Source organism: Macaca nemestrina, chromosome 13 (assembly GCF_043159975.1).
Source record: "Macaca nemestrina isolate mMacNem1 chromosome 13, mMacNem.hap1, whole genome shotgun sequence".
Lineage (NCBI taxonomy): Eukaryota > Metazoa > Chordata > Mammalia > Primates > Cercopithecidae > Macaca > Macaca nemestrina.
Genome location: NC_092137.1, coordinates 40,163,219 through 40,739,934, shown reverse-complemented (window position 1 = coordinate 40,739,934; position 576,716 = coordinate 40,163,219). Strand labels below are relative to the sequence as shown.

General features: G+C 36.9%; 1 protein-coding gene and 3 long non-coding RNA genes across 41 annotated transcripts; 2 read left to right on the top strand and 2 right to left on the bottom strand.

Moving 5' to 3' along the window:
- Positions 1–92,834: 92,834 nt before the first annotated feature.
- LOC105464896 (uncharacterized) lies at positions 92,835–157,424 on the bottom strand. 15 transcript variants are annotated; one of them, XR_011611642.1, is made up of 11 exons: positions 156,680–157,424; positions 154,974–155,034; positions 138,237–138,376; positions 133,087–133,156; positions 129,478–131,444; positions 125,776–128,695; positions 113,966–114,039; positions 109,239–109,303; positions 107,769–107,881; positions 100,843–101,568; positions 92,835–93,929 (listed from the first exon to the last, which is right to left on the bottom strand). It is a non-coding gene; the product is annotated as an uncharacterized lncRNA (long non-coding RNA). The 15 variants fall into 15 exon arrangements; XR_011611647.1 differs by lacking the exon at positions 113,966–114,039 and having other exon boundaries at positions 92,836–93,929; positions 109,239–109,337; positions 125,776–125,882; positions 128,635–128,695; XR_011611643.1 differs by lacking the exon at positions 113,966–114,039 and having other exon boundaries at positions 92,836–93,929; positions 109,239–109,337; positions 129,478–129,587; positions 131,262–131,444.
- Positions 156,275–548,014, top strand: LOC105464900 (solute carrier family 8 member A1). Of its 24 annotated transcripts, none has more exons than XM_071076612.1 (12): positions 156,286–156,410; positions 183,385–183,503; positions 242,187–244,015; positions 482,217–482,323; positions 485,470–485,490; positions 485,915–485,932; positions 486,037–486,051; positions 490,301–490,369; positions 495,986–496,116; positions 500,120–500,219; positions 520,919–521,194; positions 544,612–548,014. In XM_071076612.1, the coding sequence occupies exons 3-12, from the start codon at positions 242,217–242,219 to the stop codon at positions 544,986–544,988; spliced, it is 2,913 nt and encodes a 970-aa protein (XP_070932713.1). In that variant the 5' UTR covers positions 156,286–156,410; positions 183,385–183,503; positions 242,187–242,216; the 3' UTR covers positions 544,989–548,014. The 24 variants fall into 24 exon arrangements, with proteins under 24 accessions (XP_011711326.1, XP_024643492.1, XP_070932713.1 ...); XM_071076613.1 differs by having other exon boundaries at positions 242,184–244,015; XM_071076611.1 differs by lacking the exons at positions 156,286–156,410; positions 183,385–183,503 and adding exons at positions 208,718–208,765; positions 541,548–541,639 and having other exon boundaries at positions 544,612–544,819.
- On the top strand, positions 279,856–388,050 carry LOC139357819 (uncharacterized). Its single transcript, XR_011611649.1, has 2 exons — positions 279,856–314,443; positions 314,757–388,050. It is a non-coding gene; the product is annotated as an uncharacterized lncRNA (long non-coding RNA).
- Positions 414,529–419,641, bottom strand: LOC105464898 (uncharacterized). Its single transcript, XR_977130.2, has 3 exons — positions 419,552–419,641; positions 416,863–416,953; positions 414,529–414,655 (listed from the first exon to the last, which is right to left on the bottom strand). It is a non-coding gene; the product is annotated as an uncharacterized lncRNA (long non-coding RNA).
- Positions 548,015–576,716: the final 28,702 nt, after the last annotated feature.

Here is a 576,716-nt window from a genome sequence, read left to right as displayed (position 1 = left end):
TTGAGCTGGCAATAGTCTGACACTTATAATTGGCCACATTTGGGAAGTCATTATGATTAGACTGGGATCTTCAAAAATCACTTCTCAGGGATTTCTTAACACCTCAAATAAATGAGGCTGCATGCATTTTCTGTGGACATTTTCTTTGTCTGTTACCCTTCTTTGGGAACTAGGTCAGTCCTGAATGTCTTGAAGCTTACCATGTGCTATAAGGCTGATGGTATCTCTTTTCAGCTGTATTTTAGATATGGCAGGAAGAGTTATTTCCACTCTCTTTATGTCCCCAGTTCTGCTTTGTGTTGAGGTAAAAACATTAACTTTTGTCTAATTTCTCCTTATTTTTCCTCTTCTCCTCTTCTCTTCATAAAACACGTGCAAATAAGCACTGAGGTTCCTTTTATTTCTCCAGTTTTTGCCCATGCAGTCACTCTCTGTGTGTGTCCTCTCTCTCTCTCATTCTCTCTCTTTCTCTCTCTCTTTCTCTCTCTCTCTCTCTCTGACACACACACACACACACACACACACACACACATACTCACACACTATCTGGAAACCAGTAAGTCTTGTATACACTCCTACTTTGACTTGCTTGCCTGCAGACCTCATAAGGCATCCCCAGGCTGGAGATTCACCCTCAATAAACATAGAGTTGTCTATTTCACAGTTATCTTTTGGCCATAAAATAAAACCTTTTAGAAGAAAATACTTTAAATTGGCACAGTAGAATTTTAGTTTTCTCCTATTTACCTTTCAAGAGACAATATAATGAAGAGTTTTTATTTAACAAACAAAGCCTGCTCTTTCAAATAAAGGCTTCTAGATTATTCTAGATAAAACTAGTTATCTATGGAGAATCATCTCCAACTCTCACTACATTATCTGGTAACTAAGTGTTCTCTCATGCTCATATCTGATATATATCAAATTTCAACCTTATTTTACTAAATTGTTGAGGTGACCTCCCTTAGAACTTCAGCATGTGTGTTGTGTAACACATTTCACAATTACTGCTGTCTCTGGGGAAGGAAGGGGCTCATAATTTATCTCTCAGATTCTGGGAGGGTCCTGCTGGCAACATAATTGTGAAAGTTGCTAAGACAACACTAGCCTTTCCTGAGAGCAGAAGGCCACATAGATAAAACACTCAAATGTTGCCTTTCAGCCTTGGCGGGTCAACAGAAAACTTCAGTTACAGATGTGGTCCAGGTGATGGGGATTCTCACCACAGCAGCATTTAATTTTCTTTTGAATGAATTATTCCCATGTCATCCTGAGATTCTTGTTTTTACTTTCTTTGTTGTTTACCTATTTTTCTACCTTTACCTAGACCTTTTTACTGCCTAGCTTACTCTTCTAGACCCTTTAAAAGAATATTTGAATTGTTCATAGAGATCAAAAGAAAAACAGAAAACCACACACTCTCATTCTTATATCAAGACATATCTTAAAATTGATCTTAAAATGGACAAGCCACCATAAGTTAAAAATTCACTTTATTAACAATAAAACATTTAAATATAAAGTTTACAGTGAAGAAGTAAAGGCCTCAATCCACCCAATAAATGTGATAGAAATTCAAGTTAAATAAAAAACAAAGTTCACTTTCTGATTCTATTAATGAGTACTAACAAAAGTTCTCACTAAAAATAAAGTCCCGTTAAAAAATTACAACATCTCTCTAGTTCTCTGTATGATTATTATGGAACAATAATACTCTGCAGCATCGACATTACGCTGAATGAAAGATTTTATGTAGATTTTTTATGAGGAAAATTTACAAATTTTTGTTTCATAATGTTTTTCTAAGCAACAAAGAATTAAGATCTTTAATGAAATTTGCTTACTTCATAGTGACCCATTTATGAAACATAAAAGAATTAATACTTAATAGCAATTTTGTTCTTTCAACTTCTTTTTATAATTCTCTATACAGTCAAGAAACATAAATGTGGCATAAGCTGTGCTTACTAGATTTTAAATGTTCTCATAAAACTCCAATAACTGAATTTCTTCACCAATAGGCTTCCTCTAAATTAAAAGTAGTAGATCAGAGTGACTTTTATTCTGACCATAATTATGTATTTTCCACACTAACCTACTTAGGTGTGCTATGTTTCTCTTACTTCAATATCTTCTGAATTTAAAGAAATAGAGGAGGGAATTACTTAAGAGACCATAAACGTTTTCCCTACAGAGAAGACTGTACGCACTTAATATAAGATAGCGTTAAACACATGACGTAATGGTCAGTGTAAGCATATAGTAGTCATAAAACCAAAGTCTTGTCAAAACTGTCATACCTCAATCTGTTTAATAGTCATCCATTAAGTAAAAAATAATCACATTTTATTTAAGTAAATTTTTTCCAGAATAATTTCACTTTATAGCTCTGTAATTGTAACATTTAAGATAATATGTCATTATTTGATAAAGCCCAAATTGACATCTTTTATTTTTCTTTTAAATGTGACACAATTTAATTTCAAATGCATTTTAAATTAATCATTTTAATGAATATCTTATTTTTTGATGATCTTACTTTTATAAATAGTATTTATTTGAAAGAAATGTGTTATCTGATGACAATTTTAAAAAATACTCTCTATCTTTAACACAGTGGTATGAATTATTTAGAAAAAAAACATGATTTATGAGTCAGGCACCTGTAGAAAAGATAAACTATTTTACTGTACTATTTTTAAGAAGCAATTTTACAGATTCACAAACACATTTTCTTAATAAATTTCAGTTTTCTTATTTTTGGATATTATTTGTTAAGCAGATTTCTAAAGTAAAAATGATAAACTCTTTGTGAGCTTGAATCTAATTTCAAAGAATCAATCATTTTTACAAGGCCAGTAATTCACGAGATGAAGTGAGGCTTGCACCAATGCGCTTTTCCTTTCTTGGTAATATGTTACTGTAGAAACATTCAAGAAATTCCTGGCCTTAAACAACATACCGAATGAGACAGAAATAAGTGTTCTCCCTGGCACTCCTCAACTTTTAAAATAGATTAATGATCATCTAAATGTGCTCACTTTATTGCCACATAAAACATCAAGCAGATTGCATCAGCACAAGCTTAATGGGAAGAAATAGCGAGGCTGAGGTTTTGAAGATGTAAGAAAACAAATTAGAATTGTAAGTTCATCGTGGGAACAGCCTAGGGGAAAGTGTATCCTCATGGTTGCAAGGCAGGGCTCACACCATGTTTCAGGAAGGACAACTAGGACACTGCTGCAGAAAGCCCTGTTTTCTCTTTAAAGGCAAGTTCTTGGAGTGATTACCAACGATGGGACTTTGGAGGTAACAGAAAGAGGCCTCTATTCTCCAAATTATCTCTATCTAAGCTCATATTTTACAGCTGGAGTATATTTTAAATCTCATCTCATGTTTTATTATCTTTAAAAATACTAAAAAAAAATACAACTGTTTAAATTTTGCAAAAAGAGCAAAATATCCATTATCCCTCATTATTTTTATTTTTCACATTGTTTTACTGGTTATACATATTTACACCTAATGTGTATTTAAGTACGTTTGTTCATTCCACAACTGTGTGTCTTGTGCCTACATGTCCCATTTAGGGAAGTAAATTTGTCAGTCAAACAGACACAAACCCTTCCTCCAAAGGGGTCATGATTTAGGACAAATACAGACATTAAGGAAGTGACTGAATATTTTATTAGTTGTATTGTCAGTTAAGGTATCATGATCAATTTTCCACATTCCTGTCCAATCTTTTAAAATAATCATATTTTCTGTCTAGCTATTTTTCCATTAAGTTAATGAAACATAGTATAATCATACCTCCAACCCACACCTTCTACTATGGACTCATTTTTTTTTCCAATAATGAGAAAACTGAGGCATTGGGAATAACAGGTGTCAGTTGAAGATGGACTTGCATGATATCTTCCTCCCTATTCAAACATCAACATGCCGGACTGTGGTGACATCACTGTCAATAGTTCAATCCACCTGGATAGAGTAGGGATGGAGAAGAGGGATCCCAGTGTGTGCCTGAGAAGGAGGAAGAGGTTGAATTCCTGTGAGGGCAAGGAATTGTGAAATGCAGAGGGAAACTGAGACAAATTTTACCCACTTCACAACATTTTGGAGGTACAACTCTGTACCTTGGAAAGACTCATTCAACTTCTGTAAGGCTACCTAGTAAGATGCATTATCTTAGAGGGAATTGTAAACAGTGTTACTATTACGTCTAGATCTGTTACCGGAGAGCACGAGAAGTTGTGTGTAGGAATCTAATTTGTAAGTGATGAGCATCTATTACGGTCTCCCACTTTCTCTCATGTTTTCTCATTTAATATCCACTAATAGATGTTTGGGTTGAGTATACCTATCCTCAGTTTTTGAAAGCCTAAAATTAGGCTGAGACATCAGGAAAATTGTCCAAGATAATACAAAGTAACAATGTAAACCCTTGTTTATCTTATTCTACTGCACATAAGATAAAGAACAAAAAGTATCAATAAGTACTTAAAACTTATCTGTAGAACAGTTGGCAATCTGTTTATTTTTCTTTCCATAATAAGGCTGAACTTGTTTGAATTTCTAATCAGCAGATTCTAGACCTGTGTTGAATGCTGTGCCATTAAAGTACTCATCAAATTATTAAAAATCTATTTGCAATAACCTAATCCCCAGTTTTTGTTGTAGCTGTTTCTAAATCTAGGTTTATATGAAATGAAAGAGAAGCTACATCAAAATTTGCAATGTGGAAGTCATCACTGAAAAATAATAGATTTTCATTATGCTGATTATGGGACATAATTCAATAAGTCACAAGTAATAATAGTATTTGTGCTTTAACCTAAGTTAGTGTATTTTAAAACTACTTGTAAATATACCTGGAGAGTATTTTAATATAAATCAACACAAAGAACCTCATGTTTTTCTGCCAACTTTGGCTTAGCAAAAAATGAGTATACAACCAAGAAAACAAGCTAATATTTAAAAATAAGAGCCATTAAGAATCTCTATACTCTTTGTCTTAAGAGTTCAGTAGGTATCATTTCAAGATCTTCAAAGTTATATATTATGGTACAGATGTAATATATAACAGGTAGAGCAGCAGGACAGAATACAAAGTCCCCAATGATTGCAATAATACATATAGATTTAGAATTAAATCAACTTATTTAATATAAAAATAAAAAGGATCAATTTTCAATACATTATAACAATTGCCTAATCATTTAAAAAAGGGTTAGATTCTTATACAGTAAAATGCATTCAGAGATTTTTTTTTAAAGGGCAAAAATAAAGCTATGAAAGTACCAAAGCATAACATGAATGATTATTTATATAATCTTCAGTTATATATTTTGTAAATATTTTATTAAAAGCTGGATATCAGAAAGGATGATCTAGAACAGATCTGGGCTGGTTTGGATTCAGCTCGAGGTAAGCATGCATGGATGCAGCCCTGCGTGATCTCCCTTGTTTCCCGATGGTTTTAAACCTGCAGTTCATGAGCAATGATGCTGGCCCCAACTGTTAAAGGTCCCAGCTAAGAAGTGCAGAATCTTGCCTCATGAACTTCAATGGGAGCAGCATTGCAAGAACACAAGGAAACTCAGGGTTCCATCCTATTACCTGTTGCCCTGCTGAAACATAGATCTACACACCCACATTTATTACTGTGTCATGGCCTTCTGCAAAGGTAATATATATTGAAATAAATAGAAATTTTAAAATTACATATACCAAAAAACTTAAAAGGATAATATTTGGGGTTATTTTTAAAATCTCTATTCATATCACATTTCAAGAATAGAATCAGCCCCTCAATAATCAAGAAAACTTTAAGTCATGCAATCTAGAAGTTCAAAATCCAAGAGATTTTTTTCCTCCTTCAAACAAGCATCATTACATTTTCAAAGATCTTCAATATGACACTTCCCTGTTTTTCTTTATAAATGCTGTCTTTCCCTTGTTTTCAAACATACTTCACCCTCTTTCAAAGACATCTCAACACCCTTTTAAAATACTTCTTTTAAAAATACTAATTTGTAATGTCCACCTTTTCCTTCTATGCTGAGTATCAGGATAGCTCATTGTCCCTACATATTCTTTTAAGACTTATCTTCCCTTGCTGAGCAAATCAGTTATAAGAGGAAGGTGGTAACATTGATGTGTTAAGAACTCGGGTGCAATGGCTTCCAGCCACTGATTAGTACACCTTGCCCTCTGACTTCTTACAGGACTGTTCTTGTAAATGACAGAGTCTGATTTTAAATTGAGTTGCTTTTTATTTTTTTTATATATAACGATAGCTCTCTTTGACTTTCTGTAAGTTTTAAATTATAATACCATTCACTGATGCCTCACGTTCCCCAAATTGGAGCCATTCTCAATCCTTCCAACCACATGTAGTTTTTCAGCAGATCCTATCAGCTCTGCTTTTAAAGAATATCTAAAATAGAACCACTTTTTACCACCTCCACCACTTCCCCACCTAGAATAAGGCATCATCTTCTCTTGCCTGGACTAAAATAACTTCCCAGCTGATTTTTCTGTTTCTTGTACTGCTTCATTGCTGACTATTCTGCACATAAAAGTCAGAGTAATGTTTTTAACATGTCGTTTCTCATTCCAAAAACCTCAAGTTTTCCCCAAAAAAGCTAAAGCTCACTAGTGTTTACATATCCCTGAATGAACCAGCTTATCACCAATATAGAGTTATTCTCATTTCTTTACTATTTCTCAGAAACATCAAACCTTCTCCTCGCACATGATTATCTGGTCATTCTCCCTGAGCAGGCCGTTCGTAGGTCAGTATCTTTCAAGGCATGGACGCTGAGCAAGCAGCATGAGCACCACCTGGGAACTCGTTAGAAAAGCAAATTCTCAGGCTCCACTGCTGCAGAGCTACTGCATAAGAAACTCAGAAATCTGTGATTTATAAAGCCTTCCAGTTGATTCTGAGGTAAACTCAAGTTTCAGAGTCTCTGCTCAAAATATCCCTAACCCTACTGCCACAATTCATTCTGGTTCTTATTCAACCAGTCATAGAAATCTTCACCACCACCAACCTCAAGTAGCATCCCTCTTCCTCTCCACAAGTTATCTAGATTTACTTTTCTCCATAGCTCTTATCGCTACTTGACATTATGTTAAATATTTATTTTTAATCTGTTTTTGTCTTCCCCAGTATTGCAGCAGGAGGACATTGTTTTTTCACTGCTTTATTCGTTGCATCTAGAATACTGCATCCACAAATAGGTGATTCATATATATATATATAAAATATATGTATATATGTGTGTGTATATATATGTATACATATACAGATACATATACATATGCACACATATGTTTCACGTATATTAAAAGATATATATGAAGTACCTATTTATTTCTTGAATAAATGAAGAATTGATAGATACATTCTGTTACGTTGGGCCAACATAATAAAATCACATATGTCAAACTGAGAAATTTCTTCGGAGAGCTGATCCTAAAGGAATAACAAGGAATAACACATCTGATCTTCTAAAGCAAGTTCTAAGACAAATATAAATTGTTAGAATTACTAAGAGAGAGCTCAAGTTTTAGAGTCCAAGAATTCTTAGTTTGAATCTCTAATGTTACTGTCTTAGACAATTTCATTGAGGTCTTTGAGCCACAGTTCTCTTACCTATAAAATAAGGAAAATAAAAGTGCTTAATTAATTAACAGTGAGAATTCAGATTAAAAGTTATAAACATGCTTAGTACAATGAGATACTAGCATTAGTACAATAATAATCTTTGTGCCCTATTTTTAAAATCATATTTTTTGGGAAAAATGCATGTAAGTCTCTCTCTAGAAAGAAAATATAGCATCAGAATTATTAATGTTGCCTTTAAGAATGGAAGTCACCTGTTTTTCCTTTGTTCTTACTGTTCTTACACTCTGGAAAACCAAAGAATAAGATATAATTCTTCTAGTGGTAATAAACTTGATGATTTATTTTCTTTATATGCATTAATACCTTTCATATGATACGTTTGCTTCAAACATTCACAAAACAATGACCTAAATCAGAAAACATAATAATAGCTAAGATAAATGCTTCATACTATACTTTTCTTAAAGACACATTGTTTAAAAAATTATTGTAATATTAAATTTGATTATAAGATTAAGAAAGCATTTTTCTCATCCTTCTGCAAAAATGTACACACAGAGATAGAAATTTTAAAAAGTGACTTTTGACAATTTTTTCTGCAATCTAACCACACCCAATGCTATTATTTAGTGTGTCTGTATTTCCACAGCTGAAAACATGTATGTGGCATTATCTTCACTTTGATACTTAATGGGCATTTCACCTGTATTATGTACAAAAGAAAGTTTTATTTCTCCCAAAAATCTATTTCTTCCCTTGTCCTTCCTATTTTGGAGAATGACACCATCATTCACACAGTTCCTGCAGCCAAAAATATAGTATCCAACCTTTATCTCCCTTTTCTTCTCTTAACCCCTATCTAATTTCTAAGCAAGTTTTGTGGACTGTAACTCAAAATACATTTTAATTCATTTCAATGTTTCTCTCTTCACTATGCTTCCAAGCTACTATCATCTGGTATTGAGCTACTACAGCAGTTTGTTTTTTTTTGTTAACTGGTCTGTTTATGTCAAACTTTCCCATATAATTCATGCTCTACACAGCAGTCAGAAGTATGTATTAAAATTTAGATTATATTTTATAGTAAATATAGTAAACATTAGAAATAATGTTGCAGTTCTTTTCCTCTTTTTTTGTTTTGTTTTGTTTTATTTTTTGTTTTTGAGACAGAGTCTCGCTGTGTCACCAGGCTGGAGTGCAGTGGCTCGATCTCGGCTCACTGCAACCTCCGTCTCCTGGGCTCAAGCAATTCTGCCACCTCAACCTCCCAAGTAGCTGGGATTATAGGCATGTGCCACCACACCTGGCTAATGCTTGTGTTTTTAGTAGAGACAAGGTTTAACTATGTTGACCAGGCTGGTCTCAAACTCCTGACCTCAGGCAATCCACTCCAAAGTGCTGGGATTACAGTCATGAGCCACCACGCCCGGCCATTTATTTTACTTTTTTTACTTACTCCTCAAAACAACACTATAAAACAGTCTAATTCTATTTGCATCAAGTCTGCACCACAAAGAGGTCAAGTAGTTGTCCAAATTAAACAGTCAGTATTTCAAACCCAGGCAATGTAACTCTGGGTCTTGTATCATTAAGCAATATACCAACAACCTCTTATCATATTATTTCTTTTTTAAAATTCTCCAATGGGTTTCATCTCACTTTTAAAAAAAGTTCAATTCTCACAGGATATAATAAAGTGGGCATGTCGTGCACAGTGTCAGGTACACAATAAGTGTTTAATAAATATGATTGTCACCCCCTTCTGAAAGATCATTTTGTTTTTCCAAAGATTATTAGAGCAGATCCTCACTAAATATTCTGTGAGTTGAAAGTCAGCGCAAGCAATTTATTGAGCACTCAGGAAAAAAGATCACGTGTAATAAAGACTGACATCCACATCCTTTAAGTTCCTTATGTTTTCTGGCATGATGTATATCTCTGTAATGGAAAGAGAGAAGTAAGAGTTATTTATGGTACAAGTGGAGATGATATATTTTTAAAAGGTCATGCAAAGCTTTTTCTAATACAAATTATCTGCTTTTGGAAGAGTGAAGAGAAGGCATAGCTACATATAAGGCAGGGGTGGAGGGTCAAGGATCTGGCACACATACAAATGTTTCATAATACATTTTTTCCAAAAATAAAAAGCAATTTAAATCAAATCACCTTTTTAAGTTAAAAAAGGGACATACTAAAAATTTCTAGTAAATAAGGAGTAAAATATATTTTATACTACTCATCTTTTTCTGTTTTATTTTAGATTTAGGGGTTACATTTGCAGATTTGTTACCTGGGTATGTTGAGTGATACTGAGGTTTGGGGTACAAATGATTCTTTCACCCAAGTACTGAGCATAATATCTGGTAGTTAGTTTTTCAACCCTTTTGCCTCTCCCTCTCTCCCGCCTCTAGTAGTCACAGTTTCTGCTGTTGCCAGCATTATGTCCCTGAGTACCCAATGTTTAGCTCCTACTTCTAAGTGAGAAATTGCGGTATTTGAGTTTCTGTTGCTATATTAATTTGCTTAGGATAATGGCCTTCAGCCGCATCCATATTGCTGCAAAATACGTTTTAATTCTTTTTTATGGATGTGATACTACTCAGTTTTTGTCTTTACATGTGTGAGTTGCTGTTTAGTGTATGTGCTTTTTTATTGCTCTATTTAAGTAAACCCCTCCCCCCTCCAAAAAAAAAACCACACACACACACACACACACACACACACACACACACACACACACACACACACACACAGAGTCTTCAGGTTTAAATAGTTTTACTTGTGTCCTGATTGATTGCCTTCAGCTCTTTAACAGATTTTACACATAAATTCTTCAAACACAGATGGCCTCTGGAGCACCCCCTGAAGTTTAAGAGTCCGGGGTTTCTTATCTTTTTCAAAAGTACCAGTAACTTTGTTGTTTAGCTGGAATGCCTTTAAGCCTGTAGAGTCTAACTCCAGAAGGGTGAAGCCAACCCAACTGCTTGCAGCCTGGAGCAAATGTACTGCAAACCACAGAGCTCTCCATGGTCCTGCTGGAGAGGCATTGCTCATGCATTCACTCATCTCAGACAATGAAAATTGACATTCTCCTGGCCCCTTGAAGGTAGTTTGAATCCTACTGCCTTGATGAACAGTTACAACTACTTCACCCAGTTACCTTGAATTCCAATTTCATTTATCTGGTTAATAAGGTGTCTTCAAGTACCTCATTAGTCTACTCTCTTGTGTAATTTGTCAAATACATAATTTGTGAAGAATACTGTGCTAAAAGTATTGAGAGCATCCCTATAAATAACACTAGACATTTACTCTGAATAAATATATACTGTAGTATATATAATAACACATCCACACAGATTACTGTATTTTAAGTGAGGATGGCACCAAGTTTTTAAAAAAAGAATGGAGCAATATGCAAACTTTGCTATGTGGAGTCATGTATTAGGTGATTCTTATGTTGCTATAAAGAAATATGTAAGACTAGGTAATTTATAAAAAAGAAGTTTAATTGGATCATGGTTCTGTAGGCTGTACAGGAAGCATAGTGCTGGCATCTGCTTCTCCAGAAGCCTCAGGAAGTTTTAATAATGGTGGAATACAAAGCAAGAGAAGGCAGTTTACTTGAGGAAAACAGGAACAATGCAGGGAGAGGGTAGGAAGGTGTCACACACTTTTAAATCCCCAGATGTTCAGATTTCATGAGAAATCACCCACTATGGTGAGTATAGCACCTAGCCACGAAGTATCTACCACCATGACACAAATACATCCCACCACCCCCCACCTCCAGCACTGAAGATGACATCTCAACATGAGATTTGGAGGGGACATCCATACTACTTCGGGGTATCTAAACGCATACATTTCTGGGAGAACAACAAATACCATAAGAAGGTGAAAGCAGTTGAAAAATTTACACACAAAGGTACAGAGAATTACTATTCAAAATTGACATTCCCGTATATTTTTATTTTTAACATCTTTAACCATTTGTGACAAAGCCATAAATCCTTAAAAGTACCAAAAATATATCATGTGAAATCTACATTAGACCCAATATGGAGAAAAGCTAAGAGAATTTTTACAACACACTGAGTACTTTTTCCTTGTGATTAGATCAGTGTTCTTAATTTATATTCCAAAGGCCTGAATTCTAGATCTTGTTCTGTCACTCATTGCCTGCATGCCTCTTTGATCTCAGCTTTCTTCTTTAAATTGAAAATTTCAGACTTGAAAATCTATTAGTTCTATTTTTGTTTAGATGAGACACAGTGCTATGATTTAAAATGTGTCCTATAAATACATCTGCTAATAATATTTGCCAATTATATACTGTGATATCTGGCAGATCATCAGATACATGAAGTTCTTAAAGTTCTAATATATTTTAAACCTGTATTTCTAAAGACACACCCAAATAATGGAATAAAATGTTTACATGGTTACAATTTTAAAATTTTGCAAAATATTTTTCTATGCATTTCAAACATCTTAGAAAATAGTAATATAATTAGTGATGTAGTGATAAGCAAACTTGGATTAAAATTGTAACTTTCTAACTCTATTCAATTTAATATATTTATCATACATCTGCCGTTTCTAAAAGTACTAGAATATGTGATGCAAGTTATGGCAATTGAATATCTTCTTCCATGATTTTTAAAAACTGAAATTAAGTGGTTATAGCAATAAACATTGTCCCCATAGAAGTTTCTTCCAATCATTCCACCCAGAAGTTGTCAGTGTTATTGAAGTTCACTGGTATATTGGCTTGCTGGGACTGCCATACCAAAATATCACAAACAAGATGGCTTAAAGAGCAGAAATGTGTTTTCACAGATCTGGAAGCTAGAAGTCCAAGATCAATGTGTAGCAGATTTGGGTTTTCTGAGGCTGCATTCCTTGACTTGCATATAGTCACCTTCTTTTTGTATTCTCACCTTGTCTTTCTGCTGTGCACACACATCCCTGGTGTCTCTGTGTGTGTCCCAATATCCCCTTCTCACAAGGACTCAGGTTGGGATGAATTAGGGCCCACACTTATGACTTCATTTTTAACTTAGTCACCTCACTGAAGGCCTTTCAAATACAATCACATTCTGAGGTACTGAAGTTTAGGGCTTCAATATATTAATTTTGGGGGAAAACAAGTCAGCTTTAACAGCTGGGGAAGGGATAAGAAGGGCCTCTGTATTCAGGGTGTAGATGTTCAGTTGCTTTCCCAATGTTCAGCGTGTGTCTCTACCTTCGCTGTTTGTTGATCCCAGGAATAGTTCTCTTCACATTCTCCAGAAGCTAAACTTTGGGTTTCTGGTGCTGTGACTTTCACTACCAAGTGTCAAAAATCATCTGGGGATTTCTTCTTAGCTTCATTTTAATCTTTTCTTCAACAATCGCTTGATCAGTTCTCCCTTTTTCAGTACCAGTTGTGTTGTCATTTCCAAAGTGACAAGTGCTATCAACTTTTGTGTGTGTCATATAATGGTATGTAACGGATTGCATCTTAGCTTTCTCCTCTGCTGCATTAGAGATTTTCTTTCTTAAGCATGTTGAGTCAAGAACATTTTGGCCACCTACTTTTTTTCTTTTCTTTTTTTGAGTGGATGTTTACCTCTGTCACCTAGGCTGGAGTGCAGTGGCACAATCATAGCTCACTGCAGCCTTGAACTGCTGGGCTCTGAAATTTTGTGGCTCTTATTTCCTCGCACATTCTCTTTATCTTTGATTATTTATTCATTTTGCAACATTTCTTACCCTTTCTGACTTTTGAGAAGGGCTTCTTGAGGGAAAAAATAATTTTTTCCATCTTTAATCAGGGATTAGAAAAATTTTAAGTGAGAATATTCTACTCAAAGTGGATATTATTCATAAAATTCAGATTTATTATAAAATATATATTTGAAATATTATAACTGAATTTGTTATTCAATGTACATTGTACAGTTTAATTCACAATTTAATCAGCTTAGCGCTTCCATTCTTTTCTATAATTATTTTTGCTCAACTTCTACAGTTGTTAAAATTCAGTCCTAAGTGGGGAACTTGGAAAGAGGGCATAAATTTAATTGTCAATGAACTGGTTGCCATCTAGTGCAACTTTATACCTTCTCCTTTTTATATTATTGCTAAAGTTACTAAGGGAGAATTTTTTTAAACCGAGATTAAATTGAAACTTTTTCATCTTAATATAGTATTCAATAAATGTTTATTGAGAGTATTAATGAGAGAGATAAACATGTTTATATTTCTTAGTATTTATCTGTGCCAGCAAATTTACTTTCACAGTTGGGAAAGTCAAAGTTCAAAAAATGTAGTAATCAGCTGAAGGAACAGTCACTCTATGTTATCCACAGTCATATTATATAATATAATGATCACATGCATGGATGATTTGGTGATCTCCTTCTAGTGTTTGCTTGGATTTCTCCTAAAGTATTCCCTAGGATTATTTTCAGAAATAAATATTTGAGGGTGATTTCCATCCAGGAATAAAACACAGCATAGTAAAACATATTTAATCAACGAACTGCATAGATTATGCCACTGAGTTTTAGAACACAGTTTAGTCTTAGTTGAAAGCTGCCTTCTCTATAAGATACATCATTCAACTTTCAAATTTTACATGCGTAGCCAGAAAACCAACAATTATGAAACCACGAGAATTATGTGTGTCAATAGAATCAGTCAAACTCTTCTAAAACTGCCATGGCAACTTAATTCTAAGAAGATTATTCATTTTCTGTAATAAAAATACTTGTAATATATGTAAGATATAGAATAATTAAAACAATTATAAATATACATGCATATAATACCTACATTATACATGCATACACACACACATATATCCAGAGAAAACAAGAGACTGACAAAGATGTAGAGAAAAAATTATTAATGAAAATTATATCTTTCTTTGTGTCAGAAATCCAAGAAAATAGAAAAAAAGACAAATAAGAAAAAAAGTGGTAATATAGTTACTCTCTTAAGCCCTGCTGCAAATCACCCTATTATTATTGACACAGTGGTATTAACGTGATGAAAGCTAAGAAATTATTGCATTCTTGTTTGGAAAATCACATTGAATGTTCCATATTATTTTCAAGAGAAAAATACGATCACTTATTTCTGAACTCTGAAAATGTATTTTTCTAATCTCAATTAAAGAATCATGATTTCAATCTTCAGTTTAAAAAATAAGTTACTTACATTTTCTAATGTAATAACCAAGATGAAAAAATTATGATACATCTGCTCCTTCTTTATTTTCCGCTAAAAATATGGCTACAGGGTTTTTAAATAAGAATTTCCACATGAAGTTGAGAGTGTTTATAACATATTGGAACAATTTTGTTCACTTTTCTTTTCCATCCAGATTGATTCAAGGGAATGGGTATTAGAATTTTAAAAATCAGGCACACATTTAGATGACTTTTTATTGAACATGGGTCAAAGTCTGTCTAAGGAGAAAGACAACTTTGGCTCTAGCAATGAGTTCTGTAAAGCATCCAGGAAAATGTTCAGAAACAAATAAAGGGTGTGTTATAAAATGCCTCCGGATGGCACAGTTCATCACACATTATATAACTATATATTTTCACACCAACATTCCTGTGGTTGCATGAACGACAGAATGTTGACCGAGTAGAGAAGCTTGACATGTGGTAAAGCTGAAATTTCTATCACAAGAGTAATTTTCTGTGCAACACATTAAAATTTCCGTAAAATTAGGTCATTTGATGAGCTCTTCAAAACCTTTTCAAGATCCAAAATGATGTTTCCTTTATTTAGAGATAATATTTGCATTTTTATATCAACTTAAATCATATTTATAGATAGTAATAGTATATATAATTTGAAAATAGCTGAGTAACAGGCATGAGCTATTTATGAGCAGGCAGATTTTTAAATCTTGTTTAGTATATGTGTTCTTCAAAATTTCATCTCCTTGTGAGGAAATGAAAGATCATAACAAATAAAACTGTTAGGAAGGATTCCACACTTGTTATGGTTTCTTTTCCAAACCACCCATTGATAGAACCTCCTGCATTAAAATGTATACACATGATAAATATTTTTTAAAAGTTAATCATCTTGTACGCATCATCTATTAGTCAACATTCTTCACTGAATGTATTCACGCCTTGCTGCATCTTTGGAAAATTTGGAAAATGAGTCACTGAACTGATTTCCTATCTTGGGTACTTTTGAATTCCACACTGCCAAGGTGGGCAGAGAAGAGAGGAAAGGAACACTTCAGTAGGTGAAAACAAACAGATTTATGCTGAATTTCAAAGAAATATCACAGCATGTTAGTGAGTATTAGAGGAGGGATATAAAAAATTATATATGATGATTTTTTAAGTTTGTGTGCATATTGAAAAAGAACTCAGAGGTCATGTTTATACCTGTATTATTGGTACTGCTTATAATTAAGAAATTTTTAAAGATCGATTTCTTTTCTTTGATTCTATCAGTCCCTCATCCTTGAAAACTAGTGGATATGATAGAGTATATATGAGAATCCTGAGATTTAAGAACTGAAATTAAAAATCTGAGTGATTTTTTAAAATACAGAGCCTATAAAGCACAGCTGTGATCTAAGGTCATTTAAAATGCAGCAGGAAAAGAAGTTACATGGCAAAGGAGAAAAAGGCTGAGAAACTACTAAAACTTACTTTCAAAGTTGCAAAATTTAGTTCAAAATTTGAGAAAAGGTTTGTGGAGTTTTTAGTTTATTTTCGCACATGAAGGGAAGAAAAATGGCAAACTATAAGGAAGTAAGTTCATCATGAGCTTTTAAAGCTCTGTGTGTTTTCTGCTTCTCTGTTCTCTGCACTCTACAGTAATAAATAAACAATGGTCCTCAAAGCTGAAACTCACTAATTTATGCTTTCTGCCTAACTGGGGTAGTGTAGCTGAGCCTACCCAGGCACAATAAGATTGTGAGTGGGAAATGCTTTAAGTTATTTACAGAGAAATGTTTTATAAATACTACTATTATTAAAGCTATTATTAAAGCTGCACCCTGGATTTAGCTGATGCGTTTCTGGAGGCAGTGGGTGGCAACAACCTGCTTCACTGCTCTACCAGAAGCATGAGCATCCTCTTACTTTCTCCATGCACTGAATCTAGTTCTGTTGTTTTCTGTTTCTTCACTTTCTCAAGGAACTCATCCTCCCTGCTTCTCACAGAAGGTCAGTCCCCAGAGAGGGAGAAAATCATGCAGTAAATCTCAGAAGAACGAGTCAAAGTAACAATTATAGTAAAAATAGCTGGATTTAGCCCATAACAGAATGGCTTTTTACAGAGTTGGCCTTGCACACACATTCATTACTGTACATGTCTCCCACATACTGTATTTGTCCAACGGTGTCAGCTGACAAGGAGCTTAAATCTTCCTTAGAGACCCTTACAATTCCTCCAGCTGCCTCTTAAGATGATCACTTATCAACTGTGTCCTGTCTTAATTTATTAATATACATATATTTGGTACATGTGTGACTTCTACATACCCAAGGCAGCCCATCTTACAGAAACTTTTATATTCTTTTCTTTCTTCGCTTAAGAGAAGCATTTGAAATTACATTTATGGTGTCCAAAATTTTATGTCCTCCCACACTTATTTAAATTGTAGCTTGCGCCGTAAAAGGTTCAGAATAATAACAGAAGCATATATCGACATAGGAAAAATATGCCAATAAGAGTTGGTTCTCACAATGAACTATGAAATGAGAAATTCCCTACAAAAGACATAAGACTGATATTGAGCTCTGCCATATTTCCTTATAACACTGCAGCTTGTGGAAACAGTTATTTTCTAAATTTCAGAGACTTTGAGATGATTATTTCGAACAACATCCAGAAATAATGTAGTTAGTCTCCTATTCATGGGAGTTAAACAGCATGGTTCAATAATTCTAATATCAGCTTTTATATCATGAACTCTTATGTCCATGAGAACAGGATTATTAGGTTATCTGCCACCTCCCTTTCAGTTTTGAGATGAAGAAACTAATAACCAGAAGATGAAGCCCCTTCTAAATGTTACTCCATTTGTGGGAAAGTAAGTACCCAAATAAGGTTTCTCTGATTTAGTGGATTTTCAGTTCAGTATTCCTTCAATTACCATATTCTGTTAATTACACTGGTTTTGTGAAGGAGTAGGACAATTCATGAATGAAAATGCAAAATTTAATATTAAACCAAAACAATGATTTTTTTTTTTTTTTGAGACAGGGTCTCACTCTGTTGCCCAGGATAGAGTGCAGTGGCATGGTCACAGATCACTGCAGCTTCAACCTCCCAGGCTCAAGCAATCTTTCCACACCAGCCTCCTGAGTAGCTGGAAATACAGGCATGCACAATTATGCCTGGCTATTTTTTATATTATTTTTTTTGTAGAGACAGAGTCTTGCTGTGCTGCCCAGGCTGTTCTCAGTCTCCAATTCTTGAGCTCAAGTGACCCTTCAGCCTCTGCCCCTCGAAGTGATGGAATTACAGGTGCGAGCCACTGTGCTCTACCTAAAACAACTATGTTTAATATTTGTTTTTAAAATTTGCAAACTCTGGGGTTCTTTTGTTTTAGATTTATATATATTCTTTTTCAACTTGTATTTTAGGTTTGGGGGTGTATGTGCAATTTTTTTAGGGTAAGTTGTGTGGTGCTGGGATTTGGTGTACAAATGATTTCGATACTCAGAGAGCATAGTACTAGATAGGTAGTTTTCAACCCTCACCCTCATCCCAACCTCCACCCTAAAGTAGGTCCTGGTATCTATTGTTCCTCTCTTTGTATCCATGTGTACTCGATCTTTAGCTCCCACTTAGAAGTGATAACATACAGTATTTGGTTTGCTGTTCTGGTGTTAATTTGCTTAGGATAATGACCTCCAGCTCTATCCATGTTTCTGCAAAAGAAATGATCTCATTCTTTCTTATGGCTGCATAGCATTAAATGGTGTATTTGTACCATAGTTTCTTTATCCAGTCCACTGTTGATAGGCATCTTGTTTGATTTCATGCCTTCACTATTGTGAATGGTGTTGTGATAAACATACACATGCATGTGTCTTTTTAGTAGAACAATTTGTATTCTTTTGGGTATATACCCACTGATGGGATTGCTGGGTTAAATGGTGGTCTGTTTTAAGTGCTTTGAGAAACCTCCAAACCATTTTCCACAGTGGCTAAACTAACATACATTCCCACCAACCTTGTCTAAGCATTCCATTTTCTCCATAATCTCCCCAACATCTATTATTTTCTGCCTTTTATATAATGGCCATTCTGATGTTATCTCATGGTAGTTTTGATTTGCATTTCTCTAATCATTAGTGATATAGAGCATTTTTTCATATGCTTGTTGGCCATGTGTATGTCATCATTTGAGAAGTGTCTGTTCATGTTCTTTGTCCATTTCAATAGGTTTGTTTGTTATTTAAGTCCTTATAGATTCTAGATATTCGACCTTTGTCAGATGCATAGTTTGCAAATAATTTCTTTCATTCTGTAGATTGTCTTTTTATTCTGTTGATAGTTTCCTTTGCTATGCAGAAGTTCGTTAGTTTAATCAGGCCCCACTTGCCTACTCTTGATTTTGTTACAATTGCTTGTGGAAGTTTATATTTTTATGTGAAAATACCAAAAAAAAAAATAAGTAAAGTAAAAATCACCTCTCAGAGAGAACCTATCTTATTTTGATATAGTTCTTTCCAATTTTCTCTCTCACTCTTCTATCATAATCATGTGTGAATATATTTACATAGATATTTATGTGTAAACATGTAAATAATACTAAAGTGATATGGAAAAATAATTTTATACATTTATTGTTTCCTTTAGTTTTGGTTATGAGCATTTTCCCATAGATTTATACATTTTAGATACATTTTTGTTAAATAATACATTATGTCCTATTGGCCCTAAATTTTAAACCATTTCCCACTCAGGCTATATTTTATTTTATATTTACTTTTTTTCTGTTTCCAGAAGAGAGATAACACTTGCTATAAAATAATATGCCATGGAACTTTAAAATAAGTTAATTTGTATTTACGAAAAATCGAAAACTTCCAAACTTATACTGTATTTTGATTGTTGTGATCATTTCTATGTAAAAAGCCTTTAAATTAGGATTGAACTCAAGACAAAGAAATTTTTCTTCTCTTAGGAAGTGATATAAATGGCTGTAGTAGGACTCCTTTGTCCAATAGTAGAATAGAATGAACATCTTATAAAATAAATTACAAAGAATTGGCCGTGAAATCTGGAGAGATAACTAAATCAGTGTATTTATACACCAGGAACAAAAGAAATTTTAAGAAGTTTTTAAACAGATTTAGGTTCTGATTATGCAAATGAAGAAAATTATATTTACCAAGTTAACAAAAATGCCATTGCATGTGCAGTGTGATAAGCATCATGTAAGATGGTAGGAACAAAAAGATATATGAAACATGACTCCAGCGCTCAAATAATTCACATCCTAATAGGACACACACACACGCACGTGCACACACACACACATGCACGCCCACACACACACACACACATACATACATACACAGTAGTGACTAGTATAAAGTTTTCCAATCTAATAATTATAATGTGGATGTTGCAGAATGCCAGAGGAATGATCAATTCATTTTGACATATGTTTGCAGAAGAATGTAGAAGACTTCTCAGAAGGAAACAGTTGAAAATTACTATCCCAGGGGTAAGAGATAGAATACTTCGCCATTAAATCATTATAAATGAATAATAGGTTGTGTGCTGGAGGAATAACAGAAGATTAATTCTATCATTTATTCAACAAAAATTTATGGAATGCATACCATGTATCAGGCACCATTTCAGACATTGAGAACAGAGCTCTGAAGCAGACTGCCTGAGCCCCTGGACCTTCTGAAGAAGTGAAAATATTGAGTAGAAAAGAGGAGGTATTGAATCTGGATCCCAGATTTAATTTGGGGCCTAGGGATATAACTTGGAGTCATCAGCATATAGATTTTTATTTAAAACCACAGTGCGAGGTAAAATCATCTAGCAAGTGAGGGAAAGCAGACAGGGGAAGAAGGAGAAAATTTGAGTCTAGGAGCTCCACAATACGTAAAAGTTAGAAAGAAATGGAGAGGTGCTAAAAGAGATGAGATCAAATAGCAAGTTAGTCCAGTAGATGATTAGGAAAACCATGACAGTGAGGTCTTGCCGAAGATAGATGGAAACCATTTCCAGAAGGAGAGGGTAATCAACTGAGTCGGATTATCAAGTGTAAGTATATTACATAAGACAAGGACTAAGAATTTACCATTGGATTTAGCAATGATGAGGTAATTGGTAACCCAAAGATTTATTCTGGTGGACTATATATATATTATTTTAACTAAAATCATCTGCCAAATAAACCTTAATTTCTTAAAAAGGCAGAGATTGTATACCATCAAATGATTGCTGCAATTTTGCGTAAAATAAGAATTGGGTATTTAATATCAGATTTGATAAGATATCTGTCACTGAAGATATTGGCAAGAGGGTTTTCACTAGAGTGTTGAGGAATAAAGCTTGATTAATTTAAGAGAAAATGGCAGATGAGACATGCAAAACAATAAAGAGTATGAAAAATGAATTCTTGAAATGTTTCTATAAAGGGAAATAGAGTATAAAAGGGTTAAAAGAGAAATGATAGAGACTTCCCAATTTCTCTTGCTGTAACCCTTGCCCTCATGTTTTGTTTTGTTTGTTTTCCCTTCCCACCTTTATTGGTTAACTCTCCCTTGGACCTTGTCTAATCAACAAACCATGGACTTATCAAAAGAGCTTTTGATAAAAACTGTTCTGACAGTCATCTGGATGTCAATATGCCAACAGTCCCAAGTAGGCGGAATGGAAAACTAAAAAATGTCAACCATTCCAGTAGCAAGTTTTACAGCAGTTTGAGATGAGAAGTGCTATGATAGTCCAACCACATGTCTCCCTCTCTTATCCATTCTCTATAAAACCCTGCATTGACTCAGGGAGTTACCTGATCTTCAGATGCTCCCCAATGTGCATTAGGTGAGCAGAACTTTAATCTCTACTTGAGTTACATAAACTATTTTTTCCCTTGACAAGAGAAATGGGATAATAACTAGAGAGAGATTTGCCCTGCAAGGAGGCATATAATGATAAAAAAAAAACCATTATGTTTGTTTCTAATAAAAATAAGGGAAAAATTATGATATGTACGTAAAAGGAATAGATAATTGCAGGAAAAAATGTTTGTGTATCCAAAAACTGGTGGCATTCAGTAAAAAACGTGATTAGTAGAAAGGAGGAAGGAGAGCTATGTCCATTATTAGAGGAGGAAAATAGAGGATATTAATGCAGACCATTTGGTAGTGGGAAGAATGGGAAATTCTCTTCTCATGGCTCCTATCTGCTGAATGAAATGAATTATCACATAAGAATGAAGCAATAGGAGGTAAGTGTTAGCATTTTGAGGAGAGATGGGAAGGGAATATATAATATCTTCTCTACTTATTGGATTATAATCCTGGAGTTTGGGCTTGTGATTTGCCTGGGAAATGTGATAGGATTGAAAGGCAGCTCTGGGAAACCATTTGAGACGATATACTGGGGAATCACAATTTAAGTATAGATAGCAAGTGGTATAAAAATGTATTTGAATGTTATTTTCCAACCAAAAATGATATTTTTTAAACAAATGCAGATAAGATTGGTTCTGCTATATACATTTGTTTTATGGTTATTCTGTGACAATCATTTTCTCTTGAAACACATTTATTCAAATTTTTCTAGAAAATATTAGATTATCACTGCACAGGTAAAAAAAAGTCATTCGTGTAAATCTGTACCTAATGATTACTTTATTGAAGTTGGCTCCATAAAAATTTATAAGCAAACTGAACTGCTTTTGATTTATTAATTGCATGTTATTTTCTCATATATTTCCTTCAATACCATTTGAAAATATAAAGATTTGGAAACCAAGTTCTATCTTTCTCAAAAAATGTGTTTCAAAACACCATACCTTTCTGATAACAAAAATGGTACATGATAATTTTTTTTAAATTTGGGAAATATGAACATTTTCAACAAAGAAAATAAAATATCTATAATCTTAAGACAGAGGTAATCATATTAATAATTATGGTATATCTTATATAAATATGTTATCATGTATTTAATTGGCTATATAGGTTATTTAGAGACACAAATTTTATTTGTAAAGGAAAGTGCTACTGATAATTGGAGAAGTTGGAAGGGAATGAATAACTTCAACCCAATAGCAGGTACTTTTGAAAACTGTAGCAAATTAGATAAGTAAAAAGATATAAAATTATGCCACCAGAATTTAAAGGTTTAAAAGATTTTATTATGGTCTCCCAGTGCGTGGCTCATCCTCCTACCTTCCTCTACTTTATCTTCTGCATCATGACCCGAACCGAAATCAGGAATAAGCTTTAATTGTCTCTGAATCATGACCAAACATGTATTCTATTACCTTAGGAAACCTCAGATCAAAAAAACCAGGTCAGCTTAACCATATGGCAGTGTTTTTAAAACTTGCTGTAAGTGCTTTTATCAATGCAGCTTATTATTGTTGCAGGGCAGATTTTCCGAGTCAGAAAATATGCATGAACTGGGCCAAAATTTTGATATTTTGAAGAATTTTTCAAATTAAAGTATTATATATAAAATGTAAGGAGCAAAAGTCGTTTCAAAAAATAACATCTGAAACTACCTTCTTTCTTCAAAAAGTAATTACTGAATTCAAAGGATTTTTTTTAAAAAATAGATGTAGGGGAAAACAGATTCCCGTCAAAATCACTTATCCTCAAGGTAATATATCCATGTTTAAAATCTTAAGACAATTAAAAAAATAAGTTTTTCTGTATTTTTTGCCTCGTAATGAAATCTGATATTATAATAAGAAAATCTATTTTGCTTGTGGGTTTTGTTCCCCTTCATTTGTCAAAATCACAGACCCATAGCATACGGAGATAGTAAGATCAACATCTGCCTGGAAAAAAAAATAAGTTCAGAGAGATTTGTTTGAGAGTAAGATAAAAATTTCCAGTTAATTTCATCTTGCTTAAATACCACAGTAAACTGAGGAGATTGATAGCTAAGAATGAAAAATAAATAAGCACCTACAAAAGAGTACAGTTGAGAAGAAATATAATTTTCTTCCAGAAAGTATCCTCCTGGTATAGATGCTGGCCACATACTCAGGCCTTATTGCAGGTTTGGCCCAATCAGAATGAAGTAGATCTACCTAAGAGAAACCCGTGATTGGTCAACCACAGAAAGATATAGTGATTTGTCAAAAGATGTGGGAATGTGCAAAAATCAAGAAATAGGGAGAGTTTGGATTATAGTAGACTCTAAGAGAATGCTGGACTTTTGAACTAAATCTTAGCAGGAAAAAAGCAGAGTGATTTTCAGGAGCACAGAATAAGGAACAAGGCAGGATTTTATTGCTTAAACAAATCAAAGACACAAGCTCAGTCTACAGGTTTTTTTTCCTCCGAGATGGAGTCTCACTCTGTCGCCCAGGCTGCAGAGGACTGGCTCAATCTCGGCTCACTGCAACCTGCAACCTCCGCCTCCTGGGTTCAAACAATTCACCTGCCTCAGACTCCTGAGTAGTTGGGATTACAGGCACCTGCCACCATGCCCGAGTAATTTTTGTATTTTTAGTAGAGACGGGTTTTCACCATGTTGGCCAGGCTGGTCTCGAACTCCTGACCTCCTGATCCGCCAGCCTCGGCCTCCCAAAGTGCTGGGATTACAAGTGTGAGTCACCATGCCTGACTCAGTCTATGGTTCTGATGATAATGTCTATGGTAATCATTTGATGCAATCAAGATAGATACTCAGAGAAATGAAAGTTTTAGATGGAGATTAAACCTTGATGCAAATGTAAAAATTAGAGATTTTGCAAAATGTATTATCTTCTCATAATTCAATAAATTCAAAATTAAAAATTAAAAACATTTTAAAGGCTTAACTATTTGGAAATCAAGAAATATTTTGATAACTATTGAATTAAAAAGGAAATCAAATGTGAAATTTTAAAATATTTATAAAGAAATTTAAAAGAATAAATAATGATTAATACTTCCTGTTAAAATCTATGGAGTAAACAGTGATTACCTTTTATTATTAAAAAATAGAAAAATAATATTAAAAAGCCAAAATATATTACAAAGAGTGAATTGATAGATAAGAACTGAAATAAAAAGCAAAAAGCAAGTGAGTTAAAAACTGCTTCTTTGAATATTTAAATTAAATGTATAAGATATACGAACCTCTTAAACATCTGATCAAGGAAAATAACAAAATAGGCAAACATGTACAAACTTTCTGAAAGCATAACATGGATACTGGAAAAAATAGGACTAGAGCAGAACATGAAAATCTAAAAGAAATAGTTGGTTTTCTAGCAACAAATTATCAAAATTAACCCAAGAAGTGAAAAAACTTGAATATGACAATTTCCTTAAAAAAATTTGGAAAGGTGATCAAGTTCTAAACATAGGAAAAGAGATGAGAATCAGGTATGTTCACAACTGAACTTTATTAAAAACTTTTAAATAACAGGTCATCCCAAGGTTATTAAAGCTCTTCCAGTCAAAAGCAAATAAAAGCTCCCCGATTTATTTTATAAAGTCAACACATATTCAGAACCAAAACGTTTTGGAAGTGTTTAAGCAAATGCAGATAAGATTGCAGCTATACACTTATCTCTCTTATGAATATAAAAGCAGAATTGTTTTAATGTAAATAAAATTCTGCAAAGTGTCCATAGATCACTACAATATAGTCAGGGAGAGTTAATTCCAAGAAGGTGAGTGACTAAACCAATACATTGATTTGGTGGGTATGGTGGTTCATGCCCAGCACTTTGGGAAACCAAGGTAGGAGGATGGCTTAAGCCCAGGAGTTTGAGACCAGTCTGGGTAACATAGTGAGACCCCATCTCCACAGAAAAATGTTTTAAAAATTAGTTGGGTGAGGCAGTGTACACCTGTGGTCCCAGCTACTTGGAAGGCTGAGATGGGAGGATCACTTAAGCCCCGGGGTTCAAGGCTGCAGTGAGCTGTGATTATGTCCCTGCCCCTCCAGCATGGGTAACAGAGCAAGACCTTATCTCCAAAAAAAAAAAAAAAAAAAAATTAATACAATTTATTAAATACATCATTCAAAATAAGAGGAAAAATATGATTATCCAAATAGATGCTAAAAATAATTTGCCTAAATCTAGCAGTAATGCTTAATAAATTAAGAAAGCTATATAAATATGACAAGACTACTTATTAAAATATAGTAAGTACTACACTTAAATGATAAACACTACAATACTTTCATTTAAAATTCAGAATTAAACAGGAATAATTTCTGCTTATACCCATTATTATTTAACATTGGTTTAGATATTCTAGCAACAGTAAATGAATCAAGGGAAATAAAATAATTGTAATAACCCATAGAAAAGAAAAAAAAGCATAATTGTTTTTCTTAAAACACATACTGTAGACACACACACAGTTTTAAACTGAAAACCTATAGCTCACTAGTATGAATACAAACCAATGTACAAAATTAATAAAAATTAATAAAAGAATATTTGACATTATTGGGATAAATGAGACTCTTTTAACTCCTTTCCCATATCTGGTTCATTTAGAAGTTCAGCATTTAAAGATGCCAGATATACAATGTTAGTTCTCAATTTAAATTATCCATTAAATTAAATTACAGGCATAAACTCATCAAATGCTGGAGTTGAAAGTTTTTTGGAAGATTTTATATTCCAATCCTTAGCACACTACAGAAATATCTTTATAAGCCGTGGAGATGGCCACCAAGCCCATGCTTAAAGCATGCCCAGCTAGGGCAAGTTCTTGATTTCACAAAAAGTATGTTCTACACTGAGCTGAAATATGCCTTCTCACAATTTCCTTCTATGAGCTCCAGCTCTCTTAAAACGCTCACGACATAGGCTTAAAACAGCTATCCTTTTTCCATCTTCCATTGACATTAATAATCAGACTATCTCTTATTTTCAGCAACTATCATAGTGTAAAACTAAAGAGTGCTATTGCTGTATTGTCGATTGTTTATAACATTTGTGAAAAAAACAGACATTGGTACAGAGCTCTGTATTTGTGGACCAACTATATAATACGTGACAAATGAAGTTATTGTCCATAGAGTCTTCCACACTGCTTCTTGAGTTTACATTATCTCCTAGTGGTTTATAAGCATGACTGATTGAGGCAAATTTGAAAATGTTAGTCTATCTGATTCACTAAGACTTCACCGTGAAGCTCAACATTAGGCACTCAACCTTTCTGTTCTTTCTGCTTTGGCCAATTTGATATGGCACTGGGGAATCAAGTGTTTCAAATAATATTCAAGAAAAATAGAATTCCAATTTAAGAAATACCCCAGTTAGTGATGATGATGATGAGGAGGAGGATACATACTCTTCTCTTACAATAGCATCATTTTAAAAAGTGAGAAACTTTGTAGCTCAAAGGAAAAAGTTAACACAGTTTATGTAGATATATTAGCCTAGTAGTTTTAGAAAGTAAGTTTCCATTTATTTTACTGAGCTGCGCTAGGTCAGTCTGCCAAATCAGGTTATGTGAGAAGAGTAGAATGGTAACTCTGGACTCAATTACAATTGAATTAGCAAATAAGAAATGCAAAGGACATAAAAGAGACAAAAAAAAAAAAAAAAAAGCAATCAAGCCAGTGTAGTGCTCTGTTGCTTCCTAGGTCTTCATGGAAATGCACACACAATTATGATTCTCAGCGCTGCTGCTCCTTTGGTGTAAAGAACAGTCTCCCAGATCAGAGGACCCCAGAACTGTGGGCTTCTTGTCCTCTCATTATTTTATACCATTAGGTTAGAAGACGAGTTACGTCAGCACTCATTACCATTTAGGGAGATGGATTTTGGTGTCCTGAGGGATATTTGCAGTTTATTTGTTCCTACTTCAAAGAAAATACTTCTGTATTTCATTTAGCAGAAATAAAATGTTACATCCAGAGTCTTGTACAGAAGGTTTGGCCATGACCTATCATATGCCAGTTCTGGACAATCATCTCTATACTTTCATTTGAGTCCTTTTGAAACATTTGAAATGCAGATATTGAGAACTGAAATGTGTCATCCTAAAGAGGATGACTATGAAGGTAAAAACTGTTGTATAATAATAAATGTTTAAGGAAGTGGGTTGTTTACCCTGGGGAAAAGTGAACTGGGTATGTGATAAATCCAATATGCTTAACAACTATTTTGTAAGTGAGAGAAGTTGGTTTCAAATACTTTTTTTTTTTTTTTTTTTTTTGAGACGGAGTCTCACGCTGTTGCCCAGGCTGGAGTGCAGTGGCGCGATCTCGGCTCACTGCAAGCTCCGCCTCCCGGGTTCCCGCCATTCTCCTGCCTCAGCCTCCTGAGTAGCTGGGACTACAGGCGCCCGCCACCGCGCCCGGCTAATTTTTTGTATTTTTAGTAGAGACGGGGTTTCACTGTGGTCTCGATCTCCTGACCTTGTGATCCGCCCGCCTCGGCCTCCCAAAGTGCTGGGATTACAGGCTTGAGCCACCGCGCCCGGCCTCAAATACTTTATTTAAGAGTGTTTGACTGTTCCATTTCATTGAAAAGAAATGGTAGTAGAAAACAGATTTTAATTTAAATTAAGAAAAGAGCACTTTCAGTGTTAGAGAGGTTCGACAATAAAATTCGCTGTCTTGTAATCAGCTTATAATCCCACAGATCAGATCAGCCTGTTAAAATGTTAAAAAGAGGTTAGATTATTTCTGCCAAGCCAAAACAAAAAAAGAAATCAAGAAAAAACAAGTGGTCACCTGCGTCAAATATTGCAAATAGGTTAAGTTAGACAATGACAGGAAATGCTCTATTGTATTTAGCAAACTAGAGGTCATTGTACACTTTTTAAAGAGCCATTTCAGTGAGAGGTGATGTAATTTTAATGAAAGTACTTAAACTAGACATCAGTGAGCCCAAATACTAATTAACGTATACATCTTCACTTCAAATAAACTTGTATAAAAGTTTGATCTGTAGCATAAGCAATGTGCTGGTGAAGGATATTAAGTGATGCAGTTTACTAGGTAAGAAGCACTGCTAACATACCAATAGTCTACAGTTCACACGACATTTATGCCATCAGTCAGGAGTTTGACTATAAGCAACTAAAAATTATTGAAATGCTACCTTTCAATGTAGATAGCACAATATGCCATTTTAGAGACACAAAAATTATGTAACTCACTAAAGATCAAGTAATAGCCTACTAATATTAACAAATGTATGTAGCATTTTTACTCTATGCTAGACATCATTCTAAGTAGTTTACATGTGTCCATTTATTTAATCCTCATAAAAACTCTGATGGTATGAACTCTTATTATACCATTTTACTGATGGAGCAAATGATGCGTATGAAAATGTGTGCCCAAGGTCATTTAACTGGTGAGATTGCAGAACCAAAATTAAAACCCAGTGAGATTGTATTCAAAATCTAGATGCTTAAGCAGTCATTCTGCTGCCTCTCACAGTGATAGTAACTGAGTTGAGATTTAAATCCACATTTTGTACCCCCAGTAAAATTTTATTTCTACTACTTCTCAGGTGCTAGAAACCTTCCAGATTTGTAGTGGAGAAAGACAAAAGAGCTTAATTTATAATTATGTTAAAGAGGGGGAAAGTGCTTATAATTTATAAAGGAGCCAGGGTAGGCAGAGTTTTGCCCAGAATTAGAGAACTTGTCTTAGAGAAGGAGAAAGAGAGAAAAGCATTTGATTTATTTCCTTGATATCAGCCTCATCAGCAATAGGTTGCTTGAAACTTCACCAAGAATCCTGGTTAAATATTAATGTAATATGACAGATCAAAGTAACATGACAAAACATTTATGACTAATATAAATTATCTCTGTGGTTTTATACGAGCTTTGCTCTGCTATACTCTTTTGATTTAATCTTTTAATTTGAAAAATGCTTCCACATTCAGAATAACCAGTGATATGTTAGGAGTTTACCATTACATGTCATTGCCTTCCTAAGAAATACAATATTTTGCGGCCGGGCACGGTGGCTCAAGCCTGTAATCCCAGCACTTTGGGAGGCCGAGACGGGTGGATCACGAGGTCAGGAGATCGAGACCATCCTGGCTAACACGGTGAAACCCCGTCTCTACTAAAAAAAAATACAAAAAACTAGCCGGGCTAGGTGGCGGGCGCCTGTAGTCCCAGCTACTCAGGAGGCTGAGGCAGGAGAATGGCGTAAACCCGGGAGGCAGAGCTTGCAGTGAGCTGAGATCCGGCTACTGCACTCCAGCCTGGGCGATAGAGCGAGACTCCGTCTCAACAAAAAAAAAAAAAAAAAAAAAAAAAAAAAAAGAAATACAATATTTTGCTAAATAAATTGTGAAGCACATTAAAAATGGATACAAAGTCTAAAAGGGGTAAATATGTTTCTTCCTAACTTATCAAGGAAAGGTTCCTAGATGAAAGAATATATTAATATATATATGAATAAATAAATTTAAAATCAGTGGAATAATGTATAGCCATGTAGAAAATGAGCTCCTTTACCCAAAACACATGTGACTCAAATTTTAGCCCCACTGTGCTAAGATTAAAGGCCACCATGGTAAATGTTCATTTTGGCTTAATATTACACTAAATTGTTTATCTTCTCTACTGGACTGTGGGCTTCTCAAGGACAGCAACCATATCCTATTTACTTTTATGCACTTCTTATTAAAGGAGAAATAATTTAGGCCTGAATTGAGGAAACTATTCCTATGTCTATAGCCATCAGATGTGGCTAAAGAAGAGACACAAGTAGATGTTAGAAACGTTGCTACACATTTATTTAGGAAGGGTGAAAATCTCCAGTAATTTTAATTAGACAGACTGTCTATGTAAAAGCTTGACTGTTACCCAAAGGCAAAGAATGGCAACCTTTCACTTACTGAGTTTTTTTTTTCTACCTCTAAAACTGTAACAACAAAAACTATAAGGAAAACAATGACCATCACATTTCTTACAATGCTCTTATATCATAATAATGTAACCAGTTCCCTTGAGATTTCAGCACTCCAGCATTTTTAGTGGCTGAAATAATGAAAATTCTAATTAGACTTTGCTTGCTTGCTGCATAAAAACATCCCTTGTTTCCACGATATAAACTGCTGATGTACTGTTCCTTTGCCAAGCAGGAGGAGGTGACTTCAGGGTCAGGGAAAAGATTTGCAGACGGAATGGACATGGCGACCAGCCGCTGACACTCAAGAGTCTGGTTGCTCAAGATGTTATCTGAGACTGAAGACACACAGATTTTCTCCTCAGTTCACTGAAACTCCCCCTCCCTTAACTCTCTAGCCACATAAAAATTCCCCGCTGCTTCTTTTTGTTTAGCAGGGTTTGAGAGACCTTGCCTTCTCACGTTGGCCAAATTGCAGAAAACTTTTTCTCAAAGCAGTTGTTTGTCAGTGTTTGGTGTTAACTGCACATCAGATACATAAGTCTAAATTTGGGGTTCTATAAAAATGACACTATATTAAAGAATTACAGAAATGTGTTTTCTGCCCTTTACAGGTTTACAATTTATGGTGAATAACTTACAAGCAAATAATTAAAGATCTACAAAAGTGAGTAAATACACACTCACACTCTTGCATGTGCACACACACACACACACACATTCATCAAACACCCCTTTAGCTTTATGTCCAAACAAACCTGAATCAACTGACTTTTGTTCTCATGAGTTTTTAATCTAAGGGGAAAATAAAACATACACATTTAACTTATACTAAATTTTTAAATTCACCATGACACAACTACCCATATAATCTCCTGGGTGCCTGATGGTGTGCCAGATAAATAGGGTTAATATATACATTATTTTATTTTATATAGATGCTAAGTGTCTTCCGCAGTTGCAGGCACACAAGTTCTCTCTAGTGTTCCCTGGCTTAGGAGAGTTTGCTTATGACTTTGAAAAGACCTTTAAGGAATGCTAGAAAGCAATTTTGTGATGTGTGAAATGATACATTACTTTGGGTTTGAAGAATTTATCTTGTGGGAGGTCTGCTGAATGTAATTTAGATTGCCTTCTATAGAGGAAATGATACCTTAATGATTTTTAAGGTTTCCAATTTTAATAATCAATAGTTCTAAGATAGAACATTTTCCAGTAAGTTTGTCAGTTTGTCTCATTTTTGATATCAACTAAAATTATTTTGCAAAATGTCTTTGTTCCAAACAAATTGTGCTTCATATGTCTAAATTTCCTTCCCAAGTATCATTTGAGCAATGCAATCTATCTCTGTGAATTTTTATTGCAGACTGGTATTGGGCTAATACAAGACATATTGAGTAGAAATCAGAACATTAGTATGCATTCCTATAAAATATTTCCATTAGTGCCTCATTTATAATATTCTGGGACTCCAACAGTATTACAATCATGGAAAACAGAGAATAAATTAATATTATTTTTGTAACATATACTTATGCTACTTTAAATGATCCCTATTTCCATTCTTATCTGTGAATAAGATATAATTCCATTCTTACATGTGAATAAGATATAATTAATTTTAAAGACTCAAAGATACATCAAATAACACTTATTTATGTAAACATTGAGAAAATGAGTTTGCTGTCAAAAACCTCACTTTTTCCATACATCTGTTTATTTATTAAACTTTTATGTATCTTAAGAATTAATCCTGAGACTTGGTAAAACAATTTTTTAGTAGTAACTAAAACTATTTTCTCCTGCAAACTTGTTTTTCCCTTTCCCATACATCTGGTTGTGATCTGTACTCCGTCTTTAAACAATGATGTGAATTTTATTGGCGGAAGGGGAAAGAAAGGGGTCAGGGATGCAGTAATTTACTGTTTCCATTGTTTTATTTTAATTATAATTTATTTCCCACTTAAGAATATTTTTGTAGAATATGATGATTGCGTCATTTGTTTGTTTGTTTTTTAAAAAAGCTATGGAACTAAATAACACAGACATAGGAAATCATGATATATGTTTCATGGAGCATTCTCAATACCAATTTGGATAATTTGAAGAATTTAAATATTTTCTCATTGAATAAAATTGACTATGTGTTTATGGCTAGAGACATTTTATTTTAAACTGTAAGTTCTGCCTTGTTTATAGAAGTAATACGTGCTGGACTTCATTTCAGTTTTCTTTAAATATCTATGGATATTTTGTATCTATTGTAGGAGACTATTTCTAAGATAAATGAAACTTATGGAAATATAACAGGATAAACTTAGGAGTTCTCTTTATTCATCAGAGCCATGGTAAAGGGAAAAAAATATCCAGAGAGAATGATGGGTAGGGCCAGAAAAGGAAGGAGAAAGAATGTGGACCAGTTCCTAGTGAGCTACCAATGCAATCAGAGGGTTAATGGAAATTGAGGTTGATGGATTATGGCAGAAAATAGTTGGAGCCAGGTGGGGGAGAGTTTTTCACAGAATCAGTAAAGGGTTCAATCAGTAGACATAAATGGGGTCACCATGGAAAAGGGAGCTGGTTTCTAAATCTGGTACATAGCTAACATCTTTCTAGCATGAAAATAGTTCTATAGGGGTAAATGTGTGCCTTCCAGGTTTCCCAGAAGACTGTCTTGAATGTACCCTGTATTCACCTTTCATTTTTACATAACAAATTACCACAAATTAAGCAGCTTAAGATGAAGCCCACTTATTAGTTCACAATTCTGCAGATCAGAATTCAGGGTGAGCTCAACTGGATTCCTTGCTTAGGGTTTTACAAGGACAAAATCAAAACTGTAGCCAGACTGGGCTCTTATCCGGAGGCTTGTTTCTAAGCTTATTCATTTCTAAGCAAATTCATTTCTAAGCTCATTCAGAGTGTTGGGAGAATCCACTTTCTGATGACTGTCGGTCTTATGTCCCTTTATCTTTGCTGGCTGTCAGCTAGGAGTCATTCTTCATTCCTTGATGCCATCTGCATTCCTTCTCATGTGGCCCCTCCATCTTACAACCCTTTATTAATGGCCCATCAAGTCTTTTTCATGACTTGAATCTCTCTGACTTTCTCTTCTGCCGTTAGTCACAGAAAACTTCCTGCTTTTAAAGTGTTCACCTAGTTAGGCCTGGATCTGATAACCTACATATTTTACAAAAACTGGGTCAACTGATTAGTAACCATAATACCACCTGCAAACTCCCTTGTGCCATGCTCTGTAACTGTGAAAAAGATGTCCCCTCAGATTACAGAGAATTCAACAAGGTCAAGAGTTATTGAAAACTAAAAAAAAAGGTCAAAGTTTTCTACTTATTGTTGATAGTGGGTTATATATGAGTTATGTATAGCATTGGCAAAGTACAGAGAGCCAACGTAGACAAATAAAATAAATTTCATATTATAAAAAATCATAAGGTACAGAAATGCATCATAGCTCTCTAGTGATGAATTCCAGTCCTGGGCTTGACTGTATAGAAAAAGCTTAAGTTATCTCTGTGACTTCCTACCCATCAAAAAATTAACAGGAAAAAATTAAAATAGCCAGCTTGAATAAATGAATTCAAGATAGAAATACACTAATTTGTCATGAAAGTGCTGATGACAGATGATTTATTCATTTTACTACCAGTTCATCTGTCATAATTGGCCTTGTTAATAAAAATAAAATATACAACTGCACTCCAGCCTGGGTGACAGAGTGAGACCTTGTCTCAAAAAAAGAATCAAATAAAATAGAATTTAAAAAAATACAAAAACTTCAAACTGTATACACTGAAGGACAATGCTATTTTTCCCTATATGAGTATACAATGGAAACCATTACCAAAGGGTAGTTCACATAAGACATTGATAGGTTTCCTGAGACATATAGGAAGAAATGGTGGATGTAATATGCCAACAATAAGAAGTTGGCATCATTTTTATGTTTGCACAAATCTGGAATATTCTGATGACTTTGCAATTTTTGTTTGCAAAAGAATTTGTCAAGAATGTTACTAAAGGAGAATTACCATTTTAGCATTATCACAACTTTTCAAATTACTTTGAACTCTGATTATTCTGATTTTTCTAGCTTCCAGGTTATTGGAAATCTTTTTAAGAAAATTCAACAACTCACATTTATATTTTTCTATTTTGAAAAACCAAGGGGATTCTTTGGCAGGCTAGATAATCTTCAAGCAAAAACCAGTATTTTTAAATGTGTTCTCAGGAAACCTAAAAGCTTTATTTTTGGCAAAACGAGTCAAGATGCTGTCAGTTACCTCCTCCAAGATGCAATTACAGTCAGCACTAAATAATTTTGAGCTTCCGGCAAGATGTCATATTCAAAAAGGTTCTCACAGACCTATAAGCAAATTCATATCTTCTAAAAGAACTAGCAAAGCAAAACCTCACTTAAGCTATTTTCTGGTAGTTAGATCATGGTGGAAAAGTTTGGTTAATGCCTGGTTTTTATTATTGACTATTACCTTCATGAAGAAAAACATTAAGATTACTTTTCCCTTTATCAATTGCCAAGAAATTCTTTGTACCAGTTTTAAATCTTCTGAGAAGTGAGAGCAAGTTTAAAAGCCCCTGAAGTTTGTTGTAGCTTTTACCAGGATTATCTGTCTTATTATTAGTATATGAATTTGAATTCCACACCATCTACCTAGCTCCCAGATACTTAAAGAATATTAATGCCGATTACCTGGGTGACAAAATTATCTGTACCCTAAACCCCCATGCAATTTACCCATGTAACAAACCTGCACGTGTACCTCCTGAACCTAAAATAAAAGTTGGAAAAACTAAAGAATATTAACATGTGTATTATCCAAACATCTCAAAAAGTTATGAAATTACTAATATTATTTGCATAGTACATTTATGGATACTGAAATAAGAACATAAAAATAGATTCATCAAATATCTTAAAGTATTCCAGTGGTATAAAGTGATAATTCAAATGATGTTTTCTGCTAAATCTCCAAATGCAATTGTCATTGTCAAACTAGAAATAAAATGTACTGGGAGAAATTGTTTCAATAAATGTAAAATAAAATAATTTATGACTACAATTTCTATGCTAAGCCATATCAATGGGATTTCTTTTCTGGGTTATGGTCACACCAAATGATGCAGAAACAACTTTATTCCATCAAATGATTGACTATAGGTAATATACTGCTAACATATGAGAATTTTAAAGATGAGCTTTAATATATCCAAATACTGCTTTGCATTGATTCATGCTACACAGAAGAAAAATTGAGGATATGTGAATTGGCTGCCCTGTGGATATGAATCTTGATGTGATGTGCTCACATTATTCTTTCAATATAATAATTTGACTGTCCAAGTAAGTAAAAGTGTCTTTTCCCATTACTTGCTTAGTCATTCTAAGCCCATCACATTAAGTCACTGCTCAGGGAAGTACCTTAAAAATACTGGAAAATAGAAAGTGCTATTTAAAGTCAAGTTCTTTTCTACTTCCAACTTAGGAAATATTCTACAATGCACATGATGGGGAGCCAGAGAAAAAGCTGTGTGTTTTATTCACTGTGAAATAATCTATCCATATTTTTGAGCAAGGATATTTCATCAGGGTACCACATACTATGTAATATTAGCTCTTTCCTCTAAACACAGTGTTTACACAACTTGAAAAATACTGTCCTATGGATGGATATTATGTATGAATGTTTAACTTTAATTTCATTTATGTTTATGCTTTTACAGCTCTTCGTGCTTTACATTAACAGAATGAACTGATTTATTTAAAAATATTTATACTGAGCTACTACTATATGTCAACCCCTGTGGGAATTCAGAGTTGATTAAGGTATGAGCAATTCAAGAAGGTTTTCTGCAAATAATGAACTTACTATAACCTAGTCATACCTCAACACTGTAATTTGAAGCTTAGATGTTCTGCTTAAAATTATAAACATGTAAAGCTAAAAGTCCTTCAGTAAAAAAAAAAAAAAAAACAACATATTCAAATTTTGCATATTTTTGCAAAATTTGTAAAATTTTGTTTGCTTTGTAATTTAGAAATTTGGGGTGGTATACCATTAAATTAGAACATATCATATAATCTAGAAAAACAGAGATTACTGAATATAAACGTTATCCTGATTTCATATACAGAATATTTCACAGAAGACTCTTTCAGGGGCAATGCAAAATGAAAAGTAAAACAGTTATGCCTTATTGGTAATCTGAGAAATGCAAATTTCAACCATAAGAAAATTTCATTTTATCCCATCATTTGGAAAAAAGAAAGGAAAGTCTGATAATACCACATGTGAGCTAGAATATGGACCCACTAGGACTCTCATATGGCTGACAAGAGAATAAATTAATACAATATTCTGAAAAAGAACTTAGCATTATCTTGTGAAGTTACCAATGTGTAAATACAAGACTCAGAATATATTTATAGGTAAATAACTTACAGAACTCTTGAGCATGTGTGCCTGGAGACCTGTATAAAATGTTTATGGAATTACTGGGCCCCAAATTACAAAAATGTAAAACGATTATAAGCATAGGAATAGAGTGCTACAAAAAGAGTATGGCGATTCCTCAAGGATCTAGAACTAGATGTACCATATGACCCAGCCATCCCATTACTGGGTATATACCCAAAAGATTATAAATCATGCTGCTATAAAGACACATGCACACGTATGTTTATTGCGGCACTATTCACAATAGCAAAGTCTTGGAATCAACCCAAATGTCCATCAGTGACAGACTGGATTAAGAAAATGTGGCACATATACACCATGGAATACTATGCAGCCATAAAAAAGGATGAGTTTGTGTCCTTTGTAGGGACATGGATGCAGCTGGAAACCATCATTCTTAGCAAACTATCACAAGAACAGAAAACCAAACACCACATGTTCTCACTCATAGGTGGGAACTGAACAATGAGATCACTTGGACTCGGGAAGGGGGACATCACACACCGGGGCCTATCATGGGGAGGGGGGAGCGGGGAGGGATTGCATTGGGAGTTATACCTGATGTAAATGACGAGTTGATGGGTGCTGACGAGTTGATGCGTGCAGTACAGCAACATGGCACAAGTATACATATGTAACAAACCTGCACGTTATGCACATGTACCCTAGAACTTAAAGTATAATAATAATAAAAAATAAATAAAGAAATAAAGAAATATAAATAAATTAATAAAGAATACCAATAAACAAAAAAAGACAGAATTGCTTAGCGCATTTTTCTATTTATACAACTTTCAAAAATACACAAACTAAACAATAAGGATATATAATATGTAGCAAAACTAAAATGAAAATTAAGAAAAAAACAGAATTTGAGTTATAATTGAGTTGGAGAGAGACAATGTTAATCTATGGAATGCTGAAATTAATAATACTCTATGTTTCAGCTTGTTGTTGAAAACCAGTTTATTCTATTATTCTTTTTACCTTCATGTATATGTTCTTTGTACTAACTGCATATATATATATATATATATAATGTATAAAATCATCACAACAGCCCTATACAGCTCTTACAATACAGCTCTTATTTTACTTATGAGTAACTGAGGCACAAAGAGGTGAAGCAACTTTATCAAAGTCACACTATTTATAAGATACAGAGCTGGGATTTGAACAGAGAGTTCAGAAACTGAAGGTGGCCTTATAACCATTAAACTCTAGTAAGTATCTGCATTTAAACAATGTAAACTATAAAAGAAAGATAAATAATCAAATTACACTCTTATGATCCTTCAAATAATAATGTAAGAAAAATGGTTAATGAAATAGAAACAATAATGCTTGAATAGTCTTGAAATAATATATTAAAGTGGAATGTTGAAAAAATCTAAACTGTTAAATGCAAAATTGGTTTTGACTCTATGTGCCTGGCTTATTTCACTTAACATGTCTTCCAAGGTTACCCATGTTGTCTCAGGATTTTATTCTTTTTAGTGGCTGAATAGTATACCATTTGTGTATATACCACATTGTTTTCATCTAGTAATCTGTTGAGAGACTTAGGTTGATTCTATATCTTGACTGTGAATAGTGTTACTATGAATATATGCACACATGTGCTTTTTTGAGTATCTGTTTTCAGATCTTTTGGGTGTATGCCCAGGAATGGAATTGCAGGGTCATATGGTAATTTTATCTAACTTTGGAGGTATCACCAAACTGTTTTCCAAAACAGCTGGACAATTTTACATTCCATCAGAAGTATATGAGGGCTTCAATTTCTCCACATCCTAACACTTGTTATTTTAAAAAAATTATTAGTATTGTATTCTCTGAGATTTCATGCTCTTTAAAATATAGTCATTGAAGTCCTAAATGATTCTATGGATAAAAAATAATAATAATAAAAATAAACTACCGGAAAACAAATCAAAATAAAAGAAAAACCAAAACCATATTTCCTGCACATTAAGAGAAATCTTTCAAAATCTGCTTCTATGACAGGATTTCAAAATTCTCATTTTTATGATAGGTAGACATACGTAAACCCATACAGTATTAGAATACTTCTTTTTCTCTTTTAATGTAATAAGTGGAGTATTATACATAATATAAGAAGGAATGTGAAGTCTTCAAAATTATATTTATGCACCCTGGTGAGATATCTCTATGACAAAGATCAAGGAGGTTTAATTAGCAACTTCTTGACTAAATAAAGTTAAAGGCACTCTCTCAGTTAAAACGTGGATGTGGCATTTAATGAGTCAGAGATTACGCTTACAGAACCTAAATTGCACACATGGTGATGAGTAACTTTCCCTTCATAGTAAACTCACTCAACGGGCTGTGTCTGTTCAAAATAGAAAGCTAGAGAAAATAGATAAAAAGGAGATAATTACCCAAAGTTGCCAATCTAATAGAAAAACCTGCCTTAATTCTTTCTCTAAGAGTTCTATATAAGTGTCAGTGAACACAATGTTCCCTCATTTCAAAGACTTAAAGCAAGTAAATAAACACACACATCAAATTGTGAAAAATTCTCTGAATAAACTCAAATACAGCAAATTATAATTAAACCCTCCACTTTTGGTGGCCCTCAAATACTAATAAAGAGTTTCATTACTTGTGCTTATTAGCTAAATGTCCACAGTATCGTGTTAATTACACAGGTGTTCCATCTTTATTAAAGCACCCAAAAAGATCTTAGAGGATCTTCTAGTAGACTAAAAACTGCCTGAAAGAGCAGGAAGAAAATATACATCAACATACTAGATAAAACATAGTGTATTCATATTCTGTGCTGATCACTATTTGAGGCATGTATATCCTCATACTTACCCTGTGACATAGATGGTATCATTATTCCAATTTTACAGTTGGAGGAAACAAACCTCAGTAGTTAAATAACTTGTACAGGATCACATATCTTGTAAGACATACATCAGATTTCAAATCCAGCCCATCTGACTCCAGCAACTTCATCAATATCATCTGAGCAATTAAAAAATATTATACCCCCACTATTAGGACCATACGTAAATGAAAGCTCTTCCCTGGCCCCTGGAGACCCAGTATTTAATATGAGTACAAAAATACATTAAAGCAATGCTTGTAGTAATATTAGTTGCAATAGCCTCAACCTGGAAACAACTCATATGTCCATCTAAGGCAGAACTGATATATATAGTGGTATATGCATACACGAATATTTCATGGCAATAAAATGATGCACTACAACTACGTATTTTATTTTTAAAACAAAGGAAATCATATTGTTTTTCCTGGTTATAAAGCAATATTTTATCAGTATAAAAGAAATAATATATAAAGAAAAAGGGAATAATAACCCATAATGCCATCACACAAAGATAACATTTTAGTATATAGTCTTACATTATTTTTTTCTGAAGATAAACACACATAAATATAGATATAAAGAGAAATGAGGAGGAAGGAGAGAGAAAGAGGTATCCTGTCACATATTAAGACCTGATATTACTAGCTTGTTTTTATTATAATCATTATTATGGCTATATGTAGTTGTAGTGCATCATTTTTATTGCCATGAAATATTCCAATGTGTGCATATACTACAGTTTATTTATCAGTTCTTCCTCAGATGGACATATGAGTTGTTTCCAGGTTGAGGCTATTGCAAATAATATTACTATAAGATTCACTTTAAGGTATTTTGGCACACATATTAAATACTGGTTCTCCAGGTGCTGGGGAAGAGCCTTCATTTATAGTATTCTACAAAATTCTAAGGTAAATACTATCACTGTGACCAGTTTCAAGCTACCACTAGTTCAAGAGTAGGATCAAAAACTTTCTGAAAATTTAACATCTGGCACTCAGAAGGCAGTACTAGCCGATTTGGGCACACCACAACTTGAGCATATATATTTTGAAATGGAATTGCTAAATTATAGAGTATGTACCTAATCAACTCAACTCCAGTGGATAATGTAAAATACTTTTCCAAAGTAATGGTACCAATGTGCAGCCCTCCCCAGCAGTATATGAGAGTTCCCATTGCGTGTCAGACTGTTAAATTTCAGTCATTCTAGAAGGTATGTGGTAGTATCCCATTGTGGTTTTATGTTCCTGATTACTGGTGAGTTTGAGCAACTTTTCATTATCCTTTTGATGAACTTTTGAGTCTTTTGATGAACAGTCTTATTATAGTCGAATTCACTCATCTGAACTTATTAGTGTTTTTGTTTTGTTTGAGAAATATTTTACCTATTTAGGTCATAAACATATTCTCCTGTATTGTCCTCCAGATATTTTATTGTTTTGTTGTTTATATTTTGATTTATTATCTACATAAAAGATTTTTTGAATGACATGAGGCAGAAGCCAAATTTTATTTTTACTTTTATGGATATAAAATGTCCCAGCATGATTTATTGAAGCATACTTCCCTTACCCAGCTTTGGAGTAGCACTCTTTTTATAAATAAACATGCCACATATGCTCAGGTCTTTTTCTGGGCTCTCTATTTTATTCCACTGCTCTATTTGTCTGTCTTTACAGGAATATCACACTGTCTTATTTAGAGTAACATTATAAAAAGTCTGGATGGAACAGCCCACTCTATTCTTTTCTAAGCATAATATGGCTTCTTAAAAAAAAAAGATATATTGAGGTATAATGCAATTACAACACACTGCTTATATTTAAAGTGTCGAGTTCATAAGATTGACATATGTAAATACCTATAAAAACATAACAACAAATCAAGATAATAAATATGTCCATCACACAAGATAGATCCTTTGTGCCCATTTGTATTCCCTCTATCCCTTCCCTCCATGTACTCTCCATTCCCAGGCAATAAGTAATCTATGTTCAATCAGTTTAAATTAATTTGCATTTGCTTGAATTTTATACAAATAAAATAATATACTATGTATTATCTTTTGCCTGGCTTTGTTTAGTCAGTATAATTATTCCAAGATTCATCTATGTATATATGTTGTACATATAAATGGTCATTTTCTTTTATTGCTGAATATTGTATTAACTTACAAACATTTTACAATTTGCTATTCATTCAGTTGTTGATGAACATTTTTGTGGTTTTGAATATTTGCCTGTCACAATTAAAGTTGCTATAAACATTCAAGTTTTAAGTTTTGCACGGACATGTACTTCAATTCCTCTTGAGTAAATACCAAGTAATAAAATGAGGATATGTTTAACTATGTAAAAACTCTGTCAGATTTGTACCAAAATGGTTGTACTATTTTATGTTCCCTTAAGAAGTGAAAGAGTTCCATTTATTCCACATCATTAGGACAATTTGCTATGGTCGATCTTTTTAAGACATTTAAATTAATATGTAGTGGTAACGTGTGGTTTTGGTTTGCATTTTTCAACTGAATAATGATGTTACACATCTTTTCATTGGCTTTAAAATTACTTTCATGAAGTATCCATTCAAGTCTTTCACATATTTCTTAAATTGCTTCTTTTCTTGAGATTTGAGATTTAAAAAAATATATATATTATTCATACAAATTCTCTATTAGATATATAATTTGTAATTGTATTATTCTGGCCTGTGACTTGTCTTTTTATTTTCTGAAGAACAGAAATTCTTAATTTTGATGAACTCTAATGTATCACTTTTTTCTTTAATGGATCATGCTTTTGGTGTCTTAAGAAATCTTTGCTTAACCCAAGGACACAAATTTTTTTCCTATGTATTATTCAATATGTTTTATAATTTTAGATTTTACATGTAGATCTGTTATTTATTTTACTTACTTTTTATGTATACTACAAAATATGTGTAAGTGTTCACTTTTTTCCAGTCAGATTGTACTTTCTTCACCAATTGACTTTGCAATTTTATAAAAATCAATTAATGTTTTATGATTCTGGATTCTCTCTTCACCTCCATTGCTCTATTTGTCTATCTTGATTATAATAAGGATTTAAATCCACAGGATAAATCTTTCAAACTTTATCTAATTGTTTTATTTATTCTACATCTTTTGTATTTCCATATCAATTTTAGAATCAGTATATTGACTCATATTAAAATTGATTTGATTTGTTTAGGATTGCACTGAATCTATAAGTCATTTGGGGAGACTTTGCAGCTTAAAATATTAAATTTTCTGATCCATGAACATGCTATCTCTCTCCATTTATTTAGGTCTTTCTTTGAATATATGTCAAATCTGTAATTATGTTACTTCTCTCATTTTTAATGTTAATAACTTGTGTTTCTCTCTAGTCTTCCTCCTGATTAGTCTGGTTAGAGGCTTATCAAGTTTACTGATCTTCTGAAAAAAACCATCTGGCTTCATAGATATTCCTGTTTTTTGGATTTATAGGTCATTACTTTGCATTTTTATCTTTATTATATTATATTCTTTTTCTTTTATTTCATATTTCATTTGGCTTCTTTAGTTTCTTTAGGTGGATGATCAGGTAATTGACTAGAAATTTTTCTTGGTTATTGACAGAGGCTTTACATACTGTAAATTTCCTTTTAGCTACTGCTTTACCCGTATGCTAGAAATTTTGAATGTTAAGTTTTTATATCCAGTCCCAAATACTTTCTAATTTTACTTTTTATTTTCAATTTAGTCTGTTGATTATTTATAAATATATTCTTTGTTTCTAATATTTATAAATGTTTAGATGTGTTTCTAATATGCATTCCTAATATTATTCTATTATTTAACAATTATTGTATATTTTTACTGCTTAAATCATTTGGAAATGTACTTTAATTTACTCTATAGCTCAAAATATGGTCTATCATCATAAAAATCCTGTTAAAAATATACATAGTCTATATTATGCTCTTGTTCTATCGAGTGTACTCTCAATGATTATTCCTATTCTTTTCACCCAAGGCAACAGCTTTCAACATTCCATAATTAATTTATCATCTATTCTTTTCTTCTGTACATTTGTCTCAATTTAACAATAAAAGCATTTTCCAAGATAAGTACATATAGATTTTTATATAATTTCAACATACACATTATTTCTTATATATATGAGCTATGTTTAATTTATTCATTTGCATTGAATGATTGAATTAGAATCATTCTAAATATTATATGGCAATAAATATTAAAAAATAAATATAACATCTGATTTTCATTTTATAGATTACATTCAAATATTTGCAATGTAAAGTTATTATGGTTATCTTTGTGCAAAAACCTTTGACATAATTCCTGATTATTTCCTTAGTATATGGATAAATATAAATGAATTTTCTGGATAAAAGGAAGTATAGTGTTTTAGATTTTCATAGGTTATCAAATTGATTTCCAGAAAGTATGTACCAATTTGCATTCCTACAGAGGTTTTATAAATACCTCTGTGTCACTATCCCTCATTAACAGTAAATATTGTTTTTGTCAATTCTATAAATAGGAAACATATGATTGTTACAGACATTTCTCCTATTATTCGTGATCGTGATAAATTTTGTTATATGTTTTTGGGGTCTTCCGCAAAAAGTTTTCTAACCTTTTCTCTTTTATTTCTATTAAGGTAAATTCATTGATGGATTGAATTGGGTTGTCCACAAAAAAAGGAAAATCAAAGGTAACACTCTGAGAAAATATTAGTACTTACAAATCTATAAGACAAATATTAATGAAACTTCATGGTCCAAGATTGTTTGTACTTCTATTTGCCTGAAAGAGCACAGTGGAAAATGTTTAATGTTCTTATTTTCTAAAGTTTTGTATTTCTACAACAGAGAGCCAGTTTTTGAGAGGAGAAAGGCTGAAGAATGGCAGTCATGCAACAGGAAAATTCTGTTACTGTGATGCCCGTCCCCACTTAGATAGCTTTTTCTTCTTTTGATGTAAAAATCTTTCCCCTCTTTATTTTGATACTTGTATTTTTGTCTCAAATAATCATATTGCCTTGCTTTTATTATTCTATTTCTTAGAATTTAAGGGTGTTTTCCTGACTTTCTTGATGACCTTACTAAAAATTCCAGGTACTGCTAAAGGTTCTTATACAGTTCATAATACAGTAATATCATCTGCAAATAGTGTCTTTTTGGAAAAACATTACTTAACATTTGTCTAATCAGTGGAGACCCACTACACTTCCACCTGGAATGTACTACATTAAGAGTTGCTCCTTTAAGAAGCAATTTTCAAAAACAGAGCATCTGACTGTAAGACTTTCAGTTGTGGCTCTTATTTAAAATCAATGACAATCTTTTCAGTACACAGTCTTAATGATATTGCATATCCTTTATGCAACACGTATTTATGTACCATTATAAACCAGGCAATTTTATAGGCATTGTTGGAGGACAGTGAAAAAAGAGACAAAAAACCCTTACCTTTAGGAGTTTAGATTCCAATGTATACATCTCTGGATAGCGGGCATCCGGCCAGACCTCACTTTCAACTATTCCAAAAGTAGGTGTCACATAACTAAGGTATCTGGAGGACACCCACAGCTGACCTTTGTATAGTCCATGTAACCTGTGTTTTTTTTTCAAACAAGCCTACATAGCCCCTTCTCATGGAATAACACATCAACAGGTCAAAATTTAATTTACATCTTTGGATGAAAGAAGGCTAAGGAATAGATCATTTTGGTGCTTCACAATTATTTATGCACATAGTTTTATTACATAGCCATGATGAAGTTACATATGTGAGGGAAAATGACATGAAATTTAACTGCTATTATATGAAATCAACAAATATTTATTGAGCACTTACCATGTATGCAGCATTTTTGTAACCCATTTGAAGAAAGCAAAACACAGATGTTTAAGTAACTTACCCAAGAAAACGGATAAATCTATGGACTAGAGGTGAGGAGGAACTAACATCAGGGCCTACATTTTAATCATGATGCTATGAAGATTTTAGCTAATGGATTAAGAGTGTTCTAGGGTATGTTTTCAGATCAGTTTAAATTAAGACAAAAATCACAAACCATTCATATCTAGTCTAATGTTAAAATAATTGCTCAATGGAGTTCCAGGGCTATCAAGAAGAGATGACGCTATATGAAAAATAAGAAAATAATGTGTGTGTTTGTGTAGTTCACCAAAAAATTGTTTGTTTTGATATTCTATATATTGACATTTTAAAAATATTTCTGTAAATATCCTGACAAGGGAAGTGTTTTACAAATGTCTTTAACTTAGACACCATATTCTTCATTGGAATGACACTTGCCAGCAAGGCTACATGACAGTACATTTTTAGAGCCACCTATAACTACCTGGGGCATTGGAAGTAAAAGCAGAAATGGGATATATGACCTTTAGTACTGGAGAATTGACTGCAAATATCACTTGTTCCATCCAGGCGAAGCTGGTATCCAGAGAGGGTTCTGTGTGAAGAGAGATTCCACGAGACAAATAGAAGAACAAGGAGAGGCCAAAGGGATATTAGAGGTCTTTCAGAAGCAGGTCAGCAAACATTGATGCAGCATTTTCTTTGAGCATGTTGAAGGTAATAGGTTCTTGGTCCTCTAATACACTGCAAATTCACATGACTGCTACAATTTTATTCTGCTACAATTCATTGTCTGTAATTTGATCCTTTTTCCTTTTCTTTGGGTCTTTCTACAAATTAAAGTTTTGTTTGTTTGTTTTTAGTAACAATGAGTCTCAGAACTTCTAATAAGCAGCATAATTGCCATGTGGAGAAGGCTACATTATACAACACCAATTTCTCTCTGAAGATCCACCATCTCTGGATGAATGTTACTGATTCCTACTGTTTATTTCATAGATCTTCAACTCTTGTTCTTTTGTTTAAAGATATGAGTCTAAGCTTAGACATGTATGATGCTTTAAATTCAAAAATGTTGTTGAGGAAAGGCACTCATTTAAAGAATTCTCGGAAAGCTAAAGGATAACCAAAGTAAAAGACACACAGGGTAACATAAGTCTAGAATATGTGTTTTGCAGTATGTATTTTTCTCATTTCCAGTCTATTGTTAAATACACGGCTTCCTCCTACCACACCCTTACTTCCAATGGCAGAGCATCCATTTATTCTCTACCATGCACAAGTCTTTGGCTTCAAAGTCATAGGTTTCCATGCTTACAGTTCATCATTGGTGTTCTTATTTTCCTCACGTAACTGATACTAAACAGGACTTCGCTCTCTTGCTCAAACCTCTGAGGTCCTCATAGGCTAGATTATCATCAATGTAATATGACAGCCTTAAGATTCATATTTAACACAAATACTCTGTAATTGGAAGGGAGAAAGTGAGAGGGAAGAGTCTTGGAAGAGAATATTGTTTCATTACCTTTCCTATCAATTTTTGGGTAGCTTTTATGGTCATAAAGTAGCCTTTGGGAAAAACAGTTGTGGTTTTAAGGCTTTATCAATGTCTGGTAATGTGATGTGGAGATGATAGAGCTTAAATATCATGTAGTAAGCCACTGTATCAGCACATTTAAGCCATGACTGAAAACAGAATTATGAATATACCCGTAAAAAAAGGATAGAAGAGAAATAAAGACGTGTTGAAGCGTTCAGATGACTAATGAAGGAAATCTCTTAGTCTAAGTTAGTCTGATAGTCTTAAAATGTGGAATAGAATGTGGAGAAGAGTCCATAACTATTGAGCCATTAGAATGTAATACATACTAGAAGGGTATTTGGGGGCTCAGGAGGAGGTGGGGATGATTAGCAGGTACAAAATAAAATAGAGTGAATGAATAAGACCTACTATTTGATAGCACCATAGGGTGACTATAGTCAACAATAACTTAATTGTACAATAACTTTCACGATTTTAAAATAACTTAAAGAATGTAATTGGATTGTTTGGAATTTGAAGGACAAATGCTTGAGGGGATGAATAATCCATTCTCCTTAATGTGCTTATTTCACGTTGCAAGCCTGTGTCAAAACATCTCATGTACTCTATAAATATATAAACCTACTATGTACCCATAAAATTTTAAAAAATGATAACTCATTCTGCAATTAATGACAACCATATATGTAAACTAAAGAGAAATGAAGCAGCATAGCAAGGACTCCTGGAAATTCTTGAAAGCAAAATGCAAAATTTTTAACAAAATTGAAAAAACATCTCAAAGACAGTTACTGAAACTATAACAGAGTTTATACAAATTTTAATTGGTGTTCAGATAGAATTATGAACATTGTAATTGGTGAGAAAACCAAGATTGAAATTTTCATAAGCATTTGAGTAACTTACATCTCAGACAATGACAGAAAATTGACTTCAGGGATATGATAAGAAACAGCTGGAGCTGAAGCAGCAGGGCTGAGGAGCTCCAAACAAAGAAAAAGGATAAAATGGAATTACTCTCAGAGCCCTTAGGGCAAGATCAAAGCCCCACTTTAGTTCATTCTGTCTAATAATCTTACAATATAACAACATGAAAATGTGAATTGTGACTAGAAAACTGAGAACTGTAAACGATGTTAATAAAAATACAAGCTGATCTGTTTGGGGAGAAAAGAGGGGCTTGTAGATTTTATTTTTTGGATATGAAAATACAAATAGAGTTTACATGTAATTTTTCCTTCTTCAAACAATACTGAAGAGTGAAAGAAGAGGTAGTCTTGTAAACTAGTGATTAAAAACCATAGCTATTCTATCCTACGTCTTCACTATCATTTTAAGTGGATTGTATGAGAAATGAGGGAGAAAAAATCCTATTTTCCAGTTACGGCTCTCATTTGTGTTGTCACTCCCAAAGCCCTGGTCCTATTTCCAAGTGGCCAATGACTTTTGAATCTTTCACCTTCACAGTTCAGTTTGATTTTTCCTTTATTCATCAAAACCACCTCACCTCAAATATGACCGCCCTTGTTTAAATCCCTCATTGAGGGTATGACATAGCATCCCTATATCTAATTTTCTTGTAATTCTTAGAGAAAACTACACCTTCACAGGCCTTTTTCCCTAATTCTTACCCAACTCTCAATACCTTAGGTCTAGAACTTAGAATATACTCTTGTACCTTTGCCAGATGATATAGATGTCCTTCTTCTCATTAGTTTTTCAAAAACAATGGTGAAAATCTCAAAAAATATGCCCCTTCAATGAGAAGTAATTATTTACTTTGAAGTAAATAGACATTCATGATATATTTCTAAATTACCTTCAGAACGTATTTCTCAGAACTAGTGTTATATGTAGATGTGTAGGCCAGGCACAGTAGCTCACACCTGTAATCATTTGGGAGTCTGAGGCAGGCGAATCTCCTGAGATCATAAGTTAGAGACCAGCCTGGGTGACATGGCGAAACCCTGTCACTACTAAAACTACAAAAATTAGCCACATGTAGTAGCTTCCCAAGTAGCCTGCTCCTGTAGTCTCAGCTACTTGGGAGGCTGAGGTAGTAAGATTGCTTGAGCCTGGGTGGCTGAGGTTGCACCACTGCACTCCAGCCTCGGTGACAAAGTGAGACCTTGTCTCATTAAAAAAAAAAATTCTGTATATAGCTATTTAATCAGCACCAAATTGTAGAGTTGCCCTTCAAATTCCAATTTTCTGTGTTGTTGTGTGGACATTTATAAAATTTGCTACTGTGACTAAAAAACACATAAGGGATTTGCAAAAATGGGATGTCTTTTATTGCACACAATTCATTGCTACAATGATCTTTATTTATTTGAGAACATGGTAACAATAATAATATATTTCAGCCAAATGGTGGAGTGAAACAGGAAGTCTGTTTCATTTTCTGGTAGAATGAGACCACCTCATTCTCATCACACAGTCCAGGATCTCCTAATGAACATTTTCTAGACAGCTGTACTAGGCAACATTCTGGTCCAAACATGAAGTACATGAACCTGCCTTGGGAATAGTGGCTATCCAGCCCCCCAGACATTATTACACCATGTGATTTTGTGTCACCGCTGCCTTCAATGATTATAAGCCAGAGGATTTATATGGTCTTGTACTCTGACTTAAGCAGCATGTATTTATAAGATTTTGGAAGTAACTTTGGTAGCATATTTAAAAATTGATTTTGGTCCCATGTTCCTGTGTTCCTAAATAACTTTGTTGATGAGTAATATATTTTTGAAATGTTCAAATTTTTATAAATACAGTATATGTTAAAATTTAAGTACATGCAGTGTATGTATCAATTGAGTTCTTATCTGTTCAGACCTGCACTGACCAAATTGACATATATTATTTCATTTTATTTTCATAAAAATACTATGAGAAAAGGAGTTATTGAAGCACAGATAGATTAAACAACTTGCCCAAAGTTACAGAATTAGTTCAGAAGTCATGATGTTGTATTAAATGTATTGATAAAGATAGGTGCTTGCTAGTGGGTGTGGCAGCACGATTTCATCACCAAGCCTTATAACACTCAAATTGGCATTTGATATGGTTTGGATATTTAGCCCACCTCAATCTCATGCTACAATGTAATCCCCAGTGTTGGAGGTGGGGCCTGGTGGGAGATGTTTGGGTCTTGAGGGTGGATCCCTCACACCTGAGAGCTGTTCTCGAGACAGTGAGTGAGTTCTCAGGAGATCTAGTTGTTTAAAAGTGTGTAGCATCTTCCCCTTCTCTCTTGCCTCCCTTCTGCCATATAAAGTGCCTGCTCCCACTTCACCTTCTACTGTGATTAAAAGCTCCCTGAGGCCTCACCAGAAGCAGAGCAGATGCTGGCACAGTGCTTCCTGCACAGCCTGCAGAACCATGACAATTAAACCTCTTTTCTTTATAAATTACCCAGTTTCTCTTTGTAGCAATGTAAGAACCGCCTAACACAGCATTCAACAAAATGTTGTTGCTATCTAAGTGTTATGTTCTAAATGTTTGTGTCACCACAAAATTCGTATGCTGAAATCCTAACCTACAATGTGATGGTATTAGGAGGTAGTATCTTTGGGAGGTGATTAGTTCATGAAGGTGGAGCTTTCATGAATGAGGTTAATGCCCTTATAAGAAGTATGTGATAGATGATATCCACTCTTTCCCATGTGAGACTACAGCTAGAAGGCCATCTGCAAACCAGTAAGGGAGCTTTCACCAGACACCATCTGCCAGCACCTATAACTTGGACTTCCTAACCTCTGGAACTATGAGAAATCAATGTTGAAGTCATCCAGTCCATGGTATTTGTTACACCAACCCAAACTGATTAGGACATTCAGCATCTACCCAGAAAGCATCCAGTAAATGGAAGTCAGAGGTTCATGTCCTGGTGGAAGGTGGTATATTTAACTATACTCCCCAGCTTTAAACAGAAGAGAGTCCTATCCCCACAACCAGCCACATCACTCAGCAAGAATACAGTGGTCTAATTGGCAGTTACAAATAATTTTGACATTTCAGTGGATATATATTTCCCAGTGTCATTTGTGTGCATTCGTGTGAAATAAATATGTTAAACTGACTAAACAATGTTATCCTAACCAGTGTAATGCCAGAGTTAATTAGTTATAGTTCACATTTATGTGCTGTGCTTTGTCCTGAAAATGAGAGGAAATCTTTAAAAGTAGGATATAATAAAATATCTCAAAGATTTGAAATTTAATAAAAAGGAGATAAAGACTAGCAAAGAAGAGATACTTAAAGTCTCAGAGGAGATTTACAAAATAAGGACCATTTTCTAAGTACCCAGTTAACAGATGTATAAACTGAGGCCAGGTATTTTGGAAAATCTCCCCAAGGCTACAGAGGTAAATTTTGACATCCATCATCTCTGTTAAAAGCACTCTTTGCTGTGAATAAAGGAGTAGCAATCCTTAGAAGATAGTCTATTATTAAGTGCTGTCTTGTCATTCAAACTGAAGATGTTAAAATAATTCAAAGTAGAGAAATATTAGTATAAAATTAGTGGAACTTGGGCAAGCTCCTGGAGATAGAAATAATTTTAATGGAGAGTGAAAAGGACATCCCAGGCATGCAAAGTCAACTGATCCAAGGTAAGTTGGAAGAACATTGATTTACTTTATTAGAGAGATAATTTGTGCTGGAAAAATAAGACTGAAGAGTTATATGCAATGTGCTTCCCAGTACGACTGAGGATTTTGAAAGCCTAGTAATTGATCTCAGAAAATTATAAGAGAAAATAAATTGTTTATTTTTCTTTTTTTTTTAATTTATTTATTATTATTATACTTTAAGTTGTAGGGTACATGTGCATAACGTGCAGGTTTGTTACATATGTATACTTGTGCCTTGTTGGTGTGCTGCACCCATCAACTCGTCATTTACATCAGGTATAACTCCCAATGCAATCCCTCCCCCCTCCCCATGATAGACCCCGGTGTGTGATGTTCCCCTTCCTGAGTCCAAGTGATCTCATTGTTCAGTTCCCACCTATGAGTGAGAACATGCGGTGTTTGGTTTTCTGTTCTTGGGATAGTTTGCTAAGAATGATGGTTTCCAGCTGCATCCATGTCCCTACAAAGGACACAAACTCATCCTTTTTGATGGCTGCATAGTATTCCATGGTGTATATGTGCCACATTTTCTTAATCCAATCTGTCACTGATGGACATTTGGGTTGATTCCAAGTCTTTGCTATTGTGAATAGTGCCGCAATAAACATATGTGTGCATGTGTCTTTATAGCAGCATAATTTATAATCCTTTGGGTATATACCCAGTAATGGGATGGCTGGGTCATATGGTACATCTAGTTCTAGATCCTTGAGGAATCGCCATACTGTTTTCCATAATGGTTGAACTAGTTTACAATCCCACCAACAGTGTAAAAGTGTTCCTATTTCTCCACATCCTCTCCAGCACCTGTTGTTTCCTGACTTTTTAATGATCGCCATTCTAACTGGTGTGAGATGGTATCTCATTGTGGTTTTGATTTGCATTTCTCTGATGGCCAGTGATGATGAGCATTTTTTCATGTGTCTGTTGGCTGTATGAATGTCTTCTTTTGAGAAATGTCTGTTCATATCCTTTGCCCACTTTTTGATGGGGTTGTTTGTTTTTTTCTTGTAAATTTGTTTGAGTTCTTTGTAGGTTCTGGATATTAGCCCTTTGTCAGATGAGTAGATATGATTGTATATTTAGAAAACCCCATTGTCTCAGCCCAAAATCTCCTTAAGCTGATAAGCAACTTCAGCAAAGTCTCAGGATACAAAATTAATGTGCAAAAATCACAAGCATTCTTATACACCAGTAACAGACAAACAGAGAGCCAAATCAGGAATGAACTTCCATTCACAATTGCTTCAAAGAGAATCAAATACCTAGGAATCCAACTTACAAGGGATGTAAAGGACCTCTTCAAGGACAACTACAAACCACTGCTCAGTGAAATCAAAGAGGACACAAACAAATGGAAGAACATACCATGCTCATGGATAGGAAGAATCAATATCATGAAAATGGCCATACTGCCCAAGGTAATTTATAGATTCAATGCCATCCCCATCAAGCTACCAACGAGTTTCTTCACAGAATTGTAAAAAACTGCTTTAAAGTTCATATGGAACCAAAAAAGAGCCCGCATCTCCAAGACAATCCTAAGTCAAAAGAACAAAGCTGGAGGCATCACGCTACCTGACTTCAAACTATACTACAAGGCTACAGTAATCAAAACAGCATGGTACTGGTACCAAAACAGAGATATAGACCAATGGAACAGAACAGAGTCCTCAGAAATAATACCACACATCTACAGCCACCTGATCTTTGACAAACCTGAGAGAAACAAGAAATGGGGAAAGGATTCCCTATTTAATAAATGGTGCTGGGAAAATTGGCTAGCCATAAGTAGAAAGCTGAAACTGGATCCTTTCCTTACTCCTTATATGAAAATTAATTCAAGATGGATTAGAGACTTAAATGTTAGACCTAATACCATAAAAAATCCTAGAGGAAAACCTAGGTAGTACCATTCAGGACATAGGCATGGGCAAAGACTTCATGTCTAAAACACCAAAAGCAACATCAGCAAAAGCCAAAATTGACAAATGGGATCTCATTAAACTAAAGAGCTTCTGCACAGCAAAAGAAACTACCATCAGAGTGAACAGGCAACCTACAGAATGGGAGAAAATTTTTGCAATAAATTGTTTATTTTTCTAGCAGATATAAATGGCAGTCAAATTTGCTGTCTAGTTTCACAGGTTTGTGATAAACAACTATTGTAGTCTTTTTTCTTCTGAATTGTCTAGCTTTGAAGCATCCCTTCTTTACCTCTTTACCTTACTAATCCTTTCTGGTTGTATTCCTCTCCTTTATGAAGAGTTTTTTAGTTTTGAGCATATATTTATTTATTAAGTACATGTAATTTTCATTTTTTAGAAAAAACAATCTAACTATCTTTAAGATGAAAAATTCTAAAACCTACTTAAATGTTTATTTAGAAGAAGTTTCAGTACTAGTACCTTTTTGTTTTGCCCTAGGTTTAGTAATGCCTGTCATCTAGGCTTGTTTTTTTTTTTTTTTTTAATGTATCAACTTATGCACTTAAACTTTCAATCATATCGTTGACCAAGGGGAATATGCTTAGGACTAATTCTCAAAACATGCTGAATCTTATCCATTTGAAATCAATAGAAGAGAAAACAATTCTGTTTTGTTGAAAGAATGGAACAACAAACCTTGAAAGACAAATGACAGGTTAGAGCTATGCTGAAAACATTTAATAATTAATAAGCGGCAGATAAATTCATCAAATTCCTGATTGCTAGCAATGCCTACTTTGGATATTAAACTTTATTAAATATGCATGTAAAATTTCTAGCCTAAACAATGAAAAAATAAAGTGTTACATTTTCAAAGTAGTAGAGGGGATTATTTGAGTTAAATGGAAAAAATACAGTCAATCAAAAGAAGACAGGTAAAGACAGAGAAAGAAGTCAAATAGTAGGAAAAATAAAGGAGAAAAATAAGATGATGGAAAAAAGCTAGTATCATTAATCTAACAAATTATTGTAGCATACTCTTCAATAAAAAGATTAAATTGTTAAACTGGATTTTCCCTAAAATATATGTGTTTTATAAAATATCATTAAGTTGAGGCAAAAGTAATTGTTTTGTCATTACTTTTAATTGCAAAAATCGCAATTACTTTTGCACTAACCTAATAATTTGAAAATACTAATTAATAAAACATTAAATTGCAATAGAAAATTTGAAACGTGACAGTATGACTGGAGATTGTATTGCTTTTCTTTGTTTATAATAGACAAGACAAATGGAAAAACAGAAAGAATATAAAATATTTAAACTATATAGTTAACAAATATAATCTAGTAGATATATATAAAACCTTATACCAAATGGTTCAAAAATATATATTTTTTCACACATACAAGTAAATGAACAAGCATTGGTTACATTCTGGATTATACCACAAGAAACACTAGTATCACATAAACATGTTCTCATGTTTCCTTGTCTCATCTGTACCATGTTCTTTACAGAGAAGTTAGCCTAAATATCAATAGGGAAAATGTAAAAAAGAAAACTATACATTTGAAAATTCACAAAAGCATTTCAAATAACTGAGTGACCAAAGAAGAACTCATAATAAAGATTTAAAATAACTTAAAACTAAATAATAAAATCTATCTCAAAACTTATGATATACATCTAAAGCTGTACAGAGAAGAAAATTTAGAGACATTACAGTACAGATTATATTAGAAAGCTAAAAGGCTGAAGATTAATGAGCTAAGAATTTTAGGTATCTAACATTACCACAAAAGTAACCACAAAAGTAACAGAGATTAAACATAAAAATGGAAGTTTATGAGTAGGCCAGGAACCATGACTCACATCTGTAATCCCAGCACTTTGAGAGGCTAAGGCAGGAGGATTGCTTAAGCCCACGAGTCTTCTCACTTACTCTAAATTCCGTTACTGGCCAGATAACAGAAGAAATGTTAATTATTTCCCCTATTAATACATAAGGTTGATATGGTTTGGATGTTTGTTCACTGTAAATCTTACGTTGAAATGTAATCCCCAGGGTTGGAGGAGGGACCTGGTGGGAGAGTTTGGGTCATGGGGGAAGATCCCTCCTGAATAGTTTAGTGCTACACCCTTGGTAATAAGTGAGTTCTCACCCTGTTATTTCACGAGAGAGCTGATTGTTTAAAAGAGCCTGGCACCTCCTCTTCTTTCTCTTGGTTGCTCTCACCATGTGATACACCAGCTCTCCCTTTGCCTTCTGCTGTGACTGTAAGTTTCCGGAGGGCTCTCCAGAAGCGGATTCTAGCACCATGCTGCTTGTACAGCCTTCAAAACTGTGAGTCAAATACATCTCTTTTTATTTATGAATTACTCAGTCTCAGATACTTTTACAGCAGTGCAAATGGACGAACACAGAAAATTCGTATCAAGGAGTGGTGTGTCACTATAAAGGTACCTGAAAATGAAAAAGCAGCTTTGGAACTGGGTAACAAGCAGAATTTGGAAGAATTTGGCGGGCTCAGAAGAAGACAGGAAGATGAGGGAATGTTTGAAACTTCTTGGAGACTTGTTAAATAGTTGTGACCAAAATTCTTAGAGAAATATAGACAGTGAAGGCCAGGCTGATGAGTTCTCAGAAGGAAATGAGGAATTTATTGGGAACTGGAGCAAAGGTCACCCATGTTATGTCCTGGGAAAGAACTTTGTTGTATTGTGTCCATGCCATAGGGATCTGTGGAAGTTAGAACCTAGGAGTGAGGATTTAGAATATCTGGTGCAAGGAATTTCTATGCAGAAAAGCATTCAAGATGTGACATGCCTGCTTCTAACAGCCTATGTCAGATATGGGAGCAAACAAATGACTTAAAGTTGGAACTTATAATCAAAAGGGAAGCAAAGTGAAAAGTTTGGAAAATGTGCGGCCTAGTTATATGGTAGAAAAAGAAAAAGTGTTTTCGGGAGAGGAATTCAAGCAGCCTGTGGAGTAATCACTTGCTAGAGAGATTCGCATGATTAAAAGGGAACCAAGTGCAAATAGTCAAGACAATGGTAAAAGGCCTTGAAGCCATTTCAGAGATCTTCCAAGCAGTCCCTCCCATCACAGTCCCAGAGACCTAGGAGTAAAGAATGATTTTGGTGGCCATACCTAGGGTGTATTGCCCTGCACCACTTCAGGAGGCTGCTCCCCACATCCCAGACACTCCAACTTCAACCTGGCTCAAAGCACACCAGGCACTGCTCAGACCTCTGCTGCTTCAGAAGGGCAGAAGCTGTTAGCCTTGATGGCTTCCACCAGGTGTTAAGCCTGCAGGTGCACAGAATTCAAGACTGAAGGAGGTTTGGCAGCTTCCACCTAGATTTCAGTCTCAGGTATCTTTTTGTTTTTTGTTTTTTGAGACGGAGTGTTGTTCTTGTTGCCCAGGCTGGAGTGCAATGGCAGGATCTCAGCTCACCGCAACCTATGCCTCCTGGGTTCAAGTGATTCTCCTGCCTCAGCCTCGTGAGTAGCTGGGATTACAGGCATGTGCCACCACACCCGGCTAATTTTGTATTTTTAGTAGAGATGGGGTTTCTCCATTTTCATCAGGCTGGTCTTGAACTCCCAATCTCAGGTGATCTGCCCACCTCGGCCTCCCAAAGTACTGGGATTACAGGCATGAGCCACTGCACCCGGCCAGGTATCTTTATAGCAATGCAAGTTGACTAACACAAAGGTACTCAGAGAAAGTTCTGGGCATCCAGGATGGCTGAGAGAGTATGTAGGTCTGTTAGAAGGAAACACTGGGACAGAAGTGCCCCAAATGCATTAGCAGAGGCCAGTGTAGCTGAGCATATCAGTCGTGCATCAGGCTTGAGATGAGATATGGGCATAAGCAAGAGAGGGTCTAGTAGCAAATGTCCTGGGACCTAGAGATGGAGGATGCCAGCAAGAGATGTATTCATGATATTAGGGGATGTTTAATATGAGTCATTGAGCTATTGAAATGCACTTTTGCTTAATGAGGAACGTTTTCAGTGTGCTAATTTTCTTTGCATTTAATGCAACTTTCTTCTGCTATACTGTGGATCAGGGGCTTGCAAGTAGAGAATTGGTATGAGCTGCCTGGATAATCCAGTGGAAGTGGTTCCTCCACTGTCCATGAGGGATTTGTGTTAAGAGAACTGGGATGCCTGCAAACTGAATGTCGCTTTGTGCCCAGTGCATGTCTGATCTCAGTTACATATAAAGGCAAAACAAAACAAAATGCAGAATTCTTTGCTAGTTGAGAAATTATTGATTTCCATCATATCTGGGTTATGAATATGACATAGCTTTCACTTAAATATTAAATTAAATATTGAAATGTCCTTTATTGCCCAGGTTTTCTTTCAAGCCCATATGTATTAACACTTCTTTTCTTTTCTCCTTTACTGAGCTCGTAACAAATTCTTCAAGCAGTGAAATAGCTTTCCTTGATAAGGGCTCCTTGATTTGCCCTTTGAAAAGCTTCAAGCAATTTTATTTTTTCTAGAAAAAATATTTCTAATGCTACCTTTTTATCTTCTTTTAGAAATCTCTTATTGGGCAATTCAGTTGAATTGTTGGCAAAGTTAGTGTGTGGGTGTGTGTGAGTGTGTAAAATGTGTTAGTATTTGAATGTATATCTATGAAGGTCTCTTTACCATTGCACTTTTATCAAGGGTTTTAGAATCTTTTTGCACATTGCATAGTGTTTGAGACACATCTCATGCAGTAAAATGTTTCTTATATGATGTTCCCCAGCCTTTTAGGATTCTCTTCTGTGTTATTTCATGACTGTAAAGTCTCAAGTATTTTGTCAGCTTATTGGGTGTTAGAAATTAAAAAGAAACACCTACTGGTTTGGGTGGCAAAAGATGCAATGTAAGTATATAGAAAAGAAATAGAAACTAGTTGAAACTCTATTTTATGCATATGTACTTTCTCTCCCTTTATACAATTTAATTCTCACATCCATCTTATGATATTTTTCTTAAATTTTCTCTTTACAAAGATAATTTACAATGAGCTCAGAGAAATAAAGTATCTTTTCTTAGTCAAATAACAAATAAATGCCAAATGTGGAATTCAACCCCACATGCATCTAATATCAAAATCCTTATTATGACCAGTACATTCCACTGACTTTCAAAGTTCAGGCATGCTCCCTAGCCTCAGGAAACAATTTGGTGATTTTGGATTGTGTTGTATAGATATAAGAAAGTAAACCAAAGGTTTTTAAATATCAAGAAAATTTTAAATTTCCCCTCTTGGGGAACTGGGTAGGTGGCTACACTGTTAGTACAATTAAAGGGTGTTAATTGATATCCTGAGTCAATTATCTGATAACTTTTGCTTGGTCAGTGATGTTTGGCATGATGTTAACAAAAGAAAAATGAGCATTTACTAAACACCTACTATAATTTCATGCAACACACAACTAAGCACTTTTACAACTTTGTTATTAAGTTCTCAAATCATTCTCCATGAAAGCAAACAAGCATTTAAATATAGTATCTATGAGAGTCCAAATTCTTAGTGTACCCTGTTGTATAAATGGCTTCCAATGTTTGGTCTGTATAATACTCAATTGTATAATAAAATATCAGTTAAATCTAATAATTTGATTCATATGATTAAATGGTGCATAGTATTTAGAGTCAAATCTGGGCTCAATTTACTGGACTCCACCAGTAACTGTCTGTATAACTTCAGAATACTTAATTTATTTCAGCCTCAATTTTGTTATTTATACAATAGTAATAATAATCCCTACTCCACAGAGGTAATGATTCAATGAAGTGATGTATGCAAAATGTTAGCACAGATTCTGTAGAAGAAGCGGCAGGTGGGGATACTTGTATAAGTAGGAGGTCAGGAAATTGAAATCAGCTTCTTCTGCTTGGTAGGAAATGAGCTCATTTTCTGAGAAAGAATATCTGAATTACTGAAGAATTGTAGATTACTGAAAACGAACAAAAGTCTGAAGAGAACAGCAGTTTTTGCTCTGTTGGTTTCATGAAAATAACCAAAATTATCATAATAAACAGAAATAATTTATAAATCCCTTTAATGAACAAAATTGGAAAAAGCTAAAAGCCTATATTATGTCTCCAGATCTCAAACAAGGTGCTTATTTCTCTGAAAGCATTGGTAGCCTCCCGAGGAACCACCCAGTGATTCATTTCTTGGAATGGTGAAGGCTGGGGATGTGGGCTGGCCAGAATAAGAGTGACTTGGAAATTTGGTTTTACGGTTTTACACCACAGTGCTTCAGAGGAGTAGGGGAGAAAAGAGTGATGTCAAACATGTCTCATTTTGGAAATTTGGTTTTACGGTTTTACACCACAGTGCTTCAGAGGAGTAGGGGAGAAAAGAGTGATGTCAAACATGTCTCATTTATGTCCCCAACCATGATTCGTTTATGCCCCCAACCATGATTTCTACCATGATAAATAATTTGTAAATGAGATAAAATGGAAAGAAAAAGCAGAAATTACCTTGCATTAGCTAGCTAAATTCAACTGAACAGACATAAATACCAAGTCACCCTGAGAAATCCAGATAAGACATGCACAACACATGTTTACCATATACGTGTCTTATTGAAGAATATATTTTAAAATAAATGTGTCAAAACTCAACTTTCCAACAATACAGCAAATAGGAGAAATGAAGAGCATATGCTTCCTCTGGAGGAGACTGAGAGGGGTGCGCCTTCAGGGCAGGGAACCCAGTCTACCCATTTGGAAAATGTTCTGAGAAAACAATCCCTATTAGAAGCTATTGCGTGTCTCTATCCATTACATGTACAAAGAGCAGACCAGAATAGGATGGCTTCCATTCACAAATGAAAAATGCACATGAAAAATGCTCATATCAAAATGGATGTGTACAGAGTTGATGTAAAGCAAACAAGAGGAAAAGAACATAGCAAGCAAAAGCCAACTGAAGGGATAGGGATCAGAAAAACATTGAAGGTAACAATAAAATCATTACAGAAATGAACCAAAACACATTACACATAGCAAGAGAGAGAAAAGGAGAAAGAAAATTGTAGTAATAATGGTCAGTACTTCCAAAGAGTATGGTATAAAATTGAACCAAAAGATGGGGTTGTATGTAGCTAGAGGTAAAGAAAAAATAAAGAAGCAAAAAACCCGATAATGTAGAAATAGGGGAGAATAACAAAAGGACATGAATAACCCAAATGTCCTTCAATAGACTAGATAAATAAATTATGGCACACCACAAAATCCACCTTATGCAGAAAACTTTTGAATCTATTCAGTGAAATAATTAATAAATATTTCAGACACTTCTACACATGCAGTTTTCTATATGTAAAAACTAGAAACCGAATTGTTTTTCCTGAGAGGAAGTGTGTGATTAAGGACAGAGTAAGGAGAAGGGCTTACTTTTCACTCTGTGCACCTTTTTACTTACATAAAAACATTTGTTTTACCATATATGTGTCTCATTTAAGAATACATTTTAAAATAAATGTGTCAAAACTCAACTTTCCAACAATACAGCAAATAGGAGAAGTGAAGAGGAAAAAAAATAAGAACCACAGAGCAAGATGGAAGACAAAATACGCATTAACATTAAAATATATCCTATGACTCTTTGGTTACTTCCTTGGCAAAGTTATGCCTCTAACCTTACTCACTGAATAGCCCTCAACTCCAGTTTTTTATTTTTATAACCAACTATCAACTAAACATGTGTGCTTCTGTTACTGAGAGACAGTTTGAATTTAACATGCCAAAATGTGCCCCTCTCCCAATCTTTGTCACCCCCCTCAAATGCAAAGTTTGCCCAAGCCAAGCATTGACTTATTTGCCCAAGTCAAAATTTTCTAGGATTTATCCTTAAAACATTCTACTCCTTCTCTCACCACACCACACCCCAGTGCTCTTTCCCTAAACCTGCTAAATTCTATCTTGACAACTGCCATTCTACTCCAGACACCCATAATCTCCTTCTAACTTATCTCCTTACTTCCACTCTCACTCCTCCATCATTCATAGGGTTGGCATAACCTCCTAATTGATTTCTGCTTTTATCTATAATCTAAAATCACATTGTGACCTGAGCGATATTTTTTAAATGAAGATAAGATCATGTAATTTTTCTCCTTAAAACTCTCCAATGACTTCACATCACACTTAAAAATAAAATCCAATCTCCCCCATCCTCACCTAGAAGGCCCTAGAGATACTGACACCTTCTCTCAGTTCATTTGCATTAGCTACTCCGGTGTCCCCAAATACTCTGTCTCTTGTTTTGCCGGGCCTTCCCGGTAAGCATCTGAAATGTTATCTCTCAAAGAGAACTTCCTTGACTGCCTATCTAATAAAATACCATAACTTTCTTCACTGCCACATTTTCTTGTTTCATTTTTCCTATTGCCAGTATGTTACTGTCTGATATTTTCTTCTTCTGCTTCATTGCCTACTGATTTCCAAGTATAGAAACCACTTCTACCTAGAAAGAGTAGACTGTTAGTATTTGTTGAGTAAATTAACAAAATTCATTTGTATTTTTTTTGAGTCAATGTATCCAAATATGGCTCTTGAATAAACCCAAAATTGACTTAAGAGATAAAGAAAAAAGATTGGTGATTTGTGCTGGGAAATTGTCCTGGCTAGAAAGCAAACTTGCACTTTTAAGGCATGTGTTTTGGAACTATCTTAAAATTCGCAGTAAAAATTGCATTATTTTTTCTTATTTAGCAAAAAAAAATATATATATATATATATATATATATATATATATATATATATATAGCTTTAGAAGTACAGTCCAGTTCTAAGAAAAAAAAAATATATAGAAATTGATTTAGAAATAGAAGAACAGAGTTGGGTTGGTTAAAGATAGATGGGCAGAGAGCGATAAAATATTTGTTAATGACCATACCTTTTAATTATTCTGGCTCCATCTCTCTTCCATTTATGCTTTAAGTTTTAGATAAAATTCAATTATTCTGCCACACATTCACCATCTATTTAGAATCAGACATATACAAAGATTGCATTTTAATAGTTAATCATTTACTCAAAAATTTGATTGAACTGAATTATACCAAATGTTGCTGATATATACACATTCGATAAGAATTTTTTTTCAATTTATTTTAATTTTTTATTTATTATTATTATTATACTTTAAGTTCTAGGGTACATGTGCATAACATGCAGGTTTGTTACATATGTATACTTGTGCCATGTTGGTGTGCTGCACCCATCAACTCGTCAGCACCCATCAACTCGTCATTTACATCAGGTATAACTCCCAATGCAATCCCTCCCCCCTCCCCGCTCCCCCCAGTAGGCCCCAGGGTGTGATGTTCCCCTTCCCGAGACCAAGTGATCTCGTTGTTCAGTTCCCACCTATGAGTGAGAACATGTGGTGTTTGGTTTTCTGTTCTTGTGATAGTTTGCTAAGAATGATGGTTTCCAGCTGCATCCATGTCCCTACAAAGGACACAAACTCATCCTTTTTGATGGCTGCATAGTATTCCATGGTGTATATGTGCCACATTTTCTTAATCCAGTCTGTCACTGATGGACATTTGGGTTGATTCCAAGTCTTTGCTATTGTGAATAGTGCCGCAATAAACATATGTGTGCATGTGTCTTTATAGCAGCATAATTTATAATCCTTTGGGTATATACCCAGTAATGGGATGGCTGGGTCATATGGTACATCTAGTTCTAGATCCTTGAGGAATCGCCATACTGTTTTCCATAATGGTTGAACTAGTTTACAATCCCACCAATAGTGTAAAAGTGTTCCTATTTCTCCACATCCTCTCCAGCACCTGTTGTTTCCTGACTTTTTAATGATCGCCATTCTAACTGGTGTGAGATGGTATCTCATTGTGGTTTTCATTTGCATTTCTCTGATGGCCAGTGATGATGAGCATTTTTTCATGTGTCTGTTGGCTGTATGAATGTCTTCTTTTGAGAAATGTCTGTTCATATCCTTTGCCCACTTTTTGATGGGGTTGCTTGTTTTTTTCTTGTAAATTTGTTTGAGTTCTTTGTAGGTTCTGGATATTAGCCCTTTGTCAGATGAGTAGATTGCAAAAATTTTCTCCCATTCTGTAGGTTGCCTGTTCACTCTGATGGTAGTTTAGAAGGTGAAATTTTGGATTTTTCAACAGACAATGGAGGTTCATATGGAATTGTAGGGAATAACATGGAGTGTTATAAGAAGTGCCTTTTTGTATCAACTGAACAATACCTGAAATTGTATAAGAAACTGTTACATTTTAATGTGGTTTATTGTTAATTGCTTCTTCAAAATATCATGGCATGTTACAATGCCAATGCAGTTCCACACTAAAAAAAGATGGAGAAAAAAAATTGAATGTTGTATAAGTAGTTAAATGCTTTTAACAATTGTTACATTTATTTATTTTTTAATTGGTTTATCATTATTATTTTTTTGAGACATATCTCACTCTCTCACCCAGGCTGGAGTGCAATGGCACAATCTCAGCTCACTGCAACCTCCACCTCCCAGGTTCAAGTGATCCTCCTGCCTCGGCCTCCCGAGTAGCTGGGAATATAGGCATGGGCCATCATGCCTAGCTAATTGTTGTATTTTTAGTAGAGACAAGGTTTCACGATGTTGGCCAGGCTGGTTTCAAATTCCTGACCTCAGGTGATCTGCTCGCCTCAGCCTCCCAAAGTGCTGGGTTTACAGGCGTGAGCCACCGCACCCAGCCTACATTTAATTTTATATTGAACAATGTGGGTTACATGATTCAGAGATAGAAAGTGTGATTTTCTTTCAAAGAGAGAATCTGCAGGCTCTGGGAACCATCTTAGTCAGAATAAAATATCTGAAAAATAATCATAGGGAGGAGAAATGGGCTTTTATCTGGATGACAACAAATAATAAAACTGCACTACTGTTAGATCAAGTCATACTTGTACAAAAAATTGAAAAAGCTATTTATTTATTTCTTAATTTATTTTACTTTTATTGGCCAAAAGAATTGTCACAATAAACATACACATCTATGATGTTTACAGTCAGAACCATGGCCCATGACTCTGTACCCTTCTATACTGTGCAACCTGTACATACAGTTCTAGTGTTTTAAGTTAGGTCCATTTAGCAGAAGCTAATAAGAGGCATTCAGCTCCAAATTAGGAAAGAATTATTAACATAGTTTTGAATGGTCACAATAAATTATTTCCAGTAGGTTCTAAGTTCTCCATCACTGGAGTTATTAAAACCTTGGTTTATATTATGTGGTAATTATGGCTAAGATTTTAAGTGCTGGGTGATAGATTAGATAATCTTTAAGCTTTTTTCCAATTCTATAATTTAATATTTTATTTCAAAATGATTTAGTGAAACTTTAACATGATACATAAAATATATCTGCTCTTATATATCCAGGATGTATCCATCATAGCTTTAAGAGAGAAAATAAATCTAGTTCAATTTATGTCTTTAATTGAGCAAAGATTCCTTAATGTCTTATATTTCTAGATTACTGTCTTGGTCTATTTGGGCTTCGATAAGAAAATGCTATAAACTAGGTGGCTTCTGAAAAAAACAGAAATTTATTTCCCACATTTCTCCAGGCTGAGAAGTTCAAAGTCATGGCACTGGCAGGTTAAAGTCTGGTAAGGCCCTGCTTTCTGATTCATAGACCATGCCTTCTTGCTGTGTCCTCACATGGTGAAAGGGGAAAGGGTTCTCTGAGGTCTCGGAAAGGGCGCTAAGCACATTCATGAGGACTCCACTTCAAGATATAATCACCTCTGAGGAACCTCACCTCAAAATACCCTCACACTGGGAATTAGGTTTGGGGGTACACAAACATTCAGATCATAGTAATTACATATGTCAACCTTCATATACTTGATCTTATTTGTTTCTGAAAACAATAAAATAGAAAGGGCAGGTGTTATTTAATTTCATATTGAGATGAGAAACCAGAGGTTGAACACAGAGATCTCACAGGTAAAACTGAAGCTGTGAAAGTTAAAACTCAGATCTTTTGATATCCAACCCTTTCTGTTTTTATGTCATTCTTCCTGTTGAAGGCTTTTAATTAATATAATTATGATATTACATAATGTTGAATCATATAAAATTTAAATATAAATGTGAAATAAAATCATATAAAATTTAAATATAAATGTGAAATAAAATTACACATAAAATAAATAACATAATAAACCATGTAATTCTCACTACCTGATAAAAGGGAAGTTTGATAGAACATATCAAGTGAGAGAAATATTTTTACTGCTGTTATTTATTTGTTCACTAGCTTGTTGACTCTCTTTCCCACTGGATTGTAAGATTGATTAGAGGAAGGATTCTGCCTCTTTTGTTTCCTAGTTACCCACTGTCTAAGGAACACATACCACCTGGACTTTCAAATATGTGTTGCTTAAATGGATAATAAAGGAATAAGTGGTTTTAAATATTAATCAAATAGTTTTTTATATAATAAACCTTAGACAATACACAAGACAAGGATTCAATAACAGTTTTGTACATAAACCCACATTAAATATATAATCAGAAAACGTGGATTTATAAAATGTCACAAATAGCACAGTCTAAATATCAAGATTGAATTTGTGTAGACCAGGAAATGATGGTTATCTGCATAATCCCCTTTTAATAGGCTGTGTGGACAGTGTGCGAACTTGGATTTTTGCATAAGCAAAATTGAATGTTAGCTCCAGATTTTCCGTTTATTATTATCTCCAATAGGAGCCATGTATATTTTTTGTCACCTCATTTACATTTTCTGTTATTTCGACTAACAGAAGAAAAGGGCTGTTAATACTGATTGGCTTCAAAAAAAAAGAAACAAAGAAAAGGATTCTGATTATTTGGAAGTGTTAAATACTGCATATGTGGGAAGGAAATTATGTGAAAATAGATCTAGGGTATGAATGGTGAACTTATTGATTGTCAGGTAATAGGACACGCCAGGCAAAATGGGGAATCAAGAATCTGCCCCTACACAATATGTTGTAAATGGATCCTAGCATTAATGCCATGGTAAAGATGGACCTAGTGCTTTGGGAAATTCTTTTTCACATTCAAGCCCTCTTTCATTGGATACTTTGAAGATAATTTGTTCATTGTATTTGTTTCATAAATATCTGGAAGTTTTTCTGTCTTATAATTATGGTGACTTTAAAAATACAGGTGCTGAAATAAAAGTAATACATTTAGTATGGTCTTGATTCTTGATGAAGAAATCACTTGTTCTTTTATGGAAGTGTAGGGAGCTTTTAGTTCAGTTGCAGTCACTCCTTTAAATTTATATGTTCACTCCTTTCACTCTGTATCTGTCTCTGTGATACATATGTGTTACTTACATTTCTTTTTCCTAATTGATGCCATTAAGCAAAGAGGATGTTCTTTTGAGAAGACAAATGACATTTAAAATGATAAAAATAAAATTAACATAAATTTTAGCAGTCATATGGGAGGGGGAAGGCATGGCAAAAGAAGGTAAAATATCACAGTAAGATGTTAATTTTTTAAAGAAAAAAAAAGAAAGAAACTAGGCAAACATTATTTGGAAATAAATGTGTGTTATCCAGAAACAGTTATCCTGTGTTTGGGACACACAATTGTGGATATTCTGACCGAACTTTAACACAAATAATGTGTTATTTGATATACCAACAACTAAAGAAAAAGAAGTCAATAGGTACTATAGATAGTAAGATAAGATTATCGAAAGGGGTGGTATTGGGGGGAGTCTGTACATGAGAGTAAAGAAGACAAAAACACAGGGGATGAAGAGGAGAATCCAAAGAAACTCTGCAACCTCTGAAAGAGGAAATTGGTTTGGCTGCAACAACTGTCACTGTCTTGGCATTGTTGACGTGGTTAATTTTGCTGATGTGAAGGAAAGGGTCCTTTCTCTGTCTCTGAGACCCCTTGATGTCTCCACCTTAGAAGAGGGTATCCCTTCTTTCAGCACAGACACATTTTCTTTCTTTCCCTGTCAAGCCATTTTCTCCTCTCTTTGCTGTTGTTATCTTTAATCTTCTATACTGAAGAATATAAGAGGATTTCTACTTGAAACTTTTTGGCATAAATAAACAGGGGATGTTAAAAACAAGAGACTGTTGATCTCTGGAACTAGCCCTAACAGACAACTGGTTAATTTTCACTATATATGATATTGTGACACTTAAAATATGTTGCTACAAGGCAACCAATGTTATAGAAAGAAATATGGGAAAATTAATGGAAAAATTGTTTATGGAGCTTCCAAAGCTTTAGGAGAATCTTATCCTTAATAATAGTTGTATGAAACACTTGTACAACATTTACAATGAGCCACATATTGTTTCAAATGCCTTATACATATCAACTCACTCATGGTAGATACAATTATTTTCCCATTTTATAGATGAGGATAGTCTAACTATTGTCTTATCCTAGAGACCATTGGACACAGGGGGTAGAAGGGGTCTTGCTTTTAAGAAGGAAACAAACAGAAGTGTTTGCAATGGTAGCCCTAGACCTCAAGGAAGAGTTTTGTTGAAAAGGAAATAAAACTTTCAATAGCAGAAAGGAACATTTGAAAGTTAAAATAGGTACATTTTATTTCTTATATGCAAGTTGCCTAATCCTATTTAGAAAAGTATATTAGCATATTTTTTATCTCATTTCAACATTTAACCTTTCCATATCTTACACATCTTATAACCACCCCCCAAAACTTTTCTCCCTATTCCCTAGCATTTTTGTACTGTAATTAGATTGTGTTTAATAGAAGTCTAAATGATAACTTTTGCTGTCACCCTTGGGAGTCCAGCAACTTTAACATGTTTTGAATCATGGATTTGAAACATTTCTGCTTTCCTATTGTACATGTTCCTATTAAAGGCAAACATTTTTAGGAAATACTTCCTTAAGTGCTTTGAAAGTTGGGTTTGATGGTGATATAATTAAAAGATAACATCAGTAGAATAGAACATTGTACCACAGTAATGTTCAGCTCTCCTGCCAGAACATAAAGGAAGGGGCAAAGCGGAAGCACTGATTTTCCAAGCAGGAGACATTTATTCAGTGACAATGTCTTATTACAATTAATTTACTTTTGGTATATAAATGGTGAATACAAGAGTAATTGCAGCCCCTGTGGATTAAGAAACATTGTTCTCCTGGTTCTTTTCTTCGAGACCAGCACAAATCACAGTTGGCAGCTGCTTGTTGCAGAGCTTAATATTTCCTTCTGTCGAAAGTTTATGTCTCTCATTCTTTTTCTCATTTTGAGTTTTTGCAGTATTTTTTCCTTTTCTATTTGCACCCTCTCTTCTCGGTTCCTCCATTCCTTTCCATCTTGCTATTCTTCTACCAATTTTTAATTTACTTATCTAAGAGATAAAGAAATGATTTTGAAACCTGAGTTTATATGAGAATCAGTGTAATATGTTATTAAAAATAACTACCTCTGAGCCCCACCCCAGGAGACTCTGATTCAGGGAGCCTTCACTAGGCCATAAAAATCAGCCTTTTTCAAATATGTATTTATGAAAAGTTTACCAGATGATAATTGAAGTCAAATTTAAAGACCCTTCATTTATATTATCTGAATTACCTTAGCTAGCTTTCAATTAGTTATTCCAAAGTAAGAACCCCTAAAATGAAAAATTAGTGCGTCAACTACCTCAGAATAAATGTTCCCATATAGAGTCCAGAAATCTACCTGTTCTCTGAACCCCCAAACAGCATGTGGGCTCAGCACAGATTCCATGTTGCATGTTTTTCTGGTTTCTTACTGTTTTGATGAATGCAAGATGAATCGCCATTGGGTCTCCTGCCCAGAGATGCAGTTTTGAAAAAAGTGGACTATGATTGCAGAGCCTCTACTTCAAGCCCAGTCATCTGAAAAAAAGTCCTTTCTAGATAAAGGTGCAGCCAGCCACTTTCTCTGAGATTCATCCCTCTTCAGCCTTAGCCTTCACACAGTTAAGAAGCTACCATTCCTCATAACACCCCCCCACCTGCATTTTCCAGAGTTTGTGGCAACTTTCGAATGAGCACAGGAAGACTGTTTTCTTTTAGTAGGTTGGTTTCTTCAGTGAGTACACGTGGAGCTCAAATATAGAAAGGCAACACAGGGGCTACCGACACTGTGTGCAGGACTTGTAATTGTGAATTATCTCATGACTGAGTGCACTGGAACCATGACACCAACCCTTTACAGTGCCACCAGAGAACTTTATTATCATGATTCCTTGTGAAAATTTATTATTTTTTGGAAAATATATAGATGATTTGGAACCTTAACTATTCCATTTTCAATACGGTAAAAATCAAAATTTTATATTGTTTTTCTAGACAAAAGAAAATACATGTACGCATTCATACTACTCAAATGATACCCATTTGTTTAAATTTTATGACTACAAGCTGTCATGAAATTTAGCTATCATAAAAATTGCTAGCACACCCTTAAAATCCGTGCACCATGTTAACATCATTACTTCTATGTGTTGATAGTTGGGAATGTAAATTATCTTGTATTCACTAGTTAGGTATGATAATAATAACAAAAATATACATTGAGAAGTCTGGTGTCTTGCCAGGTATTGGTTATATATATATAACCAATATATATGTGTGTGTGTCTCTGTGTGTGTGTGTGTGTGTGTGTATATATATATAGTTTCTAAATAGAAATACCTCAAAGTTTCTTTTGATTATAAAAATAATAGGCAGTCGTGCTCATTGTTTTTAAAAACAGGCAATATAAAACAATGAAGAAGAAATATAAAACAAATGAAGAAGAAAACTAACTCATCAAAATTTTATGACCCAGAGAAACTCACATCTTCTGCAGTCACATTTCATAAAATACACTGCCAATTTCTTGTGTTTTAATTTATTTCTGAATAGTTTGTTGCCGAGTTGTTCTGCTGCCTTAAATAAATTATGAAATTTTAAAAAATGAAAAATGATATAAAACTGACAAATCATTAGATTTTAATTTCTGTATATATCCTCCAGATAGTTTTCTGTGTACATGCATATACATACACACCCACCCACTCATACACAGAAGAGATTGAACTATTTCATAAACTTTTTTTCATTTAACAACAACATGGGGAGCGACATGGAAATTTTGTCAGTAAATATGAATGTGTACAGTTATTAATACAGAGCCTTTCATTATGTTGACATACAATTTGTTTAACATATCTTCTATTGAGCATTTAAGATATTAATAGTTCTCATTTGTTGCTGTAATAAACAATGCATCAGTAACTTCATTATGCATATATCTCTGCCTACCTAAGTGCTTATTTCCTTGAAACAAATTTCTAAAAAGAAAACTGGCCAAAATTTTAATTTCAGAAATATACTTGCCCTACAGGCAGACATCATGTCTAACCTGAAATGCACAATTTATCCCCATGTAACACATGAAAACGGAGAAGAATTAGCCTGCTCATGGCTATTAAAAGGATGGAAGTTGGGATTCAAACAAGGATTAGTCAAGGTGGTTACTAATGTCATTGAACAGGTACATAAAATTTTTATTAAACACAAATTGACTTGTTAATATCAGCTTTGTGGAGGCACAATTGATATACAAAGGACGCGCATACTTAATTTCAAATGTAATGAGTTTGGATATATGATTGTAGTGATGACATTTTGTGTGTTTGCTTGGATAGATATATCCAACACTTCCTAAAGTTTCCTTGTGCTCTTTTGTTTTTGTTTTTGTTTTGGAGGTGTATGTATGTGTGTATGTATGTGCAGGTACAAGAACACTTGAAGTGAGATCTACCCTCCTAACAAATTTTGAAGTGCACACATCCCATGATTTTTGACACAATCAAGAGGTGAAGTCCAATTCCTCCAGCCCCTTGAGATAATTATTTCCAAATAATAAATCCTGAGACCCCATGCCACATTTAGTGTAACGCCGAGAACCCTAACAAGATTCCTGAGGCATATCAAGCACACTGCATTCTTCTGATTAGCTCTTGTTCCTAATAGCCAAGCTCTGCAGATTTTTGTTTCATTTTTGGCTATTGCTACTCTTTTGGGCACCTCTTCTCACCAGGACTGGACCCTCATTCCCATTCCCCCAAATTCCATCAGTCTAGGATGGGTACGTGTGATACAGTTCACCAAAGTAAGGCCATTAGCACAGAGGAAGGATGAAATAACTAGAACAGAAATAATTCAAGTTTAAATATTATCAAGCTCCTATTTCCACTCTTGACATTATCTTACTATACACTATCCATCTTCCCCATAAAACCTATCCTGGGACAGACATGGACACCTTCTCTCTAGTGATTCTCTCCTGGGTGAGAATTGGAGTCACTGGAAATGCTTTATAAAAATGTTGTTATGCAAGATCACTCATATTAAATGAATGAAAATCTTTGGGAAGTGGAACCAAGAGGTTTTTTTTTAAATTATTATTATTATACTTTAAGTTCTAGGGTACATGTCAATAACATGCAGGTTTGTTACATATATATACTTGTGCCATGTTGGTGTGCTACACCCATCAACTCGTCAGCACCCATCAACTCGTCATTTACATGAGGTATAACTCCCAATGCCATCCCTTCCCCCTCCCCCCTCCCCATGATAGGCCCCAGTGTGTGATGAAGTTCCTCTTGTTAATTTCAATATGCAGCCAGGTTGAAAATTACCATTGTAGATCTTTCACCAAATCTTCCTCATTCTAGTTCCTCAATCCTCCAGTCCTTTGGCCTGCCAGCCAAAACTTGCATGCAATTTCTTCCTTTTGCTGAATGAAGTCTTTGTTTCTTTAATTATTCTTTTTCTTGTTTTTTTTTCTCTGCACAATGGTCTAAGGCACAGCTTTTTCATACTTGAAAAGGTGTTTTTCTAAATAAAACTGAAGTGCTCTCCTAAGGGAAGGTCTTCCATTCTTCGAAGGCAACTGGGTCAAACTCCAGCCACTCTCAAACGATGAAGGTTTTTCCTTTTCCCACTCCTCTTTATACTAGTTTTTTGGCAGATTTAGTAATGAATAGACATTTCTACCCTTGAGCAGATCTCATAATTTCTATGGCAAAATAGGGAGAAAAAACTATTAAAGTTGAAAAAATTCAAATAATGTCAGAGAAAATCTCTATCAAGGGTCATCAGAATGTGTTTCCTAACTTAATCACAGGATTAGAGGAAAATTGATCAGAACAAGGATGTGGTCATTAAATCAATGCATGCTATTTATCATAGCTTACATTACGCCAGCCATCTAAATTTTGAACGTGAATCCCTCTACATCTATCTCTGGTAAGTGCCCACTGCAGACTCCCCTGAGTTGTGACACATCTCTCAACATCATTTATTTACCTCCAAATTTATTAGTCTTTGAGGAACAAGGTACAAATATCAAGTTATACCACTTCCAAATAAATTAAAGTTCATAGTTAACATGTTTCTTATTACAAACCGTATCTGCATAGAAGTCAAAGCAATGTCTCTGAGTCATTCTAAACTAAATTTATAATACTATTCTACAATGCAAGGACACTACCCTTGGAAATGAATTCAGTCAGACACTTTATAAAATAATGGGCCTTTCATTGTGAAGCCATGCCCTAGACCTTAGACATGAGTAGCCATCCCTGAAAGATAGGTCCAGTGGATTTTTTCATTATTTTCATGGTAACATCTGTCCATCTTGCCTGAGAGACAGCAAAGCCCAGTGGAGAAATAAAGGTGACATTCAACACTGGTTCTTTTTCATTCACATACACACACACACACACACACACACACACACACACACACACCCCTAATTGACTGCTCAAGGGCCTCAACCATGCAGAATTTACAACATCATAAGAAATCCACATGTTTAAAAATTGCTCTAATTTAGAATGGGCTCTACATAAATTTTAGTAGAAATGCACACTGCACAGCAGCTGTTCTTCTCTCTGACTTTTTTTTTCACCTTTTACCTGCTGCCCCCACATCATAGAGGTACCTTCGTGAGAGTTTCTGGACTTTTCCACCAGAAAGTAACAGGATCTAGAGACTTCAACAAGTATGCTAGGCATGTAGTTGTCATGGCTGTCAATAAAAGCAAAGTCCCTCTGTGCTACCCATAGAGAGTAAACAATTCCTTTTGTATAAGATTTTCAAGGCTGTCTGCTTTTTCACATACTGTCTTCTGTTTATTTTGCAGTTCATTTCATTTTCTACAATTATATTTCAAAAATACATTACAGCGTCTTTATATTATATTTGTGAATGGTTCTGTTACAGGGTTGTTGTTTTGCTGCCATAAACAACCTATTACATTTCTAAATAAGTAAACAATAGAAAACTAACAAATGATTAATTGAAAACTTGGATAATAGAATAATAGAAGGACAAATTCATATCTAAAATATCTAAGCAATGTCCTTCCTAATAAATCATTGATTGGTTATTTGAGTTTATTAGATGCTTCTATTTTATATATTCATACACAAATGAAGTTTTGTCATGCCATTGAACAATTTGGGGAAAAAAGTGAAAATGTACTTGTTTATATGATGTGTTCAATCCAGGAGAAAATGGTTTTTTAATTGCTTATCTTCTTTACAAAGGTTTATTTTATAATATGCTGAAAGATATTTGTTCAGGAAAGAACAGATTTTTTGAACAAGTTTCTCTCATTTATACTTCCAAAATCTAGTGTTCATTTCAGAAAATAAGATTTTGTTATGTTTCAGAAATAACAAAAATAGGAGAGGATGTACAAATAGGTTATTTGCAACTGAAGTCATTTTAATCATTCAGCTAACCTTTTCCAGAGATTATTCTCATTATCCCTTTTTCCTTCTTAGGTTTCCATCATAAAAGTGGTGAGGATGGCCTTTTCAGATAGAGAAAGACCACTCTTCTATTAAAAGTATATATGAAGCCTATTTTTTAGAAGATGTTTCTCTTTATTAGGTCCCAAATTAACTAGAGAGGTTTTTTCCCTTAGATAATGAAGGTGAAATTATCAGAACTCTAAAAGGTAGAGTGACTCAAATGTTTTTTTCAGTAAAATTTATTTATTTCTACTCAATATAAAATCAAGAAATAAATTACTTGCTTATGTTTCTTAGTGGTCTGTTAATGAGCTCATTCTCTTCCTTTATATCTCTCTCTTTTTAACTCTTTCAATTGTATGACCAACACTGGAGATGCCTCCTGTTTTTAGGAGGCACAAATAGAATAGTGTCTATAATTAAGGTCTATGAGCAGAGCTGTTCACAGTTCCTCTGCTTCAATTTGTCTTCCTTTTTTCAATATAAAACAGCAGACTGGAATGTCATAAAATTATACCCATTTTATTCTCATTTGAGCTGTAACAGACATCTAGTAGATATTATAATGGAGAAATAATCTAAAGATTCTTATGTATTTTATTGCCTCATGATAAATCACATGTTTTCTTACTGAATTGCAATGCCCTATACCTCTACCCCACTCTCTTAGCTACAGTCTTATCAAGCCTCTTCTAGGCCAATGAGGCATCATCCTGGGACAGATGGACTGGTGCATCCCAGAGCTGCAGCTGCAGGATTGTCCAAGTATCTCCTCACCTTGGATGTGTCCCTGCTACAACTCTAGTCAGTTTCTAAAAGCAGTGGGAAGTGGAAAAAAAAAAAAATGAACACCCTGTGTGGGCAATGAAGGAGATAAAAGAGTAAGCAGATGATGCTTAGGCAGGATTTCTTTAAAAGCATAATTTTATTTCTGTTGAAGTAAAACACACAGAGGATAAGCAGGATCTGTAGACTCAATTGGAAAATTAGGTTATTTAAATATTACTTTTGTGTATCTTTTAAAAATATATTTTAAATAATTGTTGGTATTCATAAATTGTTTAAAATTCCTTCCAGGAACGTTCAGATTAACTAAAACCAATAAAACATTTTGGTTTTGTTTCATTTTTAATACATTGTTTTCCTGAAAACTAATTTCAACAAAATCATTTTGAGAATATTTTAGACACAGATTTTCTTCCTCCACCACCTCTCCCTGTTTTTCTTCTCTTTATCTTTCCTTTCCACCACTCCTATGCGCGCTTTCCTGACAAACACATGCTTCTAAGCTCCTTGCAGAGAACTTAGCAAGCATACAAAAGGGAATGGTAGGTATTGCCATAGCAACTTAGAGAAGGTCCATGCAGATAGGACAAGTTCACAGCTCTGACTAGAGACAAAAATCAAAATCAAGAAGTTATTCTCAATGTTCTCTTCCTGACATAACTGAAGAGTTACAGGTAAAACTCTTTTTTATGAAAATGGGAAATACACTGTATCAGTTGTTGGAAATGTTGTTTTTGTTATTTTGGTAGTAGTATTAATTTGCTCTTACCTAAAAAATTTGCTGAGGTTTCTAGGTGTAAAATCAAGTTTGAGTGATTTCCAAATGCGTTTTCAAGGATTCATTTTCCCAAACTGCAGCTTCTTGATGCTACAATGAGCAGAAATATAAATAGCCAACAGATAAAATGTGGCTGATAAAAAGAGAGTCCATGGAAAGTTCCTCTCATGCTTTTACTTCTCATCCTTTAAAGGACTTGCTTTCTGTATTTAGATTAGGGAAATATGCCAAAACATTAGGGTGATTACTCAGTTTGCTTTTATCAGTTCTTTTGATGTTGCCCCCTATTTCCCAGCTCCAAAAATATTATTGCACCTCAAAGAAGCAATATATTTACTATTAATACTATAACAGCAGCATGAAAAGAAAACCAACAAACAATTAGAGAAATGATAGATAGGTAGAGATAAAAATATAGAGATATAAATATATCATACATGTGGAGAAAGACAGGCAGCTTCATATTCTAGGACACATTTTTCTTAGGGCCCCTGAATCTGATGTATTTTTATAGAGTCTATGTAAATGTTACTAGTGGTGGATAGCAAGTACCAAGAATTTAAAACATAACAAACTTTACACAAGTCCATGCCTAATACTTTTAAGCTCTTTGCCCCTTCCTCACTTGGAGACCCTGAGAAGGACTTGGGAAGTTGTTCAGGTAATTTTCTCCCATTTCTACCAGCTTCAACCATCACATTTCTTAATTTTAGGCCATACCCTTTACCTTATTCCTACCTCAAATTATCTAGTTTATCTTTGTCTCTCCCCAGAAGGGGAGAATACTCTTCATCATTTGTCGTCAGTGTAGAATTCTTAATTAAGGTTGAAAAGAAGGGACAGATTTAAAATGTTATTCTGAGTTAAAACACTAACCATACTCGACCCTGCAACTGTGGGAGGTAACAGAGAAGGAAACCAACAGTGAATCAAACATTTTGATGTGAATATCTAAGTGGTCTTATGGAATTTTATAATATATGCATTTTGCTTTTTTAAAAATATTGCTTCAGTCATTATTGGTGGATTGCAAAATTCCCTTAATGGTTAATAACTTAATTGTATATTTTTAAGTAACTTAGAGAATGTTATTGGATTATTTGTAACTCAAAGGGTAAATGCTTGAGGAGATTGATGCCCCATTCTCCACAATATGCTTATTTCACATTTCATGCCTGTATACAAATATCTCATGTACCATATATATGTATATATATAATGTACCCACAAAATTTTTAAAAAATAATTTTAAAATTTTTAAAATAATAATACATTTGATCTAGTCTAAAGAAACTGTTATTAGATATTAAATAGCATATGTAAAATTAAAGAAAGGTTGAGTAATGATTCAGATATCCAATTTGTTTTTATCTTACCTACCTGCTTACCTATATTTTAGCCTTCATGTATTCAGATATGAGTAAGAGACTTGTATGAGTTTTTTCTCATGCTGCCAATAAAGCAATACCTGGGACTGGGTTATTTATAAAGGAAAGAGATTTAATTGGCTTACAGTTCCACATGGCTGGGGAATTCCACAGCTGGTGGAACTCACAGTTCCAAATGGCATGTACCACAATCTCTTATTATTTTCTCACGTTGCCATTTAATATATTACAAAGCATTTTAATACATGTAAACTCACGTAAATTGCAAAATACCACCTTGAATTGGATGTTTGCTGAAGTAAAGGGGCGGAGGAGCCCTGACATAAAACCTGGACTTGTTTTTGTTTCACATAATGCCATTTGTTATTATAGTGGCCAAAGTCATTTCAGTAATTAGAGGTCAACCTCAATAAGGATCTGGGCAGCAGAGATTTCTATTCAATGGTCTTTCTACTTACATTGTTATGCTTCTTATGAGATTATACATAATGCAACTGAATTCTTGCTTTGAAAATGGATTCCACTATGTGACTTCAGTTGAGTTAATTCACTTTAATTTTTCCATTTGCAAAATGAGCATAATAATATCATTTACCTAATAGAGATTTTATAGGAACTATGTAAGTTGATTTAACTCACTGACTGGCATATCCTAAGCTTTCAGTAAAAGTCACCATCACTATCATTACCATTATTCTCTTGATTGATGATCACAGAGATAATTCTTAGTTCTCTAATTAGACTATTGTCTTATGATCTCATCATTATAAGTATGTCTAAAGATAGAATAATGTATATTGCCCTGTCTTTACTGTCATCTGATATGCTGCCTATTATTTTCTTGTATAGGGCAAGCTTAAATCAATATAACTACCTCCCAATTATATTTAATGTTTCTGCTTTGAAAGCATATTCAGAGCAAAGACGTATGTACCAGGATAGTGATCACAGTTTGTTTATAATAAAGAAAAAGCTGCAATTTGCAAATGATCTCAATGATCATCAATAGAAAATTAAGGAAACTGGTTCATTCACACAATAGAACACAATATAATTTTTAAGGAAGATGAGAATGTTCTATATACTTTGACATAAAAAATAAAATGTTAATAAAAACATTTTAGAGAAAAACATGTATGTTATAATACTATTGATATTTTAAGTTAAATATAATGAAAAGCTTCATATATAGTATGAACATATATATATAATATAGTGTGAATATATATATATATATATATATGCGCCTGTATTATATAAGGTTGCCATATCATGTAAAAATTATTTCTAGGTTGTGATACTGTAGAGTACTTTATCAATATTTTATGCCCTATTGTATTATTTGTACTTGTATAATAAACCTTCATTCATTATTTTAAATCAACAAAATAAATAAGAAGATTATATATAAAGAGAAAAAGGGAAAGAGATAATGTTTTATTTATCAAAAGAGCATATTATTTTAAATTTTTCTTATTTTTAATTTTGTGGGTACATAATAGGTAACTCATAAGTATACCCATGTCATAGGTAATTTCATGTAACCAAGATACATGAGACATTTTCTTTTCTTTCTTTTTTTTTTTTTTTTTTTGAGACAGAGTCTCACTCTGTCGCCCAACCTGGAGTGCAGTGGTGCAATCTACATGAGATATTTTCATACTGACATGCAATGGGTAATAATCCCATCAGGGTAAATGGAGTGTCCATCATCTCAAGCATTTATCCTTTGTGTTTCAAATAATCCAATTGTACTCTTTTAGTTATTTTTTAAATGAACAATTAAATTAGTTTTTACTGTAATCACTCTGTTGTGCCAGCAAATACTGTGTCTTATTTATTCTTTCTAACTATTTTTTTATACCCGTTAATCAGTCCCCCCTACCACACCACCCTGCAACTACCTTTGCTAGACTCCAGTAATCATCCTTCTACTCTCTATCTCCGTAAGTTCAATTGTCTCAAATTTTAGTTCCCACAGATGAGCAAGAACATGTGATGTTTGTCTTTCTATGTCTGGCTTATTTCACTTAACATAATGTCCTCCAGTTCCACCCATGTTGTTGCAAATGACAGGATCTCATTCTTTTTTATGTCTAAGTAGTACTCCATTGTGTATATGGGCCAAATTTTCTTTATTCATTCATCTGTTGATGGACACTTAGGTTGCCTCCGAATCTTGGCAGTTGTGAACAATGCTGCAGTAAACACGGGAGTGCAGATACCTCTTTGATACACTGATTTTCTTGCTTTTGGGTATATACTTAAGAATGGGATTGCTGGGTCATATGGTAGCTATAGTTTTATTTTCCGAGGAGTTTCCAAATTTTTCTCCATATGTTTGTACTAATTCACATTCCCACCGACAGTGGGACGAGGTTCCAAAAGAGTATGTTCTTTTAAAAATGTATTTTAGGTAGTGGTCAGTGCTTTAGGAGTTGTAGCATTTAAGAATCCTCATTCTTAACTCCACATGTGTTAGGAAAAATAATGCTTCTGAATGTAAATCACCCTTTTTTTTGGTCTTAAGATGATTCTGTTTATATTTAATTTCTTTTCTCCAAGTGACTGACTAATCAAGTCCTCAAGGAAATAACAAATTTAATAGAAAAAAAGCTATAAACAAAATTTTACAAGGGCAAATAAAAACTGATAATTATGACTAGAAAGATCCCTGAGCTGTGCAGATTTTTAAAAATTCCACATAGAAGAATAAAGCAAATCAATCTATACCGCATGCCTCATGACCATATGGACAACTACTAAGCAAGCATCAAATATATACTTAGAATGTTTGGTGTCCTCTTGTTGATTTTTAAATTTTCATCCCTCTATATATCATTCCACTTTCTTATTTTAAATGAAACTCAACTCTGCTAAAGGGCTTCATGGATTAACTAAGTCTAACCAATCACATATATAGTCATTCTGAAAACTGTACATTTACTATTATTTGTACATTAATTTTTTAAATAAATGCATTTTTATTGCTATATGGCAGTTCATAACTTTTGAAATTGTGGTTAAAAGTGTAAAAATTTCGAGAAAAGTATCTATTATTCCACCAATCAAATATAGCCATTATAAATATTTTTCCTTACTTCTGTCTAATATTTCTATATTTCATAGATTTGGAATTTTTATCAGTTTTACATTGTTGTCGTCACAGTGAATACATATCTTTCTTTTATTACTATGGTTTATGTGTCCTGCATATTAAAACGTATTCTAACATAGCTTAACAACTCCATTATATTCTATCATGTTTTTATAGCATGCTTATTTTATAATTTTACTAGCTGAACAGTTTAGCTTTTTCATTTCATGATTATAAATAAGTATACTATAATTTTTTTTAATCTATAAGAATGAGTTTTCCTCTGTCTGTATGCTGACTTTTAAGGGTCTCAGAAACTTTTAAAATCTCTCTCAGAACAAAATACCTGGTTGGGCTTGTGGTTTACTCCTGTAGTTCCAGCTACTAGGGAAGCTGAGGCAGGAGGATAACTTGAGCCCAGGAGTTCCAGGCTGACATGAGCTATGATTGCACCACTGCACTCCAGCCTGGGGGACAGAGTGAGGTCTTTTCTCAGAAAAAGTAAAGAAAAGAAAAGAAATGTAACTATTTAAGGTAAGTGTTGTGACTTTCCTGAATATTTGTATGTGTTGCTTTACACACAATGGTATTTTATTACTATTACAAATCATGACATGCAAATATCACATATACACACACACATACACACACACACATATATATATTCCTAAGAAATCCACAAAAGGAATATTAGAGCTAATAAGGATTTTAGCTAATTTGCAATATATAAATTCCATATGCAAAAATCAAGTATATCAAATAATAAATGTTTGAGGTGATAGTTATGCTTGTTACCCTGATTTCATCATTACACATTGTATATATGTATCAAAATATCACACTGTACCCTATAAAGATGAACAATTAACATATATCAATTATAAATAATAAGAGCAAAAAAGTGCATTTCTATTCACTTGTAATGAATGATCCTAATAAGAAATTAAGAAAACAATTTTATTAACAATAGCATCAAAAATAATAAAATTATTAGAAAAAATCCAAAAAAGTATCATACTTATACATTGAGAACCATAAAACATTATTGAAATGAATGAATAAAGCCCTAAATAAATGGAAAGGCATTCTGTATTGATACATTCAAACACTTTGTATTGTTATTATGTACTCCTTAAACTGATCTATAGATTCTATGCAATCTGTATACAAATCGCAACTGGTTTTTGCAGAAATTGATGAATCCTAAAAGTCATATGAAAACTCAAAGGACCCACAAAACTCAAAACAGTCTTGTCAAAGAACAAAGTTGGAAGCTCACACTTCTTGATACTAAAACTTACTACAAAGCTGCAGTAATCAGGACTCCACGGTACTGGCATAAGAACAGACATATAAAACAACTGAATAGAATTGTAAGTCCAGAAGTAAACCTATAAATATATGTCCAATTCAAGACTCCATAGTACTAGCATAAGGATAGACATATAAATCAACTGAATAGAATAGGAAGTCCACAAGTAAACCTATGCATATATGGCCAATTAAGTTTTGACAAGGGTGCCAAGACCATTCAGTGTGCAGGGAATAGTCTTTTCATCACGTGTAGCTAGGACAAATGGCTACACAAATGCAAAGTAATGAAGTTCATATCATTTACAAAAATTAATTCAAAAAATGAAAGACATAAATGTTAAGAGCTAAAACTATAAAATCATTAGAAGAAAACAGATATAAATATTTGTGACCTTGAATAAGGTGATGGATTTTTAGACACTTCATTAAAATCACAAATAACCAAAGAAAAATAGATTAATTGGAACTTTTCCAAATTAAAAAATACAGTCCTTAAAAGGATGTTATTAATAAAGTGAAAAGACAACCCACAGAATGGGATAAACTATTTACAAATATATCTGATAAGAGTCTAGTACTCAATATATTTTTTAAAAAACACAACTTGATAAAAAGAGAAAAACTTAAAAATGGGCAAGAGATGGGAATAGACATTTCTCTGAAGAATATATGAAACTGTCAATAGGCACAAGATTCTTGACATCATTAATCATTAGGGAAATGCAAGTTAAAATGGTTAGCTACCACTTCATATCCACTAGCATGGCTAAAATGAAAAAGGTCAGTAATAACAAGTATCAGTTATACAAGGAAATTAGAATCTTCACACATTGCTGATTGGAATGTACAGTGATGTGTTTGGAAAACTGTTTGGAAGTTCTACAAAAAGTAAACGTGGTTCTGTAAAAAGTAAACATAGTTTTGCTATATGACCCAACAATTCCACATCTATGTAGATATATAACATATATTGAAAACATATGTTCACATAAAATCTTGTACCAAATGCTCATAGTAGCACTATCAAAATTGCTAAAGGGGTGCAAATAACCCACACTCATACCAACCAATGAAAGATAAACAAAATATTATACATATATATATACACACACACACATATACTATAATGTCATAAAGCCATAAAATTAGAATTAAATATTAATTGATGCTCCAACATGGATGAATTTGAAAACATTATGCTAAGTGAAGGAAGCCAGACACAAAGGGCCACATATTGTATGACTCCATTTATGTGAAATTAAAATAGGTAAATACATAGAAACATAAAGAAAATTAATGTTCACCAGGGATCGAGGGAGGGGTATGAAGGGTGACTAGTGATGGCTATAGGATTTTTAAGGGGGTGATAAAAATGTTCTGGAATTAGTAGTGATGGTCACCTAACTTTGTGAATGTACCAAAATCCCCTAATTGTACACTTTACAAGAGTAAATGTTATGGTATGTGAATGATATTTTCTTGCTTATATATATGCATACAATTTATTTATTTTATTTTCATTTATTACTCTTTCTTTTCTAACAGTTAGTAAAAAATAATATACTACAGGAAAAGGGAATTACAAAAGTAGGAAGAAGAAAGAGTAGAATGTTCCCTATGGTGTTGGATTGGGATTTGTATGAACCCATACTAATGAGTCAGTATGAACATATAGTTATTACTTGATAAAGAAATATATAGGTATATGTAAGTATATCTATATATGTATAGACATGAGTGTGTGAGAGAGCATGCACACATGCATATATTTTCTAGCTCTGTCTGCTGAGTGGGACTAGAGGAAATGACACATCAGTGACAATGAGTATACTTAGCCCTTAGACTTTGATTTTTAAATACCATGCTGCCCTAAAAGGAACCAAGACTCACTAAAGTAAAGACTAATATAAAGTTTAAGGTAGAGAAGATTCAACACTGGCCTGGAACATTTTTGTAACATAAATTACAGAAATGCCCAATAAATCATGGGAATGAGTCAAAAAGATTGAAAAGGTTCCCACTGGCTAAATCTGGAGCATCTTGAGCATCAAAAGTATAGGAATATTGATAATAATGAATTATGACTCGTTGAATAAAATAGAAATCTGTGATATTGTATGAATATACATGAATAAATTGATCAATGTATAAACTGGGAAGACAAGCTCTATCAATAGATTATTATATTAATAGAAGAAATGATATGGTTAAAATCATTAATGTTTGCTAAAATTAATGAATGAAGGTTTTCTGAGGAATTTATATTATCTAAAAAGCATCTACCTACAAATTATGGATGAATTATAAATGGAGAAATAATCTGCAGTGAAGAATCTTTTCAGATATCACCTGACCAGGTGACCAAAGCTCATGTTATTGAAATGGGAACAAACTGACATGATGTACCTTTTGGAATGAGAAATGAGAAGGGCATGGCATAATTGCATAAACTGAACCAAGTTCTGAGGGAACACCAGACAAACTCAGATTGAGAGAGGGACAATCTGCAAAATAATAGACCTGTTCTGTTAAGAGGTGTCAAGGTTGAGAAAGACAAAGGAAAGGTGGGGAACTTTATCAGATTGCTGGATAATAACTAGACAAGTAATCGCAATGTGTGATCTTGATTAGATACTGTACTGAGAAAAGAGTAACTATAAAATGCATTACAGGGACAATTGACAAAATTTAAATATGAACTGTGGGTTAGATAATATGTTGTAATGATGTTAAAGTATTTGATTTTTATAAATATTTGGGAGTAAAGACATGATGCATTTAATTGGCTCTCCAGTGGTTCAGAAAAAAATAACATGTTGTCATACACATGTGATAACAAATAGTTATATATAGCTAGATTAGATGTGTGTGAGTATGTGTACATGCGTGCTTATGAAGAGAAAAAGAGTGACAGTAACATGGTGAATGGGGCAATATTTAACAGTTGATAAATTTGGACTCTAGTATCAGGGTATTTACAGATGCTTTTTGCAAATATTCTATAAATTTGAAATAATACCAAAACAAAATTTATAAACAAAAATAATAATTTTCAGAGAAAGGAAGAAGTAAATACAAGAAAATATTAATGCTACTTTGTTCTTGTATTTGGAGTTTATTTTTTACTTGCTTCCTTTTCTCTGATTTTACTTACATTCTGTGTTAAAAGTCGATTGTCAATAACCAACTGAAAAAGTAGTGCACAGAGGAACACATATCTTCTTTCTAAGTTTCTAAGGTATCATCATCCCTTCAACTTGACTCTGGCAGTAAAATATGGCATTGCCAGTTTTATATGAATTTTCCTCCTTTGTTCTTTGATTTACATCTTTTGACTGAAACATTTCCGAAAATCAACCTGTGGCAGAAACTTCTTTGCTAATTTACGAGGAGCATGGATTATAGCTTTCTTTTCTTGAGGGAACAAAATCCTTAATTTATTTCAGAGATTGTTAGCAAAGGACAGAACATCATGTAGCAACAATGATTTCAGAGGCAAACAGTATCTGAACTAAGGCTCTCTGTTTCTCTATGTCAGTTCACCCCTGGCTACACACTTTTTCCCCACTAAAATTAAATAAGCCTGTTCCTTGTACTGTCACATGTGCAAGGTAAATAAATACACAACACTCCTTGGCCCCATCTAGAAAGTTCAAAGCCTATGTGCCCAATTCCAAGTCTCAGTGTTAAACAGATACTTACACTTTATGCTTATCTGTTTTGATCGTCCCAAGAAAAGGTAGTATATAAATGTGTCATTTCATCATTAAATACCAACTTTATCTTCCTGTGGTTTGATCACTGACATGTAAATGGCCTTAACTAGGATTTGCTTAAAATACCTCTGGCTACATTTCTACCAGAATATATTATGAAATGGGCAAATACTGACAAAACTTTTAGAAATCTTTTGAAAATGTCCACAAAATGGAAAAAACATCCTCTGTAGCCATTTTTGACAATACAATTACTTTACTGATAATTTGGTGGCATTAGACTGAAAGTCCCAGCTCAAACTGGGCCAGAATTGCCAGAAAAAATCAAGAATCACTTACCATTCAAAAAGTCTGTATTTTAATTTTTTTGGTCAAAGAAACAAGAACTGATACAGTATGGCCAATCCTAATTTCAGAATTAATTCCCTTGGGAAAAGCTACAGGAGAGAAAAGCTAATCATAAAGTAGAAATTGGCATTTCCAATGTCATTAATAAAGTGATTTGCTTTGGTCCCCGTCTGCACTATCTAGATGGCATTTTATTTTCCTGTGGCACATGCGAATTTATTAGCAGAAAACTATTCACTGTGGTGGTAGTGGCAATGAATGCTATTTTTAAGACAATTAACATTTACTAGATTAATTCTACTTGATCTTCTTTAATTCCAGAAGTTGTCAATGAGTGAAATTTCTGCCATTGCTCCTATTTTGAAGAAAGTATTAATGTTTGCACCTGGTTGTGTGTGCAGCAGAGAAGCAAGACAGAAACTAGAATGATTTCATACTTCATAACAGAGAACTTTGCAACTATGAAAGTGATGTCTCTGCTCCCTAAAATCTACTGCCTACTATCCCCATTTCAAGAGAAAACCATAGGTACACATCAAGTCTTAGAGATACAGAAATTGCAGATATTGATGTGAATTAATAAAAGAAAAAAATGTGATTTATCACAGAGAACAGAGCCAACAATCTACTTCTTAAAATAGTGGCAATAGCAATAATATTTTCCTTTATATCTGTTTGGTGTTTCTTCAGTTTTAAGTACAAATTGTGATGATCGCAAAAATTAAATATATCCAAATGACACTGAGATATCTTGACTGCCCATCCAGAGGAAAGGTGAAACAATTGTGGCTGGTAATGAGTATATTTTAACAGCTTCATACCAAGAAATTCATCTGGCACATAGAAGCCTACCTGGCTGAACTAATATCCTAAGAGAGAAATTATTTTGGAGGGATAATATTAATATTTATATATTTAGTTTATGTAAAGCTTCTCAGATTTGGTTATCCATCTCTTTGGCGTTTCTAAAGCATAATCCTTTGTCATTTTATCATGTAGTACCTATTTTAAATAGTAAAAGTACTATTATGTATCCAGAATTAACTGGGTGCCAGACCTGTATTTGTCATGAGATATACATAATCTCATTGTGATAGGCAAAATAATGGCCCTGCAAAAATGTTCACAACCCAATCCCCAGACCCTGTGTATATGTTACCTTACATAGTGATATGGTTTGGCTATGTCCTCACCCATATCTCATCTTGGATTGTAACTCCCACAATTCTCATGTGTCATGGGAGGTGATTGAATTATGGGGACAGGTCTTTCCTGCACTGCTCTCATGATAGTGAATGAGTCTCGTGAGATCTGATGATTTTAAAAAATGGGAGTTTCCCTGCATAAGCTCTTTTTTTTTGCCTGCTGCCATCTATGTAAGATGTGACTTGCTCCTCCTTGCCTTCTGCTGTGATTGTGAGGCCTGCCCAGCCATGTGGAACTGTGAATCCAATTAAACTTCTTGCTTTTATAAATTACCCAATTTCGGGTATGTTTTTATCAGCAGTGTGAAAACAGACTAATATATATGGCAAAGGGGACTTTGCAGATGTGATTAAGATTAAGGACCTTGAGATGGAATGATTATCCTATATTATCTGGGTGGGATCACTCTAACCACAAATTCTTTCAAGTAGAGAATCTTTTCTGGCGTTGTAAGAAATTCAGAGGAAGGAAAGTGTAAAGAGGCCTCTATCTACCCTTGCTGGCTTTGAAAATTAAGGATGGGCGGGCAGTGATAATGAGCCAAGTAATGTGAGAAGTCTTGAAAAACAGAAAAGGGCAAGAAATCATATTTTGCCCATAACCTGTACAAAAGAATGCACTATGCCCACATCTTGATTTTAACTTGGTAAGAGTCTTGTCAGAATAGTCACGTATAATACTATAAAATAATAATACATTTGTATTGTTTAAGCCACCAAGTTTGTGGTAACTTATTATAGAATCAATGGAAGATTAACATACTCATGAAATTCATACAATTTCATGGCAAGTGTTTAGCATTTTCTTAGTTTTATAGATATCAAAAATGAGGCAAATAACAATTTATATAATTTGTCAAAGATGACATAAGTAGCCAATTGCAAATCCAGACTTAATATCTAGGGCATTGGTATCTGATGATCCTTTCAGAATGATATGTTTTTATGTGTGATAAAAAATTAAGTCATATACTATCCGTAAGTCAGAATAATGGCTAAACTAGCCAAATAAATAATTCAAACATAAATATAATAAAGTTATATCATTTTTTGCTGTTCAAACTAATAAAAATAGTTGAGAGAAAAGCTTTAATCACAAAGAGTTACCTAGAATAGTCAATACTTGTTATAAAAAAGGATATTCTAATGGGTTAATTGGAATTTTAAATTTAAGAATGAAGAATACATAGATACAATAAAAAGACATTATAGCTAGTATTGGCAAGGAATGGAGAAGTTGGAATCCTTATACTTTGCTGATGGGAATACAAAATATGCAGCGTTTTAGAAAACTCTGGGAGTTCCACAGAAGTTATTATAAATATACAATTATCCTATGACCCAGCAATTCCACCTTAGACATATGTCCAAGAGAATTGAAAGCATCCCATCTACACAAATGTTCACTGTTGCATTATTCATAACAGCCAAAAAGTGGAAACAACCCAAATGTTCAACTGACAAGTGCATAAACAAAATGCGATATATCCATAAAATGGAATATCACTCAACCATGAAAATAAATGGTGCAACATGGATGAAACTTGACAAAATCATGCTAACTAAAAAAGTCAGACACAAAAGGCTACCTAATATGTGATCCCATGTATATAAAATGTCCAAAGTAAGCAAATACATAGAATATCAATCAGCATTAAACAGTTGCTGGGGGTTGGGGCCGAGAATAGTGTGGAGTGACTGCTCAAGGGTATGGAATTTCTTTTGGGGATGATGACAATATTCTGGAATTAGTGATGATGGTTGCACAATATTATGAACATACTAAAAATCACTAAAAAGAGGAGTGTTGTGATATGTACATTGTATCTCAATTAAGAGTAAAAGAACTGAAGGGATATCTTTGGAAATCCAAACAAAAATATAGATATAGGGAGTTCAAAATTTGGTAATCAGGGGTTTATCACTGATACTTGCTACTGTAGTCTGAATAAATTGTAGTCATCATGTTCATATGCAATATCACGTCGCTGAGGTTATAATAAAGGCCAGACAAGCTGAATTCAATTTAGATCATTACAATGTCAATAGAAGAGTTTTAATATATATTTATGATTTCTAAATATCAGGATATAATTACAAGGAAATTAGGCACAGTTGATTTAAGCTAAATTTATAAATGCAAATGCATTCATATTTAAGGTTAGTACTTTGTTCTTGTCTGAAACTGTCCTGTTTGACTTGAATATTCTATTGATTTGCTGTCTCAGGGTTTGCTAGCCTGCTATATTAAGGCTTTAGTTTCTGAAACATCGCTGTTTATCCTAGAAAATCTGCATGCACTATATCACATGAAAATTTAATTGAGACATATGTTGTATAATAAACGATGTATCCTGGCATTATACCTAGCAAAATTTATTCTATTTGCTTACATAACAATATCTCTATTGACTACACTCATTCATTGTTAATGAGCTTCTTGCTAAATGATACTGGCGTAGTTTCCATAATATTCTTAGCAAATAAAATAATGGAATATAAAGAAACTTAGGAGACTGAATTGTCTATCATGTTCCCAGAACTATTACTTCACTATTTACCTATAAAGTCACTCTATTTTTGGATGCTGGATCCTCCCCTTAAAACCAGAGGAATCATGCCAACATGCCCACTGGAAGACTATCAGCAGAGGGGAGACCCACAAGAAATAACAGGGCAGTCCAGGCCAAGAGCTGTGCAAACACTCAAACTTTCTAGAGACCAGGTTTGAGGGATTGTCTTTTTTCTACAGACTGTTAAAATATCGTATCAGAAACATTGGAGGAGTTTAAGTGTAATCTATAGCAATCTCCCTCTCCTCCTTAATAACTGCAAAGTTACCTTCAAATTTAGGGCTTTCACTGCCTATAAAGGTTGCTTATTTTAGTTTTGAGGACACTGACAATATTCCACAAGTTTATCTTATTTCGTAGCCCCCAAAGTATAAATTCCAGGGTTTTTGCTTGGTACTTGCTTGTCTTTCAGGAGCTGTAATAAAAACCTTTCATTCTAGGTGTGAAGCAATTAGAAAAATATACCAAGAACTGGAACTCTTTTATTTGACTTCTGGCCCCGACATCAAATTTAAAGGGACACTGATTTCAGTTTTGAAAGATGAGTAGTCAGATATAGGGGTAGATCTGTGAAGACCGTTCCTGGATGAGAAGAAGTACAACAGAAAGGTTGAAATCATTTGGATATATGGTGGTTTGAGAGATCATTTCCCTTGTGCTACTCCATATCTCTACACTTTCTTTATCCTCTCTGCTCTGTGGCCCAGAGCTAACTTTGGACTACCTCAGGGATTGTCTCAACCAGTCTCCTTGCCTTCTAGTTTCCAACTGGACTCCGCCAAAGAGAAATATGATGGCGATTGAAAGAACAGAGGACAATTGGGTCAGGCTACTTAATCTCTACTTCCCAGCTCCCTCCCTGCTGAAACATAGTTTATAGCTGTGAACTTCTACTGAAAATCTCCAGTTGGCTACCCTCTTCTTCATTGTGAGCTCCAACTATAACCTCTCTTGACAGACTGTGGAGAGAAAAGATGAAGAGTTGATAAGGACCAGATCACAAAGGGGCATAAATGTCATGCTAAGAAGTTGTCATATAACTTCATCCATGAATGAAATATCCTGTACTTCCTTCTTTCCCATTAATTAATTTGTCTCAGCACCAAACCCATACTGTTTTAATTCCTGCAGCATTACTTCATGCTTTGACATTTATTAATCATCATATGGGTTTTCAAATTTTCTGGGTTATTTTTATCAAAATTCTTTCAGAATCAACTTTAGAATTTGTTTATAAGATTCTATTTAAAAAGAAAAAAAAAGTCAATTGGGAATTTGAGCCTTCTTTTATATCTTTTAGTAAGTTAAAAGAGTTTTCTTCTTATGAGATTATCCAATTTAGGCAGGACTATAATCAACTGTAATGATTACGGTCAGGGATCTGTCTTTCCATCTCTGGTGTCTAGTTTCTTCTCACTGGGCTCCTTCCTCCTTCTCAGTCAGCATCTTCCTACACAGGGTCAAGATGGCTATAAGCAGTTGGAAGATTCTGGTACAAACATGCAACTGTTCTGAAATGGGCATATGCATTTGTTCCAGCAGTTTCCAAAGTTGCCCCTCAGGGTCTCCTTTGCCCCCACATGAGTAACATACCCAACCCTGAGCTAATCTGAGTCACCAGTGAGATAGAATGTCTTGACTGGTCAAGTCCAAACCTGAGCCCACACAGCGGGTTGAGTTATCTCTACCTAAATCATGGAAAATAGAGTCGTTCTCAAGATGAAATCCAGATGCTGTTATCAAAATCAGAATAAATTGATTTAGGTAGTCAAAAACAGAAAATGTCCACTACATATACCACAATTATTTTTCCTTAATTATTTTATTTATCTCCTTTCCTGTCTTAGACTAAACTTTGTGACATATATATGTATATGTTTCCCTTTAGCAGTTTGACATTATACATCATATTTTCATCATTCCAGTGGATAGCCCTTCAAAATGGTCATTTACTAACATTATTTGACTGACAGAATCTGAACCCCCATCAAAGGGATTCTCACACTCTGTGAGTCTTCATGGAATCAAAAAAGCTAAATGTTTGTTCTCTCTATTCCCTGGCACCTAGAGGCAGGCAAGTATCAGGTTCAGCTGATGATACGCTTTTGCCTGGGACATTGAATACGAGACAAGGAACAGTGATGTTAAGAATAGATTATATTTCATTCTTTCAGTTGATGGTGGAATATGGCATCCAATGGCATCAGGAGCAAGAATGGCCTCCTATGTCTATTTATAGCATCAGCACCAGCCTGCTAAATAGATAAATTCTGTGGTACAACAGTGACTGTTTCTGGATAAACACCTTCTCTTAATTCCTGGCTATTTCCTGAGCCCTAGTATTCAGCCTTCTCCTGGAGATACATAATATCCTTCAAATAAATCAATTTTTCTGCCGAATGTAGCAATCATCAATTTATGAGGCTTCAACCTGGGACCCTAACTAATAAAACGTTAAAACTTTGTACATATTTTAAATATATTTTTAATTGCATAGAATCACTGGATATAAATATGCACATGAATATATGATTCGTTTTAGTAGAGATCCAAGGGATGCTATAAGAAGAAATAGGAATCTCTAGGTATTATGTTAACTTATATCTATAAAGAAAAATTATAGAACCAATTTACTAACTTTTTTAAATTTAGAAAATCTATCCACACAAAAAAGAATATATACTATACAGTGAAATAATTTTTAAAACTCAAAATATTCCAAAGAATATCAGTGAAATCAGCATAATATATAAAATGCACATATAAAAAGAAGACAGTATTTATTTTAATACATGAGTATAGCTATTATATCAGAAGTTAATATAACAATCTAATAAAATGAAAAACCTTGGAGAGGTTTAATTAGAAAAAAATAAATATAAATAATAAATATCAGAAATATTGATCCTAAATCCACTAAAATATAAGAATATGTTATGAACAACTTTATGCCCACACATTAGGGAAGTTAGGTAAAATTCATAAAGTATACAAGAAACATAACAACAAAATGACACAAGAAGAAACTGAAAAATTGAATAAACTCATAACTAATAATGAAATATCATTACTGATTAAAGCTTTCTTCAATGAAAATTCAATGCCAATATAGCTTTACCAGTAAATTATCTTAAATATTTAAGGAAAAATACCAATCTTATATGAATTCTTCCAGAAGAAAGAAAAAATATTACCCAATTTATTTCATGTGGTCAAAATAATTTTGATGCCAAAAATTGAAAAAAAAATTGTAGACAAATATCTAATGAAAATAAATGTAAAAACCATTAAAAATTTAAAAATTAAAAACTAACAAACTGTTATTAGAATATATTAAAAATAACAATACGTCATGCTCAAGGTGGGTTTTATACTTGGAATGCAAGGCTAGTTTAACAACCAAATCAATCAGTATAATTTAACCATTAAAAAAAATAAGAGAAAAATTATGTTAACATTTTAATATAGGTAGAAAAATAATTGACACAACTCAACTTTAACGCATGAAAGCTAGGATAAAGAAGAATATACAGATATAAAAGAAATTAGAAAAAAATACTTGTAGCATATCAGCTTGAGCTGCTATAACAAAATACCATACTGGGTGGTTTAAGCCATAGACATTTATTTCTCACAGTTCTGGAGTTTGCAAAGTCCAAGAACATGATGACAGCAGATTCAGTTCCTGGTGAGGGTCCTCTTCCAGAATTGAAGATGGCCTCCTTCTCACTGTATCTTCACATGGTAGAGAAAGAGAGAGCTCTGGTCTCTCTTCCTCTAGTAAGAACACTCGTGTCATCTTGAGAATTCCACCTTCATGGTCTCATCTGAGCTAAATTACTTCCCCAAAACTCCATCTGCAAATACCATCACATTGCACATTAGGGCTTCTACCTATGAATTTGAGGGGTACCCATACATTCAATTAGTAACAGCACATCATGATTAATGGTACAAGATGGAATGTTGTTTGCCTGAAATTGGGAATGAAATATAAATGCCATTATTCCCACAGCAAATCAACAATATCCTGATGGTTCTAGTCAGTAGAGTAAGACAAGAAAAAAATTTAAAATGGCATAAGGACTGGAAAGAAAGAGATGAAAGTTCAATTATGCACAGCCGATGTGCATATGAATAATGATAAACATTAAACATTTAGATAGCTAAGACATCTCAACTTAAAAGACAACATATTGTGAGAATGCTTTCAGGAGCTTTGACAGAAATGCTACATCCTTAAAATACAAAGAGTGCTAAAAATTGAGATGAAAGTCACCAAGAATTTTATATAAAATTTGGCAAAGGATGCAAGTAGACAACTTATACGGACAAATAGATGTGTAGTAGGTTTATTACAGCAAGTAATTAAAAATTAAACAATGTAACTTCTCTTTTCTTCCTTTTCAAATTAATAAATATGTCTAGGTTGTTGAGAGTGAGGTAAAAATGTAATCTCACATATTAAATACAGGATTTTAAATCAGCTTAAGCTTTCTGGAAAAACACTTGATAATTTTGTCAAGAGTCTTCTAAATATTCATATATTTTGGCTAAGCTCTTTTTCTTGTAGGAATTTATCCTAAAGAAATCCTCAATCAGATATACTGATGTGTATTTATGTATGGAGATTTTTCATTGAAGTTTTTTATAATGTCTCAATATTAGAAATAATCAAATTCAACAATAATAAGAACAGCATTAAGTAAACATGAAGATGTATGCACAGGTATAGCTCAGAAATACTGAATGTTCAATTCCAGGCCACCACAATAAAACAGTTTTGCAAAAAAGTGAGTCACACAAATTTTCTGGTTTTCCAGTGCATATAAAAGTTATGTTTACACTATGGTATAGTCTATTAAATGTGCAAAAGCATTATATCTAAAAATATATATGTACCTTAATTTAAAAAAAATACTTTATAGCTAAAAATGCTAATAATCATTTGAACCTTCAGTGAATCATAATCTTTTTGCTGGTGGAGGTTCTTGCCTTCGCATTGATTGCCACTGACTGATCAGGGTGGTGGTTGCTGAAGGTCAGCATAGCTGTGGAGGTTTCTCAAAATAAGATGATAAAATTCTCTGCATTGATTAGCTCTTTTCTTCGTGAAAAATTTGTCAGTAACATGGGATGTTGTCTGATATTATTTTACCCATAGAATTTCTTTCAAAATTGGAGTCAATCCTCTCAAACCCACCATTGCTTTTTCTAAGTTGATGTAATATTCTAAATCATTTGTTGTCATTTCAACAATGCTTATAGTCTCTTCACCAAGAGTAGATTCTACCTCAAAAAAAAAGTACTTTCTTTGCTCATTCATAAGAACCAAATCTTCCTCTGTTCGAGTTTTATGATATTGCAGCAATTCAGTCACGTCTTCAGGCTCCACTTCTAATCTAGTCATCTTGCTATTTCTACATCTTCAGCTACTTCTTCGACTGAAGTCTTGAACCTCTCAGTCATCCATGAAAGTTGCAATCAACTTTTTCCAAACTCCTGTTAATGTGGATGTTTTGACCACCTCCCATGAGTTATGACTGATCTTAATGGCATCTGGGATGATAAATCCTTACCAGAAGGTTCTCAATTTACTTTGACCATATCCTTCAGAGGAATCACTGTATTTCTGAAATAATAAGACTTGAAAGTCAAAGTTACTTCTTGATCCATGGGCTGAAGAACAGATGTTGTGTTAGCAGACCTAAAAACGACATTAATCTCATTGTACATCTCCATCAGCTCTTGAGTGACCAGGTCCATTGTCAATGAGTAGTAATAATTTAAAAGGAATCTTTTTTTTTTTTTCCTCTGAGCTTTAGGTCTCATCAGTGGGCTTAAAATATTCAGTAAACCATGTTGTGAACAGATATACTGTTGTCAGGCTTTTTTTTCCCCATTTATAGAGCACTATAGAGTAGAATTAGCATAATCTTTAGGGATCTAGAATTTCTGGAATGGTAAATGAGCATTGGCCTCAGATTAGTTACATTAGCCAATAACAAAAGAGTCAGCCGGTCATTTGAGGTTTGGAAGCCAGGAATTGACTTCTCTCTAACTATAAAAAATCCCAGATGGCTCCAATATAGGACCATTTTATCTACATTGCAAATCTGTTGTTTAGGGTGGCCACCTTCATCAATTATCTCAGCTAAATCTTCTGGATAACTTGCTGCAGCTTCTACATCAGCGCTTGCTGCTTTACCTTGCCTTCATGTTATAGAGATGTCTTCTCTTCTTGAACCTCATGAACCAAACTCTGCTGTTGTCAGACTGTTCTCTGCAGCTTCCTCACCTCTCTCAGCCTTCATGGAATTGAAGAGAGTTAAAGTCTGACTCTGGATTAGGTTTTACTTTAAGAGAATGTTGTGGCTGGTTGGATCTTCTATCCAGCCACTAAAACTTTCTTCCTATCAGCAATAAGTTTGTTTCCCTTTCTTATTATTTGTGTGTTCACTGGAATAGTAAGTTCAATTTTTATCAAGAACTTTTCTTTTGAATTAACAACATGACTGTTTGATCCAAGATGACTACCTTTCAGACTACTTCAACTTTTGACATTGCTTCCTCACTAACCTTAATCATTTCTAGCTTCGTATTTAAGTGAATGACATGCAGCTCTTCCTTTCACTTGAATACTTAGAAGCCATTTTAGGGTTATTAATTGACCCAATTTTAATATTGTTGCTCTCGGGGAATGGGGAGTCCCAAAGAGAGGAAGAGAGACGAGACAGGAATGGTCAATTGGTAGAGCAGTCAGAATATACAAAACATTCATCAATTAAGTTCAGCCATCTTAGACAGGTGTTGTTTGTGGAGCCTCAAAACAATTACAGTAGTGACATTAAAGATCACTAATCACCAATCACCATAACAGATATAATAAGGAAAAATTTGAAATATTGTAAGACTAACCAAAATGTGACACAGAGACATGAAGTGAGCGAATGCTGTTGGAAAAAAATGGCATCAATAGACTTGTTCAATGCAGAACTGCTGCAATCTTTTAACTTGTAAAAAGTGTACCTGCCAAACGAAATAAAGTGAAGCACAGTAAAACCAGGTATGCCTCTGTAACATTTGAAGCAACTGAAACAGTGCTTCCAAGAATATATAATAACATATGAAAAAGCTCATATTTCATTAGCAGTGAAAATATCGACCTAATGTAACTGGGATAACATTCCAAAATATAGAAATCAGATTTGCACAGCTTGATGGATTTTCTTAAATTGAACATACCCATAGACTCGGCACTGAGATTTAAAAAAAGTTGTGAATAACTATCCTTATTTCTGATACCACAGCTTTATTTCCTTTGATTTGAATTTAATATAAATTGACTTTCACAGTATATATTGTTTTTTGGCTACTTTTATTTGATATGCTATTTGTTAGATTTAGCTCTTGCTTGTTCAGTTGTCCCATTGGTATCAACAAGGGATACATTCCAGGACCCCAGTGGATATCAAAATCCAGGGATGCTCAAGTCTCTAAATATTAGGACTTCAATACATCTGAATATTAGAACTTCAATACATCTGAAAGTTATGTTACTATGCATAGCGAAGGAAAAATAGTTAAAGATTTTTTTCCGAAATAGCCAATTAATTAAATACCAGTTTCTAAGTAATCTTTTTTCACTGTTTTTATGATGCAATGTTAACAATAATCCATTCTTTACTAATAATAATTTGTATAATTCCCCTTATGACACAGCTTTTTGTCAATTACCTAAGTAAAACAATATTGTTTTTATTCATTAAATCTTCATTTTATCTTATTTTAACATAAAATAAGATCAGTTTTACCCCATTACATATTTTTTCCTAAGAGTATTTGATGGCTTTACTCATTAGATGAATTGTAGAATATTCTATGAAGTACAACCAAACATGCAAACAATCATCCAGATACCTACAGAATCTTAAGCTATAAAAACTTATAACTTATTGTAATAATCTATAATAACTTACTGACATCTCAGATATCCAGTTATTTTGTTTTGTAATAAGGTGTGTTTATTATTATTTTCTTCTTTTGTAATCCTAAAAATGTTTCAGCAGTTTTTACTATATACAACAATACTTTTTTTTTTTTTTTTTTTTTGAGTGTCACTCTGTCGCCCAGGCTGGAGCGCAGTGGCCGGATCTCAGCTCACTGCAAGCTCCGCCTCGCGGGTTCACGCCATTCTCCTGCCTCAGCCTCCCGAGTAGCTGGGACTACAGGCGCCCGCCACCTCGCCCGGCTAGTTTTTTGTATTTTTTAGTAGAGACGGGGTTTCACTGTGTTAGCAAGGATGGTCTCGATCTCCTGACCTCGTGATCCCCCGTCTCAGCCTCCCAAAGTGCTGGGATTACAAACTTGAGCCACCGCGCCCGGCCCAAATACATATCTTTTTAAGGCCCCTCTAATTCAAATAATATTGATTTTTATTGTTACTAGAAATGTAGTATGTTTTAAAATACTTTTATTTTTCTGAAATTATATTACTGATAAATAGAAAATTATGATACCTATATCAAAGATACCAAAATAAAACATTTAGTGTTAGTGTTTTTTTGTTTTGTTTTGTTTTGATTCGGTTTTGTTTTTGTTTTTGTTTTTTGAGACAGAGTCTTGCTCTGTCACCAGGCTGGAGTACAGTGGCGCCATCTGGATTCACTGCAACCTCTGACTCCCTGGTTCAGGTGATTCTCCTGCCTCAGCCTCTGGAGTAGCTGGGATTACAGGCATGCGCCACCACTCCCAGCTAATTTTTTTGTTATTTTTAGTAGAGACAGGGTTTCACTCTGTTGGCCAGGATGGTCTTGATCTCCTGACCTTGTGATCCACCCACCTCGGCCTCCCAAAGTGCTCGGATTACAGGCGTCAGTCACCACGTCTGGCCAGTCTTAGTTTTTAAACTTTGTTTAAAATAAACTCTTTTAGGTAGGTAATCATATAAATTATAGAAGATTTTTTAAAAATTCATACCTTTGGAAATAAATTTTTGTGCTATATTCAGAGGCTCTTTTGTGCTTATAAATATTTTGTGCTTATCAAATATATCGTGTTGGTGAAATTTGTGAATCTTGAATTAACCTTTGTTTGAAAAGAACACTCTACCAGATGTTGATTTGAAAACCAGTTTAATTTGTTTTATAGATGACTTAATATATTTTAGTTAGCAATTAGATGTTCTATGCAAATACCATTCTATTTAGTAATGGAGAAAGAGAAACCAAGACTCTAAGCAAAAAAATAAATTTGGCACATGCTCTTCATTGAATCCTTTGCTTATATATCATCAATTGATTTCAAAACAAATTCAGCCACAGTTTAGAAGTTTTGTTTTCAAAAATTAACAATTTTATCTAAAATAATTGTCAAACATTTCATCTTTTACTAAATTAACTTCCAAAGCATTACTATGATTTTATAAATTGGATTGAAAATTAAATTATTATTGGAATTAATTAATTTTCTATTTGGAATCAGATGACACTGATAAAATACTGACATCATTTAACTCTGCCAAGTTCTGCTAATGGAGTCAACATTCTAACACTTTTCATACATGCATAAGAAAATTTGAAATCAAAAATCAATGAAATTTATAAAGAACAATGTTTTTATATAAATAAAAAGTTATATGCAATGGTGTGACAATGCACTTTCTGCAGCCCCATGTGTTAAATTATTATTATTTTCTACAGTGTTCTGAAAATGATTATTAGCTTTTGAAATGGATGCAAATGCTTCTTAAGCAGCTTTTTGTCTTGTATTTCATGTTTACAATGACATTACCACAACCCCCATGAAAAATGATAAAAGTTGACAAAGAGTTTATTCAATTTACAATCATTATCAATTTTCTTGAGAAATTGAAATGTAGTATTTATATTTTATTGTACATGCACTTTCCTTTTTGAACTCATTGCTGCTTAAAGGATATCTTTCAAAAAGACAACTAAATATTGTAGATTTATAGCACAAAACTATCATAATAAGAGATTTCAGACTTTTCTCTATAAACCGTGTGGCAGAACTACCTAACCTCTGTTTCCTATACGTATTTCAGATATAAGTAATCTAGAATCTCCCACATTTTCCAATGACTTACTAACTGGCGGTCCGGAGGCTTCATGCTTTTGAAACTAGCAACGTAGGCCATGGCACAACTGGCTCTAGCACTAAGTGCCTGGCAGAAGCAGCAGAATTGCCCACTTTTTCTAACAAACTAAAACCAGAAAGATATAGTACTCCCTAGCTTTCCCTGTCAATACACACTGTTTCATCAACAAGTACCTGCTGGCTAATACCTAAAAAAGAGATGTGTGTTCAATTCTGGAAAGGGTTAGGATAGGAAAGTTGGGTTTATCATTCATTTTCTTTAAGTCTTAATGAGTTATATTCTATAGAGTCCTATAGAGTAAGAACTCTATTCATGGTATATGCACCTCAAACATGCTAATAGATAAGACTATGACAGAAGCTAGAAGTACAAAATGCAAGAATAAATCCATTCTGATGTATTTTAATGTAACCAGTACTAACAATGTAGTTTTAGCTTTTTAAAATGTGATAAATGCAGAATTAAACAGGATGCTGGGGGTAGGGAGGGCATGAACTAGAACTATCACATGCAAAACAGAATTTGTACAATTTGTAAAAATTTACATAATTTGTAAAGCAAAGTTTTTAAAAAAATGCTTCTGTCATCCATGGAAACCAATAAATGCTCTCCAATTCTTTGAAAATTTAGAGAAACATCTGGAAACTTACATTGTCCTCTAGGTTGAAGTTTAAACATCTTTTATGTGGGTCTCATTACTTCTTCCCAAGGGTCATTCCATCTATGTGAGAGAAGGCAGTGTTCTGATTTTACAAGAGTTGTTGGTCATTATGCTTGTACTTGAAGTCACTGTTCCAGGTGCCAAGCTAACAAATATAAGGTGTAGTTCTTTAAAACAGTAGGAACAAAGAGTTGAGTGTCCTGAGTCATATGGGTTAAGTGGTAAGATACTGGAGGGTCTCTGGTATCTTTTTCACTTAAGATATTAGTATTTTTTATTTAAGAAGTTTTCTACCAAAAGCCTAGGAACTTAACAATAAAATTGCTCACTCCCCCTCCCCAATACCAACCCTCTTAGACATCAATCTTTCCTTCAGTTTCTCTTGTTACTTTATGCTCCCATCCCTCTTCTCATTGTAGAGTAATGGGCTCCAAGTTTGAGCTTTGGAAGGAAATCTAAACTGGTCCTTGAGGCTGCTTTGCTTCTAGACCATTCAGAATGATTTGGCTTTGGTAATGGCATTCTTCATGGGGTCCAATGTAGCTCCTTGGAATGCTCCAGGGGAATTGGGTGAAAATTCCATCTAGTCATTAAGGATGACTTTGTCTTCCTTTCCTTCCTTAAAGACCTCCTGAGGAGAGGTGATTGTTCAACAGCAGAATATTCCTATGTCTCTTGGTTAAATATTTTTGCTACCCATGAACATCCTCAATGCCTTAGAGAGAAAATATAATGCTGACATTCATCAGATGAATACACTTCACATATTATCAAAACTTGATAGGATAGAGTCTAAATTCCTTAATAGAATGTTCAAGCTCTTCATGGTCTGAATCTGCTCTGTACTGTCCAACAAAGTGACTACTAACCTTATGTAGCTACTGAGCACTTAAAATTGAGATGTGCTGTAAACGTGGCATACATACTGAATTTTTGAGACTTAATATGAAAAAAGAAGATACAAATTCTCATGAATATTATTTATATGAATTACATGTTGAAATGGTAATATTTTAGATACATTGCATTAAATAAAATATAAAAATTAATCCAATTATTTTTGCTTTTTTAAAAACATAACTACTAGGAAATTTAAAGTTTCATATGTGGCTAGCATTTTATTTCTATGGGACAGCACTGGTGTATATCTTGCTCCTCAACTTGAAGTCATATTCTGCTTATTGCCTTGGCAATGGATTTATGCTTCAGTACTTTGCAAATAGTGTCCTGATTCACGTTTTACAATTGTCCTTCCTCTTTGACTTTCACCCCATTATACCCTATTGCACAAATATAATTCTGACATGCAATAGATGAATAGCTAAAAAGCATAGTTCATATGTCGCTTTCTTTGCAAAGTCATCTCCATTCCCTAAGACAGTTAGTTGTGCTAATCCCAGCCTTATGTCTACACTTACTGTGAACTTGTGCACTATACTGTAATTATTATTTACATGTGTGTCTGTTTACTTACCTACAAGCCCCTTGAAGTCAGGGACCATGACATATATACTTAACATAGTACATAGTTTTCAATGAATGCTTCCTAAACGGAATCAAATAGTATTCCTCTATATCCTGTGGTTAATCTGCATGAATATCAGTACATAGTCTATGAACATTACATCAACATAAAGTGGTATTGAGAAGTTATGATACTGCAGAAACTAAAATATCTACTTAAAAATAATTTATAAACCCAAACTGAATATGGTCATCAATAATTATATAATCATCATGAACTGTAGCTGCATTTATATACAAAGCAAAATAACTACATAGAAGTAAACAAAAATAAATTTCTGAAAGTTAGTAATTCCTGAAACTTATTGAGTACTCAATATGTGCATGTCACCATGTGAAGAATATGCTATCTTATACAATGTTCATAATGTATCTTTATCATTCCAGTGTTAGAATAAAATAGGGTAAATCTGCCATTGAACACAGGTAGTCTGACTTTAGAACTCTTGAACTTCCAATCTTTTGGAAATAAATTATAATATGGGTTTCCCAATAGGTTCAAAGACCACTAAAAATGGAATGCTTTTTCACATTCAGATAGACAGGTCTATTTTTCATTATCTGAGTCAGATTCTTTGTCCTCAGTTTGGCTAAGAGTTTTATGAGCATCACAAACATCACTGGGACAGTGCTTTGTAATAAGGATGAAAGGCAGAGAGAAAAATCCCAATATACATTCTCTATCAGACTATCAGGTCAGAATATAAACAGGAAACTGGTAGGAAGAAAAGAAGGATGCTACCTTTAAAAACAGCTGACAAAGCTCATAAGGTAGCTATTTGTTTTATCTTGAACTGAAAATTCAAAATCACAGTTTAGAATTGTTATCTTTTCTACTTTGCTATGCTATTTTTGGTTTGTATCTATTATGCTTGGATTATTGAATCCTTTCCTCACTGAGTTTTTCTTCCCTTTCCAAAGCAATCTGAAAAATATTGCCAGATTAGTATTTCTGAAAACTGCTTCACATAAACTAATTTTAGGCACAGGGCAGCAAGTCCTATGTTGTGTCTAAAATGGTCAGGCAAGCAGTGGACTGGAATTGCTTCTGTAAAGCCCTTAGAGGCCCAGCACTATCTATAGAATAAAGTTCAATGCCCACCTTCCACAGTCGGACACTGCCTCTTTCCAGTGTTCCAATACCCTGCTCTCTTCCCCTGCATTCATGTACTTGAATCCTCTGCTCCAAAGTTACTAACCAAAACAGTCTTCCAAACCTGTCATCCACATTCTTATTACCCTGTCCTTATTCATAGTATTCTTTCAGCCTAAAATGTTATTCAGGACAGCTATACAAAACTTATCTTTTCTTACTGATACAGCTCAAGTCTACTTCTTGCCTGACCATTTCAGACACAACATAGAACTTTCCCATCCTGTACCTAAAAACTGGGCTGCCTTATTATTATTGTTGACAGTACTTTGTGTTACATTCCATACAAATGGATTTTCTTTTCTCAAATGAACAACTGCTTTAGGCAAAGACCATTGGCTGTTCCCTTAATACGTTTTATGACACCAAATTCAGGTCTGTTAATATAGGCAGAACTTAGTACACCTTTATCCTGTTAATAAAACTCATGATCTAAAATCAGTCCAGAATACTGTATTAGTCATCTTTTTCTATCCTGAGTACATAGTAGGAAGGCACGCCATCAACTTCTCTCCAGAAAATGAAGAATTTGTTTTGGCATTTGGTCTCCCTTGGTCTATAATGTTAAAAGGTTAAATTGGTTATACTAAGGTAATATGGTTTAGATTGCTTTCAGTAGAGCTGTGATTTTCCGAACCAAAATGAAAGCTTTATAACTTCATCATTTAAAAGAAGGCAATGAAAGCAGTGTTATATAATGAAGGAAATAAAACTTCTTAAAAACAAAGAAAGAAAAATGTTTAAATGAGCAAATTAAAATATTTTTATATTAGAAAAATCCAAATAATGATTTATTACAGTTTCATGTTCATTCGAATCTGTGTTTCAGGAAATGAGGGGAATTTTTTTTAATATGGAAAGGAGATAAAATAGCAAAATTGCTTTAAAATTGTACTGAATATACATAGAAGCAAATACACAAATACTGACACAATTGGAAGAAAAAACAGAAGTGGTTAAAGATATGGCACTGCAATTTAAAATATGTGGATCCAATTTCAATTTTCCCTTTCTAGACACTCTCCTTTTATCCACCTCCACCCACTCTCCCATGCAAAACCAAACATACATTATAAAAACTGTAGGTATCTAATTCAAACCTCTCCATTTTATGAGTCTTCAAACAATTTCTATAACATAATAAAAATCATTTTATTTCCTTTTGTATTTTTTGGACCCTAAATATTATTAATATATTTCTGAATGAAAGAATGTCTACACATAGAAGCCATTCAGTTTTTCTCTTCATGTTTTCCTCTTAACAATTAAGTCCTCCCTCTTCAAAACCCTAGTGGGGCAAGAGGAAAGAGGAACCATGACAATTCCGTGGGCGCCCACTTTGCTTTTCAGGGATGCATTTCTATGTAACCATTGAGCTCCTATTTGCAAAAAGGCAGAGCTATGTCTAAGAGTCACAATCCCTATTTTCCTTTATTTCAAATTCTAACTTCCTGATATAAACATATTTTCATGAAAAATGTTTTCAGAGGGAAGATGGGAAGTGGGAGTGAAAAATGTAATTTAGTTTATTTTATTTTGACTTTCATCCACAGTTATATCCTAGCTAACCAAGTTCTCTACCACCTTTACCTCAATGATTTACTCCCTGTGTTCAAGGCCTTACTGTGACCTCTTAGACATCCAGAGCAGAAAACTCTGGGTAATACGGTGTGTTCAGCATCTTCCAAAAGCTCTTATTTCCTATCTTAATCTATGGCTTCTACCTCCAATGTCAAAATTATCATGATCTGTTATAGCTTTCTCAGTTTTTCGTCTGTGATTTGTGATAATGGATTTCAGACCAACTACCATGTTAACCATTCCTAGAATATACATTATCTTACTTCTGTCACAAAGGTATGTTTTTGTTTGTTTGTTTTCAGAAATTAACCCAAGGAGCCACTAGTGAGGCAAACAGGCCTTTTGATACATTGAAAGACCCTTCAGAAAGATATCTCTTCTTACTTCACTCAGAAGTAGCAAATGTATTATTTTTCTTCTATCACATCAGTCAGTTGTGAAACATACAGTTGAATTTTTACAATTACAGGTTTTCATTTGACTAGCATAAGAAAAAACTGACTTTATTGGTAGTCCCTATGTCTGAAGAAGATTTAAGAAAAGAGTACATATTAACTTAAATTTACATCATAAATACATACTTTAAGGATGTCAGTTCACAGTAAATAGTCTATATCCAGGGGTATACAGATTGCACAAAACATAATGGTTCTGCACTTATTTATAACATAAAATATATGCTAATATATATAATGTTAAAGGTTTTTTTAATTAAAAAATTAAGACATACACAAAAGTAGAGAGAAGAATATAGAAACACCATGGATTCATCACCTAGATATAATAATAATTATTTAGGTTTGCTACTCTTGCCCAATCTTTCTTTTTTTCAAATTTTGTTCTTTCTTCTTTGGACTGAAATATTTAAAAATATGAGACATCATGTCATTTCACTCCGGTGTATTTCAGTATGTTTCTCTAAAATAGAGGAGTATTTTCTTATATAACTACAGTGCCATTATCACAATCAACAAAAATTAGCAGTAATTCCTTGACATTGTTTCATTTCTAATCCATATTCAAATTTCCCTGTTTTCTTTGAAAAATATCTTTTTGAAGCTGATTTCTTCAATGAGGATCGAAATAAATTCTATGTGTTATGTCTTTTGAATATCCTTTAATTGAGAATAGGGCCCCTCCACCTTTTTTTCCCACTTTTAAAAATTTGTTGTAAACAACTGACTTAGTTGTCTTTTAAAGGGACTCACATTAAAAGTTTTCTTTTTTCCTTATGGGATCTGATCATGTGTTTCCCTATCTTCTGTATTTTTAATAAACTCAAATTTAAGTACTTTCGTGTAGAACAATTTATTATATGGCACTATAGCTTATTTGCATGGTCATTCTATGTAGCTGTGGATATTTAAACAGGTGTTTTTGTCCTCTGCAATTGAGAGCCACACGTTTGTAAAATGCACCTCAAATTTTCTAGCAGTTAGGAGTTTCCCAGGATCTCCCTTTTATCATTGTCTCCTTGAAGCTGTTTATTCTCAAATTACACCCTCAAGAAATGATGTCTCTATTCTCCTGGGTGTCCTTGTTTCCTCTCTTTCTGCAAATTCTTGTGCTTTCTTTATAACGTTTTATTTCTATTGCCTTACATTGAACAGGAAGTATAATTTCTTCCCATATTCCTTGTCCATTCATGCAAAATCCTTATTATCAAAGGCAAGACACTACAATTCATTTTGACTCAGTTCCAAATAAACATTTAACAAACATTTTTAGGTGACTATTATGTGCCAGACTCTTTGCTAGCTTTGAGAAAATAGAGATGAATAAGTAAAAGACCATTCACTCTGGTGGCCTACTGAGGAAGATAGGCAGCCAAACACACCACACAATATGACCTCAGTGCTCCAATGCCAATGCCAATTGAGTGCTGTGGAAACAAATGCTTCTAGCCTCTGTAAGGCCCATGAGTCAGTTTATGGCTCTTTATAACACAAAGTTACAGACAGCACCTGCCAATCATTTGATACAGATTTGCTAGAAAAAAGAGCCAGCACCACATTTTCTGCTCCGTTCCATCCTATGACCTTTTTTATTTGTGTCTACCTTTGACCACACCCCTTTCTTTCTCCTTGTCACCACACCCTGAGTTAGATCTCACATCATATTGCCACACTTCATATTCACACAACTGTTTTTGCTTCTCTCTCTCTCTCTTTCCCACTACTCCAAGAGTAGCAGGCACATGTTAAGAGATGAAGCTAGTTTCGTTTCTTTTTATTTCAATGCAAGAAGAAATAGGAAAAAGTGGAGATAGAAAATGGAATGTTTGTGTTTTATAAATGAATAATTAATATTTATAATTTGTTAGAAATTAATTAAAGAAACTTTATTTTGGACTTAGATTTCCTAGCTATGTGCCCATCTACATGTGCTCAAGGTCACTTGCAGCCATTACCGAGGAAGAAAAAGGGAATCTTCATTAGCAGTTTTTCCTCTCCCCTGTCTATTGTTAGTTTGACAACTATATGGATACTGAGGAAAAGTATTTTACTGGATATCCATATTAGATCATTGGACCCTCATTTACAATGCTGCAAAAACCTCAAAGTTGTCCTGCATAGTCAAGGTCAATCTTCTATTGTAGAGACTCCTGCATTCTATCAAGAGCCTTTCTATTCAGTAAAGATTTCCCAAATGCTCACCTGAAAGTTTATTTTAAATAGACGCAGTTGGTTCCCTGGAGAGGAGTCCAGTGTCACTAGCTCTAGATAACAGTTTTAGCTTCTAGTTTCATTTAGCTTCACAGGCCTTTTATCTGGAAAAAGAAATAAGAGCTAGAATGATACATAAGGAGGTGAGTGCAAAACTGCTTTTCCCTGGGAAGATTTAGAAAACTGACAGGCATGATGTTAAATCTGCCATATGGACGATAACATCAATGGGAGGAAATATTGCAGATGTTGTTAATATCTGAAAAAAATAAGAAAGAGGAAAAAACCTTTTGTCAGAGAATATCTGTCCTACTAAAAATAGAATTCAAAGCTAGGACAGGATTTTCTACACAGGTCCTTGTAAAGGTCATATGACCCTCCACCTTGCATTCTCTTTATAGAAGAATTTTATTTCTACTGTGATATGTGCAATGACTACTATTATCCTGTATGAGAACACATTTAAATGCCATGCCAGCTCAAATTAAAATAGTTGGACTCTTTCCTACCACTGCTGTTAGAATAAATGACTAGTATGCTATAAAAATTGCTGTTTGGCCCCGAATTTTGCATAAGGTATATAATGAGCTAAGTTGAAAAGAAATCTATCATATAGTAGAGCTTGAAGATGACAAACAGCTTTTAAATCTTGGTTATGTTAAAATAAGAGCATATACATGTATTTGTGTGTGTGTGTGTGTGTGTGTATTTGTGTGTGTAGGAGTGAGTACCAATGGGCACACAAAAAGAATTTTATAGCACTTCTTTTCTACAGTTCATTCAGGTATGTGGCAAATCAGGTGACCTCCAGTGAACTCATTTATAATGGGTTGAAAATATCCAAAGATGGGAAGACTGCTGGGAAGATAGCAGGAGATGCTGAAAGTGCAGCAGTACTTCCTGCCTCATTGTTCTTTGACCTTTTCTTCATTTAAAGTAGTGTTGGTACCTGGAGCAAGGCTGCTAGATGAGCAACATAAGAACTATTCTCTTTTAATTCAGTGGAAATATGCCCAGGAAAGTAATGTTAATTTACTATTTGTACTACTACTATCAGAGAAAACTAGGGGACATAATAATGTGGCATAGAACTTACCTAGGAGTGTTCACCCTAAGATTCCAGTCACAGCTGACTTGTTTATTTGCTCTATTTTGTATTTAATGATGTTTGGCAAACCTTTAAGAGAAGGAAATTGAAATCTGCTACTCTGCCTTCAATACTTGCTCGTTGCTGTCAGGGTACAGGATTAAAGGTGCTCACAGCAGGGGAAACACAAACTTCAGCATTTCTCTGGACCCAAGGGTAGTTGTAATAGTCCTGGTATTATTTTGTTTAATCTGTCAATAAACCAATGATAGCTGGTTGCTTACCAATGGGGCGAAGCTGGGAAAAGACTCGCTGCTATCCTCAGTATCAAAACAAAAAACAAAAAACAAAAAACAAAAAAAACAAAACCTCACCATCATCCGAATGAGTGATCCTAGTGTGAAGCCACGCACTTAATGACAACGAGGCACTCCTTAGTCTGCAGACACAGTCAGGAACAGTCAGAGTTAGCTCTAGTTTAGAAACAGAATCTCCATTTAGAATTCCATTCATGTGAACAGTCTCCCTGAAGAGCTGACAAAAAGTATTCCCTAATAGAAAGAGAAAAGGGCACCCAAGAAGAAAATACAAGCATAACAGTTATGGCTCTTATACTTAGGATCAAGGCAGATCTTACTAACTCTCTCAGCAGACACTGGCTCATGGGAGTTTGTGGATAAATCCAGAGCAAAGCCAATGACGCATTATTCTCTAGACTCTGCCGGTGCTTGAGGGCCACCATCTGCTTGCTAATACTATAAAGGACAAAGGACAACATCATCAACCATGAGCAAAGACAGAGCATGCAGGGCTGCGGCCCCATGGCATTCACCATAGCGGGTCACTCTCCCCTTTCTCCCGGTTCATTTGGCCATTCTGTCTAGAGAGCATCACAGACGCTGTGCACAACAGAGGCTTAAAGTAGCTACTTCACCATATCCAGAGGTTGAGAGGATTGAGTAAGAATCTAACTCTAATATGCTGTTAATACAGCTAATTACAAGGACATGTGTTGTTAGGGCCTCAGTTTTTTGGTATATGGGATGTCTTTTTTGATATATACTTATCCAGGGCTTATCTTTCATTTCCTGCTGTTCCCACCTACTTAAGGTCAGATTTATCTGAAAGGGATTTTGGCATATGCATCTATAATTATGCCTATTAATTTTTTTTCTGTAAATACAGAAACAACACATTAGCCTTATCAGTGAAACCTTGGACCTCGTTACTGTCGGATTTTCAGCTTCCATTAGGATCATAGTAAAGCTAAGATAAAGGAAGAAAAAAAACTCTCATTCTAAAGGTCAGCCTTGTTAATTAAATGAAAACTCAGGCAGCAGCATTAGAAAATGAAGTGACTGTAGCCTGTGCTCTTTGTGAGGGGACCCTACAGAGTATCCAGCCCATGCTGCCAAAAGCATGGCAAGCTGAATTTTCCCTGGATGGATAAGAGGCTGCTGCGTTACAGCGGTGGTTTTTCCTTTGCAAGCAAGTGGAATTGATTGTGTGTGTCTGTTCTTGAAACTGTTCCATCTCTAGCCCACCTCATTTTCACCTTCTCTTTGATTTACCACCACCACCTCGCCATTCCCTGGAGTTTCCTGCTTTCCCACCACTATGTTTCAGCTGAAGCCAATGTGAAGAAAAAAATCAGTAACAAGGTTCTGGGTTGGGTACTTTCACATTTATAAGTTCATTACCACCTCTTTTTATAGAAAAGCAAACTGACCTTCAGAGTTGTTAATGATTTGACCTGAGATCACACAGCTAGTGAAGTATGAGAGTAGACTAATTTATCTCCAATGCTCATTCTCTTTCCATAAGAACAAGTGTTTGTATTGTTCTCCTTCCATTCCCACTGCCTTCATTCATAAAAGTTTCCTCCTGCTACCCAGGATCACACTGCACCGTCCCAGCGCCATAACAGAGCTGATTCTATCTAGACCTTCAGCCTAGTACTGTCCTGCCTCTTCCTTGATTTTGTTATTTTTGGATAGGTTCTTCATCCCTTCTACTTGGTCAGGAGCTCTGTGAAGTCCTCAAACAAGTAAATAAAGCCATGAGAAAACTGCACGTTTTGAGATCGGCAGTTCATTCTAGTCCCCCTCATTTCACAGTTGTATCATTTCTATCGTTCTCCAACAAAATAGCCACAAATAGTCACATCATGACATTGCCCTCCATTTCAAAAATTAAAATATTCTCAATCTATGATTATTTTATTGGTTATACCTAAATTCAATCAAATAAATATATTGATTATATCTTTTCTTGATAAATATAAAAACAATATGATTAAAACTATCACATAATCCTAATGAGTTAGAAAATTTTTCCAGACTCTCTTTTTTTTGCTATAAAGAAAGGCTTTAAATTAATTATACTTATTAAAACTCTTGGATTTGAGGGTTTTCCAGAGGATGAATTTGTGTTAGGCACAGCTGCCACACTGTGCAGCTCCATAGTGCACTATCTGCATTGAGCTCCAGGGGGAGCAATTGAGATTGTGATTGTGATGGTATCTTCCAAAGCAGAAGGTAGTGAAATGATAAGGTTTAAAACAGTGGTTTGCATATCTGGCTGTAATTAGAACTATCAGTGGACCGTTTAGGACTGAGTTTCACTCAAGGCAATTAAGCCAAAATCTCGAGGTGGATCAAGGCATCAGTAACATTTCAAAACCGCTCCTGTAGAGCATGGGATCTTGGAGACATGAAACCCAAAGTTGAATCCTAGTTATGGAACTCTCCAAATTTCATTTTCTTCATCTGTAATAAAATAAGGCTAGGAATTGTTCTTACTTTATAGAATTGTAAATATAACCCTTAGCATTGTACTTCTAGTTAACGTTTCAAAGTAATTAGTAATCACTACTGTTATTATTATGAAGAAACATATCACTACTGTTCTAATACCTAAACGTCTTTAAAAATAAAAAAGGATAATAAACTACCAATTAAGCCAATTCTTTTCTCAGAGATTCAAAGGGCATGTAAAATATAATTTATATTGGTGAGTCATAAGATAGTTCACATTCAGCTGAATGTGTAGAAATCCTACTAAACTTGGAAAGTGGAGAATTCTACTAAAGATAGCACCTTCTACAATCTGACAATGAAAACCCTGCCGTTGGAGTTTTGCCTTTGGTGAATTTATCTTTTCATTCTAACCACTCTGCACTTTGTTTAGTATATCAATGTTACTTCTACTCTCTCTCAAATGCCAAGCATGAATTTATAGTGATTTGTTAGTTACCCCTAGTGATTTCAGGTACTTCAAAGTTAACCTCCTAAGCAAACCCCTTCACAATTTAAGCCCAACCAATAGCAAGTCCTGCCAATTACATTTCATGAACATCTGGTAAGCATTAATCCTCTTCTCCATCTTCTCTCCAAGGCTAGGGATATCTCTCTTTTTTGTACTGCTTTACCTGCTACTGATTCCTAATTAATCCTCTTATGCTAGAAATAACTTCATAAAAAACAAATATTCACAAATCACTTCTGCTTTAAATTTCCGTTTACTTCCTTGTTACTGACAGAATCAAGTCCAAAGTCCTCAGAGAATAAAAATTTTCAAGATCAGATTTTCATTAAATTTTTCAGAATCCTCCCTCCACCCACCACTTCTCGATAAATGTCCTGATCTAATCACTCTGAATTCCACATGATCTCTGAATATGCCAATGTGTCTTTGCATACAGTCACCGTTTTCTTTTCCTAGCTAACTGCTAATTATCTTTCAAAGCTGAGATCATGTGTAATTTGGGGGGTGTTCTTTCATTCTTCCTCTAAGCAGCATGTGTCTTTCCCTTTTCTGTGTTATTAGGCACTTACTGTGCTTCAGTGAAATTGATCATTTATATCCTTCTCACTCAATGGTCTGAAGGCTCCTTGAGAAGAGTCTAGGACTAACTTAGTGTTCTTAACTTTCACCTGACAGACAGTGAAATGAGGATTTAGTTAAAGGTTATTTCATTAGAAATGAGACTTGCTGAACTGTGCTGAGGAACTAAAAATTCTAGTTGTAACAATAACTCAGAATAAAGATTAATGAACTATGAGACACATGGATATTTCATTCAGTGTGGATTGGGAAAAATTTCTGTTGAAGCAGAAACATTCTACCCTCCCCACCTATAGCTCAACATGAGCTAGAAAAGCTGAGAAGCATCCAGAAATGATCTTGAGTTTACTGTGGAACTAAAGAAAAATGAAATTGTATACCACTCAGTCACTGGTATTGACACAAATACATACATTAAAGAAAGCAAGATCACACATTATTCTCTAGGCTCTTTATTTTTAATCATCTGTAGTGCATAATGTTTGTGCATGAGTTTTAAATTAATACATGTTAGATCATAAGGAAAACATGTAAACATTTACTGTACAATTTGTTCTCCAATATAGCTTTGGTTTTGGACAATGGAGACGGAAGAAAGGCTTTTGAAATGATCAGACATCTCTAACTTTTTCTTCCCTGGAATTCCAGATCAATCATGTTTTTAGAAAGCTAAATTAATTAATAGGATATGGTCTTCACTGAGAATATGGTAGATTAACTATCCATAACAAAAAATGATAATGAATTAATAGTTATTGAAAACCAGTAAATTTAACCAATTAATACTTTGCAAGTATCCCTCATGTTTGACATTTAAAGCAAAAGCTAAGTTGTGATGTGATCATCTAGAACAGCTGGGAATCATACAAATATCTAAGCCATTTGAAAAATGACTATTGAACCAAAAATTAAAGTGAACATGGTAGAATCAGCAGGTATTACAATGGATGCCCGTTAGCATTGGTTTTAGACTCCCTTCCTTATCCTCAAGCAAGTATATTTTCTCCAAAAAAGAAAGTGGAAACACACACACACACACACACACACACACACACACACACACACACACACAAAACTGAGAAACCCAAAGAAATAAATAAGATGGGAAATGAGAAAAAGGATAAAGAAAATGATGGAACAAGACAAGGAAAAAGCAAGAAACAGTCATAGTAACTTCTCATCAAGCAATAAGAAGCCTGTACAGGACTTGGACCCTGAATCAGCTCTCACGTTACTCTTCTTACATTTCACTTACCATTGCAAGGCACACTGCAGGCTGGTGTGTCTACCTTAGATCCCCTTCAGAAAACTGAGGGATTATGAATAGAGCTACCGTGAAAAAGAAGAAAGGGCGCATTATCACTGACCCTGAAGTAGATGCACATAAAAACTTCATGACCAAAAGAAGCTTTCTTGGTAGGTTCCCCAAGACCATTGATGTTACAAACCAGTTTCTCAACTGTGCCACGGGCTCAAATCACCTAGGGAGCTTTAAAAAATATATATCCAGGCGCCTCCCTCAGAGAGGGGTTTAATTGGTCTGAAATAGGATTTGCTGTTTTATTTCACTTTTTTAAATTTCTAAATGATTATAATGTGATGTGGGGCTTAGAACCATCTCTACAAAAGAAAAAAATTCAAAAAATATGCTGCTGGCTTATTTATTGCTAAAACAACTAATCTGAACTATTATGAACTATAAACAATACTTATGAAATATTGATTTTCTTGAAATCCAGGGGCATTTTCTGAATGCTTTGATCTCATTCACCTGACAACATAAAAACAGTTTATTTAACTGTTCTGAGCACAGGTTCAAGGCATTGTACTACCCTGCTCCCTACCACTGGTAGATACTATGCTGTTTGTATCAAATGAAATAAGCCAATATTGATCTCATAGCAATCTCATCCTTTTCTCCTGAATTCACAGAAGAAAATTTGCCTATTCTGGCAGAAACATAACTACCTACTCCTACTATTCTTCTCATGTCTGCTATGGGGGAAGCTTCTGACAGTGTTAATCACTCTGCTTTTGAGAAGATACAGTGAGGGGATACGTATCTTCGCTAAAGCTTTACATCTTATTTTAATATATTAGCTGTTAACATTCTTAGTTGTCATCATAGTAAAGTTTTAAGATTTCTCCTTTTTTCATAATCAAAGTACTTCATGAAACCCTTGCATGAATGACGGGAATTCCCAAAGACAAGTTCAGGCACTACCGATAATAGTCCCAGAATAGAGATGTTGGAATGAACTAATGGAAAGAATCCTGGAGCTCATTTGGAAGATATAGGCTTTAACTGGATTGGAATGTTTCCAAATTGCATGACCTTGAGCAAGTTATTTAACCCTTATAAGTCCCAATGTCTTTACCAAGGAGATGGTAAGTCCTGTCCTAGCCAGTCCACAAACGAATATAGTGAGTATATATAAGAGGCTATCTTTAAAAGGACATTTTGTACTTTTGCAAAGCACAGTGAAAATTGAATTTTTTTTCTCTTCTCTCTGTCCCTTTTCTCCACTCCTTTCCATGAGGTACCTGGACTTCTCAAGCACAAACACCACAGGCAGCTCTGTGGGAGCAGAAGACCCCAAGTAGACAAGCAAGGCACCCAGCACAAACAGGCTGGGACTAGAAGTAAACTGGGATAAAGGGACCAGAGAAGATCATGGTATAGGGGGGTAAAACAATCAGAGGAAGTTAATGCATACTCCCACTATGCTTTCTAGAATTTCTTTTGCAAAATATTAAAATTTATTTCTCATAAGGATACATACTTGATGATACTGAATTTTTCTTTATGGAATAATCAGTGGATTCTAGGGAAAATCAGGGACAAGGCTATTTAAAAGGCTACAATGAAAAAGCTAATTTTAAAATACTAAATTATATTGGGAGAAAAAAAATCAACACTTGAACCTCAAATTCTGTAAATATCTGGCCAATTCTGACCAGCAATACAGGATCAGGAAGACAGCAGTAAGAAGCCCAATGTGCTTATTGACATTTGTCTGACTAAAGGAAAGAGCCTGAGACAACATAAAATAAGTGTATGTTCCTAACATACAGTCATAAAACAGCATGAGCCCAGGGAATCTTCTTCTTTGTAGCTTTATTCTGCATATTAAATTAATCATTAAATAGTGGTTATTGTCCACTAACCGATAACTATGGGGCAAGAGCTGTTCTGCTGTTATCTCAAATAATCCACTATATCTCTCAAGGTGATCACTACCCTGCCCTTTCCCCACCAGCATCTACGTATTGGGAAACTTAGACTCAGAAAGACAAAGCACTGAAGTGTGCTGAGTCTAATGAATTACGTGTTTATTATCCATTCTTCCTTTTGAAGTCAAAGATTTGCCTTTGCTTAATAATTAACCATAGAGGGATACACTTTTGCTTTTAAAAATCTATATTCTTCACAAATAGTAAAATCATAGGTTGCAAAAATTCTATATAATATGATATATAGAATTCTATATCATATATGGAAATATGTATATATTTCTTCACAGGTTTACTATAAACCAAGGAGATGTATACGTATCTCCATTCTAGTAAATTAAAATTGGGGAAACTTTATTATTTTTATAGCCCAAACTCTTTTATTGTAGGTAAGAAATTATAAAAATAAAATGTTTAATCCAACAAAGCAAATTTTAGATAAATGATGGAAGTAGTTACTGTTATTAGTAAGGAAATATTTATTAGGGGAAATGAAAGAGCAGCATATTTAATCAATTAATATGTTAATATATATGTTACAGAATTATTTTTGAATCCACATTTATTTTGAGAAAGTCTAATGCCTTTAACAAGAACACTTGTATTTTGCAATAATAAAAATAAAAATGCAAAAAGGATGCTTATGTAATTTCTAATGCTAAAATAGCACTGAACTATATCATTGGTGGTATATAAAACCTTAAGAAATCATTTAATGATAATATTAACAAATATGGCATATCTTTCAGTCAGCTTGACACTACTCTAGTCACAAGCATAATTTATGTTCCTTTGGTAAAATGCAGGGTAGAGTCTCTGATGTCTATAGTAAAATTAAGGTCAAGGACTTGGCAGAATATGTTACAGATTATAACAGATGTTCTCAAATTAAATCATATTTTTATTAACATCTATTGCGATGTTCAGTCCGTAGAACCTGGAATCACAGAATGATAGAACAAGTGGTAATATTTAGAGGCTAGTCATCCCATCATTTTAAAGGTGAAAAAACTGACAGTCAAATAAGGTTAAGTACTTAGCCCAAGGTCCCAGAGTTGGTTAGCAGCATTTGAATCAGAACTGAAGTCATATCTGCTATCACAGGTTATCTCTCATTTGCAACAAATGAAGAAATATTTTCTTTACATTTCAAAAATTTAGAATATATTATATTCTGTGGCAGTATTAAACTAAGGAATAGTAACACAATGAGCCACTGCATTATTTGGATCTTTTCTGATTCCTGCTCCTGAAAATTGCCCAATGTTATATTTTCTATGAAAGTCCAAATGGCAAAGAATGTTACCATTCACCAGACATCAAACAGATGTCAAACTAATATTAAATCTGCAATGCACATTAACAAAATTTCAGTAGTACCAAAGATCAGCAAATATTAGCACCATGCTAGCATGTGTGTGGTACCTTTTAAAATTCAGTTAATAAGTAAACACTTTCACAGTTGAGACGTTCACAAGATTTAACATTATCCAGAGTTTGGATGCAATGCTAAACTTCCATGAATCACAATACATTTGGCAAGAAATAGGCAAATATTACCCTAGCAAACTCAAAAACACCACAGTGAATTTCACATGTGTTCTTTTACGGATACATCAAGTTGACAATGCAGCAATAATGCATGTAGAAATATATATATGTGTATATATGTGTATATATATACACACACATATATACACACATACAACACATATAAATATATACACATAGATATTTATGCTAAATATATACACATAGATATTCTAAATATTTTAGAATATATATAATATTCTAAATATATATATATATATTCTAAAATGTCATAAATTTTTCACTTGTGATTTTTAAGACCTTATCATAGACAGACTGGGAATTAGAATATCCAAGTTCTTTTATAATCCTTTATAATCTGTTACATATCATGTCAGGAGGAATTCTGGCTTTAGCTTTTTTTTTTTTTTTTTTTTTTGAGACGGAGTCTCTCTCTGTCGCCCAGGCTGGAGTGCAGTGGCGCTATCTCCGCTCACTGCAAGCTCTGCCTCCCAGGTTCACACCGTCCTCCTGACTCAGCCTCCCGAGTAACTGGGACTACAGGCGCCCGCCACCATGCCCGGCTAATTTTTTGTATTTTTAGTAGAGACGGAGTTTCACCCTGTTGGCCAGGATGGCCTCAATCTCCTGACTTTATAATCCGCCCGCCTCGGCCTCCCAAAGTGCTGGGATTACAGGCGTGAGCCACCGCGCCCGGCCTGACTTTAACTTTCAGTGGCAAACTGAGATAGATTTTGCAGAGTCCAGACACAGAATCTGGGGAGAATACAAGTGAGTTTCATGCCAGTCATAAAGCTGTAGGGCTAGTTATACCTCTCCACATTAGCTAATAACCTAATAGTTAAAATATACGCCTCTGTTGTGCTCTTCTACTTTTTATCATTGAGCCAGATCAAGAGTATATCTCACTGTCTTAACTTTACTTCAGAGGTCCTCAAACTTGTATGGGTTTCAGAATTTCTTGAGGAACTTGATAAAAGTAAAAAACCTCAGGCTCTATCCTACTTTGAGAAGGCTGGGCCTCTGTGGGCTTTGTGACCTCAACCAGTGATTAAGATAGGCACCAAATTTGAGAAGCACTACTTTAGTGCATGCTCTTAATGTTGACTTCCAGATCATTTCATTTTATTTTAATTGCTCTTCTGATTACAGTTTCTTTCTGCATCAACTCATTCTTCATCCAGTCAATAAATCTTAATAAGTTTGTTAAAAGTAATAATAATGATCATGATAATGACTGTTTATCACAACAGAGAAAAGTCCAAATTTCCTATGGTGCATTTAAGGCCGTTTCAAGACTTGCCCTTTACAGTCTTCTCCCGCCACAGTTTCATCGCTCAGAATGACTTGCACTTTCCCCTAATGCAAAATGATTTCTCAGAGTCTGAGTTTTCTTATATTCGCACATTCTTTCAAAAATTATTTACTGAGCTCTTACCACCTATACAGCACTGGATCTAACATTGAGGCTAAAGTAGTGAAGAGATGGAAATCATGCCAGTTCTCAAGAAGTGAAAAACGTAAGAACAACAAACACATTTAACTTCACTAGAATTGAGATAAATACTGTAAAGAGTAACTATAGGGTGTCATGAGAGCATATAACAGGGAACTCATTTGGTCTAGGAATTTACATGGGAAGCTTTCTCAAGGAAGTCATTTTTGAGCTAATGCTTAAAGTATGGGTATAAATCACCAACATAAATGACAGGTGGTTCAGAGGAACGTTAAAGACAGAGAATAGAATGTGCAAAGGTCTTGGAGTCAAAGAAGAATAACTTTTCAGTGAAGTAAAAGTAGATTATATAAGTTAACATAAAAAAAGAGAAAGTCAGTAGCTAGAGATAAAGTTCACGAAGTGGGCAGTCTATGTAAGAACTTGTTAGCCATTTTTTTCTTTATCCTAGGGAAAATTGGGAGTGAAAAAATAGTTCTAAGCAGAGAATTGTCTCAGATTTGCATTTTAAAAGATCATTCTGACCCCAGTGTAGAGAATGGATTAGATGATGAAAAGCACAGATTATATACTACTTTACAGGAGACTATTGCAAGCAGCCTGGAAGAAAACAGCTGGTGATTGGGTTAGACTTTACACATTAGAGTGGAAGTAAGAAAAATGTTGAGGGAGGACAGATTGAACATATGCTTTTCATTCTACTCAGATAATCATGTTTTTCCCCATCTCTCTCATGGTTTCATCCACAATGCCTAGGTTAAATTCAGGGTTCCCTTAGCATTGAGTATTTACTATTGCTACATTTTAAATATTGGTTATACACCTTTCTCCTATACTACAATATAATTTTCTTTCTTTCTTTCTTTCTTTCTTTTCTTTCTTCTTTTTTTTTTTTTTTTTTTTTTGAGATGGGGTTTCGGTCTTGTTGCCCAGGCTGAGTGCAATGGTGCGATTTCGGCTCACCGCAACCTCTGCCTCCTGGGTTCAAGTGATTCTCCTGCCTCAGCCTCCTGAGTAGCTGGGATTACAGGTATGTGCTACCACGCCCAGCTAATTTTGTGTTTTTAGTAGAGACAGGGTTTCTCCATGTGGGTTAGGCTGGTCTTGAACTCCCAGCCTCAGGCGATCCACCCGCCTCGATCTCCCAAAGTGCTGGGATTACAGGTGTGAGCCACCGCACCTGGCCTAGAATATAAATTATTAAGGGCACATGAGTGTTTTATGTGTCTCTTATCTCCACTGCCTGACTGATTCTATGTTTTAATAAATATTTTAATGAATTGACCATGAGTTGACCAACCATGTGATCTTAGGCAAGTTAACCTCTGTAGATCTCCATTTTATCACTTAATAAGTAATCTCATCCCCTCACCCACTGTGAGCCCTTTCAGCCAAATCCTGGCAGGAAAATATCATTTTCTTGGCACGAAAGGTATACTAAAGTCGAATTGGACAGGTCCCAGCAGGAAAGATTCAACTGAAAAGTATTTAATCAAGGAACTTTTTATTGATGTTGGGGCAAGGTTCAGGAACCAACAAAGTTCAGGGACTAACAATATATGAGGCACTCAGGAACTCTGATGTCAGGAAACCTTTATCACCCGTACACAGAAAGAGATAAGGGCAGAGAACAGTGTTCATGAAGCCTAGTTGAGGGATGGAGCTGTGGATACGGGCCTGTCCAAGAGTAATTGTGGCCATAATAAGAACAGTCACTACTAGGACCATGGCAGGTAATGAGATGTGAGTGGGAGGTACACCAATCTTCCTCTTGTACACCAATCTTCCTCTTGTACACCGATCTTCCTCTTTTCCCAGCTGTCAATTTCTTTCCAGCCTCTCATTGGCTGAGCACATTTGAAAGCCAACTGGCAAGGAAATCCAGGTGATTTTGCTTTTGAGGTCAGTCTTCCAGGCGACTGAGCAAAGTATAGGAAAAGGAAGGATGGATCTAGGGAGGCATATGGGGAATAATGAGAAAGAAAGAAAAGATTTATACAACTAACTCTTCAAGAAAACCATGAGATATTGAATTTAGTGGACAAAGAAGTGAGTCTAATGAATAATAATGTGGGCCAGATATGAACAAAAATAAGAACATGGAGTGCTGAGACAGGGGATTACAGAACCATGGAAATAATGGCAAGAAAGGATGAAGGAACTGAGCAAAGGGAAAGACAATCTTGCCAGAGGCTCAGGCCGGAATTTTTTGTCATCTTTCACATTTATGTCCACATCTGTATTTGAAGAGCAATAAGAACCTTTCCAGTCAAAAACTTAAGTGACCTCAATATTAACATAAGTTTATGTAATGCTATTTTAACTGTAATAAGATACCTTTCTACCACTACAACTCAGAGACTCACGTCTCATATACTCTATTGAAAATGAAACCACCTTTGCAAAATTATAACTGAGGAAATTAAGACAGAAAGAAATCAGACCTAACTGACTCTATCTTGCTTCTAACCTTTAAGCTGTCCTTGCTCATTCCTGGGCATAGGCCGAACTAACTTTGGGAAGGAATTCAGTTCATGGTTTGACTCTGAAACAAAATTGATAACAGCCGTTTCCCAAAAAGTCCCCCTTCTTATCTGAGGTGAAGTCTGCCTTTGCAGGACTAACAAATTAGCTACAAGATTAAAAATTACAATTTAGGGGTCATGCAGCCTCTGGTTCCAAGAGTCTGAACCTCCTTAAATTGCTCCTGGAGATAACACCACTATTGTAAAACCTAAGATGAATGCTTGAGATATTTTGCAGACCCTGCACTCCATGGATCAGCTCACACCACCCAGACCAGTAATCTGACCCAAAACAGAAGACATTAAGAAAACCTAACTTCAATCCTCTATGATTCCATCTCCAACCTGACCAATCAGCACTCCCCACTTCCCAAGCCCCTACCTGCCAAATTATCTTTAAAAATTCTGATCCCCAAATGCTCAGGGAGACTGATTTGAGTAATAATAAAACTCTGGTGTCCCACACAGTTGGCTCTGCATGAATTACTCTTTCTCCATTGCAATTCCCCTGTCTTGGATAAATCAGTTCTGTCTAGGCAGCAGGCAAGGTAAACCCTTCAGGCAGTTACAAAAACTCTATGATCTAGGAGTATGAAACCAAATGAAATTTGGTATATCCAATATCAATTGAAAGATTATTCATATTAATACACATAATTACTATTGATCTACTATCTACAGATAAGTTACTCTTTGTTGGGAGAGATTAGAAACTTTATAGATCTCCCTCTCTCGTACTATAAAAACAACACATAGATGATATTGTAATGCACAACTGTCTGGAAGAGCACCTGTGGCTTAAAGAGAAACATAACACAAGTAACACACCCTACATGGCACAGATAGAAAGTGGAAAAACCAGGGTTTACACTCAAGTCTCTGATTCTGCTGCTCTTAGTCTTTCCTCTGTATATCTAGTCTAATGAAGCAATGGAGCTGCCTATAGATTAAAGAAGCAATATTGATAAGTTCTATGTTTAGCTATAAGAACACTAATGGAATTTTCTAATTACTTGGGAAAAACATCAGAAGAAATTGAAATGTTGAGCTAATTGGTTTGTGGAAATGAGATAGCTTGGTTAGGCAATACTACATTATATCCAATGGGTGTTTATTATGGAGGGAGATAAGCCTCACCTAGAGTACTTGGGAGAGCAGGCTGGACCTGAAAAGTGTGGTTTCCACAGAATGGAAAGATTGGTGGTGAGATTGTAAAAGGAGCTATTTAGCCATGAGCAACTGTTCTTAAGAAGGTGTGCTTTGTAAGTCTCCCTTCCCAGAAACCTCAGATATTTATTTGCATTATTTACCTACTTGTTTTATTGACTCATACAATTCCTTATTTAATTTAAATTTTCTACATCCCATGCCCACTTGTAGGTTCTGGAAGATATACAGTCAAAATAACACAGTCCTTCACCTCACAGAGTTTTTATCTGGTGAGAGACACAGAGTCATGCCCCAGCAAATGTAATCCTGTATGACAGGTGCTAGGATATTTGCTGAGGATGCTTTGGATGTACTGATAAAAAAAAAAAAAATCTTTATCATTAAAAGTTTGGGAACATTCCTTTTAAAGACCTTGAAGGATGAAAATTAACTGGGTGGAGAAAAAAAATATGATTTTAAGTAGAAAAAATGACACCTATGGAGGTGTTGAGGACAGAAGCAAACTTTTTTTTTTTTGTAATCACTTTGATTTACTGCAGAAACCTCAAAGGCTTTTACTGAATAGCTAACAGGGGCTATGGTATGTATACAAAAGAGTCCTCTTTTCAAAGAATAGCAATCAGTTTCTATTTTCTGTTCATTCCAATAAAAGCTGATGTTCCTGATGGTTTTGAAAGAACATGAATACTTTTCTGTGTGAGCCACTTTATGTGAATGAATGTATTTAAAAAGTTTAGGCTGGGTACGGTGGCTCATGCCTGCAATCCCAACACTCTGGGAGTCCGAGGCAGGTGGGTCACTTGAGCTCAGGAACTCAAGACCAGCTTGGGCAACATGGTGAAACCCTGTGTCCACCAAAAATACAAAAATATCAGCCAGATATCGTGGCAAGCACTTGTAGTACTAGCCACTCGGAAGGCTGAGGTGGGAGGATTGCCCGAGACCAGGAGGTGGAGGTTGCAGTGAGCCGAGGTCACACCACTGTACTCCAGCCTGGGCAACAGAGTGAGACCTCATCTCAAATAATAAAATAAATTAAAATTTAAATTTAAAAAAAGTTTAAATGACAAGACAAAACAGATAGCTGTCTTGTATACGATAGATCTTACAGTGTGAGATGGGGCATTCTTTTTTTTTTTTTTTTTTTTTTTTTTTTTAAGACAGAGTCTCACACTGTCACCCAGGTTGTAGTGCAGCAGCACGATCTCCGCTGACTGCAACCTCTGCCTCTCTGATTCAAGCAATGCTCCTGCTTCAGTCTCCAGAGTAGCTGGGATTACAGGTACCCACCACCATGCATGGCTAGTTTTTTGTATTTTTAGTAGTGACGGGGTTTCACTATGTTGACCAGGCTGGTTTTAAACTTCTAGCCTCGTGATCCACTGGCCTCAGCCTCCCAAAGTGTTGGAATTACAGGCATGAGCCACCGCGCCCAGCCTGGGGTATTCTTTTTTTTTTTTTTTTTTTTTTGAGTCAGTTTCTCTCTCTGTCTCCCATGCTGAAATGCAATGTCATGATCACAGCTCACTGGAGCCTCAACCTCCTGGCTCAAGCGATCCTCCCACCTCAGCCTTCCGATCCTCCCACCTCAGTCTTCTGAGCAGCGGGGGCTACAGGTGCACACCACCATGCCCCACTAATTTAAAAAATATATATCTAGGTGGGATCTTGCTATGTTGCCTAGGCTGCTTTTGAACTCCTGGTCTCAAGCCATACTCCCACCTCAGCCTCCCAAAGTGCTCAAATTACAAGCATCAGCCACCATGCCTAGCCAACAAGATTTTCTTTATGTTATGTGAACTCTAGTTTTGCAAGATTTTAATAAGTATTCCATGAAGAAAAAGAAATGTAGTCAAAAAAATTTGGGAAATACTGGGTTAAACACCTGAGGTCAAGAGTTCCCTGGCCAACATGTTGAAACACTGTTTCTACTAAAAATGCAAAAATTAGCCAGGCGTAGTGGTGGGCCTCTGTAATCCCAGCTACGCAGGAGGCTGAGGTAGGAGAATTGCTTGAACCCAGGAGGCAGAGGCTGCAGTGGGCCAAGATTGTACCATGGCACTCCAACCTGGGTGAGAGAGTAAGATCCCATCTCAAAAAATAAATTAAAATAAATAAAATAAATAATGAAAGATGCTTAATGGCATGATATACATTACAATATATACCATAATATGTTAAGTGCCATTTACCTAAGTGTGTTTCTCATACAACATCTACTGTAAAATGTTCCAAAGTTAAATATATTTAAGGAATGTTGCACCCTTTCTTCTTTCAGAATGCTTCTTTCAGAAATGTATGATAGTATTAGAACATTAAAGACTCCAACAAGTTCTGGAAGAGGCAAACATTTTGATATGAGTGGAGAGGAAGGTGCTTATGGCACAGGGATGGAAGATAAACCCCGAGAAGCAGGCAATGCCAGATCTTGAAGGGGTTTGCATACTTTGCTCAGGAATCTGACCATAACCATGAATCTGTGGGAAGCGGCTGAATGATTTAAACCAGAGGAAAGATAAAATCAGATGCAAGCTTAGTAAAGACCACATTGGATGCAATGTGAAAGGGAGCAAGGAAGACCTCCAGGCAGAAGGCCCAGAGACCAGTTGAATAGGTTGGTTCCAAACCTGAGTGATTGTGTAAGTGGTTACAATAATTACTGATAAGGGAACAGAGGAATAGGAGCAGGCTGAATTAGATAAAATAAGGACATTTCAACTTAATTATTTTCCCATAAGTTCTCATCCTCTTTCCTTTAACATGTTAAGAAATAAAAAAGGATATATATATACACACACACATATATATAAATAAAATTAATAAAGAGTATATATAGTTGTGGTATGTTAATTTTTTGGCCCTGAACCTAACATAGGCTCCCAGGGAACTGCGTTTATTTACATGCACAGAAGAGGCAGAGATGAACCAATCTAGCCCTTAGCGACAAGAGTGGTGATAGTCACCCATTCTCACCTCTTGCTCACTAATCCCACCTCCCATGATGTCCAAAAATAAGAAGGCACCTCTTCACACTCACTTAGTGACAACAGTTGCAGGAAAAGAGACCTAAGTCTTTATTAGGAATGAATGAACTCACCAAGAGTATGGTTTTTACTTTGGTACACTTACCTTTTGTCAAGTAGTGTCTGTTATGCCAAGATCCACACTAGCAGGCAGCATGCAGGAGGAAAAAGCAGCTTCTCTGCCACTTCGGAATGGATTTCTTTCCTACCTCACTGAAGATAAGGGACATTATTGATTTTATTAGGGTAGTTCAATTAGCAGAGCAAACAGATTTCTAGACTGGAGAAAAGGCTAAATGACTTTTGTCTTTGATCTAGAGAAATTACCTAGGCAACCAGCACTTCACTTTCTGTCATAAATAAGCTTGGCGGTGAGTGATGTGTTATTTAAATGAGTGAGTCCCAAACCTAGGTGAGTCTGATGTGGTTTGCGAACCACTGGTACAAATATAGATCATAGGAAGCTTTTTAAATGCATGTAATTCATTTGGCCAGAAAAAGGGGGGATAAACACAACCCAGGAAAAATATGTGGAATCAAGCAAAATGTATATCTCAGTAAACAATGTGCGGCAATTTGAAGAAAATATAATAATGTTGTAATAAACAATGCTTGATGACAAAAATGTTAAAAATGTTTGGTTATTTTAAGGCATGAGTCAAATGAGTTAACAGTACCAACCAATTATAACACTTATTTATTTATTTATTTATTTATTTATTTATTTATTATTCTTCTGTAGCAAGCAGTGTTCTTTGGCTGCAGCATGAGAAGCAGACTCTAAGCAGAAAATAAAAATTGTGGAAAGTCATAGGGTGGTTTATAGGAATAAAGGGTAAGAAAATAAAGAAGCTGAGTAGAGACACGGAACGTTTAACTCTAGAGATGTGAATAGTGGTACCAGACAGAAGTTTCTCACAGGAGGACAGTGAGAAAAACGAGCTTCTTTTTAAGTCAAGTGACAGCTTTTATCAATGATATTAAAAGAGGAAAGACCCTGCATGATGAAGTATGGTATTTAAGAAAGGGAAAACATGTGCTTTAGAACTCCTGAAGCAGAGTTGATCAACATGCTTGTATTTAGAACTGATTCCTTAATAAATTATACTTATATAAAATTGGAAACAGTCCAATGAGTATTCTATACAGAGAGTATACCAGCCAGTCATGGTGACTCACTCTTGTAATCCCAACACTTTGGGAAGCCAAGAGAGGGGATCACTTTTAAGCCAGGACTTTGAAACAAGCCTGGACAACATAGTGAGACCCCATCTCTACAAAAAAATTAAAAATTAGCTGGGCATGGTGGCACATGCCTGTGGTCCTAGTTACTCAAGAGGCTGAGGTGGGAGAATCGTTTGGGCCCAGGATTTCTTTTTTTTTTTTTTTTTTTTGAGACGGAGTCTCGCTCTGTCGCCCAGGCTGGAGTGCAGTGGCCGGGTCTCAGCTCACTGCAAGCTCCGCCTCCCGGGTTCACGCCATTCTCCTGCCTCAGCCTCCGGAGTAGCTGGGACTACAGGCGCCCGCCACGTCGCCCGGCTAGTTTTTTGTATTTTTAGTAGAGACGGGGTTTCACCATGTTAGCCAGGATGGTCTCGATCTCCTGACCTTGTGATCCGCCCGTCTCGGCCTCCCAAAGTGCTGGGATTACAGGCTTGAGCCACCGCGCCCGGCCTTGGGCCCAGGATTTCAAGGCTGCAGTGCGCTATGATCACATCACCGCACTCCAGCCTAGGCAAGAGGACAACACCATATCTCTGATTTATTTTTTATATATATATATACACACACACACACACACACACACACACGTACGTACTATATATATACACACACTATACACACACACACACACTCCTTAAAAGAAGGCAGCATGAGGAGTAATAATAATACTTGAAAAAAACCTGGATATGCTACCTTTACATTCATCAAAGTAATGCAAAAAGGCAGGTAGAGTGCAATGATAAACTTACTAAGGCTGGCAAGCTACAAGAGGTGATTGGAGGAAAAATAGAAGCAGCAAACTTAGCTTTTAAGTGGAAAAATAAAACTTGCTTTGGCCAGAATTTAAAATGAACTCAAAATTAATTCTTTTTGATGTGTATGAAATCTTATTAAAATGAATACCATTTACTGGATTATGACGATAATCAACCCTAGTCAATGGATTATTTTACTTAACTGCTATTTAGTTCAACAGAAATTTCAGACAGTAATTTTGATGATGCTTTGGTATCGTCATAGAATTAAATCCAAAAGCCTTTATGATACAATGATAGAGTTTATAAGAGTAATTGCATGAGTAGTATGCCATTTTCCTAATACCATAGTAGAGAGAGTATTTTCATTGTGGGGCCTAGTACTCAATTATATACTTATTATCTATTTGGCTTTAAGCAGGCATTTTAGCCTTTTTGATCCTTAATCTCCTCATACACATGGAGACTAGTAAATAATTACTAGACCTGCCTATTTCACAGGTTTGTGAAGTAAGTCAGGCAAAATTATTGGTGGTAAAATCACTTTGGAAACTATACAGCATCCTACAAATGTAAGGGCCAATTATATTTATGTTGACGTATTATTTAATAATGAGCACTAGGAGAAATGTAATGCTTTGAATTTCCTTACTAGAGATGATAAAAGCAGTATTCATAGAATTCAAGTTCATAACCATCACTTGGAGTAATGCTTCGCAAACCAAAACAACTTTTTTAAAGTTACCTTCAATGTATTAAGTATATATTGTATGTTGTTAAAAAGTAATTTGAGTCTGTCATGCATGAATCTTCACAAGCAATTTCTTTCTTAAGACCATGTGAAAAAAACACAATTTTTTTAAAAAGCTGCAAGCCTGGGCAACCTAGTGAGATGCTGTCTTTACATTTTTTTTTTTTTAATTAACCAGGCATGGTGGCATGTGTCTGTAGCCCCAGCTACTGGGAGATTGAGGTGAGAGAATCACTTGCAGGTTGAGGCTGCTGTGATCTTGCCACTGCACTCCATCCTGGGCAACAGAGAAAACCCTGTCTCAAAAGAAAAAAAAAAATAACTGCAGTTGCAACACCACCATTGACATGACAGAGCATGAGCATAATTAATACTGCATACAAATATAATCTCAGAATATTAGAAGCGGGCTCACTGCTCAATTGTTCAGAAAATGATAGGGTATGTTCCTTTTGGGTCAAATGACTGAGAATTTTTTTAAAATGCCCTTAAATAGAAACTGCACTGTATTTTTATCTAAAGAAAACAGTCTGTGGGAACCACCTTCTCCCACCCATGTCTTAGCAGTGGGAACTAGTGTCACAGACCAGGACTATTTACTGATCCCTGTGGCAACAATGTGCTTTATCTTGCATAAAGCCTAATATCATAAGAACTCCATTGTACTTTAGTACATTATCTCATCCCTAAAACAAAAACCTTAATGTGAAATATAAATGCTTCAATAGAATATTATTAAATAAAATATTAATATAATGCCAGAGAGTCTTACGCAGTCTCTTCACCAGATGTCATTTTGGAACAAACCCTCTGCCATTTCTGAGTAAAAGTCACTGGACCCTTCAATGAAGTGATTCAATTAAAGTCATCCCTTTTAATTTGTTACAGAGAGCATTCAATGGAGTATAGGAATGTCAGAGCTGGGGATTTTAATGGTGTCCTAGACACATGTAGCAACACTTCATGGAGACACTGCCCAGGTGCCTCATTTCCCTAGGTTTGGGGACCATTCCCCTGTTATTTTTCAGGCTCACAATAAGAAACTGAAGTTAGTCAAATTGCTAAAAACTTCACCTACGGTGAGACCTGGTCACTTTCCAGATTTCTTGACTTGTTAAAGCACACTGACTAAGATGCCAAATATCTACACATGAAGACTGAGTTAGATCCATAAATTGCTTCCGGGTTCTGAAAAGAAAAATGCTGTATGAATACTAAGCAGTGATATTATCAGTTTATCTTATGGCAATATCTGCACTTTTCAAGCCTACAGGATTATACACATTTTAATAAAAGTAGTGTTCTACAGAACTTACTTTCATACAACTACATTATATTTTTATGTTTGAGAGAATGTAGGTGGTAGTACAGATATTCTATTTTCTTTTGACGTCTTCCCTCCAATGTTTCAAATGCATTAATACTCAGCGGGTGAAACTGAAATACATTTTATTCTTCAGAATCATTCCCTTGTAAGATCTCAAATGATTGTTAAATCAGGGTTGAGTGAGCTGCAACTGGATATGTCATTCATTGATTTTTTTTTTTTTTAAGTAGAGATTTGACATTTCTATGCATGTTAACACCCTCTTTTGGTAATAAAACACTCGAGGCCAACTCTTTCTCTGTTCTATCTTGAAGACCTGCTGTTCTTTCTAATTTTTTAAGTGCTTCATGAACAAATAAAGTAACTTGACATTGTTGTTAAGAGGAGTGTTTCAATACCCTGGACCCGCTGATTATGCTCTGAATAATTGGCCTCGCTTTTTGTATTATAAAAGCAACTACATGAAAAAGAGCCTTACATCTAAGCATAGAAGAGTTTCAACAAGTGTAAAGGCTTCCCAGTCTCCAGCTTGCCTCCCAAGGTTCTAAAATAAGTGCTTAAAAATGGCATTCTCTAATGAGACTGCTAGTTGGGGAGGATTGGGTGAAGAAAATAAGTGGATTTTAATCTCCCAGAAGCCAAGAACTTCATCTTATTTACAGTTGTACTCCATGTTGTGATGGGCCTCATCAGTGTCTTACTTAGTTACAGGAACCAAAACAGAAAAAGAAAAACAAACTATTTCTGAATCATCAGATTGTCTTTTTTGTAATATAAAGAGGAGGGAAGGTTTTCCAAATGAAAATTATACTGGTAAGAAATCCTAAATGAAGCACAAAATATGAGTTTAGGGAATACTGCTTATGTAGTTATGTGTCTGTCTATCTTTCTATGTCTATGATATTTGTGTGTGACATATGAGGTATGACTATAAAATAGGGAGGCTTAAAATGCATACATTTTGGACAGTTCATTTGTGTGGCAGTGTGGTTTAACTAAATAAAGTATGCTAAAGTGCTTTGCAAACTGTAAAGTATTATCCAAATATGACACATTGCAATTATAGTTTGTCCTGCAACACATATTTATTGAGTAGTTCCTAATGTCTATATCAATAAAATAACTACATTGGTAGAAACCAGGAAGAATACGACGACTTAACCCATAACCATAAAACTACGGAAAAGAGAAAACAACTAATATAAACATTGATGACTGACCATAGAGGAAACATGTAATAAAGAATACTTAACCAGGAGGCATGCTTACCTGTCCAACATACAAGCTGGCTTTGTAATATATTAAATATTTTATTCTCAATTGTAATATATTGAATCTTTTATTCTCAAAGAGCCACTTTATCATTGTAATTTCAAAGCATAACAACGCAGAAGTTTTCATTAAGAACAAGAATAAATGGAAGGACCTTTTCTGTCCCTCATAAACAATATCACAATCTGTGGATGCAGTGTAAACATGGCCGCAAAAAGAGAAGAGAGATGAAACTTTCAAGACGGCTGTCAGTAACTGCCTACCTAGAGTGACTATTGATTATGTTCCCATTTATTCTCAGCTTAAATCACTCAGTCTCGCAGTTGGACAACACCTCTCATTCCAAATAAACCTTCAGTTCTTGACTGTTCCATATCAGGTAGCTGCCTTTTCCAGTCATTTCTTGATCAGAACACACATTGCTTTGAGTTTTTCCTCTTTACATCCTTGAAACAAATGCATATGCACAGGGATGACACATTTTGGAACACTATGAAACACCTTCCAGAACTTACCAGTGTTATTTCACTCTGTAACAAGTTAAAAACAAATCACAATGACTAATGCTGTCACTGATGAGCTATAGTTGCCATTTACCTCTATCTGTGGATAAGAAAATTGTCGAGTATTTTGGCCCAGAGATTCACTTCCTCTGTCAAATGTGGTTAAAATTTTACATGCGGGATGAAAAAAACAAAGAAAAACAGAGTGATTTACTGAGCTTGTTTTCCCTCAGAAAGCAGCCTCATTAAAGTAGTTTGTTGACAGTTCTAAACTATCTCAAGATAAGCACTGGTTTTGAAAAATATATGTCTCCATGTAATGTCTGTGCATTTTTTAAAGAAACCATTTGTACTTTTTCCTGTGTTGATAAATAGCATAGATGTCATGTTTAATACTTTATGGGCTCAGGTGGCTGTGATGAGTCTCCAGACCTGCTTAGCTCCTAAAACATGTTTAATAACATGGCATTTTTGCAGCCTTTGATTTTCCTTTGGTACCAATGGCTGAGTGAGTACTGAGAGCTACCCTGCCTTATCGAGCTCACCATCACTACCCAACTATCCCAAATTAGTACCAAACTAACCTCTCTTATTCAGTCTAACTTTAACTAACTTAACAGGATGTCTCCTTATTTATCAGTGTCTTTAAATCACCCTCAGAACAAAATGTTCCCTGGAATTCAACTAGGCCACTGAGAGAGAATGCTCAGGTGTTCCAACATTTTCTCTCCACTCACTTGCCCAACAGTTCCAATCAAAATATCTTTAAATTGCCTACCTTTTTTTAGCTCATCTCTTCAAGCTCTTTCCATTACAACTCAATGAAACAAAATGCAAAACAAAGAACTAACATGCAAAAAAATTACTTTTCTTCATTGTATTTTATTTAGCATGAATGTCTCTGCCTGTTCTATAGAGATAGGCCCATGGACACAATCAGACCTAACTAGGCTGTCTGCATAGGAAGCTAGAATAAACATTAAATGATACATTAGTATAAATAATTAGTAAAGGCTTTCAGCACTGATTTTTATAGTCAATATCCAATGACAAATAATCTCATTAACTGCACAATATGAATGAATTAAGGGAAATATCATTTCACAAATATTTAGGAACTTATTTAAGAATAAGAATACTATGTTGGGTACTATAAACAGATTATAAATTTCACAATAGCTGCAGTTCCTGAGCTCAGGAATATGGTAATTCAGTTAAAAGGGAGGATCTCCAGTTCCAATAGAGAGCAGAAATAATTGAACGCTGGGGTTTTTCTGTTTTGTTTGCTTTGTTTTGATTTTTTTAAATGAGTTATAGACTTAAATTCTTTTTGTCTTCTCCTAGAGGGAGGTCCCTTTGTACCACACAAAGGCAAAAGAGTCTCAGTAGGGCTGTCTATTCTATTGTTCAGGGGCTCATAAATAGAAGCTTGAGCAATATCCTTGCAAATAAAGAGAAAATATTTCTTGCAGATCATGGGACATGAGTTTGGAACAAAGTGGAGGCAAGAGAGCCTCTCATTTACCATGACACAAAAGGGCAAAATTAAACTCTGTGAGGAAATTTAAAACTCAGGTGAGTTTACCAAGATCATCTCCATGGTTTCTGCCAGGTCACTTAGATCTAAATCCACAATAATGACTTGATCATTTAATCTGAAATACAAAAATACATAATGCATATTATCAAATGTTTTAACAATACCAACAATACATGAATTAAATGTTCCTGTTATTTAAGGCTATTAGAATTATTTAAGAGACTCCTGGATGCTATCTCTTATGGTAACTACAATGATTCCAGTTTCCAATGCTTTGGGCAGAATTTAAAATGCAAGTGATCGTATAAGCATGACTATCTGAAACCTGAGCACTTCATTCTGACCAGCGATTACACACCACTATATCTCTCTTTCTCTTCCTTCTTGTCTAGTATGTTTCATATTAGATTGAGTAGCTAACTTGGAAAGTAAGATGTCCCTTTAGGAAAAACAAAACTGTTAGGTATTTTCTTCCAGAGAGTGCCAAGTGAGAACTCAACAGACTACTTGTCTCTGCTAACATGTGACTTTATGATTACTCCAGTATTCTATCATCATCAGATCTCATCAACCAGGAAAATTAAATCTTATAGAAAACAGCAATCTTGATAATGTCACAACCCCTTCATTTAACACACCGAAAGTCAAAGTGCTGAGCTTGCTACCTGGGCACTTTGGTTTTATACCACTCCCTTCCATTACCCCAGGCTTCAGCCAAAGTAAACTCTTCACAATTGCCAAACAGATTCTGTACCATGTTGCTTCGTGGCTATTACTCAAACTCTTCTGTCCACATGGAATTTCTGTATTCCCCCTTTTTTTTTTAGTTGACATGTCTTTTATTATTATTATAATACTTTATGTTCTAGAGTACATGTGCACAATGTGCAGGTTTGTTACATATGTATACATGTGCCATGTTGGTGTGCTGTACCCATTAACTCATTGTTTACATTAGGTATATCTCCTAATGCTAAATCTCCCCCTTCTCCCCACCCCACAACAGGCCCCAGTGTGTGATGTTCCCCTTCCTGTGTCTGAGTGTTCTCATTGTTCAATTCCCACCTATGAGTGAGAACATGTGGTATTTGGTTTTCTGTTCTTGTGATAGTTTGCTGAGAATGATGGTTTCCAGCTGCATCCATGTCCCTACAAAGGACATGAACTCAGCCCTTTTTATGGCTGCATGGTATTCCATGGTGTATATGTGCCACATTTTCTTAATCCAGTCTGTCACTGATGGACATTTGGGTTGGTTCCAAGTCTTTGCTATTGTGAATAGTGCCGCAATAAACATACATGTGCATGTGTCTTTATAGCAGCATGATTTACAATCCTTTGGGTATATACCTAGTAATGAGATCGCTCGGTCAAATGGTATTTCTAGTTCTAGATCCTCGAGGAATCTCCGTACTGTCTTCCACAATGGTTGAACTAGTTTACAGTCCCACCAACAGTGTAAAAATGTTTCTGTTTCTCCACATCCTCTCCAGCACCTGTTGTTTCCTGACTTTTTAATGATCGCCATTCTAACTGGTGTGAGATGGTATCTCATTGTGGTTTTGATTTGCATTTATCTGATGGTCAGTGATGATGAGCATTTTTTCATGTGTCTGTTGGCTGCATAAATGTCTTCTTTTGAGAAGTGTCTGTTCATATCCTTTGCCCACCTTTTGAGGTGTTGTTTGTTTTTTCTTATAAACTTGTTTGAGTTCTTTGTAGGTTCTGGATATTAACCTTGTCAGATGAGTAGATTGCAAAAATTTTATCCCATTCTGTAGGTTGCCTGTTCACTCTGATGGTAGTTTCTTTTGCTGTGCAGAAGCCCTTTAGTTTAATTAGATCTCATTTGTCAATTTTGACTTTTGTTGCCATTGTTTTTGGTGTTTTAGACATCAAGTCTAAATGCCCATGCCTATGTCCTGAATGGTATTGCCTAGGTTTTCTTCTAGGGTTTTTATGGTTTTAGGTCTAACATTTAAGTCTCAAATCCATCTTGAATTAATTTTTGTATAAGGTGTAAGGAAGGGATCCAGTTTCAGCTTTCTACCTCTGGCTAGCCAGTTTTCCCAGCACCGTTTATTAAACAGGGAATCCTTTCCCCATTTCTTGTTTTTGTCAGGTTTGTCAACTATCAGATGATTGTAGATGTGTGGTATTATTTCTGAGGGCTCTGTTCTGTTCCATTGGTCTATATCTCTGTTTTGGTACCAGTACCATGCTGTTTTGGTTACTGTAGCCTTGTAGTATAGCTTGAAGTCAGGTAGCATGATGCCTCCAGCTTTGTTCTTTAGACTTTGGATTGTGTTGGCAGTGTGGGCTCCTTTTTTGGTTCCATATGAACTTTAAAGTAGTTTCTCCAATTCTGTGAAGAAAGTCATTGGTAGCTTAATGGGGATGACATTGAATCTATAAATTAGCTTGAGCAGTATGGCCATTTTCACAATATTGATTCTTCCTATCCATGAGCATGGTATGTTCTTCCATTTGTTTGTGTCCTCTTTTATTTCATTGAGCAGTGGTTTGTAGTTCTCCTTGAAGAGATCCTTTACATCCCTTGTGAGTTGGATTCCTAAGTATTTTATTCTCTTTGAAGCAATTATGAATGGGAGTTCATTCCTGATTTGGCTCTCTGTTTGTCTGTTATTAGTGTATAAGAATGCTTGGGATTTTTGCACATTGATTTTGTATCCTGAGACTTTGCTGAAGTTCCTTATCAGCTTAAGGAAATTTTAGGCTAAGACGGAGTCTCGCTCTGTCACCCAGGCTCGAGCGCAGTGGCGTGATCTCAGCTTACTGCGAGCTCCACCTCCTAGGTTCACACCATTCTCCTGCCTCGCCTCCCAAAGAGCTGGGACTACAGGCTCCCGCCACCATGCCTGGCTAATATTTTGTATTTTCAGTAGAGACGGGGTTTCACCATGTTAACTAGGATAATCTCAATCTGACCTTGTGATCCGCCCACCTCGGCCTCACAGTGCTGGGATTACAGGAGTGAGCCACTGCGCCCGGCCCCTCTGCATTCCCTTTTACCATTCATTCACTCAAGAATTCAGGGCATTTGTATTTGTTACTGGATCCATACCTGTCTAAATCCTACCCCTGCTTCAAGACCTAGAAATCTTATTCAAAACAATGAAATTACCCCATGAAATCTTCATTTATTCTTCTCATCAGAAATGGTTTATTCATCCATCTATTCACTCACTTATTCAAATAAATATTATATTAAAAACCTACTGTTGACTGGGCTCAGTGATTTATGCCTATAATCCCAGCACTTTGGGAGGCCAAGGTGGGTGGATCACAAAGTCAGGAGTTCAAGACCAGCCTCTCCAACATGGTGAAACCCCATCTCTACTAAAAATACAAAAAAAAAATTAGCTGGGCATGGTGGCACATGCCCTGTAATCCCAGCTCCTCTGGAGGCTGAGCCAGGAGAATTGCTTGAACCCAGGAGGCAGAGGTTGCAGTGAGCCAAGATCCTATTGTGTACTCAGTCCTAGTCATACATGTGATTGTATTGTATTATCTATCCAAATACTTACTGAAACTAGAAATCTATGGGGTAAGCATATAACCACCCTCTCTCAATCTCTTACATTTAATTCATCAACTCTCAAATTTCTTCATTAAATATATCTAGGATCTAAGGACTTCTTTTTACCTCTGCTGCCATGATCTTAAGCCATAATCAACCAAGATATCTTCAGAATTGTTCAATAGAATGCTAACTTTTCTCCTATATCTATCATTAAGACAACAGCATGAATGATCCTCTAAAAATGTAAATCTCATATTGTGCCTTTGCTTAAAATGCTTCATTGACACAATCCTAAATAATCTAAAAAGGTTCTTCTGAGAACTTTACATCTAAAATGAGACCCACAAGATTTACAGATGCTATTCAAAGCACTAGGGAAAAAATCAGTGACATCATCAATAGAGTGAAAAAGCAAGCCACAGAGTTGGAGAATATATTTATACCACTGGGCTTATTACAGAATTAAAATAATAATAAGAGGCATAATTGTCTGCTCCTCCACAACAGAGAGTTGAAGAATAACAAGTAACAGGGAACATAGCAAGATCCCAGTTTAAAGGATGCCCAATCTAAATAGGATAGGATGCAGAAAAAAACATAATGCCCAGTGTTAGGATATAGGACTGGATCTCACCAAGGACTGGTGATCCAAGTAGCACCAGTCAGTGGACTGAGAAGCTTAGTGTTTTAAATGTGTAAAGCTTCCATCTAAGAATACCAGCAAAGTTGAAGGGTTCCACTTCCTTCCAGACACCTCAGTGCTTAATCATAGAGTAGAAGAAAATGACTTCAGAGTTTCACCAGCTAGTATGCCACTGGGATAAAATAAAACTTGTTTTCCTAAAAATGAATGCAGGTATTGGAGGATGATACATGTTGTTAGAATCATGGCACGCAGTCATGGAAGACGAGATCACAATCTCACATACACAAAGAAGCTACATTTTAGACCCACTCATGTTAATATATAAACGAAATGATGCTTCATTTGCCATTTTGTGCCTTGTCCCTAGCTCCATGCCTGGAATCTTTCTTGACTATTTTCAGGTACCCTTGCTTTGGGGTTGTCTATAAGAGCAGTATACAGATGAGGGTGTTTGTGTAGCCCTGCAAAATTAGGGCTATGGTTATGTAGCCATCAATCTGTGGAGACCTCACAGAAAAGAGGAAGATGTGATTAAATGTCATTCAGTCAATCTGAAGGAGAAAGGTCAGATAGAAAAGCACATAGGTTGACATGAGGGAAAATTGAAAGTCAGAAGAAGAATCAAAGAAAATTTTGGAAGTTTATCTCCATAAATATTCACTGTAGACACCAGAGGCAGGAGAAGCCTACTCTCTACAGCATGCTTAGATTTTTAAGAGAATGAGCCAAGTCAGGAAAGTACCAGCCTTAGAACTAGATTAAATTAATACAGCTTTGTCAATAGAGCTGTCTTTCCCATGAAAGATAATGAAAGAAAAAAAATGGTATATTATCTACAGTCTCTGGCTGAGGAAATTTAGGAGTAAAACATGCACTGAAAGTTGCATTTTAAAAAGGTTAATTGAGTTTTGATGTTAAGGTTTAGAGGTAAAATTAATCTAATTAAAAGGTACCAAAAAGGCAATGGCTCTCAACCCTGGTGGCACATAGAAAAATTGTGAATACCTTGACCATTTCTCTGAAATTCTGATTTAAATGCTCTAGGGAGGGCATCTGAACACAGTCCCAGTCCTCCTTCCTTCATTTTTACTTCCTTTCCTCTTCTCTCTCTTTCTGCAGCTATTTGGATGTAAGGTGATAAGGGCCTGAAATAGAATAGTAACAATCAAAATGGAGAATAAATTAACATAAAGAGACATTGTTAAGGGAAAATATGACAGCTATCTTGACTATTAAAACCTAGCTGGATTTAGGAAAAGAAATCTTTCAATACATCAATGAAAACTACAGTCTTACAAGGCTAGTGGTTTATTTTTCCATTAGAGAAAAGAGAGACAATGATGGTTAACAGTAAAGTAACCAAAATATTGACTAAATCACAAATTAGTATCAATAACAACAGCAAGCCCCCTCCTACCTCAAATTTCTCACTTACTGGTTTGAAAAAACTTTCTGGCTCCCCATTGGCTCTGGTAAATTCTAATCCCCTTAAGCTGTCATATAGAGCCTTTCTTTTATTTTTTTTTATTATACTTTAAGTTCTGGGATACATATGCAGAACGTGCAGGTTTGTTACATATGTATACACATGCCATGGTGATTTGCTGCACCTATCAACCCATCATCTACATTAGGTATTTCTCCTAATGCTATCCCTCCTCTTACCCCCCACTCCCAACAGGTCCCGGTGTGTGATGTTTCCCTCCCTGTATCCATGTGTTCTCATTGTTCAACTCGACTTATGAGTGAAAACATGTGGTGTTTGGTTTTCTGTTTCTGTGTTAGTTTGCTGAGAATGATGGTTTCCAGCTTCATCCATTTCCCTGCAAAGAGCATGAACTAATCCTTTTTTGTGGCTGCATAGTTTTCTGTAGTATATATATGCCACATTTTCTTTATCCAGTCTATCATTGTTGGGCATTTAGGTTGGTTCCAAATCTTTGCTATCATCAAAGTGAACAGGCAACCTACAGAATGGGAGAAAATGTTTGCAATCTATCCATCTGACAAAGGAGTAATATCCAGAATCTACAAGTAATTTAAACAAATTCATAAGAAACAAAAACAAAAACAAAAACAAAAAGTGGGCAGAGAATATGAACAGTCAATTCTCAAAAGAAGACATTTTTGTGGCCAACAACCATATGAAAAAAAAGCTCATCATCACTGGTCATTAAAGAAATACAAATCAAAACCATGATAAGATAGCATCTCATACCAGTTAGAATGGCAATCATTAAAAAGTCAGGAAACAACAGATACTGGAGAGGATGTGGAGAAATAGGAATGCTTTTATACTGTTGGTGGGAGTGTAAATTAGTTCAGTCATTGTGGAAGCTAGTGTGGTTCCTCAAGGTTCTAGAATCAGAAATACCATTTGACTCAGTAATCCAATTACTGGGTATATACCCAAAGGATTATACATCATTCTACTATAAAGAAACGTAACTGGATGGTACATCAATGCAGAGGAAATTTAACATTGATCGAAATGTTTTTAGGAGAACAATAAATGTGGAGATTTACTATTGTTGATGATGATGTCATTATGAATTCATACATTAGAAATGTAACTCAAGTGGAAAATGAACTTATATAGGATTCATTTGGAATGAATAGGAAAATATATGGAGATGAATGGGAAAAAAAGCCTATATGGGATTCATTTGGGATATATTGGAAAAATCAGAGCAGAAGCTCTTTCCAAGAAAGAGACAATGGACATCATGGGAACAGTGTTGGAAAAAAAAATTCTACTGGATTCAAGAGATATTTGTAATGAGCTTAAGGAATTTGTGGTGACTTAAATGTTTAGTGGGTAGAGAATGAACGAATGTCACTGAAGTTTCCAGTTTGAGAGACTGAAAAGAGTGGTACCACCATTTGTAATGAATGAATCAATAATACAATGATAAATGGTTTGATTGGGAGAGAGCTAAGAAGTTTAGATTAGGATTTGTTTTACTTGAGACCACTGCAGTAGTTCCTGGAGAAAAGGTCAAATACACTCAGAACTGTAGAGTACACAAGGAAGAGTGTAGTAAAGAGAAACAGAGATTTAAAACTTCAAAGCTTATTCATTGTAGTTGTGATCATGAAAATTAATGAAATAAGAAGGGCAGAGAAAAAAATAGAAAAGAAGCTAGAATAGATGTTGAGTTTTGTACCTGACACCTAGTTGATCTTCAAGTCAGATATTAAAATTGAAAGTACAGGCCTATATTTTTTAGAAGAAAGCCATAAGAAAGTGTGGACCTGTAATTTGTAGATTAACTATTTTTAAATAATGACATAGATTTGGCCACATTTAACAAAAAATGTTATCTAAGGAGATAATTGAAGTAAACTGACAATTCTTAACTTTCTGTGGAATTCGACCTTGAATGTTAGCATACAAAAATGTGAGCATTAAAATATTTTATTGAAACTTTAATTAGTTCAAGGTAATTAATAAAATGTTAAGGTAATTAATAAAAATAATAAATAATAATATTTAATAATAAATTTAAGGTAATTAATAAAATCATTCCAGTGGAAATGATTACCAAATCCCAAGGTCTATTAAATTATAAGTATTATAGGGTTGGTTATAATATTGATGCTTCCACAATCTTTCTGACTTGACACAAAATCTACAGCTATGTCCAGGAATTCTCATATTTTTAATTTTTATTTATTTATTTATTTTTTTTGAGACAAGGTCTCACTATATTGCCAAGGCTGTTCTCCAATACCTAGGTTCAAGTGATCCTCCTACCTCAGCCTCTTAAGTAACTGGGACTACAGGTGCATGCCACAGTGCCAGGATTCTCAATATTTTCTTAACTCCTGGATTGAAAACCAAAACATAGCACAACATGATTTTAAAAAGCCAAAAAGCTTGTAAATAATTTTTAACTTAAATTTCTAAATAGCACCTATTATGCTCAAATTTATATATCATCCTTTAAAGTTGCAATCTATTTTGATTGTTTGTTTTGTTTCTATTTTTTCATTTGTCTTCTTCCTGGAAGTATTTGTCAAACCTAATGCTAACTAAACAGATGAGGCGTTTGATTCCCCCAGCCATAGGGCAAACACCACTTGTTTTACAGTGTACTTTTTGGTAGAAAAATGAGTAAATACTTATGAAGACATAGGTGGTTGAAACTTCTCCTTCCAAAAAGATGGAATAGACATACTTTTCCCTATTTCTCACACTAAGTACAACTAAAAACCCAAGACACTACACAAAAATGAACATAAAACTCTGAGAAATAGAGAGAAGAAAGCGGGCTAGTAAGGGGGTCTTAAAACCCATAAATGACGTGATAATGAGTTCCCTTCTGTTCTCTTCACATCATATATCCCAAACTTAAAGCCAGAGATAAGAAGAAAAAAAGAGAAAAAGCCCTAACACAAGTCTGCTCACTTTGGTCAAAGGACAAATAAAGGAGTTGAGTGGAAAGATAGAAAAATTTAACACAATAACTTCTTACTTCAGCTAACTAGCACCTCAACAAATGCCAACAAAGGCCAAGTAGAACACTTAGACTTTCATTGTCCCCAGTCTGTCATGACAGGTCCCATAACATCTACCAAGGTGCTGCCAGAGAAGACTGAGTAGGGAGTTGGGACCTTCACAGTCACCAGCTGTAACCATCTCATGTCCCAGTGAGGGTCAATGGAGACAGACCACTTGGAGAGCATGAACTTACATACCCGTCAAGTAGTATGAGGCATCCCTACTTCTCCTCACTAGGGTAATTGTGGAGCCATAGAGAGAGGCAGAACTTTCACCATTACCCAATGGTAATGGTGTTACTTCTCCCTCATGGTGTCATGGACACCATAGGAGAAACATTTAGTACAATGAGTCACTATAACTTCTCCCGGTAGGGAGTATCAGTAGAGGCCTATTGAGAGCCAACTCTCTTACCTACAAGCAGCGGTAATGAAGACCCATTCCTCTGGTGTCAATGGAAGTCTAGTAGGGAACCTTGTCATTTACTCCCACTTGGTAATCATTAGTCAGCAATTCCCCATCCCCACCAGCATCGTGTCAGAGGAATCAAGTTAAAAGAGAGATTTATGTGAGATTCAGTGTTATAATATAAAGCTCAAACTGTCCATATTTCTGTCAAAAATCACTTGTCATATCAAGAACTAGGAAGATCTCTGAGTAAAGAAAAGACAATCCAAGATGCAAGCAATGAGAAGACAAATATATTAGGATAATCGACAAAAAATCTAATGCCACCATTATGAAAACATTTCAATGAAAAATTACAAACACGCTTGAAACCAATTAAACCATGCAAAGTCTCAGCAAAAATATAAAAGATATAAAGAAGACAAATGAAAAGTTTAGAGTTGAAAAATATTGTAATATAAGAAGCTCAATGGATGAGCTCAACAGCAGAATGGAGGAGGCAGAGGAAAAATTAGTAAATTAGAAAGTAATCAGAAGAAAAATATAAAAATTACCAAATTTACACAACAAAGAGAAAATAGACTGGAAAACAGTATACCCTCATGGACATGTGGAACTATAATCTGACTTTGGGTCACTGACGACTCAGAAGGAGAGGAGAAAAAGGATGATGCTGAGAAATTAGAAATAGAAGAAATAATGGCCAAAAACTGCCCAACTTTGACAAAAGATGTAAATCTACAATTCAAGAAGCTGAATGAATCCCAAACAGGATAGTCTCTCACACACAATAAAAAGCTACATAGTAAAACTTCTGAAAACTAAAGGAAAAGAAAAAAATCTCAACAGTTGTGAGAAAGAAATAGCACTTTTATTTCCAAGGAAAAAAACTTGAATGACAGTGGATTTCTCACTAGAAATTATGGAAGATAGAAAGAAATGGCAGATAATTTTTAAAGTGATACAGGAAATAATTTCACTAGTGATACCTAGTGAAAATATCTTTCAGAAATGAACAGGAAATCAATACATTAGTAGACTAAAACAAACAAACAAACAGAGGCAATGCTTGCTGGTAGACGTCTCCTAAAAGACCAGCTAAATGACGTTCTTTAAACAGAAAGGAAATAGTTTTTTTTTTCTTAAAGGAATGTTCAAATATCAGGAAAGAGGGAAGAACATGGTAAATAAAACTACAAGTAAATTCAATACAATTTTATTCTCCTCTTCTGTTTTATAATTATGTTTGATAGTTGAAATAAAAATTATAAAACTGGTATTATTTTAAATCTATGTAGAAAAAAATACTTAAGATATTTGTAATATAAATGTGGGAGTGTAAAAAGATATAAAGAAAGGTAGAGCTTCCAAATTTCACTCAAACAAATAAAACGATGACACTAGTAAACTGTTATAAGTTATCTATATATAATATATAATAACATCTAAAATAAATACATTCAAAACATTAAAGATAAATAAAAATGTAATTTTTAGAAAGTTTCATAAATGTAAAGGAAAGCAGAAAAAAACAGTAAATGAAAAAGAAAACAAAGAGAAAACAACAAAAAAAGAGAAACTCAACTCTAGCATATTAATACCTGCTTTAATGGGGTAAATGTCCTAAATACATCAATCAAAATCCAGAGATAGGCAGAGGTGATTAAAAGACATGTTCCTTCTACAAGAAACTCACTTCAAATGCAACAATATAGGAAAGTTAAAAGAAATGAGGGAAAAATACACATCATGCAAGCATTAGTAAAAAAAAAAAAGCAAGTGTGTCTATAATTATTTCAGATGCAGTAGACTTCAAAGCAAAGCAAAGCAGCAGAGACAGAGAATGGCAAGGGTCAATCAACCAAGAAAATATTGCAATTCTAAATGTGTATACGTCTAACAATAGAACACCAAAGTACAAAAAGCCAAGACTCACTCTTAGAACTGAAAGAAGAAACAGACAAATCAACAATTACAGTTGGAGACTTCAACACCCCTCTCAAAAACTGATAGAATAACTAGATATAACATCAGCAAAGAGATAGGACTTAAAAATACCACCGACAAAGAGAATCAATTCCTTGAAAAACACAAATTACCACAACTCAACTGACACAAAACAGATTACTTGAATAACTCTATAACTACTAATAAAGTTGAATATATAGTTTTAAAATTCCTCCCCCAAACCATCTCCAAGCACAGATGGTTTCACTGGAAAATTCAACAAAACGCTTAAAGAAAAATTCACACCGATTCTACAAAATCTCTGTCATAAAACAGAAGAAGATGTAACACCTCCAATTAATATTTTGAAGCTAATTCACCCTAAGTCTCACAACTTCTGCAAAAAAATAACTCAAAATAGACCATAAACTTAAATGTAAAATATAACAATATAAAAATTTTAGAAAAAAATAAGAACAATCTTCAGGGTTTAGAGCTAGGCAAAAGTTTTTCTTAACTAAACACCAAAAATAATCCATAAATGATAAAAATTGATGAATTTTTATCAAAATTTAAAACGGATCCTCTGTGAAAGACTTTTTTTGAGACGGAGTCTCATTCTGTCGCCCAGGCTGGAGTGCAGTGGCACCATCTCAGCTAACTGTAAGCTCTGCCTCCCGGGTTCACACCATTCTCCTGCCTCAGCCTCCTGAGGAGCTGGGACTACAGGTGCCTGTCACCACGCCCGGCTAATTTTTTTTTTTTTTGTATTTTATCTAGAGATGGGGTTTCACCGTGTTAGCCAGGATGGTCTCGATCTCCTGACCTCGTGATCCGCCCGCCTCAGCCTCCCAAAGTGCTGGGATTACAGGTGTGAGCCACCATGCCCAGCCAAAAGACTCTTTAATAAATAAAAAGGTAATCTATAGACAGGAGAAAATATTTGCAAGTAATATACCTTTCAAAGGACTGATATCTAAAAACTCAAAATCAACAGTTTAAAAAATCTAATTAAAATACAGGTGAAAAACATTGACATTTGATCAAAGAGCATATGGCAAATAAGCACATAAAAAATTGATCATTATTAGCCACTGGAAGAATGCAAATTAAAACCACAATGAGATATACACTAACCAGAATAGCTTGTAACCAAATGATTACAAGGTTATAGAAAAACTGAATCAATCATATGTTCTGGTTGGAATGTAAAATTATATAGGCACTCTAGAAGACAGGAAGTTTCTTAAAGTATTAAACATACTGCCGCCATATGACCCAGCAACCATAATGCTGGACATTTGTCCTAGAGAAATGAAAAGTTTATGTTCACATAAAAACCTTACACAAATGTCCACAGTACTTTTATTTGTGATAGCTAGACACTGAAAACAACTCAGATGTTCTTCTGTAGGTGAATGGTTAAACAGACTATGGTATATCCCGTATAATGGAATACTACCAACAACGATGTGGAAATTTCCAAAAGTAAGAATTACAGCAAAAATTGAGAAGATGATATAACCCTATAGTCTGGATAGCTGAAGGTGCTTGATAAAAGCATGTCTTTGGAGGCTTAAACTGGCAAAGATGTGTACTTTATCCTGGAAATAGGATAATTCTTAAAAATTAGTTGTCCATTGTAAGTATGAAGGCTGGTATGATAATTGCTGCATTATTTCCCCAGGTGATCCCAAGAACAACTCTGGGGTCTGACCATGCATGCCTTTTTAGTTCAGTTTTATTTTTTGTTTGTTTGCTTCCTTCTTCCTTTTTTTTTTTATTATTTGTACAAATTTAAGGAATACATGTGTAGTTTTCTTACATGAATAAATCACATAGTAGTGAAGCCTGGGCTTTTAGTGCATCAATCACCTGAATAATTACATTGTAACCATCAAGTAATTTCTCATCTCCCACCCCTTCCAACCCTCCCACCCTTCCAAATCTCCAGTGTCTATCATTCCACATTCTATGTTCATGCATACACATTTTTCAGCTCTCACTTACAAGTGATAATACGCAGCATTTGACTTCTTGTTTCTGCATTGATTGTTTTGCTGAAAATAGTGGCCTCCAGTTTGATTCGTCATTTCACTTCACTTGTAAGGTAGACAAATAGTCAGTTTTGGCCAAAATAAATCCTTAGTTAGATTGGCTTTGTCAACTAATACTTTCATCATTTTCCCTGTATTGAGAGGGATTCCTGGTTGCAACTCCCTTTAGTTATATTCTCCAAGCTTTTTTGGAACAATATAGACAAGTAAAATTTGTAGAAATATGTTAGCGGACAGAGAAAATATATGCTTAGCTTAGCAAACTCTTTAATGAAAAGCTTCTTGCTTCCAGTTTTAGGGATGTACAGCTTTTACCTATGCACCAGATGTGTTGAGAGCCATAGAAAACATCCCTTATAATTTTTGGACTGGGAAGATCAAATTTCAGGCCTTGATACTTACAGCAAGTACTAATATTTCTGCTGTTTATGAAACAGATTTCTCTAACTCATGACTTATCTTTAAGATAAATGGGGAAAAAGGAAAAGTTAACAGCTATGGGAAAAAATGAGTATGCTGTCTTTTGAAAAATTCGCTGACTTACCATGCATTCATAGGTAAATCATTTTACATCTCTGACTCTGTATTCTAATTTGTAAATGAAAATAAGATTTGGTGACAAAATTAAACAGCAAAAATGCAACCACTCTGAAGACTTCAAAATGTAAAAATAAGGACGTGATTATGCTTTATTTAAATGTAACTCAACAAAATTTAATTGATTATCTAATGCATACCAAGGACTACCCTAGGCATTAAGATCTAATACATTTTTTATGCCTTGAGGAGATCACACCGTATATAAAACCTGCTATGGGTTATAAAAGAAGTTTAGGCTAAAGACCAACTTCTGGCATGACAGTATTTGGAGCTCCACTGACTCCAATGAAACTGATAAAAATTATGTTTTTAAAGGCCCCTTGAAAATTGTGCTAAAGGCAGACAGCAAATGAAGAAACATCAATTCAAAGAAATTTCTAAACATTCAGTAAGAAAGGCAAGTCCGTGGTACTTGAACAAAGCAAGTCCCATCTCTCTCCCTACCCAGCTCAGCAGGGTAGAGCCTCCATTCCAGACTTCTGGAGCCAAGAATACAGGGATTCTACCATTCCCACTCTCCATCTAGAGGAATTTCTTCTCAGGAGGAGCAGTACTTCAGTGTTTCTCATCCTACCTCCAAGTGCCTATTGCTGAGGCTAAGACCTGGGTAAACACAGACAAGAATAGCAGTTCCCTTTCTCTGCTCAATCCCCACTCATGGAATATACAGTCTGCCTGTTGGGAATACTGAGATCCTTATAGCCCTTGCCCCAGACTTGAAGTGATAATTGTTCTACAACTGGACAGCTAAAGTGACCTCAGGCTGCGCAGCTCTCCCTCCCTGCATCAAGTTCTCAGTTGCTGAAACAAGAAAGTCACTCAAAGAGAATCTTGTCAGTGTCCCAATTCTCAGTTCTAGGGCCTTAACCCAGAGATTTTGCCTAGTAGGAGAAATAGGCCACAAAGTAACTCTAAATTCTTCCCAAAATGGCTGACTTTATTTTCAACAAAACGTGAAGAAGTTGAAGCCAAAGGATAATCTCAAGAACAGAGAAGGTTGCAGTGAAAAAATATTGGGAAGAGTTTTATGATCTGATAAAGATACAGCCTAGTTTGTAGGCCAACTAGTTTGCAGGAGAAAACCAGGCAATCTGACAACTTGAAGGAATGCTCCTGAGGTCAAAACAAATATCAAACAAATCATTAAAATGAGCCAAATGAAAATTCTGGAGCAGAAAACTATAATAACTGAAATAAAACATTTATTAGAAGTAATATTAGATTTGAACTGGAAAAAGAATTAGTGAACTTAAAAATAGATTGATAGAAGTTAGGCAAGCTGAAGAACAGACAGAAAAAAGAATGAGGAAAAATGAATAGATGCTCAGAGAAATACGGAATACCATTAAGTGTACCAATATACATATAATGGGATGATCAGAATAAAAGAGAGAAAGGAGAAAAACATATTTAAAGATACAGTGACTGAAACTTCTTACATTTATTGACAATAATTACAACAAACTTCAAGTAGGGTAAACACAAAGAGACTCACAGACATATCACGTAAAAATGCTAAAAGTGAAAGATAATGATAAATCTTCAAAGCAATAAGAGAAAAACAGTGTGCTGCTTTTAAAAAATAAGGCAAAATAAAGACTTTATCAGATAAACAGAATGTGTTTCTAGCAAATTCACCTGGTAAGTATTACTAAAAGAAATTCTTCAGGCTAAAAGCAATTGACACCAGATTGCAATGTGGAGTCACACAAACAAAGAGTACCAGTAAAAGTAATTATGCAAGTATAAAAGACACTATAAATGCATATTTTCCTTTCTTCTCCTGATGGATTTAAGAGAAATTGTAAAAACTTTTTTTTATATATGTAACATCCTTTTTGTAATATATGCATAATATATTTGCTGATAATAGTACCAAGGAGGTAGGGAGAGTAAAGCTGCAGTGGGCTAAGAAAATGACTACATATGGTAGAATAATAATGATAGAAATGTATTTTGAGGTTTGTAATATTAATAGATGTAATACATAGAACACCACCACAAAAAAGAGGAAAATGAAATAAAGCTATATATCACTGGAATTAGGTTAGTTTAAGGCTAATTTTGATCAGTTAAGATGTATATAGTATATTCTAGAGTAACCACTACAAATTAAGTCAAAAATATAGTGAAAAAATTATTAAAGAAATTAATATGCAACATTAGAAAATGCTCACTTAAAGCAAAAGAAAACCATAGAGAGGAATTGAGAATCAAAAAAGACAACAGACATATAGAAAACAAAAGTAAAATGTAAGATGTGAATTCAAATACATGAATAAAAACATTAAATGTCTGTGAATTAATTCAACCAGAAAGCAGAGTGTCAGGCTGGATTTTTTTAATAAAGAAAACACTATCCATGTGTATGTTTAGAAAAGAAGATATACTTAGGTTCAAAGACACAAATAGGCTACAAGTAAAATGATGGAAATGACATATCTTGCAAACAGCAACTGTAGGAAAGCCGAAGTGGTTTTAAAAACTTAGACCAAATAGACTAAACCAGAAAATGTTACTAGAGATAAAGAAAGGCATTTTATAATTATAGTGGAGGAGATATCATGACTATAAGCATACATTGATAAATGCTTAGCTAGATTGAGTAAGACAAAAAGAGAGGACTCAAATTGCAAGATTGAGAAATGAAAGATGGGACATTATTACAGACTTTACAGAAATAAAAAGTATTAAAACAAATACTGTAAACAATTATATGCAAACAAGTTAGATAATTTATATGAAGTGGACAGATTCCTAGAAAGATACAAAGTACCTAAACTGAATCAAGAAGAAATAAACAATGTGAATAAACCTACAACAAATTAAAATATTAATTCAGTATTCAAAACCTACCCATTAAGAAAAAGCCAAAGTCCATATTGCTTCATGGATGAATTCTAGCAAGCATTTAAAAAAGAATCAATAGAAATTATTTACAAACTCTTACAATTAATATGCTGAGAGAGAAGACTTCCCAACGTATTTCATGAAGCCTGTTTTACCTTGATACAAAAACAGACAACAAAATCACAAGAAAACTACAGACCAACATATTTATGAATATGGACACAAAAATCATCATTAACACATTGGCAAACTGAACCCAGCAATATATAAAGATAATTATGCACCCTGACCAAGTTGAATATATCCCAGAAATGCAAGTTTGGTTTAACATCTAAAAATCAATTAATATATTCTACCATATCAAAAAAAAAAAAAATGTCCACCCCAATGGATGCTAAAACAGCATTTGACAAAATTCAACACATTTTTATGATTTAAAAAAAAAGAAGACAAAAAATAAATCTCAACAAACTAGGAATAAAAGGAAATATCCTCAAAGTAATAATGACAGATAAGAAAACCTCACAGCTAATATTAAATTTACTGGTGAAAAACTGGATGCTTTCTCCCTAAGTTCGGGAACAAAATAAGGATGTCTGTTTTACCACTTGTATTCAGCATTGCACTGGAGGTTCTACATAGGCCAATTAGCACAAAAAAAAAAAAAAAAGAAATAAAAGACATCAAGATTGGATAGGAAGAAGTAACATTAGGACTATTTGAAGATGACATGATTTTATGTATAGAAAATCCTAAGAAATCCACCTAAAACTATTAGTACTAGTAAATGAATTTATTAAAGTTGCAGAATACAAGATCAATACACAAAAATCAGTTTTTACTTCTTTACACTTGCAGCAAACGATCTAAATTATGAAATTAAGAAAATTCCATTCATAACGACATCAAAAAGAATAAAATACCAGGGAATAAATTTAATAAAAGAAGTGCAAAACCTATATTCTGAAAAATACAATGTATTAAGAAATTAAAGAAGATCTAAATAATGGGAAAAGACCTCATATTCATAGATCAAAAGAGTTAACATTGTTAAGATTATTCCCTAAAATCATCTACAGATTCAACATAGATACTATTTAGAAGTTGACAACCTGGTTCTAAAACTCATATTAAATTTCAAATAACCCCAATAGCCAACAAATATTGAAACCGAACCAAGTTGAAGGACTCATAGTTCCTGGTTTCAAAATTTACTACAAAGCCACGGTAATCAAAACAATATGCTACTGGCATAAGGGTAGACCCGCAGATCAAAGGAATAGACGTCCATTCAGAATTCCATTCCAGAAATAAACATCCAGAAATAAATTCAGCATCAAGAAATAAACCCCTGCATCTGTGTTCTATTGATTTTCAACAAGGGTAGCAAGTTTATTAAATGGAGACATGAATAGTCTTCAACTAATGGCATTGGGACAACTAGTTATTCATGTGCAGAATGAAGTTGGATTCCTATCTCATATCATACACAAAAACTAACCCCAAATGGATTAGAGACCTAAATATAAGTGCTAAAATCATAAAACTCTTAGAAGAAAACATAGGAGTAAATATTCATGACCTTCCTTAGCTTTGGCAACAGATTTTTGGATATGATACCAAAAGCATGAGCAAAAGAAATAATAGATTAAACTGAACTTCACCAAAATTGCAATGGCTACAAGAAAAAATAAAAATAAAAATAAAAACTTTTGTTCTGCAAAGGCCAGCATGAAGAAAGTGAAAAACTAATCCACAGAGTGGAAAAAAGTATTTGTAAATCACATATCTGATAAGGGTGTTCTATCAAGACTATACAAAAAACACTTAGGACTCAATCATAAAAAGACAAATAACCTGATTAAAAATCGGCTAAGGATCTTAATAGACATTTCACTAAGAAAAACGTACACATGACTAATGAGCCATTAAAAAAAGTACTCAACATTATTAGTCACAAAAGAAATGCAAATCAAAAGCACAATCAGATGCCACTTCAAAGGCACTAGGATAGCAAGTATCAAAAAGTCAGATAACAAAAGTGTTGGTGAGTATGTGGAGAAATTGAACCTCCTACACTGCTAATGTGAGTATAAAATGGTGCAGCTCCTTTGGAAAATAATCTGACAGTTTCTCAAATGATTTAAACACAGAGATTCCATATAACCCAACATTTCCACTCCTAGGTATATACCCAAAGAAATAAAAATATATGTCCACACAAAAACTTGTACATGGATGTTTTTAGCAGCACTATTCATAGCAGTTAACAGGCAGAAGCTACTCAGATATTCATGAACAGATGAATGGACAAATAATACAAGGTACATCTATACAATGAGATTGTATTCAGCCACAAAGAGGAATGAAGTACTGATGCATGATACAAATGAATGAACTTTGAAAACACTATGCTAAGTGAAAGAATCCAGAGATTAAGTAGAAGCCTTGTTTAATTTCATTTTTTTTCATTTCTAGTCTTTATATGTTCTCTTTCTGCCCTGAAAGAGAGCCCTGATGATAGGTTACCTTTATCCTGGATATCCTCTAAGTCATAATATTAGTAGAAATTAAATTCAAAAAGAAAAATATGCATGGGAATTTTTTAGCTGAATTTTTTTCCTTGTTGGTTAAATATAATTGCTTTTAATCTTAAAAGAGGGAATAAATATTTCTTTATTTATTCACCTTCAAATTCTTTCAAAACTTGCTGTATGTTTTAACAAGTCTTTCATCAAAGAGTCCCCCATATTCTTAGACAAAGGAATAAAAACATTGTATTACCAAGGATTGAATATTTGTAATCTTTTAAAAGATTACAATCCTTGCCCTTCTCTTTCATACTAAAAATCTGAGTCAGATATCCACTCTAAATGATCTGTCCTAATATAATGGTCTTCTACCTTGGATAACTGGAAACCTTAGATAATCTGCTCAGTTAAATTAGAATGATACAAATATTTTATCACACTCTGTTTTCTGTCTCCTTTTAGTTGACAGTCTTTACCCACAGGGAAGTGGGGTGCTTGAGATTCTTGAGCCTTATACAACAGGAAAAACTGCCAGGCTAATGGTCACTAGTTGAGAGATACAACCATTTACCCATTTTTCTTTTTTTTTTTTTTTTTTTTTTGAGACGGAGTCTCGCTGTGTCTCCCAGGCTGGAGTGCAGTGGCGTGATCTCGGCTCACTGCAAGCTCCACCTCCCGGGTTCACGCCATTCTCCCGCCTCAGCCTCCCAAGTAGCTGAGACTACAGGCGCCCGCCACCACGCCTGGCTAGTTTTTTGTATTTTTAGTAGAGACGGGGTTTCACCATGTTAGCCAGGATAGTCTCGATCTCCTGACCTCGTGATCCACCCGCCTCAGCCTCCCAAAGTGCTGGGATTACAGGCTTGAGCCACCGCGCCCGGCCCCATTTACCCATTTTTCAATCCCATTTTTCGTTCACTTAGCAATGAATTTAGTTATTCAACAATCTTAAGGTTTGTTTTCTATAGGACAGATACTATAATGGATACCGATGATACAAAAGCAAATAATACAGAGCCCCTGTCCTTTGGTGCTCACTGTCTAATGCCCAAATGCAAAGAGGAGACAGGGGCGAATGTACAACAATATGCTATATATACTTCAGAATACATAATGGTGAAGTCAGTAAAGATTTCAGAAAGGAAGAGACACTTAGCTGAATCTTAAAAAACTGAGGATATGTTCTTCCAGCAGACAAAGGTGGGGTACATGTACAGTGGCATACATACTTTTAGGAGGAGGTGGAGACTATTTCATTGAAAGAATCATCCTGTAACCCACAGCAAAATAGCATGCCCAGATGACTATATCCTTCCCCACAGAGTTAAGCAAATCAATGTGAATACATTAAATCCTGACTTCCACATTTACCAAGCTCACAAATCATTTAACCTCTTTCTTTGGAGATATGATAGGTCTTTAACCTCTTTATCAGGAGATCTTTTCCCGCACATGAACCCCACAGCATCCTCCAGATTTGGGAATGAATCTCCTGAGCCTTCTTGGTGGTGATGGTGGTATAGTGGTGAGCATGGCTGCTTTCCTGAGCCTCTCATTTTTCTAGGAAAAAGGAAAGCCTAGCCTAGGCGAAGCAGGAAACTGGCCCCCTTCCACTGTATACCTCACCAAGAACATGCCAACTCAATCTGGCCAACCCAACATGGGCAAATACATTTTGGAATACACAAACACAAACGTCCCCTATCTTGGAAGTTCCTAACTTCAGAACAGAATTACCAAGAAGTTTGAAATTAAGCCAGTCAAAGAAAGTGTCTGCAAATTCTTCTTTGAACAGAAAGCAGACTCCTGAGCACTGCTATATTTAACTGTGGAGTCACTGTGTGTCCTATGTGTCAATCACCTGGCATATTAAATAAGCAACATCTTCCATTGATCTACCCTCTTACCACGTATGAAGATATATTACATGCATTATTTCATAGGATAACTCTTGGCTAAAGAAGTCAACTGTTCTCTTGAGTAACAAGGAGGGAATAGAACTCTATGTCATGATCAATGTCACTCAGGTAGTAAGTAACAGAGTCAGATCCAGAGCAGAGCTTTTTGGTTCCTGAGTTCATAATGTAGAATCTACTTTTTGTATTAATTATCGTTTTATTTTTCTCACATGACAAAAAGTTTAGAGGGGCAATTTAGTGTCGCTGTAGTGACTCAATAATACTGGCAAGAACTGCAGTTCTTTCCATCTGCTCCATTTACCTTACTTTGTAGGCCTTTGTCCTTGTGTTTGCCCACTCCTGGTCACCAAATGAGCAAATGAGTGCTGCAATTTCAGGCTTCAAGTTTACTCTCTGGGAAAGAAAGAGGTGGAAGGGGTGCAGGAACAGGAGGGGCAAAAGCTGAGCCTGTCTTTTTTATTTTTTTTTTTTAAACAAATATGAGCTTTCCTGAAGTCCCTCTCAGGGAACTCCTGTTGATATCTGTTTGGACAATATTCTGCTACCTGGTCATCTCTAGGTGCGAGGGACAATAGGAAAAGGGGTTTTGCTTTTGAACTTCTAAAGTAGAAAAAGTAAGGGAAGAGAGGGTATTGAATGACTCCTGGGTAAGAACCCATCTACCATGTCTAGAACTGAGTTGTATTAGGTTGGCTTTTTAAATATCATATCTTAATTTTCACTAGATAGAAATTATTATTACATAGAATAATCGAAGGTAGCAAGGAGGAGGTTGGAATGTCAGAATATTTTGAATTAAAAAAACACAATCTCATCCCTTCTTGTTCTGACCCAAATGCTTTGGCAGGGAAATTACTCAAATCTAGGAATCCTCACATTTGCCATTAATACATCCGTTTTGTACTTTGTGTCTTTTTTTCACATACCTGTTTGTTGTTCTCTTTTCTCTCTTTTCCTTCAATTTTTAATATAAATTTAAGCATATACCTATAAATAGAGAGGATAATATAATGAACCCCTATGTACCTATCAACCACCTGCAACAATGATCATTTTGCCAGCCTGACTTTGACTATTCCCTCCTTTTATCCCCCCTGAATATTTTAAGAAAACTCATTTCATTTCTGCCACACCAAAATGAGTTATGTCTGTATGTATGCCTCTGATTTATTTTTGCTTCTTCAAACAGAAGAACTTACAAGGGTTTTAACATGGTTTCGGAAAAAAAAAATCAATGGAAAATTATTATTTTGAAATTCTCTCTCTTCTCTTTCTCTCTATATTTTGACCTCTTGTTCCACAAGATTAACAAGTTGGAAAAAATTAGAGAAATAAATGTTAAAAATGAGAAGCTAAATTTCTAAAGAACTGGGGTGTTAAGCAGAGCTTCAGCAACCCCCTAAGGGAGTACCTCTCCACTATGCAGAGCAGTATTTATCCTCCACCTAACATTTAAGTCACAGATATCTGTCATTTAAACTATCCTTGACAATTAACAAATGTAACAATTAGAATTCTATTCATATTTACATTCTTTAACTTTTAAAAAATATTATAAATCTTAAACCATGTTCTAGAAAGTAGCTTAATGGGAACTGCCACAATACCCTACATGAGAAGCTGTTTAAAATAACGGCTTCTTCTCTCTTAGAGATATTGATAACTTTTACCCTCTGCTATCTTTTCCTTGAAGACAAATAATCCAAAATGTTAATCACTATTCCCAGTTAAATAAATATGTAAAGTATGTATTTATTCATTCACATACAGTGCTATTCATCTGTTCAGTCATTCGTTTATAAATTCATTCATTAAACATTTCACAGGTCCCATATGCATGCTATCACTAGAATCTTTAAGGATGAAGACTCTAGTAAGGAACCATAATTGTCTCTCAGTTTTCATAAAGCTAGGTGAACCCATACCCTAAAAGCTTTATGTGAGAATCAGGTAAAAATTGGTTATGATCTAAATATTTGGAGAGTAGAAATGCCAATCTCAAAAGTGTTTTGGGAAAAAAAAAAAAAAAAAGCATAGTGGCAGGATCATGGGGTGGGAAATGGGCCTAGCTGGAAGAATCGCTATATGTGTATTTTTATCATCCATGTGTTGGATGAAGCGGAGAGCTGCCAGATAGCTTCTTTTCGACAGCTTGGAGTTACTGTTGGGAACAGATCCATGTATGGAAGCGAAAGCCGAAAGGCACAGATAAGCTGAGATCCAGCTATGCAAACCATGTTTAGAGACACTTAAAGGACAAGCATCCCAGGTCCTTTCTTTCTGGTAAATTTAGAGAAGCCATCATACCGGGATCTTTTTTCACATCCAGCCCGTGCGGACTGAGCAGCCAAGGCTTGACAGAGGTAGGTGCCGGGCTTTTGTGATGGAACTTATATAAAGGATCATTTGAAAATATTTCCTCCAGAGCCCTTGATGTCCTTTAAGGGAAGGTGCCAGATAATATTTTGAAAAGAAAAACAAACAAACAACAACAACAAAAAAAAGGTTGGGGCTAGTGACTAAGAGATATTTAACAGCTCTGCCTCCACAAGACAAGGAAGCTTTGCTACGGAAGGAAAGTGACAGCACAGATTTGCTGCCAAATAAAATCCCTCTGCCCTGGGTCACTTACCATTTGGAATTTTGTGGATACAAGTCTTCCTCGATATTGCCAGCACCTTTAGAAATGAGCCACAGCTTCCGCGGGGTTCTGAGACTCACTGTGTATTTTAGGCTAGGGTAGGTGGGATTTGTCTTTTTCCTTGCTTGTTCTCCTCAAGCCAGCAAAAACTCGCATGTGTGACTAGTTCTTCCTTAGACATAGGAAGAGCTGCTTGTAAACCACATTATTATTTTTGGCAGCTGAAGTCATTTTTGCAGTTATTTCTCAGCAGATCGGAGGTTGATTACATCCTGTTCAAAGATTCTTGGGTTGTTTTCACAAACATGGGGTCTTACGCAAGTCGAAGTTGCTGAAACCAGCTGTGAGCCCTGGGTTTTTCTCAGCACCTTTAAAATTTCGTCTTCTTTCTTTTTTTTCTACTGACTGAAAACTTTGGAACTCGAGAGGAAATGTTTCCAAAGATTATTATCGTTTCATCATCAGTGATGTTTTGGGAATAGATTGTGGCAGTATATCAAAAATTCTGTGTCTCAGGAATGCAAGGTAAAAGTGTGAATATGAACAGAGTAACAACACCAGTATCTATATGACTGTCCCATATTTTCTAGAATACAGATTAATCCAGCCAAATCATATCAATGGCACTTTGAAATGCAACTCCAGCTAATTACCAAATTGTAGTTATTAAATTAAAGCATATCTGTTAAAATTGTTAGCAAAGTCTGTGAACTCCTGGCAAACACAAAAGTCAAGAGAAAACATTATAGGTCTTATCTATAAAATATGCATGTTTTGCCAAGATTAAATTAAAGAAAATTTACACAGGATAATGGAATTTAAACTCAAGATTTATTTTGATGAGAATAATGTGTCCATAATTCAAATAAGATTTGAACCAATTCTTTTTGCTTAACTAAGTTTTCAATGCAGAGTATGAGTAGGAAAAAAGAAAAGAGACAAATGGAGAAATATTGAATGTGACTTTCCTTCTCTGATGACAGATGTGACATGGAAAATTATTAATAAGCAAGTGAAAGAAAATAAAAATAATTTGTAATACTGATCAAAGAGATGTTCTCTGGATAACTTAGATGTCTGGGAATGCAATTCATTTAACAGATACAGATGAAATGACTAGTTATGTGGTGGTTTCTTTCAAGCTGTGAATGTCCCATTACACCAAAAAGTGGCAGAGGAAGAGGAAATGTGTTTTTTATTTCAATAATGCACTATAATTATTAAAATAATTACAATACTAAAAGATTATTTTCATCAAATTATTCTTTTATATATCTATTGACATTGAGAGCACATTAAAATAACACATTTCTATATTTCTAAAATAGACTATTTTACTTTACTTAAAAATACTAATAGTCTATTTGTGAGAGAGTTAGAAAGAGAGAGAGAATAAACGATGCCTTCTTTTTTTAAACTAACAGAGACAAGCTGTCATAACTTTTGCTAAAGTGGAACAGGCCTACGAAAAGATGGCTTTAAAATACTTAATTAAACACCACATACCAGCCGGCTTCTCAAAAGAAACAGCACAGCAGGAGTCTTTGCAATTTTCAAAATGTAAAAGGTTCACATAAATGATGCCGCTAGTATTTATGAACAGATGCAATGCGTATATATCAGCTACTATGTTCTCGTTTGCCTACTGCCAAGTACATTTCAAGTGTGCACTCCTCATGAGAAATGTCTGCTCCTGTTTTTTCTTTTGAAAACTAATTCAAGAAGCATAATATAAGTAATAGAGAATGACTTACTGCTAATTTTGTATATACTATGTCAACATTTATGGAAGAAAATTCATGACAGTCAAGTTGCTTGCCCTTTTAACTCATGACTTCTTAAGCATTTAGTGATGACTATACATGTAGAAAATCTTAAAGAAATAATATTTTGAGAGGAAAATTGAAGGTGTTGGTAGTCTTATGTAAAAAAAATAAATAAATATAAAAAAAGATGGCTGGGCATGGTGGCTCACGCTTGTAATCCCAGCACTTTGGGAGGCTGAGGAGGGAAGATCATGAGGTCAAGAGATTGAGACCATCCTGGCCAACATAGTGAAACCCCATTTCTACTAAAAATACAAAAGTTAGCCAGGTGTGGTGGTGCATGCCTGTAATCCCAGCCACTCAGGAAGCTGAGACAGGAGAATTGCTTGAACCTGGGAGGTGGAGGTTGCAGTGAGCCGAGATCATGCCACTGCACTCCAGCCTGGGCGACAGAGCGAGACTCTGCCAAAAAAAAAAAAAAGGCTGTTAATGATCTGTGTTATAGTTAGCTGAGGTATGAAGCAAATTCATGGTGGCTAAGTATGATGAAAAAATTTGAAATAATTCAGAATAGTATAGAGCACAGATTGGAGGCTTCTGTCTACATGATGAGACCTGTCTGGATACCTGTGGGCCTGGTCTATGGTGCAACAATGACAGGAGGAGCAACCACTTTTTAGAGGATTTGACGCGGAAGAGTATGTCTGAATGTTGGGAGAGAGTTTGTATGAAAGTAAGAGTAGAAATGTACTCCTCCAGAAGCCTGGAAAATTTTGGACCACAGAAAAGGTCATTATGTTTCAAGGGAAAAGATATTATTGGCAATTCTGAAAAAAAAAAAAATTCCAAATCCCCTTGATCAGGTGATTAAAAACTGTGATACACTGAGTGGTCCCTGAGAGAATAGTAACGATTTTAAGAACGTTAAAAATGACACAAAAGGCCAGAGGCTAGCCAAAGGTGCTGGTAAGGAATCTGAAGGCCAGAGAGGCTATAGGATTTCTCCAAGTTCAATCATTGGAAGGTGAAGGTTTCCTGGGATCCAGTTCACTTGGTATTCTAATCAGACGTGATCTGCCCATGAAGATCCTTTTTCAATTTTTTATCTTAAAGTTATGTGACATTTTCAAGTCTCATGGCAAGGTATTGGAAGAAAATTGTATGCCACAGAATTTTTGATAGTGGTTTTAAGGTTTGTGAAGTAATACAAGGGAAACAAATTCAAGAGGCACTTGGTACTGTTGAGGAGAAAACGGCCTCTCTTATCCCATTGATTTCTTTCCCTGATATGAGCCATGGTTATCAACTCTGACTGCACATGAAAATCACTTAGGGTAGGTGATGCCCATATTGCACCCCTGAGGAATTAAATATGTTAGTGGGGTCCAGACAAGGGTAATTTAAGTCCATTCCATGAAATTCTAATGTGCAACTAAGATTAAAAATCATTCCCTTTGTGCAATTAAAGAAAAGTTGTTGCCAGTCTAATTTATTTGAAAAGAGGAGTTAACAAAACCACAGCTGAAGATTAGGAAAAAAATGTACTTTCTCCCAGAAGGATAATTTCCTTGGATGTTTTATTGATATAATCTTTGCTAATAGAGAATCCTTATTTTAAAAGTTTCAGCATGTTTAAAAGGAAGTGTCCTCTACAATAAAGGATTGATATATATCTATTTGACATCTATCATACTCCTTAGCCTGAATCCTATGTGAATGCTACCCACGATTATTGAAAGCTACAAAATATATATATGTGACATTATGGTTCTTAACAACAGATACTAAATGAAATTTTCTATTGTTTTAGAAAATCATCAAACAGGCCGGGCGCGGTGGCTCAAGCCTGTAATCCCAGCACTTTGGGAGGCCGAGACGGGTGGATCATGAGGTCAGGAGATCAAGACCATCCTGGCTAACACGGTGAAACCCCGTCTCTACTAAAAAATACAAAAAACTAGCCGGGCGTGGTGGCAGGCGCCTGTAGTCCCAGCTACTCGGGAGACTGAGGCAAGAGAATGGTACGAACCTGGGAGGCGGAGCTTGCAGTGAGCTGAGATCCGGCCACTGCACTCCAGCCTGGGTGACAGAACGAGACTCCGTCTCAAAAAAACAAAACAAAACAAAACAACAACAACAACAACAAATCATCAAACAGACATCTTGAAAGGGAGTGTTAATTTTGGATAGCAACAATTTTCTAAAAAAAAATTGGCACATTCATTCTAAAAAAGGAAAATCATGCTTTTTTTGACTTTTACCTTTCTAGGAAGTGCCACGAACTTCCTAAATTTTAAAAATGAAATCATACCTTAACAGAAGTGATGAGGACCAGGAAATGTCTTGAATCATTTTCTGAACCAGGTGTGTTTTAGGTAAGTGAGAAAGAAGACTCCAGTGAATATTTATTCTGAGCAATGTGTTAGATTCCGATTAATAATAATATACAATAATCATTATAACTCTAGTTCCTTAATCTGCCCAGCAGCTTGCCTTCTGAGAGACAAAGTGCAGTTATATATGAAATTATTCTAAGAACCATTACCAATTGCAAGCTATTGTTGAATTTAATGCAAAGAAACACAAGCTATTGTTGAATTTAATGCAAAGAAACACAAAAATAGCAAACTATTTTTAAATCTTTACTACTTTTATTGCTTCACTTATATAGATAAAATACATTCTATGAAATAAAAAGTCTTTTTGTTGTTGCAGTTAAAATCCTAAGTTCTAGATTCAGACAAATCTATGTTCAAATCCCAACTTTCTGCCATGCTGGGCATGTCACCTAAAAACTATCTTGGTATGTATGGAGCTTTTACTATTTTCCAAGCACACTTCTAAGCAAGTTACAGGCATTAATTTATTAATTCTGACAATTAACCCTATGAGATAGTCACCCATTTTACAGATGGAAACACTGACACACGGAAAAGTTAAATAATATGCCCAAGATCACACAACTAGTAAAAAGAGGAAGTAGGATTTGAAGCTTGCGTTTAACCTCTGTGCTACACTGCTCCACAGTCATTTCCTTGCCTTTTAAAAATGAAAAACAAATAATAAAATTAATTTGTGAAAGATATTCAGTAGTGTTATGGCAAGGTGTAAGAGCAAAATAATATTATTATTATTCTCAGATTACTGTCCACTTAGTTTAATAAATAATCATTTGAAAAAGTTTTTGTGAATACCAACTCTGTAAAAATTAACATTAAACACTCTTTATAAACTAACATTTCCAAAGTGTTAAGTAGACATTTTTTGAAAATCAAAGTTAAATTATTATTTTGTGGCCATATTTCATCCTTGTAGTCTCCCTGCCCATCATATTAATCATGTTTCAATCAATGTATGTTGAAATGTTTAACACCCTTCCCTTCGCTCTTCAACATTCTGTAAGCAAAGATGATTGGAAAATGAGATAAGAATCATTTAAATGAAAGTTAGTATTATATTGAGGGACCTATCACCCATACATGATAAATTTCATTTAATTTTCAGGTCATTAATCTAAAATAAACAATAGGAAATCCACTCGACAATTCACTTACAGTTGCTTATAAGCATACGACTTTTGGAAATTCAACATACAATTTTTACCAATTTTTTGAGTTGTGCATTTAGTTTTGTAAGAGTTATGAAGAAATAATTTTACATATAAGGTGTAGGGAAATTGGTCAGTTGTTGTACTTTTGTAAAAGGGAATGAAATGAAAGCTTACCTCTTCTTTCCTCACTTTCTATCAGACATGTGTGGAGGAATAGAGGTCACATCCACCTTCTAACACTATTTCACTCTACCACACACTTAAGAACAGTTACTATATCATTTTCCCAGAGATGATTTTGCTATCATTAATATTTAAATATTTTTTTGCTTAAAAAGACAAATATCTACTATGCTACTACAGGCAGGGGAAAGGAAAAACAACTAATGAGATTAGAGATTTAAACACAAAATTGAATTCCTTCAGGTCCCATAAATCATAAACCCTGATATATTACATTTTTTAAAATTATCACAGCCAGGCGCGGTGGCTCAAGCCTGTAATCCCAGCACTTTGGGAGGCCGAGGTGGGCGGATCACAAGGTCAGGAGATCGAGACCACAGTGAAACCCCGTCTCTACTAAAAATACAAAAAAAAAAAATTAGCCGGGCGCGGTGGCGGGCGCCTGTAGTCCCAGCTACTCAGGAGGCTGAGGCAGGAGAATGGCGGGAACCCAGGAGGCGGAGCTTGCAGTGAGCCGAGATCGCGCCACTGCACTCCAGCCTGGGCAACAGCGTGAGACTCCGTCTCAAAAAAATAAATAAATAAATAAATAAATAAAAATAAAATAAAATAAAATAAAATTATCAACAACCATGTCAACAATAAACTATGGTAATTTATAAAGTTATACCTTCTTGAGGAATGTGAAGAATTAGAAGACAAAATAAGAACACAATATGCTAAAAACCAAATCCCAGAGTTTTGTTATAAAGAAACTAAATTTACATAACATTTATGAATTTAGGTTACGTTCAATACATGTGTCCCTGAGCCAAGGTAAAGGCCCATGCTCTTTTGGGGAACACAGACTAAATACATAACCATTATAAAGAGTATATGTCCCCAAAACTTGTTTTTTTCTTCTCAATAATCCATTTGGGTTACCATGTCCAAGTTATTGGATAATTGTATTTACTTTTCGAGGAAAGACACAGTAAATATTCATTAAATAGGTTGAGAAACAGACCTCCAAAAAGTTCACCAAGATGTAACCTTCCAAATCACAGTTTTCAAAATTTGGTTGAAAAAGAACTGTCTTTTCGCATGTTTGGTGAAGTAAAGCTTCCATGGTAGGGAAAAAAAAAAAAAAATGGATCTATGAAATATTGCATAAAATTTATCCCCATCTCAGGTGTCAGAGGGCACACTAACACATGACTAGCTCTGAGAAATTCTACAGAAGGTAATCTGAGCACAAGCTTGTTATGTTCAATGATGGTTTAGAATCCAGACGAAGAGTAGCTGATTTGGTGTGCTCCTTAACCTCTCAGTACTGAAATTAGGCTAACTCAAGATTAGTCATTCCTCTAAAGGAATTAATTTGACATGGACCTATGGTTTTAACATCTGGGAAATGATTTAATGGGTCTACATGTGAAAAGAGTGTGATGCCTAACTTACAGAATGCCTATTTAAGCTCCATTGACATCTTCAACACCAGCACTCCAAACATGTACGTATAGTGATTCTAAAAGTACAGAAAAGTCTTTTGAATATTGTTATTGTTGTTGTTGTTGGGGAGTGACAATTGCACAACTGCTCTCCTTTGACTGAGATTCAGCCTACTATAGAAGACGTTTGAGTATTTGTAGGTGTGTATGCATGCACACATTTATTGTGTTTCCAGAGCACCTAGAATTGAGCTCTATGAGCATTTTACACAAATGTGATTTTTTTTTTTACTTTTTTCTATTTTCGTAATTTTTAAAAATGTTTTGTGGGTACATAGTATATATATATATATTTATGGGGTACATGAGATGTTTTGATACAGGCATGCAATGTGAAATAAGCACATCAGGGGGAATGGGATATCCATCCCCTCAAGCATTTACCCTTTGAGTTATAAACAGTCACATTAGACTCTTTACATTACTTTAAAATGTACAATTAAGTTGTTATTGACAACAGTCACCCTGTTGTGATAGCAAATAGTAATATCTTATACCCATCAAATATTTTTGTACCCATTAGCCTCCCCCTTTTCCCCCAACTACTCTTCCCAGCCTCTGGTAACCATCCTTCTATTCTCTATGTCCATGAGTTCAATTATTTTGATGTTTAGAAACATCAAAACTGAATAGTACACCATTGTGTGTATGTACCACATTTTCTTTATCCATTCATCTGTTGATGGACTCTTAGGGTGCTTCCAAATCTTAGATATTATAAGCAGTGCTGCCACAAACATAGGAGTACAGATATCACTTCCATATATTGATTTCCTTTTTTGCAGGGTATATACCTAGCAGTGGAATTGCTGGATCATATGTAGCTCAATTCTTAGTTTTTTGGGGAGCCTCCAAACTGTTCTCCATAGTGGTTGTACTAATTTACATTCCCATCAAGAGTGTACAAAGGGTTCCTTTTCACCACATCCTCACCAGCATTTGTTATTGCCTGTCTGTTGTGTATAAACCATTTTACCTGGGGTGAGATATCTCATTGTAGTTTTGATTTGCATTTCTCTGATGATCAGTGGTGTTGAGCACCTTTTCATATGCCTGTTTACCATTTGTATGTCTTCTTTTGAGAAATGTCTATTCAAATCTGCTGCCATTTTAAAAAATCTGATTATTAGAATTTATCTCGTAGAGTTGTTTGAGCTCCTTATATATTCTGGTTATTAATCCTTTGTCAGATGAGTAATTTGCAAATATTTTTCTCCCATTCTGTGGGTTGCCTTTTCACTTTGTTGATTGTATTATTTGCTGTACAGAAGCTTTTTAAATTGATGTGATCCCATTTATCCATTTTTGCTTTGGTTGCCTGTGCTTGTGGGGTATTGCTCAAGAAATCTTTGCCCAAACCAATGTACTGGAGATTTTCTTCAAGGTTTTCTTGTAGTAATTTCATGGTTTGAAGTATTAGATTTAAGTCTCTAATCAATTTTTATTTGGTTTTTGTATTCAGCGAGAGACAGTGGTCCAGTTTCATTCTTCTGCCTATGGATATTCAGTTTTCCTAGGGCTATTTACTGAAGAGACTTTTTCCCAGTGTATGTTCTTGGCAACTTTGTGAAAAATGAGTTCACTATAGGTGTGTGGATTTGTTTCTGGGTTCTTTATTCTGTTCCATTGGTCTATGTGTCTGTTTTTATGCCAGTAACCTGCTGTTTTATTTACTCTAGCTCTGCAGTATAATTTCAAGTCAGGTAATGTGATTCCTCCAGTTTTGTTCTTTTGCTTAGGATAGCTTCAGCTATTCTGAGTCTTGTGTAGTCTCACATAAATTTTAGGACTTTTTTTTCTATTTCTGTGAAGAATGTCATCGGTATTTTGATAGGCATTGCATGGATTCTATAGATTGCTTTGGGTAATACAGATATTTTAACAATATTGGTTCTTCTAATCCATGATTATGGACTATTTTTCCATTTTTTGTTGTCCTCTTCAATTTCTTTCACCATATTTTATCGTTTTCATTATAGTAATCTTTCACTTCTTTGGTTAAGTTAATTCCTAGGTATTTAATTTTATGTGTGGCTAATGTAAATGGGATTACTTTTTATTTCTTTTTTATATTGTTCACTGTTGGCATATGGAAATACTGCTGAATTTTGTGTGTTGATTTTGTATCTTGCAACTTTACTGAATTTGTTTATCAGTTTAATAGCTTTCATGTGGAGTCTTTTGGTTTTTCCAAATATCAGATTGTATCATCTGCGAACAAGGACAGTTTGACTTCTTCCTGTCAGATATGGATGCCCTTTGTATCTTTCTCTTGTCTGATTGCTCTAGATAGGACTTCTAGCACTATGTTGAATAAAAAGTACACTAGTGTAATCATGTGGCTATCTCACTATACCAAGTTCATTTAGTAGCTGGAGATATGGTTCTGAAGAACTTAGAGTACACAAAAATGGACCATTGCAAAGCAGTTTGGTGAGAACTATGAGATAGAGTTAATGGCACAGACCAGTAGAGATGTGGGTTGAGGGAGCAGCATATGCAAAGTCTACAGAAAAGGGAAATTAAGACAAATTATGGATGGGAAACCAGAAATAGTTCATTATTACAAAAGGCACTTTGTTGTTTTCTTTTGTTTACTCTTTATTGAGGTATATTACACCTACAGAAACATGTGATTATGCAGCTCAAGGAATTTTTATAAATGGAATTGACCCATATACCCATCAAATAGATCAAGAAACAGAGTTATCCTCAGCACTTCAGAGGGCCCCCTTATGCCACCTTCCAGACCATTTTCCTCTCAAGAATAACCACTAGCCTAATCTTTATTAGGGTTTTGCTATTGCTTGAGCTTTTAGGTATGAGATAGTCAGGAATAAGATTGAAGAGGCGATGATGAGAATCCCGTATATTGCTAATAAGTTAGAACTTTGTTCTGAAATCAGTGGCTTGAGAGTAGGAGGTAAAGGGTCTAACCAGGAATGTGATCAGATCTGTGACATCTTTCTTATACTGCATATGGACTGCTATTTCCTGACCCAAAGTAGATAATTATTGTTTGATGAATAATCAAGTGAATAAATGAGTATTCTTTACTTAATCTAAGTAATGTGTTTATTATTCAAAATCACATGAAAGTATTTGAATGCTCTAATAAATCTTCACAACTGTGCTAAAGGAATAAAGATATTTTTAAAATGCAATTATATTCTTATTGTAAGAACCAATGAGATAAAGTATATGTTTAGTTTTTGTCACCTAGTAATTACCCAATAAATATTAGTTATTGTTAGTCACTCAACAAGCATTTATTGCACATCTGCTATCTTTCAAACCCTATATTTTGGTGTATAAAATGATGACTAAGACACAAATAATTTGTTAATGAAATTTGAGAATCTAAAGAAAAGAAAATTGCAGAGGTTGAAAACTAGACAATAGTTCATAAACCTGGGAACGAAGATGGAAGTCTGGCTAAATGGTTGTGCCTTCTTCAGTGGGTTAGATGAATGACATGATGAAAGGAAAGCTTAATTGAGAAAATAAACCATGTAGCAATGAGTAGAAATTTTTCTAAAGAATGTTTTGTAATGACTATAAGTTCAATATTATTAGATCCATTTCTAGGATTATATTCACTTTGTTTACTTTTCTGTCTATATTCATTGGCCTAGAAAGGACTAAATGGAACATATCAGAATCCTATTGGAGGATTGCTATGGATGCTGGGCAAGGGGAGATTTAAATTCTTCTGAGAATGATATTAAGATATCTAGAGATGATGACAACAGTCTTTGATGCTTCATGATAAGATCTTGATTGAGGGTGAAGAGTACAGCAGAGTGGAAAGAAAGAAGGAAAAGTTCCTTTGATACTTTGATTCCCTGGTTATAAGATAATCTGAGACCTGGGACACCCTTTGCATCCACAGGGGAATGATATATTCTTGTTGTAAAACTTTTATCAGGTCCCACATGAGTGGTAAATGAGATGAAGCCTTGGATTGAGATACCTACTACGTGGGCAAGGGGCAATTCCCAAAAGGACATGATGAAGCACAAACCAAAATAGATGTCCATCCACACATTGAAGTACATGAAAGAAACATTTATCTTCCTTAGTATATTTCCCCTATCTGACCAGGAGGATGTACTGGGTGATTTCTAGAAAGCTGTCTTCCTCTAAGTTACTGATTTAGTTACAGATACATTTCCCAAAGTGAAGGTAGATTGCATCCATATTCATCAAAAGAAGCATACAAGTCAAAAGAGAGTGCTTGTGAATCAAAATATCTAGAAATAAGGGAGATAAATGAAACTTGACAACATTATTTAAATGTCAGTCTTCTAAAATGAGCAAATATATCCAATTATTTCCTAACTATTGCTAATTTACTTGAAGAATTGAAAATACAAAGAGTACACAAATACATCTTAATGAAGGTTCCAGAGTGTTAATGTCACTGGGGTGTTAGATATATAACTCAAACAATACAGAAAACAAATACAAAGTAAAGAAGCATAAGGAGATAGAGAAGGGTAGAGTAGATAGAGAAGATAGAGAAGGATAGAGAGATAGAGAAAGTATGTTTAGATAAGGTGATCACAGGAAATAAAATTTGAGCAGAAAACTCAATGAAGTAAGGAAACAAGTCATGTGAATAACTGGGGAGATTTCCAGACAGAGAAAATGCAGCGAAGGAAAGGCCTTGAAGTAGAAACAATTTGATGTGTTCTAGGGACAGTAAGCAGCCCCAAGAGAACAGGTAGGAGAGTTTCTCAAACATTACATCAGAGATACAGCCAGCAGCTAAATCATTAGGTCTTTGAGAGCTATAGATTTGGCTGAGGGTCCTAGAAGTCACTGCAGGATTATGAGCTGAGAAATAAATGATCTAGTTTACCTTCGTAAAAGTTCTTCCTGGCTGCAGTAGGCAGGAAAGACACTAGAGAGGCAAAAGCAAAAAAGCAAAACAAAAGTCAGATGATAATACCTTACCTTATAGGTTCAGTGTCTACGTAATGGATTATCAGAACAATTATATTTTTAAGAGTGAAAGAGGGAGCTATTAATAATGACACTGGATCAACATCAGTGAACTGGGAATGTCCCAAGAAAATGGAGACATATGTTTTCCCTAATTAAAAGGCTCTTTTCAAGAATAAATGAATACTTAGTTCAAATAAAGGCTGCTAAAATTAATAGTTCAATTTTTTTCACCAAATATTAGATTTATAAGATACTGATGGACCACAGGCTAAAAATAACTTTATAAATGAATAAACTAGCAACTACTGGGTTAAATTCAGATAAATTTATCCTGGAGGACTGTCTTGGGAATATTGAAGCCACTGGTTATAGTAATGCAGTGTTTCTCAAGGTCATTTGTTCATGGATTTCATTGTTTTAAGAAACAATGAAACTCAATATGAGTGGAACTCAATATGATAGATGTATGGTCCATAGACAGAGTGGAAGGGATGAGGAACATGATTCAAAGATCTGACCTAGAAATTGTAATTAGATTGCTGGGAAGAAACTCAGAAGTATGAGGTACTCCAAATCTCGGTTTTTTGTTTTGTTTTATTTTTTGTTTGTTTGTTTTTTAAAAAGCTGACCAATAAAGATGGTATATATTTAATGTGTGCAACATGATTTGTTACATGTGTACACAAACCACCATCTAGAAATAACAACACACTAATGTAGCTGCTAGAAAATCCCAAGGTTGTTCTAATCATGAGATAGAAAGAAGCCTTTTTCCACTTTTTATAAAACATCAAATATTTGCTTTGTGCTTGTGGCTCCATGGACTTCAGTTTATGTCTGGGAATATTTTAAATAAAGGCTTCTTGTTGCACTGCCCTTATCCTCCAGCAAGGACTTGGGATCAGAGTCAAAGACTGTGGTCCAGAAAAACAGATTCTGACTCGGCTATTGACACAGAAGCCAGAAACATGTATGGAAAATAAAAGTATGAAGACTGGAAGATGAGTTTGGCAATGACAGGAGTGCCTGAGCTGGTCCGATAACCAACCAGAAGATTGTCCTAGGTCCTGGGATGAACGCTGTTGCCTGCACCTGGCTCCCCCATAAACTCTGATGGGGAAGAGTGTGTGGGCAGACAGCCTCTAGGACATTTGGGAACTGTCACCAACTCACAGACCCTGGCTTACAAATGAACAATACATTTTTAAAAGCTGCTTGAAGAATATCTCTCTAATTCTCTTGTTCTACCTAGTATTTCCTTGGGGAACAACTCACCTTTTGCTCCTGGTAACAATGGGAGCTAGCACAAAAGCAATTCCTAGGTACCAGACACTTTTCTCAGTGCTTGTACATATATTAACTCACTAAATCCTAACAATAACCTTACGAGCTGGATCCTATTATCATCCCCATTTTTAGACGAGGAAAATGAGACAGAAAAACGCTAAAGAAATCTGTCCAAGGTTACACAGCTAATTACAGTAGAGCTGGAAAAGTCTGACTCCAAAGTCAGTGTTATCCTCCACTCCACTGTAAGCAAATGCAGGGCAGAGATGAACTGAGAAAGGTATCCTCCTTTTGTCCAATACCACTAGTTCCAGTCCTTACGATTATATATAACATGATTCTTCTTCCACGTGACACTCTCTGACGTCTCTGTAGATCAACAATTATTTATGTTTCTCTCAAATTTTCTCTGTGGCTCCAGTTTCTTTAGTCTATCCTCTTATCATGTAAGTGGATTCTGGCTTATATTAGTGCCTGAAGATTTTTCTTTGAATGTGTTCTTATTTCTATTTTATTATTAATTTAATTTGTATGTTGAGCGAGCTGACAGCCACAACTCAGCCAAGAAATACTTTTTCGGTAATTTTGAGAGCTCAGGTGCAGGATCTTCAGATCTACCCCTATTAAATTTCTTCTATTAATATTTTTATGGATTCCAAATGTCATCCAGCCTGCTTTCAATCTTCAACTTTGATATCCATTGCAAACATAGTAAAAATGGCTTTTTTTGGCCGGGCGCGGTGGCTCACGCCTGTAATCCCTGCACTTTGGGAGGCCGAGGCGGGCGGATCACGAGGTCAGGAGATCGAGACCATCCTGGCTAACACGGTGAAACCCAGTCTCTACTAAAATACAAAAAATTAGCCGGGCACGGTGGCGGGCGCCTGTAGTCCCAGCTACTCGGGAGGCTGAGGCAGGAGAATGGCGCGAACCCGGGAGGCGGAGCTTGCAGTGAGCCAAGATGGTGCCACTGCACTCCAGCCTGGGCGACAGAGTGAAGACTCCGCCTCAAAAAAAAAAAAAAAAAAAAAAAAAAAAAAAAAAAATGGCTTTTTTATCTTCATCCAATAGTTTGACAAAGTATTTGGAGAAAACCAAGGACAGAGTCTTGCAGTATATCACCCACTCACTACTATTCAGCTAGAGTCAGCAGTCTTTGAGCACAGTTGTTAGTGAGGATTACACTAAATTGTATTGTTCAGTCCACATTTCTCCATTTGACCTTAAGTAATTTTATGTAGTTATGTTAAAAATCCCAGTGAAGGTCAGAAACCAACAGTATTTATCTGTCTGACAGGTTTTAGATCCCTAAAGCTCATGAAGTTAGAATGACTTTAATTTGAACATTGAAATTATACTTGCAATCTTGTGGCTCCTATTCCAACCTCTAGAGTCCCTTAAAGACTACTGTTTGGTTCAACGTTCTCTTGTAAAAAGGTTTCATACATTGGCATGTAATTTACTTTTGCAAAATGTCTGAATAAATTTAGAGCAGCCAGGTACTGTTTTACCATCATTTTTATCTTTGACTTTAGTTTCACTTTATTAATGTTTATTGTTCACCCTCCAACCAATATATGCAACTGTCTATTCAGCCCATTTCCACAGAGCCTAGATTCAAATTTAACATGTTGTGATTTAAACTGATCATCTTTACTATACATCTGACTGATCTTTCTGATTTATCTCTTTGGTTAACTGTAAACTAAAAATCAGCTTAGATCCCCTTTTTTACTTAAGTGTCCACAGCACATCAAATCAGTCCCAAAATCTGATAATTCATACCTCCTGAATGTCTCCCATATCCATTACCATCTGCCTCTTATATTACATAAGTTATTGCAATAGCATAGTAAGAAATGTTCTGCCTCCACCCTGGCTGCTCCCTACTATTCTCCACATTGTTGCCAAAGTGATTTGCTAAAACACAATGTTTATCAAGTACATCCACATGTAAAAATCTTTCAATAAATCCCTATAACTCTCAGGATACAATTCAAATTCGTTAACTTAATACCAAAGACCCTTGAAATTGTAGTTCTGCCAGTTATTATCAATTGCTAGTAACCCTAAGTTTGTCTCTCACTGTCTCCCCATAAGCACCCTTTGTCCCAATTATACCAAACTACTTATGATTCACTGAACTAGTCAGAGTGGCTCAGATCTCCATTTCCTGACATGTTTAATACCTTCTTTCTTGAGTGCTTCTTCCCCTCCTTTTTCTCTTGATGAACTCTCAATAGAGTTTTAAAGAACCATTCTTTCTGTGAGGCTCCACTTCCCATTACCCAATACTGATTTATATTCTCCCTTTCTGCTCCCTCTGCCCCCTGTGGATATCTCTGTAATGGTACTTAATATTGTCAACATGCATTTTTCTATCTCTTCATTAGACTCTAAGTGCCTTGAGGGTGTTTATCAGTCTTACTCATCTTGATACACTCAGGACTTGACATACAGTGGGTATGCTTGACAAATCTTTATTGAACAACATAGCTAATAAGTCAAAGTAATTCTCATTGGATGAGAAACTACAAGAAAATGGATGCTTAGAAGTTAATTTTTTTTCTTTTGTATTTCACATGCCCCAAGCAGGAGGTCTTTCCCTTCTTTATTTAACTCCATACTGTTGAACTAATTTTAATAATCCCATTTTTTTCTTTACATTCTAAAATCCACCTGACTAAATTCTAAACAGATTTTTTAACATTACTCATGCACATTTTGAAGGATATGTAGGCTGTGGCTGACTAACTGCAAAATATGCATTCTATTTATTGTAAGACTATCTGAACTCATCAATCTCAAAAACTGTCAATTTTGCCAGTGAGGGGGCATTTCAAAGTGAGGGGGCATTCACAGAAGATAAAGTAATTGGAATCTTTCTCTTTTAATCGAATACCCTACTTGTAATGATTTCATCTTCTAATATGCACAAATATCCCTAGAATAACTTTTTAAAAGTCAAGCTCTCATTTATCTGGTTATCAAGGGCAAAATCCACACATGGTGCCACCGAGAAGCTTCCATTAGCATTTTTAGCAATATTATTCAGATCTTGATCCAACTGTTTGAAATACTTGCCATACAGCAGTGTTGTCTTTTCAGGTAGTTCTGAAATCTTTTTGAATAATACTTTTCCAAATGAATTTTAATCAGATAACATCAGGCACTGCTTGATTCCTCCACCCATTTGGATCTGGAAACTTGTCCCATTTTTCCAGTTCACACGAGCAGACATGCCAAGTAAATCTAACCAAGTAATCTGTTTATTTAGAGCCAGAGTCATATGCTCAGATGGCATCTAAAGTTTGATTTGGGCTTTGTATTCTTGCATTTATTAGAGTCAAAGTGTTTCCTGACAGTGAGCAGGCAATGATAATGAGTGGGCACCTCATAACTGCTGAAAGAGTTTTGCTAAGAACACTTCCAATGGAGCCCCTGGGTCTGTTTTATTTATCTAAATAGATTAGACAGATAGATAGATGATAGATAGATAGATAGATAACTTTTTGTCACCTGAGAATCACTTAATTTCTGGATCTACCAACTGAATAATTGGCAGTTCTTTATGACAAAGTCTAATCTTACCAATAAAGAAGGTAATTCTTTAAATGGGGATCAATTTCGTTGCCTGGAGACTATAAGGGGAACTACCATACTCAAAATCCTGAGTCCTGGCTACAAGTTCCAATCCTGTCACAAGACATGTAAATTCAGTCATTGATCTCCTCCATACCTCTGTTTTTCCTGTGGAATGAGGAGATTGGGCTTTATAACCACTGGAATGACTTCTTATTGTAAAGTTCACTATCAACGGTTGTGCAAGATAAAAGATTTGTAGATTTTGTAACGAAGTTCTCATTTTTCATGTTGATTTTTAACTCACCAACAGATACATCTGTGACTTGCTCCTACACACATTTTTCCCTGATATTTCTTATCAATTTTACTTAAATTGTCCTAGTCATTCTCATCTGATGAAAACATAAGGAGGCATAGTTGGAGAAGAAGAAAAAATCTCTCAAAAAGTTTGTCCTGAATTTAGATACTTTGCTTCCCTCCTACATTTTTAATATGGGATACACTTTCCTCATAAAGCACTTTTGCTTTCAGGCATAGAGAAATTAATAATAACAATAATTAGTATGACTCCATTTGTTGACCTACTACATTGTAAGCAAAATAGCCAGAATTTAAATGTATCCCCCGACACTAAAATCTACACTCATTCCATGATGTCTTGTGACTCAGATAATCATCGTTCATAATGATTTTTGTTATTATGAACACAAGAAATCATGCATCAACTGAGACATCCTTTCTATTTTATTTTCCGGTAGGGCTTATGTTAAAAGTATACAGACTATGAAGTTGACAAACCTAGTCCTAAACCTCATCTCCCAGCAGTATGATTTTTTGGGGTAGCAAAACTTTCCTCCAGAAGCATGATTTTTTTTATTTCAATTTTAGCTTCAGTTTCTTCATTTGTAAATTTAATACAATAATAAAAATATCACTAGATTTAGAGTTATAGGGGCAAACAAGAGAGTAAATGAGAAAGCATATAAACATGGTACATGATAAAGTGTTATCCCTCAGTTCCTAGAAATATAACTAAGATCATCCAACAGGTAGAAGCACTTGCTTCAAATGCCAGCTCTACCAATAGCTGACACAAACTACATCCATTAATGAATGATATAAATATTTTTGAACGTCAGCAAAAGAAAAAATGGAACAAAATGATATCTAGATTCCATTTGGTTTTAAATGTTTATCATTTATTTAATCTCAAAAGCAATCTCTCATGTTTGTATTTCCTCTTTGGAAGCCAGAGTTTATTTTTAATGATTGCACTAAATAGGGTTTTCTTAAAAGCTATTGGAGAGAGGACAAAAAAATGTCCAGGTAGCTAAAAGCAATTGCAAGTGTGATAGGGGAGTCACCACATGGAAGTGGGAAAACCAGACCTGTCAGGGTTTATTATTATTATTATTACTACTACTAAAAAATGGAGGTCAAATGACTCAAATATTTTACTGTAGTGATTGCAGAGACCTGTAAAGGGGAGAAAGCACACACTTTCAGGTAGATCAGGGAAAAAAAAAGTTTATCCAAGTTGCATTAAATTTGAAGAAGGAAATGATGTCAAGAGAAGAAGAATGAAAAAAAAAAGAGAAGAAGAATGAAAGAAGAAAAGATAAAAAAGGAAGGAAGGAAAGGAAAAGAGAGGAGAGGAGAGGAGAGGAATGTTGGGGAAAGAAAAGGAAAGAGGAAAGATGAAAACCCGTTACAAAGATGGAACATAGCTACTGACTGGTTGTCAATACACATAGATGGTAGCACATGCCTGTAATCCCAGCTACTCAGGAGGCTGAGGCAGGAGAATTGCTTGAATCTGGGAGGTGGAGGTTGCAGTGAGTTGAGATCTCACCACTGCACTCCAGCCTGGGAAACAGATAAAGTCTCTGTCTTGGGGAAAAAAAAAAAAAAAAAAAAAAAAACTTAGGAAAGATTTCCGGATTGTAATAGAGCGAGGACTGTGGTCTAGGCTTGGTTTCCCAACTCTCAAGTTTTGTGATCTTTGTAAATTTATTTACATCTGAACCTAAGCTTCTTTGACTATAAAATAAGATCTTGAATTAGATGACTTCCTAAAGCTTTCACAACTGTTAAATTGTAGATGTAGGAAACAAGTAATGTTTTGAAATATTGGCCTTTTTATATAGAGAGAGCCACTTTCATATTGGTTTTAATGGTCTTATGTTAAAGGAATATAAATTCCATAGAAGATACAGTGAATGGTAGGGTTTTTAAGGTGAGATTTCAGAAAATATTGCTTGTCAGTTCCTCATTATTCCTGATTTGCAGATATTTTTACTCTGTATCTAAGTACAATGCATACATTTCTCTATAATATAATCACCATCTTTTCCCATATATTCCAACTGGATTTCAGTCATTATAAAACTTTACTGCACTTTATAATTTTTGCTTCTTTTCACTAGCATTATTAATACCTTGTATTCAATATATTTGCAAGTTGACATTAGAAGTCTTTCATATTGAGTTTTATTCTTGGACACCCCTGGTTATCCGAATAGATATTTGTGAATCCACTCCTCCTACCCATCCCCACAAATCATCTAAAACCATTATTATGTTATATTCAACTTTGTGTCTTCAGCATATATGTAAAATTTTAAATGTATGTAAGATTCATTTAATACCTAAAGGACACTCACTTTTGTGTCCTCGAAACTTATTGAAATACTGGGTTCTAACCAGTCTTGATTAAGTTAATATATTTATACTTATACAAAGAAACATAGTTTATGCATTCCACATATTAGTGGAAAATTTGGAAAAATAATTAGAGCATATGAAATGAGGACTAAGTGATCTGAAAGCTATACAACACAATTATTCTTTGCTTATTTCATTTTGAAATACTATAATGTCTGTTTAAAATCCACATCGAAAATCAAAAGTTAAAACAATAACAAGAAACTTACCTTGCCATGTTTTTTAATAAACCACATGCTTCAAAATCAAGTACATTGTGTCTGCCGTTATAAATACATGATTGCATATTCCAAGTGATTGGTGTTTAGATTATGCACAGCTTCCTTAAAAATAAGTAAGATATTCACACAATTTCACTAGTTTCATGGTAGAAGAAAATCTTACACATGCTTAATATCATGGAAATTGTCAGGAGTGTTTCTTGATAGGAGAGGGAAACGATAGTTTTGGTGTTTGCTTAACAAAGACTTAGTGACACAACGTGAAAATGTTAGCAGTGTATCATCAAGTGAAGGCAAGGGGGCTCCCTCTCTTCATATCAGGCGGTAACATCTGACTAATGGCTTTTTAATAAGGTGACATTGTTTTGGCTTGGGGGGATTTAGAAAAGTGTTTTGTTGGCTAAAGTTTGGGGATTGTTCCTATGGAAGAATTGTGGCAGCAAATCTTCTGATCCTTTCCCATGCTCAGACACTAACCCCAGGGAAGGTGGTCAAGAAGCCACTTAATGGTTCTTGATGGAGCTGAAGCCTCAAGGTTAAGTATCAAATCTATATCAAGGGAGAGAACTGAGTGGGCCTGCTCTTTTGTCTTCAACCTTTCTGTTTTCTTCTCTCCTTCTCCAACTAAAGTGTTCTAATCCCAAAGTGAAAGTGAAACTCTACTCCCCGTCTAGTGGTATGTCACAGTCCCATTACACCAGCAGGGAAGAGCTGTGCTGGTATCTCTAGTGAGTAACACTGAATGTCAGAAAAGTAAGAACAGACTTTTCGGTGGGTGAAAAGTCACAGACCGTGACCATGGGAAGAAAAGTTCCTTTCTCTTTCTTCTGCCTTGCACCCCGCTTTGTGTGGAGTCCATTTTTGATATTGCACCTCGTCTATATGGCATGTTCACCTTAATCCATACATTTGCACGTATGCTTTTTGGTTTATGGGGCTCATGGAATCCCATTTAAGCCTGGCAAAATTTGAGGTAGATTATACCTTTGTTTTATAGATTGTGAAATGAAGCACAGAGACTTGATTATTAATTATGTTTCTGTTATAAATTGCTAGCAACGTGTCACCTTAGGCAGGTTTCTTTTGTTCTGTAAGCTTCAATGTGCTATCTGTAAAACAGAAACTCGGGCAGCCTCCTTGGGTTGATGCAACAGTTACACGAGAGGATGTTGGTAAAGTAGTTAATGCTGCTCCTGACACAGAATAAGCACTCAATCAATGACAGTTCTTATCGTTAGAGTATGGTTGTTACTATAGTTAGGATTATCTTGTGGGACTCTGACACAGATCTGCTACTTCCAAATCCAACATAATTTCCTCTGTCCCAGGGATGTAGTTTCATGTAGCAGTGTAAGTCTCTCTCTCTGAAGATGGAAGTCAGTCACAGAGCATTTCATATGCTCTCTTCACTCCCATTGAACTATTTCAATGAAGATATTAAGAATTATAAGACATAAACACAGTCCTGAAAAATCTCAGACAAGCAAAGAAGTCAAATGGTGTATAATACTAAAATGGCACAAAGAAAGAACTCACGTGAATTTAAATAACCTTTAAAAGCTAAGACAATTTTGGGTGGTAAGAATTAGGAGATTAGTGGCTTAGTACAAAAATGTCTGTTTTTATTTTTCTTCCCCCAACTCTGGTCACTTTACTAAAACACACACAGAGTTGGTTTTGTTCAAAAGCACACTGTCATATGAGACTTCCCTTTTTACGGTTAAAAGGGAACATGGTCATTTTCTCCACGTGCTGAAGGGGCTTAAAATACACACACACACACACACACACACACACACACACACACACAAATTAGAAAGTGCCTAGCTTGGGAATCATGTTTCAAGAGAGTCGGCCTGCACATCTATGAAATAAGATGGCAAAAATCAATCCTGAGAGAATACAAATGGGCCTGAATCTCCCAAATTCTATGGCATGGTAATTCCCGGGCATTTATTGTCTTTCACCAGCTTCCTCGGTGAGCTAGCAGGAGGGGAGATGAGGATTATGCATTAAATTCCTTTACTTCTTTTTTCAGTCTTTTTTTTTTTTTTCTGTCTACAGAAGGTGTCCCCCTTGTGGTTACAGAAAAAGCTGAACTGGCAGTTCATCTCATCTTGTGAAATTTCATGCATGGACAAAGACCTTTAGTATTCTATCTACCTTTTAGCTCTTGCTTCTAAAAGGGTAAACTTTTACTCAGATACTCATTTCTATCTGAAAGTTAATGCTAAACTCAAAGCCAGATATTCGGTCAGCTGGCTTTAAACTTTTTAACCCCACTTATGATTATTTTTAAAATTCTCTTTCCCTGTGGCTAGTAGTATCGTTTTTCCATGAACTGGTATCAGAGATTAAGATGGTGTTATCTGTCCATTAACAGTTTACCTACTGGAGCATGAAAAAGTGATTAAGCATGTGTCTGTTTCAATGCCATGACTGACCATTAAGTTCTCTCAAGTATGCAACCCAGCTTGGCCTTTTCAGCAGCAGTGAGAAAACCAGTCTGAGTCAGCAGGTTCCGCAATGGGCTTCTTTCACTCCTGTTCCTCTCTCTTGGAGTCAGAGTAAACACTAAAGTAGTGGGAGTAGACAGTTTTGGTTATTCTTAAGGAAGTATCTTGGTAGAGCTGCTGTTTCTCTGTTGAGTAGGAATTAACTATTTTTCCCCTGACTACTGTGTTAATATATCCAAATATTTTTTCCAAAACTATAGGATTAGTAAAGGTTTTATATGCCACTTTGATAAAATTGCTTTCACAAAAGCAGTTTTTAAGAAGGTAATTAAGAGCTCTGAGACATTGGTTTCATAAAGGAAATCCAATTAGACTCTGTCTCAATTGCAGAATTTTTTAAAAAGAAAGCAAGAAATGTGAAATATTCCTCTCAATCATCTGTCTTCTGTAACATACAATTCTAGAATTCTTAGGAAAAATGCACATTAGATATCGAAACTGTCAACATTTCAAATATTAAGGAGAAAAATCTAATAGTAAATCAGTAAAGTATGGATTTCTACATCTTACCTATTTTACTTCACATGCTACCTCCTCAGGAAGGCCTAACAGTATGATTTTCACCACAGCTGACTTGGTAATCAGGCATATTTCCTATACATACATATTATAGACTGAATAATTGAAAAATGAAGTGGACATTTAAACAATACTTGGTTTATTTATACCAACTTCTGCTCAAAAGGAATTTGATGCAACTTCATTGAGGGCAGTATTACATAAAAACATATTGAGATACGACTAACAGGAAACCTCATTAACATGGTGGTGTTAGACGTATTTTCCCATTTTCTACCTATTCTTTCTACTTTTACTCATTGATATATTATCTGTGTGTTTTAAAAAGTGTAACAATTTTAAACATCAGAGTGTAACGTTTATAAGACACACTATGGAGTATGAAAGTTATTTGTTAGAAAGAGGAATATATCTTATTGCCTAATGGCAGAATTGTGTTTCAGGGTACACGATCTGATTAAGCAATCAGATCCAAGGACATGCCGAAATAAGTTCTACTGTGTTTGATATTCATACCAAAGCAGAGGATATCAGTACTCTCTTTCACAGCATACTATTTCTCTTGTATCGTAAGTGTACTTTTTCAGAAGACATTAATCATGTATTAGTCTGTTCTCATGCTGCTAATAAAGACATACCAGAGACTAGGTAATTTATAAAGGGAAGAGGTACTTCTTCCTTTATTTAATTTATAAAGGGAAGAGGTACTTCCCCATGGCTGGGGAGTCTCAGAAAACTTACAATCATGGCAAAGGCAAAAGGGAAGCAAGGCACCTTTTTCACAAGGCGGCAGGAAGGAGAACTGCTGAGCAAAGAGGGAAAAGTGCCTTATAAAACCATCAGTTCTCATGAGAACTCACTTGCTATCACCAGAACAGCATGAAGGTAACTGCTCCTATGTTTAAATTAACTCCCACTGTGTCCTTCCCACAACATGTGGGGATTATGAGAACTACAATTCAAGATGATATGTGAGTGGGGACACTCACATCATTTTAATAAGTTTGTATAGGGGCAATTTATTTATCAATTTATTCTTTAAACAAATATTGAGTGTCCAATGTGACCAAATCATATATGAAATTTTCTACATAGTATTTTTTGAGCACTGCCAGAAAGATGCTACATATAAAATGCCCTCTCTCTTTCGCTAGAAATTCCATGATTGGTGAAGTTTCTTGTTATTAAAGTTGTCTTCTTGAGGAATTATTTGAAGTGGTAATTATTCTAGAAGGCAAGAGTTTCATCAATGAATAAAGTACTTAAGAGTAGGAAATTTTTAGTGTATGTTTTCATCTGATGGGAAAAATAAGAGCAAAATGACCACAATGATTATTGAGATAAAGATGAATTACAGGAAAGGGGGAAATATCCAGGGTGAGGAAGAAGGTATCATTTGGTGCATTGTTTGCTTAACATCCCCAGGCATTTAAAAGTAACTGGCACTTGAGCAAGCAAGAGACATAGGGAAGAGTCATAAAAGAATAGTGGGAGGAAAAAGCATGTTGCTTTTATGATTATTTCCTATGAGTCCTGCTTGTTCAAATCAGTTATTTTTAAATGTCTACTATTCTTTTACCTAGATATAAACCTGGCCGATCAGTAGTAAAATGTTATTGTTAGGAGAAGTTCTACAATCACCTAAGACATTGACGTAGTTCCAATTCAGAAAGCAGAATGTCCAGTTCCATATAATAATCACATTAATTTGAAATATAGTTAAACCCTTTTCCCTTGGCCCTTTTGAGGTTGTCTGCAGCGTGAAGGTGGGCGGGGGATGGTTGTTCTCTCCTTGCCTGCCTGCTTCTACTCCTCCTCCTCTATTTTTGCTAATCCAAGCAGATTGAATGTGGCTGGGGAAGGGAAAGAGGGAATAGAAATAAGAAAAGGCCAGCAAGCTCTTATTCTTGAGTATGATGACTTCTTGGAATTTAGCAGATGCCAAACTCTTTCTTTTGTAAAAATTTTCTTGAATTCTTCAGAGACTTCATCAGGGAACATTAAATTAAAAGTATAGGATGCAAGCAGTACACTTCTCTCTGGCTTGCCCTCCCACCTCCAGTATCCTTCTGCTGAGATTTCATTACACATCAAGTGACCCTCATGTATAGAACTTAACATGATCCTCCACCAGCTCCCCTATGTTAGTGGTCCACATCTAGTCCATAAGAAGCACTTATCACATCCTTTGAATGCACATACAGTTCCTTACTTTAGTCCTAAATGCTGGCCTCAGCCCTCCTTTCCTTATTCCTTGCTAACTCAGCTGATAGTATCAACCCTCACGTTTAACGTTTTTGAAGGTATGTCAAACACTGTTCTCCATATTCCAGAAGACACATTTCAACCCCTCAAATTTCAAAGCCCCTCACATTAGATTTGGGTGATAGCAACAGGGAGTGCTAGGGGGTGCTATTTATGTGGAATCATCAGGGAAGGCCTCCCTGAAAAGGATACATAAACATAATCTACTGTAAAGATACAAGAAAGCTCACAGCATCCCTGAGAAGAGTGGAGCAGCAGGCTTGGAGCATGGGTAGAAACAAGGACAGGCAATCAGATCACATCCATCACAGATCCCTGAGTGCTAAAGCTTGCACCACAGTTCCTCTGGCATTGGATAATGCTAGTCCTTCCAAATGGCACTATCATCACTGCTGTTAGCTGGCAATTGGATGTTGCTGCTGCTCCCACTATCACTGTCAACATAGTCCCAAAGGAAAAGCTGTAATACTCATCTGACTAATGATAGTGTGATTGGAATAATATTTTCTCCCAAAGGGACAACCTGTGAGGGATAATTTCATTTGATGCATTTTAACACATTTGTTTTAAAATACATACTCATGTTATATAAGTCACAGTTATACCCTCTGTATGCAATGGACCCTTTTTAACAGAATGATGGTCGAGGTCAGCATTCTCAATAAAGATTTGTATCCATTAGGACTAAGTTCAGCTGCAAATGACAGAAACTTACAATAAATGCTTTCTAAACTAGATAGTGGTCTGTGTCTCTCTGATGATCACAATCTGGAGATAAGCAATTCAGGGCTGATACAGTGACTTATAATCACCAGGATTTCTTTTATCTTGATATTTTGTCATTCTTAGTGTACTGTCTTGTGAACCATGATGGCTGCTCAAGTTCCAGCCATCAGCCTGCATTCGATCCAGCAGAAAAGACAAAGAGGGAAGAGAAATAAAGAAAGTATGTCAGTCATCTTTTAAGAAGGTTTTCTGAAAATTGCCACATGACACTTCTGTTTACTTATCAGGTAGAACCTAGTCATGTGGCCTCACTTTACCGTAATATAGTCCTTATTCTGAGTAGATAAAATTGAGGGATCTGTTACCAACAAAATATTGGACTAGACAATTAGCAGTCTCTGTTAGTTTTTTCTTCTGTTTTGGCTTTGTTGACTGTAGCTATTCTCTTGTGGAGGTTAGGATTGTGCTTTCTCTCCTCTCCAAGTGCTAAAGCTTTCAAATACTTCCTCATGCTGTTTGTAAGTTTATACCCATCTCACCACCCTCTCCCTCTAACTCGCACCCTTGGTGTATTAGATTATAAGCTTCGGGGGGCCAGATGTGTATCTTCTTTATCTTTTAATCACCTAGAGACTTTATCAATTCCTTATCTCATATATATATTTTTATATATATATATATATTTCTCAACATATATATTTTCAGTGATTGTAAATTTTAAATTTACATTTTAAAATATAAAAAATACATAAATACATAGGGTAATTCAATAACATTAATAATGCAAAAATATTCAGTTAATCATTGTATATTTGTATTTGTTGTCTTTAGCACTTTAGTTCATTCATCAAGAGTGCTAACTGTGGCTTCTGTAATAGAAATAAGGAAACACATTGTCTTTCTATGGGTTTCAGAAAACAGGAAGTGTCTACAAGTGGCATTACATTGTCATGGCAAAAAGAACAAAGGCTCTGGAGACAGGCTGTCTGGATTCAAATCCCCACTCTGCCCTTTACCAGCTGTGTGACCACAGGCAAGTTGCTTAAAGTCTCCGTTCCTTCATTTCTTCATCCCATAAAATAGAAATAATAACAGGGGTGAATTGTCATAAGTGGTACTCAGAAGTGTGTGTAATAGGAAGCTTATGCTTCAGGGATCATAAAGACATGAGTTCCTTCTCAGGCCCTCGGAGAAGCCCTAGCAATATGTTCACATGGCCCTATGCTTGGCAAAATTTACAAATGCAAGATTTTTAAAATTTGTTTTCTTAAAGTAGGCCCCATATTGTATAAGATTCGGCCCTTACAAAACCGAAAGCCTCCCCTGGCAGTTCTGCACCGAGTCAGAAGCTATAAATGACCCCGCAATGTGTGAAAAGTTGATTAGAAAGACTTTAAGGCAGTAGTGCTCCCTCTGGAGAGTGGCATAACTAAACCAGAGACACTTGGGACATTTGTTTTAAAAATGTAGCAACTTGGTGAAGCTATACTCAACAATATTTTATTGCACGCTTAAAAATTTGTTAAGAGGATCAATTTCATGTTAAGCATTCTTACCACAATAAAATACATATTTTTTAAAAATGCAGGAGCTTGAGACGTTTACCTCCAGAAACAGAATCTTTTGGGACAGGTTCTACAAATCCCTGTTTTTATCAAGTTTCTCAGGTGATTCTAATGTGCCTTAAAACTTGAACTATTCTATAATATCTCTTCCATCTCTGAAATTCAAATTTTGATCTATATAATCCTGATTCAAAAATTACCAACTAAAAGGGTATGGAAGAATTGGAAACCTAACCTCATTTTGCAGAATTTGTCCAGGGAAAGGAATGCTCTGAATTGTTAAAGACACAGAAAGAATGGAGACATGAAGAACTGGGATCTCACTTTTCAGCATGTAAAAACAGCTTGTCTGAAAGAGTTAAGACTTATAAATCATTAGTTTTCCATTGGCGTATTTTCAGGAATAAAAAATTATGATTCCATTTTCTCCCCCTACTCACAAGCCTAGTGGTAGAGGTTATGATAACTCTATTCAGTATGAGATTGTATTAGCCCGATCAAACTATGGTTCTTACAGAGAAAGAAGAATGATCTAATAGTTATCAGACATCCTACTAGAAGCTAACAAATTGGTTGCATTCTTACAACAGTTCTGTAAGAAAAGTGACACTCTTATTTTTACAAATAAGAAAACTAAAGATCAAGCAGACTAAACAATTTTGCATAAAATCACACAGCTAACATGTGACATGAATTTAAAGCCGGGTATGGCTGAATTCAATGTCTCTTTTGTCTTCTTTAACGCTGTGCTGCTTTCAAATAAATATGGCATTAATTTGTGTGTGAGGTGATATACAAAGCGTGAACCTTAGAAAGCTAAAGTAAGGGGGGGGCGGAGCAAGATGGCCTAATAGGAACAGCTCCAGTCTCCAACTCCCAGCGCGAGCGACACAGAAGACCGGTGATTTCTGCATTTTCAACTGAGGTACTGGGTTCATCTCACTGGGGAGTGCCGGACGATCGGTGCTGGTCAGCTGCTGCAGCCCGACCAGCGAGAGCTGAAGCAGGGTGAGGCATCGCCTCACCTGGGAAGCGCAAGGGGGAAGGGAATCCCTTTTCCTAGCCAGGGGAACTGAGACACACAACACCTGGAAAAACAGGTAACTCCCACCCCAATACTGCGCTTTAAGCAAACAGGCACACCAGGAGATCATATCCCACACCTGACCGGGAGGGTCCCACACCCACGGAGCCTCCCTCATTGCTAGCACAGCAGTCTGTGATCTACCGGCAAGGCAGCAGCGAGGCTGGGGGAGGGGCGCCCGCCATTGCTGAGGCTTAAGTAGGTAAACAAAGCTGCTGGGAAGCTCGAACTGGGTGGAGCTCACAGCAGCTCAAGGAAACCTGCCTGTCTCTGTAGACTCCACCTCTGGGGACAGGGCACAGTAAACAATAACAAACACAGCAGAAGACTCTGCAGACGCAAACGACTCTGTCTGACAGCTTTGAAGAGAGCAGTGGATCTCCCAACACGGAGGTTGAGATCTGAGAAGGGACAGACTCCCTGCTCAAGTGGGTCCCTGACCCCTGAGTAGCCTAACTGGGAGACATCCCCCACTAGGGGCAGTCTGACACCCCACACCTCACAGGGAGGAGTACACCCCTGAGAGGAAGCTTCCAAAGCAAGAATCAGACAGGTACACTCGCTGTTCAGAAATATTCTATCTTCTGCAGCCTCTGCTGCTGATACCCAGGCAAACAGGGTCTGGAGTGGACCTCAAGCAATCTCCAACAGACCTACAGCTGAGGGTCCTGACTGTTAGAAGGAAAACTATCAAACAGGAAGGACACCTACACCAAAACCCCATCAGTACATCACCATCATCAAAGACCAGAGGCAGATAAAACCACAAAGATGGGGAAAAGGCAGGGCAGAAAAGCTGGAAATTCAAAAAATAAGAGCGCATCTCCCCCGGCAAAGGAGCGCAGCTCATCGCCAGCAACGGATCAAAGCTGGACGGAGAATGACTTTGATGAGATGAGAGAAGAAGGCTTCAGTCCATCAAATTTCTCAGAGCTAAAGGAGGAATTACGTACCCAGCGTAAAGAAACTAAAAATCTTGAAAAAAAAGTGGAAGAATTGATGGCTAGAGTAATTAATGCAGAGAAGGTCATAAACGAAATGAAAGAGATGAAAACCATGACACGAGAAATACATGACAAATGCACAAGTTTCAGTAACCGACTCGATCAACTGGAAGAAAGAGTATCAGCGATTGAGGATCAAATGAATGAAATGAAGCAAGAAGAGAAACCAAAAGAAAAAAGAAGAAAAAGAAATGAACAAAGCCTGCAAGAAGTATGGGATTATGTAAAAAGACCAAATCTACGTCTGATTGGGGTGCCTGAAAGTGAGGGGGAAAATGGAACCAAGTTGGAAAACACTCTTCAGGATATCATCCAGGAGAACTTCCCCAACCTAGTAGGGCAGGCCAACATTCAAATCCAGGAAATACAGAGAACGCCACAAAGATACTCCTCGAGAAGAGCAACTCCAAGACACATAATTGCCAGATTCACCAAAGTTGAAATGAAGGAAAAAATCTTAAGGGCAGCCGGAGAGAAAGGTCGGGTTACCCACAAAGGGAAGCCCATCAGACTAACAGCAGATCTCTCGGCAGAATCTCTCCAAGCCAGAAGAGAGTGGGGGCCAATATTCAACGTTCTTAAAGAAAAGAATTTTAAACCCAGAATTTCATATCCAGCCAAACTAAGTTTCATAAGTGAAGGAGAAATAAAATCCTTTACAGATAAGCAAATGCTTAGAGATTTTGTCACCACTAGGCCTGCCTTACAAGAGACCCTGAAGGAAGCACTAAACATGGAAAGGAACAACCGGTACCAGCCATTGCAAAAACATGCCAAAATGTAAAGACCATCGAGGCTAGGAAGAAACTGCATCAACTAACGAGCAAAATAACCAGTTAATATCATAATGGCAGGACAAGTTCACACATAACAATATTAACCTTAAATGTAAATGGACTAAATGCTCCAATTAAAAGACACAGACTGGCAAACTGGATAAAGAGTCAAGACCCATCAGTCTGCTGTATTCAGGAGACCCATCTCACACGCAGAGACATACATAGGCTCAAAATAAAGGGATGGAGGAAGATTTATCAAGCAAATGGAGAACAAAAAAAAGCGGGGGTTGCAATACTAGATTCTGATAAAACAGACTTTAAACCATCAAAGATCAAAAGAGACAAAGAAGGCCATTACATAATGGTAAAGGGATCAATTCAACAGGAAGAGCTAACTATCCTAAATATATATGCACCCAATACAGGAGCACCCAGATTCATAAAGCAAGTCCTTAGAGACTTACAAAGAGACTTAGACTCCCATACAATAATAATGGGAGACTTCAACACTCCACTGTCAACATTAGGCAGATCAACGAGACAGAAAGTTAACAAGGATATCCAGGAATTGAACTCATCTCTGCAGCAAGCAGACCTAATAGACATCTATAGAACTCTCCACTCCAAATCAACAGAATATACATTCTTCTCAGCACCACATCGTACTTACTCCAAAATTGACCACGTAATTGGAAGTAAAGCACTCCTCAGCAAATGTACAAGAACAGAAATTATAACAAACTGTCTCTCAGACCACAGGGCAATCAAACTGGAACTCAGGACTAAGAAACTCAATCAAAACCACTCAACTACATGGAAACTGAACAACCTGCTCCTGAATGACTACTGGGTACATAACGAAATGAAGGCAGAAATAAAGATGTTCTTTGAAACCAATGAGAACAAAGATACAACATACCAGAATCTCTGGGACACATTTAAAGCAGTGTGTAGAGGGAAATTTATAGCACTAAATGCCCACAAGAGAAAGCAGGAAAGATCTAAAATTGACACTCTAACATCGCAATTAAAAGAACTAGAGAAGCAAGAGCAAACACATTCGAAAGCTAGCAGAAGGCAAGAAATAACTAAGATCAGAGCAGAACTGAAGGAGATAGAGACACAAAAAACCCTCCAAAAAATCAATGAATCCAGGAGTTGGTTTTTTGAAAAGATCAACAAAATTGACAGACCACTAGCAAGACTAATAAAGAAGAAAAGAGAGAGGAATCAAATCGACGCAATTAAAAATGATAAAGGGGATATCACCACCGACCCCACAGAAATACAAACTACCATCAGAGAATACTATAAACACCTCTACGCAAATAAACTGGAAAATCTAGAAGAAATGGATAATTTCCTGGACACTTACACTCTTCCAAGACTAAACCAGGAAGAAGTTGAATCCCTGAATAGACCAATAGCAGGCTCTGAAATTGAGGCAATAATTAATAGCCTACCAACCAAAAAAAGTCCAGGACCAGATGGATTCACAGCTGAATTCTACCAGAGGTACAAGGAGGAGTTGGTACCATTCCTTCTGAAACTATTCCAATCAATAGAAAAAGAGGGAATCCTCCCTAACTCATTTTATGAGGCCAACATCATCCTGATACCAAAGCCTGGCAGAGACACAACTAAAAAAGAGAATTTTAGACCAATATCCCTGATGAACATCGATGCAAAAATCCTCAATAAAATACTGGCAAACCGGATTCAGCAACACATCAAAAAGCTTATCCACCATGATCAAGTGGGCTTCATCCCTGGGATGCAAGGCTGGTTCAACATTCGCAAATCAATAAACATAATCCAGCATATAAACAGAACCAAAGACAAGAACCACATGATTATCTCAATAGATGCAGAAAAGGCTTTTGACAAAATTCAACAGCCCTTCATGCTAAAAACGCTCAATAAATTCGGTATTGATGGAACGTACCTCAAAATAATACGAGCTATTTATGACAAACCCACAGCCAATATCATACTGAATGGGCAAAAACTGGAAAAATTCCCTTTGAAAACTGGCACAAGACAGGGATGCCCTCTCTCACCACTCCTATTCAACATAGTGTTGGAAGTTCTGGCTAGGGCAATCAGGCAAGAGAAAGAAATCAAGGGTATTCAGTTAGGAAAAGAAGAAGTCAAATTGTCCCTGTTTGCAGATGACATGATTGTATATTTAGAAAACCCCATTGTCTCAGCCCAAAATCTCCTTAAGCTGATAAGCAACTTCAGCAAAGTCTCAGGATACAAAATTAATGTGCAAAAATCACAAGCATTCTTATACACCAGTAACAGACAAACAGAGAGCCAAATCAGGAATGAACTTCCATTCACAATTGCTTCAAAGAGAATCAAATACCTAGGAATCCAACTTACAAGGGATGTAAAGGACCTCTTCAAGGACAACTACAAACCACTGCTCAGTGAAATCAAAGAGGACACAAACAAATGGAAGAACATACCATGCTCATGGATAGGAAGAATCAATATCGTGAAAATGGCCATACTGCCCAAGGTAATTTATAGATTCAATGCCATCCCCATCAAGCTACCAATGAGTTTCTTCACAGAATTGGAAAAAACTGCTTTAAAGTTCATATGGAACCAAAAAAGAGCCCGCATCTCCAAGACAATCCTAAGCCAAAAGAACAAAGCTGGAGGCATCATGCTACCTGACTTCAAACTATACTACAAGGCTACAGTAACCAAAACAGCATGGTACTGGTACCAAAACAGAGATATAGACCAATGGAACAGAACAGAGTCCTCAGAAATAATACCACACATCTACAGCCATCTGATCTTTGACAAACCTGAGAGAAACAAGAAATGGGGAAAGGATTCCCTATTTAATAAATGGTGCTGGGAAAATTGGCTAGCCATAAGTAGAAAGCTGAAACTGGATCCTTTCCTTACTCCTTATACGAAAATTAATTCAAGATGGATTAGAGACTTAAATGTTAGACCTAATACCATAAAAATCCTAGAGGAAAACCTAGGTAGTACCATTCAGGACATAGGCATGGGCAAAGACTTCATGTCTAAAACACCAAAAGCAACAGCAGCAAAAGCCAAAATTGACAAATGGGATCTAATTAAACTAAAGAGCTTCTGCACAGCAAAAGAAACTACCATCAGAGTGAACAGGCAACCTACAGAATGGGAGAAAATTTTTGCAATCTACTCATCTGACAAAGGGCTAATATCCAGAACCTACAAAGAACTCAAACAAATTTACAAGAAAAAAACAAACCACCCCATCAAAAAGTGGGCAAAGGATATGAACAGACATTTCTCAAAAGAAGACATTCATACAGCCAACAGACACATGAAAAAATGCTCATCATCACTGGCCATCAGAGAAATGCAAATCAAAACCACAATGAGATACCATCTCACACCAGTTAGAATGGTGATCATTCAAAAGTCAGGAAACAACAGGTGCTGGAGAGGATGCGGAGAAATAGGAACACTTTTACACTGTTGGTGGGATTGTAAACTAGTTCAACCATTATGGAAAACAGTATGGCAATTCCTCAAGGATCTAGAACTAGATGTACCATATGACCCAGCCATCCCATTACTGGGTATATACCCAAAGGATTATAAATTATGCTGCTATAAAGACACATGCACACATATGTTTATTGCAGCACTATTCACAATAGCAAAGACTTGGAATCAACCCAAATGTCCATCAGTGACAGATTGGATTAAGAAAATGTGGCACATATACACCATGGAATACTATGCAGTCATAAAAAAGGATGAGTTTGTGTCCTTTGTAGGGACATGGATGCAGCTGGAAACCATCATTCTTAGCAAACTATCACAAGAACAGAAAACCAAACACCGCATGTTCTCACTCATAGGTGGGAACTGAACAATGAGATCACTTGGACTCAGGAAGGGGAACATCACACACCGGGGCCTATCATGTTGAGGGGGGAGGGGGGAGGGATTGCATTGGGAGTTATACCTGATGTAAATGACGAGTTGATGGGTGCAGCACACCAACATGGCACAAGTATACATATGTAACAAACCTGCACGTTATGCACATGTACCCTACAACTTAAAGTATAATAATAATAAATAAATTTTAAAAAAAAATCCTGGGGATCTACGGCTAGACAAAATGTTCATGGAGTTGACACCAAAAGTGTGATCCTTAAAAGAAAATCTTGATAAATTGGACTTCATCATAATTAAAAATTTTTGCTCTGTGAAAGACTCTGTGAAGAGGATGAAAAAACAAGGTATAGACTGAGAGAAAAGATTTTCAAATCACATATTTGACAAAGAACTAGCATCTAGAATATAAAGAACTCTCAAAACTCAACCTTTAAAAAAACCAAACTGGTCAGGCATGGGGGCTCACGCCTGTAATCCCAACACTTTGGGAGACCGAGGCAGGTGGATCACCTGAGGTCAGGAGTTTGAGACCAGCCGGGCCAACGTGGTGAAAACCCATCTCTACTAAAAATGCAAAAAATTAGCCAGGCATGGTGGCATGTGCCTGTAATCCCAACCACTCAGGAGGCTAAGGCAGGAGAATCGCTTGAACCCTGAAGGTGAAGATTCCAGTGAGCCAAGATCGTGCCACTGCACTCCAGCCTGGGTGACAGAGTAAGACTCCATCTCGGAAAAAAAAAAAAAAAAATCAATATGCATTTATCATAAAATCCAGCAAATGCTCTTCTGGGCAAATGCTCACCTCAGAGAAATAAAATAAAAACTTACGTTTTCAAAAATACCTGTGTATCAATGTCCATCTTGCAATTGCCCAAACTGGAAACAGCCCAGATATGCTTTAACAGGTGGATGGTTAAACAAACTGTAGTACGCCATACGCTGGAATACTATTCAGCAATAAAAATTAAAAAGCTATTGATACATGCAACAACTTTCAGAAGATTATGCTTCTAATAAAAAAAACAGGCCAATCCCCCCCCAAAAAAAAAAAAAAAAAAAGAAAGCTAAAGTAAGATATGCCACAGAACTAATTAATCACCATTTTTGTATCCATTCTTCCCTATGGTAACCTCTAGGGTGTATGAGCAAGTGTGCACATGTGTGCACAAACATACACACACACTTAAACACACACTCACACACACTCACATACACACACACAAGAAAATATGCTTCCTTTTGTAAGATGACTTTGTGAATGATGCCGTTTTTCTATACAGCTACATCTAGGGTCAAATAATATACTCCTCTCTTCCTGTCCCACATTAAAAGATGTGATTACAATTGAAAGGTTGTGGTTGTGATCTTTTATGTTCTTAAGCATTTGTGTTTAAACAGCAATGCAATTTTTGGCTACTACAAATCTCTTCAAAAAGTAAGTTGGATTGTGTTTGTAAGTCAATGGCTTCTGGTCTCAGATGATGCAGTGACTCAGAATTAGTCTGTACAACGTCATGGTCTTCATCTTGTAGCAGATTAGTGAGCTCACTCATTCCTGACAACATGTGGGCTTGGAGGAGATGTATTTTCTAGAGCACCTGACACACCCAGCACAACTTGTTAAATTATGTCCTTGAGTCCCCTCTACTCCAACAAGAATTTTTCATCAGGATTCAACTGATACACTCAACTTCCTTAATCTAAGCAAAGTTAGGACAGTGTCCTAGTCCATTTAAGATGTCATAACAAAAAAAAAATCCCATAAACTGGCTGCCTTATCAACAATCAAAATTTATTTATCACTGTTCTAAAGGCTGGAAATCCAATATCAAAATGTCAGCAAACTCCATATCTGATGAGAACCTGCTTTCTGGTTTGTAAAGGGTGCATTCTCTTTGTGTCCGCACATGATGTAAGGGATGAGAGCTTCTCTGGGGCCTTTTTTATGAGGACACTAATCCCTTTAATGAAGACAGAGCCCTCATGACCTCCCAAAGTCCCACCTCCTCATACATCACCATGGGGGTTAAGATTTCAACATATGAATTTTAGAGGGAACAGATATTCAGACCATAGCAGACAGCTTAATCTTTGATGCAATAAGTAGTTCATATTTGGGGAAGAGAGCAACGTTTGCCTTCCTCTTTCAATGTTTCATGAGGTTTTTGGGTTTAGTTCTAAAGATTAAATGCTTCTGGCCTCTCTACTGGCACCAGAGAAAACAGAATCTAAGTTTTAAAAATAATAATAAACAGTCACTGTTTTTAACTTTCCAGTTTTTTTCTTGTCCTGTGTTGGTCCCATCCTGCAGTAAAATCAAGTCACCGTGGAAACCTTATCACAGGTCCTCAGTTAGTTTTCATAGCTATATCAACAGATTGTGGCGTCAGGAAGAAATTACTCTGGTACATTAATTACTGGCCCATGGAATGGGAGCTGAGGGTAGGCAACTGCACAGCTAGTAAGTGGATCACTATGAAGGGACAAACAATGCAAGGGATCCTAACTGGGCTTATATTTTTCTCCCAATATTAATGGTTTTTTTAATGTTTTTCACAAATCCAGGAATGTTAAGATGCCAAAATACCTTGTTGCCAAAGCTGAGATGGAAACACTCATTGTCAATACTTTGATACTAACCTTCCCCAATTAGAGATAAAACCAGTATTTTAAGAGATAGGAGCATGAAAAGCTCAGTTACCACCCCTGAAATATTTTCTCTTTCTAATCAAGATAAGAAACTTTTGTGTTTCCTCATCTATAGAATATATAAATACCTACTACTATTATGTCCAAATGAGAATATCTTGAGAAAGTAATATCCAACCAGATGACCAAGACATAAATTGTTATGAGCTTAAAAATGTTTATTTTTTTACCTAAACTTGAGAAAATGCATGATCAGACGATAAATTGCAAATCAAGAATTTGGGTTCACGTTCTAGTAGAACAATTAATTAACTGTGACTATGCTAAAATATAAACATAATTAGACAAAGACAGTAATTTTAAATTTAGAAGTTGAAGTTACATACAAAAGATATAAATTTTGACAGCTCTTAAATATTTATTTGAAAAAGATACTAATTTAAAATTGAATTTCCACCAAAAAGGAGCCCCAGCATTCACTCAAAAATATGTTAACTGTTTATTCGACAACAGTTACATGTCAAAATCTTTGTACATTCTGAATTAATGGTGTGAATTGGTGAAATTTGTATATTTTCCTGAAGTTTAAAATTAGGCGATTGAAAACGAAATGTAACATCCAGGGAAATTGATATAAATTTCCTTCAGAAAGTCTATCAAAGTATAAAAGTAGAATTAAAAACTTATGTTTATGAACGATTTGGGAACTCATCAGATATTGATTTTTCAGAAGAGAGAGAGAAATACACTCTGTATTTACAGGAGAATATTTTAATGAAAAAAATTCAGTGAAAAAAACTACCTGAGCTTTTTACCAAAGAAAATCATAGGCTTTTAAATGGATAGCACATTTGACTAGCTAAGTAACATTGCTTTAAATAGCTATTTTTTAAATATTTGGGTTTATAGATACAAAAATGATTGCATATTGCAATGTGTTAGGACCTTTAGATCTATAAAGGTCATACTGAGTTTAACCTGCAAACAGGACACAAAAGACACATGGTTCAGCCCAATATTCTGCTAACTAAGGCTCAAATAAGAGTTGTCTCACCATGACAGGTAGAACTTCCTTAAACAGGTAACTCGTTTTGTTTTTCAGAAAAACGGTAATGGATTCCGTCTGATTGTGTGTAGGGGTGGGTGGGTGTATCAGCTTATGTGGAGATATTGATTAGGACAACTGGGTGAAAAAGGGTTTTATAATCACCAGTCAAGGCATAGCTGAATATTTTTAGAAAACAGAATAGAGATATTAGAGAACAGGAAGAAAAAGAAAAAAAAGAAAGTAAAACAGCTCGCCAGAAACTGTATTACTGACTTTCACAGTTTGATGTCAAAACCTATAGCTAAAGGAGGCAGACTAGAATAATAAAAGTGCCATTTATTTATACAGTACCTTTTTCTGACAAGCTCTTGATACATTATGGTCATCTGGTTATCCCCTGAGCTTCAGTCCAAACAGCTCCTAAAAAGTACTGAGTCACAACTATTCTGGAAAGTAAGCCACATCAAGCTATGCTAATTCAGGGGTGGCTGGAAACTTGATTAATCAATGTCTTTGCATTCATTCCCCATGTTGGTCAAATCTCCCCCTACAGACACGGGGACGCACACATACACATACACACTACACACAGGCACACATACTCATATAACTCACACAAACACACACTCTCTTTATTGAAATTCAGTAGTTCAACTTAAAGGAAAATTACTCATGTGGCTTATGTGTACAAAGTGGAGAAAAATGCTGTGAAGTTCATCTTCAGCTAGAGGAAGGAAAACTTTCTATGCCAAACCTCCGCTTTTCTTCCTTCCGCAAAACATCAAGAATCTTTGGCATCTGGGTGGTGCTTGAAGAGTTGAGGGTTCCTATCTTAAGACATTGTTTAAATGACAATAAATTATCTTCTTTTCAACCATGTAGGACAAAGAAATAGGGAGGGAGCTGGGAGAAGGAGCAGGTGGATCATTTTACAGACAAATAACCAGAAGCACATAGGATTGAACTGTTTTACTCACATGTGTTCAGAAGGCTCTAGAAACAGGGAACTGCAACACTTCAGCTCTCAATCCAGGACTACAACACAAGACTTTCTCTCTTTTAAGAGAAACAACATTTTCTTCAGATACCATGGTAGTTCAGAATGCTAAAAATAAACTGAAAAAGATCATGTTGTCCAGGAAATTTATTATTTAATGGACTTTCTGTTTCTGTTTTCAGAAAATAGTATTAAATGTTTTTAAACATTAAACTTGACAAATAATGCATCACATTGTCATGGACAATATTATGTTTGCTATGGGAAAAATGCACCCACAGAACAATCATTCCTGTATTTTCCAGAACACTCTCCCCCCAAAAATTACAGACAATAATCCAACAACTCTTATTCATTGATTTACTGATTCACTCACTGCTTCAAAAATATGCAGTAGGCATTAAATTTGATGCCATAAATAAAGGAGTCAACCAGACTCACTATTGAAAGGTGATTATATCAGAAAAATCTAAAAGGATGATCACTCCTCCCAGATACTCTGCCAATGGCTTTTTGCACTCTCATAAAATTGGAATGACTTCCTATGGTCTTCAAGGCCCTATATGATCTATCCCTGAGCTATGCCACCCTCCTTCGCTTCTGAATCTCTACCATTTATTTGGCACCAACCACATTTGCTCCCACTATTTCCTCTAAAGCAAATAGGTCAAGTTTCTTCTGACCTCAGGAAATTACTATTTTCCATGACCTCTGCCCAGACTAATCTTGCCCCATAATGGACTCTCCCTTACTTTATTCAGGTCTCTGGTGATCCGCTCAATGAGGCCTTCACTGAGAACCTTACCTAAACTTCCTCTCAATCATTCTATTTCCCCAAAGCTTGCTTTTCTTTTTCGTATGCTTTATTAGTATCTAACATTAGAATTGTATCTTTGTTTATTTTCAGTCTTTCCCAGCTGAAGGCTAAGACTTTATCTCTCTCTCTCTCTAAACGAATGAATTAACTCCAGCAGGTATCAAGAATGCCTGGTATCCAGCAGGTATGAAGAAGGGATAAAGGTCCGAGGCATCCCTGGGAAACTGAAACAGCACTGCTTTAGGCCTTGGGTCCAGAGTTTCCATAGGCTCCCCTTTGAGAAAGACAAGTGAAAATTGGTTGTTGCAAATTAGATAATGTGAGGAATATATGAATAGGAAGGAGTCATAGTTCTCTAAAAGACTTTTACACTCGCATAGAAAAATCAAGATTTCCCACAACTAACCTCAAAATGCTTTAATTGACTTAAAAATAATGCTTTCTATTTGTCATTATTTATTTATTTTCAGGCTTTGTGCCAAAACCATCCCTCTCAAAGAAAAAACAACAGTTTGGGAATATGTTGAGGTTATTGTCTTTTGAACAGAAAACTACTTAGAGCAGACAAATTCTCCCAAAATTCTTTTCTATGATGTGACGCATCATAGAAAGTTATGTTTTTTGAGGGAAAATAGTACTGAAAAATAGGAGAATCTAGGGCTTAGGTAAATGAGCTAAGAGAATTCCCTAGAGTTTATTTTATTTTATTTTCTAGTCAGTCATTCTAAGATGAAAGTTCTCAGAAGTGTGATTTTGAGACTCTTCAGCAACTAAATAGCTTTATTTTGGCAAATGTAGTTATTTTTGTAAAAAATATGTATTTATGTATTTACATAAACATATACATGGATGTACATGTACGTGTACATGTATGTATATGTACATGTACATATGTCATGTGCATATGTATTTATGTTAATGCATAATGGGTATATTATTATTTAAAAATGAATTAAAAACTAAATAGTTAATAAAGTCTCAGTTTTAACTTCAAATACAATAAATACCTACATATATTACCTATATAAGCAAAAGTTTTTTGGGTCCTCAATAATTTTTATACCAGAAAGAAGTTCACAAGTTTTGAGAACTGCTGCTCCAAGACATTAAGATTCCAACAAATCAATTCCTAAATAATTTTTTTATAAGTTACATTTAAAACAATGAAAACATATTAGTAACCTCGATCGCTTTAGTTATATATCTTTATCAGGACTCCAAACAAATAATGATTTATTTTGCATTTGTTATGTCTTTATTGTTTCAGCAAAGGTTTTTAATGTAGACTCAGATGATTGCTCCAAACTATTTGCATATACAGTTAAATAAAGCCTTACAAACGTGAATTTATGAAAACCAATGAAAAGTTTCATAATCTAACATTGTAGCCATGAGCACAGGCTCCCAAACCAAACTGTCTGGATTTACTCAATACTTCTGTGCTTCAGATTCTTTAAGTATAGAGTATGACTAATATTAGAATATAAATCAAAGGACTGGCAAGATTAAGTAACTTCATACTTAAGAAATATTCAGAACAGTACTAAGCACATTAATATTTGTTAGTGACTGTCATAGCTAATTTAGTAATATTAGCTACTATTACCACCATTACTGAGAATAGTACCAAGATACTAGCAGGAACTCTGGAAGAAAAAGGGGAAGCTGGCATTAAAACCTTAGGAAGTAGTGAGGTGTCAAAAAAATTAGAAATTGAATGGTAAAGTTAATCTTGCCATTGAGGCAGTTTCCTTTTCTGAGAAACCATTTATGTTTTTGTCTAAGAGTAAACTTCCCTTTCTGGTACTTTAACCAGTAATCACGTGATAAGGCTACATTACGCAGATTAAATACGTGTCCCAAAGAAGAAAACAAAGACTGAACTTATGAAAATTAGTATTCACAGGAAAGACAATCTGTGAATTCCTAAGTATATCATGCCCTGATGTTTCCCAAGCCAGGATGCCATATATTTAAAATCATATTCCTAGACAACAATTGTTCTGACACAGTATCATGAGAGTCAATGAAAGCCAGTCTTGTAAAGAGATAGTCTATTGAGAGAGGCAGTTCTCAACATTTGCACTACAGAAAGGACAGCAGAGAGAATAATCTTAGATGGAATGTTCTAGATCACTTATTTTTCTATTTGCACTATGACTATGATTTGTGGAAGTTACATTTTGGCAAGTTTTTGATACTAAATGAGTTTATGTCTATATTTATATTGAATATCAAATAATATTAAAATTAGGATCACGAAATCTATTTTTCAAAGTGGAAGAATTTGGTTCAATGTAACAATAAACTTCAAAATAGAGTTGTGTACCCAAGTTGCTTGAGGAAATGAATTCCCCACCACTGGGTGTGTAAAAGGAAAAGTCTATATATTTCTATCAGAAAAAAAATTGTAAGTTCATTTAATTCTATTTCTTACCCATCTCATTAATACTGTAATAAACAAGCCCACTATCCTTTGTCTTTGACAGACAAGCCTCTATGTGGCAACCAATTTCATATTCTGAACAACTTTCACTCATTTGTTCAACAAATATTTATGGGCCAGACACTCTTCTAGGAAGTTGAAATATAGCAATCAACAAAACATGTAAAATATTTGTCTTTAGAAGACATATTATTTGGGGAAAAAGCAGATTAACAATAAATAAGTTAACATTATGTATGTCAGAAACTGTTATGTGCTATGGAGAAAAATCAAGTAGGGTAGAGGGAAAAGGAATGTTGAGATGGAGATGAGGAGATGCTAGCTGGTTAAATAGTGAGGGATGGATATTCCCAGAAGCAATAGAAGAGACAGAAGTGGGGATTTGGGGAGCATTTTACTTGGCCATAGATTGAAATTTGCTTTTTGGAATCATACCAAATAAGTTTAATTTATTTATAATTAGGTATTTTTCTATGTCTTTCATTTTCCAGGCTGAATATCTTCAGTTCTTTCTTCGTTTTCCATGTGCTATGATTCTTAGGTCCTCTGTATCTCAGGCCTTTTTCCCTTGGACATACCCAGCCAGGAACACTATACTCTGGAAACAGAGTAGAATGTGAAAATTGTGACCCTCCCGCCCCCTACCGCCATTCTGACTTCTAACCTGAGCAGCACTGCCCTCAGGTTGCCCTCAGGTTCCCCTCCTGACTTCCAAATCTGAGTTATCTGCCTCCTCTATGTATTATCTGTGCTGTATTATGCTATATTGTAACTCACCTTAAACTTGACAATCTCCAGGGAGCATTCTAAGCCATGAGCTCCACAATAACAGATAGTATATTCTATTTCATCATTGTTCTTGACACAGAGTAGGTGCTTCTAGTAGACTTAGTTGCATGAATTATCTCTCACAAATCTGGTAACCCATAAGTTTAGATTCCACTGATTGGTTATGTTAACTCCATGAGGACAGAAAGTTTTATTATGTTTATTAATATGTTGGCAGCACCTAGAATGGGTATGGGCCATGGTAGGTAATTGAAAACACATCTGGGCTGGGCATGGTAGTTCCCAACAATAATCCCAATACTTTGGGAAGCCAAGGCAAAAGGACTGCTTGAAGCAAGGAGTGAGTTCGCCCATAGTAAGCCCTTGTCTCTAAAAAAAATATTTTTTAACCAAAAAACCTACATTGGTTGAAGGACTGTACATCTATGAAACAGCCAGATGAGTGTTCAGTTGCAACAGACAGGGTTGTGATAATTGGCAAACAATTCTAAAAATTGAGAACATTAACATAGTGCTTTTATATTTGATTAAGTGTCATGTGTGTTCTCATGTCATCTCCAACTCCCTGGAGTAGGGAAGATGGAATGTTTCATTTCCATCTTACAAAAGGGGCAATTTTACGAAACTCACAGAGATTAAAGGAATAATTTGAGACATAGAAGTTGTTAGGCTTAATTCCACATCTTCCAATTCAAGTTGTTTTTTCTTTACTCCACAATATGCGTGTGTAAGTTTACTGCAAGGTTGTCATATAAAGTGGACATTTTCTTATATGAAAGTCAGAAGGTCACCTTTGGCAGCATTTGGCCTTCCATACCACTTTGATTCCTCCACTTCCATGTCCCATGTTTACAATTGCCCTCGTTCAGTCATAGGTCAAGTTTGTTCATAGTCAACCACAGTCTCCACCTTTCCCAAACTGGGAGAGTTATCTATCCTAATATGATTGATGCCCTGCCTTTTACATCTATTAGATGATGCATTGTAGCTGGATGAACATATTTTAAATTTCTTACTATTTTAAGATTTGCCAGCACGATACAGAAATATATGTTTTGAGGTTTTGATTAAAAAATGAACCTTGTCCTATCTTGCCGAAGGTAGCCGACATTTTTACTATTTGTAATTAAAAAAAAATTATTTCCATTTATTGCAATTGCGTTAATCATTTCAGATTTCCTGTCAACTTTACTTCCTTGAGTTATATGAATAGGGTATTTCCAGACAGATGCCTGAGGTCAGTAACTTCTTATTCTAATGAAGGGTGTGCTTCCTTTATATGACTGATGGAGAAACATTATTTTTAGGCAGCAAAAGCAAGTCAGTGTACTTAGCTTATGGTTTATTACTGTCTCAGTCCATAGGATGGAGGTGTGGGGAAGGTAGTACACCCCTATTTCACAGGGACTGAAACTGTGCTAATGCCATGAGAGTTTAGACAATGATGGATGAGGTATCTATTCCAATCTCATATGGTGACAGAGAATTAAGTAAGATGTTGTCTGTGTGATTGTCACACAGGCTTGTCAGGTAGGACTTTCAAGGTAGAAAAGACGGAAATGCAGCTGAGGTGGAAAAGCAGTGGTCAAGCAGGTAAAGAACAGACATTGAAGTAAAAAATCATGGGTCCAAGACCCTGCTTAGGAGTTGAGTGAAAAATAAAGTTATCAATACTTATGTCAGAGGGTGGTTCTAAAGATTAAATTGCATAATATGTAGTCTCCATTAGCAGTGGCAGAGGTTTGCTGTTTCAGAAACTAAGCCTTCAGTGAAAAACTTCCAACAGCCACTTCAGTGTAAAATCAGTAATTTCATAGAATGCTAAAAAGCAGCAAGTCTTCCTATTTTAAAAGTTGGGTTGTAGAGCTCATAGTAATAGCAAAACCACATATGTATTTGTTTTTTTGTGTTTTTGGGATTTTTTGTTTGTTTGTTTGTTTGTTTGTTTGGAGACAGAATCTTGCTCTGTGGCCCAGGCTGGAGTGCAGTGGCCAGATCTCAGCTCACTGCAAGCTCCGTCTCCCGGGTTCACGCCATTCTCCTGCCTCAGCCTCCCAAGTAGCTGGGACTACAGGCACCCGCCACCTCGCCCGGCTAGTTTTTTGTATTTTTTAGTAGAAACGGGGTTTCACCGTGTTAGCCAGTATGGTCTTGATCTCCTGACCTCGTGATCCACCCGTTTCGGCCTCCCAAAGTGCTAGGATTACAGGCTTGAGCCACTGCGCCCGGCCCCCTGACATATGTATTTGTAATCTGTACCATGAGATTTAAGGGGAGAAGATACAGTGGTATGTGTTACATTTAAGTGACAAGGACCTTTTTTATTTCCACATTGAAAATTGATTTTACCGTTTATTTGGCAATTAAACAATTGTTGATTGAAAACACTTCCCTAATTATAAAATATAAAGTTTTAATTTTATTTTTATTGTTAATTGTGAAAAATTAATTATTAATGAAAGTAAATAAAGTAGAAAAAAGATTATTCAAAAGCCACCGTCCAGAAGTTGACAAACATAGGTAACAGTTGAGGAATAGTCTTTCATTTTTTCCATGCATAAAACTATAGCTATACATATAAAATTATTCTTTTTACAAATATAGGATCATATTATATGTAATGTTGTATAACTTTCTCTTAACACAATATGTGTTTACGTCAATATAGAACTATATTAATCAATACATCATTCTGTTAATGTCAATATAGATTTACAATCCCATTTTTAATGGGTTTCCATGGTTATCACAATGTCTTAGCCTACTTTTAGACATTTATATTGTTTTCAGTAATTTTTGCTATAATAAATAATGCCATTTTGAACTTCTTTGCCTTTATATTTGTGCATACTTATCAATTTTTTCTTAAGATAATTTATTTCTAGTAGAATTATTCTAAGGCTATGCTTATTAAAAATTTTATAAAGTTTTCTAGATTGCCCTTCTGAGAAACTATTTTGATTTAAACACAACAGGACATTTTTAAGTTTTCCTAAAGTGTAGAGCTTTAATTGAAAGACACTGAGTTTTAATGCTGTTATCCAAAGGGAAAAAGATACATTAAAATGTGGATTAGTTCCAAACAGAGAAAATAAGAGTGTGCAGAAAAATAGGGAAAGAGTGTGCATAAGTAGAATTCAGTGAAAGTATTAAAACAATGTTCAAACTGAACTTTAGGGTAACCAAATAGTCGATGAGAGAAAGTTATTTTAAAAATCTTAGTTAATAAATGATAAAGTAATTATAGTTTTAGAATATTAACATTTTGAAATCGCCAAGAAAATAAAGGATTAGGCAATAATTAGCAATGGTTGCTGAAAACATTCGATAGGAAGGTTTATAATAAATGAATCAAGTTGAAAATACCTGAACACATTGACAATTTTAGCAACACAGAGTGTAAGCAGACATTATTTTCTTCTTGATATGACAAAATAAAAGATACATACACAACAAAATACATGATACATTCATGGCTTATAAACACCTACAGGAAAGACAGGGGACAGAGAAATCCATGAAAAGAAAACACAGAAATGCAACTGGCAAATTCTAGAATGTGTGAAACTTGATGGAACAAAAACTTGATTTCTTCAAACATTAAATTGCAAAAAATAAAAAAATAAAAATAAAAAGGACGAGGGAGTAGAATTTACAAACATTGTTTTATGTGTTATTCTGTTTTCACATTGCTATTAGGAACTGCTTAAAACTGAGTAATTTATGAAGAAAATAGGTTTAATTGACTCACAGTTCTTCAGACTTAACAGAAAGCATGACTGGGAGGCCTCAGGAAACATACAGTCATGATGGAAGGCAAAGCAAGGGCCTTCTTCACATGGTGTCGTGGGAGAGAAAGTGAGGAGGGAAGTGCCACATACTTTTAAACCATCAGAACTCACTCACTATCATGAGAGCAGTATGGGGAAATTCACCCCATAATCCAATCACCTCCCACCAGGCCTCTCCTCCAACATGTAGGTATTAAAATTCCATATGAAATTTGGCTGGGGGCACAGAATCAAACCATATCATTATGTATGTTTAAAAAGCATTGCAAACATATTTAATGATTTAATGCTACTTGAATCATTATTCTTTCAAACCAACTGCACACATATTGTTAATGAGACCATCAGGGATCTTTGATGAGATTATGGAATTATTACTAACTTTTTAAGTGTGGTAATATTTTTGTACTTATGAAATGCAGTCTTCTTTTAGAAGTATACATTGAAATATTTACTGATGAAATAATATTATATCCAGGATTGGCTTTACTTTCATTTTTGATTTTCTTTCTTTATTTTAAATACAGAAATGGGGTCTTGCTATATTGCCCAGGCTGGTATAAAACTCCTGTGATTAAACAACCCTCCCACTTTGGGCTCCCCAACAGTTGGGATTATAGTCGTGAGCCAGCACACCCAGCCTAGGATAGGCTTTAAAGTCCTCGAAGGTGAGGGTGAAGAAGAAACCTAGATGCAGCAAAATTGAGTACCAGTTGACAACTGGTGAAGCTAAAGACAGGTATATGGGGTTTGTTCCACTATTCCTTCTACTGTGTGTATGTTTGAAATTTACTATGATAAAAAAGGGAAAAAGTATTTAAACATAGATTACTATATAATTAATATTTATGCACACTGGGAATACACAAAATACAGAAAAGAAAAGCGACGTTTAATTAAGCAGAAATTAAAAATAGAAAATTGTAATAATTGAAAAATTATTCATGTTTCAGAAAGAGCTTATTTCAACTTAATGAGCAGTGCTAAGAATTATGCAGAAAGACATAAAAAGTCTTCATAATTAAAATAAACTGAGTAATTGTCAGTTAGAAGAAACTTTAAATGGACGGAAAAGAGTGTATTTCTATCGAGGCCAATAATAGTAATACGTAGAATATACATAAACACCACTAAACGCCACTTATTTTTAAATAAGTAAATGCTTTCTAAAGTTAGTAATATCTCAAAATTATTTTTCCAGAGAAAAATAAATGACTATACTTTGTACATGATAAAATAATTGTCAGTAGTGGGGGGAAATAATAATTCTGTATCACCTTGTGTGTAAGGTATAATGTAGATCAAATGGTATATTATGTATAGTAAACATTGAAACCAAAAGATTAAAGACAGACTTTATATCATAATATCTCAATGTTTAAATGGATAAAAGAGATTGAAATCAGTTCAACATTCTCATTTTATAGACAACCAAACTGAGATCTAGGAAGCTGAAGTGATTTGCTTAAAGTTATACCCATAGTTAATCGTGAATACATTTGGCTTATTTATATGCAGTCTTATGATCATGTATGATACAATTCTTTACTCCAACTTTGTTATCAAAAATCACTTTGTGAAGATTGCAAAGGTGGTAACCATAAAATTTAATATCATTAATGTAATAGATAAAGATGGTGAACATAATAGTGAATGCAAAAGTGTTAGAGAAAACCACCATTGTTTTCTTTGGGAAAAGAGGAAATTAATTGGGATTTAATTAAAGTGGACAGCACTCTGATGGGAATAACAAGACAAACACTATGCAGTTATTTATGTGAATGTCAAATAGAAAGACATATTATATGACCTTTAATTAAGAAAGAAATTGTCTCTAAAAGGAACAAAAAGGCAGCAAATAATTATTCTGTAGAAGGAACATAAAAGGAGACAACAATAGCAGCTGCCAATGTTTTTAATTGAGAGGAAGATAATTTAGAGAAGTGAATAAAATGGTTTTGACTTTTGTCCTCTCTCCATCTGTACTGATACAGTTAATAACACCTTCATCTCCCCACCCCCATCAGAAGCAGCTCTATAGGGTAGTGCTTTATAGGGCAAATCGTTTCACTATGAGTTGTTCCTTTAGTAAAGAAATGGAGTTCACACAAATCAATGCCCCAACACGCTCTCAGCTCTATGCAAAAGGACAGCATTTTCAGATAGGCAGCTTGCGGTTAATAGTGGAGTCTTTGGACAGGTAAAAATTGAAGCTGAGAAACCTTTCTGGGAGTCAGATCCATATACTAAGAGGCATCGTCAGCACTGTGCTCTAACCAGCTTAGCCTCCAGCCAGCCTTGGAGATCCTCTCCAGTCCTTTCTACAGAGGCTTTAATTAACTGTCCCCCTGGTGTGCACCAGGTGGGATTTCACTCTCAAATTAATCCATCTTTTAAAGATCTTGTGTAACTTCTCTTCCATTCTCTGCACATTTTCTTTAGATAACTCATTCCTGTAAGGTATATAATTTACTAATCTCAATATCTAGGCACTTTTATATTTAATGCTCTCTTGGCTATTTCTAATGAGTTGACATTAAGTAATCATACATAGTTTTTCAGGTGCATGGACATGTGAATGAAAATATTAAGCAACATCTATTGGAAATATAGAGTCCAAGTCACAATTTTCAGCATCTATGCTCCTTAGGGAGAAAAAAGAGGACACATTCAACTAACCAACATGAATTATTAGGTATTATAATATGCACAGCATGGGCCTGGGTACTGTGTAATGCAAGAGGGTAAATTATCATATTTCCTGTCATTACAGAGCACTTTATACTTATTGCAGTACAAGATCCTCATAATATAGAAAGAAGCAGATTAGCACCCTCAATTTGCAAGGGAAGCAAGTCTCAGAGCAATTGTGGATTTACCAGCACCTAATTAGTAGCAGAACTGAAACTATACATTTTCTTTTCATTCACCTCAGACTTATGGCAGGCAGCTGATCATCTTATTGGATGTGCAAGCTGTAGAGGATCTTTAAGACATGTTTTAATAATCTCCTTGAGTGTAGCCCCTGTGAAGCTTCTTTGCTGCCCCAGTTTCCTGATAGGTATATCGTTCCAGAAAATTTTCAATCACTTTTGATTGAAAGAGCCCCATTTTTGAAATCGACTCAGTCCTATTTATTGTTAAATGTCAATGTCATAATCAGTTCAAGTTTCTTTCCCAACCCCTGCCCTTGCCACAGTGGACTATATTTTTTAACTCTAGAGAGTTATAAATGTGAGGGTATCAATTCCTTCGGACTCAATTTCCCCCTTGTTTTAGTCCATTTTGTGCTATTATGAAAAAATACCTAAGACTGGGTAATTTATAAAAAACAGACATTTATTTTCTGATAGTTATGGAGGCTGGAAAGTCCACAATCAAAGTGCTGGCATCTTGTCAGGGCCTTCTTGCTGTGTCCTCACATAGCAGAAGCCAGAAGGGCAAGAGAAGACGAATACTGTGTCCTCACATGGCAGAAGGGCAGAAGAGAAAATCCACCCCCAAAAAGACCATTCTATATTGGTGTTAATCCATTCATGAGGGCAGGGTTCTCATGACCTAAACACTTCCGATGCAGTCCCACCTCCCAGTGCTGCTGCATTGAAGATAAGTTTTCCAACACATTTTATTTTAAAAATAAATTTTAGGGGGCACATTCAGACCATAGTACTCCTTTTATAAAAAACACGCTATCACACCTATTCTGAAATAAAATTAAGAATATAACATATTCCATGTATATATAGTTAAAATTCTTTATAATGACCTAACTATAATATACAAGGGAAATAAATGGTAAGATTTTATAATAAATTAATACATTACTTAATGTATAAACACTCAGATAGGACATTAAAAGAGATGATGCAGTAATCAGATGCATTGTGCCATTATGTAGAACTACCCCAAATGCAACAGCTATAAATACTTGCTAATGGGCAATATTGCCATCAGTGAAGTGATTTTTATCAAAATGGTGAACAACTCTTTTTAAATTTCAAGTAAAACGAAGTACAATTTTTCTTCAATATACATAGTAGTTATATTCCAGGAAAAATCAGTAAATGTAAGCTTACCAAAAATACTACACACACACACACACACATATATATATATATAGTGTGTGTGTGTGTGTATATATAGTGTGTGTGTATATATAGTATATATATGTGTATGTATATATGTGTGTATATATACATATATATGTGTATATATGTGTGTGTGTATATATATATAAAAATAGGTTTTTCACCTACATGAATGCCCTGTAAAACACTTGAAAGCTATATGGCATGAAGGACAATTGTCTATGGTAGGAGACTGTCCCATACATTGCAAGATGTGTTGTATCCTTGACTGTAGCCAAATAAATATCCATAACAACTTTCATATTATTATGACAACCACAAAATACCCCATGAATTTTCAAATTGTCCTCTAGGGAGTGGTACAACCCTAGTTGAGGACTTCTTCTCTAGAGACTTGGAAAGAAGAGAGATATTATCTACCCTCTCACCCACCCTTTTTCCTCTGTGCTTCTATAGTGTTCTCTCACAGCTGGGTGTGGGAGAGGAGTAAGGAGAGAACATCTCTCGTGGCAAGATTGCAGCTCCTTCATATTGGCACCTGCTTCTGATCAATCTCACTTATTATCTAATCAGTGTGGTTAGATCAAATACTCAACTGTTCCCACTGAGATGGACTCTTTACTCAGCATCTCCTCCAGGCACTGGGGGAACTTACATGTGACCGGATTATTCTTATAGGTTGACCCCCACCAACTGGTGGCCCCCACCACCTGTGTCCTATAATAGAGTCCTTGGCAGGTCTGCACCTCCAATGTCATGCCCCACCACAGCCCCACTTCTCAGACTGTTTTAAATACCTCTCCAGTGACAAACCCCAAACCACTCCATTCCTCCTCTGTAGTCTTACACCAACTCCAGGGGTATATGATACAGAAGAAAGCTGGAAGCTGAGATTGGGAATCAGATGCCAGTCTCTCCTTCTTACAATCTTTCAAGCAATTCTTTTGGAACCTCTTCCCTTTACCTCAAAGAGGAGAAACCAGTGGGTCCTCTCCTTCACAACTCCCAACAGAGTGCACAGTAGACTGGGTCTAACTGATGTTTTGTTTATATGCCACAGTGGAGAAACCTTAACTGTAAACAAAAGAGGTAGAAATGAAGGAATCTTTTAAAGTTATGAAATGCGTTCTCTCTATGCTAGAATTGAGCCAGTGCTATTTTTTATTTACATGGGCTACCAATATTTCCTCTTCAGGGAATCTCTCTGAACCTATCTGGTTCAGGGAACTACCTGAAATATATATGCATATATCCTCTTTTGGCCAGGTGCGGAGGCTTATGCCTGTAATCCCAGCACTTTGGGAGGCCAAGGTGAGTGGATCAACTGAAGTCAGGAGTTCAAGACCAGCCTAGCCAATTTGGTGAAACTCTGTCTCTACTAAAAATATGATAAATAGCTGGGCGTGGTGGCATGGGCCTGTAGTCCCAGCTACTCAGGACGCTGAGACAGAAGAATTGCTTGAACCTGGGAGGTGGAGGTTGCAGTGAGCCAAGATCACATCACTGCATTCTAGCCTGGGAAACAGAGCGAGACACCATCTCTCTCTCTCTCTCTCTCTCTCTCTCTCTCTCTATATATATATATATATATATATATATATATATATATATATATACACACACACACACACACATATGTGTGTGTGTGTGTGTATCCTCTTTAATCATCCTCCCTTGTCTGTAAGTCTGAGAGTAATTTAGAATAGCATATCAAGAAGCGATATGGGCAAAAAAAGAACAAGATTCCACCAAGCAATCTGAAAAGCAATCTGGTGGATAATTCTGGTCATTGTGGCAATTACTGATAATCACATAGGAGACCCCAGACAAGGCATAGCGATGAAAGTAAAACATGCCTAGAAAATATGATTTAATTTGTTTTTAATTTTCCAGTTGTCAATTCTCCCCTTAATAATTAAGTTAGAAGGAATTCCACTAAATTTTGTGTGAGAGAGAGAAGTGAAAAAGGGCAGAAAATTTAGTTACTGTAAGGCTAATTGTTCTATAGTGGAACTAAGGTGATCCTTTAGAATGAAGCAGGTGAGTCACCTTGATCTTAGGAAAAACAAAAGCAAAAAATTAAGTCCTACAAGATCAACATGGACTCTGCTTACTTTGCAGCCCCTGCTGACATCCCTCTCTCTCTCACTGGCTACGTGCATTAGAACCTCTGACCTTTCAGTTCCTCAACTGCATCTCATCTCGGGGCCTTTGTATCCAAAGCTGCTTCTGTCCAGGGCTGTACTGAACTCACTTCGCTCCTTCCTTTCCTAGCCAGTGCTTAGTTATCTTTTGGACCATTACAGAGTCTACTAAAAAAGGTTAGCTCTCTCTCAGAAAATGTCTAAGCCCACTCTCTGTGTCTTCTTGCTGCCACATACCACAATGTTAATTAAAAAATGAATTGTGTAATTTGGTTAGTTTTCTTCCCCACGATGAAAGTCCCATTTTTTTCCCACTGATGATTCCGTTATGTCTAACACCCGACCTTGCTTAGTGGTCACTCAAAAACTACTCAATAAACAAATGAGTGAACGAATAAATAATTTTTATCTATGATAATACAGCTAGCAGGCAACTACCAAAATTCAAGTTTATTCCCACAAAACTCAAACTCATTCCTGCTGTTTTATTTTATTTTATTTTATTTTATTTGAGACTGAGTCTCACTCTATCACCCAGGCTAAGTGCTGTGGCATAATCTGGGCTCACTGAAGCGTCAAACTCCTGAATTAAAGTGATCCTCCCACCTCAGCCTCTCAAGTAGCTGGGAATACAGGCATGAACCACCACACCTGACTAATTTTTGACTTTTTTATTAAGATGAGGTCTCACAATGTTGCTCAGGCTTGTCTCAAACTCCTGGGCTAAGTGATCCTCCCACCCAGGCTTCCCAAGGTCCTGAGATTATAGACATGAACCACCATGCCCAGCCTGCTCTGATCTTCTCTCATATGAGACACTGCCTCTCACAGAAAAAAAAAAAAAAAAAAAAAAAAAAAAAAAAAAAAAAAAAAAAAAAATTCCCAACTTGTCAGGAAATTCATTACATAGTTTTCTAACACTAGGATTCATATATAAATAGAATGTTATTTATTTAAACAAGTATACTTAAATTTATTTAGTTATAATTGATTAAGAATTAAAAAGTATTAGATTTATTTAATTAAAAATAGGACTTTTTGACTGGGCATGATGACTCATGCCTATAATCCCAGCATTTTGGGAGGCTGAGGTGGGTGAATCACCTGAGGTTAGCAGTTTGAGACCAGCCAGTCCAACATGGTGAAACCCCATCTCTACTAAAAATACAAAAATTAGCCAAGGTGGCAGGCACCTGTAATCCCAGCTACTCAGGAGGCTCAGGCAGGAGAATTGCTTGAACCTGGGAGGCGGAGGTTGCAGTGAGCCAAGATCATGCCACTGCACTCCAGCCTGGGTGACAGAGTGAGACTCTGCCTCAAAAAAAAAAAAAAAAAAAAAGGAGCATTTTACTTTAAAATCAGAGGATAAACATCTAAAAAATCTAGTATATTCTTTTCATTTTATATCTTATAATGTCAAGTACTGTTAAATTAACACTAGATTTTTTATAATGATGAATGTATAGTGTTTTAGTTTGTGTCAGATTAAGAGTGTCAGAAAGATGTCAAAAATACACATGAAAAATCAAAACAATTTATTTTATCTTTGGACTTGTTATCTAACAAATAAGACTGCTTTTAACAAAACAATGTTCTTCTGAATATATATGATCAAAAGACAAAGATTTGATTAAATGTTACAAGTATATTAGATTTTCTTCACTAGTCTTGTATATTTCTGAAATAATAGTAAAATCAGTGGTAGTTAAGGGAACTAAGAGGCTCTTTACAAAATCCATACTTTGTCAGATTTGGCTTTCACTCACAGTCAATTTAAATGTCTGGTGGCTGTGCAGGGGCATGGAGTGGGGAAGGATTTTTTCACCTGCTCCTTACCTGCAAGTCAGTTATATGTCATAGAAAGAAGACCGGATATTCTCAGATTACTATAATCTGTTTTAGAAACACTGGCATGCCAAGAGGTACAGGCAGTGGGAGCAGTAAATCCATGTTGCAAAGGATCAGGGGGTGCATTGTCTGTAGAGAAATTAGACACAATAATAAAACCAACGAAGGGTCTGTCTGCTTTTTATTGCCACCATTCATCATCTCAGTGGTAAAATATCCTCTCTGCCTGGTAGAGCAGACTAGCACCCTCCATCCCCACCTTGATATGCCAGTCTTAAAAAGGATTTTTTTTCCTATAATAGTAACGACTTTATAGAAATTATATGTGTTCCACTTGAAACCATCCAGAATGATTCCTCTCAAAATGAAAACTCAGTATTTTTTTTAAAAAGATTGAGTGGAGAGGTAGTAGGATTCTGCTAAGAATTGGGCCAAAGAGAAAAATGGCTATATTCTTCCTTTTCGTCCTCAGTAGTTGTTTAGAGTCCTTTTATGTGAGTCTTCTTTGAGATGATTTTAATCATCTCCTCTCTGGTCTCTTTATCCTTGGTCATGCCCACTTTAGCACATTTCAGACACACTGTCAAGATTGATCTTCATAAAGTACATATCTGGCCATAGCGCTCACTTCTTCAAAAATCCTTAGAGTTGGCCAGGCATGGTGGCTCATGCCTGTAATCCCAGCACTTTGGGAGGCTGAGGTGGGCAGATCACCTGAGGTCAGGAGTTCGAGACCAGTCTGGCCAATATGGTGAAACCCTATCTCTACAAATGATATAAAAAATTAGCTGGGCATGGTGGTGCCTACCTGTAATCCCAGCTACTCGGGAGGCTGGGGCAGGAGAATCACTTGAACCCAAGAGGTAGATTTGCAGATCATGCCACTGCATTCCAGCCTGGGCGACAGGGCAAGACTCTGTCTCAGAAAAAAAAAAAAAAAAATCCTTAGAGTCTGATTTTACCTATAAGACTATATTCCTAGAGGCCATGGATGGTGTCTAATACATTTTTTAAAAATCACCACAGAACTTAGTTCATGCCTCTGAATGGAGTAGTCACTCCCTATTTGCAGCCAGAATGCCTTAAAAATTTAACCAGTGATCTGCTACAAAATATAAATGATTACCCTATAAAGTAGCATGTTCTGTTAAATTGTGTCATTTATTCAACATATATTTATTGATCATCTGTTACAAGTGAAGTATGCACTTTGCTGTGTTGAATAATTTTCTATCCAAGTTCTGCTTTTCCTTAAGCAACATTCAGATATTTTTATTTTTTTTACAAAAGAAACAATAAGAGAAAAATTAAAAACCTCTCTTAAGATCCATGAGATACATAATTCACACATAATTTAGACTTCAAATCTGTATCATTTATTTCAGAAAAGCACAGTATATGAGTTGTAATCTGCTTTAGGCCCTGAGTCTCTAAGTAGACTGGAAACTGAATATACAAAACTCTGCAAATAAAAAACCATTGAGGTTAAATAAAATTTACAAAAACAAGAGGTCAGCTATGATTTCCATGGGTATTTGCAAATTTGCAATTGATGATTTTTCAATAATTAAATATTTGGACATATTTACAAGACAAGTATGTGAATGAGTATGTGAGTTTGTATAAGGGTATGTGTATGTTGTGTATAGTATAATTTCAGGTAAGAATTCAGGAAAAAGGAAAAGGAGGTATGATGGACCCATAGAAACCAGCACTGGGACCATCATTAAGTTACACATACACGATTCTCATGGCCTCTCCCAACACCACCCACCAGTGCTGTTGACTTTGTGACAAGAGGTTCACCCACTAGAGCTTACTTATAAAGTTGGTCATCCAGGTGCATTAATAAGATGCTATAATTTAAACCAAAGAAGCATTCAGAATTCTTGTGACAACTCTGCCTTAGAAGGAAGTTATTTTTATGTGCAACCCCTGGTGGCAGTCTGTCTTTTTGAAACAACTCTTGGATTTATTTAATATGAATATGCTCCAAAACACAGTGGTACAAGTCATATGGCCATGCCTCTGCTGCTAAACCTGATTAAGTCCGATGGCTTTGAGGCAGGAATTCCTTAAAACAAAACAAAACTCAATACAGGGCAGAAACAAATTTTCAAAACAAACAAACAAAAAAATATTGTCCTATATCATTTCATCTGCTTGGGACTCTCAGAAAAGGGATGGTGGTATCAACAGGAAATCTTAACTTCACTCAAGTCTCCGCAGAACTGACCATCTAAACTAGTACTTTCCCTAAACTTTTCTATTCCATTTTTTCCTGCTTTATGGGTTTTATAGGAGTATCTCCATATGACACCCTACAATGTGTTAATTTGTTTATTTTGCTTGTTGCCTGTCATTTTTTCACTAGAATGTGAGTCCCAGGAGAGTAGAAACTTCTACTGATGTTTTCACTGATGTCTCTCCAGTGTCTGAGACGGTGCCTGACCCAGAGTCCATCCTTACAAATATTTGTTGAAAAAATACATGAAGAAATGAATGAACAAATGAATTCATGGCACTCTCAGCTGTGTTTTATTTTTCTCTGTTCTACCCAGCTTTTTTTCCTTTAATCAGAGTTACCTGATGACCGACGTTGGAAAAAACTTACATGTTCCTTGAATCTTGAAAAATAATAAATAAGAATACAAGAATAATGCTTATAAACCCCATGCCTAGTTAACCCTTCTTAATAGAGGAAATAAGAGATTCTCTGACGTATTCACAAATTGGGCCAAATAAGAGCTTATAAGTAATTCCTGAGGTAACTGACAAAGGGTTAGTTTACAAACTGAAGCCTGAGGCTGGGTCAGATTGCTGTCTCCGTGTGGTTCCTCTTTCTGCAATGTCACAGACAATCTGTCTGTCATTGCAGAGCAGGTGGCCAGGCAGAATAACGGTGTAGATATGGTGACTGTGTCAGCTAACCAGAGCCTGCACTGCAGCTACAAGGAGATGATTGCTATTAAGTTGCAATTTGCACTGGAGAGAGGCCAAAGAGTTTACCCTATCACCAGAATCCTTCTTTCCATCTACACCAGTCCCCTTACAGGGGACAATACGTGTTCTACTAATTCATGTCCCAAGCACCAAAAACTGCTCTAGATGCTGAGGAATACATGTTCAACTAGAAGGGGGCCCCACGGTAATGGACTGGACTTTCTAGATCATATCCTCCAATCTGCCTATGTCAGGTGAATTATATTACCCACTTCTGCCCCTTAGGGACTCAAAAAGGCCCTTAAACATTTGTAAGTCCTCTTAAATTTCCAAGAAAAGTCCTCATTTTTATATTCTATTAAATAGTGAAATTCGATAGAGCAGCAGAAAAGAAACTGAGTTGTGCCAGATGTAAAAGAGCTTTATCACTTGTCTTTGCTACAAATTAGCTATTTGACCTTAGGCCCGTGGTTTTCAGTCCTGGCTGAATGGTAGAACCATCCCCAAAAACTTGAAAACAAAACAAAACAGTGCCCAGACTTGACTTCTGACCAGTAGAGACAGAATGTCTAAGGGTAGGACCCAGCTTTCAGTATTTTTTAAAATAACCCAGCTGATACATGCATACAGTCAGGATTTGGCAAATCCCTTTGTGCTTTCTTTCTCAGTCTGTAAAATGAGAGTAATCACAGCTGCCCCCACTAGTTCATAAGGATTTCTTACATAAAAATTAAATTCGAGGTGGCAAAAAATGTTAATGTCTACACAAACAATTTATCCTTTGGTTTAATAAAGACATTCTTAGGACTGCTGAAATAAACCCAAAGGTGACTTTTGTGTAACTGGATAATACTTTTAAAAGGGGAAATAGAATGCAGTTTCTGAATATTACTTGTTTGTGATTACTAAGGATTCTGCAGGTCACACTGTATGAGTCTAAATTTTTAAAGAGACGAGAGCATACAGTTTCATTATTTCCAGACACTTCCAGTAGTAGCAGAATCAGCATCATTAAAATCATGGAAAACAACACCTGTAAGTTTAGTCTATTTTCCCCTTAGGTTTCATCTTCAAGGGCTCCTGTCTGAGCATTGTGGTAACCACTAAAACATTGGCAGCTCTCAGAAGAGTCTAATCAGTGAACAGCAATTGAAGATACAGCAAGGGAGTTGTATATCATAAATGGTGGCTTGGAAAAGAGATTTATGAAAAAGGCTGAAGTGTAATCTCGCAGGGACATTGCTTCAGAACTGGATTGTAGGGAACAACTGTCTGGTACAAGGCACCCCAGGGAGCTTATCTTGAGTCCCTATTTGATGAAGAATCCTGGAATCAATGTTGAGGAAAGTATGTTGTATAAACTTAGTTAAGAAGTTTATGCCCTAAAGAAAACGTTCCCAGTTAATAAAATTAATGTAATGTGACAATCAAAATTTTAGTTGTAGCAGGATTTGTCTAAAAATGGTTGTCTTTCAAATTCTACCCTCAGTTTATAATACAGATAAGATTAAATTGATACCCAGACATAAGGGAAAAGAATTATTGTGAAGGAGAGAAGAATTCATTGCCCTTTTTAATCAATCACTAACCACACTCTGTACTTACAAAATCAGAAAATGCACAAGCAGCTCTTTTTCATTACAGAGAGGAAAGGTACTGTTTTGATATAGAAATGTTTATTTTTCTGGATTATTCATTGCATAGAACTCTGTATAACAAAAACAATAGCATAATCAATATCAATAATGGGATGACCTGATTATGTAAAATCTAATTATATATAAATTTTAAAATTTACATTGATAACATGTTCATGAAACTTTACCAATAATATTTACCAATAATAATAACAGCAATATCATTTGCTCAGCAATTACTATGATCAGGAACTATGCCAAGCTTCCTATATACATTTTATCCTTCCCATAGCACCTTGAAGGAGAGTTTATGATCCATGTTTTCCAAACAAAGATATTGAGATTTCAGAGGTTAAGAAGCTTCCCCAAGGTTACATAGCTGGATCTGAGAATCTAACACAGATATTCTGACTCTAAAGCCTTGACTTTTAACCAATCTGCTACTGTTTTCTGACCCACTAATTAATAGCTCTAGATAATGATTCTGCCATTAAGTTACCATTGATAAAGTTGTGGGATAGAGACTAGATATTTCCTTAATTTAATAAGGGGCAGAAATGGAAAACAGAAGTGTCAGGATTTTGTACAAACCCAATTCTTTAATATCAGTTGCTCAAATGTAGAATTGCAGGCCTCTGATGTCCAAAGACTATGACAAATTCATGGCGACTCAGAGGAAGTGGCTGACCCCACGGTAATGCAGAGAGGAGGAAGGTTGTGACTGTGAGTCTGCCAGGAAGGCTGCCCCAGTCTGTGGACTGTTATGCAGAAGCAGGGCTTACAACTGGGTGAGGTACAAGAGTGGTGTTCAACTGGTCAAAACAAAACAGAGAAGTAAAAGTTTAACTGCAGGAACAAGTTTCCAGGGAGGAGGAAGAATAGCACTTAGAAGTCAACAAAGAATTCTCAAAGTCGTCCCCAAAGCAAAGAACCTTGGATCTACTCATCAGCAAAGAAAACCTAAAGAGCAAAACTGGGAACCCAGTGGTTCACCTGAGATTCTTAGGTATGGAAAAATGACTACTTCTAAGCTCCACTCACTGGCCAGGCTAGGGGTGCTATTATATAATAACATTTTCTTATGTAGAAATCAGTATGAAACTGAGCCTATGAATGAACAGATAGATGATTAGTGGAGACCGGCAGAGTAAGAAATGAGGTGAGGGATGACTAAAACTATATTAACATACTTCAGAAGCTCCGAGCAATGGAAGAGACAATAGAGGTACCTCTGATTTATGTAATTCAAAGTGAAATGAAAAGAATTTCAACAGAGGATTGTGCTTATTTTCCCTATGATGAAAAAATATTGAGTGCTTTAGTAAACTATTAAATATTTTTTTTAAATCTTGGTAACCTGATCACATGTCTAAATTTTCTATAGACTAGATTAAAAGTAGAGCCTAATTCACAATATTTACACTTGGTCTGAAAATGAGTTTGCTAACAGATCCCCTGAAGGTTTCCTAGGAAATAGTTTATGAACATCAGAACCGTCTTTCAAATATATCAAATCTTAGTGATATCCCTGTGGAGTCCCCTGAATGATTGTGTCATACTGCTTTGGTTAGATAACAGTGGAGACCGTTGACTCTTAATTCCAAGTCCAGAGGAAAGAATGGCAATCAATGTGGAAGACTGCGATTAAGAAACATTACTGCTATTAGAATGTAAATTACCACCTTCCTCCATTGAATGTTTCTTCTTTCCAAAGCCACAGACTGCAGCAGCCTCACTTTTTCCTTTCTTAGAACCATAGTCTTCCTCAGCCTTGTGTCTGTGATGTAGCCTTTGATAATTCTCTCTCGCAATAAAAACCCACTCATGTATGACATTTAGGAGGGAGCAAAAGGTTTGATTTGCCTTGGGGCCCTGGAACCATTATAAAAATGCCTTTAATGAGAAATGAAAGGCAAAGAAAATTAGGAGCTCAGAAACTGACTGAACCAAAAAGGATGCCATATCGCTAGGCACTAGGCTGCCTCTCAATAGTTCTAGATAAACAGAAGACCATTTTTTTCCCCCAAGAATCCAAATCAGTCTAAAAGCAGTTTTGATTGGAAAAGAGGAAGAACCAAGTGGCCAAGATGTAGCCTTTCAGTTTCAATGGTCAAAGCCAAAAAAAAAAAAAAAAAAAAAAAAGTCATAAGACAGACTTTGGGCATCACTGGAATATAGACATTTAAAGAACAGGGTTCTTGTCACAAACATGCCTACAATTTCAAGAAAATCTCAGCTTTCACTAAGTGGCCCATGATAGCAATAAGAGGCTACACTCTTTCCACGAAATCTATTCCAATGAGATGTGGCCCACTCACATTTTCGTTTAGCTTTCGCTTTGTTCCTTCATTCAGCTGTGTCCTATTTCTTATGAGTGGAGTCTTTAGTTACATGCTTTCCTTAGTGTCATTTAGAAGGCAGCCACTTTTCTCTCCAAGCCCCTTTCATTGAGTGTGATCCAAATATCTGCTACTGACACTCCCTTAAATTCAGGGACTGTAAGTAATTTTTTGGTAGAGGACATATTCTAAAAGAGACAGTGAACTTCTGTCTCTTCCCACAGGTCACTCTGTTTATATCCACTAGTAAGTGCAGTCTAACCAAGTTTGTGTGGAAAGTAGCTTCCAAGAAAATTTAACTTATAGCAAAGAAAGAAAAATATTCTTAGGGAAGAACGATTCCTGCAAATTTATAAGACACGAAGCAGTTTAGAGTGTCCTCTACAAAGCCAGTATCCATGACTGCTGGCAACAGACCCGACTAATTAATGTGAGGTCCTCATTCAGACAGCATCAGCATCACTTGAACACATGCCTACCCCAGGACTACTCCAAGTCTATTAAAAAAGAAACTGCAATCCCCATGTGATTCATACTCACATTCATGTTTGAGGAGTATTGACCTAGAGCAGTGATTCTCAACCTTCATTGCACATAGGAATCAACCAGGCATCTTAAAAACAAATTAAGCCTGTCTGGGGCCCACCTGAAGAGAGTCAAAGTTAATCAATTTGGGGGTGTGGCCTAAGCACTGGGATTTATAAGGCGGTCCAGGCGATTCTGAGGTGCAGGGAGGATTGAGAGTCACTGGCGCAGAGGCAGAAGAGGGTATTTCTTCCATTCCGTCCCTCTGTTGCAGAAGCAAACTGAGGTTCCTGGAGTCAGAATCATTTGTGGTGACTGCCCCGGTTGCACCGTAAGTACAGGGGGAACGTTTCCACGAAAAAAAACTTTCTGCCTGGTGCTCTGCAGGTCCCTCCTTCTCCCACCTTCCCCAAGTAGCTGCTCCTAATCCCCCCACACCTTGGCAAACGACATCAGTGGCTAGTAGCAACTGGTGTTTTAAAAATACAAATTTGGAGCCCCATTTGAGACCTACAACAGGAGAGTCTGCATCAGATTCGGCCTCAGAGTCTACAGCATCTGACTACATTCCCAGGTGTGTCTGATGCGCAGCCAGGTTTGGGAGCTAGTGAACTCCACAGCAGGTCTAGCCTTTCACCACGTGAAGTCATTAAGGGTTTGTAAGAATGAATGAGCTGTCAAGAGAGGAAAGGCCTGGTGCAGTGCTCCTTTATTAATTATGGGGAAAGTGATTTATTGGCAATGATAATGCTTCTCTTGGAAAGGGCAAAGAACGGTTCGTCGATTGCTGCATTAGGTCTTTCCCAACTCAACCTTAATGCTAGGCTTTTACTCCTCACTGTAGTTTAAAACCAGCACGGCTTTCACATGAAACAGTCTCAGGGTCTTTATTCCCAGGTGAGCCGCATCTTTGAGGGAAATACCAACACAGAGACTCTTTTCTAGTTCTTGGCCGGAGGACACCCTCCCCCCAATATACTTGTTTGCTTGTGTCAGCATCTAGTAGCCAACGTATAGTTGTGCATATCTGATATGTAGAAAAACACAGGGTGAAGAATTTAAAAAAATCGCTGATATATGCTCAGACCCTTTTGCTAAAAGAAAGCTTCCTTTAACAGAAGGGCAGGAAGTGGGGGAAGAAAGATAGTTGGATTAACAAACTCAGAGGTGAGAAACGGGTAGGCGAATTGGGGGTCAGGGTTCTGTCTGCGGAAGAGGGTTTAAAAGAAAAGTTGCAGCGCCTGTGTGCCCGTGTCATCGATGGGCTGGGTGCGGGAGACAGCGCTAGCGCGCCGCCACAACGCACTGCGGGGCCGAGAGCCGGCAGGAAATCGGAAAAGCTGCTCGCCGGCAGAGGCTGGGAGGCTGGAAGGGCTCCCCACCCTCTCCGTGCTCCAGAAACGCGCCGGCTCTGCCCAGACGCGATCGCCCGGTGAGCCCCAGGGGCGCGCAGGGGGCCCCAGGGTGCCCGGCGGCCGCGGGGCCGAGCGCGCGTGTGAGCCAGTGCGAGGCTGCGGGCGGCGGGCGGGCGAGTGTGCGCGGGAGGGAGGGGGAGCGCGCGCGCCGCCCGGGCCCCGGCCCTCCCAGCCTCCCGGCCTCCGCGCCTGCCTCCCGCCCGCGCGCACCGCTGCCCGCCGCCGCCGCTCCCGCTCGCGCCGGCGCTGCACGGGAGTCAGCCTACCGCCGCCGCCTGCTTTGTGCTTCCCACAGAAGATGGGAGCGACCTCTTCCTGATCGGGAGCTGTTTAAAACGAGGGAGTGCGCCGTATTTCCTACTAGCGTGGAGGAACGGAGGAAGAATCCATTCACACTCCCCAAACCAGGTAGGATCTTATGATGGGCAGGCAGAAGGCATTTGGTCAGAGACCGAGAACTATTTTCCATTTGCTGCTCATAAGGCTACACTTCGCTCTGCTTTGGCAAACGAGCGGCTTCTAAATTTGTGTGTGTGTGTGTGTGATGTGCTGGTGCGCGCCTGCACATTTTCTGGGTGTCCGCGCTTCCCAGAGTGAAATTGCTCGGGCTGGTGCGTCTGGGCGTGAGGGTGCCTGCCTGCCAGTGCAGGCTGCCGGAGGAAGAAAGGGCTGCTAAGGAGAGATGCTGCACCCTGCACCGCGCTGGGCTCTGAGGATTCAGGGCGCGAAGAGCTAAGTCCACCCCGAAAGCAGAACTGCTGGGGATCCAGGCGTCCCCACCCACTGGACTCTTCTTCGCGGTCATCCCTTCTCCCGGTAATCCCTGGGGTCTTTCACCAAGGCCACACTTCCGAGCCCTCTTTTCCAGCGGGCGCTGGGTGCTCATTCACGGACTGCGGAGAGGAGGGAGGTGTGGCGGGGCAGAGACAGACGAGGAAGAAATGTAGGGGGTAGCAGGGAGTGGGCTGCAAGGTCCCGGTCTCTGGGCGCTGTGCCGTGATGTGCTTTGGGGATTCTGCACACAGAGGCATCTTTCCCTAAGAGATTGGAAGGGAACTTTGCAGCTGCATTCTCTGCCTCTGGAGCTTTGCTGGCTCTTGGGGGAAGTGGTCTGTGTTCTCAGATGTGAAGATATCCTTTTTGGCTCCTCCTTAATGAAGAAGAGGGCGGTCTTATAGCTGGACAGCCGGCCAAAGAAACCAAATCCGCCCAGGCGATGCTCTTGAAAATACAGTATGTGTGCATCCTTGATTCTTTAAATCCACCCCCTGCATCACCCCCGCCCCCCCACCCCCCTCCCCACCCCGTGGATGCTGTTGCTGTTTGATGAATGGCTTGGGCTGGCAATTCGTATTTCCCTCTCCAAAGTGGTAGTGGTTGAGTTGAGAGCAGGGGTGATGAAATTTAACAAAGCATTTTTAGAAGAGAGCAATGTGCATGTTGTATGCAGTCATTGGAAAGTCATGCTTTGCACTAGGTATCCTTTTAAAGCCCCCAATCCTGCCTCCCCTGAAGCCGCTCTCTATCTCTCCTGCTAGTCAGCTACTAGTGGTTGTGAATATAACAATACAAACTTTGTCCTGCTGGAGGTGTAAAGACTAAAGAGAGAAAAAAGGATATCAGTGGGAGGTGTAGTGGAAGAAGCTTTTTTAAAAATGACAGATGTGGTGAAGACAGTACAAGCGTCCTGATCATGGAGGAGCCTCTAGCTGAGTAGGTGGAGATTTCTGATCAGATCTGGTTAAAGGCATTGCTGGAGTATCTCCAGATATGAGCAGTTGAACATGCACAATCTGAGACTTGTGCGAAGATTTCCCAAGAGAAAGAGGGAGCCACCAGGAGAGAATTCTGAAAGTATATCTCTGTTTCCCATGCCCCCACCAGCGTGCGCGCGCGCACACACACACACACTCACACTCACATGCTTTCTCTTTCTCTCTTGAAGCTACTCCAGCAGCGAGTCAGGAAAAGAAAAAAGGAGGAAAATGAATCTAGATGTTTCATTCATTTCAAGTAAGAAGACAAAGCCGGAAGAGGGATGATTGGTTTTAGGTTCCTCTTTCAAATCCTGTGTTACTTGGATTGAGCTCTCTGGGTTTGCTAAAGTTGCTTAAATGGGAGGTTAGGCGGGTGTGAAAGCAGGAGGAAGGAAGGGAAAACTAGCTCCATCTTTGGGGCCTTCTGAGTGAGAAGGTGGGGGAGGACCCACTTATTACATCAAGAAGCAAGATGTGTGCTCTTTAATGGTTTTCATTTTACAAATTCTGCCTGCTTGAAGAATTCCATTGGGATCTCACAGCTCTTTAGCTAAGATTTCTCACACCTACTATAAAAGAAGCCCTGATTTTGTCCCCTTAAAATGGTTGTCTTTTTTTTTAAAAAAATGGAGTGATTAATTCCTAGAAAAACAACAGCAACAAAAAGGACTGAACAGCAGAGATAAACCATTATTTATTGTTAAGCTGTATAGGGCTACAAAGGATGTAAGAGTGTCATGACAATCAGACTTAATTTACTCTGTCTTGAAAGCTTAACAGGGCTGAAAGAGGAGAGTAATGAACTAAAATAATATGACAGCTGTATTTTTTTTGTATCTATCTACCTATCTACTTTATTATTATTATTATATAATGGTTTCTACTGTAACGTTTCAGATTAAGAATTAGCCCTTTTGTTGGCCAGGGGAAGAAAAGAGCTTCGGAGTAACAGTGCTTTGACTCCCAGTAAAATTACAAAAGGAAGGTGCGATATAGTCAGTAACACCTATAGGACTATTTGCAGGAATTATGTTAATTGCTCCATTAAGCTTTCTATGTTTTGAAAAAATAAAATATATTCCAAGAGAACTTCGGCATTTGTTAAAAAGCTATGTTTAACATGCTTTTGCCAGGCAAAAATAGACTTTTATTTACTTGCAAAATAAACACATGATTCCTTTCCTCTTAGTATTCAATCTATTTCTTTGACAAAATAAATGATGAGAAAAGCTCTGCAAATCCAAGGAAGTTGCAATTCCCCTTTAAAAAGCAAGCCATAGATGTGGTTGCCTCAAAGTAAGTGCATTTTGGGACATTAATGTCTGTTTTTTTAATGTTGCAATTCAGTGAGACAAGTTCTTTCTTTGTGATGCCTTTAGGTACAGGGAGGATAGTATATAGGTAAGAAGGAGACTGCCCTAAAAACATGGAAATAAACAAAATTCAAACTGAAATATAAATTAAATCTGGAAAAGAAATGCAGCCTCTAAAAGAGGCTATTAAACCACACATGTTGCATGTTTTATATTTTTGTACTATGTGTGTATGTTGCTTTCAAGTAAACATTAAATTGTCACTTTATATTTGCTTAGAATTTAGGAATCAGTGTGCTATTATCTCTACTCTTTCTGGTCCCTTTCTTTGTTTTTGCCCCCAAGGATAAACGTGTTTTGCTAAAATATTATCCAAATATCACTCATACTTGTAGTTAAATCCTTCATCATAACCTCCCATACCTCATAGACCCCTCATCATAACCCCTACCAAATGGCCTCCCATCTGACCAAATTCTACTACTCCCTCTTGTGGCAAACATTCTCCCTGACTTTCTCAGGGTTCCTGAATCCTATCTGACATCACTTATGGCTCCTTTAGCTGTCTATCACTTTGACTCTAATTCTCGGTAGTAACGGTGGCTAACAAAACCAGTCGATTTCTGTACTAGCTGTTACCACTTTTCTTTTTAAATGATGGTATTTCTGTTCCTTAGAGAGATAGCTGAGATTTAGTGGAAATAAATATCAGGTGTTTTCTGACCCATTGGGATGGACTAGATTCTGAGAATGTGAGCTTTCAACGTCTGCCTTTGAGATTTGGATTTGGATTCAGGACTAGTACAGTGGGGCCTAATTAAGTACGGTGGGATTACTTTCAGTTTTCTTTCTTCATCTTCCAAAACCTCTTTTTCTTTCTCTGTCTCTCTCTCACCGGCCTCCCCACTCTGTCACCCTCCATCCCCAGCCCTCCATGCACACATATACATTACAAAATACATTTTACATAATATATATTTTGAAGACCTAATCAATGATTAGGTTCTCAGTAGTACGTATTAATCAAACAGTCCATTTTCTGATGTATTTTTCCAGTGTATTGACTTAACTTATAAGACAGTTGCTCATAGTCCTTGCTGCCTCAAGTGATTTTTGTAGGTTCTCTTTGCAGAGACTATATTGAATAGTAGGTGTTTAAATTTACATTTGAGATTGTCCTTTGATCTGCCCAGCCAAGAGTGTAGACAGTAACAAGACAAAAGTTTAAATGAATCACATTTCCCCCTTATCTGAAACTTTCTAGTGAATTTCAGTAGAAGGAGGGGAACATGTGGAAGAGGAAAAGCTCTGGCAGCTGAAGCAAGAAAATGCTTTTGTGATCAAGGGCAAGTGCATTGCAGGCAGCAGTCTATACAGTGATTTGAGGGTGGGCAAAACATTCCCAGGTTCAAAGCATTTATTTCTTGGGCAAAATAGGATCTGAAACTTTCACAATTAGAACCATTCATTTGAATAAAGGAATTCTATCTAGTAGACCCTAATAAAATGAAATACCATCTGAGAAGGAGCTACCATTAATTCTCACAAATCATTAGCATATGTTCATTTTTTTTTTTTAACTTGGATTGGTTTATCAGGTCAGCTGGCAGACAAAGTCCTGAGGGCCTGGAACACAGGAAAATACAGAGAATGTGAAAGAGGTTTAAAACTAGGTTGCTGCCCAGTTAGTGCACTCAGGGCCGTTTTGGTAGGGAAGTTTGGGGGATGTGAGTGTCCAGAAATGGGGATGTTGATGGAGGGATAGAGAGTAGCCAGACAAAGGCAAAGATAAACTCTCCAAATTTAGCTTCTAGAGTAACAAGGGTAATAACAATTTGATGCTTTCTTGAAGATTTAGCCATTTAAGTCCTCTGGGGAATGGGCAAAATATTTTCCCTAGAGTGAAATTACATCCTTAAAATCTTGAATAGATTCGACTGTATCATTTTGCAGTATGGATTAATGCCTGTAACCTAGAAAATGCTAATGTGATACCAATCCAAATAAATGGTTTCTTGCACATGTAACAGATCTGGGAAACTAGATGTGAATATTAAAGATCATCTTAATTTTTTAAAAAAGACAAAGAATAATTACTTTGATGTCATTGCATGGGAAGTGAGAATAATAATTTCCTAGTTGGATCCAATGTGAGAGGAAGTCAAACAAGGTAGTGATCCAGCAATTTTCTTCAACCAAACCATGATGTTTATGGAGCACTCAGTGTATACAAGGCCCTGTGCTTGGCTTTTCAAAGAATGCAGATGATGAAGAAAAGTTAGTGACATTTGTTGAGTGCTTCTTATGTGCCAGGGACTAGTATGAATGCTTTATACACGTTTTCTCACTGGATGCTTATGAGTATCCTGCAGGGTAAGGAAGCATCGTTATTCTGACTTAAGGATGAAGACTGTGGTTCAGTGAAATAACTTTGGCCAAGGCCTAACAAGCAATGGTTAATAAAGAAAGCTCTCCAAAAGCCATGCTATACACTGTTCTCTGTTCCCAGGAATGTCATGGTCTAGAACACGTATACTGAAGTACAAGGCTGAGTGAGAAAGATCACTCCACTGCAACTGAGCAAAGTGCTGAAGGAGTTGAAAGGAAGAAGAGAACATTGGACATGGCTTCACGGAGGAGGAGGCATTTTAATGTATTCAGAAAGAGTGAAAAGGATTTTGAAAACAAATAAGGCCTAGCCACTTTTGAAACATGTCAAAGAGCCCCAGCTTATTTATGACAAGGCAGCCATAGAGAAATGTTAGGGCAGTTTCTAGACTCTTTCATTCTGTTCTGTGTCCCAGTCAGGACCATGCCACAGAAACAGGATCTGAAACAAATAATAACATAAACTATTGCACAAATGCATTTTACGCTTGAAACCAAAATGTAGGATGAACTTCCAGCATGGCCTTGGAGAAGAGACGCTGTACCAGTCAGAGGTGAGGCAAGGGATAGACCACTTGCTCACTGGTTCCTTTATTAAAGGTGATGATTCTGTTTCCTCTACTAGGGTAGGTGGTTTTAATTTATCTGTTTAGCACCGAATGGTTATGCTGGTGCTTTTACACTTGAGCTTCTGGAACTTGTCTAGCTTCCAATTTTTTCAGATTTCCCTTAAAGCTCAGGACCCAGGGCCACCCTTTGGTTCTCTGCTGTGCTCGATGAATAGCATCCCATCCTGGCAGCAGGTTGAGAGAATCAGACAACTTACTCTACACCCAAGCTTTAACTTCCTCTGTGGGCTGTGTTAGAGCCCCAACTGTGGGTGGCATCAGACAGTTTGGAGAGGTGCCCATCAAATGTCTCTCAGAAGTTTCAAGTCACTCATCCAAAATGCTCTTTCAAATGTTGGGGGATGTGGGCCCTCCAAAGCTGAAATTTGTGAGTCGGTGTTGGGCACAGTCAATGCTTCTTTCCCCCTGACTCCTCCCTGTCTGCCTTTCTTCCCCTGGACATGCAGCTAGCTGTCAGAAGTTTTTTTTTAAGAGCTCTTTATCGGTCCTTCTGTTGCTTCATACCATGGCTAGCACTGGAAGAGACATCTGACATCACCTAGTTTTGCTTTGTGTTAATTTTTATATTTTACAAGTAAGCAAATGGAGGCCATATAAAATTAAATGATTTGATAAGACTGAAATAGGAGCTAGTAGAATCCAGTTCTGTGACTCTGAAATCATTTCAGCCAAGTCACCTCTTTTTTCTTTCCCTGTGTAGAAAGCCTCCAGAAATTTGCCTATGTTTTCTGGGCCTCAGGAATTCCTAGATGTCTAACAAGGATTCTTCAGGGTGGAAAGGAAACTATGACTTTTCATCTAGTTTGAGAATACTGACTAACAAAATAAACCACCCTAAGGTCCTCAGACTAAAGGTCTCTGAGGTCAGCAGACATATTCATGATAGTTATAGCATTTGCTTGAATTCAAAAGGTGGTATATTTGACATTGTGCTAGTTATTTAGACTTCTCTGTGTTGACTTTCTTCATCTATTATACTTCATCTATTAAATGGGAATAAAAATATTAAAAAGGCTTGTGATTTGTGTGAGGAGTAATAAAGTAATATTAGTAAAATATTTGGAACAGTTTCTGATACCTGAGTGCTCAGTAACTGTTAGCTCATTACTGAAGATATAAATGGTGAGAGAGGGCCTTGTTCCTGCCTGTGTGCACCCATGTGAATACATTGATTGGTGTGGTGAAGGGGTTGCCACAGGAAGGTAAAGGAAGATTAGTACACACATAATGACATATGCCAAAGATCAGAGAGCTGATTTTTAAAATGGCCAGATAGTCAATATTTCTGGCTTTGTGAACTATAGGATCTGTCATAATTTATCAACTCTGCTGTTGCAGCAAGAAAGCAATCAAAATATATAAATGAATGGGCACGACTGTGTTCCATAAAATGTTAATTATGAGCACAAATTTGAATGTCACATAATTTTCACATGAAATATTCTTTTTTTTATTTTCCAGTAATTTTAAATGGTAAAACATTTTAATTTTGTGGGCCCTTCGAGAACAGGTAGCAGGTTAAATTTGTCCCATTAACCATAGTTTGCCAACTCTTGACACACACAGTATAGATTATGAGAGACACAAATGCAACATTCATAGGCTTGGGGAATCCTAGCAATTGGTGTTGGTGTAGTGTGAAGAGAAATGGCCTAGAAATTCACAGAATTTGTTCTGGAGCCTAGCTCCATCACTTCTGAGATGTGTAGCTTTGAAATGTCTCTTTCAGTTATCAGTGTTTTGTAGAGATGGGGGTCTTGCTCTGTTGCCCAGGCTGGTCTTGAACTCATGGGCTCAAGCAATCCTGCTTCAGCCTCCCAAAGTGCTAGGATTATAGTCATGAGCTACTGTACCTGGCCTAGATGACGTTTAAGGACCTTCCTGGCAATCAAAGTAGTTTTATAAGGGAAATTTGACATTCGAGATGGGTCATGGAGGACAACCATAAAAACATTAGAAAGGATGATGTGGTACATATTTGGGTAATTTTCATTTAGTAGCTCAGCTGACTACTAGCTGATACATTGACTAACAGTAGACCTGCACAGATGGACAGGTGTTATATTATAGATGACCTTGAATGCCACAGTGTAGGATTTGAATATCATAGCTGCAGATTGTTAGCAGAATTTCCCAGTTTTACAGATGATACTGAGAGAGGGAAAATGACTTCTCTAAGGACATATGACTGGTCAGTAGAGCTGAGACCAGCACTCATTTCTTTTAGTCCCTAGACCAGTGAACCTTCCATCTACCACACTGACCCTATAAGTGTAGTAGAATGCAATTAAATGCAGTTGCATGACTCTGACCTCATAGAGAAAAAGTCTTGGATAAATTATAGAAGCTACTTTTTGTCTCTTCCAAACGTGATCTCATACCCCAGCATATCTAAGAAGGTAGGTCTGTGAATAATCCTGTTACAGAGAAGGGTAATTACAAAAGTGTCCACCTAAGACCTTACAATTCAACAACCTTTTGGCTGGTTTCCTGCAGAGTGTCTTTTAAATCTCAGCTTGGATGTTATTTTTCAGCTGAACCTTCTCTAATACTCTGACAGGTAAAATCCTCTGTTACTTAGTTTTACAGAGTCACGTTTTTACTTCCATAGCATTTATTTGAGTTAATAATTATGGATTTCTTTTTTTAAGTTCTGGGATACATGTGGAATGTGTGGGTTTGTTACATAGGTATAGATGTGCCATGGTGGTATGCTGCACCTATCAACCTGTCATCTAGGTTTTAAGCTCTGCATGCATTAGGTATTTGTCCTAATGTTCTCCCTCCTCTTCACCCCCCAACCCTCAAAAGGCCCCAGTGTGTGTTGTTCCCCTTCGTGTGTTCATGTGTTCTCATTGTTCAACTACTTATGAGTGAGAACGTGTGGTATTTGCTTTTCTGTTCCTGTGTTAGTTTGCTGAGGATAATGGCTTCCAGCTTCATTCATATCCCTGTCAAGGACATGATCTCACTCTTCTTTATGGCTGCATAGTATTCTATGGTATATATATATACCACATTTTCTTTATCCAGTTTATCATTGATGGGCATTTAGGTTGGTTCCAAGTCTTTGCTATTGTAAACATTGCTGCAGTACACATATGCATATAAGTGTCTTTATAGTAGAATGATTTCTGTTCCTTTGGGTGTATACCCAGTAATGGGGTTGCTGGGTCAAATGGTACTTCTGGTTCTAGATCCTTGATGAATCGCCACACTGTCTTCCACAATGGTTGAACTAATTTATAATCCGATCAATAGTATAAAAACGTTCCTGTTTCTCCACAGCCTCACCAGCATCTATTGTTTCCTGACTTTTTAATAATTGCCATTCTTACTGGTGTGAGATGGTATCTCATTGTGGTTTCAATTTGCATTTCTCTAACGATCAGTGATGATGAGCTTTTTTTCATGTTTGTTGGCTGCATAAATGACTTCTTTTGAGAAGTGTGTGTTCATATCCTTTGTCCACTTTTTGATGGCTTTTTTTTTTTTTTGGTAAATTTAAGTTCCTTATAGATTCCAGATATTAGACCTTTGTCAGAGTGTGTAGATTGCAAAACGTTTCTCCCATTCTGTAGGTTGCCTGTTCACTCTGACGCTAGTTTCTTTTGCTATGCAGAAGCTCTTTGGTTTAATTACATCCCATTTGTCAATTTTGGCTTTTGTTGCAATTGCTTTTGGTGATGTAGTCATGAAGTCTTTGCCCATACCCATGTCCTGAATGGTATTGCCTAGATTTTCTTCTAGGGTTTTTATGGTTTTTAGTTTTACATTTAAGTCTTTAGTCCATCTTGAGTTAATTTTTATATAAGGTGTAGGGAAGGGGTCCAGTTTCAGTTTTCTGCATATGGCTAGCCAGTTTTCCCAGCACCATTTATTAAGTAGGGAATCCTTTCCCCGTTGCTGGTTTTTGTCAGGTTTGTAGAAGATCAGATGGTTGTAGATGTGTAGTGTTATTTATGAGGTCTCTGTTCTGTCTTATTGGTCTATATGTCTGGTTGGGTACCAGTATCGTACTGTTTTGGTTACTGTGGTCTTGTAGTAGTATAGTTTGAAGTCAGGTAGCGTGATGCCCCCAGCTTTGTTCTTTTTGCTTAGGATTGTTTTGGCTATACAGGCTCTTTTTTTGTTCTATATGAAACTTAAAGTAGTTGTTTTCCCTAATTATGTGAAGAAAGTCCATGGTAGTTTGATGGGAATAGCATTGGATCTATAAATTGCTTTCACAATATTGATTCTTCCTATCCATGGACATGGACATGGAATGTTTTTCCATTTGTTTCCTCCCTTATTTCCTTGAGCAGTGGTTTGTAATTCTCCTTGAAGAGGTCCCTCACATCCCTTGTAAGCTATATTCCCAGGTATTTTATTCTTTTTGTAGCAATTGTGGATGGAAGATCATTCATGATTTGGCTTTCTTCTTTTCTATTGTTGGTGCATAGGAATGCTTAGGATATTTGCATATTGATTTTGTTTCCTGAGACTTTGCTGAAGTTCCTTATCAGCTTAAGGAGTTTTTGGACTGAGACACTGGGGTTTTCTAAATATAGAATTATGTCATCTGAAAACAGAGACAATCTGACTTCCTCTTTTCCTATTTGAATACCCTTTGTTTTTTTTCTCTTGCCTGATTGCCCTGGCCATAACTTCCAATACAATGTTGAACAGCAGTGGTGAGAGAGGGCATCCTTGTCTTGTGCCAGTTTTCAAAGGGAATGCTTCCAGCTTTTGCCCATTCAGTATGATATTGGCCATTGGTTTGCCATAAATAGCTCTTATTATTTTGAGATATGTCCCATCAATACCTAGTTTATTGAGAGTTTTTAACGTGAAGGGATGTTGAATTTTATCAAATGCCTTTTCTGAGTCTATTGAGATAATGTGGTTTTTGTCATTCGTTCTGTTTATGTGATGGATATAATAATGGATTTTGGGTAGTAATTTAAATGAACAGCTATCTTCTCAGCTAGATAATAAGTTCCAATAGGAGAGAGATTATGTGTCTATCTCATGATTCTAGCCCCAATGCCTCGCACTTTGCTAGATACATGAAAGACATTTGATATTTTTTAATGAATGAATGTTCTCTCATTAATCATTGATATTGATGAAAATAATTGTTACATTAGCAAAGGCTTCATAGATAGAAGTTATCTTCACTTGCTAATTAAATTATTAAATAGCATTTCTTCCTCCAGTGGCTTTTTTCTCTACCTTTTATAATGACTCCTTTCATGACCACCTTCGTGATAGATAAATTCACATCTATTATAATCCTCATCTATCACCAAAAGACAATAATTTAGCAGTGTCAGTATAGTTACTAACATTAAAACCATACCACTTAAGCCAATTTTAATAATTCTTCAAACACAGGTATATAAAATTGGTTTAAAGAACATATTCACTAGATGCCCTATCTAGTAGAGAAAAACTGTCTATTTCTCTACCAGATTTCCATAAGAATGTTGTGTTTTCCCATGTCACCAACACTCCCTTTAGTCCTCTAAATAATAAGATTTGACTAGTTTCTTTCTAAGATGACTTTCATTTTTTTTTAAAATTTATTTATTATTATTATACTTTAAGTTGTAGGGTACATGTGCATAACGTGCAGGTTTGTTACATATGTATACTTGTGCCATGTTGGTGTGCTGCACCCGTCAACTCGTCATTTACATCAGGTATAACTCCCAATGCAATCCCTCCCCCCTCCCCCCTCAACATGATAGGCCCCGGTGTGTGATGTTCCCCTTCCTGAGTCCAAGTGATCTCATTGTTCAGTTCCCACCTATGAGTGAGAACATGCGGTGTTTGGTTTTCTGTTCTTGTGATAGTTTGCTAAGAATGATGGTTTCCAGCTGCATCCATGTCCCTACAAAGGACACAAACTCATCCTTTTTGATGGCTGCATAGTATTCCATGGTGTATATGTGCCACATTTTCTTAATCCGATCTGTCACTGATGGACATTTGGGTTGATTCCAAGTCTTTGCTATTGTGAATAGTGCTGCAATAAACAGACTTTCATTTTTAAAGTGTATTGTAATATGTAATATACAATATACAATATTGTAATACATAAATACACACTTGGTGTTAGAACTTTGTCACTGATATTGTCAGGAACTTTAGAAAATTGTAGCATACAATACTGATGGAGAGTCACCCTTATGTGAGCACCCATCAACTTGACTTTTTAAAATATGTTTCTTTTTACTTCCTACTTCCACTCTTTTCAAGAATAGCTTATTCTTTCAAGGACTGTAATTTGAAACTATGCAGGAAAATGTAAGACTTACAAGCCTCAAGTTGATAGGATTTTCTCTTCTGAAATGCTATCTACTTGAAGATGAATCCTAATGACTCAGGTAAAAAGCTGATGAAATTCACCAGCCTCTGCTCACACAACCAGCATTTACCTTGTTTAAAAAAAAAAACAAAACAAGATTAAAAAAGAAAAAAGTCTTGCTGGACTGACTGTCATTCAACTTGAAATTGGATTCTATATTAAACATCCCCAGTTCCAAGAGGCAGACTAGAAAGAAGAAAGAGTGACCACAGAGATTCATTCTTGAGATGAAATGAAGATAGAGAGTAGGGGCTGCCCTCTAAAGAACCTATAATTTAAAGAGCACAGCTTTCCTTACCACCAGTACTTCATTTTGGGGTTCACGTTTCTGCATGTTTTCTACATCTACTTAGGGCTTGGGTATAGAAACTGAATAGGTCTCTGAAGATAGATGTCCGTTTATCCTGAGTCTTTGTCACCTGCTGATGTAGTAGCCTAGCAATCCTTGCTTGTTTCTTAGAGAAGGCAAAACACCTGCAGCAACATCATCATGAAGTAGGAACTTCATATTTTCATATTACCTCCAGTGCTTTAATCTCCTCTCTTGGGACCCCTCTTATCTCCTGTTAAGATCCATCCTCCTCTGCCCTCTAGTCCCCCACCTCCTGGAAACATATTCACTAAGGAGCTTCATATTTTTATCCTGCCTGGATATCCAGTCTGCGAAAAGGAAAGCACAGCTGACATATTACTTAACATCAACATCTTACTGATATTAGAACAAACACTATTTTCTGATTTTCAGGCTTGCACTTCCAGTCTGTTTGTTAAACAAGCCCCATGCCCTGTGTGCCGTTTCTATGCTTCTACTCAGTTCTGCTCTTTCTGCCTTATACTTCTCAAAGGGTGATCCAGGACCACCTACATCACAATCACCTGGGATTGTTGTTAAACTTCAAATTTGGAGGTTCTTCAACTGTATCTGATAATAGGGCCCAGTTAACTGCATTTTAATTAGTTTCCCAGGTGATACTTAGGTGAACTGAAGTTGGAGAATCATTGCTCTATGCCTTTGTCCATATCATTTCTTCCTTTGAGAATGTCCTCTCACATTCTCTAGACATTGTCATCCTTCCCATCCCTTCCTTTTATGGAATTTTGCCCATTCTTCCTAGTATTAATGGTCACTGGAGTAACTGTCACTTGGAGACTATAAATTTAGTTAAGTACAGGGACCATTTGTCAATCATATTTGCAGTCCCTGTAGTGTCTGTTATGGTGCTTTGCACATAGAAGCTACTCTGTAGAGGCTTGATGAATAAATGAAGGGTTCACTCCCTCCAGAAGTAGAAACATAGGAAGGGCTCACTATATATATGGATTTTTAAGATTAAATGTCAACAGGCTATTGGGGAAATATTTTTAGGTAGAAAATATTTTTTGGTGACCTAGATGTAAAAGCATGTATATGACCTCATTCTGTTTCAGTGTGTAAGGTCAAACATCAAAGAAAGGCTGCTCTTTCTCTTCAGCGTTAGTGGTGAACAACTATTATGTAAAAGAATTACCATTGTCTATCAGGAGGCTTCTGAAAGATTTACAGAGTACAAAGGAGATGCTCCAAGGCCCTGCCTCTGGGACCTCATTATAATTGAAATCTCTAGGTTGTAGGACCATAGTCTGAGCAGTCTGAGGTTTCTAGAATGCTGGGCTTATTAACTCAAGACCCAAGGTACATTAAACTGGGGACTACGTAGTCCACTTGAGTGATCAGTGTCACTGTTCAAATGCCAGGAAGATCTCTTCTCTTCAGTGAATCTCTAGTAATGGAAGGGTCCTGTTTTCCACAGAAGGGACTCACTCCTTGACTCTGGCAATGCCCCACTAGAATACAAGCTCCTTTGCAGATATGTTTTATTTATTTTTGAAACACAGTGTCTGGCACATGTGAGTGGCTAAGAAAAACTTGGCAGATAAAACCATAAACGAATGTGTTGTTTTTGCATTTCTTTGGATTACTTATCGGCTTAAATTTAAGATGTTAAAAAAAATTGACCCCCAAATTTTTGAGCTGCAATGAAATTCTTTGTTTAAAAAAAAAATACTGAATTATTGTTATCAGAGCAAAGTGTTAACCTACTTGTTATAGCAAAATTCTGTATCTTTCTCCCTGGCTCCCATTCATTATCCATTCCCCTCTTTTATTTTAGTTTTGCTTGCTTACTGTTAGGGATTCTTTCTCCATTTGCTTTTCTCCTGACCAAATGGAAAAACCCTGAGTTTACTACATGAGTTTGGAGTGATTTCAGACCTCTGTCTTCAGCCGATGATCCTCCACATGGATCATCTTTCCCTTGCTATGTGATGAATAGAAGTGCTTACAAAACTTACTTGGGGGGTGGGGAGGCATCAGACAGGAGTGGAAAACATGTAAGGCTCCTTGATGAGATAATGCAACCTACACACATTTATTCAGGTGGGAAGAAGGGGCAGCATGGAGGTTAAGTACCTAAATCTTGAGCTCTTTGTCCCCAGAAAACATTGTTACCTTATTGTCATGAAAACAGAAAGTTTCTGCCATTTTGGAAATCGCTATTCTTTAATGCAAAATGCCTGAATTAAAATTCTACTTCTGTCACTTAAGTCTAGATGACTCTAGCCAGATTACTTTCATGAACCATTTATTTTTCTCGTTTGTAAAATGGGAATGATAATATCTCCTTGTAGTATCGTCAGAAAAGTTAGGGACAGTGAATACAAATTAATTAGCACAGTACCTAGGACAAGTAGATGCTCAGTCCATGATTTCAGTCATTATTGCCATCAGTGCCCTGAGTAGGGCCGTTAAACCCTGTTCTGTGGCTCTGGCGTAATGAATTGGAGGACAAACCTTGCTAACTTCACATGGAGCCCAAGATTATCAGAGCATCTTCCTTCTGAATTCTCTTTCATTTATTTTCTATCCAAAGACTCTTCTCCAGCTTTCTTCTTTCCACCCATATTTCCATGTTAGCATGCAGATTAATATTTAATAAATGCTTGGTGTTCTTTCCGTTCTGTAGGGCCTCTACAATGAAGGTGATTTTTGTTGTGCTTCAATACGTGTCTTTTAATTGTATTGGAAGGATGAGATTTACTTCCTTGAGTATGTCCAAAGTGTTAGGGCCCTCTTAACAGAGCAAATAAAATAAGCAAACCAGGGCTGATGTTGGAAGACACACACCCAGGTTGTGGGGAAAATGTCAGGGCCTCTCTTTATGCTGGAGATCAGTCTTTCCAGCCCAAGAGTCTTTGTTCATGAGTCTGAATTATGTGTTTCTTCTCTTTCTAACACTGACATTGATTTACAATCTGATTTTGAACTCTGCTTATGTTAGGGTGCAACCATTTCACATAGACATTTTTAACTGCAAATGCTTAGGCCCATTTCCCAGATTCTGATTTACCACCGGAGATTTGGTGAATCAACACATGACCTTATGAGCAGTACTTTACTCATTTAATAAGCAGATGTTGTGCATCTTCTGTGTGCCAGGCTGTGCTCTAGGAACTGGGAATACATCAATGAAAAAAAGAAACGAAAATCCCTGCCCTTAGAGAGTTGCATCTTTTGAAGAGAGAAAGACAATAAATAGAACCATTGAATAAACTATAAAACATGTAAAAAGTAATAAGAGCTGTCCAGGCACAGTGGTTCACGCCTGTAATCCCAGCACTTAAGGAGGCTGAGGCGGGCAGATTCCCTAAGGTCAAGAGTTCAAGACCAGCCTGGCCAACATGGTGAAACCCTGTCTCTACTAAAAATACAAAAAAAAAAAAAAAATAGCCAAGTGTGGTTGGCAGGCACCTGTAATCCCAGCTACTTGGGAAGCTGAGGCAGAAGAATTTCTTGAATCTGGAAGGCAGAGGTTGCAGTGAGCCGAGTTCACACCACTGCATTCTAGCCTGGGTGACAAGAGCAAGACTCTGTCTCAAAAACAAACCAAAAAGAGTCATAAGTGATATCTAGAAAAATACAGTAGAGGAAAGGGCCAACGGTGCATCTCATGAGTTTTCAACAACTTCATTATTTTGTATCCTAAGCCTGTCTTTCCTTTTGTGACCACGTTGCCTACCCTCGCCCTAGTTTCTTCCTTTCCTGAACAATTTCAGCAGGTATTTTCAGACATAAGGCAGGGACCTGACTTCTGTTTTGTGAGTTTAAGAAAAAGGCTGGAGCCTATGATGTGACCACTCATAGCCCATCCCCTTTAGGACCTGTCCCAATGTATTAAACAGCAGACAGGAAAGTCTCTCTTTGGAGGGGAAAAATAGGTATTAGCAGAGAGTCTCTGTGTAAATGAGGTTTTTTTTTTTTTTTTTTTTTTTTTCCTGAAGTCTGGCCACGGTCTGATAGCCTGAGGCTGGAGCCAGGGCAGTAATTTTCACTTTAGATGGGATGGTCAGATGAGAAAAGCCTTCATCCTCTGGCATCATCTCTTTGTCTAGAAGCATTTGGAAGTGCTTGCCTTGGTAGTGGATAAGGATTTATGGTTGCTTTAATGTTGCCTTAGAAACAGATTAATTGCTTACCTTTGAGGCTTTAAGTCAGCAAGAATTACATAGAAGGGAATTCCAAGTTCTGATGAAGGCCATCAAGGAGTTCCTTGGAATAACCCCAGCTGCCAATCAAGAGCATGCCATTACGCTGACTGTCCAATATATTGGACTGGTAGGAATGCCAGCATATGCCTTTGCTCTGAGTCAAGTCTTCCTTGGTAGCCAAAACTGGCTATAGCTTCCAGCAGGGAGTGGTCACTGCTGCCAACCACTCTTCAGGCCTCTTTGCTCCAAAAGCTCTCCCTCATCCTTTACAAAAGCAGTTTGATAATGATCTATCTCTTGCAGATGTGGGTTTCTATTCCTTGTAGCTGTGACCTCTTCCTCCAACACAACTGGCTGGACTACTCACAGCTGGATATCTTTTTACCATCCTTTGTCAGTGCCATTTGGGTCTGTAATCTGTAGGTGATGGGTTGTGTTTTGTTTTAAAATAAACAGTGATCAGTAGATAAATTGGGTATTCCTGATACTATGCTGAAGTATCATTTGGAAGATGTAATGGATATTCCTAAGTTAGTACTGCTCGTAGTTGTACGAGTTGATCTGAATCCACCATAAAAATCAGCCTATACTTTGTATTGGTAAATTAAGGCAGAATATAAGAAAGCCAGGCAACAAATCAACATATCCACAGGCTCTATTCTTATCTTTCTGCTTAATTTATATGGAAATGTATATTTGAGGGAAAATGGGAGAATTAAGTAGAACTACTTTGAATCTGATGATAGAGGAAAGACCCTGAAAGAAAGGAGACAAAAGGACGAAGAAGGAACTTGCATTTAGGTAACACCTATTCCACATCTTCACGGGCATTTGGATTTGGTATTTATTTAACACAAAAAGAAATTCAACTCCAGAGAGTTCTTTCCAGATGCTTCATTGCCAATAAGCTACATCAGTGTGTTGTATCCACTGTTCACAAATTATAATGCTCCCCTCTTTTGAATATAATTGTAATGTTTTTAGTTAACACCAGAAGCCCCCTTTCTTTTTCTCTGATAATGATGATGGATTTTTACTGATCTGTCTACCTTTAGACATCTGGTGACCTTTTGGCTAAGAACATATTGTGGGATGTGGACTAGGGAAGGGATAAAGGGCAGGGCTTTTTCTTGGCTGGCCTAGGAGATTGCCCTGACAGTGCATGCAGGAAGAGGTTGCCAGGCAATTGCTAAAAGACCAGATTGAAGGGCAGCTGTCTCTAGGAGCGTGCTAGCCCTCATGTTACATCACCGTTATTGATGCTTGTCTGTTTGAGTCTAATCCATAAGATAAAAGCCAGGCTATTGGAAACCTTCCACAAGTCTTTTGCTAACTAGGCCCTCCTGATTCTACATGGAAGCCAAGAGGCTTTCCAATGGGCTAGTCCAAGCCAACCCCAATAGTTCTCAAGGATTACTTCACACACTATCAGGGATGATGTAATGGAGCAGTTAATTATATCAGTCTTGGAAAAAGACCAGGGGTTGAGTCTTAGTTGAGGGTTTTACTGTCCGTATGACATTCAGCAAGTACTTAACCTATCTAAGCCTCAGTTATCCAACCTCCAAATGGGCTAATAATACCCTCTATTTAGGATTATTGTTAGGGTACTGTGCATTGCACAACTCCAGGGGTGCTGTTCTCATGGACTGTAATGGAAATAGCAACACTAGGAATTTTGTAACATGGCAGTGCTGGCTAATGTAAATATTAAATATAATTGATATGTATAGAGAGAATTTAGCATGGTGTCCATGACTGTTTAAGAATGGAATCTAGTATTCTCTCAGGAAATTGGTTATAATTTGGTGTTCAGCTCTTTTGAAACTTGCTTCTAAGAAGGAAAAAGCAAAATAGTTTTGGATACAGAATAATCTGCGAAGACTTGGATATAAGAAATTGTTACATTGTTCAGGGAATGGGAATAATTTCCATATTCTGGAGCTCAGATGCCAGATTATAAAAGGTCTTAGCCTGTTAAGGGTTTTGAGCTTTGTCCTCAGGGAAGCAGGAAACCAATGAAGAGTTTTAAGGGAAGTGAAGAGTGTCAGATCTGCACTTTAGGAATTTCATTTTGGCTGAAATGTGAAGAATGGAATGATGCGATTTGGCAGTCATTTGAAGGGAGTGGTTAATTATATCAGTCTTGGAGACAGACACAAGTTTGAATCTCTCTTCAGTGTTTATGTTCAGTACTACTATTTATTACAAATATTTCACCTTTCTGATTCTTTCAGGTCCCCAAGACATTTTAAATTGCATATCTTCCAAAAGGATCACTACAGAGGTTTCTTTCACCATTTTAAATGTTAGATATCTTCTATATCATTCTGTATACCTGCCAAGTATTGGGATCACTTATAAATTAGATTTTATAGAGTAGGCCAAAGCTGGTCTCCTTGTGTCCACCCTTGTCCCTTTAGTCTATTCTGCACTGAACCAGCAGAGAGATCCTTCTAAAAGAAAAATCAGATCATATCACCCTCTGATTAGAAACTCTCAGTGATTCTCATCTTCTACCTCATCAAAGCTCATGCCTTATGGCAACTCAGTGTTCCATGATCCATTCCCACTCCTGAGCCCTGCCCCCTTGGTGCATTGCCCTCTTGCTACATTGGTTTTCTGTGTTTCGAGACTGTGCCAAGCATGGTTCCCATTAGGACATTTGCACTTGCTAGGAATTCTTTTCCTACAGATATCCACAAGACTTGATCTTTCGTGTCCTTTAGGACTTTGCTCAAGTGTTACCTTATCAGAGAGGCCTTCCTTAACCATCTAGTATGAAATCATGCATGCCATGTGTATACACACACACACTCTCTCTCTCTCTCTCACACACACACACACACACTCACTCCTTGTCCTCTTTATATTGCTCTGCACATACATGTACCATAGGACTTTTTAACCTTCTGATACTTATATTTGTTTGTTTCCTCCACCATTAGATTATAAGCTCTGTGAGAACACAGACTTTGTTTTATCACTGGTGAATTCTCAGGATCTAGAAGAGAGCCTAGCAAGTCTTTCTAGAATACATATTAAGCATGCATAAATATTTGTGGATGAAATGGATACACAAGGGAGTTGGAACTAGATTTTCCACCATTCTTGCAGGATGGTTGAATTTCACCTTGTTTCAAGCAGAAATCCTAAAACCTTTCAAAGACTGAACGAGCAGACATACTGACCATGAACTTTTGCATATTTCGAGAATGTGCTGCCTCTATTTTTCAGCCTTTTACTTAGTTTCAAATTCTGCTATAACCCTCCTCTGGTTGTCTTTAGTATGGGAAAAATGTCAAAGAAACTTATCTCTCTGTAGTGATGAGCTATAAAGGGCTTTAGGCTATGGGGGGATCTCTGAGGGTCTGCCAGAATGTCCTAGGCAGGGGTGTTCTCCTGGGCCCTGGTGCAGTTTGCAGAATAAGCCATCAGGAGCAAACATGAGCCAGAGAGTGTAGGCGAACGTAGGGTGGCTCTCAGCCAGCCTGAAGCTATGAAAGCCTCTAATCCAGCTCCTCTTTTAACTTTTTCCAGGACATTAAGGGTATGTTCTGACTCAGGGCTTCTTCCTATTGCTGCTTTATCTGATGTCATAACTGGTCCCTCCTGCAAGGCCTGGGAGACAGTTACCCTGACTTGGAGCAGACCTTCCTCTACTTCAGTTTCCGCTCACCTCCCTTCCAGGTTCTGGAAGCAGAGGGGACGTAAGGTCTGAGTAGAGTTTTGCTTGAGCTGGTAGGTGAACTTAAGGCCATGGTGGCTGAGTCCACCACTATGCCTACCAAGCTTTGTGTGCCGCTCACTGACTCTGTTACCATGGCCCTCCTTGCCTACAGCCCTTCATCATGTGTATATTTTGTGGTCACTGTTGTCATGCCACATGAACTAATTTAAGTGGAATTATTGGTCCTGCATTTTTTGGTCACTTTGAACCCTCGACAGAACTAATATGTATTTTAGAATGACCATGGAAAATATGACCGACACCGAGAAGGAACATTTTAAGGTTGGTGACGCTGATTCCATAGCCTGCCAGGCTCTTACCCACAAGTAGGCCTTGGCCTGGTTATCTCCCTTTCCAGCCTGCAGAAAAACAGGCTCTGTACACAGATGTGAAGAGCTGTGCTTGAAGAACCAGATGCCCAGCTACTAATGTATCAGCAGACCTGGGCTGGCTGAAAATTAGGAAGAAATGTGCTCTCATCAAAACATGCTTTTAAAAACTGTACTTAATGTGTGGAAATACTGCGTTACAGCAGAATTTTTTTCTCCTCAAGAAGAAATGCCATTGAGCTTTGATTTCAGGCAAGCTTGAAGTTTTCTGTTTCCAAGTAAGTGTGGAGCAATAGGACATGATTTCATGAAATACAGTGTAAGATGCTCTCTGGTGTTTAAGATAATCACCAGGCCTTGTATTGGTGGGATTTTTTCAGGGTCTGAGTTTTCAAAGCATCAATTATAATAAGGTGCTTTTGGCATTGAAACCGTTTTTGAAAGAAGATGTACTAACACAAATTTAGAAGAAAATCTGCTTTAGTAAAAAGGAGGAAATTATTTGATGCTTCAAAAGTCCTGTGTTTTTTGGCTATTAGCATGCATAAACGTGTGTTTAATAAGGCAAGGCTATATAAATTGAACTTTTCCTTTCCAATGAGTCAATTGTATATCTTACTCAGTGAATGGGTACTCCATGTAGTAAATTCACAGAAAGATTGAATTGTAAACTTTACAAAGGATTGCTTAGTCACTGATGGAGTCTTAGAACGCAATCATTCACCATAGATTTTGTGATGGTCAAATATAAACAAATTTTGGTAAGAGTAATAAAAATAATTAGTAATGCTTTGGATGCAGCTCTAATGACATGACTTTTTTTCCGCCCTCTCCCCCATCTTGTTTTTACCAGTAGGTTCTGACAGTTGGAAGTGTCGTGTACAACATGCGGCGATTAAGTCTTTCACCCACCTTTTCAATGGGATTTCATCTGTTAGTTATTGTGGCTCTCTTATTTTCCCATGTGGACTACGTAATTGCTGAGACAGAAATGGAAGGAGAAGGAAATGAAACTGGTGAATGTACTGGCTCATATTACTGTAAGAAAGGGGTGATTTTGCCCATTTGGGAACCCCAAGACCCTTCTTTTGGGGACAAAATTGCTAGAGCTACTGTGTATTTTGTGGCCATGGTCTACATGTTTCTTGGAGTCTCTATCATAGCTGATCGGTTCATGTCCTCTATAGAAGTCATCACATCTCAAGAAAAAGAAATAACCATAAAGAAACCCAATGGAGAGACCACCAAGACAACTGTGAGGATCTGGAATGAGACAGTTTCTAACCTGACCTTGATGGCCCTGGGATCTTCTGCTCCTGAGATTCTCCTTTCAGTAATTGAAGTGTGTGGCCATAACTTCACTGCAGGAGACCTCGGTCCTAGCACCATCGTGGGAAGTGCTGCATTCAACATGTTCATCATTATTGCACTCTGTGTTTACGTGGTCCCTGATGGAGAGACAAGGAAGATTAAGCATTTGCGTGTGTTCTTTGTGACGGCAGCCTGGAGCATCTTTGCCTACACCTGGCTTTACATTATTTTGTCTGTCATCTCTCCTGGCGTTGTGGAGGTCTGGGAAGGTTTGCTTACTTTCTTCTTCTTTCCCATCTGTGTTGTGTTCGCTTGGGTAGCGGATAGGAGACTTCTGTTTTACAAGTATGTCTACAAGAGGTATCGAGCTGGCAAGCAGAGGGGGATGATTATTGAACATGAAGGAGACAGGCCATCTTCCAAGACTGAAATTGAAATGGATGGGAAAGTGGTCAATTCTCATGTTGAAAATTTCTTAGATGGTGCTCTGGTTCTGGAGGTGGATGAGAGGGACCAAGATGATGATGAAGCTAGGCGAGAAATGGCTAGGATTCTGAAGGAACTTAAGCAGAAACATCCAGAGAAAGAAATAGAGCAATTAATAGAATTAGCTAACTACCAAGTCCTAAGTCAGCAGCAAAAAAGTAGAGCATTTTATCGCATTCAAGCTACTCGCCTGATGACTGGAGCTGGCAACATTTTAAAGAGGCATGCAGCTGACCAAGCAAGGAAGGCTGTCAGCATGCACGAGGTCAACACTGAAGTGACTGAAAATGACCCCGTTAGTAAGATCTTCTTTGAACAAGGGACATATCAGTGTCTGGAGAACTGTGGTACTGTGGCCCTTACCATTATCCGCAGAGGTGGTGATTTGACCAACACTGTGTTTGTTGACTTCAGAACAGAGGACGGCACAGCAAATGCTGGGTCTGATTATGAATTTACTGAAGGAACTGTGGTGTTTAAGCCTGGTGAGACCCAGAAGGAAATCAGAGTGGGTATCATAGATGATGATATATTTGAGGAGGATGAAAATTTCCTTGTGCATCTCAGCAATGTCAAAGTATCTTCTGAAGCTTCAGAAGATGGCATACTGGAAGCCAATCATGTTTCTACACTTGCTTGCCTCGGATCTCCCTCCACTGCCACTGTAACTATTTTTGATGATGACCACGCAGGCATTTTTACTTTTGAGGAACCTGTGACTCATGTGAGTGAGAGCATTGGCATCATGGAGGTGAAAGTATTGAGAACATCTGGAGCTCGAGGAAATGTTATCGTTCCATATAAAACCATCGAAGGGACTGCCAGAGGTGGAGGGGAGGATTTTGAGGACACTTGTGGAGAGCTCGAATTCCAGAATGATGAAATTGTGTAAGTTCTATATTATATGTGTGTGTGTGTGTTTCAGTGTGTTTATGAATGTGAGTCTGTGCATCATTTTTTAAATAGCATACAAGGAATGGAATAGCTTTTATACAAGATCTCTTTCAAAATATCAGTCTTTGCTTGGGTGCCAATTGTCAATATGCTCTACACATAGAGATCTTAAATTTATTTACATCAGAATTTTATTTTTACTTTTATACTTTTACACATTTTAAGTACATTGTGACTATGATAAAATGAGTAATGGGACACGATTTATCAGATAACCTAGGCTGAAAAATTTGTCTTCTATTTTGAATTACATGGTATATGCTCAGAAAAGGAATATTTAAAACATCACAATAGGTCTCTAACTTCATTTCTGAGTACAGATTGAGAAAACCCAAAAAGGAAACACCTCTGAAAAGAATTTCCTGGCTACCAGGGCTGACTGAGAATATTTTTATGGCTTTTATGTGACATTGTGCTTTGTGACAATATAAGTTAACGTTTCTGCTTAAATGCCAATGCTAAATTATGACTTCATAACCAATCCTGCTTCTTCAGTGTTATGCCAATATGGGAAAGTCCATCCAGCCCTTTTGTAGTTCCAGTCTGGTTTTATTTTACATCCTTATTAAACAAACCCTTTACCCTGCTGATACAGTGATAGAGAAATAAGGTTCTGTCCATGTGTCTAGTTGTCAGGGAGCAGGTCAGAGAAAAGAAGGAACAATTTATTCTTCCTCTTGGTACTTTACGGTGGCACTGTGCTCATGTAGTAATATGAAGTACCCAGTTGTTAAGTGATTCTTCCACTGAGAGTTGATATTTAGAGGGCTGTTCCCCCTTTGCCTAGGAAAGTGTGTTGCACTCAACTCACCAAAAGCAAACCAGAAAATTTGACTCTATGAACAATTTCTGGGAGGGAGGGAGAGAGGGAGACTGGCAGGGAGGCTGCCTATAATATCTGCAGTACAACAGAAGACATTGAAATGAATGATTATGTTGGTTGAAGCACTGGACATTTAGAAATTTCAGGGAAGAAAAATAAATATATAAATATACTTCTAAAATAGTTAACTCTTATGATAATGGCATATGATATGCCAAATGGTGAATGCATGCTCTTTAAATATGAAATTTCTCCTACTGAAAGTGAGAGAAAACAAACCAAAAAGGGAGGGGATGGGCAGAGAGAACAGATTCTCCTGAAAGAGCCTTTCAGTGTCCTTACATCTCTTTGTTGTTACACTATAGTGATAAGTAATGTCGAGTACCGTATCACAATGAAATCAAGCAAAACAGGGATTCTAATATCCATCTTCTGATGTGTGTAGGGAGCATAGTGTTTTTGTTTTGATTAATATCTATTTTGTGTTAATTATAATGTTGTTAGTGTTCCACTTATTGAGATGTGTTTTGTTGGGATACTTATTTTACTGAAAGATAGTGATCTAGTAGCAAATTAATATCCTTCATATGCAAGAAAGAATTTTTTCAATGGTCTTGCATTGGAAAGTTCACGTATGCTCAGGTTAACACAAATGAACTTTATTCCTTTGCTAGGAATTCGTTCCCTATTGATTTTATTTTCCCTAACAATTATGTTTTCTCATCATTTCAATTATTGAACCCTTCTGTAGTATATAGTACTTGTAATCCATGTAAAAGTGTATTGCATATTGTTAAAGGTATATTTCATGTTGTTAAATGAACTCATAAGGGTAACCCTTAAAACACCTTAAATCTGTGTTTTGTTTTGTTTGTTTGACTAAGCATATTTTCTTTTGAAAATTTAATCTTACCTTTTCTTAAGAATAAGGACTCTATGCTGGTTTATTTGAAAAGCAGCTTTTCCCTATTTATTCTGCTGTTCAGGACTTTTACCAAACCATAAATAACCTTCTTTTGGGTGGTACAATGCAGAAGAAAAAGGAAAAGGATTTTTAAAGAGGATTGACATTGATTTGATAGAATAACTTATTCTGCCAAGCTCCATTTAAAAAACATTCATCTTATGCAATTAAATTGATTTTATTCTTGCTAAGGAAGGAATATTGCCAAATTCCATTTTTAGAAATTTAGATTTCTTGTGAAAATTGGTAAACATTGGTGGAGTTGGTGAAAATTGGCTAATAATTCATGCCATCTCTGTATATTTGTTCTTAGGAGTATTCAAGATCAATCGCAAGTTTCTTGCTCTATAAAATTGTTACTATACTTCATTTGCTCAACTGAAATGTGAAATTTTAGAAATGGCAAAGCATTTAATTTATAAGTGGAATGAAATTACAGACCTACTTTTTTATATATTTTTAATTTTGAAGAGATTTCATCTTGACTTCATATTACTGATAAGCTTTGTAGATGCTAAATAGGCCTATTGATTGTACAAATTTGTTTGGCTGGGACTTAACCTTAAATTAAGCACCAGGATTCAAACACAAGCTTTCTAGAAAAACGTATTATCAAAGATATTTTGATTCCATGTCTTTGCTATTGGGAATAGTGCTGCAATAAACATACAAGTGCATGTGTCTTTATAATAAGAATGATTTATATTTATATTCCTTTGGGTATATACCCAGTAATGTGATTGCTGGGTCAACTGGAGTTGTGGTGCCCTGTTAGCAGCTTAGAAAACATTATTTTTTAATGGATCATTTTTCCTTTGGCAGTCGTCTTACTTCCATGCAGTCAGATCCAAGTGAAAGAGTTTGTCATCGTGCAATGGAGCCAGGCTATGGAGACTAAACCCAACTTATCTTGAAGAATGAATTTACATCTCATCAAATTACATAGTTAATCTTGAAAGATGTCCTCCTTCAAAACCTACAGTACTTAAACAAGGCTGATGGCACCACGAAGCTTTATTAAGTACTTTGAAAAAAAATTTTGTTGGTTTAAAGTTGTGCACAAAGCCAGACTTTATGATTCTTTCCAGAGCACCATAAAGAGATTCCTGGAAAAGCCTAAATTTAAAGGCTAATTTTAAGAAACCCCTAACCAAGGTAGAAATAAGTTCCAAATTGATCAAGGATGGAAAATAAGAGGCAGTATAGCGTTACTGATTGTTCGATTCCAAAAACAAGATAGATTCCTAATCTTTGATCTTGTTTTTAGTGTAGAAGTCATCACTTAAATTTATAATATAAAAATGTCTATACATATTTATTCATATTTTCACATAAATGAGTTGAATTATTTCAGCTTGATAAGTGATAAGTGATGCTTATAATTTCTAATAAAATATATTCTCAGCAAAACATTTTAAAATTACAAAGCAAAATCCCATTAAATAGATATAATTAACAGCTAGCACATGCTTTTTTATAAACTCAGTCAATGACACATACTAAACCAATGCCAACCAATTTTGACTTACAACAGGGAATTCTGTCTAATGTTAACAGCTAATAAAAAATAAATGAAGAATATGCTAATTTGATTTGTGGTTTGGTAGGTAATATCCACAAATTTGAAGTGCTGTTAATGATTGTTCTTTAATGGTTCTAGTTTAATGGTAATAAGTATTACAAAATATTGTTTGGTATTTCAAGTCTAACATTAGCTTAACTGTTTTGGAAAAATGTTAAGGCTAATTAACTAATGTAGATACAAATCAAATTTAATTACTTAGTTATAATCCAGTGATAATATTATTTTTGGAAGACGATTCAAAAGATTTTGAGCATTTAGTATTATATATTTAAAATACAGAGTTGAAAAATCAGAGTATGTAAATTAGAATATTTACCTAATATACTCCTTAGAATATCAGTTTAGCAGAGGTTCCTAGTCATAGTATAATATATTAAACAACAGGCCTACCCAAACTTAATTTTGTTTTAACAACTATTATATTTTTAAGTGTAGTTTTAACTTCATAGTATGTATAAGACATCTCAACAAATATAGCTGTCTGATGCTCAATATTTATATCACATTTTACTCTTTTTGAAAAAAAAGACTAGAAAGGAAATAAAATTTCAGTATCATATGGGTTCTACAGAATTATTATCATATTCCAGGGAAAATAAATATTTTATTTTTGCTATTTATGGGACCTGTGTTATTTTCTTGTTCTATAGAATTCTTGTTCTAGAGAATTCTATGGAATTCTCTCTAGACTTAGCTTTATGAGATGGCAATTCAATTCTGAGAGTAAAACGAAATACATTAAGACAGCCAGATGTAAACAAGATGAAATGAAGATATTAAAAAAACTTGAAGTGATCAGAACAGAAGAATAATTGTGTGGAGAAATCAGAAATGATGAAAAATATTAGAAAAAATATCACAAGACAAGAAAGGCTGTTAGGACATACTAATTTAAGTCCAACATATTCAGGCTTTACTTTATAGCAGTAGAATTTTATCTGCTACCTTTAGAGCATACTTTCATATTGACATAGAATTTTCCTAGGTAATGTGCTAATGTAAGAAATTTGTATGGAATAACTTTAGCATTTGAATGGATTTCTTCTTTAGTGGATTATCTTTTCAGACCAGAATATTTATCTCTTTTTAGAGCCAAATCACATATAGTATCATCTGCAAACCTAAATTATAGCTACAAGTTTTTATAAATGCATGTTTTCTGAATGCATAGCTATTATAAAAATAAGATAAGAGCCAAAAACATTTATGAGTCTGAATTTAGTACTGCAGGAGCCTAAATTGATTATGTGCAGAAAGGTTGTTTACCGAGGCAACCAGATAGCCACATTTGCTATTATAATCTTATTTTTCCAGCACTAATTAAAGCTTGGGGTTATAGTATCATTATGTAAATGAATTTTGTCTTAGCAATTGAGATTTCATAGTTCAGCCATATTGAAGTGTTTAAATTACGGGCTCTTTTCTTAGTCATCATTCAAGGCCATTACATAGAAGGCTGATTGCTTTACTGGATTAGGGGCAGAGGAGAATTTATATATCAGTTAATCTGCACATATTTAATAAGCTACGGATTTGTGGCCAGTAGTGGGCTAAGAATTATAAAGGAAATAGAAAAAATATGCTCCTTATACTCTAAAATGGGAGATTATGAGATGGTGCATATTCTGATAAGGAGAAATATCATTTCAAAGATGTTTTGTAAACTATAGGAAGCCTTGATTTTAGACAATATTTTCATTTGCCTTTGGAGGACAAAAGCATAATTTAAAAGAAAAACGGGATGTGCATTGTAAGATGGAATCAAACCTTGGTAAATCTAAGAGTATGGGCAGTTTCAATAGACAGGACCATTATCAAAATTAATGAAAGGCTAAGTGAAAGTACATTTTGTATAACGGGATTTTAAATCATTATGAGGGTATTTAAACCAATCTGAGTACATCCTTTAAAGGATTATTGTTTGTAGAACCCTTTTTGTTTGTGGAATGTGTAGAAACAAAATTTAGAAGACTATGGGAGTTATACCTGATGTAAATGACGAGTTGATGGGTGCAGCACACCAACATGGCACAAGTATACATATGTAACAAACCTGCACGTTATGCACATGTACCCTACAACTTAAAGTATAATAATAATAAATTAAAAAAAAACAAAATTTAGAAGACTAATGGTATTACTGTACTATTTTCCAAGCACTTTCTCAAATGTTTTTTATACATGTGATATTATAATGACCTAATGAAGTAAGTGACCTTGCAGAGGAAAAATTGAAACTTAGATTAAGTAATTTCTTCAAAGTGCCAATAAATTATGGATCTAGGATTTGAACCCTTTTCTATTTGAAATAAAAGCTTATGTGCTTGTTTTTCCATACTACTTTGCTTCTTGAAGGTCCTAAAGAGAATTTAATAGATTTGTAGTAAAATATTGTTAGTACTTTATTTTTCTCTGTGTTAACTAGTCCTTGGGTTTCTAGGAATGGTTCTGTTTTACTTTAATCCTATGACCATTGAGCAGATTTTGAGGAGTCCTTAGCCATTGACAATTATCTACTGTCACGCCATTTTCTCAGAGTTATTACTCTGCCATCATCTTGTAAAATCTGAGTGGATTTTACACTAAGTTGTGAAATGGGAAGAGGTTTTCTTTGCTTTACTTAGGATACCATTAACCAAGGGAAGGAGATTTAAGCATACTTAATACTTTTGATCAGAGCAACCTTGAGGGTCTAAGACATACAAGAGGTTATTTGTTGTTATTTTGCTTCTCTGTCAGCTAACAAAGCAGAGATGTGGAAAATTGCCTATAGGCAACATCGTAATATCATGGTAACTAACTGAGGTTTTCATATAAAATATCTTCATCATATTCCCTTCATGGCTGAAATCTGGCCATTGGAGATTTATTGTTTGGGGCAGAACATCGATTAGTCCCTTATTACAATATAAATGCCATGAAACTCAAAAGGTTAGCCTTGCAACAGTAGAGTTAAATGGCTCTGGGCCAGTGGCAGGAAAGGGTGAGAAGATAGCTGAATGTACTGTGGGCAAGTGGCATTTGAGATAATCTTCATAACTGCCTTGGGTGAGCCCGCTGAGGGTCCCAATGGAAGGTGCTGAGTGGGCAGGCAGGACTCAAGCTGCTGTCTTCCCACAGTGCCTTGCAGTTCCTGCCCTGAATTTCTAGTGGGAAGTCCAGAAGGCCCTGGGAGGGAAAGCAGCAATTAACAATATGGAAAGAATTATAGGAAATCTCTTCCATTGCTTCCTCTCCTGGCTCGACACACTGCCTATATAATACCCATCTATTTGCCAAAGGTTGAGCCAAGCCAGGGCCCTTTCTTTTCACAGACTTATACAGCTGTTTCACTATAGAGCCAGGCTAAATAAACAATTCTTTTTCATTTCCTGCCTTTCTCCTGAGGACTTGGTGCTGTAGATGACCATTTATTTCTTTCCTACAGTGTCTCCACAGGGCTAAATATGGGAATAGGCATTGTGTTCTTTGGTGACAGTTGAAGATATGAAGGTAAGAACGAAAAGCAGAACGTGAGTCCCTCACCTTTCAGGCTGGTGCTCATGACAACAGAGCAACTGGGTGTTGCAGTATACTTAGCAATTCACATATTAATAAAATACCCTAAGATATTTCCCAGATACAGTTTATTTTATTTTATTTTTGCTTTTCTATGCTTACATATGAGATATCTGGGATCCTACGTATTCTGAAGCCTTGTGGTGAACCTTGAAACCAAGGCCACACCATTTTTCCATGACAGATTTCCTGAGATAAAGATGGGCTTAGGGGGATCGCTCAACTTGGAAATTTGAGCTCTGTCTCTGTCCCCTACTAGCATTGTGCCTTTCAGCCAGTTACTTAGGTTCTGAGTCAACTTTCTCACCTGTAAAATGAGGAAGATGGTCATGGTGTTGTTGGTGATGGTGATTTTGGATAAGGTGGTAATGGTGGTGGTGATGGTTGTGGTTGGAATGGTGGTGGTTCTGGGTATGTTGGAGGTGGTAGTGATGGTGATGCTGATGGTGGTGGTGGTGGTGGTAGTGGTAGTGGTAGTGGTAGTGGTGATGATGGTGATGACACTAAGATTTATTAAACAAGTTTCCTGCTATTCTTAAAGTATCCATATGACTTAATCTTTACAACAATATCAAATAGCTACTCTTGTTATACCCATTTTACAGATGAAGAAATTGAAGCTTAGAGATTTAACTTTCTCTGGGTCACACAGCTAATAAAGGGTGGATCTAGAATTGAGCAGGACTGCTTGACTGTAATGCCTGTAGAGTTTTACTCAGGGCTGTTTCTTCCTTTGAATGACTTCCATACACAGGGAGGAGTATGTTTCAGGCTGTAGTGCAATGACATTAACCTCAACACAGGCTCATGCTGCTCAGAAGATGAGAAACTAGAGCAGTCATTTATCTTTTCTGGGATTCTAGAACGTGTATTCACCACGTTGCACCCCGTGCCCCACTCTCCATTAACCTAGAAGACCATGAATAGCTGAGTTTGAGAGGCAAGGGAATGCTAAATGTTGTAGTCCCTCCGTGTAGCTGACCTACCTAGTTATTGTTGCGTTTGGTTTGTTTTCTGTCACACAATATTTATTTCCCTTTGTTCCTAGTTTTTAAAAAGAAACTTCTTTATTCCTAGTTTTCTATCATTGCCTGCTTTGGTGCTGTAGCATTTAACTTCCTTATATGGCTGAATAATGAATGCAGCTTTTCTTCAGAATTGAAATATGAGTTTCTTGGTCTTTTTTTTTTAATGTGTTACCAGACAATCTAAATTAATGACAACAAAGAATTAGTATCAGTGGATGCCGTTACCTTGTGTCAGCACTAATAAGAGGTTAAACATTATATTCCGTGACCCTAGAGGTGGTTAACAGTAAGAATTATTTATTAGGAGACTTTCCTAGAATAAGTGACCTGCATGGCAGTTCATCTCATAAAAACTTAGAATTCCAACCTCCGCAGCACATAGAATTTTTAGATATATTTTTTAAATGCCCAATTCCAAGTTATTCTTATTTCTGAATTAAATTCTCTCTGGAGGACAAGAACAAACAAAAAATTCTACCTAAAATGACATGAATATCCAGTTATATCTTGCATAAACTTTATACAAAACCAATGTTCAGGTGTTTCTATAACAAATTTGTTTTTGAACAAAGTGGTTTTATTTTAATTTTTTACCTTTTGCAGGCAAATTATTTGTCTATTTGGAGTAAGCCTGATAGCAATATGTTTTTAAATATAATTATAACCTTTAAAAGAAGGCTGCAACTGTTAGCTTTCAACAAAGAACATTTGTCTTACACACACACACACACAGTTATTAAGGAAAAAGTGGGAATGCAAAATTAAGTCCTATTTGCATAGATTTTAATTCTTAGGGCACAATTAAAGAAAAAGAAAAATCCTAACGTTACAAGGATAAGTTTCCTTCTTGCACACTAACCATTACAATCTTAACTTGACACAGTTTTTAAAAATGTGCTATTCAGTTCCATGTGTATATCTGTGTTCCTGGGATTTGTATATCACCTGAGAGAGAGAGAGAAAGAGAGAGAGAGGCAAAGATGGAGGGAGGCAGAGAAGGAGGTGGAGGCAGGGTGAGTAAGAAGGAGGGGGGAAGAAAGGAGGCAGACGGAGGGACAGAGACAGAATATACAGCCCTGATTAGATTTCAGCTATGCCTAAAATGAACTGAAGCCTGGAATTAGTCCATACTCTTGCTCACGCAAACAGAAGACAGTATGAGAGTAAGGAAATAGAAATGGGATTCACTCAAGCTGCTTCTTTATTAAAAATAGACAGCAACTTTGTCCTTGAAATCAAGTGTATGTGCCTGAGTGTGTTTGAGGAGCCAGAAGTAGCCTGTGGAATCCAGAAGGGCTGGGCCCTATTCGTTGATTCCTGCTTCCAGCAAATATTCTATGAGCATCAGTCCCATGCCAAGCCCCTTGCAAGATGCTGGGACAACAGTGGTACCTAAGACATAGCCTCTGCCATAGAAAACCTCAAGCTTTACTAGAGGAAATGGACATACAAGTGTTCAGTCATACAACAGTGTGTATGTTTAGTCACCCCTAAAGCTTCTCTGTGCCTGCCTTGGCCTCCTCCTGTCAATGCCACCTGATGGGGCTCTTACCACTGGTGTTTAGGCTGAGAATAAATGATGAGCTGTCAGTGTTGTTGCTGTCCGCTCCAGGAGCAACCCACCCCCGTGCCTGCTTTTCCCCAGAAGAAAACTACAGGGCTCTCTCTCGTCTCCTGTCCCCATCCCAGATGGCTCCTATCACAGTTTGGCTGCCTTCTCTGATGGAGACCAGAAGAGCAGAGATTAGGAACAACTCAAATCTGATTCATTTTTCATAGCAGTAATGAACTCAGAAAAATGTGAAGTAGGGAGAGAGTTTTGTCTTCTACTTTGCTTCTTAATCCTGTGCACTACTAGGGGAAGCATATGTTACTCACATCTGAGTCCTTTCTCTAAATGGTATGAGTTTATTAAGCATAAACAAATGAGGCTGCTACACACATTGAAACTACTTAGCCAGGAATCTGATTTACTGGGCTCAGTGTTTTTGGGGTCTTAGGCTCAGGTGGCCTGGTAGCTCAGAATATCCTGACATGGTGTTGAAGGAGGCCAGAGAGATTACCGAGAAAAGACAAAAGATTAGATGTGCGAGTCTTTCTGAGCTGTTGTTATTATGCAAAAAAGAACCCTATGTGGGTGGTTTCTGGGATGTTATAAGCTGATATGTTCTAGCAAGTAATTTATCTGACCTACACATGGTCTAGTAAAATGGAATAATATTAATATAATGTAATAATATAAACAATATGAATATGTAAATGTAGAAGTAAACATAAAACAAATTAATGTAAAGAATATTAAGTCCAAATATTCATCTGACAATATCTAGAGCTAAACTATCCTGCGGTTGTTATTTGTTTGGATAATTTAAGTGTCCTTGATAAGTTCGAATTATTTTAGGGAAGGAGCATCTTTCCCAATATCTCATGACTTCTGTAGCTATTGTAAACTATATTCTCTTAGATAGATCTGTTTTTGATTATTTGGTTATTAATTCTATGGTCAATTCTTGCATATGAAGCACTTGAGACATTTTGAAGTAGATCTGGGTCTTTGGCCCTGAAGTTTTCCAGCTTACTGTTTTATGACTCTGTGCATTTACCTTTTGTGTGTATGTGTATATATATTTATATTTATATATATATTTATTTTATATATATAAAAATATATATATATCCATCCAAGCTATCATGTGCTTGACTCCAGCTATCTTCATTTTAAACATGTTGCTTCCTAAACATGAACATGGAATAAAAGTGAATGATAGATGTTCATTGTGGACACATTGCCATCCAAAGGCTATTTTTGCTGGTAACATAATGGCTAAAGGCACATGCTTTAGGGCCATACTAGCCTAGGTTTAAATCCTCATTCTATCTCTGCGACTCATGCCTGTGGTCCAGCTACTAAGGAGGCTGAGGTGGGAAGATCACTTGAGCCGGGGAGGTTGAGGTTGCAGTGAGCTGTGATCACACCACTGCACTCCAGCCTGGCTGACAGAGTGAGACCTTGTCTCAGAAAAACAAAAACAAAACAAAAGAAACAAACAAAAACTTCAAATTCTTCAGCAAAACTAATCCTAACACTTGCTTTGAGAGCCAATAAAATAAAGTGTTAAGTTGAATATTAAGAAACATGTCTTGATTATGTTTTTCTTACATTAGTTTACAATTCCCAGTGATGTCTCATGGGCCAGCCTTCCCAAAGTTCTTGTTCTTCTTTGATATTAGGGAGAGGATCAGAAAAAATTACCTATTTGGTACTATGCCTATTACCTGGGTGATAAAATAATCTGTACACCAAACTCCCATGACATGCAGTTTACCTGTATAACAAACCTGCATATGTACCCCAAACCTAAAATAAAAAATAAATAAAAATAACAATTGGTCATACTGAAGACAATCACAAGACAGAGATGGGAGAACTCTGCATAATCTTCAAAAAGCAATCAAATATCAGTAGCCTAAGACATTTAAAAATGCTCATTTGCAGAGACCTCTGTACTTTGCCTCCTGAGAGAAAGGTTGGTAAATTATCATTTTTATTTTTGGCGCTTTGCTTTTTTATCTACCCTTTTCCAGTGGGAAAACGTGATGCTTAGGGCAAAGCTAGGTTTTGATGAAGTTCTTCCTGATAGGAGGCTTCTATTAGGTTGGTGCAAAAGTAGTTGCTGGTTTTGTCATTACTTTTGAATTAAAACTAGCAATTACTTTTGCACCAACCTAATAAAATAGAGAATATAATCCAGGAGACAGAATGGAATGCAGAAGAAAACAAGTATTTAGGAATCAGGAGATCCAGAACCAACTTGTCTCATTAGGCTACTGGTCTGGTTAATTGGTCGCTACCTAGACCAGCAGCCTTGGGTGAGTCATTTCATTTCTCTGAACTCTTCAGTGTTCTTGATAGTAAAATTAAGGCATTGAAGTAAACGATCTATGGGTTTTCTTCCATCTCAAAAATGTTTGCTGTCCTGAGAGAAAGCAAAAATTTTTTAAAAAATGATACAACACTGAATAAGATTTAGAGTAAAGTATAAGGAAATTATATATTTTTTTGTTTTCTAAATTAGTCTATGCCTTACTTTTTAAAATATAGTTATTTGCCAAAAAGAAACATTTTGAAAGACAACAAATATATAAAAATAGCTTAAATCCTTGTTTCTTAGAGAGTGTTGGTAGGTTATAAACTTGTAGAATTATATATGTTAAGTAGATGATCTACTAAAGTGAATTTTGTCAAATTTTTTTTAGTGTCTTATATAAGTTGGCATTCCTGTCACAATGTATTTAGGATAACAATATAACTTATTGTCCAAATCAGAGCACTTTTCTGAGTAAAAGAGGGCACTATTAATAATTATACAGATACATAATTAAGAAGTATGGCACAGTCAACCTAATTTGAACATCTCTGTGCTTGCTGTCTCAGAAAAGTGGAGAGGTTGCTTTTTTTTTTTTTTTTTTTTTTTTTTTTTTAAATAAGACAGAGTCTTGCTTGCTCTGTCACCCAGACTTGAGTGCAGTGGTGCAATCTCAGCTCACTGCAACCTCCACCTCCTGAGTTCAAGCAAGTCTCCTGCCTCAGTTTCCCAAGTAGCTGGGATTACAGGCACCTGTCACCACACCCAGCTAAATTTTTTTTTTGTTTTTTGTGCTTTTAGTAGAGATGGGGTTTCGCCACGTTGGCTGCCCTGGTCTTGGACTCCTGACCTCAGGTGTGATGCATCCTTTGTCTTGAACTCTGACCTCAGGTGACGCACCCATCTCGGCCTCCCAAAGTGCTGAGATTACAGGCCGCGACCGGTTGAGATTGCTTTTCTTTGGAGATACGTGGAATATGAGAGCAATAGTCCTCTGAAATGAAAGACTTTGCATTTGATGTTTCTGTTTGTTTGCTTTGCCTACCCACATCCTATCCTTTTTGTAATACAGCTTGGCTAGTAAACATGCCTGCTGGAATGGAGACGGGAAAGTAATTAGATAAGTGGCAGTGGAAGAGGTAATCCATCATGCTTAAGCCATAACTCCATTGGTTTGCTAGTCACACCACATTGGCAGTTTTTTTTTTTTTCCCCATATGGATTAGAACAATTGATTTTTATTCTATGTCTTCAGGAAAATTGTAGTTACAGGTGAAGTAGATATGTAGGACTGTGAGTAAAGTGTTAACTCTGCAGCAGTCAAAACCATTACCAATTATGTCTAATTTTTCTTTTTCAATGAGAGACTCTCTGAAGTCCCCTCCAGCTTTAAAAAGCAATTATTCAGCAACATCACCACCTCTCCAGCCCTGAGACTTCCTGACCTTGTCTTACCTTATCTGACTCTTAGACTTGGTTGTTCAAGCCTGGAGAAATAGTTGGTGCACTTCTGAGTTACTGTGCCTTATAGGCTATCCTCATCAGCCTTCTTCATGCATTCCATGAATAGTCCTGAGTCTTGTCCTTAAATACGCTTTCGTTCCTTTTTACAATTAATTTCTGAGCCATATATTTCATGCTCTTTGGTAGCCAGATGACATAAATCTGTCTGTGTCCTTGTTTCCCAATATTGCCAACTGCAAAGAGTTTTCTCCAGTTGATACCTGTTGTCTTATAAATATGCACCATTGTCTTCTTTATTTAACCAGTAGTATTTTTTCAAGGTGATTTTGCAGGAACAGAACAATATTGATCTTTATGCTAAGCCAGTTTAATTCAAATCAAGTTAGCTATATGTTTCCATAATAAATATATTGACCTATCATAAATATATGGCAAATTAATCATATTTGCTGATTTGAAACAGGAGAATAGTTATTGAGAAAGTACCTGAGCAATGAATAAACCTCCAGGAGACTAAAACACATCCTCATTTAAACATCACTTAGAGAATTTAATATTTTAATAAAGTGATAGACACTGAAAGATCAATCGAGGCAAGAACAACGAAGAATTTAGCACAAGGAAAAATCAGTCATGCAAGTACAGAATCAGAATTAAGCTTCAAAATATTCTTAAGTGAAGTAATTACTGAGAGCTTTAGTTATCCACACATTCAGTGTTACTCAGCAGATGTACAAATAACACTGTGTACTGGTCCCAATGTGCTAGGGACACAGCAGACACGCTGTCACATTAAAACACACCTTGTCGCTAAGTCTCATGAGGGACCTCATATGTGGCTGCAGATGTAAACAGATGTTTGCTTCCCCCATGGTCTAGTTGTCTTGGTGGTCAGAATCTCAACAGTTCCCAGAGTTTTGGTCTTAACATAAGATACTGTTTTCTAACAAAATCAACACTGAAAATAAGAGACAGCAAATAATACAATTTCACTCACTAGTTGTTCTGTAACGACTTTGATTCATGTTTCATTTTATAAAATGCTTGAATCGCATGAGACATATGTTTATATTAGAGAAACCAAGGTATTGATTTTCTGTTTCTAAATTTTCATGCTATTATGGTGCGATTAAATGTTAGGTTAATTCTATAACCTAATATCTAGATTATTTCTATAACCTGATAGTTCATGCTATTATGGTGCCATTAAATGTTAGGTTATTTCTCTTACATAATTCTTACAAATTTTCTTTTTTCATTAATATAAAATCTGATGCTCAACAAATTAATTTTCTTAACTGTTGGTTGGCAAATCCATCTGTTTTACTACATGCACACCTAGTGAGACACATCATTGTGTGCTTGTAACAGGTCAACCCATAGTTTAAGAGAATATAATGTTGCTTTTTCTATGTATTTCTGTTATACTTGTATTTATCCACGGATTAGTAAATATAAAAATTTGCCTTATGAACAAAGGAAATTTAAATGAAACTTCTTGGCATGTATTATACCTTTGTATGCCTTTGAGCTCCCTCTTAAAGGACATTAATTTGTATCATGCTGTGCAGTGATATTATATGTAGTAAGGTCTCAAACTACAGGACATGAATGTTTTCACTTGCATTTGAAATAAGACTTTCGTATAATTTGGAGGGAAAACAAGTATAGCATGTAAAGCAGACCAATGTTATTAACTTCTGAATTCCTCCTTTATCTTTATTAAGAGAAAAGGGCTCTGCTTATAAAGATTCTTAAATAGATCATTTGAAAAGTCAGCAATGATAACCAGAAAAAATACCTAAATTACACTCCAACATTTCAGAGGACATTTAGATGGTCAATAATACCAAAAATATCCATCAATAGTTTTCATCTATAGTAAAATTAGGTTGGTGTCTTCCTAGTTGAGCTTATCATGATAATACTCTAAATTATTATCATGACTGACTCACGCCTTTGCAATTTTAGCAGCTGTGGTTTTGTGGACATAATATTACCCAGTGAGTTTAGCAGGAATTTCTGAAGTCAATAACATTACCTGTACTGTCTTTGATCTAAACAGTCAGTAGTGCCTATGAAGCATATTCTAGCAAGGAAACAATCTGAATCTCTTTGCTCTTAAGGTAGTGCCTCCATTCCCATAGTGAAGAATCTGTTTCAATTAAAACCGCATACCTCCTCCAAGGTAGTGTTAAATTTATGGCAGTGAATGCTATAACTTGCTAGTTATTTCCAGCTTTTAATCCAGTGCCTAATATACCATAAATGGTTGTAAACATATGATTACAAAATAGATGTAATATCCCTCTATGTAAAAGAGCTTTTCTATTCTCGGGAAGGAGAAGTAACACATTTATGAAAACTAGTTATATGTGAGGTAAGTACACTTAATACACCATCAGGCCATCTCACCAGAAAGGTTATAACATTTTATAGATATGGTCACAATTGCGTGAAATCACTTTCTCCATGACATTAATATATTCTGACATATCGCTAAGCAGCCTGTCTAATATGAAGAGTATAGCAATGCCATGAAGAACATGAGTTCTGGAATCAGACCATTTGGCTCAAGACCCAGCTCAAATATTTATTTGGAAGGTAATATCGGGCTAGTTATTTAATATCCCTCTGCCTGTTTCCACATATAAAAACAAGATAAAGTGTTCTATATCAATGGTATTTATGAAAAGTAAATTACATAGTATATACAAAAAGGTTAGAATTATGCCTGACACATGGTAAAAATTCAATTTTGGCTGTTGAGTTGTTGATGATAAAATAACTTAGATGTCTGTATAAGAATAGGATACCCAGTATAAGACAGTTTTAAAAGACGAGGAGAAAATTGTAATTTCAAAAACCAGAGATGGCTACTTTTTACATTTTAGTATGTACAGGTATAATCTTTGCTTTACTCTTGCTTTTTTGTGAAGGTTTGCATTAGAAGTATTCATTATATGAATAAAATTCTTTAAAGTCTTAATATCTAAATATTATTTCATTAAGTGAAAACAATTTCTGTAATGAAGCCCCTATTGTTGGTTTTTGTTTTGAAATTGTTCTTGGTTTTTTTCAGGTTTTTTTAAAAAGACAAATGTTTATACATAAATAATATCATAGTAAACATTTTCGAGAAAGCAAAAAATCTTGGCTCACATTTTAGATTAGTTCTTTAGGCTAAATTCTCAAGTTGGAATAAATAGACCAAAATGTATAGACATGGCAAGGCTTATAATAACTTTCACAAACTATTTAAAGAGAATCTGCCTGAATTTACATTCCTAATATGCATGTGTAATTTTCTGATGAGACTGGTTGTTAGAAATCCTTACCAGTGCTTATATATAGAAGTACTTTAAAGTTTTTTGCTAATATTTACTGAGTGTATTCTGTGCGCAAAGTGTTATGCTAGCTATTAACTTTAAATCAGTTACCTTTGAAATGTGCCTGCATTTGAATACTAACTATTATTGTTCAAAACTCTTCTTAAAATGCTCTTTGAAATTATCTTCAGAGCCATAAATAATACCTATTTTTGAAAGTTCCTAATGGTATTGTCTTACCTAATCATTTATTTCATATGACAGTGTTAGTGCCAAACAACTCTAGGCTGGCCCCAAAATCAAATCCAATCTAAAAAAATTAATTATTGTTCAAAATCATTTATCAAGCCTGCAGCTGTAGTGCAGTATTATAGAAAGGGCACATTCTTAGGGTCAAAACATCCCATTTTGAATCCTATTTGATGTTGTTATGTGCATGACTAATTTAGTTATATGTTCTTGAGCTTAGTTTACTGAGAAACGGTGAAAATGAAATTCTCAAAGTGCTATGTTGAGTATCACAAGATATAAGGTATGTGAAAATGCTTTTTAAATAAGAAAATGACATGCAATGTACTCTTATCAAATTTTGAAGAGAACTTATAGGTGAGCTCACAGAGTGGGAAGATAGGTTTAAATAGCATGCCACCACAAAAAATAACTGTGAGGTAAGACATATGTTAATTAGCTGGATTTAACTATAGTGTATATATATTTCAAAATATCATGTTATACATGTAAAATATTTTTTCTAATTTAAAAAAATAAATGAATACATTTTAAGAATAATTATAATTACTATATTTTCATCATAGGAAAATCTTACAATTTTGTTTTTCCCCTGAAATATTTGCAAATAGATTATCTCTAAAGTTTTCTTCTTTCCTGTAATACTCATATACATTATTAAACTATAGATAGAATATATGGACTTCTTTTACTGGTCATCATCTAGAAAGCTTTGAATGAAAATCAAATGAAATTATTTTCAATGTGATCCCTAGCTCTAGTAGATGTTATTTTCCTCCTAGTTTGGCCAGTAGCAGGTCATACTGAAAGATTTTGCCAGTATTTCTGGTAAGTCAGGATAATTTAGTGTTCTGATGGCCTGATTTTTTTCATTACATCCTTTCATTGCCCTCAGAGGGGTACTATAATAATCGAACAACCCATTTCCAAGATTTATCGTCTAAAACTTCAAAGAGTCATGTGTTCTATCCCTTGCCCCATGATTTATTAAAAAGTTAAAACATAAATTTTTATTTCATAGATTTTCTTTAGTATTTGCTTTCAGAAGTTGCCCCCTTTTTCACTGTATTTCTTCTCCTCCCCCACCCCCTTTTTTCTCTTCTCACTCTTAATCCATGGTTGCTCCTATTCACTAGCTTATTTTAAAATAGCTCACAGAACTCCAATTTTGATAGGGTGGGGGTGGCAGATATGCAATAGCACCACTAACAAGTTTTCAGATTAGTTGGTTGGTTGACAGATAGTAGTGAATTTGAAGGCAAAGCAGGATCAAGGGGACCACACATAAATGACTACATTCTCACTGCCATTTCTGTGTTTTAGATGGAAAATGGTGGATGATGTGGCACTGGAATGCATAAGTCCCACTATATTTTGAGCAAGATGATTTCTACTGTAATTATTTCCAAAACCTTGAGCTTGCTATTGCTCTTATCCCTTTCCACTCTCCAGCCTCATTATATGCCACCACCTCCAACACTTTTCCTATTCAGCAAGCTATGCGGGTTGGACTGTAGATGCAGGTTGGGCTGTAAGAATTACAGTATTCTCAAGGAATGACTGCATACCTGCTCTTGATAAATGGAAGCTCAGATGTGGTGTTATGTGTGAATGTTTCTGATATGTGACTTTAAGAATCTTTGGGGGTTCAAATTTATTTCCGTCCAGAAGCTTGCTCTGGACAATTCTAAAGTAGGAAGTTCTTGACAAAGAGCCTAAGAATCCATTATCTTTTGGCTATAATGCAAGACAGATTCCTGATTTTTCTCTTGACTCCAACTATATTCCTGAAGCCTGAATGTACAGATCTGTTTTCTCCAATAGGAAAAAAATTAGAATATACCCTAGTAATAAAATATGATTGGGAACTTACAGAGGTATTTTAGTCAACTAATAGGTTCTTTCACATGAATATCAGAAGCTGTACTGATGTGACTATTTCATGGAAATTTGTTCTGAGAAAAGGACCTTGTATTCTTTGCTCTGTGTCTCAAAATACAAATGACTATAGAAAAAGCAGCATTTTACAGGTCTGTCTTGAATTGGTATATTTGTAATAATGTCAAAAGCAATATTTAAATATAATCATTGACTGACTTAAAACATGTTATATAAATACAAATTTTTCCATTCCTATGTAGTTACAGTTATCAAAAAAATTTTGTTTTTGTTATCTTTCTTTTCCATTTTTCTATGATTCTTATGGCTATAATTTTTTTTTCTATTTCAATATCTTTGAATTCAATACTTAAAATGTGCTCAAACGCTCTATCTTTCAGCATAGCAGAATTAGTCAAGTGCAAGGGATAATAAATTTGTATGACTAAATCTTGACTATACTCATGAGTTTTAAATATCTAACTGGGGCCCCTTCAAAATATAGGTCTTTCGTGCTGTTTTACCTTCACTGTTGCATATGTGAAGGCATGCTTCCCTGTGTAGAAACTTGTTCATTAGAAGCTATGTCATTGTAGTTTCAGTTCCCCCAATTGGGCCACTTACTTGTTAATCTTATTTTTCCAAAGCCATCCTAATTGCTGTCTCCCTTCACCCAGATTCAAGCAGTTGAATTATGTTTTACTGTGTCCCTTGTGTAAAGGGAATGTCCAAAGTGCCAAAATTTCCTGTGGTTTTTGGAGGAGAATGGAGAAAATAAAACAGGAGAGAATCTCTTCACTTAGTGCTTCCAAATTGGCCTTTGTTTGTGTGAATCTGCAGAGGTGTGCTGCAGTGAGGATATCCACAGTCTATGCTAATTTATCAAACTGTTGATAAGGCTGGGAGGATTATTTGAGTACCTGCATACAGAGAACACCTTAAAGACTTTTGAAGGTGTAAGTTTAGATCGGGTGTATCTGGTTCAATTCCAAAGAAACTTTTGGCAAAAAATGTATTGAACTATATTTGATGCCTCAAACTATGTTAGGAGTTGGGTGATAGGGAAGAAAGGGTAGAAAAGAAACTAGAGGTTGTAGAAGAATATATAGGGCTGTTTTTGTGGCTAAACTCACATTCTGGCATGCTGGAAGATTATTAACTTGTTATGGGGGTAACATATTTGTGACTTTATCACTTATGGGATATACTCTGTGATGCCTAACATGGTTATATGTGAGTCCCTGCATTTGTGAGTGAGTAAATGCAAACTGGTTAGTAGATACAGTCACCAATGAAGATCCACAGGACAGAAAAGTCACCTGAGAAGAGATTGAACAGGAGGCTGACTCCTTGTAAAGAGACTTGGCCAGAAAAGCAAAGTGTAACTCCTCTTAACCATCTCCTTTACCCGAAGGATCCTTCCAAGAAAAGGTTTAGGAAGGTCACGTATTAAGAATATATTCACTGAATATTCACAAAGTGCCAGGATATAAGGGTAAACAAGATAGAGGAGGTCTTTTTTGAAAGAAATTGACAGTTTATGCAGCCCAGCGATCAAAATGCAGTGCACCAAGAGCTGTGGGAGCTCCAATTACAGAGCTGTGATATTCTTTCAGGACAGAGGACCTGTCGGTGTGGAAGGAAAGGCTTCACCGAGGTGGAGGATTAAAAATTCATAAAATGAAAATAGAAAAATGGACACAGGAAAAAGGCAGAGAGACAGAAAACTACCAATAAAAAAGAAACCACTGATGTTTGAAGAAGTGAAGGAAGTATAGATAGCATCTACTAAATAATCTCATTTTTACAGATAAGGAACCAGTCCATGAGAAATCTGGTGGGTTAGGTGTGGTAGCTCACGCCTGTAGTCCCAGCACTTTGGGAGGCCGAGGCTGGCAGATCACTGGAGGTCAGGAGTTCAAGACCAGCCTGGCCAACATGGTGAAACTCTGTGTCTACTAAAAATACAGAAATTAGCCATGCCTGGTGGCGGGCGTCTGTAATCCCAGATACTCAGGAGGCTGAGCAGGAGAATCTCTTGAACCTAGGAAGCAGAGGTTGCAGTGAGCTGGGATCACACCACCGTACTCCAGCCTGGGTGACAGAGTGAGACGCCCTCTCAAGGAAAAAAAAAAAAAATCTGGTGAGTGACATACTAAGATCACATAGTTAGAAAGGGGCAGAACTAGACCTGGTAAGCCTAGTCCTCAGTCCACTCTCTGCATTGTCATCGTGAAGTAAAAAAAAAAAAATTGTGGAGAAGGAATTGAGGGAACAAAACATAGAGGATTGCCTTGTTACTGTGCTACGTGTATGCATGTGACGTAGATAGGGGAAATGCATATCATATACGGTTTCAATCCAAACTGGCAAGTTTGAGAAGTTAGGTTCCTCTGCAGATGTCTCTGAGCATTGCTTTTATGTGAAACGGGATGAGCTGACAATGGTTAGATTGTAGGCTTGGTTGGAAAGGCAGGACCACGCTGCTGTCTTCGTGGCTGACCTCTTAGCACTGCACACACAGCCTTGAGTAACAGAGGGCCTTGGGTTCCCACAACTCTGCCACACTGATCTTATCAGTCCACCTGGGAAGGTACTCCCCTCTTGTAGCTTGCTAGTATACCATCTGCCCTTAGCGCTCACCCTAGGCTGTGTGTTGGCACATTTTCCTACCCTCACCTGTCTGATAGTGAAAAGCTGTAGACTTTGATAGTTCAACAACCCATTTAGAAGTTATAAAATTTTCTGGCATTTATTATACATCCATTATACAATAAGTAATCGTATTTATTATATATTTAACAATAGAACTATTAAAAATGCCTGGGGAATCTCCTAGCATCTTGGAAAAATAACTATGCATTCATGAAGAATTACAAAGTCCAGGAATCCACAAAGTTCCAAGAACAGTGATATATTCTATTATTTTTACATTGCCGAACAAAAAGAAAATGCTTTATAGGGCGATCATATTTTGCATAATCTTTGGCTTATATGTTTAAATTTTTGAGAAAATGCAGAATTTAAAACCCAGAGCCTGTGTCCATGTGCATTTGTATATGTGTATATTTTGTAAAGGTGACTGACAACAGAAGAATCCAATATTAACTGCATTTTTCCAAGAGTGGAAATAATTTGGGAGTTCAGTGCTATAGAAAGAGGATGTTGTATGTATAGCATACAGTGATGGAAAACATATTACATAAAATGATTTTGTGAAGATTATAGTAGTCTTTGAAGACTCAGCTAACAGATTTTTCAAAGTCATGCTAATCATTTTCAAAACAAGCAAATTTATGGAAATGTAAGTTAGATTTCAGTTAGATACTAACCTGATTTCAGGTCAAAGCTTATTCATACCATCAGAATAATTTACAGCTGGAGTGTTGCATGGATTGCCCAGAATAGGAGGAAAAGGGAAGAAAGAAAGAATAGCCAAGGAAAAAAAATAAGGCACCTGTTAGCTCAAGCATAAACACTGGAGCTCATTAAAATCATTAAAGATTGAGTCAGTTGAAGAATTACCTCATTTTTCCCATTCTAACATTTCTAAAAAAGAAACACATGCAAACCAACCATAAACCACCATGCAAGTAAGTGCTGGAATGCAAAAGTAAAAATGTGAAGTGCATTCTCTTTGTTAGAAATTGGAAGTTGAATTGTGGCATGGGATCTCCCAAGAATTCTAGTTAGTAGGATGTGCTGGAAAAGGGGACAACTGTTAGATCATGATACATCCATTGTATTTTAAAGGCAAGCTCTTTTAAAATACCATTTTTGAGGTATGGAAACATTCATGCACTTTTCTTAAGCACTATATATTTAAGACCTTACGTGGATTTGATCCATAATGTTTCCCATATTTATTTAAATTTTTCTTGCAGAAATTGCTTTAGCAAGTGTAGGTATATGTCTCCTTCTAATTCTAAGCCACTAGTCATGCCCTAGCATCTTCTCCACTCGGTAATAAGAATGGGATTCATTTATGCTCTGAAATTTGGCACTCTGTCCAATAATTGGGGTATGTCTTATGGGAATTAAGTATGTTCCCCTGACACTTTTCCCCTTCTGCCTTATGAAGACTGCTTCATTGACATCATTGCCTCCAATCCTCTGTTGAAATGAATTACATCCTGTGGGGCTGGGGAGGGGGAGTAGCATGGACTTGCTCAGTGGTTCAGTAAATTACAGAATTTTCATGGAATTATAAATCCACTTCTGGATACAAGTATTTGACAAACAGAAATAATTGCTGTTACCCATAAGCTTTCATGGGCTTTGAAAAGAAAGGAAAATTAGTCTTTGTCAATTGCTTGGATGTAGCTTGTCTATAAAACAAAAAAATCACTGTGGTACCCTACTTTTCAGCATTAATTTGAAGAGCAATGGGGGTCTTTTTGGACAGCCTGTTTAACTGCTCAACAACTAGCTTTCCAGTTAATTATGCATTTCAAGCTAGGAAGCAATGCACTCATGCCAACTTGAAACTGCTGAAATGCTCTAGTTCTACTTTCGAATCATGAAAATGCAAGAAATGGCACCCTAAGTCAGACCAATGGTCTTTAGAGTTCGTATTCTCTCTCTTAATAAATATAGTACATGGAACACCAGTGAGAGAATGATGATTCATTAGTTTAATTAAATATTTCTTGGATTTCTTTCCTCAACATGCACAAACTCTTGGGATATTGAATTTTACATATTTGATAGCTGTTGCATAAAACCATGTATTTAAATGTGTTCTTTTCAAATCACCATATCTATTACAAAAAAAGCTATTGTCATAATTACTAAAGGCATCAGGAAAATTGATGCATTACAGAGGAAATGTAGAATGGTTCTTAGTGTTTGCAAGTGAGAATAAAAATGTTAATAGTCCAAAGTTTGACCATCATAGGCATACATAACTAAAGAAAAAAAGAGATGTTGTCAGATGTGTGTACAAAGAAGCCTTTCTTCCATTAAAGATGGACAAGTGTAAAAGCTATAGAGAATTATGCTAGGCTAGGTGCAATGGCTGAAGCCTATAATCCTAATACTTTGGAGGCTGAGGTGGGAGGATCGCTTGAGTCCAGAAACTCAAAACCAACTTAGTCAACATAGTGAGACCACACATCTTAAAGAGAAATATGCTGAAATTCATGGATTTGCTTTATCTTGATAGTCTAAGGTTAATATTCTGTTAGATACCAGTGTATCTGCAAATCCATGATAAACCTAAGTTAATGAAAAGTCACTTTATGAAATAATCAAATGAAATAGTGACAACTAATATTCAGAAAAAATAAAAAAGCTTTTTGCTTATTTCCTTTAGGGTACCTATGGCATTGTCAGGAGTTTATTTTTACTTCATAGCTGTGTTTTTGTGCTCTTGCCTTCAGAGACAATGCTATTATTATTCATTATTAGTTACACATATGTTTTGGATGCCAGAATGCTTTCTATGAATAGGTTCTGTACCTTATGAATCTTGTACAATAAATGTTCTTCAGCTAGTCTGAAGCTCATGTTGAAATTTAAGTTAGCTGAGTATTAATAGACGAATGACAGAGGGAAGAAATTATAACTGCAAGGTCTTCCAGACTACTGACAACGCTGCCTGGAATATTTAATGAGTCAGATGGTCCATGACTTGACTGTTTCAGAATTATAGGGTTCTACTGAATTTACTCCTGCAAGGCAAGTGTGGGCAAAGACCTAAGCTCTCCTATTGTGGTCAATAGTGTCTTTTTTGGTATGGATAAAGACATCAGCTCCTGTTGTGTAGAAAGGGGTTGGGGGATGGGGGATGGGGAATGGGGAATAGAGACTGGGACTCTCGAAACAGCCATTGAGAATCCCTGAACTGTTTACATTGATAACCTGCTAATCATGAAGCAAGAGCATTTCCTGCTTAAGTAATTAAGAGTTCATTTCTTAATGCCTGGGTTTAATGGGAGAATTTTTACTTTGCAAAAGGTTTGCTTTTGAATAAAGTGAATTGATGTGCTGTACTGAATAATGCCAAATTGCTTGGTATTTTTAAGCTTGCCTTTTTAATGTTTCATATTCAATGAGGATTAACTTTAAATACCAATTTAATCTAAATTTAAACTCCAAAATGGTTTCATGTGGTGCTCTTGAAGTATATTGTGCATATAGCCTACATTGTATACGTTTGACTGTCATTTGTATGGAATTGTCATTATGGAAGGCACAAATGTCTAATTAGGGGAAAAATTCGTGACTTTAATTTTTGTTAACTGTGGATCAGCTCTGGAACAATAAGTCACAAATAAAAAATCAAATGGCACAATTGTGTCAGTAGCTAATAGCAATGGCTTTCATCTGAGAGAGACAGTTTACTGAGCACAAAGTTAAAGGAGTAAGTGGTGATGGTCTAGTCAAGTTGAGTAGTTGAATGATGACTACAAGACACTTGCAAGCTTTTTTTTTTTTTTTTTCCTTTCCTGTGATGGAAAAAAAAGATTGGGTGGAAACTTTGCAGAAAGACGTGGTGAAGATTTTTTCTTTTGCACTGGAAAAGATGATGGCCATATTTAGGGAAAACGTGGAGATTAATCCAGGCCATGACAAAAAAATCAAAGGAAATTTGAAGTTCTGTTTATCACCTGTGTTTCAATCAATAAAAGCCTACAGTTGTGTTACTGGAAAGGGCTCCCAATCCAGACCCCAAGAGAGGGTTCTTGGACTTCACACAAGAAATAATTTGGGGCAAGTACATAAAGTGAAAGCAAGTTTGTTAAGAAAGTAAGGGAATAAAAGAATGGCTACTCTATACTCAGAGCAGCAGCATGGGCTGCTCAACTGATTATACTTATAGTTACTTCTTAATCAAATGCCAAGGGGTGAATTATTCCTGAGATTTTTGGCAAAGGGGCGGGCAATTCTTGGAACTGAGGGTTCTCCCTGTTTAGAACATACAGGTTAACTTCCTGATGTTGCCATGGCATTTGTAAACTGTCATGGCGCTGGTGGAAGTGTCTTTTAGCATGCTAATACATTATAATTAGCATATGATGAGCAGTGAAGAAGGCCAGAAGTCACTTTTGCCACCATCTTGGTTTTGGTGGGTTTTGGCCAGCTTCCTTACCACATCCTTTCATCAGTAAGGCCCTTGACCTGTACCTTGTGCCAACCTCCTGTCGCATCCTGTGACTAAGAATGCCTCACCTCTTGAGAATGCAGCTCTGTAGGTCTCAGCCTTATTTTACTCAGCCCCTATTCATGATGGAGTTGCTCTGCTTCAAATGCCTCTGACAATTGTACACTTAAAGTTAGAAAATTAGATATGGGACAATCTGTAAATGTATTTTTTAGAAACCAATTACAGTTTTTTATGAGTACTAACTTCTGTACTTAGACACATGACCCATAAACTCAAGAAAGAGAGAATCATTAAGAGCCTTTACTCATTTTAATGAATTAAACAACCTCATAACCACACACACAAAATGTAAGATCAATATATAAAAATAAGTATAAGTAGTTCTCCATAAACTTGGGATATAGTGTTCAGTCAGCAAAATCTTACACTAAATGTAAATAGAATCTGCTTTGGTTTCATGACTTTGGGGAACTTTTTTTTTTTTTCACTTAATGTGACAAAAAAAACACATTAAGAATTCACAAAAGTTTTTTCTTTTCTTTTTTGACTGATCTATTTATTCAAAACTAATTTCCTTACTATGCAAGGAGCTTTACTAGGCAGTAAAATGAATACAAAGTTAAATTTAGTATGGGAGAAGAAATGTTTGTAAATATCTGTAATACAAAGAATCATGTTTAAAAAAATAGCATAGAAGACAAACAGGTAACATGGAGATTTAGACTTTGAAAGGTGTGGGCAACATTCTAACAGTCCAAGTTGGGTAAAGAAGTTTAAGTGGCAGAAACAGTATGAACAAATAAATAGAGGCAGGAAAACTTGTAGCCGATTTGAAGAATGGTACAAGTACAGTTTCTCTGAAGTGTAGGGTTCTGAAAGTAGACAGTGTTTGGAAGTTAACACTGCAAAGTGCAGGCATGCCACAGAGAAATGTCTCAGATGTAGTAGAAGGAACATTAGGCCCATATAAGAAGACTTGCAATCAGGTTTTTCCCTTATTTCTGGGTGATAATTTCTGCAACTGGAAAATAGTGATAACTGTGCCCACCTCGCAGTGACCTGTGATGGTGTCTGTTTTCTAAACTGTGAAACACCATGCAAATACAAGATATAGATGTCCTTCTCCTCATGGCACCAGAATTCTGTGCGGCTTCCTTTTTCTCCTTCTCTCTCCCACGTTTTTCAAATGTGGCTTTTCCCACTGAGTTTACTGCTCCCTGCCCATTTCCTGCCTTTCCTTATTACAAGGAGAATTGGCTCTCTGGGCAGTGCTCCCTATGCCAGTTGGCAAACAAAGTCCTTAAAAGGCAGATGCTCCAATTCTGACATCACCACCAAAATCTTTTCTAGTTTTCGGAGAAGAACCCTCCCTTACCCCCATCTTGAAAGGGAACTGGCACCTTTCTTTCTCATGGCTCTCTGTCCCTCCCACCTCATTTTCCCTCTGAAGGAGGTAGTTCATTCCCCACTGAGTTTGCCGCAGGAACACCCTCTCATTTCCTCCCTGTCTGCCTGCCTCTCCTCCTCCCCTTTCCTCCTCATCTGATCCATGAAAGTTTTACAAAGGACTTTGACTCAGGCCAAGAGAAAACAAAAGAGTAGAAAAGAAGAGTCTAGTGAATGCATGGTTTGATTTGAAATAAATTTGCCGTGTTGCCAGGAACATTTTGACTACACAGCTTCGAGTTTCCTTTGTGAATTTTCAGATAGCCCAGTCTGACTCCTTTTCTTTTTCTTTCCTGGGTGAGTCTTCCCTTCAATTATGTACCCTCATCTTTTGGTTCTAGGATCGGCCTTCAGCCTCGACACCATTCTCCTAAACTTAAAGTATCCATTTGTTTAATGGAAACAAATGTAGTGATGAATGCTACAAGTTGTTAATTGGCTAAGGAATTTAGAAAGATGGTGGTTTTTATTATGTCAGTTTTAGCAACTTAAGATGGTTTCAGTTATTATGTCAGTTTCAGTTATTAAGATGGTTTCATCAGTGACTTTTCCCCCCCAAATGTCCTTGGTAAAAATGACAGGGGCTATTTACTTAATATTAGTATTTCCCACAGCATAGCATTTTTGGTAACATAACAATTTTACGCCCCCAGGGAGTATTTAGATGATTTTTCATTCTGGTGAGAGTCAGATTAAAAATTGCAGTCTTTTTATTTTTTGGATCTAGACCTCTAGAGACGAGACCATTCCAGACCTGTATAAAATTCCTTCAGCTAACTTCTCCTTCAAGGGTTTTGAGGTCATTCTAAGAGCCTAGCCTAACCTGCAGCCAGGGTTACAGTGGTCAAAACCTACCTGGCATGTTGTTTCTGTGGATTTTTCCCCAGACCCCTCTGATCCTAGTGTGGGGTATGTGAAAAAGGGGAGACGAGGGGTAGAGGAGGCCCTCACAAAATAGTGTCAGTGAATCTCGTATTTGGTTTCCCGAAGGCATCTTGTTAACTGCAGATTGCCGTCTAGATTTCTTGCTGGGAAGCTAAATCTAATAGAAAATCTTTCAACATTTCTCAAGTTCTGTTCTAAATCAATGGGAATCAGATGATACTTTGGCTGTTTTACCTGTTGTTTCCTGTTACATGACCATGAAAATGTTAAAATAATAGGTAATCCTGACTGATGAATCTCTGACAGATGCCTTCTCACTTGGGACCCTGGGCTGTTTGTGCCTTCACGTTCCTTTTTTCATTTTTAAAAGCCATTTTTCAAAATGTTTTATCAAATATATAGATGATAGATAGATAGATAGATAGATAGATAGATAGATAGATAGATAGATAGTCTGTTTCTTGATAAACAACATTGACAGATCTTGCAAATATCAGAATCTGTTGCTTCTTCCTGGGCCAAGGGAAGTGTGTCATTTATCAGTCAAACTGGGTAGCAGCATTTGAAGAAGAGCTGTAACTATCATCATAGCATAGTTTATTACAACAGAATATTCAAAACAAGCTAAATATTTGTTATGAAAATCACAAGGAAATACTATAGAGCCATTTTAAAAGAATGTTTCAAATGAATAATTATTTACAAAAAGATGCTCCCATATTTTATTTCATAAAAGGGACTTTTTTATCATATTGAGTATTCTGTGATTGCATTTTTATAAAAATAAAAAGAATATGTACATAGGAAATGTATTTGAAAATTGTGTTAGTTGGTAACCTTAATGGTATGATAGTGGTATTATTTTCTTCTTTCTTTTTATCTGTATGTTCTGGTTTATATAATGAAATTGTATTGCTATTATAATTGTTTAAGTTATTTAAAATTTAACGACATACAGTAGAAAAAAGAATATAACACCAATAACCAGGAACAAGACAGTAACATGACATATGGTGGGGAGTGGATCTAGATGTGATACACGTGTTATTAACATAGGTCAAAAGACTCCTGTGCTGATAGTGCTGAGAGACTCCTCTAAAAATCCAGCCAAATTGGAGGTCAGATCAGCAAGAGGGATTGAAGAAGCTGATCAAGACTAGGGAGAAGGGACCAAGGCACGTTGTACTTCTTTTGAGCCTGAAATCGGGTTTGCATTGAAAATAAGCTGGAAAAGAAAAAGTGTCTCCATATTTTAAGAGCTAAAAGACTGTGGGTGCTTCTGGATTACTTTCTTTCAATAACTGCAGAATAGTGCTGTTTTTCCAAGCTGGCACTGGTGTCAAATGAACAGAGGGTCTCCCCATTCTGTTATTTTCCTGGCAGTTGAAGCATCCGTTGGCTCAGCTGTTTAATGTGTAAGTTCAGTGTCCCACAGGCCATTCTCCATAAGGCAGCAGCTACCCAACCATAATAAATTTAGTGTCAGGTCTGCATTCAGAGCACACTGTGTCCCACTTTAAGAAATTGCTCTGGGTCATGTAGCTAGTTGTAGAAATCCGTGCAAATGCTGGTGATTCCCAGGGAAGAAAGATAATATTTTTCTTTGACCTGGATCTGTTTCTATTGATTCACAGAGTGGTTCTCCTGGTGAGAATCCTTTCCACTTCTGAATGTTTTGTGCCACTTGTCTCAGGGTAGGGCCTGCAGATTGTCATATTTATGAAACTATACATACGTGGTTCTGATATATGGCTAGTGTTCAGAAGACTGATTTGGAATGGTCAGGCTCAGCAAATGTATCTGGATAAATAGTAATGATAAGACGAAAACTTTGAAGTGCATAGATGGTACTCATGCCCACAATCAGTTGACAATGCTTGTTGTGTTGATCACCCACCTGTGAAAATGGATTTGCAGTGAATCCTCTTCCCTAGTCCTCACTGTGAGCAATGGAAAAAGTTGAAATGAGCTTTGACTATGGAATGAGACAAGCCAATTATTCCATATTGGAACTGACCCTGAATTTTATTATCCATAATACTTGTTTTTATCAACTTAGAAAACTGACTGAAAGTCATAAGCTAAACCATCAATGGGCACATTAGCTCATGACATGTATACACTAGCACCTAACAGTGGAATACAATTCAGAAAGAGAGGAAAGGAAGGGGTGGAGTCAGACACCTTCTTGGATATCTACTATGTGCCAGGAATTACTTTAAACATGGCGTATCTGTTCTTATTCAGTCCCTACAACAATACTTCCCCTGTTTCTGTTCGATAAAATTTACTGATCCACTGACCCACTCTTTACACAGAGCACTGAAATATTCTCATCAACAACTTTCAGGTAAGCAATATTTAGGCATTACTTTTCCAGGGCCATGGAAATTGCAGATTCAAACCCTAAAACCTGTCAAACCTTGTACAGACTGACAAACCCCACCTCCCCTAACACCGTCCTGAACAGTGGACTAGCAGCTAGAAGACCAACCCAGAAAGTCAGGTCATTGTCATTGGAATCATTGTCATTGATATAACAACCTACAGTTTCTCTTGCTGGTGTGCTTCTGTAACTTGTCTTCTTGTTTTATTTAGTTATTAGAGATGATGGGGATTAAAAGGATGCTGCTTAACAAAAATAAAAGCTCACTTAGGCTAGTAAATTTTTGTAAAGAAACATAAGGTTACAGAAAAATTTAATGAATTAATAAGATATTCCTCAACACTTTTTTTTTCATTGCCACCTAGTTTTTTCAGGTTATTTACATAATTGAAAAAGTGTTGTGTCACTTGTTATGCTTTGATGCAGTCTTGTTTTGTAATCCATTGCTTTCAAATTTCTATCATCTTCTAACGATACTAAATTTGCACTGTGCTACTAGAATAGAATGATGGTATTATTACTATTATTATTGGCAGCAGAATTGAAATCTGGAGTATAAGTGGTTTGCAGACCATTCATAGATTCATGTAACCATAGAGATTCATGGTTGAGTAGTTGAGCACCTGACTTCCATGGGAAAAGAGGTGCTCTTCAAGTTGCTGCCTAATTAACACACTCCATGGATTGAGGATTTAAAGGGGAAGAGTGGTCATACTTAGTGCAATTGAATGCATATTTGCTACTAATTACATATACCTAACATTTTCTCTTAGAGACCAACTGGATTTTTAATTTTATTTATTTATTTATTTATTTGTCTGTCTATCTATCTATTTATTTATTTATTTTTGAGATGGAGTCTTGCTCTGTCACCCAGGCTGGAGTGCGGTGGTGCGATCTCAGTTCACTGCAAGTTCCGCCTCCCAGGTTCACGCCATTCTCCTGCCTCAGCCTCCTGAGTAGCTGCGACTACAGGCGCCCGCCACCTCGCCCGGCTAGTTTTTTTGTATTTTTAGTAGAGACAGGGTTTCACCGTGTTAGCCAGGATGGTCTCAGTCTCCTGACCTCGTGATCCGCCCGCCTCGGCCTCCCAAAGTGTTGGAATTACAGGCGTCAGCCCCTGTGCCTGGCCGACCAACTGCTTTAAAAATATTTTATGAAGTGTTTTTGTTATCCTAACAGAGATGCATTCCTTTAAGGGTGTTTTCAGCAAAACATTCCAGGTTTCAGGAAGTATTATCTTTCTTTCCTTTTACCCTTTACCCATTTCCATGAAGTTAAAAGGAGATGCATAGCCAAGTGTTTGTTCCCAGAAGAAAATAATAAGAAATATGCTTTTAGAGAACAATATGAATAGTTATAAGGGTCTATGTAAAAGGCAGCATGTGTTAATTCTCCATGTGCATACTAGTAGTAAAAATGAATGGACTTTCTCCTCATCTGTCTTTATTTAGAGCAGGACTTTCTTGCATTGAAGTTTCTATGCAAGCTGTGTTCTAATTCTGTAAAGCCTTTGGTTAAGGAACAGCTTTGACTCTATATCCCTATCTTTTCCTTTCCGATGTCTTAATTTTGAGTTCTTATCACTCTGGTAATAAGCAGACATTTCTGAAAATCAAAAATCCTGCAGTTCTACTTTAGTTTTTCTTTCTCTTCCACTGCCTTTCTTCTCTTAGAGCAGTAAATATGTCAGATGGGAACATAAAGGCAACCTCTGTGCTGTCTTCCTCTGACTTAAATGCTCTCATCCAAGTAGGTGGTGGCATTTCCCATGAGGAGCCAGACCAATTTATGGAACACCACAAGCAGAGCAGCCTTTGGATTTGATTTGAGAAACTAGGAACAATCTGGTGGTCCTGGCTAAGAGTGCCAGTGATAAAAATCCAGGTGAGCACAGACCATTATCATAAGACAGGCCTGCACTCAGTTCTGCATATGTATGTTTACAGGAAATTTGTGGTCTGAATAGCATGGCTAGATCAGATATGAGATCTGATTTACCTAATACTAGAAAGAATGCAGTCAGTCAGGAGACTCACGCAGGACTTTTTATTTGATAAAGAAATGAAACTGTTGCTTTTGGTTTCTTCAACAGAATTTCTCTACTTCTTCTTTTAGACTTCTCAAAAGGTTTTTGTTGTTGTTGTAGTTTCTTTGGTGGTGGTGGTTGTTTTTCCCCTACCCTCAGAAGTAAGTAGATTAAGGTAAACTTTTGCCTTAAGGAGCACTGTTTAGTTAGTCCCTCCTTTCTGGACATCAGTGGTCTGTTAAATCTATAATCAGTAGGTGAATTTGTTTAGACAGACATGAGCATTTGTTCACATCTCCTGTGGAACTTCGTGGAAGAGAGACCTTACCTCCTTAGCTCCAGAATCTTTTACCTCAGTGTCTCATTTCCTCTCTGGGATTGGGGTAGAGTTCTTGGCACAGAAGATGCTAACAACTGACTTTTTGGGAGTCTTTGCACAAATGACAACTTCTGTGGCCTTCAACTTCCCCAAGCTAGCATGATGGGTAGATTAATGCGTTCCTTTTTGGCAGGAATGGGAACTAATTTTTTTTTTTTTTAAGAAGGAGGAAAAAAACATGTTGTACTAAATCAGTGATTACTATGGCAACAGGCACTCTATACATCTTAGAAAAAAAACAAAATGCAATCACAGTTCTCTAAAGGGGAAGATAGCAGAAATAGGTTCACAAACATTTTTTTTTCAAAAATCAATAAATATGTAGTAGGCATCCACTATATGCTTTGTATAATCTTATCAAAATGTCTAACAGAAACTTGATGATAAAACTAAATCTGCCATTTGCTGTGGTTCTGTTTCAGAAATTCACTCACACCACACATACTCACAGAAAAACCACAAAGAAAGAGTATATACCATATTTTAAATAAAATAATTAAATTTCACTGCCCTGATGAATCTATGTTAGAAAAAGCAAATATCTTACTAGCTTATTGGGCAGAAATACCCAAGTTAGAACAAATTACTCTCCCTAGAATGGCTGTATTCACCCCCCACCCCACAAAATACAGGTATTTGCATAACATGTTGCAACCGTGTTGGACACATAGTTCTTAATGTTAGTGCAGGGTTTCTCAACTTAAGCTCACTTAGACTAGTAACTTTTTTTAAGCTCCATTGACATTTTAGCCCAGGTCATTCTTCTTTGTGGGGGCTGTCCTGTGCACTACTGTAGGATGTTTAGCAGCATTCCTGAGCCCTACACAAGATGTCAGTAGCATCCCCCAAACCGTCACAAGCAAAACTGCCTTCAGACATTGACAGACGTCACCTAGGGGGCAAGTCACAGCTGGTTTAGAACTACTGGTTTCAAGTAACCCAGCTGTGTTATCAGGGCTTGTGGTGGGATATTTGAAATAATCCATTGCCATGACAAGAGTAATATAGGCATAAAAATAAAAGCTGACGTTTATAATATTTTAGTTGATTGGGTGATTTAGGTTATGACTATTAGTGATTTTGCCAGTTTGGCTCTTTTGTGACAGATCCTATTATATAAATCACTAATTTTGACAGAAAACACGAGGATAATATTCCAAATCTTTATTTCTTTACATTACACAGTTATCCCCCTAATTAGTTTCTCTGGGAGCACCCTCATATGGGTTTATATGGAATTGTAAATGATTTTGGTAAGTTAGAGAGTACATTCAAAATTATGACTACACAGTGGAAATAAGAATGTAATAATCTTTTACAGCAAATGACTGTACAGATTGTTTTAAAGGATTAAACAGTGAGCTAAAAGATGACAGAAAATTATTTAGAACATAGCAATTCCTCCGTTGAACCTGTAAATATCATAATATAAATTTTATATGTGAGTTTTTCATTGTATTGTACTACCAGATAAAATAACCACAAACCTAGATTGCTAGGTTTCTTAATGCACATATTTACATATTTTGAGAAATGACCTCAAAGCACAACCGGGTAACTGTTGGGATTTTTTTCCTGAGTAATACAGAGCTGTGAGGTTTGAAGTGTGTTCTAATCATTGCACCTTCGGAATTTTCAGAAAAAAATAGAGGTAATGCTAACTTGCGTGTTGTGGATTTTGTAACTTTGTTCTTGACATGTTATAAATCTGTAAAAAAAAAAAAGCTATAAAATAGGAGATTAGAGAGTTTACCTATTTTTAAAAGTCTGAATGAGTTCATGTAGTTCAGCTCAAGATGAAAGACTGATAAAATTCAGTAAGTATCACCATTGATTTGACAACATATTTCTCTTGCTCCTGTTGACTGACTCGTGACAGCAAAATAAAGCAGATTTACTAGTACACTATAATCTTTAGATTTCTCATAAGGCACAAACAGTAAGTATTTAACTCTATGCAGGGTAAGAATAAGTGAAGTGGGTAAAAAGTAGTGTAACCTGTCCCACTTTAATGTAAACATGAATGTAAATATTAATGCTGAAAGCCCTCCTTTGCTCCACAAATCATAACCATGATTTTTTTGTTGTCCTTTTCTTCATTGTCTTTTTTCCAATACTGTGATCACTGGCATTTCATTACTAACAAATAAGAGGGAATGTGAAGAAGGCAACTTAAAGGTTATATCAGGGAATACAAAATCTTGGAAGGCTGTGGAACTTTCAAAGATATTTTTAGTAAAAGCACACAGCAAATTTGGTACATCTTCAGCAATTAGCACTTACCTACAACAATTGATGCCAGCCTGTTATGTCAAGCTACTTGTGATGCCACAGAGTGTTACTAAGATGCGTAAGATGATTTCATTTTGCCCACTTTCATCAATAAATGAGCCTAAACATTTATGTGTCCTAAACTTCCTGAGATATTTCTCTTCCTTTCTTTAAAATCTTTAGGAATAGAGGAAGTTCCTAGCTATTGGTTCTCTGTTGAGTAATGCCTAGTGGGAAGGGGTAGATAAGATGGCTTCTTGAGATTTACTCTAGAATGTGATGATAAAAGATCTTTAGCTTTTTTCTTTTCTTTTTTTTTTCTTTCTCTTTTCTTTCTCTTTCTTCTCTTTCTTTACTTTTTTTCTTTCTTTGCTTTTCTTTCTTTCTTCCTTTCTTTTCTTTTTCATTCTTATGTTTGTTCATTTGTTCACTCTTTGTTCATTCTTGCTTTTTTTATTTCTTTCTTGCTTTTCTTTTTCCTTCCTTCCTTCCTTCCTTCCTTCCTTCCTTCCTTCCTTCCTTCCTTCCTTCCTTCCTTCCTTCCTTCTTTCCTTCCTTCCTTTTCCTTCCTCGATTCTTGTTTTGTTTGTTTGTTTGTTTGTTTTATAAGAGAAGGCAACCAGCATTTTGCTGTTTCCACTTAAGGACGGAATGAGAAGAAGTAAAGTCGATCATCGATATTTTAGTTCTGCAGAAACACATTCTAGTGACAAAAGACATTTAGTCACTAGGGTGATAGTGGTAGAAATGAAGCCTAGTGACATGAGGCTGAGGGCTCTGCCTGAAAATGTCTCTGGGTTTGATCTCTGCATGATGTGAGTAAGACTTTTTATCTACCTGATTTATTTTGTCATCTGACAAATGAAGATACTTGGTTTCAGTGCGCCCTAAATTTTCCCCCAGGTTCTATAATTTGAGAGTCTGGGACTAAGAGTTCCGTGGTGTGGATATGGAAGCAGAATGATTGCTCCAGGGGCTCTTCTAATTTCAGAAGACTTTGAAGTAAAGACTCTAGGAAAGAAAGAGCATGATAGTCATAATGCTCTTATAAATTTTTAGGGATGTACAGGAGAAGTATTTATGGTTCGTGTCAAATTCCTTATGACTCTATGACTACCTCACATTGAATGGAGGGAGAAGAATTCAGCTGTAAGCTCCTAGTTTGCCATTAGCCAGAACAATTGGATTTTCTTCAAATAGGAGATTAGAGCTTCCAGAAAGTATTTCTAGTTTGACACTTATTCCTATTTATTCCAATCCCTTTATGTCCCATGAGCATCACCTTCCCTTTCTGAGTAACAAATAAACTGCTTTTCTTCAAAGCCTTTATCCCAGAATGGAGTTATGTAAGTATTTGTGAATGTGCATATGTGTATATGTACACACACACATACACAGACATATGTGTATATACATAAATATATGCACATATCTACATATACATATATATATATTTTTTTAAGGAGACAGAATGCTCAGCAGGAACGATTAGTAGAGAAGGATACTTTAAGAGCAATATTTTTCAAGTTAGAAAAAATCCAAAAGTAATAAAAGCAACGTTCATAAAATGGTCTATCTTGTAGTAATCTGTCTAGAAACAGCTCCACAGCTTAAACTGTCTCCAAATAAATCCACAAAGAGTCATGCGGTAGCTTCCATATTTATTGTTTGCCCTTTCAGGCAATTTGCTACCTGAGAATAGAAATGCCAAAGTAAGGTAAAATGTCTCTCAAACTGGGTACACAGATCTTTTAGAAAATTTACTCTACATTTTCTTAAGAAGCTTACTTGGAGTGATAGGACAAAAGTGTTCAGATTGAAATGGATGCAGACCACTGATGTTAAAATGTTGCTGGGACAAATGTTACATATCAGGTTGTTAAAAAAAAAAGTGGCGGAAGCCTCCGTGGACTATGTGTATGTAAAAATGGCGCACTTCAACAGCGTGGTCTGTCTACAGGACAAGATGGTGGTTCTTCAAGTTGATGGGGCATCCGAATAACCTGGATGTTTGTTAAAATACAGATTGCTGAACCTCATCCTCAGGGTTTATGACTTAGTAGACCTATACATTATGCAAGAATTGACATTCTAGTAAATTCTCAGGTGTTTCTGAAATTGGTGGTCCAGGGGCCCTACTTGGAGAATCACTTGAATCATAATTATATTTCTATAACTATTTAGAATAATTAGCAGGAAGCATGTGAGAAATTGCCACAGACTTTGGAGCTGAGTTGAATCAGCCTCATTTAATAAACATTTTGTCCACAATTGAAAAGTTAAAAAAAAAAGTGAATAATTATATGATTCCAAGCCAAGTGACAATTGCAAGCTGAACAGAAGCTGCCCCTTAAGGAATGTTGGTGAAGAGGACAGGAAAAGATAGCTCACTGTCACTTCTAAAAGCTTCTAAAACAATTACACTTTCTACTAATGCTCTTACTTTACTACAGTGACTAGGCTGTGTAATCCAGATTTTCTAGTAAAATGTTTCTTCCATTACAATTGCCTAACAATACATTATAGTGTTTCTATATTATGGAGTATTATACAGCCATTAGCAATAGGATGATTGAGGAACTTTCGATGAGGAGGGGAAAATGTTTATAACATGTTAATTGGTAGAATACCAAGTTGACTCTGTGTGTGTGTGTGTGTGTGTGTGTGTGTGTGTGTGTCTATAAATTGGAAGAAAGTATCTTGTTAGCTTTGGTGATTTTGGGAGACTGGCTGATTATAACATTGATTAGCTTTAGTATATATATTTCCCCAAATTTTTAAGTGTCCATAATAAAAAATGTATGTGAAAACAATTTCTCATAATTTAAACTCCCTTTTGCTTGTCCACACCTAGGGAGGAGGCCCACAACTGACGTGGGAGTGGGAAAGGGAGTAACACAGGAGTGGGGGTAATTTTTGTGGCTCATTCAGTTGGATGGTTGGGGGTCATAGTTTTTATTGGTGGGACATAAAAGGCTAAGTGGTAGATTTGGGATTTTTGGTAACTGACACATTGATTTTTGTAACCACATTTTGTCTCAGTGTAGCAATTTTATTTGCTTAAACTTACAATTAATGATACACATTTTAAAATGTCTGTTTTATCTTTCAGAGTGAGGAAAATCCTGGAAGCTTAGATTAGATTGTAAACATGAAATATTGCAAACTGATGGCTTAAGGCTGACACTAAAGGGTTTAAGAATGGAGTGTTCACATCACCCTCTACTTAGTATGTAGGACACTTACCATGAGATGGGGGATCAGGGATTCACAACCCTTGGACAGCTATAATATAAAGGGTAAAAAAAATCCTTTCTATACAGCCAACAATTGATCTCTACAAGTTGTCCATGTAGCCTCTCTGTTAAATAAGCCTATAAATAGGATCAAATTTGAAATAGAAATATTTTAGGTTAAGCTTTAGGCCATCCCTGTGAACTTTATTTACACATACACACTCAAATGTATGTATAAAAACCTGCAAAAATATATATCCACATTCGTGTAAATATAAATATATATACACACATATATACATGTGTATTTATATACACATTTCTAAGACAGTGTGATTGGTGAACACTTATGTTTCTTAAACTTTAGCTTTATTATGTTATTCCCTAGATTCACTATTTAATAGTAAACTCAAAGTCTTAAACAAATTTCTTATCTGATTTTATTCCTGTTTAGTGGTTTTATCAAATACACCCATTATTTGGATATTTGGATTCTATATGCTTCTCAATTTATTTACTTTTCTTTCTAAGTAATGTTGGTTATTAAAATTAACAAAATGTGTTAGGGTTCTCTTTGTTTTGCGCCTCACCAAAAGAGCATTGTTCACTTTGGATTATTTGATTTGGTCCAAGCTGCTGAATAAAAGAGGAAAAGTAGAAACAGAAAATTCTCAACAAAATTGTTAGAAACCAGTGTGTTTAACAAGAACATTTGCCCAAAGGACATAAATTAGTGATGACACTACATTCTGTTGCTTAGATGCATAGAGTGATTTTCTTTGGTCCACTCTCATCAGTAAATGAGCCTAACGTTTTCAATGGGTCCGTCTCGTGGTTTACAAGCTTGAAGTTAGTATCAAAGGGGATGCTCTTCAGTATTTTCTCTATCATTAGTCACTGTCTGCAATGCTGTGCAATGAAAAGTAAGATATTGCTTAGGTGAACATCATCTTCTAGGAAGCGTGCTGTCAGAACTCATGCAACAACAAATATATATCTTATGTTTACTGGGGACACACACATTAATGTGACCCATGAAACATTTTTAAATGGCTTCTATATTTTGTAGCAATTCAAGTTTAAGCACTTTTATGCATTTAATTATACTCTTAAATGTTCTGCTCGAATCCCTAAAGCAGGTTTTGATTATTTCTAAGGGGCGCTACTCGTTAGTGGCATAAACATTTATTTATTTGGCTTAAGAGGGAACATTTTTCACCATGACTTTCTTTGAAAAGGGATTATATACTTTTCAGTCACAATTTAGAGATGCCAATCTGAGATACAAAGTGGCTAAAATGATTAGGTTTTTTTTTTTTTTTTTTTTTTTTTTTTTTTTTGAGTCAGTCTCTTACTCTGTAGCCCAGGCTGGAGTGCAGTGGTGTGATTTTGGCTCACTGCAAACTCCACCTCCCAGGTTCAAGCAATTCTAGTGTCTCAGGCTCCAAAGTAGCTGGGATTACAGGCACAAACCACCACCCCAGCTAATTTTTGTATTTTTAGTAGAGACATGGTTTCACCATGTTGGACAGGCTGGTCTCAAACTTCTGAACTCAAGTGATCCACCCCCCAGACTTCTCAATGTTTTGGGATTACAGGCATGAGCCACCACACCCACTCTTGTCTCAACTAATTCTTAATTACCCCAAGTTAATAGCCTGCTGGTAAGTCTAGTTCAACATAATTAGCATAGATAGTTTATTATGAAAATATAGCTATAAGGTATAGGATGCCCCTTTCTTCAGATAAATAACAGTGAGAACAATGCAGAAGGAATAATCAAGGTACTCTTAGGTAGTTTGACTGTAAAGTTTTGTATCTGGTTTCAATTAGCTTTGCAAAAAATATGGAAAAAAACATTTGAATTTTGGAAACTTTAGTCAGTTCATTAAAAGTTTGTATCTTCCCAGCCTACCCCTGTGTGAATAGAATATATCAATTTCTTTCCAATCTCCTTTGCTTCTCTTCTACCTGCTGCAGTAATGGGAAGCTAAAATAAGGTGGTGATCCGTACTTGCAGCATTTTTCTAGAGAGAAGGCACACAAAGAGGAACAAAACATCGAAGGAAAGATGTAGACCCTGGAAATATAATTACTACAGAATAAGACTAAATAAAATACAAGGAAAGAAAGACTGAGATGGAGGTTGAATTCTGAGGTCCAGTGCTCTGTGAGGTCAGCCTTTGGAACATAGTTGTTTCCAATGAATCATTCATTCTTTGGATCTTCATAAAGATTGTTATACTTATGTACAATTTGATCCCTGTGAATTTTAGGATCCAAGTTACTTAAGATACTCTAGTCTCTCTTTATTCCAGTGTACACCATAGGAAAGTTTAAAGATAATATTTGGGTTGAAGTGACCTGCTGTAGTAGAACCACCACATATTGAAGATAGACAAGGTAGAAAAAAATGGTGGTTTGTTGTCACTCATGTATTTTAGAGATACATTATTTGTGTCAAGGGGCAAAACTCACAGAGCCACAAAAGAAGGAAATTGGCCTGCTTGCTTATTAAACCTCCAGCAATGAGGAGTAACAAATGCTCATCAATCATGGGTCCTGTTTCCGTACATGAATATATGGATTTACTGACTTTTCCTACAATTAGTTATTAACAATATAGTTAGAAACTTAACTGCATTGTTTTCCCTTTATTTTTTTTCTTTTGATTTTTAAATTTCATGAAGTAATTAGACTCAACATCTTGCTTTGTATATCATAAAAGAGTAGTCACATTATTCATTATTATCTCTTCTGTCATTTAAATAAAAATTCTGATCTAAAATACCTTATAGGATTTATGTTTCATGCATTCATTCTTTGGTGAGATTAAATAATGTAAAAGCCTTATGTTATTTCTCAGACATTTGTCCCAAGGTCTGAGAAGAAGCCTCAGGTTTGGGCCAAGGAAAGGAATTCCACTACATTGACCTTTATTGCTTTGTTATATACACACACACATATTTACCATTTAAAAGTAAAACAGACTCATTATAAAATTCTGGAAAATATCTAAACTAAAATAAAGTAATACAAATTATCTCCAGCTCTATTAATAACAGGTAGTCATTTAAGATTTCCATGTATTTCCTAACAGTCCTTTTTGTTTTTGTCCATGGGTATATGTAAACTTATATTTCAAAATTAAAATCATACTTTATATCTTGATTATATTGTAAGCACACTCTATGCTATAGGATATTCTTTTAAAACTTATGGTAACATTTATTTGGAGCTCAAAAGCAATACCAGTTCAATAAAGAAAACTTGGAGAATTTAAAAATTTATAAATATAAAAATGAAAATCACCTATTATAATTCAGGTTTACATTTTTGTGAATATTCTTTCTACCTCTCAAATCTTTGCAGTGGTGGAATAATATTCTATCATAAAGTGGATTATCATTTTGTGTCCAATTTTTTTTTATTTGGACATTTTATTATTTCCAGGACAATTTTAATTTTAAAACCATTGTCATTACATATTTTACACTCATATTTGCCAAGCCTCCGTTTTAAAATAGATTCCTATAAGGGGATTTGCTGAATCAAAAAGCATAAAATTTAAAACTTTTTAGTACACTTTAGCAAACCACTCTCCAGAAAGACATCTGAAAAGTGGTACATTAAGTCGTAAGACATTTTCTTGACTTCAGCCTACCAAAATTTAAACTTTCTATTTTATGTTGTTCCTCATAGTACATTTTTTTCCTTGTTGATATAACTTTTACATTATATTGATGTTATTATTATCCCACATTTATCTCTATTATAACTCTTCTCACCTATATTTATACTTCTATCTTTTCTTAGTAATTGATACAGAGTTTCCAAAGAGACAGATACTTTGAAAACTGGTGATTTCAGAGAGATTAAAAGAGAAAAGTAGGAAAAACTAAATGAATGTTTTAAATTCAGTATTCAAGACAACTTTCTTTAAGGGTGCCTGATCACTGAAGGAGAAGGAGAAAAGCCCAGAGTTACAGTGGTGTGTCTCAAAAACTGTTACTCATAAAACTTGATTAGAAAAAAGGAGTTTCTTCCTTGAAACTAGGACTATTCCTGTTGCATCTTCTGTTTGCAGAAATAGTTAAGAACATACTCGCCCTTAAGAAGGTGATAGTAATTAATGACCATACTATTTGCAATTAACTTTTCATCACTACAGGATCAAAAGTACCATAGGAGTTGAATTTTTGAGTACTGTAGGATTTGAATAGTGGCATGTCATTTATGATTATATCAGAAATATATTTTGCTGGAAAGAACTATATCACTTAGATTTAGAAAAACTCAAAAAAATAAAAAAATAAAATAAAAATAAAAATAAATAAATAGCCGGACGAGGTGGCGGACGCCTGTAGTCCCAGCTACTCGGGAGGCTGAGGCAGGAGAATGGCGTGAACCCGGGAGGCGGAGCTTGCAGTGAGCTGAGATCCGGCCACTGCACTCCAGCCTGGGCGACAGAGCGAGACTCCGTCTCAAAAAAAAAAAAATAAATAAATAAAAAAAAAATGAAAAGATTTAGAAAAACTCTCTCTATGTAAGGAGAAGTGGTGGCAGGCATTAGGAAAGAGATTTGACCTTGATTACACAACGCTTGTGAAATTACAAGTGTTATTATAAGTAACAGTTGTTAATCTACACAAGTAAAGCCTTGACTAATCTGACCACAGAAAAGGCAATAATTGCAATAGAAGATAAAATGCTGGGGAAAAAAATGTAAAAGCTAATACATTTTTAAATGCCCAAATGTGAAAATAATAAGAAATTAGGTTTTTAAATATTTTTTGGTGTCAAAAGGCTTCTATCCAGTCCTTGACATTTTTTAACAAAACCTCTCTGCTGTATAATTAAAAAATATAAAATATTCCCCCAAAGATCATGACAAAATACAGCCATAGTATCATGAAGAAATGAGCATAGTAGAAACCAATAGGTGGTGAAATGATGGCCACGTGAGTCCATTTTTTATTTATAGAAGAATTTAGTTCTGTCTTCTATATTGTTTTTGAATGATGATGATGTTGATGTATAGTGTACCTTCTTTCAAAAAATAGAGACTGTTGCCTTCTATACTCGATTCATGATTCAAGGTTCTGTTCTGCTTGAGACTGTCTTATTGTATTTTCATCAAATTTCAGCAATCTACAGAAGACTGTGCTCAGTAACATACAGAGTGAATCAAGAAGGTTTCTAGTTAATACAATAAATAAACAGTTGAATAATGTTTAACATTTTAAAAAATGGTATTTATTGATTGATTTTAGAGACTGGGTCTTGCCCTGTCTCCCAGACTAAAGTGCAGTGGCACATTCTGAGCTCACTGTGGTCTCCAACTCCTGGGACTCACATAATCATCATGCATCAGCCTCCTGAGTAGCTGAGACTACAGGCCCACCATGTCTAGCTATTGAAAAAAAAAAAATGTAGAGATGGGCTCTAGCTGTGTTGTCTTGGCTGGTCTAAAGCTCCTGGCCTCAAGCAGTCTTCCCATTTCAACCTCCCAAAATGTTGGGATTACAGGTGTGAGTCACTGCAACTGGCCAGCACTTACCATTTGTTACTTTGTAGTGACTTTTAAAGTTCGCAGTTGCCCTGTTACCAGATCTGTGAATGAAGGAAGGTTGACTCTTGGATGTAGGACTACGTTGTATCTCTGAAAGTTCTGTTAAGGATAATGTTTACAGATGCTATTAATTATGACAATTTCCCTACTGTTCCTATTCATCTAATATACCACAGTCTGTGACTTCTGTGGATCTGTACCTTTGTTAAATAGTGTCTTGCCACATAAATTGACAAAATCCGTCAAATGGATTTATTAAGGGACAATTAATATTTAATACTTGTTTATGTATTAAGTATGAATACTTAGTTGGTATGACCTTGAGCAAATTGTTTTATCTAAGGTTTAATTTTTTTCTCTGTCAGTACCTATTTATCTGGTGAGTACTATCATAGTTGTAAATCTAGAAAGACATAATTTATGTAAGTATTTAACACAGGCCTGTCACGTGGCAAATATGGTCATTGTTATTATTTTCATTACTAAACTTGAGTGATGCTCTCTACCAAAATATGAAGCAGAATGACAGTCACCACATGTCTTCAGGATGGTTCCTGTGTCAAATGTTTCTTATAAACATGGTGAAGGATAAGAGCAATTCTAAAATACAATGTTTGTTATTTTGTTGTTCAACTAAGGACAAAAAACATAAATTTGTTCAGGTATATAAAAATTATTAAGTGAGAAGTGAGATATACAAACAATACCCTCTCCAAAGTTCAAAAAAAAAGTGAAAATTGTATAAATCTTTGTTCCATGATTTATATTTATTGTCTACAACATGTCTGTCATCTTTAATTTGCCATTTTTTGAATACAAGGATGTGTCAAAAGATAACACATTATTAAAAAACAAAATCAAAGTAGGGATAATAGGTCCAGATTCATTTATTGTTTAATCATTGGGTACCTAATTTGCCAAGCACTATGTGCCACATTTATATGTCAACAATAAATGCCATAAGATAGATCGTGTATTAAATAATATAAAAGCAAATAAAGTATGGTATTCACCAAGTGTTTATTCAGATGAAGTAATGAATGAATCAACCAAGAAAGACATAAAATAATTATAATAGAATCCGTCCTATCATATTCCTGGTATTTAATCAAAATGTCAATTAAAGTAGGAATTTTAAATAATTTTAAAATAGACATTCTGTTTTAACTAAAACGTATAAATGTACATTTATTCACTTCTATTTTAGTAGAATAGTTAAAGCTTTTCTTTAAGCAAAGATCCACCAGTTGTAAATTTGTGTTTTCTGATTTGCTTAAACCATACCTATAGTGTACAATTTTCAATTTTAGTTTAAGATGGTTGCAAGGCAATCTAATTGCAGCGTTCCTTCGTATTTTTTCCCAGTCTTGTATAATTGTCTTCCTTACATCAAATCAGACAGTGAAAGGAAAATAATACTAGTCTTTACTGAATGTTTATTAGTATTTACAAGGCATTCTGCTTGTTTCTTATATGAATCACTGTTTTAAAATATTCATATTTTATCGATTCATATATTTAATCAAATTATGGGAATTACAGTAATAAAAGTGGTGTAAACAGGTTATGGAATAAAAATACCCTTGGCAACTGTGCAATTCTACCCTCTAGATGTACCTGAGGACAATCTAATAGGTGTATGTACTCACTGTGCTATGGAGAATGTTCAGTTCACCAGTTAGTCATCATTAAGTAGAGATTGGTTAGGAGAACTTCTACTGTCATGCCTTTCTGAGCTATAATATGGCTAGACTCTGTGGCAGGTCATTAAGCTTGGACTCTTTGGATGAATTCACAGTCTAGTGAAGAAGATAGATATGTAAAGTAATAATTAAACTAATTACAACGTTAGTGCTACAATAGAGAAATGTGTGTTACTGAAATGCCAGGGGTTCTGGTTAGATCCTGCTGTTTACTGCACAGAAAATCAATCACTGAGACAATGATTATTGCCAGGAAAGAAAGCTTTATTGGGTGCTGCAGCTGAGGAGATAAGAGATCAGTCTCAAATCCATCCTCCTGACTGACTAAAATCAGGGGTTTATATATCAGGGAAGAAATGTAACTACATGAGGAGAACAGGAATTAGGGAGGGTTAAGGAAGAGGAGTTGGTCAACAGGAAGCAGGTGGTCAATTAGGCAGTCATGATAGGTGAGGGGTGTGGCTTCTCTTTGTCCAGATGGTGATCTGGTAAGTTTCAGTTCCTTAATACTATCTAGGAGGCCCAATGGTTGCCTTCCTGCAAAAGGAACTCAGATAAGACAAATGTAACTTTCTCCAATTGTAAGACTACTAGAGTCAACTTCTATGTTTATTTAAGAGAAACCATAAACATCTGTTCTATAGGACAGCTGGGTCCATTTCATAGTCCTCAGAGATCATGAAGGAAGGTTTGACTAACTTTATGGAGATGGGAAGAATGGGGCCGGGTAAAGAACATTTGACCTGAATTCTGTGAGATGAATAGAATTTTGATGAAGCGAAGAGAAAGAAATCTGTTCTAGAGATATGAGTTGAAAGTTCGTAAATTCATGGAAAGATGTAAGAAGAGAAAGGAGTTGTGAAGTTTGTCCCATGGGAATCTCTAAGATACTAGGAATCCTGTAATAATTACTTTAAGAGAAGTAGACAAGGAGTGTTGTGGAAGGACAGGGAAATGGAAAAGTTAATTTCAGCCAAGCATGTGGGTGAGTGGGTGGGTGGAGCATGTGGTGGATTGGGAAAGGCTTCCTGGAAGAGGTGACATTTCAGCATTCATCATGCAGTAAACCATTTCAAGCAGGGCCGGTGGTATTGCAGAGTGCAGCCAACCCCCGATTCTGATGTCTGGAGCAACCAGCTGAGGTTGTTGATGTGGATATCCAATCTAGAACATTTGGCTTGCCTGGTTGGTGGAAATTTTTCTTTAATCACATTCTGCTATAGGAAATGAAGAGGTCTGGGGAATTGACCAATCCTAAGTTTCTTCAGTCTAAGAAAAACTTCAAACTCAGACACTGAAAGGTGTGGAAAATCAGTGAGTCAGAGAGAGGAGAGGAATCTGGCATGTCACAGAAAGCGAGACATTTTTACTGCCCTACTTTGGATTCCATACGCAGGGTGATTTGTTGAAAAGTAGCACATTCCCTGAAGAAGTAGGACACCTGGTAACCCTCATTTTAGTAGGGAGGCCAGATCTAGCTGTAGCCAGGTTAGTAAGTAATTTCTCCTTTTCCTTTGTGAAAAGTCCCCTCAGATCCAGTGTGGACCCTCATTGCTCAGGAAATTCTATTAAGTTTAATCTTTGAAATCCCAGTAAGTGTAGCAATAACATAATTAAGGCACTCATCACTTGCCTTAAGCTACTTTATTTTGCTTTAGGATGATGAAGTGTTCTTCAAGTGCAGCTGGCAGAACCCACTTGTGCCGAATAATTAGTAATGATTTCAGTCAATCCTCAACCAACGAATCAAAAATTGTTTTGCATCTATCTCATAGTCCGTGGTGTTAAAAAAAATGAAATGAAACAGATCTAAGTTTTTCTTTTTTTCTAGTGAAAGTTCCTTGTGAAGACTATAGAGATTCATGAAGAAATTGAATAGGCTGTACATCCATTGCACATTAATGCCTATGCTAAAGGCATGTCATAGAAATTCTCAGGATTGATTTATTATCCTTCCAGGTTGTTTTGTAAATAGACTGTGAAGGCAAGGGCCTTGCATCCTTGGCATATATTTGAGTGTGACTCTTGCTGTCTATCAGTATGGCCTGGGGGCAAGCCCTTGACCTCTTCGAGCCTCAGCTTTTTTATATGGAAAATGAGTACAGGGATACTCGTTCGGTTTACCTCTTGGCATTGCTATTGAGATAGAACAACAAAGAGTGCTTTGTAAACTGGAAAGCGGTGATAAAGCTAAATGTAGTAAGTCAAAATTTTGCATGATTTTCATTGTAGACATTATGATATAATTATGTCAAAAAACATGCTGATGTGGTATCAAGTGACCTAAATAAGACTTGAAGCATTTTATTAATTTTCACATCTCTAACAGTGTGAGACTACTAGAACTCTTTCCCAGTGGCTGCAGATTGGCAAAATATGTGAGTGAGCCATTAACTTTTTACTGTGAGTATATGTTTTACATTAAGTTTAGCCTGAGAACTTTAATAGATTTTTTAAAAGACTTCAGGAGACTTCAATGGCAAGTTTTGAAGATGCTGCCCCAAGAAAAATGTGGCTCTGGGAAATTGGGGAAAGAAGAGAAGCCTCTTAGAGCACCAGTGCTGACACAAAGGCACAGGGTCCCAAAGGTGATGGTGATGCAGTAAACAGTAAATAGACACATTCTCTGCAGGAAAAAAAAAAAAAAGGCAAAATCATGAAGGCTGTGGAAACACTAATTTGGAATGAGATTCAATGAAATGGCTGCACAACGTAGTCAAACTAAGGCCAGGCAAGGGGGCGACTTGGGTTAGGTGACCAGATGGTTCATGGGGCACCCTTTCGAGAAGCACCATTTGCCATGCTTGTAAGTGGGATGGATAAGGCTGTATTTATAGACCTCCTGGTTAAGACAAAATTTAAGTATCATCTTATGGTTGAAGGAAGAAGACAAAAATCATACGAAAGATTGAAGATAAAAGAATTCAAGTCATCTGCATTAGCTAAAACTTCTTAATTGTAACAGAAACTAGTGAGGTATAGAACAGTAGTTATCAAAGTGTACTCCATGGTTCAGTAGCAAGGACATGACCTGGAAACTTAGAGATTCAAATGATTAAGCATCACCTCAAAACTGAGTCAGAAATTCTCAAGAGAGGGTCCAGTAATTCATGTTTTATAACAAGCTTTCCAAGTGGAGTAAATAACAATGAGGATTTTAGGTATTTACATTTATTCACTAAAAAATTATTAAAATGACATCTATTATGAGCCAGATGCTATTCTGGAAACTGACAGAAAAACAGTGACAAAGATGGACAAGAGCTTGCCCTCATAGAGTGAACATTCCAGTCTGGGAACAAAACAGTAAACAAATTAGTGTGATGTAAAGTGGTGATAAATGCCTAGCATGAATACAAGTTAGGCAGGATAAGGAGATAGAGTGTTTGATACTGCTACTTGAGAAAACGGTCAGAGAAGTCCTCTCTAGGAGGTGGCATTGAGCTCAGCCTCAGCAAAATGAGGGGCAGGGCCATTTTAAAGAGAGAAATGAGTTTGCTGGGCCAAAATAGGAATTTAACAGGAAGAGGAGCATGTGTGTGACATGTGACTGAATTCTTTCCGGCTTCTGACCTCTACTTCTCTCCATGTGTCTGACTCATTCCTCTTTCTCTGCAGATGACTGGCAGCTTTCTCTTCCACAGGAAGGGTACAAACTACTATGAGCTATATGAACACTCTGACTTGGTTCCAGTTTAAAACTCCCAAGAAATAATGCTGATTTTCCCAGACACTCCTCTGCTCAAAATTCTCCACTAGCTTTGCACTTCACTGAGAGTAAAAACTCCACAAAGCCTAGCCTCCTGTTACCTCTCAGACCCATTCTCCCCATCACTTACTCTACTTCAGCCATCTGGGCTTCCTTCAATTTTTCTAGATCTTGTACTCCAAGGTTTCTACTCACACATAACCTTTGCATTTCTTCATCCTTCTGCCTGGAACAATTTTCTTCCAAATATCGACTTAACTCACTCCCATTGTGTCTTCAGGCTATTACTCGGATGGCACTTTTCTACAAGAGATCTTCCTGAAATCGTAGAAAATTGCAGCGCCCATGTCCTTCCATGTACTGCTTTTCCCCTGAGCACTTATCAATATCAAATATACTAGGCATTTCAATGATTTTGCTTATTGCTTATTTCCCTTTCACCAGAATTTAAGCTCTATGAAGACATGGATTTTTATCTGTTCTGTTCACTGATTTATGACCAGCTCCTAGAACAATGCATTGCACACAGCAGGTGATTAATAAATATTTGATGAATGAATGAATGAATGGATGACAAAGAGTACAGGATAATTTTCTTTAAAACCTGTGAAATGAAGTTAGAGTTTATGGTAGAAATTATAAGACAATAAGAAGAGTTAGTTACAACAGGGTGAAATAAAAACATTTTGAGTTGATGATCATAGGACACAAGATTTCAGTCTTACTCTGCAACTGAATGGTCTTGAGGAAGCCACAGAAACTTTGTAGGACTCTACTTTGTCATCTATAATAGGGAGAAGGTAGTAAAAGTAGACCTGATTCGAGAGGCAGGAGAAGACTAAACAGTATCTGCAGTGCTTCCAGCTCCCACTCATACTCTGTGATATCATATCTAGAGACTTAAGACCAGGTGTGTGGACCAGAGTTTATTATCTATGGTGGAAATCTATTTTAAAATACTTGAGAAAAAAACAGGTGGTGCGTATGTGTGTAGATTCACTTTGAACTCTGCTCTAGGGCTGTGAGTTAGCATCCAAAGTACACAGTTCAGAAGTCAGACTTCAAGCACTTCAAATATTTTTTATTATAATCCATATGTATTAACTTTTTATTGGTGCATGGCAAGTTACCAGAAACATAGTGGCTTAAAACAACATACATTTGTTATCTCAGTTTCCATGGATTAGAAGACCATGCAGTGTTTAACTGGGCTCCCTGCTCAGGGTCTCACAAGCCTGCAGTGAAGGTATTGGCCAAGGCTGGGGTCTTATCTGATACATGGGGTCTTCTTCAAAACTCATGTGGTTTTTGGCAGAATTCACTTTCTCAAATTCATAGACTCCATGATGGCTTGCTTATTCAAAGCCAACTGGAGAATCTCTTTGAGTTTCTTCTTTCAGTGAAGCCCGGGACCCTCTTTTTAATGGGTTACCTGATTAGGCCAGGCTCACTCGGGATAAACTGTTTATTGATTAACTTAAAGTCGAATGATTAAGGACCTTAATTGCATCTGCACACTTTCTTCACTTTTGCCATACAAAATAGCCCAGTCTTAGGAGTGATATCCCCTTGCCTTTGCCATATTCTATTGATAAGAAGCAGGTTGTATGTATTGTTCCCACTGAAGAGAAGGGAATTATATATATGGTGATGGCTCATGGGGGTCATCTTAGAATTCTACCTATTACATAATAGAGGGCATAGTAGTTATAATAGACATATGGAATAAGTTTCCATTTGGAAAATTACAAATTACAAAATTCAGATTATTTAGTTGACAGGCAAGATTTTATAAGCCCCACTGCTCCTGCATTAAGGACATATGGAATCTGCTAGCCCAGCTGCTCAATACCTTTGAGGCAGTTAGTACACAGAGTCAAAGTATCATCGGTCCTTATTTCCCATTTCACTGGGGCCACCACTGGCTAAGTGACTGTATGGTTGCCTGGTCCTCTTGTCAGTTGGTTGCATCTGCCACAGCATGAGCTTTCCTTTCCTTCTCCTTTTCCCTTTCCCTATTCCTTTCTTTCTTTTCTTTTCACCATTTTGAACTTGACTGAAATGCATGAACATTTATTATGAGGCAAATGTCAGAGTGACTGACAACAGGGAGTGAGACCTCAAATTTACAATGTCTATTTTGTGCCTGTTTGTAAACAAATGTAGAAGGTTCAGCAGAATTTAGTCTGAGGCTTGCTTTCATAGAACAGAACATTTCATAGTGAAATTGTAGGCGAATAGACCATAGCTACTGTCTATCTCTAATCCCAGGTGACCAGGATTATTTACCAAAATATTGACAAGCAAAATTGGCTTAGGTTAGCTTATCTGAGACAGAAACCACAGTTTAATCACAAACTGTGTTGCAATCAGTGAAACTTAAAAGAGAAATAACAAAGATGTTGGAAAAAAATATTCTAGAAGAAAATTTTAGGTTTGAGAGTCTACCTCTTTGTTCAGCATTCTAAATACACTGTTGAAAAAGTCAGCCTACAAATTACGACTTTTTTTTTTCTTTTTTTGAGACAGGGTCTTGCTCTGCCACCCAAGCTGGAGTGCAGTGGTGCTATCTCAGCTCACTGTAGCCTCTGCCTCCTGAGCTCAAGTGATTCTCCCTTGTGAGCCTCTGAGTAGCTGAGACTATAGGAGTGCACCACCACACCCAGCTAATTTCTGTATTTTTATAGAGGCAGGGTTTCCCCGTGTTGCCTGGGCTGGTCTTGAACTTTCAAGCTCAAGCAATCTGCCTGCCTTGACCTTCCAAAGTGCTTGGATTACAGGCGTGAGCCACTGCCCCCAGCCTAAGCATATAACTTGATATAATTGTCGAGTGATTAACTTGCTTCAGTTTCTTTGGAAGTGTGTCTTAACTCATCTGAAATCCATAATACCTTTTAAGAGAATAATTGACTAGACCACTCTTAGCTAGTTTTACTTAATTCTATCTGTGGTAATGATCCTGGAGTCATATACACGAAAATTTAATGAGGACTTCATAGTATTTGATACCATGTTGAAAATAAAACATAAAATTCTTCTAATAAAACTATCCAATTAAGATGTTTATTTTTAAAATGAGCTGCACTTTGCTAATTGGATATATTGTAGGTAAGTTTGTTAGGAAAATTCACCCAGCTCCAGAATCCACTGGCTTAAAATTCCCTAGTTGGATTGGAAAATAAACCAAACAAACCAACAGGAAGAGAAGTATTACCAATATTTGGAGTCAGTTCTGTCTTGAATTCATCAAAGCCAAAGGTACTAATATCTGTGTTTATGCTGTTCTTAGGGTTTCTGTTGTTTGTTTGTTGTGTTTTGTGGTTAATTAACTGATTGAGCATTCCTTCCATCTCTAAATTTCTTTAAAACATCAAGTGTGTCGTGTGACCACCATCAGCTGCAAACACAGCATCAATTAACTTACCAAAACAGAGTCTTTGGTGATTAATCCATAATGACAGGGCTGGTCTCCCTACTGATTAAATTCATTATCAAGCAGCCAGAGGTAGAGAGCTCTCCATGGAAGATTTATTACTCTGGAATTACCTTTCTAGTTTATACTGATTAAGCTAGCTTTGATGAATAAGGAAGATGAAAATATAAGGGGCTCCTTTTTAGTGGATAATGATGAGTACTTTTAAAAACGGCTAGTCTGTATTTTCAGTGTCTCTTTAAAAAAGTTCTTAAACAGATGTCATCTTTGGTCATTCACAAAGCCGTTGAAATGGTTTATTATTACCATATGGGATCAGTCTCTAGAAGAATCTTGTGTGTATCAGGCCAGGCTGGGAAAGTTACTGTTCTTGTTCTGTCTGCCACCATCACCTTGGTTCACTTTATCACCTGCAAAGCTGGATTTGAGTAATAACTTACTAAATGGTTTCTTTACCTAGTTCTTTCCTTTACAAGCCTATTCAGGGGCAGGTTAATTTCCCTTGCTGTAATCAAGTCACCCCTCTGCAAAATGTACAGTACATAATTCCAAATACATACACACACACACCCCCCGAATAGCCTTAAGTCCTTTCCATATATAAATTATTTTCATTCATTCCATCTTTTCTTTTTTAAAAATTTTGCTTCTGTTTTTAATATAAATATAGAGACAAGGTCTCCCCACATTGCCCGGGCTTGTCTGGAACTCCTGGGCTCAAGGAACCCACCTGCCGTGGCCTTCCAAAGTGCTGTGATTACAGAGATAAGCCACTGTGCCTGGCCTCATTCCATCTTTTCTTTAAACTTTTCCTGTTCACCTGAGCACAAAGTGACTTCCCTCTTCTCATGAGCTGTATGACTTTTGGCTTTAAAGAGCTCTTTCTGTAACTTAACATTTTTTCCTGGATGTGTGGTTTTAATCCTCAATGGATTTGTGGGTGCTCTGAGGGTGGAAAAGTCCAAACTTTGCTTCATTGCATCCTGTGTTTCACACTGGGTCAGGCAAGGAGTGTATCTGATAACTCTTCTCAGATTTCTTGAGAAGAGCACATGAATTTATTTGCTCTATCGGGTTGCCTTCCAGCCCATTTTATGCACACTCATTTGGAAGATATCTGAAAGAGAATACCTAAGCCTATTGTTTTAGGTGCACTGTCAGGGAATATGGAGCACAAATGGCAAAAGATAGGGGAATGGAGGGTGCAGATACATACAGTGAAATTCAACACTCTCATGCCACCTGCCATTAAGCCTTACATGAATATTTTGTTTACTGTTTGTAGGAAGGAAAAAGTAAGAATTCCGAGCCTCAGATCGGACTCTGCTATTTGGTTAAGTTACTCAAGTTCTCTCAGCCTTCATTTCCTTATCTGTAAATTAGATAAATTAGTACTATTCCATTGGATAATTCAGCAGGCTAAATAGGGTTATGTAAGTAAAAAAAAACTTGAAAAATGCCTAGCTTAAAATAGACACTCAAGAGATCTTAGTCCCCACCTCCCACAACTGTAAATTAGTCTTGGGGTCATTTTAGGAGGAAGGGGAAAGAGGGCGACTATAACTTTTTATTTAAGACATTATTCATATCGGCACTGAATTATAGGCTGTAAATTTTGAACATGGGAGATTTAATCATAACTGTGATGATCTATTTTTGAAGAGTCATGCTTCTGCTGAGAATGACCCTGACAGAGGACCTGTGGGTGGAAAGTAGGTGTAAATCATTCAAGACCACTTTGCCTATTAGTAAAGAGATAGAATCACATATCCAGAGATAAATTTAATTTTGTAATTGACATTCACCCTTTTACAAGCCACTTTTAATATTACAACAGAAAACCTAGTAAGAACAGCCTTTTAAAGAGACATCCTTCAAGGCAAAAAATAATAATTTTGATGATTATAAACATTTTAACACTTCTGGACTTCTTTCCTCAATTTATGGCTAGGGACATAATTTTAATTTTTTTTCCCCCTTTGGTTGGTTGCGTACATTTTGATGGGGATTGCAAGGCTGCTGTTAGTATTTTGTAAGAATTTATTTTTTTCCTTTGTATTCCCAAAACACCTCTCTTGATAAACCATCAGGGATTTCCCTTCCATTCATTCACTAGTGGAGTGAGGCAATTTGCTGTCCCTTCCTATGTTAAGATCAAAGCCAGGATAATGACTTTCCACTGTTACACTGGAGACATGAGTCAAACAACAAAATATCATGGTATAAACAATGGCTTATTAACTACAGGGGAGGAAGTATCTTCTGCAAGATTCCCTAGAACCCAAACTTAATCTGGAAGTGTCTTCAACATAGAAAGAATGCAGGAAAATGTTGCAATTTCCAAGAATAGTTGAACACTTTGAAGAAACAGTCTTTCTAGCCTAAAGGCCAAAAGAGGAAGAGAAAGGAGAATAAAAAGAAAGAAGCCAACCACAAGAAAAGTTAGTATCTCTTGCCTTCATGGGGTGGTGAAGCCCACAGAATATGGAATCCAGTTGTTTTTGATGTTTGCCATGGTAGTAGTATCTGTGAAGAAAAATCCTCAGCATGACAAACTGAGATTTTTCAAAGGGAGAGGAGTTTGTGGCTTCTACTTAAACAGGAAAGTGTCACATATACTTGTGTAAAGTTGATTAATGCTTCTTACTTGTAAATTTTTCCAAGGTTAACAGATCTCTGTGGTCGAACAGACACAAATTTAAGAGACACAGCAACTGGGTGTTTTTGTTTTTGTTTTTTTTCCTCCCCCTCTTCTTTTCTTTTTCTTCCCCTTAGGATTTCTGTGACCATATATAGCCATGACATCAGTTTGCGTTCTGGAGGATTAAAGTTTTATGTTTAGATTCATAGAGGAAAGTCTAGGTTTGAATGTGATTATTATAAATATTTCTTGATTTCTGGTAGCAAGCTAGCTAATCTTTCCTGCATTAAGAGGGGCTTATCATAATTTTCTTCTTTTCAAATTACTTGGCCTTTGCAGCTGTGCCTTGGAAAAGCATTTCATTTGCTCCAAAGAGAATAAACAATGCTTATAAATTAAGACATGGGTAGGATGTTACATCCCAATTCCATGTACGAATATAGTCCTGGTTTTTGGTCTCAGTGCCTGGCCCAGGATACCAACCGGGGACCTGGTTCTGTTGTAAAACCGTGTTGTCTGGCTGCAGGGCTGCTGCCACAGCAACAAGTATCAGTGATGTCACAGGCTCAGCATCTGCCTGCCAGAGAACGGGTTTCCAGAGGATATGATCAACTCTGTCTTCTGGGAGACAATTTTGCACATCCCATCTCAAAGACAGTTTAAACCTTTGTTCTCTCTTGTTTCCTCTTTAAACATAAACTGATTTTGGTTCTATCTCCAAAATCAGATAAAATCTCATAATAATAGCAAGAGCTAGGATTTATTGAGCATTCACTATGTGCAGGTTGACTATGTATTGTGCTTTATACCTTCATTACCCTATTCAGTCCTCACAAAAACCCTAAGAGGGAGAAGATACTAACATCTGTGTTTTAAGAATGAGTACCCTGAGGCTTGGTAACATTGTAGTCAAGCTTTGCTAGACATCAAAGCCTATGTTCACAACGAGAAACAACTGATTTTCCCTGTCAGATCCGTGAGAGTCAACAGGACTGCCCCTGGCCTCTGCCTAACAGCCTTTTCTCCCCCTTACTTTTTCTTACCTAAAGTCCACCCTATTTCTGAAAGCTGTAATGTACATTTGGAAGGCAACAATGAAAGAATTTAACTTGAGCAATTTTCTTCTACTTTATCAAAATCTCAACCCCTACACTGAAAGGAAAATGTGAGCCTGTACTAAATCTAGACATTCTTGTGAAGACCTGAAATGAATCCATGTGGTGATCATTTCAGGGGCTGGGCCAGGGACGACCAGTATCATATTGAGAAATCCTTGAACCTTAGGTGTAATTTTGTTAGAAAAGATCCCTTCTAGTTTTTGTCCCCATGTAGCAAACCTTTCTGAAAGTAAGAGAGACAACCTCTTAGGTACCCCAAGTCAGGAAATGAAATGTAGGTGGTTTTTATAGCAATGAATATCTAGGGGTGCCTTCAAATAGTAACTAGTGTACTAAGTATGCTAAAGGAAATGCATTGACCTTGGCATCATGAGCTTTGGGGTTTACTTTCTCAGTGTCTGCAGTTACTTCAATAAACCTTCAATTTTCTTATTTGTAAAACAGAAATGATAATAGTAATACAGTATTAGTAATGCTGATATCGTAAGTAAGAATACAGGTATGAAAGTACTTTGTAAATTGTAAAATACTGGAATTGGTATTAGTTTCATGAGATACTGACTCAAGAATACAGTAGAAGCTTTCTTTGCTTTTTTTGTAATATATTTATTGAATTAGTGTCATTTGTCAGTTTAACATGCTTTATAATTCATTATTCAAGTTAAACCTAGTTTTGGCAGAAAGCTCAAGTCATTCTGATAAGGATAAGGTATCTAAGAAATACAGTTTTTTCCAGGATGTTGTGTTAGATGCAAGGATAGGTTAGCCTATCAATTACATGAGAAAAAGCAAAGTTACTTAAAACAACACTAGGAAAGTGAGGCCAACATACAAGTTTGAGGCAAGATGAAGGGGAAAAGAGAAAAGAGGCACCAGAGAGCCTTCGCTATAAAAGAAGTTGGGGAGAAGGTGGTGTGGGTGTGGGAAGAAAAGTTGGGAATGTAAGTTGGTTCCCTAGGGATCTGGTGTCCTGTCCCCTGTTTAGTTTCTAGAAAAATGTCTGAGCCCTCAGAACTCACCAACTGAGGTTATGGTTCCACAAGAAATTCTGTAAGGGTGATCACTCCTGCCCACGCAATGCATGACTCACCAACAAGCATACAGAAATGAGACCTTTTTCCTTAATTTTAACTGGTATTCGGTGTTGAATCTGTTGCCTAGATTATCTAGAATTTACATATGTGAAGCTATTAAAATGCCATGTCCCTCTGTATTGTGTTTGCTCAGATTAACAGCAACACATAGGTTTTATAGTTATCTCAACTTCTCTCCATCTTCTGTGTCTTTATTTTATAGATCTTTATCTTTACAGAAGTATTACAAAGATATCAAAAACAAAGCAAAAATTTTGAGTTATGTCTTCAGTGTATTTAAGTGTTTTTTTTTTTTTTTTTTTTTTTGGTCTTTTTTCTTTTCTACACCAGCAGTGATCATAGGAAATTCTTTTTCATGATATTCAGTTCTCAAAATTGGCTGTCAGGCCCAACCACAGATGATTCCTCAATTGGCTCTGGCCAATGGCTCAACAATTTAACTGGAAAGACATTTACAAGATCTGCTAAAGAAAAGCCAATTTACTTGCCAGAACGTTGCTTCCTGCATACTCCATGGTATTGGTGCTAACAAGTATTAAAATGGCTGATAGACATGGACAGGACATTAGAGCTGGCTAATCCACAACCCAATAAGCATTACTTAAACAACTAAGATTTGACTGGAGTACAGTGAAACATCCACACATAACTGGTGGATGAAAAACAGAACTCTTAACATTAGCAATGCTAAATCTATTCATTGTCTCTTAGAGTGGAATCCCCTTTTTTTTTTTTTTTTTTTTTTAAACTGAGTCTTGCTGTGTCACCCAGGCTGGAATGCAGTGGCGTTATCTCAGCTCACTGCAAGCTCCGCCTCCCGGGTTCACACCATTCTCCCATTCTCCTGCCTCAGCCTCCGGAGTAGCTGGGACAATAGGCACCTGCCACCACGCCCGACTAATTTTTTGTATTTTTTTAGTAGAGATGGAGTTTCACCGTGTTCGCCAGCATGGTCTCGATCTCCTGAGCTTGTGATCTGCCTGCCTCAGCCTCCCATAGTGCTGGGAAGAGTGGAATTCTTGAAGCTCATGCATGTTAACAATTAACAGATTCTGTGCTGATACTTGTTTCCAACTTAATGCTTTATGTATTCTGCTAATGGTTTTCCTATCCCTTAACACTGAGGTTGCAGACACATGAGAAACAACCAGCTCAAATGATGGCGAGGTGAAAGTGGTAAGAAATGCAATAATAGTTTGCAAAAATGTTCTCCTATTCTGTAGGTTGTCTCTTTACTCTGTTGATAGTTTGTTTTGCTGTGCAGAAGCTCTTTAGTTTAATTAGATCCCATTTGTCAATTTTTGCTTTTGTTGCAATTGCTTTTGGCATCTTTGTCATTATATCTTTGCCCCAGCCTGTGTCCTTAATGTTACTGCCTAGGTTGTCTCCTAAAGTTTTTATAGTTTGGGGTTTTACATTTGAGTCTTTAATCCATCTTGAGTTAATTTTTATGTATGGTGAGAGAAAGAGGTCCAGTTTCAATCTCCTGCATATGGCTAGCCAGTTATCCCAGCACAATTGATTGAATAGGGAATCATTTTCTCACTGCTTTTTTTGTCAGGTTTGTCAAAGATCAGATGGTTGTAGATCTTATTTCTGGGTTCTCTATTCTGTTTTATTGGTCTTTGTGTCTATTTTTGTACCAGTACCATGCTGTTTTGGTTACTGTCGCCATGTAGTATAATGTCAGGCACATAGAGGGGAACAGCACATACTGGGTGGGAGGAAAGAGAGGATCAGAAAAAAATAACTAATGGGTACTAGGCTTAACCTGGGTTTTAAAATAATCTGTGCAACAGACTCCCATGACACAAGTTTACCTGTGTAACAAACCTACACTTGTACCACTGAACTAAAATAAAAGTTTAAAAAAAAACACACAGTAATTGAAAATATTTATTGGTTTTAATAAGGGGAAGATAATTCTGTTTTTTTTTTTCAATAAAACTAGTGAATCCCAATTATTGTAAATAAAGAGTGGTAAATCCCAGTTCTTCCCAATAAAATTTACATACAAAACATTAAACAGATAACTGAAAGACTTAGGGGTTCAGAAGAAACTAATATAGGTTTTATTAAAACTCCATGTTAAAATGAATTTATTTTTATTTTTGGTAGGGTTACTAAAGAAATAACTTTGTTTAAAAATTTAATTTTTGCAAAAGTGTTGAGAAAATCTCTTATGATATTATTGCGAATAAAAAGGGAGCCTGTGGCCTAGATGTTGATATGAATTTTCTGTAGTTAGACATCCATGAGAAGTTTTGATAACTGGTTCACCATCAAACCATGAGTGGTTCTTAGAAAAAGTGTTAGGGATTTATCCTTAGTATATTCAACATTTTTATCAATGATTAAAAGAAACAACAAGATAACTGCTTAATCAGAGCTACAGATCACAAAAAGTTGGGAGGAATATGTAAACGTGCATGATAGATTAAAAATTCAACATGTTCTTAATAGGCTGAAACACTTGACCTAAACCAAAGGTTTAAGATTCAATGCAGAGAAATATAAAGGCCTGAATTTAAGTTTTTGAAAAATACCAAGTGTCCTGTAAAAATATGGAAGACCTGGCATGTTACCAGTTTTTGTGAACAAGATGTGGGGGGTTTTGTTGTCTTCAGGTTTCATGTGCGTCAGTGGTGTTACGTGGCTGTGAAAAAAGCTAGTGTAATCCTAGACTACATTTTAACCAAACGGGAGTATTCAGATCCTGAGATGTTATTGTCTCACTAAACGTTGTACTGGGTAGGCCACAGCTTGAGTATTAGATTCCATTTTGGACCTGCATGTTCGAATGTCATTGACAGTCTAGAGGTATCTAGATGAGATGGCAAACAATTATGGCAGAGCAGCACACACTGATGACACATGTACATTTGTCTCACTTGAGCGTGGGTTGTCGGTTTTCAACAGGGCAAGGAAAAGACTTACTGTATAGTTTGGTACATTGTGTTTCTATTAGAAGAAACAGTTTACCAATACTTACTATAAAGGAGCAGAGAAGGGACAAATATAGGTAACTCAGGGAAAAACAGGACGTGTGGGTACCATGGATGCAGAGGGTGCAGCAAAGGTCAGTGAAGTGTTAGAATATTATCGCAGAGTGGATGAAAAAGTGTCACTCAGAAAGTGTCAGGGAATTCCAGGTTGACTAGGGAACATAGGCAGAAGCAGATTCTGAACGACAGACTCAGTATTTGATGTCTAGGAGAAAAATGGAAGCAGAGACTAGGAGGCAGAACAAGGATGCCATCTGCCTGATTAAGCAAGAGTTAGTATGAATCCTTTGCAAAATGAAAGTTTGTCTTTGGGGATCAGCACAGTGGCAGGTTGGGGGCTGGGCTCTCTAAGAAGGTCTTATGACTCTTTGGTTTTTAAGAAAAATCCCTATGTAATCACCTAGAACCTCAGTAATTCATTTTTTCTTTTTTTACAACCACGCCCTCAAAACTTTAAAAATCAGATGCTGAAGGTTAATCTCAGGTGGAATTTTAAGATGCTTGCTTTTAATATACCGAACCTGAAACTGAAAGATGAAATCCTGTTCAGAGGATGTTGGATTGATTCAACTTGTTAGTTGCTGCCATGGGATTGCTGCCACCTTCTCTTTTTTTAATTTCTTGGCGATGCAAAATATCCATAAAATGTAAAGTATATTTTCATCAACGTTTTCAAATGGCATTTGTGGAAAAAAAAGCATAAGGATACTCAGAAATAACATTGTAGGGAGATCATATCTCTGTATGGAACAGAGATAGTAAAGAAGATACTGGAGTTAAAGGGACCAAAAGAGACCAATTTGGTCTGTGTTTTCCTCTAAACCACCTAAATGACCTTGAATGAGTTATATAATTCTCTTTAAGCCTGTTGCCTCCTCTATAAAATGAGGGTAATTGCATCTCCAGCACAGTCTATTTGTGAGGATAAAGTTAGAGAACAAACATGGTAATTAGCATTTATTTCACACCTTATAATTTATAAAGCATTTCTGACATATTATTCCATTTGTTCCTCATGATAGCCTTGTCAGGCAGCTATCATTATTGTTGGTTTCATATTCTTATTTTTCTGGTGAAGTAACTTCTTCCAAGATCACACATTGGCAAAACTGAGATTCATTTAACATGTACCACATAAACACTTATTTTGTGACTACCATGTGTCAGCACTATTTTAGCAAGCACTAGCAACTGTAACATAATAAAACTTAATAATGTTAAAACATTAACATTGTTGAGTGCATACTATATGTTGCTCTAAGTACTCATGTGTATTAGCCCATTTGAAAGTGCCCTTATGAGGTGGGTGATCCTATTATCCCCATTTTACAAATAGAGAATGTAGAGATAAAGGAAGCATATTCATCACCAGTTTTCAGGTAGCTCATAATGTACAGAAGAAGAATGAAGCCCTGGTTCTCTGGATCCAAATTTTTTTTCTTAAAAATGATCTTTTTTTTCAGATAGGGTCTTGCTTTGTCACACAGGTTAGAGTGCAGTGGTGCCATTATAGCTCACTGAAGCTTTGAACTCCTGGGCTTAATCAGTCCTGCTTCAGCCTCCCTAGTAGCTGGGACTACAGGCATGCACCAGCATGCATTATATATTTAATTTTTTGTAGAGATGGGATCTTACTGTATTGCCCAGTTTGGTCTTGAACTCCTGGCCTCAAGCGATCCTCCCACTTCCGTTTCCCAAAGTGCTTAGATTATAGGTGCTCGCCACTACACCTGGCCGAATAAACACTCGAAAGTTAAATGCAAATGAATGACATGTTTGTGTGTGTAAATGTAGGTGTAGACAGGTCATCAGCCCAACAGAAAATGCGACCCATGCCTTCTGCACAAGAAGGAATATTTCTGAAGAAAGCTTCCAAATGGGATTCAGAGCCGCCCACCATGCCCCCAACCATAGTGATTCTTGAGCAGTGCTATTATTTCTAAGAGTACAGAAAGTATAGATTATTAGGTGAAAAGTGAAATGGGCAGTTAATTATTTCTCTGTTATGTGTGAATGCCAAATATTCGGATAATTGTAAATACATAAATCACTGATTTTATTTTCCACAGGTTATTTAGATGTGTGGATGTGTAAAGATATAGCCCTGAAGCAAATGCACAATAAATTAAGTATAAAAATATGATATGTCAATGTACAGCTGATAGAAGGACCACCAAATTGTATGGTAGAAAGTCCGAATTGTTGTCCCACTTTCTTTTTTTTTTTTTGGTTTAGTCATATGTAAAATGTGGGTATAATATCTTTCCTGACTACCCTGTGGTTTTCAAAGGTTCAAATAAGGTAAAGCATTTATATGCACTCTAAAAATGGTGAAGTACCATAAATAACTCATGGAGAACATGGCCAGTGTGGGCCAGTCCCAGAGAGGCATCAGGGTTGAAAGAATATGTGCCATGCAATACAGTAATACCACAAAATAACTCAGTTCTTTACTTGATTTCTTGATTAGAGAGACATGTGCCCCAGCAACAAATCTTAAAATCCCTCTTTTTGTCTTCCATCTGTTATCTGAACACACTCCCAAGCTGTTCCCTGTCATTTCTCAAAAAAAAAAAAAGAAAAAAAAATTGCATCACTTTCACTTTCTTACCCTCATCACTGTATTATTTTCTCCTAACTTTCTACTTAAAAGTAATTCAAGAACTGGGCTGGCAAGTAAAGGCTTTCCTGGAGGGCAGGGTTCTCTTTAATGGGCAGAGGGAAAGAAAGGCTGAAAATTGAGTTAAATTTTTTCTCATTAAACATTAGTAAATGAATGGAGATAGTGGTACTAACAGCTGGTACATTTCTCATCTGCCAAACAAAAGTAATCTGTTTATCTGAGGGTGGAAAAATAAAATTGAAAGTATTTTGTGGACATATGAACAGAACAAAATAATTACCTAGGGAGAGAATTAAAAAAAAAGGGATTCAATTTTATTAGATTGTAAAGTTTTCATAGAAATCTTCTGTTTTTTGTTTTACTTGCCATACTTTCCAGCTTACTGTATTTACATTTTTAATGAATCAATAAAGTGTATTACCCTAAACACACACACACACACACACACACACACATACACACACACCTCTCGTAGTGATTGCACAATTCCAGTGAGTTTGAAGTGTTTGAAACTTGATGGCTTAAGAGCTATTTTTCTTCTAAATTGTTTTGTTTCTCTATGTTCCCATCAGTTAATTCATATATTTAGCAGTGAGAAAATAATATCAGCTGATGTGTTTTGATATGTTTTGTTTTAATTATCTGATATTTCTTTAAAAATATCTTCTTTTAAAATATCTGAAAAGTGTGCTATACTAAGAGCAAATACTTACCAGGCAGTTACACATTTTTACTGTCCTATTGAAAGAAAATAAAAGCTTTTTGATTAAAAACTGGCTATAGTGATATGAGTACAGAGGTAACATGGTGAAAAAAAAATCCAGGGTTATTCTAATTAGCCCTTTTTTTAGACGACTTACATCTTTTCTCCCCAAAGTCACAGGCACACATTTGGTAAATACCACTTTCATTTTTTTTCTCCCCAAAGTCACAGGCACATATTTAGTAAATACCACTAAATAAATAAACAAACAGACCTCCCTTGGAAAAACGTCTTGCCTAACTCAACAAGCAAATAACGTGACTGCCCAGAGTCAATCAGCCTTAAAGAAATGAATGTTGTAACTCTGGGCCCAAATACAATACTGTATTTGCGGCAGTAGGCACAGTCCTCATAACAACTGGTTATTAATAATCTAAGCGAGGCGATGTCATTATTACCTGCGACAAAGGTGCAAATTTAAAGGAAGTCTTTTGCTCTGATGGGCTTATTTGCTTGCATATTTTAAGAAACATATTGTCTGTGGTATAAATAAATAACTACTGAACAACTGACATAATGGTAAGGCATGGGTTTTTGAGTTATTGCTTCAGGGTAGCTTGGGATTTAATAATAATGATAGCTTTTGGTTTTAATCATTTACCATGTGCCAGTTTACTTCTCATTGATCATCTCTAATCTTCACAAGTGCTCCACAAGTGAGTTCAGAGGCCTGTTGTGTAGCTTACTTGCATTTACAGCACATAATTTAGTAGTGGCACAAAATAACTGTTGAAGTCAATGTTAGTGCTATCATCACCATCATCCCTGCAGTGGTTCTTTTAGAAACCACTTCAGAAAAAGCGAAAGGAGGCACTTTTTATTATCAGCAGTTTCTTAGTCTTTTGGTAATGAGCTTTAACTTTAAATTAAAAAAAAAATAAAGCATGTTGAATGAATGACTTATTTTATGGACTGAAAGCAGGGCTTTGCATCTCTGAGCTTAACTTATATGGAGAAAAATGATTATAACACTCATCTACTATGAACCTTCAGTAGTACAACCTATCTCATTCCTCTAGATCAGATGTACAAATCTGATACAAAAGAGTTGTAAACTGTAGTCCTGAATGAAAGCAGTACCTTCTAGGGGTGGTGGGGGAATGATTATGGATATTTATGGGGACATGTTATGGTCGTACTAGGGACTGAGGAGGAACAGAAGGGACATTTAGTCAGAACTAAGGGGCTAGGTGAACTGTATTATGTGGCGTGGTCTCAAATAGCAAAAAATTTCCTTGAGTTCTAGGTCACTCTGAGCGTTCCCAAGAAATCCACAGAAGTACAAGTTCAGTTTATAATTATGAGAACAGAATTTAACTTGTATAAAAAAGATGTAGTTTTTACAATGTTTTAATTTGTACTAAATGTTTGAGGGATGCAACTATTATATAAATTGAGGAAAGATAATACTTTACTTGGTTTATACATTTACCAAAATGTATTCGCAATTTTGGAATATTATACCCACCCAAGGCAACACCATTTTGTGATATTTGAGTTACCAAGACAACATCTCTGTATTGATTTGCAACTGTAATTGTCACATGAAGAGAAATAATTTTATTAACATAGTATATTATTAATGATTAAATGGTAAGTTGTGTAGCATTTTAAAATAGTTTGAATTTGCTACCCTATATATTTAAAAAGTAGTAGCACAATGATAAATTCTTCTTTTATTTTGATAGTTGGTAATTTGTCTTGCATGTGTTATTCCTACTTTAAATTGAGATTATTTACCTTTATACCTTTTTTAAGTACAAATAAATCTGGGCTGTCATGAGTTATGCTAGCACTGGTTTCCCTGGAACCTATCTATGTTTTTTTGTTGTTGTTTTGTTTCTTTTATTCTTTTTATTTTCCAGTACCTGTTAGGCAGAATGGCTTTCAGTTTTTTCTCTTACATCCAAGCTTAGTCATTATAAGAAGATATAGGTCAGGCACAGTGACTAATGACTGTAATCCCAGCACTATGGGAGGCTGAGGCAGGTGGATTACTTGAGTCCAGGAGTTCGAGACCAGCCTGGCCAACATGGTGAAACCCCATCTCTACTAAAAACACAAAGATTAGCTGGGCATGGTGGTGTATGCCTGTAATCCCAGCTACTCAGGAGCCTGAGGCAGGATAATCAGTTGCACGCAGAGGCAGAGGTTGCAGACAGAATGTGCCACTGTACTCTAGCCTGGGAAACAGAGCAAGACTCAGTCTCAAAAAAAAAAAAGAAAGAAAAGAAAAGATATAAACATCTGACTAGCATAATTATTATTGAAAAATTATGCATTTTAGTGCATAATATTCTCTTGTAAATGAATTTGTTTCTCATTTATATTATAAGTTGAGCAGGTGCAGTCCTTCCTACCCATTATGTGTGGCCACTTAGCACAAAGAGCATTTGGTCTACCTCTGTGTTCCCAGTGATGCAGATGACAGCACTCAGTAGAGAAGCATCGTGCTGCTCTTAGTTTATAGGCAGGGGGAGGTACCCTACAGATTAGGTCACCTCATAATGAGGTCTTGATTGCACTTCAGATTGTCTCGATGGGGCACCAGATGAGGTCCCTTTGTATCAAATGACCAGATACTGAACATGTTCTGAAGTATTTACAATAATATTAAGACTATTCCAAAAAAAAAAAAGTTCCTTCAGGAACTCTGCTAATGTGCACAACAATTGTAAAGTATTGGAAGAAGTGAAGTGTTCATATATAGACCCACATGTGCCCAACTGATATTCCAAATCATAGCAATAAGCCCTCTTACATATCGCAATTGAAAACTTGTAAGTAATTTGACACTCGAAGTAACTGGCACACATCAAATGCCTGGATGTCTGGTTGTAACCATCCCATTCATTATGTGAACTCCTAGCAAGCACTTATTGCCTAGTGTGCTTAGAGATTATCTTAACTATTAAACTCCATTCGTGAACAAGGGTCTCTTGAATTCACTGTTAACACCCGACTGCCATGATTTCTGCTGCTTGGAAATCTTAAACTTACTAAGCTCCTTGCTTCACCTCCTTTCTCTACTATATCTGATGTCACCATAGACAAATGATAGCTTCCTGCTACTGGACATTTAAAGACTCAGGGTAAATTTGCTCTTTTCACGGAATGAGATCCACACGAGATCCACAGGCTCTTTTTGTGCTCATTTTACTCTGACTCTCCAAATGTCTGACTCACAATTTATCCTTGAAGGATTTCCTAGATTTACAAAGAAGTACTCTGATAAACCATCACACTGTGTGGCCCCAGGAGAGAGTGCTGGACCAGTGGCAAGAAAGCAGACCTTGCCCTAATGCGAGGGAGATCTTTGTAGGAACTGGAGTCTCATGGAGTAGTGGGCTGTGTCTCATAGTGGTTGAGAGTGTGATGCAGATTCTAAAATTAGGTTCCTTGGATTTGGTGCCTTTACAGCTATGTGACCTTGGGTAAGTGACTCAACCTCTGTATGCCTCAGTTGTGTGCCTCAGTTTCCCAGTCTCTAAAATGAGAGAAATTATAGTATCGATCCTGTAGGGTTGCTGAGAATGAGGCATAAATAATACAAGCAAAGTGCTTAGAACAGGCTGGCACACAGTACATTCTCAGGAAGTGTTAACTGTTCTTGTTATTCAATAGGGTAGAGGATAACCACCTGTCACAGATAAAGGGCTCTTATGTAAATACCTGTTAGCCTAACCTCATATAAATATATAAACTATGCCTAATTCTATTTTTAAAAAGCTTTAACTTAAATGTACTTGCTATTCAACATATTTTTAAAAATAGTAGCATGATGATACCAAATTTAGATAAGCAAGGTTGGCACTTGGCTCTACCTCTTATGAGCTGTTTTAACCTTTATTTATGAAGTGCCTAGCATATGCTGGTCTGTGTACTGGGCATTAGAAATAGAGTGGAGGGGCAAAATCAAAATGGTTCCTGTCTTCATAGAACTTCAGTCAATTTTGAGCCTCATTTTACTTATCTCTAAAATGGGAATAGTAACATGACCTTGTCAGGTTTTTGGTATGATTAAATAAATTAAACATATAAAACTTATGGCACTTGCTAGTGGGAACTAAAGAAATGTTCTCTTTCTTTTCCATTTCAAGAGCAACTCTACCACAGACTCTTGCACAGTTGTTACTCATTATGTATCTAGTTTTTTAAATCTGGGTAAAAGATATTTAAAACCAGAATGCAAATTTTTGATGAGATGTTGATTTTTAATGAAGCCTACCTTAAAACAAAAGCTGCAGCAGCAGTATTTTATCCTATGTAAAGCACACACTTGCTTCTTACTTTGTATCCCCACTGTACTGAATCTATGCCTCTAGTATAGGACTTACATTGTATATTTCCATATACTGTTTATCTTTGTTTTCCCACCACAATTTCTGCCCTTTGTGGTTTCTCAATAATATATTCAATTCATTACTAGAGCCTGTTGATGTGTTTCTTCCTAAATATCTCTCAAATCCTTCCACTCCTCTTATCTCTCCTTCTTGACCCTAAACCAAACTGTTAAAATGCAGTATATGGATCGTTTTTCTCCATCCCCTTCTGGTGCCTTTTGATCTCTTTTCTACCTAGAAGCTGGAAATATCCCATCATCCCTCTTCATAAAGCCTCCCAATGCTTCTCATTGCACTCAGGACAAAAACCCTTTTTCAGACTTAAAAGGCTCTGCACATACTTACTACCAGCACTGTCCAAGAAAAATATGAGTCATGTATGTACCTTTACATTTTCTAGGAGACTTAAGCAAAAAGAAATAGGTGAAATTAGTTTTAATAATGTATTTTATCAAACCCAAAATATCCAAAGTGTCATTTCAATATGTAATCAATGTATAATGTTGAGATAGTTTCATTTTTTCAGTCTTCAAAATAGTGTGTATTTTACATTTACAGCCCGTATATTTTGAACTAGCCCCATTTCAAGTGCTCAATAGCTACATATGTGTTAGACACCCCTTCCTCACCTTCAGCTTCACTTTCACTTCTTTCCTACCCAGCTTTGTATGTTGACCTTCTTTTCGTTCCTCCAATCACTGATCACTGTGCTGTCTCCTGTTCTGAGGTTTTTGCACAAGCCATTCCACCCCCATCCACCCCCACACCTTCTCTCAGTAAGCTCTCATTTTCCTCTCAGGTACAAAGTGTCTCCTGCTCAGTGAAGTCCTTCCTACATCCCTGTGTTTGTGTGGTTCTTTGATCAGTCTTATAGAAGCGTATCCCTCCTTCAGAGTGCACACTTCAGTGTGTCATTGTAAATTCATTAGTGTTGTTATTTATCAGCCTCTGGCTGTTTAATAGACAAAGAACCCCATGAGAGTAGGAGTCTTGCCTGTTTCTTCTCAAACTTATAATCCTAGCAGCACCTCAGATTGTACCTAAGCCATTGTAAATGTTGTTGAATGAGTGAATGAATGAATGAGTCAATTGAATGGGTGAATGACAACATGCAAGAATCAAATGGTTATGCACACATTAATTGAATTGATCCTCAGTTCAGCTCCACAAAATAAGGAGAATAAATAGGATTAGACTGGATTAGATTTTTAAATTAAGATGTTCTTACTCCAAATCCCTTGTTTTTTCCTTGATGCTTCAATGAACTAAAAAAACAAAATTTGAGAGATTTCTGATATATTCATTGCCTTTTATGTTCCTAAGTACCTGAAACGGTAGTACTGTTCTTTTGCTGTCAAGATGTCTATGAAAATGTCTACGTGGGCTGCAGATGTTTCTACAATGACATTTTTTAGAACATATTTAAATATAGGCACAATGTGTTGGGTCTTTTTTTTTTTTAATCTGCCCAGATTTTAATCTTAAAAATTATATGCATTTGAGAAATTATCTAAAACCCTCAAATAGCTACTGAATTTTTTCTTGAATGAATAATGAATGAATGGGTGGATGAGTGGATGGATAAATGCTTTTCTTAGCCTTTCTTCAGTTTCCCATTCATAACAGGAATGAGGGCTAGGTCACCACCAGCACCCCCACCTTTTTTTTGCTTCAGTTGCATGTATTCTTTGGCATTCACTGAGCAAAAATAATTTTGTGATGGATTTCTCTTTATCCCTTTTTATACAAACACATCAGGATAAAATATCTGGCAGCACAGAGGAACCACGCAACTCAAAAACAATGATCTGTCTTCCTAGCAGCTTACATCTCCCTAAAGTTAGGAAACAGGAAAGATGAAAAGGGAAAGAGAGGCCGGGCGCAGTGGCTCAAGCCTGTAGTCCCAGCACTTTGGGAGGCCGAGACAGGTGGATCACGAGGTCAGGAGATGGAGACCATCCTGGCTAACACGGTGAAACCCCGTCTCTACTAAAAAAATACAAAAAACTAGCCGGGCGCGGTGGCAGGCGCCTGTAGTCCCAACTGCTCGGGAGGCTGAGGCAGGAGAATGGCGTAAACCCGGGAGGCGGAGCTTGCAGTGAGCTGAGATCCGGCCACTGCACTCCAGCCTGGGCGGTAGAGCGAGACTCCGTCTCAAAAAAAAAAAAAAAAAAAAGGGAAAGAGAGAAGCCATCAACTGTACTCTCCTTAAAGAGGGTGATATGCACTAAAGGAACGTCATATAAGCCAGGACTTTGAATCCATTTGATTAGCATCCAGTAATGTAGCTCAGCATCCTATATGCTGGTTATTAATGTAAGGAGGTTACATTTAAAAAATATATACTTTAAGTTCTGGAATACATGTGCAGAGTGTGCAGGTTTGTTACATAGGTTTGTTACACATGCCATAGTGGTTTACTGCACCCGTTAACCCGTCATCTACGTTAGGTATTTCTGTGAGGAGATTACTTATACACTGAGCACGGAAATATTACTGTTTACATTTTTTTTTCAAGACAGAGTCTGGCTCTGTTGCCCAGGCTGGCATGCAGTGGTATGATCATAGCACACTGCAGCCTTGACCTCCTGGGCTCTGCCTCCTAAGTAGCCGGGACTACAGGCACCCACCACCACATTTGGCTAATTAAAAAAAAAAAAAAATTTTGTAGAGACAGGGTCTCACTATGTTGCCCAGGCTGGTCTCAAACTCCTGAGCTCAAGGGATCCTCCTGCTTCGGCCTCCCAAAGTGCTGAGATTAGAGGTATGAGCCAGCTGACCTGTTTACATTCCTTAAAGAAAAATAAATATATTTTTAATGTTTTTTCCATGGTATGTGACTATTATAAAAATACACTCTGCAGGTTATTTGCTCTGATGAAGCTAGAACTCTCTTTGACGTGCCTCCTACCCTACTATACCTACATTCGTAAAAGTTCTTGTTGCTGTGTTCTGCAGATGTAACTGGCAGACTGAGAGCAGTTTATTATAATTGTACTCTGAATACTTATGGAGTGTTCTTGTTTATAATAGGGCAAGATGGTTGGTGACAAGAAGCAGAGAAAACATGGCATGTGCCTTGTGGGTTTTTTTTTTTTATAATTGAGGCTCAAGGAGATGTAAGGTTTGTGTTTCTGTAATTAAACTGGAAATATGACTGCTATTGTCTCACATTGGTTTCTCCTCACATTAACAAGGCATGTGGAAGGTGCAGAGTTGGGAGAGTTGACAGCCTGGAAAAGCAGGCCGATTCAAGTAGAAATAAGTGCTTGTCTCTCTTAGCTGTGTTTTAGTCTTTCTTATATCTGGGCCCTTCTCTGCATGGGACCATAAGTGATTTTGAAACCAACATCTTAACATTATCCAATATCTTTGAAAGGCAGTTTTTTTTTCTTGGCATCTTCTAATGAAAGACAAATTTGAAAATATATTTATAATGCAAAAATATTTGGAAGTATTCATGCAATTTTTATTTAAAGCATCATAAATGCATTATAAATTGTTTTAAAGCCATGTAGAAAAGTTGAACTAGAGTCTGTGTGGTCTTTGAAAGCAGGAATTGGTTTTTCATACCTTGATTCAGTCAATCAGTCATAAATCTGAGTAGTTCCTATGTGGTAGTCACTACAATTGATGCTGAGGCAATGAAGATTAAGGAATTAGTCTTTGCCCTTAAGGAGCAGAGATACCCTCAAGGAGGGAGGCAGTTATGCAGGAATATAAGGGTAATGTTTGATATCTGTTGAAGGAACTGTTTAACTGGGGGTGGGTGGGACACATAATCCAGACTGAGATGAGGTGAAGCTCAGTAAGGCTTCCTGGAGGAAGAGGTATCTTAGCTCCATTTTGTGGAGAGCATGGCAGAGCATTCAGAAAGAACAGCATGTGCGTAACCACCAGTGACTCTACCTCTAGCCCTCAGTAGGTGCTTGGCATGTTGTAGGTTCAATCCATGTTATGCCTGAAGGGGCCGAGGGGCAAAGCAGAGCATCAACCTTTTTAGCAAATCCCGCTTAATGGGGTTTGTAGAACACCCCAGGAAATGTTAATAATTGAGTGACATTGACAGAGCAGGATCTCTATTGTTGTAAAATGGCACATAATACCAGAAAAAGCAAATGCCAAAGAAACAGAACTCTTGGAACCACTGGTGAGTTTATACTGACATTCGAATGATGACCTAGAGCAGCGGGCCAGTGTTTGTTACACGCATGGACTACAAATTAAAGCGAGCTGGATTTTGACTGGCTTAGTGACCTGGCCCCAGGGTAAACCACTCCCTAGATGGGTCAGTTTGTGGTGATCAGTAAGAGTGTGGGCTCAACATCTGTAGACAGAATGGGGATTCATGTCAAGGTCTCTATTATATTTTATAAGAGAAAACCCCTGATCTTTCTCAGGATATTTATCTTGGCATGATAGAAGTGCTGTCTCTCCCACCCCTCCAACAGTGTCCTTGAAATGAACCAAGAAAGCCACTGGCTGAGCTAAGAGAAAAGACCTGTCTTCTGCAGGACATTCCTCCTTATAGGTCAAAGTAAAAATGGGAAGTGAAGGTGACCTTTTAGAGTACGCCACTTAACAGATGAGTAACCTGAGCACTGAGAGGCTTTGTGACTGAGCATATCATGCATGTTGTTGTCAGAATCAAAAAATCATCTGAATCACCTTGTTAGGTGCTTTTCCCTCTGCATCAGCATTTTCCAGCATTATCACAGTACTGGACTCTTGATTGCTTTTGGGAGAGAAGGGATTTCTGCAGCCAAATTATGGTGGGGGACACTGATTACTTTAACTCCTCCCCATAGTAAAGGCTTTTTGAGTTCTTGCGATACAAGAGCTTGCTTATCTTTCTTTCATGCAGCATTTCCCATACGTATTTGAGAACAGAACACTTTTTAAAGTGCTTATTAACAGTTAATAGAAATTTTATGTCAAACGCTCTTCAAAAAGCATTTCTCTATGCTTGTTCTTTATGCCACTATTGCTTTATTTAAAGTTTTCCACGGATATTTCTAGAGGTAATCTGAAAGGGAGGGGTGCATTATCAAGGTCTTTATTATCACACGTTTGTAAAAAAATAAACACTACCACTTTGATGTAATAAGATGTGCCTAGAAATAGTTCTATAAATCACATTGTCAGAGGTGAGAACTTTTCCCTAGTATTTCCCTTTCTTTTCTCCCTTTTTCTTTTCTTAAGATTTATACAACTTACAACACTCTGAATATTACATGTTAGAGGAGAAGGCAAGTCATCTAGGCAATATCCCAAAATAGCATGAGATGTAAACTTACAGAAGAAGCAACCCCTCCTTACTACTGTGCTCTGTAGAATCACCTTCACACACTTCATTCAGCTTCTGCCAAGCCATTAGCTAAAGACTGACTGTGTGAATTATGATGCCTTCTAGGTCCTTTGCTCCATTGACACAAATGCCACAACCACCCCTGTTTAGTCCCAAAACACGTGTAAGCAACATTGACCTCATACATAGGTCAGTGGATGGGTGGGCTGTGCACAGAGTGTGACTTGAAGGTAAAGAAATAGTTCTTTGGATTACAAAATGCCTTCTGCCAAATGCAGAAATATAAGAGAGAATCCAGATGGCCCTTAAACATATGATCACCTCACTTGTAATAATGCAAATTCAAATCACACTAAGAAACGATTTCTCATTCATAAGATTAACAAAAATCCAGCAGCTTAAAAATCATACTTCATTGCAAAGTTGGGAGAGAACAAAGGTACTCATCCATTTCTAAGGAGAGTGCAAAGTGGTATAGCCCATATGGAGGGAGATCTGAAAATATTTAATCTAATTACATGTGGATTTATTATTTGACTTGCAACCCCATTTCTGAGGCTCTTATCTATAAAAACATCTGCACAAGAATAAATGACTTGTGTATAAGGTTCTTCAACCTGGCATTGTGTCGATTTGATCAACCACTTACTGTGTGCCTTGTAGGTAAAATGGTACGCTTATTCAATATCTACTTCCCTTTTCCTTTTCCAAGGAAGACAGATGAGACAGTGAGGAAGGAGATTCCATTCTGATGCCTCCCTCTCCTTAAGAGGTTTACCTCTATTGAAGGGTGTGCAGGTAGCAGGATGGTAGAGCCCTTCACCGCCATCGTGGATGGATTGGGAAAATGAAAATGGGACCCAAATTTCTAAAAGGATATGCAGAAGAGGATACTTTGGGAGAAGGAGCAGAAAGGCACGGAGCAGCATAAAGAAGGGGGCATCTGTGGATGACATTTCTTTTGTTATCTCTTAGTTTTCAGGCCTAGAATTATAACATGCTCAAAGTTTACCACAGTCAACAGTTCTCACAGTTCACAGTCCCAGATAATTTTTTTTCCACTTATAATATTAGAATGTTGGACTTGATGTTAGTGATGTTGTAATGAGGCATGGGAGGAGGGAGGTTAAGGTGGAAATTGCTCAATAATGGGTCAGAGCCATTTTCCTTAATGAAAAATCAACAGGCCTTGGAGAGCCTGTGGAGAACAGGAGAGGGTCACAGATGAGGCCAAGTTTTTAAAGCTGAGTGATGGAGAAGGGTGGGGCCCCCAGCAGTGATGGCTGTAGGAAGATTGCTCTCTTTGCTCCATTTTTTTCCTTTAGCTGTCAAGAGTTGGCTCCTAAGGAGGCTCAGAGACATAGTTATGACAGCAAGCACATATTTGAGGAACAAAATTTGAGCAGGCAGGAGAATGTTTCCAGAAAAAGTTCTCATTCTCAAAAATTTCTTTAACTAGTGCTGAAAACAATTTACCCCTTTTTTCCCAAAGTAATTTCAGTTGACAATGGAAAGTTATAGGTGCACAAGGAGTAAGTCAGAAGTTGAACACAAAAGCAAGGCTGTGAGAGCTCCACCCCTTCAGGAAATCAAAGATAAGGCCTTAAAAATAAGGCTGGGGTGTGGACCTTCCGTAAATGAGCTTTATGCCCTGCCAGCTTTTAAAACCCTCCCTGGCTTCACATAGATGTACCAGATAAGCCACGAAGAGTTGGAAAGCTCTTACTGGATACATACGTGACTGGAGAATGGGGAGTAGCCCACCTGGATGCAACAGACCTATTGAAGCCTCTCCTTAGTAACGTAGAATCCTGGTGTTAATTTAAGGCAACATCGTACTTCTGAAAACAGCCAAATTGTTTGGACAAAAATCATTTTACTGACTAAAATGTGACTGCATCAGTAATACTTTTCAAAAGAGGCTGAGTAGGCCAAATCTTGGAGGCTAAATCCTAAGTACACATAGAAGTCTCCTTCAAAGGTCACTTAAGCCACTCTTTGCCTATAGCCAAAATTACATCCAGAGTTTTACAGACCAAAGATTTGTGCTATATTCTTCCTAATCTCTAGGAAATTAAATTTCACACTCAGTTTTGGTAATGAGTTTTGATGACTCACAGGCTTCTTTGAATTCCTGAGGATTATAGAGAGAGAATTTAACAAGCCTTTGGACAATGAATAGGACATCCATTTCCCAATAAAAGAAATAACACAGGAAGCATAGGTAACCATCTGAGACATTCGTTGAAATCAAACACTCCTCAGTAAACATAATGGCATATTTTTAGCTTTGGAAAATGTTATTTCAGAGATAATGTTCTTAATTTTCTGGGCTAAATTTAACTTCTGCTTTTTTAATTCCCTAAATGAGTGTATTCCTAAATTGAATTGTTCACGTGACACACTGGCTCCAAATTGCAATACAACTGCAAGTTCCTTCTCTATGAACTCCTATGAATACTTTTAAAAAAAGAAAACTGGATAAATATGAAACATTAATCTATTTCCATAGGAAATAGCTTGTTACAATTGCTAGGCATAGTTATTATCTAGATTAGCTTAAGCAATGTTTATTGGTTTTAAAAACCTTTCCATGTTGCCTTATTTTAGCTTTTTGCTTCTTTTGCATAAGATTTGGATTCTTTATGAATGCACATATACCCTGTTTTAAATAATATAGGACTGATCTGCTCAGAAAACCACTTGATTTGAAATTGTTGTACATCACCTTAGGATCAGTACTGCTTCTTATTCTAGGTCATGGGGAGTCCCTTCAATTTGTTGGTTTGAATCTTTCATTCCTACCATCTCTAGAACCTCAAATACTTAGGCAAGCTATTGTCTGTAATACATAGAGCTCTTTACTGTCTTTGTCAAAGCTCTTTCCTCTATCACCACCTTTCTTCAATTTATTTAGAAAGGGGTAGATTTTAGTGCATGCAAAAATTTGTTTGTGATGTATTGGTCTGTCTTGGTTGGAAACTGAAGTAGAATATGAGTTTTCCAGCTTTTTTTTTTTTTTTGGATGCAACATTCAGTATGCCAATCTACTTGACTCTAATGCATTGATAAGGACAGATGTTAGATTTGGAGATTAGAATACTGGAGGCATCTCAGGAGGGGCAGACAAGGAAGTCTCTGTGGATAAAGTAGTAGTATGATGAAGCCCTAGTGATTGGTATGTTCTCCCTTTTTCAGGATTTCTCAATGCAGACACTGTCTCCACATTTGCCATCCCTTGAACTCACTCACCAGGGAGATGGAAAAGTAGGTGGGGAGTGGAAGAGGTGAGGTGTCCAGAATCATGTATCATCCACGGCATGTTTCAAATCTGTAGTATTTGTTCATTTATTCAGTGAGGGTTTAGATGTCTACTCTGTACAGAAATAAAATTCACACTCAGTCTCTGCCTTGGATAAGATATGGTTCTTAATATAAATAACTGACATACAAAAGTTATAAAATATGATACAAAGTATGATGGGAGATCCCATTCCCAGATAAAATCCACTTATAATGCTTTACCTGAGATTGTCTAAAGTTTATTAGATATTACTTAGAATAATATTAACCTTGCATTATAGGCAATGTGATGAGAATGTGAGGTTTAGACGGGGAGCTGCCGTCGTTTCTCAGCTCTGCCATATACTAGCCCCATGCCCTTTGACAAGTCACATAACCTCTTAAGACCCCAGTTTTCTTATCTATGAAATGGCAACATTAATAATATTTTCTTTATGGGATTATTTTGAGAATTACAGACAATTTACATAGAGTGCCTACTACGCATTCTGGCTCATTCTAGGTACTCAAAAGATGGCAGCTTATGCTCCATAGATTAGTGAAGTGCCAGGTAGTTTTTGTGCTTTTATAATTTATAACATCTTTCAGCTTTTACAATAAGAGATATGTTATGGTTAATACTTATATAAGTTTAATGTTAAGACGAATTTACATATAGAGAAATAATTCAGCCATATACGGAAATGTTTTGTTTTTTTCTTGTCTGAGTGCGTGAGAAGTAGTGCTTGCTTGGGGCTATTTTAAATGCACAAATAATTATTGAAAATAGATAAATGGCATTTGTTTAGGGGGACAGGGTTTAACTCTGTCACCCAGGCTGGACTGCAATGGAATGGTTGAGTTCGTTGCAGCCTCAACTGTCTGTGCTCAAGTGATCCTCCCACCTCAGCCTCCTGAGTAGCTGGGACTACAGGCCTGCGCCAACACAGTCAGCTAATACTTAAATTTTTTGTAGAGGAAGAGTCTCCATTTGTTGCCCAGGTTGGTCTTGAACTCCTGGGCTCAAACTATCCTTCCCACTCAACCTCCCAAAGTGCTGGGATTGTAGGCATGAGCCACCGTAGCCAGCTGATAAATGGCATCGTTGATAGTTTTAAGAGAATTCTGAGTTGGTTAGATGAAATGGATTTTAAAACATCATATAAATATGAGATGCAACACGTAAACACAAACATCCTAGTAAGGAAAACAATAAAAAATTTACTAGTAAAAAGGGTGGCTAAGCTATGAATTTAGGAAAATGCATAGTCTAGAGCAAAGCTCAGAATTCTAATCTCTGATTTTTAATGATCTCTGTAAATGAATACTTGCCATTAATTTGGAGCTCCATTTTAATGTTAATATTACAGCTCATATTCCCCTCTTAGGGAAATAGAAACAATGGTATATTTTTGGATAAATATCATATTTCTCTTTTTGTCTTTCTTCAAGCTTTTTTGATTTGTGAATTAATCAAGTTTTTCAGAATTAGGTATAATTCTAATATTAAAAGGATGATTTTTTTTTCTAAATTGGTTTAGTTTTCAAATCCTTTTTAAGACTGGCACTTTTGCAGAAAGTACCATCTTAAGTAGGCCATAGCCTTTGATTCTTGATAAATACCTCACTTACTGAACACTTCTCACATGCCAGGCACTGTGCTAAATGCTTTTCAGCTATTAGCTCCTTCAAGCCTCACAATAACCCTGTGAGGTAGGTACTCTTATTATCCCCATTTCACAGAGAAGACAGCTGAGGTGCAGAGAGGAACTTACCCAAGGTCACGTAGCTGCTATGGGGAAGGAGCAGGATTCATATTTGTGTCTCTCTGACTTCATTTTTGAGTGTCAAGTCTTTTATTCTGCTTCCCTTTAACCTCAGAAGTATTTTGTTGCAATAACGTTGTCCACAGACATCCTCAAAGCATTCATTTTCCTTGCCTCTTTCTCTTCCTGCCCACTCTATCTTTCCTTACCGACCATGATTCAAAGTGTTGACTGTACCCATTGAGCAGGGCAACGCACTGCTGAGACTACAGAGTTGATTAAGACATGGCTTTGGTTTTTTCAGACTTGACATATTTGATAGAAAAACAGGCTTAGACCACATTTGTGGTGTGCTCAAATCGTGCCTATTTTCATAGACACTTAATTTTCCTTCATTTAGATGAAGGATTCTTGCCCTGTTAGCCCCTGAAGAATGAGAATGGGCATGAAGGAGTTCAGGAAACCCTTGAAGCTGTGTGCAGAATTTTGGGCTTATGTGTATTTTGTAGGAGAGGAAGAGCCACATTCCTCAGATTCTCAAAAAAGCCCACGGCACCATGAAATCAAGAAATCATTTATTAGTGGGAAGATTCATTTATTCTGAGTCATTTTTCTCTTCATTAGGTCAATGTGTAACAACAACATGAAAGGCCTATTCCTGACAGCTGAAAGCATGAGAGGACTGTGATGCATGTGTTATGACTGTGGGGAGACTGACCCACTTCATTCCTGCAGACTGAATACCGCATCCCTCTGTCTTTCTCGTGAAACCACCAAGAGTCATTAAGGGCAAGACATGGCTCTCTTCATGTCCTCACTCTTTCTGGTCGCATTTCAGCACTAGCTGCCCTGAGACCCCAGGGTGCAGAGGGTCTGCAAGAGCCATCCCCATTCTTCTGAGAACACAGCTCACACTGCTTAGCCTAAACCTCTAATAAAAGTGACCAGTAAGGATGGAACATATGCTGATAAAATGCATTATATTTGTGTCATATGTTTCTTGGGCAGATTTACCTTTTTCTTGAAGTTATACATTTTAAAAACCAGGGTTAAGAAAAAAAACTTTCTTATTAGATGTATGGGTCTGGAATTTAAAATATCTGAAATGATAGATAGTTCTTTGATGGGATAGGAGATCTGATATTCTCTTTTTGAAGTCGCTTTGATCTTCCCTAACAATTCTCAAGACCAGCAAAATATAAAGCTGGAAGGAGCCTGTGCAGTCAGCTAAGCCAACCCCCCATTTTGAGAGGAGGCAGTTATGCCTTCAGAGCAGTTAAATGACTTGCCCTGTGGATTCCAGCTGGTGGGAACTGCAGTTTAAACTCAAATTTCTTCGTGTGCAGTTCAACCTTCTCTCTGCACACCACGTTGTCTTCCTGTCACCACACTGTCTTCCAGCCCTTGAAAACATTTCAGCCCATGTGAAAATTAAGAAGGAAACACACTTCAGCTTCTCTGACTCCCAAATTACTGACCTCCTTCCTTCAGTAAATATAGAAGCACTGGAGCAAATACAGCTGATTTTTTAAAACCTGAGAATATGTTTTTAATATGCTAATATATGTTGCTTATAATTTCAAGTGGGCCATCTAAGACAGAAAAGAATATGTGGACCGTAAGCCATTGTTTTGTTTTATTTTCTTATCTTTGTTAACGATATGGTTGATTTCAAGATGAAAATATATAGACTTTGAAATTAGAGAAATCTTGCTTTAAATTCAGTATTAATCACTAAAGATCTCTTTTTTTTGGCCAATAAAACTTGGACTTTGTTTCAAGAGTCATAAACTAAATTAATGCACAGTATTTTGAAAGTATTTCATTGCTTCTATTTAAAAATTTGTTAGTATAACATTTGATTAAAGCCAATAGATGTTATAGACAATTAGTAGTCTTAGTATCACTAAAGGTAAATTATGGATTTTCTCATGGAATATTCCCAACACCTCTGTGTAATGGCTATTATGCTTATTTTGCAGATACGGGAACTCTGAGGGTCAGAGAGGATAACTAAGTAACTTGTATGTCATATACACAGCAAGGCCAAAGTCAGGCATTGAGCCCAAGCTGTCTGGCTCTGAACCCTGGATTCTCTTCTTTCTATGCGGACTTCTATGACAGTACATGCAAAGGCCCTGTGACGGGAAGAAGCATGGCATAGGTTCTCAAAGGGATTCTGCCTTTTACATGGTTAGGTTGATAGTTTAGAAGAAGCAAGGGGCCCAGGATGGTGCTTCACCTTTGTAATCCTAGCACTTTGGGAGGCCAAGGTGGGATGATCGTTTGAGGCCAGTAGTTTGAGGCTGCAGTGAACTATGATTGTACCACTGCACTCTAGCCTGGGTGGCAGCCTACAGAGAGTAAGTCAACACATTTCAAATAGCCAGTAAATAGCAAAGCCAAAATTTGAACCTAGGCACAGAAGATAGACCAACCTTCATACAAAGTGCCACCTATTAACTTGGTGCTATGGAAGCATTCCTGTCACATGCTGTACTTTGATGTATATACAAAAGGAGATGTGGGAAACAGAAAATGAAATAAGTGGGTTTTTTTTTTTCGTTCCCAACCTGCTTGTACGTGGGCTGATTATTCAGGGGAGTAAAAGTCAGACTGAAACTTAGTGGAACACAGACAGATGCTGGCTGAAAATATGCTCAGATTATTGCTCAATTTAAAATTATTCCAAACTAGAAAGATCATTGAGCTACAAGACTTTTTCCTCCTTCCCTTAGTTTATTCTCTGTAAATTTTGGTGCCTTTAGACAGGATGCAGACAAAACAATTTAGCCATAGAGGTCATTCTCTGTTTGGCACTCAGACTTTTTCCCCTCTCTGCTTTCCTGTGTCTTGCATTCCATTTTTGAGACTGTACTTGAAAGGCCAGACTTGTAAATTCCATTAGAGAACAAGCTCTTGTGGAATAGAGTAAAACCTTGACTCAGGCTTACTCTCTTCCCAGAAAGGGTCAAAATAACTGATGGCAACGTGGTCCTAGGAGGAATGGTACTGTAGCCATAAAGCAGTGCTGGTCACAACACTGAATGTTGAGTCCTGTGCCCAGAGATGCTAATTCACTAAGTATCAGGTAGAGCCCTAGCATATATATTTCTAACAAGTCCCAGGGATGCCAGTCCACTTTGAGTAGCATGGATTCAAGTCCATTTTCTCATGATATGGTAAGAAATTGCCCGTCAAAGCTCTACAAAGGGCAAGAAAAGCTTAGGAAAGGGAAGTCTCGGTCATGTTGTCACTCCTCCCATCAACTTCTTACTGTGTGCAATAAAGGAAATCAAACAACCCTAAATATAGAGATGTACAGCCAGGCTTTCTGAGAAATGAATCCATTCAAAGTCAAACTCTTTCTGGTTCTGGGCAGTGTGGTGAGGGGACCACAGGAAACTTGAAGGTTTTCTTTTTTTTTTTTTTTTACTGTTAGTGTTGATGAGTGTGTTTATTTTATTTTTTTTAATTTTACTTTAAGTTCTGGGATACATGTACAGAATGTGCAGGATTTTTTCATAGGTATATGTGTGCCATGGTGGTTTGCTGTACATATCAACTTGTAATCTAGGTTTTTAAGCCCCGCATGCATTAGGTATTTGTCCTAATGCTTTCCCTCCACTTGCCCTCCACCGCCTGACAGGGCCCAGTGTGTGATGTTCCCCTCCGTGTATCCATGTGTTCTCATTGTTCAACTCCCACTTATGAGTGAGAACATGCAGTATTTGGTTTTCTGTTCCTGTGTTAGTTTGCTGAGAATGATGGTTTCCAGCTTCATCCATGTCCCTGCAAAGGACATGAACTTATTCTTTTCTATGACTGCATAGAGGGTTTTCAAAATATAGATTTTCTGGTCATTATAAAGCATATTGGCTCAGAGTCAGGGATACTTTACCACAAATTTGCTGTTTCTTTTTTTATTCATTTATTAACAACTCTGGGAATAAATCAGTGCCTTGTCAATCTCAGCTGAAAGGTAGAATCTTTTATGTTCTTAACGATATGATTTTTTTTTTCTGACAATCTCCTTGGGCTATGTTGCTCACATGAATCTTCTGACTGCTTCCCTACATATGGTATAAAACATGGTTTCTACCCTATCACACTTCAATTTCCTTTGCAAATAAATGGAAATATAATTTATGAAGTACTTTAACATTTTCCTAGCATGTTTATTACTAAGCATAGATGTTGTTACTGATGGGGTAGGAGTATAGTGAGAAGAGCAGCAGGGCCCCTAGTGAAGTTTCTTGCTATGCTTTGATTGTGGCCACGGGAGATGGAGTGTCAAAACATCTACCCTTCACTCCTATCATAAGCAACTACCATGTACAGAGTTTCTTCACTCTGGAGTAGCAAGCAGGACTGGAAAAATGAGAATGACAACTCTTGGCATTCCAAGCTTGGACTTAACCAGTTATAAAATTAGAAAATCCATGACTTATAACCTCTTGTCACTTTTTTGAAAACAAACAGACAAACAAAATATGGAAGATGATTCCCAGAGTTCTCTAGAACTTATCCATCCTGACCTGTGCAATATGTTCCTAATGTGGGTGTGAGAGGAAGAGAGATTGGGTGGGGAAGTATATGTACCCTGTGATTTCTTGTGATTACCATGCTGAATGTTCAGTTTTGAGTATCAGGTCCATGAATTATTAAAATTAGTCTGGGAATTCAGTTGCTGCTAGGTACATGACCTAATGCCAGTTCTGAATGAGAGCTTCCTAGGAGGGCTGTCCTCAACATTTTAAACTTGTGTACATAGGAATAGATTGATGAAGACTAAGGTCAATGGGAGACCTGAAGCTCTGTGAATTTTTTTTTCACAGCATTTAAATATTACTTCATAGGACTGGTTATTTTCAACAGAGGCCTTTTGAGTACATTTCTCCCAGACATTTTTCTCTCTAATAGTTTACATTAAAATAAACAGTGTGTCTGGGTGTCTTACTCAAAGATGAACTTTCCCAGAACCAAAGCCACTATTGTGTTTTTGTAGTACACACCTGGGGTAATCTGGTTTCTTGTCCCTTTCTTTTTGTGTCTTTAGGGACAGTGGATGGGTTGGATAGAAGTTCTTCACAAGTTTAGGCTGAATCTCTGTCTCCAAAGCATGTTCCTTCGTCTACATTGTCATAGACCCAGTGCTTGACACCTTAAAAGAATAATGCAAAAAAATCCTAGACAAATAGTGCAGGGAATCAGCAAGGCCTCTTTCTTTGCATTGTCTCAGGAAAAGGGAGTTAATTTAGATTCTTTGCTCTTGACATCTTGATATTTTAAATAGTTCTAGTGGAATATGTTTTTCATGCCATGCCCTCAGCTGACCTCCTTCTTACTCAAAAAATGACTTCTCTATGGCCTCAATTATTTTCCCTGGAAGCTTTCCTTGACCATCTCTCCCCTCGTCTGGCTGCCATACTGCTGATTCATTATATTGCCATTGTACACACTCTCTTTCTCATAAATCTGTGAACTTTCGGGGACCTCTATCCCTGTACCTGACACGGGTACTGGCATGTAGTTTCACCTTTAATTGATTATTGAATAGATTTGTACATTATAGTCACTTAAAAATTTATTATAAAAAATGGAAAAGGGTATTTGTGAGACTCATCCAATCATTCGCAGAAGTTTAGAGTTAGCCTTTGATTCCAAATTACAAATACAGTGGTTTGAAAATTCAGCACATTTCCCTTTCCCATTCCTATTTTTCTCAATCTGTCATGAACATCTTTATCCTTTACACTGCAGAACTTACGATATGTCTGTCTTTAATTTCTAATAATCTGTGCTTTAAAAAAATTGTGGCTACATTTGCACAATTACCAGGAACCATTTTGTATGCTGCAGATAGTTAATCTTAGGGACCCTAATACATACAAGGCTGACATTCATGAGCTCCAGCACTGTCACCTAATCTCGATAGGTTGACACTTTTAAGGGAATAGAACAGTGCCTTACAAATGGTAAGTGCTATGTAAATTTAGGGTAATTTGTGATATTAGCCAAGTGATAATAGGATGTTAGAATTCCAAATGACCTCAGATGATTAATCCAGAAGTTCCCAAAGATTTACTGACAACTTGAGTTTTAAGTTCACGATGATGTTCATAGACATGTTTATAGGTGATAGGCAAGAAAAGATGGGGTGGAAGTAAGTTATCCTATGGACAAATAGATTGAGAAAATGCATAATTAAACAGAGTTTAAAAGATTTATTCACAGCAAAAACTCTCAGAGGCTGTACTATATGTTACTCTGCTTCCCTTTTTAAGTAATTGTTGTCCAAGTTTTACATTGAATCATATATCTTTTATCTTCTTTTTTTGTATAAAATATCACCCAGAGAAAGAAAAAAATAAGTTATTCCAATATCCTCATCATACTCATAATTAAAATGAGATTCTGAAAGTTTAAGTTTAGGCTTTTGCAGCAATTTTGGATTATGACTGGAATTGTGGTTACCATCTCTTATTGTACACTGTGAGGGACCTCTGTGCAGACACATTTTACCCAGTTATAAATCTCAAAGTGGTCAGTACATTTAACACAGTATCAAGAACCTGAATACTCGATTTTAGTTCAAGTTTGTTCATATTTACAGTGAGTGATCTCTTCAGTAACAGCTAAGATTCTCTGAGTCTCCATCATCTGAGATACAAAGTGTAAGTAAATGACAGTGCACCTTGAAGTTTATTCTGTGAGACCTTAGTATCGTTGAATACAATTGCAATAGTGTATATTCCAATTATTAGAAGGATCTATTTTTTAAATAAGTTCCCTAACTTCCTTGTCACCATAAACTATCTAACAGCATGTTGACCCCTGGGGGAAATACAGAAAGAAAGCAAATTTTAACATTGTTAATTTAAAATTTCCAGAAACTCTGTTTCTAACTACTCACTCATCCATCTTTCTTCCCATTTGCTTTTTACTACTATTCTTTTCAATATCAGAATATATTCTACCATCTAACAAATCCCACTATAATTATCTCTACAACAACAAAATTTCTGTATCACTGTTAAGATAATTTTAAAGCATTAAAAATATGATTTGCCTACATCAAATGAACAAATGTCAAAGAGTTTATTCAAATCATTTATTAGAGATCCAGTAAGACGGTAAGACCAGTTTAAAGAGCATTTGCAGAACTAAGTATATATAGGCCATTTAATAAATCTTATAATAAGATTGCACTGTTAGATATGAGTAGTTAATATCTATAGGGCCATAAACTAAAACCCTTGGGGTTATCTTTTCAACCGGACAAAAGTTATTTGTGTCTCTACTAGGCAAATTTCACTAGGTTAACAAGAAACTTTACTAACTCTTGGATCTTTATCAATAATAAACAATGTGAATCAAATGAAATACACCTTCTCTCAGTAACTAAATCACTTTTGACTAGGTCTATAGCTCCCATATGATGCTGAAAGGACATGCTACCTACTTTTTAATAAGATTTTAAATACTTTCTCTTAATATCCTAAGTGGTATCCATACTCCAGGCAGATAGAATACATAATTTTGGAAGGATTTGCTTAAAGGTAAATCTACTTCAAAGACAAGAATTAATGTCCTTCCTTGATGGTCCATGCAATGGAATTTGACCCATTGTCACTATTGTCTTGTGAAAGTTAGAAACAGAAGTCCTGCAAAAAATGAATATAACTAATAATAGCTTTTATAGAGACCCAGAGTTTAAAAGTATGCATTCATACACATTTATATAATCTTGAAAACAACCTTGAGAAGCAGGTACATTAACTGCATTTTTTGGCATTGAAAGAAGTGAGGCTTAGAGTAATTAAGAAACTTTCCAAAAGGCATGATTTGTTTTATATTTTGAAAACAATAAAATCTTTTTGCTAGCAAAAAGATCCTTAATGCACAGAAGATAGGCCAAGGAAAGACCTTGCAAAATCAACAAAGCCACAGAAATAACTGTCATTTTATAGAATAACCTGCAAAGATGCCCAGAACTACTACTATCTCATTTACTTGATTTAGACTCCACAATAGTTTCAATGAGTCATGGTGTTATGGTTCTAACTAGAAGTTAGTCAGGGCCAAGTAAGAAGACATCTGTGTTTAGCCACTACCATTTGCTTTATTTATTTATTTACTTACTTATCCAAATCTGAGACATGTATTTGAAAATGCTCATTAGTGCTCTTTGAGATTTTTTTTCTGAAGATGAATTGACCTGTTTGATGAAGCCAAATAATTTTCAGTCTCACACTCCTGTATGTAAAAAAATACAGGCACAGAGAACCAGGGAGTACACAAAGCAAAGCTAATACACACCAAACAAGGCAATAGGGTGAGTTACTTTCTGGTTGGGAAATAAAATCCCTCTTCTCTCTACTACTCCATTCCTTTCTACTCTTAAGCATCCGTTCCTTCAAATGCTTTCTCCCCTATGGATCTCATAAAGCAATTCATAGTAGGCGATGAAATGATTGATAAAAGCTCAAAAGGTTAACTCTGTCATGGGAATGTGTATTTGTGTAGGAATCAAAGCCTTTAGTACAATTCTCCAGTGTATTTGGGTAGAGAGAGGGGTGCGTGCTCTCTCATTGTCTCTAACTCCTTCAAACTTTTTCCTCCCCTCAGGCATCTAAGGCTTAACTGCGTGATGAATTTCCACTTTCCTTACTCTCACACCCAGCTTCCAATTTAGAAAGAAATGGATTCAGCCAGACCAGGCTTAAGAATTAAGCTCTGAAAATCCTGAGCTTTGTGGGGCTCACCTTCTGATAAGAGAGTTCTGCATCAAAAATCCTAACCCTAAACCTGGGACGGGCATAGGTAACTGTGTTTGATATGCCTAGTCCCCCAACTCCCTTCCTCCCTTCTTCTTCTTCTTTCTTTCTTTATTTTATTTATTTATTTTTTTTTTTTTTGAGACAGCGTCCACTCTGTTGCTCAGGCTGGAGTGCAGTGGCACGATCTCAGCTCACTGCAACCTCTACCTCCCAGGTTCAAGTGATTCTCCTGCCTCAGCTTCCTGAGTAGTGGGATTACAGGTGCCTGCCACCATGCCCAGCTAATTTTTGTATTTTTAGTAGAGATGAGATTTCACCATGTTGGCTAGGCTGGTCTCAAACTCCTGACCTCAAGTGACCCACCTGCCTCAGCCTCCCAGAGTGCTGGAATTACAGGCATGAGCCACCGCACTCGGCCTTGACTCCGTTCTTGACCAGCTTGCTAAATCAACTCACAGAAATAGGACCAGAAGTCTGAAATGGATGTGTTTCTTAACGGTTTTCAGAGGTTCCATGGTGATCAAAATCACAAACCACCATTTTTAATCTCCAAAGAGCATGCAATATATCTCGACTTAAAAATGGTCAAATTTTAATGAGGATATGGGCTGCAATGACCATTGGGAGTTTTTGGCTTTTTTGCATATGAACATTTGTATTCCGCCTTATATGACTACTTATAGTTAATGGACATCCACAGTGCACATTAAAAGCTCTGAAAAGTCATGCAGTGATGAAATATATTGCTCTTCATTGACGTAGCTTTGTCACCTGAATTTGTGAAAGTATACACAATAGGTATGCAATAGGATACATTGCATTTTGAATACTTATTTTCTGCATAATGATGTATGTTCATGATTTTTCTAGTGACGAAGTAACATCTATTTGTCTTTCTATCCATCCATCTATTTAGATATGTCTTAGAAATTGAAAGTATTTCACAATGCCCAACTCATACTCCCTTACCTCAATTCTCCACTAAGAACTGAGAACTTAATCAAATTTTCCTATGCATGTGTCAGACATTCATTGGTGATATTCACAATGGAATCATAAATCGAGTTCTATTTCATAACCTGCATTATTCACTTAACAATATTTACTGGGCAGTTTTTCATACATGTATATACTTATTTACCTTGCTCTTCAGTTACTGTCTTTTCACAATCGGATACAGTGAAAATGGTAAAATATATGTTTCTAGAACAAGTTCTAAAACCAAGTGTACATAAAAATGGTAAAGTGAATTCTGCCACTGCCTCACTTTAGAGAGCCCCTCAACTTCTCTGTAACTGGATTGCCACAGCTCATGAGAGAGGCTTATGGTGCTGCTGTCTTCTGATATCCTTTCCTCCTGCCACTATCTAGATGAGATGTAATGAGAGAAGGTACATATCTTTATCTAATCGCTGGCCATCTTTAAACAGGATACTCTGATCTGACATGAAGCAAGTGCAGACTTTAAGACAGTGGTTGCTACAGATAATGACATCTTAGGAATGAATAACCTATCATTTCAATGCTTACTAAGAACTAAACAAAGAAACATGAGAGAAGAAGCCAGAGGCACGTAGTGGGTATTTATTTAGTAATATCAATCATCTTGGTTCTTGAAAATCAGATAGATCCTAGGTTTATGTGATCTGAGTTGTGGGGTGTCTTATTTTTATTGACACAATAGCACAGAGCAGCCCATCATCTGAGCCCAACACTTTGCTTTCCAGGGAAGTTCACTGTTTCTAGCTTGGAGAGATGCTAGTAGACCATATGCTAATTTGTAACTTAAATTTTAATTTCTGATTTTTAGTTTAGTTATTCTCACACATATAAGGTATAGCATGCTGTTTTCAAATATTTCAAGTAACAGCTGTGTGTAATTAACGTAGCATTTTACTGAATTCCGCTAGTACATATACCTTTCAGGACCTATTAGGATATTTCTAAAAAGAGAAAATCCAATTATGGAAGATAATTGCCATCTAATTTCAAAGGAAGAATCATCACTAATAACTTTTTTATGATGAAATTTGTTTTGTTGTCACTTACGGATGAAAAACAAACCTATAGTCTTGTTGATTTTGCTTAGTCTCAGTAATCATTGACTTACATTTGTTGAATGATTTCAGTAGGGTCTGATGCCATATGAGGATGTTTATAGAGCAGAAATAAAATCTAAGACTATGGTTTATGGGCCAGGAGCGTTGACTGGTACTGCGTTTTATCTCAGAGTAATCTTCAATCAGCAGACTCAGAGTTCTCAGAATAGCTGGTATTCATTCCCTATTATCCAGTCATAGAAAAGAAGCTTTAATGTATACATACAGTCACACACATGTGTGTATACATGCACACATATATACACCCACACACAGTTGTTTGTGTTGACAGATTAGTGAAACCAGGTGCCAAATTTATTTTGATATATGTCAAGGCTTTTCTTACAGGCAGGATGTCCAGGCTTCTCTTGCTATGACTCCTTAAAGATCTCTATCTGCTGGAAAAGATACATGATGCTACCCCACTAAGATTATCTACTGGCTAAATTGTAGCCTTATTGGATAGAGGAAGAGGGAGAAAGGGAGAGGGAGAAGAGGGAGATGGGGAGAGAGAGAGAGAAAAACTTAAGACAGAGCACTTTCAGACCCTCATTATTTCCTGAGTTCAGATGCTGGCTTTGCTTCCTGAGCTGGGTGATGATGTCCACGTTGCTGTCTCTCTCTGTGCCTCAACACCCTTTCCTCTACATTCACACCTTAAAATGACTTTTTGAACTAAATACTAGTAAGACATCTAACTTACATGATTTAGTATTATTAAATGGGAGGTAGAACCGACAGTGAAAAAGAAGAATAAAGGAATGTTATGTTTATGCTGTACTTTGGAAAATGTACAATAACTAAAATAAGAAAACTTCCTAGAATCATCAGGATAGTATATTTCTCCATGAATAGAAGGAATTATTTTGCATTTTCCTAGAGACATAAGTAGTAATACAGGAGTATAACTCACAAGAAAAATAAATGGAATGGAAACAGGGGGAAAGATTTAGGAGACTGTGGTTAAAGTAAACAGAGAAAAGCAAAACAGAAAATGAAGAAATTGATCCATACCAAGTAATACGGTTGAGTGCCACTGAGTAGCTGGTAATTGGATCTGCTAACTACCATTGCATTGTTGAGTGTACTATGGAGGTGAGTAGTTGTTTTCTTGCTTTTTTACCTGACTTCCTTCATGGGTTCCCTGTAGAATCAGATACTTTCTTAATGTTTATAGAATTTAGGGTCATCGGATGAGAAAACAAAACTATTCTGTATGATTCAGCTGTCTGGAGGAGTAGTATGATATTTATAAAACAATATCACTGTTTATGATGATGCATAAACATACCTAAAATTTTATACCTAAGAAAATGCTGCAATTGATGTATAAATATCAAAATACCATTTCACAACAGTGAATTTATTTATTTCCCCCATTCATAAAAAAAAATTGACATTTTTGAAGTTACACAGCAGCTGTAAACTATGGTCAGCACATTAGTTAAAACGCTTACACAATTATCATGTTTATATGTAAAAAGAAGCAACATTTGCGTTGTTTCCAACCATGGTGAGAAAAATTGGTTGGCTTCTAGAAGTACTTTTCAAAAAGGTTCCTATTTTTTGGCACCTTTAAGGACAGTAGTTATTGAATATCAATTTGGTGCATTATGCCAGGTGCATCTTATTTTATATTCACCACCCCTATAAAGTAAGCATTATTATCCCCATTTTCCAGGTTAGGAAACTGTGGCTCAGGGAGTAATTCACCCAGAGTTAAATGGAAAGTGGCAGAGTCAAGATTCAATCTGACATCTCTGACACCACAATCTATAATATTACCATGGACTTTCTTATTTTTTTCATGAAAAAAGAAAACAGGAATAAAAATACGAAGGTATCTCAAAACGGAACACGCTGGCAGTACACAGAGGTTCATGCCTGTAGTTTTGTGAACGAAAGTGAACTTAACAGTCTATATCTATGATAGCCTATCATAGTGTCTTCAGAAATGAAACCTAGACCAGTGGTTGGAGGATTCCCAGGGGAAAGGGTCAGTTTAGATAACCTCCCTAAGGGATGTGACACTATGTTTTCAGGAAAGAGCGATATGGTAAAATAAGATTTATCTGGAACTCTGAGGAGCCCTTTGTACTAGTTTAGGCCTCTCAGGATTACCCAGGCCTGACCATGTATAAAATGGATATTCTGAGATTTTTAGTGGACATTATTATGAATTGCAGACAAGAGAGGCCCCTGCAAGGCCTTCGTTGTCTTGGTTAAATCCTTATTCATTCATTAATTTGTTTACTCATTGAAGTATATAAAATATACTGGACATTGGTGCAGTGTGATATAAATATGTTTCCTGCCTTCAAGTGAAGGACAGACAATTATGATGCAATATGATAGTTGCTGTACTCAGATGTCTTTAAGGTTCCACATAAAGTGGAATTCAGGATGGCCAAAGTCATCCTTGAGATTGGAGAGGAGTGGAGCATTGTAGAGAACAGCCATTTGCTCTTCACCACTGACAGGGATTTAGATTTTAAGCCATGGCATGACATCATAAGAAACTATGCCACCCTATCTTGTCTGCCTTGTAAATCCCAAATTGTTTGAGGTGTAGCTCTAGCATTACCCACTTCATGGAACTCTTCCTTTCTCCCCACTCACTTTCTAGTACTTGGTTAATATACCAACTAGTAGTGTAGTGTTTTCTAAACTTAATTCACTTATCTCTCTCTTGAATTTCTCTGATAGGCTCATTCCAGTGATATAAATTGGATCAGGTTCCCAAAGAGCCTGTATTCACACAGAGCCAGCTAATCATGACAAAGACAGAGCCTCAAAACACAATCATTTCCTGTTAATAAAAGGATTACTTTATTTCAATCACTTGTCAATTTCATGATCCATGTAGTTTGTAGCAAAGGGCTGTTCCTAGACTGGCCTTGTGGGCCATAGAAAACACCCATTTTTGGTTTTTTAGGGCTGTCATATTATAGCGTAGATATTTTTGTGTTATTCACATGATTTTTAAAAATACAGGTAATGGAAAGGAATTGTTTCTTAAAAGAAATTAGTTTATTAAGTCAGTCATTCCCATCCAGTTTTCCTGGTTATACACAGTATTCACAGTTTTAACCTGACAACACAATATAAATTTAATTGTGGTTATAACCACTTTTGCTTAATTACAGGGAATGTGCTTTCCCGATGAAGCCATAGCTGAATTTGAAATACATCAATATATGGTAGATGTTACTTCTTTCAGTGCTTCTTTATATTTTGATATTAGGAAATTAGAAAAATATGAGCACATTGCTAAACTTTATGGGTATACGTCTATTTGCTTTGTCTTTACAATATTTAAATTTCTAAAATGATAGAAACAAAAGCCACTTGTAGGATGATAATTATGCAGATATTATATCTATATATTATATGCACATCCAAAACTATACCTATTTATCTTAACAGGAAATTTATCTGGGATTCAGAATATGTCTGTTTACAAAATGGGAGCACTAATGACCTCTTTGGAGGATGAGATCCATGAGTTGTTATCAGTAGAGTTTTTGGCTTTTTGGCTAAAGGAGGAATGAGCAAATTTACTGAAGGCCTTGGTACAGGTTAGGGGGAAGACAAGGACAGTAGTAGGTGACATGAAGCCTGCTGGTCCCCCTTCAACCTCTAAAGGCTGAGGGACTTTTTTTAATCCAGTTGGAAGCCAATTTTTAATCCAGTTGGAAGCTCTAAAATTCTAACATAATTCAGAAGCATTCAAAAAGAAGACCAAGGAAGAGAAGGCTACGTATTTATTTCAGCTTGTCTTGTATTGTGCAGAAAGGCAAATAGTCTAGCTAATTTACTTTTTCTGTCTATGAGAAACTTTAGGAGGCCCAGAGGGCATTTTTTAAGCATTTTATGCTCCACCATGCCATTTGGGTCAAAAGTATTTATTTAAAATATATTGGTTTGTTTATCTGATGACAGATAACTCTGGAAAAGCTAATCAATCTACTTATTCACGGTAATGTTAAAATGATTCAGCTGGATGGTTAATTTTGGTAGTCAGGGATTATAAACTCACTTCACAGGATTTTTAAACAGGTTTGACATTCCTTTCCCATAAGAAAGCCTGTATATATTTGACCTTTGGATTTCAGCCAACCCTGTCATTTATTTTCTGCAGCTTGGTAGAGAATTATGTTCCTAAGTCATTTTTGGCTCAACAGCGTTTTTCTCCCTAGAGTCACTATTTAGTTCTAGAGCACAAGGTCAGAATAAGGAAATTGAGGGAAGACTGGAGTTCTTTCATTAAAATGAACTCACTGGATAAAGATACATTAGAAAGGGGAAACACCGACCCCCACCCCCGCCCCTGCCCTCGCCCTCCCCCCACACACACGTTGCAGAAAGAGGATATCATTTGGCTGTTTGAATTGAATTATGTAGTGAAGTGAAGGATAAATCCAGAGTCAGGACTTGCAGTCGCAAAGTTCAAAGCCACTTAATGAAAAACAGAACTCTTCACCATCCTCAAAAAGCATTTTCTAAACAGCCAATTGCATGTGGTGCTGTAAAGGGAATTACATAGACCTAGCCTGTGACCTTTAGAAAGGCATTCAAAGTTTAGAAATAAAATACTTACAGTGTTGCCAAGTCACTACACAAGCCTTTTAGTAAATCTCTATTTAGAAAACTCACTGCCAGGCACTATGGCTGATGCCTATAGTTCCAATACTTTGGGAGGCTGAGGTGGGAGGATCACTTGAGCCCAGGAGTTTGAGGTTACAGTGAGCTAAGATCACACCACTGCATTCCAGACAGTGTGATCATAGCTCACTGTAACCGCAAACTGTCTCAAAATAAATAAATACATGGAAAGAAAAATTATCATAGATGAAAATATTTAAAAAAGCCATCCTAGGCCGGTCACAGTGGCTCACGCCTGTAATCCCAGCACTTTGGGAGGCCAAGGCTGGTGGATCACATGAGGTCAGGAGTTCAAAACCAGCCTGGCCAACATGGCGAAACCCCATCTCTACTAAAAATACAAAAATTAGCCAGGCACAATGGTGGCCGCCTGTAATCCCAGCTACTCGGTAGGCTGAGGCAAGAGAATCGCTTGAACCTGGGAGGCAGAGGTTGCAATGAGCCGAGATGGTACCATTGTACTCTAGCCTGGGCGACAGAGCGAGACTCTGTCTGAAAATAAATAAATAAAAAGCCACCCTAATGAAAAATAGTTGCTGAGTTTTAATACAAAACTCATCCTATTCAATGCAGTTAACTCTCGTAAAATTTTGCTAACATAAAGGGCACTTTTTTATTCTCCTGGGAGGGTTCTTTACTATAAGATTGCATATACATTAAAATGGGTCATAGAAGTGAATCAGAGAAGTACCAAATACAGGACGGCATTATGTGTGTGTGTTTTAATTAGATGATTCTATGAATGTTCTGTAGAAAATGAAGTTAAAAGCATTAGTTAGATTTTTCACTTTTTAGCCTCTCACTTGTAATAAATAATGACAATAGTAACGATAAGACACATTTATTCATAATGTATTATGTGCCAGACAGTAAGCTTAGCACACTATATGGCAATTACTGAATTATCTCAATAAATTCTTATAACAATCTCATACCATAGATAATATCAGCCTCGTTTCCCTAGGGAGGAATCAGAGGCTTAGAGCCAAGATTTGAACCCTTGTCTGCAGGCGTGCAAAGCCGATGCTCCTAGCATGTATGTGTACTCCTCAGAACCTATCATAAGATTTTTATTTCATTTGGAAAAAGAAAGTATTTATTGTCTTTTGAGACATTTTTATTGATTCAATTTTGTATGTGGCTCTGGTTTGCAGGTAACCTGATTGTATTAGATTAGATATTTATCCGTAGTTATAAGCAAGTCATATTTAGCAAATGCCGTAGATTCCAAAAGCAGTGAAATCTTGCCATTTGTCATTTTTCCAAAATGCCTCAATTTACTTAATCATGATCAATTATTTAGCAGTCTGTGCAAACAAGACAATATATTTTAACTTTATTTTTCTTTTATGAGCTGGTAATTGGTAAAATGATGAGGATTTCCGCATTCACCTTTGCAACTATAAACAACTAGTAATATATTTATTTTGTATATAGACAATTACCTGTCTTTATAATTGTAATTTATTGATGGGTGTGTGTGTGTGTCCCTGCTTGGAATAATGGACTGATGTGTAAATTTAGGGAAAACATCAGAAATGACTAATTAGAAAACATAAAGAAATACTACTCTTGTATTTCTAGTTTTCCACTTTATTTTAATATACCAAATGTAGTCAACGTTAGACATTGCCTTTATTATTCACTGGTTGGTTTTGTTCTTTTCTTACACTTAGTCCAACAACACACATAGTTTTCAAAGAGGTAAAACTAAATTTTATGGGAATTCAGCTTAAAGAATGACAGGAAGGACTGGCCTTGATGAGACATGACCATTTATCCTCATTTTAATGTGTTTCCTTTAGTAGTCTCACTTCAGACAAAAACATATATTATCATCCTGCCTCCGCTATGCAAATGGAAAACTATGGTACCTTCTAATGACAAGAAGTTAGAACAGGTCTTGGGAATAACCCTTAGTCCTAATAAATAGGGTAGGATGGTCCATTCAAAAAATATTATTTAAAATTCAGTTTTATTAAGATATGCATCTAGCATCTACTTTTTGAAAAGTCTTGTTCTCCACACCCTTTTTTAGTTAGAAACATTAGTTTATGCTTCTGAAGTTTCAGCTCCTGCTCTTTAAATAGCTTGACTGTCTTTTTTTTTTTCTTTTTTCCTTTTTATTACATAGTACTTTCCCAGGGTAAGTGATAAATAAAGCCAGAGGGTTGGTCATAAATTCCCTTCCTCTCTTTCCCCTCTATCCTACCTCAGGTTATTTTTATGCTAGGATCTATGACAGTGTGCCAGGACTCCAGTCAGTATCACTTGCAGTGGGATGGGATTGAGGAATACTTGCAACCTGGGAGTCTTCCCTGCTTAAAGCTCTCACTTTAAACCTAAGCAAGGGCCTGGGATGCGAGCAAGAGCCTAAAACAAGAACTTGAATGTGCAGCACCCTGTCCTTGCTAAGGAACCCATCATGACAAGTGATGAGAATTCTTGGCCTGGTTTTGAAGATATGTCATAGGGCTGATTGGAAAGAAAAATCATTTGTAACTTAAACCCTTTTCTCTTTCCATCTCTTACTCTTCTTCACATCTGTGAATGAGGATTCTGTCGAACATCTTAAACACTTTCGGGTTTAGCAAGAGATCTTCCAATAGCCATTTAACAAACAGCAAGAGGAAATTCAGCCCTTGGCCAAAGAGATTAAAAACTGTAAACATACTTGAATGTATTGAATTTATTAACTTGGCCTCCAGAAAGGGAACATTATAGTTCCACAGGCAGCAAGAAAATTAACTACTCAGTGCTGTAGAATACAGGAAGTTAATAGTACTTCAGATTGTGGAGATAGCGATCTGGGAAGGATTGTTGGAACTGATAACATGTGGTTGGACCTAACGGTTGTATAAGGTTTCAATGGGCCAGAGAATATGAGAGTATTCATTCGAGGGAAACTGCAGAAATAAAGTTTTGACTGAGTGAAAGTTTATGTCTGTTTTCAGTGAATTTTAAATAGTCCAGAGTGTGTGTGTGTGTGTGTGTGTGTGTGTGTGTGTGTGTGTGTGTGTAAGGTTATAGTGTGAGGAGATGAAAATGGAGAAGTAGCGTGAGTTCAAACCATAAGGGACCAGGAGAGACACATTAATGTATCTGGATTGGGCATTGCTGGTTTCTAGAGTTGCTGGAAGTCCTTGGGCAGACAAGTGACATAATCTACTCTGTGCTCTTAAAAGGCAACTGGCAATGGTGTAGAGCACAGATTGAAGGGGCTGAAGCTGGAGGCAAGCAGATCAGATGGGAGCCCTTGCAATAGTCCAGGTGGGAGATTTTGATCACCTACAATAGGAGGAAATTGGAAGTCTCTGGGAAGCTGGGACCAAATTTGGAAACTGATTCAATGTGAGCTATGAAGATGAAAGAGACCTGAAAGATGACACATTTGCGAACTGTGGTGCTTTCAGATTATCTAGAGACGGCAGAAAGAGTTCAGTTTTGGATATCTAGTTTAAACTGCTGTCAGAGGCAGTGGAAAATGTATGTATGAGACCAAAAATGAGAATTGAGAGCTGAAAATAGAGATTGGGGGTTAGCAGCAAGAAGTAAGGACAAGAGCGAAGTCATCAGGTGACATTACCTACAGGAATATATAAAGAAGGAGAAAACTGCAGGAGAACTTTAACAAATGTTCTCAAAATGGTGGTTGGAGGAAGATGAATGTAAAAGAAAGAAGAGAATGAGTGATTAGAGGCAGAAGAGATAAACCTCCACAGTATCACATCAAATGGAACAGGGCAAGTGGATGTTTCAAGGGCAAAGGTGAAAGAATAACTATTTCTAATAATGGAATGATCTTTGGCGAGTCTGTGTGGACCAGGATAATATGTTAATTTTAATCACATAGTGCTTTTGAGTCACAGAAAACTCCTTGGAATGGTTAATTTCCTTTCTTATTACTCTATTTATCCACCTGAATAGTCTTTGCCTCAACTCATTCAAACCTAAGAATATCCCAAAAGTCTAATGCTTTATCCTCTTCTGCTAAATATGATCTTTTTCTTTCTTCTCTGAATTCCTGTGGTTGGTATAGTTAGTTCTCTTTTCACATGCATATGTCTTATTTTCCCAACTGTATTATATTATTTTCAGGGCAAATACTGTATTTTTTTTTCAGTTTTATTTCTGCATGTATTTATTTATTTACTTATTAAATAATTTCAACTTTTATTTTAGATTCATGGGGTACATGTGCAGGTTTGTTACATGGGTATATTGCATGATGCTAAAGTTTGGGGTATGACTGATTCCATCACCCAGGTAGTGACCATAGTATCCAATAGTGGTTGTTCAGCCCTCTTCTCCCTCCCTCCTTTTGGAGTCCCCAGTATCTATTATTCTCATCTTTATGTCCATGTGTACCCAATGTTTAGCTCCTACTTGTTAGTGAGAACATGCAGTATTTGATTTTCTGTTTCTGCATTAATTCGCTGAAGATAATGACCTCCAGCTGCATCCATGTTGCTGTAAAGGATATGATTTTTTTTATGGTTGCATAGTATTCCGTGGTGAAACACTGTATTTTAAACTCATTCATTTGTGCCTCACAGTCTAGCAAAGTGATTTGCACAAAGAAGATGCTAAAACGTTTTTTAAAAAGCTATGCTGTGAAATTTGGCAACATGTATTAAGTGTAATGAAATAATTATTTCCTCTGACACATAATGCTTCTTTTGGGACTTTATTCTACGGGAATAATGTGAAATGTTAAAATGTCATATGCACAAACATACTTCACAGAGTTCTTTCAAAACAATTCAAAGGTCCAGTATTGTAACAGTGGAATGTTAGTGTGAATTGTATAAGTATGTCATTCAGTGGAATCATGCAACTTTTAAAAACTATGAAGACTATCAAATTAGAAATGTAATTATCACTTAAGAAGAAGCAGAGCATACAATTATTGGTGCACTATGGGTTTCAAATGTATAACATGCATATGAGAAATATTGAAAGGGAATAAATTAAAATAATACATTTTAAGACAGTAGTAGAATTGCAGGTAGTTTATTTTCTTTTTAAAAGAGCTATATTATATTACTATTATTGTTACAGGTTGTTTTACACAAAAGTAATGTTTTGTTTCCTATGGAGGACCTAATACTGTGCAGTGAGTTTGGAAGATTACTTGGACCATTAGAGATTTCTACTAATGAGCCCTGACCTTGGGATCAATACCTCTGCAGTCTGGTTAGGATCCTTCTCTTGTTTCCACACAATCATCTTTAAATTTACATCCTTAGTTTAAATGGATCAAATAGATTAGATTAAGGGAATATTTAAAGCACAGGCCCTCCTGGAAGTGACTGAAAGGAGTCTTCTTTACATATGCAAGTCAGGCTGTCCAGAACCATTAGTAGCCCATAGTAGTGATGACCATAACTATTGATCAGTACCAGCAATTTGTTTCATCTCTTAATTTTGGACAAGGGGACCACCTTGTCCTTTAACTCTTGGTACTTCAAAAGTTAAAAGAGAAAGAGAAGAAGAGGATAGCTAAGAAGGAAGGTGGGGAAGCAAGATGAGTGGGCTGTGACAAGAAAAGACCAAGGCAGAGAATAAAGGTTTTTAACAGTAAGATAAGTGTGTCTACCTCTCTCTGATGTTCCTCTCTGATGTTCCCTTTCTTCACCTTTTTTTTTTTTTAAATCTCTTCCCTGCTGCTCATTGAAGCCTTTCAAATAGAAGCACTGTAGTTTCAAAAGCTATGACTGTTTTTTATCTTTCCTCTAATCTATATTATAAGGTGGTCTTGGCCAGAAGGAGATCTGTTCTCTTGATTTACATAGCACACTGTACCAAAAGTGGGAGGTTTAGCATCACAGGCAAAGACAAGTACAAACTAAGTGGTAAACAGAATACAGAGAATATGGGCAGGCACCCAGTAGCCTTTTCCACACTGCAGTCCCTAGCTCTGAGTTCGAAGAGGCTGGTGCAGATGAGTGAGTCCTATAGCTGTGCTACCTAGGCTTGTCTCAAAAATCCAGACGAGATGATCCTCAATTTCACCACCATACAGATTGCACAGCTGCTGATGGAAGGTTCAGTACATCTGCTTGTCAATCAGCTCAGGACAGGTGAGTTGCTGGCTTTCCCTGTGGGCGAGTGAAGAAGGCAGCTCATACTTGTTGACATTATGGAGGCCCAGCAGTGAGCTCTCATGTGTATATTAATGTGCATTTTACCTCTTTACCCATTCTAGGTAGCCTATAAAGGACAGTAAAACTTAAATATCAGTCCCAAGTAGCTTGGACTACAGCCGCCCACCACGACGCCCAGCTAATTTGTTGCTGCTGTTGTTGTTGTTGTTGTATTTTTAGTAGAGACGGGGTTTCACCATGTTAGCCAGAATGGTCGCCATCTCCTGACCTCGTGATCTGCCCGTCTCGGCCTCCCAAAGTGCTGGGATTACAGGCGTGAGCCACTGCGCCCAGCCTAAGAGGTGTTTATTTTTTATGACTGAAATCAAACATCATTGTATTGATTCAGGTTTTAAGACTGAATCTGAAAGAAACTGACCCAATTTTTTAATGGTATTATAACATGTAATATAACAATGAAATATAAAATATGAAAAGGTGCAGCCTTCTTATATGCTTAGGTTGCTCATAAATTGAATAATGAGTTTCTAGAAAACGTGGACATTATGCCTAGCCTTTCTCAGGGATATCATTAGCCCAGTTATTTATCTGCTCCACTGGTTTGCAAGGGAAAAGCAGCATCCCCGGGCTAAGCTAGGACTTTTCCTGGTTCCAGGGGCCTGGCAGCCCTCTCAAGAAACATTCTCTTCCTGCCCTACCTCAAAAGGTCAAGCATTTTCATGGCACTAGGGCTGGCAGAGTTGCGCTTTTTCTACATCATTAAGCATCAGTCTGAAGCCTCACAAGGAAAACTGTCTGCTATTTTTCTGGTCATAAAAGAGAAAATACAAATTATTTTCTCTCTAAGGAATTAATTGTAGTTTTTTTGTTTGTTTGTTTTGTTTTGTTTTTTTTTCTCTCCACAGACTCTCTGTGGGGAGGAAGTGGGCCTTTACATAAATAAATTAGGTCATTATTAAGGAAAGAGTGAGAAGGGATGTGGTGGGGATTCCTTGGAGAAGAAGAGAGTATGGAAGTGCTGTTAGGATGTAGAAGGACACATGGAGAGGAGAGATCCAGGGCTGTATCTTAGCCACTTCATCTTTGCGGTCATTTGGTTGTTGCACTACAAGGAGGTCACCTGGAAACAACTACACCATCAGAAGATGTTCTTTTCCCCCGGGTATGCTTTGATAGCAAAATGTTGCTACTGCAACGTTTCTAGTTCAACCAAGAACTTGTCAAGATGCAGCCTTTGTGGGGAATCAAAAGTAGTATGTTCCTGATAAACTGAGATTTGAGATATTGATGCCTCTGATAAAAAGAGAGAGAGAAAGGGAGGGAAGTGGAAGGGAAGGGAAGAGGAGGGGAGGGGAAGGGGAAGGGAAGGGAGAGAAATTAATAACTTAATTATCTCCAGTGGGTAAACAAAATGGCCACTTTGTGGCGACTCAAACCCTACATTTTTAATAAATAAATGAGTTACTTCACTTTGAATCATATTTAGAACAGGGATATGTGACATTTCCCTTCACAGTGATGACAAGGGGAAGAATACTTCTGAGTTAGGAAAGAAATGGAATATTTGATCCTATTTAAGTGTACAACAGGAAATTTAAATAATCTTGCTATGTAGATTTAGGAAGTACCTCTGAAATAGCCCCATTTTTATTTGAAAACCATTTTATAGTTGTCTGTTCAAAACCAGATGTAATTCCCACTCCTTTACTTTTCTGAGCACTTCCCCTCTTTAAAAATGTAAGCCCTTACCTTCTCACTTAGAGTATCAATTCATGCTACCTCTTTACTTTCAACCCAGTATTGATCTAGAAGTTAAAAGCTGTTCAGTAATTCTTTTTGGCTTATCATATTTCAATTCCATGGATTTCTGTTTAGGATATCTTCATTTCCTTTTTACATAAATTTATTTATAAATAGGGCGACTATATGTCCCACTTTTCATGAGACAATCTTGGTTTACACATATTATAATTGTTAACAGCCCCCCATTTTATTTGCTAAGCATTGCAATTTGGAATATAAATGGCATAGTAACTCTATTTATAAGTTAAGTATGCATAGAAGTGAGCAAAATTTTGTACAGACTTCAAAAAATTCTTATAATTTTTTTTTTAAATTAAACTCCTGAAACACCTTTCTCATACTATTTTCATATCTATTCATAGGTGAAATATACACCTTGATAAGAGATCGAGTTTTCTGGCATCACTTCACATCACTTAAACATTTAAAAATATTTCTAAATCTCAGCAATGGATTTAGGATCTAGTTAAATACTCTCGGAAGCTGTTTGGGTAGGAGGGTTTGTTTTTGTTGTGTTTCCCCCTTTAAAAAATGGGCATTGGGACAGATAATCATTGAGTTGCAGCTGTTTTGGTCATATGCTCCTTTATAGTGCCACTCTGTTGATTTTGTATTATGCTGTTTCCTGGTACTTGAATTTTGCCATACAAATATTTATGGAATGAGTGTTGATAGAAATTGAAATTGAGGATTGAAAAAAGAAGATTAGGACAGGCAAGTAAGTCAGAATCCAGATTTGTTTTATGTTGAATAGATTAATTACTCAGTTATTTTTAGCTAAGGAAATTGACCTTTTTTAAAAACCAGGTGAAGAAATAATTTGAGACTCAGACATGACAATTCTATTTGCAAGACCTGTGAGCTTTTTATGGACAGTAGTGTCTTAAAGTCTTAAGTTACTTCCATTTGTATATCAAATTATGAAAGGGAAATATTGATAAAATCCAGGATGATTATTTATCAAGGAAACACTGCGATGGATGTCCGTCTTCACAGCCATTTAAGAAAAATTGTTATCAATCTTGTAATTTTTCTGTGATAAAGACACTGGAAGCTCAGGAACAAAAGCATTATAGAACAAAAGCACTATATGATGTTGCTTTACAAATAATTAAGAATATGTAAATACTCCTATCATCTGTCAGTAATATGTGTCCATCATTAGTTTAAGTGTTACATAATCCTTGAATTTTAAATTATAAAAATTCATGAACTAAAATTTTAGCAACAATGAAATTGAATATGCCTCTTATTTTCTGAACAGTGCTAGATATGAAATATGTCTCTATTTATCTTTAAATATGAATTATAAAGCCTGCCAGAGAGAGTTGCTCTAAAGATTAAATGAGAGACTGTCTATATGTGTGTGTGTGTGTGTTACCCAATAAATGGTGTTAGGCACTATGTAAGTGGGATTTATTATAATCATATTATTTCTTATTAAACTGATAGCATTCAAACTTGGTTTAATAGATACTTATGAGGGCATTATTATTATTTTTATCATTGTCATTATTATTTTTTAGAGATAAGGTCTTGCTCTGTCACCCAGGCTGAAATGCAGTGATGTGATCACAGCTCACTGCAGCCTCAGACTCTCAAGCTCAAGTGATCCTCCTGCCTCAGCCTCCTGGCTTGCTGGGACTACAGGTGTGTACCACCATGCCCATCTAATTTTTTTTTGTTTATTTTTTGTAGAGATGAGGTCTCTCTATATAGCCCAGCTGGCCCTGAACTCCTGGCCTCGAGCAATCCTCCCACCATGGGCTCCCAAAGCACTGGGATTACAGGTGTGAACCATGTTGCCCAGCCCGTGAAGGCATTCAATGTGAAAAAATTATGGTGTCCTTTTCCTTCAAAAATTGTATATGGATTATCTACTGAGTTGAAGATATTGGGGTAGTTCCTTGGAACAAAAAAAAAGGTGAATAAATTAGTTTTCTGATTCAAGAAGTTTAGCTGATGAGCCCATGGATACCTGGAAACCCCGTTTCTTATTATGCAAAACCACAGAGCAGCATTCCTAAAATTATTACTGATATAATCTTTTCTTAAGCTCATCCGGTGAAGTATAATATGGGTAAAAAAGGTCAAAGGAACTGACTTACTGCTAAAAATATGTGAACTTTGCGAATAATTGCTATGTCAATTCTAGTGAGAGTCATCGTAGCCCTTTCCATTTGCTTAGAGATTCACCAGCATACCCTAAGGTGACTAATGAGAGACAGCAGAATTTCTTAGTTGAATCAGAGAGTAGAGGTTTAATAAATGCTTGTGAATTGATTAAATGAGTGGAAAATACTTTACATACTAGTATCTCAGGTGATTTGTTACATGGATGGTGATATGTTCCCACCCAAATCTTACCTTGAATTGTGGTTCCCATAGTCCCCACGTGTCATAGCAGGGACTTGGTGGGAGGTAATTGAATCATGGGGGTGGCTACCTCCATGCTGTTCTTGCGATAGTGAGTTCTCATAAGATCTGATGATTTTATAAGGGGCTTTTCCCCCTTTTACTCGGCACTTCTCCTTTATGCCACCATGTGAAGAAGGATGTATTTGCGTCCCTTTCTGCCATGATTGTAAGTTTCCTAAGGCCTCCACTGCCCTGCAGAACTGTGAGTCAATTAAACTTCTTTTCTTTGTAAATTACCCAGTCTCGGGTATGTCTTTATTAGTAGCATGAGAACAGACTAATACAGATGGTAAGGAACCGCAGACCCTATGCCTTACTGAGAGCCTTTTGGTCTGTTTTCAGATCACTGTCTGCCTTAGCATGCAAATCTTGAGGTTTATATTCTTTTCTGAAAAATATAATCCCAGTTAGAAATGATATACATGGTTATACTGGTTATAAACGTCTTAGATAATTTACTTGTGCAAATCATACACCAAGATTTCAGAAAAAACAATTACATTCCTTAACAGATGTTTTCCATGAGATGTTAAAGTCGTTATTTGAAAAGGAAAATATACAGCTGTTGGATTTGTATGACAGAAAGACTTTGCAAATAAAGACGTCTCATATCCCTTTTAATTTGTAAGGAAATTGATTCATTGGCATCATAAGTAGATATATGACCTTGAAAAATATACAGAGCCAAATCGAACAAAGGGTTTTTAACTCCCAATTCAGGGAGTTTACAGCCTTTTCCCTGGGGCTTGCGTGGCTCTTTCTCACACAAAATCCCCCACCTGCATGATTAGAGTGGGCAGTCCAGGGGTCCAGGCTATTGGAGTGAAGGGATGAAAACTGTTGTTAGCTCACAGCCAAATTGGCTAATTTGTTCTGAGTGTTGACTGATAGAGTGTTCTGAGGCCACAAGGAAAGGAGAGGTCAGCCACATTTCATTTTAATGCATTTTCATTAAAGAGTTCATAAATTGCTCTTTTGAGAAGACTCAAAAGATCAAGTTTAGGAAATATTGAAAATGGAGGAAAACCTCCCTTTTAAATACGATTTCCTATGTTACATGATCCATTTAACATCAAACCATTCTTCACTTGTCTTAACACTTTTCTTAACAACGAGACACACATCAAAGTGAATTCAAAGCAATGTTAAGAGTTTTAAGCTACCTAATATAGCTGAAAGCTATTTCCTTGTTATTTAATAAACCTCTGATCTTGGGCAAATCCCATTCTTCCTTATTTTTGACATCAAATTGTTGTTTGACATTTATTTGTTTAGGTTTATCCACAACATGAAACATGCACAACTCGTCAAAAAAGTAAATTATATTTTCAGAAATCCATCAGCTAATCTGTGGTAAACTGGACCAGTAACTAGGTGCAGTGGACATAATGGTTTGGAGAATAATGTCATGTTGGAGGACAAGGTAGACCCGTGTTCTCTGGCTAATATTTTAATCTATATTTTAGTGAAGACACTGGATGTTTATTTTTGCATTAAAAAAATAAGTATTGAAATTTTTCTGAAAGGAAAAAACAATGTATGTGTATTTTCAAATGGAGTATGTGGCACGTACATTAAATAAAAAACACCTGCAACTATACAGGCTGTGAGAGACTCAGGTAATAGGAAAATGATGGTGAAGGTAATGATGATAATGATGACAATTGAGACAAATACTAATATTTATTGAGTCCCATCTCTTAAATTGTTGTGTCCTTGGCATTGGACCATCATTCTATTTCGATGTAACAGCTTTAAAAGAGAGGTGCCATAATCTCTATTTAAGATGGAGAACCATCCACTTGCTCACATCAGCAATATTGTGTTCAGTTTTTAGGGCCACTTTTTAATAAGGACATTGGCAAGCTCTCTCCACAGAAGGAGGAGCAAAGTTGTGATATATCTAGAAGTCGTATTATTTAAGAAATAGATAAGAAAGTGGAAGAATAATTAAGACTTAGGAGTTCATAACTTCTTTCGGCTACTAAAAGTGTTGTCCTTGGGAAGAATTGTTTGGAGAGCTCTGCAAAGGCAGAATGATGGCTAATGGAGGAGAGTCAAATGAAGATTTCATGTTACTGTCATGCCTAACATATGGAAGAGCTTTGCGACAGGCAGAACTGCTCATATATAATATATGGGAGTATGAGAGGTGCTGCTTAGTGAGGCATATACTCTTTCATTCACTTAATCATTTGTTCAGGAAATGTGTATTGAACATCTCTGATAAAGAGCATATGGTCTAGAGAGGAATTCAATACTACCAAAGCTGGATCAACCAGTTGACAAAGGAAGCTCCAAGAATTAATTGACTAGAAACTGCAAATAGCCATGATTCAGAAAAACAGTGAGAAGAATAAAAATCCTGATGATATTAAGTGAGGCAGAGTGGGTCCCTTAGTCCTGTACCTCCAAGCATAGTGAAAGAAAGCAAAATTAAAGAGAGTCAGTGTTGAGCTGTGTGTGTTGCATTTCAAATGGTGTGACCTGCTGGAAGCTTCACGAACACTTGTTAAGTATTCTGTTTAGGAAATTGGAAATTCTCATTGTGATCACACCCATCTCATAAAACAATCCATCACTTGGATTTCTCTCAGAGGTGAAATAAGGCCATTCCCACTTTGCCTGTTAACAGAAATATGCCAGGAATTAAGGCTTTCTCGTTGCGTCTACCTAAATTACCTTCTCAGCTGGGTATTCCTGTCTTGCTTTCCAAATCCTGTTTCCTGGGAGTTGAAGGCTTTCCAGTTGGTGTATTTATAACAGTGGCAAATCCATAGAATCATTGTTCACGTTCTAGTAACAGTAACATCTGCAGAAATCCTTTGCCCCAGACACCAATTTTACACTCAAACATCGTACTGAAAATTTGAGGGAAAAAAAAAAAGAACAACTTCCAGAGAATAACTTTCCTAAGCATTGCACACAGTAGGTACTTGATACAGCTGGTAGGCTTTTGTCTGATAGAACCTTGTGTTACTTCCAGAGTCCGAAAGACTGAATTTCAATGCATATATTTTCCTCATCAATTGCACTTAGTAAATAAAAATGGTAGCACTATTTTGGGACAGAATTTCATAAATATCTCTAGGTTCTATTTAGACAGCATTGGTCTACACTTATACGGGGCACTATACTCCATATGGTTGGAGGCAGTTTGTGTAAGAGTTCAGTGTGTGATTTGAAGTCAGGTGATTCTGGCTTCATCACTTATTGGTCACATGGCTTTGGAAAAGTTATAAAGCTTTTCTTTTCTTTTCTGTAAAATAGATACAAAAATAATACCTACCTCCTAGAATTGTAGGATCATTAAATTAGCTAATGTAGTACATAGTAGTGGTTTAGTATGATTCTTGGCACATAGTAAGCGTGAGTCAAAACCAACAGCTCTTGAATAGTGTTGAGTAGAACAATATCCTGGAATGAGGTTTTTAAAAGACAGATGCCCAGCCTCTTTCAGGAGAGGCTCTAACTAGGTAGTTTTGAGATGAAGCTCAGATAATCATATTTTGAACCATTTCTCTAGGAAATTCTGATGCATGCCAGAATTTAAAAAATCACTGGATGATTATGACTTTTTGTTTTTACCACTCCCAAACTTAGCCCAGTTCCAGCAAGTTGACTTTGCCTGCTTAAGATGTAAAGAGAGAAAGAAAAATAATTTAGTGTTTCATGTGATAGTACTTGTTCCTGTGAATCCATATTTAGCCCCTTCTTTCAAATCAAAGCTTGCACTGGTCTCTTTTTATACTCTTCAGTGTTGCTCTCCAATCTTCTCAGCCCTGACCCACCAGGAAATCTGCACTGTCAGTGCATACTGAATATCCACAGCAGTGACCTCACAGAACTCTAGATACCACATTGAGGAGTGAAGCAAAGGTCAGCATCAGGTTTTCTGTGTAATGAAAATAAAATGCAAATTTCAAAAACTGGGGAAATATCACGAATTTACTGTTTTCTTTCAACATTGCCATAATTTTCAAATAAGAATGATTTTTTTAAGTAAGGACAACTTAAAGTAATAGAGTTAGAGTTTGAGGGATTGTGTGTCCTAATTACAAATTGAGCTTGCTTCATTTTTAAATAGCTTTTACCTTTAAAAAAGCACAATGCAGTATAACATTTTAAATATTCCTATTTTTCTAGTTATATATTCTGTTCTTTAGTTGTTGACATATAGTCATTTTTTTAAAAGTATTTTTGTTTTAAAGAAGACAAAGTCAGTCTATAATTAATCAATGTTTGTGTAGAGTTGTTACAAGTTTTCTCTAATAAAACTTGCTTTAAGCTTTTTTGTTTCTATCAGTGATTTGCCTTGTCAGGGATTTGTTGACATGAGTCAGAATTTTTCTCCAGCCTAAACCAAAACAACTATTTTCCCTAATTCAGAAAAATGTGATTCATAAAACCAATATGATTACATGATGTATGTAGCTTATTTTATTACCACTGCCTTGCATCAATCTGAGAAGTGATGGATACTGTCTGTCTCCAGCCAGGAATAAATAACAGAGAGGAGTTAGTTGAACAAGAGAATTGCGAAAACAATATCTCTACTTGAGGGAGGGAGAACTAACCTTGTCTCTGCCAAGGATTCCTTCAAAGAAGCTGAACTATTCAGTAACATATTATACAATCTTAATTCTAGAAGATGTATTTTAATGCCATTAATCCTACTACAACTGAATGCTGTTAGTTTAACACAATTTTTGAGCACTTACCACATACTAGTGAACAAAGTAGAAAAATTCTCCACCCTTCAGGAGCATTATTTGAGTGGAGGGCTATTTATAAACAAATAAATGAGCCAGATGATGACATAAAGCATGGTAAGAGGGGGAGAGGGACTTTCTGGGATGATGAATGCCCTGAGCTATGGTTGTTTTTCTTTATCCCTATGAGACTGAGATTACATATTGGGCACTCTGAGATGCTGGACCACCACTGGGTAATGTATTGAGATAAAATACACATTCGTGGAGGGAGGTATTTTGGACAGCCAGGTTAGGGCCCTGCATATAAATCAAGATTTGCATTAGGAAATAAGCTCAGAGAAGTTCTGAGAAAAAGCAGGAGTGATGAGGTTTGTATGAAAATAGTATCAGGCAAAAAAAAAAAAAAAAAAGAAAAGAAAATAGTATCAGGCAAAATCTGCAGGAGGGCAATTGACCCTGACCTAATACATTATTGTGTTGTGAAAAGTTGTTTTGTCAAAACTCATGATCTCAGCTAAAGCTTTATCAGGCTTAAGCAAAGAACACATGCTCCTAATTTTAATATTTATAATGAACTAAGTGGACTTTTTAATACCAAACTTATCTGTCAGTATTTAACCAAATTTTGTGTTCATATACAAAACTCAAATTAATAGGAAAAAATTCTCCTTTTTTTTTTTTTTTGAGATGGAGTCTGGCTCTTTCACCTAGGCTGGAGTGCAGTGGCGCCATCTCAGTTTACTGCAAGCTCCACCTCCCGGGTTCATAGCATTCTCATGCCTCAGCCTCCCAAGTAGCTGAGACTACAGGCGCCCCCACAGTGCATGGCTAATTTTTTGAATTTTTAGTAGACACGAGGTTTCACTGTGTTGGCCAGGATGGTCTTGATCTCCTGACCTCGTGATCCACCTGCCTGGGCCTCCCAAAGTGTTGGGATTACAGGCGTGAGCCACCACGCCCAGCCTCCAGTAAGTTTTTGAGTGGATTTAGGGCTTTTCCAGTAGGGAGAACATGCTACTTTTTGGAGATGGTAAAACTTAATCAAGTGGTGTTCCTTTCAATAAATGTTTTTTCAACTTCCAAGTTGCAAGCCTACTCTTCAGTTTTCTTATGTCCTTGAGCAACAAAGGACAGTTGAGTCCAGAATGATATCAGTGTGATTGGATCCAGGCTTATAGACCAAATAGGTTTTTATTGATCATGATCACAACCAATCAACATTTTCTTTTTCACCATGTATACTGTGTCAATGACGAACCCACAGAGGTTGTCTGTCAACAGACATTCAGGTCCTTCTTGGGGAACAAAAGACTTTCATATCATGTTTTTTGCATGTGATGCTTGTATGCAGAACCTATGGACTATTTTCTATATAGAAGGTCTATAGTATGTAATTTAAATTGGCCTGAGGCCAGTGTAATTCCTCAACTTGGTTGCATGCCCAGGTCCATTTCATGACACAGACCAGTGACAAATGTTCTCATTGCAAGAAGCTTTTGAGTATTTTCTCCCCTTTTGTTTCTTAATATATTATCACCATGTGCGAAAGGCTACAAAGACCTTAGATAACATTTAGATAAATTTCTATCTCTGGGACATGTTACTGGAAAATAGGTCTCCAAGATGATTGCTACTTTAGCTACATGAAAAGACTTCAGATGAATATTCTTGAAGGTTGATTTCAGACAAGAGAGTGACATTAAACAACGTGTGATACATTTTTATTTATTTTGAGCAATTCTTCAAGCAGGGATCATGATTTGGGGTCACATTTTAAGTTACGTATCAACTTTAAAATTCACTGTTCTTTTTCCCTTTTTAAATGCTAGTTCAGTACTAACCCAGTTGGGTTTAGCAAATGTAGATACAAAAGCAGTTGTAACAGGGTTCGCCAATTGAAATTCAAAAACAAAATTCTTATGAAAGAAAATGGTTATTTACTTTACTCAGTCTAATCTAGTGTCATTGAGGCACGACTTTGACTAACCTTCTGTTTTTCTAGAAATTATTATGTTTTGGAATTCAACATTAATAATAATAAAATGTTAACCATATTACTGTATTGATAATCACCATACTGATGAACTAAAAAAGGGAAAACATGATCATCTCAACAGATGTTGAAAAGGCAATCGACTAAATACAGCATCTATCCCTGATATTAAAAACTCTCAGAAATATCAGGAATAGCGGGAAGTTCTTCAACCTAATAAAGGAGATAATATGAGAAAACTAAAACTAACATCATACTTAACAATGAAAGACTGAATGCTTTTTTCCTAATATTGGGAATAAAGCAAGGGTGTCTTCTCTCACCACTTTTATTGAACATTGTACTGGAGATGCTAGCCAGTGCAATAAAGCAAGAAAAAGAATGACATCTAGATTGGAAAGACATAAATAAACCTCTGTATTAATAGACAACATGATTATTTATACAAAAATTTGATAAAAATCTATAAAACCATTAAAACTAGTAAGGGAGTTTAACAAGTTTGCAGGGCACACAATTAATATACAGAAGTTAATTGTATTTCTAAATACTAGAAACAAATGCAAACAGACATTAGAAAAACAATACTGTTTACAATTCATCAAAAATATAAAATACTTAGGGATAAATCTGACCAAAAGATGGGCAAGACTTGTACACTGAAAATTAAAAACATCCCTGAGAGTAATTAAAGAAAACTTAAATAAATGGAGAGAGATGCCTTTCACAGGTCAGAAAACATAATATTTTTAAGATAATAATTCTTCCCAAATTGATCTAGAGATTCAACATAATTCCATTGAAAATCCCAATAAGCATTTTTTTTTTTTTTTTTGGTGTAAAATTTTCAAGCTCTTCTAAAGTTCATGTGGAAATACAGAGGAACTAGAATAGCTAAAATACCATCGGGGGGAAAAAAAAAGAACAAAAGGGTAACACTACTTGATTTCTGGATTTATTTTATTGTTTCATGTACCAAGATAATGTGGTAGTGGCATAAAAATAGAAATAGGTGATTAGAATGGAATAAACTGTGGAAATAGATCCACACATATATGAATAAACTGGTTTTGGGTTTTGTTGTTGTTATTCACAAGGCAATTCTGTGCTGAACAGATGCTCACAGAAACACTATATTCAGCAAATAAAAAATGAATTTTGATCTATACGTCACACTATATGCACAAATTAATTCCAAATGTATTTGAAACCTAATAAAAAACCTAAATTACATTTTTTTCAAAAAAACAGTGAAGAAAATCTTTGAGAACTTAGGCAAAGATTTCTTACTTTACCCAAAACATTATCTATTTTAAAAATTGATAACATTTAAACATTTTACTCTGAGATATGTTGTTCAGTGAAGGAAAACACAGGCTAGACTGAAAGAAAATATTGGCAAATAGTGTATCTAACAAAATGTTTATATCAGAATATTTAATGAATGCTCAAAATTTAACAAGAAAACATACCATAAAATTGATCAAACATTTGAGCAGACATTTCACTAAAGAAAATATGTTACCAAATAGGCACATGGAAATATGCTCAACATCATTTAGTCACTAGGGAAATGTAAATAAACCCCAATGAAATATTAATGTGCACTGAATTGAGCAGTTACAATTAAAAATTGATCATATCAGGGTACTGTGACTCAGCCTGTAATCCCAACATTTTGGGAGGCCAAGGTGGGAGGTTCGCTTGAACCCATCAGTTCAAGAGCAGTCTGGGCAATATAGGAAGAACTTGTCTTGTTAAAAAAAATTGACCATACCAAATATTTATAAATACATGGAGGAACCCAAACTTGACTACACTGCTGGTTGGAATGTAAAATGGTACAATTACCTTAGGAGATAGTTTTTTTAAAAGTTAAACATACACTTACCATATGATCCAGCCATTCTACACCTTGGTATCTACCCAACAGAAAAGAAAGCATATAGCTGTATAAAGACTTGTACAACTCAAAACAACCTAGATATCTATTAGCAAGTGAATAGGTAATCAAATTGTAGCATTTCCATACACAGCAATACTACTCAGCAATAAAAAGTAATGAACTATTTATAGTCACACAACGTGAATGACTCTCAAAATAATTAGGCTTAGCGAAAGCCTGACTCTCCTCCTTCCCCTCCCAAAAGTACATAATGGATTATTCTATTTGTGTAAAATTATTGGAGATTCATACTAATCCACAGTGACAATAAGATTATTGATTACTTGGGGAGGGGAGGTAGGTGTATAAGAGAACTTTGGGGGGTAATGGATATGTTTATTATATTGATTATGGCAATGGTACACGTGTGTGTGCCTATATGTAGTATATGCAGTGTATATATATATTTTATACACACATATACATATATGTGTATATATTTCAAAACTCATTAAATGATCACATTGAACACTATGTTCAGTTTATTATATGCCAGCGATACATCAAATAAAGCTGTTAAAAAACTGGAACAATAGAACATGCGAGTAATTGTGAAAAGAATATACAATGTAAAACTAATCTATAGTTTTCTACAGTTGATAAAGTTCGGCATTATATCTGGCACACTATGATTCCAAATCTAAAAGTAGGAGCTGCTGCTTCTATTTATGTGATTAATAGTTTTCTACAGTTGATAAAGTTCGGCATTATATCTGGCACACTATGATTCCAAATCTAAAAGTAGGAGCTGCTGCTTCTATTTATGTGATTAACTTGGTATCCAGTCTTACCTTGTATTTTCCAATGTATGTGATCCATTGGTTTAGAATCAGAAGTCCATCCTTATAGAAACTTAGGAAATATACAGGATATAGAGAAAAATGTGCTTCCATATACATATTTATACCTATATATTTTATTTATATTTATACTTGTACTTATCTAAAACCCTTTATACTTTTATAATTTGTGGAGAAAATGCCCTTCAGAGTCAAATACTGAATATAAAAACAGAATTTGATTAAAATGTTATGGGATGAAGTTTCCTGGACCACTGTTAGTGGATGTGTGATGAGCAAAGAGGCATCATTAATATAACCTATGATGAAAACAGTACCTCTCACAGTTGTGCATCATGATGACCCTGGTAGTTTGTTTTATTGGAAAATGAACATGATCTATTGTTGTAGCTTTCAACTTCATGAATAAACAAAGGAGGTGATCCAAAGTCCCCTACTAATAGGGCTTTCCTATGAGGTAAAGGTGGATAACAATAAGCTCAGCACGTGTACTGATTGAGTTGATGTTACTGTAAACTTTGCAACAAGACAGAGATGATTTGCTTGTTTCAAATACAATGTAGTTAGCCTGAAGCTTGAGGGTAAATCCTAACGATGAATTTTGTGTCTAGCCTAGAGAGAAGATGGTGATTTAATAAATCAAAAGGAGTGAGAACCAGCTGTACCTCTTTGAGATGCAAGGGAGGAGGGAAGGGGAGTAGGTCAAGTCCCCAAACATTTGTTTCCTTTCACAAGTACCTCTTTGTACTGGTTTATATTTGATTTAGAACTGAGTATTTTCTGAGTTTGTGGAGATAAGAACAACTTGCTTTTATTTTTGTTATCGATTCTAAAATGGTATTTGTTGTAGAAACTGATAATGAACCAGTCTTGCAAACACAACATTCAAAACAAAGTCTATTTTTAATATTTTAATTATGCAAGTAATCCATGTTAATTCCAGAAAAAAAAATAGAATAGAAGAGAACAAAAAGAACAAAAAATTACGGAAACTAAATTCTTATATAATTCCACTACTTGGGGATACAATTGTCAGTACTTCATGGATGTCCTTCCAGATATATTCTTTATATATACACCCAAATATAAATATATACACTTGCAAGATATATAAAGACATCAAATTTTAAATGTTCTTCTATAGTTTTTATTTCACTTAACATGTTACTAAACTCTTGATTTTAGTAAATATACATCATACCATCATTTCAATGCCTTCAATTTTCTCATTATATGAATGCATCAAAATTTTTTGACTAATCTGAAGGCTATTTTAAAAATTTATTTCTTTTTAATTTTTTTTTTCTGTAGAAAAAAATGATTTTTTTTCTGTACAATGATGCTGGAAGAAACTGATTTAAAAGTTACAGCTCTGAATGTTAAATGACAAAGGGTTTTCGAGTCATGTCTTTTGAACCTATTAATTTTACAATTCTATTGAACAACAGTGTTTATATGATATTTATGTGCATATTTTGGGCATCACTGTTCTATTTCCCATTGACTGACATGTTGGGGACCTCATTCATTTCTTTCCATTTCTAAACCTATAGATTGATACTAATCTATTAAATGTATTTAAAATGTAAAGGAACCCCAGGTGTTTAGACAATTAACCAATAAAAATTATTTCAGTTTCTAAACCTCTAGATTGATACTAATCTATTAAATTTATTTAAAATGTAAAGGAACTCCAGGTATTTAGACAATTAAACCAATAAAAATTAGATCAAAGAACATCAAACCTTTCTTTTAAGCTAATATAAAAATATATAAGACCTTCCGCTGATTGTCACATAGCGTAAGGTTATGTGAGTAAATGGTTGCTAAACTGCATTTTGGCACTAACATATGACCAGATCCATCTGTTGGGATCCCATGCCATGGTCCCATGGCAGTGAGCTATTATGGAAAATGTATTCTACTGAGAGGAGGGAGATGAAGGAAGTGATCACTAAGGTTTGCGAGCTTGAGGGGAGGTCTTTTAGCCCCTCCAGAGCTCAGATTGTTCATCTTCAAAACCATGGTGCTAAAGAATATAGCTCTAAATTTTTCTCCAGTGCAAATATTCTATGCTTCTGTGACAGAGAACTCTGAAGTCACATGGCCTGAGTCAGGGCAGCTGCTACAGACCCAACTACTACAGATCCTTGGCAGCTTGGTATACATCCCCGGCCACTGACCTCTTCTCACCCTCTGTTCTCTCTTGATTCTGTCCTGACCCAGCACTCAGATTTTAACTGTGTCCCTGAACACTTTCTTTGTCTTGCACTTTCCTTCCTCAATTCTCAATTATGATCTGTTTCTTGCTTATGTTCCAGGCAGTTTTCCATGTCTCACTGGGTTAACCCAACTATTTGGGGTTCCCGTAACCCTTAGGGCTACACCATAAATGCTACACAGGATGCCTGGCTGTGACCATGGCATCCAAGGTTGGTCATAGGATTGGACTAGGTCTGCACCAACTCCATACATCTGGAAGAAAAGAAAAGCTTCCACACCTTATTGCCTTGGACACAGTAATTACTTGGAAGATGTTAGTACAGATACATGTATGCCATGTATGACATACATGGCACATGTATGACATTGCCAAACACAAAAGGTGACATATTGTGTGATTCCATTTATATGAAATAATCAGAATAGGCAAATCCATAGAGATAAAAAGTAGGCTAGTGATTGCCAGGGACTGAGGGGAAGGGAAGGTAGGAGTGAATGGTTATTGGTACAGGGTTTCTTTTGGGGCTGAATACAATGTTCTGGAATTAGAGAATGGTGATGATTGCACAACCTTATGAATATACTGAAAACCGCTGAATTATACACTTTAATATGTTGGATTATATGTAAATTATATATCAATAACAAATGGTTTGGATGGGAATGGTGGCTCACGCCTGTAATCCCAGCACTTTGGGAGGCCGAGGTGGGCGGATCATGAGATCAGGAGTTTGAGACCAGCCTGGCCAACATAGTGAAACCCAGTCTCTACTGAAAATACAAAAATTAGCCAGGCATGGTGGCACACGCCTGTAGTCCCACCTACTCGGGAGGCTGAGGCAGGAGAATCTCTTGAACCTGGGAGGCAGAGATTATGGTGAGCCAAGATTGTACCATTGCACTCCAGCCTGGGCAACAGAGCAAGACTCCGTCTCAAAAAAAAAAAAAAAAGTTAAGTAAGTAAAATATTCAGATGATCATTCATTTATACAATATGACCTGCTTAGACATTTGAGAATATTTCAATAACCAATTTTAGGGAGATGATAGAATCAGGTAGCTCCAGCCAGAAACACGTATCCGTTTTAACTGTGTACCTTCCAAAGCCTAAAGCATTCTTTCCCTAGGCAAGAAGCTATGATGATTACTGTAGAGATAGCAGCAACAGGGAGCTGCAGTAAATATCTACAAACTTTATTCCTTTGTTGAAAATGTAGCTCTTGCCTAAAATATTAGAAATACCTTTTGACTAAGAAGATAGATAAGGAAGAAACAAGATTTACCTAAAGCACTGTCACTTTGGTATATGTCCCCTCAAAAGCTAAATGCAGTAAAAATAATGAAACATCAACAGTAACAACAGGTTGGATTTCACTGGTGAGATTTTTTTTTCACTGCAAAATAATTGATTCAACTAGTTATTTCACCATGTCTAAGCATTTTAGGTTGCATGAATGCGATTTTGACATCTCTAGTTAACTATGGAGACCAACTGTCCACAGGACCCAATCCCCCAAATATTTTGGAAGGTTATCATTTCTTCCACGCCTCCCCAGGAAGATTTATACTCTGTCTTCTGTAAATGCTGAGAGCAAGTCCTATTTTTAAAAGCCTCCAGAGAAGATGCTTCTACAAAGACATGGAATGACAAAGTTTTGCCCTTTGCAGCATTCCCAGTGGAGCTAATCAGCAAGGTGTCTGATCTCCACGGCGTCTACCTGACTCCCTTTACCCCATAGGACTGAGCCCCTATCAGAAATAATTGTGAGCCCAATACACCTTTAGAGGTTTGTTTTTATTTTGTTTGATTTTTTTTTCCAAAAGAGAAATTCCTTCTGCTTACTGAGTAAAGTATAGCACTAGGATATTGGTGGTGATTCCCAGAAGTCTTGGTAGCTCAGAGCCTTAGACATCACTTAAGAGAAAACCTCCCAAGCTTCTTCTTGTCATTTATTGCCTAGCAGAAATGGCCCAGGTTCCCTCAAACCTAGAAGTTTCTGGTTACTTTCTGTAGCATGTTGTATCAGAATATCCAGGGACCCTTCTACTCCACCTTTGCTATCCCTCGAGGCAGATCTGAAAAGTGTCTACCTTTGCAGAAAATAAAGTATGGATTTGCCCAGGATAACCCAGTAAAGTAGTTTTTGGCTGAGAATGCAGATCTGAAGGCTCTGTTCTATTAAGTTTATGTCATTCCAATTTGATTCATGGGTTTTTTTTTTCATATTAGGAAGGATAATGTCACTGCTGCAAATCATGAGGCACCTTCTCCTCAGAAATTAGCAAAAAGCAGATGCCACACTAAGCACTTGGTGCTTTAAGGACCAGAAATTCTCTAATAGTCTGTATATTGGGTCAAAATAGGGTTTCTTAGACTTGAGAAACAAAACTTGTTTGAAAAGTGTTGTTACTTTTATTTGTATTCTTTTATTTCATTCCATTTCATGTTATCTCGGTATTTCATTTATTTATTTATTTTTCTGACTCTTTTAGCAGGTGTTCTCCTGCTCTTCATGATGCAGAACTGGCAATTATCTTCAGTTGTGGCTGTTTAGAATGTTACATGATCAAAAATCAGTGCTTCCTATATAGGGCAGCTTACATAGAATTAAGTACTAACCATTTCCCCCTGGAAGGTTCTGATGCCTTTGCTGTTATCCTGTGCCATTGAAAGGCATAAAGTAGATAGAACAGGGGACATCTGCACACTTGGTTCCTTTCTGTGAACAAAGCGTGTTACTGATCAGACACACCTCTGGTAACCATGAGCTTGACTACTCATACAAAGAAATCTCATCCGAGACTGTACCCCATTAGCCAAATTCTAATGCTAAAACCAAAATGGGATGTTATTTTGAGGCTTTTGTTTCCTTTGGTGGAATTATTTATATCTTTTTAAAAACTTTATTATAGTAAAAAATATAAAATTTACTATCTTGACCATCTTAAGTATACAGTTCAATAGTGTTAAGTATATTCACATTGTTGTGAAACAGATCTCCAGAACTTTTGTATCTTACAAAATTAAAACACTGTACCCATTAAACAACTCCTCTTTTCCCCTTCTCTCAGCCCCTGATAACTACCATTTTGCTTTCTATTAATTTTACTACTTCAGATACTTCCTATTATGCAATCATATTTGCCTTTATTTGACTACTATATTTCACTTAGCACAGTGTCCCCAAAGTTTAACCATTGTACCATGTGACAGGGTTTTCTTCCTTTTTTAAGGCTGAATAATATTCGGTTATATTGGTGTATGTATATATATCACATTTTGTTTACCCAGTCATCTGTTTACTGACACTTCTTTGCTTTCACCTCTTGGCTATTGTGGACAGTGCTGCTATGAACATGGATGTGCAAATATCTCTTGAAGACCTTTCTTGTGACTATTTGGGATATATGAATTCTATTGATTTTTTTCAACTTATGGACTAAAACAGAACAAGCCTTTACTATAGTAAATGCAGTGATACTCTTCATTAAGCAAACAAAAAGAATCAGAGATTTATTCTCTGACTTACCACAGTATTCCTTCAGCATAGATTGGTGGAAAGTATTACCTTCCCCATTCCCTGGATAGGAAAACTGGAGCAGAAATGTTCCTTCACATAGCCAACCAGCCATGGAGCCTGGCCTTGACTTCAGATCTGCTGATTTCTACTTATGTGCAGTTATTGACATTGGGACTTAATTAAGAAACTGTGTTCCGAACGGAAAGATTTGCCATTATTTGGGCAAAGGCTTGTTGACTTTGGCACCAGAACCAAGTGTCACACTTTCCTTTGGCAACTGTGAATATTCTTGTTCAGTTGGTATATATTTCCAAGAATGTTTCCCATTGGCCTATTTTGGATTCCGTTTATAAAATGTTAAGGGATAATAACATTTACCAAGTACATGTCTGAAAGTTTGCACTGAAATATTTCACGCTATGCCCCCCCGCAACCATTCCTTTTTTTATTTATCCTTAAATGCCCTTACATCTTCAGTATTCTCATAGCCTTTTTGTTCTGCCTCAAAGTCAGACCCTTCTCAATTCCTGCCTCTATATTAAGATAAATAACCAAAAAGTCTTCAACTTGCCATCTTGTTATGTAAGTCCAATGCTGACATTATTTCTTTTCTCAGCCCTGCCATTTGAGACTGGGATTTCGAGCTGCTGCTCCGCTCCTCATCTGCTTCCCACTTCATAAATGTGGATTCTGATTAGTTTTCCTCTTATTTGGGTTCCCCAAGCTTATCTGCTTACTGGTTTGCTTTCTATTTATGCATGGTCAGATGTCAAATACATCTGTATAAGAGCATGAGTACCCCAGAATAGACAGTTCCTTGGAAATGCATTCATCCTCCCAAAACCTGTAAGCGAAAAGAAACAGCTGCTTAGGAGCATGCATTTAAGATGTGCCAAGCAACAAAATGTACCATCCTTCTTGCATTCATTTACCAAGTAATATGTACAATGCTCCTCTTAGTTGCTGTCTAATAGGAATGTGTATATAGCGTCAAAAAAGCAGTATAAACTGCCTCTTTTACAAAATATACTTATTGTAAGTGTCTTATTTTCTTACAAATGTCTATACTCTATCTGCGTTATCCCAAAAAATAAGCGTGCTTCTTTCTCTTGTAATATACTTGGCAAACATGTCCATGAAAGTGAATTATGTCAGTGAAGTAGATGCTAATCTTTGACATGTAAAACTATCTTTTCTATTAGACAGTCAGAAAGGTAAACTGTTATAGGAAGTGTGGGGACATCACAGTGCATTTGGGTATCTAACAAACTTATTGAGCACATACTGTTTATCAAATGCTCATCACAGCCTCTGAAATATTAATAATGGATTTTCCTGAATAGTGTGTACATAACTTCTATAACTTGATCCATCTTCTCAGTTGTTAATTTACATATTTATCTCAGTCCCTATACCACTGATTCTTAACTATCTGGCAATGTCTAGAGACATTTTTGATTTTCAAAACTGGGAAGATGCTATTGATATCTAGTGGGTAGAGGTTAGGGATGCTGCTAAATATCCCACATTTCACATGACTTCCCTCACAACTAAGAATTATCAGCCCCCAATGTCCAGTGCTGAGCTTGAAAACTGCTCCAGGCTATGAACCCTAGGGAGCAGGGACTGTGTCGTGGTCATCCTTCTATCTTCACTACTTCATACATAGAAGGGTCTTCCCAAGTGGTGGCAGTGAAACTGCTGTGGAAATTTCAGGCCTGCAAAGATGAATAGGACAAAGCCCCTTTCCTAGAGCCCCTTTCGTAGTAGCCTCATTGCTACTCAAATGAAATCCATGGACGAGCAGAATGGCTCCCACCTGGGAAGTTGTTAGAAATGCAGAATTTGAAGCCACACACCAGACCTACTGAATCAGAATCCTCATTTTAACAAAATTCTTAGGTGATGCAGATGCACGTTAAAGTTTAGAAGCACTGACCTAAACGCGTTAGTGTCAAATGGATGGGGTGAGTAGGTTGAAGATTCTCAAAAGCAGAAGTCCATGTTCACCTGACAAAAATAGGCAAAGGAATTCCACCTGGATTTATCTCTGGCAGATGCACAAGATCTAGATGAGCATAGCTGAACCCAGAAAACAGCTGGAGTTAGGAACCTCAGAACTCCAGTTGCAAACCCAGGTAAAACAGTGCAGCACCAACAGATTAGAAGACAGTGGAGGTGATGAATGAGCAGACACGGCAGCACAAGAGGCAGTGGCTGGGTCAAGAAAAGGGGCATAATGAGACTAGGCAGTTCATGTTGAAGAGGATGCCAAACAGCGCTGAAAAGGAGGCTGACAATGGGAAAGGACAGGCCATGTGCCAAAACCCCGGAGAGGCCAAAGCTCTGAGACTGCGGGGGTGAGAGGCAGCAGCCCAGACTGGCTACAGGCTGTTCATTCCATCGTCTGGGTGGCTCAGGTTCATTAGGGGAATCAAGTTACTCAGAATCCTTATACAATAGTCCTTCCAGGACTTGATAATGTGGTAATTAACACGGGGATTCCAGAAATGCCTTGGATTTGAGTTCTGTCTATAACAGGGTGATGTGTCTGGAATCTGGATATTGAAAATTACTATTCCAACATCCTCCTTATTTCCTTCAAGAAGGATCAAGTGGACTAAAAATCTAATCAAAACGGCAAATATGGACTAAATGGAAGGACATCTCTGAAGGGCCAGTTCTGATAGCATTTGTCAGATTTTCCAGGGGCCCTTCTGTAGTTACCATTAAAATACTACCATGTGTTTTAATATTATCACATTATTAAAGTTTATGAGAGATATTAAAGTACTCAAATATTGTGCTTCTGTTATTTTGCATTTATTCAACAGCTCCTGGAGCCCTTTCATAAGGAGATGTTGACCTCCAGCTTATCTTAGTAAATGACGTCTTGTTGATCCGGGTGCCCTTCACAACCTAACCATGACCTAGAACATTTTACTTGCTCTGAAAGAAAAAGGAGAGTTGTCAGCTGCCCAGATTATGGTTAGAGGAAGACTCAAGCTCCTTTAATAGAGCAATTGGCCTTCGTTTTCCTGCCCCAAGTTACCTTCAGCAATTGTATATGTCTCAGGCTTATCTCAGACCTGAACAAAGTGAGGTCTGGAAAACCCAGAATCCCCCTTATATTGAAAAGAGGACAAGTGGCTCAGTCTTCTGGGAGATCACCAAGGATTCCTCCGAGTCCATTTTTGTAGCAAATTATACATCTGGATTGTACCTAAAACTTTCAGCTTATAACTAGGCCTTCCAAGTCAACTCATTGCCATATGTTTTTCTCTTCCCCTAGCACCTTTAGGAGCACACAGGAACATATGTAATCAGATACCTAGAGGTTCCCCAAATTTGAGATGGTCCAAGAAAGACAAAGTCAAGTTAGTAGGGTATTTTGTCTTTAACATGGACTGCACTTGCCAGAACTCAGTGTGTTGTGCCCGTGCAGTGCATTTTGTAGCAACACTATCAATGCGTGCCTAAAATATATCTCTTCCATTTTCCCCCGCCAGTGCTGTCCCCCTGAGAACTCTAGCCACCAATCAGACTCAGAATGTGATGAGTGTGTGTGGAACTAAGCAGGTAATCATTCTTGAAGCAAAATCTCCTCCTCTTTGGGAAAGTTTCTTTCCTGCTATGGGGGTGTGGCAGGGCAGGGTGAGGGACTTCAAAACCTAGAATGGCTCAAGGTTTTTAAATTGAATGATCATAGTAGCGTATGGTTAGCTGAGAATTGTACTTCTGGAAATCATCACTTATCCAAAATAAATCAGATTTTGGCAGTGTGTAGTAACTGTATACAGATTCAATTCATTTTGCTAGTGCTTACAGTCTACAGGAAAGGAAGAATTGAAAATGTCTCATTGGTTTTCCCTCTTCTAAATGTTTAGATCTCCATGGGCTCCCAGGGCTTGCTTATAAGGACAGACTTATAAGATCCTGTGGTCTAGCTTTAGAATGTTATGGATAAGGCCATTCTTGCAGGAGTAAGGTGGTATCACATTGTGATTTTGAAAGGAACACTTCTTCGCTGCTGGTGGGAATGTAAAGTAGTACAACCACTATGGAAAACAGTGTGAAGATTCCTTAAAGAACTAAAAGCAGAACTACCATTTGATCTAGTAATTCCACTCCTGGGTATTTTCTCAGAGGAAAAGAAGTCATTACAGGAAAAAGATACTTGCACACGCATGTTTTATAGCAGCACAATTTGCAACTGCAAAAATATGGAATCAGCCCAAATGCCCTCAATCAACAAGTGCATAAAGAAATTGTTATATATATGATATATATAATAATTGATATATATCATACATATACATATATATCATATGTACATATATGATATATGATACATGATATATATGATGCATGGTATATATCATATATATGATGTATGATATGTATCATATATGATATATATTATATACACACACACACAATGGAATACTACCCAGCCATAAAAAGGAATGAATTAATGGCATTTGCAGCAACGTGGATGGAACTGGAGACTATTATTCTAAGTGAAGTAACTCAGGAATAGAAAACCAAAGATCTTATGTTCTCACTCATAAGTGGGAGCTAAGCTATGAGGATGCAAAGGCATAAAAATGATACAATGGATTTGGGGGACTTGGAAGAAAGGGTGGGAGGGGAGTGAGGGATAAAAGACTACAAATTGGGGCCAGATGCGGTGGCTTACACCTGTAATCCCAGCACACTGGGAGGCTAAGGCAGGTGGATCACTTGAGGTCAGGAGGTCAAGACAAGCTTGGCCATCACTGCGAAACCCCTTCTCTACTAAACATGCACGCACACACACACACACACACACACACACACACACACACAGAGATTAGCCCGGTGTGGTGACAGGTGCCTGTAATACCAGATACTTGGCAGATTGAGACAGGAGAATTGCTTGAACCCAGGAGGCAGAGGTTGCAGTGAGCTGAGATTGTGCCACTGCACTCCAGCCTGGGCAACAGAGCAAGACTCCATCTCAGAAAAAAAATTGGGTTCAGTATATATACTGCTTGGGGAATCGGTGCACCAGAATCTCACAAATCACCACTGAAGAACTTACTCATGAAAGCAAGTACTGCCTGTTTCCCCCAAAACCTATGGGAATGAAAAATTTAAAAAAAAAATTTAAAAAGAATTTTATGGATAAGGAACCTGAAACTTTGAAGACAGTTATAGCCTGAAGGTAATCAGTTTGGATTCAGTTGGGAAGAGTTTTGGATTCATGTTTATGTTCTAATACTAGCTTAGCCACTAACAGCTTTGTGGCCTTGGACAAGTTATCACAACTTCAACTTCAGTTTCTTTATGTCTAAGATGGGACTTATAACTTCCAGTTTATAGTGTTGTTTTAAATCTTAAAGGAAATAATACATATAGAGCACTTAGCAAATTCTTGGCACATACAATTCAGTGAGTGAAGGTTATTATCACTCTTTTTATCATTGTTATTATCCCAGATCATGGAGCTAGTTAGTGCAAAAATCAAGATGCAAAGCTGAAGACCACTTATCTTCAGCCCTCTGAACTTCCTTGACCATTTTTCTTCCCCTGTTTCCAAAAAATTGTAGGGATCAACCACATTTTCTTACCTCTTTTCACCTTGAAATATCCCTATCCTCAATAAAAGGACAATTACATATAGATTATTACTAAATATCAAGTAAATTGTCTTAACCTGCTAGTGTGAGAAATGTGTTGGTAACTCATCACAGTTCTTTGCTCTGTGTATTTGGTTACATACTTTTTCCTGGATTTTTAAGATCGTTCCGCAAAAAAAAAAGATACCCCATAAAGCAAAATAAATGACTGCTGCAGCTGAATTAATTTCTCAACGGCTGCTAGTGTCTTTAGCCTTTTCCTGACTTTGCTTCTGGAGAGGCTTGTCATTCTTAAGGCCAGAAGGGCTAGGTTTCTGGTCTCCAGAATCTGAGCTCAAGTTCTAGTCTGTGGTGAAATGGAAACCTCAGAGCATGAGTCCGAGGTTTGAACTGCCGAGAATTCCTGGGCTCAGAAGGGCACAGTGGAGCTCAAGAAACTAGTTTACCATGCATGTCTTGTTTCAGACTTATGCTGAGGCACTAAACAATACTTTGTTTTTGTGGGCCAGCCTAGGAAACGAATAAGAAACGTAGATTGTCTTTTTTTATGGAATGGAACATTCTGGATTTTAAACACTTAAACTTCTAAAGCAGTGAAGCACGTCCTGGCTCCACAGTTTACTAATCACATGACCTTGTATTAGGTATGTGACCTGTCTAGATCTGCTTTCTCATCTGTCAGGTGGGTGTGATAACGAGAATGACTTTATAGGATTGCAGTAAGAATGGAACAAGATAATACTTAGCATTATACTTAACATATACTTAGTATATACTTGGCATGTATTTAATATATGCCTGGCATATACTGGAGGAACTAAGGGTCCTAGATTTTACTGAGAGAGCAATTGGCTCATGGGGAATTAAAAACCAAGCCCCAACTGTTGTTTTTTTATTTTTATTTTTGTCACCAAAGCAAGAAGCATTGATTTTCATGGGCCCTCAGGGCTGGGTTGGCAGACTTAGAAGATCCTGTGGCCCAGTTTCAGAATTTTATGGCTAAGGAACCTGAAACTTTGAGAACAGTGATAGCCTGAAGGTCTAAATACTTTGAAGGTATTGGTGCTGTATGCTCACTTCCTTTCCCAAAAGCCATAATTGTGGTAGAGGTATCTATGCATGCATGGGATGCAGAAGTTTAGGAGGCTCATAGGGAGATTCTTCTGGAGATTTTGCCACTACTTTGTCAACACAATTCTAAACTGATTAGTGGGGAGAGAGGTCTACTCCTTGGCAATTCACTTTATTTCTGTCATAAGCATAATAGCCCAGGGATTATTGTGCTAAAACTCTCTTCTACGGAACTGCATTTCCACTTTGGAGGCTGTTTGGGCGGAGGCAGATGGGAAGCTGTTGCAGGTGTAATATAGAGCACTGGGATTGAAGGTGGGGGAGGATGTAGGCAAAGAGCACAGTCCCCAAATTCCTGGATCATCACCCTTACAAGTCCAAATGTTTCCAAATCACCTTTGCAGCACCTCTTCCTGAGAATTGAGCCAGTAGTTTGTCACTTTCTTACGTCTCCTTTCCCTTCCTCACATCACATTCAGTTTCAGAACAGATTTTCCAGGGCTTCTTCATCTCAGGACAAATAATCCAAGTAGGAGATGAGTTCAGCCACAATTCTATTAGAGAATGAGGGAAAGAAAAGTCAAGAAAGGAGAGTCTGACTGCTGACAGTGCAATCTTGTGACTAAACCTATCTTTAATAAGTGTTTCTCCACTCTGTAGAATGCAGGCAAATCACTTAGGCCATCAACTCCCTTCATGGATAATGAGTGTGGACATCGTTTCCTGGGTCCTAATGCCAGGAGATGTGGAGATGTAGAAACAAATTGTTTGTGACACAGAGCCACAGAGCCATTAGCTGGTAGGTGCAGCTCAACAGCCTCACATGGCTCTGTCACCCAGAAAGAAGGGGTGTGCAACACTTGCCAACCTTAAATCCAGGTCACTTGGTGAGAAATACCCCAAGTAACTGTGTTGCTTGAGAATCAGGAGCCTGGAACGTTGTGTTTTTCTTACTCTTTGAGTAGCAGAGTCCTCCTCTCCAAGTAGATCCAGGTTCATTGCCACTCTCTTTACTGCCAGTATTTGGCCACTTTTGGGGGGAGGTAGATTAAAGGGGTGGCATCAGCAATGAGGGGAAGGAGAAGTGACAAGGCCAAGCCTAGAGTGTGAACATCTAAATTGTTTATTCTATGTATTCTTCACAAACATCCATGAGTTCTACATAAAGGAACGTCTATTTTATTTCACCATCAGGAATTACTATACAATTACATTTAAAATCCTATAAGTGTTTACAGTTTTCTGCATGCTTTCCTGTACCATCTCTTATGTCATCCTTACAGCAGTATTCCAGAGCACGTATGTTACCATTTTACAAGTTAGCAAAAACTTGAACATAATGTTGAAACCATAGCCTTCTAATTTCTTTCAAAATAGATTAAATGGTAGGATTTCTGGAACTAATCGAAATGATTAATTCATCAGCCTGAGGGACAGCAAAATATTTGTGAATATTTTGTTGCATATTATTTTTCCTGAAATGAGTACTCCCCTTCATCCCCTGTGTGCCTCATCCTCCCACCCCCAAAATCCCTTAACTAATTACCTTTTTTATATGAAAACATAAAAATTGTCTTCATAAAACCCATTAAATTTAATCTGTTGAAAACAAAGTATACCCGGTTTTCTAATTCTATAACCAAATCCATTTAGGGAAAGAAAAGAGCCAAGTAGTCAGTGTAATAAAATTCCTAGCCAGAGCTTTGGTAGAAGCAGTTTGCTGGACAAAGTAGCCAATTTGTGTTTGATATGTGTGCCCAATTTTTATCACCCACACTAATTAGCCTCAGTCAGCAGAAAGAACACTGGGGTTTTTTAGGATGTACAGACCAGGCATGGTGGCTCCACACCTGTAATTCCAATACTTTGGGAGGCCAAGGTGGGTGAATCATCTGAGTTCAGGAGTTCAAGACGAGCCTGGCCAAGATGGTGAAATTCTGTCTCTACTAAAATCACAAAAAAATTGCCAGGAGTGGTGGTGCACACCTGTAATCCTAGCTAATCACGAGGCTGAGTCAGAAGAATAGTTTGAACCCGGGAGATGGAAGTTGCAGTGAGCCAAGATCGCACCACTGCACTCCAGCCTAGGTGACAGAGTGAGATTTTGTTTCAAAAAAAAACAAAAAACAGAATGTTAAGTCATATCTTTATCTCAGTTATGTTTGGAATTTTTCAGCTTAATATTTACAATAGTAGCCCCTCCTCTTGAATTGAAGATAAGTCATTAAAGCTTCATTCATTTCTTGAGACTGTTACTCTACCAATGTGCAAATCGCTGCACTTTCAATGAGGCATTTTCGGATTTCTAAGTTTATGTATGGTAAACAGCTGGATGAAAAATTCAATTGCATTATTTTTCTAAACTTACAGATGATTGGTATAAAAAAGATTAAGTCTTTAGATAAGTGATGAAAATGTTTGCTTTACACAAAGTAGAGACTATACAATGTTTTATCTCAGGATGTACTGACGTGCTGAAAAAATGCATTTTAAATTTTTTCCAGAAAACTACCGAGTTAGAAAACAATGGGTCATCGTCACACTTTGTTACAAAGTGGAAATGATAAATCTAGGTAGAATCTATACCTGAAAGAGAATCTTAAAACGTTTCAGCACATTTTTGTTTCAGATTTAAAACTCAGGTTCTTGGAGACTATGAAATGTGTCCAGAGTCACAGAGCAAGACTGTGGCATAGCTAGGACTACAAAACAACTTTTTCAAAATCCTGAGACTCTCCTAATAGTTTTTGAACATGTATTACATATTTATTATTGAACATGTATTTCTATGTCTTGCAGTCACTGGTTTTGAAACAGAATTAAGGGATGAATAGGATATAATGTCTGCTCTCAAGGAACCCAGTTTCAATTTCTATGTCTTTTGACACAGTCCCTAGTGGTAAGATCAGGAGAATACCGTGAGTATCACATGCCTTCAGTTCATCAAGACATATAAGAAAAAAAATTAATTACAGTCACATGACCGAGATGTAGAAATATGAGGTCAAGGAATGCTGGATTATGTAGCTGATTACCAAACCAATGTGTGTGGCTTGATGTCAGACTGGTCTAGAGGGAGTTTCTAGTGGAGTGCCATAGAACAGTCCTTGGCTAGGCCCATTCAATGCTTTGTCAACTACCTGGGTGAAAATATAGGGTAATTGGTGAACTTGATGATGACATAGGTGAAGGAAATAGAGCAAAGATAGCTCATGGCAATTTCAGCATCAACAAACATTTCCCACAGACTGGGGGATTAGTCAAAAATAAAATGATAAAATATAATGAGTAAACAAAATACTAGCATGACAACAAATATAGTTTATTAAAATGATTTAATTTTTTATTTACATTGAAATTTTTAGCAGAGTTCTATCTTTAACTTTGTTTTATTTGGCATAAAGAAAACTTTAAAAATAATCAGAAGTAGGATTTAGGAAAATTATACCACAAATTGGATTACAAATAAAAAAGTGAAAATTTTGGCTTTAGGAACTTCAATTATGCCCAGTTTCCCATGACTTACTTTATTTCTTAAAGGTGTTTTTAGCATTCTATATAGTGGGAAATTTTGACTTTTTTTCTGTTTGCCCTAAAGCAGCAGCCTGAATTTTGTGCATTAAATAATGAATCCCTTATATTCCATTGGTCTGTAGCAGCTTCAAGTTTCTCAGATGAAGGAAATATCATTCCTAGAAATTTGGAGACCTAGTCATTTTGCCTTGGGCTCTCCTAGTTAAGGAAAAAGTAACTGAAGCACTTTCTAGCATATATTTTTTCTAGAGTCATTTTTAATATGTTTCAGTTGCTACAGAGGGAGTACTAACACACACTGAAAATCAGATCCAACTAAATGAATTAAGGAGAGTGAATTAAGGCCCGTTTCTTATTTCCTTGCAAAACTGAGTCAATTATTAGGTTTTTTAGCCAAAAACCCAAGAGCAATAACAAGTTCTGTGGACAATAAAGGTAATTCTCAAATGCTCACTGTGGTGCTGCCTGGGCACTAGAAATGCCTTTCTCTCTATACCACCGCCATCTTCCTTTCCTTGGGTACACTGTCTCTCTTCCCTTCCCCTCCTGCCCACAAAGTCAAGCTCTTTCAGAAGTAGGCAGAGAGGACAGTTTTGGCATTAAGTTTTAATGACAGCTGTCTTTAGACATAGTGAATTCTAAATGTAGATTATTTGTGGATGGTCTGAGAGTCAAGTGTTTGTGTTAGTAGCGGCTTGTTAAATATATTTCATTTATAGGATTCATAATCTTTCAATCATATTATCACTGTATAGGAGTTAATAAAATCCAGTGTCAGTATTTCATGATTCACAGGTGTTTCTTGTGCCTCATTTCATTTTTATGATCAATATCTGCTGGACTGTAATCCTCCCTTTTAGCATCCACCACATAAATGACTCTCCATATGATGCTAAATAAGTAACATGAATTTCGGGAGAAAGAATTTTCCCACTTCTTTACTAATATTTATAGATAGATATTTAGAAGGAAATGCATACATTATTTTAGAATAACATAGTATACACCAAATCATTACAACTTTTATTATGATTTTTACATTCAATGTGTTACTTTTTTGACTGGGCATGGTGGGTCACTCCTATAATCTCAACACTGTGGGAGGCCTAGGCGGAAGGATCTGTCAAGTCCAGGAGTTTGAAACTAGCCTGGGAAACTTAGCAAGACCCAGACTCTACAAAGTAATTTTAAAAAATTAGCTGGGCATGGTGGCACATGCCTATAGTCTCAGTTACTCGAGAAGCTGAGGCTGGAGGATCACTTGAGCCCAGGAGTTTGAGACTGCAGTGTGCCATGATGGCACCATTGCACTCCAGCCTGGGTGATAGAGTGAGACTTTGTATCAAAAAAAAAATTAATTGTTTCTTAAATAAATTTTCAATCCATTCTTTATTAAACAAATTTGTTATCTTTATGGATTATCTATAGTTATCTTTTTTCTCATGTATTATGCTGTGTATCTAAAGATATTTGAGAAAGTTCTGAACTTAACATATTATAACATTTTTCTGTTCCTTTTTTCCCCCCAGTGGAAGCCATCTATTCAAAACTTTATTCTATGTACATGTGACTATAGACCACATTAAATTGAATTCCTTAATAACATGTTTTAATTGTTAGGGAACAAAATTATGAACAGTAAGTGCTATACCTTTTTAGTTGTTTTTTTTTAAAGGTGGGGGTGAAATTGCATTTAACCTTATTTTCTAAAACCAGACATGCGTAACTTTTTAACATTTAAAAATATAAAATTAAAACAATTGAGACGTTTTTTAAAAAGTAAAAGGGGAAAGTTCTCTTCAAGCATCTGCTTATAAGCAAGAGGTGCCTGGCCTTGGTTGGTTTGAAGAGATTCTTCTAGACCTTCGTAATGTATGTGTGTGTGTATATATATATACACAGATTGCTTTTATTCAACCTAAAAATATGCCCTAGGTTTTTTATCAGTAAGTTTGGGTCTACCTCATTTTTTAATGCCTGTCTGAATTCAAATCCTAGCTTGGCCACTAAATACCTCTGTGGTCCTCCACAAGTTACTTTACCTCATCTTTAAAGTAGGGAGAGTAACTGAAGATTGTTGTTATGAAGACAAATTGAGTTTTTATGTGAAAAGTGCTTTAGAACAATTTCTGGCAGATAGCAAACAATCAATATGATAGGAAAAAAGAAACCTCAAATTGATGGACATTAAGTTGTTTCCAACTTAAAAAAAATGATGCCTTAAAAATCTTTATGCACTTGTAAAACTTTATCTGTAAGATAAACTCTTGAAGTAAAATTGCTGGATCAAAGAATACGCATAATAGTCTCCTTGTCCATTTTGAGCATAAAGATATCTCAGTGCAGTTTGAGGTGAATGAGCAGCAAATTCTAGTTGGTTTCCCTTTACCATTCAGTGCTTTACTGAAAACTTTAAACTGGTTGCTATGGATTCTATTCATCCCAACACTTTCTATACTCCAAACTCACTAAAGCTGCCATATACACCTTTATGTAATCGTCAAAAATGCCTTGATCTTTGCGCCCAATCAATGCTGTTTCTAAAATAACATCTGGATACTCTGTTTTAAGACTGACTCAGTAATGTTACAAGTTTGACGTTGTTGTTTCTTATGACAGAAAATTATGTAAATGAATATACCATAGATAAGTCTACAGAACCTACTCCATCTATATGCCTCTGCGCTGATAGCCGTCACTAGCAAATTGCACCTAATTGAGGACTTTTCAATTGCCTTGAAGTAACCAGAGAGAAACTAGGTCAAAAGCTTAATAGAATTGCTTTCTCTACCCTTCACTTAGCATCAATAGAGTGATTTTCCTTGCTCTTACAAAGCCCTGTAAAGCTAGATATTGAGTCTCTCATATTAAGGGAAGAGAGCAATGTTTAAATTTTACCTAAAGGATATGCTCCTATTGAGAAAAATGCGATTTAAAACATGAATGATTGAAATTTCCAGTGACTAGTACAAACTCTAAAGCTCCAAGTTGAGATTAAGGTTCCTTTAACTGAACACAGCAGCATCAATACAACTTTATTTATAATCCAGAGTTATGGCTGTCAATTTTTTGCAGAGCCTTCATTTATTTACTCTTATTTTTAAAAATTCTTTAATATGACAAATATTTACTTAGCTCCTACTTCATGTTAGCATCCATATTCCCTGCTTTTGTGAGGCTTTCATGCCTTTGTGAGACTTTTAGATGAACCAAAAGTACAAATGCAGATTGTGAGAAAATGCTATACAATATTAACGAGGTCAGTAGAGATTGACTAAAAGAATCCTGAGTTAAGTGAGGTGTTCAGGCAAATGAACAGTGGAGGAGAAGCATTCCAAGGAAGAAGAAACAGCATGTGTAAAGATTTTCTGGCAGAAAACAACAACAACAAAAGAAGATCTACTCTAAGAAGGGAAAGAAGGCCTCTGAAATGAGGAGCAGAGTGATCCAGAGTTAAGACGGAAAGGCACACAGGTCCTCTTCTCCCATGATCTGTGGTTTCTTAAAGGCAGTTGAGATCAATTTCCAAACGCCTATTATCTGTGCCCTACCTGACAGTTCACTAGATGAAGGAATAGATGCTCGTATTACAGAGTTTGGTAAGAGAATAGGCAGCATAATAGAACTTTATTTTTCTATTCTGTTAGCACTATTCAAAATCTTAAATCTCCCAGTCCATCAGCCTTTTCCTCAGGATGACTTAACAAAAGACAAATAAAAAGTACACTGGTGTGTTGAGAGGGGAACCATTATTCTCTGAAGTCAATTGACAGAAGGCTTCCAAGGTCTTATTGATTAGATAGATCACAGTCACTCCTGTGGGTGCACTTCCCTCCATTAGGTCTTCCATCCACACTGTATTATATTCTGAAATGAGTCTTCCTGGGATAGATTTGTCCCCATGATGGATAATCATGTAAATCCTGGCAGGTGACCAAGTATGTCTCTAGAGGGGTGGCTCTGGAAACAGCTGTTCCACAGCAGCATAACCCAAAATCTAGCTCAGACACTGGAGACAAAGCCCAAAGCTCCATGTAAGAGTCCATGGAATCATAAGAGTCAATGAACATGGCAGTTTCATTGCCCACCCCTCCAGAAGGCCATCAAATTATGAAGCAGGGGACATCATGAGAGACAGGATGCATCAATAGTCTGACTTGTCAGCAGTAGGCTTTTGAAGGCTTCTCTTGTGTTTGTTAGCACCAGAGGTAGAAAAGTTCTGAAAAATATATTTTCTTTTGTCAGTGCCCTAATGAGAGCATGTATGTCATAGAAAGAAAAAGACCCGGTATATTGGTCTCATGGTTTAGTTTTTCCTCCCTCTTTTTAAAATTTCTTTCCACCATACCACATGTCAAGCTGTTTATGTGGTTTCTATTTAACTGACCATGTACTTGTAAAGACTAAAAATAAAATAATTAGCTACCTGCATGTGCTAGAAGTTAGTATGTTAGATCTCTGACATATGTCGATTATAAAGGTGCTTTTGATGGTTTGTATCTTATAAGGATTAAGAGCTGGTGGTATTAAAAAAAAAAAAAAAAAGTAAAGATGTCTTGTCCAGCAATCAGGGTGTTGTGACTGAATATGACTTCAACCTCGCAGTAAAATTTAAGAGTACATCCATTTTAGCTCATCTAATGAAAATATGATAAAAATGTTTATATTAACGGAAAAATTCAATGGATAAATACACTAACATAATAAAAGGTACGTTGAGAGATATTGGAAGTTATTCTTTTTTTTTTTTTTTTTTTTTTTTTTTTTTGAGACGGAGTCTCGCTCTGTTGCCCAGGCAGTGGCCGGATCTCAGCTCACTGCAAGCTCCGCCTCCCGGGTTTACGCCATTCTCCTGCCTCAGCCTTCCGAGTAGCTGGGAATACAGGCGCCCGCCACCTCGTCCGGCTAGTTTTTTGTATTTTTTTCTAGTAGAGACGGGGTTTCACCGTGTTAGCCAGGATGGTCTCAATCTCCTGACCTCGTGATCCACCTGTCTCGGCCTCCCAAAGTGCTGGGATTACAGGCTTGAGCCACCGCACCCGGCCAGAAGTTATTCTTTAAATATTTGAGGTCATGTGGTTCTTTCAGAGGTGATTTTAGCAGTATTTCTCTGGACTGGCAGGTGGACAAAGTTGCTCATGTGGCACTTTCAAAATGCACATTCAAATTATGCCATTTATAGAAGTCCTCTCCTCTTTCCACAAACCCCTGCCTCTTTGAGTAAAACTATCCTAGTGACTTATCTACAAATGGGAGTGGATCACCTCATGCTGTTGGCGCCCTGGGTTTTTCAAGGAACTCCCAGCTTGAAACCTAGATGACTTTGGGAATTTGAGCAGGGGAACTTATCTTTCTATTGCAGATGCAGAGCATTGATCTACTTTTGAAATTTTTTATTTTATGAACACAGTGAGAAACTCAGCTATAAAGCTATGTCATCATACCAGTAACCTCCATAAACTCAAAATCACTGATTGAACACTTTGGACATGCCTTCCTGATACAAATCTGAGGCTTGACATTTTAGACTGGAAAGTTTGTTTGAGAAAACACTCCTGATAATCAACAGCACAAAGCTTCTTCATGACTGAAGAGAAGAAGGGTCTTGTTAGAAAGATTGTGGTAAAAAGACTGAAAGAAGTTCCTACGTCCAGTTCCCTTATAAATAAAACTATAGTTTGTACTATTGTCCCTTGACACCTACCAGAAATTCCAATCCTGATGTTCAATCGACAAAATTTGTCTGCTGTAGATTACATGGAATTTTTATGTCTAGAAAGTTTGCCACTGATTAGACATTTCTGTCATAGGCATAAACCTTTTCATCAAAGTTGCCAGGGGAATCAATTGAAATTTAACCAATTTGCTTGAAACTTTCTGTTCAGTTTTTTAACTGGTATGTGTCAAAACGGAAAACAGGAATATAACTATATAGACTGGCATATCCATGTGGGATATGCATATAGGACTTTCACACATCTAAGAAATAAAGAGAAGAAAGTTGTTATCACTCATTATTATAGCTATAGTAGAGGGTATTTTAGGGTCCTTCAAATCCTGTTGACTAACACATACAATTACCTATGTCAACTAAACTACTGTTTACTGGGTCCAAAACAAGATACCATTGTTTTTAAAATATCCATTTTTCTTTACTGTAATTCTGTTTTTGAGTATTTAACATGGACTCATGGATAGTTAACCAGGCGAATGTGAGAGCAGCAAGATCTCCCAGGACATACATTATGGTAAATCTGGCCCAGACTCTGCTGCCGTCTTTTTCTTTGACAATGCATCTGCTTCTATAGAAGCATATATTCTATCAAAGGGGATGAAGAAATTGTTGTGCAAAGAAAATAAAGTTTAAAATCTAATGCCATCTCCAAACTTTGTGAGAATCAGTGCTATATAGAGAGTTGACCTATATATGGGTCAACTAGAAGATGTAGAATTTGTCTAAAAGTATTAAACCAGGATAAAAACAAAGGAACTTTTTTTTTTTTTTTTTTTTTTTTTTGCCAGCTGCAGTTCTTTGCCTTTCATGCTGTGTTTCCCATTCTTTCACTTTCATTTCATCTAGGCACCTTGCAAGGTACAGTAATGAAGAGGATATGGGGTCTCCTTGACTTAATGCAAACGTTTAGGTGGCAGTCCAACATGAGACTAAATAATAAGCAAAAACTCCTCCTCGCTCGTATCCCTGCCAAATTGACTTATGTCATTTTAAATTCACTATTACAGTCCTTTTAATTCTCCAGTAAAACACTTGCTCAAGACTTCTCCTAGCATCAGCTACCTAAAAAATATGTGTGTCTTCTAATCTACTTCCTTATCTCCCATTCCTCTCTGCTAATCTGATCATTTTTCCCTCCTTATTTTTAATTTAATTTAATTTAATATTTTATTTTATTTTATTTTTGAGACTGAGTCTCGCTCTGTCGCCTAGACGGGAGTGCAGTGGCACGATCTCAGCTCACTGCAACCTCCACCTCCCAAGTTCAAGCAATTCTTCCTGCCTCAGCCTCCTGAGTAGCTGGGATTACAGGCAACCACCACCAAGCCCCTCTAATTTTTATATTTTTAGTAGAGACGGGGTTTCACCATGTTGGCCAGGCTGGTCTCCAACTCCTGACTCAGGTGATCTGCCTGCGTCAGCCTCCCAAAGTGCTGGGATTACCGGTGTGAGCCACTGCACTGGGATGTTTCCTTTTTGTTTAAATAACTTTTTTTTGTTACCTTTCTAGGGAATCAATATGTATTTAATGGGATTGTTCTGGAGACAGTAGCTCAATTCCAATGACTGGCTACAAAATAAGGCATTTAGGAACTCAAAGCAATCTGGCAAGAAACTTGTTAAGGGTTCTTTTCGTTTCTCTCACAACTCCCAAATGTGAAATCACATGTGTAACCTGAACAGAGAAGTTGGATTTTTTCCCTTTGCATTGTACTATAAACTATACTAATAAATTTTCTAACCAGAAACATGATTACAAATAGTTCAACAATATTTTTCAGCAGACTCTGTCAAAGTAACATATTTTTAAAAAACAGAATTTGGTTACTCTACCTACTTTTTTATTCTTTTGTAGCTTATATCCCTCTACTTTCCCCAAAGAGGGAAAATGATGTTGCATAAAAGTTTTATAATACATTTGACTGAAAAAAAAGAATCATTGTATCTGAGCATTACAATTAGTTCTGAAACTAATACGGTTTATAGAACATATGATAATATTGTCCAGTCAAAAGATACGGTCATTTGGGCACAGTGGCTCAGGCCTATAATCCCAATATACTGACATTTTGGGAGGCCAAGTTGGGAGGATCACTTGAGGCCAGGAGTTCGAGACCAGCCCAGGTAACATAATGAGATCCCACGTCTACCAAAAAAAAAAAAAAAAAAAAGTATGATTACTTAGTAGAGACATTTTCAAAGTAAAGTACTTTTTAAGATTCTGTGGAATCAGAAAAGTATTTATTCACTTTTACCCAGTGGTGTGCTGGTAAACTAGCTCCAAACATCCATCCCCAAAGAAAAGTCCTGATTTGTAGCATTTGCCTATACCCATGATGTAAATACTAAGCGAATGATTTCAAGCCACCAATGTGAAGTCACTAAACATGGAACTGGGGAGAGGTATACATAACTGACTCCCAGGATGAACTGGCTGCAGCACAACACAGGAGTTATTCTCCCTGTGAAGTTTTCCTTGGCTTGGGTGTTTCAGCTGAGGTAGAAGTGGAGGGGAGAGGGGTAGGGGCTGGGGAGAATATTAGCCAAGCCATGACCAGCAAGAATATCTCACACTAACGAGTTGCACTGGAGCCAGATCATCCCTGGGGGAACTCCTATCATTTCTCTTTTCCTTTAGCTGAGCAAGTATTCCCTCTGAAGCCTATTGTAAAACTTTATCTCTATTTCAGATTTTTAAATAGCAAATGATTAGCTTTCCTAAAATGTGATTCTGTTAAATAAAAACAGCAGGTGAAAAGTTGATTTTAAAGTTTCATGTCATATGTGTGAAATCCTAGGAACAATTCTTGAGGGTTCTATTATTTGTTTTTAGATGAAAATTCATGAAAACACTATCATGAATGCAAACCCCAAGGCACTTTTATTACCAGAACAGACCCTCTTGCCTGAAGCAGTATGCAAGGTTTGCAGAGTCTGCAGGGAAGCAGCAAGGATCAGGACAGCAGAAGGGGAAAGCAGAAGTGGTTTCCAAGCCAAAGGACCAGGAACTGCTTTCACACTAAAATTTACTTCTTTTTATTTTCCTGGTTGCTTCAGGACAATACCCATCAAAGTCTCATAACATGTGTGTTCTTCCTCTTTCCAGAATCCCTGCAGGAGCCATGATTAGAGCTAGGGTTTGGTGAGGCAGGGTGTTGTCAGTGACCAGCAGCAGAGCAAAGGGAAAAATGCCTTCAGTTCCCACACTTCCTCTCTGCCCTCTAGGACCAGGATGTCTCTTCATTATCGCTGCTTGCAGAGCCCCATGCCAGTTTCCCATCCTGGAGTCCCTATCCTTCATCCTCCCCTGTTCCTCACTCCAGCCTTCATGGCCTTGTCCTCTCAGTATAGTAAGCTTGAACTAAGATGCCCCCTTGTCCCTGCACACGCGCGCGCGCGCGCACACACACACACACACACACACACGCCATTTCTCCGCCAAGTCAGCTGAAAGAATGAGGAATTGGATTGCCTTCTGCAGGGAGATTTGGGCAGGTGTATGTCTGGCATCCCGGATATTATTCTTATTGGAACAAAAGAACATCATGAGTTTGTATGCTGAAGTCTATGATTCAGGGTCATTATGGAACGTCAGCTTCTGTGAGTGCCTGACTCCCGTTACATCTCTGAGAATACATATAGACGGCTGCCAACATATTTTGGAAACACAGCTGTTTTCTAAGCTCTTGATTCACTGACATCTCAACCAGCCACTGAATTCTACACCTAAACTTGCTTGTATTGTTCTCTAATTATTGTATTTGTGTTTGTCTTTTCTACTAATTTAGACATCACAATATCAGTATTATACTTTTGTCTCAAGGTGGTAAATATTTACTGACAGACTGGTAACATGATGAGTCTGATATATTTTTGAGTATTCTCTGCCAGATAAACAGGCTCAGTGTAACATTGCTTATTGAGTTCCAAATTGTTTTAAATTCCTTTGATGGGAGGTAGATGACCTGTTACTCCTATGAAAGAGGGTGGACATTACTTGAGGACCCTCAAAGTCATTCTTAAAGCCTAGCTCCATGTCTCAAATTGCACTCAGGTGGCTCAAAGGCCTGATTCCAACCTGTCCTGCTTGCATCGCCTTTCACGTGAAGGTGCAAGGAAGAATACAGGTACAGAGCTGGTTCAATCATAACATTGATCAGACCAATCAAGCACATGTGATGTATAAGACAACATGATCCCTAGAGCACTGGTATTAGTTGCTCCATGTGCCACACAGTAGGTCCCTGGTTGTTTGGTTGCAGCTGAAAATTACTTCCAGAATGGTTGTGAACAGTGTGTGTGAATGTAGTTGTCCATCAGCTCAGGATCATGGAGAAAGTCATCAGTGGAACAGAAACACCAGTGTAAGGGGTGTGCTCTGTTTCTTAGGCTGGCCTTTAGTCCATTTGCCTTAGAACTTAAACTTCCCGTCTTACAGACCAGTCATTAAGGTGAAGCCAAGTCTTTTCTCTTTGTCCATCAAAGGCTGATCCACAGAGTTCACTGGTCACAAAACTGTCTTCTACCATCAGGGATTGCATTTTAAATAAAATTCATGTTGTAGTCTTAACATAAGTATGTTTCAAGCATGGTTACTTCTCAAAATAAATGGTCTTAAGGCAATGGCAACCTTGAGGAGGTGCCCTCTGTCTTTCATATCCTGGTCTGATTTGTTGTATAGACTACAGTATGGAAGCTTGAATAAGAAACAAATGAACAGAAGATGCCTTCCTATGAACCTGGGGCTATCCCTATAGTGAAGCCTCTTCTCTTGAAGATAAAATGGAGTAAAAACAGTTTGAATGAAAGAGTCCACCTCTAGAAGCTGCAGAAAGCTCCAGAGTAGGGAATTATATTCATTGACTGGACAGACATCTATTGGCTACTATTGTCTGTCATGTACCAGACACTATTCTAGGTGCTGGGTACTGAGCAATAACTAGCACAGAGAACCAGCCCAGAGTTCTGAACTCTGGCTCCTAGGGAGCCTTTCTCCCGGCCCTAACATTTTCCTCTTAAGAGTTTTCTGCCATACTCCTTGCATTTCAAACATTATTTTGGCAGTTATTCTCCAATCAGAAGATCAGGTAAGGAACTTCAGGCAAAATATTCTGTTATTAAACAACATGAAAGAAATGGAAAGTACAAAGTTCTATTTATAATATGTATTTTTTATGCACAGGGACCAGTATGATTTTCATTTCTATCTCAATTAACTAATTATTTTGTTGTTAAAAACCACATTATCAATGACTAGTGAAGAGAAATGAACAAAAGCAAAAGCACTGCAAGTTTCCTTACCTTGTATGAGCAAAACACCTTAACTGAGAGAGTAATTATTTAACTTGGCACACAAGGCTTAGCAGAAAAGTCAAATTATCTCATGTTTAAACATAGCTATCTTCTTCTTGTCTGTCAATGGTAATGGGCCACCCTACCACTGTTACAGACTTGAATGAATCACACTCAGCATTTGTGGGGTGACATAGATAAAGCTTAATATTTACACCAATTGTTACTATACTTTTGGAGAAAGAGAATGTGAAAGAACCAGACAAACAACAAAAAAAGAAAACACTAGAAACTGGCTGCCTAAATCAGCCTCATAGTTTATGATGCTCTTTTACACAGTGTTTACTATTGAAAACATGGGTCTGTCCTTACATAGAACCCTTATCATATAGTCTTGAAAGGGTTAAAGAGAACGTCTGTCAGATGTATATTGTAGTGATCAAAAAATAAAGGCTTTGGAATCAGCCCTAGGTTAAAGATCCCACTTTGTCTCTAACTGTGATCTTCTCAAGTTTCCACTTCCTCATCTGTAAAATGAGGACAATAATACCCAATTCACAGAGTTGCTACCAGAAGCTTAATAAATGTCTGTTGAAGGAAACAATGCTGCCATCTCTCTGTTCCTGGAGTCCAGCTGACCATTTTTCAAAGATGATTTTGTGAGAGACCGTATTCTATGGCTTATAAGGCTTATAATCATGTTATTGACACTGACATTCTCGTTATAAAACTAGAGCGTCAAAATGCATGAGAGCGAGAACTGTGGCAGTCCCAGTGCCTGCTCAGATAACCGTCAGATGAACATGAAGCTTGCTCATCCCTAGGAGTACAGAGATCAGCCCCTTTTACCTCTTGAAGAAGTGGTTACAGCATGCTCTACTAATTAATTGTGTAAAGCAGCACTAGTCCTTGGTGAGCAGTTGTTGGCCAGGATGACATTTCTAAGACAAACTTCATGGGAGAAGAGATTATAGTGGCAGACTACACTTAGGAATTTTGAATAAGACCAAGCAACAACAAATGAGAAATCCTGTGTATATACATATTTATTTATATATACTTTTCCCCAAAGCTTTCAATTTAATTTATATATATGATGTAATAACAAAATATCTATATATAGATATACAATATCTATGACAACATATGTAAATATTTAGAGATATGGATATTGTTGGCTATATATAAATATATAGAGAGATCTCTATAGATATTTATGTATAGATATATAGATCTCTGTAAATATATATGTATATGTGTATATCTTATATATCATACATAAATACATGTATATATATGTTAATATCTATAACATGTTTCTCTCTAAATATATAGAGAGATCAGAGATATCTGATTTCTCTCTAAATATATATAGAGATCAGAGATACCTCTATACATAGAGAGAAATATGTTGTTATAGATATTGATATATAAATATAGATATAAACAACTTATAGAGATATATTGTTACAGATAGCTATATCTATAGATACAGATATCTAGAGAGAGAGAAAGCACGCTTTTGGAGAAAATGGAAACAATGTAATTCGTGTGGGAGACTTTATACAGATAAGAAATTGGTTTTTGAAATTACCCTCCTGAGGGTCTGAGCTGTATTTGCAGAGTCATTCCATAATACGGCCAAGCCCACTGCTTCTCCTGAACCACTAGAACTGCATTAACAATTACAAGCCTGCTTTTTCTGGACTCTGCCAAAATACAGCTTTGGTTTTCAGAAAAATAAAAGATGGGGGGTAGTAGAGAGAGATGCCGGACCACTGACTGTTCCAGTTTTTATTTTTCTTCTGCCTGATCAGTTCTCTATTCTCCAGCCTTTCTTGTCAATGAAAGCCTAACCGTGTTCTATCTTCGGTGTCTATTGTTAGGAACGCTGTCAAGGATATAGTGGGTATTCGGATTCTTCTAGAGAATGGAGTTGTTTTGCATTTGGCAGAAAGGACAGCTGCAGTGAGCTGAGATAAAGAGCGTGGAAGCTCTGACTTTGATCCGTTTCAAGCACTGGGTGCAAGAAAAAATTAAGCAACGTTCATTTTTCCTCTTTGTGCTTTGCTTGTTTTTCTTTCGTAATTTTGGAAAGGGCTGTCACAAAAACAGTGCTGGGTATGTGAAAATCTTCCTCAGTGCTATTGGCAGCTGATGACTCTCGTGTAGGTGTCTTTGAGAGGGAGGCTCTGACAAACACCTTTAAAGTGATCCCTGATGAACCATCTGCGTCTTAATACTCTCCAAATAACTGTTGTTATTCTCTTTTATAAGCCATTGTCTGTCAAAGATCCAGATGTTTTACCATTTGTTGAACTTGTTTTTCAGCTTTATCAAAAAATCAGAGATAATAATAGCATCAGGCTCTTACTATGACACCAGCATAGCTGGAAGAGAAGTCATGAAATCATTGGAAACACTGGCGTTACTGTATCTTCACTTTCACATCCTCTTCCTCTCATTAGAGAATTTGGCCGGGCGCAGTGGCTCAAGCCTGTAATCCCAGCACTTTGGGAGGCCGAGACGGGCGGATCACGAGGTCAGGAGATCGAGACCATCCTGGCTAACACAGTGAAACCCCGTCTCTACTAAAAATACAAAAACTTAGCCGGGCGAGGTGGCAGGCGCCTGTAGTCCCAGCTACTAGGGAGGCTGAGGTAGGAGAATGGCGTGAACCCGGGAGGCAGAGCTTGCAGTGAGCTGAGATCCAGCCACTGCACTCCAGCCTGGGTGACAGAGCGAGACTCCGTCTCAAAAAAAAAAAAAAAAAAAAAAAAAAAAAAAAAAAAAATTTAAGGTTTTCGGATTTTATTTTGTTTTATTTTAACAGAGTGGACTAGTTGTTCTGATATCATGTTACAACCTCAATAGCTTCTAAATTGTCTTGGAATCTAGTAGAAATAGTTAACAAAGTAAAATTTGTGGCTGGATAAAGAATAAATGGTTTTTTGAGAATAAGTTGTGATGAACTAATAAAAATCATATTTTTCCAGGAAGAACCTTTAATAAGTCAGGATCATTTGGGCATTAGCACAGACCGTCACTATACAGACAAATAAATGATAAGGCTGACCCCAGGGTCCTCAAGATTCACTGGGAGTCCGGGGTATGGGATGGGAAGGATGTCTGCATCTGATTGGGCTTATACTGGTTCAGAGTTCAACTTCCCCTTGCAGACAGCATTTGGATACTTTTAATAGCTGTTCTCTGTTACTGGGCAGGACTGAACACAGAGAAGATGATGACCCTCTTTAAAATTCCTGGCAATTAATTCCTGCAAGAATGAGATTCCACCCCAGCCCCAAAAGCTACGTCATGTTTTTATTTCGGTACTAAACTGAATGGAGAAAAGGAGCATGCAAAAATGAAACTGATGCATCTCACCTAGCATTGCAGTTAATGGAAAGGAAATCTCTTGAGAGCAAAGTCTATTTTTTTATTTTTACTCTTGGGTAATAATAAAGTTGGCAGTCTGTACATGCCTGAGTGCGTAAACAAATGTACATAGGCAAACTTTCAAACTAGACATCCTTTGTATCTGTAAGATGGATGCTCAATGTCTTGGGTAATACGGAGATACAGAAGAGACAGTCTTTACTGTCTGCTGAGTGTGAAAAGATCCTTCATTTAGTAACTGTAACAACCATTCTTTTTATTGTGTTTTGTGTCTGGGGTGAGCAAGCTGAATTCTGGAGTTTATTCCAGATGAGAAATTACTCCTTATTACTAATCCAGTCTTAAGGGTTTACGGAATGGTTTTCTTTCAGATTTAGTTAAATGTCCTGGCATGCCTCTGAATGAGATAAGAAACATACATGTCCTAGAAGAAAAAAAAAAGTCAGAAAAAGTGGCATTTTACTGCATTTCACTGTTTTGTTATTAGAAGGAGAGGACAAAATTTGATACACCAGCATCAGTCATAAAAGGTACACTCTTGTCTGGGGGAGCTGTGCCGAAGGGACAGAAGCCAGTAGCTAATCCACTGTTATACGTTTTTAGAATAATAGACAGACTCCTGTGAACTACCAACTTTGAGTATTAGATTAGGATAAATCCAGGAGGGCTTTATTCCACCCAAAATTCAAGTGAAGACAAAGTCTCAAAAAGCCCCAGGATGAAGAATCACTTCCCGAGAATCAGGGAACATTTACCTTTATTAACCATCATTAGCTGATTCCAGCTTACAGAAATTCCCCTGAGAATGGGTGTTGAAATAATCACTGCTCTCTGCTCTACTTCCTTAAAAAGAAATCGGTTTTAAATGATGGGTCTTCACTCCTTCCAGACATTCCCAGCTCCATAGACTTACAGCTTTTCTTCGTAAGTTGCCTGAAGGGAGCAGGGCTTGAAATCAAACTCATTCTCCATTAGACTTGCCAAGGCCCCAGGCGGTGCTGGGGAAAGGTAGCTCCCTTTGCAGCATAACTTTCACAAGTGCAAGCTGGGACTCAAGTCCTGAGACAGCTCACAAGCCCTGGCTGATTTAACTTGCCACTTTGTAGCTATTCTTGGCACGCAGCCTGCATAGAGTTGGCCTATGAGACTTTTCTCTGTTTATAGCACCTTTCAACTCAGGGACTGAGAAGGCTGACCAACACTGTTGCTTTTTTTTTGTTCTTGTTGCCCTTTCCAGAAACTATGTAAAATGGAAAACAGTTCCCATTTCTCTCATTCCAGCTGTGCCATCTGAGAGCACATTTCTCAGAGCACCTCCCCTCAACCCTTTTTTTATTTTTTAACATGACCACAAAAATGTCTCAGGAATGAAATTCTTTGAAAAGCTAAGACTTTATTCTGCCCCATCCCTGGTTAACTGTTTGTTAATGAGTGGTACCATTGGTGCTTTGGTGAAGTCTGTTTCACAGGTGATTCTTGTGAAATCTTACTGTCATTCATTTGTTCATTCCATCAAAACTATGCAGGCAAGTTATAAGTGCAAGACAAATGGGAGGTGCAAAGATGTATTAGCCTGCTTCTAGTAGGCTACAGTCCACCAGGAAAGATGAGCAATAAAAATTCATTCTATTCATGCTAGCAGAAGTACAGACGGCATGCTGAGTTACTGTATAAAGAGATTGATTAATTCTATTTGAGAAAACTGAAATAATGTTTTACCCATCTCTGCTTTTGCACAAAACATTCTTCCTGTCTAGAGCACCTTTGCATGGCTATTGTTACAAGGTCTTCAAAGACTCCATTCAGATGTCACCTCTTCTTAGGAGCCTTTCTTGAAACTTTTGATTTGGATTCATTGTCTCTTTACTTCACTTCTGTATTTATATCTGTGACATCATATATTAATTATTGATGTGTGACCTCTTTGCTGAAGTGTAAGACCTCAGAAGGCAGGGATTCAGTCTTTAATTTCAGCATTCCCAGTGCCTGACTGTCACTCTGCTTTCAAAGAAAATGATTAATAAATGAATTAGTTAATTTAGCATGATGGTATTGCAATTTGTGTGCTTATCAGAGTTTCATGATTGAAGGCAAATGTGATATGTGTGTATTTTGACTACCAGTGTTTTACATCAAGAAAGAATAGTTATACAAAAATGGAATAGATATTTCCATGTACTCATGTGAAAAATTATCTGTAGGACTTTTCAGAAAATGGGTTTTTGTTATTTTTCCATTAGGACAGATGTTTTATCCTGTGACAGAATGGTAAAATTAAATTTCAGGACTTTTAAGGAAGAGAAAATAACCTGTTATTTTTTAGTGTCTATTTCCTCAGGTTTTATCATTAGATTCTTTTATAATGGCAGACATTCATATTTTAGAGTCATATTTTAGTCAGGTTTATGCTATTATTATTCATGTCTGTTTTTGCAATTCAGAGATAATCTTTAAAAGCAGCAATCTATCTAAAAGGCTAGGGTTTAAAGTTCTTTTCATTTTCATCTAACTCCTTAATATGGTATTCAGTGTTCTCCATAGCTTGCAATTCACAAATGCTGCATCTACATGGTCTGCCAATACAGATGCAATTATATATTAATCAGAATTTTAAAAATCAGAATGGAAAAAAGGCAGGGAACAATTTTTAAAAGTTTAACAGATAAAATGTAGGAGAGCTCGAGACTAAATAACAAATGCACACAAGAGGAGATTGGTGAGCTAGAGATTTTTAGTGAAGCATGCATGTTGGGGGGACATTAGAGCTCACCTCCCCTCAAAAAAACAGAACGCACCAACTTTTCACCCTGGTAAACAGATTTTACTTTGCATGCCAGTGTACTTTACAAGGCTGATGTAATGACTTCTTCCCCTAAAAGAAGGACTGAAAGAGTATTTCCAGAGCACACTTGGGAAGAGATATGCCAGACCCTATCAAACATGGAATCACATATAGCACCTCTGAAATTATGTCCCTGTGCAATGAAACTTGGTTAGTTTGCCTTAATAGGTCTTACTTTCTTCCTCAATAACAATTAGGAATTGTTCCATTTTGTTTCAGATGTCACAGTGCCCCATATTGATATTCTTGTAATCATTTCTCATTATACTAAAGATCCTAGTTTAAGGAATTTTTTCTCAGTTTCTGGCACCCATTTTCTGTTTTACCAGCATTTGAATAAATCACTTGTTTCAAAAACCTGTATTATAGATTATTGCTAAATTGTCCAAGTGCCCTGTGCCTGCTTGAATGCTGTGAGGCTACAAATGTAGTATAAGGGAGCCAGAAAATTGCTCCTTGAAGGCAAAGTTGTCTAAAGTGAAAGTGATATTAATAGCAGTCCCAGGAGGATCCGATCAGCTCCTGGATTCTTGATGGTCTTGGGCACAAAGAGACAACAGCTGTAAGCTACTCATAAATAGCTGTGGACCACACATTTCAAAATGTCTTCATCAATGGGAAAACAGTTTTGATTCTTAAAATTACAGACTTGAATCAGGATTTTGGCCTTGTAAAATAATCAAGCTGTCACATCTTAAAAATCTGAGATCAAATTTAAATTTCCATGGCTCTGGAATAACCATTAAGACCCAAAGTAAGCAATATTTAAGCATCTGGGCTTTGAAGTCAAAAAATTTTAGGGTAAATCATCACCAAATAATAATTTTTAAAACCCTTTTAATAAGTAATATTTATTTAAATTTTACATGTTTTTAAAGAGTTTAGATGTCAAGTGGGGGTTTCTATTTTCTTATTGTGGCGTTAGTAGAAGAATAAGAGTAAGGTATGCAGAAAGAAAAGCGAGGTGAAGTGCCATCTTGTCCTAAGTCCACATACCCCATCAATGTGCCTCATAAGAGAAAATGAAGGAGAGACCAGAATGTCCTTAGCCTCCAGCACTTACTCTCTCACACTGAGGTATGTTGCTTTACGCACATTCGGCATTAGATTCTTTTATCTGCACATGTGAATGAATAATATGCAAAGTTACTCTACTCTCCCCTTATCATTTTGTGATGCCTGTTTTTTAGACAGAGTCTTGCTCTGTCACCAGGCTGGAGTGCAGTGGCGCAATCTTGGCTCACTGCCATCTCCACTTCCCGGGTTCAAGCGATTCTCCTGCCTCAGCCCCCCAAGTAGCTGGGACTACAGGTGCGCACCACCATGCCCAGCTAATTTTTGTATTTTTAGTAGAGATGGGGTTTCACCATGTTGACCAGGATGGTCTCAATCTCTTGATTTCATGATCTGCCCGCCTCAGCCTCCCAAAGTGCTGGGATTATAGGCATGAGCCAATGCGAGCAGCCTGTGATGCCCTTTTTTTAGAGATACAGGTAAATAAATTATGGAGTTAATGGCTACAAAAATAACCATTGTATATTAAAAGGATTAAAAACCAGTGGTGTTATAAACAAGATTATAAAAACAAAAAAATTATTCAGTCACTTCAGGAAATACTGAGATACCTACAGATAACCTGGTCAAATCCTAGTTCTATCATGTAGACTTACATAAGTTACTTTGCCTTAGTTTCTCTGTATGTAAAATGGGGATAATAAGAGATTTATGTTACAATGTTGGTGTTAAAATTAAATACATTTTAGATGTAATGCTTTTATATCCTTAGGACAGTGCCCTGCACATAGTAAGCAACTATATGTTACAAATATATATATACACACACACACACGTATATATATATACACTATATATATATTGCTGTTCCTAGTTTTTGATTTATGTAGTCAAATGATAAGTATTACTGATTTTATTACAACCATTATTTGTTGAGTGCTTATGACATTTCAGATGCTGTGCTAAGGTCTTTGTAGTGATTATTTCACTTAATTTTTATGAAAACCTTATAAGGTAGCTACTTTTGCTATTATTTTATTGTTATCTTTTTTTTTTTTTTTTTTCTTGAGACAGAGACTAACTCTGTTGCCCAGGCTGGAGTGCAATGGTCCTATCTCGGCTCACTGCAACCTCTGCCTCCTGGATTCAAGTGATTCTGCTGCCTCAGCCTCCTGAATAGCTGGGATTACAGGCACCCACCACCACTCCTGACTAATTTTTGTACTTTTAGTGGAGACAATTTTTCACCAGGTTGGCCAGGCTGGTCTCAAACTCCGGGCCGCAAGTGATCGCCCACCTTGGCCTCCCAAAGTGCTGGGATTACAGACATGAGCTACCATGACCAGTGCTGTCTCTATTTTAAAAATAAAAAAAACCGAGGCATAGAGAGGGCAAGTAACTTGTCAGAGTGACAAACTGACAAAGCAAGTGGTATAACCATACCATGTAAATATGTGTTGTTATAAGTATAAACCATATATTATGGTTTTTATTATAATAACTTTCTGTTCCTCTATTCTTGCACCTAGAACTGTGATATTCATACAGCAGGATTCCATCATTATTTTTAATTTACATATGGCATATTTTTCAGATGAATATCTTTAGGCTAATGAGTAGAAGCTCATTGTCCTTCTATTTATACTTTCTGACCTTGGTCATTTGACTCGAGCCTTTCTAAGTTGAATCATCACAAAAGGTGAAGTTTTTTCCACAAAATTCTCATAGAATGTAAGTTGGGCCTTGTCAGTGTCCACAACAAATGTAAGCCATCTTGGTCATGGATAATGTCAAGTATAGATTTTTAAAAGCAGAGAAATAAAGAATTCTTGCAACCTAAAATAAAAATGTCCAATGAAAAGAATGGCCTCCTTAAAATGTATTTTGAAAGATTAAAGAAGTGATAGTTTCCTGAAACCATAAACACACCAGATAAGTCAAAGAAAGAAGAGTACTGCCCTTCACTGCAACCTCCCTGAATATTTGTGTCATCTACTTTGCTGGCCTTGATGTAAGTAGAAGTCACTCAACTGCTTTGATAGATGAGAGTCTGTCCTTTAAACCGGTAGTTTCCATGAGGAAGGAATAAGCTGGGCACTTTTCTTCTGTTGGCTAGAGAATAACGCATTAGGAATAGACATTCTCTGAAATGAGGAAAATATACCAAATCTATTTAACACCCTTTGGGGTTTGCTTGTTGTTCTCATTAAGCCTGTGAGATGTGAATGGTAACAATCTCAGTGCTTGTTTTCTCAGTCCCTCACCACATACTTCAACAATACTTCCCTTATAAAGACATTCGACTAAGGAACATATGGTCACCAAGAGAAGCCAGTGGAGATCAGGCAGCACATCAGAAGGTCCTCTGTCTTGTCTTCTTGACCTGGCTTTGTAACAGGGGGAAGAAAAAGAAGGCAAAGCAGCTGATCATCAGCTCTCAAATTCCAGTTTTCCCAAACGATTGCCCAATTTGCCAGTCTTCCCAAAATCTTGCCAAATATGCCAATCACACTGGCAAAATTTAGATAGACAAGTAGATTTTACACGTTTGATTTTTACAAGTAGCTGCTTACCTCTTTTTGAAAGTTAGACTATAAACATCTTTGGTGTTTAGTTAACTCTACTGATAGACTACTCAGGAGCTGTGGCAAATGAATCTTTCAAGGAGACTAAGTGAAGTCTCCGGATACAGGGTCCCACGTGCAGGAGAGTCAGCCCTCAAGCCTTGAATAGGAAACCACCATGCCCCACTTCATCAAGAATATCCATCCAGCCTGACCTGCAGCAGAGCATTCAGCCTCAAGAGTCAGTGCTGCCTTTTGCCCTGCCTCATTATAGTATTTTTCAGTTTACAAAGCACCTTTCACATAATTATCCCATGTGATGCTCACAACAGCTCTGCCAGGTAGACAGGACTAGGATCATTATCTTAATTTTAAAGCCAGGGAAACTCAGACTGCAGAGGCCTGTGGGTTACTCAAGCTCATGTAAAATCCAGGTAAAGATAAAAACATCATCAGACCCAGCCCTTTCAGCTTTCAATCCAGTATTCCTCCAAGACAACTTGCTAATGTGATGAGAGCAGGCTCTACCCTAAGGACCACACAATATGTTGATCTTTGCTTTTAGAGATAAACCTCAGAGTTGTTCCTCATAGGTAGAGCAGTTTATTTGCAAAAACTAACATACTTATTTAAGGTTCACATGACACTTGTAGTTAACAGCTAACTCTTTGGATCCTTAACATAACACAGTTCTCTCCTTTGGTCAGATAATAACAAAAATTTGAGTCTTACGGCCTCTCTGTCCTGTACGTGCCTCATGGTCATAGTTACTTACCTGCAATGGTGTATACAGATTCCTCAGTCATCTGTCTATACTTCTGTTGCTTGTTCTATAATAATACAAACTGCAATACAGCAGCTTCAACTCAATTATAAAATGTGAGCATATAATTCTGTTCACTTCAAATTAAATAAAATAGGAAAATATAACCATTTGTCAACTATTTTAACACTAATTTGATTAGCTTTGCATTTTAAATAAAAATGCTTCAACTTCGATGCACTTTTGCAGTAAAGAACTTATATTTTCCTAGTCAACCTACTGCTGGTAGGAAATGGGCAGTCTGTACCATTATAATTTTGTATCTATATATAGCTTCCATTTAATATAAAGGATAAACAACATGAGTGATACACGACACAGCTTCAATCCTTATCCATTTACGTAGAGAGACCTTCTGACAAGCCGCCTCCATTTGTAACAGCCAGATTATATGTAGGAGCACTTGGAAATTTTAGAAATGTTTACTGTTCTTTCTCTAGGGGATATATAACTTCTTGTCACTTATATTTACAGAAGTGGCAATGTAGAATTTTGATTTACTATCAGCGATTAAATGAATTTTCTAAAGAAAATAACAACAATCCTCATTTCTGGGTTTCCTACAGCATAAATGGAAGCCTGTTGATATGCTCATATCATTATGTGATCTTTTGCAAAATGTCTGTTAATGAGCATTTAGATCAAATGATCAAAAGAGTTGCATAAGTGTACACAGGCAGATCCCATCCTACACACAAGCGTTAACCAGTTTCTCTGGCATGTTCATTTTCCAGAGGCAGCCCCATTCCATGGCTTTTCATCTGATACTGCTGGAAAATTTTAGAGTACAACTTCCGTTGCCCTTCAGTATGGGACTGGACAGCCTAGTTTTGCTGTTACTAGATTATTTTTAATCCCAGAAAGTATGTGTTTGTTTACAAAATAAGCAAGTTCGGATTACTCAATACACATTTATGTGGGGCTGCAAATGTGATAAGATGCTGTGTCCAGCTTTCCTTGGTAGAAATCTAGTATGCGGATGTGATTGTGGAGAACAAACCGCTAGAAAGCAACAGTGCCCAGTCTCTTCCACCCACGAGGACTGTTCCACTTCTTCTGGTGGCCCTCTGACTCCAGACTCTTCAGCCAAGGAAATGAGCAAATATGATGAAATGACCTAAAAGCAGTACTCGATGCCTTCTTTATAAGGGGACAGAGAGGCTGCAGCTGGGGCTGTGGAGAGAGGGGCACAGTCCCTTGCCTAAGCACCAATATGCAGCACCCTTGGGGGACAGAGCCCCCTGGTGAAGTAGAACCACCTCTCTATGCCCTATCTGGTCAAGACAGAGACTGACAGCACATCTCAACTAAAATGAAAAAAAAAAGGGGGGGGGGAACATGGCATATTAACTATGTTTTCCTCCTTCTCCTCTTTATTGTGCAAGTGCCCCTTATTGAGTGCCTTATCAGGAATTGCACTCCATCTGAGGTATTAAGCCAGAAAGAGGATAAAATCAGACTGACCTAGAATTGCTGTAGTGTCATTTAACAACCTTATTTAGTTAATTGCTGATTAATGGGCCACACTTTTAAAATGTGGAGAGGTATGAGTTTCAGTTTTAAAAGCCCTATTATACCTAATAAATTATAGCATCTAATCTTGGACATCCTGTAAAGTATTTTGGGGCTTTCCATACTGCTTGTCCTTCAAATCAAGCTCCTCGCATCAAGCTTTTTTCTCCCAAATTAATGAGCAGCACTAGGTTATGTGAACTTTGTGTAGCTTTTTCTTGATTCATCCATTCGTAGAAAGCATCATCTTAGATTTCTTAATTTATTAAGAGTATTTGGAGGGCCAGGCATGGTGGTTCATGCCTGTAATACCAGCACTTTGGGAAGCCAAGGCAGGCGGATCATGAGGTCAGGAGTTCGAGAAAAGCCTGACCAACATGGTGAAACCCTGTCTCTACTGAAAATCCAAAAATTAGCCAGGCATGGTGCACGCACCAGTAATCCCAGCTACTCAGGAGGCTGAGGCAGGAGAATCATTTGAACCTGGGAGGTGGAGGTTGCAGTGAGCCTAGACCACGCCAGTGCCCTCTAACCTGAGTGACAGAGTGAGACTCCATCTCAAAAAAAAAAAAAAAAAAAGTATTTGGAGTGTGCGCATGTCCCTACATATAGCCCAAACTAACTTTGCATAAGACATCTTGTCTTGTACACAGGCCATGTGTCAATGCTCCAAATCATACTTGCCATAGTCTGTGGCAGCAGAGTGAGCTCAAGGCTGAAATTAGCTCCGGCTAATTTAGAACCATTTATTTAGCATATCTTCTGTAAGTAAAACATAGAATTGCAAGAACAATGGTGAACAAAAAGTAAAAAATGTTAAAAGGGCATTGCCTGATGCACTGCCAGCTCAGCCTGCCTGGGAACTCGAACTGTGTGCTTGTTGTGACTTGGTTAGTGGTGAGCTCATGGGACCTTCTCAACAGATATGGCAGGCTCTGCACAGGTGCAGTGACCTGACCCAGTCCTCAGAGCATGGGCTCTGCAGTGTTAGCCTCCTATGGACTCCTAGATTCTGAAATCTTTTATTTACCTAAGGAGCTTCTGTTATTACTCTAAGGGGCTTTCATCCTTGTCTGCAAATGAATTCAGATGAAAAAAAGAGGAGGTCTGTAGGGTAGGAGGGAGAGAGTAGTGGGAGTGTGGGTAGAACCTTTCTCCCTCCTTATCTCCCTTCATGTAATGGCCACCAGCAAAAGAACCCTCGCAAACTGGTCATGTTCTTGTTTTAGGGGCTGGGATCTATTATGGACCTAGCTTAAGTTCTCAATAAGCATGTGTTGAGTAGATTAATGAATAAATGAGTAAGAACAAATGAGAGCCATGAGATGGAATTGGGAATTAAAAAATAAGTTTTGGCCAGGTACAGTGGCTCATATTGTAATCTCAGCACTTTGGGAGGCTGAGGTGGGAGGAACATTTGTGACCAGGAGTTCCAGGCCAGCCTGGGCAACATAGTGTGACCCCATCTCTATAAATAATAACAAAAAAATAGCGAGGCATGGTGGTACATGCCTGTAGTCCCAGCTACTCAGCAGGCTAAGGTGGAAGGATTGTTTGAGCCCAGAAAATCGAGGCTGCAGTGAACTATGATGGTGCTACTGCATTCCAGCCTGGGCAACAGAGTGAGACCCTAACTCTAAAAAAAAAAAAAACTAATTAAAATAATAAAAATAAACTTTGGTCATCAGTAAAAGTTGAATCTAGAAAGAAAATGAGTCAATCCATGGGACACTTGGGAAAGAAGGGTAGACCATGTCTATCTTTTCACTGTTTATATCACAGTGTCTTTCACATAAAGGGGCTCATCAAATAGGCACTGAATGTATTCATTCAATGGTTATTTGAATACCTCCAGTGTGCAAGTCACTGTTCTTGGTTCCTGGGGAGTTCACTGCCTTCAAGAAACTTTTTCTTCTGCATTCTAGTGGCAGAGACAAATAACCAACGTGGAAAATAGGCAAACAAATCAATGTATAATGTAATGTCAGGTCGTGGTAAGGACTGTGAAAAATAGGTTCAGTGAGCGGGTAGAGAATGAAAGAAAGGGTTAGTATTTTAGTGAGCATGGTCAGAGAAGTTCTCTGAGGAGGTGGTATTTCATCTGGGCCTGGAAAGAAGGGAAGAAATAAACCATGCAAAGATCCGGGGTCAACCCTTCCGTGCAGAGGGAGAAACAGGAGCCGAGACACAATCTGGCTTGGAGAGTCTGAGAAACAGCAAGGGAGCCATGTGGCTGGAGCCTGATAACTCCTGGGAGAGGAGTGGGAGGGGAGGTCAGAGAGGAGTCATGAGCCAGACTATGTCACGCTGTGTCAGCCATGATGAAAAGGGGCTTGGGGGTCTTGTTCTAAGTGTGATAGAAAGCCATTAAAGAGTTTTAAATACGGGAGTGGCATACTATGATTGTGTTTTTAAGGATAACTCTAGCTACTGTGTGGAAAATAGCCTGAGGAGAGGCAGTTTAGTACATGAGGCCATAGAGGGCCAGTGAGGAAGATTAGGGTATACCTCAGAAGAGAGAGCATAGGCCAGGATGACAATGGTGGCAGTGGAGGTGATAAAATGAAAGAGGGCATTAGAAAACCAGCCAGAACTCTCTCAAGGGTCCTGGAAAGATAACTCTAGCCTGAAGCCTCACTCCCTCCTGCTGCCAGCTTCTTATCTCAGATCCTTTCAGTCTCTGGAAACCTCCCTCCTCACCACCTCTTACCACAGGTTGTAGGTAGAATAATGCTCCCACCCAAGATGTCCATATTATAATTCCCAGAGCCTGTGTATCTGTCACCTGACTTGGCGAAGGGGACTTTTAAGGTACGATTAAGTTAAGGTCCTTGAGATGAGGAGATTGTTCTGGATTTTTCAGTGGGTCCAGTCTAATCACATGGGTCCTTAAAAGCAGAATGCTTTTCCTGGGTAGAGTCAGAGGGAGATGCAGCTATGGAAGGACAGTCAGAGAGATGCAATGTTGCTGGCTGTGAAGATAGAGGAAAGGGCCAAAGGCCAGGGAATGCAGGTGACCTGTAGAAGGTGGAAAAGGCAAGGAAACAGATTATCGTCTAGATTGTCCAAAAAGGAACACAGCCCTTCCGGCACCTCACTGTTAGCTTAGTGAGACCTGTGTCAGACTTCTGACATACAAACTATAAGATGATAAATTTGCATTGTTTTGCACCAATTGCGAAAATTTGTTACAGCAGCGTTAGAAAAGGAATATATCTTCCTACACCATCCTCCTTGGTAGTGCTTCTGGCACCACTGTGGATCTGAAGCTAGAGCTGGAACGTCCCTGATCCTATGAAGGAGAAATTGAAAGTATCCTGGCATAAAAAAACGGACTTTTGAATTGTCTCATAGACATAGTGGTAGTCATTCTGGGGCTTTATGCCCTTCCTTATGCCTCAGGGATAGCATTGCTTACGTAAGAGCTAGCTTGAGGACCTACTGACCATTTATTGTAAGACTTTTGTACAGTTGCCCACTCTAGACTACGGAATTTTTTTTTTTTTTTTTTAGACAGAGTCTTGCTCTGTCATCCCAGGCTGGAGTACAGTGGCGCGATCTTGGCTCCCTGCAAGCTCCGCCTCCCGGGTTCACACCATTCTCCTGCCTCAGCCTCCCAAGTAGCTGGGACTACAGGCACCCGCCACCACGCCTGGCTAATTTTTTTTTTTTTTTTTTTTTTTGTATTTTTTAGTAGAGACGGGATTTCACCGTGTTAGCCAGGATGGTCTCCATCTCCTGACCTCGTGATCCGCCTGTCTTGGCCTCCCAAAGTGCTGGGATTACAGACGTGAGCCACCGCGCCCAGCCTAGACTACGGATTTTGATAATTAAGGAGCTATCAGGATCTCAGACATACCAAAAAGCAAATAGTGTAAAATATGCCATTCACCCTGCATGTCACATGCCCTGGAAGACTTTAGTTCTCCGCCTTTCTATGTCTCTGCTTACTTTGTGCTATATAAACAGCAACAGTCAAAGTGATCCGTGATAAAGGCAACACAGTGATGCGGAGTAACAAGGTGAAATGCTGCTGAGCACAGTAACCCCCTCTGTGTGGACACTTCATGCTCCATTAGAATCAGTGGCTTCCTCCTCTAAGACTTGACCAAGGTTCAAATCCAGATTAAGCCTGATAAATCCTCTTCTTGCTTTAAGATTCCTCATGTATTCCTATAATTTCTATAATAAAGACAAAAACCTAGATTGATTGACAAAGTAAAGTTCTTAGTCTATAACAGAGTTGAGTTCTGGAAGCCTTATGAACACACTACTTTTTAACACCAGATTATCTGACTCTCTCAGGTCTCATAGACCCACCATCCTCATGGTTTTCATAGGAGCATGAGTGCCTGTAAAACCCTTGGACATCATGAGTTCATATTTAGAGTCCTTATGTTCTCTGAATTGTGTTCCTTAATTTCATGCTGCTCTCCAAACTGCAACTGAGGTTACTCTGGAGTCGAAATGTGTTATTTTGAGAGGTTAATAGCTTTTAACAAGTTTATTCCACACTTTGTCCTTCGGGGATGGTTTGTTTTACATGTTTTCTTGTGATTGAAACTTTTTTCCTTAAATGTTGGACTTTCTCTGACCTCTCTTAGTTCTTGGGCTGTCACTCGCTGAGAGAGCCAGGAGAGCAGGAGCCCTTTCAGGACTTTGGAGTTTGCTGATACAATGAAATAATTCCCAGAAAGTAGCCTACCAACTGTGACCTATTTTCTGCCCTTATACATGTACATAGGAATCCAGATGGTTTTATTAAATATAGCCTCTCCTGGTTCTAAAGGGAACACTTTTCAGCATGGAGTATAGAGAATTATCCTCATGATTCCTATTAACATTAATGGGTGGGGGTACCAAGGCATTCCCCATATTCTGAGCTGCAAATGCACCACCAGTGCTTGGTACAGGGAGATTTCTTCCATTTGTAGACCATCTGGCTCCCAGTATTATCTAAGTGCATGAAAAATGTTAGAGGCAACTGTACCTAGTTCAATGTTTCTCAAACTTTACTTTGCATTACAACCACCTAGTTAATTGTTGAAAATGGAGTCTCCTAGAGCCATTTTCAGGAATTTCACTTTAGTGAGTATGGTGCAGGGACTAGGAATCACCTTGTCCCTGCCGTTAGCAAGCATTCTAAATTTTTAATTGTGCTACACTCAAAGGACACTGGAGGGGAAAGAAACACACAAACACACACACACACAATGGAGTGGAATTGGAATTCTGGCTCTTCACTATAGAAAAAGTCACTTTATATCTCCTAACTTTTGATCACTCATCAGAGATTTCTTTTCAGGAATAAATGTTTCCTTGTTCTTCTCATCCCATTATCCAAGAGATAAGTGCTCAACAGAAAAGGCTGGCTGTCAGCAAATATCCCTCATGAGTATCCTGCATGCTCAATGAGGGAGATACTCAAGGAAATATGTGGGAAGGGCCCTGACTGTCACAGAGAAGGGACTCTCTGCAAAACATTTCCTTGTGTGCTAGATGCACACCTGAAACTCACTGAAACTCTTTATTCTCCTGTAATATCAGGAAAATAATATCTAGCTTGTAGAATTATGAGGATTCAAAAATATGATTAGTGAAACACTTAGCACAACCCTCACCCTGTCATACTCTGTAGTAAGGGATTAATAAATGACAGAATCTATAATTTTTTCCCATTCATTCATTCGTTCCACGAATAGTTACTGCATACCAGACATGGCAATGGTTGCTGGAATAGACGGTCAATACACATATTTCCCACTTTCACAAAGGTTACAACTGAGTTGAGGCAAACAAGCAATTAAATACTCTTGAGTAATTAGTGTCTTTCCCAGGACTGCCATTCCTAGAGGCAACTACAGGACTGAAGAAGAAGAAAAGCATAGTACACAGAATAGTGGCATGACAGGAAAATGTTAATGAAAAAATTGGTCACTCATATGTGTTACAAGCTTACTCACTAAATATATATTAACTTTCTAGGATATTAGTCCATATTTTCCCAGCACAGGTCCCTCTGTTACTTATAAATGATAAGGGTTATGACTGAAGTTATCTTATCCAGACACAAGACTCATCCAGATGACTCAGGCAAGTAAGGATCCAGGAACTTGCTAATACATCAAAAGACTCCTTGTTACTTTGTTTTCTTGTTTATACTCTAGTTAATGAAATTGTTTCACCGTTATTGTGGTACCAGCCCTACCCTATTTTGAATAGCTTTGCCTACACTTTTGCCCTAGAAACTTAATAAACCGGGCTTCACAAGTTTGCTGATGAACCCCACATACAAATTACAGACAAGAGGGAAAGCCCTCACCCCCTCATTTACCTGTACATCCAGTTCTATGGGGTCTAACAATTAACCTGTATTGACAAGATGTTTCATCCTCAGTTATACCAGTTCAGGCTATTTCCTAATAAGCAAGTCATGCCTATTAAATAATCCAACTTAGTGAGGGTGGAAGCGGAGTATCAATTTTATTCACAACCCACTTGAGGGATATGGCCATGTTTAATGATACAGAAAATAGTGGTCCATAGTCATCAGCCTACGGTTTGACCAATATCATTAGCACAATAAAGAGAAAGTAAGCAATGATCCCTGAAGAAGGATGAGGTACACAATGTGCATGTGAGTAGTCTCCAGTGTGGATAGGGTAACTGACAGTCTGGCTCTCTTAACTGTTTCCTTGGGAAAATTTGTCCTAGAAAATGATAGGAGAGAAAATGGCAGGCATCATCATGCACCATTCTCCACAGCCCTCTGACATTCTAGTGTCCAGAAGCAATGGGCAGAGCTCATTCCAGTGGTCTGAGAATAGTCTCTACTCTATCTCCTTGGTATCCAAGGTCTTTACCCCAACCTTAATGATCACAAGATGCAAGGGACATGGAAATTTACCTGTCCTTATCAAGTTATTGTGGGCCCTAAACTAGGAGCTTCAGAGTGATATAGTTGGTCATAAAAATGTGAACTTTACCCTAGGTGAAACTGTTCCTTAGATGTGATAGGACCTATTAGGCTCAGGTTGGCAAGCTGGAGAATAGGAGGCCTGAGAATATAGTACTTCTGTAGTTTTAAAAGAAAGAAATGTCTACATATGGTGGCCCAGAAAAGGCATCCTTATAGCAATTTTTAAAAATGCACACATATTTCAACTTAAGTTGAAGTAAGCTATGTGCACCAATTTCTAGAAAATTTTTAAACTCAGTCTTCTGGGGGAACAAAAACCTAAGAATTCTAAATTCTTCCTTCTCCCATTGTTGAAGTTAGGAGTTAGTATGATTTGATAGAAGAATGGCTCCCTTGGGAAATTAATGTGGCTCTTTTATGTTAAGTGGGTCAGACTGAATAGATTGGAAGCATTTGGCCTTGGAAGGTTTTCACAGTGGTTATTTCAGTGCATGTTCAGATCCTTGGCTGCTAGTAGATTTTTTTTCTTTATGCCTGGAACTTCCTTCAGCAAATAATTGCATGCTATAGAAGTGCTGCACTCTCAAATCTTGTTTCCAGTAATATATGAAGGGAGCCATGCTGTAAATAAAATTAATCATTTTTCAACATCTAAGCAGCAGCTCCAAGTGCCACATGGGAAATGAATTACTGCCTTTGGTCCTGAACAACATCACATAAATCATTTAAAAATTGATTTTGTAGCCACAGAATTGCAGGCTTTTGATAAGGGCCTACCTCCATCCTATGTAATCTTCAGGTCATGAACCTATGGGAAATAAAGGGCTCTGCTAAATTAATGGATTTTTTGGATCAGTTTTATTATCTGTCCACCTCTACCAACTTTTTCGCTGCCTTTCCATTGACCTTTGCTCAGAGAATTTTTAATTTTTTTCTAAGTCAAAGAGCAACGGAAAAGTTCATTTTCTTCTGAAGTGGAAGGTACATTCACAGGGTGTTTTATTTCTAATAAGCAGTGTACTATAAGATAGTACAAAAAGCATTGGCCTTAATACCATAAGACCTGAGTTTGAATGCTAGATCTTAATAGTTTTTAGTCTTTGAAAAGTTAGAATAAGCTATGTTATGCTGCAGTAATGGACAACTGTAAACACTGCAGTGGCTTAAAATAACAAAGATCTATTTCTTACTCACGCTGCATGGCCATCATCTACATTGTCCTTACTTCAGGATACAGGATCCTGGATAATCCTCCTTCTGAATTGTAATTCATTGTGGCACAGTGAAGAGAAGATGACTTAAAGACTTTCACCAAGAAGCAACACATTCCTCTCTCATTTACATTTCATTAGCCAAAGCAAGTCATGGCCACATAATAACTTCAAGAGAAAGGTGAAGTGTATCTTCCCCTGCACTCATAAACGCCCTCTAAGCCTCAGTTTTCTTACCTGCAAAATTATACAGTACTGCTCTCCTCTGGGTGTTGCAATAATTAATGGTCATTAATGCAATGTGTGCTCTATCTATGTTGAATTACAGCTAGCACTGAGTTGCTATTATATGTTATGTACCGTGCTAACAATGCACTGTATTATTTTTGTATTCACAACAACTCTACAAGCTGGCCATTATTATTGCCATTCTGCAGGTGAAGCTGAGGCTTGGAAAGGTTATGTGATTTCCTCAAGAATCAACCAGCAAATAGTGGAGCCATGACTTAAGTCATCCTCATCCACTGACTCCTCAGTCTATGCTTTTGACTCTGCTCTGTAGGTTTTTCAAACTTTAAGTCATTCACTGAAGGACTGTTTACATGATGAAACCACTTTAGAGTGGGCATGGCCATGTCATGAAGTTATTTCAATGCTAAAATATTTTACCTTCTTGGGAATTACAGGAGGGCCATTTGCTAAGGACAGCATTACTGCACTGATTCTTGGGTACCTCTGTGGCCACTTCATCCTGTGTTCCCACGTTTCTCCCTAAACTTAGTAAGTGGTTGAAAGAGGTGGGAGGAGAGCTAAATATGATCAAAATTTTAGCAAGTCTCTCATATAATATCTGTATCATTTGTTTAGGGCAAGCTGGCCTAGAATTGCTATTTTGGACTCCGTGCCCACCAGTTCCAACCATATATGCATTACTAGAGCAAGAGCTCCATGAACAACCTGTCTGTCACATTCCGTCATGAATCAAGAACAGTTCCTAGTGCAATTAGGGACTCAAGAAATGTTTCTTGAATGAATAAATGCATACTCTTATGTTTTGTTTTTATAAAAATACAGAGTTAGTGTTTCTGTATCATGGCTTCAAGATGATTTACAAACCAATAGATCAAATATACTAGAAATGTTAGAATTTTGCTCATTTGATGTTTAAGTTAGGTATTGCTGGATTTTCCAGTGATCAAAGACTATATTTACCAGCTGACCTTATTCAATCCACCACTGGGTTTAGTTATGATAAAGCCTCATAAAAATCTATACTAACCTCTCACCTGGAGAAGAATGGCAAGCATTGGTTTAAAGAGACAAACTACTTACTCATTGTTTCTTGCTGTAAACCAAAAGCTATCATAAATATTGGCAATATAATAGTGAAGAGAGGGCCAGGAGCGGTGGCTCATGCCTGTAATCCCAGCACTTTGGGAGCCTGAGGTGGGTGGATCACAAGATCAGGAGATCGAGACCATCCTGGAACATGGTAAAACCCCGTCCCTACTAAAAATACAAAAATTAGCTGGGTGTGGTGGTGCATGCCTGTAGTCCGAGCTACTAAGGTGGCTGAGACAGGGGAATTGCTCGAACCCAGGAGGCGGAGGTTACAGTGAGCGAGGATCACACCACTGCACTCCAGCCTGGCCACAGAGTGAGACTCTGTCTCAAAAAAAAAAAAAAAAAAAAAGTGAAGAGAGAAGACACATGTCCTGTCTTCAAGGAGCTTACAATTGAGGAGCAAATATTACACAGGTACTACAAAAAAGGAAGACAAAATTGTAAATTTTGGTAAGAATAGTAGAAAAGTAATCTTCTCTTACCCCAAATCCTTCCCATCATCATTTTCTCTTTCTCTTAAAAAGACATGAGAAGGAAAATGTCCACACTTACAGAAAAACACAGCGCAAACACTGGGAGTAGCAGTTATGTAGTACCCACTCACACATTTTTCTCTTTAAATAATTCATTCACACCTGTACACAAATAAAGGCATAGTATTTTGTCATACAGAGTAGCATGGGCTCTTTCTCCACTGAATGGCTGACATAGAGCTGCCTCATTTTTAGAATCTACCAGACTTCCCACCTGAAACTAACATGGGCTAAATCTCTGAAAGAAGGAATTCAAATCAGCCAAGCAAAACCTTGGGATTGAAGTCACCCAAAACAACCTAAAATTTTCATCACATGTTGTTTGAGATTTTCAACCTCAGTAGAACTCCAGCAAAATCCCAGTTGAGCAGTTTCTAATACATTCTGTTAGAGTGGTGCCCCTGCTTGGTACAAAAGTGAAACCTCTTTAGCCAAGAGGGAAAAATAACCAATAAATAGAATCTGAAAAGAGCTGAAAAAGTATTGCCTCTGCAAGCACAAGCTGTTAGTGTGTGTGCAGAATACCGATAGCCTGGGCTTCCCCGATTTCTTATGGAAGAGAATCCACAGGGACTTGTGGGTAAATTGATCTCCACACATCCAGCAAGCACGCCCCAGACTGGCCTTCCAGTTAGTGTGATAGAATGACCTGCCTTCCTACTACAGAAGATTCTCACAGTCAGGATTTTTCAAAACACAGCAAGTGCCATTTTGACCTGGCTCCATTGCTTCCATCATGCGTTTAACATATTTAGATTGTAAAGAAAAACTGTAGGAGTCCTTCCGTCTCTCTTCCTTCCTGTTCTTCACTAAACTGTATTCCCAGCTGTGGCTACACTGAGTAATTCTACCCCTTTTAATTTGTGGCTGGAGATAAGATGAAAAGTTTTTGAAAGAAACTTAGAATTCTACAAAGTTTACCATATACTCTTAGGTCAGACTATGAGGAAGGGAAAATTGCATGCCTCTCTGCAGATATGTAAAATAAGCCACGTTGTTTTAGAGATTGTGGTTACATGTAGGAAATATAAGTTTAAGAAAAAATCCACATACACATTTTCTTATCTTTGAAAGGAAAGGTCAATAATTCAGCAGACTATATCACAACTAGAGTTGAAAGACACCTATTTTTCTTTTTCATTTCCTCTTTTTCTTTACTGGAAGCTTGAATTCGTATTACCTCTCCTCCAGTGACTGTGGGTATAACTGACATTAATTTAAATATCTTTGAACTTATTTAGTCATCAGCTTTGGCAAGAAGGAAGACTTATAAAAGGAAGTTCACTTATTTTAGATGTTACTGTTAAAGCTTTTTTTCTGATCAGCCTAAGTCAATCAGAGTAGGTTGGAAGCATGGGACAAAAAGGTATTAGAAGTCGATTTGGTGAGGTTGGTCAAGAAGCTGTTGTTTATCTTCCATGTTGAGACCACACACCTGTCTTCTATGGGCTAAGGACCTCTGTGGCTGATCTGGATTTTCCATGAGCTCTGAACAGCCCTCCCTGGTTCCCTTTTGTGGTTTGTCCTTGAGGAATAGCTTGACAGAATTAAATGAACAGGTTGTGAGGATAATTCACATTTGTCTATAAAAAGGAATGAAAGAGAGAGAGAAAAGGAGGGTGGGGGGTGGTGGGAGAGAGAATCAAGCCTCTGTTCACTTTCTTGGACTAAGGAAATGAGTCACTGTTAATATGTAAATGAGTTAGGTTGCAATATATTTAAAGTGTTCAGGTATAAGTTGTTCACACTGTACTTCTAATCAGCCAATTGAGTTCACTATCAACTTTCTTAGGAATGAGACATAGAACACACACAGTTTTGGTCAGAAAGATGGTTGAAAAATATACTAAATGCCATCTAGTGAGAGGTGCCTGGGCAGCCAGCAGTAAACATGGAAGTATTGAGGGTCTTATGCAGAAACTAATAGAAGATACATGGCCAAGAGAAAATTAAAGCTTATTTACTTGGTATGCTAGCCCAAATTATTTGCCAAAGTTTGAGTAAAAAGACTATTGTTTTAAAAAATCAAAATAAACCTAAGGAAAATAAAGATTTGCTATATTGGCAATACTAAATCAACCTCCAAACCCTAAGAAAAGAGGATCCTGAGAAGAAAAGGTTCTCTTATGGGTGTAAAGATTGAGACGGGGTTAGCAGGGCTTGGTGGCACATGCTTGTAGTCCTAGCTGCTCGAGAGGCTGAGGCCAGAGGATTATTCGAGCCCAAGAGTTCAAGGTTGTGGTGAGCTTGGTTGCATCACTGTGCTCCAGCCTGGGCACAGAATGAGACCCTATTTTAAAAAATTAAAAAAGAAAAAAAGATTATGAAGAAAGTGAAGAAAGGAATGGGAAAGAGCTCTGACAATGGGATATAAAGAAATGGGATTAAAAGATATTACCTTTTCAAATAAGGCAATATCTAGAGGGTAGGACTTTTACTGTTAAGTGGATCTCTGTGTTGGACAGGTATGGAAGGGGCTGTTGAAAACAGTGAAGACCCAAATGTTTAGGTCTTTCAGCAGCCACCTATTTCTAATAGAAGGCTTCTTGTACCTCCATCCTTGGAAGTACTCCAGCTCAGAACATCAGCTAGGAATATCACAGACAGCATTTCTCTCATTAGTTGAAAAGATTGCTTCTATTACCTCTAGGGTCTGTTTCAACTCTGAGCCATCCAGAAATCCAAGTTAGAGACTGCCTGTGGACTTTCTCCAAAGTAATAATAGTAATACCTCACACCTGTCTCATTGGCTTAGCATCTCTGAGGTCTCTGTAATACATCTCACAATTTTTCATAATTAATCTATAGAACTGTGCCAAACTCGAAAGAAACTGGGTAACAAAAGTATTTTCATTTTTTTTTTCTTTCTAGTTCAATTACAACCATTGAGGGATATCATCAGGAAGATTGGTTTTTTATTGTTGTTTGTTTGTTTGTTTGTTTGTTTGAGATGGAGTCTCACTCTGTTGCCCAGGCTGGAGTGCAGTGGCACAATCTCAGCTCACTGCAACCTCTGTCTCCCAGGTTCAAGTGACGCTCTTGTGTCATCCTTTCATGTAGCTAGAATTACAGGTGCCTGCCACCATGCCCGGCTAATTTTTGTATTTGTAGTAGAGACGGGGTTTCACCATGTCGGCCAGGCTGGTCTGAAACTCCTGGCCTCAAGTGATCCACTGTCTTCAGCCTCCCAAAATGCTGGGATTGCAGGTGTGAGCAACTGCGCCTGGCCAGGAAGACTGATTTTGTACCGACAAGATCAAAGCCTTTACACTTTAGCCAAGTCCAGAACCCCAAGCAGGGTTTTGGGTGGAGAGGGAGGAAGAAATGACAGGTAGGAGCCTTGATGCAGGAGATCGTATTTCAAGTTTTAGGACCAATCTGAGAAGGAAATACGAATGTCAATTATTTTCTTTCATTTTGACGTCTGAAGGTAAGTGGCTTCCCACACGTTGGAAAGTACTTTATTCTTGCTCTTGGCATGCCAGCACTCACAGACAGTGGCTAGAACCCATCCCAGAGACATACTCACTTAATGAAGGAACAAATTGCTGAGAACTACATCCGACCTTGGAGTTGTCAGTCTGTAGGCAGTCAAGGAAGCCAAGGGTTGTAATTTGAACAAAATGTCACAGTTTAGAGATTTTTCTGTGATGATAAATCACAGGCCCATGCAGGGGATAATAACACAACATGTTTGACAGCTTTTCTTACAATTGTTTGGCATTCTGTTTGCCTAATTATTGTCAGCATCACCCACGCTGGTATATTGTTGAAGGGAACTGTAGTGCCTGTCAGAGCAGGCACCTGCCATTCTCCTTTCCTCCTCACTCTACTCCTGTCGTTGTGATTACAGTTTGGGCATTATCCATCTTTGCTGCAGGAAATGCTTTATTAATCTTGCAGTCCTGTGTCCATGTGGAGATGTGGTTCTGCCATCCAACCAGATAGGAAGACAGAGCAGAAAAAGTTACTGGAGAATTTCATGAAGGTCAAATTAAGAAAAAGGACAATTTAGTTCAGTTAGGTCCTTTGCACACTGAGGGACATGCAGAGAAATCACTTGCTTTATGGGTTTGGATTGGGAAATTATCTATTTATGTAATCACACTGCTTTGAAAGGGAAGGGAATTAATTGCTTTAATTAACTCCAGTAAAGACTAGATTGTCACAGGGGGAGTGTTGATATAATGTGCTTTGAGTGATCTGATATGCTCTTGGAAATAGTGGCTGGAAATAGTAGCTATCTCTGCAATCATTTTCCTTTCTCTGGGACCTCACTGATGATGTTCCTGCCATAAACTAGGCTGCCTAGAAGGTCAAAAAGAGAAGGAAAGTTCAAAAAAAACAAAAGGCGGTAAACAGCTCATTTCCATAATTACCATTGATTTTTTCAGGAGTTTCATTATCATGTCTTCGGTTTCCTCTGATTTGGGCCCATCTAATTTTCCACCAGTAGCTGATTGCAAGTGAATGGGACATGGGAAGTATGCTTGTGTGTTGGGAAGACACTAGAGTACACTGGTGAGCTAAGATCTTTATATTTATTTTATATCTTTATTTTTTCCAATGAGCTAAGATCTGAAAATGATTTTCATCATGCATTTAGCTAAAGCCCAATTAAAAAGATAGTAGTAGACTCTATATTTAGATTCAGGCTGAGAATTTTGACAATATATAATAAATACATACACAGATACGTATATTTGTTATGATGATTCATTTTAATTTTATTTACTTGATGGGCTCAATCTTTTAATTTGTCAGATGAGACTGCAGAGACTTTTGAGGCTGAGTTGCTGATGGGCTCACCTACTGTTCTAAAGGGAAGCAACATTCTCCCCTCTCAAGTTTCAGAAAAGGGAAGGCAGCCAGAGAGTGATGCAAAAGGCTGTCCCAGGTGGCAGATTAGAGAGATGTACTCCGCATCCCCAACCCTGTGGATGCAGGAAGTACCCTTGGCCTCAGGCATCCTGTAGGCCTAAAGTGAGTTCTGGGGAAAGCCCAGCTCAAAACCTGATGATAGGCCTGCTCTAAATACTTTTTTTTTTTCCTGCCCTCCATTGCTTGGCTTAGCATTAGGAAAGGTCGAGTGATTTAAAAAACAGCAACAAAATAAAGCTAATAAGCATTATTTATGGAGCAATAATGTGTCCAATAGGGAGTGAATAATTTAAGACAGAGGAAACGGAACATTAAATGCATCCAGTAGAACACTTTAGACGTAAAGATAGAATCACTCCCATCATGCACCCTTTGAAAAGAGGACTGTCATTTACATTTTCCTTCTGGCATTTTTTGTCATGTAAATGCATATACATGTATATGTATGCATCGTAATTATCATACATTCTTGAATTCATGAAAGTATATCTTGGTCAGTGAGCCTTGCTCTTAAAACACATTAGAGTAACCCCATTAGAACCCAGGCAGCCATCTCAAAAAGGAATTTTATATTCCACACCTCTCCTACCCTCTTCCACAGAGTGTGTGATGTGTCCTTAAGAGTGTGTTGACGTCATTCAGTTAGGAGTGGGAAGGACCAATATCACCGGATGTTCATTTTGGGAGTCAAGTAAAAATGCAGTGTGTCTTATGGTTTTAGAAATTTCTTGCAAGAATACGCAGATATTGCCAGGTCACAGTCTCATTGTCGTTACCCATCCTGTGGCTTCGGTTAGATTTTTGAGTTCCCATATAGCACTAGAAACAGTCCCAGGGCCTGTCAGCATTGCTCTTCTAGTTTGCAGACTGACACCCCTGTACCATGGCCCTAAATTCAGTTCTGATACACATTTGGACACAAGGATGGTGCCAGAGAGCACCAAATGCAGTCCTTCCTTCCATCTTTTTAGTGGAAGTTTCTTGGGCTCAGGGTAATCACATTTCCTTGACTAATTGATGTGACAAGTATAGCATTTTGCTTACTTTTCTGCCACAAGGCTTGCCTTATAGATATGTTTAAAGGATACCATGATAGTCTACTCTTAACATAGTTTGTCAACTAAGGCAGAGGAGGTACCCTCAAACTCTTCTCATTATTCTCTTCATTCTCTTCATTCTCTTCATTCTGCACGTATTTTCCACAACAAAATTATGAGATGCTAAAGCTGGAGGCCTTCACTGTACAAACAAGAAAAGGTGAAGTAACAGAACCAGTCTCATAATTGCAAAAGAACCTGAAGCACTGAGGTTTCCTGACACTCAGTCCAGAACACTTTCCCCCTACTCCACATCGGCCTCTTTTTAACAGTGGAGATCTTCTCTGTACAAAATAGTTTAGAAGAAATGCTGTACATTCTCCCTTTGAATGTACGTGATGAGAGATAGTCCAATAGCTGGGTGGCATTGTGAGCTTCTAGGACCTCCCAGAAGCTGAGGATCTGTATCCCTGCCATGGGCTGCATCTCCAGCTGGTTTTCTGCCCACTCACAGCCTGCAAGTGTGCAGATGGTGAGGATATCATCATTTCCACCATGGGGGGTGGGGGAGAGTAGGGGGAGAAAAGACACTGTTTCATTTAAGTTTATTTCGAATTCCTTGTTGTTTGTCATGTTAACATTCTCTCACATTTGCAGACATTAACCAACAACTAGGAGGAAAAAATTCTTGTTGTAAGCACAGATATAGAGAAATGGCATCTAAGAAAAGGTCTGTCATTTATGGAGAGGAAGTGAAGCAGAAAGGAATAAAAAGCAGAGAATGAAGAGAGTCAAGGAAAAAATAGAGAAATAAATTAGGAACAGGCGAGATAGAAGGAATGGAAGAGTCAATGACAGGGCTAAATCCTATACTGTTTTTATAATTGAATAGTGCCTTGCACATCAGCCCAGTGTTTACTCTTTGATATAACTGCCTGCTCATCAACATATGCAAAATTACAGTTGCTCAGTATGAACACTCAAAGATGTTAATATTGCCGTAATGAGCCTGTCAATCTTGTGAAAATGAACAGTAACCAATATGCTGGCAGAAGTTAATCTCCAGAGAGTTTGGTGGATCTGATCACTTACCAGTTGTTCAGATCAACTAGACAGCATTAGAGTGGCATTACCTTGGAGTGTGTATGTTGTAGGTTAAAACAATATTATGGAGGAAAATTTGAAATAATGAAAAAGGAATTTTTAAACCATTTCTATTTGAAAATGATATTTTCAACAGTTCAAGAGCATAACTCTTTACTGCATTTAGCTTCATGTTTTCTGATGACCTTTCTGAAGAAGCTGTCTGATGCAGGATCTAAATAGCCTGGGGAAAAAAAAAAGGTATGATTTACAACTTAAGAGCATTTTGATAGAAAAAGGGTATGTTATTTATTCAATATGCCAGCTCTGAAACTGAGTTTTGCATGCCGTCTTACAAAGTGTGGCATTCATTTTGGTCCTTAATAATGTAAGGAAATTACTTAAGACCCCAATCTCATTTCTATTTTTAATTTATCAATGACTTAGCCATTGGAATTAGCTTTCATTTTCTTTTTTATTAATTTTTTTTTGACACATTGTAAACATTTCTGGAGTATGTGTAATGTTTTGATACATGCATAAAATGTGTAATCAGGGTAATTAGAATATCCATCATCTCAAACATTTACCATTTCTTTGTGTTGGGAACATTAAAAAGTTTTCTTCTAGCTATTTTGAAATATAAAATCAGTTATTATTAACTGTAGTCACTCTATTGTCCTGTCAAACACTAGAATTTATTCTTTCTAGCTAACTGTATTCTTGTACCATAAACCGTTTCTTTATCCCCCCTCCTGCTATCCTTCCTAGCCCTTTTTTTTTTTTTTTTTTTTTTTTTTGGAGATGGAGTCTTGCTCTGTTGCCCAGGCTGGAGTGCAATGGCATGATCTCCACTCACTGCAACCTCTGAACCTCTGCCTCCCGGGTTCAAGTGATTCTCCTGCCTCAGCCTCCCAAGTAGCTGGGATTATAGGCACCAGCCACCATGCCTGGCTACTTTTTGTATTTTTTAGTAGAGACAGGGTTTCACCATGGTCAGGCTGGCCTCGAACTCCTGACTTCAGGTGATCCGCCCACCTCGGCCTCCCAAAGTGCTGGGATTACAGGCATGAGCCACCACACCAGGCCCTCTAGCCTCTTTTAAGTACCATTCTACTCTCTACCTCTATGAAATCCACTTTTTTATCTCCCACATGTGAGTGAGAACACATAATATTTGTCTTTCTGTGCCTTGTTTATTTCAAATTAACATATGTCCTCCAGTTCCATCCATGTTGCTGCAAATGACAGGATTTTATTTTTTATGGCTGGACAGTATTCCAATATATACACAAAATGTGTGTATGTATATTCCATATATACACACATTTTGATTCAAATAGATATGTTGAGCCAAATTTATATATGTATATGTACATATATATACACACACACATATATACGTGTATATATACACGTATATATGTGTGTGTGTATATATATATATAAAACGTTTTCTTTACCCATTCATTCATTGATAGATTTTCTTTAACGTATGGCTACGGATGCTAACATTCACCTTCTGATTAAATTGAAACTCTCCAATAAAAGAAGAGCTGGTTTGCATCTTATTTTATCCCCCTTCTAAGCAAGCAACTTATATGATGACAGGTCTGAAGAGAAACATTTAAAACTGCACTATCTTGGCCGGGCGTGATTGCTCACACCTGTCGTCCCAGCACTTTGGGAGGCCGAGGCAGGTGGATTACTTGAGGTCAGGAGTTTGAGACCATCCTGGCCAACACGGTGAAACCCTGTCTCTACTAAAGGTACAAAAAATTAGTTGGGCATGGTGGCGGGCGCCTGTAATCCCAGTTACTTGGGAGACTGAGGCAGCAGAATCACTTGAACTCAGTAGGCAGAGGTTGCAGTGAGCTGAGATCACTACACTGCACTCCAGCCTGGATGATAGAGCAAGACTCCATCTCAGTCAATCAAAATACAAAAGTACTATCTAAACAAAAAAAATTGTAAACATATTTGCAAATTTAGAAAGAGCTGCTTTATATCTTGATTTTGTCAAACTTCAACTCTGTAAAAGAATAAACCAATGAAGTCCAACATCTGAACCCAGCTTCACTTCAGTAACCTATAAATTCTCTCTATATGAATAAATTCATACAACCACATTATAGAAAATTTGGAGATGAAAATTAAAAGAAAAAAAAATTCATAGTTTGCTCAACAATTCAACAGATTTGTAATCATATTGCATATATGGTTATATAAAAACAAACTTTCACTAAGCTTTATAATAACATATTTTGCTATTACACACTCTAAACATTTTGGGGAGCTGAGACTACTTGTATCTACACTGAATTTATTCATAATACCCGACGTGTATTGAATGAATGAAATTATTGAAGGTGAAATAATTGCATTTGTATATACGGTTGGATTAGATAAACTTCTAAAAGAATAGAGAGATGAAAGTCACATGAGGCTTACTGTGCATGCATTTACTTATTAAATGGCGGCCTCCGTCAGGCTGAGATTCAGCTGTTCATCCTCTCCCCCAGCTTCCAGTCACTGCCCTTGCCTGGGAAGCACAAAACAAACAAGCTGAATGTCTGAATGAAAAGATCCCCTATAAGACTACCTTGCACAGCTTATCAAAATGCAAGGATTAAAGTATTATTAAGAAAAGAATCATGAGACAATGCACAGGCCTTATAAGCTTTATTTACAGGTAATTTACTAAGATGTGAGCCTTGATCTACCAGGTTTTTCTCCCAGGGTCACAGATGGCCCTCTTTGGAAGAACGACTCTTCCATTCTTGTTATTTCTCCCTCTCTGCCTGCCCCCTTTTCCTGCTCTTCTGAGATGAAGCATGCCACACAACAATGAAGAGATTTTCCACATTAGCAGTATTGCCAGCCAGCCACTTCTCTTTGTGTAAGTCTGTTTACACAGTCTCCTTGGCAACGTAACGTAGAAGTTGATTTTTCTTTTTTATATCTCTGACTAGCAGGTTTGGTTTTCCCCTTTGTCTGAAGCTTATCTACCTCACACACTGAATTATTTCTATTGAGTTTTATTTTATTAATTCAAAAAAGAGAATCATTTTCACACCTTAGTATTTTAGCAATATCCTCTGCAGAAATCCAATATTTTCAGGGACTCTTAAAAAATGCTTTAAAGTAATTACTGAATAAAACATTTCTTCTTGATTAGAACTTGCTACTATTTAACTCTCCCGAGTTCTATAGACTGTATATATACTCCAACCTGATGCCTTCATTTGATAGCTGGAGGGAGTTCGGGGCCAACCAAAAAGCCAGAGTAATCATCAAATTCTGACCCTCCTTAGTTTTGTGATCCAAGCATTGGAACTACAGAACAGTTACAGGCACGTTTTTGCATATACATACACGATTTCAGCTATATTGTGCTAAAGCACACTGGAGAAACATCCCATTTTCCAAAACCCCAAATTCTAAACCAGTGGAACACAAGGCACATTTATCATAACTCATGGGTAAATGTGGGTTATAGAGAGACTCGTACCCTTGGCTAGGGGAAAGTTTCTTTAGTAGCAGATCACTACAATATGACCAAATAATGTTCCATAAGTACATCTATTGAAAAGATTAAAATTAACTAGAAGACTCACTCTTCACAGAGATAGGCATCAGAATTATAAACACACAAGGCTCTTGACACCCCCCACGCTTGCAGTTTCCTGTCATGATATGAGAGCATGTGTATGTTGAAAATTTATTCAGATCATTTCTGTTGTAAAGTGCCAGCTAATGATCACGAATTTTAATAATACTGGAATTAAGTTGGATAATCTATTGTTTGCCAAGGTCTCAGATTGTTTTCTCCAGTTAGTACTTGTAATCTCTTCATAATGCATATATTATTCCCAACTTGTAGATGATAAACTGAAATTCAAACATGTTAAGTAATTTGTCTATTGTCCAGAGCAAGAATTTTAACTCAGCTTAATTCCAAAATCCTATTCTCTTTACCCTGTATTGAATTTCTTTCCCCCAAATTATAAAATAATATTTCCAGACAACTTTTATTCTGCTAACATGTTGTGTTTATTTGTCATCACAATGTCCCTTTAACAGTTTAAGCTAAGGAATGGTTTTGTAGCTTGTTAAGTCAGGTTACAGAACAATGGCTTGGTTAGAATTACTTTAAAATATCTCACACATACATACACCTGGAAGGTTTTGAGTAAAGACCTGGACCGATAGATTAGGATGTTTACTTTTTAATATAACGTCAATATCTTTCTTTGAAACAAGTACTACTACTTATCAAAATATATATTTTGTTCTATTAAAATCTCCAAATTGCACATCATTTAGTCATTACATTGAAGTCTTCACCCTTCCTGTTTTAAGTAAGATCTAGGTAGGGATAATACAGAGTAGAGACACATTTTGAGCCAAGTAAAAAATTAGAGCTTGTCAATACTCTTAGTATTTAAGTGATTCCCTGGCAATTTTTACTACCTGCAACATGAGAAATACATTTCACTTATTCAATTTGATGGTAATAGTCACACTGACTTTAAGTACAATTTACGAAAAACAAAGCCAAGATTCTAAAAGCTTGAATATTTTTAGAGGAATCATCTAGAATAGTGCTTCTAAATATGGTGTGAATTGGGAGAAAAGAAACACCTCCTCTCCCTTGACACCTTGTTGGAGACTGTGGCATAGGCCTCTCCACCCATTTAAGCACTTAGGGTTATGAAAATAATACAGAAAGTGGAAAATTATGCAAATGAAAGTACAGAGACTAAATTTTGAAAAATGCTGATGTAATGGGACACATTGCTTTGGTCTATCCTTTTTTTAAAAGTAAAAATACCTAAAAGTTTTGCAACCACTCTTCTCTTTATTTCAAAAGGTTTTGAGAGTATATACCTCAAAAATGGATAGGCATTTCTAGATCAAAACCCTATTTTTTACTTGATAGACATCATAACAGAGACATTTTTAATCAGTTAATTTCAGCTCTGCATACGTATACATATGCAGTTGATATAACATCAAACTTTTTTTGTTCTATTTAACATTTCGACATCGTAGTGCAGATCTTAGCTTAATTCATGAACTTGATGAACTTCAAAAGTTATTGAGTTCTTTCCAAAAGAAGTAAAATTTGACTACTTACATTTGACTGCTTATAACATCATGAAGAAAATTGGAAGGAGCCATAATTCCATCTCCAGAGCAATGGAATTTTGTGAAAGTTGGTTTCCCCGTTGTTTGTTTCCTAGACGATATTGTAGCAAGACACAAAGGGCCCAGGGACAATTGGCAAGCTGATCACATCTGAAACTCGGCAAGTCATCCTGTTCTCAATGAATGTCCCTAGAAATAAAAATTATTCTGCCCCTGGTGATGTGGAATCATATTAAAAGACATCACCAGGTGAAGACTTTTTGTTCGTTCTGAAATTGTTTATGATCATAAGGTTACTTCACTATGCATAGATAAATAATACAACTCCTTCCAGCCAGAAATGAACCTAAATCCCAAAAGATCAGAATTAGATCTTGGCTATCAATAGCCAGTAGTCCCACCTTCAGTCTTTCTCCTGGCTATCATCATCTTAATTTGGATACACATGACAGTCTATTTATGCCCATGCCATAGATTACGGAAAGGGGAATTGAATATAGGTTGTCAAACCTAGAAAAAATGACATATTTTATTACCTGCCCAAACAAAACCTCAGTAGATACCTTAGTTCATTCAGACTTCCATAACAAAGAACCATAGACTAGGTGGCTTATAACAACAGAAATGTATTTCCCACAGTTCCAGAGCCTAGAATCTCCAAGGTCAAGGCTCTGGCAGAGTCGGTGTCTGGTGAAGTACGATTTCCTGATTCATAGACAGCCATCTTTTCGCTGTGCCTTCCGGTGGTGTGCTGGTAGGGCAAGGGAGCTCTCCAGGGCCTCTTTTATAAGGGCACTAATCTCACGCTTCAGAGTGACCCAATCACCTCCCAAAGGTCCCCACCTTCTCATCCCATCACCCTGGGAGTTAGGATTTCAACACATGAGTTTGGAGTTGGGGAAACATAAACATTCAGCCATTAGCAATAGGGAAGCTTTAAAATCAATTTCAAATAACTGTAGAAAACTGACCCCTTTAGTTGGTATTTTATTTTTAATCCATAGTTAAGAACATTCAGGCCTCTTAACATATCTTAATGTCATCAAAAATGTAGAAATTTGTATTTATTCCATGGTGTGCAGTTTTTTAAAAATCCATCAACAATTTTTGGTGTAATAGAGAACACACCTTAAATAAATCGAGCAATCTGTTTTAAGAGACTCAGAATCACTACCTAACATCACATTTGAGTTCAGGGAACACACACTTACAAAATATTGCTCTGCCACTTTATTGAGCATTGAGTATCGCTGACATAAGTTTTTTGCCTCCAACTCTATTTCAGGTAATAGTGAACATAGCATTGAATGTGGAGTACTGTTCTACAATTAATTACCTGCAAGGCCTATCAGAAAGTCACTTAACTTCTGTGCATATTGGGTTTCTCCTGGGTCTCACCTTTGAAATGAGGGCTGCCAGAGATAATCCCTAAGTCCCTTTCCTCTTGTTATTTATGCATTTTTATTAGAATTCTATGTATACATATGCAGTTACTTTTAATGTAGTAACAAAACATTTAAAATGGAGTTATAAACTGCAGTGATTAAAATGTTTATTATTTGAACAAAGGCCAATACAGCTAATGTGACACGTGACTTATATGCCCTGAGCCTTTTTTCCTCATTTTTGTAGCAGCATCTGGAGCTCTAGCATAAGGAAGAATGTATTTAAATAATAACATTAGTAAAATTCATGCCTCAGATCTCTCTCTACACACATACAACACACACACACACACACACACACACGCACACACACACAGTTGCTGTTTTCTAAAGTTGCTTTGCTAAGGCTTCTTCCATATTCTGAGATTAAGCCTTCTCAGACTTGTGGCAAGTGAAATAAAACAAGATATTTCTGGATTTGGCTTAACCTAGAACCTGGCTGTTCAGGACCATGGTAGAACTAAGAAAAGCTGAGCACCTTGCCTGTACCCATGACAGCTCTCTGGGGACAGTAATCGCTCCATTCCAGGCTGCAGAAAGCTAATACCGTGTGCTTGGAAAACTCACCAAGGCTCAAAGGCTTCACATGGTTAAGAGTTGATTCCAAGGTGCCATCTCTTTGCTTCTGTCCAGGAAAATGGCCAAACTCTCCTATAATAATCTGTAAGAAATATGCTGGCCTTTCCACCCCAGCATGATTTCACACTAAAGTGGCTATTCCTCATTCTTCAGATATTATGTTTCTTAACATGTAAGAAAAGATGAAAGAATCCAAGTCAATAATGGAAAATATATATATATATATATATATATATATATATATATAATTTTTTTTTTTTTACCAGAAATCTGTTAGAATACAGGCTTTGCCAGGCACTGGTAGCTACTGTGTTTGCACAGCCCTAGTCACATCTAACCATTTCCTTTTAAAGTGACAGACTTAAAAAAAAATTCCTCTGAGGTGTCATAATAGAATCCTATGAAAAAGTAGCCAGAATTTTAAAACTTTTCTGTTTGAGAGTTCTAGCCTCCCATGAATAGCCTTAGTCTGAAAGCATATCAAAGCAATATGACTTCACCATCCATCTTCTGGAATTAATGAAGTAGCAGTGACTTTTCCTTATGAAAGGTCTGTTTGGAGGGCAGTGTTGGAAACACAGTGCACTCAACTGGCAGACCTTGAAGGCAAGATGTGCAGAAGAATTGACTGCACAGGAATCAGTCCTGAGCAGACTGATTACCCCATAGTGTCTGGCTAAGCTGCTGTTATCCAAGGTTCTGCTGAATAAAACTCATGGAAGAACAAATGAATAAAGTCTGTCTTCAGGACTAGTTGGAAGCATTTACAGTGAACCATACCAAGTAAAACTGAAGAAAAAAAATTCAGTTGCCCTATTTGACTCTGGCCAAAAGTTACATGATTGCAGGGTAAACCCAATAAAAGCAGACGTTTTGAAGTGGAATCAGGACCACAGTCTGCATATTTCAAGTTTCCCCTGTTGAGAATGTATTTCTAAAGTAAAACTGAGATAGATGTGTACCACATGCTTGTAGTGTGTGTGTAACCACCCATATCCAAGATGTGCAACTATAAAACCTACATCTGGAATACTTTTTTTTTATTTGATCTTCTATGTGCAGTTTAAAAATTAAGTATTGCCTTAGCAGAAAAAGAAGCAATTAAAACCTGTGAACACTTTTAAAGGACAAGAGGTTAATTGAAAAGCTATTTTATAAACTAGTCCAAGACACGTCATATGGCATAATGATTAAAATCATACGTCACTGGGATGGACCTGTAGGATCCTAGCTCAGCTTCTTAAAACTATGTAACCTTGGTCAAGTTCCTTGACTTATGTAAACATCAATTTCCTCATCCATGAAATGAGTCTCAAATGAAAGTAATGTATATAAAGCAATCAGCAGTCTCTGATAGAAACCTCTTACCATTCTACGAGATTTAATTGTAGCTTAGAAACTGGACATGATGTCAATCTTGAGATATCTGTCATGATCTTAAAATGTGTTTTTCACAATATACATCACAGGAGAGCAGCAGATAGTCCAGAGAAGGAATGATTAAAAAAAAAAAAAAAAAGAGGTCTGACTTTTTAAGTAATATAAAACAAAATGACAATATTAATGCAAAGACATGTCTGGTTTTGCCTGATTTATTTTGCTAAATTCAGTGGTTCAAGTGGATCTTGTACCTTACTAGTTATTTTCAAAGCAGAAGCAAACAGATACATACAGCACAGAGTCAGAGCGTCCAAAAGTTTTACCCTGTCAAATTCCAGGATTGCTATGTTGTCCTCCTGCGCACTCTGTCCTGAGAAAATGCCACTAACCCACTTTAGATTTGCACATTATTCTTCTGGTGGACACTTGGCCTTTCACTGTGAATTTTGTCATAAGGAAAATAATGACTTGAACTTATTTCTTAACAGACAATCCGTATGACTACATAGTATATGTTGAGAGCTGGAGAGGGATATCAGAGAGATCAGGTATAGGCTCCCAAACTATAGAGCTGGGTTTCACTAGGGAGAGAGAGACCTGTACATAGAACAGCACAAAAAATAGAATCCCCAGCTTCTCCTATGTGCCACTTCCATAAGACTGGGTCCATTGGAGTGGGAATGATTCTTAATTTATACTGAATTCTTCTTTTGAGTATTTTCATGGCTATCACATATGGTGCATATCCTAGGACATTTCAGGTTGCTCAGTTGTATTGGTTGCCTATTTTTAACATAGCCATTTATATAACTCAAGAGCCAGGAAGCTACCTTTGAACACTGTAAATTGTCAAATGGTTTTTTATTTCCTAGGTTGCTTATCACTTGGCAAATATGTACAGCAGACCTTTTCCAGAGAATGCACTGGGTCTTATCCCCTAGACATTCCTTCTCTTTGTTAAATGTCTCAGGCAGGGACTCCAGCAACCCTTTCCTTGGGAGGAAGAAGCCTCTAGATTTCAGGAGTGCCCTCCAGTGGCTGACCTGCTGTCTAACTAATCCTCTACTGATTTCCCCGAGGCTGACTGGGGCAGCACTTCCTGCAGAGCTAAAGCCCATCTGAAAACTGAGGTAGGATCTTCTCACTTAGAAATATCCAGCGGTAGGAAAAGGTCTCGATCATTGCATTGATGAGTGCCTTGTGTCAGAAAGTTTGTGGGGTTTGGTGGTTTTTTTTTTTTTTTTTTTTTTTTGGTTTTTCATATCATGCACACCACTTGCCTACTCAGCTCCAAAAACAACATTCTGTCACAGCAATTGCCAGGGAAAAACATGAGGTGGAAAAATCAGAGTAACGTCTTCCCTTGGGGTGAGATTATACAGGAAAAGTCATCCGACAACTCCCAGCCTGGACTTCATAGGTCAGCAAGAAAGGCTGTCATTACCTTAGCGTTGTTGGGAAATTTAAAGAGATAATAGATGTGGAAAAGCTCAGAAGGAGACTCTCACATAGTATATGCTCAGTTAATGATGGCTGTTAGCCTGTGGGTCTCTTCATGGGCACTGACGCTTTCCTAATGCATCTCCCACCTCTAAATCAAGAGTCCAGTGTATTTACTTACTTCCTAACCCCCTACTGAGGAGATACCAGGAAAGCTTCGAATTTTCTACAGAGGAAAGCTTAGAGGAGGTGATGTGGTAAGAATATAAGGCTTGCAGCTGTGTTTTCACAGCACGTTCCATTAAATTGCTCAAATGTTCATTTTTTTTTAAATAACAAAAGGGCTGCTGATGGAGCGTTGTCCCCCAGATCCTAGACCCCTCAGTAATTACTCAGAAATGTCAGTCTGCCTAGAAGCTATCCATTCTACCCACTTTCCTCTTACATTGCTGCAGTTTCAAGTATTCCCCTTGAGGTTTTAGAAATACTGTTTGTTTATCCAGCACTTAGACTCATCAGAGGGAGGGAGGCACTAGAGCATTCACATGGAATTCCTCCCCCACTTGAATATTTGTCAGGAAAAAAAATAGATTCAACTATAAATGTGCAGCAGAGTTGGTGCCTTCCCACTGTGAATGTATTTTCAAGTGCACGGACCAATCCACCACAAAGGAAAAATGCAATACCCTTCCAAAAATATACAGTGCTGATGTGATGTTGCATTCCTCTGTTGATTTTCCCAGAGCCAGGTTACAGGGCCATAGGCTCCATTTGAATGGATTTCTTAGTCTAAAACAGAGGTAAAATCAAGAACAAAGCCATGATGTTACTTTTTTTTTTTTTTTTTTTAATACTAAACTTAGACTTGAGAAATCTTTCTTTTGTTTTTCTCCTTTTTGAGACAGGGTCTCACTTTGTCACCCAGGTTAGAGTGCAGTGGGGTGATCTTGGTCACTATAACCTCTACCTCCTAGGCTCAAGTGATCCTCCCATCTCAGCTGTCAAGTAGGTGGGACCACAGACACTCACTACCACGCCCAGTTTTGTTGTTGTTGTTTGTATTTTTGGTAGAAACGGGTTTTATCATGTTGATCAGGCTGGAATTGAACTCCTGAGGCTCAAGCAATCCACCCACTTTGGCCTCCCAAAGTGCTGGGATTACACATCTGGTCTTTATTTTCATGAATTGAAAATAGCTCTAGTAAGTTGTGAATTAACTCAGTTAAAGGTGTAGGGGTTTCCTTAATATTCCATGCATCACAGCTATGTTATGTAGAAACTAAGGGCAATGAAATGAGCCTTCAATGTCTGTATTCCTGCTTTTACTGGACATTCAATAGGCACTCATATCCATGTTTGGTGAAGGAATGAATGAATGATTTGGCAGAACTAACTTGTATATCTCTGCAACGATCTCAGATTTAGGAAAATAATCTTAAGTATGGAATAAAGATCAAAGCCTCATTAACTTTGCTTTTATAAAAATGGAGATAGCAAAAAGTATACCTTGCATGTCAAGTTTCTCTCATCGGGCTAACTGCCCAGAGATAAAAATTTAGTCTCTTTTTATCTAAGCAAGTCTAGAAAGTCTTGAAGCACAAGTCATGGTTGTATTTGTATTCCTCTTTGGTTTCTTGTTATTTCTTGTAATTATAGATACCATGTTTTAAAATCTCTGGGTTTTGGTTTGCTTCTGCCTGGATGGATAAGGCAATACCCATGAGTAAATGTTGAAAGAGGTGCCTAATGCAGAGAATTGGTGGCAGCTGTTTTTATGACATTTGCAGACCTTTGACATTCAAAACGGTATCCATGTAGAGCTCACAAAGGGAGAGTTGAGTTGCTGGGTGCAACTATTGTTCTTGTTAGTGGATGGAGATTTATAATTATACCCTTGTCTGCTCAGAGCACATGCCATAGGGAGAAGCAGCATAAACACAGGCAGCATGGCAGGCAATCCAGGACAACAATGAGGTTACAAATTATACAAAGCGATTTCACCATTCACGAAAGAAGCCTTATTTGCAAATATGAAATGAAATGTGGACCTTTTATCTTTATGTTTTAGTTTGTTTTCCAAAATTACATTCACAACTAAGCAGGCTTACTTAAACATCTTTGATGTTTTCAGTCTGGCTTGTGGTAAAATTCTAGTGGACACATTTCTCCTCAGTATTCTCATATTCATATTTTCTCTCTCTCATTCTGTGTGTGTGTTTCTTCCTCTCTCTCTCTCAAACACACACATCCTTCTCACTTAAATTGTAAGGCATTACCACTTTATATAACAATATATTTAGTCAAAATTGAGACATCATAGCCCCATTATATTTATTTTTTGCAGATCTGCCCCGAAGTTAGCAGCAAACTATAGGAAATAGATCAGATTATTGAGTGGAACACTGCTTGGATTAGGAATTATGCATAATATTTTCTATATTTTATCCCAGTATTCAACAACATAAAAATATTGTTTTAGAATAAGAAAAAAACTTACATCTATTTTTCCGTCTGTTAATCAATCAATCTGGTCTTACTAGATTAGAACAAATAGGCAATGCTTATGGTGAAAAAGCTCATAGTCCTTACGGGCTATGGATGACAGGTCCCTCTCAAAGCCTGTGGGGTTCTTTTCTAAAGTAGAGGATTCAGGTGTCTGTCCCAGGCTCTGAATTGGGATTAGATGGACCACCTTCACACCCTTCCTTCCCTATTCTGTTGTGGTCTTCAGAATTTGAAAAAGCAGAAAGGTTAATCACACCTCAAGGTTAGGGGAGGTCAAAGGGGAACAGGTATTTATGGTCACATATCAGGTACTTTGCTCATGTTGTGCTTTTTAAGACCTGTGAGGAAGGAACTTATTATTTATTTTTCAATTTCAACTTTTATTTTTGATAGAGGGGGTACACGTGCGGGTTTATTGTGTGATGCTGAGGTTTGAGGTGTGGATCTTGTCACTCAGGTAGTGAGTACAGTACTGATAAAGTAGTTTTTCAACCCATGCCCCCTATTCCAGGTAGTCCAGAGTATCTGTTGTTCCCATGTTTATGTCCATGTATGCTCAGTGGTTATCTCCCATTTGTAAGTGAGAACATGTGGTATTTGGTTTTCTGTTGCTGTGTTAATTCGCCAAGGATTATGGCCTCCAGCTGCATCCATATCACTGCAAAAAAAAAAACATGATTTTGTTCTTTTTCATGGCTGTATAATATTCCATGGTATATATATACCGCATTAGCTTTATCCAATCCACTGTTGATGGGCACCTGAGTTGATTCCATGCCTTTGCTATTGTGAATGGCACAGTGTTGAACATGCAGGTATGTGTGCCTTTTTGGTAGAATGATTTCTTTTCCTTTGGGTATATACCCAATAATGGGATTGCTGGGTTGCATAGGACCTCTGTTTTGAGTTCTTTAAAAATCAAGGAAGAAATTTATTATCTCTATTTTAAAAGTGACAAATATACATGTGGGTCACTTTTTTTGAGTCAGGGTATCATTCTATCACCCAGGCTGGAGTGCAGTGGCATGATCATGGTTCACTGCAGCCTTGAACTCCTAGGTGGGTTCATGCAATCCTCCTGCCTCAGCCTCCTAAGTAGCCGGGAGTACAGTCAGGAGCTACCATGCTCGACTTCACTTTTAAACTGGAAAAATGTGCTTGGTACATAGCGAATGCTCAAAAATATTTATGGAATGAATTATTCTAGTAATACAAATTTATATGGCTTTGCATAGCTTATATATCTGTATATTTACACAAAAAAGTATTCATAAATGCACATTCGTGTCCAAACACATGAACAATAGAGAGATAGCCCCTCTGGGACTTGTTGGATATAGCAGGAATTTTTTTATTTCTCTAATACTGCAGTGGAGTTTGATTCAAAAACTCTTCTTAACCAATCCAAATAATGTCATTTCCCAGCTGTGGTGTTGCATTGGGTCCAGTTCAAGTGCCAAAAGCTCAGGCGAGAGGAAGCCAAAACAATCACATCCTGAATGGTTAGAGTATTTTCTGCCCATCATCACTGTATGACACACCGTCTCAGGGGCCTTCTAGAGCCTGGGGGAGTCCTCCGCTCCACCAGAGACTTGACTTGGCACAGAGCCTGCCACGTCGTCAGCCCTTAACAACAGTTACATAATAAGTACTCTCTGTATCTAAGGATAATCATTTCCCACTCATATTTTATAACTGTGAAGGCTTCCTTTCCCCCAAATATTATGCCATAACTATGTGCACAAAATGATATACTGGAGTCCCAATTCATCATCAGATAGTTTTAAGCTAAGCTCCATAGATGTTTCCCAGGCTCTTGACTTGGAGGTAAGCACTGGTTTCACAGTTGGCTTCATTATGAGCCTGGGACATTTGATTCGCATGACTTCAGATTACAGAAGAGGTGAAGCAATGGTTACAAATCAAGAAAACTTACTCTTCTTACATTAAGATATTACTTCAGTTTCCATGGGTAAAAGTAGTAATCTACATGCAATCAACATATTTAGTGAGGCGATACATACACTAAGGAGGATACTGAAATTTTATTTCATTTAGCAAATTGTACTTCACTCCTGTGACAATGTAAGTGGGGAATAAAAGTTCAGATATTCACATTCAGAATATGATTTCTTTCCTTTATGAAAGAATGTCCCAGTTTAACTGGCAGCAGAAAGGGCTGTATTTCACAAGGCAGCATAGTGACTGTGCATGGGGGGAGGAGAGTCAGAAACCCAACCTCCAAAGCAGCCCTGCCACATTTACTTGGGTACCTCAGACAAATCACCTAACTTTTTTAGGCATTGGTTCCCTAATCTGTAAACGCAATGGGTTGAAATAGAGGTCCTTTATGTCTCTTAGCTCTTAAAACATTATAGCCCTAAATCTATTCACCTCATGTCAATAGAAAGCCCAAAGATGACAGAAATTAGGAAAAATCTCCAGATAACTCAGTGATCTTGGTGTGTGCCACTTAGACAGCTAATGGTCAAATATACTTCCATCAACAATAGGAGTTGTGATTGGACAATATTTAAAAAGCTAGAATTGGGGTACTGTGTTCACTTTTTAAATAAACCTACTTTATACCCCTTTTTGCATACTTGACATTTGCTGACTGTTGTTTCCTATTTAGATGAAGATTAGTATGGTGTGATGTAGTCAGATTCTAGTTGGCAAATTTCACTAAATAATTTAGAAGCCTCCATAAATTTCTTTTTTTTTTCTGCTACAATTTCATTAAAATTCATTTGGGGAACTACACTGCTTCAATAATAGAATTGTATCTTATGTTTTGGAACTGTTTCCATGACAACAATAACAGGTGCAAGTTCTCATATATGCTTATGTTCATTTCAAAGGTTACTGCAATTATCCCTGTAAAGGTAAATTTCACTGCAAATAACATCCAAGTACCTACACTGTTACTTTTAGGAGAAAATGGCTTCTATATATAATGATATACATTAATTTCCTCCAGATGAAAAAAGAAATTAACTCAAGTATTGTTCAGGGATTTTACTTCTTTTATAATTTGTATAAGAGAAACTCACACTTAACTTCATAATAGACTATACAGATTTAAGAAATATAAAAGACTGGTTGCATAGCTCTAGATTGGGGAATATTGCCAGTAAGAAATAGAAGACAAAGTTGGACAGTAATGGAAAATTACTAGGACTGCTTGCACAAAGGCCATTCATTGTGAGGATGTAAGGTTAAATTCCCTTCCCTATCCTCCCCTAATCCCCAATCTCTTTGTGTAAATAGAGGCCATTCAAAAGGCACACCACTCTGTATAAACTTTGTTATCCCTTGAAAAAAAAAAAAACTAGACAAAAAAAAAATAACTGGCACCATATTCCCATGCTCCATCTCTCTTAAAATAATACAATCTCTCTGTAATCAGAACATCTATGTGCCAACCAAAAGATGACACACCTACCTGTATGCCCCTGATTTCCTCTGCCTTCCATTACATCTCTACAACCTAGGTGCCCAGAGTTAAGAGTTTAAAAAAAGGCAGAGCACAAATTCTTTTTGAAATGTTCAAAGTCTCCTAAGGTTTTCCGTTTCCAAAGCTCCTTAACTAGATCCTGACAGTTTGTACTTTGACCTTCAGTGATCTACCACCAGTCCCAGGCCTTGCTTAATGTTTTGAACTGGACCCCATTATCTGCTAAAATCTTCCTGGCCTGCTTAATCTTTATAGGTGATACTTTGGAGGGTGGCTGTCCATTTCTCTCAAAATGGTTACATCTAGTGCCCCTCTTTTCACCCTCTCTTTTTTATTTTCTTTGAGTCCAGGTTGAACTTCCTGGCCTGTTTAATCTTAAGACACAGCCCATTCTATTAGATTCTTCATCTCAGACACTTTATCTTACTCCTGTTTGCTCTCACACCTCCAGTTCCTAGTCGAGTACTTCCTATATTATAGGTATTCCAGGCCAGTCCAGGGACAGCCGAGTTTGGTTCCAGTGGCCCTAACCTAGGCTAGATTCATTCAAATGAGAATGCTGAAATAAGAAAATAGGTTCCCAAAGTAAGTTGCTTATATAGGTGATTGTAAAGGTGGATGCTATTGATGTAGGTGTTGCTAGTTCTTAATGAAAAATACACACACCAGATGGCATCTTAACCTGAGGGGTTTGTCTTCCAAGTGAGATTTATGTGAAAGAGATGAGAAAATATAATTGTCCAAAGCTCAGGAGAGGAGATCAGCGTAAGGAGATCTGCAGAAGAATTCATTGTAAGACAAAGGTGAGAACACTCAACTCATGATAGATGAAAAACCCATTTGAAGTGAGTTCTGGAAGACAAGAATGAATAGTTCAACCTAGACTCAAAGAAAATAAAAAAAGAGAGGGTGAAAAGAGGGGGACTAGATGTAGCCATTTTGAGAGAAATGGGCAGCCACCCTCCAAAGTATCACCTATAAAGATTAAATGGGGAGATTTGAAATCCTCAGCAACCCTAAAGACCTGTAGATGTGGATCAGGTATATCCCCAAACAATTAGATGTGAATGCCAAAAGTGCAGTGAACATTTTCCATTTCTTACATATGCACATTTTCCATTTCTTACATATGCACATTTTCCATGTCTAATATATGTGCATGTCTAATATACATATATTACACTCTTCAGAATTTAACTCCATTTTACTTCTATACTTGTCATGGCACTTTTTTCAGCTCAGAAAATAATTGTGCCAAGAACCAGCACCCCTCTTGTGGAAGTGGCATTTCTCAGTCTTCTGGAAACTGAGCATTCCTTATCTTATACCCTAAGACAAAGCAGGCCAGGGAGAATGTAGAAGCAATGAGTCCAGTTCTGAGAATCAAGCAAGGCCTAGGAGAAGTGGCAGGTCACTAAATATTGGGCTTCATTTCCAACCTACCGCTTGGTTTGATGATAAAGTCTGGACACTTGACTGTTTGTGCATCACACAAAACAGGCTTGTTTCAAACCATACCATTTATGCTTTCCACATAGATGGCAGCAGATATCTGCATGTGGAGAACTCCCTCCCATATGAGGCAAGTTTTCAAAAAATGACAAAGTGACTCTTTTAAATGTAGAGTGAAGAGAACCATCATAGTAATCTGTTTATGAAAGTACATTTTTTGTTCTTGTAAGCTGTAAGTAAATATGGTATAGAACAGAACTGGATTTGCTTCCAACATTTTGGATTAAATTTTATATGAGTATCTATATATGTTCATTAATTCTATATGATAATTTATAGTTTTAAAGAAAAGCTGATCACATAGTAGCATTTGTATTCTTTGAACCATTTCTAATTTGCACACATCTATCATGTATATCCTTTATAGTGACTAAGAGTTAAAGTAGAAAGCCATAATTGTCTCACTTGTTGAATGAAGATTGTGAAACAGGTGAAGGCAAGTGTTTATTTTGTTTTACCTTGTGGATCTAAGCAGCATTTCTCACTTGAGCCGAGGTGCACCGTGTGGCTGTGATAATGAAAGCCATCCTCTGGGCTGCTTATAAAGAAGCACTGATGGAATTAGAATGAGGTAGTAAAGGTCACAGCATTCTAGGAAGTGTTAAAGGGATGAAAAAAAGTGATAACAGCGATAACAGCGAGAAGCTTATGTGTGTGGCACAGGCTTTGTTTGGAGCCAAGGATTTCTATAAACAAAAGTAGGGGAAGACAAGACACACCTAGTAAAACTAAAATCTTTAGAGGAACCTATAATGTTTCTGGACTAGCGGGACCTTCCTGTCATCCAGTACTCTTATCATCATAGGATGGCTTGTCTTTCAGCCTGGAGTCTAAGAAGAAGCTCCCAAGTGGGGATCTAGAGATGGATTGTAGCCCTCGCTCTGATGATGCCAGCTCTGGAACCTGTAACCAATCAGTTCTTTCTTCAGTTTCAAATTTGAATAATAAGAGTTCTGGTTTAGTTGATGTCTAAGATTTTTCCCAGAACAACAACATAAAAGATATGTGATTCCATCAAATAAGATATGAACTTCTTTAGATTTTGCTACTGTTGTTATAATCATCAGTAACTAGACTTAGGTTAACCTACATACTTTCGCCTAATACATTTTTACATGTGCATAACTGTTTTTTAAAGAACCAAACACACAACACAAGGAGGCAAAACGTAAGGTATAAGATATAGCTCACAAATCTTGCCAGGCTAGTTCTAGAAGCATCTCTAGAAAAGTATAGTTGTTTGGTTATGCTGGAAGGATCATAATGAACCTTTCCAGGAAAGGATGGAACGTGGAGATGATACACACTAACAACATTGATGTGGTGTTGTGAAAATATGGGAGAGCTATAAGGACTTATTTAGGAGATTTGCCATTGGAGAGTCTTGCAAACAATATCAACTTTTGACTGACTGAATGAATAACGTTTTGCAGCTGCACAGATAACACAGAAGAGAGTTTAATGCAAGGACAAGTTCTATTCAGCTTTGAAAAGAATTAAGGAGATTCTCTAACAACAGATTTTTTGAAGTGTTTTCTCTAATTAATTCCCAAGTTGTGATTGGTATCTGTAATTACAAATATATTTATTTATAGGAAAATATATTTCTGTTGAACAGTAGCATTTTCATTTTATCATTACAATTGTGAAAATAGTATTCATGCAACTTAGTAGGGTCAGGTCATTCAGTATCTCTAATTGGTACCTTTTCCACTCAAGTTTCATCCCTTTGTTAAGGAACCAATTCAATTCACATGTGATCAGCAGCCAGGTAAACAGCTTTTAGGGCCATGGTCAAAATGAAAGCTAGAAATCAGTTCAGCTTTATGGTTATGGTTATTAGATTATGTATAAAATAAATATAATTTGCTAGCATGTGAACATTTTGGCACTGCATGTAACCATTATGAAATTAACCATAATGATGGCTTGAGTGTGTGAAAAGATTATGCTTGCTTTTCCTTTCTTATGGTTAATAAAAGCAGGCAATTTAGCAAAATATGTTATTTGCAAGAAGAACTGTAAAGTGAACACCTTCCATATAATCAAAACATTCTGCAAATTCCTTTAACAGTAAGTATAGCTTGATTCCACCCTACTCCACCCCTGACACCTCACCTTGGATCGGTGATAAAGTCTAGCTACTTGACTGTTTGTGCATCAAAGTAGGTTAACTTTAAACTGCTTTGAGGCTCACCTACCATTTCTGCGTCCAACATAGATGGCAGCAGATATCTGCATGGAAAAGCTCCCAGCCACCCAAACCTTTAATGAGGACTAGAATATGGCAATAATGGAGTTGGCCCACAACGAAGACCTAGGGGTCTTTCATTAAATGAAGTTCAGTGATGCCAACACATGACTGCCTACGCCAGGTCCCACAGCAGGGCTTTTGCCACTGTGGGATTTTGGCTGCAGCCGTTGGCTTCTGCTGTTGAATTCCCCAGCTTTGTTTCATAGACAGCTGCAGCTGCCTCCAGTTGGCTTTAATTCCAATGTCATGCCAATGTAGACAGCAGCATTTCCGCATCATGTAGCCCTAAACATGAAAACTAAATGTATCTATGCTGCTTTAAGTATAAGAATTCTCACATAAGCGTATTTGATTCTTGTGGTGTATATGTGATCTTTGCATAGGCATATTTAAAGCTAATGTCTACTGCAGGAAGGTAAAATTATTATGTATATGATGTCAAAGCTTGGGTAACCTTTACACTGCGATGAAAATATATGGGATGACTTTCACAATTCTGTATTCAATAGCAGTGGACAGGACTTTGTCAACACTCGCACTGATGAAAGGCAGTCATCAAGACAAATTATTTTTTAATTAAATAAATAATTGCATTAGAAAAGAGAAAAGTAAATTTAAGCCCACATGATAAATAATCTCATTACATTTCCACTTGTGGGTATTCATTCATCAGCACGATCTGAATTTTATGTATGTAAAACATGGGTAGTAACCATTTCTAGACTTGAAGCCCTTTGAAGACAGGGAGTAGCTCATTGTTTGAGTTTCTCCTAAGATACAGGAAAAAACTGAATCTAAACAACACAACGAACTTGTTGGTCATAATATATAGCACTGCGCTGTCATTGTTTGGTTAGTACCTTAGTCCTGGGCATATGATTAGAGACAAAAAGGCACAACCCCTAATTCCAAAGAACCTCATCAAAGAGATTTATTATTATTATTAAACTTTTAAGTTTAGGGGTACAAATGCAGGTTTGTTACATAGATAAACTTGTGTCATGGGGGTTTGTTATACAGATTATTGCATCACCTGGGTATTAAGCCTATTATCAATTTCTTTCCTGATGCTCTCCCTCCTCCCACCCTCCACCCTCCAACAGACCCCAGTGTGTGTTGTTTCCCTCTGTGTTCATGTGTTCTCATCATTTAACTCCCACTTATAAGTCAGAACGTCGTATTTGGTTTTCGATTCCTGTGTCAGTTTGCTAAGGATAATGACCTCCAGCTCTCCCATGTCCCTGCAAAGGATGTGATTATTTGCATATGCTATGACTAGGGTATAAAGAAAGGAAAACAGAACACTCTGTGAGATCAGAGTATAGTACTCATTCAACCGCAAGCTGGAGTGGTGAGAAAGAAAAACAGTAGGGAAGATATTCTATTATAGACAGGGCCCCTGTTTTCTAGTTGCAAATAATTTTGCTGTGGAGACTGTATTAACCCACAAAACAAGGAACTGTAAAGAAGTACAAACTTAAATGTTGAATTTTAAATAGGAGTTCCTTGTTATATAAAGAGTTCAAAGAAAAGATCAGAACTTTTGACACCCAGCCAGAATAATCCAGAAAATCCCCTGGAGAAAGAGGGTCTGGAAGTATTACTGTCCACTGCCCCATTTAAAACTTGATGGTGAGCCCCATCATGTAATGTCCCTGTTGTTAAAATGTCTCTTAGTTGTGATCATTTTCTAGCTCTGTGTTTTTCAAGAAAGCTATTTTGACATAGAACAGTATTAGATTTGTTTTGACCACATGTTTTATTATAGCTCCAGGCCATTACATTAGCAGTGTTACTACACTTGCCTTCTATTAATAGATGCTCATTAGTGGCACTTCCATTAACTAATTTTGGGATTATACTAAAAGCTACCAAGTAATCTTTTAGATCATTCATTAGCAGTTGGATGCCTGCATTTGCTACTCTTACGGACATTCAAGTGTGTACACATTAGTCAAAGATGCTTCCACTTCATCTCTGAAGGAAACAAAATGTAAGTCTGTCTAATACCTACACTGTGGGCTCTTCTCTCCTGCCCCTAGAGTGGAGGGGAGCAAGGTGGAAGAATCCAGACCCTTTCCAGAATCCTGAGTGACTGTAGTTCCCTCCTTTGTAGAAGAAGGATTTAGAGGCAAGATCTTACAGATCTGTAAGATCTGTGTACAGAAGCCAGATTATTCTCAAGTACCTTGGCATTCTAGACTTTCCCAGTGCCTAAGCAGATGCATGATTCCTGCATACAGTCTATACATTTCCAAGCCTTCATTATTGTTTCTTATGGACCACAATGCTGACCCTAGAAATCATGGAAGTTTGCAGCACAATGAATATACATGCCATGTAATGCATCCAAACCTCTAGCCTCTCTTGAGCCTTGGAGCATTATGTAATTACAGAGAAGTTGCACAAATCCAGCAAGGCTCAGTTTGAGCAATTACACGGTAATAATGGAGCCAGACCAATTTGCCATCCTTTGCCCTTCCCATTGCCCAGCAGGCTCCCCTGTGCTTATGAAGTAGCTGTCATAGCAAGGCCCGACTTTTAGAGGGAAAGCAATAAAACCAACTGTCATCTCATGTAATGTAAAATAGGTAAGTTATCCAGACTAATTGGAAGCAAAGCTGGCTTGAGAATTCATCATAAGCCTGTGTGGAAAAAAGTATTGTTTACCATCTTATTTGCTTGCTTGCTAAGCTAGTAGAGCTCACCAATTATGTAAAAGCATCAGAATTGTCTGCAAAGCAATGTATAAATAGAGCAACTCTAACGCTGAAGCTTGCCATTCAAGTGATAAACATGCTTGTCTGTGTCTAGCAGCTCATAAAATTACACCAGAGGAATCTGTTTATCCAAGTGAGGCCAAGGTAAAGTGTGATGCTTAAGTTGTGGTGTCACCAAAAGGCAACTTTGGGAGGGGCTTTCACCTCCCCATCTGTTTCCATCAGCTACCCCAACCCCCACTGGAACACTGTCTAAGAAAAAATAAAGGATTTAATAGACATAGGCAAGCGCAGCTTTAAGATTAAGTTCCCTGTTTTAACCTGATTTCCATCCTGAGCCCTTTACACAGAAATTAGGCATCCTTTATTGGGTGCAAGAGAGATTCTGCAAGATTCATTATAGTCTTTAACTCCATCCCACCTCTAGTGCCTTTTCCCCAGTCACCACATTCTTTTGTTTAAATAAAAAAAGAAAGAAGAGAATAGGACAAATGCCATTGTCTAGCCAAGAGAAACTATTAGTAGTCATTAATATGGTAAAAAGAACTAGCACATAGATGAGTACCCACTGTGTGCCAAATACTATTTTAAATACCTTATGTATACTTCCTTATTGAATATTCAAATTCAATGTGAGATACTTTATCATTTTATGGAAATGAAAGCTTAGCAAGGTAGTATGCTCACAGTCACATGACTAGCCAGAATTAAAGCCACTGGCATGCAAACTCCTATGCTGTTTGCTGTATACCCTGCTTGACAGTAAGTAGATTCCTTGGTTTCTTTTGGACCAGTCACTCAGAAGATAAAGTGGGATACAGTTGGAAATCCTATAGTTACTCAAAACCTAAGACTTCAACCCTTCAGGAAAGCTGTTGTGTTAAATAGAAAAACTAAGAAACCAAAAATGATAGGTCCGAGTTCTATCCCTTGATCAGTCAAACATGAACTTTACTCTCACCTTCTACGGAAGATGAGACAGTATTCCTACTTCAGGAGTTGTAAAAATTAAGCAAATCTCAAGCCTGATAATAAGTATCTGTTCATATCCTTTGCCCACTTTTTGATGGGGTTGTTTTTTTCTTATAAATTTGTTTAAGTTGTTTGTTTGTAGATTCTGGATATTAGCCCTTTGTCAGATGGACAGATTGCAACTCATCTTCCGCAGAAGATGGGGCAATATTCCTACTTGAGTTGTAAAACTTAAGCAAATTTTAAGCCTAATAACTCAGAATCACTTGTGCAGCTTTAAAAATGTCACTTGCCTAGCTCTAACTCAAAGCCTAAGGAATCAGTTTGTCTAGTGGGTGATGGGTTGAAGTAGGTAGGCAGTTATGTGTTTCTTTCATTTCCATGGATGATGGAGCTGCAGAGCCATGGTAACCATGGATCAGATGAGGTATGTGAACCTCAAGCCACTTAGCATAGTGCCAAGAACACATTAAATCATTCTTACTCTCCAGCTATGACGTCTGTGTTATCTCCCTGGTATTCTGCCTCTTTTCTCACAAAATGATGGAAATGTATCGCTTGGGAACCTCCAGTTCTAAATAGTGTAATAATTAGGGGCTTTGGGGATGACCAGATTCCAAGAAAATCTTATGAGAGACAAAGTACATTGTTGGCCTCTCTGACTCTGCCTCTTGAAGCCTTTTAATAGGGCCTCTGTCTTTTCAAACCTCCCCAGGACTCCAACCCATACTAGACAGCCTCATCTCATCCCAGGCATATACCTTTGCTATTCAATTAAAAGAGTATGGTTTTAAATATAGCATAGTATTAAAAGAGGTTTGCCCTGTTTCTGTAACCATCAGAATCACTTATGCTAAGTAAATGGCTAAAGTAATCCACCTCACTAGACAATTAGCTATCATTTCCCTGCCGAATAACATCATGTATGAGTCCCTACGAAGTGAAAATTCCAGGCCTTTTAATATAGCTGTGGTGGATGTAGTCATGGCTACACCATGCTGGGCCCACATCACTTATATAGCTACTTATGTCATTTTAGGGCAAGGTCTGCTCTGATTTTTGGAGGCTCCTCCTGCTTTGTCTCTCACGGTTACAGAAACAGGGCAAACCTCTTGCTTATCCTCCCCAACTTCTCCTATTATAAATTAGAACATGATCACTTCTAATACACTGACAATCCAGCAGATTAGGGAAAAAGCAGTTCTTGTGATTTAAAAAAAAAAAAAAAAACAGTTACTTAATTGAAGTGAATCAGATATTTGTCATTTGTATGTGTGACTTACTGCTTTCTGTTTGCTGTCCTGAGCCCAACATCTAGTATTGTGATATTGTGACATGGTTTTCAACAGAGCACGAGAAACTAGTTGCAAATTGGTCTTTTTTACCCACTAGTGATTTCCAAAACCTAGGGAGAAAGAAAAAGAGGTACAAGAGAGTTTTAATATTCCCCCTGGAAAAGAAATCATCCAAATAGCAATGACTAATACTTAAGACACTCAGACTTTAAAAAAAATATATATATATATATACTTTAAGTTCTGGGATGCATGTGCACTACATGCAAGTTCATTACATAGGAATACATGTGCTATGGTGGTTTGCTGTACTCATCAACCCGTCATCTACATTAGGTATTTCCCCTAATGCTATGCCTCCCTTAGTCCCCCACCCCCTGATAGGCCCTGGTGTGTGATGTTCCCCTCCCTATGTCCATGTGTTCTCAATGTTCAACTCCCACTTATGCGTGAGAACATGTGGTATTTGGTTTTCTGTTCCTGTGTTAGTTTGCTGAGAATGGTGGTTTCCAGCTCCATCCATGTCCCTGCAAGGGACATGAACTCATCCTTTTTTATGGCTGCATAGTATTCCGTGGTGTATATGTGCCATATTTTCTTAATCCAGTCTATCATTGATGGACATTTGGATTGGTTCCAACTCTTTGCTATTGTGAATAGTGCTGCAATAAACATACATGTGTATGTGTCTTTATAGTAGCATGATTTATAATCCTTTGGGTATATAACCACTAAAGGGATTGCTACGTCAAATGGTATTTCTAGTTCTAGATCCTTGAGGAATCGCCACACTTTCTTCAATAATGGTTGAACTAATTTGCACTCCTACCAACAGTGTAAAAGGGTTCCTATTTCTCCACATCCTCTCTAGCATCTGTTGTTCCCTGACTTTTTAATGATCACCATTCTAACTGGCATGAGATAGTATCTCATTGTGGCTTTGATTTGCATTTCTCTAATGACAAGTGATGATTAGCTTTTTTTATGTTTATTGGCTGCATAAATGTCTTCTTTGAGAGGTGTCTGTTCATATCCTTTGCCCACTTTTTGATGGGACTGTTTTTTTTCTTGTAAATTTAAGTTCTTTGTAGATTCTAGATATTAGCCTTTTGTCAGATGGATAGATTGCAGTTATTTTCTCCCATTCTCTAGGTTGCCTGTTCACTCTGATAATAGTTTTTTACTGTGCAGAAGCTCCTTAATTATATCCCATTTGTCAATTTTGGCTTTTGTTGCCATTGCTTTTGGTGTTTTAGTCATGAAGTATTTGCTCATACCTATGTCCTGAATGGTATTGCCTAGGTTTTCTTCTAGGGTTTTATGGTTTTAGGTCTTATGTTGAAGTCTTCACTCCATCTTGAGTTAATTTTTGTATCAGGTCTAAGGAAGGAGTCCAGTTTCAGTTTTCTGCATATGGCTAGGCAGTTTTCCTAACACCATTTATTAAATAGGGAGTAATTTGGTCAGGTTTGTCAAAGATCAGATGGTTGTAGATATGTGGTATTATTTCTGAGGCGTCTGTTCTGTTCCCTTAGTCTAGATATCTGTTTTAGTACCAGTATCATGCTGTTTTGGTTACTGTAGCCTTGTAGTATAGTTTGAAGTCAGGTAACATGATGCCTCCAGCTTTGTTATTTTGGCTTAGGATTGTCTTGGCTATGTGGGCTCTTTTTTGGTTCCATATGAAATTTAAAGTAGTTTTTTTCTAATGCTGTGAAGAAAGTCAATGGTAGCTTGATGGGGATAACATTGAATCTATAAATTACTTTGGGTGGTATGGCCATTTTCATGATATTGATTATTCCTATCCATGAGCATGGAATGTTCTTCCATTTGTTTGTGTCCTCTCTCATTTGCTTGAGCAGTGGAGTTCTCCTTGAAGAGGTCCTTCACATCCTTTGTAAGTTTTATTTCTAGGTATTTTATTATCTTTCTAGCAATTGTGAATGGGAGTTCACTCATGATTTGGCTTTCTTTTTGTCAATTGTTGCTATATAGGAAGGCTTGTGATTTTTGCACATTGATTTTGTATCCTGAGACTTTGCTGAAGTTGTTTATCAGCTTAAGGAGATTTGGCTGAGACTGTGGGGTTTTCTAAATATACAATCATGTCATCTGCAAACAGAGACAATTTGACTTCCTCTCTTCCTATTTGAACACCCTTTATTTCTTTCTCTTGCCTGATTGCCCTGGCCAGAACTTCCAATACTATGTTGAATAGGAGTGGTGAGAGAAGGGTATCATTGTCTTGTGCCGGTTTTCAAAGGGAATGCTTCCAGCTTTTGCCCATTCAGTATGATATTGGCTGTGGGTTTGTCATAAATAGCTCTTATTATTTTGAGATACGTTCCATCAATACCTAGTTTATTGAGATTTATTGAGAATTTTTAGCATGAAGAGGTGTTCAATTTTATCAAAGGCCTTTTCTTCATCTATTGAGATAATCTTTTTTTTTTTTTTTGTCATTGGTTCTGTATATGTATTTGTGTAAGTTGAACCACCCTTGTATCCCTTGAAGCTGACTTGATTGTGGTGGATAGGGTTTTTGATGTGCTGCTGGATTCGGGTTGCCAGTATTTTATTGAGAATTTTTGCATCAATGTTCATCAGGGATATTGGCCTGAAATTGTCTTTTTTTGTTGTTGTGTCTCTGCCAGGTTTTGGTATCAGGGTGATGCTGGCCTCATAAAATGAGTTAGGGAGGAGTCCCTCTTTTTCTGTTGTTTGGAATCGTTTCAGAAGGAATGGTACCAGCTCCTCTTTGTACCTCTGGTATAATTCAGCTGTGAATCCTTCTGGTCCTGGGCTGTTTTTGGTTGATAGAACTTTTTTTTTTTTTTTAACAAAAATTTAACTATTAAGAAGTGGGCTTTTACTAAGCTCTTTTTCTTCCTCATCTAGTCTGAACCTGTGGCAATCTTGCATCATTCTGTAAGCATCAAGCAGCCTGTCAGGAAAAGGATGAACAAAAAAGAACTAGAAAGAGCGAGACAAACACAGAGAGCTCCAAGCCAAGAAGACTTTTCACCGCCCCCACATCCATGCCCTAAAATAGACATAAAACTGCACATGCTTATAATTCATTGGCCAGGTTAAGAGTTAGCAGAAATTAATAGCTGAGTGCTTCTTTCTTAATGGAACTACTGCTTTGTCAGGAAAATAAAACAGAAAAACTGCAAAATTAAACTAGTCTCCAGATCAGCTGGCTAGCTGGCCAGCAAGTGGCAAACAAAGTGCACAGAGATCTGTGCCCAAAGGCTGCTCAATTTAGGACCTTCCCAACAAGCACCCAAATGGTGATGATGGCTAAGCATTGAGCTTAAACATGACTCACTAATGACCTCCTTTAAAAATAGTGCTGTTCTTCCCTTGCACAAGAGGTGAAAGAGCCAAGTCAGAGATGTCTCAGCTGTCAGAGTTGGCACTCCCATGGAAGCCCAGATAGCTGTAATTTATTTTTTCTCTTTTTTCTTTCCACTTTCTTCTTCTCTCCACTGTTTGCCTCCTGCTTCTTCCTCTCATCTTTCTCCTCTTCCTTTGTTTCTTTTTCTTAAAAAAAAAAAAAGTCTATTCTGTTTTAGTAAAAATTATTCTCCTTTTCATGCCCATTGCTAGCCAGCTGAAAGGTCACAGGTTCACGGATATAACAAGAGCCAAGAAACTTTGGGCTCATTGACCTGAGATAAAAATTATACATAAGAAATGGAGATCTATCAATCTCAGATAAGAAAAAATCTTATTTACTTGGCATAATTTCAGTCAAATTTTGCCCTAACCAAATGTTGGCAGAAAGATACATTGATTTTCTTAAAAAAAAAATCCTATAGTAGGGAGGCTCTATTGGAGCTAAATCACATTTTTCAAGCAATCTCATGCATAGCAAACAAATCACATCTCTCTCATCAACTAGGAATTGCTAATTAAGATACTGATTTTATTCTTTTCTATTTCTCAAACTTAAAAATCATAATTGCTATAAATCGAAGTATTTCAAAACACCTTTGCTTGTTTGATTGGCTAACAATTTATTAGAATAAAAGTCTGAAGAGAAGAATAAAACATAATTGTAATGCCTGAGGCCTTTTAAAAGATGTTGAGAAATTTTCTTATATACCAGATAGTATCACTGAAGGAAACTACATGGGTATATTTTGACTTCATTTCTGTTTCTCTTGCCCTGAAATTCTCTACCACATTGAGTTAGGCAGAAAATATCTAATGTCTTCAATGAGCTCTTAAGGGTTGATGAGAAAATGAAGAAAATCTTGACAATATTTTGAACTGTTTTGAAAGAACTCCCTGCAATTCTGTCCATAGCAAACTTTGCCATGTGCTGACAGTAGGGATAAGGCAATTGCCACAATTACTCCTTGTAAACCTCAGCCAGTTTCTAAATTTTAGTTTCTGAATTTTAATTCCATGTAAAAAGCCTGCAAGGTCAAGCAAGAGCTGTGCTTCTACACTTTCCCTTTCTCCTTGTTCTCAATGGTTCTCTGTGAACTCACACCTCTAAAGATTACTTTCCGTGACCCAACTCCTCTCCAGCATCCCAATTGAAAGGGGCACATAAATTGGGTTCCCCCAAATTAGGAGAATCCTACATGCAGTCTTCCCTGCTTAACTTCTCCAACAAAGATCTTTATGAATATGGAGATTATGTCAGACCAAGGAGGCCAATCAAGGGTTGTATGTAGAAATAGGATTTGACTTTGAGTGTTACAGAGGGAAAGCCCAGTTTCCTGTGAAGCACTAGCTGATCCTGCTTTCGTAGTTAAAACTTTAGTGTAAGTTAAAAAAAGCACTCGGGGGTAACTCCCTGCCACAAAAGTTGGGCACACAGCCAGGGCACTGTGCTATTAGCCTCGGGGTGAGCCAAGATTCCCAGAACACACGAGTCATCATTTTTCATCCAACAATGGGGGTGTCCTGCTGAAATCTAAAATAGAAGAAACAGGTCTACCAATGTCTACAAGCAAGGAAGTTAATTTTTTTTTTCCCCAGAAGAATGTTTTCATCTTTCATAAAGCATTATGGTCACTAGATAAATGTAATCAAGCTAAGGTCTGTGATATGCTTCCTTTTTTTCCCCTTTGTTCAATATACGATAATATTAGGTTGGTGCAAAATTAATTGCAGTTTTTGCCATTAAAAGTGGACCATATTAAAAGTAATGGCAAAATATTAAAAGTAAAAGTAATCGTAAAAAACACAATTTTGTACCAATCAAATATGTAATGGTAATTTTAACCTACTTTGTCATATCAAATTTTTTGTCATTTAAAAACAGTCTTTGTAGCTGCCTAATTTTATTCAAAAATGCTGTGCCTAATTTATTGCCACTCCCTTCTTCATAATACAGTAATTACATGCAATTTGTAATGAGTTTATCAAAGCAAAGCACAGCTAGCAACAGGAAATGGGACAATCTTATGTAAGCCTAGCAGTTCAGGTGCCCTAATAGGTAGCAGGAAGAATAAATACTGATAAAGTGAAACTTAGATCCAATTCGTTCTTAGCTGAAACTTTCACTAATAACAATGCCAGTCTTACAGTTAGATTTGCAAACTAACTGTAAGAAGTTGAAATACTACCTCCCATAGTATTCTGAAGGCTCTGTCTCTTTACTACCCCAGTGAGACAAATTAATTGTTCCCTTTCTCTTAATATTGGTCCTGTAGGTCTGGATGCAAACACATGCCTTCACACAATCTGTTTACCATAGCTATTTTATCTCACAATACAGAAATGTTTGCAGCCAGATCAAATCTAAGAGAAGTATATGGTTACTTAACAATATTTTTCACTTTCTAACCCTAGTTCTGTTGCCATGCAGGTATGATTTAGATTGACTTATCAATTAAATTATGTAACTACTTGAAATTAACATTATGTGTGTCAATGTTGTGATTACAATCTTCAAACTAGTGGTTTCACAGACTGACAGATGGGATAATTTTAGAAAAGCCTTACCTTCTTATTCTATTGAATATGGCTTCTACTCATTGTCTAGGGTAGAGGTTGACATTACAGTTCACTCTAAAGTAGGAATCCTCTGAGCTCACAAGAACACCAAAAGCCACATTAGGAAGCCTCCCAAAAGATGACATCTGTTGTGTTGCCTACAAAACAACAAAAAGAAAACCTTGTGTGTAGAGAAGAGAAGCATCCAAGAAACTATACGGGACAGGGGAGAAGCCTAATAAAACCTGAAGCCCAAAGGAAAGATTCAGGTCAAGAAATAACATGCACCTGACTTCAAATTATACTATAAGGCTACAGTAACCAAAACAGCATGGTACTGGTACCAAAACAGATATATACACCAATGGAACACAACAGAGACCTCAGAAATAATACCACACATCTACAGCCATCAGATCTTTGACAAACCTGCCAGATGATCTCCTATTCAATAAATGGTGCTGGAAAAACTGGTTAGCCATAGGCAGAAAACTGAAACTGGACCCCTTCTTTAACACCTGATACAAAAATTAACTCAAGATGGATTAAAGACTTAAATGTAAGACCCCAAACCATAAAAACCCTAGAAGGAAACCTAGGCAATATCTAGGCATGGGCAAAGACTTCATGATGAAAATGCCAAAAGCAATGGCAACAAAAGCCAAATTGACAAATGGGATCTAATTAAACTAAAGAGCTTCTGTATAACGAAAGAAACTATTATCAGAGTGAACAGGCAACCTACAGAATGGGAGAAAATTTTCGCAATCTACCCATCTGACAAAGGGTTAATATCCAGACTCTACAAGGAACTTAAACAAATTTACAAGACAAAAATAACCCCATCAAAAAGTGGGCAAAGGATCTGAACAGACACATCTCTAAAGAAGACATTCATGCAGCCAACAAAAATATGAAAAGCTCAACATCACTGGTCATTAGAGAAATGCAAATCAAAACCACAATGAGATTCCATCTCATGCCAGTCAGAATGGCAATTATTAAAATGTCAAGAAACAATAGAGGCTGCCAAGGCTATGGAGAAATAGGAATGCATTTACACTGTTGGTGGGAATTTAAATTAGTTCAACCATTGTGGAAGACAGTGTGGTGATCCCGCAAGGATCTAGAACTAGAAATACCATTTGATCAAGCAATCCCATTGCAGGGTATACACTCAAAGGAATATGAATCATTCTACTATAAAGACACATGCACACGTATGTTTATTGAAGTACTATTTCCAATAGCAGTCATGGAGCCAATCCAAATGCCCATCAGTGATAGACTAGATAAAGAAAATGTGGTACAGATACACCATGGAATACTATGCAGCCATGAAAAGAATGAGATCATGTGACAAACCTGCACATGTCATGGCACCCCAACCTGAGACAGAGTGAGACCCTGTCTCTAAAGATAATGATAATAATAACTAGCATATATTGAGCTCTTTCTATGTGCTACAACTCATAAACACTTTAACAGAGAAAAGAATGGAAACTATTAAATTACACATATAATAAACACATAGCACAAAAAGAACTAGAAAATATAAAACTCATAAAGTTCTTCTTGACTTTACAGTGTTCCTGGAATTGAAAGTAGGGGCCATCCCAAACTGGTCCTCTGCTCCATGGGAATGGCGGTAAAATCACTGACATATCCATAGAAAGGAAAATCCGGAGTAAAAAACTAATGTAGTAGCTTGGGATGAGACAGCCCTCAAATATCCCTTCCTTTACCCACTAATTGCTTAAAATGCCCACCATATGTTGTTATTCTGAATGTTGGCCTGGAAATTCTCAATAAAATACTGATCCATTATATGAGTTAAGATAATGTACAAATAGGCCAGGTGCGGTGGCTCACGCCTGTAATCCCAGCACTTTGGGAGGCCAAGGTGGGCGGATCAGGAGGTCAGGAGTTCAAGACCAGCCTGGCCAGCATGGTGAAACCCCGTCTCTACTAAAAATAAAAAAATAAAAAATTAGCCAGGTGTGGTGGTGGGCACCTTTAATCCCAGCTACTTGGGAGACTGAGGCAGGAGAATCACTTGAACCCAGGAGGCAGAGGTTGCAGTGAGCCGAGATCGTGCCATTGCACTCTAGCCCAGGCGACAGTGTAAGACTCCGTCTCGGAAAAGAGGGGGAAAAAAGATAGTGTACAAATAAATGATCTGCTGAACAAATTCTGAACAACTTCGGAACATGGGTCTGGAAAGCATAAAAGACAGCAGATATATTTGGGGAGAGTTGCAGGGTTGAGGATAACTCTCCAGCGTGGCTTACTGACCTGAGAAGGAGGTCAGTCTGCTTCTCTGTGGGCAAAGCAGACTCCAGAGACTGTGAGGAAAACTTCACCTGATTCATAACTGAAGAGGCTATAATTCCTTTTGTTAATAAATATCCAGCAATATGTTTTGGTCTTGAACATGTGAGGCTTCACATGTGCACATATTCATGCATGGAAAATGTACAGGGAGAAACAAATGTGGAGGCAGACGCAGATGCCAGATTCCTAGCCCTCATCAAATGGGGCTTCTTCAGCCACACAGTCATCATTTCTACCACTGGCTACACACTTAGGTTTTCTGAGGATTTCTGAATATCCGTGATCATCTCTGGCTGTTCATTTTCCATGACCCATGTAATTGAAAGGTGGTGTGGTTACTGTTTTTCTTTTAGGAAAGCAGAGATTATTGCCCTGAAGTCTCTGGAAATTAGCCACAGCTTACAAATTTGGAACAACCAAAGCAAGTGTGATGAATTATCCCCAGTGCAATATCCCCAGCACTTCTGCCAAAAGAAAGGCTTGGCAGTGTGAGAGAACTGATGCAGCTCTATTTTCTGTTGTACCAGCTGCAAAGTGGACTTCGCCCCTTTCTACCAAAACACAGAGTAAAATGATCACTTTTGAAAAAAATATTTGAGATGAAGGGAAAAAAATATGCTTGGGATTGTTTCTCAGATGCTGGACTGGTTGATGTTAAGCATAATTGTGAAGAAATGAAGGGATTTTGGTTAAGTATCCCAAGTTTCTTCAGTATCTTAGTGCTTTGCTACGGCTAGTGCCCCGTTCAGTTATTCATACATCCATGAATAACTGTCACCCATGACATTCACCTGCCGAAGATGCACCTTAAGCTCAAGATTTAGTTGTTGGTGATGGCATTGTCCTTTTTTGATAGAATACTGAAAGATAACAGCATTGATTAGCAGGTTCTGGGTGGTTAGTTAGTGGTTCTGGGATCCACTTACTCCATCTACTGGTCAAATATATCCATTCTAGAAAAGGCTATTTCCCTTGGCTGTGGACAGTGGATGCAGCTCTAAATAAACATCTTCAATGGTAGGTTTCATTCCTGGGTCACTCTGTGATCTTACCAGTAAATTATCTATGGGTACCAATATCACTGGGAACAGGAATTTGAGAGCTGGACATTTGACATGAAACTGTGCTCATTTGTGGAGTCATCTAACTCAGAGTAGAGACCTATAGAGAGGAGACAACTTAGTCATTTTTAAATTATGAAGACTTGAAGCTATGGCATAGTACTTAAACTCTGGTCAGTATTGATCTGCAGCTAATGATGATGTCACCTCCACAAATCAGACATAGGTGCTCTACAGAGCTGCTTATAGGCAACTTCTGGCCCTGACTTAGCCTTAGCTCTCTGAGCCAACCCCCTACACACACACACACACACACGCACACGCACACACACACACTTTTTTGCCCTAAATTTATAAATCTACACATAGGACTCTTCAACTAAGTCTGCATCTGGTTGATGGCAGAAGGCAGCACTGTTGCGTACAGAGGAACTCTGAGTTCAAGCTATACTCTGCCCAAGAATTTGAAATTTTTGATACAGAAAGAGAAAAGAGCAAGCAAGAAGAAAGGAAAGAAAGAGGGTCTTCACTTTTTAATGCTCCATCTTGCTTTCTTTGAGGTGGTCCTAATGCCTTCAGAAGGCAGAAGATGTATAAGATCTGGAGAGAAACAACAGGGTCCCTGATGCCTCCAAGATACTGCATCTCGGCCAGGCATGGTGGCTCACACATGTAATCCCAGCAGTTTGGGAGGACGAGGTGGACAGATCGCAAGGTCAGGAGATACAGACCATCCTGGCCAATATGGCGAAGCCCCGTCTCTACTAAAAATACAAAACTTAGCTGGGCATGGTGGCACACACCTGTAGTCCCAGCTACATGGGAGGCTGAGGCAGGAGAATCGCCTGAACCCAGGAGGCAGAGATCACACCACTGCACTCCAGCCTGTCAACAGAGCAAGACTTCATCTCGGGGGAAAAAATAAAAATAAAAAAAGATACTGCATCTCTTCTGTTTAGCACCTGGCAATCCATAACAAATAAGTCGCCAGAATGAGGAACTATGACTTAAAAGTCTTCCCTTAGATGAACTAGGATTTATGTCTCTTTCTCTCTCTGGGCCATATTAAAATCCTTTTCCTCCTCTTCCTCTTTTCATTGCTTATTTAAATTACATAAAATCTTAATGGATTTTTAAAACCAAGACAAATACAGTGCATTGGAGAAAGTATTATGAATCACTGAAAATGTTTTATTTATGCTATGTATTTTGTTCATCAAATTTGGATTAGGTATAGAATTATGATATTATGCAGGCATTAACTAGTGATGCTGTTCCCTATTTTATTCATGCATCATCTTTTATGTTTTTAGTGTGTTACTCACATCACTTCACTGTTCATATCTTCAGAAAAATTATTTTGCTTTATTTCTAAGACTAACACTCCTCCACTTGTACCCAGATTCTGTATCGCTCCCATGAAATAAAAGAGGATGCTAGAACCTGGGTTTTTCACCTACCTCTTTGCTGAATCCAGCCTCTTAAGGATGACTGATTTTGTCCAAGCCCAGATTTCTAGGAGTTCATTTTTGACCCTAATAGTCCAAACCATTTGAAATACCTTCAGGATTTATTCATTTCACTTCCATAACTTCAGAGGGTCTGCTGCTCAGCTTTTCTCATTGCCCCTGAGGGATTCTCTTCTGGCTTGTGTTTCTCTTCCCACCATCTAAACATGAAAATCTTCCAAGATGCCTTTTTCAGCCACTTAGTATACCTCCGAGTATCTTCCCTTTGCTAAATTTACACATAATGACTATCACTTCAGCACTGATGACTTTCCCATCTATACCTTTAGCTCTAATCATTTTTGTAAACTTCAGGTCTACATTTTTAGCTGTCTATTGGAAAAGCCCAACATTTTGAAGTCCTACTGTCTTCTCAAAAAGACAAATAAAATGTCAAAAACTGAATTTAACAGTTCCACTATCATTAGAAAACTTTATAGGAAGAACTACTGTAGTGACGTTAAAGGTGACAACCTACATGAGTTTCAGATCTCATGAGTATGCACAGTAAAATAATTCAAAGGAAGAGACGAGCAAGGTTGTTGTAAGATGACTGGAGAGATGCCCACTAGCTCCATGCCCCACAGTGGGTCCTCAGCCAATGGCAGCCATTCATTTTATCATTGAACTTAACAATTTTTTCTAGAGTGGAAAGACAAAGACCTACTTCAGAATGGCCTGGCTTTTCCATGGATGATATACCACTAGAAAAATGAAGGTCTTGATAAAATCTAGCAAGGACTCTGTCCTGTGTAAGTTATCCCTCATCTTATTTTATAATTGCATGCAGCCTTATGATGTTAATGATACCATATATACATAACCATACTGTATTCTGTACATGACAAAAAGGTAAAGGTCAACAGGCCTTCCAAGAAGTAAACTGAGTGGGAATGAGAGCAAAGAGAGAGCTAATGAGAAGCAATTCAGAAGAGTAGGGAATCTAAAGGTCAAAAACCATTTCCCAGTGTGGGTGCAGAAATAACAATAAGTGCTCGATTACTCAGCATTCATTAGATAATACTGAATTTCTGGTGAAACAGGAAAGTCATCTGCATTTCTCCACCTTTCATTTTACAGCAAGAGCCCTTTTAAGATGACTTAATGGGCCTTTTTTCTCCCTTAAATTTCCAAAGTAAGCATATACACTACATTCAGTAGTGACTAACACTTTCTTAATTATCCCTTCAATTTCTTGAAATCAAATGTGATTTGGTTGGGTCTTGTTTAAAAGTCATGCCAATCTATTCAAAAGACAAGCCCTGGATGATCTCCTTGAAACCTTTGGAAACTGAAGTCAGTACTTGTAGAAGATTAAGACCTTGAGTTCAAATGCAAAGAGCTATGAGTTAAGTGAAAATCCAGCCAGCAGGTATCTTCTTCCTGCTGCATTAATAAAGGTCTTGTTTCAGGCACTCATTTGCAGCTCTTCGTATCCTTCTCTTACAACGTAAATTCCCAAGAGCATTAGTTATCAGGTCCTCTTGATGCATGATATTTAAATAGGTACTGTACGTGTTTTCCTTACTGGAGCCATAGCTGATTGGTAATTTGTAATTTAAACCCTCCCCAAAGATAGATAGATGTTTAAAAGGCACTCCCTAGGCCTCAGTTTACTAAAGTAGAATTAGATTAGATCAGAACTAGCAAATACACATTCTCTCACCTGCCAACTCATCTGCCAACTCAGATCAATCAATAGAGGCTGCCTGGAGATTTGAGAGCTGTGGATAAAAAAGCAATATTAAGTAATAGGAACCTGATGATGTCATAAGTCAATCTGTATTTCCGTAGTCCATTTCCTCTGCCACGATCTTAGCTATTTCAATCAAGCCTTCTTCTCCCCATTCAGATGCCCAGTTCCTCCCTTCTTCTGTCTTACTGTCAGCTAATGATCTTGCTATGCTTTCTGTTTGCCTGAGAAAATAGAAGCAATCAGAAGAGACTTTCCACAGACTCCCATGACCACATCTACCCATGGGCCAGCGTCTGTCACTCTACACTCTGCCTTTCTAAGTGTTGCTATCGCATCCTGAGGCACCACCATCCTTCGCCTGGAACCACAGTAGCCTCCCTGATAACACCCTTATCTCTACAGAGTAGCTAGAGCGATCCTCTAAAGCAAAAGTCAAATTATATCCTTTCTCTGCTCAAAATCCTCCAATGGCTCACCATTTCACTCAGAAATCCTTTCAAGAGTCTACATGGCCCACGTGATCTGGCCCCACCAACCGCCTTCCCCTCACTCTACTCTCGCCTCTCACCTTTCCTCCAGGATTATTTTTCTACAGCCACAGAAATGTCCTTAAACCTTACACAGGTGAGGCTCTCCTGCCTTAGCACATATATGTACTGTCTTCGCCCCTGCCTCCCCTTCAAATGTCCAGATGGCTAACTTGCTCATTTCCTTGCAGTCTTTTCTCAAATGTCCCATTCTCAGAAAGTCCTGCCTTGATGATCCTATTTCAGATTTCAACTGCCATCTCTCACCTCATTACCCCTCATCTCCCTAGCTCTCCTTTACTTTTTCCATAGCACATCTAGCATACTAAATACTTTAATTATATATTGTATGCACCTGTCTCATCTCAAGGACAGGACAAGGATTTTCTTTTTTTTCCGTCTTTTGTTTCACTGATCTATAGCCAGTCCTCAAAACAGTGTCTGGCACATAATTGGTATTTGTAAATAGTTACTGAATTTGTAAATAATTACTAAATGAATGATGTCTGTCATCTGGACTAAACCATCTCAAAGACCTCCAAATTTGACATCCTTCGATTCTTTTCCCTTGAAAAATAAGCATTTATTGGTGCTCAGTGTTCTGAATTCTTTAAAGTGCATTAAAGCCTAAATGGATACATGAGAGGAGAAAGAAAAAAAGGATACTAATTGCCCTCTGGTTTCTCATTTCAACTCTTGTTTGCTTTGCATTGTGGTAAGAAGAGGAGACTGCTGAGAGCCCCAAGGATTCCTCTGGTGCCCAAATTGGTCAACTCTTTCCTGTTTATAGGATCATAGAGCAGACTTGATTGATGTGCCAAAGAGAAAACCATTACCCTCTATATAATTTTACCTCCAAGTATTGTAACCAAAATATTTGGACAATGCCTAGAAAAAAAAGGAGTTCCTATTGGGTTTTCAGACAAGCTGCCCTCCCTCTGACACACACAGCCCAGAATCTCTCTCCATTCCCTCCCTTTCCTGCCCAGTGGTACCTGAAAGGCTAACATTCAGGGAGTATTCATTTGACTTCAGGTTGACTCTGCAGTGGTTTACAAGTATCTAGTGATTTCTAAGAGAAATTCAAGCAGTTACCTGTCATGTGTATATCTGAGATTTTAGATCTGTTCTTGCAAAAAGGATTTGATGAGGAGAGGAGGTAGGCCTTTAGAACCTTGACTATGGAAAGAGAGCTGGAACTAGAAAGCAAGAGGCCCAGAGAGAAACTTGAGGAACTTTCTTCAGTGTTCACTGGACTGAGGCATAATTTGAGTTCTTTCTACAAGCTGGACACTACTAACACCCTTTATTTTTCCTGCACCCAACTTCTTCCCTTCATGTTCTCATCTCATTCCTTGGCTATGGGTGTCAGAGGTGAATACACATGTATGTAACAGTCACCTTTGATAGCTTGGATTACAAGGAGAGAGGAAGCTCTTGCAGTGCTGTGGCTGTGAAGGAGGTCTGGTTCATGGGCCCTAAGGTTACTTTAATCTGCCCAACTTCCCGGAGCTGTAGCATACTTTGAAAGGAGCCCTAGCACATATTTTGGTGCCTTATTTTAGAAAACACTCTAAGTAAAACCGGTTCCAAACTGGTGGGAGCCCCAAAGGGTAACACTCTAGAAATACTAAAAAGAGGGAAAGAGTAGTCGTTTCACCAGCTTAACACATTTTCTAGCCCTGGCAGTACACACTGTTAAACCAAACCCTCCAGAAGACATGATGCCCATGATATGACTTAGAAACTTGGCGCCAGAATCTATAATATGGGGACATTATGCCCATATTTTTTGAGCTATCATTTTATATTATTTTTATCTTCTTAATGTGAATTTGTTTAATATAAAATATATTTTGTGTAGCATTTAAAGTCATTTCGAGTAATTATATTGAAAACCCAAGATTAAAAAAAAATTTGTTATCCTTAGATCACTATTTTTTTTATGAAACTGTAATCATGACTTCTGTAGAACTTATTCAAGAAATAGAACCCAACATTTGTGTAGGAAAAATGAGAAAGTTATAGATAAGACCATCCAATCTCTTTCCATTCAGAGAGCTAGCATCTTTGTCATTCTCCCTAAGGGCATTGTTCATGTAAGAGGATAAAATCACACAGCCTCAGGGATAATGGGAAGGTGTCTGGCCAGCTGAAAATTGCTCCCAGTGGATGGAACACATCACTTGGAACAAAAGGCCCTAGAAAATAAAGTAGATGTAGGAGTCACATCATCTTTAATTGAACTTAAGGCAGCATTGATTATATTTACCATTATTTTATGTATCGCTAACCAAGAAAAAATGCCCATAATTAGCCATGACGCAATGCTTTCTTATCACATACCAATTTTATTTTAAACCTACAGAGATTTTTTTGGTCTTAATTAGATTTTTATCTTATTCTTTTTCATACATAATAAGGAAAATACTTTGAAGTAAATTAGTTAAGACTTCTTCCCTTCAGAATCCAGCTCTTCTGTATTACTTTGCATTTCAGAATCATTAATGCCTGTTTTTTCCACATGAATTCACAATTTGTGCCATTGTGATCATTGACAATGTGGCACCTCTTAAAAGAATCTAAGAAAAAAATGAAAAATATTGGCGCTGAGCTCTTAAGATATTGCAAATATAAAACTTGATTTTGGGTCCTGGTTCAGAAACATATCTGATTCTTCACTTCCTTCAAACCCCCTCAACCATTTAGATCCTAGGGGTGAAAATAGTATACCAATTTTATCTCTGACATTTTGTTCCCAGGCCTAAAACTCATTCTGCTGGTTCTGATGCTCTGTTTTGATTCTTGTGTTCTAAGATAAGCAAAGGAAGTGTTTGGATCATTTGATGGGTCTTGTTTTTTATTTTTATTAAAACCCTCAGGCCTTCCCTGAATTTCTGCAGCCTATATATATTGTTATGATAAACTACAGTATACAATTCCTAAAATTAAAAAGGAAGAATCCCTTAAGTTAGCCTTCATTTTGGCTGCCTGAAAACTTTCATTTAATAAGCACTGAAATCAAGAAATGAGTAAGGAGTGAATAATGCAATCACTCTTTGAGTTAACAGGATTTTGTGACAATAGCTTGATCAAATAATTACATTCAGGACAGATTAAAATAAATGTTCCAAGGTGATGAAGTGACATCTTTTGATTCTAGAAGTTGATGTTGAGGAAAGTACCCTGCTTTTAAGACCAATAATTGTCCACAGTTCTGATATTTGTCATGGCACAGACTTATTCACACTAGCATTCCAGAAATTAGGTAAGGACACAACCTAATTGGTTCTTTATTGGTTCTTCATAGCTTCCATCCATTTGTTGATTCAATTATAATTGTGAAGTAGAACTTTAGTGTTTATTCACCCTAATTTTCTATAACTTTATTTTTTCCAATCAAATCTTTTCATTAAATATATTTTATTTTCATGCCTCAATGAGAATTTTTTTGTCACCAAATCATACAAGAACATGTAAGTCCTTTGTAAGATCATGTTTCCCTTTCTAGGTAGGAAAACATGATCACTGCACCCATGGGCCAGTTGTACACAGCTCAACTGAAACAGAATGTTGCCTAAATTTAGGAAAAGACTTTTTCTTTCCTTTTTAAGTTCAGATGTACAAGTTCAGGTTCGTTACATAGGTAAACTTGTGTCACGGAGATTTGTTGTACAGATTATCTCATCACCCAGGTATTAAGCCTAGTACCCATTAGTTATTTTTCCTGATCCTCTCTCTCCTCCCACCTTCCACCATTTGAAAGGCCCTAGTGTGTGTTGTTCCCCACTCTGTGCCCATGTGTTCTCATCATTTAGCTCCCACTTATAAGTGAGAGCCTGCAGTGTTTGGTTTTCTGTTCCTTTGCTAGTTTGCTACTGATAATGGCCTCCAGCTCCATCCACATCCCTGCAAAGTCAATGATAGACTGGATCCATGGTGTATATGGCACATATACACCATGGAATACTATGCAGTCATAAAAAAGAAAGAGAGAAGACTTTTTCAAACTCAAGCTGTCACATCATACCTTAAGTTCCTTGAAGCATTCCAAAGCTGTAATCATTTAGTTCAAAATGGGTCAATAGGCAAGAGAGCGGGCCTTATTTTGCCCCTAGCAATTTTTAGACTTATAAATGATGTTTTTATTTATGATGTGCATGTTTTAAAATAGGTATACCTTATGGAAAGGTTAAATTGAGCTATTAATAATTAACTTATACATTACCTCATATATTTATGCATGTTGTGTTTTTAACTAGAGAGAGTTTTTCTCAAGAGGAAATAAGCTGGCTGCTGTTCTTTCATCTTCAGGTTAATTCACAGTTTAAAATGATTGTATGCCCAGCTGACATGCAGGTATGAAAAGTGAAGCACTGAACTCTTGAAATAGATTATGAGTGTGAACAATGGAAAGAAGATGGAATGGCACATCTCACCACAGCCCTGTACCATTCAATATGGTAGCCACTAGTCATACGTAGCTATTAAATCATTGACATGTGGCTAACCCACATTAAGAAGTGCTGTAACCATAAACACCAGATTTCAAAGATTTAGTATAAAAAAGAGTATAAAATATCTTAACAAATTTTATATTAATTGTATATTAAGATCATATTTTGGATATATTGGGTAAATAAGTTATTATTAAATTTTCACCTTTATCTTTTTGCATATATATGTGACTTGCATTATATTTCTGTTGGACTAACCTGTTTGACCTGTTCACAGTAAGTCAAATTTCTCTAGTCTACTCTGCAACAAGACAACATTAGCTTCGCCAAAGGGATAGAGTCATTAGAATGGGGCTAATCCATGTTCTTTCACTGGTTGGGCTTTGTAAATTTAATTAGCTAATGGAAAGCTGGCTGAGAACAAGGTCCATATGGTTGTTTTTCTTTCAGCTAAGGGCAGAAATGTGTAGTCATTTCTGCTGAAAATTGCAGTACATAGTTGTCATTGTGGTTACTCTCAACTGGGATGGAAAAATAATCTGAAAACCCATAGTTGATTTTCTTAAAGGATCATAGGAAAAATGCTACAATTAAAATGCTCTTAATGGGCTTATAGGAATTTTCTGACCTTTGAATTTTTTATAAACATACACCTAGAGTAATCTCACAATTCTTATAAAGTAGCAGTCTAAAGCAATCTTAAAAGACAGAACAATGTATCCCAAATTTAAGACGTTTTCTGAACAGACATTTAAGCATACCTCCTGAAGAGTAACTGCAACAAATGGCTTTTAAAAGCACATGTGCATTTTTCAAATGTCATCTAAAGAACACACGGATCTTTCTACATGTTTTTCTTCTTCCCTTAAATGTGGTTTGTAAAATTGTTTTCAACCCTCACCAGCTGGGCACAGTGGCTCACACCTATAATCCCAGCACTTCAGGAGCCCAAGGTGAGAGGATCACTTGAGCCCAAGAGTTTGAGAACAGCTTGAGAAACATAGTGAAACCTCATCTCTACAAAAAAATTTTTTTAATTAAAAAATTAGCCAGGTGTGGTAGTTCATGCCTGTAGTCCCAGCTACTCCAGAGGATGAGGTGAGGGGATCATTTGAGCCCAGAAGGTTGAGGCTGCAGTGAGCCATGGTCATGCCACTGCACTGTAGCATGGGTGACAAGACAAGACCCTGTCTCAAAATAAAATAACCCTCACCATGTTAGAATGCAGGCATTTGATTAAAGTAATCCCCCCAATCTTTAGCAGCACTTTAATAGTTAATCTTTTGTAAATTATTGTATTGGTTTTCTCCATATGTCAGAATTATATATTTTTGGCTGTGACTCCTCTAAGCTCTTCTTGCATTTCTCTTGGGCAACTAATGGAAGTGTTAGCAGTAGGCATATTACAGAATAGCATTTTTTCAGACCAGTGATTTGGGAATAGTTTATGGATGTAAAACATTTTCTGTTTAGGTTTTGCTGGCAGTCAAATCCAGTAAATGGAAAGCACCGATAATAGCACAATGTTATTGGGGAACGGAATGCCTGATTTCTAAATATGCCTCAACAAAGTTCCTTAGCCATTTGCTCCAATCTTCTATGCTCTTTAATTTGCTTGTCTCTGGATATACTTTCAGTCACTTCCCATTAGCTGATAAAAGCTGTGCCTCCAGGATTATTACCTCCAGCATCAAGGAATGCAGTGTCTAGTAAGTGACATTTGGAAGGAATTGCAAGTAAACATGCTTAAGGAGGCCTGAGCAAAGCAGCACTAGCATTAGCCAACCGGTGAGAATAGGGAAAGGCTGTCAAAAGTTTAATCTCTTTGTTTTATCGACTGTGAGCAATTGGCTTAAAAACAACAATCCCGTGTTGTTGTCTGAGTGGGCTCCAAGCCTAGCATGGCTGTAGAGTCACTGAGTTCCTCAACGTAGTCTGTCCTTTCTTGTGGCTTATCACAGGGACACTTTTTAAAGCATGCCTAAAGTTGCTTATGTAGGTGCCATTCTGTTTGGCATTAGTTTCCCCTGGAAAAGCCAGCAATATATTCTACCTGGGCCTAGAGAAAATTTCTTGGCTATGAACACATGCTTGCAGGCCAGAGGGTAACTGTAATTCATGAATAGTGACTTTTAAATTAAATGACATATTGGCTCTTTAGAGCTGTAACTTCATTGACACCATGAGGCAGGTGTCTCCCTGTTTGTGTGGGTATCCACAGTTTAGCTCTTTAGTACTTTTAAACCTTGCTAATGCTATGCTGTCACATCCCCCTTGGTGATTTCTGCATATGCTTTTTAAGAGTGGAAGAAATGCTATTAGTTTAGAAGAAAAGGATAAAATATATGGCCACCATTATATATTTTGATTCAGTAAATATTTCTTGATTGTTTCCCCTTCTATTCAGAAACGCAAAGTTGAAGCAGGGATTTTGTTCTGAAGATGTTTATAGTTCAGTATTAACAATCAGGTAGAAACATAATCACCATATAAGTCAGGAAGTGATATATGCCATGTGAATTTACAGAAAAAATCTGATGGTAAATTCAGAAAATAAAGAGGTAATTCTGAGTGATAAATCATAGATGGCTTTGTGAAGTGGTGGCCTAACAGCTATATCTTAAAGGACTGAACAAGATTTGGACGTGCAAAGATGTGGAAGTAGGACATTATAGCATAAAAAGTTGTTCATAGATCCCAATGAGAATTTTAAACATTTTGACCTATTCTTCTTACTGTATCAAGCTGTTAACACTGGATTAATGTTCATTCCTTGCACTTTGCCCCATGGTGCTGATCTAATGTTTGGAAACATGTCCTCTAAGGATAGTATAGCAAAAAAGGTCTAGGGTGCACACACCTGCATGTGTACACACACCAGCATGCATACATATACACATGCTCTTATATGTCAGATATTCCAGTGTTCATTGTTGAAATCCTCCATGTGCTGCAAAGAGGCACATAGATACGTAGGTTGTAAGCCAGCTAGAGAATGCTCTGAGAAAATCTTAACTCCTCCAATAGTTTGTGTTTTGACCTCCTCACTCCCTTATCATTGCTGCTTTTCCATTGGCTTTATTACCTCTGTGGCCTTGATGGTAAGTTTGGAAACCAAGAACTCATGCAAATGCTAACAAGAAGTCTTCCTCAGGGGACTCTACTGGTAAGCTGTTTCTATGACCAAACAGCCTTCCCTGTTTCCAGTTTTATGACTCTCTGCCATGGTTTACATGACTCATATCAGCATAAGTTCTTCAAGCCAAAACAGTCAAGAACCCTTCTGTGTGTACTTACAGAGGCAAAGCTTAGTAAAATACCATGCAGTCATTCAGGGAAAGTGGAAACATACCATACCTTCAATCTAGTCCAGTGTTTCTTAACTGGAGATAATTTTGCTGTGGTTGATCATCAAGATCAAGCTTAATTCCCATTTCTCCCCAAAATAAACATTAGCACTAAAATCTCTGGTTTGGAGTAATAGACAATCTAAAATTTACCACAAAAATAATATATTTGTAAATTTAGTTTTGTTTTGGTTTTAGAGCCAAATAGTGTCGAATGAGTACAAAATACTGATTGGACCCCAACCAGTCATACCTTTGACAAGTCATAAGAAATTGAAAAAAAGAAAATCTTAAAACTTCTTAGATTAATTAGCGTGAGGACAAAATGGTGGCATTTATCTTACATAACCTAGTAATCTTGGAGGAGAAGTACATTATTTATGGTTTTTTTGGTTTTTTTGGGGGGGTTGTTTTGTTTTTTGAGGGAGTGGGGGTCTCCATTCAAGATTTGAATGATATTCGTGAGTATTTTGGCATTATAATTCTCAGCCTACCTTTACTTTGAGTCTTTTTTATTTTGCTTAAAGACAAAAAAGAGAATAAAAAGAGAAGAGAGTGCTGTGTGGAAATATAGAAATGTTAGCATTCTTTGTAATATTAAACATCTTAACTTGTTTTGTAATCTCACTCATACTCACCGGTTTTATCATATATAAATATTTAAGTGGGTTGGTTTTTTCCAATATAAACTGACTACATAAAAATGAATATTGTGAGTAATAAGACGCATGAAGTCAATTAAGGACAGTCTCTAAAGCTAAAAGAAAAAAATTCTTCTGGCTCACAGCAATAGTTTAAGAGTTATGGTGACTTGGTCAGCAAGGAATGTCCTCATTTGGCATTTTACTATTAGAGTCCCCTGAAGATGACTTCTTGTTGGCATTTTCAGGAGTTCTCAGTTCCCATACTCGCCATCAAGGCCACAGAGGTGATACAGTAAGCGGGAATGCAGCAATGATAAGGGGGCTAAGAGGGACTAAGCTTCCAAAATTATGGTTTACATGTGCTGAGCCCATATGGATTCTGGCCCTTGATTTGGAATTTTTACCTTCCAAGTTCCAGATGTTACATGGGAAAAATAGCACACATAAAACTCTTAAGCATTGGAATCATAAATTAATTTAAGGTCACCATGACCTGAGAGGAAAGGACAAAGAAAATAAGCAACAAAAAAGCTCTAGCCAATGAAATCTCTAGCTCTCAACCTACCTGAAGAATAAGTACCTGTAATTTCTTCCAAGTATCAGAAATTACTAAAAAGGTTTTTTTTAGTATATGTATCTCAATGACTTGAAATCCTCTGTGTGCTGCAGAGACACATAGTATGCAGGTTGTAAGCCAGCTAGTGAATGTTTAGAAAATCTTTACTCTTCCTATAGTTTGTGGTTGGCAAGTCCTCTGGAAAGATCTAACTCACCCTCCTCATAACAGTATACAAAGGAGCATTAGCGTGATCTCTTGAAGAGTGATATAAGCTGACTTTGTTATGAAAACAATGTAATTTTAACATTGGAATGACATCTGGTCTGTGTCACATCTCTATCAGGATGAATGAGTGGGGGGAAGAGAGTCTTGCCTTTGCCAAATATGGCCACTGATGAGCAATACTTTCTTTCTTTCCTGGTTCCCCTGTTAAAACTAAAACTAAGAACAAGAACCTAATGTAAGTCCTGTCAGTTTTGAAGTGATCAGTTATCATGTAGAATCAGCAACACGTCAAAATGCAAACTCTGTGGCCGAGTTTTTGTAATTGTGGTTTTCTAAATGAGGAGAGGAATTTTGAGGACATACATTCCTAGTGAATAGTATAGCAGAATTTGTTCTGCTTACTTCCGAATCTTAATACCTATAGTCCTAGACATACAAAGAGGGATCTTTACCACAGACACTTATGTGTAATTTTTAAAGCCTTCCTTTGTGATCTAGTATTGTTTTGGAGTAGTATCTGTCGTCTAGAAAATAAATATTGGTTGCCAGAGTTTGGATCACCTGCAGTACAGTACAGACAAACAATATTTATGGTCAGTATGGAGATCTATCCTCTGTAGTATGATTATGATGGAATAAGAGTATCATGTGTTGCTCTAGAGGAGTGCTGCTTCAGGAAGACCACACCTGCCAAGCTCCATCCATAGCAAGCCAGTGATCCAACACTGACTCATTCAAGGCCCCCAAGGTGAGCAGTGTCCACTTCCACCACTACAATAGATCTGAGTAATGCAAATTTTATTGTTTAATTCCTCTGTCTACTAGGATTCCAAGTAGGCTCCATCACGTACTCTAAATTCCACAACTAAAAACATGGACATCTTTTTAGCCTTACTTTGAAATGGGATCAGATTAATTTTTGGAGTCTTGAACAATTTTCTATTATATCAGCTGGCATTTTCTGGATTTATTAATTGTATTACCATAGAATTTTAAAATATAATGCCTTCCATCAAGAAACTTACAATAGAACATTCATGTTATGGTCCCTAGAGCAAATCCTAGTTTAACTTTTTTTTTTTTTTTCCTTCAATTAACTTTCCATTAAGCTGTACAATCTCTCTGGAAGCTCAAAGAATTGATCACCAAGCCAACCCTTCAGCCCTTTATCGGCAGAGAAAGGGTCTGACAGTTGAGTTAATGTGAGATTTGTCATAGTAATGGGGAGTGGGAAACCACATTTTGGAGTCACTCTCCAGAGTAGTTAGTGCCTTAAAGAAGGAACCTAACCAGTATCATCCCAGTGTTCTCATGAGCATGCGCAAACCATGCATTCCATACAACTGGAGTTAATCAAATATCAAGGTCTCTGACTTTGGATTTTATTCTCCTTGTTATCTGTATTACTGTGGAATTCATTTCTCACTGCAGGTTCCATTCTGTATTTATACTCTGGGTCAGTTTTATCAAATGTAGTCTTTTTTAAAAAAGAAATCAATAATTTTCTTATAGCAACTGAAATACCTGAAATATTTTATGGAAGCGATATGAATTAATTAACTATGTCACCAAGTGTTTTGGGCATCTCAGAGAGCACACTAAATAAATATATAATGGTGATACTTATATATCATCTTTCTAGGCTTGGGAAATACAAACAAGAACTCTGGTTAGTAGCAGTCCATGTAAGAATGTCCGGTCAATTAGGCCAGCATGTATGTGATTGCAAACACAATTGTTTTGAGTTTTTTGCTACCATTATCTTCCCTAACACTAATCCCTCCTTTACTTCTAATCCCTATATCTTACCCATGTTCATATGGTTCTCTTGCCTATATCTTTCATTTAATCTAACACACATTCATTTTAGAAAAATAAAATACTCATATAATGACTTTTTCAACTGCCCAGAGTTGGCAAATCTTTCTAGAAGTTTGGAGCTGCCCTGAATCTTATGTTCCTCTGCTGTTCCTCATCTGGTCCATTCTGATATGCACTCCTGTCCTTCTGATCTATATTCACGTTGGTCCTATAGGCAGCTGCCAGAACTAAAGATGTGGGTGGAGGCACTGCTTTCTTTCCACAAAAGCTATTCCCAAGGAGCATTTTTAGACAGTCATTCTTCCCTGGAGCTTTGTCAACAGATCCTATCTTGAACCTCACAGATACTGCCACTCTCTTGGTTCCACAGAAAGGGGATAAAAGGTATAGGAAGATGGGGAAAATTTCAACAGGAAAACGTCTTGGAGACAGACAGTTTCACTTGGAATAACCAGTCAGTTTCCTCCCATTCTAAGAACACTGAATTTGCTTAAGAGTCCTTGTAAGAGTTTGGAAAATGGAAGCAGACCTACCAGAGAGCGAGGATGCAAGCCAGAAGAGGGTATGAAAGAAAGATCTTTTGCTGAAGAGGGAAAGCACCTTATTTTATCGTAACTGTCTGCTTAATTAAATGAATTTCCTAGGCTGTTTTATTCATAAAAGTCAGTGTGTATGTTAGGGACTAATTAATTGCTCAGAAATTGGCAAGTACTTCCTAAGGAACATTTTCCTTTATGATGTGTTTGGCATTTGTGGTTTGCTAGTTCCATTTCCAGCCATAGACACTGCACCATAAAATTATAGCTCCATCCCGAGGCACCAGCTGTCACTTCTGCCAATGATCTCTGAGCTCAGGGAAAATAGCAGTTACATGCATGCATGGAAAGTGGATCCCTCACTAAATGCTAAATTTATCAGGAGGGATATCACTATTGAAATGCACTCAAAATAATTTCCTCTGGCCCCCAAATGGGAACTGGGGCAAATGGCTTGGCATGGAATAGTATCAGACAAACCTGGTCCAGTTCTACAGTAATAAGTGACAGGTTTCATTTGATTTGCAGCCACTGATGTGTGGGATATGAGCAGGAGCATTTCCATGACATCTTCTAATGGAAAATTATGCAGGTTACAGAACAAATCGATCTACCATAAAGAACACCCCCTCTGCAGAATACGCTACAGACTTAGTAATTCTGTGAGATAATAAATGGACTTTTACCACTAATCAATGCGCTGAGAATAGACGTGATAGAAAATTTACCTCTTAAAATACAGTGTAAAGCATCCACAAGAGCCACAAAGAACTACCTTTTGCTTTCATCCCCTGAATATGATACCTGATCAATCTAAGAAAGTGTCATGGAAAAGTGTAAATTTCATGAGTGGTTTAAATGTGGGGAGTGAGACAGATAATGAAAGACGGGTTTGTTTTGTTTTGTTTTATTTTGGTTTTTTGTTTGTTTGTTTTTAAGGCCCTTAATGATATGTGCTGTTAAGCCTCATAACCTGGGAGTAAGAGCAGGTCTAGTAAAATATCCCCCTAACACCGATTGATGGATCATTGCATTAGATATATTAGGAGAGCTTTTCATCACTATAGATTCCCCCTGCTCACCTTTCACTACACATGCAGAGGCTCTGATTTGGTGGTAAGGACAAGGAATCTTTGTTTCTAAAGATTCACAGGAAATTCAAGTGGCCAGCTGGATCTAAGGACCCACTGGTCTAATATTATGTTCCTTCCATAAAACTCAGGACCTCACAAGGTCAGAGGCTCATTTCACCTTGAGAAATGAGCCTTGTATTTACTGAGAATTCATTTCTTAAGTTTTAATGCATGCTTGAGTTTCCTCAGGACACCTTCTCTGGAAAGTCACCACTCACTACAACTGCCCCCACCATGTGTCATTTCATTCACCTCCTCTTTTGTATTAAAACTCTTTGAGCGTACCACCACCAATGCTGCTACCTGAAAATGTTTCCTTGTCCCCCCCTCAAATCACAACACAAGTCAGCTATTTGGTTTTATTTCTAATAGTCTCCTCTCAGCCCAAACTGTGACTCTTTCTTCCCCCCCATAAAGTTGTTAGTCTCCTCATTTTAAAATATTAGCACTTCCTCCTTTAAGTTGAAAGACATCCTACCCTAAGCTTCAAGGACCCTAGCATTTCTCAGCCTTCCTGTAACTCACCCCTCTCGGTCTCCCCTTCTCCCCACCTCCCTTTACTCTTTTACATTCTTACCAGTGATATTATTACAGTATTGGATTTCACATTGCTTTGATTTTTCTTTTAAGGTCACTCCTTTGGAAAAAACTCTATTAGCTCACATCAATGCCTTCAATTACCACTTCAAAATGTATGACAAATATATAGAGAGTCTTGCCATCCAGATATTTCATCTTCACCTCCGGATCTGTTATGCACAAATATTCTATTAATATACATTCTATAAGACATTTCCTATCATGACTTGGATTAAATATATCAAGATAAGAATTATCTTCTCCCCACAAGATTCCCTCACCGCCCATATTATTATCCTTCTCCCATGTTCAGACCCTTGCAAACACTATTTACTTAAATAATTAATAGAAGTTATAGATAAAGATATAGTCATACAGAAGAGATTTGACAGGAAGCAGGTAGAAAGTTTCAATTTTTCTCCAAATTCTTTCTCAGCTTCATTCCTTTCCTCCGATTCTCCACAAGTCTGGACTGATCCCAACCAATTTTCTCAGCCCCACTCCACCGTGACTTTAGGCAGGAGGAACTTCACAAGCCCTAGCCTAGCTCTCCTCTGAGCCTCAGCATCACAATGAGCCTGTTGATCATCGGTCTCTGAACTATTCTCCAGTTCCAAAAGTCCAGTCTTTCATTTACCAGATACTTTACTGTCAAATTTCTGCATATCTCACATGTTCTTCCAGATACTCAGGGAAAAAAAAAAAAAAGCAGTAAACTACTAGATTCCTGAAATCTGCCTGAAATATTTGATTTTCTCTCTGGTTTCTGCTTCCCTGTGTTGACTTCAAGACTTCAGTTCATCCTAAATGAAGGCACATTCTTCTTGTGACCAGTCACTTTGGAGAACAGATGATGACAGAACTCTGCTACATGATGCTATGAGCAGCCCTCTGTCCTGTTTTATCCTCCATTCTACATCACTCAGCTCCATGCTTTCTTGCCCATCTCACCCAGTGGCTTACCTGGCTTCTATGTAATCTAGATTTCCATATTTTCTGGGTTCTATGTTTTGTTTCTTCGGAATGGACCTTCCATCTTTGGTGGCTTTGTACAGACTCCCTGATATCCTACTCCCTGCTGTACTCCAGCAGGCAAGGTGAATTCCAGTCTTGGCCTCTTCCAGTCTGTCTCATCCCATTGTGTGGTCCTAGGCCTGGCCCTAGGATATGACATAACTGCTGCTACCTAAACCCTTGCTATCACCTTTGCCTTCAACCTTTCACTGCTCCTATCTGCTTAACACAAAGAAGGGCAAGGAACTGGTGCTATTAATTTTATTAATGCGTCCAATATTAAGTGGCTATTTCTCATCATAAAACTCAAGACATTTTATTCTATCTCTATCTTTCAATTTGTCTTTCCTTCTCCCTCTCGTTTTCTTTGTGCGCGCACACACACACACACACATTGCTTACTGAGTAACCTGAGTCATTTTTCTTAGTGATTGCTCACTGTTATCAGAAGAATGATATTCTCTTACCCTTTCCCACACCTCAACTTGTAAATTTTCATTTCATTATATCATCTTGGTTATAATTCTCTCACCAGTCCTCCTGCCAATACTGTAGAAGATAATGTAATGTGATAGCAATTTTCCATGTAATTCATTAACCTGAGACCTTAGTTTGTGATAATTTCATTTAAAAACTTAACATATATGCCCAGATATCATTTTGTCATAAGGCTTGCCAAACCTACTCATGGTTGATAAAAATAAAATGAAATACATGCTCAGATCTGAATTTATGGTAGATAGATTTTCTTTTCATGAAAATCAGGTCAGTTTTACAATCTCATGATGTTTTCTCTAGCAGAATTCGTATTTTACTACCTCCATCATGCTACAACAAATTGATCTTGGCAGAGGAATTCAGAGAAAGCATTTCATGCAATTTCAACTTGTTTTCTCTAACACACAGTCAAGTTTTCAGGAAAAAGAAATTTCACAAAAGAAATTAAAGTAGCTTTTCTCTATTTATTCAGCTTTGACAGATCTAGACTGGAGATAGGAGGCCAGACACTTCTTTAAAGCATGCTGCTAGAGGGGTACCTGGCTAATTATTCAGGCAGGGACTTTAGGCTCTGCCAGTCCAGGAGATAATATCTTCTCCACATCTGCTTCCCTGCCCCCTCTCCTTCACTACAATACAAGCTTTATTCCAGAGTTAGAGTGATTGTAGTAAAAGTTAAAGTTAAATTGGATAATAACAGTCCATAATCAAAAAGGCCCATTGGCTTCTTACAAAATTATGCCCACATGACTTAGCATTTCTCCTGTCTCCAAGCTGTCTTTCTTGACTCATCTCCCATCAACCCTCTACCACTTACATGTGCATACCATAAACATAAGTCAGATAGAACCTGATGCTTCTTAAACATGCCATGCCTTTCCAACTCTGTTTATTTCCCCACCCATTGTGCTCACAGAGCACAGAGCCCATACTTACAATTAACACACATGGAGGTGCATAATCTTTGGTTTACATGCCTATCCCTTCTCGAAGCTGTGAATTCGTACTCCTCTTTTTATCCCCAATGCCTAATGTGGGCCTGCCACAAAAATTGGATACTCAGTAAGGGTTTGTGGAATGGCTGAATGGAATAACATATTGCAGGAATCTAAAATGTGTCTGATAAATTCATTTTGCCCTTCCTCATGATGTCTAAGTCATGAGCTTGAATCACCTACACACCATTCATTTTGCTTACTGTCATGGTGAGATCAACATTAAGAACCCTATCTTTTTATCTAAAACATATGTGAGCTGCCTTTTACTAAGAAATGTAAGATACCTTGATCGATTGGCACAAACTCAAGTACAGACAGTGAGTCAACCAAAACCATTTATTACACAAACACTATGCCAGCACTGTGCTCACTGTCACAGGGAATGCACACATAGTTAATGCTGTCCTATCCCGTGGCGGCATGGTTACTGTTGAATACAGACAGTACTGCCTGAACAGTTGATATTCTTAGGGGGTCTGAAGACCCAGCACTGTATTTCCATGGATTCTCTTCAGTTCCATTACCAGTCTCACCAACCTTTGAATCTGTATCTCAGGAAGTCTAACTTTGTGAAAGCAATTTAATTACAGCTATTAAGAGAATTTTCATGATTCTACAAACTCAAAGTAACTCAATTAAAAAAAAAATATTCAGGACCAACAAATATAACACCAAGACAGCAAGTTAATATGTAGGGGAAAATATATAATAATCTTCTAAGGGTTTCCTGGTCTAAATAATACAAAAACTAAAACTGTATATTTTATTGAATAGGATTTATTCATTATACATAGACCTGCCCTTGAGATGCCCTGCAAAGCTTTCCCGTATTTCTCCATTTGCTTTAGTGTTCCATATAAGATAAACTTAATTCCACCATGATTAAAGTTAATAGAAATGTTAAAATTATAAATATTTAATAAAGCATTTGTTCATGTTCTAGCAGTCAATTGTATCTGCTGCTATAATTTTGAAAGACTTTAGTTATATAAATGTAAAAAAACTTCTAAAAGGAGATCCATGGTTAGGTGTCAGATATTATGGCTTTTTCATTCACACAGAAAACTCTTATTTTCCAAAATGAATATTTTAATGTTCATATTAATGCCCCATATATATTTTTGAATTACAGCTGAAGAAGCTTTAGCTTACTGGAAAGATTGTTGGAATCAAGATGTCTAAGTTTGGTCAGTTGCAAGAATGAGATTAAGTTAGATAATGAAAGCACATGTGAAAATGCTTAAAGTGTGAAAATAATCTTTCATATAAATTACTTTGTTTTCCATATTAACCTTGTGGGTTATGTATAATTTGTCTTATTTTATATTTAAATTGAAAGATGAAGTGAGTAAATGATACTGCTAAAAGCTATAAATCTATTGCAAATGCAAATCTAGATCCCATAGGTTCTCTCTACCTACATGATTCTCTGAACAAAAGTACAGACTTCCTACAAAATTTACAAACTAATAAAAATCCTCAAAACAACAACCTTGCCCTGTAAGATTATGTCTGGGTCAAAAGCTGAAATAGGGGTGAAGATTTGCTTTTTTGAGCGCTAACTGAACTACATGTGATCCGTAGTAAAATTTAAAAAAATTTTCAAAGCTTATTTACAGGTTTTCCCCTACAATCAATGTGCACATTAAATGTAGCTCATCAGAGGCCTGTAATTAATCCAGGAATTGCTCACCAAATACTTTCTCACTCTTTGGTCCAGTGGTTCAATTTTGTTAAACAGTGTCATTATTTGCATTCTGTAAACCTGCTCTGGTTCTATAAAGTCTAACTAGGGAAACTTCCATCGTAAACAAGAAACAAAAAAAGGGAAAGAAAGCAAAACACATTTTTAGTTTAAACCCAATAAAGTCTGTTCTGGTTTTGGTTAATTTTAATTTTAAGCTTTAAATTGCAAGTACCAGTAAATAGCTAAATTGTCTTGCAGATTTTATCTTGTGATGCTTACCTATAAAGTGTTTGGATCCCTTCTATCAAGAATATGAGCTTCAAAATGATAACTGACGTGTTTTTAAGCCAAATGGAATACCCAGAAAAGATTTAAACATTCAGAGAGTCCACAGTTAGTGGGTGTATCACTGGACTTTGCAAGTAGTAGAAAGTAACAGCAAAAAAACAGGAGGTGTATTGATGCCCTTGATATTTTGTTGGTAGTAACTTTTAACTTGTAGTATATACTATATTTAATTGTTACTTGTTTGGGATTAGACATTCAAGAAGTATTTCACCATATAGAGGCACACTACCCACCATGCCTACAAGCTTACCATATTGTTGCAAAGCCAGTTCTTTTCACAATTACCCCTTTTGAATTAGAAAACAAATATTCCCTTAAAAGTGCAAATAGATTGTCTAAGGGGAAAACACACACACACACAATCATTGACCACGTCTAGTGGTAGAGGGGGCTGCATACCATAACTCTGTTTGAAGAAAGAAGAAAAGTAGAGAGAAGGGCAACTGCTAAGTGTGATGCCCAGAAGACTTGGGAATAATAATAAGACAAGGAGTTGATTTTGATTGACTATTATTTTACCTGAACTCTTTATGTAGTGTTTCTGTGGATGTCCTAGTTTTGTTTCAGGTCAAAGATCTTTCAGGCCATGATTCAACACAGCCATCCTTACTAAAGGAAGTATTTGTTTCCATTGCGTGAGCCATTGAATTTATAAGGCATCCCTCAGCATGGCGGACAATGATGAAATGGTACTGAGTTACCAAAGAAAATCACGCATTTCTTTCTGTTATCAGCATCGGTTTTTACTTAATTCAAAAGAGAGGAGAAAAAGAAAAGTTTTCTATGAAGAGTGGTGAGTTCGATTTTAGCAGCATCGAGAAGAAAAACACTAGGATAATGGCAGATAAACAAATAACAGATGTGGATTCGGAGTCTGAAGATGAGTTTTAATCCTGATTCTGGCATCCACTAGCTTTGAGGTATTGGTTAATTTCACTGAGTCTCAGTTTGCTTATGTGTATAATGAGAAGTGAACAGGAAGATTTCTGTGATTAAGGATTGAGAGATTGTGCTTCTAGATTGAAAAGTGGAGGGCTTGGGAAGATGATGGCTGAAGTTAAGTGGAAAACAACTAATGCTATTTTGATGACAAACTTGGGAATGAGTGATTAGCAGAAGGGCACTAAGCACCATGGCATTTGCGAGTGATTTAGCATGAAGAATTACTTGTTACAGAACAAACAAGATGCTTAGCGAGGTAGCCAGAATGGCCTTCTAGGCAAACAACATTGGCAGATGAATCCTGAAAACTTTTCCAGCAAAACCAGCCAAAAGGTTAGTAATGACCAAGGAGAAAATTTCTCCTTTTAAAAATGTACGTGCAAATTTTCCATATGGCAGAATTCAGACAAGAACTTCCATACAAGCCAATAGAAAGAAAAGATGGGGAACGTTACCTTCTACATTAAGAGTCCAGGGTGGGGCCCAAGCATGTGAGGAGGATTGTAGGGAAAATAAACTTTGGTCTCTAAAAGAGCTAAGCCCAAGTAGCTCATCCATAGAAAAATATCAAAACTTCATAATATTCTTGGCAATTTCATTAAAAGCTAAAACCAAACATTTTAAAATGTTAATTTCTAGTGATAGGATTATGGGTGACTTTTTCTTCATTTCTGCATTTGTCAAATTTTCAACAATTAGCAAGTATTACTTTAAAATGGGCCAGGCACAGGGGATCACACCTGTAATCCCAGCATTTTGAGAGACTGAGGTGGATGGGAGTTCGAGACCTGTCTGGTCAACATGGTGGAACCCCATCTCTACTAAAAATACAAAAATTATCCGGGTGCAGTGGCATGCATCTGTAGTCCCAGCTACTCAGGAGGCTGAGGCAGGAGAATTGCTTAAATCTGGGAGGCAGAGGTTACAGTGGGCCAAGATCACACCACTGTGCTACAGACTGGGCAACAGAGAGAGACTCCGTCTCAATAATTAATGATAATATGCAGGAAAATCCTTTAAAAGAATATACATTATCCTAAAGCAATCCACATTATTTTAATTGTATTTAGTGAGAAAGAACCCATGGAATATAAGCTTGCTAATATGGACTATTGTTCCTTCTGGCAGTTTATGATGTTTCATATAAACAAGGACGTAAGTCTATTTAGAATCAAGTTTAGTTTAATCCAGGTTATCAGGAAAAGCAACAGCCAAAGGGATACACCAAAAATTTGACTTAAAGAAAAATCTGATATTGATTTCTACTAGTCTACGCCTTGATATTAGTAAATTAGCTTTACCAATACCTAAGGTCCTATTCTCTTGTCTCCTAATGTGAAAAAACAATAACATATTAGACATAAAATTAAAATGTGAAATTTAAACATCAGCATCAATTCACGAATTATTGGTTTCTTTTAGCCATGTTCAAGAAAATATCTGGCACCCATCTTTAAGAGTACATACAGACAGAGATTGATTTGCCACTGTGTATTTTGTGGCCAGGGACACAGAGAGGAAAGGAGGGAAAAGAGAGAAAGAGAATATGAATTTTAAAACTTAAGAAAGCCCAGCTTATTTCTTGGTGTTCTTATTTGAAAGCTGACCTCTTCTGACAGAGATGCTTTCAGCATATTCTAGCTGCTGTCCTATAACATTCCAGGAGTAAAGTCCTTCCAGTGTTTTCCTTGACACTTTTTACTTTGAAAAAAGAAACGTAACATAGGAAGAAAGACCAAAGGTACAAATAATCTCTGGAACGAGTCTGATGACAATCCAGGAATGTTTAAAATGTTCAAGATGAAGAGAGCTTTTGAAAAGGATGGGCAACCAGCAGTCTGTTTGAAATCCAGCAGCATCGATTTCATTGTCATTCTGAATTATCATAATAGGCAGTGGCAAATGGAGAGCTGATCTTTCTAAAACTGAACCAAACAAAGATGTTGATGTGTTTCCTTTCTAGAAAAGATGCTGTTTGCCACAAATTGTTCTGAATGTTACCTTAAACTTTGAAAAATTTGTTAAAATGTTATTTTCTAGAGAATCTGCATTCAAGGAGTAAAGATCTCAGATTATAGACAAATATGTAGTCTTATAAGTTAATAAGTTTTACAATGCCAAGAGTCTGCCATCATTTTGTTAAATGTGATCCTCTCATAGAATTTGCACAGTGCCAATATTTTTAAACAGTAAAACATAAATTTGCATCTATTTTGCCATATTTCAACATGGTACCCTATGCTTGATCCACTTTAATTTTCACTGAGCAGAGAAATTGTCTCAGCAGGCATGTGTAGGTAACAGACCCAAGATCCTTATTGCTTTACCCTCCTTAAGGCTGAAGTTTATGAACTGCAGAAGAGTGAAGCAATGGTAAGGTATAAATTTTATATATCACAAAACTATGGTCAATTTTTAATACACCCATGTAATTTTGTCTTGGTAAACTTACTCACCAGATCTTCTCTGAAACCTACCATCATAGGATAGAACACTGTGGGGATATTAGACTGACTAGCCTATTATTTATTGAAATAATAATTACGGATCCCTGTAGTATCTCTTTGAAGTGGTCAACCAGAATGTCTTCTAGGGACAGAAAAGTAGCTCAAAGATTTGTTTGTTTGAGATTAACGCTGACAATTGATTGCTAAAAACAAAAACTAAAGAATTAAATTTATTCCTATTTTGCATTTGACAAAAATGAATTGGTTACCACTAAGTTTCCATAGTGGGCAGAGGAAAATAAAATAGGGCAAGGTTATGTTAGAAAACCCTAACTCCAGAGCTCTCTAAAGCTCCCTTGGTCTCCCTGGGAATAGTAGGAGTTTAGCTGTCCCTGTCTCTTGCTCTGCTTGAAGCAATGATTTCAATAGCCATTTGACAATACCAAAAGATCAGGGCATGGATGACAAGGCCTCTTGGAGAATTACTTTGGTTTAGCTACTTTAACAACTCTTGTCCTTGGAGTCTATTTAAATTACAGAATAGCACCACCACCATTTGTCAGGCTAGGCTTCATAGCAGGAGCTCCAGGAAAAGCATGACTTCAGATCCCTGTGTGTATCCAGCTAGTGGTGAGTGAGAACCTGGCAGAGCTGTGCTCCTTGTGTTCTTGAGTTTCAGATTATGGACTTGGATGCCCCATTATATGGGATTTGATCCAAAGTTATATATGAGAATGAATTTGAGGGTATTGCTTATTACTCCATTGAATATTTCCTGACCCCCAGCTCTACCATCTGCCAATTGCCCCTTTTAGTAACTGGGTAAACAGGCAGGTAAGAACTGCAAAACGAGCCACTCCTTTTCAACTAATAACAACAGCACGTAACATTTCATTAACTCTTTGCAAAATAATTTTTGCGTACAATATATTATTTAATCTTTGCAACAACCTGTGAATTTCATTATCCACATTTGATAAATGATGATACCCATTATTTGATCATCACAACACTGTGAACATCATAATCACTGTGAAGTGAGTTCTATTATCCTCATTTGATAGATTATAACATTGATGTTTAGAAAGATGCCAGAAGTGACCCAAATACCTTAGCTAGAAAGTAACAGAGCCAAGTTACAAACCTGGATAATGTGAGTTCAGGATTAATTCTCTCAAGATTTCGAGAAAGGAAATAATAGATTTAAGTCATGATTCAGTCCTATTTCTGTGACTATCCTAGCATGGGATATTGAGCAAATCCCCAGTTGAATCCATGCCCAAAATATCTCACCAGTAATCTAAAAATGATGTAAAAATATTAGTGGAAATAATATGAATAGCAACCTGTCCTTATTCCATTTGAAACATTTACTAGATGGAGGAGTTGATTTGGGTCACTTAACAGAAAATGATAATATATGCATGGATCTTCTCTGACTGCTCCTTCCTTTCCCTAACCCCAAATCACTAAGTAACTCACCAATCAACTTGTGAAAGGAAAAAAGGCTTAAAATGCACCAGGAATTTAAACCAAATGATACAAAGGCAACCCATGGCAAGCTTATCATCTCTTGTATGTAGAAAGAAGTAAATGCCAACAAAAGAACTAGAGAATGCTCAAGGTGATATGAACAGAGCTATTGACTTTGCAAAGGCAGCAGACCTCCTTATGATTATAGTCGTATAGGGAAAGGTGACCCATCAGCAGTCACCAACTCCCTCCACCCCACCTGGCCTTTTGTCTCCAAGTCCCCAGCTCTAGGCAATCACTAATCTGCTTTCTGTATCTGGATTTGCCTATTCTGGACTTTTCCTATAAATGTAATCACACAACAGATAGCCTTTTATGTCTGGGTTCTTTCACTTGGAATGATGTTTTCAGGGTTCATCCATGTTGTAGCATGTATCAATACATCATTCCTTTTTATTGCAAAATAATATTCCCTTCTGTGGATACACCACATATTATTTATCCATTTATCAGTTGATAAACGTAAGTTGTTTCCACTTTTTGGCTATTACGAATAATGCTGCGATGAAAATTCATGCACAAGTTTTTGTGTGAATACATGTTTTTAATTCTCGTTGGCTTATAGTGGAATTGCTGGTTCACATGGTAATTCTATTTTTAAACTTTTGAGGGCTTCTCCAAAGTGGCTGCACTATTTTACATTCCTACTAGCAGTGTACAAGGGTTCCAATTTCTCTACATTGTCATCAAGACTTGTTATTGTCTGTCTTCTTTATCGTAGTCATCCTAGTGAGTGTGACATGGTATCTCCCGGTTGCTTTGATTTGCATTTCTGTGATAGCTAATTATGTGGAGCATGTTTTTATGTATTTATTGGCCATTTGTGTTTATCTTCTGTGGAAAATGCCATTCAGATCCTTTGCCCATTTCTTTCTTTTTAATTTTTGGTTAGTTTGTCTTTTAAAGCTGTAGGAGCAGTTTATCCTGAAGTTTTTAACATCAGGTATACTATGGATCAAATTTCAAACTCATTATGGTCAGAGAAGTTGCCAGGTTCATGCGTGGTCAGTCCTGGGTCAGTTCTTTCTGGAGTCTGGGAGTGTGATGGCTTACATGTGGGAAAGTTCCAGTTCCTGACATGGCCCTTCACTGACATGGCTCAGAGGCTCTGTGGCGGGGACATGAGGCGTTACTGTCTTCCGTGGCAATTGAAATGCTTAATTTGTCTACTCCCCAGATATAATCACTGTTGTGTAAAAACATTCACCAGAGCTCCCATCACTTTCTTGAGAAAGAAATCACTGTGCATGCGTGTAAACTCTGATGCCTGAATCCTAAAGGTGTTTTCTCACCTGTACTATTAAGGTTGCCTGCAGAGACCAGCATTTCCTGAGAGGGGAAAACAACTTTAAGTACATTTTATAATCCAGAAAAGAACAGGAGTAAAAGACAAAACAAAATGATTTTCCCATGTTTCCACCTACCTTGCTAATTAGATCTAAAATTTAGTTTTGACTATTACTGTCTTACAATTCTATGTATTCTTTGTGTATATTATTAATGTAGTTTTTTAAAGCAAGCCCTGGCTGCATGTTAGAAGCACCTAAAATCCTTTTAATTTTTAAAAATTTTTATTGATTGAGGCAGTGTCTCACTCTGTCTCGCAGTTCCGGAGTGCAGTGGCATGATCACATCTCACTGCAGCCTCAACCTCCTGGGCTCAAGCCATCCTCCCACCTCAGCCTCCCATGTAGCTGGGGTGCAGGCAAGCACCACCACGCCCAGCTGTTTTTTTTTGGGGGGGGGAGGGGTTTGCTTGTTTGTTTTATTGTTTGTTTGGTTTTTTTGCATGTGTATTGTTTTTTTGACTTTTCATAGAAACAGGATCTCACTTTGTTGCCCAGGCTGGTCTAAAACTCCTGGACTCAAGCTGTGCTCCCACCTCGATCTCTCAAAGTGCTGGGATTACAGGCATGAGCCACTGTGCTTATCCAAAAACTTAAAAAATCTATATTCATGCTGGGGGTCCCACAAGCAGAATTTGATTTAACTGATCTGGAGTGGGTTTAGGCATTTATAGGTTGCAAAATCCTGCAGGTGATTCTAATATGCAGCCAGGTCCAAAACACAAGCCCAACTATTCCCAGCCTCTTGGTTTATCATCCAACTTAATAACAAGAACCCATTGTCCACTCTAGATTGGTGCCTCTCAGACTTCAACATGCATGAATCATCTGGGAATCTTGTTAAAATGCAGATTCTGATTCTGTGGGCCTGGATGGAGCCTATGATTCTGCAATTCTAACAAGTCCCGCACTTTAGGTGAAGCTGACACTGAAACTGCTGGTTGACTATTCAGAGTTCTCAGAGTTGGTGAACCATTGCATGCTCACGGCTCTTTTTAATTAAACCTTTATCTCCTCAATGATTTAACTTTTTAAAGCAGCCATCATGGAATATAACATGTGCTGCAGTCCTTTTAAAAACAGAATTGAGATTCTATTATATTCATACAGTCATTCTTTGTTAAAGATGAAACAATAAAACTTGATATTAAAGTAATGATCTAGATCCTTTAAAGTGGCCATAAAAATACTGCACAGTTGAATGAATAAGGGACCTACTGGTTGATTTTGAGTCATATAATTTAAAGGTTTCGGTTCCTGAAGCCAGTCACAGGAACTCACTTTGTGACCTTGGATATTACCAAGGTCTCTGAGAGTCGTCGTTTTCCCTGTCAGTCTCAGGTAGTAAGAATTACTTCTTGGGCTGTTATGAAGATCTGTGAATTAAGAAATGCAAAGAGCCTATCATTCCACTGGCCTCTGAGTATGTCTAAGGAGAGGGTAAATCTTAAAAGACAAAAAGCAACCGTAAGCATCTAAATATGTGAACTCCTCACTAAAATCTTTTGTTTAAGGATCTAAAATGGAGGAGTCTCTTCTCTTTAATCCTCCAGTTCATCCTTTCCTCATCTTCTCCCAACATCAAGGGCAGTCTTAAAGAAAAGAAACCACAGAAGGACAAATTGAGGCTTAAGTTGAAAAAGAGACTGTGGTACCACTTTGGGTTAACAATGAGAAACTAAAATATATTTCGAAGAGACTTTCTTCTTCAACCCTCATTAATAAAGCCACGTCTTTCTTTTCTGTCTGCCTGCCTGAGTCAAAACCAGATATAAGAACTCCTTGGTAGTCTGTTTGAAGGTGTTCGGGTCCTTTGAGACACATAAGATAAGAGAGAGAGAGAGACTGGGAAGTAAAGTATAGATGTTGGTTTGGTATCATCAAATAAAAGGCACTGCAAACTTCAAAAGGAATGATCAGTATTTTTCCACTAAATAAATTGATCTTTCTTCTTTTTTTTAGAAATAGAACCAAAATGTACTTCCATAAAAATTTTGGCAATATTAAGAAATATTTTAATGCTATCGTAAGATTTGTAACTGCTTTGCTAGTTTCCAGAAACTACAGTTTTTATAGTATACTGCTCAAATTTGAAAAGTTGTAAAAAAGAAGTGAGTTTTCCTGTCTTTATAATAATTATAATAGTTGGAAGTTGTGTGATACCAGTTTTTCTATTTGTTCTTTATCAGTGCAGTAAAAATGCAAGAATTATATTTGGATGAAGGGCTGTGTCTACCCAACAGTTCCAGTCTTGTTTTTGTTTACCTGTCAATTTAAAGAAAAGAAGTAGCAACAACTATGTTCCCTGTTGGTAAACAGAACAGAACAGCCAAAATGGATGTGTGTTTTCAGGGAGCTGGAGTCCTTGTGACAATGCAAAAGTCCTGTGGACATGGTATTGGTGTGGCAATGGGGCCAACTGGAGGACATTCAAGGTTCTGTCAGTCCTTGAGATTCTTTCTACTGCAGAACTGTGAGGAACATGCTTCTGCTGATTATCAAGCCAGAATAACTGACATCTTCACCAAACCAACCCCATCTCACATACTATCCCCTGTGAAGGAAGAAGTGGTGGCAATATCTTTCATGCATTAGGCTCTGGAAAGTGAGAAGGAGACATCCCAAGGATGTGTTCCTTTAAAAATTATATTGGTTTATTTCACATCTACTACATTTGCTAAGGGGAGAAATTGTTCTCTTCTAAAGCAAAAGGTGAACATTACCAGTGCCTTCTGATTTTTGCCTCTGTTGATTTAAAGGGCTAATTCATAAGGACTGACTTCATCCTGCCACTTTAGATCCACTGAAATGTCCTTTAATAATCAAGTTTCCTATTAATAGCTTCACTGTGCAAGAGGAGTGAAATCAATATATAATTTAGTGGCTCTTCCTGTCAGAAGCATTATTGATTCTATTACTAATGATTTTGAAATGATATGCCATTATGCAAATTCCATCTATTTTAGATGTATTTGCCAGGCACCTACAAAAGTACTTTTTTCTTTTTCTTCATCCTTGATTTTTTCAGTGTCATAGTTATCAAGTACTTCAAAATTTTCTAAGAATTGTGATCCTATGAATAGGGATATGCTAGTGATAAATCATAAATGCTTATTTTATATGCAGACAAATTGTGTGGAGCTATATAACTGTATTTCCCCCATTTATCAGCTACTCAGAATATAGAAAATAGACCGGGTGTGGTGGCTCACCCCTGTAATCTCAGCACTTTGGGAGGCCGAGGCGGGTGGATCGCCTGAGGTCAGGAGTTCCAGACCAGCCTGGCCAACATAGTGAAACCCTGCCTCTACTAAAAATACAAAAATTAGCTGGGCATGGTGGTGGGCATCTGTAATCCCAGCTACTCAGGAGGCTGAGGCAGGGGAATCGCTTGAACCTGGGAGGCGGAGATTGCAATAAGCCGAGATCACACCATTGCACTCCAGCCAGGGGAACAAAAGCAAGACTCCATCTCAAAAATAGAAAGAAAGAAAGGAAAGAAAAAAAAGGCATTAGAGGATTTAAATATTTATGATATTCACCAAGGATTAGCAATAATATGATGTTTGATTTATTTGTGAATAAGTTGATTTGTGAACATGAAACAGGTATCTTTTCTACACAAACATTCACCTTATTAGCAAGGCTACTTCTACCATCCCCACTGTGCTTTATTTCTATAATCCAATTAAATATGTGATGAGATGCAGGGTGGGTTGCAAATACAAGATGGAGAAATGTAACATCAGATGTTTTTAAGTAATGCTAACAAGAATATTGCAACATGACTCTCACAATGAGGGATTTCAGTTTGATGTACCCTACAATGAAGCATCTTGATAATGGATGTTGGGCCATCAAGTCCAGAAAACAGTAGCATGGCCCTTTTATTGTCCATCAACACTTTCCTACCTTTGCTCTCACCATGCTGTTTTTGTAGAAATGTACAACTAAAGTTTAAGATTGCAAGACTGCGAGATGGAAATGAATACCCAAAATGCATATGTTTTGTTGACAAAGAGGATAGACATATGGCAGTTTTGTGTGGGGTAAATTTGATCTATTTTGCAACATCAAATTCAGTTCTAATGATCAAATAATCATCATTCCTTATATCCATCCTCCTGTGCCTTCTCTAATATTTTATAGTTTTTGGATTTTAGGGAAAAATTAAATATTCTAGTTTAGTCACAGTGGGCTAATTTTTTTATACTAAATAGGTGATTTTAAAAAATAATTCTAAAAGTTAGGATAGAGCTGTTTATAGTATACATGTAACTGGACATTATCATACTGTTGGTAGTTTTGTAAATATCTAACCACTCTTTAAAAAATGATTGTGGCTTTACTCACTTATAGCTGTTCATCTAGTGTCAGTATTTGAGGACAGATATGAGAAAGGAAAGGAGTTTCATGAGCTGCAGCTTTTTAGGAGTGAGACGTTGGAATGTGAGTATCATTCAAGGGTGTTCTCTAGCTGAGGAACAGAGAGTACGTTATTGGGTTTCAGGGTACCAGAACCAATAATCTGGTCTCAGGTCTACAATGCTAAGCCAAAAAGCAAGACTTAAGCATTTGGCATTAGGGACTGGGAAATTCAGAGAATTAAAAGTAACTAGGAAAGAAGACTGATATTCTTTAGTAGGCATAGATCGAATGAAAACTTAATGACTTGGATAAATAAAATAAAAACAAGATTATAAACCAATTTCCTTCCAGAAGACCTAAAAAAACCTTAATGACCATGCTGTTAAAATTCTGTGTCTACAAACACTCATTGTTTCAAAAACGTTGATCAGAATTGTTCTTGGCCAATGTTATTGGAAACATTTTTCCAAGACAAATCAGTGTTTAAGAGATTTCTAATAAGTTGTAGTATATGAAGTGTTTAAGCCCTTATTAATTAAAAGGTAACTTTAGGTTGGTTTATTTTCAGAGTAATCAAGAATGCTTATGGAAACCTGAGATTTGCATATTTGCATTTGTCCTCCCTGCCTGTCAGTCACTCATAGCCATAGGACCATAAGGCAAGAACTGTTAAAGGCTGGATTACAGGAAGAATTCTCATCAAAACACCTTGGTGTATTGGTGACGTTTGAAAGTAGTGTAAATGGCATGTTTCATAGAAAGTCAAAACTCAACTTTGGAAGAATGAAAATAACTACAAATCATGACACCCACCTGCTGCCACCCCACTTTCAAAACAGCTGTTGTGAGGCCACAGCTTCCATCTTTAGAAAGACAGACAAAACATGTTTGTCTTCCTGCTGTGGTCTAGCTGGAGAATCTGACTAACCTGAATAAGAGTTTGATTCTAAGACATTGGGTGGGGGTGAGATAATTTGACTGTATTTTCTTTGTGATATTTTTATTCATTTATTAACAATTTATGATAAAAATATTATATTTGGAACTATAATAAAGCACAACGAAGGAAAAAAATGACCTGTAAGCCTATTGCCCAGAGATAACTCTATTAATATCTTGATGAGATTTTTTGACTTGTTCTAAAGGAGCAAGTTCCAGGGCACAGCTTAGACAATCCACTGGTTAAGGTATTTACTAAATTAATGTGTTTTTCTTTTCTTTTTATTGTGATCTGTGTTTTTCTGCTTTTCCTCCTTATGATGATGACAAACCTATTAGTACTGAATGCTATATGTTGCCTAAAATAATTCTGTGGCCCTGGGCAGGGGAGCTATGCATTGGGTGAAATCTCTGACCTTTCATACCTATCTGATATCCATTCTTGAAGAAAAAACTCACAGTACAGAAGTTTCTCGATTACTGTTTGTCTGAAAGTGCAACTGGTTAACCTTGCTTTCCTCTTTTCTATGTTCCTTCTCTTTTCTTTCCTCTTCCCCTTGTTCGTCAATTTCTATTCTCTGTTTCAGCAAAACAATATCAGTCAAGGTAATTGATGATGAGGAATATGAGAAAAACAAGACCTTCTTCCTTGAGATTGGAGAGCCCCGCCTGGTGGAGATGAGTGAGAAGAAAGGTGGGGGAGCTGCTCCAGGGCTGAGCCCAACAGCTTCTGCTGGCCTGTGCCACCCCTGGATGCCTACACTCTTCAGAACATGACTTACAATGCACACATCCCTCCACCTATGTAACAGGGCACAGATCTCATGCTGAGCCACAGTGGGCGGGCCTGTAGCTACATCAGCCAGCATTGGTTGTGCTGCACATTAACATCTGAGAGATTAATTTTCAGGGCAGTCAATCAAGTGTCCATTTCTGGGAAAGTGGCTGCAGATGCCATGCAATGCCAAAAGGAAGGCAACGTTCTGATTTATCTTCCTATTTTGGGGTACCTACTGACTACTAACTGAAGCAGGAATAATTCATGAAAGTGATAAATTAGCAAAGAAAACTTAATGGGGGCCAGCCAAGAGTACCCAAGATGCCCTTTTACATACTTCAGGAGGCCCATGTGCTGCCAGTTCTCCCTCCATAACATCACAGTAACATTCAGCTTGGTGGACACCAAGAGCATGAGCGTGCGACTCCAACCATTTGTTTTGCCTTTGTCTTGTGTTCCCACAGGAAGATCATTACCATTAGAATATTTGACCGTGAGGAATATGAGAAAGAGTGCAGTTTCTCCCTTGTGCTTGAGGAACCAAAATGGATAAGAAGAGGAATGAAAGGTGTGAGAGTAAACAAAGACATACCAGCGAGAAATTGTACTCTTCTCTCTCCGTGTCTCCCTACTCTCACACTTAACTCTCTCCTCTTCCTCGGCTTCCAAGTACTATACTTCATTGCCTTTGAAGCTTTAGCAGTTTCATTTCCCTTCCCTAATTCACAAGTGCAACAGGCAACGCCCACTCTCTTCAGGAAATGCCAACTAACCTTGATTGTAACCAGATTTAATAACACTGAAAGGGATTTCTGTAATTCAGAAATGATTATATAAAAGAATGTGTTTAGTTTTTCACTACTCACGGTTTATTCTAATATGTCACTCCAATTATTAAATCTCCCCTAAAATTTTAGTGATAAAGACTGCTTAATACCTTGTTAATCATACCTCAATAAAGCTGGAAAAAAGAAACTACTTAATACTTATTAGTATTAGTAGATGACCCTAATGGCAACTAACAGGAAACTTCAGAATTCAATCATCAGGCTTCTTTAGAGAACACAGTTTAAAAATATTAAGAACAAAGATCCTTAAAGAGTAGTGTTTTCAATATTCTAGTGCTCATTTTAGCATATTTTTGTATCATCAAATACGACATTTAAAAGGCACCATATCTATGAAACCACAGTCATGTCAATTTTCTTTGATCAGAAGAATAAGGCCCTTCAGTAAGAATTTAATCCTTGCTGAAGGCCTACCTAGCCTTATGCTCCAAAATCTCTTGATACTTATAGAATAAATTATTAACATATATAATAGGAAAAAAAGTGTCCTTTATAACTAGATTTTACTGATTATTAACATATGGCCTATATTTCATAGGAAAGACAGCAATCTTGTATCAGTTTTACAGAGGATTTCTTATTCTCAATTGTTAATAGGGCTTCATAAAATTATCCTCTAATAGTGGCCATTTTAAAAGGAATTCTGGTGATTTACTTGTGTAAAATGAACAGACCACATATTAATAGCTCTTATTAATTGCATACAAACAATTGGTGAGGACAGTATGATATGATGAGATGGGCCACTTTGTAAGAAATATATGCTTTTACATGTAGAGGGAAAAATAAAATATATAGGACTAATTGCTATGTAGACATATAGGAAAATGTATCCCACATTCGTGGCCTCAGAGTCCATTGGTGGGAAAAAAACACGTATGTTTCTGTGTTAATCAAGTTCAAGATGGCTACAGGAGTCTTTGGAGTGATGGGAAAAGGAGCACTCAAGACCCGTTTTAATGCAGCCTATTTAATCTGCTCCATAGATGGTAGATGGAAGAAAAAGAGACCAGAAAATTGAGCTGATTTCTTACAAAGATGGGATCCAAAATGCCTCCTTAACATACAGGAGAAAGCACTTTCTTCTAATGTATTCCACCAAAGAACTTTATCACAAGGAGGAGCATCATTGGATTCTGCTCTTTCAATTGCCATTTTAGTAAAATATGCCCTCATGTAACAGCAAATTAAAATTCCTTAGTAGCACTATCCGGTTTCACACCCTCCAAGTGGATTGTCACTATAAATAACTGACGTTTTTTAGAAAGTATCCTCTAATGCCACTATCATTAGAGAGAAAACTGGGCCCAAAAAAGTAATTGTAACATTCCCATGTTCAACTCAGGAAATAATTTGATATATTTAGCAAGATTGCTTTTACTAAAATAAAGTGCTACAGTACATTCTGGGTTTAAAGCACGTAACCTGAAAGACAAATTATATATCCCCCTCCCCCCGCCCCCAACCAATGCCTTGTCAGTTTCCTGGGATTATATGTCCACTAGAAGGATTCTGGTTATCTAATAATTTACAGAAGTCACAGATAAGGACACACATAGGTGTTAATTCCTGGGACCATTAAGCTTTAAGGATTTTAATACATAAGCAATTCTTGGTGGACAAAGTATCATCCAAATAGAGCATCCCAAGATAGTGCTTTACCTTGGGCTAAACTACCGTTCCAGGCAGGGAACCTAAAATGGAATTTCCCAGGATGTTCCACCTATACTTACTGAATAAAAATTGTGATACCCGAGATCCTGGATGATTTAAGGCTTCCATACGTTGGATTCACCAAATCCCAGGCAATATTTAATGAGGAAGCCTCACTCATATCAAGTTAAGAATGAATTTCATACAATGTTTCTACTGTATTTGGTAAACTAGATTTATATTCTAGGTATAAACATATATACTAGAAATGTCTTATGAAATGTAAAGAAATTATAAAGTGAAATATATATATACACACATACACACACACACATATATACATGTGTATTCAATCACACACATTTTCAGAAATTTCAGTTGGGATTGTTTATTCAGAAATATTCCCAACACTATATTTCTTTGGGGTATACCCATTTTTAGCAGTGGCTCCCTACCACTGTAATCAGATCTGCCTGGATTTCTTTCTGCTGATATTCCTCTTACTTTCATTATTCATCTGGTCTCTTATTCTGTGTTTGTCTTTGTCTATTTCCTTCACAGCCCTGTTATTGAATGAGCTTGGTAAGCATTTCATTTCTTGCATTTCCTTTCCATTTTTCTAGATTATTTTCCATTTCCGCCAGGTGATATAGTAGCTCTGTGACTTTTACTTCTCTTGACTTGCTAACAAGATTGTTGTTTAGGGCCATTGACCTCACTTTGTCAAGGTCAAATAGTTTGTATTGCATTTTTAATTTAGTACAACCTTTTAAAAAATCAGTGATTTCTTAGGTATGCACAAGAATTAAATTTGTGCATTAAATCTCATAATCTTAAAAGAATGATTAGTGATTCAGTCATGAATGTTTTCCTAGTCTTCTTAATTGTAAATATAATTTGGCAAGTACCTTGGGTGGGTTGTCAGGCAGTCTGATGTCACTGGTATTTGTTTTGCAGAATGTAAGTTAAATTATAACATTTGTTGTTGTTTTTTTTTCCTTTTTAGGTGGCTTCACAATAACAGGTATGAATTTTTCAAGTCTAATGCTATCTAACTTTTACTGTCTGTTCTCACCAGATGTTATTACATTTTAAAAAATTTCTCATTTTTATTTGCTTTTAATGAAGGAAAATACCTGTATGGTAAGACTATTTTTCTAATGTTCCTTATTTTTCCCCAAATACCCTTAAACCATCAATCCAAACCCACACCTTACGTAACTTGCATTAATATTTAACTGTGGCACATGGTGTGCTCTTGCTGGTTTTACACATTTAACATTTTACAAATTAATAACGTGTGTGTGTTGTGTTTATAAGCATTTCATATGGAGAAACTGTAATTGTTCATATTTTGACACTGATCAATTTACACATGTTCACATAGTGCTGATAAGCTACGGTTCCCTGATAGAGGCTCCTAAGAGCACCAGAATAAAGATGGCACAATTGCTAGCCTCAGAGAAACATAGGAGCTGACATCCAAGATAGATCCAGGGTCCAAGCTCAGGATGCTAATAACACATAAATGCCATGTTGAGGAAATACATAAAAATTCATGCTGAGGAAATACGTAAAAATACATCATTTTAACACATAAATTTTCATTCATAAATTATGTATGTAAATGCATAATTTATAATACATCATATAATATGTTGAGCAGAGCATTCCCCTCATCCCACCACACCAATCTGAGGGTCCCTCTGGGGACTTAGGTTTTAGTATTAATAACACGGTAACGAGTAATATTTCTGCCACTTGAAGTATATTACAAAGTATTCTATAAAAACTCAAAATGTCTATAAAAACTCAAAATCAGAAATGAAAAAAAGTTTCAAACACTTAAATTTAGAATGGTACTCAGCCTGTGTTGATTGCATTATTTAGTACAACTCCAAAACTATGTTCTTGTGTACAAAACAAAGATATTTCCTTATAGCACCCTCTGTTGTCTCTAAATATCTTCTCACCCTTTTAGTCATCTGTGCACATTTAGAGAGAGAGAGAGAAATATTTAAACAGTAGGTCTGATTTGTCTGAAGCTGTAGGCTGAAGATGTGTTTAATGGCCTACGTTCTGTATCAGTATGTGACATATTCCAATGTACTGTGCCAATATCAAATTTTTCCAATATATTGTGCAGATATCAAAATTTTGAAATCAGAGATCTGAACAAAAATATTTAGAAGGAAACATACTTCAAATTTCTGATCATGAAAATACTACGTCGGGAATTGGGATGAACTTAATCCACTGTTAGTGTAAACTCATGAACAAGCAGTTCCAATCTGATTCTGTCCAAAGTAGAATTTTCTAAATGTGGGCAGTTTCACATGGGCTGTTGCTCTCCACTGCTTCTCTCCAGACGTGGCATTTAATGACAAAATGATTCATAGACTCTAAGAGAGACAGAAGTTGAAAGGGATAAAAATGTTAAACAGGACAAGTCTTTGTGTTGGATTTCTTAAATCTGATTCATTTGAAGCTCTTTTGGGTCAGATCTCCCCAAATCTGCACTACTAAAAGTTTTTTTTTAAATCAAGTACAGGAATTTATACTCCATTTTTTAAAAAACTTTTATCTCCTTTTTCTCATTCCTTCATTTTAACTGCTTGAGGTCCCCTTGTAAATACTCTAATTCTGTCACCCAAGGATAAATTAGTTATGCCTTGGGAGATCTGAAGAAGGTAGAAATTTGGCAAGCCAGTTTTCATGACTGAATTGAAGTAATAATGTTTTTAAGTCTACCATTTTAGAAATAGTATACCATCCAACAGCACCTTCCATCCTGTGAAATCTGATAAAGAGACCTTAACTAAAAACCTGTGGCTACTAAGATGCTCTGTTAAAACATATTGACGTGTTTGAATATGTTTCTGTTTTCTTTACTATTGAATATGTCAGGATTTTTTTTTTTTTTTTTTTTTTTTTTTTGAGAGAGAGATGGAGTCTCGCTCTGTCACCAGGCTGGAGTACAGTGGCGTGATCTTGGCTCACTGCAACCTCTACCTCCAGGGTTCAAGCGATTCTCCTACCTCAGCCTCCCAAGTGTCTGGGACTACATGTGCATGCCACCACACCTACCTAATTTTTGTGTTTTTACTAGAGACGGGTTTCACCATGTTGGCCAGGATAGTCTCAATCTCCTGACCTTGTGATCCGCCTGCCTCAGCCTCCCAAAGTGCTGGGATTACAGGCTTGAGCCACTGCGTCTGGTCCAAATTTTGTTTTAAGGGCCTTCGTTCTATGTCATTTGAACCATCCTCTCTTCTAGGATCTCAGGTAATGGGATCCTAGTTTTCGTTTCTCAGAACTTCTTTGCATCAAATTCTGTAATATCTCTGGTAATGTCCAACTTTTCCTGACTTGGCCACATCTGGCATGCAAGATGACAGAGTCACCCCCTCCAGAAGTTTCTTATCATTTCATGTAGTTCATTAAGTTCTTCCTATGGCTGAAACTTTAATCTGAAATGGCAGTTTCCTATTGCCATCACCTCTTCCCAAGACTTGAAATTAATGCAGTTAGAACAAGAGAATGTTCAAAAACTCTGGGAATTTCTACACTGGCCTGTCCATTCCTACTTTCTAAGAAACTATCTCACTTTACATGACCCTTATTTTCCTAAATCAAACCAGAATGCTTAGAATCCACTCTCTACTGATGCCCCTGAGGACAGTTCTAAAACTTAGGTCTACAGCGAAAAGCAGCTTTAAGCCCTAAAGAACTTTTCTTTGAAGTCAGTTGGAGGCTTTGAAGTCAAGGCTTTGACTTCAGGGGCAGTAAGAAGAATTAATCTAGCCCTGGGAGTTTGCCTGCAGCTTTTCCATGGGCTTGTGCAGCTGAGTGTGAAAATCTAAATTTGAAGCAGGATATATGGAAATTGAAAAAGTCATCTGATCTACAACCTAATACCAATATTTCAGAGATCTCATTAGTGGTGGACATTAAGTGTTGGAGGTGCTTTTAGAATCTGCAGATCTTTACCTATTGTTTCCAGACCTTGCCTCATTGAAAGGCCCTTGTTTGGGCCTATGATCTCATTCCCCCTTGGTCTTCCAGTCATATGACAAGATAACACTCTAAATATTAGCACTGTCCTGTTTCTTCCCCTCTAGCTTATTTCTACTTGCATCTTGAAATTATACATTGAACCCCTTTTCTACTCAAAACCCACATATATCTAATAAATTCCATCATTATGTATTCCAGTTGAATGAAAAATGAGAAGTACCCCAGAAGGGGGAAACTGGACGATATAAACATGAATAGTTAAATAAATTAAGTATTCTGGCTCAATATGGAGAGAAGAATGTATGTTTGATCCCCCAAAACTTCTAAGATATACAACTATAGAGTTCTCTAATTAAAATTATGTATCAGTTGGTATACCTATTTAATATTACTCCTCTAATCATATTATGCTCAGCACATAATAGACTTAATAAGACACAAGCCTTTTTAAGGAAGCCAAACTATGAAAATTCTGACAGTTGAAAATGTTTTCATCACTTCAGTATGTAGGCTGGAGGAACAAAGCCCCTTCAAATTCAGCTTCACTTTATAATTGAGAAGCCTGAGAGAGAGGAGAAAGGCCTTGCCCAAGTTTAGATGACAAGCATATGGCAGGGGTGGCACTGAATCCCGAATCTCATGATTCCCAGGTCAGTTATGGGTAGCTCTTGGTAGAGGCAAATAGCAAGTGAATCTGGAAACCAGCTGAACCAGGAGTTCAATGAGAACCCCGTAGGCCTAGGTTAACCCTAGGTTATCCAAACAGTTGCTGTGATGATGGCCTACCTTTGCAAAATCTGAAGGTGTACATAACATTCTCCCCTTCAGACTGCTCAGGAAATAAATGTAGTAAGCATATCCCCAGGTGTTGTATTACTTGACCCTCAAACAAACCTGTAACATAGAGCAGGTACTATTACCACCATTTTACATGGGGAGAAACTGGAAAAATGGCCTACTCAAGGCTATATTGTTGGCAGTAATTGGCTTCACAACCAAGACACCTGCCACTATACCTTCTGATGTTCCATGATGCTTTCGGAAGCGGTACCTTGAAGGACCTTGGTATAACATTTAAGATACCTGTAGGAATCTGGCTGTACTCACTATCATGGGGCTTGTGGTTTGTTAACATAGTTTGGTTTGGCTCATGAAATACTCGCTCATCTCTGAGCAATGATCTCCATCAGTAACCTCCACCAGAACTCCCTTCTGTGACCTACCTAGGGGTGACCTATGACCATTTAATCCCCAAACTAACATTGCTTGTGATGTGTGCATCTGGTTTTAATGTTTAGCTTACTAATTCCACAGAGCTCTGATAGCAAATCAATGCAATCCATTCTGCTGATTTTTCTGCCTGTCCTTTTGCTAGGCCAACCTGTCTTCAGGAAGGTTCATGCTAGAGAACATCCGATTCTCTCTACTGTAATCACCATTACAGGTACTCATTTCATCATGATCTTGAAAACCAAAGCCTCCAAGAGTTCTTTTTAATCTTAAAGACATTAGAGTCATGCATTTTAGCCCCTCTCCTCTCTAAAACATTGCTAAATATTGCTGCAGCTTCTCTGGCAGCCAGTGGTACGGTGGATCACAACAAAACACAACCATGTGAGGGCAGAAAAGGAGCACTGAGGAGGGGCCAGCATCGGCCTGCAGAGAAGACTGATCCCATGGCCTCTCTCTCCCGAGTTTCAATATATTCCAGATTTCTTGCAAATATTTCATCTCACACATCAGTTTGTATCCCAAGTATAATGAAGTTTCTTTATTTTATCAGAGATGGGGATTCTCTCTGTCACTCAAGCTGGAGTGCAATGGTGGAATCAGTCACAGCCCACTGCAGCTTCAACCTCCTGGGCCCAAGGGATGCTTGCACCTCAGCCTCCTGAGTAGCTAGGACTATAGGTGTGCACCACCATGCCCAGCTACTTTTTGTACTTTTTGTAGAGATGGGGTCTCACCATGTGGCCCAGGCTGGTCTGGAACTCCTGGACTCAAGCAATCCACCCGCCTCTGCCTCACAAAGTGTTAGGATTACAGGAATGAGTCACAGTGCCCAACCATGAAGTTTCTTTTAAAGCTGAGCTGCATTTCTTCCCAGAGCTGCCCTTGCTGCCCCCAGGCAACATGGTGTTAGCCAGATATGCACAGATGATAGTACATCTGTGGGGTTTCTCCACAGGGGAAATAAATGACATTGACAGGGTGACTAGAGGATTACACAGCTGTCCCAGATCTATTATAGGTTTAGAGCCCAAATATAATCTCTAATGATCAGTATCATCAGTCACTTTAGCCTCCAATCAAAGAGGCCAGCCACGTGCTAAAAATTGTCTAGAGAGACCTCTGCTTTCTGACTTGTCAGGCTAGTTCTGAGTGGAGGATCAAAATGATCTGGAGCAAATTGTCCCACCACTGGCCTTGTACGCTTCTCTAAATTCTACATTGTTTGTACAGTTTTAAAATGTGACTCCGTTAAAGACTCTCAGCAGTGTCCCCTGAGGTAAAGATCTTGATAATGAGATGGACCTTACGGGTTGTTTTGTTTTCACACTCCCAGCACTTCATCTCTTACACTGACACTGCTTCAAAATGCAGCTTGAACCAGAGAGCATTAGAAACAGCTTTCTCAAAATGCTGGTTTTCCCAGATGCCAGGTACCTATGAGCTTTCATTATTTGCTATTGTTTGCGAAATCAATTACTCAAGAGAAGGGAGATCCCCCCACTGGTGATTCTACTCTAGGATTGTTTTATGTCCTGTCAGTATTGATTTTAACAGTTGCTGTTAATTATGCATTTGATCAAAAGTTGTTTGGATTGGTTAAGACTATGATGTTATGTAATCTATTCCCAACTTCTCAATAAAATATGGCGGATTTTAAAAGTGTGCCTGTACACTCAGGAGGAGAAAGAGTATATTTTCCATCTGAGAAACAAAACTGAAACCATAGCATGTTATGTCACTCTGCAGAAGTAAAGAAATGAAACTGACCTCAACCATAGTAAAATGATCCGCTTTTGATCTAATGCTCAAAGAGAAAAGGAAACAAAATAGATGATTAAAATTTTACAAATGCTGTTGAACCATTTCCCTATTCAACAGAAAGTATCTAAAGACAGAAAACAGTTCTGTTAAAAACTAGACTTAGCTCTCATTTTTACCAGTCAAAAATCGAGACCATAAATTTGAATTTATCAGTATAACTGTAGAGCAATAATATAATCTATACAGCTGCCATTTCTCAGTTACATATAAATAAAAGTTTATAATACTTAAGTCAAAATGGCCCTGACCCTTCCATGACCCTATACCATTGTACTTTGATTTCTCTCTGCCTGAAATGAACCTCCTCATTCCACCACCTCCTAGCCATCCTTACCATCACCTTCACCAGGCAATCTTCTATATGTGCTTCAAGGTCAACTTCAAATAACTCCTCTTTCCTGAAGCTTCCTTAAGGGAAGGAAGGCTTCCTTCCCTGACTCTCTTTAGGCCAACTGAGTTGTTCCCCAACCCTGGTCCCCTAGTCCTTATCATGCCTAGAAGTTGTCCATCGTATATTCCTGTCCCTATTACATCATAAGTTCCTGGAAAGTAGAGGGGGAACTGCTGACAAGGTATGGAGTACAATGACATGTGCTCAATGAAAAAAGGATCCTTTTTTTATAGGTCGAGCAACTAAGAGGCTTTATTAACAGTGAGGTGGAGAGTCACACAGCAAATACTTACTGAGCACCTACTATATTCCATATAGTGTAACAGGTGCCAGAGGATGCAAGGACGGTTCAAAGCAAAACGAAACTTACTGTTCTATCTCAGTGAGTTTATGTGCTGGATATTTATATGTAAAGATAATTAAAAATTTAAAAAACAGTATATGAAAATGTCCATGCTTTATACATGCAACGAATATTAAGGAATTAATATAAGGTTAGAGTGGTAGTTCTTAAATCTCCTCACTCATCAATAGGGAGTTATTTCATACCAGAAGTGGTGGGGTTTTGAAAGATAAGTAAGATTTAACCAAATGAAAATTGTGAAGTTTTTCCAGGTGAATACACAAAGGGATAAAAGTGTGGAATTAAGAAATCCAAGTCCCTTTGAAGCAAGAGTGTAGCAAATGATAGAAACAGTGTGCCTTCCTGTTTTTTAGGTTAATATGAAATAAGTTAACATCATATATCCTTAATTTTTGTCATTCCCATACCACTTTGGTTGCATACTAACTATGCTATTTACTTAATGTAATTTTTAAAATTGCCTCATGTTTATACTTTACTAAGTTTGTTGTTGTTTTTGGGTTTTTTTGGTTTTTTTTGACTGAGTCTCGCTCTGTCGCCCAGGCTGGAGTGCAGTGGTGGGATCTCGGCTCACTGCAAGCTCCACCTCCCTGGTTCACGCCATTCTCCTGCCTCAGCCTTCAGAGTAGCTGGGACTACAGGTGCCCGCCATCACGCCCGGCTAGTTTTTTGTTTTGTTTTGTTTTGTTTTGTTTTGTATTTTTAGTAGAGACGGGGTTTCACTGTGTGAGCCAGGATGGGATGGTCTCGATCTGCTGACCTCATGATCCGCCCACCTCGGCCTCCCAAAGTGCTGAGATTACAGGCGTAAGCCACCGTGCCTGGCCACTAAGTTTGTTTTTAAAAGAAAACTTTAATTCGCTGACACAGGAAAACTAGTATCATTTGCCACAAATAGAAAGTAAAATTTAAAAAAAAATTTACAATGGAACAAAAGTTATTAACTTGTAGCTAGATAATGGCAAATGCTCTATACCTGAGAACTATTGTGACTATCTATCTTAAAAGGTACAAGTCCAGATATTAGAAACTAGTTACAGACATAAGAGCACCAAATTAAGCATTTCTTCCTGATCAGAAGGACTGAAGGATTTTTGGAAAAGAAAGAACCTTTTCACTCACTGTATGATTTGACTTCATTTACTTAATCCACGTCCAGTTATTTAATACCACGATCAAAACCAATTCAGTTTTGAGAAATGCCACACTTAACAATGCTACCATATCACCTTTGTTTTGTAATTTCTCTATTTTTTTCTATGCAGATTGCCTTGAGTCCCATTAAAAGCAACTTGTCATTTATAAGTAAACTACAAAAAGAAGGCTGTAATAAATATTCTCCCCCAATAGCTTCAGTTTAAATAGATGTCCAAGTTGTAATATTCCTTCTGAGAAAACCATTCTTGTTCTGTGTAAGTCTTCAACTCATCCATGTTCAGTCAAAGGTTCGAACAAAGATGCTAGCATAAACTACTGCTACGAAAACTACCAATAACATTATCCTGGGTTCAAGGATCAGAAAGCAGTGGTAATCAAAATTATTAATTTCAGTGCTGGGTAAATTGCACTTCATGTATCTCAGTCAACTCTCTTGACTGGACACACATAATTTTGCAAGGACAAATCTTGGAGAACCAGAACCCTTTGCCCTCCCTTGGGTCGTAACTTCCCAATCCTACTATAAAAAAATATTACCACTTTTATCCTTGTCCCTCTCCTTTGCCTCTGCTAACATTCAGCAGCTTCTGGCCATCCAAAATCATTTATTTTTAGTCTTTGTCTAATTTCTTTGGTGTCCTGTAATCGCTGAGGCTAGGAAAGCAGATTTTAAAATGGGCTTTTAGGAAGACACTATAAAATATATACTAAAGAATTAATCAATATGCTACATTCCGCTTTTGCCTTTTGGTTTTGACCTTTGAAATAGTAAATGCTGGCAGTGCCTCTAGCCCATTCGCTCCCTGCCCTCAGTGAGCAGCTAGCCTAGGAGGAACCATTCCCTGCACCAGTTGCTAAAGCAATAATGGAGCCACCATAGCACGGTCCGAGGCCATGGGTCTTTGGAGGTAATGGGAGGTATGGACTTCTACAGAAGCTAATGTTTGAGTGCACCAGGCAGGAAGCCAGGACCAAACATCCCTTTTATTGGATGTCTCTTCAGTCAACAGCCCCCTGTTGGAGACACTTTGTCAGAGGTCCTAGAAATGAGGCCATCAGGGCTGAGGTCTTTCCATATCACTGACACTGTTTCATTGGAGACAATGTTCCTTCCACTTAAATCTAAGAAGTAGTAGCTTGTCTAGTTTCAGCATTCTAGGCCTAAAGGATAAGGGTAATTATAGGACCAGTGTTTGTCCTTCTTATGTGCATGGCCTTTTCAGTCTGGGATTTATCCTAATGACCTTCACACAGAGAGAGCCAACTGTGAGCTTCCCCTCATTAATGGGCTCCTGGAACCATTAACATTTTCTCAGCACCCACTATCTTCTCCTGGACTGTAAGCTACATGGTGGTTCTGGAAATAATTATGCTCACATGGTCAGTGAGTATTTTAACTCCCAAAAGGCCTCACCCTCACCCTCCCTGTTTATTTTAAGATTAACATGGACAAGGTTTTCCTAACAAATTTTGGCTTTGCACCAGATAGAAGCAGCACTGGAGCCCAAGCATCCCACAGAAACATGGAATGGATGTTTTGCTGTTTAACTTGCAACAGGGTCTCTTGGCAAGAGGGAGGCTAAAGTCAGAATTTCCTATTCCCCATCTCTTTGGACCTCAGGCATTTTCCATTGTCCCTAGAAAGTAGAGAGGAAGAGGCCAGACTCCACCATCTCTCAGGGTCACTCTAGCACTTTCAATTGTGTTTCCTTGTGGTCACGTCCTGAAAGAATGTGTACAAACAGCCAACTGAGCCAGCGTCACAGGGAACAGCTGGGTGACTCCCTTAACATAGACAACATACAGGCAGAGTCTTTTCTCAGTGACATACCCCATACATTACTTTTCCTCAATTGCACTTTTGCATGAGCTTAGATTGTGAGACATTATTATAATCACTTGCTGTCACAGTGATATGCTGCCTTACATGCCAAGTGTCTGTCCGGCTCTTCCCTCCAGCATCATGACCTCACCCAGGGCGCTTTAATAGGTCATTAGGGCTTCCTTCCCCCTTGGCTTTCCTATGGCAGGATCCAGGGATTTTCAAATGAAATAGAACACAGTGCTTACTCTCTGATACTCCCGTTTCACAGATGAATATGATGACAAGCAGCCACTGACCAGCAAAGAGGAAGAGGAGAGACGCATTGCAGAAATGGGACGCCCCATCCTGGGAGAGCACACCAAGTTGGAAGTGATCATTGAAGAATCCTATGAATTCAAGGTGTGTTCACCAACACTGCCCACCAGGAGCCAGGCTCATCTTGGGACAGAAACTGTTCATGGTGTTGGCCGAAGCTATAAGGTCCATCTGGAAAGAATGGTAGATGTAATTTCAGGAACAGGCTCATGAATTGAGAGCCTTTGGAGCCAAATTGGAATTATAGAGTTAGTCAGGAACCAAGGAGTCCTGTAAACCAAACAGCATCAGAACCAGGGCCCAGCAGGAGGCATCCATGACTGCACAAGATCAGAGGTGCCCCAAAGGGAAGGTTTAATCTGAGGGGATAGCAAGGAAGATGCAAAGGTGGATCCTAAGAGATTGTTATGTGTGGAAGAAACCAACTTCTATTTCAAAATGCTAATAAATCTGTCAGAGCAAGGCATTCACACTGCTGAAAATTAGGGGAGGGGGGTTTGTTTTGGATGGGGATAGTAATGTCTCCCTATGGAACATCCCATTGACAAGCTCTCATTTATATGTAATCATCCTCTTCAGATCCAAGCACATTTAGTACAGTCAATATACCGAAGGTATAGTGCCTGCAACCAGAGTTTACAGTTGAGCTGATGAAATTGGATTCCCAGTTCTCTAGATGATAAAAGTCATTTTTGCAGAAGTTGAATGTGTGGGTCTCGAGATGGAGCTTAAGACTTTGAAGTGAAATTTCCTGTTGATCCTTAGCTGCTCCCTCTGTCCCTGTGTCCCCTCCCATCACTTCTCCCCTACATGGTTCTAGCATCTGGGAAGACCATAGGGGGAGAAACACCTTAGTTCTGCAGTGGGATATGAAAGGTGCATCCCCTCTCTTGCTTTCCAGAATTACAAACCCAGAGCACAGCAGTATTTTACCTGCTTACTTTTCAAAAGCAGACACTGTTCCTGTTTGAAACACCAGAATGAAGGTTTCAAAAGAGAGAATCAGACCACCAATTTAGAAGTTTCAGATTTTATCTGGACTTCTCATAATAGTCCCCTCTTTTCCTTTAGCTGGATCCATTAATTATTTTTTAATTTAGTTCACAAACGGAGGTGCCTGATAGGAGACAGGTGGAAAACAAAATGTCTTTGAAATTAAAGTGGAATATTTTAAGATAAAAATGCAATTAAACTTTAGGCCACTGAGAATCTATCTGTTAACTCTTCTTACACACATTTCCATCGGAGGAGGGGGTCGGGGGGTAAACACTGGAACCAATGCTTTCTAGGCAGATCCCAATCATTAGACCCCCACCGTATGACACAGAACTTGGCTTGGTGCACAACCATGCCTGGAATGTGCACAAGTTCCCTGCAATTCCAGAAGTCCGGGAATCTGACTGTCCATTTCTGGTGATCCATCTACTCATCTTTTCTCCGTGTGTTCAACCTCACTCTTCCTCATTCACCTTCTTTTCATTTGGAATCAGAGAGCCTGGTGCCATTTTCTGCAGTAGAGATTCTAGGGGTTGGTATTCCTGAAGCAAGCTTGCCCCTGCCCTTTGCCTGGGTTATCCTGGGGAATTGTGTGTTCTCTCCCTTATGGGATAATCCCCAACCTTCCCCTTCCATGCACCCATGACAGGAAGAGCAATCATAGTGACTTCCTATAAGAAGCATTAAGTTAAATAAGGCAGGGCACAGTCTTCCAGGCAGCAAAGCTTTTTTGGGTCCAAAGTCCTTTCTGGTAACCACTACAATGATCTGACCATTTGAAAGTCCCCCGAGTCTCTACATGAAACCAGTTGCTTGGGGTACTTATACTTGTAGGATAGCTTCCATAGACTATTTCCTGTCATCTCTTCAAAGTTCATCAGTGTAGTTACCATTAATACCTATAGGGCATGTTAGCGGCATGTTTTAGAACTGCCCTTAAGTATCAGCTTTGATTTTATATTATTTAAGAAATTTCTTTTACTAGAACATAGGTATTTTAAAGAACTTACACAGAGCTCCCAGAACTGTGCTAGAGACCCAAATCTGGGTGATACCTTACAATGGCCCACTCTTCTTTACCCACTGAGTTCTTGTTTACGATGGTGTGACTGAGGACCTGGTTTTAGTAACACCCATGGCTGAGGGTGAGGTTTTCACAAGCCTTTGAAAATCTAGTGCAGTGAAAAACTGGTCACTAGCATTCAGGAACCTCCTAGGTAAATACAGACAATAGTGTCCAAGTTCAGGTGTCTGAACTATATCTTTATTCACTCCCATTTTTCCCATAGGTCAAGGAAGGATACATACACAAACTAAGTCCTAGGAAGAACCCTGGCTATACTATAATCCCCCAGGGTTAACATGAACTACAGTTTAAAATCTACCCTGGGTTTTACACATAGAAGTTTAGTTTATCTTAAAAAGTTGTTCTTTAGCAGCTATTTCTTGCGGAAAGTCTGTGTTCAATGTTAGAGAAGTTTATCTGTTCAATTGTGTGTTTCCCAGGTGATGGGATACTCCGTCATGGATTCAGCACCAAGAGTGCCTCTTTGGAGAGAACTGTCCCAAGTTTCCATTACATAAGGAAAAATGGAGGTCATTTCTTACTACATTCTACAAGGCACTTCGAATTTGTATCAATGAGGATGGTCAGAGTACTTGATGAGATGTGGCTGAGTTGAGAGAGGAAAGACGGATGCTAATTATGTGCTTCAAGTTATGGTAGCCAAAAGCAGTGATGGTTACAGCTGTTATCAGGGGCACCAGCAGTTCTAGACACAAAGCTAGAAGCCGAAAGCTCATCACCCTAAGGACATACAATTCAGCCAAGAATAATGTCATGAATACAGAGTGAGCCAGCTGGAGATGGGCCCTTTCATGCTTATTATCGTCTCAATGTTTCAAGTCTGTTCCAATGACTCTTATTGAGCAAACATACTTGATATTATGATTTGGCTTTGGCCTTAATACAAGCCCTTTGGATAGCATTTTGCTTACTCCCAGTTAACTGAAAATGTGCTCTCTTAAACCACAGTCAACTCAGGTACATTGCATAAAACACATACAGATTTTGACCTATGGCAAATAATGTGTTTTCTGCCTCTTTGCAATTAGTGGAAATTCGAGGATGCTCTGACAGTAAGTGTGGGTGTTTGGTAGACTAGTCACTGTGGTAGTTTCTTGGGAAGAACAGCCTTAGTGTCTTGGAAATGACCCTTCTCCCTGTAGTTGCCATGACTGTGGTAGTGCTTTCAGTGCATCTGCTTACTTAGTTTTCTAGTGAACGTTTGGCTGCTCCTGTTGTTACATCAACTGAATTTAGAAAGCTAGAGAGTGCTGATTGTACAAAACAAGGTGCTTAAAAAGTTCCAAAGAAAAATAAGGGGTATGCAGCACAGTGCCAGTAAAGCAGGGTAGATTTAGGGCAAGGTAAACTGCAATGTGCCCTAAACCATAAGAACTGATCTTTTCTTCTTGTCTTTTTGTCTATTCTTGTTTGCAATAGGAATAGGGTAAACATGGGATTCTCTAACAGGCAAGAGGCTGACAAAATAGTACCCAGAGAAAAATCCATTTATTAATGACCATGCAGCAGGCAACCTGGAGACTCCATTATCTGGTTACATTTCATTGATAAACAAAAAACAGTAGTAATATTTCTTGGTTTCATAATGTGTTTGTCACTTCGCCGGCTATTCGCAGATATGTAGTGCTGAATAGAGCATATATTAATTCAATTGCAGATGAAACACTACTGATGAAACCAGTAGAGAAGCAAGTTGGTAAAGCATTTGGGGGGATGGATGGGCTTTTGCAGCCTCTGCTATTCTAAACACTGAGGCTATTCTTCATTAGTCAGTGAAGGAGACTTGTATTTGCTACAAAGAAGTTTCCATTTCAGAATGTTTCCAACTAAAGACCATGCTTGTTTGCATAATCATAACAGTGTTTGATGTCAATACTGTTGTTCTGAGCCTAACATCTGCTACCCTTTATATAACTCTGGAGTTTCAAAATCAACAAGGTCTTAGATTTCTTGAGGCCTTAACAAACCCAGCATTTATTATATTATTCTTTTCAACCTTTCTAGAGTACCGTGGACAAACTCATTAAGAAGACAAACCTGGCCCTTGTGGTTGGGACAAACAGCTGGAGAGAACAGTTCATTGAAGCTATCACTGTCAGTGCTGGTGAGTGCCTTTCTCTGCATATTATAAATTACAACTGACCAGTCTGAGCTGAGTTTTCCTACTGTGACTACTTGGTCTATGGCAAAGCACCAAAGGGCTTCCATGGCAAAATTAAGAGAGAAATAAGTGTATTTGTTACATGTATGCACATTTTAAAGACTAAATTGACTATCTAGATGAAGCAAATGTCTTCAAACATGACATTTTTCTCCATCTATATTGCATCTTTCTCTCTGGAAATAGACAAGATAAATTTAAAGCGTTTTGTGTCTCTAATTCATGAATAGCCAATCACTAGGCTTTGTCTGGAAAATTTCCTGTAAGCAGCGCAAAGGTGGCCAAGTGAAGATCAAGAAGAAAGCAGCAAAATCCTAGGTGGAAGGGGAAGACATTAAGACACTTGACCACGACCATCTGCATCATTTTACACTCTCTTCAACAACATTTAACAAATACATGTTTGCACTGGCTCTAGAAATAGAAATAGAATTACATTCTGTTTCTTTTTGCACAAGCAAAGTACAGAGTTTTATTTAGGAAGATCCTACAAAATGATGTGTTTTTCAAACTCAAGTAGTCAGAAACCTGAGGGAATTAAATACAGAGAGAAGTGTCCTCTTCCTGTATTGTCAAACCCTGTCCATTATTTGTGTGATTGTATAACAATAGAGGAAAGTCCCTCTTAAAGATTCATGAAAGCAATGCTGTCTTCAGATTTTTTTTTTCCCTGTTCTTCTGCTCCATCTACACTGGCTCTCTTTAAAGATCCCTGCAGGCTCATCTTCTGCAGTTGCAACTAATTAACAAAGGTAGAGTTTCCTAAATACGTAGTGATTCCCAAGCTGTAAAATTTGGAAACTGCATCACTATCATATGGGCCATGATTTCTACCCCAACTCCCTCTTTCCAGTCTTCCACAGAGTAATTTGACACATCTCCCAAGTGCTGTGGGAACAGAGGGTAGTAAAAGTTTTATGCCTGTTTGTTATTAGTGCTGTTTATAATCTTGCTTTGGTTTCTTGCAACTGAGTATACAGTGGGAATTTATGAATATTAAATCATGGGTAACTGCTCAGGAGAGTGGATTTGGAATTTGCATATAAGCTCTAATAGAAGGAGGGGTAAACTCCCTTTTATTTCTTATGTTTTTCTATAAATCTAAGATTAATATGTGAGGCATGAACTATACTCCCTCTTCACAGAACTAAGCAGACAAAAATCGCTAGAATAAGAAAGTGCTGACGAAGCCAATAGTAGAAAATATTAAAAATAAACTCTTTTATGGGCCTTGACATGTTAGAATTGAAACATTAAAAGCATCCTAAGCCTTATAGTGAACCATTTCTAATAATTTCTAGGTTTTCTTAGCTGCAGGTATATGAGCGTCTGTATAACAACCATAAGCTGGTCATCATTCCTTCGTTTTTCTATGTCAACTATTGTTCTTGGTGCAAGGCACATGACAGCCAATGAAACAAATACCCCCGCCCAAGTGGAGCTTACAGTCTACTGGAGGATACAGTAAATCAGATAGATACATTAAAATAAAGTGTATTTATGATGATAAGTTTGTCATGGAGGAAAGCAGAGCTGTGGAGGGGAACAGGAAATACGCATAGGGTCTGCAATTTCAGAGAGATGGCCGAGATGACCCCATCAATAGACATACTAGGCCAAATTTTGCTTTTCTAGCAGTGGAGTGGTTTACTCTGGTTCATTCACAGAGTTCTGTGACTCTCAAGAACAAGGAAACATTTTATGACCAGTCTACGGCAATAGAAAAGGGAAGCTTTAAACAGTGAGTGGGATTATGCTGCCAACAAGGCCAGTGTCATGTATGTGATTCTGGTGAGAATAGGTATACAGAGAAACAACTATAAAGATGTTAATGCTGCCTTACTTCAAAGAGGTAGATTTCGACTTGCAAACACTTTCATATGTTGTGTTTCATGAAATCCTTTTAACGCTATGATTACTATCTTACTGAGGAAGAATCTGAGTCTGAGACGGGCAACATGTCCTTAGAACATAGCTCAGATCCTATATCTAATGAAGACTAGTCCAGTGTGCTATCTACTGCCCTTTAGAAAGAAGGAAATTCCAAAATGAGGAAAACTGCTCCCTACTCTCACAGAGAGACTGGCCACATCACATTACCTGCGGCCATGGTGTCATCATTTCACGATGGCACTAACTCCTGCCTAGATCTTTTGAAGAATTGTTAATAACTGAGATGAGAAGCCTCTCAAGTCTTCTTGTCATACAATATATTGTGCTTTATGTTTCTAAAAGACTGCTTGGAAATAAGGCACAATTGCTTAGAAATTCTCAGGCTGCCGGGTAAATCGACCTTATTTACAATTTTGAGAGACGACATACCAGAAAAACAAACCCATGTTTTAAAAGCACCAAATTATACTCAATTACATGAAGGGCAGTTTTAAAAGTTCATTATTTGTCATTATGATTAAATTTAAGTGTCTAAAGAATGTCAGTATTTTTAGGCTATTACATAGGCAATAAAATTTGTAAAGCAGCATTTATTGAAGTCAGACTTTCATTGGATTTTAAAATTTCATGGCTAAATAGTTGAGAGTCAGAAATATTTGCCTTATTACAAATATTAAATTGCTTTTAAAGGGCTCTGAGAGGTTCCTTTGCAATTTTCTGTACAAAATTGATTCAATATATCTCAACAAAAATAATAATTTTGTAAATAGGGGTTTGCTTTTCTTTCTCAGTAATTGTATTCAAACTGGTTTCAAAGTCAACCCTGTGGCAATCTTCTTGGCCCTCTGCTTTTTCCGAATTTCATAGCTCAGTACTTGGGCCTCCTATGACCATAATGATTCTGCAAACCCAGTTCTTATAATTCCATAGTTGAAGAGTTAAAGGATTTATGAGAATCCAGAGATTAGGAAGGGATTAAGCAGTTACATCCTGGCAGTTCTCCTTCTGTTTCTTCCTGGGTTGAACACTAGGAGCAGTGGGTTCTGCAGTTCAATGGCTGTCAAAGGCTTGCAAGGCAAGTTCTGTACCATGAGGTGCTGTTAAGATGTGCCAGCAATATGCCCTTCTCCACGAAGCCTGCATTCACTGTCCAGTTTGAATTGTTCCCAAATCTCTCTCCTTCTACCAGGGCAGAATGGTGGGTTGACTTTAAAAAATTATGTGCCAGCTGAGATATCAAGGGAAATAGGTGTGTCAGAGAAAAGGGCAAACATTAGCTGGATAAAGGGAACCAGGATGCCGATGCCAGTTCCACGACCACCGTATCGTTCTTCACAACAGCTTTGGGCAGAGGTGAGGCAAAGGAGAGAATGACTGCAAGGCTGGCTTTAGAGACAGATGTAGGTTTGTGTTCCTGTCCTCCAAAACCTCCCTGGGCGACTCCAGGAAGATTACTACAACTCAAGATCTCAGTTTGCTCGTATGTAAGGTAGAGATAACTGTGCTTCATTCATGGAGCTGCCATAAGGATTAATTTAAACAGTGTGCATTTTCACAAAGGCCATCTGTACATGGAAATACCAAAGTTGGTTGTTTGGGAGGCAAATCTATTATAGAACCTATAATAAAATATTACCAAATTTTGTGCAAATGCAGTTAATTCAATTTAATCACTGAAATGGCTATGGGACTAAAAACACACTGGTTAACTTCTTTCTTTCATTTTATAGATAAGAACACTGAGATTCAGAAAAACGATGTAACTACTTGCTCAAGAAGGAAAACTGTTAAGGGGCAGTGCCAGGGAAAAAAATCAGCCCAACAGGCTCTCCGGCATGAAGGGTGCACTTGCTTGCTGTGCCTGAGGCCTGAGTGAACACACATGCACAAACACACATGTAGAACACATGTATACACAGGTACAGAGACATGCATGCATTGTGCAAACACACATGAATACAGACACACACATACAAATACACACAAATCAGGTACACGGATACACAAAATACACATACATAGACATTCACATTCACATTAATAGTAGGCATTTGTTTGGATATTGGAGCTGCAGCTTGAAATAGAAAGGGTTTTTTTCCTCAGTATTTGTTGGGTCTCCTTATAGTCTAGTACATAAGTTCCTTGGGGACAATGCCAGTCAGTTCCCTAAACAACAAAGGGAAGAATTTGTTTTCCTAGGTGCACCGATAGGCTTCTCCTGCCTAGCAATTTGTGACATTCTTTGAAGTCAACACACACCTCCCTCTTTTACCTAATATTAAATATCCAGCATTAAAGAGTTTCCTGAAATTGTTTTACTTTTGACATATTCATTTGCATATCAGACATAGTATGCATTGGCATCTTTATAATGAAAGAATACTCAAAAGTGAATCCCCCAAAAAAGTCCAGCAGTCTTGGTTTTGTCACTTACCAACTGTATAACCTTGGCAAAGAATTTAACATTTCTGATTTTTGGTTTCATCATCAGGAAAAGGAGGGATTTGGACTAGTTTAGCTCTAAGATACCATCCAATACTGAAACGTGGGAGCTCTGTTGATGCCCATTATAGTCCTGCAGTAGCCTTGACGGGGATTGTGCTTCATGGCCCGTCTGATTTTGACAATGGAAAAGCACACTTTGCCCATCCCCTGACTTGCCTAAACTAAATATTCAGCACAATAGCAGCATACACTTCACTTCTGTTCTTCTGGAAGGAATGGGATGAGAGGAGAGTCAAAGTTTAGCCTCAAAGAAAGCCAAGTGAGATGATGATGATTCAGAAGTGCGTATCTTCCTGTTACATAATTGGAACTCAGGAACGCCAGTGGAATCTTCTACAATACAAGGGAAGATATTCAACACGGGGGCCCAGCTGGTGCATGCAGCTGACCTGTCCACACTCACTACACTTTACAGCAAATTAAAGTGACCCAGTTCCAGCTAAATAAATAATAAGTAGAGGGCATGTCACCTTAGCCCACCAGTCCAATATGAACACTAGTTCAGTTTAAAGGATGCTTCTGTTATCGGTCCATCCACGCATGCTCTGTGGATTAATATCCTCAATTAAATTATTTAATATACTGTCAACTCAGTGGTCCCCGGACAATAATTCACTTGACTAATTGGCAGCCTGAAGACTAATCTACTCTAAAACTCTTAATAAAAATGGTACCTCAAATGAGTTTCAAGGGATTGCCATGAAATCTGGTCTAAGCAGGAGTCTTTTCAGCATCTCGTCTGTTATTGAACATCATTACTATGGGCAATATTCTCATTACTTAACCCTTGTGATAACCTTAGGTCATCTGAAAATCCAATTTAAGCAGTTAAAAATTCTGCTAGGGCCGAGCACCGTGGCTCACGCCTGTAATCCCAGCACTTTGGGAAGCCGAGGTGGATGGATCATGAAGTCAGGAGATCGAGACCATCCTGGCTAACAAGTTGAAACCCCGTCTCTACTAAAAATACAAAAAATTAGCCAGGCATGGTGGCGGGTACCTGTAGTCCCAGCTACTTGGGAGGCTGAGGCAGAATGGCGTGAACCCAGGAGGCAGAGCTTGCAGTGAACTGAGACTGCACCACGGCACTCCAGCCTGGGCAACAGAGCAAGACTCCGTCTCAAAAAAAAAAAAAAACTCTGACTCACTTTTTGCTTAAATAATGTTACCATTTGGCTTCTATGACATGGCTGGTACTTTGTAGGCATTATTTCTGTTTTTCCCAGCTATATTCTGAGCTATATTGTTTTTCCCAAAGGTTACAACAGTGGATCCTGAGGCCCAGAGTGGTTACATAACTTGTGTAGGGTCACACAACTAGCAAGTGGTTAGCTGGAATATGAAACCCCATCATTGTGAGTCCAATGCCAGTAGGCTTTCAACTTGATCCTAGGTATTCCTCTTACAACTTTAGTTTAGGTCTCAAGAGCTCACATTTCAGATGAGTTAATTCAGGACAAAAGGGATGAAGTTAACAAGTCTTTTAATCTCAGTTACACATGGGGAAGGTAAGGGTTTGGAAATGAGTGTGCAAGCCTGGGACAGAAGTGCAGAAAGATCAGGAAGAAGAGAATCAGTCCTAGAAAGCAGGTAGGCTCCATTACTGGATTTCCTAGAAAATCCAGACTAAATCCCATCATAAAGAATGCAGAGGGACTTCCAAATTGTTTTTGTGATGTAGGAATTGTATTTATATCTGGAGCTAGAAATTGTGTCAGGTCTTATGAAACAAAATGGAATCAATGCCCAGCCTTTTCTCCAAGCTCCTGGTCTTTTTCTGTGATATTATTAGTTATCTAGGTAGGTTGTTTCATGCTTAGAATCACTGGCATGCTTGAAAAAAAGTAGGAACAAAGGTCAAGTAGCAATTATTTGAAACCAACAGGAGATATGAACAACACTGCTGCCATCCAACTTAGCTTTTATTCCTTGTTTCAGTGTAGAGCTAAAATATTCCCATTCTCTGTGATAGACAGTGCATATAACATGGATGACAAAGTGTTTAAATTCTTTGTTGGAATCTTTGTCTTCTCTAGATACTTGAATTCAATGGTCAAAGAGCCACCAGTTAGATATGCGGCTCTGGACAAGACCTCTAACCTCCCCTGTGAGTTAATAGGATTAGAAGAGATGACCTTGTGAGTTGTCTTTGGGACATGGAAATACTAAAGGGTCTCTTAAAGGACCCTTCATTGCCATAAATAAAATGCCAACTTGCTTTCCGTGTAACTGCTAGTTGAAATGTACAGTTCTAATTTATCACACAAATTACTAATTATTTTACCTCACAGGTATCTTTAAATTATCCAATTCATCCTTGTAAATGATAATTTTTTTTTAAATGTAAGCTAGTTCATTTCATTTAGGACATTTACTCAGTTTGAAATGTACTGACAAAATGGAAATTTGAAATCTCAGGGAGAGTCTCTCTTCTATTTTTTTAAAAAAGATGGGGTCTCCTCCGTTGCCCGGGCTGGACTGCAGTGGCACATCATAGTGGCATGTCATAGCTCACTGTACCCTGGAACTCCTGGGCTCAAGTGATCCTCCCGTGTCACCCTCCTGAGTAGCTGGGACTACAGGCAAGCACCACCATGCCTGGCTTCTATTTAATTATTACACATCCAGCTCTTGCTGAGTGTCCCACCCAAGCTGCCACCCTGCACTTCTTGGTAGACCCATCTTATTCAAAACCGCAGAGGAGGTCAGGTGCAGTGGCTCACACTTGTAATCGCAGCACTCTGGGAGGCTGAGACTGGCAGATCACTTGAGGCCAGGAGTTCAAGACCAGCCTGGTCAACATGGCAAAACCCTGTCTCTACAAAAAAATATAAATAAATAAAATTAGCCAGTCGTGGTGGTGCACACCTGAAATCCCAGCTACTAGGGAGGCTGAAGCACAAGAATCACTTGAACCTAGAAGGCGGAGGCTGCAGTGAGCTGAAATCATGCCACTGCACTCCAGCCTGGGCAATGGAGCAAGACTCTGTCTCCAAAAAAAAAAAAAAAAAAAAAACCTGCCGAGGTAGTATCCAAACCACAGGTCTCATGCCTGTTCTTCTGCCTCACATTAACTCTATTTATCTGTTGTTTTACTATGTTGGAGGTTTTTCTAACCTGTATTCATTGCATATAAACAGCTATATATTGGAAGGTTGTTTGCTTCACCAGAATTTATGTAAGAGAGTGATACAAAAGATTCAGGTACCTTTCAAACAATACATGCTTTCTGTGAATGTCTTGCCCCCAATAAAGAATTTCCTTTTTATTAATAAAAAGAAAGAAATTTAGGGCTCTAACTTTAATCAAGATGCAATACCTACCTTAGAATACATGTTAAATACATGTTTAATTATACTGACTTCACAATATGTCACTTAAGACATTTGATGCTTAAAACATACTGTTTAATGGTCACGTTAAGTGAATTCAGTAGCCCTTCATCCTTGATTAGAATTGGATATCACAAAGTAAATCTTAAAGTTCTTATCAGAGCCTCTTTTAAAACTGCCGTCATTGGAGTATAACTTATCTGTAATTTTAATTTTTACCTTTAATGTGTAATATTTGAAAGCTAGTATTTTATCTTTTATAAAACCTCACAATGCCACTCACTAAACTTTAAAGAAAACATGATAAATTCCTAATCTAAAGAGAAGCTTTTTTCCCCTAGAAAATTAATTTTTGTCATCTTGCAACTGGAAGATCATAACTGTATAATTCAATGGTTTCTAAATTGCTTTGGCCATTGGAAAGCATAGCCTTTTTTTTTTTTTAATCTACGTGTTCAAAATTCAGTCAACTCAGGTGACTAAAAGCATCCTTTATTTCTGCTTCAGACTTTTTTTTGTCCTATTTTTGTCTTAAAATATCTTATGCTCTATTAATAGGTACAGATCTGCTCAAGTCCTCTTAGACATAGGAAGAATCTAAATTTGAAAAAAAAAACAACAGCAGCAAATCTGCCCTTTTCATCACTATTTCTCTAACACCTAAGACAGTGCTTGGCAATAAGGTGGGCTTGGCAATCCTGTGTCTTTGTTTTATAAAGAATGAATACATTTATTTGTGAATTAAAGTTTTCCAATGCCTACATAACTGGATTAAAAGACATCATCATACTGTGTCTGATCTAGAGAACAATCTACATAAATCCATACACACACATACACATGCCATGTTTCAAAAGAAGTTTGAGACATTTGTTTTCTCTATGTCAAACTTCATATCACTTGACATGGAGATATGAACATTCACATATATGTACACGTAAGATATATTTATCTGTGTATGTGCAAATTGCATATGCCAATATAAAATGACATTTTCTGTCAATGTTCTTAAGTATTCCTAGTAAAATTTCACTGTTATGTAGTTGATAATTATGATCCTAAGAGGAAAAGCAGAGGGCATGAGTAAGAAGAAAGAGAGTAAGTTCCAGAGAGAAACTACTTATGGGAGATATTCTAGGGACATACTAGTAGGTGAGCAGAGCAAATTTAGGATATCTATCGATCTAAAAATGCAGCAGTAGCAGGAGAAAATGTTGAATCAGGTAGCTACAATTTCCACTTCCAGAACAAGGCAGGCCAGAAACACAGGTGGGAGCACGAGAGGGTGGGAGAAAAAAAGCAATTATTTTCTGGCCCCTGGATATGCTTTAGCTGATATTTCTGAAAAGAATATTGGCTCGTTGGGCTGTTCTTCTCTTAAATTGCGTATTATAAAATCTTGAGGAAAACACCATATTGAAGGGTTCCAGAATGATTCAGCACTCTTATTTGTAAGCCCGAAGTCGTGTCTCTAATGCGGCTTTGTCTGGGGCGGCAGCAGCTCTGCTCTGCAAACAATGCACCATCACTGGGTCCAAGAGCTCTTTTGTTGGCATGGGCTACTGCAATGTGAATACAGTTTTAGTTGTTGCTTGCAAATCAGTGCATGAGGGGACTTTTCGTCCCCAGTCGGGAGCCTTCGTATACTGTTTTCAGTAGGGGAAACACTGCAGCCTAATCCAAAGAAGTGGAAGGAGAAAACATAGTCACCCTCCACCACGTACAAACACTCTCCATAGGCAGAGAGAAGCCACATAAAAATGACTGGCAGCATTACTTCTTGCTGTTCACAGTCTGCTCTCTTGATAAAGACCTTGTCTTTCCAACTCCTGCAATGAAAAGCCACTCGCCTGAACAAACCTTGGCACATACATCCCACCCCATGCTTCTCCCTTGCCTTGCCTTTACCTAGTCAGGTCTGGCTGGGTGTTGTGTCTTATGGCCTGTTACACAGAGCATCTTAGAATCCTGGCAATGAGCTGGAAAGGAGCTGTGATTCTAACCCCCCCTTGCCTTTTCATTTTTTTTTTTAAACAAATAAGAACCTGAGAACAGAGAGAGGGGTCTCCTCCAAGATCACGGAGAGACTGTTTTAGAACCCAGGGCTCCTGCTGCACCATATAGCATTGCTCATTTTTCTTCTGGAGTTGTAGAACCAATGCCTTCACTATCAGACACTCCATGTCTGCCCCCTGATGTTACCTACTGACCAGTGGGCTTCTTGGTGATGTGATGCCTTAGTATTAGACAAAGCAAAGACTGAAGCTTTCCTGGCCAACACCTTAGCAGCACTGAGTGAGAGAATGGTCTCGCAATTGGTGAATAGTTGTTTCGTATCCACACAAGCCCCACAGCAGCCTGGTGCAGTAGCTACTCAAGAACCCATTTACGAGAAATGGAGAAACAGAAGTTGGGATTCTCACCCTGACCCATGAGGGTGGATTCCCAAGTCAATCCTCTTTCCATCTTGTCACGCTTGCCTCCCAAAGTTTAATGCCAGTAGAACATAGGCATATTTCCGTTCCCTAAACAATAGTGCATGAGCTATTTTCTCCGCATGGAATACTTTCCCTCCATACCTGGTTATTTCTCCTCACTAAAGTCTTAGCTCAACTGCTTAGCTCAACGTATCAACTGCTCAGAGGGGTTTCTCACCCTCCCAGTCACCGGATTTCATTGTATTCATAGCTCATATCAATATCTGAAATTATTATATTTGTTATTTGTTTACTTTGATTCCTGTCTCCCCTTGCCAGAATGGAAATTCCATGAGATCGGGGATCTTATTTTTCTGCATTTGTAATACCAAGAACTGTGCCTGACACACAAGTTAGCAATAAATACTTACTAAAGAAATGAGTGGCACTAAGAAAGTCAGTCTTCCAACCACCCCATTCCCTTTGAAGATTTCCTAGAGTTCCAGGTTAGGGGTTCAGCCTGGGCTTGAGGTGCAAAACAGTGACCCAAAATATGTTAGGGTTCAAACCTATAGACTTAATAGAATATGCACCAGGCCTTGACCAAATAAAAAAGATAGGCCACTGACTTATTGATAATAGGAGGGAAAGAGAGATTTTCCAGATGGTTGATATTGAAGAAAAACATCACAACATCATGATGCGTGTTGTGTACTATTTATGAGAGACAAGAAAGCCACAGCAGACAAACAAGATTTTCAGTTCCCACCTTAGCCTACCTACCCTCTAAAAGAAGTGTTCACCCACAGTGAGGGAAGGAGATTCTCCATCTGAATTCCACTAATCAACTAATTTCCCTCAAACCAAAACTAAGTTTACTACATGTAAGCATATAACTTCTCTTAAAAATACACAAGCATATAACTATTTGTATGTATATAAGCATATACTATTGACTATATGTAAGCATATAACTTCTCTTAAAAGTCTTATTTATACCTTTTCAATAGCACAAAAGAGAAAGTTGTTTTTGGCTATGCCCATTTTCCAGAAGGAGAAACTGAGGCACACAGAATCTATGAAGTGACCAAGAACAAGTAAATCATGGGACCTTACGGTCAGTGGAGAGCCCTGTTTACTGAGATCTCATTAAAAATCACAACAGAAAGAAGGAAAGAGGAACAGGCAGATGAGGGGTGCCTTGAGCAACTGCCATCACTTTGTATTGTGCAAACTGAAGTCATCATTAGACTATCACTCAATTTGCATCACCACTTTGCTGGAACATCAACTTTCAAACCCTATATTCAGAACAGAGTCCATTCAGGTGATCCTGAGATCAGGCAAAGAGTTATGAGACTGTTACTGTCATTGCTGAAGAGCCAGAGTCCTTTCCGTTTGCTCCCCAGAGAGACAGATGTTTGCCACCAAAATGAGGAGAATCCCACTTCCCAACGGGGCTGAAATAAATCATGAATAGAGGATTTGCCTAAAGATGTATTTTTTAAAATAAAATTCTAGGAAGAATAAAACTGAGCCAACCATTCATTCTCTGAAAGAGCACTATAATATTTTGTGTATTATATCATATCCAGAGAGTTAATTTAAGGAGGAGAGGTATTTCCCAGTTACACTTTTCATAAAACAATGCTAAATGAGCTTACATTTTATCAGAATGAATTTTTGCTGTGCAAACTGCAGAGACTTTTCTCTATGGAAACAATGGGTCATGTAATTGTAGCGAGGTGATAGAGTTTTAGATCTCATAAGCAAGTCATTTAAATTCTCTGAGCCTCAGATTCTTCATCTCTAAAACAGAGAAAATAATACCTACTGCAGCAGGCTCCTGGGAGGATAAAGACTAAGTGGGATGTACACTTTTACCTACATGCATAAAAGTAACACTCAGTAAGTGAACCTGAATTCATAGATGAATCACAGCAGCATCTTAAGAGGCTCTGGGCGGTGTTTATGCCCCTCTGCATGAGGAGCAGCCCTGGGTATACATCTACCCTTTATATACATGTTAACATTTTCTAGGACATAACATTTATATGTTTGTTGAAAATTACAGGGTTATCACTGCCCAAACAGTTGCTTCAAGACTCAACTTCCCACACTACAGGAGGCTAATTTAGACACAGCTGCTGATATTTACGAAGTGTTATCAGAGTCCTCAGGCCAGTCTTAGAACCTGGTGTGCCCACATACTACCCACTGTAACTAAACCATCTAAACTGGCAGGTGGTATCTATACTTGCTGAGTATCAATTCTACTCGACAAAGCCTTGTTTCTTAGCTATTCAAGTATACAGGGAATGTTTCTCTATTTCAGGAGCTTGGAATTCTGTCAATCCTACAATTAGTAAAGGGTAAGAGAACACCCTGAATTTCAAGATAAGATTCTTACCCTAACGTGGAGTTATTTTATAAACAACCAAGCTTGGGGCAAAAACACACATGACTAATTATGTTAAACTGTAGTTAATTAGGAGCATTCAATTCATATAGCGGAATTTTTTTAGGAACAAGAGACACCAATCAGTTTTCAGCTTTAAACAGATTCATTTTGGTAATAATCAAACTTGCATGGAGCTAGAACTCCTTAGTGAATCCATTTTTCATTTTGACAGTGGCTACATTTGCTGAGAAATATTTCTGTCACATTAAATATTTCTTGTGCTATGTTACCATCCCAGCAAAGACCATAATGGCTTAAGCTGGTAAGCATTCTGTTCTTCGTGGATGATTTCATCTAGATATTCATTCATTTCAGCCAGGTTTAAAAGTTATTAATAGACAGTGAGTTGCCTTCTTGAGGCCCTTTCCAATACTGTCACACATCACCTGGCCCAAACCCCTTAAGTAGTAGCAGGATGGCCCACAGATTAGCTGTGGCTTGGAAGAAGCAGGTAGGGATGGCTAATGGAGCCTGTATAGTGTCTTCTCCATTCAAGAACAGTCCAGTAGTCCAAGTTACAAATACCCAGATTTTATGTACAATAGCATTGATATCCAATGCGAGGGATCTAGGTTGTGCACTCCTTATGAGACTCTAATGCCTGATGATCTTTCACTGTCTCCCATCACCCAAAGATGGGACCATCCAGTTGCCAGAAAACAAGCTCCAGGTTCCCACTGATTCCACATTATGGTGAGTACATAATAATAATAGAAATAAAGTGCATAGTACATGTAATGCACTTGAATCACCCCGAAACCATCAGAATTGTCTTCCAGAAAACCAGTCACCGGTGCCAAGAAGTTTGGGGACCACTGGCCTAGGGAATGGGGCCTGGACAAATGAGTAGAACCTAACCGCCCAAGCTGACTGCCAGAGACTCTAAACCTGGATTGAGATTATGAGTTCCCTAATAGCCGAAACTCTCAGAAGTGGCATAAGTAACCATTTGGCAGAGAATTTTTAAAGAAATTCACATTAAGAGGCCGGGCGCGGTGGCTCAAGCCTGTAATCCCAGTACTTTGGGAGGCCGAGGCGGGTGGATCACGAAGTCAGCAGATCGAGACCATCCTGGCTAACATGGTGAAACCCCGTCTCTACTAAAAATACAAAAAACTAGCCGGGCGTGGTGGCGGGTGCCTGTAGTCCCAGCTACTCCGGAGGCTGAGGCAGGAGAATGGCGTAAACCCGGGAGGCGGAGCTTGCAGTGAGCCGAGATCGCGCCACTGCACTCCAGCCTGGGTGACACAGCGAGACTCCGTCTCAAAAAAAAAAAAAAAAAAAAGAAATTCACATTAAGCAGGGGTTGACCTTAGCATAGTCCAAAAGCCTCCTGAAGCTTTAAGTTCAGGTATTTTCTAAAACCCACGTTTCAGTTGGTAGAAGAAAATGCCTACATTTTCTTCTGTGCACTGGCAACTCATAGATCTAGGAATTCAAACCAATTGTTTTTTGAGCTGTCTTTGATAGGAAGTGTCTTTCAATATACTTAGAAGAAAAGTTGTTGTTTACATCATCTACTTTGCATCAGAGAATATGCTAAGTACTTCCCACCAATTAAGTTATAGAGAAATGTTTATTGCACATCTCCAAAATACCAAAAAAAAAAAAAAAAAAAAGAGATAAACTCTTGTTTGGGAATCTTTGTGTTACTGAATTTAGTGGCAGAGGCCATTAAGAGTGGGAAGAGATGATAATTGTTTTCTCACTAGACATAAGGTAAAAGCATGTAAAAGGGAAAAGAAAGAGAAAAGAAGTTTCAGATCATTTTATGGGCAAAACAGTAAAAACCGCTGGCCCTTATGGTGTCACATGCATGCACAGTTTCTCACACATACACAACAGATATACACAGATGCAAACTAGGGAACAAAAATGTATCAACTGAATCACCATTCTCAGTTTTATTTTTCTTAGCTGATTGCTAAGGTCTTTCATCGTTTATACTTTATGATTCTCTCAGAACCTTTAAAGCAAAGAGAAACAGAAATATATAACAGGAGAGTAGAATTTGATTTGTAATTACTGTATGTCAGGTTGCAAAAAAAGTCATAATTCTGGAGGATAAAGCCTATTGAGTGCCCGGAAAGAACTGTAAGTCAGACACATCCACAGATGAACAGCAGCATACATTTCCCAGACTGCTTTACATACAGACTTGTGAGGATTCAGGCCACTTTCCCAAATTCAAGGGTGATAAGCTAGAGACAAACCAGGATGTTGATTCAGAACTGGATGGTTGACCTTTGGCAACCAGAAACGGAAGTAAGAACTTGTCATACTCTAAGGGAGAGATTCCTTATGATTCAACCTTAACAAAGGAGATTCTGCCACTTGCCACAACATGGATGGGCCTGGAGGACATTATGCCAAGTGAAATAAGCCAGACACAGAAAGAAAAATATTGCATGGTCTCACTTGTATGTGGAATATGTATGTTTGAAAAGAGCTCAAATACACCGAGATAGAGAATGAAGCAGTGGTTACCATCTTACTGTGGGCAAGTGTTCCCGGAGGCAATGAGAATCATAGGTCATAGGATACAAAATAGCAGATAGGAAGGATGAACATGTTTAGAGATGGAATGAACCACATGGGGACTAAAGCTAATGAAATTGTATTAGAAATGTTTGTTAAATAAGTAGACTTCGACTGCTCTTGTCACAGGAAAAAGTACCTAGATGAGATGATAGATGTTAATTTGCCTCCCTATAATAATTTTACTATCTAAATATATCCCATAACATGACATTGTTAATCTCAAATGTATAGGATACAATTTTAAACAAATGTTTAAATAGAAAAAATAGAGGTTCCAAAACAGTCATACCACGATCCCCTGCTTTTACCTGATCTTTTAATTTCCCATGTTTTCTTGGTCCCCAGGGATCTGAGAAACAGCTTATGGCTGGCTCTGCCAAAGAAATAAACCACCCAAAAAATCATATCTAGAAAGTATTAGAATACAAATACTAATTATGGCACCTCATATTTTCACATTCCTAGAAAAAAAAAAAAAAGGTACCACTGTATCTGTATAACACCAGGCATTAAAAAAATTCTGACTCAAACTTTGAATCAATATGTGATACTAAACTCCCCAACTTTCTTCCATAAGGCATTTTCTATAGTAAAATTTTCCCTGGACTGTTAGAGCAAATGTCAAGTCAGTCACTTAAATTCTATGTGAGATTATTTTAGCAAGTCACATAAATTCTCTGAACTTCAGAATCTTCATATGTATAATGGGATTAATAATGCCCACGTTGTAGGGTTATTTTAAGGATGAAATAAGATCAGGTATGTGAAAGAATTTAGCTCAGTGCCTGTCACTTAAGAGACACCCCACCAGGTTCCCTTCCTGTTTTTCTTTCTTTCTTTTCTTAAAAGCAAGCAGCTTGGGGAAATGAATGATAATAGCTCATTCGAACAGAATATAGATTCAGTGAAATCAGGATACTCACATTGTATTGATTTACTGCCTTCCTTCAGACAAGTAACAATAATGGAATATGGCACATTTGTCTATAAAGAGGCATACCATTTTATAAAGGACTTGAGCATTTCTTCTTCCAGTCCCCACAACAACTCTGGAAGGTGGGAGTTAGGAAACTCATTTGACAGGTGAGCAACTGAGGCTCGGGAAATTTAAGTGTCCTGCCCCAAAACAAGCTGTCAGAACTATAGAGACTTAAGCCTTCTGACCCAAGTGTCCATTACCTTCCAGCAGTCTCTTTTTCTGGTTCTCAGAGCTCTCCCTGAATCCAAGCCCTGAGCAGGTAGAGACAGAGATGTAAAGAAACCCCTGTTTACTTTAAAAGATATGTACCAAGCCCAGGGGTTTGTCTTTCACGGTCAGTCATGCTGATGATGCCGTTGCTCTCATGCTTCCGAACTGGAACGGTGCAAGTACTATTACATCAATAGCTGAACTGACGCCCTGTGCACTATCTGCATTTTTAATGATTTGGTTATTTTTGTAGTTATATTTTAAAAGTCCCATGTGTATCAGGGAAGCCATTTAAAAGGCACTAGGAAGGATTAATCAAATATAGGTTATCTTCCATTAGCTGAAAAGAAAGATTCTGAGATATGAGGAATTTACTCGATATTCTGTAAAAGCAAACCCACCAACGTGTCTTTCTTTTCTAACACAGAGAAGGGACTTGGAAGAATTACGTAGCCTCCAGGAACCCTAGGCTGGTGAATATCCACAACCACAGAACAGGCATACTACCATCATCTTTGCTGTCACATAAAAGATGCTCCTAGGATTTTTTAATGTTTCACTACTCTTCCCAAAGAAAGAACAGACTTTTAAGTGTAGTCCAGATGGTGATGGATGAACATAATATTTCTTTGTCCTTTCCCAAGACAGGGTAGTTGTGCATCATGCATGGCAGTCCGTGGTCATTTTTAATATTTAAGTGATGTCTGAGTTGGAGATTAAAATTTATAAAGAGCAGTGAGATCCCAGAGAATCTCACTGGGAGAAAAGGATGGGAGGCCACTTTTCCTTTCAAATGTTATAAAAGCAGATGGGCTTCCCATTCCAGACTTACGCATTACAACATGTAAGATTCTTTGTGATATTGGAAGCCTACAGGAAGAACTCGCTCTCTCTCTGTCACACACACACACACACACACACACACACACACACATTTTGCATTAACTGATCATGAAGGTAATTTCAGAGGGCAAAATTAATTTTTGTTTTTAAAAACCTAGAATGTAACCTTAGGACCCAGCATGTTGACTAAACAAATAATTTTGGAGAAACACAGTAACAATCTTAAATGGAGGGAAATAATGATAACTACCATGATAATCATTACCTTGAAATGTTCTCAGACACTTTACAAAGATGATCTAATTATTCCTGTGTACATCTCTCATGGGAAAGGTGTTATTTCCATCTTGAAGACAAATATAATGTCTACTCTCAAGTTACAAGTGACATGTCTTCTGAGAAGCTTCATTATGTGTTTTCTTGCTCATCTCCAAACTAAGAGATTTAGATGCCCCAAATTAAGTAATTCTGTGGAGAAAACGCAGCATAGTTCATGTTTCTGTGAATGATTGATTAAAATGTTTTCCACAGCATTTTATTCATATGCACTGTCAAATTATAAAATGTTCACAAATATAGAAATTAAAAAGGATATGATCCAAAATAAATACAACTAGAAAACCTAGTGTTTTTTCTCAACTTTTCTGAGTATAGGTACCCTTCCCAGCCCCGGTTGGAATGGGGAGTGGGTAAGAGGAGAGGCTGGGAATGGGAATGTATTAATGTGGCTTTCTTCTTCCTTCCTCCTTCAAATAAACCCTGAAAATTTCTTCTCTCACATGAAGTTCTACCTGGAGCTAAAGCGTAGGGTAAAAGAGAAGTGGGAAGAAAAGTAAAAGGAGGAAAAAAGAAGAAATGTATAAAGAAACAAACAAAAACAAAAAGAGTAGGTAATAGAAACGCTCAGTAGTTGTTCCTACATTTCTGTGTCATGACATAGGGAGGCTTCCGAAGGGCTGTTGTAGTTTTCTAGGGCTGCTGTAATAAATACCACAGACTGGGTGGTTTGAATAACAGAAATGTCTTTTCTGGCAGTTCTGGGAACTGAAAATCCGAGATCAAGGTGTTGGCAGGTTTGGTTTCTCCTGAGACCAATCTCCTTGGCTGGTAAATGTCTGTCTTCTCACTGAACACTCACATGGTCTTTCCTCTGTGCACGCACATCCCTGGTGTCTCTCGTGCATCCCGATTTCCTCTTATTATAAGGACACCAGTCATATTGGATTAGAACTCACCCTAATGGCTCCATTTTCACTTAATTACCTTTTTAAAGGCCCTGTTTCCAAATAAGGTCACATTCTGAGGTGCTGGCAGTTAGAGCTTTAACATACGAATTCTGGGGAGGCACAGTGCAGCCCATCCCAGGTGTTTTTATTAAAAAGGATCTTCTGCTTCCAGGCAAAGTTGATATAATAAATACTGCATGAACAGCAGAGGGAATGGTCGGCAATGCTTTTACACTCACAAACATTCTGATGAGCTGACCTAACTCAAGCTCCTCACTGGGCAGTTCTGCAGAGGCAGTTCCACTCATCCGCAGCGGATTCTCCCAGCAGTTTATCTAAAGCCTCAACGATGAGGCTGCTTTCTTCACAGACCCCCAAAGTGTATTTATATAATTCCAACCATGTGCTCACGGAAGAGCAGGCCATTGCCTCTTCTCTTTTCCTGTAAAATGACAGAAGACAAATCCAGACATTCCTCTTTATATGTTTTCTGAGAGGTGTTTTTCCCTTAAATCTCTTGTGCTTTCAGAGGGTTTTCTCAATCATCATCTGCACCCAATGGCTTGCCCACCACAGAGTGTCTCATGAAGACCACACACAGGTGCTCTATGCTGGCCGTCTCAGGTCAAAATTGCAGCCCCACCTACTGCCAGCTGCACTAGTGGGACCAAGTAAAGTAGCACCCTGATGACAAGGTTGGAACAGGTGAACAAAGACTTCAAGGAGATGTTCTTCTTTCCAAAATGGCCACATAACACATGTATTTGCCACCACTTCAAGAAAAGATGACTTTCAATATCCTCATTTTAAAACATGTCAATGGACATTACTTTCACATTATAAGTGAAATCTCCATTTTAGGATACTATTATCGATTTTCTAGTTCTTTTAAATATTACGCTTTGTGCATTTCTTTGTATGTTGATAGTATGACTTAATTGGCAAAATTGTGAGATATATATATATATATTTACGTAATTGCATAGTTATATAAAGTCAATAGAAATTTCTGGGTGCAGCACACCAACATGGCACAAGTATACATATGTAACAAATCTGCACGTTATGCACATGTACCCTAGAACTTAAATAATAATAATAATAAAGAAATTTCTGCATGCATTCCTTCATTTACCACATACTTAACCACCTTACTTTACATGCTGGAGATGGTACCAAACACCAGGGATACAAAGATGCATGAATTCCTGACCTGGAAGGGTTCTCAGTCAACTGGAGAAGAGAGGGACATGAACATGTACAATTTAGAAAAGCAGTTCTCAAACTTGGACATGTGTCAGTGTCACATGGAGGGCTTGTTCAAGCCCAGCTTGCTGTCCACTCCCTCCCCCCAATTTCTGATTCAGTGGGACTGATAATTTGAATTTCTAACATGTTCTCTGTGCCACCTGCTCAGGAAGCACACTCTGAGGACCACTGATCCAGAGTTACAAGTGTTGGGAGGTTCCTCTGAGAAGCAGTTCCCAGAATGGGTTTCGGGGGAGGTCAGAGAGTGTATCACAGAGGAAGTGAGTCTTAAAGGATGGGTGAGGAAGGATAAGGGTGGAGCAATTAGGATATGCCAAGCACATTTAGCTCTAAAGAACAAAAGTAGGAGAAAGTGTATCTGGTTTGGAAAAATGCAAATAAATTTCATTTATTGGCATATAATTATTTGGCAAGTAATTCCAAGGCTTGAGTTTGAAATAGTTACAGGAGATGATGCTGGAGAAATATGCAAAGCTTAGAGCCACGATTAACGGCCCTGTGATTATCCTGTAGGTGATTATATAACCCAGAGTTGAACTTCAAGTTGCAAGAAAAGAACCGTGGTAGAACTCCATCTACAGTTGTCTTTCTTCAAAAGAGCATTCTTTCTCAGGCTGACACAGGGCTTGCCAACCTTTTGCAAGAAATCATTTTCATTTCTCTGAGTGACAAGTCTCACCAGATGTGAAAGTAGAAAGGGTGTGTTGATTGCACGGAAGCAGAACTGGGTAGGGGTTAAGTTTTTTTGCCATCGACCAATGAGCCACAGTAAGAGGTATTTCAGTGTCTTGATAATTAATTCGTTAGTTATGATTAACTCTTGGAAGACCCTAAACTTCACCCACCTCTCATGGCCTCCTGCCACGTAGAGTTGAGGGATGACTGGGCTAGACAGGAGAGATTGAGAGAGAGGAAGACCCGGTAGCACAGGTTGTGATGAAATGTGCTTCCTTCCGTTCTCTCTAGGGGAAGATGACGATGACGACGAATGTGGGGAAGAGAAGCTGCCCTCCTGTTTCGATTACGTGATGCACTTTCTGACTGTGTTCTGGAAGGTCCTCTTTGCCTTCGTCCCCCCTACTGAATACTGGAATGGCTGGGCATGTTTCATTGTCTCCATCCTCATGATTGGCCTACTGACAGCTTTCATTGGAGACCTGGCTTCCCACTTTGGCTGCACCATTGGCCTGAAAGATTCTGTGACTGCAGTCGTGTTTGTCGCACTTGGAACATCAGTGCCAGGTAGAAATTACTTTCAGGTATAATTCCCCCAGTAGCAGAAGTTCATTTGCCTTCTTGATGCTTTCTTTCCTACAATTTCAAGCCTACAATTTCAAGGGCTGTGATAACAAACCAAGACCTATGAAGGACAAGAGCCCAGAGGTATAAACAATGTCACTGCTGGAACATTGTCATGGCCCTTCTCAAGGTTCAGAAGCCGGTCAGTGTCATTGCCATGACAGGAAAGCATTCCCAGATCCCCAGAGGGTCTCCATGGCCTGTAAGAGACCAGATTGGTTTGATGAATAGATTTTCAGATCAGCTTCCCATTGCAATGAGCACGTTTGAAAAGACAAAAATATAGAGTCAGCTTTAAGAACCAAATTTCTGTCTTTTATATACTTGGTAACATTTTAGTGATCTCTATGAAACTGTATTCATTTAGGTAACTAGGAAAATGTACTTACTGGAGACCTGATATTCTCTTGACCCAAATATTAATAAGAGGAAAGAGAAGGTAAACATTGATCAAGACAGGAAAAAAGTAATCCTGACAAAAGTGGACAGGCCAAATGTATATTTCATGAACATCCCTTCATGCATTCCTTACAAGCTGAATTTTTCTTCTGACCTACAACTGTAGTTTTTTGTGTTCACTCAGATTTCTGAGTAAGACATCATCCTCCCAAACAGCATTGATAGCAATAATTTTCAAACTTTGGTGGTGATCAGAATTACCTGAGAGCTTGTTAAGAAATACAAATGGCTGAAAACCATCAACAACCTATGGAAGATCTAGGAGTGACAGGGCCCAGGAATGTGGGTTATAAAGCTCACAAGTGACTCTGGTACACACCAGAGCTTATTGTAACTGAAACTCTGGATCTACTCTCCAGCACTAATTAGCATCTTGACAGATATATAGGCTTTACTTTGAGCAACAATACCCACGTTCTTAACTAAATACCAGGCCAACGACAAGCGTTACAGTAGACTTGGAAAAAGGCAAGAGTAGAAGCAAATACAGCTGTGCTAATGGTGCTATTCACTGTCCACTTTCCATATTTCCCACAGTCCTGACATAGTCACTTTGTTTTCTACTAAAATTTGCCATAGTTGGCAAGCCTGACTTTTGGTTTGAGTCTGAAAACAGCTACAGTTTAAATCATGTGTTTCTTTCTACTCAAATTCATTATTCTTCTTCAGGCTGCTATTTATTGTCTCAGTGACTATGGCCAAGTTACTTAACCTCCCTGAGCCTCAGTTTCTTCATTTGCAAAACAGAGATAATCATACTTAACATGCAGAATTATGATCAAGATTGGAAAAAATACCTGCAAATTATGCATCTAGTAAAGCATATGGGACATAGAAAAAAATTAATAAAATTGTATTTCCAGTGATTGTTTATATTGAATAATTTAGGATGATCTGAACAGTATAAATCTGGACACTTCATTCATTAACCATGGATGAAGTATTCCGATTTGTACTGGTCAGCCATAAGGCATGGTGTTATGCAACTAACTGACTGCCTGCCTGGGGGTTCTGATTAAAGAATCCACATGCTTCTGGTAACCAACTGAGGGAATGGAGGAGCTAGGAGACCTAGAGGGTTCTCTTACTTTCACCTTAGCAAGCAGGGCTGTTTGAGGTTTTTCAGTTGACCCTTGATCCTTAGAGGAGAGCAGACTCCCTCTCAATCCCAACTACATTCCAGCAGTTCCATATTGGTTCTTTTCTTTGCATCTTTTTCCAGAATTACCAGAAATTTACCAAGCAGAAAGAAAAACTTAAAATATTCTTAAGGTGTTTTGATTAGAGACTATATATAAAACCAAAGGACTAAACATTGTGGTTATCCATTGCTTCTATCTGAGGTAATTATAGGAAAATATGTTGGAGTCCACTTTTCCTAAGGTTTAAGTCACTGAATCACATTGTATCCAAGTTAGCACACACTGTTGGTCATGGGTTTAGTCCCTGAGGAGAATATGTGCAAATAATGATCATAAAGGCAAAAATTATGTCTCTCATAACAATTGTCCAAAATCAGCAGTTTGTCCAACCAAATACATCTCGTTCTCAAAAGGATTTAAAAAATGCTTTTCCTATCTGAAATCCTTGTTCCTGAATATGTTTCTTATTCCCCAATACCTCTTATCCAATACCCTCAAGCTGGCTTTTTCTAAATGTCAGTCTTCCAAAAGGCCTCTGTGTCTTTCTTAAGAAACTCTTGAAAATGGTGGCAGCCTTATGATTAAAATTGATTTTTCCCTATAACATGAATTATGGATTACAGCAAACTTTAATGTTTGGAGGAGTCACTTGTTCTGCCACTTAAAACTTACTTACAACCCAGGTGGAGACATCAAGAGGTAAGAAAATCTGTTTGGGGAAAATACAGCAGAATCATTCATTGTTGAAACAGTTTCCTTACACTGCCATAAATGCTTTCCATCGGGACACAGATTTCTTTGCTCTGTTATTGAGAGAATTCCATAATTTGCTAAATATTAACTGTGCAGCAAGCTCCCCAAACAATATATTCAGAGGTAATCTCAGATAATCATATCTATATAAACATTTTTTCCAAAAACTGAAAATTGAACAGGCTGTTGGATGAACATCGTATTTCTGACTTTTTCAACCCTGCTGATTCACAGCGATGTTTTATTGTATATCGTGTCTCCTAAGAAAAATGATGCTATTGTTTCTAGATGACAAAGCCCAGTTGCTGCAGGCAGAAGAATAAAGAAAAATAATTCCCTTCACTTACAGCCTACTATTTAGTCAGCAGTGGTCCTGGGGCCCAGCGTTTTCTCTAGGCTGATGTTTTGGCACTTTTCCTGAAACAGAAGGGCCCCTTCTTAGTGTCTGATATTCTGCTGCTTCTTTCTAGGTTAGACTTTTGGATTCTTAGATTCTAATTGCCAGACGGACATTGAAAACTTTCCTGTTGGTCCTCCTGCCTCAAGGCAGGATTTAATATCTACGTATCTCATCAAAAGTGTTTTTGCCATACCATTCAAAATGTATGGGGGAAAGCTTATCAGTTTTCATGTGAGATAAAGCTTCTTCCTTGTACCAGCTAGTAGCAAATGCTCATAATCTACTAGCAGAGAAGGATTCATAAAGGTCTTCACTTACCCTCACTGTTAGGTATTTCGGCAAGAGCTTGAAGACCCGTGCCTGTGAATAGAGAAAGGGCCTCCTCTTCCCGAATCACTATTTTTCACTTATCTGTCTGGAGGAAGAGGCTTCCCAAATAGCCTCTTCCCACCTTTAAATGTTGGAGTAAGCCCAAGACTGGTCTCCATCCTTCTTCTCATCTTGGTCTATGCTCACTTCCTTGACATCGGTCTCTATGGTATAAATGACATCTGTATGCCAATGAATGCCAAATGTATATCCCCAGCCTCAATTTTCCCCTAAGTGCTAGATTCATATACTAGCTGCCTGCCCTGTACTGATGCTAGACATATAATTTGTAGCTCAGAATTACTATATCTAAAACAGAATTGTTGATTTCTACTGCCCAGTGGCCTTATCCTTTAACCAATCCTACTCTTTCTGTATCTTGCCTTTCTCAGGAGAACAAGTCATCATCCATCCAGATATCCTTGATTCCTTTTTCCTCCTCACCATGGTCAAAGGTCCTGCAGATCTTTCCTTTGATTTTATTTATTTTATTTTTTTGAGATGGAACCTTGCTCTGTCACCCAGGCTGGAGTGCAGTGGCACGATCTTGGCTCACTGCAACCTCTGCCTCTCAGGTTCAAGCAATTCTCCTGCCTCGCCTCCCGAGTAGCAGGGACTACAGGTGCGTGCCACCATGCCTAGCTAATTTTTGTATTTTTAGTAGAGACAGGGTTTCATCATATTGGTCAGGCTGGTCTCAAACTCTTGAGCTTAGGTGATCTCCCCCACCCCCGCCTCAGCCTTCCAAAGTGCTGGAATTATAGGAGTGAGCCACTGCACCTGGCTGACTTTCCTTTAAAGTGTGTCTTGATTGAGCCCATCTAGCTGTGTCTCTACCACCACCATCCTAGTCTACACAGGCATCCTCTCTCAGCCAGATCTCTGCAGTAGCCTTCTCTCCGTCTCCCTGCTTCTGCTAGAGATCATTTTAAGCAGTAAATCAGGCCACACTACAGCTTACAATCTTCCAATGGCTTCTTATTTAACTTAGGATAAACTCTGAAAGGCATCACTCTGTCTTACCAAGACCAACGTGATTTGGCCCCTGCCTATCTTTCCACTCTGTTCTCCTCCTTGCCTGCTGTTCTTTGGGCCCGTGGGCCTTTTTTTCTATCCACACACCAAGCTCATTCCTTTCTTTGTATTGCACTAGCTGTCTCATATCCCCTTCATTTAAACAAGACTGACTCTTTGTCTTCAATTACATCTTGTCTTAAATGTAATCTTTAAAGAGGCCTTTTATAGTCACCAACTGTGAAGTAGTCAACCCATTCTTATGTACTATTTCACTCTATTTTATATGTGTATTACTTTGTAGATTTTATTTTTGAATGTTACCATTTTCTAACTCTGTCCACTAAAATGTAAGCTTCATGAGAAGAGAAACCTTGTTCTTTTCTCTAGCACTTAGAATGGTGCCTAACACAGAATTGTGTATGTGTGTATGTCTGTGGGTTGTATACATAAATAAATGTACAAATCAGTCATTTACACATTAGTACAAGTTAGTTCAATCAGATTGCTTTCTTCCTAATATCTTCTAGAGACAATTAAGAATTGAAGTTATTGAGGGAGGTAGATAGATGTTTTTTAGTGTTGCTTATTCTTGAATAGGACATATCTGAGGTTATTGTCGTAAGAAGTGACAAAAGTAAACTTAAGAGAACTGAGGCCCTCAGAACAAATGTTTTTCCTCTTTCATAATTTTGGCTATGGTGGGAACTGTGATGAGGAGCAAGGTATTTTTTTGGTCTTTTCTCTCCTATGATCCCTTCTTCCAAGACCCAGACCTCAGGCGAGTACTTTTTAAACTTTAGGTAGGCCAGGCGCGGTAGCTCACACCTGTAATCCCAGCACTTTGGGAGGCTGAGGTGGGCAGATGACTTGAGGTCAGGAGTTCAAGACCAGCCGGGCCAACATGGTGAAATCTTGTCCCTACTAAAAGTACAAAAATTAGCTGGGCGTGGTGGTGGGCACCTGTAATCCCAGCTACTCAGAAGGCTGAGACGGAAGAATGGCTTGAACCCGGGAGGCGGAGGTTGCAGTGAGCTGAGATCGCACCACTGCACTCCAGCCTGAGTGACAGAGCAAGAATCCATTTCAAAAAAACAAAAACCGTTAGGTATACTCTGGAGTGCTGAATTTTGCAGTAGCCTAACACAAGTGTATAACTGTTATATATCACATTATTTCTATGGAAAAACAGGTCCAAAATAAAGGGAAGAAATTTAAGGAGTATTTGGAGCCCAGTCTTTTTTTGGACTAGGGGCCACCTAGTCATTGGACAGTCTTTTAGCTTACAGTTTACTTGGATAAGCCATGGATATATTGGGCCAGGACATTCCAGCTTATATCCCAGATTCAAAATACGGACTTTCATCTCTTGTTCCTATTGGATTCAAATAAATAGAATAAGCATCCTCCTTTAACTGCAGGGAGAACTCTTAGATACCGATGAGTGGTGGTGGGGGGGTGTTGTCCCCATTAAGTCTTGCCTTCATCTTTCTCCACTCGTCTTGGTGGGGGTTGTATCTGATGCTTGCTGACTTCTACCACTAGTTCCCGGTACCAGCTGGTTGCTACCTGGCCAGAAAAGCTTAAAAATTGGGTACGCTAGGCTGTCCTTTAGTCCCTGGCATTGTATGATTTTCTGTGTCCTTCCTATGTTTTGAATATTCTTTTATCCCTTGGATTCTGTCAAATAGGAGTTATTTCCCTCTAAGGATTTTAAGGCATGAAGGAGAAGAAGATAGTTTTGGTTTCTACCATCCCCCCAATCTTGTATGTAGAACCTTTTTAATAAAATAAAACCTTATGTTGGGGGAAAATTGTGTCATTTTTAAATTACAACACTTTTAGACTTCTGAATTCCATAGGAAGAACTTGATAGATAAAACTGGTTATCCTGGTTGTTCACCATGTTCTCTTAGTGTGGTGTTAATGACTGTGCACCAAGAGGGTAGAGAGAAGAGAGCTTTAGAGCTGAATTCAGGAACCTAGACTTCTAACCCTTACTTACTGTGTGGTTTTAACCAATTTCTTGACTCTCTGAGCTTCAGTTTTCTTGCCTGTAAAATCAGCCTAATGATACATGGCAATTCAAACAAAGTTTTCAAGAAGATTAAGTAATAGCATGGATCTCAGAGAATGTATCAACTAAAAATTGGTATAAAATACAGGAAACTATTATTATTTACACGGAGATCAACTCTAAAAAAAAGTCAAAATGAATAGAAAACACCAGAAAATGAGAATAAATGGGAAGTTTTGAGCAGGGAGGGAACATTTTTAAAATTCACCACAAAGCTCCACTATATGCTGGGCATAGGCACTGTATATACTTTATTATCTTACTTAGGTTATGTCATTAAGTGATATGAAATGATTTTTCCTCCTTTCAACCTTTTGTTTTGCTTTGATGCTTAGATCCTTCCCCTGAAAATGATCTTTTTTCTGTTTATTCAGCACTGTGCTATAAAACATTTTATTATTTTTAGTAAATGAGAAAAACAGCTATTGATAGCTTATATTTTTCAGTTTTTAATTTTCTGGCTTCTAACTCTCACAACTAAGATATTCTGTAGAACACTTAAACAGCAAGTACTTTACAACTTAATTTACTGTGTCCTGTTGCTTTACTTCTCAGTGGACCCTAAAGTAACTTGTATGGTTGTGCAGGTTGTATGCTGCATACTCCAAGAGGCCCCATAATCTGAGTGACCCTCCTGGAGATGTATGGGGTACCACATGCCTGGATGTAACTGTAGTGGCCCTGTCTAAAATCACGTAATAGCTTATAGGATAGTAACTACTAGTATCCTCATGTTACATGAAGAAACAAAGACTCATAGAGAATAAATGACTTGTCCATATTTAGTCAAAGTTCATATGAATGGTAAACTGTGGAATCCATGTTATCTCTTGTTTTTATAATCTGGTACTTAGCTACTCTATCGTGCCATCTTGGACTTATTTTTAAAGTAGTACGTACACTCTTTTCCATATGCCTTACAAATGTTTTAAGAAATTTTTTAATTTCTCTCTTTACCTCAATTTTATTATTTTTTTTACTTTCAAGGCATGCAACAGTAAGATTACATTTAAACTCTTTAAGGTTAGGAACTGTTATTATTCTATTTGGCATGAAAAACACCTAATGGAGTCCATGCTTTGAAAAAATTCAGAAATGAATGAAGATCCAGTTCTATGCCCATAAACTATTAGCATTTCCTATATGTAAAAATGTAATCACTAAGACCACTGAAAGATGTTCAGTTCTGACCCAGCTGGCAAAATAAAAAAAATAGAATACCAAGATAATCCCCCTCAGCATAGCCATGTGCCGCTAATGAATCTGAACACAAAGAGAGATTTGGTCTTCCCAAGCTAGATCAAACACAGCTATGATACGCGGCCACCCAGGTACTGGTCAGTGGGGCCCAGGAAGGGCATGTTGAGGACAACCTCCTAGCAGTCATGTTCTGCCAAGGCTTACTGGCAGCTTTGGAAATTATGTTCCAGTATTCTAGATCTCTGAGCAGAAGTAGGAGTGGGAACCATGGAGTTTGTTAAGTCTCACCAGTAAACACACTCAGTCTACTCTTCACTTAACAGCAGAGATGTGGTCAGGAGGGAACACGAAAATGCCCACTCATCACAAACATGTTCCCCTTGGGAAATTGTGTCCAGTCATTCTGAATTCTGAGCTCCCTTGAAGGACAGCAGAGAATCAGATTAATTCCGTCATTTCTTCTCATCCCATCCTACTTCAAACAGATTTGTTGTTCTCGGTGCAAAGCTCACAGATAGATTGACAGTTGACAGTCTCCATCTCAGAGAAGTTATGCAAAATCTTAGCACAATGACTACGCCCTAAGGGGTTATAAAATAACATGAGCTTTAGAGGCAGGTAGACCTGTGTTGAAACCCAACCCTCCCTCCTCTACTTACTAGATGTATGACACCCCCAGAGGCAAATTGCTTAACTCCTCTAAGCCAGAATAATAGGAATATGAAAATCCATCTCACAGGGTTGTAGTGAGGATTACACGAGAGTGAATTTATAAGATACCCAACACAGAGCCTCACACATAGTAGACCCTCAAAAATGTTAGATCTCCTTTACTTTCTATTTCAATGCACTGATGAATAAGTTAGGCCTCCTGGGGTATTTACCTTAGCTACATTGCAGCAATTGAAAAATGAAAAACCAAGTAAATTTTCAGCCTGTCTTCATTTTTCCCTATGTTAGGAATTCTAGTGAGGTGGACATATCCAAAGGTGCTTCTGTTTCCTGCAATTTCACTGACCATGAGCTTTCTCCTGTCAACACTGACATTTCAAGTCAGACAGACAGTGTCGAGAGGTGCCATTGTGACAGGGTGCATACATATTTAATTGGATGGCTACATTTCACATCAGCTTAAATGGAAATGAAAACAGGGTTACTTTACCCTGAGCCAGTATTTCCCAGTGGCTATGGTGTCAGTTTCCCCAAGAGGCTCCTAAAGGGCAAGTATATTTTGTTTTCACATACTCTAATAAGCAACGAATTTCTTTACTACTAAAAATGTTCAGTATGGCTGAATGGACCCTCAGATCTGTAGTCAGGCCAAGAGGCAAGGCCAACCAGGGACACTGCCAGAGGGGCAGCACAGGACAGCCCTAATCACTCAAATGACTTTCCACGGGACCTTATCTTAACCTCACTCCAGCAAGCAGCAGTCTGGAGTTTAAATGCTTTGTACATTCCAGCACACTTTCCCACGAATAGATTATGTCATTAGAGTTAAAGGAAGACTGCAAAGGCAAATATTTTTGAGGCGAGAATGAAACAAAAGAAGGCTAAAAACCAGAATTTACAAGATTTTCTCTAGAAATGGCACCATAACTGCCTCTTATCGTATACTAAAAAAACAGTGGGGAATAGGCTGCATGCGGCCGACCCAAAGCATCTGTAAAAACCTGGGAAAGATCCATTTCAAAGCTCTTTGCATCTTTTATTCTTTCTCCTCAAAGGAAGAGATTTTTTATTAAATACTTTTAAGGGTTTTTTGTTGGTAGTTATACTCCTTGATTTATTTCTCTCAAAGGGCAGTACTGCATGGGCAGCTGGCATTGAGTACAAAGCTGGAGGGGAACCAGGATGATAACAATGATGTCATCTACCAGGAGGTGGTCCAGGGAGCAGGGATGCTCAGCATGTGTCCTGCCCGATCTGAAGTCCTGCAGAGTCTTTGGATTAGTGCCCCAACCCCATACCAGCCAACTTTATTCAGTCCCATAAAAGTCACAGGATAAGAGAAGAGAGCTAAAAATATTTTATCCTAGTCTATCTAGGCCTTCTTAACATACTCTAGGTTGGCCAGAGGAAGGGCACTTGGTAGAAACACAAACATACAGATGTGCGTTGGTGTGTTTTGTGTTTGGAGGGTTGGTGTTATGCACGTGTTATGTGAATGAATGTAAATTTCCCCTTCTTTTCAAGGCTCGGGGGTACAGCAAAGGGAATGAACGTCGAGTGCAACAAAAACATTCACAAGAATGTCAGTCTTTAAGGAATGATTTATAAATAATGTTGATGACTTTTATTTCTCCCTTTTCACATTTGAAATGAAGGTGACCAGGTGTGCTGGCTCACGTCTGTAATCCCCGCACTTTGGGAGGCCAAGGCAGGAGGATCACTTAAGTCCAGGAGTTCGAGACGAGCCTGGGCAACATAGTGAGACTCTGTCTCTATAAAAAAAAAAAAAAAAAAGTTTTAAATTAGCTGGGCATAGTGGTGTGCACCTGTTGTCCCAACTACTCAGGAGACTGAGATGGGAGGATCACTTGAGCCCAGGAGGCCAAGGCTGCAATGAGCCATGATCATGCCATTACACCCAGCCTCGGTGACAGAGTAAGACACTGTCTGAAAAAAATAAATAGAACATCTCAAGGACCACTGTTTTCTGGTGGGTTTTTTTTTAAATGCTATCTCAGTCTGCATCTTTTAACAACTTTAGGGTGGTATCACTTATATACCATAAAATGTGTCCATTTGTAGTACATACAATTTCATGATTTTTAGTAAATTCACTAAGTCTTGTTGCCATTACCCTAATCCAGTTTTAGAACATTTCATCACCCCAGCAAGATGCCTCACAGCCATTTATAGGTAATCCTCATTTCCACCCTCTGCCCCAGGCAACCACTGATGTACTTTCTGACTCAATAGGTTTGTCTTTTCTCTATTTTTCACAAGGACCTATGCTAATATAAAAATGTCATGGATTCTCTACATGATAGGGTCAGAATTCACCATGGATTTTGTAAGATTTTCAAATCATTCATCACAGAATCTCTCTGTACATATTTGTAAATTACATGAGTGAGATATTTTTTGTTCATTGCTTTGTGTATATATGGATTTGTCCACCTTTTTAAAACAATTCCACTACCCTGCCCCCAACAGTAATCTTGGTTCATACATTGCAAATTGCTGGGGGGTGGGGATCGCACAATGGCCCTTAGAATTAGCACTGTGAACTCTTAGACTCTTAGGGCAGTACGTATGTTTAATGATATATAAATGCCAAATGTCCGTGATCAGTTCAGTCAGTTGATCACAACACAGTGCTAAGGAGGCAGCTCTCACAAATGCAGCTTCTTACTCTCATTCATGGCCCAGCACATCACACTGTAGGTGCTGACTGTTGGCTCCTGAATCCATTCAGATCATCACAACCATTAGGAAGAGAGCAAAGAGAGCACACAGACCACGGCCTATTGATAAGAGGCTCTGTGCATGACCTCCCTACATAAAGAATGACCCATTGTTGCTAAACGCAAAAGAAGAAAATAGGGGCTATAAGAAAGCAAAACTTCATTGCCATGTCTGGTCCCTGCATGAGAAACAAAATGAATTTAAGCCCATTGGTATTTTTAGAAAAGAGAACAAATAAAACGCTAACTCAGTTTAAAAGGCAAAGCTTACATGTGGCCATAAAAATTTTAATATCTGTTTGGGGTAGTGCATATTATAGATATGAAATCATGCTGCTTGGCATTTATGCACAGTGCCAGCTGGAATCCCATCACTGCTCCTCGGCACACAGACCTCACATCCTGCCTTTTCTCAGGAATGAAACATAAGCTCTGTATTACTTGTTGATACTCTGCTTCATTCCAGAAAAGGATTTCAATCCATCAGATGCTTTGCATTGTTCAATCCATCTTTTCTAGCACATGATCTAAAAACATTAACTCCGTTAGTGCCCATATTTGATAACCTTTTTCAGCTAAGCATCTACAAATCCTATATTTTGTGCTCAAGGAGAAAACAGCTTATTTTGGTTGTATTAGTTACAATCAAGAAATTATGTGTCGTGTTTGTTTTTTCTCCCTGGCTTGCTCCCCACCCCATCCTGCCTCTCTGGAGCCCAGGGGACTTTTTGGCATAGTCCTCCATAAATTATAAGCTATTATTAGGTTATCATTGTAAAAACTCCTGGGTCAAGATAACAAGAAGGCTTGCTGCAGCTCCAGACTAAAATGATCCCATTGGGGTCCACAGATGGGCCCACCAGAGGATTTATCATAGCCTGTGATTCCTGAGTTATAGTTGCAAAACAACAGCTAACCACAACTATGCCAAGTGAGCATGAAAATGTCCTTCTGTGAAGGATTCTGTGTATGATGAGCCTTCAGATGGTTGAAATATGGCAAATCAGAACCACAAAACTAACCCACTTGTCACATTAGAGGACTGCAGTTCTGGTTGCTCGAGGGGAACCAGCACTTGGTATGAGGCTGCACTGGAAGTGGCTGGAAGTGCTTCCTGCTCTTTAGTCTGTGCTTTGGGGAGAAATGAGGCAAACCACTTAGAAGAACCTGACAATAATTTCTACTATGTCAAGTATTCTTATCCTGAGAGTAAAGATTAAGTTCTTTCATCTATAGCTTCTATAACTGAACTGAGTCTACAGTGGAATACTAGTGACAAGAAATATTCACAATGAAACACTGTATTTTGATAATGCCAATAGCTAACTAGGAAGTCCAAACTGAGTCTCTGAAAGCAATGTGGCATTCTTGATCATCAAATTTTCAAGTGGTTTTTCCTCTACACCATTCATAAAGGCATTTAAAAAGAGATAAATACCATTTTAAAAAACTAAAAGGAAACAATATGAGCCAGTGGCAAAACATAGGCTTTTAAGCCATTCTGCATGTCTTTTCATTCATTCTCAGATACTTAAAGAGCCCCCACTCTGTACTGGCCAGTGTTGGGCATGGCAGAGGTAGGGATAAACAAGACAGATGCTATCATCTTACTCCCATGGAGTAAGACTGGTACTTATAAACAGATGATAAACTTTCAGGTAGCACAGAAGGTGAACATTGTTAAGAAGAAAATAAAGCGAGATCATGGAGCCATAGAATAGAGAGTGTTTATGTGGGGGAGGGGGTATTTTAATTGGGGGCTTTGACTTTTTACACCACTAATCTCTAACAAATCACACTTCAGACCTCTAATCTGTGTTCCCCCAACCCCTACCCCAAGATTTACTCAGGCAGGTCTAGTCTCAGAAACTGTGAAAAGTTATTTTCTTTCCACTTCAAATAATGGCTTTGAATTATTTTTCCTTCTTACTCCGGCACCTGGTACTCTCATATGAGCCCCCCTGCCGACTCTGTTCTCAACAGATGGTACCCCACTGCCCTGGATTCTTCTCCCACAGACCCTCCATTCTAAATATTCTGGATTAGTTATGACTTTGGAATATTCAACAAATGATCACAGTAAGATCCCAATGGTTAATGATGGTTTCAGGAAGGCAGACCCCTTGCATTTCACACACACACACACACACAAAAATGCTTTAATAGTAACTGGATTTGTATAGCTTCATCATTTTAAAAGTATGTTTTTATAATTTATCTCTTTGATACCCACAGCAGCCCTGAGAGTTAGGCAGCACAGATGTATTATCATGTTCAGAGTATGGGGTTGTTATCTGGCAAGTTAATGAAGGAGCCTGGAAATGGACTGGCAGCATGAGGACCTGAACACCAGAAATTACAAGATGTGGGTTCTAATCCCACCTCGTGCCCTCACATTCTTCTGACCCCTAAGGAGCTTCCATTTCCTCCTCTGACAAAATGAAACTAAGGGTAACTGTTCCCACCCATCTTCCTCCTCAGAATTGTCAGGCATGGCAGATAGTATAACATTCATGGACATGCTCTGGAAATTATAAGAATCTATAAAAATAAGAGATCCACAAGAAGTATCCACAAGAAGCTGTCCTACATCCCTGGGAGACAGACAAAGGAGAAGATTTTGAGAAATCAGGCTCATGGCATATTCTTAGCAGCTTAGGTAGAGCTCTATGCCTTATTTTCCAGGTGTTTTGTTTTGTTTTTTGTTTTGCATTACAAATTACCTGTCTAGTAAGAGCCCAAGCACAAATGATGAAAGACGGGCATTGCAGCCCCTTCCCAAACATCTCAAGGATATGAATCTCTTAACAAGCTTGTAAAAGGTATTTGTCAGGTTAAGTGAATATGCAAAGCAATTTTGTCGGTGGAAGTCACTAAAACATACTGTTAGTAATAAAATATAAGGTATTTGTAGCACAAAATATAAAATTGAGAGGATTTTGGTGCTGCTCTGCAGTTCTTCAATGCTTAACAGGAATAGATGGGAAAAATGAAGACAAACACATCTCTCCTTCACAGCTGGTGCTGGGCAAACGTTCATAGCGGGTGAAGTTGCGTTTTAGGATTCTTGTTCCATACTGTGAACTGTCCTAGGCACCCTCCTGACACTGGATCCCAGGTCAGATCCTGATGTTAAAGTTATCTCCTCCTCTTCTATTCCACTCCTTCCTCCTCCCTGCTACACCCTTTGAGATGCACCTGCTCTGTGTGTAGTATGTAGGATGCTTTTCATCCAAGGATTTGTCTAATGTAATTATGACTGTTGAATTAACCAAAAGGACCAGGAAGAAGCTGAAATTCAACCATTCATCCTTCCCAGATAGGCTCTGTATTTATATATCTATTTTAGACCTGTATTTATTAGCTTTTAATAGCACAAGCAATAAACAATACATGCCCTTTGTAAATAAAAGAGAAAATGTTAATAAACAAGAAAAAGAAATCCTGCCATCTCACCACCATCTACATTCAGCCATTTGCACCTTTAAAATTGTGAAATCCTGGGATATTTAAATAAACTGCACAAAAAATGTGTATACAGATATACAGCAAATATTTACCCACACTATGCACTGATAGTAGGCATAGTTATATAACCTGCTTTCTCACTTAGCGTGTGTCATGAATGTTTTTGTTAGTGTACTTTAATAGTTGCACAATATCATGTTATATCAAGTTGCAAATTATTTTTTCTAAAATGACAGACAATTGTTTCTAATTTTTCTCTAACATAGAACCTCTGCTGCAATTCCCTGATATAAATTTGTGTGCTTGTAAAATTGCTTCTAGAGCCTCAGAGGTAGAGAATTGCTGGGCCAAATAGTTTGCAGACTTTTCAGGCTTTTGATAGGTATATATGCTTTTTTGTATCCTATGACTAATCTATAGGAATGGGTTAATGGAGGAAATTTTACACCAAATCACAGCAAAGTGGAAGGCAAAATGAGTGAATTATTGGAAATTTTCAGAACCCATTCAAGACTCACCTGTCCTCAAGTGTCACATGCTGCCTCCTGTGCTGGATTGAGGTTGCATGCAGTGGCCTACTTTTAATAGTGTTAATATTTTTGTGAGCTGATAATACACAAAGCAACCCCTTCAAAAAATGTCTCTGTGGAATGAGTAACTGGGTAGATATCCACTGGGGAAAGGCACATGTCTTCAGCATATTGTCTAGATCCATACACTTAAAATCACACCAGTATAATCCAGCTGACAACGAAGTTTCCTTGTAACCCATTAAGGCTACCTGCCTGTGAGAATGAAGGTTTCTATTTTCTTTAGATTTCTCTTCAACTTAGAGTACAGTTTCTCTCTCTGATCCTTCTCAACTAGCTCTAGCAAGACAGGAAAACCTATGTCTTTACTATCTCTAAATAGGAGAGAAGAGAATTTGAGGAGATTTGGATAGGAGATGGATGATCCAGAAATAGAACAAAGCATAGAAGACAGAACTAGGCTTCAAATGCAAGGAGGATTAGCCGAAAAAGGGAGATGATTAGGAAGGGAGGAGTCAGAGGCACTGATCAGTGCAGGGCAGCCCTAGATTGTGTTTAAGGCAGGAAGTTAGTTTCAGTTATATCTATTTAATAACAAACCATCTGGCTTGGGAAAATGACAATTAAGTCAGCTATTTGTTTTTAGCTTCAGATTTGCCCTTTTTTCCTTTTCAAAATTAGCCAAATGTTGCTTTACTAAATCTTTTTTTTTTTTTTTTGCCCTCACAGACTTTGCATTATTAAAATAAGGGTTATTATGAAAGTAATAGAATCATGGTTCAAAACTGAAAATATCAAAAACTTGATGCTATTTTAAAAGCAGGTTCATTCCAGCCCATTTTAAAGTACTATAAAGACAGCCTAAATGTAATGCCAGGAGAAGCCAAGAATTTAAGGAATCAAAAAAAAATTATTCATCATTTGGAAGCCAAATGAGGATTCTTTTTACATGAACCAGTGAAGTGAGTGTCTGTATCTGAGTGTCAGAGTGTAATTTTCTTTATCAGAGAATTATCTCCATTAATGGTATTAAAGAATAAGGAGTCTTTCATGAAAATAGCTCCTCCTTAATCTGTTTCTGATCCATGTTTGCTAAAGGAGTCAGCCTGATGTTTCTCTATGGAATAATTGTATTTATTTTCTTTCACACGATCAGCTGCTTTACCATTGTGTATTCACAGTTGGAGTTGAACATGATGAAGCTTCTTGATATTTTCCTTGGACTCTGTCCGTTGTCAAATGTATCAGTTATCTAGACCTTGTCAACACCCCTTGGATCCTCTCTTGGACACCTGTGAACATCACACTGAAAAATAATCCTATTCTAGGTGTGTGTAGTAGAGTGTTATCATTTTCTTTGAGAACATGACTCGAATTACAGTTTGGAAAGCAGATCAAACAGTGCTGCACTGCTAGTTTGTATCCTTTCACTTCTCTGTTTTGTGATCCCTGAAAAAATAAACCTCCATTTTTTCTCTCCTTTAATTAGAATAAATTTCTTTCTTTGAACTTAAAATATAGCAGGATATCAGATACAAAGTAGGAAAACTAAGCCCACAAAGTACAAACATTCATGTTAACATGTAAAAAATGAAAAATAGCTAATTTGTTCAATAACAAAAATGGTTACTTTAAAAACAAATCTATGCGTCACTCATTCCATGCATCATTACCTCAGTTAATCCAAGGGAGGCATCATTGTCCTCCTTACTGGGACAAAGAAACCAGGGCTGGGAGTAGTCCGTTAGTGGAGCTCAATCTGGTTGGGAAAGCTTTGATAAATACCAACGCTCCAGCCACATCTCGGGCCGATTCAGCAGAAACTCAAGGTGGAGCTAACAAGTTCGTGTTTTCAAAAGTTATCCTGCTGACTCTCATTTGTAGCTGGGGACAAAAGTGACTAGAAGCAGGTGCCCTGATCCTGCCAATAGAGGTCCTCTTGAACTTTTTACTTATCTCTGTTTCTTTCTCTTCTAAAAGTAGGTCATGTCACTGTCTCCATTTCTTCTTTACCCTCTTCAAGGACAACTTTTATGGGCAGAAATTTTCAGTGTGTTTCCTTTTTTCAACTCCTCATCTACCTGGTTATTAATCAATCATACATCAGCAATTCCCTTACCTCTTGAACTTCACTTGGAAGCCAAATGATGATTCTTTTCACATGAACCAGTGCAGTGTGTGTGTGAGTGAGTGAGTGAGAGAGAGAGAGAGAGAGTGAGTGAGAGAGAGTGAGTGAGTGAGAGAGAGAGAGAGAGAGAGTGAGTGAGAGAGAGAAAGAGAGAGGTTTTCTATTTACTTGGGTAAATACATATCACAACCAAAGACAAATGCTTGTTTAAGGTCTTCAGTGACAGCAGAAGAACAAGTACCTAAGTAAACAATATTTCTCTTTTGATTCTAAAAGAGCAAGACAGATGAGGGTATAGAAGAGAAGAAAGAAAAAAGAGAGGAATATATACACTGTTTAAGCAAAGACATCTACCTCACAGCCATTAGTAAGATTTGGGCTTTAAACCAAAAGAGCTCTAATGTCTTTTAATGACTTTGGTTGTATGAAATTTTCAAAGTAAAATAATTAAGAATTTTAAGCACTATCACACTTCTAAATGCAAAGGATTGTCAAGTTAATAATTTTTCAAGGGTGTTATAACTCCTTAAAAGTATAGAATCATTGGCAATAGTCAGAATTCCCTACCATGTATGGATTCTCTGGGGATCTGGCTTTGTTGTATAATAAATATAGCTAATAATACTGAACGTCCATTAAGTGCCAGATCCTATTCTGTTCATGTTAACTCATTTCCTTCAAAACCCTATGAAGTAGGTAAGTTTCCAACCTGGCAAACAGAGCAGCAGAATTCAATCAATTTAGGTAGATTCTCCCTCGTTTGGCCTTTTAGGGTAGCTGGAACAGGGTTTAAAAAAAAAAATAGGAGAATAACCATATTGTGAGTGGAAGGAGTTACAATTAAGCAGCCCCAGCATCTCCAAGACGCCTACCCACATTTTATCAGCAAAATAACCAAGGTCATCCATGTTTCTAAGAGAAACCAGCTTCTCCTTACTTGTGTTTAACTGCTTCCCTGAAACTCAAATATCTATTACTTACAGGAAAACCCCCAAAACTGGGCACTTGGAGTGCTAGCTCCCCTTCCCGTGTCTTACAGCTATGGTTCTCAAGCCTTGGTATAAATAAGAACAACCTAAGCCACTTGTTAAAAGGTGTATTTCTGTATCCCATCCTCAGAGAGTCTGATTAAGTGGATCTAGCAGGGATGTCCGAGAGAGAATACAGTCATGGCTTCTTAGTTTCTGTTGCTGGTTAGGCCAGTAAAACCCCTTCGTCACCCCTCTTTTCTGCTTATCACTAGAGACAGAAACTAAAAACCATGGCTTCAGGCTGCTAAAAACCTAAAACAGAACAAAACAGAACAACAACAACAACAAAATAAGGCAGGCTGGACAAGCTTGGGGGTGAAACCCCAAATCTACATTTTTTAGGCAAAGCTCTCCAGGCACTTCTGACTTTATTAACCTTAGACACAGCCTTTGAAACATGGTCATCTCTCTGCCACCTTGGCTTCACTCATATCAATGAATGGCCAGTCAGAGTGATGTGAAGGTGATAATTTTGCCAACATTTCTTATCTAATTTTAAAAGGTAAATGACTGTGCTGTGCAGTTTAATTCCATAAATATTGTCACAGTTTAATCAAAGGTAGTATCTTCAGGTCTTGAGATCTTCCTAGGATTTTGAAATACTTCATTTAAGTCATTTATTCACAATAAGATAGTTGTAATCATCAGTTAATTATTGTTAAGAGTGGTTATGTACAAAGTCTTATCACAAAAACACCAAATCATACATTGCATATAAATTTAGTATTTTAATCTATTCTGTGCACCACCCAAACAGTAAAATTAGAAAGAGTCTTAGAGATACTCTAATTAAATGAGGAAACTGGAATCTAAAAAAGTGAAGTGACTTGCCAAGAACATACAGATAGTTGGAAGAGCCTAGAGTCTCTTTGATGAGGCTTCTTCCACTACTACACCATGAAGATCTGTACGCTCTGGCTGCCTCTTTGTCAGTCAATGAATACATCAAGGTGTGGTTGCTGGGAGAAGCAAGCAGACCTTCATAACCAGGATGGACTCCAATTAAAACCACTGCCAGTGTCAGTTCCTGGGCATGAAGCACTGGAGAGCTGAACAGCTGGTCTCCAAAGAACTCTAAGAGCCAAGAATAAGATGAACCATCTTGGGTGAAACCCTTGCTCCAGATAACACATTATCCGTAAGTCCATCCTGCAAGAATGTGAGAATGACCTTTTTTATAGAAGAGATGTTTAATGCTTATCCTATAAGTAGCAATAAAGTTTGAGAAATTTAGGTAAAGAATAATTGTTGTAGGAAAGGGGGAGTATTGTCCTATTTTTACATATTGACTAGATGACTGGGACAAGGTTATAGACCATGAACTTGAGGCAGGCCTGCAAAGAACAATTACGTCCTGACTTTGTGATGTGTAGTTTAATTCCAGCCATGCTCTCTCCTTGACAGTCTTCCTTCTTGATTTATAGTCATATGTATCAAGGAGACAGGACTAAAAGTCTAAAACTGTATGACTGATCTAAAATTAATTAGAATTCAAGGTGGGAGTTAATAACAAAAACTATTAAAAACCTAGCCAGGGACATATATGAAGGAAAAAATACATACGTTGTTATCAACATATTTTGTGTCAATTGCATTGGAAATCTGATCCATATATGTTTTAATCTAATGTGCCAACCTCTGAATATTATTATATCCCCTTCAAGCCCAAGGCAGTAGTTATTTCTTGGATTTTATTTTAGGAAATGGCATTTGCCTGGTTTAACCATAGGCAGGTTACAGTCTTAGTGTTCAGGGTAAGGCTTGGCAGCACCTAACATATGGTATGTGATGGATTGCCCTATGTGTTGAGCAGCAAAGCGGCAATAAAAGGTAATTTGGGGAGAATCCATCGCACTTCATTTGGAAAACAGAGCTCTCTCTGTTGGAGCTAAGGTTAGTGGTTTGGATTTGCATGTGTTCCTGCAGTATTTTTTTTACATTGCTTTTGAATTGAAAATAAAAACAGACAAAAGGTCTGATGTCTAACCCAAGTAAATAAAACCTATGGGACACAAAGTAGCCAAAAACATGTTTTACTTATGTGACAAGCTAGTCACTTTGGCTATTAACTTTTAGGAAATTCAAAGAAATACATTTGAAAAAAGAGACATTTGAAAATAGGAACCTATTATTATTACAAGAATCTTCATGCAACATTCACATTAATAGGCTACTGATAAATGGCTTGAGGGAGAGGAAATCCCTGCATACCCAGGTATGCCCTCCATGTCAGCCTAAAGGACTGGTTCGAGTGCTTTGAGTCCCCAGACCCAGGAGTCTTTGATTTTAAACTTCCTTTCCTTCTGGTGCAGCAGCAAAGGTGCCATCCAGAAAGCCCAGAGTTTCTGAGTACATATGGGGTACCCAGGAAGTCCAATGTGCAATGTACCAGCTGCCAGGGGAGGTAAGCAGGTGTATGCTATGGAACAGCACTAGGTCACCCGTCCCTGTAGCATACAGAGGGAATTACCACCCCTGCAACTGCCCCAACTAACATGGCCATCTGTTCACCACCAACCAGTGCTACCAGTCATTTCAGCTTAGAATAACATTTCAGGTGTTTCTCAGCTGTAGCTGAGCTGGAAGCTGCTTTCTCCTGCCTCAGACTCTTGTTCTTTTACTTTCCTTGTTCCACTGCCTGACCTTTTTTTTTTTTTTTTTTTAAAAAAAAAAAAAAGCAACTTCCTTTCTTTTTGAGACTGCTGCTGCCCTGTTTCTATTTACTTTTAATAATGAAGTACAAGAAACCATTAAGATTTGTCTCGCTTTGCTTTTACTCACCAGTCTCTGTGATAGTTGATTGGGCTGCATGAATGTGTGATCATGAATGCACAAAGCAGCACAAATCCAGTCTGGATTCATAAACTGCCCATACCTTCTTCAATCTTTGTTCTCCTGATACAGGAAAGAGCATTTGGAAAGAACCTGCTTCACAGTTTCTGAGTGAAAGGAACAGGGCCACCTGAAACGAACTAAGAGGAAAGACAAACTTCGGGCTTCCTGGAAGGGGCAATGTGGTGTGGACTGAGAATGGGCTCTGAAATCAAACTTTGGTTTAACGATTCACATTTTGCTAAGACCCTATCCAAGAGGCATAATATCACAATGTCACAGTTTCACATGTCATGAAAAGGAAGTCATGACATCTAGCCTATAATGCTTGTGAGAGGATTGAATGAGAATATATACGTCGCCTGTGTAGCATAGTGCCTAGCATGGAATAAGCAGTGTTTGCCTACTTCTTTAATTATGAAATACTACTCAGATCTCCTTTCCATCACAGGCAGAGGGCAGAATCGATGAGACAGGCCTTCAGAGCTGACCAACTCCCTTTCAGAAAGAATGTGATACTGCAGATGCAATAGCCTTTGAGTAGCCTAAAACACCTTCTTAGCCATTATAAAGCAGGAGGATCCATGGGCTGCCCTAAATTTACATGCTGAACATATCTTCCCCACTGGAAGCTTACTGAGGAAGGATGGTGGCAATAGCATAACAACAGAGGGGAGAGACTAGTCCAGGTATCATACGTACAACTACATACACGCTCAGAGCATGCCCAGTACCTCAGGAGGACCAGAGCAGATAACACAACACCTTGTAGTCATTTAATGCTTGCTGTTACTGGCTTTGAAAATAAGTTCAATTTGACAGTTATTAATATCTGCTATAAACCTACTGTTCAAGGTAGCTGAAAGGACTTTGTCTGATTTATTTATTTATTTATTTATTTATTTTTTGAGATGGAGTCTCACTCTGTTGCCCAGGCTGGAGTGCAGTAGCATGATCTTAGCTCACTGCAACCTCCACCTCCCGGGTTCAAGCAATTCTCATGCTTCAGCCTCCCAAGTAGCTAGGATTACAGGTGTGTACCACCATGCCTGGTTATTTTATTATTATTATTATTTTTTTTTTGGTATTTTTAGTATAGAGACAGGGTTTCACCATGTTGGCCAGGCTGGTCTCAAACTCCTAATCTCAAGTGATCTGCCCATCTCGGCCTCCCAAAGTACTCAGATGATAGGCATGAGCTGCTGTGCCCAGCCAGCACTTTTATGTCAGGAAGTAGGCATAATATAGACAAGAAATTTAGTATCTTGCAAGTTCTGTTCACATGTTTAATATAGGAAGCTATTTCAGATCCTACCTCAACTTTTAAACTGATCTAGTCTGCTCAGTTTATATTGTGTTTCCAAAACAACAAAAACAGCCTCTCCTACTTTGTGTCAAAAAGCATCAAAAGCATTTTATTTTTATGTAATATTTCAGCTTACCAACAGCACTCTGAAGTGAGCAGCACTATCCCCATTTAACAGGTTAGGAAATTGAGGCCCAGAGAAGTTAAGTAATCTTTCGGAGTCACAGAGTCAGCTGTGAAGGCAGGATTTGAAGTCCCCTGGCTCAAATGTGCTCTAAACCCCCGTGTTCTACCCATCAAGAAGTTCAAGTCACTGTTGTTCAACCGTCTGTAGTGGACCAAGATTTTCCTATCATCACAAAAAGATACACTCAGGATTATTAGTAAATAAATGAAAATGGTCATTGGTGCCCACAGCACAGTGAAAGGTAGAAGAGCACCATGAGAAAGCATTAGCCTTGAAGACATGAAGCAGGAGCTGTAGCCCTAACATGGTTTTTTCCTAGTTGTGATATTGCATCCACTACTTCTCATCCCTAAGCCTTGTTCCCTCACCTCATAAAATTACCATCACAATCAATGCAGTAATATAGCTGAATCTGCTTTCTTATTCTTAAGGCTCTAAGTAAACGTCAGCTACACTGTTATAGTTCAGTTCTTTTCAGTTCCACTATTGGCTTGCTCTTGAATCTTGAAAAATCTCTCCTGACATCTTAACTTTCTCATCTATAAACTAGAGCTGCTGATACAGCATCTTTTAGTAATACCCTCCAGCAGCTGTTTCTAAACTTTAGTGACCTAGAATCTTTTAAGATACTGTTAAAATAGATTCCTGGGCCACTGTCATTATGCCCAGCACAGCTGAATGGCACCTTGCAATACTCAGGTTTGGAAAGGACCCCACTTGATTCTGATGTAGGTGAGCTGTGACTACTTTCTGAAAAAATGCTGCCCTGCAAGCTCAATATTACAAAGAACTGCAGTATCTGTAGATACAGAACTTGACCAAGATCACTTTCTCAGTCCATAACATAGCCAGCACTGAACCCTTAACTCCCAATATCTAGATCCTGTTCTTTCCACCCCATGAGTCTGACTCAAAGGAACATCAAAGCCATCTCTTGGTCACTGGGTTTATATCAAGGGTTGGATCCTAGAGTACACAGCTGAAGCTTGCAGCACTCAAAAGACATCTCTAAAAGAATGAGTGTCATTGACTTTCTCTTCTTCCTCTGCAGACACGTTTGCCAGCAAAGTGGCAGCCACCCAGGACCAGTATGCAGACGCCTCCATAGGTAACGTCACGGGCAGCAACGCGGTGAACGTCTTCCTGGGAATCGGTGTGGCCTGGTCCATCGCTGCCATCTACCATGCAGCCAATGGGGAACAGTTCAAAGTGTCCCCTGGCACACTAGCTTTCTCTGTCACTCTCTTCACCATTTTTGCTTTCATCAATGTGGGGGTGCTGCTGTATCGGCGGAGGCCAGAAATCGGAGGTGAGCTGGGTGGGCCCCGGACTGCCAAGCTCCTCACATCCTGCCTCTTTGTGCTCCTATGGCTCTTGTACATTTTCTTCTCCTCCCTGGAGGCCTACTGCCACATAAAAGGCTTCTAAAGGAACTATCAGATATAGTAAATTTATATATATATACATATATATACATAAAAATTATGTATAACGGACAGAGGAAACTGACATTTGTCATGTTCACTTACCTGCTGATGGAATCCAGCTTCAAGAGCATACTCTGTACTAGGGTCGAAGTCAAAAACCATCACCTCCCATTCCCAGGGGCATCATCATGTTGAACAAGGCATGGAGGCAGGGCCATCTTTGCAGCTCGGTCTAGAAGGGCTGCACTCTCACCAGGTTCATAAATCCTTCAGGCTTTGATTTGTTTTCTTGTTTTTGATTTTGTTTTCAGTGGGGCTGGGGAGGTAGTTAATGTTTGGCTTTATTTTTGTTATTTTGTTTTGTTTTGTTTTGTTGGGAGAGTCAGGGTTGTTGCTTTTCTTCGTGGGAAGTGAAACCATCCACATGTAAATGGGTTTTGGTAAAAATTTAAATCATTAATATTCTCCCTCACCTCCCCCAATCACTTTAAAACTTATTTTGGATTAAGAAAAAAATCTGGGCATGGAAGAAGAAAGAAGCATGTCTTCATTGTATTACCAAAGTTCATGCTTATCTCCAGAATGTGAACAGAGGTGAAGCTGCCTCCAAGAATAAGCATGAGAGTGGAATGGAGCCAGGAAATCTGATGGTTCTAGATATAGTCTGGTATTTAAAGATGTGATACCCGGCACTCTCGTTTAACAGGTACAAGGAAAACGTGCCTAGATTCCCAGAAACATTCGAAATCCTTTCTTTCTTATCTCATTAGCTCTGGACTGTGATTAGCAAGGTCCTTCTTCCAGCATCCAGCCCAGCTAAGCCCCCAGGTGCCCCATCCCAACCCTGTTCCTTCTGTCCACCTGCCATCCCCTATGCAAACAGTGAGAATAACCCCATTCAAAAAACACATCATCATTTTCCATTTGCATTAATATGTGTCCCAGTCCCATGTTGCTGTTGCTTGGGATTGTCTGTCAGTTTTATTTTCAAAGGCATCCATGGCTTGCACAATCTTGTTCCAGCCATGACTGAACATTTGCTCCTTGTTCATGTGCCTGTTCGGAAATGTTGTTGTGATAACCTGTTACACAGTGCATGGTGAAAAACAAATAAAACAAAGAGTATCTGTATATAGTAGAGTATAGTACATACTGTTCTCCCATTCGGCAATGTTGATTGGACATTGAAGACATAAGTGAGTTTTCTTTTCACCTGAGTTGTTACTTTTGTGTTGTTATTGAGTTTGATTAATTACTAGGGATAAAAGGAGAAAACGGCTTATTGTTCATGGTTCTGCACATTCATTTCTAAGAAGCAATAACTGTCATGTGGGGAGAAGTTAAAGTTATTGAGAGGATAGCAGGCAAACTACAAAGACCTTAATGGAAAATTAGCCATGTGGAACATTTTAGAGGCCTCTAAAAATCACCCATTAATTCAGGAAGGCCAAGGAGAAAGGCCTTATAGAGGTGTGGGTATGTTGGATGTGCCTAGGCTTTCAGAGCCACCCTTTCCACCACACCCCTCCCTGCAAAGTATTTATTTCCCATCTGCACTGTCTGGCACAGATGGTAGATAGTGCTGGTTTGTTCTTTCTTTTTTTTTTTTTATGTAAAAGGCTATTTTGAGTAAAAGGCTATTTTGAGCCCTGTTTCTTTCAATGTCCAGTCTAGTCCCCTTTGATTTTATCAGTAGTTCCTGAGTAAGAAAAAGCAGCCAGGGTGACCAATGGGCCTTTAAAAGTGTGTCTCCTCTACTTATGCTGAAAGAGAAGGCAATTAAATAAGATTAGTACCTCCCAGGAGGATTGGACTGGGATGTTTTTAACCCTTTAAAAAGAATAGCTGTTTCTATGTTGAAATACCAAAGAACATGGATAAACCCAACATTCCAAAGTAGTGAGTCCACTAATGAGAAAAAAAAAAATAGAATGACTTTGGTCACCTCTTGGAGGCTTCTGTGTCTATAAGGAATCCCAGGCTGGATTCAACCCTAGCCCTCTGTATTGATTCAAAAATACTTAATAAATTAAATCTGTTGAGACTTATTTTTTCTTCTTTCACTCAGTAACCATGATCCATCATTTAATAAACATTTGGTGACTGAATGAGGAATTAAATGCTGGTTACCCACTTAATGTGCCAAGTAGTGTGATACTTTCTGGGGACTAAGCCATGAACAAAACAGTCTAGATCCCTGCCCTCAGAAGGGTTACAGTTAATGCGATTACTATTTTCGTGAGTAAAAGTGAAGGAAGCCATATGGAAAGATTTTTATCTTGCAAGAACAAACAATTATGAAACTCTTTTAACATAAACACACTGAAACTGTATCAAAGCAATTGTCCAAATTGTATTTATACCCAAGATTTTCTTTAACTACGAGAGCCTAAAGCATATGTTTGGAAAAGCACCCTCTTTATCCTTGACCAACTTGCAGATAAATACATCTCTCCATTTTAAACGAAGAAGGGCAATCATGTTGGTGATCCAGATCACTGAGAAGGCCCAATGTATCCCATCTTTTATCTTTGTTGGCAATAGAGCTTTTCTATGGCCCACACTTTACAATTCTTTATTTGTCATTCTAATCCATCCTTCCCATCCTTTTTTCTTTCTTTGAGAACTGCTAAATGGAAAGCTAGCCTGGAAGCACCAAGTAAATATATTCAAGGAATATAAGTTGTTTAAACATTAGAAAAATTTTTGCACTCATTTTTTAGCTGTATTAGGAATGTCGATAATCCTGTAGCAAATTTTCACAGAGAACTTTTAAGAAATTCTTGCATTGGTCAATTTCAATTTGAAAGCTTTTTGGTTTGTTTGCTTTTAAAATTTTCATGTTCTAGGAAACTATGATTCTGGTTGTTCAGGATTGTTATTATTATAGTTGTGTAAAATTATTTGTTTATTTTGTGTGTATTGTGCACAGCTTTAGGGGGGGAAGTGCACAAATTGTGCTGTTCCTTATAAATGGTACACATTACTGACACAGACAAATAAAGTTTCTAATTGTTTCTGATTTAATCACTAGTGATACAGCATATTCTGTATGGAATGTTTTCTCTTTTCTCATTGTCATCTACTTCATTTTTTGTTTTCATGTTTTGAAGAAATAAAAACCAAAATGGTATTATTGTGCAATTGGTATCATCATCCAAAGAAAAAAAGCAAACACCAAGTATTCAAACTCTTGCAAACGTCAACCCTCCAGTCATGCAATGTTCTCTTTTTAATGTCCCGAGAGAACACAGTGTCAGAATATTTGTCTGTCCTACAGTGCTGAGATAAATGTTGGACATTCCTCCATTTCACTGATTTTTTTACATTATTTAGTACCACTCTATCTACATCCTTTCTTGCATCCAAGATCATGAGCCCATAAACAGCTACATGTCAGACAATGTGTTAGCATGCCGAGTATTACATCAAATCAGTCGATCCCAAAAAATTCCAATCCCAAAATTGATGGTAGTAGTTTCTTCCCCAAGGGAATGCTTAAGTAAATTGTTCTTTTAGTTTCATATGTTATATTCCTCTTGGTTTGCAGAACTTCTGCCTTGCGTTAATAATTCCTGTCTAAATATATGTTATTGACTTCATGTATCATATAGTCAAAAGAGTATAGGAGGATGTGACATCAGAAAAGGAATAAGCATTTGTGGGGGAAAAATGTGACCTCTAAGATTTGTGTACTTATTTGAAGTCGACATTAGTATTAGTGGACTTAGTTCTTACTATAATAGAATCTGTCCACATGTACAAGTAAATGCTACTTTATTCATCTGATCATCTTTAAAATTTTCTTTAGTATTCCTCATTATATTCTTATGTGGTCATATATGGTATACTTTCATGTATGAATGAAGGCACTATTTAAATATTTTATTGCATCAAACTATCAGTATGTCTCTTGAGTACCAGCCTTTGGTTTAAAACAAAATGAGCAGCCAACATCTATTTCTTTAAACAGCAAAAAGAATAACTCAATGACCAGAGTTCCTTGACCATCTAAGAACCTTTCAGAAAGATTCTGTGACTATAATTATCAATTTCTTATAAGCAAATTTTAATGGGTTCAAATTTTCCGATTCCATCCTTAAACCAGTGAGGGTTTTATAAAATTTTGCTTTTTGTATTTCATAGCCTAATGGCACTCATTTTTTGTTGCTTTTCAACATAAAATTGTTACAAAATATTGTTTCAGAAATCCCGCAGCAAAGATTCTGATGCATGCCTTCCCCCTGTGGCCTCACTATTAATGAAAGCTCACCACTCACATTGCATTTTCCTCAGGGGTCTTGATTCATTGGTGATTCCACAGCAAAAGGTCCCTGATCCTAACCTGTCAAAATATGCCAGTGAGACTGGCATACATCTGATAACTTTGTGGAAGCAATTAGAAAATTTTCTCTGGTAGATGATGATGCCCTCCATCCTCTAACAGTGGCAGAACTTTGCCTTCTCAAGAATATAAATCAGCCCCTTTAAGACTTCTTTTAATATTTTTGGGCTCAGGGTATGGAGTCTCTCTGTTGATTCTGACTTTCTGACTATGATTTTGGGCAGTTGCATCCAGAGCAAGTTCTGAGTGTAGTTTCATAACTTCAAGAACATTTGGTCATTTTATGATTGACAACATGTAATATTGGATCTCACCCTGACCTACAACTGGCATTCAGCTTTTATCATTGTAATCATTTCACTTGGCCAAGGCAGTTGGTAAAACTCAAAGTTAAATATCAATTCCAATCATTAAATTGGTGAGTGCATTATGCAAAAGATACAGAATCCTATTTCAGAAAAAGACATGCTATTTGTAAGTGGAATCCTTAGATTTTGTTCAGATATACCTACAGTTTTGCTAACAGAATGCAGTCCTGCTATTCCTTTTTACTTTTATGTACTTACCGCTTCTAACCATCTCATTGTCTTCCCATCACGCAGTACATTTTGAAATGTTGGGCGGTCCTGATGGTATTACATCCACAAGGACAGCATGGGAAGGGTAAACAATTGAAATAGATAGTTTATGTTGGGAGCTTAATTAGGCCATGATTAATCGTCTCTCAAAGCAGAGACTGTCTTATCTATAGAAGGAGCAACCACTGAGAGGTGGAACTCCCAAGGGAAAAAGCGTGCAGGTTTCCAGCCCACAAGAAATGGTAAGTATTTTACTTTCTTTGACTTTTTCCCTGCCTGTCAAGATGTCCAAATGTACTCAGAGGCTGTCCACATTTTCAGTTTTGTCAAAGGTTATCTGATTTAATTTCGTAAGAAACATTTAAATCAGTGGTTATGTAAATTATTTTTTTTGTTTTATTTTTAGGAAAGAGCATTATTTTACAACTTCAAAAAGCAATATGAGTTAGTAGTTAAAATTATGACCCATATTTTTTCAGGAAGACTTGCTTGCCCAAAATTGTCTTATCTATCTGTTATCAATGCAGTCATTCATAGCTGCTTCAGTGGTTCACATTTTTTAGAATCATGCTTCTCTAGCCTTTTTTTCAAAGAGTTGGAGAGTTTTCCCCTTGGGAATAGGCAATCTTAATCTTTCCCTAATTTCAGCCTTTGCAGTTCTTCGATGGCTACTCCTGTTATATACAACTACCCTTAGTGATGCTCACTATTACCTCTTGGCAATAGGGAAAAGTCTTATGCTATAAAATGATTGCTCAAGACATGTTTTCTGAAAGCGAACTTATCATAGGAGAAATCAAATATAATGACATTCCATCCAGGTAACAGTCACTAGGACATAGTATGGAATTTTTTATAAATAAGCGAGACCAATTAAACCCTACAGTTATACACTACAACAGTGTTGTTTATTTTATGCCTCTTGAATCATATTTATTATGCTTCAGTGCCCATCGACCTAGCCTTCTATTCTATCAATATATGTGGGTGTGGATTGGGAATGAGAACCAACATTCACATCCCTGATGCTCATGAGAGTTTCTACAAAGGTGGAGTATGTAAACCTAGAAAAACATAATATATAGCTTCCATGCCTCTAAGAAATATGAGTGGGTCAAATGCTTCTCTGTGGGTATTATTTTTCTGATATGCAAATGGTAGAAAAGTTCACATTAATAGCCAAACAGACCAAGAGAGAAATTAGCCAACTTCAGTGTTAATCTTTCTACTTTGACAGTTAATAACATAGCCCAGCCCTCCTAATTTGTTGACTGCAAAGACAGATATACCTAGTTAATTACTAGAATAATTATACAACCCTCCATACTGGAAATTGCTTATTCACCGAGAAGAATCCTGCCCAGAAATTTTCAGAGACATTTCCTTACATTCCCAACTTCTTTTAATTTACACAACTTTTTATGAGACCCCTTGAAGCCACATAGTAAAACAAGAGATGAATTATCTAAGGAGAACTTTTGGCCCTGCCTCTAATGTGAAGATCTGATACTTGATTCTGTTTCCCATTCTTTCCAAACAGAAAGAACAGTTCAATTAAGTAACCAACTATGTAACCACTTTTTGACATAATTCCACCTGAAAAAGAAAAAGTGAACTAAATTGTACAAACATTAAACAGTGATATGATCCAGATGGCTAGTTTTGAGAAAAATAATATTTTCTGTAGATACCTTGCTCTCCCTTCCTGTACTAATCCTAACGCTCAACTTTGAGAAATACTCCAAGGAAGAAATCTTGAAAGATTGTACATTCAAATAATGCTCATGTAATTGAGTAATATGGCATTTGGGGTGAGAATTTTCTGTGTTGTTCATAACAGCATATTTAAAAACAAGAGAATTGGCACAAAAAATGTGTTAACTAGGATTTTGCTACAAATTGCCCTAAGATATATGAAAGTTATATTTAAGTGAAAGAAATCCCAGTTTCCAGAAACAGTACAATTTAAATTTATATTCTCAGATTTTATATGAAAATCAAAGTTGAGCATACATACTTTTTGGCTTTGACAACCAAAGAAAAATACGTTTTTGGCACACGTTTCCAAATTATTATTTTGTAGAATACATTGGACCTATACAGGTATCTCATTAAAATTACCTTCAATAATTTCCCTTTCTTCAAGCCATAAAGTTTCTAAATTTTACAACTTGGCAGTTTAGCAATTTCATTTATGAAAGGCTGATTCCATTTTGATGTTGATTTTTACATTTCAGAATTTTTCATATGTAAATAATTGATACATTAGATGGGATACTGAGCTTGAGTCTTGCCCAAATGAACCAAAAGGCCAAGACTGATCTATCAGTAGTCAGAAGGCCTCTGATACACTGGCTTTTTAATGCACAGCAAATACTAGTATTGTTTTCAATATTCTTTGACTAAAAGTTTCCATTGCAACTGGTGCAAAAATTTTAAAAAAGATTTACAATGACAGTTAGAAAACTGTTTCTGTGAGGATCAGACATTTTGTCAGCACTACATCTTCTCCATCCCCTCTCTCGCTACAGCCCAGAGACACACATGTAAAAACAGGTGATCTCTGTAAACTTCAGCTGCGTTTTTGTATGTCTAGGATTGTCCTAAAAGCTCCTATCAGGTTAGTATCCGGTATCTTTTGAGAAAGACTTGGAGAGGTATGGAAGGAAGTATATTCCTGATTTCCCTACTTTTTAGCTAAAAATACAAATCCAGAGTTGTTTGAAAAGGGCTTAGAATAATATTAATTAAACATATTCTATAATACAAAGAGAAGTATTTTTTTTTAATAGATTTTTCTTTCTTTTTTAGCAAGCATTTCTGACAGAAAATTTTTTGGGCCAATTAGAGTTTCTTCTGACTTTTAATTGCCCTCTGCCTTTAGGGAAAGTGTTGAAAAAAGGTCTTGAAAAAAATATGCTGGTCAAGGTCAAACCCTGGGGGATTAAAAACATGAGATTTTTATATTTTCCCTCCAAACATAGCACTGAGCAGGCAGGTTACCATGCCTGCTGTTAATCGGCATTTTCTAAACACGTGTTTTGGCGTGCTGGGAGCAGAGGAGTAGGAGACCCACCCAGTCCCACCACACATACCTGGACATCTTTGACCACACGGATCCTCTGCCATTCATAGTTTAGCTTAGATGTTCTTAACTGAACTAACCTCCAATTTTCATATGCACTGATCATCTTGTCCCTAGCATTTTCCCTCCAAGATCCTGCTAACAGGCAAACTAGCCCTTTCAAACAGTTGATACCTGAGATTTCTCAGAGCACTCTTGTCAGAATAAGGAGTGAGATTGCAGAAGGGGCAGTAATGTCAACACCAAGTTACTGGAAACTACTTAACCAGCCACTGCATTACGTGTTGGAGCCCATCTAGGACCCTTACCCTCGGAAATAGTGGGAAGACTTTATTTCTATTTCATCAACAGAACTTTTGTAGCCTTGAATCTAAGCAAAGGATAACATCATATTATAATGGAAAGTTATTTTTAACTACAACTGTTATTGTTAAATTTAGAAGAAAATATTGTCTTTGAAGTTTCAGTCCAAAACTCTAAAGAGAACAAGTTTTTTACTGCCATCGGTAATCCTGTGAGAAATTTGACACTCCAGATCTTATTTGAGACAGATAAGTCTGATAAATATATGTATGAGACTTAAAATACTCTTGGTATTCTCAGGTTGTTCTCACAAATTCTGCATAGATTCAGTTTTTTTTTTTTATGAGAACCTTTCTTATCAAAAAGGATTGAAAATTTTTCCAATAACTGGTTGTTAAATGAGTCTAGCACCCAAAGAAGCTGGGAGCACTTGGTTTGTATCAGTGATTCTTCTAGGATCCCTTTCCAGGTTGGTCTCAAGCTCCTGACCTCAGGTGATCTGCCTTCCCTGGCTTCCCAAAGTGCTGGGATTACAGGCATAAGCCAGTTCACCCGGCCTGGTAGTTCTGACTTTTAATCCCTAGACACATTCTTCAGAAACAACTGTACATGGTGAGAGAAAAGTCCAAAGGAAAAAAGTTTTCCTTCCTTTAAAATAGACTAAATTTGCTTATCACCTTTAAAATTTGGACTGAATGTTTAAACTTTAAACACAAAGCAAAGGGAGATGCTCTTAAATGTCAAATCTGAAGCAAAGATTGCATTTTTGCAAAGCTATCCAGAGGATGTGTTCATTATTGAGACATGGGATTCATTAACACATCAGTGCCCAACCACTGTCTCTCCTGTCCCATTCACACAGTATCGACAACCAAATAAGCAGCTGGGCAGGGGAGACCTATCACTGTTAATGTCATAAGCACATCACCACTGGATTACCAGATGTGGAAAGGAACTAGGCAGAGTAGGTGGGACCAATCCCAGGACTGGGGCCATACCACAGCCTCAGCTTAGCCCCTTGTTCGATACAGTTTATGAATTTAGAACAATGCCAGGAGTATTCTTTTTATTTCAGCTGTGAACCGACCTGTTCTGTTTGGCAAGCCTTTCTAGATTCATGCAGCTCAATCACATGCTTGTTGCCAGTTTGAGAGTGAACCTATTATTTCAAACGTATTGCCATGACCAATTTTTACAAAACTGAAAGTAACACAGTGAGGTGGATTGGACCTAGCGATGAGGTGTCTACACTTGCATTCTTTTCTTCCAATATTCTGACACTCCAACTCTAGAAGTCATGGCATTAGTAAAATGAAAATAATAATTGCTTAATCACTGTTTAGATTAGTTCATACTTCTTCAGAGCTTGAAGCCTCCACTGCTCAACATCAGATCCATGGATAGTATTATTATACCTTTACCCAAAGACTGGATTTTGAAAAAAAAAAAAAAAAATCAGAATGGGTCTGGGTCCCTTTAAAGGAACTGACAAGGTATTCAATAACATTTTAAAACAATGAAGAAGAAAGGGTGATTCTGCAGAGGCTGCTGGGTTACAGAGGAGGGCAGAGGTTTTGTCAGACTCTCTTGATGTTTTGCTCTTCATGGTAAGTTTTTATCTGTCATAGTTCCCAGTGGAATATTCCCCATACACATTCTGTGGGAGCATACTGACATAGCTCTAGACTCGGCCTTTTATTTTCTAATTCTCCTTGGAGAATTAGAACAGGCATTCCAGAGCGTGTAATATAGAGAGAAAAAAGAAAAAATGTCAGATGCCTCATTGATGGATCCAGAAGTTTTGTACAAAAGCACACACCATTCTGATTGTCTCTATATTAACATTGTACTCACCAAACAGCTTCCTTAAAGTGACTGGAACAAGATAAATACCAACTGGATAATTACCTAAGGAAAAAGAATAAAAAAGAAATCAACCCAAATAAAAAAGCAAAAAATGGGTCAGTTTAGCAAGTGTGTCTTCCAGGATCATAGGCTCACAAACTATACAGTCAAGAGAGTGAAACAATTTTAAAATCAAAAGTTAGAGCCTTTTATATTTCTTGAGACATATAATTTCATAAATCAAGCATTTATTTTGTGCAAAGTGTTATATTAGGTACCCTAAGATGGTATAAAGAATTCAAAACAGAGTTATACAAGGAAATTAACACTAGACCTTAGTCAGGAAGAGTCCAGTTATGGCATTCTAATTAAATTAACCTTCCATTTTGGTCTACAGACATTTTATCAATTTGAGATTGCTTAATGGGGCCATTTTGAAACCTATCAAGAAACTTTCCTCTAAAAGAAATAGAAATATTAATTTTCTTAATTTCACATTGTCTTCCACTAATGAGATAAATTGATTCAGACCCAACACACATATCCAGAGATTACCATGAGCCAAGACCTGTGTATATACGTTTGATATACGGTCTTCTATTCAACATTTCAAGTTGAGAAAATCTTATTACAAAGATCATTTGCCTCACCATTGCTGAATTTTTTTATTGGCTGTTGATTCATCACTGGATTTTCTTAACTCTGCCTGTTGCTCTTTTGGACTTGGAGGCATGTGGTTCTATTTCAGTGAGCTACAACTCCAGCTCTCATCTTTTAACAGCAAACTAGAGAAGATCTCACTCCCCATCTCTGAGGACACAGTGTTCTCTTCGTTTTAACATCAAAAAGTCACCAGAGAGAACACCCAAAGGCTTTTCTCTTTGGAAAAGGAATCTAATTGTTTCAGAGGGTGATGAATCTTCGGCTCTCTCTAGACTTGATTTTCCTCATCATTAAATGGGAGGACTTTACCTTTAGCTTGATTTACCAGAATACATCAAGCCCTGCATGATCAGTGTTTCCCTGTTATCATCCACTTAATGTGTATGGGTTGAAGGTACCTTAAGTTGTGGACTAGCTGCTGCCCATATTGGGTCATCAATGCACTTGTCAAGCCCATGTAACCACATGAAGTGTGGTAGAAATATAAACATTTATTTTGAAATAATTCCATGTGCAGAGTTGGGAAAAAAGTCTTCTTTCCCTGAGAGGAATGAGTAATTTCTCCCTTTTCAAGAAGTGTACAGTAGAAAATGTAATGAGATTGGAATGGATTCCAAATCAGTGACCTTTTTAAGGCTGAAACCACTATTTTAAGTGAAAACTTTAAGTTCATACAGTTTCTTATAGTAATTCTACTTTTATTTTTAAGTCATTGTGCTTAATCTTTTAGGAAAAAAAGAACTAACCGGTTATTTTTTACTAAAGTATGTGAATTACAAACAGGATGTGCGATGACCAGGCAGAAAGATATTTAAAGGTATAATTATTCTAAAGCAAGATGAGAAAAAATTCATCTGCTACAGATTCAACTGTCTTTTAAATGCCTCCCTTGTCGTGGAGTAAATGACTACTCAAAAGGATTTCACAAAAGACTTAAATCTCACCCTTAGCAATCAAACCGGTCGGCCACAGCTCAAATGCCTCGTTAGCAAAATGAAATTGCACAACAGACAAAATATGGCAAGAGAATGTAGACATTTCCATGGGGGGAAGAAAGGAAGAAAGAAAAAGCAACCATAGCGAACTCTGCTTGTATAAACAAAGAATGTTTTAGTGGAATAAATGTAAGCTTTCTCTTGAAGGAATCCCAGTTAGAATGTCATTGGAAATGGCAAAACTATTACAGCATCAGAGCAGTAATATATTCCAACTTTATTACCACTGAGGCACAAAGCTAAATTTGTCAGGGGGAAAGGTAAACAAAAATTACTGACATTGCAACAGATAAAGTGATCTTGTGAGACTCAATATTGAAAAAGAAAAATCAAATAGCTAATATTTCTGTTATAATTCCAGTGATTGCTAAGACTTCTGCCAAGGGATAAATTTACTTTTCCTTCTCTCATTAAAAATTTCTATATAGAGCTATTTTAATGCAGTAAGGATTGTATTTTCATATTTTAATAAATCCTTCTCATTGAATTTGTCCTCCATTTCGGATTTGATTAGGAAATACTAAATTGAGAAGGCGGGTTTTCCATCTTTTTAAAAACAAGTATGCACCATAAGCATTTTCAGCTGATGTCTGCCTTAAGCAATCTTGGTAGAGCTGTCAATTGGTGGCAGGTGCTTGTTTAAGGAATAGAACCTGTGAATAGATTTAGCCTTTCTTCCTCACAGGCAGCTGCTCATTCACACACGCTCATCTCTTCTGCCTCAAATTCTTCCACCAATCCCGCCTCTTGGATTGACCGACATCTACCTAGCAGTTGAACAAATTGCAGATTCTAATTACATGTCCCGACAGCTTGTTCAACTTAATCTTTCACCAACTGAATTTCATGCATTGCCCCTTGGTGTTCCTTCCCTCTGTTCACTCTTTTATATAAGTCCTTACATTTGATATGCTTTAACATGGATTTGACTAAAAAAAAAAGAAAGAAAAAACCAAGTCAGCAAACCCTTGTTTGTGTTCATTCAAGAAATTATGAACAAATTTAGCTGTTATGGTAATAATCCTGAGGTGAGAGAGAAAATATCACCTATGTGACAAGAGATCACTTTAACGCTATAACTAAAATAGTATTCTATGAATAGAGGCCATAGAATTTTCTACAAATAGACTTGTAGGGACTCACACTTTGAATCATATTATACTTCTAAGTTTGCTCTATATACTGATAAACTTCTGAACCTATAATTAAACTAGCAGGAATAGAATCTGTCCCTTACCCACTTTATAAGAATGTCTGGTGGGAGACATCCAATAGTGACCTTCACATTCCACATGGAAAAGCTTTGTCCCCAGAGTGCAATTAGAGTGATTAAAAATAGGCAGCTTTGGTGAGTCTTAAAGTTTCTTCCCTAAACAAGCAGCATCAGCAACTGGAAATTTGTTAGACAAATTATCCAGTCCCACCTGAGACCTCAGCCCAGATCTATGAATCAAAAATGTTGGAGTGACCCCAGCAATATGGGCTTTAATAAGCCCTTAGGATGATTCTGATGTATGCTCAAATTTGAGAATCATTGATCCATGACACAGCATTCTGAATGGCCAAGAATAAACAATATCACCCACTGTTTAATTATGCTTTCCCTTAAGAAAAGGTTTAAATGCTTAAAAGGTAGGTTCTTTATAGAGACAATGCATTCAGATATATGGGAGATATGTCCACCATTCAGACTTAAAATATAATGTTAAGGGACATTAATCCTTATGTCTTTTTCTGGCACAACTCAGCTTCAGGCAGGCTCTCCAATCAGAGAGATTTCTAATCAGCTTTTCTACTTCTTTTAAACCCCCACAGCCGATCTACTTTGCCTGACTTCCCCAGGGCCTAGAAAATGAACCTGGACACCTTTCTCTAATTGATTAGCTCTGGCTGATTTGCCTTAATGCTAAACCACTGTGTAACAGTACTAAGTTATACTTAATGACAGAGTCTACTGTTTTGACGAGTGCTGCGTACGACCGACTGAGCTAAAAGGATTGCTGACTATGAGTGACTTTTAGTTTTAGAATTCATTTCAAAGACTCACAAGGCTCAGGAAGCTTGAAAACCACAGATAATGTATACAGTAGCCGGAGTCCCCTGGAGGCTCCTTTCTAGGGTCTCTCATTTAAATTGGTGCAGAACTGAAGTAGAGAGTCAGAAAGTAACTTTGCTTATAAAAATAGCTTAGGAAAAGGAACTCAAGATTGTGGGTGATATGTGTGTATGTGTGCACACGCATGTATGTTTCCTTAATTCTAACCTGAAAATATCCCATTTTTGGATACTTAAAATACTTATATGCATTTTGATACAGAAAAGCAAAGTATGCAAAAGGAGGCTAGAATGTAAGCAAAACAGTGATATTCTGGAGAAACATGTTGTAACTGTCACTCCAGGCCTCCCTTAGGAGAAAACAAACTTGTCAGCTATTTTGGAATGGTTGCTCTTTTTCAGGAATTAGAATAACTGAAGTATGATACTATGTTCTGTATGCTTTAAAATCTGTGACCCTCCCCTGTTGCTGGTCATATCTTCAGCATTTGAATGTCCATTGTCTGTCACCGAGGGCATTTTCTCATTGGCTCTTTTCCCCATTGTCCCATTCCTCATACTCACCCCTAATTACCAAATAGCTCCAATGAAATCACAGTCACTCCTTCCTGTGTTTCCACCATTGTGTACATCTTCATTTGCACACCCTATTTTTTAATCCAAGTTAAAGCCTCACCAACAAGGTGGTACTTAGAACAATCACCCACTTCTGGCCACTTTGGTGATGGGAAATACATCTTTGCAGGGGAAGGAGCTGGATCAGACTGACAGGGTTTCACTCAGACTATTTCAAACAAGGCGGGACCTTGACCTCATTCCCGACTTTTGCCATCTATTGTGGTTGGTTTCTTGTTTTCTCTTTCTCTTTTTTAACAGAAACTCTTAAGCTGAAGGCTAAATTACAGTGGGGACTTGCCTTTGTCTACAGTCTATGGTTTCTGTATTGGTTCAAGTCTTGAAATCTTGAAACAAGCCTAAATTAAAATTTTCTCTTAGCTTAAGAAAAAAAGTTACACATTGTCAAGACCCTCATGTGTGTGGTCCATTAACAAGGTCTTGATATTGGAAGGTAACAGCAAATTGTTTCTTATCCCACAAAAGCTTTGCCTTTCAGTGTCACTTGTGGTGGTTTTCGTAGGTCAGTGGTGCAATTCAACACTATAAGCCATAATAATTTTTGGCACAACTGTTATTACAACAGGACTTGCCTGGGTTCCATCTATTAATTTTTATAGACAGTAGGAAGCTCACGCTGAGGAGACATTGGTAGCTTCCTGGACAAGGGCAAAGGAAGGAACTAGCATATTGTACGTACTGTGTACATGCACAGAACACTGATCTGTGCACCTCTGGGGTGTTCTCAGAGGGGCAGGCCCTCTGAGGGAAGATTCAGGTAGGAAACAAATCTAGAACCTCTCTTGCCTTTGATGGTTACTGATGGCAACCGTGTTTCCCACTGAATAACTTGGTGTATAATTTTGATAGTAAACTGAACTCATTCTGAGCCAGCACAACAGTCAATCCACAAAGAAAAGGGTAGCATATATCATACTGCCAGAAACCTTCTCTCCCTAAGAGGCGATCATGAATTTCCTATACAGGGCAAAAAAAAAAAAGCCTATTCATATCCTGTATTCACAGTTTGAAGGACCCATCGCAAATGACCTTCAAAGACTGACAGGGGTAGGGTAGAAGGGAGGCAAAAATGCAGAGAAAAAGATGTTACCTTGAAAAACGACGTAAGAAATCCTAACATTCCCGTAGTTGATCCTAAAGTTTGTTCCCATGTCTACAGTTATTTTTAAATAACTTCACTACACTTTGAAATTCCTTAGTGGTGGTATATCAGTAATACTTAACTGAATTTTTCCGGTTCTATTCTTTGCTGCCTATGAGTGTAATCTCTACGACTTGCCATTTGAGTGCACGCACACACACATATAATGGTATATGCATCATATATTACTCATTTTGTGGGAAACACAATGTATTATAATCAAAAAGATTCCAGCACATTCTTTCAGTGTGTTTCAGTGATAATTTTGTGGGGGAGTAGAGGTACACATACCCTCTTTGCTGACCATATTGTTGAAATTATGATCTTAAGCAACACTGTTAGAAATGCTTGCATAAAATATCTTCTCTAGTATTAATGAATCGATTCACTTTGAATTTAAGGTTCAAAAAATATGCACTAAACAAATATTTTTGTATCTGTGGTGTTTTCCTATTAACTGCTATTAGTGAACACGTGACCATATACCTGACATCATTAAAAAGGAAAATGACCTAAATGAAACGTTAAAAGTGGAGGTATTTATAAAGTCTTCTGCCAAAGACCATTGTTTAATGATCTGTAAAATGTAGATTATCTTCTTTTATTATGAATGTGATTGTAAGAAACACTCACCCTAACATTATCTTTTGAAAATGAATATTTTGTATTTCTAAGGACCAAGGAAAATATTTTTTAAGCCAATGTAGTACACAGAAGCCTTGAAAATGAGAGGTACAATGATTTGGATCAACTGCATAATGCTAGATTAGAATTCCAACAATTGATAATACATTTATCAATCTTTCCTGTAATTCTTATACTGCACTAAATTACATTTTGGAAATTTCAGCTAATCTTTTCAAATTAAAGGCACCAACATTAATGACAGATCTTGTCTAACATGAAAAGCATCAAATCATTCCTTTTCAAGCATTTTGAATGGATGAAAATTGCCATAAAATTTTCCCACCTACCTAATCATTCCATGTAAGTTAACTCAGCGGTCTAACAATGTTGTACAGAAGGTTGACAGACTATGTGCACCAAGAATATTTAAGTTGTGCAGTTAGCAAGAACTAGCCATTTCAAAATATACTCAAATGTTTTGTAAATAAAAATTTTGACTCCTATAGTTTTGTTCAAACTGCTGTCTTTTAAAATAATTAGATTTTATTTGAATTTTAAAAGTAATCTGTTATAAATTAGATGTTACTTTGTTGACTCTGTGATTCAATATACACTCAGCCATATTCCTGTGGGGAAATATCAATCTTATTGACTTTCATGGCATGAGCCAGAGATTCATAGTTTCCTTTAGGACTATAAGTATGAAGACAAAACACACCAAAATGAAATGCTAGTGAAGAAATTAGAAACCTATTGTATAAAATGTATTTTTAAAATCTTAAGATATATGTGATTTACACTGCCTGTTAATCTAGTCTCTTTGTGATTAAAAAAAACATAATATTTGTTAAGACTCTGAAACACCAAATATTTGTGATGTTTGTATAGCACCATTGTTATATGTGATTTCAAAGGGTAAGCATCTCTGTTGTAATCATGTGAGCCCACAGAAGAATAAATTCCTGCTATTACGTACAACCAACTCTCAGAATTCAGACTTCCTGCAGCTGCTGTATCACCAATAAATGAGAATTGTGAAAAACAATTTTTAAAGAATTGAGTTTATGATCACTGTGCATTTTGTTAATGAATGATTTCAGAGTTTTATTTTTACCAGAAATGCTCTCAGCCAGTAAACACAACTGCTGATTTCAACCATGCTATCATTTCAATGGTTTCTATATTCTTGATCTAACTACCAAAAACTGGAAGCTTGTTGCAAGGTGTGTCCTAACAAACATCCAATAAATGACTTTTCCTGCATGCTGCCTGAGATATGTTGTAATCTGAAATGTCTTATCAAAACATTATATATTTCATAACCCAAAGTTGAACTAGCAATATTTTTCATGTGTATAATTAATGGTATGTTAATATCAAAAGCAGAAGCATTGTTTGTCATACATGTATGTTATATGTGATGTTTAATCTTGTTAAACCGTAATCTGTGAAGTTTTCATTGCCTGAACTAGTCAATTCTGTATAAATCATTGTCTTAATTGTTTTCCTAATCTTACCATATTTCCTAACACTGAAATACAAATGTTTGTCAATTAGCCATTCATATTGTATTGATCTTTATGTAACTTTAGTGTGACTCCATTAAACTAACCTAAACAAAGGAAAAACAAAGCTTTCCCTGTCATAGGCTCAGGGACATTTTACTTACAGCCAAAATCATTTATTCATTGAATCCACAAGTATGTATTGAGTATCTACTGTGAATCAGGCTCTATACCAAATTTTGGGAGAATGCTTAAGAACCAGAGAAATCAAAACCCTATATTCCCCAGTGAGAATTTTTGAACTCTAACTAAAGTATTCTGTAACTTCCACTGAGTTAAGAAATTATTGTGTTTCTCCTATGTTATAACAAAGATTGAAATTATTCACAAAAGAGTCTTAAATTAAAATATGGCATTCAGTCCAGCGAAATGCCACCATCACTCACAAAAGCATTGAGTCTCAAAGTCCAGTTTTAAAATAAGTTAAAATAAAACTCAATTTAAGAGATTTGACAGTAACTCTAGAAATAACACTTCAAAGTCCCTCTCTTGAAAATTGTATAGTGTGTCTATTTTAAATCATTATCCTAAGGTGCTTTGCTGCACATAAAATGCGGCGCCAGACCACACTTTTTCAAATGGTGCCCCAGCAGGTGATCAAGGATATCTGTAAAAGAAGAGGAAAATGGCTGATGAAAGGATAAACATGTGTCCACAGAATACCATAGAGGGAAGAGGGAAAAACACCCAGGATGTTTTCTCAATGACTTATATACTTACATGTGCCAAACCTGTTTATCACTTGTTTGAAAGTGCTTGTGCACACACACACTCACAGCCAGACTCACATCTCCAAGCACATTTCCATTTTTCTTATTCAAGGAGATGCCCCCATTGGCTTTCAAGGTGAATTGTGGCCATAACAAAAATAAATGAGTCTCAGATTCATACAAGTCAAAAGCAAAGATGACTAGAACCTGGATAGACTAAAGCCCTGAGCTCCAAGGCAATTCAATAATTTGAAAGAAGCATGAAACCTTGTGGTTTCTGCCATTACGGTGCTCGGGGTAATGAGATTGAAAAGTGGTCTATGCCTTGATCTTGGTATTGTAAGTTAATTTTTGCCGCACTTAAAAATTCCTCTGAACCTATTGAAAATCATTGTAATTGGCCATTCTTACACGTATTCATTAATTCATTCACTGTAAATATTTGCTAAACATTGAAGGTGAGATTACATCTATCCATACAACCATATTTGTGCAAGACAGAACAGTGTACATCAATGCTGGTTAATAAAATCAGAAAACTCTGAATTTCAATTCTAGCTTTGTCAGTCTACCTGAGTAGTCTACCTGGGTAGCTCTTTCAGCATTCTGAACCTCAATTTCCCTGTTTGTAAAATTAAACTGATAGTACCTGCTCTTTAGTGTTGTTGAAAGCATGGAATAAAACAATTAACATTTGCTAAGTGTTTGACACAGTGCCTGATACTCACAAGGTATTCAATAAATGTTAGCCGGTGTTTATGTCCTACATGGTACATAAGTCTCTTATGCCAGTGACAAAGACTCTCTCCTTGACCAAACTTGAGTCAGCCTCCTCTGAGCCCTCTTCTCTACCAGGCCTTGAACTTGGGCTCTTTGTCAAGTTAGCCTCGTTTTAGCAAGAATCCTTCTGGGTCAGTTTAGCAAAAATCTCCCATTCTTGATAGCTAATCAAATTCTTCATTCCCCACCTTTTCTATCTTATCACCCTTGCCTTTATTCAGCAAGAATACAGTTGAGTCAGTCTAGCAAGAATCCCTGTATATTTTTGCCATTTCCTCTTAATAATTTTCTATCCACTGATCCCCACTCTCCTCCATGGTGATAAATTTCCACTTGTCCTTTCTCTATTCAGAGTTGACTCTCCTCCCTACTGCAAAACCCCACTGTAGTCAGTAATCCCATAGAATAAAATCTTCATATTGTCTTGAATAAAATCTTCATACTGTCTTTAACAAATGTCTGAATAATTTTTTTGTTAACACCAGCACCATCTTTCATGCTGAAAGATGAAAAGACCAGATGAGCTAAATTCTAACTCTCTTCATTATAGTCACCTTATTGAATCCTTGCTAACAACCAGGCAATGACTAAGCCCTTTACTTGGGTTATATCCTCGATCCTAATAAAACCCTTCTGAAAGAAGTATAATTTCTACTTTGTTTTACACGTAAGAACTTCTTGAATCTTAGAGAACTTAAGTACTTGCCAAAAATCACACTAAGAGGCAGAAACAGAATTTGAATTCAAGTCTCTCTAACTCCAAAGCTCAAGCTTATAATCATTTTGCAATTCTGTCTTTATAAAACTTGAAAATATCTGCTTGGTTTAAGTAAACTCCCAAAGTGACATGAAGTGATAAAATGATAGCAAATACCCTCCAATATACACAACCTAGACAGTCACCATGTACATCAGGTCAGTCAAAAAATTCCATCTAGATTTGATGTACAACTCCATAGTAACAATCATCCTCTGTATTATCATAGAACGTATTATTTGTGATAATGGATTATGCAAAGTATCATATCAGTAGAGAGACTTTAGATAGTATCCCCCAGGATCAAGGAAAGCACTCCAGAAAGTGTTTCATGCTTCATCAAGTCACCTTGGAAACAACTCATCCAACGTCACTTTCAATATTTTCAGATAACCATGGAGAATGGATATATTTATTTCTTTCTCGCTGTTTCGGTCTGTCTCATCTACAGACATCTGATTTGGGAACAAAAATAAATGTGCTTTCACTCACAAATTTACAATATAATTCTTTTCTTTTAACAAAGCAAGTTACAAGATTAATCAGAACAACAGCAACAACAAAAAGGGCATTGGCTGTAGTAGATAATCTAAGAGTGACAATAATTACCAGTCCAAAAATGAGATTGAATACACAAGGAATTTTCTCTTATTCCAAATGACCATTCTGTTTTAAGATTTCCCTTGACATTAGCTATGTTGCAGCACTATTTTTATCATCTGTCAACAGCAGTGATTCTCCAATCACGCTTAGTCTCTGTGCTTAATGGCTACAGGAAAAGATAATACAACGAAATCGAGAGATTCCCAGTAAATTCTTGATTTTTATTTAGATTCTAATAATGAACATATTTAAATGTAGGCTCCCAGGATCCAACAACTTTACATGCTTATTCATGTGGAACCATAAGGAGCTCTTTCTAGAATCTGTGCCCAGTCATTCAGTGGCAGATGAAACTTCATTTCAAGGAATAATGGTGAACACACTGCAAATACACAACTAGTAAAATTTTACATTTGACCATTGGTACCTAAACCAGATCCTTTTTAAGTGACTCTGACTCCGTATCTCATCTGACTGAAATGCAATGCAACTAAATATTTTCAGAAACTGAGATGATAAATCTGTAAACTGTGAAGGTAACCTAAATGGTCCCAGGCATGTTTTATCTATGTGAGCCACATATAACATTGGCTTTCATTACCAAGGATCTTATATTGTAGGAATATCTTTATTATCTGATAGCAATGCCACATTACTAAATAGGCTACAGGCAAAAAAAAAAAAAAAAAGAAAGAAAAAAAAAATATGCCGTTTAGGTTCTTTTTCTTACTACATGTCACTAAAAACAAGGTTCAGTGTAATAAGAGCTCATCAACAGAAAACAGAAAAATACAGCAAAAGGTCAAGCCTTTATCAAACAGCTGCAACTGTCTGACAGCTCTGCTGATTTTACTTGGTGAGAAAAAAGTGTTAACAACCCTCTTTGGTTACCATGAGAACTAGAAGACAAACAATCAAGCAAGTTTCTTAGAGGAAAAAAAAAAAAGCATGTGACCATCTGTTTTAAAACTCTAGCCAACAAATTCCAAGTGTTTATAACCCCTAGCCCAAATGAAGCCATGACCTAAAGACGCAATTGCAAAAATCTTGTTCTTAATTAATGAAGGCACTCTGTTTGGGTACAACATGAGAAGAAATTAGGCAAAAATCATGCTTCCTGTTGTTAGTGATTACAGAAAATCGGTATGTTCATGAATGAGGCTACCACATGCTTCATCCCTCACACTTTGGTGGAGGTTCCACTAAGCCAGGGTTCCATAAGTTCCAAAACAATGAACTGAAAATTCCTAACTCATTTCCTGTGGACAAACCAGAACATAGAGATTTCTCGCAAACATCCCTTCCCAAAGGTTTTTCAATTCAGTAAGAGCAGATTACCAGAGTGCCTGTGTCTTTCTGAAGATGATTTAAAGCCAAGTACAGACATTGGTTCTGTTCATCAAGAAACTCACCAGCATCAAAATGATTTTTTAAAAAATACACACACACAACATGACTAAAAAGAACAAAGACAATATGAGGGCCTTCTAGAATTGAAGAAGGATGAAACAGAATAAAACCATAGGCAAAACATCAGACCCTTTCAGGTCAGTTGACCAGGGCTCTGCATTTTACCGGAGACAGACAAAACCTGGGATAGATAAACATTTTTTTTTTAAGTTCAGGGGTATGTGTGCAGGTTTAAGTTCAGGTAAACTTATATCATGGGGGTTTGTTGTACAAAATATTTCATCACCCAAGTATTAAACCTAGTACTCATTTGTTATTTTTCCTGATTCTCTCTCTCCTCCCACCCTCCAGCCTCTGAAAGGGCCCAGTGTGTGGTGTACCCCTCTATGTGACCATGTGTCCTTATCATTTAACTGTCATTTATAAGTGAGAATATGTGGTGTTTGGTTTTCTGTTCCTGTGTTAGTTTGTTAAGGATAATGGCCTCCAGCTCCATCCATGTTCCTTCAACATGTTTTATAGTCACAGGAAGCACTGATGCTCAACCTGCTGTGACCTTTGAAAAATCATGATGCCTGAGTTTTCACTCTGTAGGGTGAATCCTATGAGTCTAAGCATCACTGTATTGCAGTTTTCTAACTCCTAATATTTCTCCAAAGAGGCAGTATACAGTAATAGTTAGGGGCATACATTCTGAAGCCAGACTACTTTAGTTCACATCCTGCCTCTGCTATGCTGTGTGATCATGATCAAATTATTTAGTTTCTCTATGCCTCAGTTTTCTAATCAGTAAAATGGGGAGAATGATAGCACCTATCTCATGGTGTTCTTGCAAAGATGAAATGGGTTAATATGCCCAGATCCCTTAGGAAAGTGCCTGGCATGTAGTGAATGTTATATAAGTGCTGCATACTAGCATCGCTGACCAGAAGATCAGAGCTGTGATAGTGAAGTATGACTTGATTCTTACTGTATGTTTAAGAAAACAGAAAAAAACCACAATAAACAGAAGCCACTGAGATGCAATTTGGTTGATACGAAAGTAAAACAAAGTGGTGATATGGAAATGGTCACTGAAGGTGTTCATTTTAGTATAGAATAAGAAAGGAATTAAGACTTTTTTGAGGGAGGGAGGATATAAGGAAATTTTGATAGGTTAAATTACTGATATAAACAATTAATAATTTATGCTAAGGTACTCCAGTAACTTTTGCTTTATTACTGTATCATAAACAATACTTATATCAATAGTTCACCTTAATTCAGTACTAGCCACTGCTAAGCATTTGACATGAATTATCTCCTTCAACTCTCATAAAACACACACACACAAAAAAAACATCATGGTGGAGTGCGGTGGTTCACGCCTGTAATCCCAGCACTTTGGGAGGCTGAGGCAGGCAGATCACAAGGTCAGGAGTTTGAGACCAGCCTGACCGATATGGTGAAACCCCGTCTCTACTAAAAATACAAAAATTAGCAGGGTGTGGTGACATGCACCTGTAGTCCCAGCTACTCAGGAGGCTGAGGTGGGAGAATTGCTTGAACCCAGGAGGCAGAGGTTGCAGTGAGCCGAGACCATGCCATTGTACTCCAGCCTGGGTGACAAAGTGAGACTCCATCTCAAAAACAAACAAAAGAAAAACATGAGTCAGATATTATTATCCCTATATTTCAAATGGAAAAACTTAGAAATAAAGAGGGTCCCTACTTTGTGAGACTTATGTGGCCAATGTAGAGCCACCGGGAGGACCTAACTGACCCTGGAGGCTGCACACCCACTCACTGAGCTCACCCACCCCCATTCAGGTATCAGGACACAGGTGCAATTCTGAAAACATCCACGAGTTGAACTGATGAAAATACTAACAACTATAAGGAGAACTCCTCCTGAAATTTTCTCTTCTGTTCTTCTCCTTGCAGATTTTTGTGTGTGTTATAGTAATAATTTTATATTATATAACTCCACCACTACCAACAACCTCTTACTCTATGATAGTCTTAATCTCTGGATTTGTTATTATTGCTATTGCATTTATGCAAAAATCTAGTATACTATTTCAGAACTACATAATTCCTGGACTAATCTTCTGGCATAGATAAAATAAAAGTCATCCTCACATTATGGGTCTATTTTTTTTTAATTTCCACCTGTCAAAATATTATAAATCAAGTCTAATTTTCCCACATGGGGGAACATGTGAAAAATGAAAGATTAGGTTCATAGCCACAAACTTTTTAAATTTTTAATTTTTGTGAGTACATAGTAGGTGTGTATATATTTATAAACTCTTATACATGATAAACTATTATGTTCTGAAATATACCAAGTTTTCTAAGCTGAAATGCATAAAGTCTTCTAAAATGCATATAAATCTTTTCCAAAGGGTGACCAACTAATTGCAGGAAATTATACTGAAGTTGATATTGCATTACAGAATACTTGACAAAGTTAAGAATTCTTTTAAGTCCCTTCAATATTTTTACTGCAACAGATTAAAAAGTGAAAGACCATGTTTATTGTGATCATAAAATTTACAAATTATTGTTCTGGGGAAAAGTTTTACATAAATCTGTGAAGAGTCCCTAGGAAAGATGCAGAGCTGCTTAATCATTGAAGTAAAATTGTATGTTGTCATCTTCATTCCATTGTAATAACACTGTAGCACTATATCTATGGTAGGCACAAGAGAGCCAGTCATTATTCAAGGTTGGGATTAATTTCCTCCCACTGGCAAGATGACAAATGATCACTTACACACTGCATAGGAGAATCTCTTATAAACAACATGTGTTTAATTGGCAAAGTGCTTTAAGGGTAATTACTTTGCATCAAAGACTGCCCATAGGAATTTAAGACTAAATCTACTATGACCAAGATAGAGCATTTCCATTTGATTTACTTATAATTGGAAACATTTAATAAACTATTGTCTTTAAGTAACTGATTAAATTGAATTAAAGATGAGTTGGAAGGTTTTAGAACCTATAGAAGTCATGATTTTGTTTTTTTCTCATCTGCCAAAATACAGAAGTTTTTCTTGACTTCTTCTGGGGAGGGTTAATTTTACTAAATTGCTATATTGTTTCACATAGAATATGTGCAGGAAATTAATTCAAAGCCTCAAAAGCCATATACTTGACTTAGGGTTGGCACTAGTGTATTTAATGAATGGACGGATGAATAAATAAATAAATAGCCAGGGATAGTCAGGATCTAAAGAGTGGATGGGACTACTACTGTGGTGAATCCGGTAGGAGGGGTATATTTCAGTCCTGTTAGAGCAATTAGAGCAGTGGTTTTAATCCTGGCCACACATTAATAGTACCTAGGGAGTATTTAATATAAATACTTGACTCAGGACCCACCACAGGCAAATTAAATAAAAATCTTTGCACATGATAGTAGGTGGTGGAGCTTAAGAATGGGTCTTATTCAACTGTTTCCCAAGTAAAGTTGCTAGATTCTATAAAGAAAAATACAAAATGTCCAATTCAATTTGAATTTCAGATAAACAACAAATTTGTTAGTATATCCCAAATATTGCATAAGACATACTTATACTAAAAAAAAGTATTGCTTTTCTGAAATTTAAACTTAACTGGAAGATCTTATTCTATTATCTGGAAACTCTGTCTCTCAAGTTATTTTACTGTACAGTATTGAGAACCATTGCATTTCACTAAGACAAGATAAGTGGGTGAGGCATGACATTAAGAAAATATAACAGCAGCAAACTAGGATCTCAAAGACACCCAGTATGTAGCAATCAATGGTAGAGACACAGATTCAGAAACAGCAATGGATTCTGGAAGATTCCAGAAACTAATGGAGTCCATTAGTTCAATGGATTCCAGAAACTAATGGAGTCAAAGTGAATCCCCAGTTTTAGAGAAACTGGGCCACCAAATAAGAAGCCTCAGCAGAAATTCAAGTTTAAGGAAACAAAGTCAGAGACTCAATGGTTTAATATGATATACTATGGGTTTTGATGGTCAGAGCACTGTTCTGTGGACTGAATTAAAAAGTGAGAATGGAATTAACAATAGGCAACATTCTCCACTCTGGCACCAAATTATGCATCCAGAGGGCCTTAATACTGTCTTCACGAAGGAAGGAACTCATTCCAGGGCAGAGGCTATATAATTTCAAGAGAGTTCTGAAATGGCCTTAGTTTTGTGATTAGAAGCCTTTTGAGGTAAAGAGCCAGACATTTCATTGCAGCATAATCAGCTAACAAGCCAACATTGACATTGGTAACTCTTAAAAGTATCTCTATTGACCAGCACTTATGTCAAGGTAACAGCCCAAAAGAGAACAGTATTAAAAGATTAATCCTTAAACAAGATAAATATCAGTCACTTCCTATAAGAGTTTTCTTTTTTGAACTGAAAATGGCAAAACAAGAGTAGATTTTGACATTAATGGAACTATCAAAGAAAGATTTAAAGAGTTTTTATCCCCCTGTAAAAATCCAAAGGTATCCCAGTAAAAACCATTAGAAAATATAATGGTAGACTATATCTCATTTGAAATGGCAATGAAAAAAATATAGGAGCTTCCTCATTCGAAGGGAGGTAGGGCAAGATAGCAAAAGAGAAGGCTCCACCAATCATCCTCCCTGAAGTAACCAAATTAAACAACAATTAAAGAACTAAAAATCTAATGAGAGATCACAGTACCCGGTTTTAATTCTTATCACTGAAAGAGTCACTAAAGAGAGTAGGAAAGAGTCTTGAATTGCCAACACCACTCCTCCCTCATCCCCCAAGCAGCATGGGAACCATGGCATGGGAAGAGAATCTATGCAATTGCGGAAAGGAAAGTGAGGTGACTGTGGGACTTTGCTTGAAACTCAGTGCTGCCCTATCACAACACAGATAACACAGAGAAGGAATTCAGAATCCTATCAGATAAATTTAACAGTGAGATTAAAACAATTTTTTAAAAAATCAAGCAGAAATTCTGGAGTTGAAAAATGTAAGTGACATACTGCAGAATGCAGCAGAGTCTCCTACCAGTAGAATTGATGCAACAAAAGAAAGAATTAGTGAGCTTAAAGATAGGGTATTTGGAAATACACAGAAGAAACAAACAAAAGAATAAAAAAGGGTGAAAGGGTAGGGGCAGTGGCTCATGCCTATAATCCAGCACTTTGGGAGGTGAAGGTGGGTGGATTTCTTGAGTTCAGGAGTTCAAGACCAGCCTGGGTGGCATGGGGAAACCCCATCTCTACAAAAAGTAAAAATATTAGCCTGGCATGGTGGTGCACACCTATAGTCCTAGCTACTTGGGAGGCTGAGGTGAGAAGTTCACATGAACCTGAGAGGCAGAGGTTTCAGGGAGCCAAGATCGTGCCACTGCATTCCAGCCTAAGTGACAGTGAGACACCATCTAAAACATAAAATAAAAGGATGAAAAAGAATGAAGCTCTTATATACGATCTAGAAAACAGCCTTAAGAAGGCAAACCTAAGAGTTTAATCCAAGGCTTTAAAGAGGTGGGAGAGAGAGAGATAGGGTAGAAAAGTTTATTCAAAGGGATAATAAAAGGGAACTCCCCAAACCTAGAGAAAGTATCAATATTCAAGTACAAGAAGGTTATAGAATGCCAAGCAGATTTAACCCAAATAAGACTACCTCAAGATATTTAAGAATCAAACTCCCAAAGGTCAAAGATAAAGAAAGGACCCTAAAAGTAGCAACAGAAAATAAAATACAATAGAGCTCCACTATGCCTGGCAGCCAACTTTTGAGTGGAAACCTTAGAAGCCAGGAGAAAGTGAAATGACATATTTACGGTGCTGAAGGAAAAAAATTATTTTATTCTAGAACAGTATACCCGTGAAAACACCATTCAAACATCAAGGAGAAATAAAGACTTTTCCAGACAAACAAAAGCTGAGGGATTTCATCAACACTGAGCTTATCCTAGAAGAAATGCTAAAGGGAATTCTTCAGTCAAAAGAGGATTAATATCATCTGACAATACAAAACTCACCAGTAATAGTAAATACACAAAAAACCCACAGAATATTATAACACTGAAATTATGGTGTATAAACTATTCCTATCTTGAGTAGAAAGACTAAGAGATGATCCGATCAAAAATAATAACTGCAACAACTTTTCAAGACATACACAGTACAGTAAGATATAGAGACAATAAAAAGTTAAAAAGTTCAGGCATGAAATTAAAGTGCAAACATTTTATTAGTTTTCTCTTTTTTGTTTATTAGCTTGTTTATGCAATCACTTTTAAGTTGTCATCAGCGTAAAATATATTATTTGCAAGCCTCATGGTAACCACAAATAAAAAAGCATACAACAGACACACAATAAACAAAAAGTAAGAAACTAAAACATACTACCAGAGAAAATCACCTTCACTAAAAGGAAGACAGAAAGAAAGGAAAAGACGACCACAAAACAACAAGAAAACAAATAACAAAATGACAGGAGTAAGTTCCTCCTTATCAATAATAATACTGAATGTAAATGGACTCAACTCTCCAACCAAAAGATGCAGAGTGGCTGAATGGATTGAAAAAAAAAAAAATGACCCAGTAATCTGCTGCCTGCAGGAAACACACTTCATTTATAAAGGCACACATAGACTGTAAATAAACAGGTGGGAAAAGATATTCCATGAAAACAAAAACCAAAAAGAACAGGAATAGTTATATCAGACAAAATAGATTTCAAGATGACAAAAACTACAAAAGGGACAAAGAAGGTCATTATATAGTGACAAAAGAGTCAATTCAGCAAAATATAACAGTTGTAAATATATATACAGCCAATACTGTAGCACCCAGATATATAAATCAAATGTTATTAGAGCTAAAGAGAGAGGTAGACCCCAATACAATAACAGCTGAAAATATCAACACCTCATTTGCAGCACTGGACAGATCATCCAGGTGAAAAAAGTAACAAAGAAACATGGGATTCAATCTGCACTACAGATTAAATGGATCCATTAGATATTTACAGAACATTTCATCCAATGGCTGAAGAATACACATTCTTTTCCTCAGCATATGGATCATTCTCATAGGTAGACCATATGTTAGGCCAAAAAATAAATTTTCAAATTTTTTTAAAGTGAAATTATATCAATATCTTATCTGACCACAATGGAATAAAACTAGAAATCAACAACAGGAATTTTAGAAACTATACAAACACATGGAAATACAAACAATATACTCCTGGATGATGAGTGGGTCAATGAGGAAATTAGGAAGGAAATTGAAAAGTGTGTTGAAATATGATAGTGGGAAGGCAACACACCAAAACCAATGGGATACAGTGAATGCAGTACTAAGAGGAAAGTTCATGGCTTTAAGTGCCTATAGAAGAAAAGAAAAATTTCAACCAACCAACCAACCAGTGAAATCCTTAAAGAATTAGAAAAGCAAGAGCAAACCAAATTCAAAATTAGAAGAAAAGAAATAAAAATCAGAGCAGAAATAAACGAAAAGGAAGAAAGCAGTACAAAAGATCAACAAAATGAAAAGCTGGTTTTTTGAAAAGATAAAATCGATGCCAGACTAAAAAATAAAAAAGAGGACCCAAATAAGTAAAATCAGAGATGAAAAAGAAAGCATTACAAGTGATCGAGTGATACTACAGAAATTAAAACGATCATCAGAGGCTACTATGAGGAAGTATAAGCCAATAAATTGGAAAATCCAGAAGAAATGGATAAACTCCTAGACACACACTACCTATACTACCTATCAAGATTAAACTATGAAGAAATCTAAAACTGAAACAAACCAATAGTAAGTAAAAGATTGAAGCAATAATAAAAAGTCTTCCAGAAGAAAAAAAAAAAAAAAAAAAAAAAAAAAGCCAGGGACCTGATGGCTTCATTGCTGAATTCTGTCAAACATTTAAAGAATTAATGCCAATTCCAAACTATTCCAAAAAATAGAGGAGGGGTGGAATACTTTCATACATTCGTACTCTTTTTATGAGGTCAGTATTATCCTGATACCAAAATCAGACAAAGATACATCAAAAAGGGAAATATAGACTAATATCTCTGATAAGCATTGAAGCAAAAATCCTCAACAAAATACTCGTGGATCAAATTCAACAACACATTAAGATGATTCATCACAGCCAATTGGGAATTATCCCTGGGATGCAATAAATAGTCCAACATATGCAAATCAATTATTGTGATAAATCATACCAACAGAATGAAGGAAAAAAAACTATATGATCATTTCTATTGATGCTAAAAAAAAAAAGCATTTGCTAAAATGTAACATCCTTTCATGATAAATACCCTCAAAAAACTGGGGATAGGAGGAACATACTTCCCCTGAATAAGAGACGTGTATGACAGATGCACAGCTAGTATACTACCATATGAAGAAAAATTGAAAGCCTTTCATCTAAGATCTAGGAACACAACAAGGATGCCCACTTTCACCACTATTGGTCAACATAATACTGATACCCTAGCTAGAGCAATCAGACATGAGAAAGAAATAAAGGGCATTCAAATTGGAAAGGAAAAAGTCAACTTATTGTTGTCTACAGATGATATGATCTTACATTTAGGAAAAAACCTAAAGACTCCACCATAAAACTATTTGAACTAATAAATACATTCAGCAAAGTTTCAGGATACAAATCAACATAAAAAAAAATAGCATTTTTACATGCCAACAGTGAACAACCTGGAAAAAGAAATCAGGAAAGTAATTCCATTTACAATAGCCACGAATAAAATTAAATACCTGGGAATTATCTTAACCATAGAGGTGAAAGACCTCTACAATGAAAACTATAGAACATTGATGAAAGAAACCGAAGAGGACACAAAAAATGGAAAGATATTCCATGTTCATGGATTGGTAGAATCAATCTTTTTAAATGTCCATACAACCCAAAGCAATATACAGATTTAATGCAATCACTACCAAAATACCAATGACATTATCGACAAAAGTATTTTTAAAATCCTAAAATTTATATGAAAAAAGATCCAGCATAGCCAAAGCTATCCTAAGCAAAAGGAACAAACCTGGAGGAATCACATTACCTAACTTCAGATTACACTACAAAACTATTATAACCAAAACATCATGATCCTGGCATGAAAAAAGGCATATAACCAATGACATAGAATAAAGAACCCAGAAACAATTCCATACATCTACAGTGAATGCATTTTCAACAGCAATGACAATAACATACATTGGGAAAAGAACAGTCTCTTCAATAAAGAGTGCTGGTAAAACTAGATATCCCTATGTGGAAGGATGAAACTAGACTCCTATATCTCACCAAATACAAAAATCAAATCAAAGTGGAATAAAGACTTCAATCTGAGACCTCAAACTATGAAACTACTACAAGAAAACTTTGGGGAAACTCTCCAGGACATTGCACTTGGTAAAGATTTCTTGAGTAACACCCCATAATCACAGGCAACCAAACTAAAAACAGACAAATGGGATCACATCAATTTAAAAACTTCTGCACAGCAAAGTGAATCAACATAGTGAAGACACAGCTTACAGAATGTAAGAAAATAATTGCAAACTATCCATCTGACAAGGGTTTAATAAGCAGAATACATAAAGAGCTCAAACAACTCTATAGGAAA

Coding starts and splice junctions, on each gene's coding strand:
- LOC105464900 (XM_071076597.1), top strand. CDS start 208,733: ATGCCTGTAATCCCAGCACTTTGGGAGGCCAAG. Junction 208,766..242,186: donor CAGCACTTTGGGAGGCCAAG/GTGAGTGGATCA, acceptor TTTTACCAGTAG/GTTCTGACAGTTGGAAGTGT. Junction 521,195..544,611: donor ACTTGGAACATCAGTGCCAG/GTAGAAATTACT, acceptor CTTCCTCTGCAG/ACACGTTTGCCAGCAAAGTG.